Here is a 524,002-nt window from a genome sequence, read left to right as displayed (position 1 = left end):
CATAACCGGCTGCCCACACCGCCCCACAATGTGTACGGGTGTTTTGTCTTTTTTTTTTTTTCAGTCCCACCTAAAGCTGGAGAGAGGCAATTTAAAAACAAAAGCTAAAGTTGAAGGGTAAAGAAGATGTCACATGGACCGTCCGTGCTTTTTTTGTCTGCATCTCTGACTGATTTGAGGTAGCGTTCCCAGTTATGTGTTAGGAGGTCTGTTTGTTTCGTCGGCTTTTCCCTCCTCCGTTGTCTCCGTTTGGGACAGGGGGGGGGGGGACGGGGACAATACAAGGAGAATTTGTACGGCTTGAGCACCAGACCAGCGGTCCACGCCCACGTTTTTTAACTTTAAAAAGGACGCCGCCACTTGATTTCCGACCATCTGCTGCACACCGCTGACACTGCACATCGTTTTCTAAAGCACGAGCAGCGTCCCCATTAGAGAATTCTTCCCCATCAGCTCATCGTTTCTGGTGGTGCGGCCACTTTCTACTGGGGGTAGCAGGCGTTTTACATAGCGGCCTATAGTGAATGGGATAAAACATGCGTGGGTACCATCCTTTTGGGCGTCTTGGAATACGCTTGGTACAACTAAACCAGTACGTTTCACACTTCAATTGGAGTTTGTCGCGTGTTGATAAGTTGCATCAGCTGGCCCGGCTCAACTTGCATAAAAATGAAAGAGGACACAGGGTTGACTTTTGGCCCCAGAAATGAGGCTCATCTCCCGTTGGGGTCAGGACGCCGGCTTTGGATCTGTGGGTCGCGTCACACAGGTCAGAGATCGCCTTGTGGATGCAGCTGAAATATCTAAAATACTACGCGAGGTGACAGTATCTGCTAGGAGCGGATCCCCTTCCTGTGCATTGGGCACAGTTACTGTCAAGCACTGAGCCAAGTGATTTAGTACATTTTCCTATTTAGAGGCTGGTTTGTTTCGATTTGGGACGTTCCAAAAAGAAAACGAGAAATGATCAAATATTTCTATTTTTTGCCAAAAAGTGTTAGGATTTCGATAGTTAAACAATTTTTAAAAACGGTGGTTAAAGTAAAGAAAAAATTAAAATTGAAAAGTCTTGAACAGAAGTGAGGCTAAAAGGAACACGATGTAGACCAGCGCGAGAGAGGGCGAGGGACCCAGGAGATCCCACCCACTCGAAAATGAAACAAATATTGTTGTTTCTAAATAAAAATGAATTTAAAAAACATGTCACTTTCCTCCCAGAGTTTAAAGGGCAACTCAATTTTAAGGGGACATAAATCATTTTGTTTTGCAGAAGGACAAGAGGAAGGCTGTCAAAGATAAAGACCCCAACCCCCCTTCCTTCTACACCTTCAAAAAGAATTGCCCAAGTCGTTTTTTCGACATATTTCATTCATTCGTGCAACAGTACGTCTCCAGATGTCACGTCTACTATAAAAGGCTTGCTGTATTGACAAAAAAAGGAAATAAAAAGAATGCCAACTGATCCAAAATGGCGTCGGGCTGAATAGCGACGCCTAAATTGCGTGTCTTGGTGGAGGTGAACAGAGCTCTATGGGCGACCCGCGTCACACTGCAAAGTTTACCAAAGACACAATGGAATAGACCTTGCCCTGTTTTGGGGTGAGCCGGTGACGGCTGAAGGTGGAGGTCGCCGGGCGGAGGTGATGGGAGAAGATGGAGTTATCTGGCAGTGTCCTTCGGCAGCTCGGTGCCGTCTGTCCTCACTGTGCGGCTCCTCCCGTTCAGATTCCTTTTAGCGTTTTTTTTACTCAAAAAATACAAAAGTATCGCGACCACCTTTTTAAAATCTTATATACGGGTTTGAATCTATTTCACAAGTGTGTCCATGTTGTTTAAAACTTGCCTTTCTTTTTTTTTATTGATCTCAAAAAGTTCCACAATCAGTTGGAACACAGACGGAGGGCCCCATAGGTTCTCGTCCAACTTTTTTCTGCTTTTTTTTTTTCTGCTAAAGTCTCACCCAACCAACGTCCCCTGACAGAAATGAACATTTAAAACCGGAAACATGCACGCACACTGACACGCACACTGACACGCACACTGACACGCACCAGAGGTGATCTACGGTGTTGCGGTCAGTGCACAGGTAATAAATATTCACATTCAGAGAAGTCAGAGCTAGTTCAGCAGTGTGTTGGCGCTTGTGTGTGTGTGTGTGTGTGTGTGAGAGAGCGTGTGTGGCTGGAACGGCCTCTGCATAATCACGCTGCAGATGGACCTCTCTGATCTGACGAGCTCCAAAACAGGGGGTAAAAGAAATGGCCTTTTAAAGCTAGCTCTCACATCTTCTTTGAGGGCGAGAAACCTCCACCTCCTGAACTCTTGGAGCCCTTGTAATGTTTGGCGCTTGGTGATGATGTCATCACAGTGAGGTGGGTGAACGGGAAAAACCCAGAGGAGGAGTGTCACATCCTCGCTGGAGACGTGAGCCACGTATGCAATTCGGGTGTCCCTCCCCCCCCCCTCTGTCTAGTGAACACCAATATCAGCTACTCCACTCACACCTCAGGAAGACAGAGAGCATGTTTTCCTCAATTTACAAGAACAAAAGTTTTAAAAAAGGCTAAATGGTCCTTGATCCATTTCCTCTGTAGACCAGCAGTTTATCAACATCTGCTTCGGAGAAAAACACGCGGCCTCGTCATCCTGAGCACATTCACCCATCATCTCGCACGCCAAAAAAGAAAAAAAAAACAGAAAAAATACAACCAAAGAAACAACACAAGAAAAAAAAATACTTTTCTTTTAAAAAAATAAACAATATTCAGCTCTGTTTTATCTCGTATAAAACACCAGCAAGCAAAAAAAAGTAAGGAATACTGAGGTAACTTTACCCTGAGGTAGTTTTTTTCTTTTTCATTTATGTCTCTAATCTGTTCTAATCTTGGGTAAGAGCATCTAGGCGAAGACCCCGCCCCTCATTATCATATACGGGCAGGGTCTGGAGGCTCCCCCCACAGGCCTTTGGCAGATTGGGAGAGAGAATGAGGAAGCCGCCCCCCCCCCCCCCCCCCCACCCTCATTTCGGTCTGATTTTACCTTGAGCTTAAGGCAAGGAGCTGGGAGACCCCGCGATGAACCAAGGCCGGTCTCAAACCTTCTTTTATCAGTAATAATACTAGAACAAGACTATACGCATTAGAGGCCTTGTTGGTCCGAATGAACAAAGACACCTTCTAATGCAGGGATGGTCTCAAAGCTCCTCTGAGAACGCCACCCTGTGTCCGAGACCGGCCTCGAGCGTCCGGCGCCAGGAGGAGGCAATGGGCGGAGTCTCGAGACGCGCCTTGTCCACCTGTCCTTCACCGCACGGCGCTTTGGTACGGGGCGGGACAAACCTCACACCCGACTCGCTGCCTTTGATACATTCACCCGAGGGGCCGGGCTAACTCACATATCATATATATATAATATATATAAAATATGCCGTTTAAGGTGCGGGGCCGATACCCAGCTGGCGTAGCGCCGGCTGGGTCTTGTGTGTGTGAGCTGGACCGCTGCATTAGAACTGCAGGACCAGCTGCGACCGCCACTCCCCTTACTGTCTCCTGCTGCGCCTCCCACCACACGGCGAATAGTGAGGAGGGGGCCTCAGTGCCTCCTCAGCCCAGAGCCCTGTTGTAGGCTACATTATGCTACATGTGATAGACGAGGGGCTGGGCAATGTACAGAAGACCCCCTTCTTTTTCTCTTTGAATTGGTTTTTAAAAAGGCAAGGCGGCCAGACGCAGCATTTCTTTACATTTACATGAAGATTATATATTTACAACCTCATATTTTCTTCTTTCAAACTCTCCGCTATTCGGAAGAGCTCCTTTTTTTTTTTTTTTTAAAGAGCAGTGTTAACATCTGCGGCCCCTCTGTCTAGACTTTCATTGGCTGGGCAGGTTAAGGGGCGTGTGGGGGCGCCACCCCCCCTTGTGCCGTCTGTTTCCCCACTCTCTCTCCCGGCTCTGCTTCACTGCATTCTATCAATAATAGCTCTGAATAAAACATTTCTATACATATATCTCTATGTTTAAAAAAAAAAAACACCTTTAAAATATAGGCCTGACTGCAGATGGCAGGAGAGGCCTGTAGGGGGCGACAGAGGGACCAACGGCCCCACTAGTGTGTCTCGGACGGGTGGTGAACCTGCAGCAGGCGAGCAGCCCGCTGAGACACTCACTAGGAGGACGCCTCTCTCCACCTCCCCTTACCTCCTCCCCCCATCCTCACTCAGCCTCTTTCTGGCCTGGCATCTGGCGTCTGTTCTCACGTTTTCTTACTCTATTCATTTCATCTTTTGATTTTAATCACCGTCTTCCTCTCGGGCGCCCTCCCTCCCTCTCTGTCTGTCGCTGTATCGTGTGTCGCTCTCCTGCATCATCTGTCTGTCTCTCTGTTTGTTTTGTCTGTGTCTGTCAATACGTCTTTCTGTCTGTGTGTGTCTCTCCGTCAGGCTGTGGGGGGGGGGGGGGGGACCCCACAGCACGTGTTGAGGGTGGCGGGGGACCCTCACTTCCTGCGTGGCTGGTGGTCCTGAGTCAATCCCTGCGTGGGGCTGCCCATCTCTGTGAAGCCCTGGGGGTTAGGGGCGGGGCCCGAGCCTGGACCCATGCCCCCTTTCTGTGGCTGCTTCACTTGGGTCAGGATGTCACGGATTTTCCTCTGAGCCAACTGCAGGACAAGGGACACATGACAAGGGTTTGTGTCACATTGAAAACGCTAGACTAAATGTCTTGTCAAGATCTAGGAGTGTGAAGATACAAAGACGGGGACGAGCTGGTGGACATATCGGAGCATTTAGCAGCTGGAGAGACAAGGTGTAGGGTGCATCTTACGCTGATAAACCTACAGATTCTACAGAAGTCGCTGCATCTGACGTTAGAATTTTGATACATTGAATCTGAATCAAACTCTTCCGATGATGGTTGAGTAAAGCAGCTCAACCTTAATGCGTGGAAGCAGTACCTGGCTGGCGTAGAAATGTCCATTGATCTTCACAATGACCTGGTCGTTTTCATCAGGTGTCTGCTCCCTGGGGACCACCACCTCAGCCGCTGTCAGGTTCTGCAGCTCGTTCACCTGAAGACAGGTTTATTTTTCTTTAGGAGGGAGTAACAGCGTACATCGGATCGTTGGCCTGGCATTTTTAATTGTTTAACACAGTGCAAGAGGGGACAGAAGCGAGAGATTTACCGTCTTGCCCCCCTTGCCAATAACCCTCCCCGCAGCTGCGGCGGCCATCTTGATGTGAGTCTCCAGTTTGACCTCCTCCTTCGGTCCAAAGAAGTTCTCCTCCTTCAGCTTGCCGTAGATTCTGCCCTGAGCCTGCAGAAGGCAGAAGCACAGGTTAGCGATGCTTTTGGAAATTGATGCACACCAAAAAACATTTTAAATAAGTGGGATAAATGTTGATCAGCTGGGAAAGTCTGGTTTGTGTTTACCTTAAACTGAGCCTCTGGGGGTCCCGTCACGACCACCATCCTCATTTTACAGTCTGGAGCTTCAGCTGGGGCGATCTGGAGGAGAAACCCATGGGTGATTAGCACCTCCTGACTCCCTACAAGCTATGAAGCTGCAGATTCCCCTCCAGCCTCTGGTCCCCACAGTCTCATTCACAATTTCAACTAGTCTTTAAGTGTTAAAAAACAAAAGACGAGGGTCTTTGTTAAAAATGTACAGCCATGACCGCCATTCAAGGTTCAAGGTCATGTCACCGACCTTGATGGAAGCCCCGGCAAAGCGGCTGAGCTGTTTGATGTGCTGCCCTTTCTTGCCGATGATGGCTCCCACTGCCTGTGCTGGAATGTAAACGTGGACCGTCTCCTGCTCCGGAGCCTGAAATCACAAATTACAGAAGACATTACAGATTGTTTCTGTAAGCACACGCCTTATAACGTGGTCGGTGAGTGTGTGCATATACACACATGAATACATACATACATATAAACATACTGTATATCGGGATTCTCTTGTACCCATATCTAAAACAATATTGTGCTGCACTAAGAACACTCAACAGATATAACAAAATTAACTTTGATGACTTGGATCACTTCATCTGAATACATTGAGTGGGGATTACTTCCAGGATCAGATTGTCATCTTTTGCCTCCTGTTCTTAACACCATCAAAAGAAGAAGTACTACAGAAGGCGGTTCGCATCGCCATCTCTCGGGGAAACTTAGACAGCCGTTCATACCCCAAAGCAGCCGTAGGGGGCGCTACCGGGCGCGTTTCCAGGCGGGGGAGGAGGCATATTGGAGGAGGACGGGAAGAGGCCCAGAGCACCAAGGTTTAAGCCGGGGATCAGGTGGGTCTGTTGCTGAAGAGAAGGAGACTGCAGGTCAGAGTCCATCTCCTGCTTCACTAGTCTGTGAGATGAAGCTAGCAGGAGCCCTTCGGTGCTCAATGTCAAACAAAAACAAAAACACTATAATGAAGCGTGCACTCACATTCATCGCAGCGATGTCGTTCTCGTAGGCCTCTCTGACCTTCTTCATGACCTCCACCTCGGCGTTGGAGCAGTTTTCCAACGAGCCTTTGACTGTGATGGTCCTCTCTGGGTTGTACAGCGTCAGGTCCTGGAGACTGAAACCGTTACACATTATTTCAATGTGACCAGTGGCTCTTTCCATCCTTAAAATGTTTTGTTTTGCTCCTTAAAAAACACCCAATAGCTGTCCCCAACTATATTCTCTTGTTAAATATCACATTTTGGTAATGAACTAAAACAGGATTTTTGAGAAAAGGGGTCCACAAACAGACTTTATGTGCAAACCTAGCATTTCTCACACTACCATTGGCCAGTCTGCATTTGAGAGGGCGGGACTCACGGGGAGATGGTGATCTTGGTGTCCGTGTCCTGCTCCACTTTTTTCAGGTTGCGTCCCTCCTTCCCAATCAGGCGTCCCACAAAGTTGTTGTGAGCCAGAATCTTTAGAGGAACCTCATCAGCACTGCGAAGGGAAAGCCGGCAGCCATTAGAAGGGATTGTGTTGGTCCCACGCCGTTTAGTTCTGCTGTATGGGAGAGCCCAGCGGGAGACTAGGACATATCTACCTCTCAGTTAGGCCAAGTTAAAAGATGTACTACATGTTGCTGTGTGTTATAATGAAATACATTTAAAACATTTATCGAGCGTCACTTCCATCACTAAACATCATCCATAACAGCCTCTCACCACTCAAAGGTCATTCAGTCTATAAATCTTTCACTACTACAAGTAACAGCCGCATATATTTAACACTTTAATGGATATGTGTTCTCATAATCTGTAGAAAAAACAGACAAGTTGCTCGTGACTGTTTCATGAAAGAACAAAAAAGTCAAATGAGGGTTCATGCATTTGCTTTTACCATGAAGCTACATCCCACCCTACTTTAGAAAAGGTTTAGAACTTTGTGCTGTCCACAAACAATGTGTGGCTTTTTCCCCTCGATGAGCACATACGTCTTTGTGTCCTTGGCCTCCTGCTGCATGATGTCCAGGATCATGCGGCAGGCCGACGAGCAGCCCTCGGGGGTCGAGTGGATGCTGATGGGCTTCTCAGCGGCGCCTGCATTCTCCTTGCGGTGCACGTCGATTCTGTGAGCGAGACCGGGAGCGGTTTGTTAAGTCACCAGGTTCAGAGCCGGCCGGGGTTCACCCCAAGGCTCTACTATCATACACAGACTCATCTGAGGGAGCCATTTGGTCCTGTTAGCATGGGGCGTGTGGGAAAGTGACTCATGGCGATTACAAACCGTGTGACATAGGACATTGGTTCCCAAACTACAGGGGCCGACAGCAACACCAACCTCAACACATTAAAAAATGAGGACTTGACCGCATGGTGTTCCAACCACGAGCCCCAGAGTACTCAGGTTAAAAGCGGGTGAGCGCAGCAAAGCGGCAGAGAGAGGGAGACAGCAGCATCAGTAGGACAGCGAAAAAGACGCAGTGCCATACCGAATAAATGGTTAGAAAAACATTGTGTTAAATGTGGAAAAAGATATTTGTAAGTAAATCTACTTCAAAATATGTATACAAAATGTAAAAAACTTAATTGGAAAAGTAAAGTTGTATTTAATTATTGTGTAAACAGAAACACTTCATAGAGTTTATATATGTTTTAATGCAATTCATTTTAAAACAGAAGGAACATGTCCATAGATCCTCAAAGGGAGTCCAAAAGAACCAGGACTCACAGCTCCTCACAGAGACTGGTTGAGCTCTTATTTTGAAAGGACGGCGGGCTTCACTCACTTGCTCTGCGTCTGCTTGGTGATGTTGCGGATGGTGGCGCCCTCCTTGCCGATGATGGCGCCGACGTACTGCGTGGGCACCAGCAGCCGCAGGGGGATGTCGGCGTGCGGCGGCTTGGGGGGCATGCCCGAGTTAGGTGAGCCGCCGCGGGGCCCACCGCGGGGGCCGTAGCCACGCCGGCCGTTGTCGGGCCCCCGCTGGACCCCATCTGCCTCGGAGTTCTCGTCGGGGATGTAGGAGACGCGCAGGGCGTTGTTCTCAAACTGGTAGCCGTTGAGCTTCTGGATGGCTCTGAGGGGGACGCACAGCATTATGGGTCCGTAAGCAGAGCGACGCTAACAGCTGGGCTGATTATTAGCACCGAGCTAACAGAGACGTTACAGCCTCACATCAACTGTACTTGACTTCAAATGTTGTGAACTGATGTTGAACTTCAATTCAAACCAGATTTAGATTGAGTCCAGAGGGAACGTTTTCCATTTGCCTTCACATGTATTCTCTTTAGTATCTATGCAAGTTCTTCCTCACTGACAGTGCACAATTTGTAATAAGAAAGTGTCACTCACTACCTTTATCATTTTATGTGTAAAAGGAACCGGACGCGAGTCACTGCTGCACTTTTGTTATCTGAACTACACAATATTTAAAAACGCAAAAAGACTTGTTCCTCATGACAAAAACAAAGTGGTGCCATGTAACGAGGACTTTTATAATACAGAGGCTTAAATATTTGCTCAACGTAGAAACTTCATCTCATCTGACTGCCAAGTGTGGCTTGTAAAAGTGTTTCATAGTGTGGTGGTTACACACAGTGGAGTTCCTTTAAAAGACCACTAGGTGTCACAAGTAGAGCACAGATCACACAGCTCGATGATCTCAGTTGGATGCAATTTTTTAAAGAATGATTGCCTTTTTTTGTTTTTAGGCATTACCAACACAGAGCAGAATGAAATAAATAGGGTAACAGATTAACAATGCTCTGAGAGAAGAGCGTCCAGAAGAAGAGAAACGTACTGCCTGGCGTGCTCCCTGGATGCATACGTGACGTTGACCACGGCCGTCTCACTCTCGGTGTTCACTGAGCGACAGACAGGAGAGACAGACAGAAACTTCAGATAAAACACAAGCATGACTCAGCACATTTTAATTCTCAGTTTCTAAGTTGACAATCAATAGTTACTTTTTCATTTGGTAGACATTTTGGTGACATTTACCATAACGGTCTAGACAAACAATTCAAAGCTGAGCGATGAATTCTTTGCCTACTGACCAACAAATGTGAACCAGTAAAATAAAAATGCTAAATAGAAGGATAAAAAAAACCCAATTAAGTATCTTTATATATATATATATATTTTTTTTTTCCTTCTTTTTAACTTTTTCTGGATTTTAGCAACGCTTGTTTTTAATGGTAATTATCATGTCATTTTTCTTCTGTTTATTCTTATATTCACCAATAATTAATTAATTTTGATCACACAGAATAATGAATCCATCACTTGAGGAATCATTTAGCAAATTAAAGTGGAGACAGACAAAAAACAGATTTTTCTTCCTTCAGTTCATCGAGAGTTCATCAAGGCTCCTTTAGGACAAGGACATATTTTCCCTTTTTAATAAAGTTGTTTACTGCGACAGTGCAGAAGAAGGTAGGCAGAGCACCGCATAACCACTTTTTCAGGCCCTTCCGCTGGTGTGCGGTTGCTAGTTTAGAGAGAGAAGGTGGCCCCACGTCTCACCTTGTTCACAGTTCTCTACGGTTCCACACTGAGCCAACAGACCATCCAGCACCTGGAGCCGGGGGAGAGAAGAAGAGAGGGAGACACGTTAGGATACATTGGAGACCATGGTCCCATGAGGAAAGTCAAACGAATACAACACCAGCTCCAGAAACACACGTCACCTTCATAATGTGAAGATGCCTGGGGCCAATGGTCCTGTTTGACATCATTTAACCACAGAATAACATGCAAATAATACACAATTGTCATCAACACAATTATCTGTATTTTTAAAATGGCAATGTAGCCAGATATAAGCCACTCACTCACTAACTCTAAAGCACAGTGTGCCTTTCATTCATATATGGAACACATTCAAGTTTAGTCATAAGTAAGGTTGTCTGTTGAAAGGAGGAATTGCATTTTAACAGTGCTAGGGGCTCAGAAATCAAACATAAGCAGAGGGCCAGAGGAAATCTGACCGCGGGCCCGGATTGGCCCCTGGGCCGGACTCTTGACCCCCCTATGGTTGAGTACAGTAGGTTAAAAAGGGGTCTAGACATATTGGAATAAAGTCAGAAATATGTGTACACGTTTCCATCTAAATATACACACAGCTGTGACCTCTAGAAGCGTGGGAGGGAGCGGTCTGTCAACTTAGCGGAGAGACGTCGCCCTCGTGTGGACACGATAGGAGGGATCAGAGCAGCTCACACACACACACACACACACACACACACACACAAGCGTGTAGTCAGATCATATCAAAGCAAACTGGAAAGAAAGTAAAGTGAGCACAAGAAAGCTGGACTGGATGGAACAGCTGGATTTGTGTGATTCTATGTGCTGCCATGTGAACCCTCGGAAGCAGTACAACGTCATAAAGATACTCTGGTTGGTAGGAGACATCTAGCTAGTTGGAGAACATAACGCCAGTTACTCAACAATCAATAGGCCGCAGCTTAAAACAATTAGCCGCGGGTGGATCAATACCCGACTATTAGATTCTATTAGAATCGACCTGGAACTTCCGCTGGAAGTCATTCGTTCCCATGCTGACCTGGTGAGCCTTTGATTTTTGTGTGTGAGACATCACGTATGATGATATATCAGATGTGTGGCTCTTCCATGATTTACTCATTTCCTTAAATGTTGGTTAGGAGCCCCCAACTCGTCATAGATGTGCAACGAGGACCAGCAACGAGGACCAGTTGCACTTTAAGGGGAGTAGATATACTTTGATGGGTTTAGTAAAAAGGGATGATGTTGCTGGTCATCTGGGCTAAAAGAGAATATGAAAAGAAATAAAGTAAAGTAATAAAGTGGCAGAGAAAATGAACCAAACGAAGGAATTTCATTCTGATTCCAACCCTTAGATTAGCCCATGGAGCTCTGCAGCATATTAGTCACATGACTTTTGGTCTCCGCTCAGTTAATTGTGGCTTCTCTGGAGCTCAGAACATAATGTTATTTAACAGGATCAGTTTAGTGAGTTCATTTTTTAGGTTTGAAACGATACATGTACAATGAAATGCGTTTGATAACAGACCCCTGGGCAAAGGGGGCCTGGGTGGAACAGGATGCTGGAGGCATGAAGTCACAGAAACAGACCAGTAATGTTCCAAAGAAACAAAAAAGAGGAAATAGTAACGAACCTCCCACTGCAGGTGAGGTGGAATGTTTCTGATCTGCAGTTTCCTGGTCCTGTGGAGAGAAGAAGGAGGAGACTGTTACAATCCGCAGCTTTAAACACCTTTAAGAGTCACTTTGGGATGTGTTGGGCGGGGGTGTTGTTATCACGAGGGCCGCCACGAGTGGGACGCCACAGTGACCTTTGAAACAAACGACGGGTGGCTGCCGTGACTGCAGCGCTTGGGGGCAATCAGGACTTCCAGCTGATGGATCTACACATTCCACCAGGACACAAACACAGAAGGCCGGCACCGGGTTTTTGCAAAGGGCCCCCCCGATATCCCCGCTAGGCAGTTTACACAGCTAATGGAAAGTAAGCTCCACGTACACATGCAGCCGTGCACGCCGCGGTCACATCGTCGACGCTACGGAGGACTTCTTCCTTCTACAAAGAAGCGTTCATCACAGATATCCCTTCGCCATCTGCACCGCCAGCTCTCTGAATTCAGATCGACTGCTCAGTTTCAAATCTGACGTGACCTTTTAAACATCTACTCCCACCACGCCCCCAACTGCTACCTGCCTCCATTACAGGGTTTGAGCTCCAGTGGTGGAACCAGCAGTGAGGAAGGGACGGCATCCTGTGGAACCGCCTACACACTTTGTCGTGGAGGAGGGCCCTTGTGTGCGTCTCAATCCTTTACTTCTGCCAGTGATCATGCTCACATCTTGTTAAATCATACGATTCATTAGTCACACGAAAGGAAACCACGACTATATTCACGTCATATGCATCTCTGTAATGCTGAGAAACCAGCTGATCCCAACATGTGCCCGTGTGAGGGTTCCGGGACAGAGGGTGGTGCATGTGTACAGACTGTCAAGCCGCCTGAGGCAAACTCCTGATTTGCAAATTTCAGCTATACAAAATCAAATGAATTCAACAATGAGACGGTGTCCCCACACAGGGCCGTTTCTTCCATCGGTGCCTTCAGTGCTGCACCTTTGACCCTTGCCCGCCCTCCCCAGCATTACTGAGGCCCTCCATCTTTACCCACCCTTCATATGACCCCGCACCCCACCCAGCTGAGCATTAATGGGCCAACTGCTTGCAACCCCCCCCCCCCACCTGCCATGCTAGAACCAAACCCCCGAAGGAGGCTCCGGTACAGATGAATAGTCTTTTTGTGCACCCACAATACCTGACCCCCCCCATCCCCTCCAAGACCTTGTGATTCCTGATCAATGCTTTTCTATCCTCACTAGCTCCAATACACAACCTGCCAATCACAAACATATTTTCCACTTTGGATGACTTCTGCAGAACATCACCCATACAAACAAGTCCCACCTGATCCCCCCCCCCCATTATCCTCGCCAACCCCCATCCCATCCCCAAGCACTCACCAAGCAACCAATAGTGAACTTGCTTGACCCCTACTGCCCCCGCCTGCAAACCTGAGGCCTTTCTTATTGGCTGTAACCATGGCAACGGATCAGGAATGGGCAGACGAAGATGATGAATGGGCGGGCGGATGGACAACAGAACATGCTTCACATTTGCTTACTCGCTCCTTCACTCATCTGTCGCCTTTCTTTTTGTTTTCATGGTTTTGAACATCTCTGCCTTTAACCGTTGGTTGGGTCTGCCACCATCTGTCCATCTGGGATCATGCTAAGCTACCACTGGAACGGATTCCATGCTTTAATTGTACATAGCGCGGAGAGAATAACAAAGCTAAATAGAATCAGAAAGAAATGTGGAAATCTAGACACAACGACTAATGCTGTGTGAAGGTGGAAATGCAACGTCAGCAAAGCTTGAAAATGTCTAAAGTGCAACTTTTTTTAAAAAGAAGCCGTGTCCTCCTGCGAGCTTCTGGGCTCCAGTCAGACAAAGGAAGCGGGGAGACAGAAAGGGAAGAAGAAGAAGCCAAGAGAATGAAAAGACTTCATGGAGGAGGAGGTGGTGGAGAAGAGAAAGCCTTTGCCTCTAGGAGGGGTCAAAGGCCGAGGGTTAGAGCGCCTCAGACCAGACTGAGGGGCCCTGGGACCACAGCGAGGCGTGTCTCTGTGTGTGTGTGTGTTTCACTTTAAGCTTTGATAACCAAAACCGTCAGCTCCATCCTACTTGTTTTGATTAGCAGGGATACGACCACACACTCATTACTACGTTGCACGAGCTGATGGCTAATTACAGCTCAGGGCTAGAAGCTACGGAGAGACGCAGGTTATCGCACGGCTGGCTTAGAATGCCTTCAACAGAGGGGGTTTGGGTGAATTCTACCGTCCAACTGGATGGGAGGACCGTTTCTAGGGCTTTTATTGTGAAAGGTTAGAACATTTGGTTGGGTGTGCCTGTGTGAGGTTTGAGAGGAGGACTGAAGTTTGGGACTGCAGAGCCTCACGCGCGTCACAGCTAAGAGACAGAAACTGAACTGGGCAAAACGACAGTAGTTTTGGGGCTAAACATTTCCTAATCCTTTATCCAATGTTAAACTAATACAATTATGCATACTTAAAACAGCATTTCAGAACACCTTGTAATACAAAACAAAGATTGTCTTCCATAGTGTTGGATAAAAAAAAATCAGGAATTAGAGGGATAATGTATGTGTATCTTACCACTCCCAGTGGGAACTTGCAATGCCATTAAAAGACAGAAGGAAGCATGTTTGTCTAAGCCCTTTCCCATCAGAGCGCCTGCGACCCGGATGGGAGGCGTCGCTGGCTTCTGTCACATGCTACGTCGGGTGCATACGTATTGTTGGATTTACAGAGAGTCCTTCAAAGAATAAGAGGAAAGGTGGATGAGCAGCAGAGGCGGAGAATTCGTACAATGTGTCACAGTTTTCCCTTCATCAGTTTCCTCCTTGGGGACTTAAATGAGCGAATCATCGTGACCCTCAAGACACTGCAAAACGGTTCCTGCCGGGTGCAACGCCAACAGGCTTCTTATTCTTTTTTCTGCTCTGTCCATATACTTGACTACTGTATAGCAAGGCACATGATACACATGTGTACAATGTAGACATTACCAGCTGCTGTTACAGACGCTGGGACAAAGGCTGAAACAGCTCAGAAGTGTAGCGGGCGGAGTTAATATTTCATAAGAGCTACCTGGCCAGCATAAAATCGCAGATTCATTTTTCATTGCTACGGGTGAGAAACGCAAGGGAACCAAATACACCCCCCCCCCTCCCCCGAGGCCGGCTGGATCGACAGAAGATCTTGCGCTGGTGCTTCATGGCTCTCATCTCTTTGACTTTGCCCCCTGGATAAGCGACTTTGGGAGGAAAGAGACGGCGACAGGCTCCGTGTAGAGGAGAGGGGCCCGGGTGTGAGAAACGAGAAACGGGGCATGGAAGGGGTGACGTGTGACAGGCCATGCGAGAAGCAAAAAGACGTGGTTACAGCGCATCACGCCAAACAACTTGTACGTCTCTTATCCAATTGTTGTTTTTCAACTTGATACAAAAAAGTAATGGGGGGTGCTCATTCCCATACAGAAAAACAGAAGCAGGACCATTTCCTGTCATGTTGTTAATTGTTTCAAAGCAACACATTACACCGGAAAGGTAAGCAAATACATACAAACGCCTGAGTAACACATTCAACTGACAAATCCCACACGCTTCACAACTTGTAACTAGCATGCACTGGGGCCCAATGCGCCAGCATCAGCCTCGGGGCATCGCGGCTCTGCAACAATGCTTCCGGTTCATTCAGGTCCTACACAGGTCTCCTGAAAAACACACGAGTGTAGAAGAAGTAAGGCGTCACACCAGAAGTATTACAGCCATTTGAGAGGCGCAACCCAGCCTGTCACCACTTCCTGATTGGCCCAGATTTATAGGGGAAAGGTCGTCTACCTCACTTGCTGCAGTCGCATTGGTTCACCAAACCCTACTTAAGGGAGGACCGTGGCCAATCAAAATTTAATAAAGATGCCACCATGAGCACTGCTAAGGGCCCTGACAGCTCCAATGCTATCTGCAAAGGCACTCACATATGCAATATTTATGTCTGTGTGTGTGTGTGTGTGTGTGTGTGTGTGTGTGTGTTGCATCAATAGTCTTCCCTTATGTTTTCAGTCATTTCACGAACGTATTATTACGGAGGTAATTATTTCCATATTCTACAGTTTAAAACAAAACGAAAACAAACAAACACCTGATGTTATGGACGAATGCTGCATGTGGATTCACAGATTGTTTTTGCAACATACACCTTGTGTATATGTAGAATATGATAGAATTGTATAAAAAGACATCTCTCCATATCTATTTAAATATGTGTGTTTAACCTAAAAAGCTGTGGAAAACCTAAATTTAGATTTTTCTCTCCCAGATTTGATATGACAGAGAGAGGGGCCTCAGGTCTGGAATTCATTCACGGTAAAAGAGAGGGAGGGGTACAACAGCAGGGGTCAAAGTTCAGGCTCTGCCTGCAGCTCGTGCGGCACGGCCTCCATTTTGCAGCGGCGAGATCTCCATTTTGAGAAGATGGAAGTGAGTCTCTCGACCGTTACGCAATTATGCCGACTTGTTCTTATTTATAATAACTTAAAAATGCTCTGCTTCTACACCCAAACGTATGGAACGAGTTATATTTCCTGCATATTTCCCGGACCGCGTAACCTCCCGACCAACTGGAGCCCGTTCTCCGGCTGTGTCGCGCCCCCTCCCCCTTTCTACTCGCCATTTTGGGATGTGCAGAACCACTTCACACGCGGGACCCCCGCTGCTGGGCGGGGTGAAGCGTTCACTATACATACATACATACATACATACATGGCAGTCGTTCGTGAAACGGACTTGCACTAAAACGCCACGTCCGTGTTTTCTTTACCTTTCTGAATAGAAGGCTTGTTGACCCGCGTGTGTCGAACAGTCGCCTTTCGAAGTGACTGTAACTTCTGGTCGCGATGCGGGCGGCCTCCATCTTTCAGGCTGAAGACGTGTTGGATTTTGCTGCCGTGAAGGGCGAGGCACACGAGGGAAACGGGACGTCTCTCGCGACATTGTGGCGAAGCGAGTGATAAAATACAGGTGGATCCGCACTGAGGGCTTCAAGTCGGGCGTCCGTTACGTCTGAAAACGGCTGTACGCCCCCACGTGATTCGTAACGGTTATAAAGCTGCAGACGTAAAGTGTGACTTAAGGGGCAACAAATCTCCGTTAGGCTTTTTCTTAGTTTCCATATGTGACCACTGTTCTCCGCATAGACACACGTGAAGCCTCACTGGCTGATCCCCACGAGCACACTTACATGTGAGCGCCAGAGTGCGGCCATCTTAACCAACGCCCATTTACTACAATGAGTGCAGCCACGTGACAGCAGATATCCACCAGCACAGAGGGGGGGGGGGGGGGTCTTACTACGGCACAATAATGCATTCATCCAATACTACGGTTTTACCTCCCAGCTGTCATAGCCCAATATATAGCTTTCCAGTATAAATATAAAGTGGCCGCTGTGGGCTTTAAAATCTCAACTGAAGCCTCTCCGACGGACCTCCTCCTTGAGCGCGCACACAGTCCACAGGTAGAAACCATGTGAGCAAACGCACGTCTCGTGTCACGGATACGACACGTCTTTCACTTCGATCACCTGGAGACGGACACATTCGCGCGTGCATGCGCTACGTGGAGGAGAGCGCGCGCTTTCATTCACTTGGAGCATACAAAGTGCTTGGCAGTTCCTAAGAGGGATGGGCGGGGTTCTACTATAGAATGTATGCCATGACGTACAGCATGGCGGGGGGGGGGGGGCACGTAGCGTTTCTTCCCCGGCTTTCACTGCTGTAAACACGGCTGCTCCTCCTTTAGAGACGCTCAAAGCCCCTCGCTGACACGGTGGTGACTTTGTGGAATAAATGCGCATTAAATATCTCCCTTTTATCGGCATTTAAACCGTTCGATACCGTTAGACTACGAGACATTTGGTTCCAATTTATAAGCCTGTAAAGGAAAAAAAAATGAAATGGGTGTCCGTGGAAAATAATATTGTGCAACGTTCTCAGTCCAAAAAGGGAGGGCTTTCTATCTGGATTTCTTTGTGTTAGAAATGATTCTGTGACAAAGAACACGGATCCTCATCCGGAAAAGAACTGAAACATGGCGGCGAGGACAAACACAACCGTCCCTGTTACACCTTTATAATGTAATTAAACAACCATAGATAAGCTTATCATTCGCTGTCCATTGTGGTATGTTTAAAGGACACACAGAAACGTCAAATTAGGATAAACGCCAACTACTGTATTAATTAAAGAAACATAAGACAGCTGGAACAATTACTGTCATGAAAGAAAATAACAATTAAATATTAATTCATGACTGACAATTTTTTTTAAATAAAAAGAAAATGATTACAGTTTCTTGCAAATTATTTGCAAAATATTTCAAGTATTATTCACATTTGTCCTTCCACTGTGTGAAATGGAGGTAATCAATACTAGTGATGCTGTCGTTATAACAAAGTCAACAGAAATCATATGGAAATATGTTGCATACAACTGATAGAAGGCAAGGACACTGTCCTGTACGGTCTCATTAACCTTATTCAAGGAGTAAAACCATATTCAAAATATTACAACTCTTAATCTTTTTGTTTGAAAACAAAGTAACCCCACTTGGAATTTAATTAAGAACCATTTTATTTCCAATAACTATGAAAAGGGATGAGATGTTTTAATGAGGAATGAATGAATTTCTGGGATAATTCATCCTAAATTTTTCACAAACATACGAGTCATATTAAAATATTTGGGTAGCCAATGAAGCTGAAAATACCACAATTCTTAAAATTTCACTCTGTCTTTATAAAGAACAAAATGATAACAAAAATCAAGATACCATGAAAATTGAGTACTTCTATGTATTCAATATAACTGCAACTGACTAATGTTAAAGGATAAAATCCGCTTTTATCAAAAGATATTTCAAGACCTCATAATTGATTGAGGCTAAAGCGTCTCAAAAAAAGATGGTTTTGAATTAGCAGAATGAACTGGTTTGTTGTCTGATTTGATGTTTTATTATAATCGTATACGCTTTATTAAGCCTTTACTTGCAGACCGTTACAATTAGTCAGTAAATCAATGTGAGGATTTTTCTGATCATTTTGCAATTTTAACAAAGCCTCTTACTAACAAAGTACTAGAAACCCACAAAAAGGTGTCATTCCCTCCTGAACAGCAACACGACGGACGTACTGAGGTTCAGTTCCCACTGAGCGGATGGAAAGCCCTCCCCCCTTTAAACAAAATGGGGGAGAAGGATGAAGATGGGGAGGGACGGAGTGGGGGAAGTTCCTGCTTTGTCTACTTGAGGGTGTGTGTGAGATACGTCAGCCTTGAATTTATTTTGAATCAGCGAGGAACAGGGTGGGAAGTCCAGCAGCCTATGAGGAGGCAGCAAGGAAAGGGGCCCGTCTATGACACACACACACAAGCACCGTTTTATTACCTCATTTACTGCTTTGGACAGCAGAGGGCCGACTGAGTCACTGTACTGTTACACTTTAATAATAAAGCACTATTACAGGGGACACCCACCGATATGCATCATAATAGTTTAATAGTTTAAGTCAATTCAAACACTTAAAAAAGATTCCTAAACCCCAAAACTCTTTTTCTGTTTTACTTTTATTAACAATAAAAGTGTTAAGAGGATCCATTCACACTTACCAATGAATACGGTCATATTAAACATACATTAGCACACAGGAAAACATCTTGACTTTTTCTTAAATCATTTATGGCGTCAAACAGGACACCTTTTCAAATTGAAAAGAAAGAGAAGGTTGCATATAGTAGTGAGGACATTAACATCCGTTTTTATCCGCACAAGAAAATGATGGGGTTGTGTTTACATTGGAATATATGTACATATTTACTTTAGAGGTTCAGTGCTCAGGGTTCACTCTGTGCTTTGCCTCTCCGGTAACGGCTGGACGGATTTTTAAAGAATAAGAAAACTGTTCTGGGGGGTTAAAAGGAATTTTGCAATGAATAGATCCAAACTTTTTTTCTAGGACTGTTTTCAAATTCAATACTGGAATAAAGTCAATCTGTTGTGTTATCACAGAGAAGGGTTTGTTCAAACCGTGGCTCTTATAGTATTCGCTTAGTTTTTAGAAAAGAAAGATGAAGGTTTTTCATTTAAGGTTTTTAGACCAGTGTTTTGTTTACAACCTGTTATCTATTATTCCAAACTAGTTTGTTCATATCATTGAATAGATAATAGTTTCTATAAAATGCAAGGTATGGGATCTTGCATTTTATAGAAACTGTTATCAGCAATGTTTTGGAAATTCTAGAAAATAGTCTGGAAAATATTAGATATTTGGCTACTTGTAAACAAATAAATAAAATCACAATATGCATAGAATTACTAAGGAATAAGTGCAATCATTTGTAGATAATATAGTCGTTATCACCGTCAGAAAATGTTTCTTTGTATTTTGAATTTTTCAAAATAATTAGATACGGTACAAACCATAACTTATTCCTTTTTATTCATTTACAAAACTTGTTGGTAGAAAATCTTGAAAAGAGGGAACAAGCGAGTTGTTTTAAATTAAGTCGATGTTGAAACAAGCATGTGGGAGAATTAAAATATAGAAGAACAATAGACGCCACAACTAATAAAGAAATCAATTAAAATCCTTTAGAAGTGATGAAAACAGAAATGTAAAGTCACACTCTTTCAATTCAAAGAAAAAGAGCTAATGTTTGTAACTTGTAAATTCTGGACTCGCATGTGCCATTTCCAGCAGCAGGAGGGTGTGTGTGTGTGTGTGTGTGTGTGTGTGTGTGTCGACTAATTGGACATTTCCTAAGCTTTGTTATCTGCTGCTGCAGACACCACGGGGACAGAAGGAGGAGTCTGAGAACATTTTTAACTGTCATTCGTCTTCTTGGGGGGGGGGGGTTCTATTTCTCACCCTCCCCAAATACTGATTCACGCTGTCAGAAGATTCTTCTGATTTTGTCGTGTAAAACAAACGCGAGGCGGAGAGGGATCACGTGTGCTGGACAGTGGCTGTGATATGGCACACCCCCGGCTTTCAACACGCCCACCTTGGAGAGGGGGGGGGGGGGGGGGCACACCACTGTACGGGGGAGGGGACAACTCTCTCTACTTGGTCTCTTTCCCTTCGCCTCCTCCCTCTGCAGCTCACATATGTCTGAGAGAGAGTGCCTGTGCATCGGACATGTGACCGGCAGGCATCGCCTCCATTTTAACTCTTTGAGAATCGCATTGCAGGGAAGAGAGTTGGGCAGAGGAGGGGGGAGGGGGGGGGGGGGGAGTAGAGGGGAGAAAAGCCCTAGCGTGAAGGCACAATATAAAGAAAAAATGAAAGTAATGATAGAGATTGGAAGGCAGAAAGAGACACACTTATGACAACAAGCAGTGCTTCAGTGTGTGGCCCTTGCTTTGGGCAGCCATTGGTCAGATGTTCGGAGGTGTGAGAGTGGGCGGGGTTCAACCGCATCTTTCTTAAAGTGACAGCGTCTCTCCCCTTTTCACCCAAAGCAGAGAATCCGTCTGTTTGGGCGTAAAGTATTTGATCATTGCCAGTAGGGCAGCATGGGTTCATGGTTTCGTCGTTTATTTATTTAACTTTTACATCTGTTTGAGTTTCACGTCGCGGTCAAACGGATTGCGAGTCAAATGCCTAGCGAGCAAGTAGCATGCCATTTGAATGTTCTGTATATTAACCAACAATTAGAATAATCGTCCACATTCAAATAATGTTCCAAAAATCTTACGCTATGATGAATGCAGATAGAAATCTCTCCCACTGAAGAAAACGCAGGTATCGGTGGGGTTTGCAGCTAAAGAACAAGAGCCAGCTAACATCAGCCCCCATAAAGGCTGGAACATGCTTCTGCGTCTGCCGTTACGTTGCATCTGGCCAAAGGCTGCGCAAAGCAAAGGCCACACACACGTCCTTATAGTCCGCCAATGACAGGTTGTATCGGTGGTATTTACAGATTGTATCGGTGGTCATATTTACAGATTTCTTCCGACAAAAACTCTTCAAACTGATTCATTATCTCGTAAAAATTCTTTGTTTTAATAATGTCGGAATTATGCTCTGAAACCGGAAATGTGAGACTTCTGAAAGAATGTAGTTGGCAGACCAATCACAGCCTTGCGGGCTGTGTGAGCTCACGTAGAACAATGGGTCGACACACGCACGAGGGGGTGAAAAGGCAGCAAGAGGCTCTTGTGTCTGCGTGTCTTTGTGTTTCTCTGAAAATGCAGAAGCATAAACTAGGCTTAAGTTTGTCACAGAGCAGACCCGTATGGACACAAACTAAAATATGTATATGAGAAAAACACAAATATGATTTTACAGTGATTGCCGACATACAAGGCATGAATTCAAAGAGTAGGAGAGACTACACTTATCATAGAGCTCTCCTTGTCCACTAACCCTGCCCCTAGGAAGTCCAAACATGCACAGCACCAGGCACGTGGCACTGCGTTCAGCTTCCTGCAGCTGCATCAGCGGAGCTCTTTCCTCTCCCTCCGCTCTATGTCATTTTCCAATGTGGCTCTTCGATTGAGACGCTTGAACTCCTGAGCAGAGCCCCACGTCCTACAGTTAGAAGGGCTCTCAGTGGATGACACATTGTAAATCTGAACCATGTGCTGGTGCAGACTCCCGGTGAGTCCTGGGGGAACACCAGCCACCAATTCATTCCAGAATTGAATACATCTCTGGGTCCGAACATAGAGCGCCAGCCTGTAGACTCGTTTCATTCTCCTACACAAACACGTACAGGGCTATCTGGGGCTTAGTGCCTTGCTCAAGATGGCTGACCCGACGAGTGTACGAGAAAAAACATTTCAGTTGGACTATTTATCAAAAATAAAATGATACATGTAAAATCCTTAAGATCAACGTCCTGACTAAAAAGGGATGACACTAAAAGTTCTCAAGAAGAACGTGATTTTTAGAAATGTCCCCCAGTTATTACCACACAACACCTTTATTATTTTACAAAAAGGCTTCTAAAAGTGAAGAAAAGAATTCTGAGCCCTTTGTATGGCTTTTCTAAAGATCCTAAAGACCCAAACTAAAGGAACTAAGGATGCTAAATTTACCGTTTCAGAATAATAATATAAAGCATAAAAATAAAATAAATGCAAACAACTTAGTTCGAATGTATAAGTCCATAATACTTGTTGCATATTTAAATAAAAGAACTCATCTGTGAGTGCAAACAGTGAACAATGCAGCCCTTTGGGCTGCGATCACACAACGTGGATCCAGAGAAAAGCGACCAGAGGGACAAAGTCCTGCGGCGGCTCTTTGATCCATCCCTGTACGCCGCTGCTCCACCGTTACTCATCAGAGCCACGTCATTGGTTTGCTCACCAACATCCGCCCCACGGGTTTCAATCGAGGCCCCTTGGTGGAGCGATTGGTTTTGGGCATCAACGGAGACACAAACCACCCCTTCACTCTCCTCCCCACGTCCTGTTGGTGAGGAGCATTGGATTGTTGGATACTCGGGAGCACTCGGGCTGCGGTTTTACGTTTCCCCTCGTGCTCTGGTATCATCGTTTGATCAGAAACGGCCGCTGGCGGCGCGGACAGATGAGGTCGTACACTTGGCAAAGGCTGTGACGAAAACCACTATTGAGTTGCATTGTGGGAAAAGAGGAAGTCTCCAAGTCGTAATGTTTCCGTCTGGGCTACTTTGATTTGACAGTTTCTTTTTTAAATCTGTGTCTGAGACCCCAACATAATAAAAGTACTAAGCTAAATATAATGTTGTATTTTACAAATGAAGATCATTTCATCTATCGGCTTCAGAGCAGGGCGGCTGAGTCCGTCTGAAGGTTTCATGCGGTTTGGTTCGACATGTGGATGCAACATTAATATGCTTAGAGGGCCATTTCTAATTGTTTTAAAGGCTTCACTGAGCCCCAATTTTCTAACATCTTATTAGTTATGTTGATCAATGAATGTAGTCATTACAATGTAGCTCATTAATGTTCTCAATAAGGAAAATAGTGGAAATACATTTAGTTTCATTATAAGAACTCAATATTAATTGTTTCCAATTTGAAAACAACCCTTAAAACTAATAAAATGAGAATCCACCAAATATTCTCACACTCACACACAAAGAAAACAGAAAAAGCTGTAACGTTAATTAATTGTAAATCAAAAAATTGTTTTGGTGAGAATAAATCCAGCCACTAGAAGGGAATATTCTCACAGGAATCTTGTGTCTTCACCCAAGTAATCACTCAAGTTACAGTAGGTCATTGGGACGTCTTGATGACAGAGCAGGAAACTATTCAGAATAAAACAAAAAAGTTGTTCTGGGGCCTTTTGAAAAGTAGCTCATGAAAAGATCTGCATTGTACACATCTCTAGTATGAATACACTTGTCTAGTCTACGGAGAGAATGATTAAAGCTTTCAGAACGTCTGTCTATTCTACTTCCATAGCATTTACTTTACATTCATTTTATCTAATAAACAAAATATTTGTATTGTAGAATGCCTTATTTGCATTTTACAATATGACATTTTCAAAAGGGTTTGTCATTTATAAAATATTGTACTACTGCAAGTGCTAAACTTGATGATGATCATGGTAACATCTATTAGTTCAAATGTTAAAATCAACAATTAATACAAAAAATACAAAAGTAGAAAACAAGTTCCTTCATGAAGTGTTTTTTCTTTGAGTTGATTGTTTGGAAAAAATATTTACATTATTTTACCCGAAAGAAAACTTTCTACGGGAAAAAGAAATATGGAAACTAAGTATATGAAATATGAAAAAATTAATGTTAATGGGGAGCAACCAAATACTTACACTGAAATTAAAAAATTCCACAGCGGTCACTGTTGTGAAGCTGCACTTTGTGAGATAATAAACTGCTGCAGATGGAACTGGTTTTTTAATAGTATTAAAGAAAGCTTCAGTCTTGGAATAGAATATTACATTCTTTCTTCTAAAATCTTTTTCTCTACGCCTGCTTTGAAGCTTCTTGTTTGAACTGAAATCAGTCAGGAGCACAGCTTCCTCCTTTAAATCTCTTTAAAAGCATTTGGTTCCTGGCCAATGAAGCGCTTGGATTTAACTACGATCCCGCCCCTTCCACCCACATTGTCACACTCATTTCCCCAAAACACTTTGTACTCAGACTGCTACGCTGCAGATTTTAAAATGTATTTTTGCTTGTTTCGAGTTTTCAGCGTGAGTGTAAATATTTAAATTCAGTCTGAAACGAATTAATACGGTAATAAAAATAGAAAAACATTTAAAGCGAGCCAATATTGGTCAAAATAAATTCAATTCAATTCAATTCAATTTACAACAACGTGTAACTCGTCATTGTAGCGTTTGTTTACAAAAATGTGCCTCATGCACAGTAAGACTCACTGTGCATGAGGCACATTTTTGTATACGTCTGTACCGAGTTGTTCTCTGGCAGGAAAGGGCTCGCCGACCTCTGGCCTTTCTGAAAAGCTGGAAGTGTGTGGAGCGGTTGCAGAAGAAAGTCTGAGTTCAGCCGTACACTTTATGGAAACTTTACTCAACTGACTTTAACAGTCCTTAAAAAACGCACACATTCAGTCAGTGGGGGACCAGGGTCTCACCCACTAACCCGGTGCCCTGTAATGCACAACAACCACTCTCATTCACAGAATGCCCTTTGAGCAATAGTACCCCACAACGCAATGTGTCGCCCCCCCCCACCCCACAGAAACACGTGCACGTGTTTGAATGCTCGTTTAACAAAAGGATCGTTTAGCGAATTCCTTAGCTTAGCATTAACAAGTCATGTGTGTCATCACAGCGCCAAACAATTCAATTCCTCTGGGATTAAATCAACACAAACTACTGCTGTACAGTTGGTCCTTCTGACACAAAGCAAGATATCCACATATAAAATAACAATGGAAGTACAGAAGGACAAAGCAACTACAATTATTCTTTCTGAATGATACAGATAAAAAGGAGGGAATTTTTTTTTTTAAATCCCTATTTTTAAAGAAATTGTAAAAGCTTTCAGTAGCAACAGAAACATGAGACTATTGGAGTTTAGGAGCACTGACTTTCGTATCCAGCTCTTACCAATAGGTCTGTACATGAGGAATAACTGGCTCCCGATTTCTGCAACTCTTGAGATGTATTTTTGGGACGTTCTGAGCACCACATCCCAGTTACAAGACAATATACGTACGGCGTGCATCTCTAAATCCATCCACAGCACAAGCGCTCAGGGAAAAACAAATAGTCATCATGGATTTTGCGGTGAAATGTCGCTTTAAATGATACCAACCAGTTTGAAAGACCGGACCCGCAGTTCACGCGCTGTATGTCACTGTGGAGGAGGACCGGAGAGAGCCCCCCCCCGCCCGTGTACTCACACACATGCAGGAGGGGACCCCTCCACCACACAGACCGCGACCTCTGGGCCCTAACCACCCCCCCCTCTTCTGTCTTTTACTAATTTCTAGCTCTTCCTCTATACCGCTCCTCCTTGTGTGTGTGTGTGTATCCAGATGTGTGTGTGTGTGTGTGTGTGTGTGTGTGTGTGTGTGTGTGTGTGTGTGTGTGTGTGTGTGTGTACAGTAAAAGACAGAGCCAGAGTGGAGGAGGAGAAACAATAAAGTAGGAGACACAGAGAGGGGAGAGAGAGAGAGAAAGAGAGAGACAGATGGTTTGGCAGAGGAGTGGGAGGGGGGGAGGGCTTCTTAAAGAGACAGGACTCCCTTACCCCTTCACCTACATAGAGGCCTCTCTTCATCTCCTCTCTCCCTCACTTTCTCCTCGGCGTCGACACTTTCTTTCCTCCCCTCTCGGTCTTCCTGTGGCTCCGGCATAAAGAGCCTTTGTTGTTACGTTATTCCTTCAACTATGTCTTATGATTAAGTGGGATCATATGCTTTGTATTCTTTTTGTGTGGTCATCACTGCCTATAAGCCGATGTGAATTTAATATGTCATTAGATTGTACTCAATGGGTTGGAGACTCACACTAGAGGCAGAAAGTGAACACAGCACTCAACATGACATCCACCACTGTTGGTGTGAGCCCATCTCCATGACAACTGGAACCTACATTTCCCAGAATGCCACTTTTTCAACCTGCCTCCAAAGTGTTATCATGAGATCAATAAGGGGAGGTATTGTAAGAAATGGATGCACATCCTCAGTGTTCTGTGAAAATGCAGTTCAATGTTCAGAGGAATAAAAACCTAGATGCTGAATATACTCTACACCGATTATTATTATTATTAATACTGCATTAACACAGTACATTGTATTGTGTTAATTCTTTTTAATGCATTATTGGCAATGGAGGTTTTTACATGGACTGTTCTATTGATAAAGTAACTACATCTGCAGCAGCACCTTTCTAGAATCGAAAGAATAATGTTTCATTTCTAAATGATATCTGACACATCCAGCACGCTCAGCCAATCACAAAGTCAGCCGTCAGACTAACGTTAGAGGTGAAGTTAAGAGCATGTGCTAATGTTTGTGGGGACTGGAACTCTCTGGAAGTGTGCACGGAGAGGGGTTGGAGCAGTGTGTTTTTGCGGGAGTGAGAGTGAGTGAGGGGAGGAGCCATCACTCTGCAGCCCGAGCGACCGCCTCCTTTACAAGCCCTGCCGCCCGACGATTGGTCGCACCCCCCTCGCTACCTCCGCCCACAGACCCTCCTCCTCGCTGGCCAGAGAGGGAAGGCGAGCCATGGCGTGCTGCTGCTTCCCCGTGTGTGTGTGTGTGTGTGTGTGTGTGTGTGTGTGTGTCTGCCACAGCTACTCGCGCACAGACATGCATGATACATTTGGAGTGCAACAGAAAAGAAGCTGCAAAGGAAAATAAGAGGAAATATATATTTCTAACGACGGCACAGTAAAAGATTTATTGGTCCTTGAGAGTTAGAGGAAAAAACTGGGACAAATTTTAAAAGGCCGTAAAAAGATTCTTACAAAACGACTTAAGAATGGTTCCCTCAAAGGGAAAAAATGGACACCGAATCAGAGTTATTATCTGAACTGCTGACCTATTTCGATGAGACGGTGCACAGATGTACAGTAGAAGTGTCTGCTTGGACCACCGTGAAAACAACCACACAAAACAGTGTTCAGGAAAAGCTGGTTGCCCACAACCACGGACTCAAAAGTGTCAAACAAGACGTACGCGTCCTCACCATGAAATGCATCCTGTTCCTACGTTCCTACACAGAGGTGCTGATGCAGCGCTGACACCAAGCCTGCTAGAGTCCATCAAAATAAAGCAAAAAGATCGGTAAGATTTGAAGATTCGACCACAACGGCATCATGGCGGTAACCAAATAAAAACACCTTTACAAGCTCTCAATCCAAAAATCCCACAGACTTAAATTGAGTGGGATCCGAATAACGGGCTGGACATGGTGGATTAGAGTGGGAGGGGACGAAAGGGTCTCTACACTGAACGGGTTTATGGAACTGAAATGAACGTTAAAACGGCGACGTGAGGAAAAGATTCTGAATCCTAAGACGCAGCTTAGGTTCGTCTTTGAGTTACTAAATAAAAAAGTGTTTTGGTACAAGCCAAAGAGTAAAAGTTTTTCATTGCTAAAAATGAGAAAACATTAAAGGGGAAAAGTCTTGGCAAAGGCCCCATAAATGTGTGTCATATAAGTATGCGAAAAAGTAAATGAAATGGACAACCTGCCAACTTATGCCGAGTGTAACTGCAAATGTATTCACGGCTGGTAATGAATATAAGAACTACCACTAAAAATCAAATCTGACGAAATAATAAACACAAAAATAAATATTGTTTGTAAATATTGGAATTTTTATCCCACTACAACTACGCCTTAAATATATCTAAATACATGGGTCTTTGATGTGCTTTCCCTCAGAAACTGTGTGCATTTTTGCAGTCTGCATTGGGATTTTTATGTATTTATTAAATCATAAATTAAAGAATGGCTTCAAATGGACTAGCATGGCTCTGTTTGGTATCGGCATCCTTCAGGAGGTTCAAAGATTTTAGTGAGTGTTGCTGCCGTTCTAGCTTTGACTTCCACAGCCTAACAATAGGTCACACACACACACACACACACACACACACCTGATCTCTGCCTGACGTAAATTTTAATCAATTTCGTGGTGAATATTACGACGTCCCTCTGATTTACGGCAGTCATTTTTGATTCAGGCAGACATGCAAGTATAGTGCTTGTCTATGACACTGAAAGGGTGGGGGGAGGCCATGGGCGTCTCCCCTTGCAGCCCATAGGAGTATGGTGGGGGAGGGGGGTTCAGCACAAACACTTATAGAATGTAAAGACAGAATTGAGCTGCAACTTCCCTTTCCAGGACTCCCCACTGAATATGCACCCTTCCGCCATTCATTCACTTTCTCTCTCACACACACACACACACACACACGTTTCAGATATCCTCAGATTTGCCTGGTTTCTACCGACTTTTGATGACGTAGGTGGAATATTAGTGCAGGAATTAGTGCACGTCGTACCTATCTATTCAACATTGTACACACAAACACACAATAAAAAAGAACCCTCTGTTTGGCCAAAAGATAATTCCCTAATTGATGTTCCTATTTACGGTTGCTTAACCTTAACTGTAACATGAACTCAATTATTGTTATAATCCTTGTTAACTCAATGACACACAACTCCGAAACCACTGGTTGTGTCGCCGTGTCGGAGCAGACCAGCAGCCGCTTGGAAGCTCCGCTTCACCCACGGCTTCGCCATTTTGCCCTCGCTGCCCGACGTGGAGCGACTCCCCTCTGCGTGGATGCACCACGTGTTGTGGAGGCCACGGAAGGCCCCCAGCTCGCCGCACGAGTCACCTCCAACGCGGTGGCTCCTCAATAGCACCGACACCAACGAATGATTTACCCACCCGCTGGAGATTAGAGGAGTACACACAGCCCCCCCCCCCCCCCCCCCGCTGCCATGTTGGGTCTCCCAAACATGGAGAGCTTACTGTTGGACCTGAAGCGACATGGTTGCCTGACGTCACCTGTCCACGGAAGAAGTCCCCACGGGGGTTCGGGCCCATTTCTGACCGACACACAGGACGCCAAGTGACTCGCTGATGCATTTTAACTCTCGCGGGGCGAGCCCGCCGCCCCCCCACCCAAAAAAAAGCCCCCTGCTCACATTCAAACATTCTGCAATATTCACGCAAATATATCGAGATATTACTCAAGGTGTTGCGCCAAATATGTCTGGAGACAACAACGAACCAAAGCGATTTTAACCCACGTCCACGGGCACAATATTTTTTCCATGTACACAAAAGCGCGCGCGCTCACGTGAGGCCAAATGGCGGAACATGGCTCACTGAGCTCCCCGCGTATCTGTGCCAAAGGTTACAGGCATGACCGACGGTCTGAAGGCGGGTTCCACGATCACGTCTCTTCCCAGAGCAGCTGACCCACGGTGGAGTCCACTTCGTCCACGGGAGCGAGCCCCGGTCTGAGCTACAGGTCCATTCAAACGCTGCGGGACTCCAGTGGCTTTTTAACCACAGACATCTGCATAACTGGCTCGTTTAACAAAGGCAAAAAGGCTCGGTAATAGTAGTATTGTAACATTGTAGAATACTAGTTATAAATTAACTAAAACTACAGAGCTGCGTTTTGGCAAGAAACAATTGAGCTTGAGCTGAGGATTAATGCACTATTTATTCAACACAATTGGAAATATTTATATAACTCCGTTATATCACACAAAGCCTCAAAATGTATATTTTGGCTGGATATATTCGACCCAAGCCCCCCCCTCCCCGACGAAACGTAATTATCAGATTGTGCCCATGTGAATCCGTCAAAATAAACTAGCAGACGAGTTATTTAAATTATTCAACAATTTTGCACAAAACTCCACACACATATATACACACGCACACACAAACAGAATCATGTCTGTGCCCAACTGAAGTTTAAAAGAACAGAAACTATACGACACACATTTCCCAAATGTGAGCAAAATGTCCTTATTTTGAAACCATGTTTTTCCTGCCAAGGCCCCCTGTAGCTTCCATCATTATTCAACCAACACAAGCATTAAAGTCAAGAGGAACCCCCCCCCCCCCCTCCCAGTTAAAGGTGTCACAGGTTAGTCCCACAGAGTGGGTGCTCCCCACGATCATCGGCAACAACAGAAGCTCAGCAACCCCTAAAAGGCCATTTGTAGCGTACCACGCGTGTAGTGCGTTGTGACACAAAGTAGACACACTTAGCAGTGGTCTTTTTTGGGGGGGGGGGGGGGGGGAGAAGGGTGTCATGCTCAATGCTGTTTACCTTTGCTTCTTGGGGACGGAGTGCTCGACCTCAATACGCTTCCCTTGGAGTTCCACTTTACCTGAAAAACAAAAACGGGCGGTTCAAAAAGCACACGGAGGCTAAATGCTAACAGGTTACGGCTACTCGGAGGGCTATGTGGACATGTTCTGCACACGTTACGACTTAGTGTGTGTGTGTGTGTGTGGGGGGGGGGGGCAGCTAACAACTTCATTCGAAAAAGGGCCAACTAAAAAGCGTGAAGTGAATGGTGTAGGGGGGGGGGTCACTCGTGTCCGATATAGAGCTCCACACTAATAATAAAAGTGGCCCGTTATGCAGCTGTGTCTCATTTAGAGCCAGCACGCTGTAGCGACGTGCCATCTCGGTGAGTTTGGCGTTTCCGTCTAGCATAAGAAGTGGAGGAGCTGACATGGCGACCTTGCCCCCCCCCCACCCACCCCCGTTACGTTAAATATTGTCATTTATTCTTCGACCATAACGGTGACCCCCCAGGCCGACCGCCGCATTCGTGGTGGCGTCCGGTCCGCTTGGACGAGCCTTCGCGGGGGCGGACACTGGTCCATCTTTGTCACGGTGGGGGGGGGGGGGGGGGGCTCAAAGGGGGAGGGGAGGCTCCACACCACACCACAGGAGGAGCCCCACGAAGGCTGCGCGTGCAAGACATTACAACACCGCTCATTCATTCACAAGTCGTTTTCTTACAATGCATTAATAATACTATTACGGAGTAGTGCTCGGCGTTGGCCCGTGGGCTTACGCTTCGGGCCCCCCCACCCAACCAAAAGTTGAATGGCTCCCCTGTGCCTATGGCTCACCCAGACGCCATTAAACTAGCGGCAATGTAATCCTTGTGTGCATTTATTTGTAGGCGGTGTGTTCCGGGGGGGGGGGGGGGGGGGAGAAGCGGGCAGTAGGAAAGGTGTGAACGCCGCGGCACGCCGCTGCCTTTACGAATGAATGGAATTTAAAAAATAATGTGGTGCACGTTTACTCACCGGAAAACGTCTCGATAGCCTTCATGGCCCACTGGTCGTCCGGACAATCCACAAACGCATAGCCCGTCTTCATGAGGAACTGACCCGAGTACGGGATCTTGTGCTCGTCGAAGGTTTTCCCCAAGTCTTCAGCGGTCACGCTGTCGCTTAGATTCCCAATGTACAGCTTGTGCATGGTGGTACTTGTGTGTCCAAGTCCAAGGAAACAAACAAAGCAAAGCCCGGAGAAGAAAAGAAGAAGAAAAAACTGATATCGAAGCCAGCAAAATAAAAGTTTCTCTCCTGAATTTGCCAAAAGCGCAACAAGAAATTGCCACAGTCGCAGCGAGGAAATCCCACTGTGGGAAATAATGTCTTTAAAAAAAAGTGTTGATTCTTCGCAGCAAACTTTTTTTTTTTAAAAGGTGTAAAAACAGATGGTAGCGTTGAATTTAGCCGTAAATCCAGTAAAAGGAGCGGAGCAGGAGGAGATTTCCAGGCGGCCCCTGCGAGATGGTTGTACTGGTGGATCTGGTGATGGGTCTACGGTGGGTGCGCGAGGAACACACTATGGCGGGATCAGGGCTGTAATGTCTCTCTCTCTTCTCTCTCTTCTCTCTCTCTTCTCTCTCTTCTCTCTCTCTCTCTGACGCCGCCCCTCCGCGAACTGGATTCGCGTTTTTTTTTTTTTTCCTTTTTTGTTTGCAAAGAGGAAACCACGTGGTCTGTTTGGAGTAGGTTAGGGAGAGGAGGGAGGGTACAACACACACCCCCATTCGCATCCGAGGGGGGGGGGGAGTTTCACCATATATGCGCGTGCGCTCGAACGTGCACCCACCCCGAGATCACACACACACACACACACCTTTTAATTTTGCACTGTACTCGTGCTCGCGGCGGGGCGAAGTGACCGCATGCACATCGGAACGCGCGGCGCACATTGGGCTCCACGGAGGGGCGTGGCATACTGGTGACGCTGCAAGCTGGTTACGATGCCTTCACTCACTCCGACCCCTGACATGAGTGCCAGGGTGGGAGTCGATCGCCCCCCCCCCCCCCCACCCCACCCTCTGGATGTGAAGCGTTGTGAACAAGTTAGTCCTCACGGTGTTACATACGTGACATGGTGACAAAGGGTCGCGGGGGACAGATTCCACGCTGTCGGCGCGGGGGGGGGGGGGGGTTATCGCTGAAACTGCGTGGCCTCTCGTGCTTGTGGGGTGTTTTTTCCCGTCCGTGGGGCCGTAGTCCGTAGGACCCCCCCGTAGTCAAACAGACGCTTTCTTCCATATGTATCCAGAAAGCTGCGCAGATGAGACGGTGGTATTGCGCAGTTGCTGGGCTACAGCGCCGCACACCCCCACGCGCCCCTCTGCGTGGATGGATACTTTTGTTTCCAAAATGGAGGCAGTTACGGATTCAGAGGCCCGACCCCTGTCCACGCGCAATGCCTGCCAGTGGTTCCCTTTTTTTGCGCTTTGGGCGTGCAGCGTGCGCCTATCCCACGCACGTCGCGACAAGGCGGCTGGAGTTAGGCTTGTCTCCTCCTGAGCGCGAGACTTGGTAGCCCAACTCCACAGCGTGAAGGCAACGTGGCACTCTTCGTGGGCTCGCCTGGTTAGAAAATGGCTCCTATGCACAAAATGGATCCAAAGCCGTGAAACCGCTCGTACAGTCACGTCTGCCTCCATACAATCAACATGGAAAAGGAGGTAATTTTAAGAGAAAATCATTGTAAGATAATCATTTAAAATACTTGGCCGTGTGAGAGGGTGTCTGTACAAACAAAAAACATCCAATTGATTTTTGTTTCAACAAGTGACTCTTGGTTTTAGTCTTTTTTTCCCCCCATAGTCAACAAATCGATTAAACATTGCACCGTACAATTAACCACAAATAAAACTCATATCCCGTGTTAAAACCACAAGCGTGATACACATCTTATAATCACAGCAACATCTTCCTTCTTTCTCGTGGTGAAGGATTGATCCAATATTGTTATTACACTTTGAATAATAAGACCACTAATTGAGTGGAGCCTTGCTTCACAGCTAGCAAGTGTCAATTCAAGTGTGTAAGTGTCATTAAACTGGAATTAAGATCAGGGACTAAAACCTGTGAGGACATTGTTGTGGGCTATAAATAGCAAACAGGGTGGATGGGCCTTTCTGAATTGAGACCAGTGACTGTTGTTTTACTGGTTCATCTTTGATGAAGCTGAAGTTCTGCACGCTGTTCTGTGGCTTCATCCTCTTCTGACTGGGGGGGGGGGGGGGGCATACGATCGAGTCACCTGGCCTGAAGCTGACTCCTAATCCCTCTTCCCACCAAACTGAGCTTGTTTATGAAAGCTCTTGAAACGAAAGTCCAAGGTGATGGACATTGTGAGATTTGAATTTCCGAATTTTCTTTTGGTGAAAAGTGAGGTAAATCTTGACAATGGAGACTGTGAGATTCAGATATCTAACTTTACTGAATGAAGGCTGTAATTTCAACCACACCTGATTTCCAGTGTTTGAACAATCAAAAAAAATTCAACAATTCCCTCTAAAATGTAGTGGTATGGCATGGAAGCATCCTCCATGGCAGTGGAAACGTACCAAAAGGTGTGTGGAGGAAGAATGTCAGACCCTGTCCCCTGTGTGTGTGTGTGTGTGTGTTTTTGGGGTGGGGGGGGGGGGGGGGCTGGATAGGTCAAAGGCCTGGGGGGAATCGGGTGGTGGGTGATAGAAAGGATGAAAGTCTATCTCTTCTTCTACTTTGTCTTATTTTCATAAGTACTAAACATTGAAATACCCTGGGATTGTTTAAGATTAACATGACTTTGTTGTCTCTTTGAAATGTACATGATGGAATATTGATTCCTCTGACTGTGCCTGAGAGATATGATCACCTTCCAGGACACGACAGGAAAGGCTTTTAGAAGTCGCTATTTTAAGATTATTTTTTTTTAAAGCTACAGAATGCAAGAAAATATACAATCGTTCAATGTAAACGTCTTAGAAGCCATTCTTTTTACATAAAGCTTTAAGTTTACCTGCACCGTGTGGATGTATACAACACTATCAAATCACATGTCCATTGGAAACGTAGTGGATGAATTCATCTAAAGTCTTTCCTTGCCTGAGGTCTCCTCCTCCTCCTCTGAGCCACAGAGCTGCATTAAAAACACATCAGAGAGCCTCAGATGCCGCACACGTTCCTTTATTACCACACACTGGCGTCTACTTTGACTCAATCGTAAGGGAACAAATCATCATTGGAGCGCCAAACCCCCCCCCCCCCCCCATCCCCCACCCGCCTCCTTTGAGAAAACGTTTTGGGCAAACAAGAGATTTCATGAGATCCGTGAAAAAGAAAAAGGGAAATCCAGAGTGACACCAACCGTATCCTTTTAATTTGTAAGTCCAAATGAGCAACATGTGACATCATCTCCAGCCAGCTGCGTGATTGTCCCTCTGTTGCAGCCAGGAAACGAGAACATTTGACTGCAAATTTGACTTTATATGACAAAACATAACGTGTACTTTGTAGTCCAAGGCCCTCATTTCCACATTGATTTTGTAAGCATTCCGAAAATAATACGCTGTGATATAAAACGTGTGTCAACCTCTATTTTCATGGACTGTTTGTCCATTTGTCAGTATCTCCATATGATGCGAGATGTCGCTCAAAACCCGGGACCAGGCAGCCACAGTATTTCTGGGACTAATTCGAAGGCTTTCCACAAGTCTTTTTCTGGGAGAAGAAGCAAAGAGGCTTCTGATGGATCCATCACCAGATCCTTAGTCCCAAGGACCTCAGTGAGTGGAAATCAAGATCCTCTACTTTGGAGTGTGCAAACAGGACTTCAAAGTTTACCGTTTCTTTCCATTTCTCTTTTATTTCTTCTAAGTAGAGCCGGGTACGGACTTGTTTTGGTGAAAACGGCACCGTTCTCTCTGTCCACAGATGCCGTCGTCAAGTTCCACTCTTGTGAGGTTGTGTTGACTAGGACCTGCACGTGGGGAAAGTTGTTCGAATACTTAACGACAAACAAAGTGTAACAACACCTGGAAACATCTGCTGGTGTTGTGAAGGGTAATTTTCCTGCTGCTGCACATCAGGTACAAACATCGGGGGCCTCGCAGCGCCTCTTTTCCCCGGAGCAGCGCTGATGGGTCCATCATAAACGGCCCATTTTACGTATTTAAAAGGTGTCGTTTTTTGGGTTCCATAGCTACACACACCCGGCGCTACTCGGAGCCAATTTTGAAATAAACAGCTTTCTGTCTCATTGAGAAAGTACTTTTTGTCTAATTTCACTTGTAGCAGCTTGAAGCCAAACGGAGACGACTTCCGTGGACTGTTTCGATGACGTACAAGTCATGTAAAAATCATAAAGTATACCCTTAAAACAAACTGTAAACGATGCTAGTCGGTTTTGGCCCCGTTAAAAGGCCCAGAACAATCAAGGCTGGCCTTTCAAAATATATTGAAAAATGTTTATTCTTAAATGTGGAACGACTCTGGTTTGGTAGGAATTCTGCACTTCATTTTTTACCAAAAGGGAGTTTGATCATCAGCAGACATTTGTTTTTATCATGCACATATTTGTAAATCCTGGATTCAAGGCCTAAATCTCGTGTTAAAAAAAATACAACAAATGTCTGGTTGAATTGACAGGGGAGAACCATGGGCACACAACCACCACAGAAGAGAGAATATATCACAAGAGTATTCTGATCTATTAAATAAATAAGGAAATAGATGAAAATACAAATATAACAAACAGTGGTATTATCAGAATAAATGTACTTCAGAGTATTCAGGGCAGAGAATTGGCCACATTACTGGATAAGTTGTGTAAACAGTCTTTTATTGCATTATGTGGTTCAAGTTGAGCGGCGTGTCAAACAATAAATCAAATATTTAATTTTATGTTAAGAATCTGTTAGACACAAATAACTACCACATTCCTGAATAGAAGAAGTAGCACTATGGAAAAGTCCAACAACATTTGGAACAAAAGGCACCAGGTACTTTCCACGCTACCTGAAATACATTTCAGCCATTTTTGTAGCAATAATACGTGGAGCACCGGTGTTTCCTTTGGATCAGTCACTGGGACTTTAGAACTCGGTTGGCTTCTCACGCTACTGGACACTCAGCTCGGCCTTCTTCAGTTGGTTTTTAGTGGAAGTCAACCACAAACTGACAACAGAGCTGACAATGCTCAGAAAAAAAGGCCCATTTTTACAGTACAGGAGAAAAAGGATCAAAAAACTTCCATCTTTGTATACTTCAGCAGCACCAGTGAGCAGAGATACTTTAGAAGTACAAGTCATGCATTCAAAATAAGAGTATCATCAAAAATATATATTTATGTATTTGATGTTTGTAAAGGTGAATCTGTTTTTTTGTAATTTAGATGTATTAACTCTTATATTCACACTAATTGATCACATTTTGTTTTATTCGTCTGGATCCATGACAAAGTATCCTAAAAACAGAGTGATAGTTGCCTCTGACTTGTGTGTTGGGGGGGGGGGTTAAGCTTGAAGCGGATTTTTAAAAAAAAAGTACCCCCCCTCGTGCACTTAGGTTTACGTTCTACTTGGTCCCTTTTCATCGATGTTCATTCATGATCGATAAGAAAACCAAAGACTTATTAAACAGCGACGCGATGACAACGAAGAAAGTCGAAATGTGTCTTCAGTAACGAGGACCGTGTGTGTTTAACGATTTCTCGTATTCGTGTTAGTTTTCCCACCATGAATCAGAACCCCCCCCCCTTCCCCCCTCCCTCCGTGCATGGACCGGATCCCAATCGCACCGAATATTTATATTACGGACACACACACACACTCGCGCGCGCGCGCGCGTAACCATTTAAGGACTCACCGAGCGCGAGTTGGAATCAAACAAATAGTCCCTCACGTGGCGGACGGAGATGAGAATAGAGTTGTTCTCAAGAGTACACAAAATGGAGAGGGCAGGCATGGGGGGGGGTCCCTCCGCTGTGGAGAAAGAATGAAAGAACCCATGACAGACAAACATTTCCACTCTCAATGTCCACGGCCGTGTTGCGCTGAGAGTGCACTAAAAAAACCATGTTTCTCTTCTTCTCCGTTTTGAGGCGTTAGATTTAAAAGAAACAACACTAGCAGAAGGAATTAGTGTCCCATTAAGCCCTCAAACCCTGGCCCCTCGCGACTCCATGACGTCACCAACTGGTACGTTGTCCAGTGTGAGAGTTTGTTGTAATGGGGCAGCGCTTTGCTGCAACTTATCACGTTACCGTGACAACGTAGGAATATAACGTGCAGTTGTGGGTATTCATTTAAAGCCCCTTTCTGCCCTCACAAGAAAACGCCAGACACACATGTGCCGCCCTCTTTGTTTACCTTTTTATTTGTACGTCTCCATGCTTCCACTGCGCGCGCTTCTACTACCACCAGGCGGCCGGGTCGAGTCCCCGCACCCCGGGGCCTGCATGCCGGGGCGGGAGGGAAGGCCGTGGCCCTCAGCTGGGAGGAGGAGGCCTGCTGTAGCGCAACAGTAATTGTGAAAAAATACTAAAACTAATTAAAAAGGAAAGCTTTTAGTTTGAAAGAAAACATCTTGAAAAGTTCTCGGACAAACGCAGGGTATTATCTTTTAGTTAGTTTTAGACAACTTAATGTAAATATAATATAAATCTACCGTAATCACCGTCGGCTTTAATTGTTCCCCTTTGAATTATCTGCATGTTAAAAAAAATATTTAGGAAAATTAAATTAAATTTCGGCCAAAAAATATCTTGGGTCTATGAACTTCCTTAGAGCTCGTTCGAGGTAAAGGCGTTTTCCCGTTTTGATCCCCAAAAACCACCAAAAAAAACTGCTTCCGGTTGGTCGCCGGCATACAGCCACATTGGTTATTACGCGCGAGGTTGCCTTATCGATTATGACCGTTAATGAAAGCAGCCGCCGGGTCTGGAGCACCGGGCCCGGATCCGAGGAGGCCCGAACACGATCCCCGGCTATCGAAAGGGAGAATCATTTTAAATCCGTAACCCGCAAACGAGCAGGACAAACCCCGCGTGCGTTTGTACACTTAATTTAATTCATCACGATTGGCGCCCGGGTCTCGCGCGGCGGGACACCGCGGAGCCTCAATCGACCCCACGAAGGACGCGCGATTTCTTCCCGTTCATTTCATTGAGGGTCCAATTCCGATGCGCGTTCCCGCCACGTGCACGTACGGCGGTGGGCTGCAGTGGAATCGTGGGACTAAATAAACACCTGTGGACTTAATGGCGACCCATGTTTGTCAATTCAATGGTTATTTAATGTAAATGTACACTAGTAATGGTAATACAGATACTCATTAGGTAATTTTAAAATATATATGTATATAACATAATAAATTTCATTTAAAGTAAAAAAAGAAAAGAAAAGTAATGGCTCATGAAATTTACCAACTTCATGCAGGTTCCATTTTAGAAGTGAAATTAAAACAAATAAAGCGGGTCCATTGCGGCCAACCGGATGTAGATCACATTCATATCATTCAATCTAAAGCTGTTCGATTCTGGTAGAAATAGAGATAGAGTTTAATGAAACAAGTTGGTCTCGTTCACGCACTCAATTATTCATCACGCAATATTTTGTGAATGAGGAAGGCCAGTGCCTACTATCACTTTAAAGAGTCACGTGTCATCCAGACTTTAGTCAACTGATGGAAGCAATATCAAGCTGTTCGGCCACGTTTGAACCTCCACCCAGAAGAGCAATGTGACATAAAACATCATAAAACACGTGGCTGTTTTATCTCCTCCTTATCAGAGGCACCATGAAGTAAAGGGGAATGGTTTTATTGTACGCATTATAAAAAGGTATTCATTTTAGAAGTCATTTAAATAACACCTGTTTAACAATGGGCTTATCCGTTGAATAAAAGGTCCTATAAAACAGAATGACTAAAACTGAAAATGTAGTGAAAAAGCAGGGTGTCGCCCTCTGGTGGAGAAGTGCAGTGTCCCAGCTGGTTCCTCTTGGTGTTCACTTGAAGGCCCACTTACTCCTTTTCTGGTTCCAGAGCTTTCCTCCCTTCCAGGACATGAGCTTGAAATAGAACAGAACATTTCCACATAAAACCAACGTCTCTTCATCCGCGTAAGAAAAGCAGCACTGGTGGTGATAATAATAAAACATTTTATTTGTATAGCACTTTTCTAAATACTCAGACACTTTACAAGGAGAGAAAGAGAAAGCAACAATGGAAACATGTCATGAATAAAAATAGAAACAACTTTAAAAAGAGAAAATACAATGTCAGTAGAATTGTGGGTCTTTTGACAAACGCCGTGTTAGCGGGAGAAACGTAACAGAACTACACATCGGAGCCATGATTAAAAACTGTTATGTCAAAACTGACCGTTTACAAAAAGACAAAATCATAATTCACTTCCTTCACTCTGACGCGGGTGTGTGATTGGCTGTTTATCGAAACACCCCGAAGGGTTTGGGCGGTTTACTATGTCCATCCTGGGAGCAGTAAGGGGGGGGGGGGCTGCAGGTTTACTGCATTTTGGCCACTATAGCTTCCAGATGCAGCAGTGGTGTCAGGCTCAAGCTGGACCCTCAGCTGCTGCAGTCATGAGAGCGGGTGGGTGGGGGGCACAGGATGTAAGACACGTTACATCTTCACAGGGGGGGGGTAATAATTATACAGCACTTGTCTTAAAGTGCTTTAAAGTGAGAGGAACAGACATGTGGACAGTTGCGGCGTAGCAACTGCAAGGGGTGGAGACTCGTACTGCATTCCTTTCCTAAATTTGCCCACCCCCCACCGACAGGTGTGCAGGCTTGGAACAAAATTGAGTTGTGGGTTACAGCGAAGGACCCCCCCCCCCCCCCGGAGGCTGGACGTCCTTCACGCTGCCGGACTACTCCCCCTTAGGACGTCGTTGCTCGGAGGGGAGAGGCGTGCTGGAGACTTCTGGAGCATGTTAAACGTTTGGAAACAACACAACAGCGAGAGAGACAGGGGGGTCACCCCCCCCCCCAAATTTCTTTCACTTGATGGTCAGCTTTTATGTTTCCAAGAAACATATCCAACTCAGAGGAATTTCCATATACAAAATAGCATTTAGTTTTATTTAACACATGGGGAGGGGCTGTAATCCTAATGGGGGGGGGGGGGGGGTGTAGATATTTTCCTTATGAGAGGGGGATCAATTCTTAAGTGAGGAGACAGACATTTTAACTTATATCCAGTACATGGCATAGATCATACATGAGGGTCAAGGCAACACATTTTTTTTTTCTTTTTTTAAACCTAACTACTCAGTTATTCAATCTCAACTAGTTCTCAACGATGCCCCCCCCCCCAATCCCAAACACAACGTTCCAAAAAGGAGGGGCAAAGTGGGGAAGTGGCGTCCAAAGTCCTCCCTCCTTGATGCTGGGTCCGAAAAGGGTGTAGGAAGGATGGGGAGGGTACGTGGTACTGGACGCAACGTGATGGGAAGGGGGGCAGCTGGTTCCTGGAGAGGGGGGGGTGGGGTGGGGGTTCATTGATTGTAGAGGGAGCGCTGCTCCCAGGGCATGGCCTGGATGGTGCGTGGCACGGGGGAAGGCTTGAGCGTGGGCGCTCCGTTCGGATGGAGGGAGTGGCCAATGGGGTTGATGGTGAGGGGCCGCTGGGGGGCCAGAGAGAAAGTGTCCTGGTGCTTCGGCTGCAGGGGGAGGTGGGGGGGGAACGGGTAGAGAGCCAGAAGGAGAGAACCGGTGTGAGACAGTCGAGAAAAGAGTTGGAGAAAGAAAGGGGGTGGGGAACAAAGAGTAAAATATCAATGTCAGCAGAGCAAAGTGACTTTCCTCACATTCATAACCAGTAGCAATACACGGTGCAGTTGAGATGGACGAGGAAGGGGGGGGGGGGAGGGCATGGAGAGTGCTACACTCAGACAACATGGAGAAGGTGTAGTGGAGAGATGGAGAAGATGGAGGGCTGAGCTGCACATGTCTGAGCACCATCTTGTTAATGTCTGCAGGTCTGCCAGAGTCATTCAAATGACGTCTTTATTTTTATTTATATACATGTTAAGTGAGGATAAATGTTTCTTCATGCAGACCCAAGTCAACATACATTGTCGTTGGAACTGTATATTCGAACATTAACTATGTCCACATCAGGACTTTGGACCACAAGGAACACTAAAGTCAGAACTGGTTCTGAACCTGCAGAATGAATGAAGTCAATGGGTCCATTAACCCTGATGCCTGTTGACCCGTTCTGTTCCAGCACTGCCACTGTGTTACAGAATAGGACTCGTGCAGCCTCAGCTTCAACATCCCAGTGTGCAGCACACAGCGGATTGGACGGTTAGTGTCAGAAGGCGGGACTACGTTAGCAGCACAGCCCCAGGTTAGTAGCACCCTGCCGCCGTGTTGGGAGCGCGAGCGGAAGGAGGAGCTCATGGAAGCGGGTTTTAGTCCGGAGCGTTTCACACCCTGGCGACTACAGCTAGCGACTCACTTACCCGATAACCAGAGGTGAATTATACAGTTCATTCGAATTAACATCCACGTCTATGGCCCCATAAACAGGAAGTCAGTGGTGACGGAGTAACGCCCGCCTCCATTGGCTGCCCATTTAAATCGGGACCTCGACTAGCGGTGCAACTCTGGCGCTGAAAAATCGGAAACGTTTGAACTTTTATCGGCTGGTTTAACGTGGCGCAACAGGAGCAGATCTGTACGTTTGAGGAGATGCGAGCGGAGGTTCCCAAGTGTTAGTCCCCCTCTCCTGGTGTTAGTAGCCGGACAGGGAGGAGACAGCTAGGCAGCGGGCGGCGGCAGGGATTGGGGGGAAGGCGGGGGAGAGGGAGTGGGGGTTGCGGCGGCGGCAGCTCTCTCCTACCATGGGGTTGGCGCTCAGCCTAGTGTATCCCGAGCTCAGCTCCTTTACCTCAGGCACCAGGGGCTGGAGCAGGGAGTAGGAGGAGGACGGGGCGGCACCGGAGGAAGAGATGTGTTTGTTGGAGGACGAGCTCCTCATGCTCTGCTGGCTGCTCTGGGAGGACACTGAGCTGGGACGGCCCTGCCGAGGAGGAAGGGGGGGGTGGGGGGGGGGGGCAGAGGAGACGGAGAGAGCTTAGCACACGGGCGCCTAAAGGCTCTTGGGTTAGGGCCAGAAAAAAAGCAGGGATTTATCTCGGCTCTACCTGGTGGGGGTCAGGCACAGACTGGCTGGACACGCCGCCCTGCCCTCCCTGGGACATGGGGGAGACGCAGTGGGGGGGCAGGGCTTCCTGCTGGCTGTGTCCTCCATGCGGCGGTTGCATCATGGAGTTGGTGCTGTTCTGCTGCTGCTGCTGCTGCTGCTGCTGACGTCGGGCGTTGGCGCCGTAACTGGAACGACGGCTGCCAGACTGCATGGGGAGGAAGGAAGGGACATTCTGTCAATCATTTACAGCTGCGTGCACAGAATGGGTGACGCATGCATGGCCAGCGGCGCATGGACACGATGAAGAGCGGAGGGGACGGACGGATGTGGTGAGCTCCTTTGCACCTCTGCTTCTGCATCACAAGCAGCTCAGAGCGAGACGCCTCACAGGCTCGTTAGCCCCCACCTGTCTGTCAAACGGGTTGCATGAGGGATGGGGCGGGCCGGTGGTACGCACATGCAAACAGAAACACACAAACGCACACGCACCACTCGCATCGATTCTACCCAGCCTGGACAACTTGAACATTAAGAAGGGACAGTTCCATTGTTTTAAAGTGGGGGTGTAAGGGTGGCTTAGCTAAAGTGGATAAGTGACACTAAACTACTGCGAGACACAGAGAAAGCAAGACGGACTCAGCTGCCTGCCGGAGGCTAAATATTATTAACACCGTAACACTTTTTTTTTTTAAGGTTTTGTTTTGAAATTTGTTTTGCTGGTGCATGCACCCCCCCCACTCCTCCCCCGCTGGTACTTCTGTTGGTTTCTCCCAATGGGGGCATGGCTATTGCTATCTGCTGCTGCTAATGCAATAACTATGAAGAAAATCAAAATAATTCCACTTGAAAAGTGTCTAAAGAATCTGCTTTCCCCGTCAACTTGTCCTCATACACAGGATTAATGCTGATGTCGAGGTTTTCCTCCAACCTTCTGCCCTAAGATCTTCATCCACATTAAGTCTGTTGATCCAATTGCGTGTTTTTGTTTTAGGTCTCGTCTTGTTAGTTGGGACCGTCCTCCGTAGCCGCCATATTTTACACTTTACAAAGCGGAGTCCCACTCATTAAACATGGACTAAAAACGTGAAAAAACACACTCAGGATCACATTTAAAAGTGATATTGTCCAAAAAAGGCAGCGTCGTACTGGCTCTAGCTCAACTACGTGATGGACGTCACTCACATCGCAGGCTTTGACATTAACAGTTGCCACTGGCAACCATTTTCTCTGCCGTTGGCCGCTTTGTGCTAAATTGGAAAACACAGCTCGTGGGTCGTCTATGAAAGCAGAGAAGATGGACCAGTAGTGGCAATCAGCACAAAGGTCAACCATTTTTAACATTGAGCCCTGAGTTCGATCCACTCACGGAGAAACAATTACAACAACTCATTACCTCTGACCCACCAGGGGGGCGCTGGGGGTAGAAATGATTCTTCCCATCGTCTGTGCATTTAGTTGCATTTGTCAAAAGGAGGTTCACCTCAGCAGCACTGAGACAGAAACACCGGTTTGAGTTGTTCTGATCAGCCTCAACCACTAGAACGTCCTCCTGCGCATCATATCTACCACTCCGCTGTACCAGTTGGCCCTTACTCACAGCTACGATTCCATCCGCCTCACATGCGCACACACACACGCGCACACCAACCTGGTTTTTGGCCGCGGCGCTGCACCGGTGCTGAGCCAGGTCCAGCATGGTTCGGTAGCTCTTAAAGCAGGACGGGCAGTTGAACCGGTTCTTATTGACCAACCCACACACACACACACACACACACACACACACAAAGTTTGGATTACTATATTTGTTAGGAATCGGGTTGCTTTCCTGACCTCTAAAGCCTGCCTCTTTCCCTGAACTCGGCCTGACCCTGGCCTCAGCCTACATCCTCACTACTCCGTTTTCCTCGTCCACACAGACGTTTCAGCATCGATTGAGATGATCTGCGCACGGCAACCTTCTCAGACATACGTCACATGATTTATTAATGCTCACCCGGAGTGCGTGTGACGGTGTAAACAGGAAGTAGATGATATACACACGGTTGGTTTAGTAGCACAACATTTATCGAAGAACTACGATGGCTCAGAGAGGGCTGACAGCGCTGATTATTCATGTTGAGTGAATCACAGTTAAACCCCGTATAATAATAATGTGAGACTAATCGGGGAGGGACACCTCACGACTGCTAAAAAACAATCAAATTGCGAACGCGGATGTGGGCGTCACGGTTTCCAAACACACCCCTTTCAGACAGTCCACACCAAGACGCAACCCCTGCGTTTTCGGGGGTGGAAAACGCCGGCAAAGTGTGGACTATATATGTGGCATTAATATAGCAAAACATATGTGTTTTAAAATTAAAACATGGTAGTGTGGATATAGCCTAAGCCCCACACACACACACACTCACACACTTTTCCCGATACTGCCACAGCTTGATTAATGATGTCAAAGCAATACATTAAAGCGATGGTGTTTTTGGAGTTATTGGACATAAAAGATGCAGAAACATTGCGTCTTTGGGCCAAACCTACTGGCCCTATTAAGTAATACAATTGGTCAATGCGTCCTAGCGGTGAAGCTAGCTGCATTATTAGCACACCTGTATCAGCCCTCATTTGGAGCAGCATGATGGCAATGAATGTTTTGAAGTTTGCTGTGAGTAAATTACATCCTCTCTGAACACAGTCTCTTTAAGTATGCACTGAAAAGTTGAAAAGGTTTTTCATATGTCCCCTTTAAAGCTTGAAAGGCTGCCTCTGTAGCGACTGTGTGGATCTCTCATACCAGAAAGATACCGTGGAAGCTCTAAGATATCTGAAGGCCCCCCCACCAGTTATCTCCCAAAATGAACACAACAGAAAACACCAACAACAACGTGCTAAAATACCGCCCTCAGAATACTCCATCACAACTTTAACACGTGCAGATAAAATGTCAATCAAAGGTTCCAACGGACCTGATCCTCCTGAAGTGAAACCGCAGTTTTGGTTAAACTAAATCTCTTTTGTTTAAAAGGGTTAAAAGGGTCGCGGTTCCGATGGATGGGCCGATGTATCGCTGCTCTCTAATCCTCGTAAGTAACTCAACTCAGCTACACTGCAGCACATATTTCAAAGATGTCCATTGTCGGAAGCTTAGAAATCTCCACCATGATGGGGGAGAAAAATGATTTGCCCTGTAATAGTCACGTGTGACAAAAACAATATTTTTCAAAGAGACACATCAATGTGCAAATTTGTCAAGATCGAGGACAGAAATGCGGGCCCTGTTACGAGCAAAGACATTTGCCTCTCCTCTGCAACATTACATGTGATTTAGCGGACGCTTTTATCCAAAGCGACTTCCATTGCATTATAACCCACGCTTTACATCCTTGCGGCTCGCAGCGCACCACGCTACTCCATGCGCCACCATCGCCCCAAGGAACCGCCACGCTAATGCAACAACCTGAATATGTCATGCAAGTTTAAAACATGTAAGCTCCTGAGGCACAGCAGCCCCGTGCATCATCAGCACCCCCCCCTCGCAGCACCCAGAACCCACCTGGTTGGTGGCGGCGGCGGTGCAGCGGTGCTGGGCCAGCTCCAGCATGGTCCTGTAGCTCTTACAGCACGAGGGGCAGTCAAAGCGGTTGGGCCCGTCGTCGTGGATCCTCTGGTGGTTGCGGAGGTACCGGGCCAGGCGGAACGCCTTCCCGCACAGGTCGCACATGTAGCGCTTCTGCCCGTGGATCCGCATGTGGTTGCGCAGGGACATGTAGTTGGTGTAGGGCTTACTGCAAAAGTCACACCTACGGTTTTTTCAGAGGGACGGGAGGGACAAAAGGGAGGAGCAGGGAGGGGGGGGGGTGGTCGAGACCAGATGGTTAGGAGTTCTTACCGAACAACAATTGGCCTCCTTTATTGGCATCAACAGACAACCGCTGAAGCCTTGAATGCAGGGGAAACTGGAAAAAGTACAAGGGTCTGGGGTCCCCACCTGAAGTCTCCGGTCTTGTGGGTGAGCTTGTGGTTGAGCAGGGAGCTGGCGTGCTTGTAGGCGCAGGTGCACAGGTCGCAGACGTACGGCCTCTCGTCCGAGTCCATGTCGTCCGGCGTCGTCACAGCCGGCGGCGGCGGAGGCGCTCGGGACTCCAGGGAGAGGCTGGAGCTAGAGAGGGACGCCGAGGAGAGACTGGAGTTGGAGAGGACCGCCGAGGACGTGGGGAGTTGGTCGCACCAGCTGATGGTCGAACTCGGCTGTCGGAGAGGGAGGAACGCATTTAAAAACTGTGGGTGAACCACAACTACATTGAATGGGTATGAAATTATATTTTCTAGCAATGCGGCTAAACGTAAAAAAATCTGCAGCGCGATGGCAGTCGAATTGAAATCTCAACAACATCATAAAATATGGCTTCAAATCAGCCAGCCCCAGAATGATAAAGGTGGAAGGCATCTCAGCACCACGGACAGCAACGCTGACTACATTAGAGCTCTGCATGGGACTGGAACCAAACACAGAAATGGTGCCGAGTGTGAGCTCAAATGCCAGGTTATAGATATGATCTCATCCCAACACTATCATTTTAGGGCTTATGCCTTTACAGAAAACCCAGAAGTCTGGTTTGTCCAAACTTGAAAAGTGTAAACAGGTGTTGTTCCGGATTTGAGGAAATTTCTGGCACTTTTGGTTCGGATACATGAGTGAGTGTCAGGGTTTGTTGCAAAAGAAAGTTGCGGGTGTTGAACGTGAAGTCATGGGACGCTGATATAATTCCTTTACTGCTATAACTTTCACTTTCTCCAATTGCCATTTAAAAAAAATCCCTAAAGCGCTGCTCTTTCAGGCAGATTATTTTGCCGGACAAAACATGCGTTTACCCGGGAGCTTATTTTTCTGCAATAATCCAAAACAGAAATCCCATTGGCCCGTTGCCGTGGGGAACCAACGATGCTCACCTCCATCATCCCTGATTCCCTCTGTGAATACACTCAGACATCAGAAACCGCCTTAACACAATGCAGTCCAGTCCAACACTGCACACTATTCTCTTCTCTTTTTTTGAAGATGCTGCCTTTAAACGCACGTAGTTTCAGAGAGACCAGAGGGGAATATGTAAGGTGAGTGACACTTTGAAAAGTGCCGCTAATCCCCCTGAATGATAACGAGCGTTCAGCAGAACACGTCCTAACATATGCATTAAAGTGTGGATGCCTGTGTACGCGGTGCAGATCATTTTTCGGCCGTGGGCTACCATGAATGAACCGCACAGTCTGGCACCACAAAGGGGTCTTTCAAAGAGCTCAGCGGGGCGTCTTCCGCTCCCGTTTCCTGTGGGACAGCCCGGTCGTGTTTACTTTGCGGTGCGCGCTGACAGTATTGCGGGGCATTACGCACACACGCTGCTGCTAAAAAAAAAGCCTTCTGCGGTTCACAAATGGCAGAGGGGACCGCGTCGAAGCGCAGGGTTTATTCAATGTGCCACCGAAAAAAACGTCTTGGAGCGCGGACCCCGAGGGTAGCTAGCCGCGCTGTTTGTTTGTCTGCTGTTAGCATTAGCTCGGTGATGCTGGGCTACAATAACATTCTTTATCCCTCCCCCTAACCTTCCGCCGCCCGTTCACAACACGGTGGCGGCACAGCGGGGGGGGGGGGTGTAACACGTCCAATTCCACCCGACCATTTACGGAAGGTGTGAGATACACAGTATGCAGGAGCTAATCACTACTAGCCACTTAGCAGCTAGGAGTCGAACTAGGCCGTGCGCCGCTCAGCATGACCACTGGTGCGTTAGCAAATAGCTAACGGAGCGGTTCTGTATCACAGCCAGCGGCTTCACAACACCCGAGTGCAGCTGAACCGGACTCCAGACTCTTGGTAAACAATCCCATGCGCCATAGAGACAATGCACGGTGCTTCGGTGGTCACGTATAGCTCCATTCGCCGTTCGCTGAGGCTATTTACTGGCCGGGGTCGCTAGCTAACGGTCGGTGGAAGCTGGCTTTCTTACTCCGGAGTCGTTGGGATCCTTTTTCCAGAACAATTGAGAGCAGTGGCCGAAAGACTCTGTCGATGTCACATAATTCACTCCGTTTCTGTCCTGAAAGTCTCCGTGTGTGCTGCCGGTATTAGTCCTGGCGTACATCGTCGGTTTTCGATTTATTCGACTTTTACTGGCTGAAAAGAAATAGGGCCGCTTTGTCGGGATCTTCTTCCGAAAAGAAAAATATTACTTCTGTGAAATGAGCGTTTTGGCGGTGGACATATGGAAGCACGCGCAGCATTACTGCCGCCGCCGGACGGGAGTAGAACTACAGCATTACATTACATGTCATTACATTACATGTCATTTAGCTCAGTGGTTCTCAACTGGTCTGGCTCCGGGACCCACCATCAGCCCTTAATGACAAGCCGCGACCCACATCGAGGAACATTCTCAACATCTCAAATTTATTCAAAATCAAGTTCATAAGCTGAATTTCATATTCAGGATGTTAAATTATCCTAAAAACCCAATGTCTCCCCCATTTCAGAATGGTTTGACCCAACCTGGCACACGCTGCTGAAAACATGGACGGACGAGCCTGCAAAAAACCGACACTCCGCTGCATTAAAAAAGTCCCTTCAAAATAAAATCACAGGATGATTTTTTTTCCTTCTAATTTTTATTTTCCTATGCAAAGCCCCGTGGTACAGCAGTTGAGAATCACTGATTTAGCTGATGCTTTTATTCAAAGCGACTTACAATATGTGCATTTGAACAAACTCGGAAGAAACAACAAAGTACAATTTCCGTAAAATAAGTAGTTTCAAAACGTGTTACAGATAAGTGCTATTATAAGTATGATTAAAGTGCTACGATTTGTTAGTGCTACAGTTTGTTAGTGTTTTAGTCAAGGTAGATTCTAAATAGGTGTGTCTTGAGTTTTCGGCGGAAGATGTAGAGGCTCTCTGTGGTCCTGATGTCATCAGAGAGCTTATTCCACCATCTGGGAGCCAGGACAGCAAAGAGTCGCAATCTCGCCGATCTATATGCTATTTTATTCATCTGCTTCACTACCAGTTACTAATTACACACAATTAAATAGTATGCATTCAAACCACCCATTATAAATATAAAACTATATGACTATTTATATAACAAGTGTATTTTGAAGTACAGCCTTTTGCTTATTTACAGGTATTTGAGAAATTATTTTTACGTTCTGATCCGCCCATTAATGTTAACCCATAACACACTGACCTAAAAAACACTAGCAACAGGGATAATTACATCAATTATGAACTTTAATGGAAAGTTTGAATGAATATTCACATAAACATTATTTCGTTACAGAATGACCGATTTTTAATCTATTGAATGTAGGAATCAGGAAACATTTATTACCATAATATGTCAGACATGCAAGGAATTTGACTTGGCGTTTGGTGCATGACAGCAGACAGTAAGACAATGGACAACAAGACAACATGGTGCAAGAGGAATATAATAAAATATAACGCTATGGGTTAGTAATCTGAGGCTATGGGTTAGTTTAAAAATAAAGGAATGAGAGTTAAAAAGTTAAAGTTAAAAATAATAGTGCACCAGCAAACAGAAAGTGACAAATGTTTGTTCATGTGGAGTGTGAAGAAAGTGAACGGTGCGATGTTAGAGTCAGTCAGTGGAGGACCCGGGCTGTTGATGAGAAAAAACAGGAAGAAACTGTTAGTGTGGCGTGACATCTTAGTTGTGATGGACCTCAGCCTCCTGCCGGATGGAAGGGGCACAAACAGTTTTTGTCCGGGGTGAGAGGGGTCGGCCACAAACTTTTTGACTCGCTTCAGGGACCTGGAAGCGGACAAGTCCTGGAGAGACAGCAGATCACCATCTCTGCAGAGTGGATGACACGCTGCAGCCTGCCCTTGTCCTTGGCTGTGGCTGCAGCGTACCACACGGTGATGGAGGAGCAGAGGATGGACTCGATGATTGCCGTGTAGAAGTGCACCATCATCGTCTTTGGCAGGTTGAATTTCTTCAGCTGCCTCAGGAAGAACATCCTCTGCTGAGCCTTTTTGGTGATGGAGCTGATGTTCAGCTCCCACTTGAGGTCCTGGGTGATGATGGAGCCCAGGAAACGGAAGGAGTCCACAGTGATGACGGGGGAGTCACCCAAGGTGAGGGGGGAAGGTGGGGCTGCGTTCTTCCTGAAGTCCACGACCATCTCCACTGTCTTCAGGGCGTTAAGCTCCAGGTTGTTCTCACTGCACCACGTCACCAGGTGGTCAGACTCCCACCTGTAGGCGGACTCGTCCCCACCAGACATTGAAGGCAGAGCTGAAGTCCACAAACAGGATCCTGGCGTAGGTTCCTGGGGAGTCCAGATGCTGAAGGACGAAGTGGAGGGCCATGTTGACATCGTTTATAGACCTTTTGGCTCCGTAGGCGAACTGCAGGGGGTCCAGGAGGGAGTCGGTGAGGGTCTTCAGGTGGGACAGGACTAGCCGTTCAAAAGACGTCATGACTAGGACAGGTTGGTGGAGCTGTGGGGGATGGGTCAGGACATTGACTGTGCAGTAGAACTTGTTCAGCTTGTCTGCCAGGCGGAGGTCATTCATGGAGTGGGGGGCTTTTGGCTTGTAGTTTGTGAGGTGTTTAAAGCCTCTCCAAACCGAAGCAGAGTCACTTGCTGTGAACTGTTGTTGGAGTTTCTCAGAGTACAGTCTTTAAGCTTCTCTCACTGCTTTGCTAAACCTGTATTTTGACTCTGTGTACAAGTCTTTGTCCCCACTCCTAAATGCCTGATCCTTCTGCAGTAGCTGAGTTCTGAGTTCCACTGTAAAGCGGGTTTGTCGTTGTTATAACTCACCCTGGTGCATAATGGTACACAGCTGTCCTCACAGAAGTCAATGTAAGAAGTTACAGCCTCTGTCAACTCATCCAGATTGTTAGTAGCAGTCCTGAAAACATCCCAGTCTGTGCAGTCCAAGCATGCCTGAAGATCCTCCAGCTACTCACTGGTCTACTTACTGTAATGTATAATCTCACCTATTGTTTTGTCGGAAACATTTGTACTATTGACGTAGCTGTTGAGCGGTGCAAATTTAGCTGGACCCTCAGACCGGCCTCTCTCTCAAAGTGAGACCCTGTTTCACAACATTTATTTCATCAGATAGTCTTCCTTTCCATTGTCCTCCACACTCTCCCTCATACCACCCCTCCTTCCCCACCAACCCGTCTGTGATCCTTATTTCCAAACCAAATCAGTTCCAAGCCATCACCTTTATCTGAAACATGGCAATGAGACTAAAGCAGGACACCCGGGGTGACTGAGATTTTTTATATTTCTAAATAATTACTACAGATATGTTTGAAATTTGAATTTCATCTGTTTTGAAAGCAGTATGTTAACACATGGAAAAAATCTATTAAAAAAATTAAGATTTTGTACTGAGTTATTGACTTTTTTTTCTTATTTGCCATTATCTATAGTAGCCCACCCTGTAAAAAAAATCTGTGACATGCCAAGTAACATTATGCCTATATACTTTTCCTCTAAACTAGACAGGTGAAGAAGACACTGCCGTTGTGTGCAGCAGTAAAAGAACCACGGAGCTCAGAGGCAACAAACTACAAGGGCCGACTTCATCATGCCAAAGCCAATGGATTTATTTACACATCTACTTTCTACAACATGGTTACCCCATAGTGCCATACACAAGTCAAAGAGGACAAAGTGAACACAAGTGAGATGTGAACTCCTGATTTTTTTTTCTTTCCAGTTTAATATTTTGGCTGTGACACTTGCTATATCTGATTGACTTGACATAATATAATCTACAACACTTTATGTGTGTCTCAATAAGCGAAATGACGTAAATAGTAACTACATTCTGTACAACATTTACAATGTATGAAACACAAATACTGGGTCTTAGTCAAAATGGCAATATACAAAAAAAAAAACAATCACAAAGAAAAACAATGAACATAATTGTACCCCTTAAATAAGAACTGGTTTCATACCTCGTATGAAAACGCACGCAAACCTGTGAAAGAACAAGCAAATTAATAACAACAAAAATGCATATTTGAACAATTTGTGCAATGGAGCAAATCTAAATCAAGAGCTTACCAAACAGCTCCAGGTCACACTGGGTGTAACACGAATGTGTGAAATGAGATTTAAGTTCTACATTTAGGTGACATTATTTAGTGAGGCTAATTTTACAGCATAGGTAGAACAAAGTGGTTTTACTAATTCCCACAGAAGGCAGATTCCCGTTTTAAATCAGTAGGTAGACAATGCTTTTCTCTTCTCTGGAGAACACTGCAAAGTACACAGTATTCATACAGTATTTCTATTAGTGGTGTGAAATAACCCTAATGAATACAGAAATGATGGAGGCTGCAGTAAGCAGTATATGAAAGGTGGCCTGTGGGTTAATTTTAATAAACAAATTCTAGCTTCATATATGCACATCATAGTAATCATTTTGTTGCAATTAGTAAGAGGTCTTTTTTTCTGCACGACACCCTTCAACCATTTCGGTCCATGAAAACTGGCAGATGATGTTGTCTCTTAGCACCTTTGATTACCTTCATGCATATTGGTCTACAGAAACAGCACTGAACAGTCCCTCATAAGGCTCAATGACTTACTGGCAACTTTGAATCAATCTGATAAAGGTTACAGCATATTTGCGTTGCGTGACATCAGTTGTGTTTAGACTAGAAGAACCCACCTCAGTTCATGCATGTTGTGGCCAGTTAACACAAATGCTTCTTCATTTTGACAAATTCACACAGCTTTTATTTGTTTGTTTTTTCAACATAAGCAAAACATAACTCCCTCTAGAAATACAACTTAGTTTTACATTTATTTTTGTGTACAGACTAAACAAACTACACACATCCTCTTAATGACGGAGACTTGGAGGTGTATTTCAGAATTTTTAAGAAAGCAAAACCAGGCCAATTCCCTAAATGTTTACCAAGCCGTCCAATTCAAATTTTCTAATCATTTCAAGTCTCCACTAGTTGATATTCACACCATCTGCAATGAGGGTTGAAATATGGTAAAAAAACACCTTCTGAATTTAAAACTTTACAGACTGCTTTGGCACACATGCATAACCCCTTTACAACTCGCATGGTTTTATGGCCTCACTCTTAAACCTGGCCCAGTTCATACTGCCTCTACAACAGAGTGGACACCAAAGTAGGGGTTTGCATGTTACTAAATATTTTAACGTCTCTGCATTTAAGTAGTTTCAAATATCTAACTATAAAACGTTGCAGACAGACTATGCATGGCACAGCAGTTCTACAGTGATCAACAGACTGCATCATAAATAAGCGTAGTCTAGTGGACATGAAGACCACCTGCTGCTGCTGCTCCTGTGGTGGTGTAGATATATATATATATAAATACATACATACATATACGTGTGTGTGTGTGTGTGTGGTCAGTTATAAGCAGTGAGAACATTTAGGACATTCATAATCTGGGCTCTAGTTCATAGTTGTAATCCCTCAGACCTCCATGAAATCCAGTTTGATAATTCCCACCAATTACCATTTCATCTATTTACATTCAGCATTTTTTTTTTTATTTCTCTCTATCGTGGGTCCATTCTCTCGCTGGATTCAAATTGCACTCACGCGAGCGGGTGATTGACGGGAAAACACACAGCATGTAATATGGCGTTACTGCAAATGGGCATGTTCCACTGCTGCCTGATGGCTACCATCGTGCGGCGTGTACTCGCACATGCTGCCGCTTTATCGGATCGGTGTCTTTGGCTAAAATCATAAAAGGATTATAACTTTAAGGTACAAGCTAATATATCAGAAACACAAGCAAACGTGTGTGTGTGCGTGTGTGTGTGTGTGTGTGTGAGGGGGGGGGGGGGGTCCGTTTAACTCTTGATCTCCAGGATGGAGGGGTTGTGGTCGAGGATGGCCAGTATTATTTTGTCCATGTACTGCCTTAGACGCAGGTTGATCTCCTCCTGCTCTTTCAGAGCGTCGACCAGCTGAGAGAAAGAGAGCGAGAGAGAGAGAGGGGGGGGGGGGGGCATTAGTGGAGTGGGGGTAACAGACATCAGCATCACATGACACGCATCTAGCAGTAGCGTGCTGACCTCGTCCCGAGAGGCGTTGTCGATCTCCGCTGCCAGGCACTGGGCCTTGGTGTGACACGCAAACAGGTTCTTGGCCTCGTACAAGCTCAGACTGAGAATTTGAGCGTTCAGGTCGTCGTTCTGATCCCGCAGCTTGTGGTTCTCCTAAAGGGGGAGGGGGGGGGGGGGGGGGGGGGCAGATTGTGGATGAGAGCTCGGACTGTGCAAGACAGAAACAAAGCTAAAGAACACATCTACTTGTGTTTGGGATTTTTCTTCGGTTGTCTGTATACTCTCTGGGTGGGGAGGGGGGTGGGGTGGCAAAGTAAAATAATCAATATGCAATGTTTCTATCTCAGTACCCAGATTACTACTGACTTTCTGTGAGAAATTTGATATCGAATACCCAAATAAATAAAAGTGAAGAGTGCGTTCCTCTGTGTGTGACCAGTTTTTCTACTTTCATGCCAATATATTTATCATATTTCTCACGTCATGCTGGACAGGAACTCTATTGGTTGTCATGGTCTATTGGGAATAAACAGTGAGGAGAACAGGGTTGTGTGTGTGTGTGTGTAAACCTGTTTCAGTCTCTTGACTTCGTGTTCCATTTCAATCTCTCTGGTCCTGGCGTTCAAGTCAGAGAGCCCCTTGCCCTGTCCTGGATGCTCCATCTCCAGCTTAAACAGCTGCAGATACTCCAGCTCCCGCCGGAGATCCTCGATCAACTGCATGGAAAGAGGCAATTAAAAATAACCTCCTTCAATCCTGCAGAGAGAAACCGTTGCCTCCTCCATCTCTGGCAATGACAGTAACAGCATTTTCTGTGACAGAAGCAACGGGGCAGCAGCTGAGAGAGTGGGGGGAGCTATCGGAGGATGGGCTAAGGAGGAGAGATGACCTCGGAGGAAAGGTTTTGCAAATGCTTCAAATAAAAAAAATAAAAAAAACTGCGACTGATGAAGGGCAGAAAAATGTGCTGGGTAGGACTTGGGGAACACGGAGCCGCCAGACGCTGGATTTTGAATGTAACAGACGTTTAATTGGTATGTCCAAGACCACCCTCGCCCTTTGACAAGTTCCACGAGACCTCTGTGGGATCTAGAGGGCCTCACCTCCTGCATGGCCTCTTTTTCCTTCTGAAACTCGTGGCGGTTTTGCCAGAGCTTGTCCATTATCTTTCGGTAGAGGTCCATCTCGTCTTTGAGCCTCAGACCGGTGTCCTCCAGCTTGTCCGTCATCCTCTGCTTCTCCTGCGGAGAAAAGAAAGAGGGGGGGGGGGGGGGGGGTCGTCGTCGATACACGGAAGGCAAATTTAACCCTCTGCTACTCTTTATTCAAAGCGGTAATCATAATGACGGCCACAACAAACCAAAAAACACAATACCAGAGTCGTAACAAAGTCAATTGAAGTCACTAAGTTGTGAATCCCTCACCTGGTCTAGTTTCTCCGTCTGCGACTTGAGTCTGCACACACTCAACTTCATCTCTCCATTCTCTTCTTCCAACAGCTGTACCCTGCACACACACACACACACACATTAAACCACTTTAGCATTTCTTAGGGGTTGTATATAGGGAATGGAATTTGCCTCCTGGCTTGGTCAATGTAAAAGCAATAAGTGAGTAATGGTCCTTTCACAAAGAAAACAGAACAAAGAAGAGCACAGTCTCTAAGGGCTGCAAACACTACCGCGTGCTTTGTCACTTCGCTCTGCAGCAGCGTGCTGCAGTTTGGGAAACCCCCCCCCCCCACGTGCAGCGTTCCTTACATAAGCCGTCAGGAGCAAAAGGTCAGCCGCTTTCTGAGAGTTCCACGTGGTGCATTGTGGGAGACTACCTGTTACAGAGCAGGTCTATCTCCATGTTCCGCTCCCTGTCCATCTTGTTGAAAGCCTCCCGGTGCCTCTTGGTCTCCTCCTCTAGACTCTGGTCCGCCCTCGCCTCGGCGTCCTTCACCTGCTCCTCCAGCTCGTGCACCCTGGGGCACAGAGGAAAACAACTTTACACACACTTCAACATAGAAGAGCGCAATGGCTCATTATGAAGGAACAAACAGATTTGTATTTACAGTGAAGGAAACATCCTGATTAATATTACATCATATAAAGCCCCTGAGTCAAACTCTCTGGTGTTTTCCTACCTGTGCACAAGCTGTGTGTTCTCATGTTTGAGTTTGGACTTCAGGTCCCCGTTGGCCAGACTCTCGCTCTCCAGCTCCGTCACCTTCTTCTCCAGATAACTGACCTGAGGAGCACGACCACATTTTGAAGTTGGGCGTCTGGGCCGACTGAATTCTAAAATCAGAAAGCTCAAAGGGATAAATAATAAGTGACATAGAATACAAAATTACTTTCTCTGTGATGTCGAGGTCACACGAGTCGATGCTGTCGGTGAACAGATCCTCGGTGCTGCTCCCCTGGCTGGACCCGAACACGCTGTGGTTGGCCTGGAACAGCTGCCTGCAGCGAGGACACATTTCTACCCATCACACAGTGATAAGCACATGCACACGGTGCCATCAGAGGATTCCAGTCATCCATCTGCTAAAATACGGAACCCTTTATTGGTGGAAGGTTGGGTCACTCACCGTCCAAATGCTGTGCTGGTAATCTTCCTGTTGGGGCTGAAACACAACACACACACTCCTTAGGGGTCGGATCAGTAGAAAAGGGGAGGAGGTAAATATAACTGCTTTCCATTTATTAATTAAAGCACTGTTAGCTAGTTTTACATTAAAAGTATCGAATTTGAAAAAAATTAAATAAATAAATCAAAAAGAATATTTTCAAAAGGAATTATGTTGACATGGTACCGTCATTCTTTACCCACTACTAAATAATTGATGAACATCTGTATGGTTCCCCTTTTAACACCTGGTTCCTGTTCAGCTTTTGAACACTTAACAAATGCCATTAAAATTAGTATCAGCCTACAGCAAGATACAATCAACTAAATGGGTCCATAACAGCATTTATTATAGACAGCTATTGAACGTAGCAAAAGTACTTACACATTTCACTTCTGGTAACTTTTTTTCCAACAAGCCGTGGACGGTCGGCAAAAGCTCGAGCACTCGAGGCCAGAGCCGAATTCCAATAGTCCATTTTGCGGAGCAAGGTTCCTAACTGAGTGAAATGACCCAGAAGTGGTGTAAATGGCCTCCATGATCAGCTGATCGAATCCTCTTAATGCTAAGGAAAGGAGATTCAAGGCTTCCCTACTTCACTCCTTCAGCATGGACCATCCTTTACGAAAGGAGATCATTCTGTCTTTTATGTTGTCTGCATGACTCACTGACTGTAGACACATGAAGGGATCCAAGATGCTCCTTTGTAGTCCCTCTTAGGAGAAATTGGAAATTGTAGTTTGGCCACTGCACTAACACGCGTCTCCCTTTACATCAGAACTACGTAGCTTAATGAAAGTGGAGCCGTGTTCCATAAACAACTTGTCTTCTCCTAACTCTACATTCATTCTCCTTGACCCTGTGACCTGATCCACATAGGTTAAGAACAGACGTTAGTAGGTCATTCAAATCCATGTCTCCCCTGCAATCCTGCACCGTGCGCGCAGGCAGCATGATGCAGAGCGAAGCCGTGGCGGCGCTCTGACTGCTCGCTATTTCAGGAAGAAACGAGTCCCTTAAGTGTGTGTGTGTGTGTGTGATGTGCACTTTACCTGTTGGCCTTGAGGTTTCGGAGTCGAGCCTCCAGGTCGTTGAGCAGGTTCACCTTCTTGCAGCACTGGGAGCAGTAGATGTCCAGCAGATCGCTGTTGTACAGCTGCCGCATCTTCTGAGGAGTCTGTCCAGCGCTGCAAATACAAAGAACAGCCCGATGAAGTCAGCTAGTCAGAGGACGCGTGTCTACGACGATCCGTACAGATATTTGGTTCAAATTCCAAGAAACAAATTAATGTTGCTTTCTAGAATAAAGTCAACATTAACATATTTAGCATAAAATGTCAACTTTAGAATAAGCACATATACTGAAATATTGACTTCATCGCAACTCAACATTAACTAGACATGAGGAATTAATGACATTATGACTAGCTCTTATTTCCTCTTCATTTGAATTGTGTCTTGTAAATAACCCTTACACAGCAAAATTCTTAGAGTTAATTTTCCAGTGGCAGAAGTGTTGAAGTGCACAGTTGAAATCACACTGCAAAAATATTCAACTCTTACAGAGTCAATTGTACGAAAGAGCTGGAGTCATCATCCAGTGTGAAGATCAGATTCATGTGCAACACTTAGTAGTTAAATGAACTCTTTGATAGGATTTAAATGTAACTGTACAGTGTCACACTTCTTGGTATCAGGCTTAACTCCATGTAATGTGTCACATGGATTGGTGACGGTGCTCCAGGAACCACAGGGTTGTTGGTTTGAACCCTGGTTTACCCATGTTCCATGTCATAGTGTCCCTGAGCAATACTCCTAACCCTGAACTGCTCCCTGGGCTAAAATGTAAACTCCATGTGTTAAAAAGAAGTTGCTTTTGATAAAAGCATCAGCTAAATGACGTTGAGACATTCAGCACTGAGCAGATTTATTTCGACACTTATTCAGTTAAATTGTTAACACTTCGTTGAGTGTTGATTTAACACTGACAAGTATACAATATAAACACCAGCTTAGAGTTCAAATTGAATCTCACAGAGTCAATATAACTCACTACCCACTGGTGTTAAAAAACTTGAGTATTGATACATTTTAACTGTATAAGAGTTTCATATTAACCCTCTAACAGTGTTAAAATGGCAACACTTTAAAAAGTGTTAGATTGACACTGTGGAGTGTGGTCGCTAATGGGACACTTTAAAAGTGTTAAAATCAACTCCAATAGTGTTCATTTGAGTCTGTCCATTTTGCTGTGTATAGATGATATTTAAAGTATAGAGGAAATTTGGTGTAAAGGATAAAGTTATGTTTTGGTCGCTGGCGGTGGCGAAGAAAGTTATTAAAACACATTTCCTGTGAAAATGCTACATAACTGCACAATCAGAATAGAGAATATAGAACATATCCATCCGTCACGTCCTGTGACTCAGGGCGAGTGCTTCTGACCCGAGCACCCACCTGGAGGGCAGGGAGGACCCGAGGTCCGAGAAGCCGCTGGTTCGAGTGTCGTCTTCGGGGCAAGGACTGCTGGGAGTGAAGTCCACGTCCTCCCCTTCGCCGTAGTCCTCAAATTGCTCCTCCCCGGAGATGGCAGACGCAGACGACGAGCCAATCGGGCGGCTAGGGATGCGTGGCAGGAAGTACACAACAAGAAGAATAAACCACCAGAAAACAAAACAAACATTCTTGACACTTTTATCGTCAACTACTGACTCATTCCATAAACTGAATATTCAGATGGACATAAAAGCTCCCCAAAACTTCTTCACTGCTCCCTGGTGACTCGTCAACAGAATGTGAAGGAGGAGGGGTGTGTGGGGGGGGCAGTGACGTACCCGTCTCGCCGCCTTGGACCCAACGAGTTGGAGCCGTTGCCGTTTTCGGTGCTGCTGTCCATGTCACACTCCCCGTCGGTGGCGCCCTCGCCGCACGCGCCGCTCTCTGGGTAGGAGCGCGTGCACATGATGATGGGAGGGCCCAGTTTGGCCCCGCCGTTCTGCACAAAACAAGTGACACGTGGGGGAGGACCCGAGTCACAGCACGCAGAGGAGGCAGGCGGAGACACTTCGTCATTCAGCGATTCACACTTTGAGTTTGAAGGCAACCTCCATCATTTTGACCAATCACAGTAAAAACTAAGATGCTGGTTTTTGGAACTGGATGTTCAAGACATGCATTTTAAATTATTTTTATTTCCCTTTGTACAGCCGTGGTTCCTTTCTTCACCTCCTGTCCTCGCGTCTTCGGGCCCTCCCACCTGAGATGCGAGTGGAGGAGGGGACCATAAGACATGAGGAGAGACAACAGGCAAAGAGCCTCATTGCCATCTCAGCCGCCTTCTATTATTTCCATCAATGTACCCAAATTGTTGAAAACACAGATTAATGTACAATATTTAAAAATATGGAAAACTTACTTAAATGTCCCTGAGGCAAAATGTGTTATTTGTGAATAAACAGATTAATAACTGCTGGAGACAGAATTTAGAAATAGCATTAGGGGAGTTATGTTTACTGTACTGAGCAAACAGATTATCGATGTTTACGGCTTAATTAAAGCGTAAACCTTGACTAGAGCAGCGGCTCACACCTCAGTAAGATGGCGACAATTCAAACCAAATACTCAGACACGGTGGGACGCTACGGCGTTAAGACCCGAAACAGAGAGGGGACGTCGCGTGCCTCTGATCTGTGGGTCATCCATTATGCAAGCGCCTGTCTGGCCTCACCCAACAGAGGGGCAAGGGCGGATACACACCCCGTCTGACACAAATACACAACCCAAAAACCTGTTTTTAACTTAGACTGTGGTGTATGCGTCTGTGTACACTCACACACAGCACTACCTGGTAGATTTAATTAAGCAAATATACAGCAAGGTTTTTGTGTGGCGATTTGGAAACATAAGTGTTCGGTGTAATGTTGATCTTTCACATAACAGTCTAATGCTTTACAATAAAATGAATTGGACAAACTAACTGTTGCCCCGGAGTGGCCTTGTTTCCCCCGATCATCACAATGTGTTGAAAAGCCACGCATGGAGCAATGGAACCACGAGACCAACATTGTGCCGGTTAGTGACGCGTGTGTTGACACTTCCTTGGTGATAAATCTTAAATCCACCGGCATCAATAGCGTGACTCCAACCATCATAATAAATAAGGACCAAGGTGGCAGATGTCCCGCCCGGCTGCACCTGAACTGAGAGCAGTCACACACCTGCGAAGAGACCTAATCAGCCAAACCAAGTGAAGACAGCTGTGTGGGTCCACCTCCAGCGAACAGGAACTTCAGTAGAAGTACAATTATTCGCACACATTCAATCACCAACGTTTCACCTACACGACTAGAACATAAGAAAAGCAAGAAGACCACTCCCCTTCACATGCGTTCTGTTAAACTAGTCGAAAGAAATTGCAGTGGATCAACACACATCGGCAGCACGTGACATTAAGCATCACACTAATGCTCTTCTCATGCATAAAGTAAGGTGCAGGTTTGTGTGTGCGGTCCAATAAACATACGGTAGCTGACATCGTGGAGGTGGAATCAGAATCCACAGTATTCCTGAGGCTGGAAGGCTCCCACACACATGTCTCACTGCAGCTCAGTCTGTTTGAAAAGGCACCCCTGCTTTAGCTGGGACAAAGCCACACCTCCATACGTCTATCGCCCGCCCTCCCCCTCCCTCTCTCACTCCCTCTCTCGCTCACCTCTCTCGCTCCCTCTTTTGTTGCTAAGCAACTGTTCAGTTGGGATAATCTCTGGGAGCGAGAACAACACATAGCAACTATTGATGTACTGCATGTTAAAATATCTTACTAAATAGATATAAATAATAATGTTTTTTTTTTTTTTCCTGGAGCCGACATAAAAATAAATACTTGAGTCCATTCACAAAGTTTCTATTGAGAGACTACTAAGGCCTTTAAACGGAGCCGTGTTGCTTTACATTTTATACCAAATACCAAGGCTTCATCAGTGGCCCAACCCTTCACCCTACACCTCCAACCGGGGAGGAGAAGCATGCCCGGCCCTGAGGCTGGAAGCTTTGCTGTACCTGGTAAATGTATCCATTGTCCGTCACAGACTGGTTGGAGGTAACGCTGCGAGGACCCACAGCCATCTTCAGGATCTCCTCACAACCTGCAAGTGAGCAGGAAGGTTAAGAGGAGAAGAAACAGAAAGGAGGGGGGGGGGGGGGGGAGGTCGTCTACAGTTTAAGGAGGAGTTACACATACGGGGGGACACTAAGCGCTCCATGAGAAGTCAGGGCCTCGCCCTCATGTGCGTTTCTCACCTTTGATGGCGAACACTCCGTGGCAAAAGTCCTTGAAGTTGATCTTCCCGTGAGCGTTAGGATCCAGGTACCTGGTCAACTTCTTCACCTGTGAAGACAGAGGTGCGTCAGTGGAGGGCTGCAACTCCAGTTTTTACCGCACATCAAATAGACTCTAGTGAATCTATCTCGCTTTCATTGTTGTATTTACTCATGTATTTTCTGCAGGCTCACTGACATTTAAAAGACTGGATATTTCATTAGGGTGCTGCGGGAAATTAATCAGAATATCAGTTCCCTCAAATTCAGTGTTTTTCTCTTACTGGGGGTTTTTTAGGTCTGCGATTAACATTTTCCTCGACGCTACAAATCAGTAAATACAGCGCTTTTTGAAGTGACCCCTCGTCCATTAGTGCACCTTCAGCTTAGCGGTGGTGACGGTAAGTCACGTGGCTGTGGCGTAGTCACCTCTTCTATCGACGCGTACTTCATTCAAAAATCCCCTGTGATGCAAAACCTGTGAGTTTTTATTCTGCAATAAGACAAACCGATTGCAATAAACACATGATCTTTTTGTATAAGATGCATCTAATCAGAATTCATGAGGAATCCGGTTTTTGTAGTAGAGCACAAATCATCCGAGCCGGACGCGCAGCTCATCACAGAACCACGCAAAGAAAATAAAGAGTTCTACTTCTGCACTAAATCACAATATCCACTCAGTACTTCACAACACAAACATAAATCACAACACATAAAGCCACTCTGTACTCCTGCAGTGATAGGTATAGGTATAGATTCTCTCACATGAGTGGAACAATCTTATTTGGGTCAAGGAAGGAGCGGATTGCACTGTAAACACATGATCTTCTCCCTAATGCTCTTCTGGACTTGTCTGCTTCATAAACAGTTGATGGATCATCACTATACACACGCATCAACCACTTCTTTGGTGGGCCTTGTGGCTGTGGAACTGAAGCCGTTCTTCAAAGCTAAACTCCAGCTTACAGCCACTCAGCTAACCTTTGCTTTCACATTATCCATCACCTCACCAGCTTATCGGCGTCTCCCCATAAAGGCAGAGAAGAAAGCGCACACACACACAGAGAGCGTCGACCTTCACCCCTCTGCGTGCCCTGTCAAGTGCTACTCTGTGTCATAGAGTAAGATGTGTTTGCCTATATGTCCCCTGGGGCACTGCGCCCTCCTGAGAGCGCCACCCAGCCTCCCTCTCCCTGCATCAACTGTTCTAGATAAGTCGACGTGGATTTCCTTTGGTTGGAATGAGGCGACAGTGTGACTGTAGCTGCAGCTGAAGAATGACGTTGGACACAGGTTTTGGAATGAGCTACGGTGGGAAAGTGTACTGTGGATCTAAACAAGCTACCACATGTTATCTCCTACACACACACTCACACACACGACCTGTGTCACACCATCACACAGACTTAACGCCGCTACATCCAACAGCCCTGGAGTCTTTCATCTCTGGCAAGCGGAAGCCTTTGTCAACAAATTCCTTGTAGATTATACATCTAAAACGTCACTTTTCACTATCACTTAATAAACATTTGTATAAAATACATTGTACTTCAACCACTTTTGCATTTGGAGGCTAATGTAATGTAATGGGTGCATTCATGCAGTTTAGGAGCAGTAGGGGGGGCAAGATAGACATGGTAACAAGGTGGCCTTTCAGAATGTTGATAGCAATCACACACTCATCACAATGGAGACATGAGCTTGTGCATGTGTTACTGCTTTCCAAAAGAAAGCATTGTAAATGCAGGGCTGGCGCAGTGAGCGCCGTCTCGCAGGCGGATCGTTTCATCACTTATTAACCGACCAATCCACTCATAAGACTCCTTGGGAAGCTCTCGTCACCATGGCGACAAAGAACACAGGGATGAGAGGAGCTGTGGGGGGGGGGGGGGGGGGGGGGGGGGGAGAAAGATGGAGCGGTAGCTACCTCAGAGTTATTTTTAGGAGAAGTGTGTTCGGGGTGCTCAGCTCAGCCGCCATGACAGCTTTAAGGAAAATCTACTCTCACAGTTTAGATATCGTTTATCTGTGATACTCAGTGCGTCCAGGGTTGAACTCTCTTCCTTTTCTCCTATTAGTCAGGTTACCGATTCATCGCCGGGTTTCATTTGGTTCTGTTCCAAGTATAAATGACTTGGAGTGACTAAATACAGAGACTCCCACACAAGTATGACCCTGTTATTGAAGTACTGAGTGGTCGTGTCCTTCAAACTGCCATGAACTACATTAACGATGCTCTGACACAAACTTTACACCTCCACTTCCCACAGCATTTCTCACACATTTGCCATTCTTACATGCAATGGTAGGATGTTTTTTTGGAAGTGTATGAAACTCAACTTGAGGCCTGCTTGTGTAGGTACATTCAGGTTGTTTTATTGAGCCATTGTGTGTTATTGCAGTTGCACTTCTTTAAAAATAACCTTATTTCAACCACATCTCGGCAGGTTGAATTTTTATAGCATGCTGAAATGATTGAAAACAAGCGTGTTGGCATACCGACACATTGAAACAATCTTTAGCCATCCGTCCAAACACACCAGCCAGCCACAACTTTTCAACAAATTAAAATATATATTATTAAAATCCACTTGACAATATTGTAAGATGGTAGATTAGAAGCTGCAGAATCATGGAATAAGCGAATGCGAATCCTGCCCCCTGTTTAACTGCTGGCCGGCGGTGCGCTCTCCGTGGTCCTGAACCCATCACACTGTCATTGCCTCCTGCCCCCCTGCCAGCCCCGAAAAGGGCACATCAGATCCAACATTTAGATATCTGGAGTACTTGTGGCACTGATATATGCGAACGTAATATCATTTTAGGTTCGAGTGAACCTTCAACATTGTGTCATTTCACCTCAATCTCCCTGGCTGGACCTGCAAATGAATGAAGGAGAACTTTTTTAAGATTAGCAATGCTAGTTACACCAAATGACCACCCTACCTATTAAAGTCACGGACATGTAGTCAATAGTTATAATTCTCATCCTTTCTTATGTTTTGTTTTCAGAAAGATGAAGACGGTTGGAGAATAATTAGATACAAAATAAGATGTCGACTTTATTTGTTGTCCTGGCAACTATCATGTTTTTCCTAAATGATCTGCAGAGTCTAAGATGTTCTATTATCAAATGTGTTAAAGAGTATAGAATAGAGAATACATAGTTGCTATGAAAGGAGAAATAAATTGTTCTCTGTTTATAACGTCTGGCTCCGCACATGAACCTTCCTGCACCTGCTCACAACATTAACCATAGAAGTTGATCAACTATGTGTTGATCTAAGTTGACGTGGGAGGACAGAGCATAAACTACACAAAGCCACGTAGGGTGGTCAGAGGAATCTAATGGTATCACAAGATGATGATCCTAGTAGGAGACTAAGAAATATCTAAATACTGTTAAATCTTGCAACATGCCATTTCTTTTTGGTCGCAAAGCTTTTGCCCTCCAGGCCTGTGATTAACCAATCCAAGAGGAATGAAATGTAACTGTAACTCCAGTGCTCATAACTTCGAAACTTGCATCAATGGGGTAGATATTGCCCACAAAAAAATGATTTTTGGAAATACTGCACATTATTAAGAGGATGAGAGTGGCCGTGCTAGAATATATTTTCTTTCCCAAGGATCACCCCTTAATTATACTGAGAACATTTTGATCTTGATCTCTTTATCTCTTTAAACCACAGGTTGTTCACATTTATTTGGGACAGATTTAGCTGAACACAGACAATATAAAAAGCCCATTTACACAGTCTATGCAGCTGGCTGCTTCACTGTACACAGATTTCCTCCAACTGAATCTTAATATCAACAATAATCATGTCAGAGTACATCTTGTTGAAAATTAATCAATAAACTGTTATTGGTGGTGTAACCAAACTGCAATTATCATGTCAAGTTTATTGAGGGTTGATCCAATAATACAGATTATATAAATATAAAATATTGCCATTTAGCATGATTTTTTTGTATTGATTTGCAAAATTGCACACAATGGCCGAGGGTAGAAGTGATGAACAGCACCACATAAACGGGACTATTGTTGAATGATTTTTGCACAGAAATTGATAACACCCGAGAGAATCTCGTTATTGATTACGAAGCGTGAACACCAATAATCGAGTTAATGATCCTATATTAGCCACTGAGGTGTTTTCTGTAGTGGAGATGTGCTGGATCACAGTTTGATGACACAAGGTACATCAGGGGAGAGTAGGCATCACCAATATATGCCCTAAAAAGACCAAAAGCAATGTAAAATGAACATTGCAATGTACACAACATTTCTAACAGAAATACCGCAGCTTGAATGTTTTTTCGCTGAGATATTTGTCCTGACTCTTTAGAAAATAGTAATCTATTAGTAGGCTTGGTGAGCATCTGTGAAACGCGCTTTCACTTTGCCTTTCTGGTTTTAAAATATGTTTTATTTTATGACTATATCCTATTATATAACCATGGCTGGACCCATTTAAATATGCATACGACACGTGAGACGGACAAACAGAATGAAGAGGTAGCATGATGTTATTTAGGTCATTTCGGTCAGATATGCGAATTGCTAGCTAGTGTCTAGCAATGAGTCCCTAAGAGCGAACACCTTGAACCTTGAACACACCTGGGACATTTCAACACGTCGCAGAGGCGGCCTGACGCTGCCAGGGGCTCACGCGGCACCATGATTCGTCACACGGTCATCATTCACGTTGCAAACATGTCGGTTGATGCCCGTGGTCACACGGTCTCAGCCCCTCTCACCTCGTCTCCTTGACCGAACTGAAGACCGAGGTCCATCAAGTGCTCCACCCGGATGAAGCCGTCTGCATCCTCGTCGCACACGTCGAAAACCTCCTTGAGCCTCCTCAGAAACTGCAAGAGTTGCTCCTGGTCAGGAACATTATGTCCTTCCATGGTCGGCAGAAGGTGGATTCTTTGGTTTCTTTTTGTTCTTCCTGTTATAGAAGAGCTTTGGCGGGCGCCATCATCATTCGCGCCGTCCTCGACTGCTGCTGCTGCTGCTGCTGTGACACGAGCAGCGTCGCTGATTCGATGTGCGCGAGAAGTTACGGAAAAGGACGAGGATTGACGACTGAGGCACGAGGCGTTTCGTCACAAGCCAGCTGCTGATTCATAATTCGTATTGCGAAGCAACGTTGTTGTTCACAGCGCACAACAACGTGGCGATTCAAAGTGCTTTATATGAAACCGTCAAAACATAAGGTAAAATAAAAACTAAGAGCATTGATTGGAACATTAAAACAAACAAGCCTAAAATACAATAAAAGGTGCATTGCAGTTATTGAAATAAACAGTAAAAAGCAGTCTTAATTTGAAGCCACTGAGAGTCTCGACAGACATGCATTTCTGGCCGTTTCTTCCAGATATGTGGAGCAGCAAAACGGAAGCTGCTTCTCCATGTTTGGTTCTGACTCTGGGAACAGAAAGAAGACCCGTCCCATATGACCCGAGGGGTATTTTGACCCTAAACCATTCAGTACTTTATAAACCAACAGAAGGATTTTAAAGTCAGTTCTTTGTTTGTTGGACGGTATAAATACCTCAGAACTGGAGCAATCTGACCCACTTGCTGGGTCTTAGTGAAGACTTGAGCTGCAGCGTTCTGAATCAGCTCCAGTTGTCCGATTGCCTTTTTGAGGACATTGTAGAACTCACTGCTACAATACTTAAGTCTGAACATGAATGTATGGACACATTTTTACCCAATTGAGATATAAATTCTTGAATTAACAATATATTATTCTGGTGATAATAGCCTTATTTTATTATTGTCATTATATAGGTGTCTTATAGGTTCAGACCTAAACACAAAAAGTCGGGCGAAGCCCTATTGTGTTCTAGGACTTTTTATAATATCACCACTTCAGTTGCACTTTATCATATTCAAAAACTCTTGAATTTTTGCACGCACTTTAGAAGTGTGAAAAATTTAGATATTCTTGGGGTCCCGCTATTAGGGCATATAAAAAAGTGCTCTCTAGCACCCCCATAAGTTCTCCCTCTGGGGAATTCTTTTCCCACTTTTACAGATTGACTTGATCCTTTGCACACAGGTGCTCTTGGATGTGGATAATGAACAGATTAAATGCACTGGTCTGGCAACTCGGTGGCGGAGTCCAAATGGAGACATCAGACTGCTTGGATGCAGGCAGCACAGCAGGGGAGGACCAGGTGGGTAGTTGGATCTGTAGTGGAAGAGCAGAGATCAGATCGATAGAGCAACTGTGGTGGTCTCGGCCGTGCGAGCCGTCGTATGGCGCCACCGTCGCCACGTAGTGGAACGCAACGATGTGGCGCTGGAGAGGTGAGCAGCCCGGGTCTAAATGCGGTCAGGGGTGATTGCAAGGTGTGCAGCCTGGAAGGCCACGCCTCTTGCAGGTGGAGCATAGATAGACACACAGGGGAAAGGGGAGATGGAAACACGCAGGATGGGGGAAAAAGGCAGCTGACCCACAACAAGTAAAGAATACACCATGCCGTTTGACAAGGCTTCTGGCTCTCCTTGTTTCGATCGGCGTGTACGTAATATTACACATTTTAAAGTTTTAACTTGCTTTTTCCCATTTAAGATGGTCGATTGAGTCCGTAGAGATGCTGTATGTTAACAAGTTATTAAGCACAATAAGCTAAACACAATTGATCGACTGATTGGAGAAAACTAAAAAGCCCTATAAGCCCTATAACCACAGCTGTGATTTTAGCCAAAGAGTTTTATAAGAATTTACAGTGATACCAGCATGGCAGTACACAATGCCATTCCTCCTAACCATATGTCCCCTTTGTCTATTTAATTAGGTTAATGCTTGAGCCAGAAGCAGGTGCTGGTCCTGTTCGATCCTCGGTACAGTAGATGCTGTTTGGTTGTGGATGTACTACGTGAGCAGTCTAACATCTCGACTGACCAAAACCTTTGTTTTGTCGTTGGGAGGCATAACGGCGCTGTCTTAAAACGCCCAGTTCCTGTACTGTCCAAATCATCCCACACTACTGCACCACTGGATTATAAGTAACAAAATAGCTGAGAAGGCCACAAGACACATACCGAAAAATAAAAACTTTCAATAATTTACCGTGGGTTAGGTGTTACGTGATTTGTCACAGTACAATGGCCTCAGTGGGAAGTTACAAAGTCTGGATCAATCAAAAGTTATGGACGAAAAGGAAGAAGGACAAATGGCTAAATCAAAGGAGGAAACAAAAGAGGGAATGTAGACGGTCAAATGCTGCTATTAAACTTTATTTTTACATAGATTGTGCTGACGGCATTACAGGTATTGTAGACATGAGGGACAAAGTACGGTCACAGGAAGTCAAATCTACAGTTGCTAATAGTTGCTTCTTGTTAGAGATTACTGGAAAACGTTTGTATTGTTTTGCTGGTTGATGACTTTGGATCAAAACGGATTGGAAGCTTTGTTATTAGCACCCATAAAGGATGTTGATTCTCTTAATATCCCAGGAGGACATGTCGAATCTCTGGCCGATCTGGACGCTTGCGTTGGGGATGGGAGTGATGGAGTCTCCCCCATTCATAGAAAAGGCGGTTCTTCCATAGTGCATGATGGAGGAGTAGTCGTAGGGAGTGTTCAGGTTGTTGGTGTCCAGTTTCTGAAAGTTGTAGGCATTCTGAGGGTTGATGTTCTCCCAGTTGATCCGGACGTAGCTATCACGGTCGCTCCTGCACTGCTCGTGATTGAAGCCCAGGGCGTGGTTGACCTCATGCTGGACGATGCCGTGGTAGACGCAGCCCTGTCTGTTGATAGAGACTACCTGTTTACCACCTATTCTGCCCAGAGAAGAGAAGCATCCATCTCTGTTCTCAATGCTTATGTGGTCGTTCTCGTAACCACGGGGGACAAAGCGGATGCAGGTCCTGCTGTGGAAGGACTTCAAGGCGGTGTCGATCACCTGCCTCTCCGCGCCGGTGAACTCACTGCTGATGATGAAGGGAATCGTCACCAGGCCGTCGGAGCCTTTCTTCCAGAGGCACTGCTGGGAAAAGCACTTCATTGCATTTCTGGTAGTGGGAACCAACAAGTCTCCTTCCAGCAGCATCTCATTGGTGCCGTTGTTGGAGTTCAGAATCCTGGTGCTGATATCGACTCTGTCATCCTCGTCCATTTGGTCATTTGTTTTGCTTTCTTCATCAATGAGAGGATATGCTTCTGAGAGGCCGAGTAGGAGCAGCAGCAGGCTGGCAGTGGGAGTCATCTTCACGTTGGGGCTGGTGGCTGTGGAGCTGATGTGGGGAGACTCCTTGAAGGTCGATGTTGGACTGAGCTCAGTCCAGGCTCTTTATACTTTCCGATACAGGTGTGTCTGCAGGTGTATTATGGGTAGTGGTCCAGACTGCTCAGCCTAAATAAACCTCTCAGAGGAGCACCCTGCAGACAAACATACTGTTTCAACATGTTGGGTTATCTTTGGTAATTAGACAAATCAACACAGAAGGCTTTTTGGGTGGGTGTTGTTTAACTAGACATCTAGAATTCTTCTCAACCAAAAAGACATCACATTGACTTTGTGAGACCAGTATTTTGTCTAGGGCAATTAATAGATATATGTTTTCAGTTTCCTAATGGATGCGTCTAGTTTTTTGAGGTGGAGAATTTATTACAAAATTCCCTTAAAGGAGCTCTCCCAGTGGAGAGAAAAAATGGCTCCATATGGTGAGCAGAAGCAGGGGAATGCTTCTGCTTATATGGGTGAATTATTCAGAAAGTTTCTCATTTTTTATCAGTGAGCGAAATAATTTGATTTGATTGATTTTGGTTCTGTTCCTACAAGGCTGCATGCAGGTTATCATACCTGTCCCATTAATATTCACAAGCCTGAACAATTTGCATTTTCCTATCTGTTTTTTTAACAAAAGAATCGTCAAGGTTGTTCAAAGTATATATTCACCTGCAGTCCGATTAAAAAAGGCAGTTGCCTGTTGAGTCAAAAATCTACTTTTGACATTGGAACTCTATAAATAATTTGACCAAGCTAGCCATCCTTTATCAAGATATTAATTTTGCAGTCTTTACATCAGTCAATCGTATTTAAATATTTTCTTGACAATCGAAGGCTATTTACTCAACAGCAACATAGTTAACCAGCTTTAGCAATGTTGATAAACTGCAACTGTTGTCTGTGCAAGCGGTTTCCTGTGGGAATGACACAGCATCAAAAAGTAATTGCTTTGCAATTTTTTTAATCTGACATTATTTAGCTGCTGCTGAGGACATTTGCACAACGTTTTGACATATATCTATTAATTGCCCTAGACAAAATACTGGTCTCACAAAGTCAATGTGATGTATTTTTGGTTGAGAAGAATTCTAGATGTCTAGTTAAACACCACCCACCCAAAAAGCCTTCTGTGTTGATTTGTCTAATTACCAAAGATAACCCAACATGTTGAAACAGTATGTTTGTCTGCAGGGTGCTCCTCTGAGAGGTTTATTTAGGCTGAGCAGTCTGGACCACTACCCATAATACACCTGCAGACACACCTGTATCGGAAAGTATAAAGAGCCTGGACTGAGCTGAGTCCAACATCGACCTTCAAGGAGTCTCCCCACATCAGCTCCACAGCCACCAGCCCCAACGTGAAGATGACTCCCACTGCCAGCCTGCTGCTGCTCCTGCTCGGCCTCTCAGAAGCATATCCTCTCATTGATGAAGAAAGCAAAACAAATGACAAAATGGACGAGGATGACAGAGTCGATATCAGCACCAGGATTCTGAACTCCAACAACGGCACCAATGAGATGCTGCTGGAAGGAGACTTGTTGGTTCCCACTACCAGAAATGCAATGAAGTGCTTTTCCCAGCAGTGCCTCTGGAAGAAAGGCTCCGACGGCCTGGTGACGATTCCCTTCATCATCAGCAGTGAGTTCACCGGCGCGGAGAGGCAGGTGATCGACACCGCCTTGAAGTCCTTCCACAGCAGGACCTGCATCCGCTTTGTCCCCCGTGGTTACGAAAACGACCACATAAGCATTGAGAACAGAGATGGATGCTTCTCTTCTCTGGGCAGAATAGGTGGTAAACAGGTAGTCTCTATCAACAGACAGGGCTGCGTCTACCACGGCATCGTCCAGCATGAGGTCAACCACGCCCTGGGCTTCAATCACGAGCAGTGCAGGAGCGACCGTGATAGCTACGTCCGGATCAACTGGGAGAACATCAACCCTCAGAATGCCTACAACTTTCAGAAACTGGACACCAACAACCTGAACACTCCCTACGACTACTCCTCCATCATGCACTATGGAAGAACCGCCTTTTCTATGAATGGGGGAGACTCCATCACTCCCATCCCCAACGCAAGCGCCCAGATCGGCCAGAGATTCGACATGTCCTCCTGGGATATTAAGAGAATCAACATCCTTTATGGGTGCTAATAACAAAGCTTCCAATCCGTTTTGATCCAAAGTCATCAACCAGCAAAACAATACAAACGTTTTCCAGTAATCTCTACTTCATTGAAAACAACAAGAAGCAACCATCAGCAACTGTAGATTTGACTTCCTGTGACCGTACTTTGTCCCTCATGTCTACAATACCTGTAATGCCATCAGCACAATCTATGTAAAAATAAAGTTTAATAGCAGCATTTGACTGTCTACATTTGACTGTCTACATTATTTTTTGCACACTCTTCACAAGTGCGAAAAATTTAGATATTCTTGGGGTCCCGCAATTAGGGCATTTAAAAAAGTGCTCTCCAGCGGCAAAGTGAAAAATTGCCTCCATAGCGCCCCCTGGAGGTATTTTGACGAAGCAGTGCCGGCACCCTGTTTGACCTACAAGTGTGGTGATTTTTGAACAAATGTACTACAGGGAGCCTTTAAAAAGCCTCTGAGGACCATGCTCTAAAACAAACAGGAAGTCAGTTATACATTTTAGTGTGTATATTCCCTATATTTTTGCACTTCCTAGCTCCCTGGAAGTTTTCGACAAAGCAGTGCCGGCACCCTGTTTGACCTACAAGTCCCGTGATTTTTGAACAAATGTATTACAGGGAGACTTAAATACATCTCTGGGGACCATGCTCTAAAACAAACAGGAAGTCAGTTATATTTTTTTTAGAGTGAATTTTCCCTGTATTTTTGCAATTCACATTTATTGGATCAAAAACTATATTGATGAAAAATGTTATTTAATTGACTACAACTCTTAGTCTTAATATTATATCAACCTAAAGAATTAAACAATAACATTTAAGAACGAATCGCCAAATAACTGCAAATGAATCGTCTCCACAGATCACATTCTCTGCCCTGACGGAATGGAGTTGATCGAACCTATTTAATTTAAGTTAGAATTGAAATGGTTTGGGTCTCATAATTTTGACTTTCTATAACTTTTCCATTTCTAGCAATACTACCATTTCCCTATTCATGGAGAAATGGCCTTCCATATAAGGCATATTAAAATAGTATAGACATGCACCTAAGCAATTTATTAGAAAACATTTTTACACTACTGATCTCAGTCACATGACACGACAAAACATAAAACCTTTACGTCCCAGTTCAGGAAGCAAAAATACACAGTCAACCTCAATATTTAACTAAAAAGGAAAAGAAAAAAAGTATTCCACTTCCAAACTTAATTAAAATGCAACAATGTTTGGTCAATACATTCGGCCGTAGTAGCTCAAATGTGTAAAGGGATGATTTACTTTCACGTTCAAAGAGAGACAAACAACTTATTTTGCTGTCATGTGCGATGTAAAGAATTCTCCCTAATTTAAACCCAGGCACTAGAGAACGAGTTGAGGAGGGCCGTGCGCTTTAGATGATCAGCCTTGGTTCCAGCAGAGAGTCCCAGCGTTCTGTCACCTGTGGGAGGAAGTGGAGGCGTTATTCCAACAGTGATCACCCAACGGAGGTTCATGTTGATCACTGTTTTCTCTATAATATTGAGGGTCCGGGCCATGTCTTTTATAAGTAAGTACGGTTACTTTTCCTATAGAACAGATCTATACCTTCTTTTATTGAACTCATGTTTTTTCGTAAAAACTGCATTTATGCACTGTAAATTATTTGCTGCCATATGGTCGAACTATTCCCTTAAGGGCCAGATTTACTGGCATCTAGTGGTTAAGTTGCACACCACAGCCAGTGCCAACGGAAAGCTCAGGAATGTTCCTATTTGAGTGGAATGACCCATCGTAGTGGCCGACAATTACCATTTTCAGGTCATGCAACAATGAAAACATACTAAATATTATATTGTTATTCCTGCCATTAGATGCACCTAACGCACACACACTGTAACCATGCTGATGCTCACCCGAGAGCCTCGGACCACTGCGTACTCGACGCTTTCCGAGCCGTCTGCGTTCTGATAGACCAGGTCAAACTTTCCAGGTTCCACGGGAGCTGAGGGAGAAGCTGCGCGTTACCAGTAATCCCGAATTTAAACAACTTAGGGAAGGACATTTTGAAACTTTTATTTTTTATGAATAGCATGAACAATGGAAATGATCCCTACCTTGAAAGCCGTTCAGTAGTTGCAACTCAATCTGCTTGGTGGTGAGGTCGAAGCTCACAATCTTCCCCTCCTAAAAAAACTGCGGTGTCAGTGGTGTGGTGACTCTTCAGAACGAATGAACACCCCGTTACGGCTGGGGAAAAGATGTCACTCACCTTATATTGTGATACCTCTGGAGTGTAGCTCTCAGTTAGCTCGAGTAACTGCACAAACAAAGACAAAAGGAAATTCCTTTGACGTCTTGTAGTTTACTTTCTTACTTTCACTGATTGACTGCTTGTCTTTTAGTAGATGACAGATAATAAATATGGTCGTTTACTTGCAGTAAATACATTAAACAGGAAAAGAACACACCTCATTAAATAGCAGGAGACCTACTGGTAATTCCGACAGTGCCACAGTTTCAATACGGAGCTGAGCCTGACTAGTCTGGACTTACCTTGAAAGCAATTTTCTGCCCCACCTGCGGAGGGGCGGCTAGCAGCGGCAGGCAGCTGTAGTCCTTTATGGGGGCACTTTCGGCTCCGTTCTGCATAAAGAATCCAAAAGATTATTGCTGCCTTTTCACTCACTCTAAATATTATGGCTGTGTTTCCATAGACACAACACCGTTCTCAGATTTCAACTGGAATATCTGGACCATGCAGGTGTTGAAATGACAAGCGATAGCAGACCTGGAGGACTGTGGACAGGTTGGTCAGCTGATCGGTGCGGCAGATCGGCTCCTCGGCTCCTCGGTATCTGAACCCAAAGCTGGCACCGCGGCCCCTGCCGGCCCCTCTGCCGCCCCCCCGCCCCACTTCATCTCCACGGCCAGCGCGCCCGCCCTGTCCTTCGCCGCGACCGCCGCGCCCGCCCTGTCCTTCGCCGCGCCCGCCCTGTCCTCGGCCCCTCCAAGGCGACTGACGGGCGCCCAGGCCGAGGACCGGCTGCTGCGCCGGCTGCCGGATGACCAGCTTGATCTCCTCCTCGCTGTCCGAGTCGTCGGCAGGAGGCGCCGCCGCACTCGCACCTTGTCTCGGCGCGGCGCTTGCGGACCGCTGGGCTGGACTAGCCTGCTGTGGTTTTGAGTTTGCGCCCCCTTTGGCGGCTGTGGAGGGGGGTTTCGGCGTGCTTTTTTCAACGGCGGACTCGTCGGAGGAGGTTTCTGAGGAGGACGACGGTGGGGGGCGGGACTTTGTCTGGGTGGGTTTGGTGGTCGGAGGCGCCCTGGAGGCTGCGGGGGCGGAGGTGGGTGCCTTCAGTGCCGCTTTCTGGGGAGCCGGCTTTTTGGGAGCTTTGTCCTCCTCACTACTGCTGCTACTGGTATCTGAAGAGGAGGCCTTCTGGGGTTTTGACTTTGCCACTGGGGGAGTCTTGGGGACTTTAACTGGGGTCTTTTTAGGAGAAGCAGCTGGTTTGGGAACAACAGGTGGGCCTTTTTCCTCAGCCTTCTTCTGTTTCTTCTTCTTTTTCTTCTTTTTTATCCCTAGTGGTTCCTTATTCCTCTCATCACCTGAAGCTTGCACACTATCCCTCACCGCAGTTTCCACACTCTTCTTTTTCCTCTTTTTTTTGATCACTGCGTTTTCTCCGGGCCCATCCTCCTCTGCGTCCCTCGGTCTCTTTTTGACGTTTTCACTGGAAGCATCGGGGCAGCTGCTGTGCCCGTTTACCTGGGCCAGGCTGTCCACCTTCACCCTGGTAAACAAAGGATCACGATCAGAAACCGTCACAAACAAATATGATAAACAGTGTGAAAGACTGCTCTCCCAGCCGAGTGGTTGATACACTGATGTCTGAACGCGGCTGCAGCGCACCATCAGAACGTGATGGAGGGGGGGGGGGGGGGCGGAACTCACTGATGGCAGAGGACACCTGGCTTGGGTAGGTTTTAAGAATTACTTTTTAAATTTTAATTAAATAAGAGCTTCATCATATTTCTGATAGATTCCACAACATAGTTTAGGTTGTTTTAAGTAAAAGTGCGTTCTCTGAGTCCCATTGGACTTTGCAGTCTTTTGAATTGTTGTACTGCAACTGTTTAAAAATGATCCATTCACTCCCTACACACGACTGTAAATGTCCCACAAGTTTAAAAGTTTGGCCGCCCCCCCCCCCTCCCTGATCTAATGCTAGATATTGGTGCAGACCTAGACTTTCAAAATAAAACACGACGCAGACATAATTCCCATCCAACAACTACACAGGGTCCCTCGGAGGGAAGTCCCCCCCCCACTGAGGGAGGGTGCTCCATGCTCGTCTTCGCCCCGGGGGCCCTGCAGCTGAAGGTGCCTGCTGGAGCCCCCACACAGACCCCTGGGCTCAGGCCGCGGCTGAAACCGACAGGAGAGTGTGACGGCAGAAGCACGCGCACCTGACGCTGTCGTTGTCGCGCACCACGTACACGCTCTCCGTGTGCGGCAGGTAGCATCCTTCCACGAAGAGGCTGAGGATACTTCCACGGCCGAAGTCGAACTTCTCCCTGATGACGCTCTCCAGGTCCGCCACCACGCGACACGTGTTCAAGTCCACGAGCAGCCAGCACATGCGGCAGTCCACAACGGCCGGCGGCGGGTAGTCGAAAAGCAAGCGCAGGCGGATGGAGCTGTTACCGTGTGCTGCCATGCCTGATGCCTCACGCCAAAACACGGCCGCGCGTGTCCCGCCGGCGTTCGGGAGAGTATTTCCTTTCTGGATTTTCAGGATAAGAGTGTCGTCACCATATCGGCATCAACATATTTTAAGTTTTCCTCCTCCTTGAGGGAAAAGGATGTTTATTTGCGTCTGCCTCGCACTTACTAACGTTATGAAGTGAGTGATTGAGTGCCTAATTGCTATTTTAACATTTAATTTGCTAGATGAATAAAATATATATTAGAATTTATTTCATCAAAATGATGCATCAACAAAAATAAAGCTGGTTGGTTACAACAAAATATAAATGCCACATTTTGAATGCCACTGATCCATAGTAATAATGATGGGCTGTTAAAATAGCATATTCTGACTGTCAAATTATTAAAATCCCTTTGTTAATACTTTATCTTTTTATGCTTTTATTTTGAATGGCAAAGGTTCACTCGGAAGTCTGGGGTTACTTGTAATCAGTTCTGGTGCCCTGCATAAAGCCAACCTTTTTACAACACTGCCCCCTGGCGTGCAGGCAGATTATCAGCTTAGTCCAAAACGAACATTAGCTGATAAGTCAAGGGACTTGTAGTTAGAAACCAAAAGTATTATCCTGTCAACAATAATGGATAATGTTACTAGAAAACCCTTTAAAAAGTTAAACCATTCTCTTATTACTTTAAAATCCAATTAAAATAATGATTTCATTTTTGCCTAAATTCGAGCTATAATGTTCCCCTTTTCTCTTCATATTATTTACTTTAGTATTTTACCTGAAATGTCTGAATTTTTCTAATCGACAAGCTGGGAAATTTTGCGGTGTGGACGAAGAAGAAAAAAAAAAAAGAAAAAAATGACGACCGCCTGTCAGCTGACCCCACGCGTGATCATATGATTTCTTGTTGCGATCAAGAAGTACAGCGGAGATCCGCTCCACAGCATCCCGCCTTCAACCATGGCTCGGCTACCAGGGCTCCTCGCCGTGTTGCTGTGTCTGGCTCTCCTCGCGCACACAGGTACGATCATGTTGTGCACGCGGCGCCCCCAAACAGACTCTAAACACTAAAGCGTGACGTAACGAGCGAACCCCTCGTCTCGGCTGCAAAGCGAAAGCAACTGTCGCTAAACTTTGACATGGGGCCTTGGGTTTGTTTCAATGTGTGATTACGGTAACTTGAGCGCCGGTGTTAACACGCTGGCGGTGTCCTCTGTCCCCGCTGCAGGGCTCTCCGCTCGCCCCCCCACCACCGGGGGAGAAGCGTGGAGCTACGTGGAGGTGAGGGACGGGGCCCACATGTTCTGGTGGCTCTACAACGCTGACCGCAAAGATCTGCCTCTGGTCATGTGGCTGCAGGTAGGACGCGACCGGGCCGCCTTGTTTAGTGCCGACCACTTTTATAAAGTCCTCAGTCCGACCACAAATGCATTGCATTTTGGGAAATGCGTTTCTGCGGTGCGCATAATGAGTAAAAGTCAGCTGGTTGAAATGAGAAGCGTGACTGAATCACGTGACTGAATCACGCTTCTATCCCACGTGCTGACTTGATCTGTCAGTAAGTATCCACATTGGGGGTAGAAGGTTATCTATGGTTTGTGCTGTGGATGATATGGTTTCTTCTTGCCAATACTATACTATCAAAACGTTTGTAATAATATATTCTCTGGCACATGTGGAATAATAAGTATACATGAAACCTGTGTTGTTGTGGTGTTGGAGCATGATGAAGATGTTGTGTGTGTGTGTCTCAGGGTGGACCAGGAGGATCAGGAAGTGGCTTCGGGAACTTTGCGGAGATCGGACCTTTGGACGGGGACTTAAAGCCCAGAAAGACGAGCTGGGTAAGAGAGTGGTGTGCTCAGTGGTCAGGAAAGCTCTGCAACCCAGATAAAGATGCGTCCAGGTCTGGACTGTGTTGGCTCGAGTCATCGTGTCACAGAGGTTAGATACGGGGAAGGTAACTAGTAGCCCACCGACTGGGTGACGATTACAAGTTCACTCAATATTCTACCAGTAACCCTCCAAGTGGCCCCTCGGGGGTCACGGTGGTACTGGCCAAAAGTCCAGTTGGATTTAAGTTTTTATATAATTTACAAAACTACTTTCATCAATCAGATATTTGTATTTATTGTCCATTAATAATTTTATTCATACAGAAAGGAGTGTCTTGGCAGTTTTTGACACTCTGAAGTGGGCTTAAAGTTTGGGGTTGATAAAGTAAGCTCCATTTTAAAAAATGAAATAGAAACTCTGCTTGCTCTGAAACTTTGGTAAATCTAGCCAGATGATTGACACCTCTCCAAAACTAACATCAATCCGACTGGTTCTACTGCTTCGACTCGCAGCACATCACCCTCCTGCTGCAGACACTGGATTTTGTATTATCCTGTTTGTCAGAGCGCTTGATCTATTGATTTTGGGGATAAATTGCTTCTCTGTTTGTGCGGAGGACAGTTTAAGAATGCTGAGGTGTGTTCGCTGTTTCAGGTGCAGGCAGCTAGCGTGCTGTTTGTGGATAACCCCGTGGGCACCGGCTTCAGCTACACGGACCGGCCGGGGGCCTACGCCACCGATGTGGCCACGGTGGCCTCCGACATGCTGGGGCTGCTCCGGCACTTCTTTGAAGCGAGGCCAGCGTTCCAGGTACGTCCTTCCCTTTGCCTCACCCGTGTAGGACATCGTAATACCACTCTACAGAGAAGGACATGATGGTCTGGACATGGCGTCTAGGCGCACGGACGAGTATAAAGGCTCCAAACAAGCGGATTGAATTGGCCAAGAGATGAAAAGTGGTTATTTTCATTTGGAATAAACCTGGCCATTGTTTGCTAACAGAGTAAAATTGTTAAAGAAATGCTCCGACCCTGAAAACCTGTTTATCCGAACACATGTTGGGAATTTTTATTAAATATTCTGCTGCTTCTCAATTGCGTTTGCCTCTTTCACTCCTCTCCATTAACAACACGATTTCATCCTGCGCAGAGCGTCCCCTTCTACATCTTCTCCGAGTCGTACGGGGGGAAGATGGCGGCCGCAATCTCCTTAGAGCTCACCAAGGTGAGTTCACTACAGAATGTTACTTCTTTCCAACATTTCTCCTTTTCAGGTGCGTGACACATGAGCTCACTGCCATGGGAAAGTCCTCAAGGCAAACAGATGTCACGTGACGGGTTCGAGGAAGAGGACCTGGCGGCGTAGTGGCTTGCTTCCTTTCTGGAGAAGAAGTGTTATTGGATTCTAGACGTGTTTAAACGGAAACTCCCAAAGACCATAACTGTTGGCCCCAGTTTGGTTTGAGGGTCCGTTGCTTTAAAAGAGACGTTGTGTGTGTTAATTTGTGTCCCTTGTCTGTACAGGCTGTTGCACAAGGGGATGTGAAATGCAACTTTGCCGGCGTGGCCCTCGGGGACTCTTGGATCTCCCCGCTGGGTCAGTATCAGTCCGACGCACACCTCTGTGCGGGCTTGTCAAAAACGGCACGCAACTGGAATGCTGCGTAATAACGCATTCCTTTCATGTGTCACAGTGTCAAGAGGAACACGCATGTTCCATAGCCCTCAGATAACATCGTTCCTAACAAACAAGATGATTATCACCGACAATAACGAACATTTATTCAACAAGGCGTGAAACATTTAGGAGAGAATGACTAATGCCTGAATTTTTAAATCAAGTATTAATTCCATTTCTTTTCAATACTCAATCCCATAGAGACGGTTAAATGCATCATCAAAGTTTAAGGGGAGATCTGGTGGGAAGAAATGACTGTACTGTTTTATCCCCCCCCACAGACTCTGTGATGACCTGGGGCCCGTACCTCTACACTACTGTGAGTGACAAACGACCTGCTTCTATTAAACAAGATGTCTTAATCCGACCTGTTGAGGTTTAATCTAACGTGGCCTCTCTGCTGTCCAGTCACTGCTGGACGATCGCGGCCTGGAGGAGGTCCAGAGTGCGGCGGACGCGGTGAAGCAAGCGGTGGAGCAGCAGCAGTTCCAGAAGGCCACGGAGCTGTGGTCTGTGGCTGAGACCGTGGTGGAGCAGGTTGGTGCCACTCAGGAGGGTGCGCGGCACTGTTTGATGCTGTCAAGTGACCTTTCAGAGATGAAGCTCTGTGTTTTACTGTTTATCCATAAATTCAGACCACGTTTTGTTTGGGAGGACAGATATCACGGTAACAACTGCGATGGAAACGGATCGTAAGAAGAAACTGCGGAAATGTGGATGGGACATTCTGGGAGCTTCAAATACTTCAGTGAAGGGAAGTAGAGGGGGAAGAAGGTCCGAGCCTCCATGTGAGCACCGGGCCGAAAATCCCAGCAGTCCCCTCAGAACTGAGCCAAGCCAAAAAGCCGAGCAAAGGAACTAGCCAGGAGGAGTAAAAATGGCCAAAGGCAAACATGGTGGGAGAATGGCACAAACTGGATGTGGCCCTGGTCAGCATGTTGGAGGGGCAACATGCTGACCAGGGCCAAGGGCCAAGCGCAACCAGTTTGGAGATATCTCATAGCAGGAGGGCTCAGCGAGGTCCCAAACAAACAGAACCGCCGTGAGGAGAAAAGGAGACAAAACAACAACAACAACAACTGTGTAAGAACTGAAGGAAAGCCACTCCGGCAGAGAAGGAAGCCCTGAGGCCACTGTGGGAGGAGGTCAGGCAGAGATTGGCCATTCTTCGCTGAGCGCATCCAAAAATGCCAGAACCGGAGTTAACTTTTGTAAAGACCCATTTAAGCATGCCGGACAAAGAGTGGGAAGCTTGAAATCACCAATGAGCAGCTTGAGCCGCATGTCTGGAAACGATGCAGCGATCCTGTACACAGGTGTTCCTACTGTCCCACTAGGAACGTCCTGCCCCCAAGGAAACGCCATGCATTCCTTCTGTGGCGGAAGTGCATTGCAATGCAAAAGACAAGTTGGCTTTTAAACTGGCCACTTCTTTTACTCCAACCTCTTGTCCCTGAGGCCGTCAGAGACAACCCAGTCTCTCCTATTGCGTATTGAAAGTAAGCTTTACTTGCTGCACACATGGTTCATGTGGTGTTGTGTTGCTTTTCACCCCAGAACACCAATGGCGTGAACTTCTACAACATCCTCACCAGTCAGCCGGATGACAGGCGCACCTCTGTGGCGGGAGAAGACTTTGTCTGTAAGCCATCGCGTTGACTCGGCAATTTATAGAAATGACCAAACTAAGAAGAGTTGATTTTGGTTGTTGAGATAAAACGATATGTTTTAGTAAAATGACAAAGTGAACACCTCTTCCAATCGGACTCAAATGTTGCGTCTCCACCAGCTCTGCAAGCGCGTCGCCATATTCGACCGCTCTACAGCCAATCGCTGAGCGATCTGATGAACGGCCCAATCAGGAAGAAGCTGGGCATCATCCCAGAGAATGTCACCTGGGGAGGTACCGTATCTCTGCTGTGGACCTTTTTCCCTAGAAATCCTTTTCTGTTTCTCCTTTTTGATCTTTTCTATGTTTGTCCAGGCCAGGCAGAGGACGTGTTCAGCAACATGGCAGGAGACTTCATGAGACCTGTGGTGGACGTGGTCGACCAGCTGCTGACTGCCGGGGTCAACGTCACCGTCTACAATGGACAGCTGGATCTCATAGTGGACACCATGGGTAACGTGCTCCATATGTTCCCTCCTGTTAAGCCCAAGCAGCAGTGGTGTGAACCCGGGCTGGATTCAAATTGTCCAATTGGTTCATGAAGGTTCCAAACCGAGTAGAATGACCTGGAAGTAGTGGGAGCGGTCTCCATGATGAGAGCTGATCGAATTCTCTAATGCTAAGCAAAGGAGCTTCAATGCTTCCCTACTTAGCTCTTTATTATAGGAACCACTGGACCATCCTTGACGAAAGGAGATAATTCCGTCCCACTGACTGACGTCACTAACATGCAATCTGGGGAGCGCGGTTGTCTTCCCCGAAACACTCATGAATTCCCCTAACAATCTTTCTTTGACCCATAACGTTTTCCACAAAGGTCATCGAATAGACGTTAGGGGGTATTTTCTTGACAATTCAAATCCAGCCCTACATTTGATATATTTGGAAAAGCGAGCTTCCCGTCACACGGGTTTACTTCCTGTCACAGGTCAGGAGCTGTGGGTGAAGAGGTTAAAGTGGGAGGGGCTACCTGGTTTTAACGAGCTGAGGTGGACCCCCCTGGATGACCCCACTTCCCCGGGCATTACTGGAGCGTTCTGCAAGACTTATAAGAACTTTGCCTTCTACTGGATCCTCAAAGCCGGTCACATGGTAAGACACAAAGGGGGTGGAATCACAAATGGACCTACACACGCGCAGTCCATTGTTTTAATGTCTCTCGTGACAATAACTGCTATATTAAAAACCTTTTGATACACTATGTTGTTTTACGGATTGAGCACTTCTTAGTGTTAAATAATGGCAACAACATCCAGGTCTGCTCTTGGCGGAAGTGCATTAAATCTGCATTCTTGCTACTGCATGAAGGGGCAACTCCTCTGGTTGTATAGAATCAGTAAACATACGTTTGTGGTCTCAATCTCTTTCAAGTCTTCAATACAGCACGATGTTCATTTAGTAAACTATGGTCCATTTAGATGTAAGGTAGGCTTTGGGGCGGGACTGCTGTGATTGACGGGTATCTACCACAGCTTCATCTGGTCTGGGGGGGGGGGGTTTGGTTTTTGTCTTAGAATTTCAATCCTGTTTATTTTCTGTCAAATGTTTTGCATCTAGTTGCAAAAAAAATAGCTGGCAATGACCTAAATATTGTGCTCTAACCACTCAGCTACCAGGATTCAATGAATCTGAACTGTAAAACATTGGAAAAACCTCTCTTCCTGTCCTCAGATTCCCTCAGACCAGGGACCTATGGCCTTGCAGATGCTGAAGATGATCACCCAGCAGGTTTGATCCAAAGCCCCTCTTGATGCCAGCTGAAATGGCTCTGACAATCCTAAAGATGACATCAACTTTTTTAAATTCCACTCTGCTGAACCAAAATTAATCTCACAGCTCTGATAAATTAATGACCTGTGTCATCATCAGCCATAATAACAATAAAGACACTTTTTGTAAATGCTGCCGTGTGTTTTGTTCTGTTTACAAACTGTTAATTAATGCAATTTACTATCTTGCATGAGGTTTTGGCAATTTGGACCCAGAAGTATGTGGAGGAGATAACTCCAATTACTTGTACATTACATGATTGTACTACAATGTGACCGGGTCAAAGTCATCCCATCTCAAAAACTCTGACAAACTGAAGAATATCACATTACAAGATGTATAATCTGCTTGCATATTGATAACATTCGGTTCATGAGGAAACAAACTAAATCCACATATATACAAGAAGAAAAGTATATTTGGGGCAGAGCATTTTTATTCTGGCATTATTGTGCAATAAGTGTGTTGGGAAAACCTAGCTGTTTTGTCTTATTTATTTCTCATCCTCTTAAAAGGAGCCCAAATGAAAACCACATGGTATTGTTGGAAAAACAAGAACCCAGCCATTGTTTGGGATTGGTTCAAATATATGAAGCAAGCATGGAGCCACAATAATTCAAGGTCTGCAGCTCTTCTTTTTCTCCTCCATCTAAAGATGTCGTGACATTTGCACCGCGACGTGTCGACTAGAAGCGTCCGGTTCAGCGCTTTCGCTAAGTCATTGTGCTGATTCCTCTGCGTAGCTGAGGCTTCTTCTTCCCCAGTGGTCCTCTGGGACCAGGATGCCCTCCCTGCTCACCGGCTCCACCACCAGCTCCAGCAGGCACGGCGCTTCCGGCACAGCCAGCTCCGTCACTCTGTAAAGATTAGAATGCGCCCGGCCCACCAGAACCAGTTGGCCTGGGGGGATCCTGGGATCGGGTCCTCTCAGCCGACGCCAGTACACCCGGAAGTGGCGTGCGAGCTCGGCCGGGTACATCCAGCGCAGGGTGGCGTTGAAGTGCAGGCAGGGAGCGCTGGACCCGGGAAAGGTACCACGCAGCCACACCACGTCGTACAGGCACAGGCCCTGAACCCCCTCAAGGGGAGCCTGTGGACTGGAGCCATCCAACACCTTAAAGAGGGAGGAGGTGGCCACAAGAACCATATAAAACGGGACGAAATCTCATGTACTTAGGGCTGTGATTTGGGGGCCGAGAGGGGCGGTCCAAGTGGAAGTCCTGCATTGGACTCAATACCAGCTGCTCACCCGGATTTCTCCCACCCTGCAGGTGAAGGGCGTGTCCTCCGCCCTGTCCCGCCGGATGCTGAGACAAACCTCTCTGAGGGTGCAGCGCTGAACCTCCAACTGTGAACACCTGCCCGCAGTGACACGCCAGAGATGGACATTAGAGCGGAAACCCTGTTAGCTTTGCTAAATGCAGAGAGCACCTTACCCGACAGTCCAGCCAGCCGGACTCACGTTGAGGCACAGCTGAGTGAACTGGCTCACCAGCCCCTCGTCCTCCAACCCAGGGGACACGCCGCCAGCTGCAGAAACACACAACCAGCGGTTGGCAACGTGGAACCTTTGAGATGCTAAGCATGGGGGCGGGGGTTTGACATTCCAAAACCACTCTTGGGCCTCATGGTCTGGACTAACGTTTGACATCCTGGACGTCCACATGGGTGCAAAGACTGGCGTTGCTGGTCTTCAGCTCCAGGGACACTATGATCCCGGGGGAAGGCTTGTAGATGAGGGACACCAGAATCTTGGATGCCAGGGGCACGTGGAGAGACAGGATCCTGAAACAGATACAGCGGATGCACTGAGAGACTTCTCTTTTCCTCATCTGGAAAAAAAGAAGCAAGGGTGGACGGGATAAAACCGCACTTGGCACAGACTGGAGACGTGTGCGCGGCGGGGATGAGTCCTTCCAGCAGCAGCGAGCAGCCCCCATTCCAGGCGTCCTCTGGACACCCCCGGCTGCTCAGCCAGCCCTGGCCCCCCAGCTGCGTGCGGTAGTACAAGGGCTGGCTCTCCTGGGCACTCAGGTTGAACCAGCTCCCATCAGCCTCGCGCTTCAAAACACAAGACAAACCAAACACATTCGAGTGGAGCAAATAACTAAATATCCAGCAACTTGCTTTTAGACACGATGTGAGGACTGTTGGGACGGGATCAACGCTGCTCTTCCTTCCTGGAGTCGAGACTAAATGCATTTTAGCCTGGGCACAGATGAGCAGTATCACAGGATCTTCCTCAGTCAGGTTGAAGATGAAGAGAAGTGCTCTCCGTAAAGACGGCATTCTTTTTGTCAAGTGTTGGTTAAAATAAAGTTTACCCTAGGGTCTGAATGAAGCTAGAAGTAACACATTATATATACACATGACCTCAATCATTTACGTTATCCAGTTATATATACGATATATATGAAAAGGACCTGATCACAATTATGAATGAAGTGGTTTTTCTGTGTCCACACGTCTCAATGCATCACCCACTGGCTTCAAATCCTCTTTAAAAAAAATAGGATTTATATCTTGCATAAAATCAGTTTCAAGGCTAAACATCTGCCTTTGGTTGCAGATGCGCCTGCTCCAGTACCTGTCCCCTCCAGTAGACAGCCTTCCCAAAGCCCTGGCAGAAGGAGGAGAAAAAGGGAAGCGGCAAGGCCGTCTGATGGATGTACAGGAAGTCTGACAGAAGGGCCCAGAACCTGCAAGCGGACCACGGTTAGCTAAAACCAATGCATGCGTTTGCGTCAATGTGAACATTGTGTCGATCTCACTCGTCCTGATTCTTGCGGAAGTCGGTCTTGTCTTCGTGGCTCTCGTACACCCAGCCTGGGGCAAAGATGGCCGTGGAGAAGTCGTGCTTCCGAATGAGTTCCAGCGCCTGTGGACGACCGCAACAAGAGGGAGCCCCTATCGCCATTAGTGGGAGCCATTTCTTCACCAGCCCACCTGTTCCCGCGCTGCGTACCTTGTTCGTTTCCAGCTTCCCGCCCACCACATTGCCGCGGGCGAACACGTCCACCCCGACGTAGACGTTGGCGCTGCGGCCATGGACCCCGCCGTAGTCCCCCATCCGCGCCAGGATCTCCTCTGTCCAGTTGTAGTTGGTGAACAGGCCATCGCAGGCGTCGAAAAACACCCTGTCGCGAAGAGGTAAGCAGGAGTTGGTCCCGCTATCACTGAACCGTCACTGAGTTGTTGTCATCATCTCTCTGGTTTCCAGTCGCTCTACCCGTTGGACTGGTTGAGCTCATTTTGCCACAGCAGCTGTCCGTCCTCGATCACGCTGTCGTACCACAGCACCAGGCTGCCAGGCACCCGCTCGTGCATCTGCTCCGTCAGGTAGCGCAGGAACAACGGGGTGTGCTTTACCGCGACCTTCTGCAGGCGCACACATTGGGACGTTACACGCTCTCATATTCTCATATTTTGAGTAGGCATCCGAATCAGGGCTGAGTATCTCATTGTCTGACTCACCTTATGGCCACACTGCAACTTCAATCGTTTCAGGTATCGTGGTTATGGGCCGGATAAATGTCTTACTCACACTGAGAACGTTCTCTATGTTGATCAGCCAGCCCTCGAAGCCGTAACAGTGGCTGATCTGGACTAGTTTATCAGCCACCGCCCGGTACGACTCCTCGTCCTTCAGGAAGGCCTCGCACACTTTGGCACCGTCGGTCCACTCGGTGATGAAAGTCCCTGGAAAAGCATGCCACTTACAACAGGGGATTGTACAGATGGGGAAGACCTAAACTGACATTATTGTGCCATTGGATTCTCATTTCAAAATATAATATCCAAAATTAAAGACATAAAAACATGGTTTGGTATTTAATTGACCTGTCCACTCACCGAGAACCACGACTCCATGTTTATGAGCTGCATTGGTCCACACAGCAGGAGGGACGGTCACCATGTTGTGTGTGAAGTAGTTGAAAACATCAATGTACTGCCAGTGGTAGAAGGCGTAGGGGGCCTCCGCATTGGTCCCCTGGGTAAACCTTGATAACAGAAGACAGCATGACAAAGAGATTGTATTGCAGAATGAGCTAATGAAGCGTTTCATCCGCTTCACTTTTCAGACCTGGGGGATGCCACCCAAAAGGTGTCGCTTCAGGCTGAAGGTGATCTATTGTAGAACTACTAATGTTGTGCTACTGTTTTAAGTCCTTTTTACCGGTCATCCAGGTAGCCTCCCATCATGTCGTGAGACACCAAGGTGCGACGGAGACATCTAGCAAGAGGAGGCTCCCGAGGTGCCAGGGGGACAGCCGCCACGTTGAAGGGGTTCGCCTCGCTTCGTTTCCACGACAACAGCTCCTCCAAAGATTGAAGGCCACAGCTGATTGGTTCGGTGGTGTCGGTGTCATAATGTTTGGCTGAGAGGGAGAGGACATTCAATTCTGCTCATAAAGTGTGTTTCTCAAGTCATTGACTGCAGCCAAGATTATATTTCTGCTGATGGTTACAAAAAGGCCTCACTTGGTAGGGGGGAGGGCAAAAACCTGATGACTTCATGGACACCGCTTGAATCCATTGGTTGATCCAAACAAGACTCCAAACTGGTGAAAGTGCAAGATGAGATGTTCTATGACGAAGAAACACCAAGTAACATTTACCTTTAACACTAGTTTGCTTTGACAAATGTACCATTTACATAGACACTATACTTTAATTTCAATCACTTGTATTGACCATAATGTATAAGAAGACGACATCACCCATTGGTATTTGCTTGAATATTTACCGATAGAAATGTTATTACAGTTTATAATACAGGTTGATAAAATCCAGCATTCGGATTGGTTGAGAGAGCTTTTTTGAGCCATAATGTATTGTACCTACTTTGACCTGAGCTCCATTTCAGTATGCACTCAAAATAACAATCAGATTTTGCGCCACCCATAGATGTCATCTCTGTTTTTAGCTTGATGCCGATCGCCGAAAAAACACAGGAAACGCCACAAATAACCCTTTTCGGTCAACGCGAGCTTTCGCAACTGATTCAGGACACCTTTACCAAAGAGGACAAATCAAGTGGACGTGACCAATGTGAATGAATGAATGAATGAATGAATGAGATGGTGCGAGATGTAGCCAGAAGACCTGGGAAGTTTTCAGGTGAAACACAAATTAATGTCGATCTCCGAGCTAATCGCAAACAAACTTTTGGTGCTAGTGTAACAAACAGGGTGTTGCTGTTTGTCTGTTGCATAGCAACAGCCACACGTACGGGGACTATTTTCTCCAGCCCACTGAAAGGCGTTACACCACGTTTGGTGGCTACAACTATTTTGTGCTGAAAGGCAGCTATTTATTTACTATCTATGATGTCGCTGGTCACTAATTATAAAAGCAATAAGGTACTCAAGGCGGTACTTACAGTTCAAGGGTTTACCAACAACACCCTTGAAAATCAGTTACTTGACCTTGGTAACCGGTGTCGTGTTTTAAATACACATAAGACGTGAGAACTAACAGCTCTTAGTTAGAACACCGTCATACGGCACTTTGCATCTTACATGAGGCTTTTACAGTTTATAGATACCGTTGTCATCATTACGAACAGAAATGGATCAAAGTGGGCTCAAATAGTAGTAGACTAGTGTACAAGTTATGAATCTAACATTCAACTACTGTAGCAAGTTTACAGTTAAATTAGCCATAACAAACAAAAAGGTCTGTGCATACGTGTTGATAAATGTGTGTTTTTATTGACTTGATTAATACTCTGCATGCAATATTCCTTTTAGTTAAAAGTTCAGGGCTTAAACAATTTTAATTTAAAATGACCGGAAATGCGTCAGTATAGGTCGATTTAGGTTTTTGAAATGAGAATTTTCACTGAGGGAACTTGGCTAACTTAAATGAGTTATTCAAAATAAACAGGAATTTCGAGTGAGAAATGTCATGGCAAAAAAATGTTGGCAACTTGCTGCTTTAAAAGGTGAACATGCCAACGTCATCTGTTTCTGAGGGCACGAAGTTACCGGCTCGTGTCTGTCGTCCCGCCGTCTTTACGGTCCTCTGCCTCCGCTCCCTGCAGCGGAAGCTCTTTTCCACCCCCGGTCAAAGCCATTACCTTTCTTTAGATCAGTTCCCCGAGCCCAGAGAGCACGAGCTGTACGATGGAGGAGGAAATAGGGAGAGGCTTTCCTGCGAGCAACAACGGCGAAAGATTTCCGCCCCCTAGTCCTTCAGAATAAAAGCGTAATTTCAATAAATTAAAATGACCAGAAAAAGAAAAGCAAATAAAGCGGCACGGGGGATACATTTTTACTTGACTTGTTGTGCTTTGGTAAACTTCATATATAACTAACAAAAACAGTATGTGTTGTGTTCCCCTATACATATGCTTCTAGAGCAAGTTGAGTTGTTAGGCCATTCTATACTGTAGAAGAGAAATAACATAGAGGTGCACAGAGTTTTGTTTAGACGACTCTGTGTAGTTTGTTGTCCAATAGAGGCCTTGGACTCAGGCCAGTTGGACAAAGGAACAACTATTCAGTTGTTGTTCAGGACCAGACTCCTTAGCCTGGAGAAGATGAGCCCCTACCACGAAACCAAACACAAACAACACCGGCGAATGAGCGAGGAAGGCAAAGATGGCGGTCCTAGTAGTGCTGAATGCGTAATATGTTCAGCGAGGATGCTTTCTATAAAATATGTTTTTAAACATTCTCCCTGTGTCAATACATTTCCATCCCCCTCGTCTTCACCCGCTTTACTTTCCTCTTCACCCCCCATGTCTCGCGCCCGAATATTCATAGTGTTTCCCCACAACAGGGCGCCCCCTCCTGAAATTGCTCCCCACCTGAAAAAATGCGCAATAAAAAAAGTTTTTATAATTTCTTTTTTTGTTCCATGCACGGCTGTTTCACACTGACGTGAATATTTTGCTAAAATGTCCGTGTGCCGTCACTCGCAGCAGATAGCAGAGAGCACCAGAGTGACTTATACCCCCCACCTCACTTTAATTTTCTATCTGCACAATGAAATCAATAAGGATCTACAATAGAACCATATGGAGGCTATTGGGTCACAAACTGAAAACTTAATTAGCGTCAAATGCAGTCCAGTTTTAATATTTAATATTCAAATTTTGGAGATTTGGGAGCGAGTTGTTCATGTTTACTAAATTGTTGCCGTGTCTTAAACCGTAGACATATTTTTTTATTATACAAATCAATCAAAATAAGGCTTCAGATGAAAACCGTATTGTTATTTTGATCACAAGCCATTTCCGGGTTGAGTCACTTCCTTAAAACAACGATGAATCCAAAGGACAGTAGTTGTCAGTGAAGCAGCTATTGGCAGCTCTCTCCTTTAGACGCTCTCTGCTCGGGTCCTCTCTGGCCTCGCAGAAGGGAAGTGACGTCAGTCTCCTCCCGCAAGTCTACTGACAGAAACTGCAAAGACGGATAACTAGGCGATATAACCTCGGCAAAAATCCGTCTTCATCCTTGGACAATTAACGCGTATCCGTGTTAAAATCAGCGGGAGCATAACGTATAGATTCAGACCTTTCGAACGAGCCCCATATTGACCCAATGTGAGGTTAGCGTATTTTTAAAACAAACGGGGAAAGATTGTGAGAGCCTTCATCCGGGAGACAACCTACAAGAAGACGACACCATCGATACCAAGAGGTTTTAATGTGGTGTTTTCGTCTGTTCTACGGTTGAACAGGCTCGAGCTTTAACCTGAACATTTTCGGTGGATATTTTGGAGCTAGCGAGGGCGCTTGCTAGCCGAACACAGATTGCCAATCATGGAGTTAAGAGTGGGGAACCGATATAGACTGGGCAGAAAAATTGGAAGTGGATCATTTGGGGACATCTACCTGGGTGAGTTCAAGTCATAAAGCCCCGCTGCTCTGTCTTTGTCTGCGGCTAATGTCGCCTCAATCGCGAACACAACGCTTTGACACTTTGTCAGCTGGTTTCCTAATCGAGCTCCATCAGCTGTTCGCTGTGTAGTGTTGGCTAACGCTAAGTTAGCTTCGGAGCTAGCACTATAGTAAGTTGGCTAGCAGTAACAAAACGTTACCGTAATATTTCACGGCAGATAGTGTACATTGTATATCAGTTGGACTTCGGGGGACACGTTGTCTGTCTTCCGTGAGACAAATGCCCAAGTGAACCGTGTTAATGACAGAAAGGGAAACTGACGTCTACCCGCTGAGCAACATGAGCTAACGTTAAACCTTTTATTGGCTAACGTTATCTCATAATTGAGTTCAATTCAGGGGACCGGGATGTACAGGCTTTACTGTCAAGTCCCCGAAGCGGTGAATCACGTGACACAACACACGACGCTTCACTTTCTTCCTTTGACCCGTGGAAGATAAAATCCACCAGAATGCTAACGTCAGCTTCACTGCTGCTTATAAGGTTCTTTACCTCTCTGTTTCTCTCCAGCAGCCAGCGTTTAACTCTGCTCCTTCTGATCAGCTGTGCTTTATCTCTGCATAAAACTTGTTAACCGGATCCTGCTCCCCGGTTCCGTGCCCGAGGGGACGTGTCTGTACGTTACATAGTGGTAGGGTGCTGCGGGCCCTATCGATTCTGTTTGTTTGTGAGCAACACATCGGCCTGGGCGTGTTGCCTCTCGCTGAAGGTGAACGTAAGAGGAAACCATTCGCGGTGCTGGCTGAACTCGTCTCTCTGCATAAGCACAGGAGCCTCGGACGGTGTGCAGTGACGCTGTAGGGCGCACATCTATTCACCCGTGCGCGAGAGACACGAACGATCGGGAAGCCCTAAACAGTGGACACATTTGGAATAAATGTGAACGATTGGTGAACAAAAGGGACAGCTTGTCATTGTGCGCCGCCACCATGAATGCAACCTCTGGTGGACACATCGGGGTCAACATCTCCTGGCAACAGTGTTTGACAACAGCTGATCACATTTCTGTGTTTTAAACTTGGTCACCTGGACAACAATGGGAAACATTGTTAATTCATGAAGAGGGCTTTTTTTCTTTCTTTTTACCGGCTATCATCTGAAGACTTCATCCCTGTTATCTCATCAACCTGGATGCAGGGCTGGACTGGGACAAAAAAAGGGCCCTGGCACTTTTTGCTCTGACCGGCCCACCACAATCGGTTGGACACAACCACCAACCAGTACACTATCCTTGCGGTCCCTGTAGATCTGCATATCTACTGTTCCGTTCCCAAAAACCCATACAAAGCTGAGAACTACTGTAAGTGCCATGGACGGTAATCAGACAGTTGATGGACCCCATTGACTTCCATAGTAGGAAAAAAAAATACTAGTTGTTATTATATATAATGTATTCTGTTCACAATGACGCAAAGCCAAAAGATGCCTGTATCTTCTGTATTTTAAAATGAACCCTTAGCGAGGGGTTTGTTCAGAGGGCTGGTTGATTCTTGTTAGTTATTTTTCCCTTTTGCTATTTGATAAAGGAGTTAACTGTTCATTTGGGTTTTACTATAAATTCTATACACAAATCATTATGTAGCATTGACAAGCGGTATGTTGATTAAATAAATATCTGCCCTTTGCCTTTTTTTATTGCGGCAGTCTAGTCTGTTTGCTGATAGTGTAACGAAAGCAATCGTTGGATCCAGTCGGTTTTCCACTTGTAAATTGATTGGATTTGATGAATGACGGCGAGGCCCAGCGGCTAATTCTGTGTTATTCACGCTGATTGACTGCTGATTTAAGGTGGCGTAACGTTGGTAACGGGCAAGAACAGTGTGTGGCTTCACAGCATCAAAGCGCCTGACTCTGTGTTAGAAGTACTATGGAAATATTTAGCGCTAGTGGTTAATATTTTATACATGTACGCTAACTGTAATGCTCCATACAGAGCTTTGATGGAGTGTGAGCAGCTGGATGACTGCGTGGTGGATTCTGCTCGTTTGTGACTAATGTTTGTCATGACAAATCTAGATTATGTTAACAAAATCCACCGAAAGCTTACTACCTCATTGGGTCTAGTTTCATCTGTTGCATCATTGTGGAAAAGTGTTTTCATCGCAACCCAACCTTTTGGTTCTGAAGTGTGAAGCGGATGGGTCTTAAACCTGCATTCTCTCTACTGACCAGCAGGGAGCAACTCCTCTGGTTGTGTAAAGAAGGCTGTTGTATAGAAGTCTATGAGAAAATGACTACTTCTTGATTTATTTTCCTCCTGTATGGTCTCCACTCTAGTTTTAAGTCTGCTCCAATAGAATATGATGCTCATTTACTAAATTAATCTGTATACTGCATCTCTACATGTCTCCTTCATGCCCCTTCTCTTCACTGGTTGCATAAAGCAACGGCCATAATTCAATACTCAAGGCTTCATAACATCAGTCCACAAACCACTAGTGATGTCGCAAAGACTACGTGCACTTCTTCTTGTGTCTTGACTTCTGTGCTATCCACTGGCAGGATGCGGCCACTTCCTGGACCCTCTGCACTGGGTCCATCGGCACAAAGTTGAACCTAGCTCAGGGTTTAGCTCATGGTATTGCGGCATCATTGTTCTGCTCACTGTGTGGTCTTGCTGTCTCATGAGGCCCGTCAGTGCAACCGGACTTTGGAAATCGACTTGGTGGAAGCGCTCAACGAAAGATCCAATCCAAATGTAGTGAAACTCAACTTGTTAGTTTCACACGTTACTTTCTTTGCAATATTACACAAACCAACCAACTACGGGCCCTTTTACCTCATTCCTCTTGAATTTGAACCTATAAAATAAAAAGTAGCTCCTTCGCTTCGTTGGTGGTTTAGCGTAGTGGATTAGTGCAGCTTGTAGCATCCACGTAGATACTCTTGTGGTTCTTTTTGTAACCCACTGCCCCTCTGATGGGTTTGACACGGCCGCATTGTGCCAGAGAGCGATGGTGGTACTAAATGTGCCGTTTCTAAATAAATGCAAACTTCTGCATGAGGTGAACATTTATCACGTTAACAGCAGCCCTGTTGTTGCTCACTGCTTTGCATTGTGGGAGTGACATCATCCTCCGGTCCGTTTGACATTACTGATCTGTATCTCTATAGATGGTGGTAGTTTTCTGCTCTATTAATGCATCTACTAACTAAATATTATCCAAAGAACCTTGAAGTTGTGATTATATTTCACATTTACAACTGGACCATGCTTCAATATATATAATGGTGCATCACAATACACAGTCAGGCTGTTCAAATTGACAACAAGGAAAGGCTTCCATCTTAAATGTTGCCCCTCATATCTAAATATCATAAGATATAAGAGGATATAAAACCATGTTGTTGGTTCATCTATTTGATTCACTACTAAACACGCTATCCATAGTGGGGCATTCATTTCATTAGTTGCATTGGGCCTGTTTGCCTTGTTATAGAAAGCCTCTTTTCTGTTGCATCGTGTGTGTGTGTGTTCCTTTCATCCCCTATTAAATTGCATGTTTAATTGGTTAGAAAAGCGTTTAGAGGCAATGAAGTTTTAAAACTCTTCTCTTAAAGTAAAACGTGAGCGACAAGCCGTGCAGCTCTTGTGCTGTAAACTGAGAGCACTCGGTGTACCCTAAAAGGGAGGGGTCCTCTTGCATAAGCCAAGTTAACAATAAATCGCAGAGCAGTCGAGACATGCTGGGGGCCGGGCGCTGCTGCCGCTTTGAAGCGCTGTGGTCTGATGGTGCGCAAAGTGACTGCGTTTGACGTCATCTCAGTCTCAAAAAATGCTACGAGTTGCGAAATCTCTTTTGTTGTTGCGGAGCATCGGCCGCAGTTGATCAATCTCCCCCTCCCCCATTCCAAGAGTTTCACATCTCTTACTCAGGGTTTGACGCTGTCTTGAACCAAAGACTCCTCAGGTGATGCATTATATCCTTAACGGGATAAAAAATGTCGTGGGAATGTGTCTGGGCATGTATCATCATCATCATCATCATCATCATCATCAGCAGCTTTGCTGTAGATAAAAAAACAAAACACGTGTACACACTTTAGTAGCAATAATGCACAACTTCAAAAGGTCAGTGGTGGGTTGGGGGGCATTCCAGGGAAATCTGTCCAGACAAATCCCATTCTTGTGATGCAAAAACAGGAGAAAACAAACTGAGATGTGTTGCTCAGACCAAAGGATCTTTGTGGACATATTTTACCTCTTGGTCAATAACAACAAGTCACTGTAACATGGTCTCTCACAAAACATCTATTCAACATACTTGTTACAGTTGCCAGAAAGTTATTATGATCCATATTATGAACAAAGCTTTACGAAAGCAAAAACATGTTTGAAAATTAAAAAAAAAACGTTGACTGGGATGACTTAAAAGAACAGTTTCATAGGCCCCTATGTGAGGCTCATTTATGTTTTTCCATCACTTCTGTGGGGAAAACCAGACACGAGGGAAATGGAATTTGTGGTGGTCTGACCCGTTTTTAAAGCTGCTATACCCGTATGGATTTTGTTAGCTTGCCAGAAGCACGTCAAGGTCATCCAATTTGGTTCATCCAAATGATCCGTCATCTATTTGATCGTCATCTGTATTGGTGGATGCAACATATCGGCTTTAGAGTGAGTCATGGGCCCCTTTGACTGTGCTCCCCCGGGGCTCAGCCCCGCCCAGATGACCTCATACGGACAAATCAATGACGCTCCGTTGCTGCCGTCGTGCGCTCCTGCCTGTGCGAGGCTGCGTGTGGAAATTGAATTATGTTTCCGGGTGTTTGGTTACCGTGTTCTCAGTGGGAGGGAACGCATGTCTGATGAAACGTAATTATATGCGTATCCATGTTTACTGGCTCTGCTGGCTTCAAGTTTTTATCAGCCATTATGAACATTGAACTGGTCATCAAACAGTGACTCTAATTGACTGTAGTCATTTTTCTAAAGTTATTTCTAATTCTTATCGCCGAATGCAGGTCAAAGTCACTGTTCAGGTTACAAATCAGACGCGTGTTAAGAAGAAACTTGCTCAGATTAGCTACACACTAGTGGGGGCCATTGCGGGTGCGCTGGAGGCACAGGGAGAACCAGGACGATGTGCTGCATTCAAACTTTAACACACAAAGTGTCCCTCGTAGTAACTCGATATTCTATTTTCACGTCAATCACCAACCACTCCAGTGATGTACTGTGTTTACCCTAGCGTTATATTAGAGGGGCGCCCTGCCAAATGCCATGACGGTCCGGTTAATTATTTAATTCATTTAGTGCCAGATCGCAGCAGAAGTAATCTATTCATGTTTTCTTTCAGAACATGTTCATATCTTTTTTTAAACAAACCAAAAGTCTTGTATTTACACAACGGCCTGTTTTCTGTCTCTACATGGTTGCATTTACAATTGTCCACTGCCCTCTGTATTGCACTGATTGATGGCCCAGCCTGGACTCCGCTGCAGATGACCTCCCTTTCCGTTCGACATACTGCACAGCTTTGGGAAATGTCTGTGGTCCTGTTAACACCGTGCCTTCCTTCTGTCCCCGTCTAGGTACCGACATCTCTGTTGGAGAGGAGGTGGCCATCAAGCTGGAATGCGTGAAGACCAAGCACCCACAGCTCCACATAGAGAGCAAGATCTACAAGATGATGCAGGGTGGAGGTACGGTACCTCCTAAACACACCTGTGACGTATATCATAGCCAGGACCTGGGCCCATTTTCCTCCCTGATCAGTTCCAGGCATTGTGTTGCTGCCACCGTTGGGGAATGTTGTTTTGTTAAAGCAACTTCAGTGAAGAGGATGGTACCGATCATGGCACCTCCAGCCCTAACCCGTGGCTTTCCCGCTGGGGACCCTCAGCGGGTTGTTACTCGTGACGTGATGTGTCAAGGCCGGCTGACCCAGACAATGCGCTGTATTTGTGCTGCACATACATAAGTAGCTGTGTGCGTGCGCGCGCACATTGAGCAACAGAATCTCTGTTGCCGTCTGCCTCAGGCAATGCCAGGTGGCCTCTTTGCCTTGGCAACGTCAGTCAATTACCAGCTTCTACCAAACCAGCTGCTCTCCTGCCTGTGTGGAGTCGGGGGGGGGGAGGGACAGCGTGTCTTCAACGTTTCATTTATTTAGTTTATAAACGTAACGTTAGCCTGCAACAGACTACTTTACCATTTATCCTTAAACACAATTTTGAAGGACAATATGAGATCAAGTATATCCACTCTGAATTGTGCAGATATTCTAGGTACCTGTGGGACTACAAATGTTTTGGTTATCTCCAGTAGTGGGTCAATAATCCATAGACATCTTCCCTTGTCATTTCTAGTGGGCATCCCGACAATAAAGTGGTGCGGCGCCGAGGGCGACTACAACGTGATGGTGATGGAGCTGCTGGGGCCCAGCCTGGAGGATCTTTTCAACTTCTGCTCTCGCAAGTTCAGCCTCAAGACGGTCCTGCTGCTGGCCGACCAGATGGTGAGTTCACCACGTCCTTCGAGTGCGTCCAATCCAGTCTTTTCTTTTAACGCCATCGGCTGACATCTCGCCCCCCCCCCCCCCCTCTCCCGCTTCTCTCCCATAGATCAGCCGCATCGAGTACATCCACTCAAAGAACTTCATCCACCGGGACGTGAAGCCGGACAACTTCCTGATGGGGCTTGGAAAGAAGGGCAACCTGGTCTACATCATCGACTTCGGCCTGGCCAAGAAGTACCGCGACGCGCGCACACACCAGCACATCCCCTACCGCGAGAACAAGAACCTGACGGGCACGGCGCGCTACGCCTCCATCAACACGCACTTGGGCATCGGTAAGAATACCGGCCTTTGAAGCGCCATGAATGAATGAATGGACGGACTTCGATACTATACGTGCCAAAATATTACCATACCAGATACTTTAAATACGATACCACAAATAAGATACTGGAACATTTATCTATGATAGTAATAAATTACACTTCTGTAAGGTTCCCTTTTTATCAGCTTGTTCCTGCCCAGCTTTTTGGACACTTAACAAATGGCATTCATATTAGTATAACCCACAGCACGATATTCATGAAAACGACATGGTAAAATCATAGCATTGATTATATACGGCTATATGTGGGCCTATTGTCCGTATCTGACTATGTGACTACATGGTTATTTCCACAAGTATGAATAACATCATTTTACAGATGTGTTTGAGGTGGAAAAAACCTAAAGCTATGTGGGTTGGGTACATTAAAGATGGACACCTAATTAAAGGCCAATTTCTCCCCTTTAAAAATTACATCAAGTGTGTATTATTTGGTACATTTCTGTGTGCATTCTGCCCTCATGATCAAATAAGCCTACAGATGTTTATATTTCTTCTGGACTATTCAGTAACTTATTTGCTGTCTTGCTTTGTCTTGAGTTGCACTTGCTGATGTTTGACTGGAATGAGCTCTCTGATGACATCAGGACTGCAGAGAGCCTCTACATCTTCCGTCAAAAACTCAAGACACACCTCTTTAGACTCTACATTGACTAAAACACTAACAAACAGCATTAAGAAATTGTAGCACTGAAATTGTACTTATAATGGCACTTATAGTAACATGTTTTGACACTGCTTATTTGATAAATTGTACTTTCTTGTTACTTGTTCTTCTGAGTTTGTATCTCTACGGTTGAAATGCACTAATTGTAAGTTGCTTTGGATAAAATCTAAATGACATGTAATGACTGTTAGGAAAGTTGCTGTCAAGCCAACACAGCTACAGGCTGCCATCTCTCACGGTTTCCCCAGAGTAACGCACACACTTTTCCATGTTTTCACACACACTCACGCCACACATCCAATGTCTCAAGCTAAAAAAACAATCTGGCTCATCTCCAACCTCGCCAATGTAATGCATCTGTGACGCTATTCACATCACGTTGATGTGCTAGTTTGTCATAAACAAAGTAAGCAGATTTCAACAGGTTTCACTAAGTTTAACCGCTAGCAACACGTCTCGTTAGTGACAGGAGGAGGAGGAGTTAAAGTGTGCTCTGGTTGCTGCTTTTTTAATGAAGTACCCTTACTAAAAATATTCAGAACCGTTTTCAACGTAAGGGTACTGCGGATCCCTTTCTAGTACCAGTACATCGTGCAATCTGACTTTGTCCTCTCGTGTACACAGAGCAGTCCAGACGGGACGACCTGGAGTCACTGGGCTACGTCCTCATGTACTTCAACCTGGGCTCCCTGCCCTGGCAGGGCCTGAAGGCCGCCACCAAGAGGCAGAAGTACGAGCGCATCAGCGAGAAGAAGATGTCCACGCCCATCGAGATCCTCTGCAAAGGCTACCCATGTACGTCCATCCGCTGTTCGTTAGGGCCGGGCGTCAACATCGAACCAAAGCAAAACTCACCGATCTCGTGTCCCCCCCCCCCCATTCCCCCTACAGCCGAGTTTGCCACCTACCTCAACTTTTGCCGCTCCCTGCGCTTTGACGACAAGCCTGACTACTCGTACCTCCGCCAGCTCTTCAGGAACCTCTTCCACCGACAGGGCTTCTCCTACGACTACGTCTTTGACTGGAACATGCTCAAGTTTGTAAGTGCTATAAAAATCATTCAATCAAGTGAAAATAGCAGCAATCGGGTTGTAGAAACATCTTAAGGATGTTCAGTGGAAACGGGCAGCTCAGCTTAATTTTGAGTGTCATGGCAAATGCTGAGAATACTTATGTACACGGTATATTTTCGTTCTGTATTTAATAGATTTGCAACAATTTCTCAAACCTTCATCACTTTGTCATTATGGGTTATTGTGTGTAATTTAGAGCAAAGAATTAAATCCATTTTGGAATAAGTATGTAAGAAAACAAAGTGGAAAAGTGGAAGCTCAGCGACCACTCCCCAGATGCAGTGGACGTGTTCGTATTTAACAGTTCGCTTTCGGGTTTTGTTTCAACTTGCTGAATTCAAACTAACAGAAACCCTGTTACAGCCTCTACTTCTGGGGGCGGAGTGCTTTCACCTTTGAAAACTACCTAATTATAAAAGTTAAACGGACCGTCGATGTTTTATTGGCAACCCTCCCTTCATTTTAGAACAGAGTACAGTGACCGTAGTTATTATTTCAGAGTTAGTTCACTTTTTAAATGTTTTCAAACTTTGCAGGGGGCAAACCGGGCCGTGGAGGACGCAGAGAGGGAGCGTCGAGAGCGTGAGGATAGGCTGAGGCACAGCAGGACCCCTGCGGCCAGGGGCCTGCCCTCGGCCTCGGGAAGGGCCAGGGCCACTCAGGAAGTGGCGGCCCCCTCCCCACTCAACCCGGCCTCACACACAGGTCAGCGCACAAACGCACGTATGCTTGGAACGCCAGGAGGTGACGAGGATATCGGCTAACTGGCATAATCTAGGGTGCATCAAGCTCATCTGTTCTAATCAAATGTGGGGCCTCTTCCATCATTGGACCCCTCCTCTTTTCCAGGTTTGGATAAGGAGCGGAAGGTGAGCATGCGTCTTCATCGCGGGGCGCCCGTCAACATCTCCTCTTCGGATCTCACGGGACGCCAGGACGCATCACGCATGTCCTCACAGGTAACACAAAGACGCACTGCTTGGATTCGGGAAAACCAAACTTGTGGCCTCAATCGCTTACGCATAATGAGCGAACCGGTCCAGCAGCTTTGTTTTCCTTGGTATTCCCTCCCATGACTACTCACTCTGCCAACTGAAACGCTCCTCATTCACATGCACGTCTGCCTTAAATGGCCTTCATGTGGAGGCTGCTGACTATGCCCAATGGTTGTGGGCCACTCCAGTGATTCAAAGCTCGTTTGGGGGGTGGCTAACTCCATTTTACGCCGTAATCAAAACAGTTACATCACAGTATATAATTGTTTGGGTAAAATTCTGTTGATAAGGTTCACAACAGGTTGTCAGTGTTTAGGGTCCATCCTCCTATTTTTATTTCAATTTTGTCTGTCAGGATCTTTTTTCCACAAGTTACATTTCAAAATCCCCATTCCCACTCTAGCTGTGAGAGGTCTGACAGACCAAGCGTTGTATTTCACAGTCTAGCAGGCCAATGAGACTTAAAAAGAACAAAGGGGAGACCTGGCGTACCACAAGGTACATATTGTGAAATCTATAATCTGTGCTCTATTACCTAAAGAAAAAAAAGGGAAGTATACGTTACCAGACAACTGTGTCTCAGACTTCCCCTTTTGAATGAAACCAATTAGTCATTTGTTCCCATTTCTTTTTGCATTTTACATTCACTGGTGGCAACAAACCGAAGGCTGCAGATGTTTAACAGCAGAATGTAGGGAGACCGTTTTAAGAACAACTCAGAAGAGCGAAATATTTTCCTTTTTTGTTTTGTCATACTTTTTAAAAAAGATCTCCAACCACCCAGCTGCTGGTGTGAATCTGAACAGCTGTTCTTTGTAGGCCTCGAGCTCCGCCAACAGGGGGAAATAAAGATTGTCCCAGGGCTGCTTTGTTTTATGATACCATAACCAGTGCATTGTTATCCCAAAAATAACATATATATTCACAGGATTAACCTTTCATAGATAATGCTTTTTTTAAGGAGCTTCAAAAATATGCAGTGCTGCTAGTATTTTGTTATATTTGTCATACTACAAATGTTGTGTTTTAATTTTTTTAAAGGTGTGTGTGTGTACTGTTTCACAAAAAAGTTTCCTTTTTCACCTCTGCAGGCCTTGTCCCGGGTCACGCCCAGCGGCCTCCAGTCTGCAGCGCCACGGTGAAACCCTCCCTATCCACTTGTGCACCACGGAGGCCTCAACATGCACCGCCTGCAACACACACACACACACACACACACACACACACACACACACACAGAACTCTTCAATGACGCAGAGGACTACCAACCAATGCACCCCAGTCTGGCTGCCCTCCTGAACACCTGACGGAGAACGAGGCACACAACCAGGGTTGTGTATGTATGGGTGTGTCTGTGTGTGTGACAAGGATGGGTGGAGTACAGTTTGGTAGCAGCCGCGGCCTCCCTCCTCCTTACTGTTGATGAAGCCATGGACCCACTTTCCTCTGGCGTCTTTTTAACACTTTGGTTTTACCTCTTTTTCTTCTATCGCATTTAAAGCGTCTTTTACACACGATCCAACTCCACGAGGTTTGGAAAGGACGAGTGCTTTAGCTGTTTGAAATGTGGTGTGGGGGAAATTTTGCATCTAAAAGACATTTGATCCGGCAGCGTTAAAAAGATGGATCTCAGGCTCTGTTTTGAGACCTGAAGGCATTTTTTTTTCTTTTACCCTTTTCTTTTGGTGTGTGATGTTTAACTGTAAAGTAGGCTAACCTCCTTGTTTTTAAAAGGGGACAAAGTCTTTTAATCTGCTTGTTTCCAATGGTGGTCCCACACTGTTTGTTTGTTGTCCTCCTCCTCAGGACGTTGTAGTAAATCAAACACGCGGCGCATCTTTCCCTCCGACTTCAGGTCCTGACTGCGGTTACGCTTCTTTCAGAAAGCTGTGAATGCAAAACGCTCCGTCAGCAACGCGCAGACGACACGTTGTTTTTAACTCGGTGCATTGTGACGTGTGTGTGTGTGTGTGTGTTCGTCTGTCTGTCTCGGGCGGGGGGTGGGTTAAACAAGCTGAAATGGTTGGTGGGGGTTTGAACATGTTCAGGGTTATTTTCTTTTTAGGGTTTTCACTCCTTTGCTCCTCTTAAGCTCACTTTAGACCCCCCCCCCCCCCCCCCCCCTCCCTATTTAAAATAGCTTTTAAAGGACCGGTTCACCTCCCTGAATCGATCTTTTCACGAGTCTCATTTGAATCGGCGAGAAGACGGACGTCTCTGCGGCCGGGGGGGCTCACACCACACCGATCCAGACAAACGGCACGGAGGGAAAACCTTTAGTGTCATTTGAGAGGTGAATCGTGCCTTCAGCGCCAGGCGAGGTGGACGTGAGGGCGCTTCTGGAGAGCTACGGTGCTGAGTGTCTTAAGGAGGGGGAAGGGGGGCACTTTTTTGCATCCCTTTTGCCGATGAATCCTGCAGCTTTTGGAGTAGAAAGTCCTTGATGTGGTAACTGCTTGCAGAGTATTGTCATTCTTTCTGTAGTTTGGGATGGGGGAGGGGGGGTTGTAGTGGTGGTCTGTACATGTTGGTTCTGTTTTTGTGTATAGGATGTGCTTATACTCTGAATGGCAAATATGTGGAGGGGAAGGTCTTCATTTTTTTTCCTTTAAAAAAAAATAAAAATATACCTCACCTGTGGGCTTGAAAAATCAACAAAAAAAGCGAGGGTTTAACTTGTTTGTCTCACTGATGATGGCTATGATAGATGCAAGTACACTTAACAAGGGATAATAGAAGCGTTTTTTTTTTTTTAGTCTGTCATGTCTACTTCTCTGTTCTTTCTACTTCTCACTTCCTGTCCAATATTTGCTTTTTACTGTGCGAGGGGGAAGTGGATGCGCATGTCCAACAGTGCATCGCTTACCGCGGACTCATGGGAAATCTTTTCTTTCCACTCGACAACTTAGACTTTCGCTCTTCATTTGTAATGCCACTGTATTTGTGTATTTTAAAAGTGTAAATAAATAAGTACTTGTATGTTTTCTTCTTATTGTTCAGTTTGGTTGATCTTAAAAGTGGGGCAAAGTAGATTTCTATTTTTTCTTAGGTTAGGGTTTGCAGATCTGTTTTTCCACAATGCTTTATTCAAATATTAGCATAGACACGTATTCTACCCGCCGACCTAGCGAAAGATTTGCTTGAAGATTTGAACTAAGCCTCCTCAGGGGACCATGAATATGAACATCCATGCATCCCAATGTGTTGTAATGCACCAGTATTGACCATATTAAATATAAAAATTAGTAATGCTCATGATAATGTGTGATACAGCACTTCATACATTATTTTCTATACAGTATACCTCAATAGTCCAGTATTTTAAGTGTAAATTGCTTCAAGAGCCAACATTGCACCCTAGCCCTTAACGTGAATCTTATTCGGAAATGGCTACAATTGGCCTTTTGTAAAGAATTGGCATAAACTGTGGAAAGACTACTATAAACACGAAACATTTTTGAGATTTTTCCTTCACATTGAGGAGTCTCTTAAATATCAAAGACCATGCTGTCCAAATGGCTCCTGGCTGCAGTGACACGGTGCGACCGCTGGGTGGGGCGCAGAGAGGACAGTTACACAACAGACGAGAACGTCCAAAGCGAAAACACACTAGCCCAAGGGAGCGAGATTATAGTGCTTTACATGTAGATCATTCATGGATGTGTTTTCTTTTACTATATTTAATATGTATTTTACATAATAACCCGCAAACATGGGGTCCGTGTCCGAGTGTGCATGAGGGAATAAACACGGATGCACACTGTCCAGGGGTAAAGTAGGGCGGGTGGGGGACGTCAGCAAACCGCAGTCTCATCCAGCAGAGTAGTTGTATTTGCTCCCAGGTTACTAACACTCAGTCAGCCGGAGCGTGATGCACGTGATCAGCGCAACTACGCCACAGATGCACGTTATGTAACAAGGGCAGTGATTAAACAAAACGGACCCGACACGAAATAATGAATCAGTATCTCAAAGTATCTAAAATAACTACTTAGCATCTCAAAATAATTTTCATTGATAATCATTGATAATAATGACGTAATATTTTTTTTAAAACAATACCTCAACTGAATGACTAAGAATTTCAAAATAATACATTTTAAAATAATGACTGAGCTTTTCAAAGTAATGACATATTTTAAAATAAGAAATGCGTATCAGAAGATGAGTAACTTTTTCAATATTTAGACTTATTAGTGGAAAGTAAATCCTTGCTTTGGATAAGCCAATTAAAGCATAAGTCAGATTTCGGAAATACAAAGGCATTATTTTGAGATGCTAATTTCTGTTATGAAATAAGTATGAGTGTCCTCTTAAAGCTGCAATAATTCATATTTTTGCATACAAGCCATGGATCAAATGACAGTATAATGTGACATCAGTGTTAAACTTACTCCCTCGTCTGTATGTTTTAGCATCTTGTAGCTTGTTCTGGTTTCACGGTGCTGGTTGACTCTCACATCTCTCATAGCCCATGCATACAGAACCGGCTGGTTTGAGATAGAACCACCACGTATCATCTGTAAGAGCACTGAAGGAGCACTTATTCCAAAACTCTGATCCCGTAATTACACACCTTGAAAACAATTGAGATTTCCTGCATTTCTTTGCATTCTCCAGATGTTTGATCATCCGGTGGCACCGTAGATACAAATGTCATTACCAAAGAAGGCATCTGACAAATCCAACAGTTTACGACAAAAATAATTGTTGAATAGGCGTAGAACTTGAAGAGAGATTGTGGCCGGTCATTACAGAACAGTTTTTTGTCATTAAAGCAAGGATGTATAGAAGATTAGGCAACAATAATGGTAAGCTAATGAATAAAGCATCTGAAAAATATGAACTGTACAAAAATGCCTAGCAGGATTCTTCAAGTTTATGAAAGGACACAATTCAATTGCTGGAATAACATAGATTATTTTTTAAAGGAAATTTGTTATATTATAATATTTCAGTTCTTGAATCACCTGATCATGGATAGTTACACAATTATTTCTTCTGGTTTTTACTTTCATTTGAGTTTTGTTTGATTTTCACTCCTTTTCACTCCCCACACACCTCTGTGAAAGACACTAAGGCCCACCATTCAAACAAACCTATCTTTTGATCTTGTTCTCTCCTAAAGACATGACAGGAGGGGGCCGACCAGATCCAGTCTCCCCTGCACTCCAAATAAAAGACCAGAAATAGCAGCTAAGCATCACTCGTGGCTCATTGGTCGCTGCTTCATCAGGACGCGGAAAGGGGAGGCGTTAGGACCCAGCTACGCGGAGCTGACCACTGCTCCTCGCTGCCTGCTGACCGACTGGAGGCACGTGCGGGTAGAGGAGCGCATCAACATCACCCGGTAAGAGACCGAGGGGCTGCAAGCCGGAGGAGGTAAGCACACCATTGCGTGTATTGTAACATCACAGCCGCATGATGCATTCGTACGTTCGGTTAGGTCCGTTGCATAACATGATTAGTTTTTATTCACATTTCATTAGTAGATACAAAGATTGCCAGAGCGCTCTGCGCTGTGCACACGGCAAATTTCAGAGAGTTAAATTGACTGTGAAATTTAATTTGAACTCTAAGCCGGTGTTTATACTGTCCCAATCTTGTCAGTGTTAAATCAACACTCAACGAAGTGTTAACAATTTAACTCGGAATAAGTGTCAAAATAAATCTGCTCAGTGCTGAATGTCTCAACGTCATTTAGCTGATGCTTTTATCAAAAGCAACTTATTTTTAACACATGGAGTTTACATTTTAGGCCAGGGAGCAATTCAGGGTTAGGAGTATTGCTCAGGGACACTATGACCTGGAACATGGGTAAACCAGGGTTCAAACCAACAACCCTGTGGTTCCAGGACCACCGTCACCAATCCATGTGCCGCCCACATTACATGGAGTTAAGCCTGATACCAAGTGTGACACTGTACAATTCAAAGAGTTCACTTAACTCTTCTAAGTCTTGCAAATTAATCTGATCTTGACACTGGATAATGACTCCAACACTGAATCTTTTTGCAGTGTGATTTCAACTCAACACTTTTTCCGAGCACAGGAAAATTAACTCTTAAGGATTTTGCTGTGCAGGGACAATGTGTGAAGGGATGTTAGGTTATGTTAATGTATTGCGTGTGTGTTAGTTTTAAAACTTTAAAAATATGTCGATTTGAAAAAAATGACATCTAATTTAACCCGTTGGCTATGGGGCGGTTCTGCCGAGTTAAGGCGATTTGAAAGTGTCTGCAAACATGCATTCTCTCTACTGACTCTTTGGGGGCGACTGGTTGCAGAAAGAAGTCTGATTGTATAGAAGTCTATGAAAAAAATGACTACTTTGCTCTCGATTTATTCCCCGAGTAAACATTGTAAACATAAGTTTATGGTCTGAACCGCTACCTTTAAGTCTTCAGCATAATGTTCGTATAGTAAATCATGGTCCATTTGGAGTCAAATTCCAAATATGGTAACTAATTGGCATAGCCAGTTATTATTAACGAGATATTGGCCACAGAGATAAAAAGAATTTAACAGTTTTTTAAATATTTATTTGTATATATATATATATATATATTATACAAATAATGCTTTGTGACCCACAGATATGAAATCCTATACATATCATTGGGCCACACCGCCCACATCGTCAATAGGTGCATTGAACACTGTGCCCATATTTCCAGCTTTTACAAAATCAAACTGAGTACCTGAGTTGTTTACTAAACAAAAATGCAGCATCCATACAATCCGAACAATATCCCCAACAATAACGTCGTATGTCTAATAATACAGCGGAGCGCTGCTCCCTGGGGGGTGGGGGTAGGGGAGGACTGGCCTGTGTCACATCGCATTCCAGTGAGCGAGGCCTGAGATGTAGATGTTACCCGGAGACACTGGATGGCCGGTTGTTGTGTCCTACGCCCAGCCTGCGTATCGGGCACCACAACCCGCTTCTTGGGCTCTTTGGAGGTTATAAATAAGCTTTACGGTTGCTGTCCAAACAGCAGTTAAGTGTATGTGCTGCTTTATTTGGAGAAATCCAGAACAGAGAGAAGGACCTCCAGGGACTTTAAGGTGTTAACAACTGTGCTAAAAAAACATCTTACACGTCAGCATTCATGATATGGACTCATATGCACTTACACAGTGACAAGCATGTATTAAACATGAACCTGCTTATTCATGTTGTCTCGGCCAAGATGCTAAGTTGTAATCGTGGTGGTAAAAGCCACGTCTAGCTCCAAAGACCCATTACATAGAGTGATAGGCTGTCTCACTTAGTTGTTCTGTTTACTGCTGCCTTGTAAATACTGGAGGCGATGAGGTAAAATGTTTGAGTCGGTCCAACTGGTCCAACTGCTAGGTTCAAATTAGTTTACATGTGTACATTTAACAAATTTATTGCTGAAAATAATTAATGTTTGTTAACAAAACTGCATATTTGTGATTGATGAAAATGGATTTGGGTTTACAGTTGGGAATATATATTAAAGAGGACATGAAAATTATGAAAATTCCACTTTTTTAGTCCTTCAACACATTAATTTCGGTATCTGGCATGTCTACCCACTCAAAAAATAACGCGATTTGTTATGGTTCTTCTACGTCAGAAACGTCATACTTGAGTGACTGAGAATTCCTTATCATTTTCTCGTCACTATGAAATGGGACTCTCTCTTAACGGCCATGACCGGCCACCGCTACACTTACTATAGATACTGTTGGGTCTTGTGGCTCACTCCCAACACGGAGGCGAAAGGACGTACGCGCAGGAATCCTTTTATTCTTGTTCAGGAACACGTTGAGAAGACCCCCCCCCCCCACACTATCTCTATAGCTGTAACGTTACTTATTCTGTTATTAACCGGAACTCTTCTACCTAACTTGACTAGCCCACAACACAGGAACACCCACCTCCCCTCCGAAAATGAGAAGCGTCCTGAACCGCTTTCTGGATCTTTATTTTAGTTCTTGTTAGGTGTCTCACACCACTGCTGCTACACATGACGTGTGTTTGTTTAGATTTATGATTGGAGCGTGTTGGATCTTGCTTCTCTGACCCCATGTAAGCGATCACTCCCCTGCATCCCTCCCCTGATTTGGGTTTTCATGAGTGCCGTGCAAAACGGATCGAAATTAAAACAAATCAGAAGCGACGGATATGGCCCGCCGGTCGCAAGTTTGTCATATGTGTCATACACAGAGAGAACTGCCTGTCTTCATTTCTCATTTTTGTCTTCTAGCTTCTTTGTCCACTTCCATTGAAACACAGCCAACAAGCACCATGGGAGGAGTGGCGGCGGACATGGGGGCCAAGGGGGTAAACGCTCCAGACGGCGGGTGGGGCTGGGCGGTGCTGTTCGGGTGTTTTGTAATCACAGGCTTCTCCTACGCTTTCCCTAAAGCGGTAAGTGTGTTTTTCAAAGAGCTGATCAAGGAGTTCGGGGTGGGATACAGCGACACAGCCTGGATCTCCTCCATACTGCTGGCCATGCTCTACGGCACAGGTGGGTCGATTGCAAATCAAAATATACCAGCAGACGAAGCTGATCACTTCTGTTCATATGAAAGGAAAAGCAAGATGTGTTTTGAACAACTACATTTTAACAATGCAGAGTGTTCCAGATCTGTTTACTTTTTTTATTCTTATAAATTAAGTAAATTGGATTATGTTCTTTTTTTTATCGACATAAACATTTCTTGTTTACCCTTCATTCACTTTTTTTTAAGCTCAAAATTTTTACTTAAACAGTTCTCAAACAAATTTGAAAACTAAATCTAAAAACGAAAGGTTGCTTCTTGTATTTGGGATTTATACTAGAACATGTTTTGATGCTTTAATATTAAAAAAAAGAGGCACTGGATTTATCTCATACCGTCTACCTAAATAAACCTATAATCATGGTCTGTCTGATTTCATTGCACTGTATGCAGGTCCTCTCTGCAGTGTGCTGGTTAACCGCTTCGGCTGTCGTCCAGTGATGATGGTGGGCGGCCTCTTTGCCTCTCTTGGAATGATCATGGCCTCCTTCTCCACCAGCATCATCCACATCTACCTCTCCACTGGTGTCATCACAGGTCTGACTGTCTGCTTAAAGTTTATATGATAATAAGGAAAAGACTAATGGGACATTATAATGCCGAAGGAAAACCTCAAAATCCAATCTCTATGTAATTTCACAGAAATAATGCTTATTTGCAAAAGCTGTGGCGGTTCATTTGCAGGACCACTTTTGGTATTGTAATATTTGAGCATTGTTTTGAGAACTTTTTCTAACCTTAGGTGCTAACACAGTTAAACAAATACCTTCACAGCACATGTAAATAAGGGTCACGGCCAGAATAGGTTGCGCCCGTCTACTATGGCAGCACCCTTCAGTGCCCGGCTAGCTCAGTCGGTAGAGCATGAGACTCTTAATCTCAGGGTCGTGGGTTCGAGCCCCACGTTGGGCTTCCAAACTTTATATGATAATAAGTAAAAGACTAATGGAACATTATAATGCCGAAGGAAAACCTCAAAATCCAATCTCTATGTAATTTCACAGAAATAATGCATTTTTGCAAAAGCTGTGGCGGTTCATTTGCAGGACCTCTTTTGGTATTGTAATATTTGAGCATTGTTTTGAGAACTTTTTCTAACCTTAGGTGCTAACACAGTTAAACAAATACCTTTACAGCACATGTAAATAAGGGTCACGGCCAGAATAGGTTGCGCCCGTCTACTATGGCAGCACCCTTCAGTGCCCGGCTAGCTCAGTCGGTAGAGCATGAGACTCTTAATCTCAGGGTCGTGGGTTCGAGCCCCACGTTGGGCGTCCAAACTTTATATGATAATAAGTAAAAGACTAATGGAACATTATAATGCCGAAGGAAAACCTCAAAATCCAATCTCTATGTAATTTCACAGAAATAATGCATTTTTGCAAAAGCTCTGGCGGTGGAGGACCACTTTTGGTATTGTAATATTTGAGCATTGTTTTGAGAACTTTTTCTAACCTTAGGTGCTAACACAGGTAAACCAATAACCTAACGGCACATGGAAATGGGGGTCACGGCCAGAATAGGTTGCGCCCGTCTACTATGGCAACACCCTTCAGTGCCCGGCTAGCTCAGTCGGTAGAGCATGAGACTCTTAATCTCAGGGTCGTGGGTTCGAGCCCCACGTTGGGCGTCCAAACTTTATATGATAATAAGGAAAAGACTGATGGAACATTATAATGCCGAAGGAAAACCTCAAAATCCAATCTCTATGTAATTTCACAGAAATAATGCTTATTTGCAAAAGCTGTGGCGGTTCATTTGCAGGACCACTTTTGGTATTGTAATATTTGAGCATTGTTTTGAGAACTTTTTCTAACCTTAGGTGCTAACACAGTTAAAGAAATACCTTCACAGCACATGTAAATAAGGGTCACGGCCAGAATAGGTTGCGCCCGTCTACTATGGCAGCACCCTTCAGTGCCCGGCTAGCTCAGTCGGTAGAGCATGAGACTCTTAATCTCAGGGTCGTGGGTTCGAGCCCCACGTTGGGCGTCCAAACTTTATATGATAATAAGTAAAAGACTAATGGAACATTATAATGCCGAAGGAAAACCTCAAAATCCAATCTCTATGTAATTTCACAGAAATAATGCATTTTTGCAAAAGCTGTTGCGGTGGAGGACCACTTTTGGTATTGTAATATTTGAGCATTGTTTTGAGAACTTTTTCTAACCTTAGGTGCTAACACAGGTAAACCAATAACCTAACGGCACATGGAAATGGGGGTCACGGCCAGAATAGGTTGCGCCCGTCTACTATGGCAACACCCTTCAGTGCCCGGCTAGCTCAGTCGGTAGAGCATGAGACTCTTAATCTCAGGGTCGTGGGTTCGAGCCCCACGTTGGGCGTCCAAACTTTATATGATAATAAGGAAAAGACTGCTGGAACATTATAATGCCGAAGGAAAACCTCAAAATCCAATCTCTATGTAATTTCACAGAAATAATGCTTATTTGCAAAAGCTGTGGCGGTTCATTTGCAGCACCACTTTTGGTATTGTAATATTTGAGCATTGTTTTGAGAACTTTTTGTAACCCTAGCTGCTAACACAGGTAAACCAATACCTTCACAGCACATGTAAATAAGGGTCCCCGCAAGAATAGGTTGCGCCCGTCTACTATGGCAACACCCTTCAGTGCCCGGCTAGCTCAGTCGGTAGAGCATGAGACTCTTAATCTCAGGGTCGTGGGTTCGAGCCCCACGTTGGGCGTCCAAACTTTATATGATAATAAGTAAAAGACTAATGGAACATTATAATGCCGAAGGAAAACCTCAAAATCCAATCTCTATGTAATTTCACAGAAATAATGCATTTTTGCAAAAGCTCTGGCGGTGGAGGACCACTTTTGGTATTGTAATATTTGAGCATTGTTTTGAGAACTTTTTCTAACCTTAGGTGCTAACACAGGTAAACCAATAACCTAACGGCACATGGAAATGGGGGTCACGGCCAGAATAGGTTGCGCCCGTCTACTATGGCAACACCCTTCAGTGCCCGGCTAGCTCAGTCGGTAGAGCATGAGACTCTTAATCTCAGGGTCGTGGGTTCGAGCCCCACGTTGGGCGTCCAAACTTTATATGATAATAAGGAAAAGACTGATGGAACATTATAATGCCGAAGGAAAACCTCAAAATCCAATCTCTATGTAATTTCACAGAAATAATGCTTATTTGCAAAAGCTGTGGCGGTTCATTTGCAGGACCACTTTTGGTATTGTAATATTTGAGCATTGTTTTGAGAACTTTTTGTAACCCTAGCTGCTAACACAGGTAAACCAATACCTTCACAGCACATGTAAATAAGGGTCCCCGCAAGAATAGGTTGCGCCCGTCTACTATGGCAACACCCTTCAGTGCCCGGCTAGCTCAGTCGGTAGAGCATGAGACTCTTAATCTCAGGGTCGTGGGTTCGAGCCCCACGTTGGGCGTCCAAACTTTATATGATAATAAGTAAAAGACTAATGGAACATTATAATGCCGAAGGAAAACCTCAAAATCCAATCTCTATGTAATTTCACAGAAATAATGCTTATTTGCAAAAGCTGTGGCGGTGGAGGACCACTTTTGGTATTGTAATATTTGAGCATTGTTTTGAGAACTTTTTCTAACCTTAGGTGCTAACACAGGTAAACCAATAACCTAACGGCACATGGAAATGGGGGTCACGGCCAGAATAGGTTGCGCCCGTCTACTATGGCAACACCCTTCAGTGCCCGGCTAGCTCAGTCGGTAGAGCATGAGACTCTTAATCTCAGGGTCGTGGGTTCGAACCCCACGTTGGGCGTCCAAACTTTATATGATAATAAGGAAAAGACTGATGGAACATTATAATGCCGAAGGAAAACCTCAAAATCCAATCTCTATGTAATTTCACAGAAATAATGCTTATTTGCAAAAGCTGTGGCGGTTCATTTGCAGGACCACTTTTGGTATTGTAATATTTGAGCATTGTTTTGAGAACTTTTTCTAACCTTAGGTGCTAACACAGTTAAAGAAATACCTTCACAGCACATGTAAATAAGGGTCACGGCCAGAATAGGTTGCGCCCGTCTACTATGGCAGCACCCTTCAGTGCCCGGCTAGCTCAGTCGGTAGAGCATGAGACTCTTAATCTCAGGGTCGTGGGTTCGAGCCCCACGTTGGGCGTCCAAACTTTATATGATAATAAGTAAAAGACTAATGGAACATTATAATGCCGAAGGAAAACCTCAAAATCCAATCTCTATGTAATTTCACAGAAATAATGCATTTTTGCAAAAGCTGTTGCGGTGGAGGACCACTTTTGGTATTGTAATATTTGAGCATTGTTTTGAGAACTTTTTCTAACCTTAGGTGCTAACACAGGTAAACCAATAACCTAACGGCACATGGAAATGGGGGTCACGGCCAGAATAGGTTGCGCCCGTCTACTATGGCAACACCCTTCAGTGCCCGGCTAGCTCAGTCGGTAGAGCATGAGACTCTTAATCTCAGGGTCGTGGGTTCGAGCCCCACGTTGGGCGTCCAAACTTTATATGATAATAAGGAAAAGACTGCTGGAACATTATAATGCCGAAGGAAAACCTCAAAATCCAATCTCTATGTAATTTCACAGAAATAATGCTTATTTGCAAAAGCTGTGGCGGTTCATTTGCAGGACCACTTTTGGTATTGTAATATTTGAGCATTGTTTTGAGAACTTTTTGTAACCCTAGCTGCTAACACAGGTAAACCAATACCTTCACAGCACATGTAAATAAGGGTCCCCGCAAGAATAGGTTGCGCCCGTCTACTATGGCAACACCCTTCAGTGCCCGGCTAGCTCAGTCGGTAGAGCATGAGACTCTTAATCTCAGGGTCGTGGGTTCGAGCCCCACGTTGGGCGTCCAAACTTTATATGATAATAAGTAAAAGACTAATGGAACATTATAATGCCGAAGGAAAACCTCAAAATCCAATCTCTATGTAATTTCACAGAAATAATGCTTATTTGCAAAAGCTGTGGCGGTGGAGGACCACTTTTGGTATTGTAATATTTGAGCATTGTTTTGAGAACTTTTTCTAACCTTAGGTGCTAACACAGGTAAACCAATAACCTAACGGCACATGGAAATGGGGGTCACGGCCAGAATAGGTTGCGCCCGTCTACTATGGCAACACCCTTCAGTGCCCGGCTAGCTCAGTCGGTAGAGCATGAGACTCTTAATCTCAGGGTCGTGGGTTCGAACCCCACGTTGGGCGTCCAAACTTTATATGATAATAAGGAAAAGACTGATGGAACATTATAATGCCGAAGGAAAACCTCAAAATCCAATCTCTATGTAATTTCACAGAAATAATGCTTATTTGCAAAAGCTGTGGCGGTTCATTTGCAGGACCACTTTTGGTATTGTAATATTTGAGCATTGTTTTGAGAACTTTTTCTAACCTTAGGTGCTAACACAGTTAAAGAAATACCTTCACAGCACATGTAAATAAGGGTCACGGCCAGAATAGGTTGCGCCCGTCTACTATGGCAGCACCCTTCAGTGCCCGGCTAGCTCAGTCGGTAGAGCATGAGACTCTTAATCTCAGGGTCGTGGGTTCGAGCCCCACGTTGGGCGTCCAAACTTTATATGATAATAAGTAAAAGACTAATGGAACATTATAATGCCGAAGGAAAACCTCAAAATCCAATCTCTATGTAATTTCACAGAAATAATGCATTTTTGCAAAAGCTGTTGCGGTGGAGGACCACTTTTGGTATTGTAATATTTGAGCATTGTTTTGAGAACTTTTTCTAACCTTAGGTGCTAACACAGGTAAACCAATAACCTAACGGCACATGGAAATGGGGGTCACGGCCAGAATAGGTTGCGCCCGTCTACTATGGCAACACCCTTCAGTGCCCGGCTAGCTCAGTCGGTAGAGCATGAGACTCTTAATCTCAGGGTCGTGGGTTCGAACCCCACGTTGGGCGTCCAAACTTTATATGATAATAAGGAAAAGACTGATGGAACATTATAATGCCGAAGGAAAACCTCAAAATCCAATCTCTATGTAATTTCACAGAAATAATGCTTATTTGCAAAAGCTGTGGCGGTTCATTTGCAGGACCACTTTTGGTATTGTAATATTTGAGCATTGTTTTGAGAACTTTTTCTAACCTTAGGTGCTAACACAGTTAAAGAAATACCTTCACAGCACATGTAAATAAGGGTCACGGCCAGAATAGGTTGCGCCCGTCTACTATGGCAGCACCCTTCAGTGCCCGGCTAGCTCAGTCGGTAGAGCATGAGACTCTTAATCTCAGGGTCGTGGGTTCGAGCCCCACGTTGGGCGTCCAAACTTTATATGATAATAAGTAAAAGACTAATGGAACATTATAATGCCGAAGGAAAACCTCAAAATCCAATCTCTATGTAATTTCACAGAAATAATGCATTTTTGCAAAAGCTGTTGCGGTGGAGGACCACTTTTGGTATTGTAATATTTGAGCATTGTTTTGAGAACTTTTTCTAACCTTAGGTGCTAACACAGGTAAACCAATAACCTAACGGCACATGGAAATGGGGGTCACGGCCAGAATAGGTTGCGCCCGTCTACTATGGCAACACCCTTCAGTGCCCGGCTAGCTCAGTCGGTAGAGCATGAGACTCTTAATCTCAGGGTCGTGGGTTCGAGCCCCACGTTGGGCGTCCAAACTTTATATGATAATAAGGAAAAGACTGATGGAACATTATAATGCCGAAGGAAAACCTCAAAATCCAATCTCTATGTAATTTCACAGAAATAATGCTTATTTGCAAAAGCTGTGGCGGTTCATTTGCAGCACCACTTTTGGTATTGTAATATTTGAGCATTGTTTTGAGAACTTTTTGTAACCCTAGCTGCTAACACAGGTAAACCAATACCTTCACAGCACATGTAAATAAGGGTCCCCGCAAGAATAGGTTGCGCCCGTCTACTATGGCAACACCCTTCAGTGCCCGGCTAGCTCAGTCGGTAGAGCATGAGACTCTTAATCTCAGGGTCGTGGGTTCGAGCCCCACGTTGGGCGTCCAAACTTTATATGATAATAAGTAAAAGACTAATGGAACATTATAATGCCGAAGGAAAACCTCAAAATCCAATCTCTATGTAATTTCACAGAAATAATGCATTTTTGCAAAAGCTCTGGCGGTGGAGGACCACTTTTGGTATTGTAATATTTGAGCATTGTTTTGAGAACTTTTTGTAACCCTAGCTGCTAACACAGGTAAACCAATACCTTCACAGCACATGTAAATAAGGGTCCCCGCAAGAATAGGTTGCGCCCGTCTACTATGGCAACACCCTTCAGTGCCCGGCTAGCTCAGTCGGTAGAGCATGAGACTCTTAATCTCAGGGTCGTGGGTTCGAGCCCCACGTTGGGCGTCCAAACTTTATATGATAATAAGTAAAAGACTAATGGAACATTATAATGCCGAAGGAAAACCTCAAAATCCAATCTCTATGTAATTTCACAGAAATAATGCATTTTTGCAAAAGCTCTGGCGGTGGAGGACCACTTTTGGTATTGTAATATTTGAGCATTGTTTTGAGAACTTTTTCTAACCTTAGGTGCTAACACAGGTAAACCAATAACCTAACGGCACATGGAAATGGGGGTCACGGCCAGAATAGGTTGCGCCCGTCTACTATGGCAACACCCTTCAGTGCCCGGCTAGCTCAGTCGGTAGAGCATGAGACTCTTAATCTCAGGGTCGTGGGTTCGAGCCCCACGTTGGGCGTCCAAACTTTATATGATAATAAGGAAAAGACTGATGGAACATTATAATGCCGAAGGAAAACCTCAAAATCCAATCTCTATGTAATTTCACAGAAATAATGCTTATTTGCAAAAGTTGTGGCGGTTCATTTGCAGGACCACTTTTGGTATTGTAATATTTGAGCATTGTTTTGAGAACTTTTTCTAACCTTAGTTGCTAACACAGTTAAAGAAATACCTTCACAGCACATGTAAATAAGGGTCACGGCCAGAATAGGTTGCGCCCGTCTACTATGGCAGCACCCTTCAGTGCCCGGCTAGCTCAGTCGGTAGAGCATGAGACTCTTAATCTCAGGGTCGTGGGTTCGAGCCCCACGTTGGGCGTCCAAACTTTATATGATAATAAGTAAAAGACTAATGGAACATTATAATGCCGAAGGAAAACCTCAAAATCCAATCTCTATGTAATTTCACAGAAATAATGCATTTTTGCAAAAGCTCTGGCGGTGGAGGACCACTTTTGGTATTGTAATATTTGAGCATTGTTTTGAGAACTTTTTCTAACCTTAGGTGCTAACACAGGTAAACCAATAACCTAACGGCACATGGAAATGGGGGTCACGGCCAGAATAGGTTGCGCCCGTCTACTATGGCAACACCCTTCAGTGCCCGGCTAGCTCAGTCGGTAGAGCATGAGACTCTTAATCTCAGGGTCGTGGGTTCGAGCCCCACGTTGGGCGTCCAAACTTTATATGATAATAAGGAAAAGACTGATGGAACATTATAATGCCGAAGGAAAACCTCAAAATCCAATCTCTATGTAATTTCACAGAAATAATGCTTATTTGCAAAAGCTGTGGCGGTTCATTTGCAGGACCACTTTTGGTATTGTAATATTTGAGCATTGTTTTGAGAACTTTTTCTAACCTTAGGTGCTAACACAGGTAAACCAATAACCTAACGGCACATGGAAATGGGGGTCACGGCCAGAATAGGTTGCGCCCGTCTACTATGGCAACACCCTTCAGTGCCCGGCTAGCTCAGTCGGTAGAGCATGAGACTCTTAATCTCAGGGTCGTGGGTTCGAGCCCCACGTTGGGCGTCCAAACTTTATATGATAATAAGGAAAAGACTGCTGGAACATTATAATGCCGAAGGAAAACCTCAAAATCCAATCTCTATGTAATTTCACAGAAATAATGCTTATTTGCAAAAGCTGTGGCGGTTCATTTGCAGCACCACTTTTGGTATTGTAATATTTGAGCATTGTTTTGAGAACTTTTTGTAACCCTAGCTGCTAACACAGGTATACCAATACCTTCACAGCACATGTAAATAAGGGTCCCCGCAAGAATAGGTTGCGCCCGTCTACTATGGCAACACCCTTCAGTGCCCGGCTAGCTCAGTCGGTAGAGCATGAGACTCTTAATCTCAGGGTCGTGGGTTCGAGCCCCAAGTTGGGCGTCCAAACTTTATATGATAATAAGTAAAAGACTAATGGAACATTATAATGCCGAAGGAAAACCTCAAAATCCAATCTCTATGTAATTTCACAGAAATAATGCATTTTTGCAAAAGCTCTGGCGGTGGAGGACCACTTTTGGTATTGTAATATTTGAGCATTGTTTTGAGAACTTTTTCTAACCTTAGGTGCTAACACAGGTAAACCAATAACCTAACGGCACATGGAAATGGGGGTCACGGCCAGAATAGGTTGCGCCCGTCTACTATGGCAACACCCTTCAGTGCCCGGCTAGCTCAGTCGGTAGAGCATGAGACTCTTAATCTCAGGGTCGTGGGTTCGAGCCCCACGTTGGGCGTCCAAACTTTATATGATAATAAGGAAAAGACTGATGGAACATTATAATGCCGAAGGAAAACCTCAAAATCCAATCTCTATGTAATTTCACAGAAATAATGCTTATTTGCAAAAGTTGTGGCGGTTCATTTGCAGGACCACTTTTGGTATTGTAATATTTGAGCATTGTTTTGAGAACTTTTTCTAACCTTAGTTGCTAACACAGTTAAAGAAATACCTTCACAGCACATGTAAATAAGGGTCACGGCCAGAATAGGTTGCGCCCGTCTACTATGGCAGCACCCTTCAGTGCCCGGCTAGCTCAGTCGGTAGAGCATGAGACTCTTAATCTCAGGGTCGTGGGTTCGAGCCCCACGTTGGGCGTCCAAACTTTATATGATAATAAGTAAAAGACTAATGGAACATTATAATGCCGAAGGAAAACCTCAAAATCCAATCTCTATGTAATTTCACAGAAATAATGCATTTTTGCAAAAGCTGTTGCGGTGGAGGACCACTTTTGGTATTGTAATATTTGAGCATTGTTTTGAGAACTTTTTCTAACCTTAGGTGCTAACACAGGTAAACCAATAACCTAACGGCACATGGAAATGGGGGTCACGGCCAGAATAGGTTGCGCCCGTCTACTATGGCAACACCCTTCAGTGCCCGGCTAGCTCAGTCGGTAGAGCATGAGACTCTTAATCTCAGGGTCGTGGGTTCGAACCCCACGTTGGGCGTCCAAACTTTATATGATAATAAGGAAAAGACTGATGGAACATTATAATGCCGAAGGAAAACCTCAAAATCCAATCTCTATGTAATTTCACAGAAATAATGCTTATTTGCAAAAGCTGTGGCGGTTCATTTGCAGGACCACTTTTGGTATTGTAATATTTGAGCATTGTTTTGAGAACTTTTTCTAACCTTAGGTGCTAACACAGTTAAAGAAATACCTTCACAGCACATGTAAATAAGGGTCACGGCCAGAATAGGTTGCGCCCGTCTACTATGGCAGCACCCTTCAGTGCCCGGCTAGCTCAGTCGGTAGAGCATGAGACTCTTAATCTCAGGGTCGTGGGTTCGAGCCCCACGTTGGGCGTCCAAACTTTATATGATAATAAGTAAAAGACTAATGGAACATTATAATGCCGAAGGAAAACCTCAAAATCCAATCTCTATGTAATTTCACAGAAATAATGCATTTTTGCAAAAGCTGTTGCGGTGGAGGACCACTTTTGGTATTGTAATATTTGAGCATTGTTTTGAGAACTTTTTCTAACCTTAGGTGCTAACACAGGTAAACCAATAACCTAACGGCACATGGAAATGGGGGTCACGGCCAGAATAGGTTGCGCCCGTCTACTATGGCAACACCCTTCAGTGCCCGGCTAGCTCAGTCGGTAGAGCATGAGACTCTTAATCTCAGGGTCGTGGGTTCGAGCCCCACGTTGGGCGTCCAAACTTTATATGATAATAAGGAAAAGACTGATGGAACATTATAATGCCGAAGGAAAACCTCAAAATCCAATCTCTATGTAATTTCACAGAAATAATGCTTATTTGCAAAAGCTGTGGCAGTTCATTTGCAGCACCACTTTTGGTATTGTAATATTTGAGCATTGTTTTGAGAACTTTTTGTAACCCTAGCTGCTAACACAGGTAAACCAATACCTTCACAGCACATGTAAATAAGGGTCCCCGCAAGAATAGGTTGCGCCCGTCTACTATGGCAACACCCTTCAGTGCCCGGCTAGCTCAGTCGGTAGAGCATGAGACTCTTAATCTCAGGGTCGTGGGTTCGAGCCCCACGTTGGGCGTCCAAACTTTATATGATAATAAGTAAAAGACTAATGGAACATTATAATGCCGAAGGAAAACCTCAAAATCCAATCTCTATGTAATTTCACAGAAATAATGCATTTTTGCAAAAGCTCTGGCGGTGGAGGACCACTTTTGGTATTGTAATATTTGAGCATTGTTTTGAGAACTTTTTGTAACCCTAGCTGCTAACACAGGTAAACCAATACCTTCACAGCACATGTAAATAAGGGTCCCCGCAAGAATAGGTTGCGCCCGTCTACTATGGCAACACCCTTCAGTGCCCGGCTAGCTCAGTCGGTAGAGCATGAGACTCTTAATCTCAGGGTCGTGGGTTCGAGCCCCACGTTGGGCGTCCAAACTTTATATGATAATAAGTAAAAGACTAATGGAACATTATAATGCCGAAGGAAAACCTCAAAATCCAATCTCTATGTAATTTCACAGAAATAATGCATTTTTGCAAAAGCTCTGGCGGTGGAGGACCACTTTTGGTATTGTAATATTTGAGCATTGTTTTGAGAACTTTTTCTAACCTTAGGTGCTAACACAGGTAAACCAATAACCTAACGGCACATGGAAATGGGGGTCACGGCCAGAATAGGTTGCGCCCGTCTACTATGGCAACACCCTTCAGTGCCCGGCTAGCTCAGTCGGTAGAGCATGAGACTCTTAATCTCAGGGTCGTGGGTTCGAGCCCCACGTTGGGCGTCCAAACTTTATATGATAATAAGGAAAAGACTGATGGAACATTATAATGCCGAAGGAAAACCTCAAAATCCAATCTCTATGTAATTTCACAGAAATAATGCTTATTTGCAAAAGTTGTGGCGGTTCATTTGCAGGACCACTTTTGGTATTGTAATATTTGAGCATTGTTTTGAGAACTTTTTCTAACCTTAGTTGCTAACACAGTTAAAGAAATACCTTCACAGCACATGTAAATAAGGGTCACGGCCAGAATAGGTTGCGCCCGTCTACTATGGCAGCACCCTTCAGTGCCCGGCTAGCTCAGTCGGTAGAGCATGAGACTCTTAATCTCAGGGTCGTGGGTTCGAGCCCCACGTTGGGCGTCCAAACTTTATATGATAATAAGTAAAAGACTAATGGAACATTATAATGCCGAAGGAAAACCTCAAAATCCAATCTCTATGTAATTTCACAGAAATAATGCATTTTTGCAAAAGCTCTGGCGGTGGAGGACCACTTTTGGTATTGTAATATTTGAGCATTGTTTTGAGAACTTTTTCTAACCTTAGGTGCTAACACAGGTAAACCAATAACCTAACGGCACATGGAAATGGGGGTCACGGCCAGAATAGGTTGCGCCCGTCTACTATGGCAACACCCTTCAGTGCCCGGCTAGCTCAGTCGGTAGAGCATGAGACTCTTAATCTCAGGGTCGTGGGTTCGAGCCCCACGTTGGGCGTCCAAACTTTATATGATAATAAGGAAAAGACTGATGGAACATTATAATGCCGAAGGAAAACCTCAAAATCCAATCTCTATGTAATTTCACAGAAATAATGCTTATTTGCAAAAGCTGTGGCGGTTCATTTGCAGGACCACTTTTGGTATTGTAATATTTGAGCATTGTTTTGAGAACTTTTTCTAACCTTAGGTGCTAACACAGGTAAACCAATAACCTAACGGCACATGGAAATGGGGGTCACGGCCAGAATAGGTTGCGCCCGTCTACTATGGCAACACCCTTCAGTGCCCGGCTAGCTCAGTCGGTAGAGCATGAGACTCTTAATCTCAGGGTCGTGGGTTCGAGCCCCACGTTGGGCGTCCAAACTTTATATGATAATAAGGAAAAGACTGCTGGAACATTATAATGCCGAAGGAAAACCTCAAAATCCAATCTCTATGTAATTTCACAGAAATAATGCTTATTTGCAAAAGCTGTGGCGGTTCATTTGCAGCACCACTTTTGGTATTGTAATATTTGAGCATTGTTTTGAGAACTTTTTGTAACCCTAGCTGCTAACACAGGTATACCAATACCTTCACAGCACATGTAAATAAGGGTCCCCGCAAGAATAGGTTGCGCCCGTCTACTATGGCAACACCCTTCAGTGCCCGGCTAGCTCAGTCGGTAGAGCATGAGACTCTTAATCTCAGGGTCGTGGGTTCGAGCCCCAAGTTGGGCGTCCAAACTTTATATGATAATAAGTAAAAGACTAATGGAACATTATAATGCCGAAGGAAAACCTCAAAATCCAATCTCTATGTAATTTCACAGAAATAATGCATTTTTGCAAAAGCTCTGGCGGTGGAGGACCACTTTTGGTATTGTAATATTTGAGCATTGTTTTGAGAACTTTTTCTAACCTTAGGTGCTAACACAGGTAAACCAATAACCTAACGGCACATGGAAATGGGGGTCACGGCCAGAATAGGTTGCGCCCGTCTACTATGGCAACACCCTTCAGTGCCCGGCTAGCTCAGTCGGTAGAGCATGAGACTCTTAATCTCAGGGTCGTGGGTTCGAGCCCCACGTTGGGCGTCCAAACTTTATATGATAATAAGGAAAAGACTGATGGAACATTATAATGCCGAAGGAAAACCTCAAAATCCAATCTCTATGTAATTTCACAGAAATAATGCTTATTTGCAAAAGTTGTGGCGGTTCATTTGCAGGACCACTTTTGGTATTGTAATATTTGAGCATTGTTTTGAGAACTTTTTCTAACCTTAGTTGCTAACACAGTTAAAGAAATACCTTCACAGCACATGTAAATAAGGGTCACGGCCAGAATAGGTTGCGCCCGTCTACTATGGCAGCACCCTTCAGTGCCCGGCTAGCTCAGTCGGTAGAGCATGAGACTCTTAATCTCAGGGTCGTGGGTTCGAGCCCCACGTTGGGCGTCCAAACTTTATATGATAATAAGTAAAAGACTAATGGAACATTATAATGCCGAAGGAAAACCTCAAAATCCAATCTCTATGTAATTTCACAGAAATAATGCATTTTTGCAAAAGCTGTTGCGGTGGAGGACCACTTTTGGTATTGTAATATTTGAGCATTGTTTTGAGAACTTTTTCTAACCTTAGGTGCTAACACAGGTAAACCAATAACCTAACGGCACATGGAAATGGGGGTCACGGCCAGAATAGGTTGCGCCCGTCTACTATGGCAACACCCTTCAGTGCCCGGCTAGCTCAGTCGGTAGAGCATGAGACTCTTAATCTCAGGGTCGTGGGTTCGAACCCCACGTTGGGCGTCCAAACTTTATATGATAATAAGGAAAAGACTGATGGAACATTATAATGCCGAAGGAAAACCTCAAAATCCAATCTCTATGTAATTTCACAGAAATAATGCTTATTTGCAAAAGCTGTGGCGGTTCATTTGCAGGACCACTTTTGGTATTGTAATATTTGAGCATTGTTTTGAGAACTTTTTCTAACCTTAGGTGCTAACACAGTTAAAGAAATACCTTCACAGCACATGTAAATAAGGGTCACGGCCAGAATAGGTTGCGCCCGTCTACTATGGCAGCACCCTTCAGTGCCCGGCTAGCTCAGTCGGTAGAGCATGAGACTCTTAATCTCAGGGTCGTGGGTTCGAGCCCCACGTTGGGCGTCCAAACTTTATATGATAATAAGTAAAAGACTAATGGAACATTATAATGCCGAAGGAAAACCTCAAAATCCAATCTCTATGTAATTTCACAGAAATAATGCATTTTTGCAAAAGCTGTTGCGGTGGAGGACCACTTTTGGTATTGTAATATTTGAGCATTGTTTTGAGAACTTTTTCTAACCTTAGGTGCTAACACAGGTAAACCAATAACCTAACGGCACATGGAAATGGGGGTCACGGCCAGAATAGGTTGCGCCCGTCTACTATGGCAACACCCTTCAGTGCCCGGCTAGCTCAGTCGGTAGAGCATGAGACTCTTAATCTCAGGGTCGTGGGTTCGAGCCCCACGTTGGGCGTCCAAACTTTATATGATAATAAGGAAAAGACTGATGGAACATTATAATGCCGAAGGAAAACCTCAAAATCCAATCTCTATGTAATTTCACAGAAATAATGCTTATTTGCAAAAGCTGTGGCGGTTCATTTGCAGCACCACTTTTGGTATTGTAATATTTGAGCATTGTTTTGAGAACTTTTTGTAACCCTAGCTGCTAACACAGGTAAACCAATACCTTCACAGCACATGTAAATAAGGGTCCCCGCAAGAATAGGTTGCGCCCGTCTACTATGGCAACACCCTTCAGTGCCCGGCTAGCTCAGTCGGTAGAGCATGAGACTCTTAATCTCAGGGTCGTGGGTTCGAGCCCCACGTTGGGCGTCCAAACTTTATATGATAATAAGTAAAAGACTAATGGAACATTATAATGCCGAAGGAAAACCTCAAAATCCAATCTCTATGTAATTTCACAGAAATAATGCATTTTTGCAAAAGCTCTGGCGGTGGAGGACCACTTTTGGTATTGTAATATTTGAGCATTGTTTTGAGAACTTTTTCTAACCTTAGGTGCTAACACAGGTAAACCAATAACCTAACGGCACATGGAAATGGGGGTCACGGCCAGAATAGGTTGCGCCCGTCTACTATGGCAACACACTTCAGTGCCCGGCTAGCTCAGTCGGTAGAGCATGAGACTCTTAATCTCAGGGTCGTGGGTTCGAGCCCCACGTTGGGCGTCCAAACTTTATATGATAATAAGGAAAAGACTGATGGAACATTATAATGCCGAAGGAAAACCTCAAAATCCAATCTCTATGTAATTTCACAGAAATAATGCTTATTTGCAAAAGTTGTGGCGGTTCATTTGCAGGACCACTTTTGGTATTGTAATATTTGAGCATTGTTTTGAGAACTTTTTCTAACCTTAGTTGCTAACACAGTTAAAGAAATACCTTCACAGCACATGTAAATAAGGGTCACGGCCAGAATAGGTTGCGCCCGTCTACTATGGCAGCACCCTTCAGTGCCCGGCTAGCTCAGTCGGTAGAGCATGAGACTCTTAATCTCAGGGTCGTGGGTTCGAGCCCCACGTTGGGCGTCCAAACTTTATATGATAATAAGTAAAAGACTAATGGAACATTATAATGCCGAAGGAAAACCTCAAAATCCAATCTCTATGTAATTTCACAGAAATAATGCATTTTTGCAAAAGCTGTTGCGGTGGAGGACCACTTTTGGTATTTTAATATTTGAGCATTGTTTTGAGAACTTTTTCTAACCTTAGGTGCTAACACAGGTAAACCAATAACCTAACGGCACATGGAAATGGGGGTCACGGCCAGAATAGGTTGCGCCCGTCTACTATGGCAACACCCTTCAGTGCCCGGCTAGCTCAGTCGGTAGAGCATGAGACTCTTAATCTCAGGGTCGTGGGTTCGAGCCCCACGTTGGGCGTCCAAACTTTATATGATAATAAGGAAAAGACTGCTGGAACATTATAATGCCGAAGGAAAACCTCAAAATCCAATCTCTATGTAATTTCACAGAAATAATGCTTATTTGCAAAAGCTGTGGCGGTTCATTTGCAGGACCACTTTTGGTATTGTAATATTTGAGCATTGTTTTGAGAACTTTTTCTAACCTTAGGTGCTAACACAGTTAAACAAATACCTTCACAGCACATGTAAATAAGGGTCACGGCCAGAATAGGTTGCGCCCGTCTACTATGGCAATACCCTTCAGTGCCCGGCTAGCTCAGTCGGTAGAGCATGAGACTCTTAATCTCAGGGTCGTGGGTTCGAGCCCCACGTTGGGCGTCCAAACTTTATATGATAATAAGGAAAAGACTGCTGGAACATTATAATGCCGAAGGAAAACCTCAAAATCCAATCTCTATGTAATTTCACAGAAATAATGCTTATTTGCAAAAGCTGTGGCGGTGGAGGACCACTTTTGGTATTGTAATATTTGAGCATTGTTTTGAGAACTTTTTGTAACCCTAGCTGCTAACACAGGTAAACCAATACCTTCACAGCACATGTAAATAAGGGTCCCCGCAAGAATAGGTTGCGCCCGTCTACTATGGCAGCACCCTTCAGTGCCCGGCTAGCTCAGTCGGTAGAGCATGAGACTCTTAATCTCAGGGTCGTGGGTTCGAGCCCCACGTTGGGCGTCCAAACTTTATATGATAATAAGTAAAAGACTAATGGAACATTATAATGCCGAAGGAAAACCTCAAAATCCAATCTCTATGTAATTTCACAGAAATAATGCATTTTTGCAAAAGCTGTTGCGGTGGAGGACCACTTTTGGTATTTTAATATTTGAGCATTGTTTTGAGAACTTTTTCTAACCTTAGGTGCTAACACAGGTAAACCAATAACCTAACGGCACATGGAAATGGGGGTCACGGCCAGAATAGGTTGCGCCCGTCTACTATGGCAACACCCTTCAGTGCCCGGCTAGCTCAGTCGGTAGAGCATGAGACTCTTAATCTCAGGGTCGTGGGTTCGAGCCCCACGTTGGGCGTCCAAACTTTATATGATAATAAGGAAAAGACTGCTGGAACATTATAATGCCGAAGGAAAACCTCAAAATCCAATCTCTATGTAATTTCACAGAAATAATGCTTATTTGCAAAAGCTGTGGCGGTTCATTTGCAGGACCACTTTTGGTATTGTAATATTTGAGCATTGTTTTGAGAACTTTTTCTAACCTTAGGTGCTAACACAGTTAAACAAATACCTTCACAGCACATGTAAATAAGGGTCACGGCCAGAATAGGTTGCGCCCGTCTACTATGGCAATACCCTTCAGTGCCCGGCTAGCTCAGTCGGTAGAGCATGAGACTCTTAATCTCAGGGTCGTGGGTTCGAGCCCCACGTTGGGCGTCCAAACTTTATATGATAATAAGGAAAAGACTGCTGGAACATTATAATGCCGAAGGAAAACCTCAAAATCCAATCTCTATGTAATTTCACAGAAATAATGCTTATTTGCAAAAGCTGTGGCGGTGGAGGACCACTTTTGGTATTGTAATATTTGAGCATTGTTTTGAGAACTTTTTGTAACCCTAGCTGCTAACACAGTTAAAGAAATACCTTCACAGCACATGTAAATAAGGGTCACGGCCAGAATAGGTTGCGCCCGTCTACTATGGCAGCACCCTTCAGTGCCCGGCTAGCTCAGTCGGTAGAGCATGAGACTCTTAATCTCAGGGTCGTGGGTTCGAGCCCCACGTTGGGCGTCCAAACTTTATATGATAATAAGTAAAAGACTAATGGAACATTATAATGCCGAAGGAAAACCTCAAAATCCAATCTCTATGTAATTTCACAGAAATAATGCATTTTTGCAAAAGCTCTGGCGGTGGAGGACCACTTTTGGTATTGTAATATTTGAGCATTGTTTTGAGAACTTTTTCTAACCTTAGGTGCTAACACAGGTAAACCAATAACCTAACGGCACATGGAAATGGGGGTCACGGCCAGAATAGGTTGCGCCCGTCTACTATGGCAACACCCTTCAGTGCCCGGCTAGCTCAGTCGGTAGAGCATGAGACTCTTAATCTCAGGGTCGTGGGTTCGAGCCCCACGTTGGGCGTCCAAACTTTATATGATAATAAGGAAAAGACTGATGGAACATTATAATGCCGAAGGAAAACCTCAAAATCCAATCTCTATGTAATTTCACAGAAATAATGCTTATTTGCAAAAGTTGTGGCGGTTCATTTGCAGGACCACTTTTGGTATTGTAATATTTGAGCATTGTTTTGAGAACTTTTTCTAACCTTAGTTGCTAACACAGTTAAAGAAATACCTTCACAGCACATGTAAATAAGGGTCACGGCCAGAATAGGTTGCGCCCGTCTACTATGGCAGCACCCTTCAGTGCCCGGCTAGCTCAGTCGGTAGAGCATGAGACTCTTAATCTCAGGGTCGTGGGTTCGAGCCCCACGTTGGGCGTCCAAACTTTATATGATAATAAGTAAAAGACTAATGGAACATTATAATGCCGAAGGAAAACCTCAAAATCCAATCTCTATGTAATTTCACAGAAATAATGCATTTTTGCAAAAGCTCTGGCGGTGGAGGACCACTTTTGGTATTGTAATATTTGAGCATTGTTTTGAGAACTTTTTCTAACCTTAGGTGCTAACACAGGTAAACCAATAACCTAACGGCACATGGAAATGGGGGTCACGGCCAGAATAGGTTGCGCCCGTCTACTATGGCAACACCCTTCAGTGCCCGGCTAGCTCAGTCGGTAGAGCATGAGACTCTTAATCTCAGGGTCGTGGGTTCGAGCCCCACGTTGGGCGTCCAAACTTTATATGATAATAAGGAAAAGACTGATGGAACATTATAATGCCGAAGGAAAACCTCAAAATCCAATCTCTATGTAATTTCACAGAAATAATGCTTATTTGCAAAAGCTGTGGCGGTTCATTTGCAGGACCACTTTTGGTATTGTAATATTTGAGCATTGTTTTGAGAACTTTTTCTAACCTTAGGTGCTAACACAGGTAAACCAATAACCTAACGGCACATGGAAATGGGGGTCACGGCCAGAATAGGTTGCGCCCGTCTACTATGGCAACACCCTTCAGTGCCCGGCTAGCTCAGTCGGTAGAGCATGAGACTCTTAATCTCAGGGTCGTGGGTTCGAGCCCCACGTTGGGCGTCCAAACTTTATATGATAATAAGGAAAAGACTGCTGGAACATTATAATGCCGAAGGAAAACCTCAAAATCCAATCTCTATGTAATTTCACAGAAATAATGCTTATTTGCAAAAGCTGTGGCGGTTCATTTGCAGCACCACTTTTGGTATTGTAATATTTGAGCATTGTTTTGAGAACTTTTTGTAACCCTAGCTGCTAACACAGGTATACCAATACCTTCACAGCACATGTAAATAAGGGTCCCCGCAAGAATAGGTTGCGCCCGTCTACTATGGCAACACCCTTCAGTGCCCGGCTAGCTCAGTCGGTAGAGCATGAGACTCTTAATCTCAGGGTCGTGGGTTCGAGCCCCAAGTTGGGCGTCCAAACTTTATATGATAATAAGTAAAAGACTAATGGAACATTATAATGCCGAAGGAAAACCTCAAAATCCAATCTCTATGTAATTTCACAGAAATAATGCATTTTTGCAAAAGCTCTGGCGGTGGAGGACCACTTTTGGTATTGTAATATTTGAGCATTGTTTTGAGAACTTTTTCTAACCTTAGGTGCTAACACAGGTAAACCAATAACCTAACGGCACATGGAAATGGGGGTCACGGCCAGAATAGGTTGCGCCCGTCTACTATGGCAACACCCTTCAGTGCCCGGCTAGCTCAGTCGGTAGAGCATGAGACTCTTAATCTCAGGGTCGTGGGTTCGAGCCCCACGTTGGGCGTCCAAACTTTATATGATAATAAGGAAAAGACTGATGGAACATTATAATGCCGAAGGAAAACCTCAAAATCCAATCTCTATGTAATTTCACAGAAATAATGCTTATTTGCAAAAGTTGTGGCGGTTCATTTGCAGGACCACTTTTGGTATTGTAATATTTGAGCATTGTTTTGAGAACTTTTTCTAACCTTAGTTGCTAACACAGTTAAAGAAATACCTTCACAGCACATGTAAATAAGGGTCACGGCCAGAATAGGTTGCGCCCGTCTACTATGGCAGCACCCTTCAGTGCCCGGCTAGCTCAGTCGGTAGAGCATGAGACTCTTAATCTCAGGGTCGTGGGTTCGAGCCCCACGTTGGGCGTCCAAACTTTATATGATAATAAGTAAAAGACTAATGGAACATTATAATGCCGAAGGAAAACCTCAAAATCCAATCTCTATGTAATTTCACAGAAATAATGCATTTTTGCAAAAGCTGTTGCGGTGGAGGACCACTTTTGGTATTGTAATATTTGAGCATTGTTTTGAGAACTTTTTCTAACCTTAGGTGCTAACACAGGTAAACCAATAACCTAACGGCACATGGAAATGGGGGTCACGGCCAGAATAGGTTGCGCCCGTCTACTATGGCAACACCCTTCAGTGCCCGGCTAGCTCAGTCGGTAGAGCATGAGACTCTTAATCTCAGGGTCGTGGGTTCGAACCCCACGTTGGGCGTCCAAACTTTATATGATAATAAGGAAAAGACTGATGGAACATTATAATGCCGAAGGAAAACCTCAAAATCCAATCTCTATGTAATTTCACAGAAATAATGCTTATTTGCAAAAGCTGTGGCGGTTCATTTGCAGGACCACTTTTGGTATTGTAATATTTGAGCATTGTTTTGAGAACTTTTTCTAACCTTAGGTGCTAACACAGTTAAAGAAATACCTTCACAGCACATGTAAATAAGGGTCACGGCCAGAATAGGTTGCGCCCGTCTACTATGGCAGCACCCTTCAGTGCCCGGCTAGCTCAGTCGGTAGAGCATGAGACTCTTAATCTCAGGGTCGTGGGTTCGAGCCCCACGTTGGGCGTCCAAACTTTATATGATAATAAGTAAAAGACTAATGGAACATTATAATGCCGAAGGAAAACCTCAAAATCCAATCTCTATGTAATTTCACAGAAATAATGCATTTTTGCAAAAGCTGTTGCGGTGGAGGACCACTTTTGGTATTGTAATATTTGAGCATTGTTTTGAGAACTTTTTCTAACCTTAGGTGCTAACACAGGTAAACCAATAACCTAACGGCACATGGAAATGGGGGTCACGGCCAGAATAGGTTGCGCCCGTCTACTATGGCAACACCCTTCAGTGCCCGGCTAGCTCAGTCGGTAGAGCATGAGACTCTTAATCTCAGGGTCGTGGGTTCGAGCCCCACGTTGGGCGTCCAAACTTTATATGATAATAAGGAAAAGACTGATGGAACATTATAATGCCGAAGGAAAACCTCAAAATCCAATCTCTATGTAATTTCACAGAAATAATGCTTATTTGCAAAAGCTGTGGCGGTTCATTTGCAGCACCACTTTTGGTATTGTAATATTTGAGCATTGTTTTGAGAACTTTTTGTAACCCTAGCTGCTAACACAGGTAAACCAATACCTTCACAGCACATGTAAATAAGGGTCCCCGCAAGAATAGGTTGCGCCCGTCTACTATGGCAACACCCTTCAGTGCCCGGCTAGCTCAGTCGGTAGAGCATGAGACTCTTAATCTCAGGGTCGTGGGTTCGAGCCCCACGTTGGGCGTCCAAACTTTATATGATAATAAGTAAAAGACTAATGGAACATTATAATGCCGAAGGAAAACCTCAAAATCCAATCTCTATGTAATTTCACAGAAATAATGCATTTTTGCAAAAGCTCTGGCGGTGGAGGACCACTTTTGGTATTGTAATATTTGAGCATTGTTTTGAGAACTTTTTGTAACCCTAGCTGCTAACACAGGTAAACCAATACCTTCACAGCACATGTAAATAAGGGTCCCCGCAAGAATAGGTTGCGCCCGTCTACTATGGCAACACCCTTCAGTGCCCGGCTAGCTCAGTCGGTAGAGCATGAGACTCTTAATCTCAGGGTCGTGGGTTCGAGCCCCACGTTGGGCGTCCAAACTTTATATGATAATAAGTAAAAGACTAATGGAACATTATAATGCCGAAGGAAAACCTCAAAATCCAATCTCTATGTAATTTCACAGAAATAATGCATTTTTGCAAAAGCTCTGGCGGTGGAGGACCACTTTTGGTATTGTAATATTTGAGCATTGTTTTGAGAACTTTTTCTAACCTTAGGTGCTAACACAGGTAAACCAATAACCTAACGGCACATGGAAATGGGGGTCACGGCCAGAATAGGTTGCGCCCGTCTACTATGGCAACACCCTTCAGTGCCCGGCTAGCTCAGTCGGTAGAGCATGAGACTCTTAATCTCAGGGTCGTGGGTTCGAGCCCCACGTTGGGCGTCCAAACTTTATATGATAATAAGGAAAAGACTGATGGAACATTATAATGCCGAAGGAAAACCTCAAAATCCAATCTCTATGTAATTTCACAGAAATAATGCTTATTTGCAAAAGTTGTGGCGGTTCATTTGCAGGACCACTTTTGGTATTGTAATATTTGAGCATTGTTTTGAGAACTTTTTCTAACCTTAGTTGCTAACACAGTTAAAGAAATACCTTCACAGCACATGTAAATAAGGGTCACGGCCAGAATAGGTTGCGCCCGTCTACTATGGCAGCACCCTTCAGTGCCCGGCTAGCTCAGTCGGTAGAGCATGAGACTCTTAATCTCAGGGTCGTGGGTTCGAGCCCCACGTTGGGCGTCCAAACTTTATATGATAATAAGTAAAAGACTAATGGAACATTATAATGCCGAAGGAAAACCTCAAAATCCAATCTCTATGTAATTTCACAGAAATAATGCATTTTTGCAAAAGCTCTGGCGGTGGAGGACCACTTTTGGTATTGTAATATTTGAGCATTGTTTTGAGAACTTTTTCTAACCTTAGGTGCTAACACAGGTAAACCAATAACCTAACGGCACATGGAAATGGGGGTCACGGCCAGAATAGGTTGCGCCCGTCTACTATGGCAACACCCTTCAGTGCCCGGCTAGCTCAGTCGGTAGAGCATGAGACTCTTAATCTCAGGGTCGTGGGTTCGAGCCCCACGTTGGGCGTCCAAACTTTATATGATAATAAGGAAAAGACTGATGGAACATTATAATGCCGAAGGAAAACCTCAAAATCCAATCTCTATGTAATTTCACAGAAATAATGCTTATTTGCAAAAGCTGTGGCGGTTCATTTGCAGGACCACTTTTGGTATTGTAATATTTGAGCATTGTTTTGAGAACTTTTTCTAACCTTAGGTGCTAACACAGGTAAACCAATAACCTAACGGCACATGGAAATGGGGGTCACGGCCAGAATAGGTTGCGCCCGTCTACTATGGCAACACCCTTCAGTGCCCGGCTAGCTCAGTCGGTAGAGCATGAGACTCTTAATCTCAGGGTCGTGGGTTCGAGCCCCACGTTGGGCGTCCAAACTTTATATGATAATAAGGAAAAGACTGCTGGAACATTATAATGCCGAAGGAAAACCTCAAAATCCAATCTCTATGTAATTTCACAGAAATAATGCTTATTTGCAAAAGCTGTGGCGGTTCATTTGCAGCACCACTTTTGGTATTGTAATATTTGAGCATTGTTTTGAGAACTTTTTGTAACCCTAGCTGCTAACACAGGTATACCAATACCTTCACAGCACATGTAAATAAGGGTCCCCGCAAGAATAGGTTGCGCCCGTCTACTATGGCAACACCCTTCAGTGCCCGGCTAGCTCAGTCGGTAGAGCATGAGACTCTTAATCTCAGGGTCGTGGGTTCGAGCCCCAAGTTGGGCGTCCAAACTTTATATGATAATAAGTAAAAGACTAATGGAACATTATAATGCCGAAGGAAAACCTCAAAATCCAATCTCTATGTAATTTCACAGAAATAATGCATTTTTGCAAAAGCTCTGGCGGTGGAGGACCACTTTTGGTATTGTAATATTTGAGCATTGTTTTGAGAACTTTTTCTAACCTTAGGTGCTAACACAGGTAAACCAATAACCTAACGGCACATGGAAATGGGGGTCACGGCCAGAATAGGTTGCGCCCGTCTACTATGGCAACACCCTTCAGTGCCCGGCTAGCTCAGTCGGTAGAGCATGAGACTCTTAATCTCAGGGTCGTGGGTTCGAGCCCCACGTTGGGCGTCCAAACTTTATATGATAATAAGGAAAAGACTGATGGAACATTATAATGCCGAAGGAAAACCTCAAAATCCAATCTCTATGTAATTTCACAGAAATAATGCTTATTTGCAAAAGTTGTGGCGGTTCATTTGCAGGACCACTTTTGGTATTGTAATATTTGAGCATTGTTTTGAGAACTTTTTCTAACCTTAGTTGCTAACACAGTTAAAGAAATACCTTCACAGCACATGTAAATAAGGGTCACGGCCAGAATAGGTTGCGCCCGTCTACTATGGCAGCACCCTTCAGTGCCCGGCTAGCTCAGTCGGTAGAGCATGAGACTCTTAATCTCAGGGTCGTGGGTTCGAGCCCCACGTTGGGCGTCCAAACTTTATATGATAATAAGTAAAAGACTAATGGAACATTATAATGCCGAAGGAAAACCTCAAAATCCAATCTCTATGTAATTTCACAGAAATAATGCATTTTTGCAAAAGCTGTTGCGGTGGAGGACCACTTTTGGTATTGTAATATTTGAGCATTGTTTTGAGAACTTTTTCTAACCTTAGGTGCTAACACAGGTAAACCAATAACCTAACGGCACATGGAAATGGGGGTCACGGCCAGAATAGGTTGCGCCCGTCTACTATGGCAACACCCTTCAGTGCCCGGCTAGCTCAGTCGGTAGAGCATGAGACTCTTAATCTCAGGGTCGTGGGTTCGAACCCCACGTTGGGCGTCCAAACTTTATATGATAATAAGGAAAAGACTGATGGAACATTATAATGCCGAAGGAAAACCTCAAAATCCAATCTCTATGTAATTTCACAGAAATAATGCTTATTTGCAAAAGCTGTGGCGGTTCATTTGCAGGACCACTTTTGGTATTGTAATATTTGAGCATTGTTTTGAGAACTTTTTCTAACCTTAGGTGCTAACACAGTTAAAGAAATACCTTCACAGCACATGTAAATAAGGGTCACGGCCAGAATAGGTTGCGCCCGTCTACTATGGCAGCACCCTTCAGTGCCCGGCTAGCTCAGTCGGTAGAGCATGAGACTCTTAATCTCAGGGTCGTGGGTTCGAGCCCCACGTTGGGCGTCCAAACTTTATATGATAATAAGTAAAAGACTAATGGAACATTATAATGCCGAAGGAAAACCTCAAAATCCAATCTCTATGTAATTTCACAGAAATAATGCATTTTTGCAAAAGCTGTTGCGGTGGAGGACCACTTTTGGTATTGTAATATTTGAGCATTGTTTTGAGAACTTTTTCTAACCTTAGGTGCTAACACAGGTAAACCAATAACCTAACGGCACATGGAAATGGGGGTCACGGCCAGAATAGGTTGCGCCCGTCTACTATGGCAACACCCTTCAGTGCCCGGCTAGCTCAGTCGGTAGAGCATGAGACTCTTAATCTCAGGGTCGTGGGTTCGAGCCCCACGTTGGGCGTCCAAACTTTATATGATAATAAGGAAAAGACTGATGGAACATTATAATGCCGAAGGAAAACCTCAAAATCCAATCTCTATGTAATTTCACAGAAATAATGCTTATTTGCAAAAGCTGTGGCGGTTCATTTGCAGCACCACTTTTGGTATTGTAATATTTGAGCATTGTTTTGAGAACTTTTTGTAACCCTAGCTGCTAACACAGGTAAACCAATACCTTCACAGCACATGTAAATAAGGGTCCCCGCAAGAATAGGTTGCGCCCGTCTACTATGGCAACACCCTTCAGTGCCCGGCTAGCTCAGTCGGTAGAGCATGAGACTCTTAATCTCAGGGTCGTGGGTTCGAGCCCCACGTTGGGCGTCCAAACTTTATATGATAATAAGTAAAAGACTAATGGAACATTATAATGCCGAAGGAAAACCTCAAAATCCAATCTCTATGTAATTTCACAGAAATAATGCATTTTTGCAAAAGCTCTGGCGGTGGAGGACCACTTTTGGTATTGTAATATTTGAGCATTGTTTTGAGAACTTTTTCTAACCTTAGGTGCTAACACAGGTAAACCAATAACCTAACGGCACATGGAAATGGGGGTCACGGCCAGAATAGGTTGCGCCCGTCTACTATGGCAACACACTTCAGTGCCCGGCTAGCTCAGTCGGTAGAGCATGAGACTCTTAATCTCAGGGTCGTGGGTTCGAGCCCCACGTTGGGCGTCCAAACTTTATATGATAATAAGGAAAAGACTGATGGAACATTATAATGCCGAAGGAAAACCTCAAAATCCAATCTCTATGTAATTTCACAGAAATAATGCTTATTTGCAAAAGTTGTGGCGGTTCATTTGCAGGACCACTTTTGGTATTGTAATATTTGAGCATTGTTTTGAGAACTTTTTCTAACCTTAGTTGCTAACACAGTTAAAGAAATACCTTCACAGCACATGTAAATAAGGGTCACGGCCAGAATAGGTTGCGCCCGTCTACTATGGCAGCACCCTTCAGTGCCCGGCTAGCTCAGTCGGTAGAGCATGAGACTCTTAATCTCAGGGTCGTGGGTTCGAGCCCCACGTTGGGCGTCCAAACTTTATATGATAATAAGTAAAAGACTAATGGAACATTATAATGCCGAAGGAAAACCTCAAAATCCAATCTCTATGTAATTTCACAGAAATAATGCATTTTTGCAAAAGCTGTTGCGGTGGAGGACCACTTTTGGTATTTTAATATTTGAGCATTGTTTTGAGAACTTTTTCTAACCTTAGGTGCTAACACAGGTAAACCAATAACCTAACGGCACATGGAAATGGGGGTCACGGCCAGAATAGGTTGCGCCCGTCTACTATGGCAACACCCTTCAGTGCCCGGCTAGCTCAGTCGGTAGAGCATGAGACTCTTAATCTCAGGGTCGTGGGTTCGAGCCCCACGTTGGGCGTCCAAACTTTATATGATAATAAGGAAAAGACTGCTGGAACATTATAATGCCGAAGGAAAACCTCAAAATCCAATCTCTATGTAATTTCACAGAAATAATGCTTATTTGCAAAAGCTGTGGCGGTTCATTTGCAGGACCACTTTTGGTATTGTAATATTTGAGCATTGTTTTGAGAACTTTTTCTAACCTTAGGTGCTAACACAGTTAAACAAATACCTTCACAGCACATGTAAATAAGGGTCACGGCCAGAATAGGTTGCGCCCGTCTACTATGGCAATACCCTTCAGTGCCCGGCTAGCTCAGTCGGTAGAGCATGAGACTCTTAATCTCAGGGTCGTGGGTTCGAGCCCCACGTTGGGCGTCCAAACTTTATATGATAATAAGGAAAAGACTGCTGGAACATTATAATGCCGAAGGAAAACCTCAAAATCCAATCTCTATGTAATTTCACAGAAATAATGCTTATTTGCAAAAGCTGTGGCGGTGGAGGACCACTTTTGGTATTGTAATATTTGAGCATTGTTTTGAGAACTTTTTGTAACCCTAGCTGCTAACACAGGTAAACCAATACCTTCACAGCACATGTAAATAAGGGTCCCCGCAAGAATAGGTTGCGCCCGTCTACTATGGCAGCACCCTTCAGTGCCCGGCTAGCTCAGTCGGTAGAGCATGAGACTCTTAATCTCAGGGTCGTGGGTTCGAGCCCCACGTTGGGCGTCCAAACTTTATATGATAATAAGTAAAAGACTAATGGAACATTATAATGCCGAAGGAAAACCTCAAAATCCAATCTCTATGTAATTTCACAGAAATAATGCATTTTTGCAAAAGCTGTTGCGGTGGAGGACCACTTTTGGTATTTTAATATTTGAGCATTGTTTTGAGAACTTTTTCTAACCTTAGGTGCTAACACAGGTAAACCAATAACCTAACGGCACATGGAAATGGGGGTCACGGCCAGAATAGGTTGCGCCCGTCTACTATGGCAACACCCTTCAGTGCCCGGCTAGCTCAGTCGGTAGAGCATGAGACTCTTAATCTCAGGGTCGTGGGTTCGAGCCCCACGTTGGGCGTCCAAACTTTATATGATAATAAGGAAAAGACTGCTGGAACATTATAATGCCGAAGGAAAACCTCAAAATCCAATCTCTATGTAATTTCACAGAAATAATGCTTATTTGCAAAAGCTGTGGCGGTTCATTTGCAGGACCACTTTTGGTATTGTAATATTTGAGCATTGTTTTGAGAACTTTTTCTAACCTTAGGTGCTAACACAGTTAAACAAATACCTTCACAGCACATGTAAATAAGGGTCACGGCCAGAATAGGTTGCGCCCGTCTACTATGGCAATACCCTTCAGTGCCCGGCTAGCTCAGTCGGTAGAGCATGAGACTCTTAATCTCAGGGTCGTGGGTTCGAGCCCCACGTTGGGCGTCCAAACTTTATATGATAATAAGGAAAAGACTGCTGGAACATTATAATGCCGAAGGAAAACCTCAAAATCCAATCTCTATGTAATTTCACAGAAATAATGCTTATTTGCAAAAGCTGTGGCGGTGGAGGACCACTTTTGGTATTGTAATATTTGAGCATTGTTTTGAGAACTTTTTGTAACCCTAGCTGCTAACACAGGTAAACCAATACCTTCACAGCACATGTAAATAAGGGTCCCCGCAAGAATAGGTTGCGCCCGTCTACTATGGCAACACCCTTCAGTGCCCGGCTAGCTCAGTCGGTAGAGCATGAGACTCTTAATCTCAGGGTCGTGGGTTCGAGCCCCACGTTGGGCGTCCAAACTTTATATGATAATAAGGAAAAGACTGATGGAACATTATAATGCCGAAGGAAAACCTCAAAATCCAATCTCTATGTAATTTCACAGAAATAATGCTTATTTGCAAAAGCTGTGGCGGTTCATTTGCAGGACCACTTTTGGTATTGTAATATTTGAGCATTGTTTTGAGAACTTTTTCTAACCTTAGGTGCTAACACAGTTAAAGAAATACCTTCACAGCACATGTAAATAAGGGTCACGGCCAGAATAGGTTGCGCCCGTCTACTATGGCAGCACCCTTCAGTGCCCGGCTAGCTCAGTCGGTAGAGCATGAGACTCTTAATCTCAGGGTCGTGGGTTCGAGCCCCACGTTGGGCGTCCAAACTTTATATGATAATAAGTAAAAGACTAATGGAACATTATAATGCCGAAGGAAAACCTCAAAATCCAATCTCTATGTAATTTCACAGAAAGAATGCATTTTTGCAAAAGCTGTTGCGGTGGAGGACCACTTTTGGTATTGTAATATTTGAGTATTGTTTTGAGAACTTTTTCTAACCTTAGGTGCTAACACAGGTAAACCAATAACCTAACGGCACATGGAAATGGGGGTCACGGCCAGAATAGGTTGCGCCCGTCTACTATGGCAACACCCTTCAGTGCCCGGCTAGCTCAGTCGGTAGAGCATGAGACTCTTAATCTCAGGGTCGTGGGTTCGAGCCCCACGTTGGGCGTCCAAACTTTATATGATAATAAGGAAAAGACTGCTGGAACATTATAATGCCGAAGGAAAACCTCAAAATCCAATCTCTATGTAATTTCACAGAAATAATGCTTATTTGCAAAAGCTGTGGCGGTTCATTTGCAGCACCACTTTTGGTATTGTAATATTTGAGCATTGTTTTGAGAACTTTTTGTAACCCTAGCTGCTAACACAGGTAAACCAATACCTTCACAGCACATGTAAATAAGGGTCCCCGCAAGAATAGGTTGCGCCCGTCTACTATGGCAACACCCTTCAGTGCCCGGCTAGCTCAGTCGGTAGAGCATGAGACTCTTAATCTCAGGGTCGTGGGTTCGAGCCCCACGTTGGGCGTCCAAACTTTATATGATAATAAGTAAAAGACTAATGGAACATTATAATGCCGAAGGAAAACCTCAAAATCCAATCTCTATGTAATTTCACAGAAATAATGCATTTTTGCAAAAGCTCTGGCGGTGGAGGACCACTTTTGGTATTGTAATATTTGAGCATTGTTTTGAGAACTTTTTCTAACCTTAGGTGCTAACACAGGTAAACCAATAACCTAACGGCACATGGAAATGGGGGTCACGGCCAGAATAGGTTGCGCCCGTCTACTATGGCAACACCCTTCAGTGCCCGGCTAGCTCAGTCGGTAGAGCATGAGACTCTTAATCTCAGGGTCGTGGGTTCGAGCCCCACGTTGGGCGTCCAAACTTTATATGATAATAAGGAAAAGACTGATGGAACATTATAATGCCGAAGGAAAACCTCAAAATCCAATCTCTATGTAATTTCACAGAAATAATGCTTATTTGCAAAAGTTGTGGCGGTTCATTTGCAGGACCACTTTTGGTATTGTAATATTTGAGCATTGTTTTGAGAACTTTTTCTAACCTTAGTTGCTAACACAGTTAAAGAAATACCTTCACAGCACATGTAAATAAGGGTCACGGCCAGAATAGGTTGCGCCCGTCTACTATGGCAGCACCCTTCAGTGCCCGGCTAGCTCAGTCGGTAGAGCATGAGACTCTTAATCTCAGGGTCGTGGGTTCGAGCCCCACGTTGGGCGTCCAAACTTTATATGATAATAAGTAAAAGACTAATGGAACATTATAATGCCGAAGGAAAACCTCAAAATCCAATCTCTATGTAATTTCACAGAAATAATGCATTTTTGCAAAAGCTGTTGCGGTGGAGGACCACTTTTGGTATTGTAATATTTGAGCATTGTTTTGAGAACTTTTTCTAACCTTAGGTGCTAACACAGGTAAACCAATAACCTAACGGCACATGGAAATGGGGGTCACGGCCAGAATAGGTTGCGCCCGTCTACTATGGCAACACCCTTCAGTGCCCGGCTAGCTCAGTCGGTAGAGCATGAGACTCTTAATCTCAGGGTCGTGGGTTCGAGCCCCACGTTGGGCGTCCAAACTTTATATGATAATAAGGAAAAGACTGCTGGAACATTATAATGCCGAAGGAAAACCTCAAAATCCAATCTCTATGTAATTTCACAGAAATAATGCTTATTTGCAAAAGCTGTGGCGGTTCATTTGCAGGACCACTTTTGGTATTGTAATATTTGAGCATTGTTTTGAGAACTTTTTGTAACCCTAGCTGCTAACACAGGTAAACCAATACCTTCACAGCACATGTAAATAAGGGTCCCCGCAAGAATAGGTTGCGCCCGTCTACTATGGCAACACCCTTCAGTGCCCGGCTAGCTCAGTCGGTAGAGCATGAGACTCTTAATCTCAGGGTCGTGGGTTCGAGCCCCACGTTGGGCGTCCAAACTTTATATGATAATAAGTAAAAGACTAATGGAACATTATAATGCCGAAGGAAAACCTCAAAATCCAATCTCTATGTAATTTCACAGAAATAATGCTTATTTGCAAAAGCTGTGGCGGTGGAGGACCACTTTTGGTATTGTAATATTTGAGCATTGTTTTGAGAACTTTTTCTAACCTTAGGTGCTAACACAGGTAAACCAATAACCTAACGGCACATGGAAATGGGGGTCACGGCCAGAATAGGTTGCGCCCGTCTACTATGGCAACACCCTTCAGTGCCCGGCTAGCTCAGTCGGTAGAGCATGAGACTCTTAATCTCAGGGTCGTGGGTTCGAACCCCACGTTGGGCGTCCAAACTTTATATGATAATAAGGAAAAGACTGCTGGAACATTATAATGCCGAAGGAAAACCTCAAAATCCAATCTCTATGTAATTTCACAGAAATAATGCTTATTTGCAAAAGCTGTGGCGGTTCATTTGCAGGACCACTTTTGGTATTGTAATATTTGAGCATTGTTTTGAGAACTTTTTGTAACCCTAGCTGCTAACACAGGTAAACCAATACCTTCACAGCACATGTAAATAAGGGTCCCCGCAAGAATAGGTTGCGCCCGTCTACTATGGCAACACCCTTCAGTGCCCGGCTAGCTCAGTCGGTAGAGCATGAGACTCTTAATCTCAGGGTCGTGGGTTCGAGCCCCACGTTGGGCGTCCAAACTTTATATGATAATAAGTAAAAGACTAATGGAACATTATAATGCCGAAGGAAAACCTCAAAATCCAATCTCTATGTAATTTCACAGAAATAATGCTTATTTGCAAAAGCTGTGGCGGTGGAGGACCACTTTTGGTATTGTAATATTTGAGCATTGTTTTGAGAACTTTTTCTAACCTTAGGTGCTAACACAGGTAAACCAATAACCTAACGGCACATGGAAATGGGGGTCACGGCCAGAATAGGTTGCGCCCGTCTACTATGGCAACACCCTTCAGTGCCCGGCTAGCTCAGTCGGTAGAGCATGAGACTCTTAATCTCAGGGTCGTGGGTTCGAGCCCCACGTTGGGCGTCCAAACTTTATATGATAATAAGTAAAAGACTAATGGAACATTATAATGCCGAAGGAAAACCTCAAAATCCAATCTCTATGTAATTTCACAGAAATAATGCATTTTTGCAAAAGCTGTGGCGGTTCATTTGCAGGACCTCTTTTGGTATTGTAATATTTGAGCATTGTTTTGAGAACTTTTTCTAACCTTAGGTGCTAACACAGTTAAAGAAATACCTTCACAGCACATGTAAATAAGGGTCACGGCCAGAATAGGTTGCGCCCGTCTACTATGGCAGCACCCTTCAGTGCCCGGCTAGCTCAGTCGGTAGAGCATGAGACTCTTAATCTCAGGGTCGTGGGTTCGAACCCCACGTTGGGCGTCCAAACTTTATATGATAATAAGGAAAAGACTGCTGGAACATTATAATGCCGAAGGAAAACCTCAAAATCCAATCTCTATGTAATTTCACAGAAATAATGCTTATTTGCAAAAGCTGTGGCGGTTCATTTGCAGGACCACTTTTGGTATTGTAATATTTGAGCATTGTTTTGAGAACTTTTTGTAACCCTAGCTGCTAACACAGGTAAACCAATACCTTCACAGCACATGTAAATAAGGGTCCCCGCAAGAATAGGTTGCGCCCGTCTACTATGGCAACACCCTTCAGTGCCCGGCTAGCTCAGTCGGTAGAGCATGAGACTCTTAATCTCAGGGTCGTGGGTTCGAGCCCCACGTTGGGCGTCCAAACTTTATATGATAATAAGTAAAAGACTAATGGAACATTATAATGCCGAAGGAAAACCTCAAAATCCAATCTCTATGTAATTTCACAGAAATAATGCTTATTTGCAAAAGCTGTGGCGGTGGAGGACCACTTTTGGTATTGTAATATTTGAGCATTGTTTTGAGAACTTTTTCTAACCTTAGGTGCTAACACAGGTAAACCAATAACCTAACGGCACATGGAAATGGGGGTCACGGCCAGAATAGGTTGCGCCCGTCTACTATGGCAACACCCTTCAGTGCCCGGCTAGCTCAGTCGGTAGAGCATGAGACTCTTAATCTCAGGGTCGTGGGTTCGAGCCCCACGTTGGGCGTCCAAACTTTATATGATAATAAGTAAAAGACTAATGGAACATTATAATGCCGAAGGAAAACCTCAAAATCCAATCTCTATGTAATTTCACAGAAATAATGCATTTTTGCAAAAGCTGTGGCGGTTCATTTGCAGGACCTCTTTTGGTATTGTAATATTTGAGCATTGTTTTGAGAACTTTTTCTAACCTTAGGTGCTAACACAGTTAAAGAAATACCTTCACAGCACATGTAAATAAGGGTCACGGCCAGAATAGGTTGCGCCCGTCTACTATGGCAGCACCCTTCAGTGCCCGGCTAGCTCAGTCGGTAGAGCATGAGACTCTTAATCTCAGGGTCGTGGGTTCGAGCCCCACGTTGGGCGTCCAAACTTTATATGATAATAAGTAAAAGACTAATGGAACATTATAATGCCGAAGGAAAACCTCAAAATCCAATCTCTATGTAATTTCACAGAAATAATGCATTTTTGCAAAAGCTGTGGCGGTTCATTTGCAGGACCTCTTTTGGTATTGTAATATTTGAGCATTGTTTTGAGAACTTTTTCTAACCTTAGGTGCTAACACAGTTAAAGAAATACCTTCACAGCACATGTAAATAAGGGTCACGGCCAGAATAGGTTGCGCCCGTCTACTATGGCAGCACCCTTCAGTGCCCGGCTAGCTCAGTCGGTAGAGCATGAGACTCTTAATCTCAGGGTCGTGGGTTCGAGCCCCACGTTGGGCGTCCAAACTTTATATGATAATAAGGAAAAGACTGCTGGAACATTATAATGCCGAAGGAAAACCTCAAAATCCAATCTCTATGTAATTTCACAGAAATAATGCTTATTTGCAAAAGCTGTGGCGGTGGAGGACCACTTTTGGTATTGTAATATTTGAGCATTGTTTTGAGAACTTTTTGTAACCCTAGCTGCTAACACAGGTAAACCAATACCTTCACAGCACATGTAAATAAGGGTCCCCGCAAGAATAGGTTGCGCCCGTCTACTATGGCAGCACCCTTCAGTGCCCGGCTAGCTCAGTCGGTAGAGCATGAGACTCTTAATCTCAGGGTCGTGGGTTCGAGCCCCACGTTGGGCGTCCAAACTTCATATGATAATAAGTAAAAGACTAATGGAACATTATAATGCCGAAGGAAAACCTCAAAATCCAATCTCTATGTAATTTCACAGAAATAATGCATTTTTGCAAAAGCTGTTGCGGTGGAGGACCACTTTTGGTATTTTAATATTTGAGCATTGTTTTGAGAACTTTTTCTAACCTTAGGTGCTAACACAGGTAAACCAATAACCTAACGGCACATGGAAATGGGGGTCACGGCCAGAATAGGTTGCGCCCGTCTACTATGGCAACACCCTTCAGTGCCCGGCTAGCTCAGTCGGTAGAGCATGAGACTCTTAATCTCAGGGTCGTGGGTTCGAGCCCCACGTTGGGCGTCCAAACTTTATATGATAATAAGGAAAAGACTGCTGGAACATTATAATGCCGAAGGAAAACCTCAAAATCCAATCTCTATGTAATTTCACAGAAATAATGCTTATTTGCAAAAGCTGTGGCGGTTCATTTGCAGGACCACTTTTGGTATTGTAATATTTGAGCATTGTTTTGAGAACTTTTTCTAACCTTAGGTGCTAACACAGTTAAACAAATACCTTCACAGCACATGTAAATAAGGGTCACGGCCAGAATAGGTTGCGCCCGTCTACTATGGCAATACCCTTCAGTGCCCGGCTAGCTCAGTCGGTAGAGCATGAGACTCTTAATCTCAGGGTCGTGGGTTCGAGCCCCACGTTGGGCGTCCAAACTTTATATGATAATAAGGAAAAGACTGCTGGAACATTATAATGCCGAAGGAAAACCTCAAAATCCAATCTCTATGTAATTTCACAGAAATAATGCTTATTTGCAAAAGCTGTGGCGGTGGAGGACCACTTTTGGTATTGTAATATTTGAGCATTGTTTTGAGAACTTTTTGTAACCCTAGCTGCTAACACAGGTAAACCAATACCTTCACAGCACATGTAAATAAGGGTCCCCGCAAGAATAGGTTGCGCCCGTCTACTATGGCAACACCCTTCAGTGCCCGGCTAGCTCAGTCGGTAGAGCATGAGACTCTTAATCTCAGGGTCGTGGGTTCGAGCCCCACGTTGGGCGTCCAAACTTTATATGATAATAAGGAAAAGACTGATGGAACATTATAATGCCGAAGGAAAACCTCAAAATCCAATCTCTATGTAATTTCACAGAAATAATGCTTATTTGCAAAAGCTGTGGCGGTTCATTTGCAGGACCACTTTTGGTATTGTAATATTTGAGCATTGTTTTGAGAACTTTTTCTAACCTTAGGTGCTAACACAGTTAAAGAAATACCTTCACAGCACATGTAAATAAGGGTCACGGCCAGAATAGGTTGCGCCCGTCTACTATGGCAGCACCCTTCAGTGCCCGGCTAGCTCAGTCGGTAGAGCATGAGACTCTTAATCTCAGGGTCGTGGGTTCGAGCCCCACGTTGGGCGTCCAAACTTTATATGATAATAAGTAAAAGACTAATGGAACATTATAATGCCGAAGGAAAACCTCAAAATCCAATCTCTATGTAATTTCACAGAAAGAATGCATTTTTGCAAAAGCTGTTGCGGTGGAGGACCACTTTTGGTATTGTAATATTTGAGTATTGTTTTGAGAACTTTTTCTAACCTTAGGTGCTAACACAGGTAAACCAATAACCTAACGGCACATGGAAATGGGGGTCACGGCCAGAATAGGTTGCGCCCGTCTACTATGGCAACACCCTTCAGTGCCCGGCTAGCTCAGTCGGTAGAGCATGAGACTCTTAATCTCAGGGTCGTGGGTTCGAGCCCCACGTTGGGCGTCCAAACTTTATATGATAATAAGGAAAAGACTGCTGGAACATTATAATGCCGAAGGAAAACCTCAAAATCCAATCTCTATGTAATTTCACAGAAATAATGCTTATTTGCAAAAGCTGTGGCGGTTCATTTGCAGCACCACTTTTGGTATTGTAATATTTGAGCATTGTTTTGAGAACTTTTTGTAACCCTAGCTGCTAACACAGGTAAACCAATACCTTCACAGCACATGTAAATAAGGGTCCCCGCAAGAATAGGTTGCGCCCGTCTACTATGGCAACACCCTTCAGTGCCCGGCTAGCTCAGTCGGTAGAGCATGAGACTCTTAATCTCAGGGTCGTGGGTTCGAGCCCCACGTTGGGCGTCCAAACTTTATATGATAATAAGTAAAAGACTAATGGAACATTATAATGCCGAAGGAAAACCTCAAAATCCAATCTCTATGTAATTTCACAGAAATAATGCATTTTTGCAAAAGCTCTGGCGGTGGAGGACCACTTTTGGTATTGTAATATTTGAGCATTGTTTTGAGAACTTTTTCTAACCTTAGGTGCTAACACAGGTAAACCAATAACCTAACGGCACATGGAAATGGGGGTCACGGCCAGAATAGGTTGCGCCCGTCTACTATGGCAACACCCTTCAGTGCCCGGCTAGCTCAGTCGGTAGAGCATGAGACTCTTAATCTCAGGGTCGTGGGTTCGAGCCCCACGTTGGGCGTCCAAACTTTATATGATAATAAGGAAAAGACTGATGGAACATTATAATGCCGAAGGAAAACCTCAAAATCCAATCTCTATGTAATTTCACAGAAATAATGCTTATTTGCAAAAGTTGTGGCGGTTCATTTGCAGGACCACTTTTGGTATTGTAATATTTGAGCATTGTTTTGAGAACTTTTTCTAACCTTAGTTGCTAACACAGTTAAAGAAATACCTTCACAGCACATGTAAATAAGGGTCACGGCCAGAATAGGTTGCGCCCGTCTACTATGGCAGCACCCTTCAGTGCCCGGCTAGCTCAGTCGGTAGAGCATGAGACTCTTAATCTCAGGGTCGTGGGTTCGAGCCCCACGTTGGGCGTCCAAACTTTATATGATAATAAGTAAAAGACTAATGGAACATTATAATGCCGAAGGAAAACCTCAAAATCCAATCTCTATGTAATTTCACAGAAATAATGCATTTTTGCAAAAGCTGTTGCGGTGGAGGACCACTTTTGGTATTGTAATATTTGAGCATTGTTTTGAGAACTTTTTCTAACCTTAGGTGCTAACACAGGTAAACCAATAACCTAACGGCACATGGAAATGGGGGTCACGGCCAGAATAGGTTGCGCCCGTCTACTATGGCAACACCCTTCAGTGCCCGGCTAGCTCAGTCGGTAGAGCATGAGACTCTTAATCTCAGGGTCGTGGGTTCGAGCCCCACGTTGGGCGTCCAAACTTTATATGATAATAAGGAAAAGACTGCTGGAACATTATAATGCCGAAGGAAAACCTCAAAATCCAATCTCTATGTAATTTCACAGAAATAATGCTTATTTGCAAAAGCTGTGGCGGTTCATTTGCAGGACCACTTTTGGTATTGTAATATTTGAGCATTGTTTTGAGAACTTTTTGTAACCCTAGCTGCTAACACAGGTAAACCAATACCTTCACAGCACATGTAAATAAGGGTCCCCGCAAGAATAGGTTGCGCCCGTCTACTATGGCAACACCCTTCAGTGCCCGGCTAGCTCAGTCGGTAGAGCATGAGACTCTTAATCTCAGGGTCGTGGGTTCGAGCCCCACGTTGGGCGTCCAAACTTTATATGATAATAAGTAAAAGACTAATGGAACATTATAATGCCGAAGGAAAACCTCAAAATCCAATCTCTATGTAATTTCACAGAAATAATGCTTATTTGCAAAAGCTGTGGCGGTGGAGGACCACTTTTGGTATTGTAATATTTGAGCATTGTTTTGAGAACTTTTTCTAACCTTAGGTGCTAACACAGGTAAACCAATAACCTAACGGCACATGGAAATGGGGGTCACGGCCAGAATAGGTTGCGCCCGTCTACTATGGCAACACCCTTCAGTGCCCGGCTAGCTCAGTCGGTAGAGCATGAGACTCTTAATCTCAGGGTCGTGGGTTCGAACCCCACGTTGGGCGTCCAAACTTTATATGATAATAAGGAAAAGACTGCTGGAACATTATAATGCCGAAGGAAAACCTCAAAATCCAATCTCTATGTAATTTCACAGAAATAATGCTTATTTGCAAAAGCTGTGGCGGTTCATTTGCAGGACCACTTTTGGTATTGTAATATTTGAGCATTGTTTTGAGAACTTTTTGTAACCCTAGCTGCTAACACAGGTAAACCAATACCTTCACAGCACATGTAAATAAGGGTCCCCGCAAGAATAGGTTGCGCCCGTCTACTATGGCAACACCCTTCAGTGCCCGGCTAGCTCAGTCGGTAGAGCATGAGACTCTTAATCTCAGGGTCGTGGGTTCGAGCCCCACGTTGGGCGTCCAAACTTTATATGATAATAAGTAAAAGACTAATGGAACATTATAATGCCGAAGGAAAACCTCAAAATCCAATCTCTATGTAATTTCACAGAAATAATGCTTATTTGCAAAAGCTGTGGCGGTGGAGGACCACTTTTGGTATTGTAATATTTGAGCATTGTTTTGAGAACTTTTTCTAACCTTAGGTGCTAACACAGGTAAACCAATAACCTAACGGCACATGGAAATGGGGGTCACGGCCAGAATAGGTTGCGCCCGTCTACTATGGCAACACCCTTCAGTGCCCGGCTAGCTCAGTCGGTAGAGCATGAGACTCTTAATCTCAGGGTCGTGGGTTCGAGCCCCACGTTGGGCGTCCAAACTTTATATGATAATAAGTAAAAGACTAATGGAACATTATAATGCCGAAGGAAAACCTCAAAATCCAATCTCTATGTAATTTCACAGAAATAATGCATTTTTGCAAAAGCTGTGGCGGTTCATTTGCAGGACCTCTTTTGGTATTGTAATATTTGAGCATTGTTTTGAGAACTTTTTCTAACCTTAGGTGCTAACACAGTTAAAGAAATACCTTCACAGCACATGTAAATAAGGGTCACGGCCAGAATAGGTTGCGCCCGTCTACTATGGCAGCACCCTTCAGTGCCCGGCTAGCTCAGTCGGTAGAGCATGAGACTCTTAATCTCAGGGTCGTGGGTTCGAGCCCCACGTTGGGCGTCCAAACTTTATATGATAATAAGTAAAAGACTAATGGAACATTATAATGCCGAAGGAAAACCTCAAAATCCAATCTCTATGTAATTTCACAGAAATAATGCATTTTTGCAAAAGCTGTGGCGGTTCATTTGCAGGACCTCTTTTGGTATTGTAATATTTGAGCATTGTTTTGAGAACTTTTTCTAACCTTAGGTGCTAACACAGTTAAAGAAATACCTTCACAGCACATGTAAATAAGGGTCACGGCCAGAATAGGTTGCGCCCGTCTACTATGGCAGCACCCTTCAGTGCCCGGCTAGCTCAGTCGGTAGAGCATGAGACTCTTAATCTCAGGGTCGTGGGTTCGAGCCCCACGTTGGGCGTCCAAACTTTATATGATAATAAGTAAAAGACTAATGGAACATTATAATGCCGAAGGAAAACCTCAAAATCCAATCTCTATGTAATTTCACAGAAATAATGCATTTTTGCAAAAGCTGTGGCGGTGGAGGACCACTTTTGGTATTGTAATATTTGAGCATTGTTTTGAGAACTTTTTCTAACCTTAGGTGCTAACACAGGTAAACCAATAACCTCACGGCACATGGAAATGGGGGTCACGGCCAGAATAGGTTGCGCCCGTCTACTATGGCAACACCCTTCAGTGCCCGGCTAGCTCAGTCGGTAGAGCATGAGACTCTTAATCTCAGGGTCGTGGGTTCGAGCCCCACGTTGGGCGTCCAAACTTTATATGACAATAAGGAAAAGACTGATGGAACATTATAATGCTGAAGGAAAACCTCAAAAATCCATTCTCTATGTAATTTCACAGAAATAATGCTTATTTGCAAAAGCTGTGGCGGTTCATTTGCAGGACCACTTTTGGTATTGTAATATTTGAGCATTGTTTTGAGAACTTTTTCTAACCTTAGGTGCTAACACAGGTAAACAAATACCTTCACAGCACATGTAAATAAGGGTCACGGCCAGAATAGGTTGCGCCCGTCTACTATGGCAACACCCTTCAGTGCCCGGCTAGCTCAGTCGGTAGAGCATGAGACTCTTAATCTCAGGGTCGTGGGTTCGAGCCCCACGTTGGGCGTCCAAACTTTATATGATAATAAGTAAAAGACTAATGGAACATTATAATGCCGAAGGAAAACCTCAAAATCCAATCTCTATGTAATTTCACAGAAATAATGCATTTTTGCAAAAGCTGTTGCGGTGGAGGACCACTTTTGGTATTGTAATATTTGAGCATTGTTTTGAGAACTTTTTCTAACCTTAGGTGCTAACACAGGTAAACCAATAACCTAACGGCACATGGAAATGGGGGTCACGGCCAGAATAGGTTGCGCCCGTCTACTATGGCAACACCCTTCAGTGCCCGGCTAGCTCAGTCGGTAGAGCATGAGACTCTTAATCTCAGGGTCGTGGGTTCGAGCCCCACGTTGGGCGTCCAAACTTTATATGATAATAAGGAAAAGACTGCTGGAACATTATAATGCCGAAGGAAAACCTCAAAATCCAATCTCTATGTAATTTCACAGAAATAATGCTTATTTGCAAAAGCTGTGGCGGTTCATTTGCAGGACCACTTTTGGTATTGTAATATTTGAGCATTGTTTTGAGAACTTTTTCTAACCTTAGGTGCTAACACAGTTAAACAAATACCTTCACAGCACATGTAAATAAGGGTCACGGCCAGAATAGGTTGCGCCCGTCTACTATGGCAATACCCTTCAGTGCCCGGCTAGCTCAGTCGGTAGAGCATGAGACTCTTAATCTCAGGGTTGTGGGTTCGAGCCCCACGTTGGGCGTCCAAACTTTATATGATAATAAGGAAAAGACTGCTGGAACATTATAATGCCGAAGGAAAACCTCAAAATCCAATCTCTATGTAATTTCACAGAAATAATGCTTATTTGCAAAAGCTGTGGCGGTTCATTTGCAGGACCACTTTTGGTATTGTAATATTTGAGCATTGTTTTGAGAACTTTTTGTAACCCTAGCTGCTAACACAGGTAAACCAATACCTTCACAGCACATGTAAATAAGGGTCCCCGCAAGAATAGGTTGCGCCCGTCTACTATGGCAACACCCTTCAGTGCCCGGCTAGCTCAGTCGGTAGAGCATGAGACTCTTAATCTCAGGGTCGTGGGTTCGAGCCCCACGTTGGGCGTCCAAACTTTATATGATAATAAGTAAAAGACTAATGGCCATTATAATGCCGAAGGAAAACCTCAAAATCCAATCTCTATGTAATTTCACAGAAATAATTCTTATTTGCAAAAGCTGTGGCGGTGGAGGACCACTTTTGGTATTGTAATATTTGAGCATTGTTTTGAGAACTTTTTCTAACCTTAGGTGCTAACACAGTTAAACCAATAACCTCACGGCACATGGAAATGTGGGTCCCCGCAAGAATAGGTTGCGCCCGTCTACTATGGCAACACCCTTCAGTGCCCGGCTAGCTCAGTCGGTAGAGCATGAGACTCTTAATCTCAGGGTCGTGGGTTCGAGCCCCACGTTGGGCGTCCAAACTTTATATGATAATAAGGAAAAGACTGCTGGAACATTATAATGCCGAAGGAAAACCTCAAAATCCAATCTCTATGTAATTTCACAGAAATAATGCTTATTTGCAAAAGCTGTGGCGGTTCATTTGCAGGACCACTTTTGGTATTGTAATATTTGAGCATTGTTTTGAGAACTTTTTCTAACCCTAGCTGCTAACACAGGTAAACCAATAACCTCACGGCACATGGAAATGTGGGTCCCCGCAAGAATAGGTTGCGCCCGTCTACTATGGCAACACCCTTCAGTGCCCGGCTAGCTCAGTCGGTAGAGCATGAGACTCTTAATCTCAGGGTCGTGGGTTCGAGCCCCACGTTGGGCGTCCAAACTTTATATGATAATAAGGAAAAGACTAATGGAACATTATAATGCCGAAGGAAAACCTCAAAATCCAATCTCTATGTAATTTCACAGAAATAATGCTTATTTGCAAAAGCTGTGGCGGTGGAGGACCACTTTTGGTATTGTAATATTTGAGCATTGTTTTGAGAACTTTTTCTAACCTTAGGTGCTAACACAGGTAAACCAATAATCTAAGGGCACATGGAAATGGGGGTCACGGCCAGAATAGGTTGCGCCCGTCTACTATGGCAACACCCTTCAGTGCCCGGCTAGCTCAGTCGGTAGAGCATGAGACTCTTAATCTCAGGGTCGTGGGTTCGAGCCCCACGTTGGGCGTCCAAACTTTATATGATAATAAGGAAAAGACTGCTGGAACATTATAATGCCGAAGGAAAACCTCAAAATCCAATCTCTATGTAATTTCACAGAAATAATGCTTATTTGCAAAAGCTGTGGCGGTGGAGGACCACTTTTGGTATTGTAATATTTGAGCATTGTTTTGAGAACTTTTTCTAACCTTAGGTGCTAACACAGGTAAACCAATAATCTAACGGCACATGGAAATGGGGGTCACGGCCAGAATAGGTTGCGCCCGTCTACTATGGCAACACCCTTCAGTGCCCGGCTAGCTCAGTCGGTAGAGCATGAGACTCTTAATCTCAGGGTCGTGGGTTCGAGCCCCACGTTGGGCGTCCAAACTTTATATGATAATAAGGAAAAGACTGCTGGAACATTATAATGCCGAAGGAAAACCTCAAAATCCAATCTCTATGTAATTTCACAGAAATAATGCTTATTTGCAAAAGCTGTGGCGGTTCATTTGCAGGACCACTTTTGGTATTGTAATATTTGAGCATTGTTTTGAGAACTTTTTCTAACCCTAGCTGCTAACACAGGTAAACCAATAACCTCACGGCACATGGAAATGTGGGTCCCCGCAAGAATAGGTTGCGCCCGTCTACTATGGCAACACCCTTCAGTGCCCGGCTAGCTCAGTCGGTAGAGCATGAGACTCTTAATCTCAGGGTCGTGGGTTCGAGCCCCACGTTGGGCGTCCAAACTTTATATGATAATAAGGAAAAGACTAATGGAACATTATAATGCCGAAGGAAAACCTCAAAATCCAATCTCTATGTAATTTCACAGAAATAATGCTTATTTGCAAAAGCTGTGGCGGTGGAGGACCACTTTTGGTATTGTAATATTTGAGCATTGTTTTGAGAACTTTTTCTAACCTTAGGTGCTAACACAGGTAAACCAATAATCTAACGGCACATGGAAATGGGGGTCACGGCCAGAATAGGTTGCGCCCGTCTACTATGGCAACACCCTTCAGTGCCCGGCTAGCTCAGTCGGTAGAGCATGAGACTCTTAATCTCAGGATCGTGGGTTCGAGCCCCACGTTGGGCGTCCAAACTTTATATGATAATAAGGAAAAGACTGCTGGAACATTATAATGCCGAAGGAAAACCTCAAAATCCAATCTCTATGTAATTTCACAGAAATAATGCTTATTTGCAAAAGCTGTGGCGGTGGAGGACCACTTTTGGTATTGTAATATTTGAGCATTGTTTTGAGAACTTTTTCTAACCTTAGGTGCTAACACAGGTAAACCAATAATCTAACGGCACATGGAAATGGGGGTCACGGCCAGAATAGGTTGCGCCCGTCTACTATGGCAACACCCTTCAGTGCCCGGCTAGCTCAGTCGGTAGAGCATGAGACTCTTAATCTCAGGGTCGTGGGTTCGAGCCCCACGTTGGGCGTCCAAACTTTATATGATAATAAGGAAAAGACTGCTGGAACATTATAATGCCGAAGGAAAACCTCAAAATCCAATCTCTATGTAATTTCACAGAAATAATGCTTATTTGCAAAAGCTGTGGCGGTTCATTTGCAGGACCACTTTTGGTATTGTAATATTTGAGCATTGTTTTGAGAACTTTTTGTAACCCTAGCTGCTAACACAGGTAAACCAATACCTTCACAGCACATGTAAATAAGGGTCCCCGCAAGAATAGGTTGCGCCCGTCTACTATGGCAACACCCTTCAGTGCCCGGCTAGCTCAGTCGGTAGAGCATGAGACTCTTAATCTCAGGGTCGTGGGTTCGAGCCCCACGTTGGGCGTCCAAACTTTATATGATAATAAGTAAAAGACTAATGGCCATTATAATGCCGAAGGAAAACCTCAAAATCCAATCTCTATGTAATTTCACAGAAATAATGCTTATTTGCAAAAGCTGTGGCGGTGGAGGACCACTTTTGGTATTGTAATATTTGAGCATTGTTTTGAGAACTTTTTCTAACCTTAGGTGCTAACACAGTTAAACCAATAACCTCACGGCACATGGAAATGTGGGTCCCCGCAAGAATAGGTTGCGCCCGTCTACTATGGCAACACCCTTCAGTGCCCGGCTAGCTCAGTCGGGAGAGCATGAGACTCTTAATCTCAGGGTCGTGGGTTCGAGCCCCACGTTGGGCGTCCAAACTTTATATGATAATAAGGAAAAGACTGCTGGAACATTATAATGCCGAAGGAAAACCTCAAAATCCAATCTCTATGTAATTTCACAGAAATAATGCTTATTTGCAAAAGCTGTGGCGGTTCATTTGCAGGACCACTTTTGGTATTGTAATATTTGAGCATTGTTTTGAGAACTTTTTCTAACCCTAGCTGCTAACACAGGTAAACCAATAACCTCACGGCACATGGAAATGTGGGTCCCCGCAAGAATAGGTTGCGCCCGTCTACTATGGCAACACCCTTCAGTGCCCGGCTAGCTCAGTCGGTAGAGCATGAGACTCTTAATCTCAGGGTCGTGGGTTCGAGCCCCACGTTGGGCGTCCAAACTTTATATGATAATAAGGAAAAGACTAATGGAACATTATAATGCCGAAGGAAAACCTCAAAATCCAATCTCTATGTAATTTCACAGAAATAATGCTTATTTGCAAAAGCTGTGGCGGTGGAGGACCACTTTTGGTATTGTAATATTTGAGCATTGTTTTGAGAACTTTTTCTAACCTTAGGTGCTAACACAGGTAAACCAATAATCTAACGGCACATGGAAATGGGGGTCACGGCCAGAATAGGTTGCCCCCGTCTACTATGGCAACACCCTTCAGTGCCCGGCTAGCTCAGTCGGTAGAGCATGAGACTCTTAATCTCAGGGTCGTGGTTTCGAGCCCCACGTTGGGCGTCCAAACTTTATATGATAATAAGGAAAAGACTGCTGGAACATTATAATGCCGAAGGAAAACCTCAAAATCCAATCTCTATGTAATTTCACAGAAATAATGCTTATTTGCAAAAGCTGTGGCGGTTCATTTGCAGGACCACTTTTGGTATTGTAATATTTGAGCATTGTTTTGAGAACTTTTTGTAACCCTAGCTGCTAACACAGGTAAACCAATACCTTCACAGCACATGTAAATAAGGGTCCCCGCAAGAATAGGTTGCGCCCGTCTACTATGGCAACACCCTTCAGTGCCCGGCTAGCTCAGTCGGTAGAGCATGAGACTCTTAATCTCAGGGTCGTGGGTTCGAGCCCCACGTTGGGCGTCCAAACTTTATATGATAATAAGTAAAAGACTAATGGCCATTATAATGCCGAAGGAAAACCTCAAAATCCAATCTCTATGTAATTTCACAGAAATAATGCTTATTTGCAAAAGCTGTGGCGGTGGAGGACCACTTTTGGTATTGTAATATTTGAGCATTGTTTTGAGAACTTTTTCTAACCTTAGGTGCTAACACAGTTAAACCAATAACCTCACGGCACATGGAAATGTGGGTCCCCGCAAGAATAGGTTGCGCCCGTCTACTATGGCAACACCCTTCAGTGCCCGGCTAGCTCAGTCGGTAGAGCATGAGACTCTTAATCTCAGGGTCGTGGGTTCGAGCCCCACGTTGGGCGTCCAAACTTTATATGATAATAAGGAAAAGACTGCTGGAACATTATAATGCCGAAGGAAAACCTCAAAATCCAATCTCTATGTAATTTCACAGAAATAATGCATTTTTGCAAAAGCTGTGGCGGTTCATTTGCAGGACCACTTTTGGTATTGTAATATTTGAGCATTGTTTTGAGAACTTTTTCTAACCCTAGCTGCTAACACAGGTAAACCAATAACCTCACGGCACATGGAAATGTGGGTCCCCGCAAGAATAGGTTGCGCCCGTCTACTATGGCAACACCCTTCAGTGCCCGGCTAGCTCAGTCGGTAGAGCATGAGACTCTTAATCTCAGGGTCGTGGGTTCGAGCCCCACGTTGGGCGTCCAAACTTTATATGATAATAAGTAAAAGACTAATGGAACATTATAATGCCGAAGGAAAACCTCAAAATCCAATCTCTATGTAATTTCACAGAAATAATGCTTATTTGCAAAAGCTGTGGCGGTGGAGGACCACTTTTGGTATTGTAATATTTGAGCATTGTTTTGAGAACTTTTTCTAACCTTAGGTGCTAACACAGTTAAACCAATAACCTCACGGCACATGGAAATGTGGGTCCCCGCAAGAATAGGTTGCGCCCGTCTACTATGGCAACACCCTTCAGTGCCCGGCTAGCTCAGTCGGTAGAGCATGAGACTCTTAATCTCAGGGTCGTGGGTTCGAGCCCCACGTTGGGCGTCCAAACTTTATATGATAATAAGGAAAAGACTGCTGGAACATTATAATGCCGAAGGAAAACCTCAAAATCCAATCTCTATGTAATTTCACAGAAATAATGCTTATTTGCAAAAGCTGTGGCGGTTCATTTGCAGGACCACTTTTGGTATTGTAATATTTGAGCATTGTTTTGAGAACTTTTTCTAACCCTAGCTGCTAACACAGGTAAACCAATAACCTCACGGCACATGGAAATGTGGGTCCCCGCAAGAATAGGTTGCGCCCGTCTACTATGGCAACACCCTTCAGTGCCCGGCTAGCTCAGTCGGTAGAGCATGAGACTCTTAATCTCAGGGTCGTGGGTTCGAGCCCCACGTTGGGCGTCCAAACTTTATATGATAATAAGTAAAAGACTAATGGAACATTATAATGCCGAAGGAAAACCTCAAAATCCAATCTCTATGTAATTTCACAGAAATAATGCTTATTTGCAAAAGCTGTGGCGGTGGAGGACCACTTTTGGTATTGTAATATTTGAGCATTGTTTTGAGAACTTTTTCTAACCTTAGGTGCTAACACAGGTAAACCAATAATCTAACGGCACATGGAAATGGGGGTCACGGCCAGAATAGGTTGCGCCCGTCTACTATGGCAACACCCTTCAGTGCCCGGCTAGCTCAGTCGGTAGAGCATGAGACTCTTAATCTCAGGGTCGTGGGTTCGAGCCCCACGTTGGGCGTCCAAACTTTATATGATAATAAGGAAAAGACTGCTGGAACATTATAATGCCGAAGGAAAACCTCAAAATCCAATCTCTATGTAATTTCACAGAAATAATGCTTATTTGCAAAAGCTGTGGCGGTTCATTTGCAGGACCACTTTTGGTATTGTAATATTTGAGCATTGTTTTGAGAACTTTTTCTAACCTTAGGTGCTAACACAGGTAAACAAATACGTTCACAGCACATGTAAATAAGGGTCACGGCCAGAATAGGTTGCGCCCGTCTACTATGGCAACACCCTTCAGTGCCCGGCTAGCTCAGTCGGTAGAGCATGAGACTCTTAATCTCAGGGTCGTGGGTTCGAGCCCCACGTTGGGCGTCCAAACTTTATATGATAATAAGGAAAAGACTAATGGAACATTATAATGCCGAAGGAAAACCTCAAAATCCAATCTCTATGTAATTTCACAGAAATAATGCATTTTTGCAAAAGCTGTTGCGGTGGAGGACCACTTTTGGTATTGTAATATTTGAGCATTGTTTTGAGAACTTTTTCTAACCTTAGGTGCTAACACAGGTAAACCAATAACCTAACGGCACATGGAAATGGGGGTCACGGCCAGAATAGGTTGCGCCCGTCTACTATGGCAACACCCTTCAGTGCCCGGCTAGCTCAGTCGGTAGAGCATGAGACTCTTAATCTCAGGGTCGTGGGTTCGAGCCCCACGTTGGGCGTCCAAACTTTATATGATAATAAGGAAAAGACTGCTGGAACATTATAATTTCGAAGGAAAACCTCAAAATCCAATCTCTATGTAATTTCACAGAAATAATGCTTATTTGCAAAAGCTGTGGCGGTTCATTTGCAGGACCACTTTTGGTATTGTAATATTTGAGCATTGTTTTGAGAACTTTTTCTAACCTTAGGTGCTAACACAGTTAAACAAATACCTTCACAGCACATGTAAATAAGGGTCACGGCCAGAATAGGTTGCGCCCGTCTACTATGGCAATACCCTTCAGTGCCCGGCTAGCTCAGTCGGTAGAGCATGAGACTCTTAATCTCAGGGTCGTGGGTTCGAGCCCCACGTTGGGCGTCCAAACTTTATATGATAATAAGGAAAAGACTGCTGGAACATTATAATGCCGAAGGAAAACCTCAAAATCCAATCTCTATGTAATTTCACAGAAATAATGCTTATTTGCAAAAGCTGTGGCGGTTCATTTGCAGGACCACTTTTGGTATTGTAATATTTGAGCATTGTTTTGAGAACTTTTTCTAACCCTAGCTGCTAACACAGGTAAACCAATAACCTCACGGCACATGGAAATGTGGGTCCCCGCAAGAATAGGTTGCGCCCGTCTACTATGGCAACACCCTTCAGTGCCCGGCTAGCTCAGTCGGTAGAGCATGAGACTCTTAATCTCAGGGTCGTGGGTTCGAGCCCCACGTTGGGCGTCCAAACTTTATATGATAATAAGTAAAAGACTAATGGAACATTATAATGCCGAAGGAAAACCTCAAAATCCAATCTCTATGTAATTTCACAGAAATAATGCTTATTTGCAAAAGCTGTGGCGGTGGAGGACCACTTTTGGTATTGTAATATTTGAGCATTGTTTTGAGAACTTTTTCTAACCTTAGGTGCTAACACAGGTAAACCAATAATCTAACGGCACATGGAAATGGGGGTCACGGCCAGAATAGGTTGCGCCCGTCTACTATGGCAACACCCTTCAGTGCCCGGCTAGCTCAGTCGGTAGAGCATGAGACTCTTAATCTCAGGGTCGTGGGTTCGAGCCCCACGTTGGGCGTCCAAACTTTATATGATAATAAGGAAAAGACTGCTGGAACATTATAATGCCGAAGGAAAACCTCAAAATCCAATCTCTATGTAATTTCACAGAAATAATGCTTATTTGCAAAAGCTGTGGCGGTTCATTTGCAGGACCACTTTTGGTATTGTAATATTTGAGCATTGTTTTGAGAACTTTTTCTAACCTTAGGTGCTAACACAGGTAAACAAATACGTTCACAGCACATGTAAATAAGGGTCACGGCCAGAATAGGTTGCGCCCGTCTACTATGGCAACACCCTTCAGTGCCCGGCTAGCTCAGTCGGTAGAGCATGAGACTCTTAATCTCAGGGTCGTGGGTTCGAGCCCCACGTTGGGCGTCCAAACTTTATATGATAATAAGGAAAAGACTAATGGAACATTATAATGCCGAAGGAAAACCTCAAAATCCAATCTCTATGTAATTTCACAGAAATAATGCATTTTTGCAAAAGCTGTTGCGGTGGAGGACCACTTTTGGTATTGTAATATTTGAGCATTGTTTTGAGAACTTTTTCTAACCTTAGGTGCTAACACAGGTAAACCAATAACCTAACGGCACATGGAAATGGGGGTCACGGCCAGAATAGGTTGCGCCCGTCTACTATGGCAACACCCTTCAGTGCCCGGCTAGCTCAGTCGGTAGAGCATGAGACTCTTAATCTCAGGGTCGTGGGTTCGAGCCCCACGTTGGGCGTCCAAACTTTATATGATAATAAGGAAAAGACTGCTGGAACATTATAATTTCGAAGGAAAACCTCAAAATCCAATCTCTATGTAATTTCACAGAAATAATGCTTATTTGCAAAAGCTGTGGCGGTTCATTTGCAGGACCACTTTTGGTATTGTAATATTTGAGCATTGTTTTGAGAACTTTTTCTAACCTTAGGTGCTAACACAGTTAAACAAATACCTTCACAGCACATGTAAATAAGGGTCACGGCCAGAATAGGTTGCGCCCGTCTACTATGGCAATACCCTTCAGTGCCCGGCTAGCTCAGTCGGTAGAGCATGAGACTCTTAATCTCAGGGTCGTGGGTTCGAGCCCCACGTTGGGCGTCCAAACTTTATATGATAATAAGGAAAAGACTGCTGGAACATTATAATGCCGAAGGAAAACCTCAAAATCCAATCTCTATGTAATTTCACAGAAATAATGCTTATTTGCAAAAGCTGTGGCGGTGGAGGACCACTTTTGGTATTGTAATATTTGAGTATTGTTTTGAGAACTTTTTCTAACCTTAGGTGCTAACACAGGTAAACCAATAACCTAACGGCACATGGAAATGTGGGTCACGGCCAGAATAGGTTGCGCCCGTCTACTATGGCAACACCCTTCAGTGCCCGGCTAGCTCAGTCGGTAGAGCATGAGACTCTTAATCTCAGGGTCGTGGGTTCGAGCCCCACGTTGGGCGTCCAAACTTTATATGACAATAAGGAAAAGACTGATGGAACATTATAATGCCGAAGGAAAACCTCAAAAATCCATTCTCTATGTAATTTCAGAGAAATAATGCTTATTTGCAAAAGCTGTGGCGGTTCATTTGCAGGACCACTTTTGGTATTGTAATATTTGAGCATTGTTTTGAGAACTTTTTCTAACCTTAGGTGCTAACACAGGTAAACAAATACGTTCACAGCACATGTAAATAAGGGTCACGGCCAGAATAGGTTGCGCCCGTCTACTATGGCAACACCCTTCAGTGCCCGGCTAGCTCAGTCGGTAGAGCATGAGACTCTTAATCTCAGGGTCGTGGGTTCGAGCCCCACGTTGGGCGTCCAAACTTTATATGATAATAAGTAAAAGACTAATGGAACATTATAATGCCGAATGAAAACCTCAAAATCCAATCTCTATGTAATTTCACAGAAATAATGCTTATTTGCAAAAGCTGTGGCGGTTCATTTGCAGGACCACTTTTGGTATTGTAATATTTGAGCATTGTTTTGAGAACTTTTTCTAACCTTAGGTGCTAACACAGGTAAACAAATACGTTCACAGCACATGTAAATAAGGGTCACGGCCAGAATAGGTTGCGCCCGTCTACTATGGCAACACCCTTCAGTGCCCGGCTAGCTCAGTCGGTAGAGCATGAGACTCTTAATCTCAGGGTCGTGGGTTCGAGCCCCACGTTGGGCGTCCAAACTTTATATGATAATAAGTAAAAGACTAATGGCCATTATAATGCCGAAGGAAAACCTCAAAATCCAATCTCTATGTAATTTCACAGAAATAATGCTTATTTGCAAAAGCTGTGGCGGTGGAGGACCACTTTTGGTATTGTAATATTTGAGCATTGTTTTGAGAACTTTTTCTAACCTTAGGTGCTAACACAGTTAAACCAATAACCTCACGGCACATGGAAATGTGGGTCCCCGCAAGAATAGGTTGCGCCCGTCTACTATGGCAACACCCTTCAGTGCCCGGCTAGCTCAGTCGGTAGAGCATGAGACTCTTAATCTCAGGGTCGTGGGTTCGAGCCCCACGTTGGGCGTCCAAACTTTATATGATAATAAGGAAAAGACTGCTGGAACATTATAATGCCGAAGGAAAACCTCAAAATCCAATCTCTATGTAATTTCACAGAAATAATGCTTATTTGCAAAAGCTGTGGCGGTTCATTTGCAGGACCACTTTTGGTATTGTAATATTTGAGCATTGTTTTGAGAACTTTTTCTAACCCTAGCTGCTAACACAGGTAAACCAATAACCTCACGGCACATGGAAATGTGGGTCCCCGCAAGAATAGGTTGCGCCCGTCTACTATGGCAACACCCTTCAGTGCCCGGCTAGCTCAGTCGGTAGAGCATGAGACTCTTAATCTCAGGGTCGTGGGTTCGAGCCCCACGTTGGGCGTCCAAACTTTATATGATAATAAGTAAAAGACTAATGGAACATTATAATGCCGAAGGAAAACCTCAAAATCCAATCTCTATGTAATTTCACAGAAATAATGCTTATTTGCAAAAGCTGTGGCGGTGGAGGACCACTTTTGGTATTGTAATATTTGAGCATTGTTTTGAGAACTTTTTCTAACCTTAGGTGCTAACACAGGTAAACCAATAACCTCACGGCACATGGAAATGTGGGTCCCCGCAAGAATAGGTTGCGCCCGTCTACTATGGCAACACCCTTCAGTGCCCGGCTAGCTCAGTCGGTAGAGCATGAGACTCTTAATCTCAGGGTCGTGGGTTCGAGCCCCACGTTGGGCGTCCAAACTTTATATGATAATAAGGAAAAGACTGCTGGAACATTATAATGCCGAAGGAAAACCTCAAAATCCAATCTCTATGTAATTTCACAGAAATAATGCTTATTTGCAAAAGCTGTGGCGGTTCATTTGCAGGACCACTTTTGGTATTGTAATATTTGAGCATTGTTTTGAGAACTTTTTCTAACCCTAGCTGCTAACACAGGTAAACCAATAACCTCACGGCACATGGAAATGTGGGTCCCCGCAAGAATAGGTTGCGCCCGTCTACTATGGCAACACCCTTCAGTGCCCGGCTAGCTCAGTCGGTAGAGCATGAGACTCTTAATCTCAGGGTCGTGGGTTCGAGCCCCACGTTGGGCGTCCAAACTTTATATGATAATAAGTAAAAGACTAATGGAACATTATAATGCCGAAGGAAAACCTCAAAATCCAATCTCTATGTAATTTCACAGAAATAATGCTTATTTGCAAAAGCTGTGGCGGTGGAGGACCACTTTTGGTATTGTAATATTTGAGCATTGTTTTGAGAACTTTTTCTAACCTTAGGTGCTAACACAGGTAAACCAATAATCTAACGGCACATGGAAATGGGGGTCACGGCCAGAATAGGTTGCGCCCGTCTACTATGGCAACACCCTTCAGTGCCCGGCTAGCTCAGTCGGTAGAGCATGAGACTCTTAATCTCAGGGTCGTGGGTTCGAGCCCCACGTTGGGCGTCCAAACTTTATATGATAATAAGGAAAAGACTGCTGGAACATTATAATGCCGAAGGAAAACCTCAAAATCCAATCTCTATGTAATTTCACAGAAATAATGCTTATTTGCAAAAGCTGTGGCGGTTCATTTGCAGGACCACTTTTGGTATTGTAATATTTGAGCATTGTTTTGAGAACTTTTTCTAACCTTAGGTGCTAACACAGGTAAACAAATACGTTCACAGCACATGTAAATAAGGGTCACGGCCAGAATAGGTTGCGCCCGTCTACTATGGCAACACCCTTCAGTGCCCGGCTAGCTCAGTCGGTAGAGCATGAGACTCTTAATCTCAGGGTCGTGGGTTCGAGCCCCACGTTGGGCGTCCAAACTTTATATGATAATAAGGAAAAGACTAATGGAACATTATAATGCCGAAGGAAAACCTCAAAATCCAATCTCTATGTAATTTCACAGAAATAATGCATTTTTGCAAAAGCTGTTGCGGTGGAGGACCACTTTTGGTATTGTAATATTTGAGCATTGTTTTGAGAACTTTTTCTAACCTTAGGTGCTAACACAGGTAAACCAATAACCTAACGGCACATGGAAATGGGGGTCACGGCCAGAATAGGTTGCGCCCGTCTACTATGGCAACACCCTTCAGTGCCCGGCTAGCTCAGTCGGTAGAGCATGAGACTCTTAATCTCAGGGTCGTGGGTTCGAGCCCCACGTTGGGCGTCCAAACTTTATATGATAATAAGGAAAAGACTGCTGGAACATTATAATTTCGAAGGAAAACCTCAAAATCCAATCTCTATGTAATTTCACAGAAATAATGCTTATTTGCAAAAGCTGTGGCGGTTCATTTGCAGGACCACTTTTGGTATTGTAATATTTGAGCATTGTTTTGAGAACTTTTTCTAACCTTAGGTGCTAACACAGTTAAACAAATACCTTCACAGCACATGTAAATAAGGGTCACGGCCAGAATAGGTTGCGCCCGTCTACTATGGCAATACCCTTCAGTGCCCGGCTAGCTCAGTCGGTAGAGCATGAGACTCTTAATCTCAGGGTCGTGGGTTCGAGCCCCACGTTGGGCGTCCAAACTTTATATGATAATAAGGAAAAGACTGCTGGAACATTATAATGCCGAAGGAAAACCTCAAAATCCAATCTCTATGTAATTTCACAGAAATAATGCTTATTTGCAAAAGCTGTGGCGGTGGAGGACCACTTTTGGTATTGTAATATTTGAGTATTGTTTTGAGAACTTTTTCTAACCTTAGGTGCTAACACAGGTAAACCAATAACCTAACGGCACATGGAAATGTGGGTCACGGCCAGAATAGGTTGCGCCCGTCTACTATGGCAACACCCTTCAGTGCCCGGCTAGCTCAGTCGGTAGAGCATGAGACTCTTAATCTCAGGGTCGTGGGTTCGAGCCCCACGTTGGGCGTCCAAACTTTATATGACAATAAGGAAAAGACTGATGGAACATTATAATGCCGAAGGAAAACCTCAAAAATCCATTCTCTATGTAATTTCAGAGAAATAATGCTTATTTGCAAAAGCTGTGGCGGTTCATTTGCAGGACCACTTTTGGTATTGTAATATTTGAGCATTGTTTTGAGAACTTTTTCTAACCTTAGGTGCTAACACAGGTAAACAAATACGTTCACAGCACATGTAAATAAGGGTCACGGCCAGAATAGGTTGCGCCCGTCTACTATGGCAACACCCTTCAGTGCCCGGCTAGCTCAGTCGGTAGAGCATGAGACTCTTAATCTCAGGGTCGTGGGTTCGAGCCCCACGTTGGGCGTCCAAACTTTATATGATAATAAGTAAAAGACTAATGGAACATTATAATGCCGAATGAAAACCTCAAAATCCAATCTCTATGTAATTTCACAGAAATAATGCTTATTTGCAAAAGCTGTGGCGGTTCATTTGCAGGACCACTTTTGGTATTGTAATATTTGAGCATTGTTTTGAGAACTTTTTCTAACCTTAGGTGCTAACACAGGTAAACAAATACGTTCACAGCACATGTAAATAAGGGTCACGGCCAGAATAGGTTGCGCCCGTCTACTATGGCAACACCCTTCAGTGCCCGGCTAGCTCAGTCGGTAGAGCATGAGACTCTTAATCTCAGGGTCGTGGGTTCGAGCCCCACGTTGGGCGTCCAAACTTTATATGATAATAAGGAAAAGACTGCTGGAACATTATAATGCCGAAGGAAAACCTCAAAATCCAATCTCTATGTAATTTCACAGAAATAATGCTTATTTGCAAAAGCTGTGGCGGTTCATTTGCAGGACCACTTTTGGTATTGTAATATTTGAGCATTGTTTTGAGAACTTTTTGTAACCCTAGCTGCTAACACAGGTAAACCAATACCTTCACAGCACATGTAAATAAGGGTCCCCGCAAGAATAGGTTGCGCCCGTCTACTATGGCAACACCCTTCAGTGCCCGGCTAGCTCAGTCGGTAGAGCATGAGACTCTTAATCTCAGGGTCGTGGGTTCGAGCCCCACGTTGGGCGTCCAAACTTTATATGATAATAAGTAAAAGACTAATGGAACATTATAATGCCGAAGGAAAACCTCAAAATCCAATCTCTATGTAATTTCACAGAAATAATGCTTATTTGCAAAAGCTGTGGCGGTGGAGGACCACTTTTGGTATTGTAATATTTGAGCATTGTTTTGAGAACTTTTTCTAACCTTAGGTGCTAACACAGGTAAACCAATAATCTAACGGCACATGGAAATGGGGGTCACGGCCAGAATAGGTTGCGCCCGTCTACTATGGCAACACCCTTCAGTGCCCGGCTAGCTCAGTCGGTAGAGCATGAGACTCTTAATCTCAGGGTCGTGGGTTCGAGCCCCACGTTGGGCGTCCAAACTTTATATGATAATAAGTAAAAGACTAATCGAACATTATAATGCCGAAGGAAAACCTCAAAATCCAATCTCTATGTAATTTCACAGAAATAATGCTTATTTGCAAAAGCTGTGGCGGTGGAGGACCACTTTTGGTATTGTAATATTTGAGCATTGTTTTGAGAACTTTTTCTAACCTTAGGTGCTAACACAGGTAAACCAATAACCTAACGGCACATGGAAATGGGGGTCACGGCCAGAATAGGTTGCGCCCGTCTACTATGGCAACACCCTTCAGTGCCCGGCTAGCTCAGTCGGTAGAGCATGAGACTCTTAATCTCAGGGTCGTGGGTTCGAGCCCCACGTTGGGCGTCCAAACTTTATATGATAATAAGGAAAAGACTGCTGGAACATTATAATGCCGAAGGAAAACCTCAAAATCCAATCTCTATGTAATTTCACAGAAATAATGCTTATTTGCAAAAGCTGTGGCGGTTCATTTGCAGGACCACTTTTGGTATTGTAATATTTGAGCATTGTTTTGAGAACTTTTTGTAACCCTAGCTGCTAACACAGGTAAACCAATACCTTCACAGCACATGTAAATAAGGGTCCCCGCAAGAATAGGTTGCGCCCGTCTACTATGGCAACACCCTTCAGTGCCCGGCTAGCTCAGTCGGTAGAGCATGAGACTCTTAATCTCAGGGTCGTGGGTTCGAGCCCCACGTTGGGCGTCCAAACTTTATATGATAATAAGTAAAAGACTAATGGAACATTATAATGCCGAAGGAAAACCTCAAAATCCAATCTCTATGTAATTTCACAGAAATAATGCTTATTTGCAAAAGCTGTGGCGGTGGAGGACCACTTTTGGTATTGTAATATTTGAGCATTGTTTTGAGAACTTTTTCTAACCTTAGGTGCTAACACAGGTAAACCAATAATCTAACGGCACATGGAAATGGGGGTCACGGCCAGAATAGGTTGCGCCCGTCTACTATGGCAACACCCTTCAGTGCCCGGCTAGCTCAGTCGGTAGAGCATGAGACTCTTAATCTCAGGGTCGTGGGTTCGAGCCCCACGTTGGGCGTCCAAACTTTATATGATAATAAGGAAAAGACTGCTGGAACATTATAATGCCGAAGGAAAACCTCAAAATCCAATCTCTATGTAATTTCACAGAAATAATGCTTATTTGCAAAAGCTGTGGCGGTTCATTTGCAGGACCACTTTTGGTATTGTAATATTTGAGCATTGTTTTGAGAACTTTTTGTAACCCTAGCTGCTAACACAGGTAAACCAATACCTTCACAGCACATGTAAATAAGGGTCCCCGCAAGAATAGGTTGCGCCCGTCTACTATGGCAACACCCTTCAGTGCCCGGCTAGCTCAGTCGGTAGAGCATGAGACTCTTAATCTCAGGGTCGTGGGTTCGAGCCCCACGTTGGGCGTCCAAACTTTATATGATAATAAGTAAAAGACTAATGGAACATTATAATGCCGAAGGAAAACCTCAAAATCCAATCTCTATGTAATTTCACAGAAATAATGCTTATTTGCAAAAGCTGTGGCGGTGGAGGACCACTTTTGGTATTGTAATATTTGAGCATTGTTTTGAGAACTTTTTCTAACCTTAGGTGCTAACACAGGTAAACCAATAATCTAACGGCACATGGAAATGGGGGTCACGGCCAGAATAGGTTGCGCCCGTCTACTATGGCAACACCCTTCAGTGCCCGGCTAGCTCAGTCGGTAGAGCATGAGACTCTTAATCTCAGGGTCGTGGGTTCGAGCCCCACGTTGGGCGTCCAAACTTTATATGATAATAAGGAAAAGACTGCTGGAACATTATAATGCCGAAGGAAAACCTCAAAATCCAATCTCTATGTAATTTCACAGAAATAATGCTTATTTGCAAAAGCTGTGGCGGTTCATTTGCAGGACCACTTTTGGTATTGTAATATTTGAGCATTGTTTTGAGAACTTTTTGTAACCCTAGCTGCTAACACAGGTAAACCAATACCTTCACAGCACATGTAAATAAGGGTCCCCGCAAGAATAGGTTGCGCCCGTCTACTATGGCAACACCCTTCAGTGCCCGGCTAGCTCAGTCGGTAGAGCATGAGACTCTTAATCTCAGGGTCGTGGGTTCGAGCCCCACGTTGGGCGTCCAAACTTTATATGATAATAAGTAAAAGACTAATGGAACATTATAATGCCGAAGGAAAACCTCAAAATCCAATCTCTATGTAATTTCACAGAAATAATGCTTATTTGCAAAAGCTGTGGCGGTGGAGGACCACTTTTGGTATTGTAATATTTGAGCATTGTTTTGAGAACTTTTTCTAACCTTAGGTGCTAACACAGGTAAACCAATAATCTAACGGCACATGGAAATGGGGGTCACGGCCAGAATAGGTTGCGCCCGTCTACTATGGCAACACCCTTCAGTGCCCGGCTAGCTCAGTCGGTAGAGCATGAGACTCTTAATCTCAGGGTCGTGGGTTCGAGCCCCACGTTGGGCGTCCAAACTTTATATGATAATAAGGAAAAGACTGCTGGAACATTATAATGCCGAAGGAAAACCTCAAAATCTAATCTCTATGTAATTTCACAGAAATAATGCTTATTTGCAAAAGCTGTGGCGGTTCATTTGCAGGACCACTTTTGGTATTGTAATATTTGAGCATTGTTTTGAGAACTTTTTGTAACCCTAGCTGCTAACACAGGTAAACCAATACCTTCACAGCACATGTAAATAAGGGTCCCCGCAAGAATAGGTTGCGCCCGTCTACTATGGCAACACCCTTCAGTGCCCGGCTAGCTCAGTCGGTAGAGCATGAGACTCTTAATCTCAGGGTCGTGGGTTCGAGCCCCACGTTGGGCGTCCAAACTTTATATGATAATAAGTAAAAGACTAATGGAACATTATAATGCCGAAGGAAAACCTCAAAATCCAATCTCTATGTAATTTCACAGAAATAATGCTTATTTGCAAAAGCTGTGGCGGTGGAGGACCACTTTTGGTATTGTAATATTTGAGCATTGTTTTGAGAACTTTTTCTAACCTTAGGTGCTAACACAGTTAAACCAATAACCTCACGGCACATGGAAATGTGGGTCCCCGCAAGAATAGGTTGCGCCCGTCTACTATGGCAACACCCTTCAGTGCCCGGCTAGCTCAGTCGGTAGAGCATGAGACTCTTAATCTCAGGGTCGTGGGTTCGAGCCCCACGTTGGGCGTCCAAACTTTATATGACAATAAGGAAAAGACTGATGGAACATTATAATGCCGAAGGAAAACCTCAAAAATCCATTCTCTATGTAATTTCACAGAAATAATGCTTATTTGCAAAAGCTGTGGCGGTTCATTTGCAGGACCACTTTTGGTATTGTAATATTTGAGCATTGTTTTGAGAACTTTTTCTAACCTTAGGTGCTAACACAGGTAAACAAATACGTTCACAGCACATGTAAATAAGGGTCACGGCCAGAATAGGTTGCGCCCGTCTACTATGGCAACACCCTTCAGTGCCCGGCTAGCTCAGTCGGTAGAGCATGAGACTCTTAATCTCAGGGTCGTGGGTTCGAGCCCCACGTTGGGCGTCCAAACTTTATATGATAATAAGTAAAAGACTAATGGAACATTATAATGCCGAAGGAAAACCTCAAAATCCAATCTCTATGTAATTTCACAGAAATAATGCTTATTTGCAAAAGCTGTGGCGGTGGAGGACCACTTTTGGTATTGTAATATTTGAGCATTGTTTTGAGAACTTTTTCTAACCTTAGGTGCTAACACAGGTAAACCAATAACCTAACGGCACATGGAAATGGGGGTCACGGCCAGAATAGGTTGCGCCCGTCTACTATGGCAACACCCTTCAGTGCCCGGCTAGCTCAGTCGGTAGAGCATGAGACTCTTAATCTCAGGGTCGTGGGTTCGAGCCCCACGTTGGGCGTCCAAACTTTATATGATAATAAGGAAAAGACTGCTGGAACATTATAATGCCGAAGGAAAACCTCAAAATCCAATCTCTATGTAATTTCACAGAAATAATGCTTATTTGCAAAAGCTGTGGCGGTTCATTTGCAGGACCACTTTTGGTATTGTAATATTTGAGCATTGTTTTGAGAACTTTTTGTAACCCTAGCTGCTAACACAGGTAAACCAATACCTTCACAGCACATGTAAATAAGGGTCCCCGCAAGAATAGGTTGCGCCCGTCTACTATGGCAACACCCTTCAGTGCCCGGCTAGCTCAGTCGGTAGAGCATGAGACTCTTAATCTCAGGGTCGTGGGTTCGAGCCCCACGTTGGGCGTCCAAACTTTATATGATAATAAGTAAAAGACTAATGGAACATTATAATGCCGAAGGAAAACCTCAAAATCCAATCTCTATGTAATTTCACAGAAATAATGCATTTTTGCAAAAGCTCTGGCGGTGGAGGACCACTTTTGGTATTGTAATATTTGAGCATTGTTTTGAGAACTTTTTCTAACCTTAGGTGCTAACACAGGTAAACCAATAACCTAACGGCACATGGAAATGGGGGTCACGGCCAGAATAGGTTGCGCCCGTCTACTATGGCAACACCCTTCAGTGCCCGGCTAGCTCAGTCGGTAGAGCATGAGACTCTTAATCTCAGGGTCGTGGGTTCGAGCCCCACGTTGGGCGTCCAAACTTTATATGATAATAAGGAAAAGACTGCTGGAACATTATAATGCCGAAGGAAAACCTCAAAATCCAATCTCTATGTAATTTCACAGAAATAATGCTTATTTGCAAAAGCTGTGGCGGTTCATTTGCAGGACCACTTTTGGTATTGTAATATTTGAGCATTGTTTTGAGAACTTTTTGTAACCCTAGCTGCTAACACAGGTAAACCAATACCTTCACAGCACATGTAAATAAGGGTCCCCGCAAGAATAGGTTGCGCCCGTCTACTATGGCAACACCCTTCAGTGCCCGGCTAGCTCAGTCGGTAGAGCATGAGACTCTTAATCTCAGGGTCGTGGGTTCGAGCCCCACGTTGGGCGTCCAAACTTTATATGATAATAAGTAAAAGACTAATGGAACATTATAATGCCGAAGGAAAACCTCAAAATCCAATCTCTATGTAATTTCACAGAAATAATGCTTATTTGCAAAAGCTGTGGCGGTGGAGGACCACTTTTGGTATTGTAATATTTGAGCATTGTTTTGAGAACTTTTTCTAACCTTAGGTGCTAACACAGGTAAACCAAAAATCTAACGGCACATGGAAATGGGGGTCACGGCCAGAATAGGTTGCGCCCGTCTACTATGGCAACACCCTTCAGTGCCCGGCTAGCTCAGTCGGTAGAGCATGAGACTCTTAATCTCAGGGTCGTGGGTTCGAGCCCCACGTTGGGCGTCCAAACTTTATATGATAATAAGGAAAAGACTGCTGGAACATTATAATGCCGAAGGAAAACCTCAAAATCCAATCTCTATGTAATTTCACAGAAATAATGCTTATTTGCAAAAGCTGTGGCGGTTCATTTGCAGGACCACTTTTGGTATTGTAATATTTGAGCATTGTTTTGAGAACTTTTTGTAACCCTAGCTGCTAACACAGGTAAACCAATACCTTCACAGCACATGTAAATAAGGGTCCCCGCAAGAATAGGTTGCGCCCGTCTACTATGGCAACACCCTTCAGTGCCCGGCTAGCTCAGTCGGTAGAGCATGAGACTCTTAATCTCAGGGTCGTGGGTTCGAGCCCCACGTTGGGCGTCCAAACTTTATATGATAATAAGTAAAAGACTAATGGAACATTATAATGCCGAAGGAAAACCTCAAAATCCAATCTCTATGTAATTTCACAGAAATAATGCTTATTTGCAAAAGCTGTGGCGGTGGAGGACCACTTTTGGTATTGTAATATTTGAGCATTGTTTTGAGAACTTTTTCTAACCTTAGGTGCTAACACAGTTAAACCAATAACATCACGGCACATGGAAATGTGGGTCCCCGCAAGAATAGGTTGCGCCCGTCTACTATGGCAACACCCTTCAGTGCCCGGCTAGCTCAGTCGGTAGAGCATGAGACTCTTAATCTCAGGGTCGTGGGTTCGAGCCCCACGTTGGGCGTCCAAACTTTATATGATAATAAGGAAAAGACTGCTGGAACATTATAATGCCGAAGGAAAACCTCAAAATCCAATCTCTATGTAATTTCACAGAAATAATGCTTATTTGCAAAAGCTGTGGCGGTTCATTTGCAGGACCACTTTTGGTATTGTAATATTTGAGCATTGTTTTGAGAACTTTTTCTAACCCTAGCTGCTAACACAGGTAAACCAATAACCTCACGGCACATGGAAATGTGGGTCCCCGCAAGAATAGGTTGCGCCCGTCTACTATGGCAACACCCTTCAGTGCCCGGCTAGCTCAGTCGGTAGAGCATGAGACTCTTAATCTCAGGGTCGTGTGTTCGAGCCCCACGTTGGGCGTCCAAACTTTATATGATAATAAGGAAAAGACTGCTGGAACATTATAATGCCGAAGGAAAACCTCAAAATCCAATCTCTATGTAATTTCACAGAAATAATGCTTATTTGCAAAAGCTGTGGCGGTTCATTTGCAGGACCACTTTTGGTATTGTAATATTTGAGCATTGTTTTGAGAACTTTTTGTAACCCTAGCTGCTAACACAGGTAAACCAATACCTTCACAGCACATGTAAATAAGGGTCCCCGCAAGAATAGGTTGCGCCCGTCTACTATGGCAACACCCTTCAGTGCCCGGCTAGCTCAGTCGGTAGAGCATGAGACTCTTAATCTCAGGGTCGTGGGTTCGAGCCCCACGTTGGGCGTCCAAACTTTATATGATAATAAGTAAAAGACTAATGGAACATTATAATGCCGAAGGAAAACCTCAAAATCCAATCTCTATGTAATTTCACAGAAATAATGCTTATTTGCAAAAGCTGTGGCGGTGGAGGACCACTTTTGGTATTGTAATATTTGAGCATTGTTTTGAGAACTTTTTCTAACCTTAGGTGCTAACACAGGTAAACCAATAATCTAACGGCACATGGAAATGGGGGTCACGGCCAGAATAGGTTGCGCCCGTCTACTATGGCAACACCCTTCAGTGCCCGGCTAGCTCAGTCGGTAGAGCATGAGACTCTTAATCTCAGGGTCGTGGGTTCGAGCCCCACGTTGGGCGTCCAAACTTTATATGATAATAAGTAAAAGACTAATGGAACATTATAATGCCGAAGGAAAACCTCAAAATCCAATCTCTATGTAATTTCACAGAAATAATGCTTATTTGCAAAAGCTGTGGCGGTGGAGGACCACTTTTGGTATTGTAATATTTGAGCATTGTTTAGAGAACTTTTTTTAACCTTAGGTGCTAACACAGGTAAACCAATAACCTAACGGCACATGGAAATGGGGGTCACGGCCAGAATAGGTTGCGCCCGTCTACTATGGCAACACCCTTCAGTGCCCGGCTAGCTCAGTCGGTAGAGCATGAGACTCTTAATCTCAGGGTCGTGGGTTCGAGCCCCACGTTGGGCGTCCAAACTTTATATGATAATAAGGAAAAGACTGCTGGAACATTATAATGCCGAAGGAAAACCTCAAAATCCAATCTCTATGTAATTTCACAGAAATAATGCTTATTTGCAAAAGCTGTGGCGGTTCATTTGCAGGACCACTTTTGGTATTGTAATATTTGAGCATTGTTTTGAGAACTTTTTGTAACCCTAGCTGCTAACACAGGTAAACCAATACCTTCACAGCACATGTAAATAAGGGTCCCCGCAAGAATAGGTTGCGCCCGTCTACTATGGCAACACCCTTCAGTGCCCGGCTAGCTCAGTCGGTAGAGCATGAGACTCTTAATCTCAGGGTCGTGGGTTCGAGCCCCACGTTGGGCGTCCAAACTTTATATGATAATAAGTAAAAGACTAATGGAACATTATAATGCCGAAGGAAAACCTCAAAATCCAATCTCTATGTAATTTCACAGAAATAATGCTTATTTGCAAAAGCTGTGGCGGTGGAGGACCACTTTTGGTATTGTAATATTTGAGCATTGTTTTGAGAACTTTTTCTAACCTTAGGTGCTAACACAGGTAAACCAATAATCTAACGGCACATGGAAATGGGGGTCACGGCCAGAATAGGTTGCGCCCGTCTACTATGGCAACACCCTTCAGTGCCCGGCTAGCTCAGTCGGTAGAGCATGAGACTCTTAATCTCAGGGTCGTGGGTTCGAGCCCCACGTTGGGCGTCCAAACTTTATATGATAATAAGGAAAAGACTGCTGGAACATTATAATGCCGAAGGAAAACCTCAAAATCCAATCTCTATGTAATTTCACAGAAATAATGCTTATTTGCAAAAGCTGTGGCGGTTCATTTGCAGGACCACTTTTGGTATTGTAATATTTGAGCATTGTTTTGAGAACTTTTTGTAACCCTAGCTGCTAACACAGGTAAACCAATACCTTCACAGCACATGTAAATAAGGGTCCCCGCAAGAATAGGTTGCGCCCGTCTACTATGGCAACACCCTTCAGTGCCCGGCTAGCTCAGTCGGTAGAGCATGAGACTCTTAATCTCAGGGTCGTGGGTTCGAGCCCCACGTTGGGCGTCCAAACTTTATATGATAATAAGTAAAAGACTAATGGAACATTATAATGCCGAAGGAAAACCTCAAAATCCAATCTCTATGTAATTTCACAGAAATAATGCTTATTTGCAAAAGCTGTGGCGGTGGAGGACCACTTTTGGTATTGTAATATTTGAGCATTGTTTTGAGAACTTTTTCTAACCTTAGGTGCTAACACAGTTAAACCAATAACCTCACGGCACATGGAAATGTGGGTCCCCGCAAGAATAGGTTGCGCCCGTCTACTATGGCAACACCCTTCAGTGCCCGGCTAGCTCAGTCGGTAGAGCATGAGACTCTTAATCTCAGGGTCGTGGGTTCGAGCCCCACGTTGGGCGTCCAAACTTTATATGACAATAAGGAAAAGACTGATGGAACATTATAATGCCGAAGGAAAACCTCAAAAATCCATTCTCTATGTAATTTCACAGAAATAATGCTTATTTGCAAAAGCTGTGGCGGTTCATTTGCAGGACCACTTTTGGTATTGTAATATTTGAGCATTGTTTTGAGAACTTTTTCTAACCTTAGGTGCTAACACAGGTAAACAAATACGTTCACAGCACATGTAAATAAGGGTCACGGCCAGAATAGGTTGCGCCCGTCTACTATGGCAACACCCTTCAGTGCCCGGCTAGCTCAGTCGGTAGAGCATGAGACTCTTAATCTCAGGGTCGTGGGTTCGAGCCCCACGTTGGGCGTCCAAACTTTATATGATAATAAGGAAAAGACTGCTGGAACATTATAATGCCGAAGGAAAACCTCAAAATCCAATCTCTATGTAATTTCACAGAAATAATGCTTATTTGCAAAAGCTGTGGCGGTTCATTTGCAGGACCACTTTTGGTATTGTAATATTTGAGCATTGTTTTGAGAACTTTTTGTAACCCTAGCTGCTAACACAGGTAAACCAATACCTTCACAGCACATGTAAATAAGGGTCCCCGCAAGAATAGGTTGCGCCCGTCTACTATGGCAACACCCTTCAGTGCCCGGCTAGCTCAGTCGGTAGAGCATGAGACTCTTAATCTCAGGGTCGTGGGTTCGAGCCCCACGTTGGGCGTCCAAACTTTATATGATAATAAGTAAAAGACTAATGGAACATTATAATGCCGAAGGAAAACCTCAAAATCCAATCTCTATGTAATTTCACAGAAATAATGCTTATTTGCAAAAGCTGTGGCGGTGGAGGACCACTTTTGGTATTGTAATATTTGAGCATTGTTTTGAGAACTTTTTCTAACCTTAGGTGCTAACACAGGTAAACCAATAATCTAACGGCACATGGAAATGGGGGTCACGGCCAGAATAGGTTGCGCCCGTCTACTATGGCAACACCCTTCAGTGCCCGGCTAGCTCAGTCGGTAGAGCATGAGACTCTTAATCTCAGGGTCGTGGGTTCGAGCCCCACGTTGGGCGTCCAAACTTTATATGATAATAAGTAAAAGACTAATGGAACATTATAATGCCGAAGGAAAACCTCAAAATCCAATCTCTATGTAATTTCACAGAAATAATGCTTATTTGCAAAAGCTGTGGCGGTGGAGGACCACTTTTGGTATTGTAATATTTGAGCATTGTTTAGAGAACTTTTTTTAACCTTAGGTGCTAACACAGGTAAACCAATAACCTAACGGCACATGGAAATGGGGGTCACGGCCAGAATAGGTTGCGCCCGTCTACTATGGCAACACCCTTCAGTGCCCGGCTAGCTCAGTCGGTAGAGCATGAGACTCTTAATCTCAGGGTCGTGGGTTCGAGCCCCACGTTGGGCGTCCAAACTTTATATGATAATAAGGAAAAGACTGCTGGAACATTATAATGCCGAAGGAAAACCTCAAAATCCAATCTCTATGTAATTTCACAGAAATAATGCTTATTTGCAAAAGCTGTGGCGGTTCATTTGCAGGACCACTTTTGGTATTGTAATATTTGAGCATTGTTTTGAGAACTTTTTGTAACCCTAGCTGCTAACACAGGTAAACCAATACCTTCACAGCACATGTAAATAAGGGTCCCCGCAAGAATAGGTTGCGCCCGTCTACTATGGCAACACCCTTCAGTGCCCGGCTAGCTCAGTCGGTAGAGCATGAGACTCTTAATCTCAGGGTCGTGGGTTCGAGCCCCACGTTGGGCGTCCAAACTTTATATGATAATAAGTAAAAGACTAATGGAACATTATAATGCCGAAGGAAAACCTCAAAATCCAATCTCTATGTAATTTCACAGAAATAATGCTTATTTGCAAAAGCTGTGGCGGTGGAGGACCACTTTTGGTATTGTAATATTTGAGCATTGTTTTGAGAACTTTTTCTAACCTTAGGTGCTAACACAGGTAAACCAATAATCTAACGGCACATGGAAATGGGGGTCACGGCCAGAATAGGTTGCGCCCGTCTACTATGGCAACACCCTTCAGTGCCCGGCTAGCTCAGTCGGTAGAGCATGAGACTCTTAATCTCAGGGTCGTGGGTTCGAGCCCCACGTTGGGCGTCCAAACTTTATATGATAATAAGGAAAAGACTGCTGGAACATTATAATGCCGAAGGAAAACCTCAAAATCCAATCTCTATGTAATTTCACAGAAATAATGCTTATTTGCAAAAGCTGTGGCGGTTCATTTGCAGGACCACTTTTGGTATTGTAATATTTGAGCATTGTTTTGAGAACTTTTTGTAACCCTAGCTGCTAACACAGGTAAACCAATACCTTCACAGCACATGTAAATAAGGGTCCCCGCAAGAATAGGTTGCGCCCGTCTACTATGGCAACACCCTTCAGTGCCCGGCTAGCTCAGTCGGTAGAGCATGAGACTCTTAATCTCAGGGTCGTGGGTTCGAGCCCCACGTTGGGCGTCCAAACTTTATATGATAATAAGTAAAAGACTAATGGAACATTATAATGCCGAAGGAAAACCTCAAAATCCAATCTCTATGTAATTTCACAGAAATAATGCTTATTTGCAAAAGCTGTGGCGGTGGAGGACCACTTTTGGTATTGTAATATTTGAGCATTGTTTTGAGAACTTTTTCTAACCTTAGGTGCTAACACAGTTAAACCAATAACCTCACGGCACATGGAAATGTGGGTCCCCGCAAGAATAGGTTGCGCCCGTCTACTATGGCAACACCCTTCAGTGCCCGGCTAGCTCAGTCGGTAGAGCATGAGACTCTTAATCTCAGGGTTGTGGGTTCGAGCCCCACGTTGGGCGTCCAAACTTTATATGACAATAAGGAAAAGACTGATGGAACATTATAATGCCGAAGGAAAACCTCAAAAATCCATTCTTTATGTAATTTCACAGAAATAATGCTTATTTGCAAAAGCTGTGGCGGTGGAGGACCACTTTTGGTATTGTAATATTTGAGCATTGTTTTGAGAACTTTTTCTAACCTTAGGTGCTAACACAGGTAAACCAATAATCTAACGGCACATGGAAATGGGGGTCACGGCCAGAATAGGTTGCGCCCGTCTACTATGGCAACACCCTTCAGTGCCCGGCTAGCTCAGTCGGTAGAGCATGAGACTCTTAATCTCAGGGTCGTGGGTTCGAGCCCCACGTTGGGCGTCCAAACTTTATATGATAATAAGTAAAAGACTAATGGAACATTATAATGCCGAAGGAAAACCTCAAAATCCAATCTCTATGTAATTTCACAGAAATAATGCTTATTTGCAAAAGCTGTGGCGGTGGAGGACCACTTTTGGTATTGTAATATTTGAGCATTGTTTTGAGAACTTTTTCTAACCTTAGGTGCTAACACAGGTAAACCAATAACCTAACGGCACATGGAAATGGGGGTCACGGCCAGAATAGGTTGCGCCCGTCTACTATGGCAACACCCTTCAGTGCCCGGCTAGCTCAGTCGGTAGAGCATGAGACTCTTAATCTCAGGGTCGTGGGTTCGAGCCCCACGTTGGGCGTCCAAACTTTATATGATAATAAGGAAAAGACTGCTGGAACATTATAATGCCGAAGGAAAACCTCAAAATCCAATCTCTATGTAATTTCACAGAAATAATGCTTATTTGCAAAAGCTGTGGCGGTTCATTTGCAGGACCACTTTTGGTATTGTAATATTTGAGCATTGTTTTGAGAACTTTTTGTAACCCTAGCTGCTAACACAGGTAAACCAATACCTTCACAGCACATGTAAATAAGGGTCCCCGCAAGAATAGGTTGCGCCCGTCTACTATGGCAACACCCTTCAGTGCCCGGCTAGCTCAGTCGGTAGAGCATGAGACTCTTAATCTCAGGGTCGTGGGTTCGAGCCCCACGTTGGGCGTCCAAACTTTATATGATAATAAGTAAAAGACTAATGGAACATTATAATGCCGAAGGAAAACCTCAAAATCCAATCTCTATGTAATTTCACAGAAATAATGCTTATTTGCAAAAGCTGTGGCGGTGGAGGACCACTTTTGGTATTGTAATATTTGAGCATTGTTTTGAGACCTTTTTCTAACCTTAGGTGCTAACACAGGTAAACCAATAATCTAACGGCACATGGAAATGGGGGTCACGGCCAGAATAGGTTGCGCCCGTCTACTATGGCAACACCCTTCAGTGCCCGGCTAGCTCAGTCGGTAGAGCATGAGACTCTTAATCTCAGGGTCGTGTGTTCGAGCCCCACGTTGGGCGTCCAAACTTTATATGATAATAAGTAAAAGACTAATGGAACATTATAATGCCGAAGGAAAACCTCAAAATCCAATCTCTATGTAATTTCACAGAAATAATGCTTATTTGCAAAAGCTGTGGCGGTTCATTTGCAGGACCACTTTTGGTATTGTAATATTTGAGCATTGTTTTGAGAACTTTTTCTAACCTTAGGTGCTAACACAGGTAAACCAATAACCTAACGGCACATGGAAATGGGGGTCACGGCCAGAATAGGTTGCGCCCGTCTACTATGGCAACACCCTTCAGTGCCCGGCTAGCTCAGTCGGTAGAGCATGAGACTCTTAATCTCAGGGTCGTGGGTTCGAGCCCCACGTTGGGCGTCCAAACTTTATATGATAATAAGGAAAAGACTGCTGGAACATTATAATGCCGAAGGAAAACCTCAAAATCCAATCTCTATGTAATTTCACAGAAATAATGCTTATTTGCAAAAGCTGTGGCGGTTCATTTGCAGGACCACTTTTGGTATTGTAATATTTGAGCATTGTTTTGAGAACTTTTTGTAACCCTAGCTGCTAACACAGGTAAACCAATACCTTCACAGCACATGTAAATAAGGGTCCCCGCAAGAATAGGTTGCGCCCGTCTACTATGGCAACACCCTTCAGTGCCCGGCTAGCTCAGTCGGTAGAGCATGAGACTCTTAATCTCAGGGTCGTGGGTTCGAGCCCCACGTTGGGTGTCCAAACTTTATATGATAATAAGTAAAAGACTAATGGAACATTATAATGCCGAAGGAAAACCTCAAAATCCAATCTCTATGTAATTTCACAGAAATAATGCATTTTTGCAAAAGCTCTGGCGGTGGAGGACCACTTTTGGTATTGTAATATTTGAGCATTGTTTTGAGAACTTTTTCTAACCTTAGGTGCTAACACAGGTAAACCAATAACCTAACGGCACATGGAAATGGGGGTCACGGCCAGAATAGGTTGCGCCCGTCTACTATGGCAACACCCTTCAGTGCCCGGCTAGCTCAGTCGGTAGAGCATGAGACTCTTAATCTCAGGGTCGTGGGTTCGAGCCCCACGTTGGGCGTCCAAACTTTATATGATAATAAGGAAAAGACTGCTGGAACATTATAATGCCGAAGGAAAACCTCAAAATCCAATCTCTATGTAATTTCACAGAAATAATGCTTATTTGCAAAAGCTGTGGCGGTTCATTTGCAGGACCACTTTTGGTATTGTAATATTTGAGCATTGTTTTGAGAACTTTTTGTAACCCTAGCTGCTAACACAGGTAAACCAATACCTTCACAGCACATGTAAATAAGGGTCCCCGCAAGAATAGGTTGCGCCCGTCTACTATGGCAACACCCTTCAGTGCCCGGCTAGCTCAGTCGGTAGAGCATGAGACTCTTAATCTCAGGGTCGTGGGTTCGAGCCCCACGTTGGGCGTCCAAACTTTATATGATAATAAGTAAAAGACTAATGGAACATTATAATGCCGAAGGAAAACCTCAAAATCCAATCTCTATGTAATTTCACAGAAATAATGCTTATTTGCAAAAGCTGTGGCGGTGGAGGACCACTTTTGGTATTGTAATATTTGAGCATTGTTTTGAGAACTTTTTCTAACCTTAGGTGCTAACACAGGTAAACCAATAATCTAACGGCACATGGAAATGGGGGTCACGGCCAGAATAGGTTGCGCCCGTCTACTATGGCAACACCCTTCAGTGCCCGGCTAGCTCAGTCGGTAGAGCATGAGACTCTTAATCTCAGGGTCGTGGGTTCGAGCCCCACGTTGGGCGTCCAAACTTTATATGATAATAAGGAAAAGACTGCTGGAACATTATAATGCCGAAGGAAAACCTCAAAATCCAATCTCTATGTAATTTCACAGAAATAATGCTTATTTGCAAAAGCTGTGGCGGTTCATTTGCAGGACCACTTTTGGTATTGTAATATTTGAGCATTGTTTTGAGAACTTTTTGTAACCCTAGCTGCTAACACAGGTAAACCAATACCTTCACAGCACATGTAAATAAGGGTCCCCGCAAGAATAGGTTGCGCCCGTCTACTATGGCAACACCCTTCAGTGCCCGGCTAGCTCAGTCGGTAGAGCATGAGACTCTTAATCTCAGGGTCGTGGGTTCGAGCCCCACGTTGGGCGTCCAAACTTTATATGATAATAAGTAAAAGACTAATGGAACATTATAATGCCGAAGGAAAACCTCAAAATCCAATCTCTATGTAATTTCACAGAAATAATGCTTATTTGCAAAAGCTGTGGCGGTGGAGGACCACTTTTGGTATTGTAATATTTGAGCATTGTTTTGAGAACTTTTTCTAACCTTAGGTGCTAACACAGTTAAACCAATAACATCACGGCACATGGAAATGTGGGTCCCCGCAAGAATAGGTTGCGCCCGTCTACTATGGCAACACCCTTCAGTGCCCGGCTAGCTCAGTCGGTAGAGCATGAGACTCTTAATCTCAGGGTCGTGGGTTCGAGCCCCACGTTGGGCGTCCAAACTTTATATGATAATAAGGAAAAGACTGCTGGAACATTATAATGCCGAAGGAAAACCTCAAAATCCAATCTCTATGTAATTTCACAGAAATAATGCTTATTTGCAAAAGCTGTGGCGGTTCATTTGCAGGACCACTTTTGGTATTGTAATATTTGAGCATTGTTTTGAGAACTTTTTCTAACCCTAGCTGCTAACACAGGTAAACCAATAACCTCACGGCACATGGAAATGTGGGTCCCCGCAAGAATAGGTTGCGCCCGTCTACTATGGCAACACCCTTCAGTGCCCGGCTAGCTCAGTCGGTAGAGCATGAGACTCTTAATCTCAGGGTCGTGTGTTCGAGCCCCACGTTGGGCGTCCAAACTTTATATGATAATAAGTAAAAGACTAATGGAACATTATAATGCCGAAGGAAAACCTCAAAATCCAATCTCTATGTAATTTCACAGAAATAATGCTTATTTGCAAAAGCTGTGGCGGTTCATTTGCAGGACCACTTTTGGTATTGTAATATTTGAGCATTGTTTTGAGAACTTTTTGTAACCCTAGCTGCTAACACAGGTAAACCAATACCTTCACAGCACATGTAAATAAGGGTCCCCGCAAGAATAGGTTGCGCCCGTCTACTATGGCAACACCCTTCAGTGCCCGGCTAGCTCAGTCGGTAGAGCATGAGACTCTTAATTTCAGGGTCGTGGGTTCGAGCCCCACGTTGGGCGTCCAAACTTTATATGATAATAAGTAAAAGACTAATGGAACATTATAATGCCGAAGGAAAACCTCAAAATCCAATCTCTATGTAATTTCACAGAAATAATGCTTATTTGCAAAAGCTGTGGCGGTGGAGGACCACTTTTGGTATTGTAATATTTGAGCATTGTTTTGAGAACTTTTTCTAACCTTAGGTGCTAACACAGTTAAACCAATAACCTCACGGCACATGGAAATGTGGGTCCCCGCAAGAATAGGTTGCGCCCGTCTACTATGGCAACACCCTTCAGTGCCCGGCTAGCTCAGTCGGTAGAGCATGAGACTCTTAATCTCAGGGTCGTGGGTTCGAGCCCCACGTTGGGCGTCCAAACTTTATATGACAATAAGGAAAAGACTGATGGAACATTATAATGCCGAAGGAAAACCTCAAAAATCCATTCTCTATGTAATTTCACAGAAATAATGCTTATTTGCAAAAGCTGTGGCGGTTCATTTGCAGGACCACTTTTGGTATTGTAATATTTGAGCATTGTTTTGAGAACTTTTTCTAACCTTAGGTGCTAACACAGGTAAACAAATACGTTCACAGCACATGTAAATAAGGGTCACGGCCAGAATAGGTTGCGCCCGTCTACTATGGCAACACCCTTCAGTGCCCGGCTAGCTCAGTCGGTAGAGCATGAGACTCTTAATCTCAGGGTCGTGGGTTCGAGCCCCACGTTGGGCGTCCAAACTTTATATGATAATAAGGAAAAGACTGCTGGAACATTATAATGCCGAAGGAAAACCTCAAAATCCAATCTCTATGTAATTTCACAGAAATAATGCTTATTTGCAAAAGCTGTGGCGGTTCATTTGCAGGACCACTTTTGGTATTGTAATATTTGAGCATTGTTTTGAGAACTTTTTGTAACCCTAGCTGCTAACACAGGTAAACCAATACCTTCACAGCACATGTAAATAAGGGTCCCCGCAAGAATAGGTTGCGCCCGTCTACTATGGCAACACCCTTCAGTGCCCGGCTAGCTCAGTCGGTAGAGCATGAGACTCTTAATCTCAGGGTCGTGGGTTCGAGCCCCACGTTGGGCGTCCAAACTTTATATGATAATAAGTAAAAGACTAATGGAACATTATAATGCCGAAGGAAAACCTCAAAATCCAATCTCTATGTAATTTCACAGAAATAATGCTTATTTGCAAAAGCTGTGGCGGTGGAGGACCACTTTTGGTATTGTAATATTTGAGCATTGTTTTGAGAACTTTTTCTAACCTTAGGTGCTAACACAGGTAAACCAATAATCTAACGGCACATGGAAATGGGGGTCACGGCCAGAATAGGTTGCGCCCGTCTACTATGGCAACACCCTTCAGTGCCCGGCTAGCTCAGTCGGTAGAGCATGAGACTCTTAATCTCAGGGTCGTGGGTTCGAGCCCCACGTTGGGCGTCCAAACTTTATATGATAATAAGTAAAAGACTAATGGAACATTATAATGCCGAAGGAAAACCTCAAAATCCAATCTCTATGTAATTTCACAGAAATAATGCTTATTTGCAAAAGCTGTGGCGGTTCATTTGCAGGACCACTTTTGGTATTGTAATATTTGAGCATTGTTTTGAGAACTTTTTGTAACCCTAGCTGCTAACACAGGTAAACCAATACCTTCACAGCACATGTAAATAAGGGTCCCCGCAAGAATAGGTTGCGCCCGTCTACTATGGCAACACCCTTCAGTGCCCGGCTAGCTCAGTCGGTAGAGCATGAGACTCTTAATCTCAGGGTCGTGGGTTCGAGCCCCACGTTGGGCGTCCAAACTTTATATGATAATAAGTAAAAGACTAATGGAACATTATAATGCCGAAGGAAAACCTCAAAATCCAATCTCTATGTAATTTCACAGAAATAATGCTTATTTGCAAAAGCTGTGGCGGTGGAGGACCACTTTTGGTATTGTAATATTTGAGCATTGTTTTGAGAACTTTTTCTAACCTTAGGTGCTAACACAGTTAAACCAATAACCTCACGGCACATGGAAATGTGGGTCCCCGCAAGAATAGGTTGCGCCCGTCTACTATGGCAACACCCTTCAGTGCCCGGCTAGCTCAGTCGGTAGAGCATGAGACTCTTAATCTCAGGGTCGTGGGTTCGAGCCCCACGTTGGGCGTCCAAACTTTATATGACAATAAGGAAAAGACTGATGGAACATTATAATGCCGAAGGAAAACCTCAAAAATCCATTCTCTATGTAATTTCACAGAAATAATGCTTATTTGCAAAAGCTGTGGCGGTTCATTTGCAGGACCACTTTTGGTATTGTAATATTTGAGCATTGTTTTGAGAACTTTTTCTAACCTTAGGTGCTAACACAGGTAAACAAATACGTTCACAGCACATGTAAATAAGGGTCACGGCCAGAATAGGTTGCGCCCGTCTACTATGGCAACACCCTTCAGTGCCCGGCTAGCTCAGTCGGTAGAGCATGAGACTCTTAATCTCAGGGTCGTGGGTTCGAGCCCCACGTTGGGCGTCCAAACTTTATATGATAATAAGGAAAAGACTGCTGGAACATTATAATGCCGAAGGAAAACCTCAAAATCCAATCTCTATGTAATTTCACAGAAATAATGCTTATTTGCAAAAGCTGTGGCGGTTCATTTGCAGGACCACTTTTGGTATTGTAATATTTGAGCATTGTTTTGAGAACTTTTTGTAACCCTAGCTGCTAACACAGGTAAACCAATACCTTCACAGCACATGTAAATAAGGGTCCCCGCAAGAATAGGTTGCGCCCGTCTACTATGGCAACACCCTTCAGTGCCCGGCTAGCTCAGTCGGTAGAGCATGAGACTCTTAATCTCAGGGTCGTGGGTTCGAGCCCCACGTTGGGCGTCCAAACTTTATATGATAATAAGTAAAAGACTAATGGAACATTATAATGCCGAAGGAAAACCTCAAAATCCAATCTCTATGTAATTTCACAGAAATAATGCTTATTTGCAAAAGCTGTGGCGGTGGAGGACCACTTTTGGTATTGTAATATTTGAGCATTGTTTTGAGAACTTTTTCTAACCTTAGGTGCTAACACAGGTAAACCAATAATCTAACGGCACATGGAAATGGGGGTCACGGCCAGAATAGGTTGCGCCCGTCTACTATGGCAACACCCTTCAGTGCCCGGCTAGCTCAGTCGGTAGAGCATGAGACTCTTAATCTCAGGGTCGTGGGTTCGAGCCCCACGTTGGGCGTCCAAACTTTATATGATAATAAGTAAAAGACTAATGGAACATTATAATGCCGAAGGAAAACCTCAAAATCCAATCTCTATGTAATTTCACAGAAATAATGCTTATTTGCAAAAGCTGTGGCGGTGGAGGACCACTTTTGGTATTGTAATATTTGAGCATTGTTTAGAGAACTTTTTTTAACCTTAGGTGCTAACACAGGTAAACCAATAACCTAACGGCACATGGAAATGGGGGTCACGGCCAGAATAGGTTGCGCCCGTCTACTATGGCAACACCCTTCAGTGCCCGGCTAGCTCAGTCGGTAGAGCATGAGACTCTTAATCTCAGGGTCGTGGGTTCGAGCCCCACGTTGGGCGTCCAAACTTTATATGATAATAAGGAAAAGACTGCTGGAACATTATAATGCCGAAGGAAAACCTCAAAATCCAATCTCTATGTAATTTCACAGAAATAATGCTTATTTGCAAAAGCTGTGGCGGTTCATTTGCAGGACCACTTTTGGTATTGTAATATTTGAGCATTGTTTTGAGAACTTTTTGTAACCCTAGCTGCTAACACAGGTAAACCAATACCTTCACAGCACATGTAAATAAGGGTCCCCGCAAGAATAGGTTGCGCCCGTCTACTATGGCAACACCCTTCAGTGCCCGGCTAGCTCAGTCGGTAGAGCATGAGACTCTTAATCTCAGGGTCGTGGGTTCGAGCCCCACGTTGGGCGTCCAAACTTTATATGATAATAAGTAAAAGACTAATGGAACATTATAATGCCGAAGGAAAACCTCAAAATCCAATCTCTATGTAATTTCACAGAAATAATGCTTATTTGCAAAAGCTGTGGCGGTGGAGGACCACTTTTGGTATTGTAATATTTGAGCATTGTTTTGAGAACTTTTTCTAACCTTAGGTGCTAACACAGGTAAACCAATAATCTAACGGCACATGGAAATGGGGGTCACGGCCAGAATAGGTTGCGCCCGTCTACTATGGCAACACCCTTCAGTGCCCGGCTAGCTCAGTCGGTAGAGCATGAGACTCTTAATCTCAGGGTCGTGGGTTCGAGCCCCACGTTGGGCGTCCAAACTTTATATGATAATAAGGAAAAGACTGCTGGAACATTATAATGCCGAAGGAAAACCTCAAAATCCAATCTCTATGTAATTTCACAGAAATAATGCTTATTTGCAAAAGCTGTGGCGGTTCATTTGCAGGACCACTTTTGGTATTGTAATATTTGAGCATTGTTTTGAGAACTTTTTGTAACCCTAGCTGCTAACACAGGTAAACCAATACCTTCACAGCACATGTAAATAAGGGTCCCCGCAAGAATAGGTTGCGCCCGTCTACTATGGCAACACCCTTCAGTGCCCGGCTAGCTCAGTCGGTAGAGCATGAGACTCTTAATCTCAGGGTCGTGGGTTCGAGCCCCACGTTGGGCGTCCAAACTTTATATGATAATAAGTAAAAGACTAATGGAACATTATAATGCCGAAGGAAAACCTCAAAATCCAATCTCTATGTAATTTCACAGAAATAATGCTTATTTGCAAAAGCTGTGGCGGTGGAGGACCACTTTTGGTATTGTAATATTTGAGCATTGTTTTGAGAACTTTTTCTAACCTTAGGTGCTAACACAGTTAAACCAATAACCTCACGGCACATGGAAATGTGGGTCCCCGCAAGAATAGGTTGCGCCCGTCTACTATGGCAACACCCTTCAGTGCCCGGCTAGCTCAGTCGGTAGAGCATGAGACTCTTAATCTCAGGGTCGTGGGTTCGAGCCCCACGTTGGGCGTCCAAACTTTATATGACAATAAGGAAAAGACTGATGGAACATTATAATGCCGAAGGAAAACCTCAAAAATCCATTCTCTATGTAATTTCACAGAAATAATGCTTATTTGCAAAAGCTGTGGCGGTTCATTTGCAGGACCACTTTTGGTATTGTAATATTTGAGCATTGTTTTGAGAACTTTTTCTAACCTTAGGTGCTAACACAGGTAAACAAATACGTTCACAGCACATGTAAATAAGGGTCACGGCCAGAATAGGTTGCGCCCGTCTACTATGGCAACACCCTTCAGTGCCCGGCTAGCTCAGTCGGTAGAGCATGAGACTCTTAATCTCAGGGTCGTGGGTTCGAGCCCCACGTTGGGCGTCCAAACTTTATATGATAATAAGGAAAAGACTGCTGGAACATTATAATGCCGAAGGAAAACCTCAAAATCCAATCTCTATGTAATTTCACAGAAATAATGCTTATTTGCAAAAGCTGTGGCGGTTCATTTGCAGGACCACTTTTGGTATTGTAATATTTGAGCATTGTTTTGAGAACTTTTTGTAACCCTAGCTGCTAACACAGGTAAACCAATACCTTCACAGCACATGTAAATAAGGGTCCCCGCAAGAATAGGTTGCGCCCGTCTACTATGGCAACACCCTTCAGTGCCCGGCTAGCTCAGTCGGTAGAGCATGAGACTCTTAATCTCAGGGTCGTGGGTTCGAGCCCCACGTTGGGCGTCCAAACTTTATATGATAATAAGTAAAAGACTAATGGAACATTATAATGCCGAAGGAAAACCTCAAAATCCAATCTCTATGTAATTTCACAGAAATAATGCTTATTTGCAAAAGCTGTGGCGGTGGAGGACCACTTTTGGTATTGTAATATTTGAGCATTGTTTTGAGAACTTTTTCTAACCTTAGGTGCTAACACAGGTAAACCAATAATCTAACGGCACATGGAAATGGGGGTCACGGCCAGAATAGGTTGCGCCCGTCTACTATGGCAACACCCTTCAGTGCCCGGCTAGCTCAGTCGGTAGAGCATGAGACTCTTAATCTCAGGGTCGTGGGTTCGAGCCCCACGTTGGGCGTCCAAACTTTATATGATAATAAGTAAAAGACTAATGGAACATTATAATGCCGAAGGAAAACCTCAAAATCCAATCTCTATGTAATTTCACAGAAATAATGCTTATTTGCAAAAGCTGTGGCGGTGGAGGACCACTTTTGGTATTGTAATATTTGAGCATTGTTTAGAGAACTTTTTTTAACCTTAGGTGCTAACACAGGTAAACCAATAACCTAACGGCACATGGAAATGGGGGTCACGGCCAGAATAGGTTGCGCCCGTCTACTATGGCAACACCCTTCAGTGCCCGGCTAGCTCAGTCGGTAGAGCATGAGACTCTTAATCTCAGGGTCGTGGGTTCGAGCCCCACGTTGGGCGTCCAAACTTTATATGATAATAAGGAAAAGACTGCTGGAACATTATAATGCCGAAGGAAAACCTCAAAATCCAATCTCTATGTAATTTCACAGAAATAATGCTTATTTGCAAAAGCTGTGGCGGTTCATTTGCAGGACCACTTTTGGTATTGTAATATTTGAGCATTGTTTTGAGAACTTTTTGTAACCCTAGCTGCTAACACAGGTAAACCAATACCTTCACAGCACATGTAAATAAGGGTCCCCGCAAGAATAGGTTGCGCCCGTCTACTATGGCAACACCCTTCAGTGCCCGGCTAGCTCAGTCGGTAGAGCATGAGACTCTTAATCTCAGGGTCGTGGGTTCGAGCCCCACGTTGGGCGTCCAAACTTTATATGATAATAAGTAAAAGACTAATGGAACATTATAATGCCGAAGGAAAACCTCAAAATCCAATCTCTATGTAATTTCACAGAAATAATGCTTATTTGCAAAAGCTGTGGCGGTGGAGGACCACTTTTGGTATTGTAATATTTGAGCATTGTTTTGAGAACTTTTTCTAACCTTAGGTGCTAACACAGGTAAACCAATAATCTAACGGCACATGGAAATGGGGGTCACGGCCAGAATAGGTTGCGCCCGTCTACTATGGCAACACCCTTCAGTGCCCGGCTAGCTCAGTCGGTAGAGCATGAGACTCTTAATCTCAGGGTCGTGGGTTCGAGCCCCACGTTGGGCGTCCAAACTTTATATGATAATAAGGAAAAGACTGCTGGAACATTATAATGCCGAAGGAAAACCTCAAAATCCAATCTCTATGTAATTTCACAGAAATAATGCTTATTTGCAAAAGCTGTGGCGGTTCATTTGCAGGACCACTTTTGGTATTGTAATATTTGAGCATTGTTTTGAGAACTTTTTGTAACCCTAGCTGCTAACACAGGTAAACCAATACCTTCACAGCACATGTAAATAAGGGTCCCCGCAAGAATAGGTTGCGCCCGTCTACTATGGCAACACCCTTCAGTGCCCGGCTAGCTCAGTCGGTAGAGCATGAGACTCTTAATCTCAGGGTCGTGGGTTCGAGCCCCACGTTGGGCGTCCAAACTTTATATGATAATAAGTAAAAGACTAATGGAACATTATAATGCCGAAGGAAAACCTCAAAATCCAATCTCTATGTAATTTCACAGAAATAATGCTTATTTGCAAAAGCTGTGGCGGTGGAGGACCACTTTTGGTATTGTAATATTTGAGCATTGTTTTGAGAACTTTTTCTAACCTTAGGTGCTAACACAGTTAAACCAATAACCTCACGGCACATGGAAATGTGGGTCCCCGCAAGAATAGGTTGCGCCCGTCTACTATGGCAACACCCTTCAGTGCCCGGCTAGCTCAGTCGGTAGAGCATGAGACTCTTAATCTCAGGGTTGTGGGTTCGAGCCCCACGTTGGGCGTCCAAACTTTATATGACAATAAGGAAAAGACTGATGGAACATTATAATGCCGAAGGAAAACCTCAAAAATCCATTCTTTATGTAATTTCACAGAAATAATGCTTATTTGCAAAAGCTGTGGCGGTGGAGGACCACTTTTGGTATTGTAATATTTGAGCATTGTTTTGAGAACTTTTTCTAACCTTAGGTGCTAACACAGGTAAACCAATAATCTAACGGCACATGGAAATGGGGGTCACGGCCAGAATAGGTTGCGCCCGTCTACTATGGCAACACCCTTCAGTGCCCGGCTAGCTCAGTCGGTAGAGCATGAGACTCTTAATCTCAGGGTCGTGGGTTCGAGCCCCACGTTGGGCGTCCAAACTTTATATGATAATAAGTAAAAGACTAATGGAACATTATAATGCCGAAGGAAAACCTCAAAATCCAATCTCTATGTAATTTCACAGAAATAATGCTTATTTGCAAAAGCTGTGGCGGTGGAGGACCACTTTTGGTATTGTAATATTTGAGCATTGTTTTGAGAACTTTTTCTAACCTTAGGTGCTAACACAGGTAAACCAATAACCTAACGGCACATGGAAATGGGGGTCACGGCCAGAATAGGTTGCGCCCGTCTACTATGGCAACACCCTTCAGTGCCCGGCTAGCTCAGTCGGTAGAGCATGAGACTCTTAATCTCAGGGTCGTGGGTTCGAGCCCCACGTTGGGCGTCCAAACTTTATATGATAATAAGGAAAAGACTGCTGGAACATTATAATGCCGAAGGAAAACCTCAAAATCCAATCTCTATGTAATTTCACAGAAATAATGCTTATTTGCAAAAGCTGTGGCGGTTCATTTGCAGGACCACTTTTGGTATTGTAATATTTGAGCATTGTTTTGAGAACTTTTTGTAACCCTAGCTGCTAACACAGGTAAACCAATACCTTCACAGCACATGTAAATAAGGGTCCCCGCAAGAATAGGTTGCGCCCGTCTACTATGGCAACACCCTTCAGTGCCCGGCTAGCTCAGTCGGTAGAGCATGAGACTCTTAATCTCAGGGTCGTGGGTTCGAGCCCCACGTTGGGCGTCCAAACTTTATATGATAATAAGTAAAAGACTAATGGAACATTATAATGCCGAAGGAAAACCTCAAAATCCAATCTCTATGTAATTTCACAGAAATAATGCTTATTTGCAAAAGCTGTGGCGGTGGAGGACCACTTTTGGTATTGTAATATTTGAGCATTGTTTTGAGACCTTTTTCTAACCTTAGGTGCTAACACAGGTAAACCAATAATCTAACGGCACATGGAAATGGGGGTCACGGCCAGAATAGGTTGCGCCCGTCTACTATGGCAACACCCTTCAGTGCCCGGCTAGCTCAGTCGGTAGAGCATGAGACTCTTAATCTCAGGGTCGTGTGTTCGAGCCCCACGTTGGGCGTCCAAACTTTATATGATAATAAGTAAAAGACTAATGGAACATTATAATGCCGAAGGAAAACCTCAAAATCCAATCTCTATGTAATTTCACAGAAATAATGCTTATTTGCAAAAGCTGTGGCGGTTCATTTGCAGGACCACTTTTGGTATTGTAATATTTGAGCATTGTTTTGAGAACTTTTTCTAACCTTAGGTGCTAACACAGGTAAACCAATAACCTAACGGCACATGGAAATGGGGGTCACGGCCAGAATAGGTTGCGCCCGTCTACTATGGCAACACCCTTCAGTGCCCGGCTAGCTCAGTCGGTAGAGCATGAGACTCTTAATCTCAGGGTCGTGGGTTCGAGCCCCACGTTGGGCGTCCAAACTTTATATGATAATAAGGAAAAGACTGCTGGAACATTATAATGCCGAAGGAAAACCTCAAAATCCAATCTCTATGTAATTTCACAGAAATAATGCTTATTTGCAAAAGCTGTGGCGGTTCATTTGCAGGACCACTTTTGGTATTGTAATATTTGAGCATTGTTTTGAGAACTTTTTGTAACCCTAGCTGCTAACACAGGTAAACCAATACCTTCACAGCACATGTAAATAAGGGTCCCCGCAAGAATAGGTTGCGCCCGTCTACTATGGCAACACCCTTCAGTGCCCGGCTAGCTCAGTCGGTAGAGCATGAGACTCTTAATCTCAGGGTCGTGGGTTCGAGCCCCACGTTGGGTGTCCAAACTTTATATGATAATAAGTAAAAGACTAATGGAACATTATAATGCCGAAGGAAAACCTCAAAATCCAATCTCTATGTAATTTCACAGAAATAATGCATTTTTGCAAAAGCTCTGGCGGTGGAGGACCACTTTTGGTATTGTAATATTTGAGCATTGTTTTGAGAACTTTTTCTAACCTTAGGTGCTAACACAGGTAAACCAATAACCTAACGGCACATGGAAATGGGGGTCACGGCCAGAATAGGTTGCGCCCGTCTACTATGGCAACACCCTTCAGTGCCCGGCTAGCTCAGTCGGTAGAGCATGAGACTCTTAATCTCAGGGTCGTGGGTTCGAGCCCCACGTTGGGCGTCCAAACTTTATATGATAATAAGGAAAAGACTGCTGGAACATTATAATGCCGAAGGAAAACCTCAAAATCCAATCTCTATGTAATTTCACAGAAATAATGCTTATTTGCAAAAGCTGTGGCGGTTCATTTGCAGGACCACTTTTGGTATTGTAATATTTGAGCATTGTTTTGAGAACTTTTTGTAACCCTAGCTGCTAACACAGGTAAACCAATACCTTCACAGCACATGTAAATAAGGGTCCCCGCAAGAATAGGTTGCGCCCGTCTACTATGGCAACACCCTTCAGTGCCCGGCTAGCTCAGTCGGTAGAGCATGAGACTCTTAATCTCAGGGTCGTGGGTTCGAGCCCCACGTTGGGCGTCCAAACTTTATATGATAATAAGTAAAAGACTAATGGAACATTATAATGCCGAAGGAAAACCTCAAAATCCAATCTCTATGTAATTTCACAGAAATAATGCTTATTTGCAAAAGCTGTGGCGGTGGAGGACCACTTTTGGTATTGTAATATTTGAGCATTGTTTTGAGAACTTTTTCTAACCTTAGGTGCTAACACAGGTAAACCAATAATCTAACGGCACATGGAAATGGGGGTCACGGCCAGAATAGGTTGCGCCCGTCTACTATGGCAACACCCTTCAGTGCCCGGCTAGCTCAGTCGGTAGAGCATGAGACTCTTAATCTCAGGGTCGTGGGTTCGAGCCCCACGTTGGGCGTCCAAACTTTATATGATAATAAGGAAAAGACTGCTGGAACATTATAATGCCGAAGGAAAACCTCAAAATCCAATCTCTATGTAATTTCACAGAAATAATGCTTATTTGCAAAAGCTGTGGCGGTTCATTTGCAGGACCACTTTTGGTATTGTAATATTTGAGCATTGTTTTGAGAACTTTTTGTAACCCTAGCTGCTAACACAGGTAAACCAATACCTTCACAGCACATGTAAATAAGGGTCCCCGCAAGAATAGGTTGCGCCCGTCTACTATGGCAACACCCTTCAGTGCCCGGCTAGCTCAGTCGGTAGAGCATGAGACTCTTAATCTCAGGGTCGTGGGTTCGAGCCCCACGTTGGGCGTCCAAACTTTATATGATAATAAGTAAAAGACTAATGGAACATTATAATGCCGAAGGAAAACCTCAAAATCCAATCTCTATGTAATTTCACAGAAATAATGCTTATTTGCAAAAGCTGTGGCGGTGGAGGACCACTTTTGGTATTGTAATATTTGAGCATTGTTTTGAGAACTTTTTCTAACCTTAGGTGCTAACACAGTTAAACCAATAACATCACGGCACATGGAAATGTGGGTCCCCGCAAGAATAGGTTGCGCCCGTCTACTATGGCAACACCCTTCAGTGCCCGGCTAGCTCAGTCGGTAGAGCATGAGACTCTTAATCTCAGGGTCGTGGGTTCGAGCCCCACGTTGGGCGTCCAAACTTTATATGATAATAAGGAAAAGACTGCTGGAACATTATAATGCCGAAGGAAAACCTCAAAATCCAATCTCTATGTAATTTCACAGAAATAATGCTTATTTGCAAAAGCTGTGGCGGTTCATTTGCAGGACCACTTTTGGTATTGTAATATTTGAGCATTGTTTTGAGAACTTTTTCTAACCCTAGCTGCTAACACAGGTAAACCAATAACCTCACGGCACATGGAAATGTGGGTCCCCGCAAGAATAGGTTGCGCCCGTCTACTATGGCAACACCCTTCAGTGCCCGGCTAGCTCAGTCGGTAGAGCATGAGACTCTTAATCTCAGGGTCGTGTGTTCGAGCCCCACGTTGGGCGTCCAAACTTTATATGATAATAAGTAAAAGACTAATGGAACATTATAATGCCGAAGGAAAACCTCAAAATCCAATCTCTATGTAATTTCACAGAAATAATGCTTATTTGCAAAAGCTGTGGCGGTTCATTTGCAGGACCACTTTTGGTATTGTAATATTTGAGCATTGTTTTGAGAACTTTTTGTAACCCTAGCTGCTAACACAGGTAAACCAATACCTTCACAGCACATGTAAATAAGGGTCCCCGCAAGAATAGGTTGCGCCCGTCTACTATGGCAACACCCTTCAGTGCCCGGCTAGCTCAGTCGGTAGAGCATGAGACTCTTAATTTCAGGGTCGTGGGTTCGAGCCCCACGTTGGGCGTCCAAACTTTATATGATAATAAGTAAAAGACTAATGGAACATTATAATGCCGAAGGAAAACCTCAAAATCCAATCTCTATGTAATTTCACAGAAATAATGCTTATTTGCAAAAGCTGTGGCGGTGGAGGACCACTTTTGGTATTGTAATATTTGAGCATTGTTTTGAGAACTTTTTCTAACCTTAGGTGCTAACACAGTTAAACCAATAACCTCACGGCACATGGAAATGTGGGTCCCCGCAAGAATAGGTTGCGCCCGTCTACTATGGCAACACCCTTCAGTGCCCGGCTAGCTCAGTCGGTAGAGCATGAGACTCTTAATCTCAGGGTCGTGGGTTCGAGCCCCACGTTGGGCGTCCAAACTTTATATGACAATAAGGAAAAGACTGATGGAACATTATAATGCCGAAGGAAAACCTCAAAAATCCATTCTCTATGTAATTTCACAGAAATAATGCTTATTTGCAAAAGCTGTGGCGGTTCATTTGCAGGACCACTTTTGGTATTGTAATATTTGAGCATTGTTTTGAGAACTTTTTCTAACCTTAGGTGCTAACACAGGTAAACAAATACGTTCACAGCACATGTAAATAAGGGTCACGGCCAGAATAGGTTGCGCCCGTCTACTATGGCAACACCCTTCAGTGCCCGGCTAGCTCAGTCGGTAGAGCATGAGACTCTTAATCTCAGGGTCGTGGGTTCGAGCCCCACGTTGGGCGTCCAAACTTTATATGATAATAAGGAAAAGACTGCTGGAACATTATAATGCCGAAGGAAAACCTCAAAATCCAATCTCTATGTAATTTCACAGAAATAATGCTTATTTGCAAAAGCTGTGGCGGTTCATTTGCAGGACCACTTTTGGTATTGTAATATTTGAGCATTGTTTTGAGAACTTTTTGTAACCCTAGCTGCTAACACAGGTAAACCAATACCTTCACAGCACATGTAAATAAGGGTCCCCGCAAGAATAGGTTGCGCCCGTCTACTATGGCAACACCCTTCAGTGCCCGGCTAGCTCAGTCGGTAGAGCATGAGACTCTTAATCTCAGGGTCGTGGGTTCGAGCCCCACGTTGGGCGTCCAAACTTTATATGATAATAAGTAAAAGACTAATGGAACATTATAATGCCGAAGGAAAACCTCAAAATCCAATCTCTATGTAATTTCACAGAAATAATGCTTATTTGCAAAAGCTGTGGCGGTGGAGGACCACTTTTGGTATTGTAATATTTGAGCATTGTTTTGAGAACTTTTTCTAACCTTAGGTGCTAACACAGGTAAACCAATAATCTAACGGCACATGGAAATGGGGGTCACGGCCAGAATAGGTTGCGCCCGTCTACTATGGCAACACCCTTCAGTGCCCGGCTAGCTCAGTCGGTAGAGCATGAGACTCTTAATCTCAGGGTCGTGGGTTCGAGCCCCACGTTGGGCGTCCAAACTTTATATGATAATAAGTAAAAGACTAATGGAACATTATAATGCCGAAGGAAAACCTCAAAATCCAATCTCTATGTAATTTCACAGAAATAATGCTTATTTGCAAAAGCTGTGGCGGTTCATTTGCAGGACCACTTTTGGTATTGTAATATTTGAGCATTGTTTTGAGAACTTTTTGTAACCCTAGCTGCTAACACAGGTAAACCAATACCTTCACAGCACATGTAAATAAGGGTCCCCGCAAGAATAGGTTGCGCCCGTCTACTATGGCAACACCCTTCAGTGCCCGGCTAGCTCAGTCGGTAGAGCATGAGACTCTTAATCTCAGGGTCGTGGGTTCGAGCCCCACGTTGGGCGTCCAAACTTTATATGATAATAAGTAAAAGACTAATGGAACATTATAATGCCGAAGGAAAACCTCAAAATCCAATCTCTATGTAATTTCACAGAAATAATGCTTATTTGCAAAAGCTGTGGCGGTGGAGGACCACTTTTGGTATTGTAATATTTGAGCATTGTTTTGAGAACTTTTTCTAACCTTAGGTGCTAACACAGTTAAACCAATAACCTCACGGCACATGGAAATGTGGGTCCCCGCAAGAATAGGTTGCGCCCGTCTACTATGGCAACACCCTTCAGTGCCCGGCTAGCTCAGTCGGTAGAGCATGAGACTCTTAATCTCAGGGTCGTGGGTTCGAGCCCCACGTTGGGCGTCCAAACTTTATATGACAATAAGGAAAAGACTGATGGAACATTATAATGCCGAAGGAAAACCTCAAAAATCCATTCTCTATGTAATTTCACAGAAATAATGCTTATTTGCAAAAGCTGTGGCGGTTCATTTGCAGGACCACTTTTGGTATTGTAATATTTGAGCATTGTTTTGAGAACTTTTTCTAACCTTAGGTGCTAACACAGGTAAACAAATACGTTCACAGCACATGTAAATAAGGGTCACGGCCAGAATAGGTTGCGCCCGTCTACTATGGCAACACCCTTCAGTGCCCGGCTAGCTCAGTCGGTAGAGCATGAGACTCTTAATCTCAGGGTCGTGGGTTCGAGCCCCACGTTGGGCGTCCAAACTTTATATGATAATAAGGAAAAGACTGCTGGAACATTATAATGCCGAAGGAAAACCTCAAAATCCAATCTCTATGTAATTTCACAGAAATAATGCTTATTTGCAAAAGCTGTGGCGGTTCATTTGCAGGACCACTTTTGGTATTGTAATATTTGAGCATTGTTTTGAGAACTTTTTGTAACCCTAGCTGCTAACACAGGTAAACCAATACCTTCACAGCACATGTAAATAAGGGTCCCCGCAAGAATAGGTTGCGCCCGTCTACTATGGCAACACCCTTCAGTGCCCGGCTAGCTCAGTCGGTAGAGCATGAGACTCTTAATCTCAGGGTCGTGGGTTCGAGCCCCACGTTGGGCGTCCAAACTTTATATGATAATAAGTAAAAGACTAATGGAACATTATAATGCCGAAGGAAAACCTCAAAATCCAATCTCTATGTAATTTCACAGAAATAATGCTTATTTGCAAAAGCTGTGGCGGTGGAGGACCACTTTTGGTATTGTAATATTTGAGCATTGTTTTGAGAACTTTTTCTAACCTTAGGTGCTAACACAGGTAAACCAATAATCTAACGGCACATGGAAATGGGGGTCACGGCCAGAATAGGTTGCGCCCGTCTACTATGGCAACACCCTTCAGTGCCCGGCTAGCTCAGTCGGTAGAGCATGAGACTCTTAATCTCAGGGTCGTGGGTTCGAGCCCCACGTTGGGCGTCCAAACTTTATATGATAATAAGTAAAAGACTAATGGAACATTATAATGCCGAAGGAAAACCTCAAAATCCAATCTCTATGTAATTTCACAGAAATAATGCTTATTTGCAAAAGCTGTGGCGGTGGAGGACCACTTTTGGTATTGTAATATTTGAGCATTGTTTAGAGAACTTTTTTTAACCTTAGGTGCTAACACAGGTAAACCAATAACCTAACGGCACATGGAAATGGGGGTCACGGCCAGAATAGGTTGCGCCCGTCTACTATGGCAACACCCTTCAGTGCCCGGCTAGCTCAGTCGGTAGAGCATGAGACTCTTAATCTCAGGGTCGTGGGTTCGAGCCCCACGTTGGGCGTCCAAACTTTATATGATAATAAGGAAAAGACTGCTGGAACATTATAATGCCGAAGGAAAACCTCAAAATCCAATCTCTATGTAATTTCACAGAAATAATGCTTATTTGCAAAAGCTGTGGCGGTTCATTTGCAGGACCACTTTTGGTATTGTAATATTTGAGCATTGTTTTGAGAACTTTTTGTAACCCTAGCTGCTAACACAGGTAAACCAATACCTTCACAGCACATGTAAATAAGGGTCCCCGCAAGAATAGGTTGCGCCCGTCTACTATGGCAACACCCTTCAGTGCCCGGCTAGCTCAGTCGGTAGAGCATGAGACTCTTAATCTCAGGGTCGTGGGTTCGAGCCCCACGTTGGGCGTCCAAACTTTATATGATAATAAGTAAAAGACTAATGGAACATTATAATGCCGAAGGAAAACCTCAAAATCCAATCTCTATGTAATTTCACAGAAATAATGCTTATTTGCAAAAGCTGTGGCGGTGGAGGACCACTTTTGGTATTGTAATATTTGAGCATTGTTTTGAGAACTTTTTCTAACCTTAGGTGCTAACACAGGTAAACCAATAATCTAACGGCACATGGAAATGGGGGTCACGGCCAGAATAGGTTGCGCCCGTCTACTATGGCAACACCCTTCAGTGCCCGGCTAGCTCAGTCGGTAGAGCATGAGACTCTTAATCTCAGGGTCGTGGGTTCGAGCCCCACGTTGGGCGTCCAAACTTTATATGATAATAAGTAAAAGACTAATGGAACATTATAATGCCGAAGGAAAACCTCAAAATCCAATCTCTATGTAATTTCACAGAACTAATGCTTATTTGCAAAAGCTGTGGCGGTTCATTTGCAGGACCACTTTTGGTATTGTAATATTTGAGCATTGTTTTGAGAACTTTTTGTAACCCTAGCTGCTAACACAGGTAAACCAATACCTTCACAGCACATGTAAATAAGGGTCCCCGCAAGAATAGGTTGCGCCCGTCTACTATGGCAACACCCTTCAGTGCCCGGCTAGCTCAGTCGGTAGAGCATGAGACTCTTAATCTCAGGGTCGTGGGTTCGAGCCCCACGTTGGGCGTCCAAACTTTATATGATAATAAGTAAAAGACTAATGGAACATTATAATGCCGAAGGAAAACCTCAAAATCCAATCTCTATGTAATTTCACAGAAATAATGCTTATTTGCAAAAGCTGTGGCGGTGGAGGACCACTTTTGGTATTGTAATATTTGAGCATTGTTTTGAGAACTTTTTCTAACCTTAGGTGCTAACACAGTTAAACCAATAACCTCACGGCACATGGAAATGTGGGTCCCCGCAAGAATAGGTTGCGCCCGTCTACTATGGCAACACCCTTCAGTGCCCGGCTAGCTCAGTCGGTAGAGCATGAGACTCTTAATCTCAGGGTCGTGGGTTCGAGCCCCACGTTGGGCGTCCAAACTTTATATGACAATAAGGAAAAGACTGATGGAACATTATAATGCCGAAGGAAAACCTCAAAAATCCATTCTCTATGTAATTTCACAGAAATAATGCTTATTTGCAAAAGCTGTGGCGGTTCATTTGCAGGACCACTTTTGGTATTGTAATATTTGAGCATTGTTTTGAGAACTTTTTCTAACCTTAGGTGCTAACACAGGTAAACAAATACGTTCACAGCACATGTAAATAAGGGTCACGGCCAGAATAGGTTGCGCCCGTCTACTATGGCAACACCCTTCAGTGCCCGGCTAGCTCAGTCGGTAGAGCATGAGACTCTTAATCTCAGGGTCGTGGGTTCGAGCCCCACGTTGGGCGTCCAAACTTTATATGATAATAAGGAAAAGACTGCTGGAACATTATAATGCCGAAGGAAAACCTCAAAATCCAATCTCTATGTAATTTCACAGAAATAATGCTTATTTGCAAAAGCTGTGGCGGTTCATTTGCAGGACCACTTTTGGTATTGTAATATTTGAGCATTGTTTTGAGAACTTTTTGTAACCCTAGCTGCTAACACAGGTAAACCAATACCTTCACAGCACATGTAAATAAGGGTCCCCGCAAGAATAGGTTGCGCCCGTCTACTATGGCAACACCCTTCAGTGCCCGGCTAGCTCAGTCGGTAGAGCATGAGACTCTTAATCTCAGGGTCGTGGGTTCGAGCCCCACGTTGGGCGTCCAAACTTTATATGATAATAAGTAAAAGACTAATGGAACATTATAATGCCGAAGGAAAACCTCAAAATCCAATCTCTATGTAATTTCACAGAAATAATGCTTATTTGCAAAAGCTGTGGCGGTGGAGGACCACTTTTGGTATTGTAATATTTGAGCATTGTTTTGAGAACTTTTTCTAACCTTAGGTGCTAACACAGGTAAACCAATAATCTAACGGCACATGGAAATGGGGGTCACGGCCAGAATAGGTTGCGCCCGTCTACTATGGCAACACCCTTCAGTGCCCGGCTAGCTCAGTCGGTAGAGCATGAGACTCTTAATCTCAGGGTCGTGGGTTCGAGCCCCACGTTGGGCGTCCAAACTTTATATGATAATAAGTAAAAGACTAATGGAACATTATAATGCCGAAGGAAAACCTCAAAATCCAATCTCTATGTAATTTCACAGAAATAATGCTTATTTGCAAAAGCTGTGGCGGTGGAGGACCACTTTTGGTATTGTAATATTTGAGCATTGTTTAGAGAACTTTTTTTAACCTTAGGTGCTAACACAGGTAAACCAATAACCTAACGGCACATGGAAATGGGGGTCACGGCCAGAATAGGTTGCGCCCGTCTACTATGGCAACACCCTTCAGTGCCCGGCTAGCTCAGTCGGTAGAGCATGAGACTCTTAATCTCAGGGTCGTGGGTTCGAGCCCCACGTTGGGCGTCCAAACTTTATATGATAATAAGGAAAAGACTGCTGGAACATTATAATGCCGAAGGAAAACCTCAAAATCCAATCTCTATGTAATTTCACAGAAATAATGCTTATTTGCAAAAGCTGTGGCGGTTCATTTGCAGGACCACTTTTGGTATTGTAATATTTGAGCATTGTTTTGAGAACTTTTTGTAACCCTAGCTGCTAACACAGGTAAACCAATACCTTCACAGCACATGTAAATAAGGGTCCCCGCAAGAATAGGTTGCGCCCGTCTACTATGGCAACACCCTTCAGTGCCCGGCTAGCTCAGTCGGTAGAGCATGAGACTCTTAATCTCAGGGTCGTGGGTTCGAGCCCCACGTTGGGCGTCCAAACTTTATATGATAATAAGTAAAAGACTAATGGAACATTATAATGCCGAAGGAAAACCTCAAAATCCAATCTCTATGTAATTTCACAGAAATAATGCTTATTTGCAAAAGCTGTGGCGGTGGAGGACCACTTTTGGTATTGTAATATTTGAGCATTGTTTTGAGAACTTTTTCTAACCTTAGGTGCTAACACAGGTAAACCAATAATCTAACGGCACATGGAAATGGGGGTCACGGCCAGAATAGGTTGCGCCCGTCTACTATGGCAACACCCTTCAGTGCCCGGCTAGCTCAGTCGGTAGAGCATGAGACTCTTAATCTCAGGGTCGTGGGTTCGAGCCCCACGTTGGGCGTCCAAACTTTATATGATAATAAGGAAAAGACTGCTGGAACATTATAATGCCGAAGGAAAACCTCAAAATCCAATCTCTATGTAATTTCACAGAAATAATGCTTATTTGCAAAAGCTGTGGCGGTTCATTTGCAGGACCACTTTTGGTATTGTAATATTTGAGCATTGTTTTGAGAACTTTTTGTAACCCTAGCTGCTAACACAGGTAAACCAATACCTTCACAGCACATGTAAATAAGGGTCCCCGCAAGAATAGGTTGCGCCCGTCTACTATGGCAACACCCTTCAGTGCCCGGCTAGCTCAGTCGGTAGAGCATGAGACTCTTAATCTCAGGGTCGTGGGTTCGAGCCCCACGTTGGGCGTCCAAACTTTATATGATAATAAGTAAAAGACTAATGGAACATTATAATGCCGAAGGAAAACCTCAAAATCCAATCTCTATGTAATTTCACAGAAATAATGCTTATTTGCAAAAGCTGTGGCGGTGGAGGACCACTTTTGGTATTGTAATATTTGAGCATTGTTTTGAGAACTTTTTCTAACCTTAGGTGCTAACACAGTTAAACCAATAACCTCACGGCACATGGAAATGTGGGTCCCCGCAAGAATAGGTTGCGCCCGTCTACTATGGCAACACCCTTCAGTGCCCGGCTAGCTCAGTCGGTAGAGCATGAGACTCTTAATCTCAGGGTCGTGGGTTCGAGCCCCACGTTGGGCGTCCAAACTTTATATGACAATAAGGAAAAGACTGATGGAACATTATAATGCCGAAGGAAAACCTCAAAAATCCATTCTTTATGTAATTTCACAGAAATAATGCTTATTTGCAAAAGCTGTGGCGGTGGAGGACCACTTTTGGTATTGTAATATTTGAGCATTGTTTTGAGAACTTTTTCTAACCTTAGGTGCTAACACAGGTAAACCAATAATCTAACGGCACATGGAAATGGGGGTCACGGCCAGAATAGGTTGCGCCCGTCTACTATGGCAACACCCTTCAGTGCCCGGCTAGCTCAGTCGGTAGAGCATGAGACTCTTAATCTCAGGGTCGTGGGTTCGAGCCCCACGTTGGGCGTCCAAACTTTATATGATAATAAGTAAAAGACTAATGGAACATTATAATGCCGAAGGAAAACCTCAAAATCCAATCTCTATGTAATTTCACAGAAATAATGCTTATTTGCAAAAGCTGTGGCGGTGGAGGACCACTTTTGGTATTGTAATATTTGAGCATTGTTTTGAGAACTTTTTCTAACCTTAGGTGCTAACACAGGTAAACCAATAACCTAACGGCACATGGAAATGGGGGTCACGGCCAGAATAGGTTGCGCCCGTCTACTATGGCAACACCCTTCAGTGCCCGGCTAGCTCAGTCGGTAGAGCATGAGACTCTTAATCTCAGGGTCGTGGGTTCGAGCCCCACGTTGGGCGTCCAAACTTTATATGATAATAAGGAAAAGACTGCTGGAACATTATAATGCCGAAGGAAAACCTCAAAATCCAATCTCTATGTAATTTCACAGAAATAATGCTTATTTGCAAAAGCTGTGGCGGTTCATTTGCAGGACCACTTTTGGTATTGTAATATTTGAGCATTGTTTTGAGAACTTTTTGTAACCCTAGCTGCTAACACAGGTAAACCAATACCTTCACAGCACATGTAAATAAGGGTCCCCGCAAGAATAGGTTGCGCCCGTCTACTATGGCAACACCCTTCAGTGCCCGGCTAGCTCAGTCGGTAGAGCATGAGACTCTTAATCTCAGGGTCGTGGGTTCGAGCCCCACGTTGGGCGTCCAAACTTTATATGATAATAAGTAAAAGACTAATGGAACATTATAATGCCGAAGGAAAACCTCAAAATCCAATCTCTATGTAATTTCACAGAAATAATGCTTATTTGCAAAAGCTGTGGCGGTGGAGGACCACTTTTGGTATTGTAATATTTGAGCATTGTTTTGAGAACTTTTTCTAACCTTAGGTGCTAACACAGGTAAACCAATAATCTAACGGCACATGGAAATGGGGGTCACGGCCAGAATAGGTTGCGCCCGTCTACTATGGCAACACCCTTCAGTGCCCGGCTAGCTCAGTCGGTAGAGCATGAGACTCTTAATCTCAGGGTCGTGTGTTCGAGCCCCACGTTGGGCGTCCAAACTTTATATGATAATAAGTAAAAGACTAATGGAACATTATAATGCCGAAGGAAAACCTCAAAATCCAATCTCTATGTAATTTCACAGAAATAATGCTTATTTGCAAAAGCTGTGGCGGTTCATTTGCAGGACCACTTTTGGTATTGTAATATTTGAGCATTGTTTTGAGAACTTTTTCTAACCTTAGGTGCTAACACAGGTAAACCAATAACCTAACGGCACATGGAAATGGGGGTCACGGCCAGAATAGGTTGCGCCCGTCTACTATGGCAACACCCTTCAGTGCCCGGCTAGCTCAGTCGGTAGAGCATGAGACTCTTAATCTCAGGGTCGTGGGTTCGAGCCCCACGTTGGGCGTCCAAACTTTATATGATAATAAGGAAAAGACTGCTGGAACATTATAATGCCGAAGGAAAACCTCAAAATCCAATCTCTATGTAATTTCACAGAAATAATGCTTATTTGCAAAAGCTGTGGCGGTTCATTTGCAGGACCACTTTTGGTATTGTAATATTTGAGCATTGTTTTGAGAACTTTTTGTAACCCTAGCTGCTAACACAGGTAAACCAATACCTTCACAGCACATGTAAATAAGGGTCCCCGCAAGAATAGGTTGCGCCCGTCTACTATGGCAACACCCTTCAGTGCCCGGCTAGCTCAGTCGGTAGAGCATGAGACTCTTAATCTCAGGGTCGTGGGTTCGAGCCCCACGTTGGGTGTCCAAACTTTATATGATAATAAGTAAAAGACTAATGGAACATTATAATGCCGAAGGAAAACCTCAAAATCCAATCTCTATGTAATTTCACAGAAATAATGCATTTTTGCAAAAGCTCTGGCGGTGGAGGACCACTTTTGGTATTGTAATATTTGAGCATTGTTTTGAGAACTTTTTCTAACCTTAGGTGCTAACACAGGTAAACCAATAACCTAACGGCACATGGAAATGGGGGTCACGGCCAGAATAGGTTGCGCCCGTCTACTATGGCAACACCCTTCAGTGCCCGGCTAGCTCAGTCGGTAGAGCATGAGACTCTTAATCTCAGGGTCGTGGGTTCGAGCCCCACGTTGGGCGTCCAAACTTTATATGATAATAAGGAAAAGACTGCTGGAACATTATAATGCCGAAGGAAAACCTCAAAATCCAATCTCTATGTAATTTCACAGAAATAATGCTTATTTGCAAAAGCTGTGGCGGTTCATTTGCAGGACCACTTTTGGTATTGTAATATTTGAGCATTGTTTTGAGAACTTTTTGTAACCCTAGCTGCTAACACAGGTAAACCAATACCTTCACAGCACATGTAAATAAGGGTCCCCGCAAGAATAGGTTGCGCCCGTCTACTATGGCAACACCCTTCAGTGCCCGGCTAGCTCAGTCGGTAGAGCATGAGACTCTTAATCTCAGGGTCGTGGGTTCGAGCCCCACGTTGGGCGTCCAAACTTTATATGATAATAAGTAAAAGACTAATGGAACATTATAATGCCGAAGGAAAACCTCAAAATCCAATCTCTATGTAATTTCACAGAAATAATGCTTATTTGCAAAAGCTGTGGCGGTGGAGGACCACTTTTGGTATTGTAATATTTGAGCATTGTTTTGAGAACTTTTTCTAACCTTAGGTGCTAACACAGGTAAACCAATAATCTAACGGCACATGGAAATGGGGGTCACGGCCAGAATAGGTTGCGCCCGTCTACTATGGCAACACCCTTCAGTGCCCGGCTAGCTCAGTCGGTAGAGCATGAGACTCTTAATCTCAGGGTCGTGGGTTCGAGCCCCACGTTGGGCGTCCAAACTTTATATGATAATAAGGAAAAGACTGCTGGAACATTATAATGCCGAAGGAAAACCTCAAAATCCAATCTCTATGTAATTTCACAGAAATAATGCTTATTTGCAAAAGCTGTGGCGGTTCATTTGCAGGACCACTTTTGGTATTGTAATATTTGAGCATTGTTTTGAGAACTTTTTGTAACCCTAGCTGCTAACACAGGTAAACCAATACCTTCACAGCACATGTAAATAAGGGTCCCCGCAAGAATAGGTTGCGCCCGTCTACTATGGCAACACCCTTCAGTGCCCGGCTAGCTCAGTCGGTAGAGCATGAGACTCTTAATCTCAGGGTCGTGGGTTCGAGCCCCACGTTGGGCGTCCAAACTTTATATGATAATAAGTAAAAGACTAATGGAACATTATAATGCCGAAGGAAAACCTCAAAATCCAATCTCTATGTAATTTCACAGAAATAATGCTTATTTGCAAAAGCTGTGGCGGTGGAGGACCACTTTTGGTATTGTAATATTTGAGCATTGTTTTGAGAACTTTTTCTAACCTTAGGTGCTAACACAGTTAAACCAATAACATCACGGCACATGGAAATGTGGGTCCCCGCAAGAATAGGTTGCGCCCGTCTACTATGGCAACACCCTTCAGTGCCCGGCTAGCTCAGTCGGTAGAGCATGAGACTCTTAATCTCAGGGTCGTGGGTTCGAGCCCCACGTTGGGCGTCCAAACTTTATATGATAATAAGGAAAAGACTGCTGGAACATTATAATGCCGAAGGAAAACCTCAAAATCCAATCTCTATGTAATTTCACAGAAATAATGCTTATTTGCAAAAGCTGTGGCGGTTCATTTGCAGGACCACTTTTGGTATTGTAATATTTGAGCATTGTTTTGAGAACTTTTTCTAACCCTAGCTGCTAACACAGGTAAACCAATAACCTCACGGCACATGGAAATGTGGGTCCCCGCAAGAATAGGTTGCGCCCGTCTACTATGGCAACACCCTTCAGTGCCCGGCTAGCTCAGTCGGTAGAGCATGAGACTCTTAATCTCAGGGTCGTGTGTTCGAGCCCCACGTTGGGCGTCCAAACTTTATATGATAATAAGTAAAAGACTAATGGAACATTATAATGCCGAAGGAAAACCTCAAAATCCAATCTCTATGTAATTTCACAGAAATAATGCTTATTTGCAAAAGCTGTGGCGGTTCATTTGCAGGACCACTTTTGGTATTGTAATATTTGAGCATTGTTTTGAGAACTTTTTGTAACCCTAGCTGCTAACACAGGTAAACCAATACCTTCACAGCACATGTAAATAAGGGTCCCCGCAAGAATAGGTTGCGCCCGTCTACTATGGCAACACCCTTCAGTGCCCGGCTAGCTCAGTCGGTAGAGCATGAGACTCTTAATTTCAGGGTCGTGGGTTCGAGCCCCACGTTGGGCGTCCAAACTTTATATGATAATAAGTAAAAGACTAATGGAACATTATAATGCCGAAGGAAAACCTCAAAATCCAATCTCTATGTAATTTCACAGAAATAATGCTTATTTGCAAAAGCTGTGGCGGTGGAGGACCACTTTTGGTATTGTAATATTTGAGCATTGTTTTGAGAACTTTTTCTAACCTTAGGTGCTAACACAGTTAAACCAATAACCTCACGGCACATGGAAATGTGGGTCCCCGCAAGAATAGGTTGCGCCCGTCTACTATGGCAACACCCTTCAGTGCCCGGCTAGCTCAGTCGGTAGAGCATGAGACTCTTAATCTCAGGGTCGTGGGTTCGAGCCCCACGTTGGGCGTCCAAACTTTATATGACAATAAGGAAAAGACTGATGGAACATTATAATGCCGAAGGAAAACCTCAAAAATCCATTCTCTATGTAATTTCACAGAAATAATGCTTATTTGCAAAAGCTGTGGCGGTTCATTTGCAGGACCACTTTTGGTATTGTAATATTTGAGCATTGTTTTGAGAACTTTTTCTAACCTTAGGTGCTAACACAGGTAAACAAATACGTTCACAGCACATGTAAATAAGGGTCACGGCCAGAATAGGTTGCGCCCGTCTACTATGGCAACACCCTTCAGTGCCCGGCTAGCTCAGTCGGTAGAGCATGAGACTCTTAATCTCAGGGTCGTGGGTTCGAGCCCCACGTTGGGCGTCCAAACTTTATATGATAATAAGGAAAAGACTGCTGGAACATTATAATGCCGAAGGAAAACCTCAAAATCCAATCTCTATGTAATTTCACAGAAATAATGCTTATTTGCAAAAGCTGTGGCGGTTCATTTGCAGGACCACTTTTGGTATTGTAATATTTGAGCATTGTTTTGAGAACTTTTTGTAACCCTAGCTGCTAACACAGGTAAACCAATACCTTCACAGCACATGTAAATAAGGGTCCCCGCAAGAATAGGTTGCGCCCGTCTACTATGGCAACACCCTTCAGTGCCCGGCTAGCTCAGTCGGTAGAGCATGAGACTCTTAATCTCAGGGTCGTGGGTTCGAGCCCCACGTTGGGCGTCCAAACTTTATATGATAATAAGTAAAAGACTAATGGAACATTATAATGCCGAAGGAAAACCTCAAAATCCAATCTCTATGTAATTTCACAGAAATAATGCTTATTTGCAAAAGCTGTGGCGGTGGAGGACCACTTTTGGTATTGTAATATTTGAGCATTGTTTTGAGAACTTTTTCTAACCTTAGGTGCTAACACAGGTAAACCAATAATCTAACGGCACATGGAAATGGGGGTCACGGCCAGAATAGGTTGCGCCCGTCTACTATGGCAACACCCTTCAGTGCCCGGCTAGCTCAGTCGGTAGAGCATGAGACTCTTAATCTCAGGGTCGTGGGTTCGAGCCCCACGTTGGGCGTCCAAACTTTATATGATAATAAGTAAAAGACTAATGGAACATTATAATGCCGAAGGAAAACCTCAAAATCCAATCTCTATGTAATTTCACAGAAATAATGCTTATTTGCAAAAGCTGTGGCGGTGGAGGACCACTTTTGGTATTGTAATATTTGAGCATTGTTTAGAGAACTTTTTTTAACCTTAGGTGCTAACACAGGTAAACCAATAACCTAACGGCACATGGAAATGGGGGTCACGGCCAGAATAGGTTGCGCCCGTCTACTATGGCAACACCCTTCAGTGCCCGGCTAGCTCAGTCGGTAGAGCATGAGACTCTTAATCTCAGGGTCGTGGGTTCGAGCCCCACGTTGGGCGTCCAAACTTTATATGATAATAAGGAAAAGACTGCTGGAACATTATAATGCCGAAGGAAAACCTCAAAATCCAATCTCTATGTAATTTCACAGAAATAATGCTTATTTGCAAAAGCTGTGGCGGTTCATTTGCAGGACCACTTTTGGTATTGTAATATTTGAGCATTGTTTTGAGAACTTTTTGTAACCCTAGCTGCTAACACAGGTAAACCAATACCTTCACAGCACATGTAAATAAGGGTCCCCGCAAGAATAGGTTGCGCCCGTCTACTATGGCAACACCCTTCAGTGCCCGGCTAGCTCAGTCGGTAGAGCATGAGACTCTTAATCTCAGGGTCGTGGGTTCGAGCCCCACGTTGGGCGTCCAAACTTTATATGATAATAAGTAAAAGACTAATGGAACATTATAATGCCGAAGGAAAACCTCAAAATCCAATCTCTATGTAATTTCACAGAAATAATGCTTATTTGCAAAAGCTGTGGCGGTGGAGGACCACTTTTGGTATTGTAATATTTGAGCATTGTTTTGAGAACTTTTTCTAACCTTAGGTGCTAACACAGGTAAACCAATAATCTAACGGCACATGGAAATGGGGGTCACGGCCAGAATAGGTTGCGCCCGTCTACTATGGCAACACCCTTCAGTGCCCGGCTAGCTCAGTCGGTAGAGCATGAGACTCTTAATCTCAGGGTCGTGGGTTCGAGCCCCACGTTGGGCGTCCAAACTTTATATGATAATAAGTAAAAGACTAATGGAACATTATAATGCCGAAGGAAAACCTCAAAATCCAATCTCTATGTAATTTCACAGAAATAATGCTTATTTGCAAAAGCTGTGGCGGTGGAGGACCACTTTTGGTATTGTAATATTTGAGCATTGTTTTGAGAACTTTTTCTAACCTTAGGTGCTAACACAGGTAAACCAATAATCTAACGGCACATGGAAATGGGGGTCACGGCCAGAATAGGTTGCGCCCGTCTACTATGGCAACACCCTTCAGTGCCCGGCTAGCTCAGTCGGTAGAGCATGAGACTCTTAATCTCAGGGTCGTGGGTTCGAGCCCCACGTTGGGCGTCCAAACTTTATATGATAATAAGGAAAAGACTGCTGGAACATTATAATGCCGAAGGAAAACCTCAAAATCCAATCTCTATGTAATTTCACAGAAATAATGCTTATTTGCAAAAGCTGTGGCGGTGGAGGACCACTTTTGGTATTGTAATATTTGAGCATTGTTTTGAGAACTTTTTCTAACCTTAGGTGCTAACACAGTTAAACCAATAACCTCACGGCACATGGAAATGTGGGTCCCCGCAAGAATAGGTTGCGCCCGTCTACTATGGCAACACCCTTCAGTGCCCGGCTAGCTCAGTCGGTAGAGCATGAGACTCTTAATCTCAGGGTCGTGGGTTCGAGCCCCACGTTGGGCGTCCAAACTTTATATGACAATAAGGAAAAGACTGATGGAACATTATAATGCCGAAGGAAAACCTCAAAAATCCATTCTTTATGTAATTTCACAGAAATAATGCTTATTTGCAAAAGCTGTGGCGGTGGAGGACCACTTTTGGTATTGTAATATTTGAGCATTGTTTTGAGAACTTTTTCTAACCTTAGGTGCTAACACAGGTAAACCAATAATCTAACGGCACATGGAAATGGGGGTCACGGCCAGAATAGGTTGCGCCCGTCTACTATGGCAACACCCTTCAGTGCCCGGCTAGCTCAGTCGGTAGAGCATGAGACTCTTAATCTCAGGGTCGTGGGTTCGAGCCCCACGTTGGGCGTCCAAACTTTATATGATAATAAGTAAAAGACTAATGGAACATTATAATGCCGAAGGAAAACCTCAAAATCCAATCTCTATGTAATTTCACAGAAATAATGCTTATTTGCAAAAGCTGTGGCGGTGGAGGACCACTTTTTGGTATTGTAATATTTGAGCATTGTTTTGAGAACTTTTTGTAACCCTAGCTGCTAACACAGGTAAACCAATACCTTCACAGCACATGTAAATAAGGGTCCCCGCAAGAATAGGTTGCGCCCGTCTACTATGGCAACACCCTTCAGTGCCCGGCTAGCTCAGTCGGTAGAGCATGAGACTCTTAATCTCAGGGTCGTGGGTTCGAGCCCCACGTTGGGCGTCCAAACTTTATATGATAATAAGTAAAAGACTAATGGAACATTATAATGCCGAAGGAAAACCTCAAAATCCAATCTCTATGTAATTTCACAGAAATAATGCTTATTTGCAAAAGCTGTGGCGGTGGAGGACCACTTTTGGTATTGTAATATTTGAGCATTGTTTTGAGAACTTTTTCTAACCTTAGGTGCTAACACAGGTAAACCAATAATCTAACGGCACATGGAAATGGGGGTCACGGCCAGAATAGGTTGCGCCCGTCTACTATGGCAACACCCTTCAGTGCCCGGCTAGCTCAGTCGGTAGAGCATGAGACTCTTAATCTCAGGGTCGTGTGTTCGAGCCCCACGTTGGGCGTCCAAACTTTATATGATAATAAGTAAAAGACTAATGGAACATTATAATGCCGAAGGAAAACCTCAAAATCCAATCTCTATGTAATTTCACAGAAATAATGCTTATTTGCAAAAGCTGTGGCGGTTCATTTGCAGGACCACTTTTGGTATTGTAATATTTGAGCATTGTTTTGAGAACTTTTTCTAACCTTAGGTGCTAACACAGGTAAACCAATAACCTAACGGCACATGGAAATGGGGGTCACGGCCAGAATAGGTTGCGCCCGTCTACTATGGCAACACCCTTCAGTGCCCGGCTAGCTCAGTCGGTAGAGCATGAGACTCTTAATCTCAGGGTCGTGGGTTCGAGCCCCACGTTGGGCGTCCAAACTTTATATGATAATAAGGAAAAGACTGCTGGAACATTATAATGCCGAAGGAAAACCTCAAAATCCAATCTCTATGTAATTTCACAGAAATAATGCTTATTTGCAAAAGCTGTGGCGGTTCATTTGCAGGACCACTTTTGGTATTGTAATATTTGAGCATTGTTTTGAGAACTTTTTGTAACCCTAGCTGCTAACACAGGTAAACCAATACCTTCACAGCACATGTAAATAAGGGTCCCCGCAAGAATAGGTTGCGCCCGTCTACTATGGCAACACCCTTCAGTGCCCGGCTAGCTCAGTCGGTAGAGCATGAGACTCTTAATCTCAGGGTCGTGGGTTCGAGCCCCACGTTGGGCGTCCAAACTTTATATGATAATAAGTAAAAGACTAATGGAACATTATAATGCCGAAGGAAAACCTCAAAATCCAATCTCTATGTAATTTCACAGAAATAATGCATTTTTGCAAAAGCTCTGGCGGTGGAGGACCACTTTTGGTATTGTAATATTTGAGCATTGTTTTGAGAACTTTTTCTAACCTTAGGTGCTAACACAGGTAAACCAATAACCTAACGGCACATGGAAATGGGGGTCACGGCCAGAATAGGTTGCGCCCGTCTACTATGGCAACACCCTTCAGTGCCCGGCTAGCTCAGTCGGTAGAGCATGAGACTCTTAATCTCAGGGTCGTGGGTTCGAGCCCCACGTTGGGCGTCCAAACTTTATATGATAATAAGGAAAAGACTGCTGGAACATTATAATGCCGAAGGAAAACCTCAAAATCCAATCTCTATGTAATTTCACAGAAATAATGCTTATTTGCAAAAGCTGTGGCGGTTCATTTGCAGGACCACTTTTGGTATTGTAATATTTGAGCATTGTTTTGAGAACTTTTTGTAACCCTAGCTGCTAACACAGGTAAACCAATACCTTCACAGCACATGTAAATAAGGGTCCCCGCAAGAATAGGTTGCGCCCGTCTACTATGGCAACACCCTTCAGTGCCCGGCTAGCTCAGTCGGTAGAGCATGAGACTCTTAATCTCAGGGTCGTGGGTTCGAGCCCCACGTTGGGCGTCCAAACTTTATATGATAATAAGTAAAAGACTAATGGAACATTATAATGCCGAAGGAAAACCTCAAAATCCAATCTCTATGTAATTTCACAGAAATAATGCTTATTTGCAAAAGCTGTGGCGGTGGAGGACCACTTTTGGTATTGTAATATTTGAGCATTGTTTTGAGAACTTTTTCTAACCTTAGGTGCTAACACAGGTAAACCAATAATCTAACGGCACATGGAAATGGGGGTCACGGCCAGAATAGGTTGCGCCCGTCTACTATGGCAACACCCTTCAGTGCCCGGCTAGCTCAGTCGGTAGAGCATGAGACTCTTAATCTCAGGGTCGTGGGTTCGAGCCCCACGTTGGGCGTCCAAACTTTATATGATAATAAGGAAAAGACTGCTGGAACATTATAATGCCGAAGGAAAACCTCAAAATCCAATCTCTATGTAATTTCACAGAAATAATGCTTATTTGCAAAAGCTGTGGCGGTTCATTTGCAGGACCACTTTTGGTATTGTAATATTTGAGCATTGTTTTGAGAACTTTTTGTAACCCTAGCTGCTAACACAGGTAAACCAATACCTTCACAGCACATGTAAATAAGGGTCCCCGCAAGAATAGGTTGCGCCCGTCTACTATGGCAACACCCTTCAGTGCCCGGCTAGCTCAGTCGGTAGAGCATGAGACTCTTAATCTCAGGGTCGTGGGTTCGAGCCCCACGTTGGGCGTCCAAACTTTATATGATAATAAGTAAAAGACTAATGGAACATTATAATGCCGAAGGAAAACCTCAAAATCCAATCTCTATGTAATTTCACAGAAATAATGCTTATTTGCAAAAGCTGTGGCGGTGGAGGACCACTTTTGGTATTGTAATATTTGAGCATTGTTTTGAGAACTTTTTCTAACCTTAGGTGCTAACACAGTTAAACCAATAACATCACGGCACATGGAAATGTGGGTCCCCGCAAGAATAGGTTGCGCCCGTCTACTATGGCAACACCCTTCAGTGCCCGGCTAGCTCAGTCGGTAGAGCATGAGACTCTTAATCTCAGGGTCGTGTGTTCGAGCCCCACGTTGGGCGTCCAAACTTTATATGATAATAAGTAAAAGACTAATGGAACATTATAATGCCGAAGGAAAACCTCAAAATCCAATCTCTATGTAATTTCACAGAAATAATGCTTATTTGCAAAAGCTGTGGCGGTTCATTTGCAGGACCACTTTTGGTATTGTAATATTTGAGCATTGTTTTGAGAACTTTTTGTAACCCTAGCTGCTAACACAGGTAAACCAATACCTTCACAGCACATGTAAATAAGGGTCCCCGCAAGAATAGGTTGCGCCCGTCTACTATGGCAACACCCTTCAGTGCCCGGCTAGCTCAGTCGGTAGAGCATGAGACTCTTAATCTCAGGGTCGTGGGTTCGAGCCCCACGTTGGGCGTCCAAACTTTATATGATAATAAGTAAAAGACTAATGGAACATTATAATGCCGAAGGAAAACCTCAAAATCCAATCTCTATGTAATTTCACAGAAATAATGCTTATTTGCAAAAGCTGTGGCGGTGGAGGACCACTTTTGGTATTGTAATATTTGAGCATTGTTTTGAGAACTTTTTCTAACCTTAGGTGCTAACACAGTTAAACCAATAACCTCACGGCACATGGAAATGTGGGTCCCCGCAAGAATAGGTTGCGCCCGTCTACTATGGCAACACCCTTCAGTGCCCGGCTAGCTCAGTCGGTAGAGCATGAGACTCTTAATCTCAGGGTCGTGGGTTCGAGCCCCACGTTGGGCGTCCAAACTTTATATGACAATAAGGAAAAGACTGATGGAACATTATAATGCCGAAGGAAAACCTCAAAAATCCATTCTCTATGTAATTTCACAGAAATAATGCTTATTTGCAAAAGCTGTGGCGGTTCATTTGCAGGACCACTTTTGGTATTGTAATATTTGAGCATTGTTTTGAGAACTTTTTCTAACCTTAGGTGCTAACACAGGTAAACAAATACGTTCACAGCACATGTAAATAAGGGTCACGGCCAGAATAGGTTGCGCCCGTCTACTATGGCAACACCCTTCAGTGCCCGGCTAGCTCAGTCGGTAGAGCATGAGACTCTTAATCTCAGGGTCGTGGGTTCGAGCCCCACGTTGGGCGTCCAAACTTTATATGATAATAAGGAAAAGACTGCTGGAACATTATAATGCCGAAGGAAAACCTCAAAATCCAATCTCTATGTAATTTCACAGAAATAATGCTTATTTGCAAAAGCTGTGGCGGTTCATTTGCAGGACCACTTTTGGTATTGTAATATTTGAGCATTGTTTTGAGAACTTTTTGTAACCCTAGCTGCTAACACAGGTAAACCAATACCTTCACAGCACATGTAAATAAGGGTCCCCGCAAGAATAGGTTGCGCCCGTCTACTATGGCAACACCCTTCAGTGCCCGGCTAGCTCAGTCGGTAGAGCATGAGACTCTTAATCTCAGGGTCGTGGGTTCGAGCCCCACGTTGGGCGTCCAAACTTTATATGATAATAAGTAAAAGACTAATGGAACATTATAATGCCGAAGGAAAACCTCAAAATCCAATCTCTATGTAATTTCACAGAAATAATGCTTATTTGCAAAAGCTGTGGCGGTGGAGGACCACTTTTGGTATTGTAATATTTGAGCATTGTTTTGAGAACTTTTTCTAACCTTAGGTGCTAACACAGGTAAACCAATAATCTAACGGCACATGGAAATGGGGGTCACGGCCAGAATAGGTTGCGCCCGTCTACTATGGCAACACCCTTCAGTGCCCGGCTAGCTCAGTCGGTAGAGCATGAGACTCTTAATCTCAGGGTCGTGGGTTCGAGCCCCACGTTGGGCGTCCAAACTTTATATGATAATAAGTAAAAGACTAATGGAACATTATAATGCCGAAGGAAAACCTCAAAATCCAATCTCTATGTAATTTCACAGAAATAATGCTTATTTGCAAAAGCTGTGGCGGTGGAGGACCACTTTTGGTATTGTAATATTTGAGCATTGTTTAGAGAACTTTTTTTAACCTTAGGTGCTAACACAGGTAAACCAATAACCTAACGGCACATGGAAATGGGGGTCACGGCCAGAATAGGTTGCGCCCGTCTACTATGGCAACACCCTTCAGTGCCCGGCTAGCTCAGTCGGTAGAGCATGAGACTCTTAATCTCAGGGTCGTGGGTTCGAGCCCCACGTTGGGCGTCCAAACTTTATATGATAATAAGGAAAAGACTGCTGGAACATTATAATGCCGAAGGAAAACCTCAAAATCCAATCTCTATGTAATTTCACAGAAATAATGCTTATTTGCAAAAGCTGTGGCGGTTCATTTGCAGGACCACTTTTGGTATTGTAATATTTGAGCATTGTTTTGAGAACTTTTTGTAACCCTAGCTGCTAACACAGGTAAACCAATACCTTCACAGCACATGTAAATAAGGGTCCCTGCAAGAATAGGTTGCGCCCGTCTACTATGGCAACACCCTTCAGTGCCCGGCTAGCTCAGTCGGTAGAGCATGAGACTCTTAATCTCAGGGTCGTGGGTTCGAGCCCCACGTTGGGCGTCCAAACTTTATATGATAATAAGTAAAAGACTAATGGAACATTATAATGCCGAAGGAAAACCTCAAAATCCAATCTCTATGTAATTTCACAGAAATAATGCTTATTTGCAAAAGCTGTGGCGGTGGAGGACCACTTTTGGTATTGTAATATTTGAGCATTGTTTTGAGAACTTTTTCTAACCTTAGGTGCTAACACAGGTAAACCAATAATCTAACGGCACATGGAAATGGGGGTCACGGCCAGAATAGGTTGCGCCCGTCTACTATGGCAACACCCTTCAGTGCCCGGCTAGCTCAGTCGGTAGAGCATGAGACTCTTAATCTCAGGGTCGTGGGTTCGAGCCCCACGTTGGGCGTCCAAACTTTATATGATAATAAGTAAAAGACTAATGGAACATTATAATGCCGAAGGAAAACCTCAAAATCCAATCTCTATGTAATTTCACAGAAATAATGCTTATTTGCAAAAGCTGTGGCGGTGGAGGACCACTTTTGGTATTGTAATATTTGAGCATTGTTTTGAGAACTTTTTCTAACCTTAGGTGCTAACACAGGTAAACCAATAATCTAACGGCACATGGAAATGGGGGTCACGGCCAGAATAGGTTGCGCCCGTCTACTATGGCAACACCCTTCAGTGCCCGGCTAGCTCAGTCGGTAGAGCATGAGACTCTTAATCTCAGGGTCGTGGGTTCGAGCCCCACGTTGGGCGTCCAAACTTTATATGATAATAAGGAAAAGACTGCTGGAACATTATAATGCCGAAGGAAAACCTCAAAATCCAATCTCTATGTAATTTCACAGAAATAATGCTTATTTGCAAAAGCTGTGGCGGTTCATTTGCAGGACCACTTTTGGTATTGTAATATTTGAGCATTGTTTTGAGAACTTTTTGTAACCCTAGCTGCTAACACAGGTAAACCAATACCTTCACAGCACATGTAAATAAGGGTCCCCGCAAGAATAGGTTGCGCCCGTCTACTATGGCAACACCCTTCAGTGCCCGGCTAGCTCAGTCGGTAGAGCATGAGACTCTTAATCTCAGGGTCGTGGGTTCGAGCCCCACGTTGGGCGTCCAAACTTTATATGATAATAAGTAAAAGACTAATGGAACATTATAATGCCGAAGGAAAACCTCAAAATCCAATCTCTATGTAATTTCACAGAAATAATGCTTATTTGCAAAAGCTGTGGCGGTGGAGGACCACTTTTGGTATTGTAATATTTGAGCATTGTTTTGAGAACTTTTTCTAACCTTAGGTGCTAACACAGTTAAACCAATAACCTCACGGCACATGGAAATGTGGGTCCCCGCAAGAATAGGTTGCGCCCGTCTACTATGGCAACACCCTTCAGTGCCCGGCTAGCTCAGTCGGTAGAGCATGAGACTCTTAATCTCAGGGTCGTGGGTTCGAGCCCCACGTTGGGCGTCCAAACTTTATATGACAATAAGGAAAAGACTGATGGAACATTATAATGCCGAAGGAAAACCTCAAAAATCCATTCTTTATGTAATTTCACAGAAATAATGCTTATTTGCAAAAGCTGTGGCGGTGGAGGACCACTTTTGGTATTGTAATATTTGAGCATTGTTTTGAGAACTTTTTCTAACCTTAGGTGCTAACACAGGTAAACCAATAATCTAACGGCACATGGAAATGGGGGTCACGGCCAGAATAGGTTGCGCCCGTCTACTATGGCAACACCCTTCAGTGCCCGGCTAGCTCAGTCGGTAGAGCATGAGACTCTTAATCTCAGGGTCGTGGGTTCGAGCCCCACGTTGGGCGTCCAAACTTTATATGATAATAAGTAAAAGACTAATGGAACATTATAATGCCGAAGGAAAACCTCAAAATCCAATCTCTATGTAATTTCACAGAAATAATGCTTATTTGCAAAAGCTGTGGCGGTGGAGGACCACTTTTGGTATTGTAATATTTGAGCATTGTTTTGAGAACTTTTTCTAACCTTAGGTGCTAACACAGGTAAACCAATAACCTAACGGCACATGGAAATGGGGGTCACGGCCAGAATAGGTTGCGCCCGTCTACTATGGCAACACCCTTCAGTGCCCGGCTAGCTCAGTCGGTAGAGCATGAGACTCTTAATCTCAGGGTCGTGGGTTCGAGCCCCACGTTGGGCGTCCAAACTTTATATGATAATAAGGAAAAGACTGCTGGAACATTATAATGCCGAAGGAAAACCTCAAAATCCAATCTCTATGTAATTTCACAGAAATAATGCTTATTTGCAAAAGCTGTGGCGGTTCATTTGCAGGACCACTTTTGGTATTGTAATATTTGAGCATTGTTTTGAGAACTTTTTGTAACCCTAGCTGCTAACACAGGTAAACCAATACCTTCACAGCACATGTAAATAAGGGTCCCCGCAAGAATAGGTTGCGCCCGTCTACTATGGCAACACCCTTCAGTGCCCGGCTAGCTCAGTCGGTAGAGCATGAGACTCTTAATCTCAGGGTCGTGGGTTCGAGCCCCACGTTGGGCGTCCAAACTTTATATGATAATAAGTAAAAGACTAATGGAACATTATAATGCCGAAGGAAAACCTCAAAATCCAATCTCTATGTAATTTCACAGAAATAATGCTTATTTGCAAAAGCTGTGGCGGTGGAGGACCACTTTTGGTATTGTAATATTTGAGCATTGTTTTGAGAACTTTTTCTAACCTTAGGTGCTAACACAGGTAAACCAATAATCTAACGGCACATGGAAATGGGGGTCACGGCCAGAATAGGTTGCGCCCGTCTACTATGGCAACACCCTTCAGTGCCCGGCTAGCTCAGTCGGTAGAGCATGAGACTCTTAATCTCAGGGTCGTGGGTTCGAGCCCCACGTTGGGCGTCCAAACTTTATATGATAATAAGGAAAAGACTGCTGGAACATTATAATGCCGAAGGAAAACCTCAAAATCCAATCTCTATGTAATTTCACAGAAATAATGCTTATTTGCAAAAGCTGTGGCGGTTCATTTGCAGGACCACTTTTGGTATTGTAATATTTGAGCATTGTTTTGAGAACTTTTTGTAACCCTAGCTGCTAACACAGGTAAACCAATACCTTCACAGCACATGTAAATAAGGGTCCCCGCAAGAATAGGTTGCGCCCGTCTACTATGGCAACACCCTTCAGTGCCCGGCTAGCTCAGTCGGTAGAGCATGAGACTCTTAATCTCAGGGTCGTGGGTTCGAGCCCCACGTTGGGCGTCCAAACTTTATATGATAATAAGTAAAAGACTAATGGAACATTATAATGCCGAAGGAAAACCTCAAAATCCAATCTCTATGTAATTTCACAGAAATAATGCTTATTTGCAAAAGCTGTGGCGGTGGAGGACCACTTTTGGTATTGTAATATTTGAGCATTGTTTTGAGAACTTTTTCTAACCTTAGGTGCTAACACAGGTAAACCAATAATCTAACGGCACATGGAAATGGGGGTCACGGCCAGAATAGGTTGCGCCCGTCTACTATGGCAACACCCTTCAGTGCCCGGCTAGCTCAGTCGGTAGAGCATGAGACTCTTAATCTCAGGGTCGTGGGTTCGAGCCCCACGTTGGGCGTCCAAACTTTATATGATAATAAGGAAAAGACTGCTGGAACATTATAATGCCGAAGGAAAACCTCAAAATCCAATCTCTATGTAATTTCACAGAAATAATGCTTATTTGCAAAAGCTGTGGCGGTTCATTTGCAGGACCACTTTTGGTATTGTAATATTTGAGCATTGTTTTGAGAACTTTTTGTAACCCTAGCTGCTAACACAGGTAAACCAATACCTTCACAGCACATGTAAATAAGGGTCCCCGCAAGAATAGGTTGCGCCCGTCTACTATGGCAACACCCTTCAGTGCCCGGCTAGCTCAGTCGGTAGAGCATGAGACTCTTAATCTCAGGGTCGTGGGTTCGAGCCCCACGTTGGGCGTCCAAACTTTATATGATAATAAGTAAAAGACTAATGGAACATTATAATGCCGAAGGAAAACCTCAAAATCCAATCTCTATGTAATTTCACAGAAATAATGCTTATTTGCAAAAGCTGTGGCGGTGGAGGACCACTTTTGGTATTGTAATATTTGAGCATTGTTTTGAGAACTTTTTCTAACCTTAGGTGCTAACACAGGTAAACCAATAATCTAACGGCACATGGAAATGGGGGTCACGGCCAGAATAGGTTGCGCCCGTCTACTATGGCAACACCCTTCAGTGCCCGGCTAGCTCAGTCGGTAGAGCATGAGACTCTTAATCTCAGGGTCGTGGGTTCGAGCCCCACGTTGGGCGTCCAAACTTTATATGATAATAAGGAAAAGACTGCTGGAACATTATAATGCCGAAGGAAAACCTCAAAATCTAATCTCTATGTAATTTCACAGAAATAATGCTTATTTGCAAAAGCTGTGGCGGTTCATTTGCAGGACCACTTTTGGTATTGTAATATTTGAGCATTGTTTTGAGAACTTTTTGTAACCCTAGCTGCTAACACAGGTAAACCAATACCTTCACAGCACATGTAAATAAGGGTCCCCGCAAGAATAGGTTGCGCCCGTCTACTATGGCAACACCCTTCAGTGCCCGGCTAGCTCAGTCGGTAGAGCATGAGACTCTTAATCTCAGGGTCGTGGGTTCGAGCCCCACGTTGGGCGTCCAAACTTTATATGATAATAAGTAAAAGACTAATGGAACATTATAATGCCGAAGGAAAACCTCAAAATCCAATCTCTATGTAATTTCACAGAAATAATGCTTATTTGCAAAAGCTGTGGCGGTGGAGGACCACTTTTGGTATTGTAATATTTGAGCATTGTTTTGAGAACTTTTTCTAACCTTAGGTGCTAACACAGTTAAACCAATAACCTCACGGCACATGGAAATGTGGGTCCCCGCAAGAATAGGTTGCGCCCGTCTACTATGGCAACACCCTTCAGTGCCCGGCTAGCTCAGTCGGTAGAGCATGAGACTCTTAATCTCAGGGTCGTGGGTTCGAGCCCCACGTTGGGCGTCCAAACTTTATATGACAATAAGGAAAAGACTGATGGAACATTATAATGCCGAAGGAAAACCTCAAAAATCCATTCTCTATGTAATTTCACAGAAATAATGCTTATTTGCAAAAGCTGTGGCGGTTCATTTGCAGGACCACTTTTGGTATTGTAATATTTGAGCATTGTTTTGAGAACTTTTTCTAACCTTAGGTGCTAACACAGGTAAACAAATACGTTCACAGCACATGTAAATAAGGGTCACGGCCAGAATAGGTTGCGCCCGTCTACTATGGCAACACCCTTCAGTGCCCGGCTAGCTCAGTCGGTAGAGCATGAGACTCTTAATCTCAAGGTCGTGGGTTCGAGCCCCACGTTGGGCGTCCAAACTTTATATGATAATAAGTAAAAGACTAATGGAACATTATAATGCCGAAGGAAAACCTCAAAATCCAATCTCTATGTAATTTCACAGAAATAATGCTTATTTGCACATGAAAATAAGGGTCCCCGCAAGAATAGGTTGCGCCCGTCTACTATGGCAACACCCTTCAGTGCCCGGCTAGCTCAGTCGGTAGAGCATGAGACTCTTAATCTCAGGGTCGTGGGTTCGAGCCCCACGTTGGGCGTCCAAACTTTATATGATAATAAGTAAAAGACTAATGGAACATTATAATGCCGAAGGAAAACCTCAAAATCCAATCTCTATGTAATTTCACAGAAATAATGCTTATTTGCAAAAGCTGTGGCGGTGGAGGACCACTTTTGGTATTGTAATATTTGAGCATTGTTTTGAGAACTTTTTCTAACCTTAGGTGCTAACACAGTTAAACCAATAACCTCACGGCACATGGAAATGTGGGTCCCCGCAAGAATAGGTTGCGCCCGTCTACTATGGCAACACCCTTCAGTGCCCGGCTAGCTCAGTCGGTAGAGCATGAGACTCTTAATCTCAGGGTCGTGGGTTCGAGCCCCACGTTGGGCGTCCAAACTTTATATGACAATAAGGAAAAGACTGATGGAACATTATAATGCCGAAGGAAAACCTCAAAAATCCATTCTCTATGTAATTTCACAGAAATAATGCTTATTTGCAAAAGCTGTGGCGGTTCATTTGCAGGACCACTTTTGGTATTGTAATATTTGAGCATTGTTTTGAGAACTTTTTCTAACCTTAGGTGCTAACACAGGTAAACAAATACGTTCACAGCACATGTAAATAAGGGTCACGGCCAGAATAGGTTGCGCCCGTCTACTATGGCAACACCCTTCAGTGCCCGGCTAGCTCAGTCGGTAGAGCATGAGACTCTTAATCTCAGGGTCGTGGGTTCGAGCCCCACGTTGGGCGTCCAAACTTTATATGATAATAAGTAAAAGACTAATGGAACATTATAATGCCGAAGGAAAACCTCAAAATCCAATCTCTATGTAATTTCACAGAAATAATGCTTATTTGCAAAAGCTGTGGCGGTGGAGGACCACTTTTGGTATTGTAATATTTGAGCATTGTTTTGAGAACTTTTTCTAACCTTAGGTGCTAACACAGGTAAACCAATAACCTAACGGCACATGGAAATGGGGGTCACGGCCAGAATAGGTTGCGCCCGTCTACTATGGCAACACCCTTCAGTGCCCGGCTAGCTCAGTCGGTAGAGCATGAGACTCTTAATCTCAGGGTCGTGGGTTCGAGCCCCACGTTGGGCGTCCAAACTTTATATGATAATAAGGAAAAGACTGCTGGAACATTATAATGCCGAAGGAAAACCTCAAAATCCAATCTCTATGTAATTTCACAGAAATAATGCTTATTTGCAAAAGCTGTGGCGGTTCATTTGCAGGACCACTTTTGGTATTGTAATATTTGAGCATTGTTTTGAGAACTTTTTGTAACCCTAGCTGCTAACACAGGTAAACCAATACCTTCACAGCACATGTAAATAAGGGTCCCCGCAAGAATAGGTTGCGCCCGTCTACTATGGCAACACCCTTCAGTGCCCGGCTAGCTCAGTCGGTAGAGCATGAGACTCTTAATCTCAGGGTCGTGGGTTCGAGCCCCACGTTGGGCGTCCAAACTTTATATGATAATAAGTAAAAGACTAATGGAACATTATAATGCCGAAGGAAAACCTCAAAATCCAATCTCTATGTAATTTCACAGAAATAATGCATTTTTGCAAAAGCTCTGGCGGTGGAGGACCACTTTTGGTATTGTAATATTTGAGCATTGTTTTGAGAACTTTTTCTAACCTTAGGTGCTAACACAGGTAAACCAATAACCTAACGGCACATGGAAATGGGGGTCACGGCCAGAATAGGTTGCGCCCGTCTACTATGGCAACACCCTTCAGTGCCCGGCTAGCTCAGTCGGTAGAGCATGAGACTCTTAATCTCAGGGTCGTGGGTTCGAGCCCCACGTTGGGCGTCCAAACTTTATATGATAATAAGGAAAAGACTGCTGGAACATTATAATGCCGAAGGAAAACCTCAAAATCCAATCTCTATGTAATTTCACAGAAATAATGCTTATTTGCAAAAGCTGTGGCGGTTCATTTGCAGGACCACTTTTGGTATTGTAATATTTGAGCATTGTTTTGAGAACTTTTTGTAACCCTAGCTGCTAACACAGGTAAACCAATACCTTCACAGCACATGTAAATAAGGGTCCCCGCAAGAATAGGTTGCGCCCGTCTACTATGGCAACACCCTTCAGTGCCCGGCTAGCTCAGTCGGTAGAGCATGAGACTCTTAATCTCAGGGTCGTGGGTTCGAGCCCCACGTTGGGCGTCCAAACTTTATATGATAATAAGTAAAAGACTAATGGAACATTATAATGCCGAAGGAAAACCTCAAAATCCAATCTCTATGTAATTTCACAGAAATAATGCTTATTTGCAAAAGCTGTGGCGGTGGAGGACCACTTTTGGTATTGTAATATTTGAGCATTGTTTTGAGAACTTTTTCTAACCTTAGGTGCTAACACAGGTAAACCAATAATCTAACGGCACATGGAAATGGGGGTCACGGCCAGAATAGGTTGCGCCCGTCTACTATGGCAACACCCTTCAGTGCCCGGCTAGCTCAGTCGGTAGAGCATGAGACTCTTAATCTCAGGGTCGTGGGTTCGAGCCCCACGTTGGGCGTCCAAACTTTATATGATAATAAGGAAAAGACTGCTGGAACATTATAATGCCGAAGGAAAACCTCAAAATCCAATCTCTATGTAATTTCACAGAAATAATGCTTATTTGCAAAAGCTGTGGCGGTTCATTTGCAGGACCACTTTTGGTATTGTAATATTTGAGCATTGTTTTGAGAACTTTTTGTAACCCTAGCTGCTAACACAGGTAAACCAATACCTTCACAGCACATGTAAATAAGGGTCCCCGCAAGAATAGGTTGCGCCCGTCTACTATGGCAACACCCTTCAGTGCCCGGCTAGCTCAGTCGGTAGAGCATGAGACTCTTAATCTCAGGGTCGTGGGTTCGAGCCCCACGTTGGGCGTCCAAACTTTATATGATAATAAGGAAAAGACTGCTGGAACATTATAATGCCGAAGGAAAACCTCAAAATCCAATCTCTATGTAATTTCACAGAAATAATGCTTATTTGCAAAAGCTGTGGCGGTGGAGGACCACTTTTGGTATTGTAATATTTGAGCATTGTTTTGAGAACTTTTTCTAACCTTAGGTGCTAACACAGTTAAACCAATAACCTCACGGCACATGGAAATGTGGGTCCCCGCAAGAATAGGTTGCGCCCGTCTACTATGGCAACACCCTTCAGTGCCCGGCTAGCTCAGTCGGTAGAGCATGAGACTCTTAATCTCAGGGTCGTGGGTTCGAGCCCCACGTTGGGCGTCCAAACTTTATATGACAATAAGGAAAAGACTGATGGAACATTATAATGCCGAAGGAAAACCTCAAAAATCCATTCTCTATGTAATTTCACAGAAATAATGCTTATTTGCAAAAGCTGTGGCGGTTCATTTGCAGGACCACTTTTGGTATTGTAATATTTGAGCATTGTTTTGAGAACTTTTTCTAACCTTAGGTGCTAACACAGGTAAACAAATACGTTCACAGCACATGTAAATAAGGGTCACGGCCAGAATAGGTTGCGCCCGTCTACTATGGCAACACCCTTCAGTGCCCGGCTAGCTCAGTCGGTAGAGCATGAGACTCTTAATCTCAGGGTCGTGGGTTCGAGCCCCACGTTGGGCGTCCAAACTTTATATGATAATAAGTAAAAGACTAATGGAACATTATAATGCCGAAGGAAAACCTCAAAATCCAATCTCTATGTAATTTCACAGAAATAATGCATTTTTGCAAAAGCTGTTGCGGTGGAGGACCACTTTTGGTATTGTAATATTTGAGCATTGTTTTGAGAACTTTTTCTAACCTTAGGTGCTAACACAGGTAAACCAATAACCTAACGGCACATGGAAATGGGGGTCACGGCCAGAATAGGTTGCGCCCGTCTACTATGGCAACACCCTTCAGTGCCCGGCTAGCTCAGTCGGTAGAGCATGAGACTCTTAATCTCAGGGTCGTGGGTTCGAGCCCCACGTTGGGCGTCCAAACTTTATATGATAATAAGGAAAAGACTGCTGGAACATTATATTGCCGAAGGAAAACCTCAAAATCCAATCTCTATGTAATTTCACAGAAATAATGCTTATTTGCAGGACCACTTTTGGTATTGTAATATTTGAGCATTGTTTTGAGAACTTTTTCTAACCTTAGGTGCTAACACAGTTAAACAAATACCTTCACAGCACATGTAAATAAGGGTCACGGCCAGAATAGGTTGCGCCCGTCTACTATGGCAATACCCTTCAGTGCCCGGCTAGCTCAGTCGGTAGAGCATGAGACTCTTAATCTCAGGGTCGTGGGTTCGAGCCCCACGTTGGGCGTCCAAACTTTATATGATAATAAGGAAAAGACTGCTGGAACATTATAATGCCGAAGGAAAACCTCAAAATCCAATCTCTATGTAATTTCACAGAAATAATGCTTATTTGCAAAAGCTGTGGCGGTTCATTTGCAGGACCACTTTTGGTATTGTAATATTTGAGCATTGTTTTGAGAACTTTTTGTAACCCTAGCTGCTAACACAGGTAAACCAATACCTTCACAGCACATGTAAATAAGGGTCCCCGCAAGAATAGGTTGCGCCCGTCTACTATGGCAACACCCTTCAGTGCCCGGCTAGCTCAGTCGGTAGAGCATGAGACTCTTAATCTCAGGGTCGTGGGTTCGAGCCCCACGTTGGGCGTCCAAACTTTATATGATAATAAGTAAAAGACTAATGGAACATTATAATGCCGAAGGAAAACCTCAAAATCCAATCTCTATGTAATTTCACAGAAATAATGCTTATTTGCAAAAGCTGTGGCGGTGGAGGACCACTTTTGGTATTGTAATATTTGAGCATTGTTTTGAGAACTTTTTCTAACCTTAGGTGCTAACACAGGTAAACCAATAATCTAACGGCACATGGAAATGGGGGTCACGGCCAGAATAGGTTGCGCCCGTCTACTATGGCAACACCCTTCAGTGCCCGGCTAGCTCAGTCGGTAGAGCATGAGACTCTTAATCTCAGGGTCGTGGGTTCGAGCCCCACGTTGGGCGTCCAAACTTTATATGATAATAAGGAAAAGACTGCTGGAACATTATAATGCCGAAGGAAAACCTCAAAATCCAATCTCTATGTAATTTCACAGAAATAATGCTTATTTGCAAAAGCTGTGGCGGTTCATTTGCAGGACCACTTTTGGTATTGTAATATTTGAGCATTGTTTTGAGAACTTTTTGTAACCCTAGCTGCTAACACAGGTAAACCAATACCTTCACAGCACATGTAAATAAGGGTCCCCGCAAGAATAGGTTGCGCCCGTCTACTATGGCAACACCCTTCAGTGCCCGGCTAGCTCAGTCGGTAGAGCATGAGACTCTTAATCTCAGGGTCGTGGGTTCGAGCCCCACGTTGGGCGTCCAAACTTTATATGATAATAAGTAAAAGACTAATGGAACATTATAATGCCGAAGGAAAACCTCAAAATCCAATCTCTATGTAATTTCACAGAAATAATGCCTATTTGCAAAAGCTGTGGCGGTGGAGGACCACTTTTGGTATTGTAATATTTGAGCATTGTTTTGAGAACTTTTTCTAACCTTAGGTGCTAACACAGGTAAACCAATAATCTAACGGCACATGGAAATGGGGGTCACGGCCAGAATAGGTTGCGCCCGTCTACTATGGCAACACCCTTCAGTGCCCGGCTAGCTCAGTCGGTAGAGCATGAGACTCTTAATCTCAGTGTCGTGGGTTCGAGCCCCACGTTGGGCGTCCAAACTTTATATGATAATAAGTAAAAGACTAATGGAACATTATAATGCCGAAGGAAAACCTCAAAATCCAATCTCTATGTAATTTCACAGAAATAATGCTTATTTGCAAAAGCTGTGGCGGTGGAGGACCACTTTTGGTATTGTAATATTTGAGCATTGTTTTGAGAACTTTTTCTAACCTTAGGTGCTAACACAGGTAAACCAATAATCTAACGGCACATGGAAATGGGGGTCACGGCCAGAATAGGTTGCGCCCGTCTACTATGGCAACACCCTTCAGTGCCCGGCTAGCTCAGTCGGTAGAGCATGAGACTCTTAATCTCAGGGTCGTGGGTTCGAGCCCCACGTTGGGCGTCCAAACTTTATATGATAATAAGGAAAAGACTGCTGGAACATTATAATGCCGAAGGAAAACCTCAAAATCCAATCTCTATGTAATTTCACAGAAATAATGCTTATTTGCAAAAGCTGTGGCGGTTCATTTGCAGGACCACTTTTGGTATTGTAATATTTGAGCATTGTTTTGAGAACTTTTTGTAACCCTAGCTGCTAACACAGGTAAACCAATACCTTCACAGCACATGTAAATAAGGGTCCCCGCAAGAATAGGTTGCGCCCGTCTACTATGGCAACACCCTTCAGTGCCCGGCTAGCTCAGTCGGTAGAGCATGAGACTCTTAATCTCAGGGTCGTGGGTTCGAGCCCCACGTTGGGCGTCCAAACTTTATATGATAATAAGTAAAAGACTAATGGAACATTATAATGCCGAAGGAAAACCTCAAAATCCAATCTCTATGTAATTTCACAGAAATAATGCTTATTTGCAAAAGCTGTGGCGGTGGAGGACCACTTTTGGTATTGTAATATTTGAGCATTGTTTTGAGAACTTTTTCTAACCTTAGGTGCTAACACAGGTAAACCAATAATCTAACGGCACATGGAAATGGGGGTCACGGCCAGAATAGGTTGCGCCCGTCTACTATGGCAACACCCTTCAGTGCCCGGCTAGCTCAGTCGGTAGAGCATGAGACTCTTAATCTCAGGGTCGTGGGTTCGAGCCCCACGTTGGGCGTCCAAACTTTATATGATAATAAGGAAAAGACTGCTGGAACATTATAATGCCGAAGGAAAACCTCAAAATCCAATCTCTATGTAATTTCACAGAAATAATGCTTATTTGCAAAAGCTGTGGCGGTTCATTTGCAGGACCACTTTTGGTATTGTAATATTTGAGCATTGTTTTGAGAACTTTTTGTAACCCTAGCTGCTAACACAGGTAAACCAATACCTTCACAGCACATGTAAATAAGGGTCCCCGCAAGAATAGGTTGCGCCCGTCTACTATGGCAACACCCTTCAGTGCCCGGCTAGCTCAGTCGGTAGAGCATGAGACTCTTAATCTCAGGGTCGTGTGTTCGAGCCCCACGTTGGGCGTCCAAACTTTATATGATAATAAGTAAAAGACTAATGGAACATTATAATGCCGAAGGAAAACCTCAAAATCCAATCTCTATGTAATTTCACAGAAATAATGCTTATTTGCAAAAGCTGTGGCGGTGGAGGACCACTTTTGGTATTGTAATATTTGAGCATTGTTTTGAGAACTTTTTCTAACCTTAGGTGCTAACACAGGTAAACCAATAATCTAACGGCACATGGAAATGGGGGTCACGGCCAGAATAGGTTGCGCCCGTCTACTATGGCAACACCCTTCAGTGCCCGGCTAGCTCAGTCGGTAGAGCATGAGACTCTTAATCTCAGGGTCGTGGGTTCGAGCCCCACGTTGGGCGTCCAAACTTTATATGATAATAAGGAAAAGACTGCTGGAACATTATAATGCCGAAGGAAAACCTCAAAATCCAATCTCTATGTAATTTCACAGAAATAATGCTTATTTGCAAAAGCTGTGGCGGTTCATTTGCAGGACCACTTTTGGTATTGTAATATTTGAGCATTGTTTTGAGAACTTTTTCTAACCTTAGGTGCTAACACAGGTAAACCAATAATCTAACGGCACATGGAAATGGGGGTCACGGCCAGAATAGGTTGCGCCCGTCTACTATGGCAACACCCTTCAGTGCCCGGCTAGCTCAGTCGGTAGAGCATGAGACTCTTAATCTCAGGGTCGTGGGTTCGAGCCCCACGTTGGGCGTCCAAACTTTATATGATAATAAGGAAAAGACTGCTGGAACATTATAATGCCGAAGGAAAACCTCAAAATCCAATCTCTATGTAATTTCACAGAAATAATGCTTATTTGCAAAAGCTGTGGCGGTTCATTTGCAGGACCACTTTTGGTATTGTAATATTTGAGCATTGTTTTGAGAACTTTTTGTAACCCTAGCTGCTAACACAGGTAAACCAATACCTTCACAGCACATGTAAATAAGGGTCCCCGCAAGAATAGGTTGCGCCCGTCTACTATGGCAACACCCTTCAGTGCCCGGCTAGCTCAGTCGGTAGAGCATGAGACTCTTAATCTCAGGGTCGTGTGTTCGAGCCCCACGTTGGGCGTCCAAACTTTATATGATAATAAGTAAAAGACTAATGGAACATTATAATGCCGAAGGAAAACCTCAAAATCCAATCTCTATGTAATTTCACAGAAATAATGCTTATTTGCAAAAGCTGTGGCGGTGGAGGACCACTTTTGGTATTGTAATATTTGAGCATTGTTTTGAGAACTTTTTCTAACCTTAGGTGCTAACACAGGTAAACCAATAATCTAACGGCACATGGAAATGGGGGTCACGGCCAGAATAGGTTGCGCCCGTCTACTATGGCAACACCCTTCAGTGCCCGGCTAGCTCAGTCGGTAGAGCATGAGACTCTTAATCTCAGGGTCGTGGGTTCGAGCCCCACGTTGGGCGTCCAAACTTTATATGATAATAAGGAAAAGACTGCTGGAACATTATAATGCCGAAGGAAAACCTCAAAATCCAATCTCTATGTAATTTCACAGAAATAATGCTTATTTGCAAAAGCTGTGGCGGTTCATTTGCAGGACCACTTTTGGTATTGTAATATTTGAGCATTGTTTTGAGAACTTTTTGTAACCCTAGCTGCTAACACAGGTAAACCAATACCTTCACAGCACATGTAAATAAGGGTCCCCGCAAGAATAGGTTGCGCCCGGCTACTATGGCAACACCCTTCAGTGCCCGGCTAGCTCAGTCGGTAGAGCATGAGACTCTTAATCTCAGGGTCGTGGGTTCGAGCCCCACGTTGGGCGTCCAAACTTTATATGATAATAAGTAAAAGACTAATGGAACATTATAATGCCGAAGGAAAACCTCAAAATCCAATCTCTATGTAATTTCACAGAAATAATGCTTATTTGCAAAAGCTGTGGCGGTGGAGGACCACTTTTGGTATTGTAATATTTGAGCATTGTTTTGAGAACTTTTTCTAACCTTAGGTGCTAACACAGGTAAACCAATAATCTAACGGCACATGGAAATGGGGGTCACGGCCAGAATAGGTTGCGCCCGTCTACTATGGCAACACCCTTCAGTGCCCGGCTAGCTCAGTCGGTAGAGCATGAGACTCTTAATCTCAGTGTCGTGGGTTCGAGCCCCACGTTGGGCGTCCAAACTTTATATGATAATAAGTAAAAGACTAATGGAACATTATAATGCCGAAGGAAAACCTCAAAATCCAATCTCTATGTAATTTCACAGAAATAATGCTTATTTGCAAAAGCTGTGGCGGTGGAGGACCACTTTTGGTATTGTAATATTTGAGCATTGTTTTGAGAACTTTTTCTAACCTTAGGTGCTAACACAGGTAAACCAATAACCTAACGGCACATGGAAATGGGGGTCACGGCCAGAATAGGTTGCGCCCGTCTACTATGGCAACACCCTTCAGTGCCCGGCTAGCTCAGTCGGTAGAGCATGAGACTCTTAATCTCAGGGTCGTGGGTTCGAGCCCCACGTTGGGCGTCCAAACTTTATATGATAATAAGGAAAAGACTGCTGGAACATTATAATGCCGAAGGAAAACCTCAAAATCCAATCTCTATGTAATTTCACAGAAATAATGCTTATTTGCAAAAGCTGTGGCGGTTCATTTGCAGGACCACTTTTGGTATTGTAATATTTGAGCATTGTTTTGAGAACTTTTTGTAACCCTAGCTGCTAACACAGGTAAACCAATACCTTCACAGCACATGTAAATAAGGGTCCCCGCAAGAATAGGTTGCGCCCGTCTACTATGGCAACACCCTTCAGTGCCCGGCTAGCTCAGTCGGTAGAGCATGAGACTCTTAATCTCAGGGTCGTGGGTTCGAGCCCCACGTTGGGCGTCCAAACTTTATATGATAATAAGTAAAAGACTAATGGAACATTATAATGCCGAAGGAAAACCTCAAAATCCAATCTCTATGTAATTTCACAGAAATAATGCTTATTTGCAAAAGCTGTGGCGGTGGAGGACCACTTTTGGTATTGTAATATTTGAGCATTGTTTTGAGAACTTTTTCTAACCTTAGGTGCTAACACAGGTAAACCAATAATCTAACGGCACATGGAAATGGGGGTCACGGCCAGAATAGGTTGCGCCCGTCTACTATGGCAACACCCTTCAGTGCCCGGCTAGCTCAGTCGGTAGAGCATGAGACTCTTAATCTCAGGGTCGTGGGTTCGAGCCCCACGTTGGGCGTCCAAACTTTATATGATAATAAGGAAAAGACTGCTGGAACATTATAATGCCGAAGGAAAACCTCAAAATCCAATCTCTATGTAATTTCACAGAAATAATGCTTATTTGCAAAAGCTGTGGCGGTTCATTTGCAGGACCACTTTTGGTATTGTAATATTTGAGCATTGTTTTGAGAACTTTTTGTAACCCTAGCTGCTAACACAGGTAAACCAATACCTTCACAGCACATGTAAATAAGGGTCCCCGCAAGAATAGGTTGCGCCCGTCTACTATGGCAACACCCTTCAGTGCCCGGCTAGCTCAGTCGGTAGAGCATGAGACTCTTAATCTCAGGGTCGTGGGTTCGAGCCCCACGTTGGGCGTCCAAACTTTATATGATAATAAGTAAAAGACTAATGGAACATTATAATGCCGAAGGAAAACCTCAAAATCCAATCTCTATGTAATTTCACAGAAATAATGCTTATTTGCAAAAGCTGTGGCGGTGGAGGACCACTTTTGGTATTGTAATATTTGAGCATTGTTTTGAGAACTTTTTCTAACCTTAGGTGCTAACACAGTTAAACCAATAACCTCACGGCACATGGAAATGTGGGTCCCCGCAAGAATAGGTTGCGCCCGTCTACTATGGCAACACCCTTCAGTGCCCGGCTAGCTCAGTCGGTAGAGCATGAGACTCTTAATCTCAGGGTCGTGGGTTCGAGCCCCACGTTGGGCGTCCAAACTTTATATGATAATAAGGAAAAGACTGCTGGAACATTATAATGCCGAAGGAAAACCTCAAAATCCAATCTCTATGTAATTTCACAGAAATAATGCTTATTTGCAAAAGCTGTGGCGGTTCATTTGCAGGACCACTTTTGGTATTGTAATATTTGAGCATTGTTTTGAGAACTTTTTGTAACCCTAGCTGCTAACACAGGTAAACCAATACCTTCACCGCACATGTAAATAAGGGTCCCCGCAAGAATAGGTTGCGCCCGTCTACTATGGCAACACCCTTCAGTGCCCGGCTAGCTCAGTCGGTAGAGCATGAGACTCTTAATCTCAGGGTCGTGGGTTCGAGCCCCACGTTGGGCGTCCAAACTTTATATGATAATAAGTAAAAGACTAATGGAACATTATAATGCCGAAGGAAAACCTCAAAATCCAATCTCTATGTAATTTCACAGAAATAATGCTTATTTGCAAAAGCTGTGGCGGTGGAGGACCACTTTTGGTATTGTAATATTTGAGCATTGTTTTGAGAACTTTTTCTAACCTTAGGTGCTAACACAGGTAAACCAATAACCTAACGGCACATGGAAATGGGGGTCACGGCCAGAATAGGTTGCGCCCGTCTACTATGGCAACACCCTTCAGTGCCCGGCTAGCTCAGTCGGTAGAGCATGAGACTCTTAATCTCAGGGTCGTGGGTTCGAGCCCCACGTTGGGCGTCCAAACTTTATATGATAATAAGGAAAAGACTGCTGGAACATTATAATGCCGAAGGAAAACCTCAAAATCCAATCTCTATGTAATTTCACAGAAATAATGCTTATTTGCAAAAGCTGTGGCGGTTCATTTGCAGGACCACTTTTGGTATTGTAATATTTGAGCATTGTTTTGAGAACTTTTTGTAACCCTAGCTGCTAACACAGGTAAACCAATACCTTCACAGCACATGTAAATAAGGGTCCCCGCAAGAATAGGTTGCGCCCGTCTACTATGGCAACACCCTTCAGTGCCCGGCTAGCTCAGTCGGTAGAGCATGAGACTCTTAATCTCAGGGTCGTGGGTTCGAGCCCCACGTTGGGCGTCCAAACTTTATATGATAATAAGTAAAAGACTAATGGAACATTATAATGCCGAAGGAAAACCTCAAAATCCAATCTCTATGTAATTTCACAGAAATAATGCTTATTTGCAAAAGCTGTGGCGGTGGAGGACCACTTTTGGTATTGTAATATTTGAGCATTGTTTTGAGAACTTTTTCTAACCTTAGGTGCTAACACAGTTAAACCAATAACCTCACGGCACATGGAAATGTGGGTCCCCGCAAGAATAGGTTGCGCCCGTCTACTATGGCAACACCCTTCAGTGCCCGGCTAGCTCAGTCGGTAGAGCATGAGACTCTTAATCTCAGGGTCGTGGGTTCGAGCCCCACGTTGGGCGTCCAAACTTTATATGATAATAAGGAAAAGACTGCTGGAACATTATATTGCCGAAGGAAAACCTCAAAATCCAATCTCTATGTAATTTCACAGAAATAATGCTTATTTGCAAAAGCTGTGGCGGTTCATTTGCAGGACCACTTTTGGTATTGTAATATTTGAGCATTGTTTTGAGAACTTTTTCTAACCCTAGCTGCTAACACAGGTAAACCAATAACCTCACGGCACATGGAAATGTGGGTCCCCGCAAGAATAGGTTGCGCCCGTCTACTTTGGCAACACCCTTCAGTGCCCGGCTAGCTCAGTCGGTAGAGCATGAGACTCTTAATCTCAGGGTCGTGGGTTCGAGCCCCACGTTGGGCGTCCAAACTTTATATGATAATAAGTAAAAGACTAATGGAACATTATAATGCCGAAGGAAAACCTCAAAATCCAAACTCTATGTAATTTCACAGAAATAATGCTTATTTGCAAAAGCTGTGGCGGTGGAGGACCACTTTTGGTATTGTAATATTTGAGCATTGTTTTGAGAACTTTTTCTAACCTTAGGTGCTAACACAGGTAAACCAATAATCTAACGGCACATGGAAATGGGGGTCACGGCCAGAATAGGTTGCGCCCGTCTACTATGGCAACACCCTTCAGTGCCCGGCTAGCTCAGTCGGTAGAGCATGAGACTCTTAATCTCAGGGTCGTGGGTTCGAGCCCCACGTTGGGCGTCCAAACTTTATATGATAATAAGGAAAAGACTGCTGGAACATTATAATGCCGAAGGAAAACCTCAAAATCCAATCTCTATGTAATTTCACAGAAATAATGCTTATTTGCAAAAGCTGTGGCGGTTCATTTGCAGGACCACTTTTGGTATTGTAATATTTGAGCATTGTTTTGAGAACTTTTTGTAACCCTAGCTGCTAACACAGGTAAACCAATACCTTCACAGCACATGTAAATAAGGGTCCCCGCAAGAATAGGTTGCGCCCGTCTACTATGGCAACACCCTTCAGTGCCCGGCTAGCTCAGTCGGTAGAGCATGAGACTCTTAATCTCAGGGTCGTGGGTTCGAGCCCCACGTTGGGCGTCCAAACTTTATATGATAATAAGTAAAAGACTAATGGAACATTATAATGCCGAAGGAAAACCTCAAAATCCAATCTCTATGTAATTTCACAGAAATAATGCTTATTTGCAAAAGCTGTGGCGGTGGAGGACCACTTTTGGTATTGTAATATTTGAGCATTGTTTTGAGAACTTTTTCTAACCTTAGGTGCTAACACAGTTAAACCAATAACCTCACGGCACATGGAAATGTGGGTCCCCGCAAGAATAGGTTGCGCCCGTCTACTATGGCAACACCCTTCAGTGCCCGGCTAGCTCAGTCGGTAGAGCATGAGACTCTTAATCTCAGGGTCGTGGGTTCGAGCCCCACGTTGGGCGTCCAAACTTTATATGATAATAAGGAAAAGACTGCTGGATCATTATAATGCCGAAGGAAAACCTCAAAATCCAATCTCTATGTAATTTCACAGAAATAATGCTTATTTGCAAAAGCTGTGGCGGTTCATTTGCAGGACCACTTTTGGTATTGTAATATTTGAGCATTGTTTTGAGAACTTTTTGTAACCCTAGCTGCTAACACAGGTAAACCAATACCTTCACAGCACATGTAAATAAGGGTCCCCGCAAGAATAGGTTGCGCCCGGCTACTATGGCAACACCCTTCAGTGCCCGGCTAGCTCAGTCGGTAGAGCATGAGACTCTTAATCTCAGGGTCGTGGGTTCGAGCCCCACGTTGGGCGTCCAAACTTTATATGATAATAAGTAAAAGACTAATGGAACATTATAATGCCGAAGGAAAACCTCAAAATCCAATCTCTATGTAATTTCACAGAAATAATGCTTATTTGCAAAAGCTGTGGCGGTGGAGGACCACTTTTGGTATTGTAATATTTGAGCATTGTTTTGAGAACTTTTTCTAACCTTAGGTGCTAACACAGGTAAACCAATAATCTAACGGCACATGGAAATGGGGGTCACGGCCAGAATAGGTTGCGCCCGTCTACTATGGCAACACCCTTCAGTGCCCGGCTAGCTCAGTCGGTAGAGCATGAGACTCTTAATCTCAGTGTCGTGGGTTCGAGCCCCACGTTGGGCGTCCAAACTTTATATGATAATAAGTAAAAGACTAATGGAACATTATAATGCCGAAGGAAAACCTCAAAATCCAATCTCTATGTAATTTCACAGAAATAATGCTTATTTGCAAAAGCTGTGGCGGTGGAGGACCACTTTTGGTATTGTAATATTTGAGCATTGTTTTGAGAACTTTTTCTAACCTTAGGTGCTAACACAGGTAAACCAATAACCTAACGGCACATGGAAATGGGGGTCACGGCCAGAATAGGTTGCGCCCGTCTACTATGGCAACACCCTTCAGTGCCCGGCTAGCTCAGTCGGTAGAGCATGAGACTCTTAATCTCAGGGTCGTGGGTTCGAGCCCCACGTTGGGCGTCCAAACTTTATATGATAATAAGGAAAAGACTGCTGGAACATTATAATGCCGAAGGAAAACCTCAAAATCCAATCTCTATGTAATTTCACAGAAATAATGCTTATTTGCAAAAGCTGTGGCGGTTCATTTGCAGGACCACTTTTGGTATTGTAATATTTGAGCATTGTTTTGAGAACTTTTTGTAACCCTAGCTGCTAACACAGGTAAACCAATACCTTCACAGCACATGTAAATAAGGGTCCCCGCAAGAATAGGTTGCGCCCGTCTACTATGGCAACACCCTTCAGTGCCCGGCTAGCTCAGTCGGTAGAGCATGAGACTCTTAATCTCAGGGTCGTGGGTTCGAGCCCCACGTTGGGAGTCCAAACTTTATATGATAATAAGTAAAAGACTAATGGAACATTATAATGCCGAAGGAAAACCTCAAAATCCAATCTCTATGTAATTTCACAGAAATAATGCTTATTTGCAAAAGCTGTGGCGGTGGAGGACCACTTTTGGTATTGTAATATTTGAGCATTGTTTTGAGAACTTTTTCTAACCTTAGGTGCTAACACAGGTAAACCAATAATCTAACGGCACATGGAAATGGGGGTCACGGCCAGAATAGGTTGCGCCCGTCTACTATGGCAACACCCTTCAGTGCCCGGCTAGCTCAGTCGGTAGAGCATGAGACTCTTAATCTCAGGGTCGTGGGTTCGAGCCCCACGTTGGGCGTCCAAACTTTATATGATAATAAGGAAAAGACTGCTGGAACATTATAATGCCGAAGGAAAACCTCAAAATCCAATCTCTATGTAATTTCACAGAAATAATGCTTATTTGCAAAAGCTGTGGCGGTTCATTTGCAGGACCACTTTTGGTATTGTAATATTTGAGCATTGTTTTGAGAACTTTTTGTAACCCTAGCTGCTAACACAGGTAAACCAATACCTTCACAGCACATGTAAATAAGGGTCCCCGCAAGAATAGGTTGCGCCCGTCTACTATGGCAACACCCTTCAGTGCCCGGCTAGCTCAGTTGGTAGAGCATGAGACTCTTAATCTCAGGGTCGTGGGTTCGAGCCCCACGTTGGGCGTCCAAACTTTATATGATAATAAGTAAAAGACTAATGGAACATTATAATGCCGAAGGAAAACCTCAAAATCCAATCTCTATGTAATTTCACAGAAATAATGCTTATTTGCAAAAGCTGTGGCGGTGGAGGACCACTTTTGGTATTGTAATATTTGAGCATTGTTTTGAGAACTTTTTCTAACCTTAGGTGCTAACACAGTTAAACCAATAACCTCTAGGCACATGGAAATGTGGGTCCCCGCAAGAATAGGTTGCGCCCGTCTACTATGGCAACACCCTTCAGTGCCCGGCTAGCTCAGTCGGTAGAGCATGAGACTCTTAATCTCAGGGTCGTGGGTTCGAGCCCCACGTTGGGCGTCCAAACTTTATATGATAATAAGGAAAAGACTGCTGGAACATTATAATGCCGAAGGAAAACCTCAAAATCCAATCTCTATGTAATTTCACAGAAATAATGCTTATTTGCAAAAGCTGTGGCGGTTCATTTGCAGGACCACTTTTGGTATTGTAATATTTGAGCATTGTTTTGAGAACTTTTTCTAACCCTAGCTGCTAACACAGGTAAACCAATAACCTCACGGCACATGGAAATGTGGGTCCCCGCAAGAATAGGTTGCGCCCGTCTACTATGGCAACACCCTTCAGTGCCCGGCTAGCTCAGTCGGTAGAGCATGAGACTCTTAATCTCAGGGTCGTGGGTTCGAGCCCCACGTTGGGCGTCCAAACTTTATATGATAATAAGTAAAAGACTAATGGAACATTATAATGCCGAAGGAAAACCTCAAAATCCAAACTCTATGTAATTTCACAGAAATAATGCTTATTTGCAAAAGCTGTGGCGGTGGAGGACCACTTTTGGTATTGTAATATTTGAGCATTGTTTTGAGAACTTTTTCTAACCTTAGGTGCTAACACAGGTAAACCAATAATCTAACGGCACATGGAAATGGGGGTCACGGCCAGAATAGGTTGCGCCCGTCTACTATGGCAACACCCTTCAGTGCCCGGCTAGCTCAGTCGGTAGAGCATGAGACTCTTAATCTCAGGGTCGTGGGTTCGAGCCCCACGTTGGGCGTCCAAACTTTATATGATAATAAGGAAAAGACTGCTGGAACATTATAATGCCGAAGGAAAACCTCAAAATCCAATCTCTATGTAATTTCACAGAAATAATGCTTATTTGCAAAAGCTGTGGCGGTTCATTTGCAGGACCACTTTTGGTATTGTAATATTTGAGCATTGTTTTGAGAACTTTTTGTAACCCTAGCTGCTAACACAGGTAAACCAATACCTTCACAGCACATGTAAATAAGGGTCCCCGCAAGAATAGGTTGCGCCCGTCTACTATGGCAACACCCTTCAGTGCCCGGCTAGCTCAGTCGGTAGAGCATGAGACTCTTAATCTCAGGGTCGTGGGTTCGAGCCCCACGTTGGGCGTCCAAACTTTATATGATAATAAGTAAAAGACTAATGGAACATTATAATGCCGAAGGAAAACCTCAAAATCCAATCTCTATGTAATTTCACAGAAATAATGCTTATTTGCAAAAGCTGTGGCGGTGGAGGACCACTTTTGGTATTGTAATATTTGAGCATTGTTTTGAGAACTTTTTCTAACCTTAGGTGCTAACACAGGTAAACCAATAATCTAACGGCACATGGAAATGGGGGTCACGGCCAGAATAGGTTGCGCCCGTCTACTATGGCAACACCCTTCAGTGCCCGGCTAGCTCAGTCGGTAGAGCATGAGACTCTTAATCTCAGTGTCGTGGGTTCGAGCCCCACGTTGGGCGTCCAAACTTTATATGATAATAAGTAAAAGACTAATGGAACATTATAATGCCGAAGGAAAACCTCAAAATCCAATCTCTATGTAATTTCACAGAAATAATGCTTATTTGCAAAAGCTGTGGCGGTGGAGGACCACTTTTGGTATTGTAATATTTGAGCATTGTTTTGAGAACTTTTTCTAACCTTAGGTGCTAACACAGGTAAACCAATAACCTAACGGCACATGGAAATGGGGGTCACGGCCAGAATAGGTTGCGCCCGTCTACTATGGCAACACCCTTCAGTGCCCGGCTAGCTCAGTCGGTAGAGCATGAGACTCTTAATCTCAGGGTCGTGGGTTCGAGCCCCACGTTGGGCGTCCAAACTTTATATGATAATAAGGAAAAGACTGCTGGAACATTATAATGCCGAAGGAAAACCTCAAAATCCAATCTCTATGTAATTTCACAGAAATAATGCTTATTTGCAAAAGCTGTGGCGGTTCATTTGCAGGACCACTTTTGGTATTGTAATATTTGAGCATTGTTTTGAGAACTTTTTGTAACCCTAGCTGCTAACACAGGTAAACCAATACCTTCACAGCACATGTAAATAAGGGTCCCCGCAAGAATAGGTTGCGCCCGTCTACTATGGCAACACCCTTCAGTGCCCGGCTAGCTCAGTCGGTAGAGCATGAGACTCTTAATCTCAGGGTCGTGGGTTCGAGCCCCACGTTGGGCGTCCAAACTTTATATGATAATAAGTAAAAGACTAATGGAACATTATAATGCCGAAGGAAAACCTCAAAATCCAATCTCTATGTAATTTCACAGAAATAATGCTTATTTGCAAAAGCTGTGGCGGTGGAGGACCACTTTTGGTATTGTAATATTTGAGCATTGTTTTGAGAACTTTTTCTAACCTTAGGTGCTAACACAGGTAAACCAATAATCTAACGGCACATGGAAATGGGGGTCACGGCCAGAATAGGTTGCGCCCGTCTACTATGGCAACACCCTTCAGTGCCCGGCTAGCTCAGTCGGTAGAGCATGAGACTCTTAATCTCAGGGTCGTGGGTTCGAGCCCCACGTTGGGCGTCCAAACTTTATATGATAATAAGGAAAAGACTGCTGGAACATTATAATGCCGAAGGAAAACCTCAAAATCCAATCTCTATGTAATTTCACAGAAATAATGCTTATTTGCAAAAGCTGTGGCGGTTCATTTGCAGGACCACTTTTGGTATTGTAATATTTGAGCATTGTTTTGAGAACTTTTTGTAACCCTAGCTGCTAACACAGGTAAACCAATACCTTCACAGCACATGTAAATAAGGGTCCCCGCAAGAATAGGTTGCGCCCGTCTACTATGGCAACACCCTTCAGTGCCCGGCTAGCTCAGTCGGTAGAGCATGAGACTCTTAATCTCAGGGTCGTGGGTTCGAGCCCCACGTTGGGCGTCCAAACTTTATATGATAATAAGTAAAAGACTAATGGAACATTATAATGCCGAAGGAAAACCTCAAAATCCAATCTCTATGTAATTTCACAGAAATAATGCTTATTTGCAAAAGCTGTGGCGGTGGAGGACCACTTTTGGTATTGTAATATTTGAGCATTGTTTTGAGAACTTTTTCTAACCTTAGGTGCTAACACAGTTAAACCAATAATCTCACGGCACATGGAAATGTGGGTCCCCGCAAGAATAGGTTGCGCCCGTCTACTATGGCAACACCCTTCAGTGCCCGGCTAGCTCAGTCGGTAGAGCATGAGACTCTTAATCTCAGGGTCGTGGGTTCGAGCCCCACGTTGGGCGTCCAAACTTTATATGATAATAAGGAAAAGACTGCTGGAACATTATAATGCCGAAGGAAAACCTCAAAATCCAATCTCTATGTAATTTCACAGAAATAATGCTTATTTGCAAAAGCTGTGGCGGTTCATTTGCAGGACCACTTTTGGTATTGTAATATTTGAGCATTGTTTTGAGAACTTTTTCTAACCCTAGCTGCTAACACAGGTAAACCAATAACCTCACGGCACATGGAAATGTGGGTCCCCGCAAGAATAGGTTGCGCCCGTCTACTTTGGCAACACCCTTCAGTGCCCGGCTAGCTCAGTCGGTAGAGCATGAGACTCTTAATCTCAGGGTCGTGGGTTCGAGCCCCACGTTGGGCGTCCAAACTTTATATGATAATAAGTAAAAGACTAATGGAACATTATAATGCCGAAGGAAAACCTCAAAATCCAAACTCTATGTAATTTCACAGAAATAATGCTTATTTGCAAAAGCTGTGGCGGTGGAGGACCACTTTTGGTATTGTAATATTTGAGCATTGTTTTGAGAACTTTTTCTAACCTTAGGTGCTAACACAGGTAAACCAATAATCTAACGGCACATGGAAATGGGGGTCACGGCCAGAATAGGTTGCGCCCGTCTACTATGGCAACACCCTTCAGTGCCCGGCTAGCTCAGTCGGTAGAGCATGAGACTCTTAATCTCAGGGTCGTGGGTTCGAGCCCCACGTTGGGCGTCCAAACTTTATATGATAATAAGGAAAAGACTGCTGGAACATTATAATGCCGAAGGAAAACCTCAAAATCCAATCTCTATGTAATTTCACAGAAATAATGCTTATTTGCAAAAGCTGTGGCGGTTCATTTGCAGGACCACTTTTGGTATTGTAATATTTGAGCATTGTTTTGAGAACTTTTTGTAACCCTAGCTGCTAACACAGGTAAACCAATACCTTCACCGCACATGTAAATAAGGGTCCCCGCAAGAATAGGTTGCGCCCGTCTACTATGGCAACACCCTTCAGTGCCCGGCTAGCTCAGTCGGTAGAGCATGAGACTCTTAATCTCAGGGTCGTGGGTTCGAGCCCCACGTTGGGCGTCCAAACTTTATATGATAATAAGTAAAAGACTAATGGAACATTATAATGCCGAAGGAAAACCTCAAAATCCAATCTCTATGTAATTTCACAGAAATAATGCTTATTTGCAAAAGCTGTGGCGGTGGAGGACCACTTTTGGTATTGTAATATTTGAGCATTGTTTTGAGAACTTTTTCTAACCTTAGGTGCTAACACAGGTAAACCAATAACCTAACGGCACATGGAAATGGGGGTCACGGCCAGAATAGGTTGCGCCCGTCTACTATGGCAACACCCTTCAGTGCCCGGCTAGCTCAGTCGGTAGAGCATGAGACTCTTAATCTCAGGGTCGTGGGTTCGAGCCCCACGTTGGGCGTCCAAACTTTATATGATAATAAGTAAAAGACTAATGGAACATTATAATGCCGAAGGAAAACCTCAAAATCCAATCTCTATGTAATTTCACAGAAATAATGCTTATTTGCAAAAGCTGTGGCGGTGGAGGACCACTTTTGGTATTGTAATATTTGAGCATTGTTTTGAGAACTTTTTCTAACCTTAGGTGCTAACACAGTTAAACCAATAACCTCACGGCACATGGAAATGTGGGTCCCCGCAAGAATAGGTTGCGCCCGTCTACTATGGCAACACCCTTCAGTGCCCGGCTAGCTCAGTCGGTAGAGCATGAGACTCTTAATCTCAGGGTCGTGGGTTCGAGCCCCACGTTGGGCGTCCAAACTTTATATGATAATAAGGAAAAGACTGCTGGAACATTATATTGCCGAAGGAAAACCTCAAAATCCAATCTCTATGTAATTTCACAGAAATAATGCTTATTTGCAAAAGCTGTGGCGGTGGAGGACCACTTTTGGTATTGTAATATTTGAGCATTGTTTTGAGAACTTTTTCTAACCTTAGGTGCTAACACAGGTAAACCAATAACCTAACGGCACATGGAAATGGGGGTCACGGCCAGAATAGGTTGCGCCCGTCTACTATGGCAACACCCTTCAGTGCCCGGCTAGCTCAGTCGGTAGAGCATGAGACTCTTAATCTCAGGGTCGTGGGTTCGAGCCCCACGTTGGGCGTCCAAACTTTATATGATAATAAGGAAAAGACTGCTGGAACATTATAATGCCGAAGGAAAACCTCAAAATCCAATCTCTATGTAATTTCACAGAAATAATGCTTATTTGCAAAAGCTGTGGCGGTTCATTTGCAGGACCACTTTTGGTATTGTAATATTTGAGCATTGTTTTGAGAACTTTTTGTAACCCTAGCTGCTAACACAGGTAAACCAATACCTTCACAGCACATGTAAATAAGGGTCCCCGCAAGAATAGGTTGCGCCCGTCTACTATGGCAACACCCTTCAGTGCCCGGCTAGCTCAGTCGGTAGAGCATGAGACTCTTAATCTCAGGGTCGTGGGTTCGAGCCCCACGTTGGGAGTCCAAACTTTATATGATAATAAGTAAAAGACTAATGGAACATTATAATGCCGAAGGAAAACCTCAAAATCCAATCTCTATGTAATTTCACAGAAATAATGCTTATTTGCAAAAGCTGTGGCGGTGGAGGACCACTTTTGGTATTGTAATATTTGAGCATTGTTTTGAGAACTTTTTCTAACCTTAGGTGCTAACACAGGTAAACCAATAATCTAACGGCACATGGAAATGGGGGTCACGGCCAGAATAGGTTGCGCCCGTCTACTATGGCAACACCCTTCAGTGCCCGGCTAGCTCAGTCGGTAGAGCATGAGACTCTTAATCTCAGGGTCGTGGGTTCGAGCCCCACGTTGGGCGTCCAAACTTTATATGATAATAAGGAAAAGACTGCTGGAACATTATAATGCCGAAGGAAAACCTCAAAATCCAATCTCTATGTAATTTCACAGAAATAATGCTTATTTGCAAAAGCTGTGGCGGTTCATTTGCAGGACCACTTTTGGTATTGTAATATTTGAGCATTGTTTTGAGAACTTTTTGTAACCCTAGCTGCTAACACAGGTAAACCAATACCTTCACAGCACATGTAAATAAGGGTCCCCGCAAGAATAGGTTGCGCCCGTCTACTATGGCAACACCCTTCAGTGCCCGGCTAGCTCAGTTGGTAGAGCATGAGACTCTTAATCTCAGGGTCGTGGGTTCGAGCCCCACGTTGGGCGTCCAAACTTTATATGATAATAAGTAAAAGACTAATGGAACATTATAATGCCGAAGGAAAACCTCAAAATCCAATCTCTATGTAATTTCACAGAAATAATGCTTATTTGCAAAAGCTGTGGCGGTGGAGGACCACTTTTGGTATTGTAATATTTGAGCATTGTTTTGAGAACTTTTTCTAACCTTAGGTGCTAACACAGTTAAACCAATAACCTCACGGCACATGGAAATGTGGGTCCCCGCAAGAATAGGTTGCGCCCGTCTACTATGGCAACACCCTTCAGTGCCCGGCTAGCTCAGTCGGTAGAGCATGAGACTCTTAATCTCAGGGTCGTGGGTTCGAGCCCCACGTTGGGCGTCCAAACTTTATATGATAATAAGGAAAAGACTGCTGGAACATTATAATGCCGAAGGAAAACCTCAAAATCCAATCTCTATGTAATTTCACAGAAATAATGCTTATTTGCAAAAGCTGTGGCGGTTCATTTGCAGGACCACTTTTGGTATTGTAATATTTGAGCATTGTTTTGAGAACTTTTTCTAACCCTAGCTGCTAACACAGGTAAACCAATAACCTCACGGCACATGGAAATGTGGGTCCCCGCAAGAATAGGTTGCGCCCGTCTACTATGGCAACACCCTTCAGTGCCCGGCTAGCTCAGTCGGTAGAGCATGAGACTCTTAATCTCAGGGTCGTGGGTTCGAGCCCCACGTTGGGCGTCCAAACTTTATATGATAATAAGTAAAAGACTAATGGAACATTATAATGCCGAAGGAAAACCTCAAAATCCAAACTCTATGTAATTTCACAGAAATAATGCTTATTTGCAAAAGCTGTGGCGGTGGAGGACCACTTTTGGTATTGTAATATTTGAGCATTGTTTTGAGAACTTTTTCTAACCTTAGGTGCTAACACAGGTAAACCAATAATCTAACGGCACATGGAAATGGGGGTCACGGCCAGAATAGGTTGCGCCCGTCTACTATGGCAACACCCTTCAGTGCCCGGCTAGCTCAGTCGGTAGAGCATGAGACTCTTAATCTCAGGGTCGTGGGTTCGAGCCCCACGTTGGGCGTCCAAACTTTATATGATAATAAGGAAAAGACTGCTGGAACATTATAATGCCGAAGGAAAACCTCAAAATCCAATCTCTATGTAATTTCACAGAAATAATGCTTATTTGCAAAAGCTGTGGCGGTTCATTTGCAGGACCACTTTTGGTATTGTAATATTTGAGCATTGTTTTGAGAACTTTTTGTAACCCTAGCTGCTAACACAGGTAAACCAATACCTTCACAGCACATGTAAATAAGGGTCCCCGCAAGAATAGGTTGCGCCCGTCTACTATGGCAACACCCTTCAGTGCCCGGCTAGCTCAGTCGGTAGAGCATGAGACTCTTAATCTCAGGGTCGTGGGTTCGAGCCCCACGTTGGGCGTCCAAACTTTATATGATAATAAGTAAAAGACTAATGGAACATTATAATGCCGAAGGAAAACCTCAAAATCCAATCTCTATGTAATTTCACAGAAATAATGCTTATTTGCAAAAGCTGTGGCGGTGGAGGACCACTTTTGGTATTGTAATATTTGAGCATTGTTTTGAGAACTTTTTCTAACCTTAGGTGCTAACACAGGTAAACCAATAACCTAACGGCACATGGAAATGGGGGTCACGGCCAGAATAGGTTGCGCCCGCCTACTAATGCAACACCCTTCAGTGCCCGGCTAGCTCAGTCGGTAGAGCATGAGACTCTTAATCTCAGGGTCGTGGGTTCGAGCCCCACGTTGGGCGTCCAAACTTTATATGATAATAAGTAAAAGACTAATGGAACATTATAATGCCGAAGGAAAACCTCAAAATCCAATCTCTATGTAATTTCACAGAAATAATGCATTTTTGCAAAAGCTGTGGCGGTTCATTTGCAGGACCTCTTTTGGTATTGTAATATTTGAGCATTGTTTTGAGAACTTTTTCTAACCTTAGGTGCTAACACAGTTAAAGAAATACCTTCACAGCACATGTAAATAAGGGTCACGGCCAGAATAGGTTGCGCCCGTCTACTATGGCAGCACCCTTCAGTGCCCGGCTAGCTCAGTCGGTAGAGCATGAGACTCTTAATCTCAGGGTCGTGGGTTCGAGCCCCACGTTGGGCGTCCAAACTTTATATGATAATAAGTAAAAGACTAATGGAACATTATAATGCCGAAGGAAAACCTCAAAATCCAATCTCTATGTAATTTCACAGAAATAATGCATTTTTGCAAAAGCTGTTGCGGTGGAGGACCACTTTTGGTATTGTAATATTTGAGTATTGTTTTGAGAACTTTTTCTAACCTTAGGTGCTAACACAGGTAAACCAATAACCTAACGGCACATGGAAATGGGGGTCACGGCCAGAATAGGTTGCGCCCGTCTACTATGGCAACACCCTTCAGTGCCCGGCTAGCTCAGTCGGTAGAGCATGAGACTCTTAATCTCAGGGTCGTGGGTTCGAGCCCCACGTTGGGCGTCCAAACTTTATATGATAATAAGGAAAAGACTGCTGGAACATTATAATGCCGAAGGAAAACCTCAAAATCCAATCTCTATGTAATTTCACAGAAATAATGCTTATTTGCAAAAGCTGTGGCGGTTCATTTGCAGGACCACTTTTGGTATTGTAATATTTGAGCATTGTTTTGAGAACTTTTTCTAACCCTAGCTGCTAACACAGGTAAACCAATAACCTCACGGCACATGGAAATGTGGGTCCCCGCAAGAATAGGTTGCGCCCGTCTACTATGGCAACACCCTTCAGTGCCCGTCTAGCTCAGTCGGTAGAGCATGAGACTCTTAATCTCAGGGTCGTGGGTTCGAGCCCCACGTTGGGCGTCCAAACTTTATATGATAATAAGTAAAAGACTAATGGAACATTATAATGCCGAAGGAAAACCTCAAAATCCAATCTCTATGTAATTTCACAGAAATAATGCATTTTTGCAAAAGCTGTTGCGGTGGAGGACCACTTTTGGTATTGTAATATTTGAGTATTGTTTTGAGAACTTTTTCTAACCTTAGGTGCTAACACAGGTAAACCAATAACCTAACGGCACATGGAAATGGGGGTCACGGCCAGAATAGGTTGCGCCCGTCTACTATGGCAACACCCTTCAGTGCCCGGCTAGCTCAGTCGGTAGAGCATGAGACTCTTAATCTCAGGGTCGTGGGTTCGAGCCCCACGTTGGGCGTCCAAACTTTATATGATAATAAGGAAAAGACTGCTGGAACATTATAATGCCGAAGGAAAACCTCAAAATCCAATCTCTATGTAATTTCACAGAAATAATGCTTATTTGCAAAAGCTGTGGCGGTTCATTTGCAGGACCACTTTTGGTATTGTAATATTTGAGCATTGTTTTGAGAACTTTTTCTAACCCTAGCTGCTAACACAGGTAAACCAATAACCTCACGGCACATGGAAATGTGGGTCCCCGCAAGAATAGGTTGCGCCCGTCTACTTTGGCAACACCCTTCAGTGCCCGGCTAGCTCAGTCGGTAGAGCATGAGACTCTTAATCTCAGGGTCGTGGGTTCGAGCCCCACGTTGGGCGTCCAAACTTTATATGATAATAAGTAAAAGACTAATGGAACATTATAATGCCGAAGGAAAACCTCAAAATCCAAACTCTATGTAATTTCACAGAAATAATGCTTATTTGCAAAAGCTGTGGCGGTGGAGGACCACTTTTGGTATTGTAATATTTGAGCATTGTTTTGAGAACTTTTTCTAACCTTAGGTGCTAACACAGGTAAACCAATAATCTAACGGCACATGGAAATGGGGGTCACGGCCAGAATAGGTTGCGCCCGTCTACTATGGCAACACCCTTCAGTGCCCGGCTAGCTCAGTCGGTAGAGCATGAGACTCTTAATCTCAGGGTCGTGGGTTCGAGCCCCACGTTGGGCGTCCAAACTTTATATGATAATAAGGAAAAGACTGCTGGAACATTATAATGCCGAAGGAAAACCTCAAAATCCAATCTCTATGTAATTTCACAGAAATAATGCTTATTTGCAAAAGCTGTGGCGGTTCATTTGCAGGACCACTTTTGGTATTGTAATATTTGAGCATTGTTTTGAGAACTTTTTGTAACCCTAGCTGCTAACACAGGTAAACCAATACCTTCACCGCACATGTAAATAAGGGTCCCCGCAAGAATAGGTTGCGCCCGTCTACTATGGCAACACCCTTCAGTGCCCGGCTAGCTCAGTCGGTAGAGCATGAGACTCTTAATCTCAGGGTCGTGGGTTCGAGCCCCACGTTGGGCGTCCAAACTTTATATGATAATAAGTAAAAGACTAATGGAACATTATAATGCCGAAGGAAAACCTCAAAATCCAATCTCTATGTAATTTCACAGAAATAATGCTTATTTGCAAAAGCTGTGGCGGTGGAGGACCACTTTTGGTATTGTAATATTTGAGCATTGTTTTGAGAACTTTTTCTAACCTTAGGTGCTAACACAGGTAAACCAATAACCTAACGGCACATGGAAATGGGGGTCACGGCCAGAATAGGTTGCGCCCGTCTACTATGGCAACACCCTTCAGTGCCCGGCTAGCTCAGTCGGTAGAGCATGAGACTCTTAATCTCAGGGTCGTGGGTTCGAGCCCCACGTTGGGCGTCCAAACTTTATATGATAATAAGTAAAAGACTAATGGAACATTATAATGCCGAAGGAAAACCTCAAAATCCAATCTCTATGTAATTTCACAGAAATAATGCTTATTTGCAAAAGCTGTGGCGGTGGAGGACCACTTTTGGTATTGTAATATTTGAGCATTGTTTTGAGAACTTTTTCTAACCTTAGGTGCTAACACAGTTAAACCAATAACCTCACGGCACATGGAAATGTGGGTCCCCGCAAGAATAGGTTGCGCCCGTCTACTATGGCAACACCCTTCAGTGCCCGGCTAGCTCAGTCGGTAGAGCATGAGACTCTTAATCTCAGGGTCGTGGGTTCGAGCCCCACGTTGGGCGTCCAAACTTTATATGATAATAAGGAAAAGACTGCTGGAACATTATATTGCCGAAGGAAAACCTCAAAATCCAATCTCTATGTAATTTCACAGAAATAATGCTTATTTGCAAAAGCTGTGGCGGTGGAGGACCACTTTTGGTATTGTAATATTTGAGCATTGTTTTGAGAACTTTTTCTAACCTTAGGTGCTAACACAGGTAAACCAATAACCTAACGGCACATGGAAATGGGGGTCACGGCCAGAATAGGTTGCGCCCGTCTACTATGGCAACACCCTTCAGTGCCCGGCTAGCTCAGTCGGTAGAGCATGAGACTCTTAATCTCAGGGTCGTGGGTTCGAGCCCCACGTTGGGCGTCCAAACTTTATATGATAATAAGGAAAAGACTGCTGGAACATTATAATGCCGAAGGAAAACCTCAAAATCCAATCTCTATGTAATTTCACAGAAATAATGCTTATTTGCAAAAGCTGTGGCGGTTCATTTGCAGGACCACTTTTGGTATTGTAATATTTGAGCATTGTTTTGAGAACTTTTTGTAACCCTAGCTGCTAACACAGGTAAACCAATACCTTCACAGCACATGTAAATAAGGGTCCCCGCAAGAATAGGTTGCGCCCGTCTACTATGGCAACACCCTTCAGTGCCCGGCTAGCTCAGTCGGTAGAGCATGAGACTCTTAATCTCAGGGTCGTGGGTTCGAGCCCCACGTTGGGAGTCCAAACTTTATATGATAATAAGTAAAAGACTAATGGAACATTATAATGCCGAAGGAAAACCTCAAAATCCAATCTCTATGTAATTTCACAGAAATAATGCTTATTTGCAAAAGCTGTGGCGGTGGAGGACCACTTTTGGTATTGTAATATTTGAGCATTGTTTTGAGAACTTTTTCTAACCTTAGGTGCTAACACAGGTAAACCAATAATCTAACGGCACATGGAAATGGGGGTCACGGCCAGAATAGGTTGCGCCCGTCTACTATGGCAACACCCTTCAGTGCCCGGCTAGCTCAGTCGGTAGAGCATGAGACTCTTAATCTCAGGGTCGTGGGTTCGAGCCCCACGTTGGGCGTCCAAACTTTATATGATAATAAGGAAAAGACTGCTGGAACATTATAATGCCGAAGGAAAACCTCAAAATCCAATCTCTATGTAATTTCACAGAAATAATGCTTATTTGCAAAAGCTGTGGCGGTTCATTTGCAGGACCACTTTTGGTATTGTAATATTTGAGCATTGTTTTGAGAACTTTTTGTAACCCTAGCTGCTAACACAGGTAAACCAATACCTTCACAGCACATGTAAATAAGGGTCCCCGCAAGAATAGGTTGCGCCCGTCTACTATGGCAACACCCTTCAGTGCCCGGCTAGCTCAGTTGGTAGAGCATGAGACTCTTAATCTCAGGGTCGTGGGTTCGAGCCCCACGTTGGGCGTCCAAACTTTATATGATAATAAGTAAAAGACTAATGGAACATTATAATGCCGAAGGAAAACCTCAAAATCCAATCTCTATGTAATTTCACAGAAATAATGCTTATTTGCAAAAGCTGTGGCGGTGGAGGACCACTTTTGGTATTGTAATATTTGAGCATTGTTTTGAGAACTTTTTCTAACCTTAGGTGCTAACACAGTTAAACCAATAACCTCACGGCACATGGAAATGTGGGTCCCCGCAAGAATAGGTTGCGCCCGTCTACTATGGCAACACCCTTCAGTGCCCGGCTAGCTCAGTCGGTAGAGCATGAGACTCTTAATCTCAGGGTCGTGGGTTCGAGCCCCACGTTGGGCGTCCAAACTTTATATGATAATAAGGAAAAGACTGCTGGAACATTATAATGCCGAAGGAAAACCTCAAAATCCAATCTCTATGTAATTTCACAGAAATAATGCTTATTTGCAAAAGCTGTGGCGGTTCATTTGCAGGACCACTTTTGGTATTGTAATATTTGAGCATTGTTTTGAGAACTTTTTCTAACCCTAGCTGCTAACACAGGTAAACCAATAACCTCACGGCACATGAAAATGTGGGTCCCCGCAAGAATAGGTTGCGCCCGTCTACTATGGCAACACCCTTCAGTGCCCGGCTAGCTCAGTCGGTAGAGCATGAGACTCTTAATCTCAGGGTCGTGGGTTCGAGCCCCACGTTGGGCGTCCAAACTTTATATGATAATAAGTAAAAGACTAATGGAACATTATAATGCCGAAGGAAAACCTCAAAATCCAAACTCTATGTAATTTCACAGAAATAATGCTTATTTGCAAAAGCTGTGGCGGTGGAGGACCACTTTTGGTATTGTAATATTTGAGCATTGTTTTGAGAACTTTTTCTAACCTTAGGTGCTAACACAGGTAAACCAATAATCTAACGGCACATGGAAATGGGGGTCACGGCCAGAATAGGTTGCGCCCGTCTACTATGGCAACACCCTTCAGTGCCCGGCTAGCTCAGTCGGTAGAGCATGAGACTCTTAATCTCAGGGTCGTGGGTTCGAGCCCCACGTTGGGCGTCCAAACTTTATATGATAATAAGGAAAAGACTGCTGGAACATTATAATGCCGAAGGAAAACCTCAAAATCCAATCTCTATGTAATTTCACAGAAATAATGCTTATTTGCAAAAGCTGTGGCGGTTCATTTGCAGGACCACTTTTGGTATTGTAATATTTGAGCATTGTTTTGAGAACTTTTTGTAACCCTAGCTGCTAACACAGGTAAACCAATACCTTCACAGCACATGTAAATAAGGGTCCCCGCAAGAATAGGTTGCGCCCGTCTACTATGGCAACACCCTTCAGTGCCCGGCTAGCTCAGTCGGTAGAGCATGAGACTCTTAATCTCAGGGTCGTGGGTTCGAGCCCCACGTTGGGCGTCCAAACTTTATATGATAATAAGTAAAAGACTAATGGAACATTATAATGCCGAAGGAAAACCTCAAAATCCAATCTCTATGTAATTTCACAGAAATAATGCTTATTTGCAAAAGCTGTGGCGGTGGAGGACCACTTTTGGTATTGTAATATTTGAGCATTGTTTTGAGAACTTTTTCTAACCTTAGGTGCTAACACAGGTAAACCAATAACCTAACGGCACATGGAAATGGGGGTCACGGCCAGAATAGGTTGCGCCCGCCTACTAATGCAACACCCTTCAGTGCCCGGCTAGCTCAGTCGGTAGAGCATGAGACTCTTAATCTCAGGGTCGTGGGTTCGAGCCCCACGTTGGGCGTCCAAACTTTATATGATAATAAGTAAAAGACTAATGGAACATTATAATGCCGAAGGAAAACCTCAAAATCCAATCTCTATGTAATTTCACAGAAATAATGCATTTTTGCAAAAGCTGTGGCGGTTCATTTGCAGGACCTCTTTTGGTATTGTAATATTTGAGCATTGTTTTGAGAACTTTTTCTAACCTTAGGTGCTAACACAGTTAAAGAAATACCTTCACAGCACATGTAAATAAGGGTCACGGCCAGAATAGGTTGCGCCCGTCTACTATGGCAGCACCCTTCAGTGCCCGGCTAGCTCAGTCGGTAGAGCATGAGACTCTTAATCTCAGGGTCGTGGGTTCGAGCCCCACGTTGGGCGTCCAAACTTTATATGATAATAAGTAAAAGACTAATGGAACATTATAATGCCGAAGGAAAACCTCAAAATCCAATCTCTATGTAATTTCACAGAAATAATGCATTTTTGCAAAAGCTGTTGCGGTGGAGGACCACTTTTGGTATTGTAATATTTGAGTATTGTTTTGAGAACTTTTTCTAACCTTAGGTGCTAACACAGGTAAACCAATAACCTAACGGCACATGGAAATGGGGGTCACGGCCAGAATAGGTTGCGCCCGTCTACTATGGCAACACCCTTCAGTGCCCGGCTAGCTCAGTCGGTAGAGCATGAGACTCTTAATCTCAGGGTCGTGGGTTCGAGCCCCACGTTGGGCGTCCAAACTTTATATGATAATAAGGAAAAGACTGCTGGAACATTATAATGCCGAAGGAAAACCTCAAAATCCAATCTCTATGTAATTTCACAGAAATAATGCTTATTTGCAAAAGCTGTGGCGGTTCATTTGCAGGACCACTTTTGGTATTGTAATATTTGAGCATTGTTTTGAGAACTTTTTCTAACCCTAGCTGCTAACACAGGTAAACCAATAACCTCACGGCACATGGAAATGTGGGTCCCCGCAAGAATAGGTTGCGCCCGTCTACTATGGCAACACCCTTCAGTGCCCGTCTAGCTCAGTCGGTAGAGCATGAGACTCTTAATCTCAGGGTCGTGGGTTCGAGCCCCACGTTGGGCGTCCAAACTTTATATGATAATAAGTAAAAGACTAATGGAACATTATAATGCCGAAGGAAAACCTCAAAATCCAATCTCTATGTAATTTCACAGAAATAATGCATTTTTGCAAAAGCTGTTGCGGTGGAGGACCACTTTTGGTATTGTAATATTTGAGTATTGTTTTGAGAACTTTTTCTAACCTTAGGTGCTAACACAGGTAAACCAATAACCTAACGGCACATGGAAATGGGGGTCACGGCCAGAATAGGTTGCGCCCGTCTACTATGGCAACACCCTTCAGTGCCCGGCTAGCTCAGTCGGTAGAGCATGAGACTCTTAATCTCAGGGTCGTGGGTTCGAGCCCCACGTTGGGCGTCCAAACTTTATATGATAATAAGGAAAAGACTGCTGGAACATTATAATGCCGAAGGAAAACCTCAAAATCCAATCTCTATGTAATTTCACAGAAATAATGCTTATTTGCAAAAGCTGTGGCGGTTCATTTGCAGGACCACTTTTGGTATTGTAATATTTGAGCATTGTTTTGAGAACTTTTTCTAACCCTAGCTGCTAACACAGGTAAACCAATAACCTCACGGCACATGGAAATGTGGGTCCCCGCAAGAATAGGTTGCGCCCGTCTACTTTGGCAACACCCTTCAGTGCCCGGCTAGCTCAGTCGGTAGAGCATGAGACTCTTAATCTCAGGGTCGTGGGTTCGAGCCCCACGTTGGGCGTCCAAACTTTATATGATAATAAGTAAAAGACTAATGGAACATTATAATGCCGAAGGAAAACCTCAAAATCCAAACTCTATGTAATTTCACAGAAATAATGCTTATTTGCAAAAGCTGTGGCGGTGGAGGACCACTTTTGGTATTGTAATATTTGAGCATTGTTTTGAGAACTTTTTCTAACCTTAGGTGCTAACACAGGTAAACCAATAATCTAACGGCACATGGAAATGGGGGTCACGGCCAGAATAGGTTGCGCCCGTCTACTATGGCAACACCCTTCAGTGCCCGGCTAGCTCAGTCGGTAGAGCATGAGACTCTTAATCTCAGGGTCGTGGGTTCGAGCCCCACGTTGGGCGTCCAAACTTTATATGATAATAAGGAAAAGACTGCTGGAACATTATAATGCCGAAGGAAAACCTCAAAATCCAATCTCTATGTAATTTCACAGAAATAATGCTTATTTGCAAAAGCTGTGGCGGTTCATTTGCAGGACCACTTTTGGTATTGTAATATTTGAGCATTGTTTTGAGAACTTTTTGTAACCCTAGCTGCTAACACAGGTAAACCAATACCTTCACCGCACATGTAAATAAGGGTCCCCGCAAGAATAGGTTGCGCCCGTCTACTATGGCAACACCCTTCAGTGCCCGGCTAGCTCAGTCGGTAGAGCATGAGACTCTTAATCTCAGGGTCGTGGGTTCGAGCCCCACGTTGGGCGTCCAAACTTTATATGATAATAAGTAAAAGACTAATGGAACATTATAATGCCGAAGGAAAACCTCAAAATCCAATCTCTATGTAATTTCACAGAAATAATGCTTATTTGCAAAAGCTGTGGCGGTGGAGGACCACTTTTGGTATTGTAATATTTGAGCATTGTTTTGAGAACTTTTTCTAACCTTAGGTGCTAACACAGGTAAACCAATAACCTAACGGCACATGGAAATGGGGGTCACGGCCAGAATAGGTTGCGCCCGTCTACTATGGCAACACCCTTCAGTGCCCGGCTAGCTCAGTCGGTAGAGCATGAGACTCTTAATCTCAGGGTCGTGGGTTCGAGCCCCACGTTGGGCGTCCAAACTTTATATGATAATAAGTAAAAGACTAATGGAACATTATAATGCCGAAGGAAAACCTCAAAATCCAATCTCTATGTAATTTCACAGAAATAATGCTTATTTGCAAAAGCTGTGGCGGTGGAGGACCACTTTTGGTATTGTAATATTTGAGCATTGTTTTGAGAACTTTTTCTAACCTTAGGTGCTAACACAGTTAAACCAATAACCTCACGGCACATGGAAATGTGGGTCCCCGCAAGAATAGGTTGCGCCCGTCTACTATGGCAACACCCTTCAGTGCCCGGCTAGCTCAGTCGGTAGAGCATGAGACTCTTAATCTCAGGGTCGTGGGTTCGAGCCCCACGTTGGGCGTCCAAACTTTATATGATAATAAGGAAAAGACTGCTGGAACATTATATTGCCGAAGGAAAACCTCAAAATCCAATCTCTATGTAATTTCACAGAAATAATGCTTATTTGCAAAAGCTGTGGCGGTGGAGGACCACTTTTGGTATTGTAATATTTGAGCATTGTTTTGAGAACTTTTTCTAACCTTAGGTGCTAACACAGGTAAACCAATAACCTAACGGCACATGGAAATGGGGGTCACGGCCAGAATAGGTTGCGCCCGTCTACTATGGCAACACCCTTCAGTGCCCGGCTAGCTCAGTCGGTAGAGCATGAGACTCTTAATCTCAGGGTCGTGGGTTCGAGCCCCACGTTGGGCGTCCAAACTTTATATGATAATAAGGAAAAGACTGCTGGAACATTATAATGCCGAAGGAAAACCTCAAAATCCAATCTCTATGTAATTTCACAGAAATAATGCTTATTTGCAAAAGCTGTGGCGGTTCATTTGCAGGACCACTTTTGGTATTGTAATATTTGAGCATTGTTTTGAGAACTTTTTGTAACCCTAGCTGCTAACACAGGTAAACCAATACCTTCACAGCACATGTAAATAAGGGTCCCCGCAAGAATAGGTTGCGCCCGTCTACTATGGCAACACCCTTCAGTGCCCGGCTAGCTCAGTCGGTAGAGCATGAGACTCTTAATCTCAGGGTCGTGGGTTCGAGCCCCACGTTGGGCGTCCAAACTTTATATGATAATAAGTAAAAGACTAATGGAACATTATAATGCCGAAGGAAAACCTCAAAATCCAATCTCTATGTAATTTCACAGAAATAATGCTTATTTGCAAAAGCTGTGGCGGTGGAGGACCACTTTTGGTATTGTAATATTTGAGCATTGTTTTGAGAACTTTTTCTAACCTTAGGTGCTAACACAGGTAAACCAATAACCTAACGGCACATGGAAATGGGGGTCACGGCCAGAATAGGTTGCGCCCGCCTACTAATGCAACACCCTTCAGTGCCCGGCTAGCTCAGTCGGTAGAGCATGAGACTCTTAATCTCAGGGTCGTGGGTTCGAGCCCCACGTTGGGCGTCCAAACTTTATATGATAATAAGTAAAAGACTAATGGAACATTATAATGCCGAAGGAAAACCTCAAAATCCAATCTCTATGTAATTTCACAGAAATAATGCATTTTTGCAAAAGCTGTGGCGGTTCATTTGCAGGACCTCTTTTGGTATTGTAATATTTGAGCATTGTTTTGAGAACTTTTTCTAACCTTAGGTGCTAACACAGTTAAAGAAATACCTTCACAGCACATGTAAATAAGGGTCACGGCCAGAATAGGTTGCGCCCGTCTACTATGGCAGCACCCTTCAGTGCCCGGCTAGCTCAGTCGGTAGAGCATGAGACTCTTAATCTCAGGGTCGTGGGTTCGAGCCCCACGTTGGGCGTCCAAACTTTATATGATAATAAGTAAAAGACTAATGGAACATTATAATGCCGAAGGAAAACCTCAAAATCCAATCTCTATGTAATTTCACAGAAATAATGCATTTTTGCAAAAGCTGTTGCGGTGGAGGACCACTTTTGGTATTGTAATATTTGAGTATTGTTTTGAGAACTTTTTCTAACCTTAGGTGCTAACACAGGTAAACCAATAACCTAACGGCACATGGAAATGGGGGTCACGGCCAGAATAGGTTGCGCCCGTCTACTATGGCAACACCCTTCAGTGCCCGGCTAGCTCAGTCGGTAGAGCATGAGACTCTTAATCTCAGGGTCGTGGGTTCGAGCCCCACGTTGGGCGTCCAAACTTTATATGATAATAAGGAAAAGACTGCTGGAACATTATAATGCCGAAGGAAAACCTCAAAATCCAATCTCTATGTAATTTCACAGAAATAATGCTTATTTGCAAAAGCTGTGGCGGTTCATTTGCAGGACCACTTTTGGTATTGTAATATTTGAGCATTGTTTTGAGAACTTTTTCTAACCCTAGCTGCTAACACAGGTAAACCAATAACCTCACGGCACATGGAAATGTGGGTCCCCGCAAGAATAGGTTGCGCCCGTCTACTATGGCAACACCCTTCAGTGCCCGTCTAGCTCAGTCGGTAGAGCATGAGACTCTTAGTCTCAGGGTCGTGGGTTCGAGCCCCACGTTGGGCGTCCAAACTTTATATGATAATAAGTAAAAGACTAATGGAACATTATAATGCCGAAGGAAAACCTCAAAATCCAATCTCTATGTAATTTCACAGAAATAATGCATTTTTGCAAAAGCTGTTGCGGTGGAGGACCACTTTTGGTATTGTAATATTTGAGTATTGTTTTGAGAACTTTTTCTAACCTTAGGTGCTAACACAGGTAAACCAATAACCTAACGGCACATGGAAATGGGGGTCACGGCCAGAATAGGTTGCGCCCGTCTACTATGGCAACACCCTTCAGTGCCCGGCTAGCTCAGTCGGTAGAGCATGAGACTCTTAATCTCAGGGTCGTGGGTTCGAGCCCCACGTTGGGCGTCCAAACTTTATATGATAATAAGGAAAAGACTGCTGGAACATTATAATGCCGAAGGAAAACCTCAAAATCCAATCTCTATGTAATTTCACAGAAATAATGCTTATTTGCAAAAGCTGTGGCGGTTCATTTGCAGGACCACTTTTGGTATTGTAATATTTGAGCATTGTTTTGAGAACTTTTTCTAACCCTAGCTGCTAACACAGGTAAACCAATAACCTCACGGCACATGGAAATGTGGGTCCCCGCAAGAATAGGTTGCGCCCGTCTACTTTGGCAACACCCTTCAGTGCCCGGCTAGCTCAGTCGGTAGAGCATGAGACTCTTAATCTCAGGGTCGTGGGTTCGAGCCCCACGTTGGGCGTCCAAACTTTATATGATAATAAGTAAAAGACTAATGGAACATTATAATGCCGAAGGAAAACCTCAAAATCCAAACTCTATGTAATTTCACAGAAATAATGCTTATTTGCAAAAGCTGTGGCGGTGGAGGACCACTTTTGGTATTGTAATATTTGAGCATTGTTTTGAGAACTTTTTCTAACCTTAGGTGCTAACACAGGTAAACCAATAATCTAACGGCACATGGAAATGGGGGTCACGGCCAGAATAGGTTGCGCCCGTCTACTATGGCAACACCCTTCAGTGCCCGGCTAGCTCAGTCGGTAGAGCATGAGACTCTTAATCTCAGGGTCGTGGGTTCGAGCCCCACGTTGGGCGTCCAAACTTTATATGATAATAAGGAAAAGACTGCTGGAACATTATAATGCCGAAGGAAAACCTCAAAATCCAATCTCTATGTAATTTCACAGAAATAATGCTTATTTGCAAAAGCTGTGGCGGTTCATTTGCAGGACCACTTTTGGTATTGTAATATTTGAGCATTGTTTTGAGAACTTTTTGTAACCCTAGCTGCTAACACAGGTAAACCAATACCTTCACCGCACATGTAAATAAGGGTCCCCGCAAGAATAGGTTGCGCCCGTCTACTATGGCAACACCCTTCAGTGCCCGGCTAGCTCAGTCGGTAGAGCATGAGACTCTTAATCTCAGGGTCGTGGGTTCGAGCCCCACGTTGGGCGTCCAAACTTTATATGATAATAAGTAAAAGACTAATGGAACATTATAATGCCGAAGGAAAACCTCAAAATCCAATCTCTATGTAATTTCACAGAAATAATGCTTATTTGCAAAAGCTGTGGCGGTGGAGGACCACTTTTGGTATTGTAATATTTGAGCATTGTTTTGAGAACTTTTTCTAACCTTAGGTGCTAACACAGGTAAACCAATAACCTAACGGCACATGGAAATGGGGGTCACGGCCAGAATAGGTTGCGCCCGTCTACTATGGCAACACCCTTCAGTGCCCGGCTAGCTCAGTCGGTAGAGCATGAGACTCTTAATCTCAGGGTCGTGGGTTCGAGCCCCACGTTGGGCGTCCAAACTTTATATGATAATAAGTAAAAGACTAATGGAACATTATAATGCCGAAGGAAAACCTCAAAATCCAATCTCTATGTAATTTCACAGAAATAATGCTTATTTGCAAAAGCTGTGGCGGTGGAGGACCACTTTTGGTATTGTAATATTTGAGCATTGTTTTGAGAACTTTTTCTAACCTTAGGTGCTAACACAGTTAAACCAATAACCTCACGGCACATGGAAATGTGGGTCCCCGCAAGAATAGGTTGCGCCCGTCTACTATGGCAACACCCTTCAGTGCCCGGCTAGCTCAGTCGGTAGAGCATGAGACTCTTAATCTCAGGGTCGTGGGTTCGAGCCCCACGTTGGGCGTCCAAACTTTATATGATAATAAGGAAAAGACTGCTGGAACATTATATTGCCGAAGGAAAACCTCAAAATCCAATCTCTATGTAATTTCACAGAAATAATGCTTATTTGCAAAAGCTGTGGCGGTGGAGGACCACTTTTGGTATTGTAATATTTGAGCATTGTTTTGAGAACTTTTTCTAACCTTAGGTGCTAACACAGGTAAACCAATAACCTAACGGCACATGGAAATGGGGGTCACGGCCAGAATAGGTTGCGCCCGTCTACTATGGCAACACCCTTCAGTGCCCGGCTAGCTCAGTCGGTAGAGCATGAGACTCTTAATCTCAGGGTCGTGGGTTCGAGCCCCACGTTGGGCGTCCAAACTTTATATGATAATAAGGAAAAGACTGCTGGAACATTATAATGCCGAAGGAAAACCTCAAAATCCAATCTCTATGTAATTTCACAGAAATAATGCTTATTTGCAAAAGCTGTGGCGGTTCATTTGCAGGACCACTTTTGGTATTGTAATATTTGAGCATTGTTTTGAGAACTTTTTGTAACCCTAGCTGCTAACACAGGTAAACCAATACCTTCACAGCACATGTAAATAAGGGTCCCCGCAAGAATAGGTTGCGCCCGTCTACTATGGCAACACCCTTCAGTGCCCGGCTAGCTCAGTCGGTAGAGCATGAGACTCTTAATCTCAGGGTCGTGGGTTCGAGCCCCACGTTGGGAGTCCAAACTTTATATGATAATAAGTAAAAGACTAATGGAACATTATAATGCCGAAGGAAAACCTCAAAATCCAATCTCTATGTAATTTCACAGAAATAATGCTTATTTGCAAAAGCTGTGGCGGTGGAGGACCACTTTTGGTATTGTAATATTTGAGCATTGTTTTGAGAACTTTTTCTAACCTTAGGTGCTAACACAGGTAAACCAATAATCTAACGGCACATGGAAATGGGGGTCACGGCCAGAATAGGTTGCGCCCGTCTACTATGGCAACACCCTTCAGTGCCCGGCTAGCTCAGTCGGTAGAGCATGAGACTCTTAATCTCAGGGTCGTGGGTTCGAGCCCCACGTTGGGCGTCCAAACTTTATATGATAATAAGGAAAAGACTGCTGGAACATTATAATGCCGAAGGAAAACCTCAAAATCCAATCTCTATGTAATTTCACAGAAATAATGCTTATTTGCAAAAGCTGTGGCGGTTCATTTGCAGGACCACTTTTGGTATTGTAATATTTGAGCATTGTTTTGAGAACTTTTTGTAACCCTAGCTGCTAACACAGGTAAACCAATACCTTCACAGCACATGTAAATAAGGGTCCCCGCAAGAATAGGTTGCGCCCGTCTACTATGGCAACACCCTTCAGTGCCCGGCTAGCTCAGTTGGTAGAGCATGAGACTCTTAATCTCAGGGTCGTGGGTTCGAGCCCCACGTTGGGCGTCCAAACTTTATATGATAATAAGTAAAAGACTAATGGAACATTATAATGCCGAAGGAAAACCTCAAAATCCAATCTCTATGTAATTTCACAGAAATAATGCTTATTTGCAAAAGCTGTGGCGGTGGAGGACCACTTTTGGTATTGTAATATTTGAGCATTGTTTTGAGAACTTTTTCTAACCTTAGGTGCTAACACAGTTAAACCAATAACCTCACGGCACATGGAAATGTGGGTCCCCGCAAGAATAGGTTGCGCCCGTCTACTATGGCAACACCCTTCAGTGCCCGGCTAGCTCAGTCGGTAGAGCATGAGACTCTTAATCTCAGGGTCGTGGGTTCGAGCCCCACGTTGGGCGTCCAAACTTTATATGATAATAAGGAAAAGACTGCTGGAACATTATAATGCCGAAGGAAAACCTCAAAATCCAATCTCTATGTAATTTCACAGAAATAATGCTTATTTGCAAAAGCTTTGGCGGTTCATTTGCAGGACCACTTTTGGTATTGTAATATTTGAGCATTGTTTTGAGAACTTTTTCTAACCCTAGCTGCTAACACAGGTAAACCAATAACCTCACGGCACATGGAAATGGGGGTCCCCGCAAGAATAGGTTGCGCCCGTCTACTATGGCAACACCCTTCAGTGCCCGTCTAGCTCAGTCGGTAGAGCATGAGACTCTTAATCTCAGGGTCGTGGGTTCGAGCCCCACGTTGGGTGTCCAAACTTTATATGATAATAAGTAAAAGACTAATGGAACATTATAATGCCGAAGGAAAACCTCAAAATCCAATCTCTATGTAATTTCACAGAAATAATGCATTTTTGCAAAAGCTGTGGCGGTTCATTTGCAGGACCTCTTTTGGTATTGTAATATTTGAGCATTGTTTTGAGAACTTTTTCTAACCTTAGGTGCTAACACAGTTAAAGAAATACCTTCACAGCACATGTAAATAAGGGTCACGGCCAGAATAGGTTGCGCCCGTCTACTATGGCAGCACCCTTCAGTGCCCGGCTAGCTCAGTCGGTAGAGCATGAGACTCTTAATCTCAGGGTCGTGGGTTCGAGCCCCACGTTGGGCGTCCAAACTTTATATGATAATAAGTAAAAGACTAATGGAACATTATAATGCCGAAGGAAAACCTCAAAATCCAATCTCTATGTAATTTCACAGAAATAATGCATTTTTGCAAAAGCTGTTGCGGTGGAGGACCACTTTTGGTATTGTAATATTTGAGTATTGTTTTGAGAACTTTTTCTAACCTTAGGTGCTAACACAGGTAAACCAATAACCTAACGGCACATGGAAATGGGGGTCACGGCCAGAATAGGTTGCGCCCGTCTACTATGGCAACACCCTTCAGTGCCCGGCTAGCTCAGTCGGTAGAGCATGAGACTCTTAATCTCAGGGTCGTGGGTTCGAGCCCCACGTTGGGCGTCCAAACTTTATATGATAATAAGGAAAAGACTAATGGAACATTATAATGCCGAAGGAAAACCTCAAAATCCAATCTCTATGTAATTTCACAGAAATAATGCTTATTTGCAAAAGCTGTGGCGGTTCATTTGCAGGACCACTTTTGGTATTGTAATATTTGAGCATTGTTTTGAGAACTTTTTGTAACCCTAGCTGCTAACACAGGTAAACCAATACCTTCACAGCACATGTAAATAAGGGTCCCCGCAAGAATAGGTTGCGCCCGTCTACTATGGCAACACCCTTCAGTGCCCGGCTAGCTCAGTTGGTAGAGCATGAGACTCTTAATCTCAGGGTCGTGGGTTCGAGCCCCACGTTGGGCGTCCAAACTTTATATGATAATAAGTAAAAGACTAATGGAACATTATAATGCCGAAGGAAAACCTCAAAATCCAATCTCTATGTAATTTCACAGAAATAATGCTTATTTGCAAAAGCTGTGGCGGTGGAGGACCACTTTTGGTATTGTAATATTTGAGCATTGTTTTGAGAACTTTTTCTAACCTTAGGTGCTAACACAGTTAAACCAATAACCTCACGGCACATGGAAATGTGGGTCCCCGCAAGAATAGGTTGCGCCCGTCTACTATGGCAACACCCTTCAGTGCCCGGCTAGCTCAGTCGGTAGAGCATGAGACTCTTAATCTCAGGGTCGTGGGTTCGAGCCCCACGTTGGGCGTCCAAACTTTATATGATAATAAGGAAAAGACTGCTGGAACATTATAATGCCGAAGGAAAACCTCAAAATCCAATCTCTATGTAATTTCACAGAAATAATGCTTATTTGCAAAAGCTTTGGCGGTTCATTTGCAGGACCACTTTTGGTATTGTAATATTTGAGCATTGTTTTGAGAACTTTTTCTAACCCTAGCTGCTAACACAGGTAAACCAATAACCTCACGGCACATGGAAATGGGGGTCCCCGCAAGAATAGGTTGCGCCCGTCTACTATGGCAACACCCTTCAGTGCCCGTCTAGCTCAGTCGGTAGAGCATGAGACTCTTAATCTCAGGGTCGTGGGTTCGAGCCCCACGTTGGGTGTCCAAACTTTATATGATAATAAGTAAAAGACTAATGGAACATTATAATGCCGAAGGAAAACCTCAAAATCCAATCTCTATGTAATTTCACAGAAATAATGCATTTTTGCAAAAGCTGTGGCGGTTCATTTGCAGGACCTCTTTTGGTATTGTAATATTTGAGCATTGTTTTGAGAACTTTTTCTAACCTTAGGTGCTAACACAGTTAAAGAAATACCTTCACAGCACATGTAAATAAGGGTCACGGCCAGAATAGGTTGCGCCCGTCTACTATGGCAGCACCCTTCAGTGCCCGGCTAGCTCAGTCGGTAGAGCATGAGACTCTTAATCTCAGGGTCGTGGGTTCGAGCCCCACGTTGGGCGTCCAAACTTTATATGATAATAAGTAAAAGACTAATGGAACATTATAATGCCGAAGGAAAACCTCAAAATCCAATCTCTATGTAATTTCACAGAAATAATGCATTTTTGCAAAAGCTGTTGCGGTGGAGGACCACTTTTGGTATTGTAATATTTGAGTATTGTTTTGAGAACTTTTTCTAACCTTAGGTGCTAACACAGGTAAACCAATAACCTAACGGCACATGGAAATGGGGGTCACGGCCAGAATAGGTTGCGCCCGTCTACTATGGCAACACCCTTCAGTGCCCGGCTAGCTCAGTCGGTAGAGCATGAGACTCTTAATCTCAGGGTCGTGGGTTCGAGCCCCACGTTGGGCGTCCAAACTTTATATGATAATAAGGAAAAGACTGCTGGAACATTATAATGCCGAAGGAAAACCTCAAAATCCAATCTCTATGTAATTTCACAGAAATAATGCTTATTTGCAAAAGCTGTGGCGGTTCATTTGCAGGACCACTTTTGGTATTGTAATATTTGAGCATTGTTTTGAGAACTTTTTCTAACCCTAGCTGCTAACACAGGTAAACCAATAACCTCACGGCACATGGAAATGTGGGTCCCCGCAAGAATAGGTTGCGCCCGTCTACTATGGCAACACCCTTCAGTGCCCGTCTAGCTCAGTCGGTAGAGCATGAGACTCTTAATCTCAGGGTCGTGGGTTCGAGCCCCACGTTGGGCGTCCAAACTTTATATGATAATAAGTAAAAGACTAATGGAACATTATAATGCCGAAGGAAAACCTCAAAATCCAATCTCTATGTAATTTCACAGAAATAATGCATTTTTGCAAAAGCTGTTGCGGTGGAGGACCACTTTTGGTATTGTAATATTTGAGTATTGTTTTGAGAACTTTTTCTAACCTTAGGTGCTAACACAGGTAAACCAATAACCTAACGGCACATGGAAATGGGGGTCACGGCCAGAATAGGTTGCGCCCGTCTACTATGGCAACACCCTTCAGTGCCCGGCTAGCTCAGTCGGTAGAGCATGAGACTCTTAATCTCAGGGTCGTGGGTTCGAGCCCCACGTTGGGCGTCCAAACTTTATATGATAATAAGGAAAAGACTGCTGGAACATTATAATGCCGAAGGAAAACCTCAAAATCCAATCTCTATGTAATTTCACAGAAATAATGCTTATTTGCAAAAGCTGTGGCGGTTCATTTGCAGGACCACTTTTGGTATTGTAATATTTGAGCATTGTTTTGAGAACTTTTTCTAACCCTAGCTGCTAACACAGGTAAACCAATAACCTCACGGCACATGGAAATGTGGGTCCCCGCAAGAATAGGTTGCGCCCGTCTACTATGGCAACACCCTTCAGTGCCCGGCTAGCTCAGTCGGTAGAGCATGAGACTCTTAATCTCAGGGTCGTGGGTTCGAGCCCCACGTTGGGCGTCCAAACTTTATATGATAATAAGGAAAAGACTGCTGGAACATTATAATGCCGAAGGAAAACCTCAAAATCCAATCTCTATGTAATTTCACAGAAATAATGCTTATTTGCAAAAGCTGTGGCGGTTCATTTGCAGGACCACTTTTGGTATTGTAATATTTGAGCATTGTTTTGAGAACTTTTTCTAACCCTAGCTGCTAACACAGGTAAACCAATAACCTCACGGCACATGGAAATGTGGGTCCCGGCAAGAATAGGTTGCGCCCGTCTACTATGGCAACACCCTTCAGTGCCCGGCTAGCTCAGTCGGTAGAGCATGAGACTCTTAATCTCAGGGTCGTGGGTTCGAGCCCCACGTTGGGCGTCCAAACTTTATATGATAATAAGTAAAAGACTAATGGAACATTATAATGCCGAAGGAAAACCTCAAAATCCAAACTCTATGTAATTTCACAGAAATAATGCTTATTTGCAAAAGCTGTGGCGGTGGAGGACCACTTTTGGTATTGTAATATTTGAGCATTGTTTTGAGAACTTTTTCTAACCTTAGGTGCTAACACAGGTAAACCAATAATCTAACGGCACATGGAAATGGGGGTCACGGCCAGAATAGGTTGCGCCCGTCTACTATGGCAACACCCTTCAGTGCCCGGCTAGCTCAGTCGGTAGAGCATGAGACTCTTAATCTCAGGGTCGTGGGTTCGAGCCCCACGTTGGGCGTCCAAACTTTATATGATAATAAGGAAAAGACTGCTGGAACATTATAATGCCGAAGGAAAACCTCAAAATCCAATCTCTATGTAATTTCACAGAAATAATGCTTATTTGCAAAAGCTGTGGCGGTTCATTTGCAGGACCACTTTTGGTATTGTAATATTTGAGCATTGTTTTGAGAACTTTTTGTAACCCTAGCTGCTAACACAGGTAAACCAATACCTTCACAGCACATGTAAATAAGGGTCCCCGCAAGAATAGGTTGCGCCCGTCTACTATGGCAACACCCTTCAGTGCCCGGCTAGCTCAGTCGGTAGAGCATGAGACTCTTAATCTCAGGGTCGTGGGTTCGAGCCCCACGTTGGGCGTCCAAACTTTATATGATAATAAGTAAAAGACTAATGGAACATTATAATGCCGAAGGAAAACCTCAAAATCCAATCTCTATGTAATTTCACAGAAATAATGCTTATTTGCAAAAGCTGTGGCGGTGGAGGACCACTTTTGGTATTGTAATATTTGAGCATTGTTTTGAGAACTTTTTCTAACCTTAGGTGCTAACACAGGTAAACCAATAACCTAACGGCACATGGAAATGGGGGTCACGGCCAGAATAGGTTGCGCCCGCCTACTAATGCAACACCCTTCAGTGCCCGGCTAGCTCAGTCGGTAGAGCATGAGACTCTTAATCTCAGGGTCGTGGGTTCGAGCCCCACGTTGGGCGTCCAAACTTTATATGATAATAAGTAAAAGACTAATGGAACATTATAATGCCGAAGGAAAACCTCAAAATCCAATCTCTATGTAATTTCACAGAAATAATGCATTTTTGCAAAAGCTGTGGCGGTTCATTTGCAGGACCTCTTTTGGTATTGTAATATTTGAGCATTGTTTTGAGAACTTTTTCTAACCTTAGGTGCTAACACAGTTAAAGAAATACCTTCACAGCACATGTAAATAAGGGTCACGGCCAGAATAGGTTGCGCCCGTCTACTATGGCAGCACCCTTCAGTGCCCGGCTAGCTCAGTCGGTAGAGCATGAGACTCTTAATCTCAGGGTCGTGGGTTCGAGCCCCACGTTGGGCGTCCAAACTTTATATGATAATAAGTAAAAGACTAATGGAACATTATAATGCCGAAGGAAAACCTCAAAATCCAATCTCTATGTAATTTCACAGAAATAATGCATTTTTGCAAAAGCTGTTGCGGTGGAGGACCACTTTTGGTATTGTAATATTTGAGTATTGTTTTGAGAACTTTTTCTAACCTTAGGTGCTAACACAGGTAAACCAATAACCTAACGGCACATGGAAATGGGGGTCACGGCCAGAATAGGTTGCGCCCGTCTACTATGGCAACACCCTTCAGTGCCCGGCTAGCTCAGTCGGTAGAGCATGAGACTCTTAATCTCAGGGTCGTGGGTTCGAGCCCCACGTTGGGCGTCCAAACTTTATATGATAATAAGGAAAAGACTGCTGGAACATTATAATGCCGAAGGAAAACCTCAAAATCCAATCTCTATGTAATTTCACAGAAATAATGCTTATTTGCAAAAGCTGTGGCGGTTCATTTGCAGGACCACTTTTGGTATTGTAATATTTGAGCATTGTTTTGAGAACTTTTTCTAACCCTAGCTGCTAACACAGGTAAACCAATAACCTCACGGCACATGGAAATGTGGGTCCCCGCAAGAATAGGTTGCGCCCGTCTACTATGGCAACACCCTTCAGTGCCCGTCTAGCTCAGTCGGTAGAGCATGAGACTCTTAATCTCACGGTCGTGGGTTCGAGCCCCACGTTGGGCGTCCAAACTTTATATGATAATAAGTAAAAGACTAATGGAACATTATAATGCCGAAGGAAAACCTCAAAATCCAAACTCTATGTAATTTCACAGAAATAATGCTTATTTGCAAAAGCTGTGGCGGTGGAGGACCACTTTTGGTATTGTAATATTTGAGCATTGTTTTGAGAACTTTTTCTAACCTTAGGTGCTAACACAGGTAAACCAATAATCTAACGGCACATGGAAATGGGGGTCACGGCCAGAATAGGTTGCGCCCGTCTACTATGGCAACACCCTTCAGTGCCCGGCTAGCTCAGTCGGTAGAGCATGAGACTCTTAATCTCAGGGTCGTGGGTTCGAGCCCCACGTTGGGCGTCCAAACTTTATATGATAATAAGGAAAAGACTGCTGGAACATTATAATGCCGAAGGAAAACCTCAAAATCCAATCTCTATGTAATTTCACAGAAATAATGCTTATTTGCAAAAGCTGTGGCGGTTCATTTGCAGGACCACTTTTGGTATTGTAATATTTGAGCATTGTTTTGAGAACTTTTTGTAACCCTAGCTGCTAACACAGGTAAACCAATACCTTCACAGCACATGTAAATAAGGGTCCCCGCAAGAATAGGTTGCGCCCGTCTACTATGGCAACACCCTTCAGTGCCCGGCTAGCTCAGTCGGTAGAGCATGAGACTCTTAATCTCAGGGTCGTGGGTTCGAGCCCCACGTTGGGCGTCCAAACTTTATATGATAATAAGTAAAAGACTAATGGAACATTATAATGCCGAAGGAAAACCTCAAAATCCAATCTCTATGTAATTTCACAGAAATAATGCTTATTTGCAAAAGCTGTGGCGGTGGAGGACCACTTTTGGTATTGTAATATTTGAGCATTGTTTTGAGAACTTTTTCTAACCTTAGGTGCTAACACAGGTAAACCAATAACCTAACGGCACATGGAAATGGGGGTCACGGCCAGAATAGGTTGCGCCCGCCTACTAATGCAACACCCTTCAGTGCCCGGCTAGCTCAGTCGGTAGAGCATGAGACTCTTAATCTCAGGGTCGTGGGTTCGAGCCCCACGTTGGGCGTCCAAACTTTATATGATAATAAGTAAAAGACTAATGGAACATTATAATGCCGAAGGAAAACCTCAAAATCCAATCTCTATGTAATTTCACAGAAATAATGCATTTTTGCAAAAGCTGTGGCGGTTCATTTGCAGGACCTCTTTTGGTATTGTAATATTTGAGCATTGTTTTGAGAACTTTTTCTAACCTTAGGTGCTAACACAGTTAAAGAAATACCTTCACAGCACATGTAAATAAGGGTCACGGCCAGAATAGGTTGCGCCCGTCTACTATGGCAGCACCCTTCAGTGCCCGGCTAGCTCAGTCGGTAGAGCATGAGACTCTTAATCTCAGGGTCGTGGGTTCGAGCCCCACGTTGGGCGTCCAAACTTTATATGATAATAAGTAAAAGACTAATGGAACATTATAATGCCGAAGGAAAACCTCAAAATCCAATCTCTATGTAATTTCACAGAAATAATGCATTTTTGCAAAAGCTGTTGCGGTGGAGGACCACTTTTGGTATTGTAATATTTGAGTATTGTTTTGAGAACTTTTTCTAACCTTAGGTGCTAACACAGGTAAACCAATAACCTAACGGCACATGGAAATGGGGGTCACGGCCAGAATAGGTTGCGCCCGTCTACTATGGCAACACCCTTCAGTGCCCGGCTAGCTCAGTCGGTAGAGCATGAGACTCTTAATCTCAGGGTCGTGGGTTCGAGCCCCACGTTGGGCGTCCAAACTTTATATGATAATAAGGAAAAGACTGCTGGAACATTATAATGCCGAAGGAAAACCTCAAAATCCAATCTCTATGTAATTTCACAGAAATAATGCTTATTTGCAAAAGCTGTGGCGGTTCATTTGCAGGACCACTTTTGGTATTGTAATATTTGAGCATTGTTTTGAGAACTTTTTCTAACCCTAGCTGCTAACACAGGTAAACCAATAACCTCACGGCACATGGAAATGTGGGTCCCCGCAAGAATAGGTTGCGCCCGTCTACTATGGCAACACCCTTCAGTGCCCGTCTAGCTCAGTCGGTAGAGCATGAGACTCTTAATCTCACGGTCGTGGGTTCGAGCCCCACGTTGGGCGTCCAAACTTTATATGATAATAAGTAAAAGACTAATGGAACATTATAATGCCGAAGGAAAACCTCAAAATCCAATCTCTATGTAATTTCACAGAAATAATGCATTTTTGCAAAAGCTGTTGCGGTGGAGGACCACTTTTGGTATTGTAATATTTGAGTATTGTTTTGAGAACTTTTTCTAACCTTAGGTGCTAACACAGGTAAACCAATAACCTAACGGCACATGGAAATGGGGGTCACGGCCAGAATAGGTTGCGCCCGTCTACTATGGCAACACCCTTCAGTGCCCGGCTAGCTCAGTCGGTAGAGCATGAGACTCTTAATCTCAGGGTCGTGGGTTCGAGCCCCACGTTGGGCGTCCAAACTTTATATGATAATAAGGAAAAGACTGCTGGAACATTATAATGCCGAAGGAAAACCTCAAAATCCAATCTCTATGTAATTTCACAGAAATAATGCTTATTTGCAAAAGCTTTGGCGGTTCATTTGCAGGACCACTTTTGGTATTGTAATATTTGAGCATTGTTTTGAGAACTTTTTCTAACCCTAGCTGCTAACACAGGTAAACCAATAACCTCACGGCACATGGAAATGGGGGTCCCCGCAAGAATAGGTTGCGCCCGTCTACTATGGCAACACCCTTCAGTGCCCGTCTAGCTCAGTCGGTAGAGCATGAGACTCTTAATCTCAGGGTCGTGGGTTCGAGCCCCACGTTGGGCGTCCAAACTTTATATGATAATAAGTAAAAGACTAATGGAACATTATAATGCCGAAGGAAAACCTCAAAATCCAATCTCTATGTAATTTCACAGAAATAATGCATTTTTGCAAAAGCTGTGGCGGTTCATTTGCAGGACCTCTTTTGGTATTGTAATATTTGAGCATTGTTTTGAGAACTTTTTCTAACCTTAGGTGCTAACACAGTTAAAGAAATACCTTCACAGCACATGTAAATAAGGGTCACGGCCAGAATAGGTTGCGCCCGTCTACTATGGCAGCACCCTTCAGTGCCCGGCTAGCTCAGTCGGTAGAGCATGAGACTCTTAATCTCAGGGTCGTGGGTTCGAGCCCCACGTTGGGCGTCCAAACTTTATATGATAATAAGTAAAAGACTAATGGAACATTATAATGCCGAAGGAAAACCTCAAAATCCAATCTCTATGTAATTTCACAGAAATAATGCATTTTTGCAAAAGCTGTTGCGGTGGAGGACCACTTTTGGTATTGTAATATTTGAGTATTGTTTTGAGAACTTTTTCTAACCTTAGGTGCTAACACAGGTAAACCAATAACCTAACGGCACATGGAAATGGGGGTCACGGCCAGAATAGGTTGCGCCCGTCTACTATGGCAACACCCTTCAGTGCCCGGCTAGCTCAGTCGGTAGAGCATGAGACTCTTAATCTCAGGGTCGTGGGTTCGAGCCCCACGTTGGGCGTCCAAACGTTATATGATAATAAGGAAAAGACTGCTGGAACATTATAATGCCGAAGGAAAACCTCAAAATCCAATCTCTATGTAATTTCACAGAAATAATGCTTATTTGCAAAAGCTGTGGCGGTTCATTTGCAGGACCACTTTTGGTATTGTAATATTTGAGCATTGTTTTGAGAACTTTTTCTAACCCTAGCTGCTAACACAGGTAAACCAATAACCTCACGGCACATGGAAATGTGGGTCCCCGCAAGAATAGGTTGCGCCCGTCTACTATGGCAACACCCTTCAGTGCCCGTCTAGCTCAGTCGGTAGAGCATGAGACTCTTAATCTCAGGGTCGTGGGTTCGAGCCCCACGTTGGGCGTCCAAACTTTATATGATAATAAGTAAAAGACTAATGGAACATTATAATGCCGAAGGAAAACCTCAAAATCCAATCTCTATGTAATTTCACAGAAATAATGCATTTTTGCAAAAGCTGTTGCGGTGGAGGACCACTTTTGGTATTGTAATATTTGAGTATTGTTTTGAGAACTTTTTCTAACCTTAGGTGCTAACACAGGTAAACCAATAACCTAACGGCACATGGAAATGGGGGTCACGGCCAGAATAGGTTGCGCCCGTCTACTATGGCAACACCCTTCAGTGCCCGGCTAGCTCAGTCGGTAGAGCATGAGACTCTTAATCTCAGGGTCGTGGGTTCGAGCCCCACGTTGGGCGTCCAAACTTTATATGATAATAAGGAAAAGACTGCTGGAACATTATAATGCCGAAGGAAAACCTCAAAATCCAATCTCTATGTAATTTCACAGAAATAATGCTTATTTGCAAAAGCTTTGGCGGTTCATTTGCAGGACCACTTTTGGTATTGTAATATTTGAGCATTGTTTTGAGAACTTTTTCTAACCCTAGCTGCTAACACAGGTAAACCAATAACCTCACGGCACATGGAAATGGGGGTCCCCGCAAGAATAGGTTGCGCCCGTCTACTATGGCAACACCCTTCAGTGCCCGTCTAGCTCAGTCGGTAGAGCATGAGACTCTTAATCTCAGGGTCGTGGGTTCGAGCCCCACGTTGGGCGTCCAAACTTTATATGATAATAAGTAAAAGACTAATGGAACATTATAATGCCGAAGGAAAACCTCAAAATCCAATCTCTATGTAATTTCACAGAAATAATGCATTTTTGCAAAAGCTGTGGCGGTTCATTTGCAGGACCTCTTTTGGTATTGTAATATTTGAGCATTGTTTTGAGAACTTTTTCTAACCTTAGGTGCTAACACAGTTAAAGAAATACCTTTACAGCACATGTAAATAAGGGTCACGGCCAGAATAGGTTGCGCCCGTCTACTATGGCAGCACCCTTCAGTGCCCGGCTAGCTCAGTCGGTAGAGCATGAGACTCTTAATCTCAGGGTCGTGGGTTCGAGCCCCACGTTGGGCGTCCAAACTTTATATGATAATAAGTAAAAGACTAATGGAACATTATAATGCCGAAGGAAAACCTCAAAATCCAATCTCTATGTAATTTCACAGAAATAATGCATTTTTGCAAAAGCTGTTGCGGTGGAGGACCACTTTTGGTATTGTAATATTTGAGTATTGTTTTGAGAACTTTTTCTAACCTTAGGTGCTAACACAGGTAAACCAATAACCTAACGGCACATGGAAATGGGGGTCACGGCCAGAATAGGTTGCGCCCGTCTACTATGGCAACACCCTTCAGTGCCCGGCTAGCTCAGTCGGTAGAGCATGAGACTCTTAATCTCAGGGTCGTGGGTTCGAGCCCCACGTTGGGCGTCCAAACTTTATATGATAATAAGGAAAAGACTGCTGGAACATTATAATGCCGAAGGAAAACCTCAAAATCCAATCTCTATGTAATTTCACAGAAATAATGCTTATTTGCAAAAGCTGTGGCGGTTCATTTGCAGGACCACTTTTGGTATTGTAATATTTGAGCATTGTTTTGAGAACTTTTTCTAACCCTAGCTGCTAACACAGGTAAACCAATAACCTCACGGCACATGGAAATGTGGGTCCCCGCAAGAATAGGTTGCGCCCGTCTACTATGGCAACACCCTTCAGTGCCCGTCTAGCTCAGTCGGTAGAGCATGAGACTCTTAATCTCAGGGTCGTGGGTTCGAGCCCCACGTTGGGCGTCCAAACTTTATATGATAATAAGTAAAAGACTAATGGAACATTATAATGCCGAAGGAAAACCTCAAAATCCAATCTCTATGTAATTTCACAGAAATAATGCATTTTTGCAAAAGCTGTTGCGGTGGAGGACCACTTTTGGTATTGTAATATTTGAGTATTGTTTTGAGAACTTTTTCTAACCTTAGGTGCTAACACAGGTAAACCAATAACCTAACGGCACATGGAAATGGGGGTCACGGCCAGAATAGGTTGCGCCCGTCTACTATGGCAACACCCTTCAGTGCCCGGCTAGCTCAGTCGGTAGAGCATGAGACTCTTAATCTCAGGGTCGTGGGTTCGAGCCCCACGTTGGGCGTCCAAACTTTATATGATAATAAGGAAAAGACTGCTGGAACATTATAATGCCGAAGGAAAACCTCAAAATCCAATCTCTATGTAATTTCACAGAAATAATGCTTATTTGCAAAAGCTGTGGCGGTTCATTTGCAGGACCACTTTTGGTATTGTAATATTTGAGCATTGTTTTGAGAACTTTTTCTAACCCTAGCTGCTAACACAGGTAAACCAATAACCTCACGGCACATGGAAATGTGGGTCCCCGCAAGAATAGGTTGCGCCCGTCTACTATGGCAACACCCTTCAGTGCCCGGCTAGCTCAGTCGGTAGAGCATGAGACTCTTAATCTCAGGGTCGTGGGTTCGAGCCCCACGTTGGGCGTCCAAACTTTATATGATAATAAGGAAAAGACTGCTGGAACATTATAATGCCGAAGGAAAACCTCAAAATCCAATCTCTATGTAATTTCACAGAAATAATGCTTATTTGCAAAAGCTGTGGCGGTTCATTTGCAGGACCACTTTTGGTATTGTAATATTTGAGCATTGTTTTGAGAACTTTTTCTAACCCTAGCTGCTAACACAGGTAAACCAATAACCTCACGGCACATGGAAATGTGGGTCCCGGCAAGAATAGGTTGCGCCCGTCTACTATGGCAACACCCTTCAGTGCCCGGCTAGCTCAGTCGGTAGAGCATGAGACTCTTAATCTCAGGGTCGTGGGTTCGAGCCCCACGTTGGGCGTCCAAACTTTATATGATAATAAGTAAAAGACTAATGGAACATTATAATGCCGAAGGAAAACCTCAAAATCCAAACTCTATGTAATTTCACAGAAATAATGCTTATTTGCAAAAGCTGTGGCGGTGGAGGACCACTTTTGGTATTGTAATATTTGAGCATTGTTTTGAGAACTTTTTCTAACCTTAGGTGCTAACACAGGTAAACCAATAATCTAACGGCACATGGAAATGGGGGTCACGGCCAGAATAGGTTGCGCCCGTCTACTATGGCAACACCCTTCAGTGCCCGGCTAGCTCAGTCGGTAGAGCATGAGACTCTTAATCTCAGGGTCGTGGGTTCGAGCCCCACGTTGGGCGTCCAAACTTTATATGATAATAAGGAAAAGACTGCTGGAACATTATAATGCCGAAGGAAAACCTCAAAATCCAATCTCTATGTAATTTCACAGAAATAATGCTTATTTGCAAAAGCTGTGGCGGTTCATTTGCAGGACCACTTTTGGTATTGTAATATTTGAGCATTGTTTTGAGAACTTTTTGTAACCCTAGCTGCTAACACAGGTAAACCAATACCTTCACAGCACATGTAAATAAGGGTCCCCGCAAGAATAGGTTGCGCCCGTCTACTATGGCAACACCCTTCAGTGCCCGGCTAGCTCAGTCGGTAGAGCATGAGACTCTTAATCTCAGGGTCGTGGGTTCGAGCCCCACGTTGGGCGTCCAAACTTTATATGATAATAAGTAAAAGACTAATGGAACATTATAATGCCGAAGGAAAACCTCAAAATCCAATCTCTATGTAATTTCACAGAAATAATGCTTATTTGCAAAAGCTGTGGCGGTGGAGGACCACTTTTGGTATTGTAATATTTGAGCATTGTTTTGAGAACTTTTTCTAACCTTAGGTGCTAACACAGGTAAACCAATAACCTAACGGCACATGGAAATGGGGGTCACGGCCAGAATAGGTTGCGCCCGCCTACTAATGCAACACCCTTCAGTGCCCGGCTAGCTCAGTCGGTAGAGCATGAGACTCTTAATCTCAGGGTCGTGGGTTCGAGCCCCACGTTGGGCGTCCAAACTTTATATGATAATAAGTAAAAGACTAATGGAACATTATAATGCCGAAGGAAAACCTCAAAATCCAATCTCTATGTAATTTCACAGAAATAATGCATTTTTGCAAAAGCTGTGGCGGTTCATTTGCAGGACCTCTTTTGGTATTGTAATATTTGAGCATTGTTTTGAGAACTTTTTCTAACCTTAGGTGCTAACACAGTTAAAGAAATACCTTCACAGCACATGTAAATAAGGGTCACGGCCAGAATAGGTTGCGCCCGTCTACTATGGCAGCACCCTTCAGTGCCCGGCTAGCTCAGTCGGTAGAGCATGAGACTCTTAATCTCAGGGTCGTGGGTTCGAGCCCCACGTTGGGCGTCCAAACTTTATATGATAATAAGTAAAAGACTAATGGAACATTATAATGCCGAAGGAAAACCTCAAAATCCAATCTCTATGTAATTTCACAGAAATAATGCATTTTTGCAAAAGCTGTTGCGGTGGAGGACCACTTTTGGTATTGTAATATTTGAGTATTGTTTTGAGAACTTTTTCTAACCTTAGGTGCTAACACAGGTAAACCAATAACCTAACGGCACATGGAAATGGGGGTCACGGCCAGAATAGGTTGCGCCCGTCTACTATGGCAACACCCTTCAGTGCCCGGCTAGCTCAGTCGGTAGAGCATGAGACTCTTAATCTCAGGGTCGTGGGTTCGAGCCCCACGTTGGGCGTCCAAACTTTATATGATAATAAGGAAAAGACTGCTGGAACATTATAATGCCGAAGGAAAACCTCAAAATCCAATCTCTATGTAATTTCACAGAAATAATGCTTATTTGCAAAAGCTGTGGCGGTTCATTTGCAGGACCACTTTTGGTATTGTAATATTTGAGCATTGTTTTGAGAACTTTTTCTAACCCTAGCTGCTAACACAGGTAAACCAATAACCTCACGGCACATGGAAATGTGGGTCCCGGCAAGAATAGGTTGCGCCCGTCTACTATGGCAACACCCTTCAGTGCCCGGCTAGCTCAGTCGGTAGAGCATGAGACTCTTAATCTCAGGGTCGTGGGTTCGAGCCCCACGTTGGGCGTCCAAACTTTATATGATAATAAGTAAAAGACTAATGGAACATTATAATGCCGAAGGAAAACCTCAAAATCCAAACTCTATGTAATTTCACAGAAATAATGCTTATTTGCAAAAGCTGTGGCGGTGGAGGACCACTTTTGGTATTGTAATATTTGAGCATTGTTTTGAGAACTTTTTCTAACCTTAGGTGCTAACACAGGTAAACCAATAATCTAACGGCACATGGAAATGGGGGTCACGGCCAGAATAGGTTGCGCCCGTCTACTATGGCAACACCCTTCAGTGCCCGGCTAGCTCAGTCGGTAGAGCATGAGACTCTTAATCTCAGGGTCGTGGGTTCGAGCCCCACGTTGGGCGTCCAAACTTTATATGATAATAAGGAAAAGACTGCTGGAACATTATAATGCCGAAGGAAAACCTCAAAATCCAATCTCTATGTAATTTCACAGAAATAATGCTTATTTGCAAAAGCTGTGGCGGTTCATTTGCAGGACCACTTTTGGTATTGTAATATTTGAGCATTGTTTTGAGAACTTTTTGTAACCCTAGCTGCTAACACAGGTAAACCAATACCTTCACAGCACATGTAAATAAGGGTCCCCGCAAGAATAGGTTGCGCCCGTCTACTATGGCAACACCCTTCAGTGCCCGGCTAGCTCAGTCGGTAGAGCATGAGACTCTTAATCTCAGGGTCGTGGGTTCGAGCCCCACGTTGGGCGTCCAAACTTTATATGATAATAAGTAAAAGACTAATGGAACATTATAATGCCGAAGGAAAACCTCAAAATCCAATCTCTATGTAATTTCACAGAAATAATGCTTATTTGCAAAAGCTGTGGCGGTGGAGGACCACTTTTGGTATTGTAATATTTGAGCATTGTTTTGAGAACTTTTTCTAACCTTAGGTGCTAACACAGGTAAACCAATAACCTAACGGCACATGGAAATGGGGGTCACGGCCAGAATAGGTTGCGCCCGCCTACTAATGCAACACCCTTCAGTGCCCGGCTAGCTCAGTCGGTAGAGCATGAGACTCTTAATCTCAGGGTCGTGGGTTCGAGCCCCACGTTGGGCGTCCAAACTTTATATGATAATAAGTAAAAGACTAATGGAACATTATAATGCCGAAGGAAAACCTCAAAATCCAATCTCTATGTAATTTCACAGAAATAATGCATTTTTGCAAAAGCTGTGGCGGTTCATTTGCAGGACCTCTTTTGGTATTGTAATATTTGAGCATTGTTTTGAGAACTTTTTCTAACCTTAGGTGCTAACACAGTTAAAGAAATACCTTCACAGCACATGTAAATAAGGGTCACGGCCAGAATAGGTTGCGCCCGTCTACTATGGCAGCACCCTTCAGTGCCCGGCTAGCTCAGTCGGTAGAGCATGAGACTCTTAATCTCAGGGTCGTGGGTTCGAGCCCCACGTTGGGCGTCCAAACTTTATATGATAATAAGTAAAAGACTAATGGAACATTATAATGCCGAAGGAAAACCTCAAAATCCAATCTCTATGTAATTTCACAGAAATAATGCATTTTTGCAAAAGCTGTTGCGGTGGAGGACCACTTTTGGTATTGTAATATTTGAGTATTGTTTTGAGAACTTTTTCTAACCTTAGGTGCTAACACAGGTAAACCAATAACCTAACGGCACATGGAAATGGGGGTCACGGCCAGAATAGGTTGCGCCCGTCTACTATGGCAACACCCTTCAGTGCCCGGCTAGCTCAGTCGGTAGAGCATGAGACTCTTAATCTCAGGGTCGTGGGTTCGAGCCCCACGTTGGGCGTCCAAACTTTATATGATAATAAGGAAAAGACTGCTGGAACATTATAATGCCGAAGGAAAACCTCAAAATCCAATCTCTATGTAATTTCACAGAAATAATGCTTATTTGCAAAAGCTGTGGCGGTTCATTTGCAGGACCACTTTTGGTATTGTAATATTTGAGCATTGTTTTGAGAACTTTTTCTAACCCTAGCTGCTAACACAGGTAAACCAATAACCTCACGGCACATGGAAATGTGGGTCCCCGCAAGAATAGGTTGCGCCCGTCTACTATGGCAACACCCTTCAGTGCCCGTCTAGCTCAGTCGGTAGAGCATGAGACTCTTAATCTCACGGTCGTGGGTTCGAGCCCCACGTTGGGCGTCCAAACTTTATATGATAATAAGTAAAAGACTAATGGAACATTATAATGCCGAAGGAAAACCTCAAAATCCAATCTCTATGTAATTTCACAGAAATAATGCATTTTTGCAAAAGCTGTTGCGGTGGAGGACCACTTTTGGTATTGTAATATTTGAGTATTGTTTTGAGAACTTTTTCTAACCTTAGGTGCTAACACAGGTAAACCAATAACCTAACGGCACATGGAAATGGGGGTCACGGCCAGAATAGGTTGCGCCCGTCTACTATGGCAACACCCTTCAGTGCCCGGCTAGCTCAGTCGGTAGAGCATGAGACTCTTAATCTCAGGGTCGTGGGTTCGAGCCCCACGTTGGGCGTCCAAACTTTATATGATAATAAGGAAAAGACTGCTGGAACATTATAATGCCGAAGGAAAACCTCAAAATCCAATCTCTATGTAATTTCACAGAAATAATGCTTATTTGCAAAAGCTTTGGCGGTTCATTTGCAGGACCACTTTTGGTATTGTAATATTTGAGCATTGTTTTGAGAACTTTTTCTAACCCTAGCTGCTAACACAGGTAAACCAATAACCTCACGGCACATGGAAATGGGGGTCCCCGCAAGAATAGGTTGCGCCCGTCTACTATGGCAACACCCTTCAGTGCCCGTCTAGCTCAGTCGGTAGAGCATGAGACTCTTAATCTCAGGGTCGTGGGTTCGAGCCCCACGTTGGGCGTCCAAACTTTATATGATAATAAGTAAAAGACTAATGGAACATTATAATGCCGAAGGAAAACCTCAAAATCCAATCTCTATGTAATTTCACAGAAATAATGCATTTTTGCAAAAGCTGTGGCGGTTCATTTGCAGGACCTCTTTTGGTATTGTAATATTTGAGCATTGTTTTGAGAACTTTTTCTAACCTTAGGTGCTAACACAGTTAAAGAAATACCTTCACAGCACATGTAAATAAGGGTCACGGCCAGAATAGGTTGCGCCCGTCTACTATGGCAGCACCCTTCAGTGCCCGGCTAGCTCAGTCGGTAGAGCATGAGACTCTTAATCTCAGGGTCGTGGGTTCGAGCCCCACGTTGGGCGTCCAAACTTTATATGATAATAAGTAAAAGACTAATGGAACATTATAATGCCGAAGGAAAACCTCAAAATCCAATCTCTATGTAATTTCACAGAAATAATGCATTTTTGCAAAAGCTGTTGCGGTGGAGGACCACTTTTGGTATTGTAATATTTGAGTATTGTTTTGAGAACTTTTTCTAACCTTAGGTGCTAACACAGGTAAACCAATAACCTAACGGCACATGGAAATGGGGGTCACGGCCAGAATAGGTTGCGCCCGTCTACTATGGCAACACCCTTCAGTGCCCGGCTAGCTCAGTCGGTAGAGCATGAGACTCTTAATCTCAGGGTCGTGGGTTCGAGCCCCACGTTGGGCGTCCAAACTTTATATGATAATAAGGAAAAGACTGCTGGAACATTATAATGCCGAAGGAAAACCTCAAAATCCAATCTCTATGTAATTTCACAGAAATAATGCTTATTTGCAAAAGCTGTGGCGGTTCATTTGCAGGACCACTTTTGGTATTGTAATATTTGAGCATTGTTTTGAGAACTTTTTCTAACCCTAGCTGCTAACACAGGTAAACCAATAACCTCACGGCACATGGAAATGTGGGTCCCCGCAAGAATAGGTTGCGCCCGTCTACTATGGCAACACCCTTCAGTGCCCGTCTAGCTCAGTCGGTAGAGCATGAGACTCTTAATCTCACGGTCGTGGGTTCGAGCCCCACGTTGGGCGTCCAAACTTTATATGATAATAAGTAAAAGACTAATGGAACATTATAATGCCGAAGGAAAACCTCAAAATCCAATCTCTATGTAATTTCACAGAAATAATGCATTTTTGCAAAAGCTGTTGCGGTGGAGGACCACTTTTGGTATTGTAATATTTGAGTATTGTTTTGAGAACTTTTTCTAACCTTAGGTGCTAACACAGGTAAACCAATAACCTAACGGCACATGGAAATGGGGGTCACGGCCAGAATAGGTTGCGCCCGTCTACTATGGCAACACCCTTCAGTGCCCGGCTAGCTCAGTCGGTAGAGCATGAGACTCTTAATCTCAGGGTCGTGGGTTCGAGCCCCACGTTGGGCGTCCAAACTTTATATGATAATAAGGAAAAGACTGCTGGAACATTATAATGCCGAAGGAAAACCTCAAAATCCAATCTCTATGTAATTTCACAGAAATAATGCTTATTTGCAAAAGCTTTGGCGGTTCATTTGCAGGACCACTTTTGGTATTGTAATATTTGAGCATTGTTTTGAGAACTTTTTCTAACCCTAGCTGCTAACACAGGTAAACCAATAACCTCACGGCACATGGAAATGGGGGTCCCCGCAAGAATAGGTTGCGCCCGTCTACTATGGCAACACCCTTCAGTGCCCGTCTAGCTCAGTCGGTAGAGCATGAGACTCTTAATCTCAGGGTCGTGGGTTCGAGCCCCACGTTGGGCGTCCAAACTTTATATGATAATAAGTAAAAGACTAATGGAACATTATAATGCCGAAGGAAAACCTCAAAATCCAATCTCTATGTAATTTCACAGAAATAATGCATTTTTGCAAAAGCTGTGGCGGTTCATTTGCAGGACCTCTTTTGGTATTGTAATATTTGAGCATTGTTTTGAGAACTTTTTCTAACCTTAGGTGCTAACACAGTTAAAGAAATACCTTCACAGCACATGTAAATAAGGGTCACGGCCAGAATAGGTTGCGCCCGTCTACTATGGCAGCACCCTTCAGTGCCCGGCTAGCTCAGTCGGTAGAGCATGAGACTCTTAATCTCAGGGTCGTGGGTTCGAGCCCCACGTTGGGCGTCCAAACTTTATATGATAATAAGTAAAAGACTAATGGAACATTATAATGCCGAAGGAAAACCTCAAAATCCAATCTCTATGTAATTTCACAGAAATAATGCATTTTTGCAAAAGCTGTTGCGGTGGAGGACCACTTTTGGTATTGTAATATTTGAGTATTGTTTTGAGAACTTTTTCTAACCTTAGGTGCTAACACAGGTAAACCAATAACCTAACGGCACATGGAAATGGGGGTCACGGCCAGAATAGGTTGCGCCCGTCTACTATGGCAACACCCTTCAGTGCCCGGCTAGCTCAGTCGGTAGAGCATGAGACTCTTAATCTCAGGGTCGTGGGTTCGAGCCCCACGTTGGGCGTCCAAACTTTATATGATAATAAGGAAAAGACTGCTGGAACATTATAATGCCGAAGGAAAACCTCAAAATCCAATCTCTATGTAATTTCACAGAAATAATGCTTATTTGCAAAAGCTGTGGCGGTTCATTTGCAGGACCACTTTTGGTATTGTAATATTTGAGCATTGTTTTGAGAACTTTTTCTAACCCTAGCTGCTAACACAGGTAAACCAATAACCTCACGGCACATGGAAATGTGGGTCCCCGCAAGAATAGGTTGCGCCCGTCTACTATGGCAACACCCTTCAGTGCCCGTCTAGCTCAGTCGGTAGAGCATGAGACTCTTAATCTCAGGGTCGTGGGTTCGAGCCCCACGTTGGGCGTCCAAACTTTATATGATAATAAGTAAAAGACTAATGGAACATTATAATGCCGAAGGAAAACCTCAAAATCCAATCTCTATGTAATTTCACAGAAATAATGCATTTTTGCAAAAGCTGTTGCGGTGGAGGACCACTTTTGGTATTGTAATATTTGAGTATTGTTTTGAGAACTTTTTCTAACCTTAGGTGCTAACACAGGTAAACCAATAACCTAACGGCACATGGAAATGGGGGTCACGGCCAGAATAGGTTGCGCCCGTCTACTATGGCAACACCCTTCAGTGCCCGGCTAGCTCAGTCGGTAGAGCATGAGACTCTTAATCTCAGGGTCGTGGGTTCGAGCCCCACGTTGGGCGTCCAAACTTTATATGATAATAAGGAAAAGACTGCTGGAACATTATAATGCCGAAGGAAAACCTCAAAATCCAATCTCTATGTAATTTCACAGAAATAATGCTTATTTGCAAAAGCTGTGGCGGTTCATTTGCAGGACCACTTTTGGTATTGTAATATTTGAGCATTGTTTTGAGAACTTTTTCTAACCCTAGCTGCTAACACAGGTAAACCAATAACCTCACGGCACATGGAAATGTGGGTCCCCGCAAGAATAGGTTGCGCCCGTCTACTATGGCAACACCCTTCAGTGCCCGTCTAGCTCAGTCGGTAGAGCATGAGACTCTTAATCTCAGGGTCGTGGGTTCGAGCCCCACGTTGGGCGTCCAAACTTTATATGATAATAAATAAAAGACTAATGGAACATTATAATGCCGAAGGAAAACCTCAAAATCCAATCTCTATGTAATTTCACAGAAATAATGCATTTTTGCAAAAGCTGTTGCGGTGGAGGACCACTTTTGGTATTGTAATATTTGAGTATTGTTTTGAGAACTTTTTCTAACCTTAGGTGCTAACACAGGTAAACCAATAACCTAACGGCACATGGAAATGGGGGTCACGGCCAGAATATGTTGCGCCCGTCTACTATGGCAACACCCTTCAGTGCCCGGCTAGCTCAGTCGGTAGAGCATGAGACTCTTAATCTCAGGGTCGTGGGTTCGAGCCCTACGTTGGGCGTCCAAACTTTATATGATAATAAGGAAAAGACTGCTGGAACATTATAATGCCGAAGGAAAACCTCAAAATCCAATCTCTATGTAATTTCACAGAAATAATGCTTATTTGCAAAAGCTGTCGCGGTTCATTTGCAGGACCACTTTTGGTATTGTAATATTTGAGCATTGTTTTGAGAACTTTTTCTAACCCTAGCTGCTAACACAGGTAAACCAATAACCTCACGGCACATGGAAATGTGGGTCCCCGCAAGAATAGGTTGCGCCCGTCTACTATGGCAACACCCTTCAGTGCCCGTCTAGCTCAGTCGGTAGAGCATGAGACTCTTAATCTCAGGGTCGTGGGTTCGAGCCCCACGTTGGGCGTCCAAACTTTATATGATAATAAGTAAAAGACTAATGGAACATTATAATGCCGAAGGAAAACCTCAAAATCCAATCTCTATGTAATTTCACAGAAATAATGCATTTTTGCAAAAGCTGTTGCGGTGGAGGACCACTTTTGGTATTGTAATATTTGAGTATTGTTTTGAGAACTTTTTCTAACCTTAGGTGCTAACACAGGTAAACCAATAACCTAACGGCACATGGAAATGGGGGTCACGGCCAGAATAGGTTGCGCCCGTCTACTATGGCAACACCCTTCAGTGCCCGGCTAGCTCAGTCGGTAGAGCATGAGACTCTTAATCTCAGGGTCGTGGGTTCGAGCCCCACGTTGGGCGTCCAAACTTTATATGATAATAAGGAAAAGACTGCTGGAACATTATAATGCCGAAGGAAAACCTCAAAATCCAATCTCTATGTAATTTCACAGAAATAATGCTTATTTGCAAAAGCTGTGGCGGTTCATTTGCAGGACCACTTTTGGTATTGTAATATTTGAGCATTCTTTTGAGAACTTTTTCTAACCCTAGCTGCTAACACAGGTAAACCAATAACCTCACGGCACATGGAAATGTGGGTCCCCGCAAGAATAGGTTGCGCCCGTCTACTATGGCAACACCCTTCAGTGCCCGTCTAGCTCAGTCGGTAGAGCATGAGACTCTTAATCTCAGGGTCGTGGGTTCGAGCCCCACGTTGGGCGTCCAAACTTTATATGATAATAAGTAAAAGACTAATGGAACATTATAATGCCGAAGGAAAACCTCAAAATCCAATCTCTATGTAATTTCACAGAAATAATGCTTATTTGCAAAAGCTGTGGCGGTGGAGGACCACTTTTGGTATTGTAATATTTGAGCATTGTTTTGAGAACTTTTTCTAACCTTAGGTGCTAACACAGGTAAACCAATAATCTAACGGCACATGGAAATGGGGGTCACGGCCAGAATAGGTTGCGCCCGTCTACTATGGCAACACCCTTCAGTGCCCGGCTAGCTCAGTCGGTAGAGCATGAGACTCTTAATCTCAGGGTCGTGGGTTCGAGCCCCACGTTGGGCGTCCAAACTTTATATGATAATAAGGAAAAGACTGCTGGAACATTATAATGCCGAAGGAAAACCTCAAAATCCAATCTCTATGTAATTTCACAGAAATAATGCTTATTTGCAAAAGCTGTGGCGGTTCATTTGCAGGACCACTTTTGGTATTGTAATATTTGAGCATTGTTTTGAGAGCTTTTTCTAACCTTAGGTGCTAACACAGTTAAACAAATACCTTCACAGCACATGTAAATAAGGGTCACGGCCAGAATAGGTTGCGCCCGTCTACTATGGCAATAACCTTCAGTGCCCGGCTAGCTCAGTCGGTAGAGCATGAGACTCTTAATCTCAGGGTCGTGGGTTCGAGCCCCACGTTGGGCGTCCAAACTTTATATGATAATAAGGAAAAGACTGCTGAAACATTATAATGCCGAAGGAAAACCTCAAAATCCAATCTCTATGTAATTTCACAGAAATAATGCTTATTTGCAAAAGCTGTGGCGGTGGAGGACCACTTTTGGTATTGTAATATTTGAGCATTGTTTTGAGAACTTTTTCTAACCTTAGGTGCTAACACAGGTAAACCAATAATCTAACGGCACATGGAAATGGGGGTCACGGCCAGAATAGGTTGCGCCCGTCTACTATGGCAACACCCTTCAGTGCCCGGCTAGCTCAGTCGGTAGAGCATGAGACTCTTAATCTCAGGGTCGTGGGTTCGAGCCCCACGTTGGGCGTCCAAACTTTATATGATAATAAGGAAAAGACTGCTGAAACATTATAATGCCGAAGGAAAACCTCAAAATCCAATCTCTATGTAATTTCACAGAAATAATGCTTATTTGCAAAAGCTGTGGCGGTGGAGGACCACTTTTGGTATTGTAATATTTGAGCATTGTTTTGAGAACTTTTTCTAACCTTAGGTGCTAACACAGTTAAAGAAATACCTTCACAGCACATGTAAATAAGGGTCACGGCCAGAATAGGTTGCGCCCGTCTACTATGGCAGCACCCTTCAGTGCCCGGCTAGCTCAGTCGGTAGAGCATGAGACTCTTAATCTCAGGGTCGTGGGTTCGAGCCCCACGTTGGGCGTCCAAACTTTATATGATAATAAGTAAAAGACTAATGGAACATTATAATGCCGAAGGAAAACCTCAAAATCCAATCTCTATGTAATTTCACAGAAATAATGCATTTTTGCAAAAGCTGTTGCGGTGGAGGACCACTTTTGGTATTGTAATATTTGAGTATTGTTTTGAGAACTTTTTCTAACCTTAGGTGCTAACACAGGTAAACCAATAACCTAACGGCACATGGAAATGGGGGTCACGGCCAGAATAGGTTGCGCCCGTCTACTATGGCAACACCCTTCAGTGCCCGGCTAGCTCAGTCGGTAGAGCATGAGACTCTTAATCTCAGGGTCGTGGGTTCGAGCCCCACGTTGGGAGTCCAAACTTTATATGATAATAAGTAAAAGACTAATGGAACATTATAATGCCGAAGGAAAACCTCAAAATCCAATCTCTATGTAATTTCACAGAAATAATGCTTATTTGCAAAAGCTGTGGCGGTGGAGGACCACTTTTGGTATTGTAATATTTGAGCATTGTTTTGAGAACTTTTTCTAACCTTAGGTGCTAACACAGGTAAACCAATAATCTAACGGCACATGGAAATGGGGGTCACGGCCAGAATAGGTTGCGCCCGTCTACTATGGCAACACCCTTCAGTGCCCGGCTAGCTCAGTCGGTAGAGCATGAGACTCTTAATCTCAGGGTCGTGGGTTCGAGCCCCACGTTGGGCGTCCAAACTTTATATGATAATAAGGAAAAGACTGCTGGAACATTATAATGCCGAAGGAAAACCTCAAAATCCAATCTCTATGTAATTTCACAGAAATAATGCTTATTTGCAAAAGCTGTGGCGGTTCATTTGCAGGACCACTTTTGGTATTGTAATATTTGAGCATTGTTTTGAGAACTTTTTCTAACCCTAGCTGCTAACACAGGTAAACCAATAACCTCACGGCACATGGAAATGTGGGTCCCCGCAAGAATAGGTTGCGCCCGTCTACTATGGCAACACCCTTCAGTGCCCGTCTAGCTCAGTCGGTAGAGCATGAGACTCTTAATCTCAGGGTCGTGGGTTCGAGCCCCACGTTGGGCGTCCAAACTTTATATGATAATAAGTAAAAGACTAATGGAACATTATAATGCCGAAGGAAAACCTCAAAATCCAATCTCTATGTAATTTCACAGAAATAATGCATTTTTGCAAAAGCTGTTGCGGTGGAGGACCACTTTTGGTATTGTAATATTTGAGTATTGTTTTGAGAACTTTTTCTAACCTTAGGTGCTAACACAGGTAAACCAATAACCTAACGGCACATGGAAATGGGGGTCACGGCCAGAATAGGTTGCGCCCGTCTACTATGGCAACACCCTTCAGTGCCCGGCTAGCTCAGTCGGTAGAGCATGAGACTCTTAATCTCAGGGTCGTGGGTTCGAGCCCCACGTTGGGCGTCCAAACTTTATATGATAATAAGGAAAAGACTGCTGGAACATTATAATGCCGAAGGAAAACCTCAAAATCCAATCTCTATGTAATTTCACAGAAATAATGCTTATTTGCAAAAGCTGTGGCGGTTCATTTGCAGGACCACTTTTGGTATTGTAATATTTGAGCATTGTTTTGAGAACTTTTTCTAACCCTAGCTGCTAACACAGGTAAACCAATAACCTCACGGCACATGGAAATGTGGGTCCCCGCAAGAATAGGTTGCGCCCGTCTACTATGGCAACACCCTTCAGTGCCCGTCTAGCTCAGTCGGTAGAGCATGAGACTCTTAATCTCAGGGTCGTGGGTTCGAGCCCCACGTTGGGCGTCCAAACTTTATATGATAATAAATAAAAGACTAATGGAACATTATAATGCCGAAGGAAAACCTCAAAATCCAATCTCTATGTAATTTCACAGAAATAATGCATTTTTGCAAAAGCTGTTGCGGTGGAGGACCACTTTTGGTATTGTAATATTTGAGTATTGTTTTGAGAACTTTTTCTAACCTTAGGTGCTAACACAGGTAAACCAATAACCTAACGGCACATGGAAATGGGGGTCACGGCCAGAATAGGTTGCGCCCGTCTACTATGGCAACACCCTTCAGTGCCCGGCTAGCTCAGTCGGTAGAGCATGAGACTCTTAATCTCAGGGTCGTGGGTTCGAGCCCCACGTTGGGCGTCCAAACTTTATATGATAATAAGGAAAAGACTGCTGGAACATTATAATGCCGAAGGAAAACCTCAAAATCCAATCTCTATGTAATTTCACAGAAATAATGCTTATTTGCAAAAGCTGTCGCGGTTCATTTGCAGGACCACTTTTGGTATTGTAATATTTGAGCATTGTTTTGAGAACTTTTTCTAACCCTAGCTGCTAACACAGGTAAACCAATAACCTCACGGCACATGGAAATGTGGGTCCCCGCAAGAATAGGTTGCGCCCGTCTACTATGGCAACACCCTTCAGTGCCCGTCTAGCTCAGTCGGTAGAGCATGAGACTCTTAATCTCAGGGTCGTGGGTTCGAGCCCCACGTTGGGCGTCCAAACTTTATATGATAATAAGTAAAAGACTAATGGAACATTATAATGCCGAAGGAAAACCTCAAAATCCAATCTCTATGTAATTTCACAGAAATAATGCATTTTTGCAAAAGCTGTTGCGGTGGAGGACCACTTTTGGTATTGTAATATTTGAGTATTGTTTTGAGAACTTTTTCTAACCTTAGGTGCTAACACAGGTAAACCAATAACCTAACGGCACATGGAAATGGGGGTCACGGCCAGAATAGGTTGCGCCCGTCTACTATGGCAACACCCTTCAGTGCCCGGCTAGCTCAGTCGGTAGAGCATGAGACTCTTAATCTCAGGGTCGTGGGTTCGAGCCCCACGTTGGGCGTCCAAACTTTATATGATAATAAGGAAAAGACTGCTGGAACATTATAATGCCGAAGGAAAACCTCAAAATCCAATCTCTATGTAATTTCACAGAAATAATGCTTATTTGCAAAAGCTGTGGCGGTTCATTTGCAGGACCACTTTTGGTATTGTAATATTTGAGCATTGTTTTGAGAACTTTTTCTAACCCTAGCTGCTAACACAGGTAAACCAATAACCTCACGGCACATGGAAATGTGGGTCCCCGCAAGAATAGGTTGCGCCCGTCTACTATGGCAACACCCTTCAGTGCCCGTCTAGCTCAGTCGGTAGAGCATGAGACTCTTAATCTCAGGGTCGTGGGTTCGAGCCCCACGTTGGGCGTCCAAACTTTATATGATAATAAGTAAAAGACTAATGGAACATTATAATGCCGAAGGAAAACCTCAAAATCCAATCTCTATGTAATTTCACAGAAATAATGCTTATTTGCAAAAGCTGTGGCGGTGGAGGACCACTTTTGGTATTGTAATATTTGAGCATTGTTTTGAGAACTTTTTCTAACCTTAGGTGCTAACACAGGTAAACCAATAATCTAACGGCACATGGAAATGGGGGTCACGGCCAGAATAGGTTGCGCCCGTCTACTATGGCAACACCCTTCAGTGCCCGGCTAGCTCAGTCGGTAGAGCATGAGACTCTTAATCTCAGGGTCGTGGGTTCGAGCCCCACGTTGGGCGTCCAAACTTTATATGATAATAAGGAAAAGACTGCTGGAACATTATAATGCCGAAGGAAAACCTCAAAATCCAATCTCTATGTAATTTCACAGAAATAATGCTTATTTGCAAAAGCTGTGGCGGTTCATTTGCAGGACCACTTTTGGTATTGTAATATTTGAGCATTGTTTTGAGAACTTTTTCTAACCTTAGGTGCTAACACAGTTAAACAAATACCTTCACAGCACATGTAAATAAGGGTCACGGCCAGAATAGGTTGCGCCCGTCTACTATGGCAATAACCTTCAGTGCCCGGCTAGCTCAGTCGGTAGAGCATGAGACTCTTAATCTCAGGGTCGTGGGTTCGAGCCCCACGTTGGGCGTCCAAACTTTATATGATAATAAGGAAAAGACTGCTGAAACATTATAATGCCGAAGGAAAACCTCAAAATCCAATCTCTATGTAATTTCACAGAAATAATGCTTATTTGCAAAAGCTGTGGCGGTGGAGGACCACTTTTGGTATTGTAATATTTGAGCATTGTTTTGAGAACTTTTTCTAACCTTAGGTGCTAACACAGGTAAACCAATAATCTAACGGCACATGGAAATGGGGGTCACGGCCAGAATAGGTTGCGCCCGTCTACTATGGCAACACCCTTCAGTGCCCGGCTAGCTCAGTCGGTAGAGCATGAGACTCTTAATCTCAGGGTCGTGGGTTCGAGCCCCACGTTGGGCGTCCAAACTTTATATGATAATAAGGAAAAGACTGCTGAAACATTATAATGCCGAAGGAAAACCTCAAAATCCAATCTCTATGTAATTTCACAGAAATAATGCTTATTTGCAAAAGCTGTGGCGGTGGAGGACCACTTTTGGTATTGTAATATTTGAGCATTGTTTTGAGAACTTTTTCTAACCTTAGGTGCTAACACAGTTAAAGAAATACCTTCACAGCACATGTAAATAAGGGTCACGGCCAGAATAGGTTGCGCCCGTCTACTATGGCAGCACCCTTCAGTGCCCGGCTAGCTCAGTCGGTAGAGCATGAGACTCTTAATCTCAGGGTCGTGGGTTCGAGCCCCACGTTGGGCGTCCAAACTTTATATGATAATAAGTAAAAGACTAATGGAACATTATAATGCCGAAGGAAAACCTCAAAATCCAATCTCTATGTAATTTCACAGAAATAATGCATTTTTGCAAAAGCTGTTGCGGTGGAGGACCACTTTTGGTATTGTAATATTTGAGTATTGTTTTGAGAACTTTTTCTAACCTTAGGTGCTAACACAGGTAAACCAATAACCTAACGGCACATGGAAATGGGGGTCACGGCCAGAATAGGTTGCGCCCGTCTACTATGGCAACACCCTTCAGTGCCCGGCTAGCTCAGTCGGTAGAGCATGAGACTCTTAATCTCAGGGTCGTGGGTTCGAGCCCCACGTTGGGCGTCCAAACTTTATATGATAATAAGGAAAAGACTGCTGGAACATTATAATGCCGAAGGAAAACCTCAAAATCCAATCTCTATGTAATTTCACAGAAATAATGCTTATTTGCAAAAGCTGTGGCGGTTCATTTGCAGGACCACTTTTGGTATTGTAATATTTGAGCATTGTTTTGAGAACTTTTTCTAACCCTAGCTGCTAACACAGGTAAACCAATAACCTCACGGCACATGGAAATGTGGGTCCCCGCAAGAATAGGTTGCGCCCGTCTACTATGGCAACACCCTTCAGTGCCCGTCTAGCTCAGTCGGTAGAGCATGAGACTCTTAATCTCAGGGTCGTGGGTTCGAGCCCCACGTTGGGCGTCCAAACTTTATATGATAATAAGTAAAAGACTAATGGAACATTATAATGCCGAAGGAAAACCTCAAAATCCAATCTCTATGTAATTTCACAGAAATAATGCATTTTTGCAAAAGCTGTTGCGGTGGAGGACCACTTTTGGTATTGTAATATTTGAGCATTGTTTTGAGAACTTTTTCTAACCTTAGGTGCTAACACGGGTAAACCAATACCTTCACAGCACATGTAAATAAGGGTCACGGCAAGAATAGGTTGCGCCCGTCTACTATGGCAACACCCTTCAGTGCCCGGCTAGCTCAGTCGGTAGAGCATGAGACTCTTAATCTCAGGGTCGTGGGTTCGAGCCCCACGTTGGGCGTCCAAACTTTATATGATAATAAGGAAAAGACTGCTGAAACATTATAATGCCGAAGGAAAACCTCAAAATCCAATCTCTATGTAATTTCACAGAAATAATGCTTATTTGCAAAAGCTGTGGCGGTGGAGGACCACTTTTGGTATTGTAATATTTGAGCATTGTTTTGAGAACTTTTTCTAACCTTAGGTGCTAACACAGTTAAAGAAATACCTTCACAGCACATGTAAATAAGGGTCACGGCCAGAATAGGTTGCGCCCGTCTACTATGGCAGCACCCTTCAGTGCCCGGCTAGCTCAGTCGGTAGAGCATGAGACTCTTAATCTCAGGGTCGTGGGTTCGAGCCCCACGTTGGGCGTCCAAACTTTATATGATAATAAGTAAAAGACTAATGGAACATTATAATGCCGAAGGAAAACCTCAAAATCCAATCTCTATGTAATTTCACAGAAATAATGCATTTTTGCAAAAGCTGTTGCGGTGGAGGACCACTTTTGGTATTGTAATATTTGAGTATTGTTTTGAGAACTTTTTCTAACCTTAGGTGCTAACACAGGTAAACCAATAACCTAACGGCACATGGAAATGGGGGTCACGGCCAGAATAGGTTGCGCCCGTCTACTATGGCAACACCCTTCAGTGCCCGGCTAGCTCAGTCGGTAGAGCATGAGACTCTTAATCTCAGGGTCGTGGGTTCGAGCCCCACGTTGGGCGTCCAAACTTTATATGATAATAAGGAAAAGACTGCTGGAACATTATAATGCCGAAGGAAAACCTCAAAATCCAATCTCTATGTAATTTCACAGAAATAATGCTTATTTGCAAAAGCTGTGGCGGTTCATTTGCAGGACCACTTTTGGTATTGTAATATTTGAGCATTGTTTTGAGAACTTTTTCTAACCCTAGCTGCTAACACAGGTAAACCAATAACCTCACGGCACATGGAAATGTGGGTCCCCGCAAGAATAGGTTGCGCCCGTCTACTATGGCAACACCCTTCAGTGCCCGTCTAGCTCAGTCGGTAGAGCATGAGACTCTTAATCTCAGGGTCGTGGGTTCGAGCCCCACGTTGGGCGTCCAAACTTTATATGATAATAAGTAAAAGACTAATGGAACATTATAATGCCGAAGGAAAACCTCAAAATCCAATCTCTATGTAATTTCACAGAAATAATGCATTTTTGCAAAAGCTGTTGCGGTGGAGGACCACTTTTGGTATTGTAATATTTGAGCATTGTTTTGAGAACTTTTTCTAACCTTAGGTGCTAACACGGGTAAACCAATACCTTCACAGCACATGTAAATAAGGGTCACGGCAAGAATAGGTTGCGCCCGTCTACTATGGCAACACCCTTCAGTGCCCGGCTAGCTCAGTCGGTAGAGCATGAGATTCTTAATCTCAGGGTCGTGGGTTCGAGCCCCACGTTGGGCGTCCAAACTTTATATGATAATAAGTAAAAGACTAATGGAACATTATAATGCCAAAGGAAAACCTCAAAATCCAATCTCTATGTAATTTCACAGAAATAATGCATTTTTGCAAAAGCTGTGGCGGTGGAGGACCACTTTTGGTATTGTAATATTTGAGCATTGTTTTGAGAACTTTTTCTAACCTTAGGTGCTAACACAGGTAAACCAATAACCTAACGGCACATGGAAATGGGGGTCACGGCCAGAATAGGTTGCGCCCGTCTACTATGGCAACACCCTTCAGTGCCCGGCTAGCTCAGTCGGTAGAGCATGAGACTCTTAATCTCAGGGTCGTGGGTTCGAGCCCCACGTTGGGCGTCCAAACTTTATATGACAATAAGGAAAAGACTGATGGAACATTATAATGCCGAAGGAAAACCTCAAAAATCCATTCTCTATGTAATTTCACAGAAATAATGCTTATTTGCAAAAGCTGTGGCGGTTCATTTGCAGGACCACTTTTGGTATTGTAATATTTGAGCATTGTTTTGAGAACTTTTTCTAACCTTAGGTGCTAACACAGGTAAACAAATACCTTCACAGCACATGTAAATAAGGGTCACGGCCAGAATAGGTTGCGCCCGTCTACTATGGCAACACCCTTCAGTGCCCGGCTAGCTCAGTCGGTAGAGCATGAGACTCTTAATCTCAGGGTCGTGGTTTCGAGCCCCACGTTGGGCGTCCAAACTTTATATGATAATAAGTAAAAGACTAATGGAACATTATAATGCCGAAGGAAAACCTCAAAAATCCATTCTCTATGTAATTTCACAGAAATAATGCTTATTTGCAAAAGCTGTGGCGGTTCATTTGCAGGACCACTTTTGGTATTGTAATATTTGAGAATTGTTTTGAGAACTTTTTCTAACCTTAGGTACTAACACGGGTAAACCAATGACCTAACGGCACATGGAAATGGGGGTCACGCCCAGAATAGGTTGCGCCCGTCTACTATGGCAACACCCTTCAGTGCCCGGCTAGCTCAGTCGGTAGAGCATGAGACTCTTAATCTCAGGGTCGTGGGTTCGAGCCCCACGTTGGGCGTCCAAACTTTATATGATAATAAGTAAAAGACTAATGGAACATTATAATGCCGAAGGAAAACCTCAAAATCCAATCTCTATGTAATTTCACAGAAATAATGCATTTTTGCAAAAGCTGTGGCGGTGGAGGACCACTTTTGGTATTGTAATATTTGAGCATTGTTTTGAGAACTTTTTCTAACCTTAGGTGCTAACACAGGTAAACCAATAATCTAACGGCACATGGAAATGGGGGTCACGGCCAGAATAGGTTGCGCCCGTCTACTATGGCAACACCCTTCAGTGCCCGGCTAGCTCAGTCGGTAGAGCATGAGACTCTTAATCTCAGGGTCGTGGGTTCGAGCCCCACGTTGGGCGTCCAAACTTTATATGATAATAAGGAAAAGACTGCTGAAACATTATAATGCCGAAGGAAAACCTCAAAATCCAATCTCTATGTAATTTCACAGAAATAATGCTTATTTGCAAAAGCTGTGGCGGTGGAGGACCACTTTTGGTATTGTAATATTTGAGCATTGTTTTGAGAACTTTTTCTAACCTTAGGTGCTAACACAGTTAAAGAAATACCTTCACAGCACATGTAAATAAGGGTCACGGCCAGAATAGGTTGCGCCCGTCTACTATGGCAGCACCCTTCAGTGCCCGGCTAGCTCAGTCGGTAGAGCATGAGACTCTTAATCTCAGGGTCGTGGGTTCGAGCCCCACGTTGGGCGTCCAAACTTTATATGATAATAAGTAAAAGACTAATGGAACATTATAATGCCGAAGGAAAACCTCAAAATCCAATCTCTATGTAATTTCACAGAAATAATGCATTTTTGCAAAAGCTGTTGCGGTGGAGGACCACTTTTGGTATTGTAATATTTGAGTATTGTTTTGAGAACTTTTTCTAACCTTAGGTGCTAACACAGGTAAACCAATAACCTAACGGCACATGGAAATGGGGGTCACGGCCAGAATAGGTTGCGCCCGTCTACTATGGCAACACCCTTCAGTGCCCGGCTAGCTCAGTCGGTAGAGCATGAGACTCTTAATCTCAGGGTCGTGGGTTCGAGCCCCACGTTGGGCGTCCAAACTTTATATGATAATAAGGAAAAGACTGCTGGAACATTATAATGCCGAAGGAAAACCTCAAAATCCAATCTCTATGTAATTTCACAGAAATAATGCTTATTTGCAAAAGCTGTGGCGGTTCATTTGCAGGACCACTTTTGGTATTGTAATATTTGAGCATTGTTTTGAGAACTTTTTCTAACCCTAGCTGCTAACACAGGTAAACCAATAACCTCACGGCACATGGAAATGTGGGTCCCCGCAAGAATAGGTTGCGCCCGTCTACTATGGCAACACCCTTCAGTGCCCGTCTAGCTCAGTCGGTAGAGCATGAGACTCTTAATCTCAGGGTCGTGGGTTCGAGCCCCACGTTGGGCGTCCAAACTTTATATGATAATAAGTAAAAGACTAATGGAACATTATAATGCCGAAGGAAAACCTCAAAATCCAATCTCTATGTAATTTCACAGAAATAATGCATTTTTGCAAAAGCTGTTGCGGTGGAGGACCACTTTTGGTATTGTAATATTTGAGCATTGTTTTGAGAACTTTTTCTAACCTTAGGTGCTAACACGGGTAAACCAATACCTTCACAGCACATGTAAATAAGGGTCACGGCAAGAATAGGTTGCGCCCGTCTACTATGGCAACACCCTTCAGTGCCCGGCTAGCTCAGTCGGTAGAGCATGAGACTCTTAATCTCAGGGTCGTGGGTTCGAGCCCCACGTTGGGCGTCCAAACTTTATATGATAATAAGGAAAAGACTGCTGAAACATTATAATGCCGAAGGAAAACCTCAAAATCCAATCTCTATGTAATTTCACAGAAATAATGCTTATTTGCAAAAGCTGTGGCGGTGGAGGACCACTTTTGGTATTGTAATATTTGAGCATTGTTTTGAGAACTTTTTCTAACCTTAGGTGCTAACACAGTTAAAGAAATACCTTCACAGCACATGTAAATAAGGGTCACGGCCAGAATAGGTTGCGCCCGTCTACTATGGCAGCACCCTTCAGTGCCCGGCTAGCTCAGTCGGTAGAGCATGAGACTCTTAATCTCAGGGTCGTGGGTTCGAGCCCCACGTTGGGCGTCCAAACTTTATATGATAATAAGTAAAAGACTAATGGAACATTATAATGCCGAAGGAAAACCTCAAAATCCAATCTCTATGTAATTTCACAGAAATAATGCATTTTTGCAAAAGCTGTTGCGGTGGAGGACCACTTTTGGTATTGTAATATTTGAGTATTGTTTTGAGAACTTTTTCTAACCTTAGGTGCTAACACAGGTAAACCAATAACCTAACGGCACATGGAAATGGGGGTCACGGCCAGAATAGGTTGCGCCCGTCTACTATGGCAACACCCTTCAGTGCCCGGCTAGCTCAGTCGGTAGAGCATGAGACTCTTAATCTCAGGGTCGTGGGTTCGAGCCCCACGTTGGGCGTCCAAACTTTATATGATAATAAGGAAAAGACTGCTGGAACATTATAATGCCGAAGGAAAACCTCAAAATCCAATCTCTATGTAATTTCACAGAAATAATGCTTATTTGCAAAAGCTGTGGCGGTTCATTTGCAGGACCACTTTTGGTATTGTAATATTTGAGCATTGTTTTGAGAACTTTTTCTAACCCTAGCTGCTAACACAGGTAAACCAATAACCTCACGGCACATGGAAATGTGGGTCCCCGCAAGAATAGGTTGCGCCCGTCTACTATGGCAACACCCTTCAGTGCCCGTCTAGCTCAGTCGGTAGAGCATGAGACTCTTAATCTCAGGGTCGTGGGTTCGAGCCCCACGTTGGGCGTCCAAACTTTATATGATAATAAGTAAAAGACTAATGGAACATTATAATGCCGAAGGAAAACCTCAAAATCCAATCTCTATGTAATTTCACAGAAATAATGCATTTTTGCAAAAGCTGTTGCGGTGGAGGACCACTTTTGGTATTGTAATATTTGAGCATTGTTTTGAGAACTTTTTCTAACCTTAGGTGCTAACACGGGTAAACCAATACCTTCACAGCACATGTAAATAAGGGTCACGGCAAGAATAGGTTGCGCCCGTCTACTATGGCAACACCCTTCAGTGCCCGGCTAGCTCAGTCGGTAGAGCATGAGATTCTTAATCTCAGGGTCGTGGGTTCGAGCCCCACGTTGGGCGTCCAAACTTTATATGATAATAAGTAAAAGACTAATGGAACATTATAATGCCAAAGGAAAACCTCAAAATCCAATCTCTATGTAATTTCACAGAAATAATGCATTTTTGCAAAAGCTGTGGCGGTGGAGGACCACTTTTGGTATTGTAATATTTGAGCATTGTTTTGAGAACTTTTTCTAACCTTAGGTGCTAACACAGGTAAACCAATAACCTAACGGCACATGGAAATGGGGGTCACGGCCAGAATAGGTTGCGCCCGTCTACTATGGCAACACCCTTCAGTGCCCGGCTAGCTCAGTCGGTAGAGCATGAGACTCTTAATCTCAGGGTCGTGGGTTCGAGCCCCACGTTGGGCGTCCAAACTTTATATGACAATAAGGAAAAGACTGATGGAACATTATAATGCCGAAGGAAAACCTCAAAAATCCATTCTCTATGTAATTTCACAGAAATAATGCTTATTTGCAAAAGCTGTGGCGGTTCATTTGCAGGACCACTTTTGGTATTGTAATATTTGAGCATTGTTTTGAGAACTTTTTCTAACCTTAGGTGCTAACACAGGTAAACAAATACCTTCACAGCACATGTAAATAAGGGTCACGGCCAGAATAGGTTGCGCCCGTCTACTATGGCAACACCCTTCAGTGCCCGGCTAGCTCAGTCGGTAGAGCATGAGACTCTTAATCTCAGGGTCGTGGTTTCGAGCCCCACGTTGGGCGTCCAAACTTTATATGATAATAAGTAAAAGACTAATGGAACATTATAATGCCGAAGGAAAACCTCAAAAATCCATTCTCTATGTAATTTCACAGAAATAATGCTTATTTGCAAAAGCTGTGGCGGTTCATTTGCAGGACCACTTTTGGTATTGTAATATTTGAGAATTGTTTTGAGAACTTTTTCTAACCTTAGGTACTAACACGGGTAAACCAATGACCTAACGGCACATGGAAATGGGGGTCACGCCCAGAATAGGTTGCGCCCGTCTACTATGGCAACACCCTTCAGTGCCCGGCTAGCTCAGTCGGTAGAGCATGAGACTCTTAATCTCAGGGTCGTGGGTTCGAGCCCCACGTTGGGCGTCCAAACTTTATATGATAATAAGTAAAAGACTAATGGAACATTATAATGCCGAAGGAAAACCTCAAAATCCAATCTCTATGTAATTTCACAGAAATAATGCATTTTTGCAAAAGCTGTGGCGGTGGAGGACCACTTTTGGTATTGTAATATTTGAGCATTGTTTTGAGAACTTTTTCTAACCTTAGGTGCTAACACAGGTAAACCAATAACCTAACGGCACATGGAAATGGGGGTCACGGCCAGAATAGGTTGCGCCCGTCTACTATGGCAACACCCTTCAGTGCCCGGCTAGCTCAGTCGGTAGAGCATGAGACTCTTAATCTCAGGGTCGTGGGTTCGAGCCCCACGTTGGGCGTCCAAACTTTATATGATAATAAGTAAAAGACTAATGGAACATTTTAATGCCGAAGGAAAACCTCAAAATCCAATCTCTATGTAATTTCACAGAAATAATGCATTTTTGCAAAAGCTGTGGCAGCTGTGGCAAAATCCAATCTCTATGTAATTTCACAGAAATAGTGCTTATTTGCAAAAGCTGTGGCGGTTCATTTGCAGGACCACTTTTGGTATTGTAATATTTGAGCATTGTTTTGAGAACTTTTTCTAACCTTAGGTGCTAACACAGGTAAACCAATAACCTAACGGCACATGGAAATGGGGGTCACGGCCAGAATAGGTTGCGCCCGTCTACTATGGCAACACCCTTCAGTGCCCGGCTAGCTCAGTCGGTAGAGCATGAGACTCTTAATCTCAGGGTCGTGGGTTCGAGCCCCACGTTGGGCGTCCAAACTTTATATGACAATAAGGAAAAGACTGATGGAACATTATAATGCCGAAGGAAAACCTCAAAAATCCATTCTCTATGTAATTTCACAGAAATAATGCTTATTTGCAAAAGCTGTGGCGGTTCATTTGCAGGACCACTTTTGGTATTGTAATATTTGAGCATTGTTTTGAGAACTTTTTCTAACCTTAGGTGCTAACACGGGTAAACAAATACCTTCACAGCACATGTAAATAAGGGTCACGGCCAGAATAGGTTGCGCTCGTCTACTATGGCAACACCCTTCAGTGCCCGGCTAGCTCAGTCGGTAGAGCATGAGACTCTTAATCTCAGGGTCGTGGGTTCGAGCCCCACGTTGGGCGTCCAAACTTTATATGATAATAAGGAAAAGACTGATGGAACATTATAATGCCGAAGGAAAACCTCAAAATCCAATCTCTATGTAATTTCACAGAAATAGTGCTTATTTGCAAAAGCTGTGGCGGTTCATTTGCAGGACCACTTTTGGTATTGTAATATATGAGCATTGTTTTGAGAACTTTTTCTAACCTTAGGTGCTAACACGGGTAAACCAATAACCTAACGGCACATGGAAATGGGGGTCACGGCCAGAATAGGTTGCGCCCGTCTACTATGGCAACACCCTTCAGTGCCCGGCTAGCTCAGTCGGTAGAGCATGAGACTCTTAATCTCAGGGTCGTGGGTTCGAGCCCCACGTTGGGCGTCCAAACTTTATATGACAATAAGGAAAAGACTGATGGAACATTATAATGCCGAAGGAAAACCTCAAAAATCCATTCTCTATGTAATTTCACAGAAATAATGCTTATTTGCAAAAGCTGTGGCGGTTCATTTGCAGGACCACTTTTGGTATTGTAATATTTGAGCATTGTTTTGAGAACTTTTTCTAACCTTAGGTGCTAACACGGGTAAACCAATAACCTAACGGCACATGGAAATGGGGGTCACGCCCAGAATAGGTTGCGCCCGTCTACTATGGCAACACCCTTCAGTGCCCGGCTAGCTCAGTCGGTAGAGCATGAGACTCTTAATCTCAGGGTCGTGGGTTCGAGCCCCACGTTGGGCGTCCAAACTTTATATGATAATAAGTAAAAGACTAATGGAACATTATAATGCCGAAGGAAAACCTCAAAATCCAATCTCTATGTAATTTCACAGAAATAATGCATTTTTTGCAAAAGCTGTGGCGGTTCATTTGCAGGACCACTTTTGGTATTGTAATATTTGAGCATTGTTTTGAGAACTTTTTCTAACCTTAGGTGCTAACACAGGTAAACAAATACCTTCACAGCACATGTAAATAAGGGTCACGGCCAGAATAGGTTGCGCCCGTCTACTATGGCAACACCCTTCAGTGCCCGGCTAGCTCAGTCGGTAGAGCATGAGACTCTTAATCTCAGGGTCGTGGTTTCGAGCCCCACGTTGGGCGTCCAAACTTTATATGATAATAAGTAAAAGACTAATGGAACATTATAATGCCGAAGGAAAACCTCAAAATCCAATCTCTATGTAATTTCACAGAAATAATGCTTATTTGCAAAAGCTGTGGCGGTGGAGGACCACTTTTGGTATTGTAATATTTGAGCATTGTTTTGAGAACTTTTTCTAACCTTAGGTGCTAACACAGGTAAACCAATAACCTAACGGCACATGGAAATGGGGGTCACGGCCAGAATAGGTTGCGCCCGTCTACTATGGCAACACCCTTCAGTGCCCGGCTAGCTCAGTCGGTAGAGCATGAGACTCTTAATCTCAGGGTCGTGGGTTCGAGCCCCACGTTGGGCGTCCAAACTTTATATGATAATAAGGAAAAGACTGCTGGAACATTATAATGCCGAAGGAAAACCTCAAAATCCAATCTCTATGTAATTTCACAGAAATAATGCTTATTTGCAAAAGCTGTGGCGGTTCATTTGCAGGACCACTTTTGGTATTGTAATATTTGAGAATTGTTTTGAGAACTTTTTCTAACCTTAGGTGCTAACACGGGTAAACCAATGACCTAACGGCACATGGAAATGGGGGTCACGCCCAGAATAGGTTGCGCCCGTCTACTATGGCAACACCCTTCAGTGCCCGGCTAGCTCAGTCGGTAGAGCATGAGACTCTTAATCTCAGGGTCGTGGGTTCGAGCCCCACGTTGGGCGTCCAAACTTTATATGATAATAAGGAAAAGACTGATGGAACATTATAATGCCGAAGGAAAACCTCAAAATCCAATCTCTATGTAATTTCACAGAAATAGTGCTTATTTGCAAAAGCTGTGGCGGTTTATTTGCAGGACCACTTTTGGTATTGTAATATTTGAGCATTGTTTTGAGAACTTTTTCTAACCTTAGGTGCTAACACGGGTAAACCAATAACCTAACGGCATATGGAAATGGGGGTCACGGCCAGAATAGGTTGCGCCCGTCTACTATGGCAACACCCTTCAGTGCCCGGCTAGCTCAGTCGGTAGAGCATCAGACTCTTAATCTCAGGGTCGTGGGTTCGAGCCCCACGTTGGGCGTCCAAACTTTATATGATAATAAGTAAAAGACTAATGGAACATTATAATGCCGAAGGAAAACCTCAAAATCCAATCTCTATGTAATTTCACAGAAATAATGCATTTTTTGCAAAAGCTGTGGCGGTTCATTTGCAGGACCACTTTTGGTATTGTAATATTTGAGCATTGTTTTGAGAACTTTTTCTAACCTTAGGTGCTAACACGGGTAAACCAATAACCTAACGGCACATAGAAATGGGGGTCACGGCCAGAATAGGTTGCGCCCGTCTACTATGGCAACACCCTTCAGTGCCCGGCTAGCTCAGTCGGTAGAGCATGAGACTCTTAATCTCAGGGTCGTGGGTTCGAGCCCCACGTTGGGCGTCCAAACTTTATATGACAATAAGGAAAAGACTGATGGAACATTATAATGCCGAAGGAAAACCTCAAAAATCCATTCTCTATGTAATTTCACAGAAATAATGCTTATTTGCAAAAGCTGTGGCGGTTCATTTGCAGGACCACTTTTGGTATTGTAATATTTGAGCATTGTTTTGAGAACTTTTTCTAACCTTAGGTGCTAACACGGGTAAACCAATAACCTAACGGCACATGGAAATGGGGGTCACGCCCAGAATAGGTTGCGCCCGTCTACTATGGCAACACCCTTCAGTGCCCGGCTAGCTCAGTCGGTAGAGCATGAGACTCTTAATCTCAGGGTCGTGGGTTCGAGCCCCACGTTGGGCGTCCAAACTTTATATGATAATAAGTAAAAGACTAATGGAAGATTATAATGCCGAAGGAAAACCTCAAAATCCAATCTCTATGTAATTTCACAGAAATAATGCATTTTTTGCAAAAGCTGTGGCGGTTCATTTGCAGGACCACTTTTGGTATTGTAATATTTGAGCATTGTTTTGAGAACTTTTTCTAACCTTAGGTGCTAACACGGGTAAACCAATACCTTCACAGCACATGTAAATAAGGGTCACGGCCAGAATAGGTTGCGCCCGTCTACTATGGCAACACCCTTCAGTGCCCGGCTAGCTCAGTCGGTAGAGCATGAGACTCTTAATCTCAGGGTCGTGGGTTCGAGCCCCACGTTGGGCGTCCAAACTTTATATGACAATAAGGAAAAGACTGATGGAACATTATAATGCCGAAGGAAAACCTCAAAAATCCATTCTCTATGTAATTTCACAGAAATAATGCTTATTTGCAAAAGCTGTGGCGGTTCATTTGCAGGACCACTTTTGGTATTGTAATATTTGAGAATTGTTTTGAGAACTTTTTCTAACCTTAGGTACTAACACGGGTAAACCAATGACCTAACGGCACATGGAAATGGGGGTCACGCCCAGAATAGGTTGCGCCCGTCTACTATGGCAACACCCTTCAGTGCCCGGCTAGCTCAGTCGGTAGAGCATGAGACTCTTAATCTCAGGGTCGTGGGTTCGAGCCCCACGTTGGGCGTCCAAACTTTATATGATAATAAGTAAAAGACTAATGGAACATTATAATGCCGAAGGAAAACCTCAAAATCCAATCTCTATGTAATTTCACAGAAATAATGCATTTTTGCAAAAGCTGTGGCAGCTGTGGCAAAATCCAATCTCTATGTAATTTCACAGAAATAGTGCTTATTTGCAAAAGCTGTGGCGGTTCATTTGCAGGACCACTTTTGGTATTGTAATATTTGAGCATTGTTTTGAGAACTTTTTCTAACCTTAGGTGCTAACACAGGTAAACCAATAACCTAACGGCACATGGAAATGGGGGTCACGGCCAGAATAGGTTGCGCCCGTCTACTATGGCAACACCCTTCAGTGCCCGGCTAGCTCAGTCGGTAGAGCATGAGACTCTTAATCTCAGGGTCGTGGGTTCGAGCCCCACGTTGGGCGTCCAAACTTTATATGATAATAAGTAAAAGACTAATGGAAAATTATAATGCCGAAGGAAAACCTCAAAATCCAATCTCTATGTAATTTCACAGAAATAATGCTTATTTGCAAAAGCTGTGGCGGTTCATTTGCAGGACCACTTTTGGTATTGTAATATTTGAGCATTGTTTTGAGAACTTTTTCTAACCTTAGGTGCTAACACGGGTAAACCAATAACCTAACGGCACATGGAAATGGGGGTCACGGCCAGAATAGGTTGCGCCCGTCTACTATGGCAACACCCTTCAGTGCCCGGCTAGCTCAGTCGGTAGAGCATGAGACTCTTAATCTCAGGGTTGTGGGTTCGAGCCCCACGTTGGGCGTCCAAACTTTATATGACAATAAGGAAAAGACTGATGGAACATTATAATGCCGAAGGAAAACCTCAAAAATCCATTCTCTATGTAATTTCACAGAAATAATGCTTATTTGCAAAAGCTGTGGCGGTTCATTTGCAGGACCACTTTTGGTATTGTAATATTTGAGCATTGTTTTGAGAACTTTTTCTAACCTTAGGTGCTAACACAGGTAAACAAATACCTTCACAGCACATGTAAATAAGGGTCACGGCCAGAATAGGTTGCGCCCGTCTACTATGGCAACACCCTTCAGTGCCCGGCTAGCTCAGTCGGTAGAGCATGAGACTCTTAATCTCAGGGTCGTGGGTTCGAGCCCCACGTTGGGCGTCCAAACTTTATATGATAATAAGGAAAAGACTGATGGAACATTATAATGCCGAAGGAAAACCTCAAAATCCAATCTCTATGTAATTTCACAGAAATAGTGCTTATTTGCAAAAGCTGTGGCGGTTTATTTGCAGGACCACTTTTGGTATTGTAATATTTGAGCATTGTTTTGAGAACTTTTTCTAACCTTAGGTGCTAACACGGGTAAACCAATAACCTAACGGCACATGGAAATGGGGGTCACGGCCAGAATAGGTTGCGCCCGTCTACTATGGCAACACCCTTCAGTGCCCGGCTAGCTCAGTCGGTAGAGCATGAGACTCTTAATCTCAGGGTCGTGGGTTCGAGCCCCACGTTGGGCGTCCAAACTTTATATGATAATAAGTAAAAGACTAATGGAACATTATAATGCCGAAAGGAAAACCTCAAAATCCAATCTCTATGTAATTTCACAGAAATAATGCATTTTTTGCAAAAGCTGTGGCGGTTCATTTGCAGGACCACTTTTGGTATTGTAATATTTGAGCATTGTTTTGAGAACTTTTTCTAACCTTAGGTGCTAACACGGGTAAACCAATAACCTAACGGCACATGGAAATGGGGGTCACGGCCAGAATAGGTTGCGCCCGTCTACTATGGCAACACCCTTCAGTGCCCGGCTAGCTCAGTCGGTAGAGCATGAGACTCTTAATCTCAGGGTCGTGGGTTCGAGCCCCACGTTGGGCGTCCAAACTTTATATGATAATAAGTAAAAGACTAATGGAACATTATAATGCCGAAGGAAAACCTCAAAATCCAATCTCTATGTAATTTCACAGAAATAATGCATTTTTTGCAAAAGCTGTGGCGGTTCATTTGCAGGACCACTTTTGGTATTGTAATATTTGAGCATTGTTTTGAGAACTTTTTCTAACCTTAGGTGCTAACACGGGTAAACCAATACCTTCACAGCACATGTAAATAAGGGTCACGGCCAGAATAGGTTGCGCCCGTCTACTATGGCAACACTCTTCTGTGCCCGGCTAGCTCAGTCGGTAGAGCATGAGACTCTTAATCTCAGGGTCGTGGGTTCGAGCCCCACGTTGGGCGTCCAAACTTTATATGATAATAAGTAAAAGACTAATGGAACATTATAATGCCAAAGGAAAACCTCAAAATCTAATCTCTATGTAATTTCACAGAAATAATGCATTTTTGCAAAAGCTGTGGCAGCTGTGGCAAAATCCAATCTCTATGTAATTTCACAGAAATAGTGCTTATTTGCAAAAGCTGTGGCGGTTCATTTGCAGGACCACTTTTGGTATTGTAATATTTGAGCATTGTTTTGAGAACTTTTTCTAACCTTAGGTGCTAACACGGGTAAACCAATAACCTAACGGCACATGGAAATGGGGGTCACGGCCAGAATAGGTTGCGCCCGTCTACTATGGCAACACCCTTCAGTGCCCGGCTAGCTCAGTCGGTAGAGCATGAGACTCTTAATCTCAGGGTCGTGGGTTCGAGCCCCACGTTGGGCGTCCAAACTTTATATGATAATAAGTAAAAGACTAATGGAACATTATAATGCCGAAGGAAAACCTCAAAATCCAATCTCTATGTAATTTCACAGAAATAATGCATTTTTTGCAAAAGCTGTGGCGGTTTATTTGCAGGACCACTTTTGGTATTGTAATATTTGAGCATTGTTTTGAGAACTTTTTCTAACCTTAGGTGCTAACACGGGTAAACCAATACCTTCACAGCACATGTAAATAAGGGTCACGGCCAGAATAGGTTGCGCCCGTCTACTATGGCAACACTCTTCAGTGCCCGGCTAGCTCAGTCGGTAGAGCATGAGACTCTTAATCTCAGGGTCGTGGGTTCGAGCCCCACGTTGGGCGTCCAAACTTTATATGATAATAAGTAAAAGACTAATGGAACATTATAATGCCAAAGGAAAACCTCAAAATCCAATCTCTATGTAATTTCACAGAAATAATGCATTTTTGCAAAAGCTGTGGCGGTGGAGGACCACTTTTGGTATTGTAATATTTGAGCATTGTTTTGAGAACTTTTTCTAACCTTAGGTGCTAACACAGGTAAACCAATAACCTAACGGCACATGGAAATGGGGGTCACGGCCAGAATAGGTTGCGCCCGTCTACTATGGCAACACCCTTCAGTGCCCGGCTAGCTCAGTCGGTAGAGCATGAGACTCTTAATCTCAGGGTCGTGGGTTCGAGCCCCACGTTGGGCGTCCAAACTTTATATGATAATAAGTAAAAGACTAATGGAACATTTTAATGCCGAAGGAAAACCTCAAAATCCAATCTCTATGTAATTTCACAGAAATAATGCATTTTTGCAAAAGCTGTGGCAGCTGTGGCAAAATCCAATCTCTATGTAATTTCACAGAAATAGTGCTTATTTGCAAAAGCTGTGGCGGTTCATTTGCAGGACCACTTTTGGTATTGTAATATTTGAGCATTGTTTTGAGAACTTTTTCTAACCTTAGGTGCTAACACAGGTAAACCAATAACCTAACGGCACATGGAAATGGGGGTCACGGCCAGAATAGGTTGCGCCCGTCTACTATGGCAACACCCTTCAGTGCCCGGCTAGCTCAGTCGGTAGAGCATGAGACTCTTAGTCTCAGGGTCGTGGGTTCGAGCCCCACGTTGGGCGTCCAAACTTTATATGACAATAAGGAAAAGACTGATGGAACATTATAATGCCGAAGGAAAACCTCAAAAATCCATTCTCTATGTAATTTCACAGAAATAATGCTTATTTGCAAAAGCTGTGGCGGTTCATTTGCAGGACCACTTTTGGTATTGTAATATTTGAGCATTGTTTTGAGAACTTTTTCTAACCTTAGGTGCTAACACGGGTAAACAAATACCTTCACAGCACATGTAAATAAGGGTCACGGCCAGAATAGGTTGCGCTCGTCTACTATGGCAACACCCTTCAGTGCCCGGCTAGCTCAGTCGGTAGAGCATGAGACTCTTAATCTCAGGGTCGTGGGTTCGAGCCCCACGTTGGGCGTCCAAACTTTATATGATAATAAGGAAAAGACTGATGGAACATTATAATGCCGAAGGAAAACCTCAAAATCCAATCTCTATGTAATTTCACAGAAATAGTGCTTATTTGCAAAAGCTGTGGCGGTTCATTTGCAGGACCACTTTTGGTATTGTAATATATGAGCATTGTTTTGAGAACTTTTTCTAACCTTAGGTGCTAACACGGGTAAACCAATAACCTAACGGCACATGGAAATGGGGGTCACGGCCAGAATAGGTTGCGCCCGTCTACTATGGCAACACCCTTCAGTGCCCGGCTAGCTCAGTCGGTAGAGCATGAGACTCTTAATCTCAGGGTCGTGGGTTCGAGCCCCACGTTGGGCGTCCAAACTTTATATGACAATAAGGAAAAGACTGATGGAACATTATAATGCCGAAGGAAAACCTCAAAAATCCATTCTCTATGTAATTTCACAGAAATAATGCTTATTTGCAAAAGCTGTGGCGGTTCATTTGCAGGACCACTTTTGGTATTGTAATATTTGAGCATTGTTTTGAGAACTTTTTCTAACCTTAGGTGCTAACACGGGTAAACCAATAACCTAACGGCACATGGAAATGGGGGTCACGCCCAGAATAGGTTGCGCCCGTCTACTATGGCAACACCCTTCAGTGCCCGGCTAGCTCAGTCGGTAGAGCATGAGACTCTTAATCTCAGGGTCGTGGGTTCGAGCCCCACGTTGGGCGTCCAAACTTTATATGATAATAAGTAAAAGACTAATGGAACATTATAATGCCGAAGGAAAACCTCAAAATCCAATCTCTATGTAATTTCACAGAAATAATGCATTTTTTGCAAAAGCTGTGGCGGTTCATTTGCAGGACCACTTTTGGTATTGTAATATTTGAGCATTGTTTTGAGAACTTTTTCTAACCTTAGGTGCTAACACGGGTAAACCAATACCTTCACAGCACATGTAAATAAGGGTCACGGCAAGAATAGGTTGCGCCCGTCTACTATGGCAACACCCTTCAGTGCCCGGCTAGCTCAGTCGGTAGAGCATGAGACTCTTAATCTCAGGGTCGTGGGTTCGAGCCCCACGTTGGGCGTCCAAACTTTATATGATAATAAGTAAAAGACTAATGGAACATTATAATGCCAAAGGAAAACCTCAAAATCCAATCTCTATGTAATTTCACAGAAATAATGCATTTTTGCAAAAGCTGTGGCGGTGGAGAACCACTTTTGGTATTGTAATATTTGAGCATTGTTTTGAGAACTTTTTCTAACCTTAGGTGCTAACACAGGTAAACCAATAACCTAACGGCACATGGAAATGGGGGTCACGGCCAGAATAGGTTGCGCCCGTCTACTATGGCAACACCCTTCAGTGCCCGGCTAGCTCAGTCGGTAGAGCATGAGACTCTTAATCTCAGGGTCGTGGGTTCGAGCCCCACGTTGGGCGTCCAAACTTTATATGACAATAAGGAAAAGACTGATGGAACATTATAATGCCGAAGGAAAACCTCAAAAATCCATTCTCTATGTAATTTCACAGAAATAATGCTTATTTGCAAAAGCTGTGGCGGTTCATTTGCAGGACCACTTTTGGTATTGTAATATTTGAGCATTGTTTTGAGAACTTTTTCTAACCTTAGGTGCTAACACAGGTAAACAAATACCTTCACAGCACATGTAAATAAGGGTCACGGCCAGAATAGGTTGCGCCCGTCTACTATGGCAACACCCTTCAGTGCCCGGCTAGCTCAGTCGGTAGAGCATGAGACTCTTAATCTCAGGGTCGTGGGTTCGAGCCCCACGTTGGGCGTCCAAACTTTATATGATAATAAGTAAAAGACTGATGGAACATTATAATGCCGAAGGAAAACCTCAAAATCCAATCTCTATGTAATTTCACAGAAATAATGCATTTTTTGCAAAAGCTGTGGCGGTTCATTTGCAGGACCACTTTTGGTATTGTAATATTTGAGCATTGTTTTGAGAACTTTTTCTAACCTTAGGTGCTAACACGGGTAAACCAATAACCTAACGGCACATGGAAATGGGGGTCACGGCCAGAATAGGTTGCGCCCGTCTACTATGGCAACACCCTTCAGTGCCCGGCTAGCTCAGTCGGTAGAGCATGAGACTCTTAATCTCAGGGTCGTGGGTTCGAGCCCCACGTTGGGCGTCCAAACTTTATATGACAATAAGGAAAAGACTGATGGAACATTATAATGCCGAAGGAAAACCTCAAAAATCCATTCTCTATGTAATTTCACAGAAATAATGCTTATTTGCAAAAGCTGTGGCGGTTCATTTGCAGGACCACTTTTGGTATTGTAATATTTGAGCATTGTTTTGAGAACTTTTTCTAACCTTAGGTGCTAACACGGGTAAACCAATAACCTAACGGCACATGGAAATGGGGGTCACGCCCAGAATAGGTTGCGCCCGTCTACTATGGCAACACCCTTCAGTGCCCGGCTAGCTCAGTCGGTAGAGCATGAGACTCTTAATCTCAGGGTCGTGGGTTCGAGCCCCACGTTGGGCGTCCAAACTTTATATGATAATAAGTAAAAGACTAATGGAAGATTATAATGCCGAAGGAAAACCTCAAAATCCAATCTCTATGTAATTTCACAGAAATAATGCATTTTTTGCAAAAGCTGTGGCGGTTCATTTGCAGGACCACTTTTGGTATTGTAATATTTGAGCATTGTTTTGAGAACTTTTTCTAACCTTAGGTGCTAACACGGGTAAACCAATACCTTCACAGCACATGTAAATAAGGGTCACGGCCAGAATAGGTTGCGCCCGTCTACTATGGCAACACCCTTCAGTGCCCGGCTAGCTCAGTCGGTAGAGCATGAGACTCTTAGTCTCAGGGTCGTGGGTTCGAGCCCCACGTTGGGCGTCCAAACTTTATATGACAATAAGGAAAAGACTGATGGAACATTATAATGCCGAAGGAAAACCTCAAAAATCCATTCTCTATGTAATTTCACAGAAATAATGCTTATTTGCAAAAGCTGTGGCGGTTCATTTGCAGGACCACTTTTGGTATTGTAATATTTGAGCATTGTTTTGAGAACTTTTTCTAACCTTAGGTGCTAACACGGGTAAACCAATAACCTAACGGCACATGGAAATGGGGGTCACGCCCAGAATAGGTTGCGCCCGTCTACTATGGCAACACCCTTCAGTGCCCGGCTAGCTCAGTCGGTAGAGCATGAGACTCTTAATCTCAGGGTCGTGGGTTCGAGCCCCACGTTGGGCGTACAAACTTTATATGATAATAAGTAAAAGACTAATGGAAGATTATAATGCCGAAGGAAAACCTCAAAATCCAATCTCTATGTAATTTCACAGAAATAATGCATTTTTTGCAAAAGCTGTGGCGGTTCATTTGCAGGACCACTTTTGGTATTGTAATATTTGAGCATTGTTTTGAGAACTTTTTCTAACCTTAGGTGCTAACACGGGTAAACCAATACCTTCACAGCACATGTAAATAAGGGTCACGGCCAGAATAGGTTGCGCCCGTCTACTATGGCAACACCCTTCAGTGCCCGGCTAGCTCAGTCGGTAGAGCATGAGACTCTTAATCTCAGGGTCGTGGGTTCGAGCCCCACGTTGGGCGTCCAAACTTTATATGATAATAAGTAAAAGACTAATGGAACATTATAATGCCAAAGGAAAACCTCAAAATCCAATCTCTATGTAATTTCACAGAAATAATGCATTTTTGCAAAAGCTGTGGCGGTGGAGGACCACTTTTGGTATTGTAATATTTGAGCATTGTTTTGAGAACTTTTTCTAACCTTAGGTGCTAACACAGGTAAACCAATAACCTAACGGCACATGGAAATGGGGGTCACGGCCAGAATAGGTTGCGCCCGTCTACTATGGCAACACCCTTCAGTGCCCGGCTAGCTCAGTCGGTAGAGCATGAGACTCTTAATCTCAGGGTCGTGGGTTCGAGCCCCACGTTGGGCGTCCAAACTTTATATGATAATAAGTAAAAGACTAATGGAACATTTTAATGCCGAAGGAAAACCTCAAAATCCAATCTCTATGTAATTTCACAGAAATAATGCATTTTTGCAAAAGCTGTGGCAGCTGTGGCAAAATCCAATCTCTATGTAATTTCACAGAAATAGTGCTTATTTGCAAAAGCTGTGGCGGTTCATTTGCAGGACCACTTTTGGTATTGTAATATTTGAGCATTGTTTTGAGAACTTTTTCTAACCTTAGGTGCTAACACAGGTAAACAAATACCTTCACAGCACATGTAAATAAGGGTCACGGCCAGAATAGGTTGCGCTCGTCTACTATGGCAACACCCTTTAGGGCCCGGCTAGCTCAGTCGGTAGAGCATGAGACTCTTAATCTCAGGGTCGTAGGTTCGAGCCCCACGTTGGGCGTCCAAACTTTATATGATAATAAGGAAAAGACTGATGGAACATTATAATGCCGAAGGAAAACCTCAAAATCCAATCTCTATGTAATTTCACAGAAATAGTGCTTATTTGCAAAAGCTGTGGCGGTTCATTTGCAGGACCACTTTTGGTATTGTAATATTTGAGCATTGTTTTGAGAACTTTTTCTAACCTTAGGTGCTAACACGGGTAAACCAATACCTTCACAGCACATGTAAATAAGGGTCACGGCCAGAATAGGTTGCGCCCGTCTACTATGGCAACACCCTTCAGTGCCCGGCTAGCTCAGTTGGTAGAGCATGAGACTCTTAATCTCAGGGTCGTGGGTTCGAGCCCCACGTTGGGCGTCCAAACTTTATATGATAATAAGTAAAAGACTAATGGAACATTATAATGCCGAAGGAAAACCTCAAAATCCAATCTCTATCTAATTTCACAGAAATAATGCTTATTTGCAAAAGCTGTGGCGGTTCATTTGCAGGACCACTTTTGGTATTGTAATATTTGAGCATTGTGTTGAGAACTTTTTGTAACCCTAGGTGCTAACACAGGTAAACCAATACCTTCACAGCACATGTAAATAAGGGTCACGGCCAGAATAGGTTGCGCCCGTCTACTATGGCAACACCCTTCAGTGCCCGGCTAGCTCAGTCGGTAGAGCATGAGACTCTTAATCTCAGGGTCGTGGGTTCGAGCCCCACGTTGGGCGTCCAAACTTTATATGATAATAAGTAAAAGACTAATGGAACATTATAATGCCGAAGGAAAACCTCAAAATCCAAACTCTATGTAATTTCACAGAAATAATGCTTATTTGCAAAAGCTGTGGCGGTGGAGGACCACTTTTGGTATTGTAATATTTGAGCATTGTGTTGAGAACTTTTTGTAACCCTAGGTGCTAACACAGGTAAACCAATACCTTCACAGCACATGTAAATAAGGGTCACGGCCAGAATAGGTTGCGCCCGTCTACTATGGCAACACCCTTCAGTGCCCGGCTAGCTCAGTCGGTAGAGCATGAGACTCTTAATCTCAGGGTCGTGGGTTCGAGCCCCACGTTGGGCGTCCAAACTTTATATGATAATAAGGAAAAGACTGATGGAACATTATAATGCCGAAGGAAAACCTCAAAATCCAATCTCTATGTAATTTCACAGAAATAGTGCTTATTTGCAAAAGCTGTGGCGGTTCATTTGCAGGACCACTTTTGGTATTGTAATATTTGAGCATTGTTTTGAGAACTTTTTCTAACCTTAGGTGCTAACACGGGTAAACCAATAACCTAACGGCACATGGAAATGGGGGTCACGGCCAGAATAGGTTGCGCCCGTCTACTATGGCAACACCCTTCAGTGCCCGGCTAGCTCAGTCGGTAGAGCATGAGACTCTTAATCTCAGGGTCGTGGGTTCGAGCCCTACGTTGGGCGTCCAAACTTTATATGATAATAAGTAAAAGACTGATGGAACATTATAATGCCGAAGGAAAACCTCAAAATCCAATCTCTATGTAATTTCACAGAAATAATGCATTTTTTGCAAAAGCTGTGGCGGTTCATTTGCAGGACCACTTTTGGTATTGTAATATTTGAGCATTGTTTTGAGAACTTTTTCTAACCTTAGGTGCTAACACGGGTAAACCAATAACCTAACGGCACATGGAAATGGGGGTCACGGCCAGAATAGGTTGCGCCCGTCTACTATGGCAACACCCTTCAGTGCCCGGCTAGCTCAGTCGGTAGAGCATGAGACTCTTAATCTCAGGGTCGTGGGTTCGAGCCCCACGTTGGGCGTCCAAACTTTATATGACAATAAGGAAAAGACTGATGGAACATTATAATGCCGAAGGAAAACCTCAAAAATCCATTCTCTTTGTAATTTCACAGAAATAATGCTTATTTGCAAAAGCTGTGGCGGTTCATTTGCAGGACCACTTTTGGTATTGTAATATTTGAGCATTGTTTTGAGAACTTTTTCTAACCTTAGGTGCTAACACGGGTAAACCAATAACCTAACGGCACATGGAAATGGGGGTCACGCCCAGAATAGGTTGCGCCCGTCTACTATGGCAACACCCTTCAGTGCCCGGCTAGCTCAGTCGGTAGAGCATGAGACTCTTAATCTCAGGGTCGTGGGTTCGAGCCCCACGTTGGGCGTCCAAACTTTATATGATAATAAGTAAAAGACTAATGGAAGATTATAATGCCGAAGGAAAACCTCAAAATCCAATCTCTATGTAATTTCACAGAAATAATGCATTTTTTGCAAAAGCTGTGGCGGTTCATTTGCAGGACCACTTTTGGTATTGTAATATTTGAGCATTGTTTTGAGAACTTTTTCTAACCTTAGGTGCTAACACGGGTAAACCAATACCTTCACAGCACATGTAAATAAGGGTCACGGCCAGAATAGGTTGCGCCCGTCTACTATGGCAACACCCTTCAGTGCCCGGCTAGCTCAGTCGGTAGAGCATGAGACTCTTAATCTCAGGGTCGTGGGTTCGAGCCCCACGTTGGGCGTCCAAACTTTATATGACAATAAGGAAAAGACTGATGGAACATTATAATGCCGAAGGAAAACCTCAAAAATCCATTCTCTATGTAATTTCACAGAAATAATGCTTATTTGCAAAAGCTGTGGCGGTTCATTTGCAGGACCACTTTTGGTATTGTAATATTTGAGCATTGTTTTGAGAACTTTTTCTAACCTTAGGTGCTAACACGGGTAAACCAATAACCTAACGGCACATGGAAATGGGGGTCACGCCCAGAATAGGTTGCGCCCGTCTACTATGGCAACACCCTTCAGTGCCCGGCTAGCTCAGTCGGTAGAGCATGAGACTCTTAATCTCAGGGTCGTGGGTTCGAGCCCCACGTTGGGCGTACAAACTTTATATGATAATAAGTAAAAGACTAATGGAAGATTATAATGCCGAAGGAAAACCTCAAAATCCAATCTCTATGTAATTTCACAGAAATAATGCATTTTTTGCAAAAGCTGTGGCGGTTCATTTGCAGGACCACTTTTGGTATTGTAATATTTGAGCATTGTTTTGAGAACTTTTTCTAACCTTAGGTGCTAACACGGGTAAACCAATACCTTCACAGCACATGTAAATAAGGGTCACGGCCAGAATAGGTTGCGCCCGTCTACTATGGCAACACCCTTCAGTGCCCGGCTAGCTCAGTCGGTAGAGCATGAGACTCTTAATCTCAGGGTCGTGGGTTCGAGCCCCACGTTGGGCGTCCAAACTTTATATGATAATAAGTAAAAGACTAATGGAACATTATAATGCCAAAGGAAAACCTCAAAATCCAATCTCTATGTAATTTCACAGAAATAATGCATTTTTGCAAAAGCTGTGGCGGTGGAGGACCACTTTTGGTATTGTAATATTTGAGCATTGTTTTGAGAACTTTTTCTAACCTTAGGTGCTAACACAGGTAAACCAATAACCTAACGGCACATGGAAATGGGGGTCACGGCCAGAATAGGTTGCGCCCGTCTACTATGGCAACACCCTTCAGTGCCCGGCTAGCTCAGTCGGTAGAGCATGAGACTCTTAATCTCAGGGTCGTGGGTTCGAGCCCCACGTTGGGCGTCCAAACTTTATATGATAATAAGTAAAAGACTAATGGAACATTTTAATGCCGAAGGAAAACCTCAAAATCCAATCTCTATGTAATTTCACAGAAATAATGCATTTTTGCAAAAGCTGTGGCAGCTGTGGCAAAATCCAATCTCTATGTAATTTCACAGAAATAGTGCTTATTTGCAAAAGCTGTGGCGGTTCATTTGCAGGACCACTTTTGGTATTGTAATATTTGAGCATTGTTTTGAGAACTTTTTCTAACCTTAGGTGCTAACACAGGTAAACAAATACCTTCACAGCACATGTAAATAAGGGTCACGGCCAGAATAGGTTGCGCTCGTCTACTATGGCAACACCCTTTAGGGCCCGGCTAGCTCAGTCGGTAGAGCATGAGACTCTTAATCTCAGGGTCGTAGGTTCGAGCCCCACGTTGGGCGTCCAAACTTTATATGATAATAAGGAAAAGACTGATGGAACATTATAATGCCGAAGGAAAACCTCAAAATCCAATCTCTATGTAATTTCACAGAAATAGTGCTTATTTGCAAAAGCTGTGGCGGTTCATTTGCAGGACCACTTTTGGTATTGTAATATTTGAGCATTGTTTTGAGAACTTTTTCTAACCTTAGGTGCTAACACGGGTAAACCAATACCTTCACAGCACATGTAAATAAGGGTCACGGCCAGAATAGGTTGCGCCCGTCTACTATGGCAACACCCTTCAGTGCCCGGCTAGCTCAGTTGGTAGAGCATGAGACTCTTAATCTCAGGGTCGTGGGTTCGAGCCCCACGTTGGGCGTCCAAACTTTATATGATAATAAGTAAAAGACTAATGGAACATTATAATGCCGAAGGAAAACCTCAAAATCCAATCTCTATCTAATTTCACAGAAATAATGCTTATTTGCAAAAGCTGTGGCGGTTCATTTGCAGGACCACTTTTGGTATTGTAATATTTGAGCATTGTGTTGAGAACTTTTTGTAACCCTAGGTGCTAACACAGGTAAACCAATACCTTCACAGCACATGTAAATAAGGGTCACGGCCAGAATAGGTTGCGCCCGTCTACTATGGCAACACCCTTCAGTGCCCGGCTAGCTCAGTCGGTAGAGCATGAGACTCTTAATCTCAGGGTCGTGGGTTCGAGCCCCACGTTGGGCGTCCAAACTTTATATGATAATAAGGAAAAGACTGATGGAACATTATAATGCCGAAGGAAAACCTCAAAATCCAATCTCTATGTAATTTCACAGAAATAGTGCTTATTTGCAAAAGCTGTGGCGGTTCATTTCCAGGACCACTTTTGGTATTGTAATATTTGAGCATTGTTTTGAGAACTTTTTCTAACCTTAGGTGCTAACACAGGTAAACAAATACCTTCACAGCACATGTAAATAAGGGTCACGGCCAGAATAGGTTGCGCCCGTCTACTATGGCAACACCCTTCAGTGCCCGGCTAGCTCAGTCGGTAGAGCATGAGACTCTTAATCTCAGGGTCGTGGGTTCGAGCCCCACGTTGGGCGTCCAAACTTTATATGATAATAAGGAAAAGACTGATGGAACATTATAATGCCGAAGGAAAACCTCAAAATCCAATCTCTATGTAATTTCACAGAAATAGTGCTTATTTGCAAAAGCTGTGGCGGTTCATTTGCAGGACCACTTTTGGTATTGTAATATTTGAGCATTGTTTTGAGAACTTTTTCTAACCTTAGGTGCTAACACGGGTAAACCAATACCTTCACAGCACATGTAAATAAGGGTCACGGCCAGAATAGGTTGCGCCCGTCTACTATGGCAACACCCTTCAGTGCCCGGCTAGCTCAGTTGGTAGAGCATGAGACTCTTAATCTCAGGGTCGTGGGTTCGAGCCCCACGTTGGGCGTCCAAACTTTATATGATAATAAGTAAAAGACTAATGGAACATTATAATGCCGAAGGAAAACCTCAAAATCCAATCTCTATCTAATTTCACAGAAATAATGCTTATTTGCAAAAGCTGTGGCGGTTCATTTGCAGGACCACTTTTGGTATTGTAATATTTGAGCATTGTGTTGAGAACTTTTTGTAACCCTAGGTGCTAACACAGGTAAACCAATACCTTCACAGCACATGTAAATAAGGGTCACGGCCAGAATAGGTTGCGCCCGTCTACTATGGCAACACCCTTCAGTGCCCGGCTAGCTCAGTCGGTAGAGCATGAGACTCTTAATCTCAGGGTCGTGGGTTCGAGCCCCACGTTGGGCGTCCAAACTTTATATGATAATAAGGAAAAGACTGATGGAACATTATAATGCCGAAGGAAAACCTCAAAATCCAATCTCTATGTAATTTCACAGAAATAGTGCTTATTTGCAAAAGCTGTGGCGGTTCATTTCCAGGACCACTTTTGGTATTGTAATATTTGAGCATTGTTTTGAGAACTTTTTCTAACCTTAGGTGCTAACACAGGTAAACAAATACCTTCACAGCACATGTAAATAAGGGTCACGGCCAGAATAGGTTGCGCCCGTCTACTATGGCAACACCCTTCAGTGCCCGGCTAGCTCAGTCGGTAGAGCATGAGACTCTTAATCTCAGGGTCGTGGGTTCGAGCCCCACGTTGGGCGTCCAAACTTTATATGATAATAAGGAAAAGACTGATGGAACATTATAATGCCGAAGGAAAACCTCAAAATCCAATCTCTATGTAATTTCACAGAAATAGTGCTTATTTGCAAAAGCTGTGGCGGTTCATTTGCAGGACCACTTTTGGTATTGTAATATTTGAGCATTGTTTTGAGAACTTTTTCTAACCTTAGGTGCTAACACGGGTAAACCAATAACCTAACGGCACATGGAAATGGGGGTCACGGCCAGAATAGGTTGCGCCCGTCTACTATGGCAACACCCTTCAGTGCCCGGCTAGCTCAGTCGGTAGAGCATGAGACTCTTAATCTCAGGGTCGTGGGTTCGAGCCCCACGTTGGGCGTCCAAACTTTATATGACAATAAGGAAAAGACTGATGGAACATTATAATGCCGAAGGAAAACCTCAAAAATCCATTCTCTATGTAATTTCACAGAAATAATGCTTATTTGCAAAAGCTGTGGCGGTTCATTTGCAGGACCACTTTTGGTATTGTAATATTTGAGCATTGTTTTGAGAACTTTTTCTAACCTTAGGTGCTAACACAGGTAAACAAATACCTTCACAGCACATGTAAATAAGGGTCACGGCCAGAATAGGTTGCGCCCGTCTACTATGGCAACACCCTTCAGTGCCCGGCTAGCTCAGTCGGTAGAGCATGAGACTCTTAATCTCAGGGTCGTGGGTTCGAGCCCCACGTTGGGCGTACAAACTTTATATGATAATAAGTAAAAGACTAATGGAAGATTATAATGCCGAAGGAAAACCTCAAAATCCAATCTCTATGTAATTTCACAGAAATAATGCATTTTTTGCAAAAGCTGTGGCGGTTCATTTGCAGGACCACTTTTGGTATTGTAATATTTGAGCATTGTTTTGAGAACTTTTTCTAACCTTAGGTGCTAACACGGGTAAACCAATACCTTCACAGCACATGTAAATAAGGGTCACGGCCAGAATAGGTTGCGCCCGTCTACTATGGCAACACCCTTCAGTGCCCGGCTAGCTCAGTCGGTAGAGCATGAGACTCTTAATCTCAGGGTCGTGGGTTCGAGCCCCACGTTGGGCGTCCAAACTTTATATGATAATAAGTAAAAGACTAATGGAACATTATAATGCCAAAGGAAAACCTCAAAATCCAATCTCTATGTAATTTCACAGAAATAATGCATTTTTGCAAAAGCTGTGGCGGTGGAGGACCACTTTTGGTATTGTAATATTTGAGCATTGTTTTGAGAACTTTTTCTAACCTTAGGTGCTAACACAGGTAAACCAATAACCTAACGGCACATGGAAATGGGGGTCACGGCCAGAATAGGTTGCGCCCGTCTACTATGGCAACACCCTTCAGTGCCCGGCTAGCTCAGTCGGTAGAGCATGAGACTCTTAATCTCAGGGTCGTGGGTTCGAGCCCCACGTTGGGCGTCCAAACTTTATATGATAATAAGTAAAAGACTAATGGAACATTTTAATGCCGAAGGAAAACCTCAAAATCCAATCTCTATGTAATTTCACAGAAATAATGCATTTTTGCAAAAGCTGTGGCAGCTGTGGCAAAATCCAATCTCTATGTAATTTCACAGAAATAGTGCTTATTTGCAAAAGCTGTGGCGGTTCATTTGCAGGACCACTTTTGGTATTGTAATATTTGAGCATTGTTTTGAGAACTTTTTCTAACCTTAGGTGCTAACACAGGTAAACAAATACCTTCACAGCACATGTAAATAAGGGTCACGGCCAGAATAGGTTGCGCTCGTCTACTATGGCAACACCCTTTAGGGCCCGGCTAGCTCAGTCGGTAGAGCATGAGACTCTTAATCTCAGGGTCGTAGGTTCGAGCCCCACGTTGGGCGTCCAAACTTTATATGATAATAAGGAAAAGACTGATGGAACATTATAATGCCGAAGGAAAACCTCAAAATCCAATCTCTATGTAATTTCACAGAAATAGTGCTTATTTGCAAAAGCTGTGGCGGTTCATTTGCAGGACCACTTTTGGTATTGTAATATTTGAGCATTGTTTTGAGAACTTTTTCTAACCTTAGGTGCTAACACGGGTAAACCAATACCTTCACAGCACATGTAAATAAGGGTCACGGCCAGAATAGGTTGCGCCCGTCTACTATGGCAACACCCTTCAGTGCCCGGCTAGCTCAGTTGGTAGAGCATGAGACTCTTAATCTCAGGGTCGTGGGTTCGAGCCCCACGTTGGGCGTCCAAACTTTATATGATAATAAGTAAAAGACTAATGGAACATTATAATGCCGAAGGAAAACCTCAAAATCCAATCTCTATCTAATTTCACAGAAATAATGCTTATTTGCAAAAGCTGTGGCGGTTCATTTGCAGGACCACTTTTGGTATTGTAATATTTGAGCATTGTGTTGAGAACTTTTTGTAACCCTAGGTGCTAACACAGGTAAACCAATACCTTCACAGCACATGTAAATAAGGGTCACGGCCAGAATAGGTTGCGCCCGTCTACTATGGCAACACCCTTCAGTGCCCGGCTAGCTCAGTCGGTAGAGCATGAGACTCTTAATCTCAGGGTCGTGGGTTCGAGCCCCACGTTGGGCGTCCAAACTTTATATGATAATAAGGAAAAGACTGATGGAACATTATAATGCCGAAGGAAAACCTCAAAATCCAATCTCTATGTAATTTCACAGAAATAGTGCTTATTTGCAAAAGCTGTGGCGGTTCATTTCCAGGACCACTTTTGGTATTGTAATATTTGAGCATTGTTTTGAGAACTTTTTCTAACCTTAGGTGCTAACACAGGTAAACAAATACCTTCACAGCACATGTAAATAAGGGTCACGGCCAGAATAGGTTGCGCCCGTCTACTATGGCAACACCCTTCAGTGCCCGGCTAGCTCAGTCGGTAGAGCATGAGACTCTTAATCTCAGGGTCGTGGGTTCGAGCCCCACGTTGGGCGTCCAAACTTTATATGATAATAAGGAAAAGACTGATGGAACATTATAATGCCGAAGGAAAACCTCAAAATCCAATCTCTATGTAATTTCACAGAAATAGTGCTTATTTGCAAAAGCTGTGGCGGTTCATTTGCAGGACCACTTTTGGTATTGTAATATTTGAGCATTGTTTTGAGAACTTTTTCTAACCTTAGGTGCTAACACGGGTAAACCAATAACCTAACGGCACATGGAAATGGGGGTCACGGCCAGAATAGGTTGCGCCCGTCTACTATGGCAACACCCTTCAGTGCCCGGCTAGCTCAGTCGGTAGAGCATTAGACTCTTAATCTCAGGGTCGTGGGTTCGAGCCCCACGTTGGGCGTCCAAACTTTATATGATAATAAGGAAAAGACTGATGGAACATTATAATGCCGAAGGAAAACCTCAAAATCCAATCTCTATCTAATTTCACAGAAATAATGCTTATTTGCAAAAGCTGTGGCGGTTCATTTGCAGGACCACTTTTGGTATTGTAATATTTGAGCATTGTGTTGAGAACTTTTTGTAACCCTAGGTGCTAACACAGGTAAACCAATACCTTCACAGCACATGTAAATAAGGGTCACGGCCAGAATAGGTTGCGCCCGTCTACTATGGCAACACCCTTCAGTGCCCGGCTAGCTCAGTCGGTAGAGCATGAGACTCTTAATCTCAGGGTCGTGGGTTCGAGCCCCACGTTGGGCGTCCAAACTTTATATGATAATAAGGAAAAGACTGATGGAACATTATAATGCCGAAGGAAAACCTCAAAATCCAATCTCTATGTAATTTCACAGAAATAATGCTTATTTGCAAAAGCTGTGGCGGTTCATTTGCAGGACCACTTTTGGTATTGTAATATTTGAGCATTGTTTTGAGAACTTTTTCTAACCTTAGGTGCTAACACAGGTAAACAAATACCTTCACAGCACATGTAAATAAGGGTCACGGCCAGAATAGGTTGCGCCCGTCTACTATGGCAACACCCTTCAGTGCCCGGCTAGCTCAGTCGGTAGAGCATTAGACTCTTAATCTCAGGGTCGTGGGTTCGAGCCCCACGTTGGGCGTCCAAACTTTATATGATAATAAGGAAAAGACTGATGGAACATTATAATGCCGAAGGAAAACCTCAAAATCCAATCTCTATCTAATTTCACAGAAATAATGCTTATTTGCAAAAGCTGTGGCGGTTCATTTGCAGGACCACTTTTGGTATTGTAATATTTGAGCATTGTGTTGAGAACTTTTTGTAACCCTAGGTGCTAACACAGGTAAACCAATACCTTCACAGCACATGTAAATAAGGGTCACGGCCAGAATAGGTTGCGCCCGTCTACTATGGCAACACCCTTCAGTGCCCGGCTAGCTCAGTCGGTAGAGCATGAGACTCTTAATCTCAGGGTCGTGGGTTCGAGCCCCACGTTGGGCGTCCAAACTTTATATGATAATAAGTAAAAGACTAATGGAACATTATAATGCCAAAGGAAAACCTCAAAATCCAATCTCTATGTAATTTCACAGAAATAATGCATTTTTGCAAAAGCTGTGGCGGTGGAGGACCACTTTTGGTATTGTAATATTTGAGCATTGTTTTGAGAACTTTTTCTAACCTTAGGTGCTAACACAGGTAAACCAATAACCTAACGGCACATGGAAATGGGGGTCACGGCCAGAATAGGTTGCGCCCGTCTACTATGGCAACACCCTTCAGTGCCCGGCTAGCTCAGTCGGTAGAGCATGAGACTCTTAATCTCAGGGTCGTGGGTTCGAGCCCCACGTTGGGCGTCCAAACTTTATATGATAATAAGTAAAAGACTAATGGAACATTTTAATGCCGAAGGAAAACCTCAAAATCCAATCTCTATGTAATTTCACAGAAATAATGCATTTTTGCAAAAGCTGTGGCAGCTGTGGCAAAATCCAATCTCTATGTAATTTCACAGAAATAGTGCTTATTTGCAAAAGCTGTGGCGGTTCATTTGCAGGACCACTTTTGGTATTGTAATATTTGAGCATTGTTTTGAGAACTTTTTCTAACCTTAGGTGCTAACACAGGTAAACAAATACCTTCACAGCACATGTAAATAAGGGTCACGGCCAGAATAGGTTGCGCTCGTCTACTATGGCAACACCCTTTAGGGCCCGGCTAGCTCAGTCGGTAGAGCATGAGACTCTTAATCTCAGGGTCGTAGGTTCGAGCCCCACGTTGGGCGTCCAAACTTTATATGATAATAAGGAAAAGACTGATGGAACATTATAATGCCGAAGGAAAACCTCAAAATCCAATCTCTATGTAATTTCACAGAAATAGTGCTTATTTGCAAAAGCTGTGGCGGTTCATTTGCAGGACCACTTTTGGTATTGTAATATTTGAGCATTGTTTTGAGAACTTTTTCTAACCTTAGGTGCTAACACGGGTAAACCAATACCTTCACAGCACATGTAAATAAGGGTCACGGCCAGAATAGGTTGCGCCCGTCTACTATGGCAACACCCTTCAGTGCCCGGCTAGCTCAGTTGGTAGAGCATGAGACTCTTAATCTCAGGGTCGTGGGTTCGAGCCCCACGTTGGGCGTCCAAACTTTATATGATAATAAGTAAAAGACTAATGGAACATTATAATGCCGAAGGAAAACCTCAAAATCCAATCTCTATCTAATTTCACAGAAATAATGCTTATTTGCAAAAGCTGTGGCGGTTCATTTGCAGGACCACTTTTGGTATTGTAATATTTGAGCATTGTGTTGAGAACTTTTTGTAACCCTAGGTGCTAACACAGGTAAACCAATACCTTCACAGCACATGTAAATAAGGGTCACGGCCAGAATAGGTTGCGCCCGTCTACTATGGCAACACCCTTCAGTGCCCGGCTAGCTCAGTCGGTAGAGCATGAGACTCTTAATCTCAGGGTCGTGGGTTCGAGCCCCACGTTGGGCGTCCAAACTTTATATGATAATAAGGAAAAGACTGATGGAACATTATAATGCCGAAGGAAAACCTCAAAATCCAATCTCTATGTAATTTCACAGAAATAGTGCTTATTTGCAAAAGCTGTGGCGGTTCATTTCCAGGACCACTTTTGGTATTGTAATATTTGAGCATTGTTTTGAGAACTTTTTCTAACCTTAGGTGCTAACACAGGTAAACAAATACCTTCACAGCACATGTAAATAAGGGTCACGGCCAGAATAGGTTGCGCCCGTCTACTATGGCAACACCCTTCAGTGCCCGGCTAGCTCAGTCGGTAGAGCATGAGACTCTTAATCTCAGGGTCGTGGGTTCGAGCCCCACGTTGGGCGTCCAAACTTTATATGATAATAAGGAAAAGACTGATGGAACATTATAATGCCGAAGGAAAACCTCAAAATCCAATCTCTATGTAATTTCACAGAAATAGTGCTTATTTGCAAAAGCTGTGGCGGTTCATTTGCAGGACCACTTTTGGTATTGTAATATTTGAGCATTGTTTTGAGAACTTTTTCTAACCTTAGGTGCTAACACGGGTAAACCAATACCTTCACAGCACATGTAAATAAGGGTCACGGCCAGAATAGGTTGCGCCCGTCTACTATGGCAACACCCTTCAGTGCCCGGCTAGCTCAGTTGGTAGAGCATGAGACTCTTAATCTCAGGGTCGTGGGTTCGAGCCCCACGTTGGGCGTCCAAACTTTATATGATAATAAGTAAAAGACTAATGGAACATTATAATGCCGAAGGAAAACCTCAAAATCCAATCTCTATCTAATTTCACAGAAATAATGCTTATTTGCAAAAGCTGTGGCGGTTCATTTGCAGGACCACTTTTGGTATTGTAATATTTGAGCATTGTGTTGAGAACTTTTTGTAACCCTAGGTGCTAACACAGGTAAACCAATACCTTCACAGCACATGTAAATAAGGGTCACGGCCAGAATAGGTTGCGCCCGTCTACTATGGCAACACCCTTCAGTGCCCGGCTAGCTCAGTCGGTAGAGCATGAGACTCTTAATCTCAGGGTCGTGGGTTCGAGCCCCACGTTGGGCGTCCAAACTTTATATGATAATAAGGAAAAGACTGATGGAACATTATAATGCCGAAGGAAAACCTCAAAATCCAATCTCTATGTAATTTCACAGAAATAGTGCTTATTTGCAAAAGCTGTGGCGGTTCATTTCCAGGACCACTTTTGGTATTGTAATATTTGAGCATTGTTTTGAGAACTTTTTCTAACCTTAGGTGCTAACACAGGTAAACAAATACCTTCACAGCACATGTAAATAAGGGTCACGGCCAGAATAGGTTGCGCCCGTCTACTATGGCAACACCCTTCAGTGCCCGGCTAGCTCAGTCGGTAGAGCATGAGACTCTTAATCTCAGGGTCGTGGGTTCGAGCCCCACGTTGGGCGTCCAAACTTTATATGATAATAAGGAAAAGACTGATGGAACATTATAATGCCGAAGGAAAACCTCAAAATCCAATCTCTATGTAATTTCACAGAAATAGTGCTTATTTGCAAAAGCTGTGGCGGTTCATTTGCAGGACCACTTTTGGTATTGTAATATTTGAGCATTGTTTTGAGAACTTTTTCTAACCTTAGGTGCTAACACGGGTAAACCAATAACCTAACGGCACATGGAAATGGGGGTCACGGCCAGAATAGGTTGCGCCCGTCTACTATGGCAACACCCTTCAGTGCCCGGCTAGCTCAGTCGGTAGAGCATGAGACTCTTAATCTCAGGGTCGTGGGTTCGAGCCCCACGTTGGGCGTCCAAACTTTATATGACAATAAGGAAAAGACTGATGGAACATTATAATGCCGAAGGAAAACCTCAAAAATCCATTCTCTATGTAATTTCACAGAAATAATGCTTATTTGCAAAAGCTGTGGCGGTTCATTTGCAGGACCACTTTTGGTATTGTAATATTTGAGCATTGTTTTGAGAACTTTTTCTAACCTTAGGTGCTAACACAGGTAAACAAATACCTTCACAGCACATGTAAATAAGGGTCACGGCCAGAATAGGTTGCGCCCGTCTACTATGGCAACACCCTTCAGTGCCCGGCTAGCTCAGTCGGTAGAGCATGAGACTCTTAATCTCAGGGTCGTGGGTTCGAGCCCCACGTTGGGCGTACAAACTTTATATGATAATAAGTAAAAGACTAATGGAAGATTATAATGCCGAAGGAAAACCTCAAAATCCAATCTCTATGTAATTTCACAGAAATAATGCATTTTTTGCAAAAGCTGTGGCGGTTCATTTGCAGGACCACTTTTGGTATTGTAATATTTGAGCATTGTTTTGAGAACTTTTTCTAACCTTAGGTGCTAACACGGGTAAACCAATACCTTCACAGCACATGTAAATAAGGGTCACGGCCAGAATAGGTTGCGCCCGTCTACTATGGCAACACCCTTCAGTGCCCGGCTAGCTCAGTCGGTAGAGCATGAGACTCTTAATCTCAGGGTCGTGGGTTCGAGCCCCACGTTGGGCGTCCAAACTTTATATGATAATAAGTAAAAGACTAATGGAACATTATAATGCCAAAGGAAAACCTCAAAATCCAATCTCTATGTAATTTCACAGAAATAATGCATTTTTGCAAAAGCTGTGGCGGTGGAGGACCACTTTTGGTATTGTAATATTTGAGCATTGTTTTGAGAACTTTTTCTAACCTTAGGTGCTAACACAGGTAAACCAATAACCTAACGGCACATGGAAATGGGGGTCACGGCCAGAATAGGTTGCGCCCGTCTACTATGGCAACACCCTTCAGTGCCCGGCTAGCTCAGTCGGTAGAGCATGAGACTCTTAATCTCAGGGTCGTGGGTTCGAGCCCCACGTTGGGCGTCCAAACTTTATATGATAATAAGTAAAAGACTAATGGAACATTTTAATGCCGAAGGAAAACCTCAAAATCCAATCTCTATGTAATTTCACAGAAATAATGCATTTTTGCAAAAGCTGTGGCAGCTGTGGCAAAATCCAATCTCTATGTAATTTCACAGAAATAGTGCTTATTTGCAAAAGCTGTGGCGGTTCATTTGCAGGACCACTTTTGGTATTGTAATATTTGAGCATTGTTTTGAGAACTTTTTCTAACCTTAGGTGCTAACACAGGTAAACAAATACCTTCACAGCACATGTAAATAAGGGTCACGGCCAGAATAGGTTGCGCTCGTCTACTATGGCAACACCCTTTAGGGCCCGGCTAGCTCAGTCGGTAGAGCATGAGACTCTTAATCTCAGGGTCGTAGGTTCGAGCCCCACGTTGGGCGTCCAAACTTTATATGATAATAAGGAAAAGACTGATGGAACATTATAATGCCGAAGGAAAACCTCAAAATCCAATCTCTATGTAATTTCACAGAAATAGTGCTTATTTGCAAAAGCTGTGGCGGTTCATTTGCAGGACCACTTTTGGTATTGTAATATTTGAGCATTGTTTTGAGAACTTTTTCTAACCTTAGGTGCTAACACGGGTAAACCAATACCTTCACAGCACATGTAAATAAGGGTCACGGCCAGAATAGGTTGCGCCCGTCTACTATGGCAACACCCTTCAGTGCCCGGCTAGCTCAGTTGGTAGAGCATGAGACTCTTAATCTCAGGGTCGTGGGTTCGAGCCCCACGTTGGGCGTCCAAACTTTATATGATAATAAGTAAAAGACTAATGGAACATTATAATGCCGAAGGAAAACCTCAAAATCCAATCTCTATCTAATTTCACAGAAATAATGCTTATTTGCAAAAGCTGTGGCGGTTCATTTGCAGGACCACTTTTGGTATTGTAATATTTGAGCATTGTGTTGAGAACTTTTTGTAACCCTAGGTGCTAACACAGGTAAACCAATACCTTCACAGCACATGTAAATAAGGGTCACGGCCAGAATAGGTTGCGCCCGTCTACTATGGCAACACCCTTCAGTGCCCGGCTAGCTCAGTCGGTAGAGCATGAGACTCTTAATCTCAGGGTCGTGGGTTCGAGCCCCACGTTGGGCGTCCAAACTTTATATGATAATAAGGAAAAGACTGATGGAACATTATAATGCCGAAGGAAAACCTCAAAATCCAATCTCTATGTAATTTCACAGAAATAGTGCTTATTTGCAAAAGCTGTGGCGGTTCATTTCCAGGACCACTTTTGGTATTGTAATATTTGAGCATTGTTTTGAGAACTTTTTCTAACCTTAGGTGCTAACACAGGTAAACAAATACCTTCACAGCACATGTAAATAAGGGTCACGGCCAGAATAGGTTGCGCCCGTCTACTATGGCAACACCCTTCAGTGCCCGGCTAGCTCAGTCGGTAGAGCATGAGACTCTTAATCTCAGGGTCGTGGGTTCGAGCCCCACGTTGGGCGTCCAAACTTTATATGATAATAAGGAAAAGACTGATGGAACATTATAATGCCGAAGGAAAACCTCAAAATCCAATCTCTATGTAATTTCACAGAAATAGTGCTTATTTGCAAAAGCTGTGGCGGTTCATTTGCAGGACCACTTTTGGTATTGTAATATTTGAGCATTGTTTTGAGAACTTTTTCTAACCTTAGGTGCTAACACGGGTAAACCAATAACCTAACGGCACATGGAAATGGGGGTCACGGCCAGAATAGGTTGCGCCCGTCTACTATGGCAACACCCTTCAGTGCCCGGCTAGCTCAGTCGGTAGAGCATTAGACTCTTAATCTCAGGGTCGTGGGTTCGAGCCCCACGTTGGGCGTCCAAACTTTATATGATAATAAGGAAAAGACTGATGGAACATTATAATGCCGAAGGAAAACCTCAAAATCCAATCTCTATCTAATTTCACAGAAATAATGCTTATTTGCAAAAGCTGTGGCGGTTCATTTGCAGGACCACTTTTGGTATTGTAATATTTGAGCATTGTGTTGAGAACTTTTTGTAACCCTAGGTGCTAACACAGGTAAACCAATACCTTCACAGCACATGTAAATAAGGGTCACGGCCAGAATAGGTTGCGCCCGTCTACTATGGCAACACCCTTCAGTGCCCGGCTAGCTCAGTCGGTAGAGCATGAGACTCTTAATCTCAGGGTCGTGGGTTCGAGCCCCACGTTGGGCGTCCAAACTTTATATGATAATAAGGAAAAGACTGATGGAACATTATAATGCCGAAGGAAAACCTCAAAATCCAATCTCTATGTAATTTCACAGAAATAATGCTTATTTGCAAAAGCTGTGGCGGTTCATTTGCAGGACCACTTTTGGTATTGTAATATTTGAGCATTGTTTTGAGAACTTTTTCTAACCTTAGGTGCTAACACAGGTAAACAAATACCTTCACAGCACATGTAAATAAGGGTCACGGCCAGAATAGGTTGCGCCCGTCTACTATGGCAACACCCTTCAGTGCCCGGCTAGCTCAGTCGGTAGAGCATTAGACTCTTAATCTCAGGGTCGTGGGTTCGAGCCCCACGTTGGGCGTCCAAACTTTATATGATAATAAGGAAAAGACTGATGGAACATTATAATGCCGAAGGAAAACCTCAAAATCCAATCTCTATCTAATTTCACAGAAATAATGCTTATTTGCAAAAGCTGTGGCGGTTCATTTGCAGGACCACTTTTGGTATTGTAATATTTGAGCATTGTGTTGAGAACTTTTTGTAACCCTAGGTGCTAACACAGGTAAACCAATACCTTCACAGCACATGTAAATAAGGGTCACGGCCAGAATAGGTTGCGCCCGTCTACTATGGCAACACCCTTCAGTGCCCGGCTAGCTCAGTCGGTAGAGCATGAGACTCTTAATCTCAGGGTCGTGGGTTCGAGCCCCACGTTGGGCGTCCAAACTTTATATGATAATAAGTAAAAGACTAATGGAACATTATAATGCCGAAGGAAAACCTCAAAATCCAAACTCTATGTAATTTCACAGAAATAATGCTTATTTGCAAAAGCTGTGGCGGTGGAGGACCACTTTTGGTATTGTAATATTTGAGCATTGTGTTGAGAACTTTTTGTAACCCTAGGTGCTAACACAGGTAAACCAATACCTTCACAGCACATGTAAATAAGGGTCACGGCCAGAATAGGTTGCGCCCGTCTACTATGGCAACACCCTTCAGTGCCCGGCTAGCTCAGTCGGTAGAGCATGAGACTCTTAATCTCAGGGTCGTGGGTTCGAGCCCCACGTTGGGCGTCCAAACTTTATATGATAATAAGGAAAAGACTGATGGAACATTATAATGCCGAAGGAAAACCTCAAAATCCAATCTCTATGTAATTTCACAGAAATAGTGCTTATTTGCAAAAGCTGTGGCGGTTCATTTGCAGGACCACTTTTGGTATTGTAATATTTGAGCATTGTTTTGAGAACTTTTTCTAACCTTAGGTGCTAACACGGGTAAACCAATAACCTAACGGCACATGGAAATGGGGGTCACGGCCAGAATAGGTTGCGCCCGTCTACTATGGCAACACCCTTCAGTGCCCGGCTAGCTCAGTCGGTAGAGCATGAGACTCTTAATCTCAGGGTCGTGGGTTCGAGCCCCACGTTGGGCGTCCAAACTTTATATGATAATAAGGAAAAGACTGTTGGAACATTATAATGCCGAAGGAAAACCTCAAAATCCAATCTCTATGTAATTTCACAGAAATAGTGCTTATTTGCAAAAGCTGTGGCGGTTCATTTGCAGGACCACTTTTGGTATTGTAATATTTGAGCATTGTTTTGAGAACTTTTTCTAACCTTAGGTGCTAACACAGTTAAACCAATAACCTCACGGCACATGGAAATGTGGGTCCCCGCAAGAATAGGTTGCGCCCGTCTACTATGGCAACACCCTTCAGTGCCCGGCTAGCTCAGTCGGTAGAGCATGAGACTCTTAATCTCAGGGTCGTGGGTTCGAGCCCCACGTTGGGCGTCCAAACTTTATATGACAATAAGGAAAAGACTGATGGAACATTATAATGCCGAAGGAAAACCTCAAAATCCAATCTCTATGTAATTTCACAGAAATAGTGCTTATTTGCAAAAGCTGTGGCGGTTCATTTGCAGGACCACTTTTGGTATTGTAATATTTGAGCATTGTTTTGAGAACTTTTTCTAACCTTAGGTGCTAACACGGGTAAACCAATAACCTAACGGCACATGGAAATGGGGGTCACGGCCAGAATAGGTTGCGCCCGTCTACTATGGCAACACCCTTCAGTGCCCGGCTAGCTCAGTCGGTAGAGCATGAGACTCTTAATCTCAGGGTCGTGGGTTCGAGCCCCACGTTGGGCGTCCAAACTTTATATGATAATAAGGAAAAGACTGTTGGAACATTATAATGCCGAAGGAAAACCTCAAAATCCAATCTCTATGTAATTTCACAGAAATAATGCTTATTTGCAAAAGCTGTGGCGGTTCATTTGCAGGACCACTTTTGGTATTGTAATATTTGAGCATTGTTTTGAGAACTTTTTCTAACCTTAGGTGCTAACACAGTTAAACCAATAACCTCACGGCACATGGAAATGTGGGTCCCCGCAAGAATAGGTTGCGCCCGTCTACTATGGCAGCACCCTTCAGTGCCCGGCTAGCTCAGTCGGTAGAGCATGAGACTCTTAATCTCAGGGTCGTGGGTTCGAGCCCCACGTTGGGCGTCCAAACTTTATATGATAATAAGGAAAAGACTGATGGAACATTATAATGCCGAAGGAAAACCTCAAAATCCAATCTCTATGTAATTTCACAGAAATAATGCTTATTTGCAAAAGCTGTGGCGGTTCATTTGCAGGACCACTTTTGGTATTGTAATATTTGAGCATTGTTTTGAGAACTTTTTCTAACCTTAGGTGCTAACACAGTTAAACCAATAACCTCACGGCACATGGAAATGTGGGTCCCCGCAAGAATAGGTTGCGCCCGTCTACTATGGCAACACCCTTCAGTGCCCGGCTAGCTCAGTCGGTAGAGCATGAGACTCTTAATCTCAGGGTCGTGGGTTCGAGCCCCACGTTGGGCGTCCAAACTTTATATGACAATAAGGAAAAGACTGATGGAACATTATAATGCCGAAGGAAAACCTCAAAATCCAATCTCTATGTAATTTCACAGAAATAGTGCTTATTTGCAAAAGCTGTGGCGGTTCATTTGCAGGACCACTTTTGGTATTGTAATATTTGAGCATTGTTTTGAGAACTTTTTCTAACCTTAGGTGCTAACACGGGTAAACCAATAACCTAACGGCACATGGAAATGGGGGTCACGGCCAGAATAGGTTGCGCCCGTCTACTATGGCAACACCCTTCAGTGCCCGGCTAGCTCAGTCGGTAGAGCATGAGACTCTTAATCTCAGGGTCGTGGGTTCGAGCCCCACGTTGGGCGTCCAAACTTTATATGATAATAAGGAAAAGACTGTTGGAACATTATAATGCCGAAGGAAAACCTCAAAATCCAATCTCTATGTAATTTCACAGAAATAGTGCTTATTTGCAAAAGCTGTGGCGGTTCATTTGCAGGACCACTTTTGGTATTGTAATATTTGAGCATTGTTTTGAGAACTTTTTCTAACCTTAGGTGCTAACACAGTTAAACCAATAACCTCACGGCACATGGAAATGTGGGTCCCCGCAAGAATAGGTTGCGCCCGTCTACTATGGCAGCACCCTTCAGTGCCCGGCTAGCTCAGTCGGTAGAGCATGAGACTCTTAATCTCAGGGTCGTGGGTTCGAGCCCCACGTTGGGCGTCCAAACTTTATATGATAATAAGGAAAAGACTGATGGAACATTATAATGCCGAAGGAAAACCTCAAAATCCAATCTCTATGTAATTTCACAGAAATAATGCTTATTTGCAAAAGCTGTGGCGGTTCATTTGCAGGACCACTTTTGGTATTGTAATATTTGAGCATTGTTTTGAGAACTTTTTCTAACCTTAGGTGCTAACACAGTTAAACCAATAACCTCACGGCACATGGAAATGTGGGTCCCCGCAAGAATAGGTTGCGCCCGTCTACTATGGCAACACCCTTCAGTGCCCGGCTAGCTCAGTCGGTAGAGCATGAGACTCTTAATCTCAGGGTCGTGGGTTCGAGCCCCACGTTGGGCGTCCAAACTTTATATGACAATAAGGAAAAGACTGATGGAACATTATAATGCCGAAGGAAAACCTCAAAATCCAATCTCTATGTAATTTCACAGAAATAGTGCTTATTTGCAAAAGCTGTGGCGGTTCATTTGCAGGACCACTTTTGGTATTGTAATATTTGAGCATTGTTTTGAGAACTTTTTCTAACCTTAGGTGCTAACACGGGTAAACCAATAACCTAACGGCACATGGAAATGGGGGTCACGGCCAGAATAGGTTGCGCCCGTCTACTATGGCAACACCCTTCAGTGCCCGGCTAGCTCAGTCGGTAGAGCATGAGACTCTTAATCTCAGGGTCGTGGGTTCGAGCCCCACGTTGGGCGTCCAAACTTTATATGATAATAAGGAAAAGACTGTTGGAACATTATAATGCCGAAGGAAAACCTCAAAATCCAATCTCTATGTAATTTCACAGAAATAGTGCTTATTTGCAAAAGCTGTGGCGGTTCATTTGCAGGACCACTTTTGGTATTGTAATATTTGAGCATTGTTTTGAGAACTTTTTCTAACCTTAGGTGCTAACACGGGTAAACCAATAACCTAACGGCACATGGAAATGGGGGTCACGGCCAGAATAGGTTGCGCCCGTCTACTATGGCAACACCCTTCAGTGCCCGGCTAGCTCAGTCGGTAGAGCATGAGACTCTTAATCTCAGGGTCGTGGGTTCGAGCCCCACGTTGGGCGTCCAAACTTTATATGACAATAAGGAAAAGACTGATGGAACATTATAATGCCGAAGGAAAACCTCAAAAATCCATTCTCTATGTAATTTCACAGAAATAATGCTTATTTGCAAAAGCTGTGGCGGTACATTTGCAGGACCACTTTTGGTATTGTAATATTTGAGCATTGTTTTGAGAACTTTTTCTAACCTTAGGTGCTAACACAGGTAAACAAATACCTTCACAGCACATGTAAATAAGGGTCACGGCCAGAATAGGTTGCGCTCGTCTACTATGGCAACACCCTTCAGTGCCCGGCTAGCTCAGTCGGTAGAGCATGAGACTCTTAATCTCAGGGTCGTGGGTTCGAGCCCCACGTTGGGCGTCCAAACTTTATATGATAATAAGGAAAAGACTGCTGGAACATTATAATGCCGAACGAAAACCTCAAAATCCAATCTCTATGTAATTTCACAGAAATAATGCTTATTTGCAAAAGCTGTGGCGGTTCATTTGCAGGACCACTTTTGGTATTGTAATATTTGAGCGTTGTTTTGAGAACTTTTTCTAACCTTAGGTGCTAACACAGTTAAACCAATAACCTCACGGCACATGGAAATGTGGGTCCCCGCAAGAATAGGTTGCGCCCGTCTACTATGGAAACACCCTTCAGTGCCCGGCTAGCTCAGTCGGTAGATCATGAGACTCTTAATCTCAGGGTCGTGGGTTCGAGCCCCACGTTGGGCGTCCAAACTTTATATGATAATAAGGAAAAGACTAATGGAACATTATAATGCCGAAGGAAAACCTCAAAATCCAATCTCTATGCAATTTCACAGAAATATTGCTTATTTACAAAAGCTGTGGCGGTTCATTTGCAGGATCACTTTTGGTATTGTAATATTTGAGCATTGTTTTGATGTTGTTTCACCATGTCCTGGATGTAAACAGGACCCGATCCATTCACAGCACTGAGAAGTGGTGTGGTGTGGGAGAATTTCGGAAGGTTAAAGACCAGTTAAGCTGCTGCATTCTGCATGAGCTGCAGTGGTCGAATGACGGTAGCAGGGAGACCTGCCAGGAGAGATTTACAGTAGTCAAGGCGGGAGATGACAAGAGCCTGAATCAGTACCTGCGCCGCCTTCTGAGTGAGAAGGCCCCGTATTCTTCTGATGTTGTAGAGCGTGTATCTACAAGATTGTGTTGTCACTGTGATGTTGGCAGTCAGGGAGAGTTGGGAGTCAAGTGTCACGCAGTCAGAGTGGGCGTTAACATGGAGTTGCCAAAGTTAACAGTCAGGTCCTGCATGGGAGATTATTTTCCGGGGAAGATAAGTAGTTTGGTCTTGTCGGGGTTGATTTTCAGGTGGTGAGCGGACATCCACTGAGAGATGTCAGTCAGACAGGCAGAGATCCGTGCTGCCACCTGATTGTCTGAGTGGGGGTGGGAAAGAATTAATTGGGTGTCATCGGCATAGCTGTGGTAGGGAAAACCATGTGAGCGGATGACTGAGTCGAGAGAGTTGGTGTAGTTGGAGAAGAGAAGGGGGCCCAGGACGGCGCTCTGAGGAACTCCAGTAGTAAGAGGACAAGTTTCCGACACAGATCCTCTCCAAGTAACCCGGTTCGTGCGGCCATCAAGGTAGGAGAAGAAGAGAGAGATCGGAATCTGTGACCCCAAGTTCCTAAAGGGAAGAGGTAAGGATCTGGTGGTTTACTGTGTCAAATACTGCAGAAAGGTCGAGAAGGATGAGGATGGAGGAGAGAGAGGCGGCTCTAGTAACGTGGAGTTGCTCTGAGACAGCAAGAAGAGCGGTCTCTGTGGAATGGCCATCCTTGAAGCCTGATTTGTGGGGGTCAAGGAGGTTGTTACAGTAGAGGTAGGAGGAGAGTTGGTTAAAGACAGCACGTTGAATAGTTTTGGACAGAAAGGGAAGAAGAGAGACACGTCTGTAGTTGTTTTCTTCAGAAGGGTTGAGGGTGGGTTTCTTCAAGAGTGGGTTAACTCTTCCCTTCTTCAGAGAGTTGGGAAAACAGAGCATTGTTGAGACCTGAGACAGGTGAGGAAAAGGAAGTTCGGGGGCGATAGACTGTAGAATGTGGGATGGAATGGGGTCGAGCGGGCAGGTGGTGGGACGGGCAGAGGTTACCAAGGTAGGAACTTTGTTAGGAGACGGGTGTGAAACAGGGAAGCGAGGGCGATAGAGGTGAAGTCGGTGGGATACAGGTGGATGGAGGTGGGTTAGAGAAAGAGGAGCGTATGTCAGCAATTTTTTTGGTAAAGTAGGTGACAAAGTCTCCCGGAAGAAGGGTGGAGGGGGGAGGAGGACAGGGGGGTTTGGCACAAAACAATGTATCTGTTTTTTTCGATGGTTAAATATGAAAAATCCAAAGACATAATAACTTTTCCTTTTTTTCCGTTTTTTGCTGCAGGCTTGGGGTTAGCTCTGAACTTCCAACCATCTCTCATTATGCTCAACCGCTACTTTAGTGAGAGGCGTCCTCTGGCCAATGGGCTATCAGCAGCAGGAAGCCCCGTAGCTCTGTGCTGCCTCTCACCACTCGGCCAGGTCCTCCAGTACCAGTATGGCTGGAGGGGGGGCTTCCTTATCTTGGGTGGCCTTCTACTAAACTGTTGCGTGTGCGGGGCCTTAATGAAGCCTCTGGTCGGTCCCAAGGCACTCAAGTCCAAGGTACTGGATTTAGACAACCAAGAAGGACCAGAAAAGATGAAGAAGGTCAAAGCGAAACTGCTGGACTTCTCTGTGTTCAAAGACCGCGGCTTTTTCATCTACACTGTGGCGGCGTCCATCATGGTTTTGGGGCTGTTTGTGCCTCCAGTGTTCATTGTGAGCTATGCCAAGGAGCTGGGGAATGAAGATACCAAATCAGCCCTGCTACTCTCCATCCTGGGCTTCATTGACATTTTTGCACGGCCCACGTGCGGCGTGATTGCCGGACTGAAATGGGTGCGGCCTCGTTGTGTCTACCTCTTCAGCTTCGCTATGCTCTTCAATGGAATCACTGATCTGGTCGGATCACAGGTGGGTAAATGCTTGCTCGTTATGGATCTGGAAAGTCCAGCAGCGGGATGGTGTTTTTTCACATTCTACTACACATGTGTTACCAGGCCAAAGACTACGCCTCGTTGGTGGTCTTTTGCATCTTCTTCGGCCTCTCCTACGGCATGGTGGGTGCCCTGCAGTTTGAGGTTCTCATGGCAATAGTTGGCACTGAGAAGTTCCCTAGTGCCATTGGCCTGGTCCTGCTCATGGAGGCCATTGCTGTGCTGGTGGGCCCCCCTGGTGCAGGTCAGTCAGTGCAAAGATAATTCATTTTAAAGGTTTTTGCTGATAGAAAGCGAAACTCTTGCTAAAATACAAAAACATCCACATTGGAAAATCAGGCTTCATGAGCAAATACTGAAAACGTTGTATTCATTTCTAAAGTCTTGCATTAAGGCATAACTTTATATTGCTTAATTTAAGAGGCTGCGCTACTTGCAGGTGGTGTGCTGTGCCAGATTCTCAATAAAATTAGAAAAAACATTTACGACAAACCCATGGTCATGTAGATACTCATTTAACGGTACATGGAGTTTAGAGGAGGAGGAGAGTCCATGTCGCTAAATACTAACTGAGATCGGCTTGTGCCGTTTTGAAAAAGAAACCTTCCACCGATCAGTTTTCGCACCAGGGGTCCGTTTCAAGAAGGAGGTTCAACAAACTCAAACCCTAAACTCTGAGTTGATTTACCCTGAGATGGGAAACTCTCAGTTTTGGGTTTCAGAACAGCTGTTTGGTTCAATCAACTCCGAGCAGGTTGACTCAAGAGTTGAGCGCGTGCACCACCACAGTATAAAGGCAGCATGAATGAAGCCGTGATGAAATGGGGCGATGGTGGCGCATGGAGTAGTGCAGTGCGCTGGGGGCCGCAAGCTTTGTGGTTTGAATCGCGGCTGCCCCATGTGCCATGTCGAAGTGTCCCTGAGCAAGACGCCTAACCCCTAATTGCTCCCCAGGCAAAAATGTAATGCATGGGTTATAATGCAATGTAAGTCGCTTTGGATAAAAGCGTCAGCTAAAATAAGATGTAAAACAACAATGGCAAAAAACAATCGGTCGGCATACGTCACCCCTGTTGGGCTTGAAATATTAATGCAAGCGTACAGCGAGTATGAATCGTAATTAGAAACAAAAGCAACATGCTTCTGCAGCAAACGACACAGCAATACACACCATGCTCATATTTCAATCAGGAGAGACTCACTAAATAGTAAAACAATCATTCATTACACAAGCATCAAATATGAATTGTACGAGGTCTTTGGCGATTGGACTCAGTCATGACGTACTATCCCTGAAGGCAGGGATACTGAGATCCAATAGGCCTAATCCCCCTGATGGTGGTGGTGTAAGGTAACAGCAGCAGTAGCAGCAACCTGATGACGAACCATGAACAACGCTAATGCCAACTGGAAGTGATTGGGGTAGAGGAGGGTCTTATTTTGTTCTTATGTGGAAACTGCCCTAAAATCCGCCTGATTCAGAATACGAATGAATGAGGAAATGAAAGCGCGCTGTGTCATTGGCTGGCTGCTGTCAGAGGGAGGAGCCTGTGAAAGAAATTCAAGGTTTCTTGAAGGAAACCGGCTCCCGACCAGGTTAGGTTGACAGGCTCAGTTACCATAGCGACTGACCGTAGGGTTCAGGGTTTAGCTGAGGCTAAGCGACATGGCTTAGTCCTTCCTCCTTGATGCCCCTCTTTCCCCGTAAACCCTCTTCGGGGTCGCGGACAAGCTCCACACGGAGAGGTGGCAGGCTGAGGCGCTCAATGCTTTCCTTCCCCGTCGACACCACGTCCGCGCCCACATCAACCGTCTGGGGCTGAGACTCAACGCCAGGAAGAGTGTACTGTCCCCATTGCAAGGGACCACCTTCCTGGCGTGATCTGTGATTCGACCATGACGCGGGGACATCTGTCTCCCGCTCGAGTAGCTTCGATCCTCTCTGCAGCCAAGCTAGGCCAGTTACTCATCGGCCTAGCTCTTTTGACTCAACGCCAAGCTAGGCCAGCTACTAGGTCGGCTGGCAGCAGCATCAAACGTGATCCCTTGCGGCCTGTTGCACTTTAGACCGTTACAGTGGTGGCTCAGAGCCAAGGGGTTCTCCCCGAGGGGAAACCAGCGCCGTCTGATCAAGGTCACTCGGCGTTGCCTGTGGGCTCTGGCCATATGGTGGTCCCTCGGGAAACTCGTTTTTATTCCAGAGTACCTAGACCAGGGGGCAGACGCCCTGACAGGGGCCGAGGCCCGGGGACTGGAGACTCCATCCCGAGGTGGTGGAGCTCCTGTGGAGAAGCGGTCTTACCGAGGTAGACCTGTTTGCCTTCAGAGAGACGACTCACTGTCCTCTGTGGTTCTCCCTCACGCATCCTGCCCCGCTGGGTGCAGTGCCGGTGCAGTGCAGGTGCAGGCGTGGCCGAGGTCATGTCTCTACGCTTTTTCCCCGGTTGCTCTGCTCCCAGGGGTTCTGGAGAAGGTCCATCAGGGCGGCGTCAGTCTACTGTTAGTAGCCCCGTTCTGGCCGGCACGAATATGGTTGGCGGACCTTATATCCCTCCGTAGGCATCGGGGTCCATCGTTCACCCCCGCCCGGAGCTATGGAAACTATGGGCGTGGCACCTGAGGGGGCCCGCCTCTTAGAATCTGGTCTCTCGACCGAGGTCATGGAGACCATCCTCCACTCCAGAGCCCCCGCCGCAAGGAAGGCGTATTCCGGTGGGTGGAGGCCCATTGCCACTTGGTGTGGGGAACGACAGCTAGACCCAGTTAACTGCCCGGTCGGTTACATTACATTACATGTCATTTAGCTGACGCTTTTATCCAAAGCGACGTACAATAAGTGCATTTCCACATAGAGATACAAACTCAGAAGAACAAGTAACAAGAAAGTAAATGTTTCATCAAATAAGCAGTTTCAAAACATGTTATAGAAAAGTGCCATTATAAGTACAATTTAAGTGCTACCATTTGTTAGTGCTACGGTTTGCTAGTGTTTGAGTCAAGGTAGAGTCTAAAAAGTGTACTGTACTGACGCACAGCATTCCTTCTTAATTATTGTGGTGTGTGTGTGTGTGTGAAGAGAGCCAGCAGACGGTTAAAAAAAACTCCGGCAGAGAGAGGAAAAGAGAAAGAGATCAGTGCGTGAAGTAAAAAAACTAAAAACTGGTTCGAGCCAAATGAAGAAAAAAAAAATCTCCGACAGGCAGAGACGCAACGCGAGTCGCATTCTTACGAACCACGTCTTAATAAACCCCACGTTTACCTAAACTCTACTAGTTAACAACAACCGAAGTAAAAAAAATAAATCTGAAGCCGAAGAAATCCTTTAAATTTATGGCGAACCTGACGACAGAGAGGGAGAGAGAGCTGTTCACTTCTCAGTGTTCTGTGTGTGAGTGAGCCGAGCGGGACACAGCAACACAGACAGTATGTGTGTAGGGGAGGGGCGCTGTGACTACCAGCCAATGAGGACTTTTATTCAATCCGAGCACAGATATTGACTCGTATTACTCTTATAATGCTCATACTCGCCAAAAGTGCTTTATCTGTACCGGATACTCGTTTCAGCCGAGTATCCGGCTCATCTCTACTAAAAAGGTGTGTCTTGAGGTTTCGACGGAAGATGTAGAGGCTCTCTGCAGTCCTGATGTCGTCGGAGAGCTCATTCCACCATCTGGGAGCCAGGACAGCGAAGAGTCATTATCTCGCCGAGTGCTTTTCTCTCAGTGAGGGAGGAACAAGCAGCTTGGCCGATGCAGATCGGAGTGTGCGGGTTGGGATGTAGGGTTTCACCATGTCCTGGATGTAGACTGGTCCCGATCCATTCACAGCATGGTACGTCAGTACCAATGTTTTGAACTGGATGCGGGCAGCCACTGGTAACCAATGAAGAGAATGGAGAAGTGGTGTGGTTTTTGAAGTATTTGAAGACCATTCGAGCTGCTGCATTCTGGATGAGCTGCAGTGGTCATATGGCTGTACCTGGGACACCTGCCAGGAGAGAGTTACAGTAGTCAAGGCGGGAGATGAGGCGGGAGAGAAGAGCCTGAATCAGTACCTGTGCCGCCTTCTGAGTGAGAAGGGGTCGTATTCTCCTGATGTTGTAGAGCGTGTATCTACAGGATCGTGTCGTCGCTGCGATGTTGGCAGTCAGGGAGAGTTGGGAGTCGAGTGTCACGCCGAGGTTCCTGGCACTCTGAGTGGGCGTTAACACGGAGTCGCCGAAGTTAACAGTCAGGTCCTGAGTGGGCGAGTTTTTTCCAGGGAAGAAAAGTAGTTTGGTCTTTTCGGGGTTGATCTTCAGGTGATGGATGGACATCCACTGGGAGATGTCAGTCAGACATGCAGAGATCCGTGCCGCCACCTGAGGCGGTTCAGCGCTGGAGTTCCTGCAGGAACGTTTCTCCACAGGTTTGTCCCCATCTACTATCAAAGTATATGTGGCGGCCCTGTCGGCAACTCATGCCCCACTAGATGGGCGTTCTCTGGGGAGACACCCACTGGTATCCCGCTTCCTTCGTGGCACCCTGAGGCTGAGGCCAGCAGCCAGCACTAGAGTACCGTCTTGGGACCTGGCCATCGTACTAGAAGGTCTCTCCGGTGCTCCTTTCGAGCCCATCGCAGAGGTTGCAGTGAAGTATGTGGCTCTTAAGACCCTCTTCCTGCTTGCTATTTCTTCCCTCAAAAGAATTGGAGATATGCAAGCCCTCTCGGTGGCCCCCTCGTGCTTGGAATTTGCACCCGGCATGGTGAAGGCGTTCTTACTACCTTCCCCCGGCTATATTCCTAAGGCTCCGTCCACTACAGTTGTTCATGTGTTTCGAACCACCCAATACTGGGGGCCTAAGCAGAGGATAAGCAAGTGGGTGGTTGAGGCCATCTCACTTGCTTATGAATCCGACGGTCAGCCTCCACCTTTGGCTTTCCGGGCCCATTCTACCAGGGGTATGGCGGCTTCTAAAGCCCTTTTATCGGGTAAAGTATCGCTGCACGACGATTGTGGCGGCAGGCTGGTCCTCTCCCCACACGTTCGTGAGGTTGTATCGTCTAGACCTTAACTCCACGCCAGGAGCGCAGGTGTTCTCGTCTGAGTGTGCGCACTGACTTCACACTACGGTCACTTGCTCATATGGCAGAGTGGTTATTGGCGTTGCCACAGCGTTTCCACGCAGCTCGAGTTCCCTGAGAGGGAACGTCTCCGGTTACGAATGTAATATAGTTAAGACGCTGGGTGTCAATGCCATACTCCCAGCTTGCCCGTGGCACTTGATTCGGCCGTTCAGAGATGAATGGTCCTGCCCTTCGGGTCCCTTAATAGCTTCCTGGTCCGGGCGTTGCCCGCCTATGACGTACCAGCTCGCCATTGGTTAGATTTCACACGTGCTTCATGACGCGGTCACGCAGAGGCGGTCACGCAGAGGCGGTCACGCAGCGTTTCCACGCAGCGTCTCGTTCCTTTCAGGGAACTAAGGTTACATTCGTAACCGGAGACGTTTATCTCCCTTTCTGAAACAGGCAACCCAAGGTTTCCCTTATCTCACAGTTAACAAACTCAAAGTTTCCACTATACCCGCTTCTTGAAACAGACCCCAGGCGTTACTCTGATTTGTCTCCTCTGCAGGGGCATCACAGAGAAAACCAATAATGTGTCGGAATGGTAAAGGTTTATACTTCTCATCCAATCACAATACAAATCACTATCCAGATGGGGCGATTTATCTGGATAGGTTATTTTTGTAGGTGTGTTTTTGAACAATAAGTGGAAAACAAGCCAAAATGAAATAGGAGTAAAGGCTATTTTTTAAATGTAAGTGGTAGAAAGTAGAGATATTTGCGTGAAAATGTAAGGAGTAGAAGTAAAAAGTAGTCTGAAAAATAAATACTCCAGTAAAGTATAGATACCTTACTTAAGTAGAAGTTTTGGGTAACAAAGTATTTGTAGTTACTGGACACCTCTGCTTAATGGCTTCCTTTTTCAGAAACTGCAGGTTGCTGCTTTGTACATATACAAAAGATATTTCATCATGTGCAGAATTGGATCTTATATCATATTTGCATCAAATCAAAAATACGGTCAACTAGCCGTATGTTCCCGGTTCCGCTTCCCCTTATTATTATATTATATAGATATTGTGGCAAACCGGGGGAAGGGAGGCCAGATACAGGTATAAAACATGAGGCTCGAAGGCAGTAATTGTAAAACAAAAAGGGTCCTTTTAATAACAAGGTCAAAATAATGCCTCCTTAGGCCAACTTCCAACAGAAAGAGTTAGTTAGTGCCCCCAGTCTTCTCCACCGTGTCACCGGCTCCTTTGTCCTGTTAGGGGCAGAGGAGAGGAGAGTCCTGGTTGTTACCTCTTCTCAGCGCTCCTCTCTCTCATGTTGCGTCGGTCTCCGTCCCTCTCTCAGTGTCGTCGTCTTCTTCTTCTTTTTGTTGTTGTTGTTATTCAGGGGTTGGCATCCATTCTATAGGTGCATTACCGCCACCTTCTGCCTCTCTCAGTGTCTGCTCTGCGCCCAAGATATATCCTCCATCTCCAATTAGCTGATGGCCCGCAGGTGTGACCAATGCCACGTCCCTCGTGGCTGCAGTACCTGCACAGGATAATATATCCTTCTTATCACCTCCTCAATCGGAGCGTGGAGCTCCGCCTCCTGTGCTTGGTTCCTCCCCTGTTTTGCCACAATATAGTTAAGGCCTTGCTAACATACGTGCAGACTTGGTGTGACAAATCGATTGTAAGTCCAGAGGGAGCACATTAACTAGGTTTATATCTTTATGACTTTTTCTTTTTCATCCTCTCATCTGTCTTTCTGTCTCTCCACAGGCCGACTTCTTGATGCCACCAAGAACTACATGTGGGTTTTCTTGCTGGCAGGAAGTGAGGTGGTCCTCTCTGCCGTGGTTCTGGCCACTTGTAACTTTCTGTTCATCAGAAAAAAGTCCTCAGCTTTGGCAGACAAGCTTGAGAGTATCACAGTGACGCATGATGCCAAGCCTTCAAAGATGAGTGAGGAAGAGGAGAAGAGAGCAAGAGAGGGGCAAGAGAAGGAGACAGAGGAGGAGGAGATACACAACGAGAGAGTAGAGGAAAGCAAAACAGTGTGCTCAAAGGAAGTGGAAAGGTTCTTGAAAGAGCAATGTCAAAATGGCGACACGGCTACAAACCCTGAAACCTGCCTGTGATTAGGAGCTTAGGGATGGAGGTGTCGAGAACTGTGAGGTGTTCTAATGACACTAATAGATTGTTGTGCATTCTTCAAAATCAGTGACCGGCGGGGGCTCATTGGTGTTAATGACGTATGAAATAGAAAAGGTTTTTTTAGAAAGGTTTCATCACTAAATGTCTCATAGAATAACTCTGTTTTTGCTTTGCTGTGATCATATCATTCATTTTATTTGGATGTGGCCACCAGCAAATTAAATCAAGAAGTCATTTTGAGACGATATTCTATATTAGAAATAGAAATAAATATGCTGACTACGAATATATATATCTTCTTTGTTTTAGTAGCACCATTCATAAATGTTCCCTCTTGATCTCTTTGAGAGGGGTTCTTTAGACAAAAAGGGTTCTAATAATAAAACCCTTTGTCTCATGAAGAACTTTTGAAAAACCACTTTTACAAATATTCAACTATTCTCTTTTATTCTTATTCAAGTATTTCTGCTTAAAAAGTAGCACTAAACCGCTAGAGGCATAGCTAAGATTAGCTGGCTAACCGCTAACCCAAGTCAGCTGGGAACGTGCTAGCCCCTTTGCTTACTGCGTGAGAGCTAGTTTGCCTCTTACTAACTATTAGCAAACAATGCCTCAGTGAAATGATTTAGCAGGAACAAGGATTATCATTAGATAACAGTGGATGGTGCATTGAGCTATGATAACTTCCTGCGGCTCTCGGCACAGTCAAACTGTTTGCTGTATTACAAAACGATACCTGCTGTTTTTGGAAAGGACAGTATATTTATGAGATGCTTTGAATTTGGTGGATGGGCCAACATTAGTTGTTTGTTTGTTTTTTTGATTGGACAGTATACATATAAAAGAAAAACAATATAATCACGCCATGCTGATCCTTTAAAAATGAAAGACTACTTTTATGCTTAGAAGGTGTAATACTGAGTTATAACAGCTTAGCCGTTTTGGTAGAAGCTGTTTTTTTATTAATGCTTCAAATGGTCAATGTTTGCTGTGATTTTTTAAAAGAATCCCCTCAGCTGCTGCTATCATCCTCTTGTAGTTATCTTGAAGATGGATTTGATGTTTCAGTGAGAAGTTTCTGTTCTATCGGTAATAACTGGTTAATAATGGTTGCTACATGCAAGTTGTGGGTCTCATATAGTTATTTTGTGATTTGTCCTTGGGTTATAAACAGGACCTAAATATTCTCCACACCTTTCCCATGGTCTCTATCACCATGTCCCGTGTCCTTGAGGTAAAATCTGGCACCCAAACAATTTTTTCCAAGCAAGCTTACATTGTGGCCTAAGATTTGTACAGGAAAAAATGGGGTTGAGCCCAACCAAACTGACCTGCTGCTGGGAAAACTAATACGACTTTTAGGGAGTATCGCTAAATTGAAGACATTTTCCTTGAAAATACGATATTAAAAGGGAAAGTTTATTTAAAACTGGGTTTCTTTTTAGTGTGTGGAAAGTGTCACTCAGTTTAGACAAGGGCCGTAAAGTCTATTTTATCATTCAAGTTCGTAAAACAGTGGTGTGGGTTTTCTTTTTGACAAAGCATCTGCAACAGGGGGAAAAAATATTTTATTTTTATTTCATTATTCTTCTATATGACTATAACTATTTTATTCTATGTACGACAGCGGAATACCATGCTTTCCCTAGATTTATTTGGTTCTCTCTTAGAAAATTGTGACTCATTGTGATTTAAATGTGAATTTAATTGTGATAAATCTGTTTCTGACAGAAAACCGTGCACTTGAACCTGGTACACCCACACACACCCACACACAGTATGTGTGTGGGTGTGTGTATATATATATATATATATATATATATATATATATATATATATATATATATATATATATATATTATATACTATATTCCTGCTGAATGTCACTGATATCTGGCAAAACTTACTGAGTTGTTCTTTGTCCAATCAAATATAACTTCTGAGAAACATCCTGTCTAAACCAATTGTATGTATGTAATTGTTATTGCTAACATAAATCAAGTAATCTTCGTGTGTGTCTCTTTTGAGCAATATGTCACTGATATCTGTTGTGTTGTGATATCTGACCGGGCATTTATTTGAGTTCTTGCGAGAATGGGTTTTAATACTATTTATCATAATTACTATAATAATAATAATGCTCATTCATACGTATCCAGCATCATAACTACATCTCTGATGTTGATAACAAACTAAACCGTTTGAAATTGAGCATTTATTATTTAAATTATATGTATCACTACCGAAACAATGTTATGGGTGAGACAGCTGACCGGACCAAGATGGCCGCCATATGCGGACGTTTCGCTACTGTCATCTTGCTTCTGTACACCATGCCGGAAGGGGGCGACCACAGCAAATAGGTGGATACGAACAATTATTTCTAAGAAGAAGAAGAAGAACGCCCAGGTAATGTTTCCCGACGGTTCTATTTCGCCGTTGCACACATTTGGAATGTGATGCGTGAGGAAATACTCCACTAACCCCACAATATTGCAGGTGAAACAATAATATATTAAAATATATAGCGAAATGGTGACGTAACGTTACAGTTAGAACGTGACAAGGGCGGCGCGTGACGCTGCCAGACGAACAGACCCGCGCTAGCGTTGTGCCTTTGTACCGCGGTGCTGCATCATGTGCTTCATGGCAACCCGGTGCGCGTAGCTCTGCTAGCTAAACGTTACGGTGCGGTTCATGCTCGTAAACAAACAAGACTGTTGGTTCTCATCCGTGGTCCCTGGTCAGCTGGGAAGTTGGCCGTCTTAAAATCAAGAAATAAGTTACATCATTCATATTTGGTACGAATAACTAACGTTATATACGAAAAACCGCCGATACAGCAACTTTAAACAAAATGCCAATGAAGCTAATAATACAACTTACAGTAACTGAGCTAACGATGCATTCAGCAACTTCGCAAGTTAAACCTTCAGTGTCAGTAAATTCAGACACCTTGTGGGAAGTCCATGAATTGGTTAATCAACTAACTTAAAATACAAGACATACATTTGTATTTTTTTTAAATCCGTAGTAAGTCAATGTAGGGGGAATGAGTAGGCCAGACACAATGTTGGTGTTGAAAAGACACCTTAGAGTGCCAGAGAAAAGTTCCAGGGTTGTGAAATGATTTCACATTTATCCCATTATTTTCATCATAAGCTCTTATGTTTTGAAATTCAACACAGTTGAAGACGTTCACAGCAGCCCGGGATGAAATTTGGTGGAACGACTGGGTGCCACAACAAAATCCCAAATCTTTTCCCCCCTGTGTGCCTCTCCTTAGTTTGTCCATTACGTCTACCACTTTGCAGAGTCTTTCGTTTGTTTCCACCTCCTCCGCCTGTAAAGTCGACTGTGATGGCCAAGCTCCAAGGCTTCGAGTTCTGGAGGAAGACCCTGAAGGAGGCCCGCTTTGTGGTGGCCCCCATGGTGGACCAGAGCGAGCTTGCTTGGCGCCTGCTGAGCCGCCGTCACGGCGCCCAGCTCTGCTACACCCCCATGCTGCACGCCCAGGTCTTTGTTCGCGACGCCAACTACAGGCGGGAAAACCTGTACAACGAGGTGTGTGAGGAGGACCGACCTCTCATCACACAGGTGAGGATCCACGTGGGCGCAGTCAACATCTCGTCACAAGCCTTATGAACCCTCGTGAAGAGTGTATCTTTTAACCTGGAACCAATTTTAACATGTTAATTAATAATATGCATCTGCCGCCGCCGCCAAAGCAGGGGGCAAAAATAAGTCTGATTGCCTATAATTCTATGAAAAAAATATCTGTTTATTACCTCAGTAAACATGGTCTCCGTCCAGACTGTAAATGAAACGCGCATGCCGAGACGACCCACTCCTCTGCATGTTTTGCCTCAATACTGGACCAATTCTAAAAAACAGTTCCCATAACTCGCACATAAAGACCCGGGAAAAAAAAGACTTCACAATACCAGCATTCGCCTTTACCAAGGTTCCTCACGGAATGCAGTGTCGCTTTCCCTGTGTGTCAGTTTTGTGCCAACGACCCGGAGGTGTTCCTCCAGGCTTCTCTCCTGGCCCAGGACTACTGCGACGCCATCGACCTCAACCTGGGCTGTCCGCAGATGATCGCTAAAAGAGGTACGCATCAGGGTTTACAACTTCAGGGGGGGGGTGTAACAGTCGGCCAAAGCCTACCAGTCTGACCCCTTTCCATGCTTTCTTTCTAAGGACACTACGGAGCTTTCCTCCAAGACGAGTGGGAGCTGTTAGAGAAAATGGGTAAGTCAGCCTTACGACTCTGGGATGAGCTATCGCTGTCGAAAGGCACCAGTGTCCCCCCTTGACAGCTGACATTCGCTCATTTAACAGTCCGGTTGGCGCACGAGAAGCTCTCGGTGCCCATCACATGCAAGATCCGTGTGTTCAAGGAGCTGGAGAGGACGGTCGGCTATGCCCAGATGCTGGAGAAAGCTGGGTGTCAGGTGTGATATTAAAGCGCAACCAAACGGAGATCCGCTGTCCTTTTTTAGAAATATAAATTCTAATTATATAAATATAAAGCTTTTTCCTTGCTTATACATATTCGTCTGTGAAATCTCACCAGCTTCAGGAAGCCATCGGAAGGGTGTCATAACCGTCCTGAATCTCGCCTTTGTCTTCCCAGCTGCTCACAGTGCACGGCCGAACCAAAGAGCAGAAAGGGGCTTCGACGGGCATCGCTAACTGGGAGCACATCGCGGCAGTACGGTGAGCGGCCGCCACCCACTTTCAAGGATGTGTCACATCAACATTTGAGCAGCAATGGACCAGCTCTTCTGATTGGCATCTATCAGTCAGCTCTCAGGGCTCAATGGGACATTTCGTCCTGAGTGAACAAATCCTCCTGCCTGTAGCAGCGCGTATCCATCTCGAAACTAGGCTGAGTGCCATATAGTCCGGCTGTATTTATGAAAAGACAACCGTTGTCCAAAGATAGGCACCTCGCTCTCAAATAATCTAGATTTAGAATTGACAGAGCGAATGTGAATGGTGAATTTGTGTGTTGTTCCTCTGCTGCAGGAAGGCAGTGAACATTCCAGTGTTTGCTAACGGTAACATTCATCACCTGAGCGATGTGGAGCGCTGCATTCAGGAGACGGGGGTGCAAGGAGTCATGAGTGCAGGTCTACGATGTCCCATTATGTACTTAGTTCAGGGTGTTAATGGATGATATCTGATGTGCATTTGTGCTCAGGATTTGCCTCTTTATGAAATTATTTTCGTGTATTCTCAATAATTTATTTTAGAGGGGAACCTCCACAACCCGGCGCTGTTTGAGGGATGCAGTCCCCCCATATGGGAGATGGCAGAGGAATACCTGGATGTGGTGAAGGAGCACCCCCCCTGCACTCTGTCCTATGTACGAGCACACCTCTTCAAGCTCTGGCACCACACGTATGTGTCTCTTTCTGTGTGTGTGCGCCTGCGTATGCCTTTACCATCTTCCTCCATGCAATTAGGCCAAGATAGACCATATAGTATTCATCCTCATATTAATATTGTAAAAGCAATCACAGTACACGATTAAAACTAAAGAACCTTGTCATCATTGGGCTTGAAATCAGATGACGTCCCTGTAGCTTTCTCAGCAGTCGAAGGCTTAGGAGTAGGAAATGTTAGGTTCTGCCGAATGGACCCCAATGCAGAATGATTTTAAAACTAGCATTATTTCTACTGACTAGCAGTGCAGTAAATTAAGTCTATGAGAAAATAACCTCTCTCTTGATTACATCCATCAGTAAACATGAGTTCATGGTCTCTAGTTTCAAGTCTTCTTCAATACAGAAGGATGTTCATTGAGAGGCGTGGAAATCTCCTAAAATGCATCTGAATGCAGATGCGAATTATCCTGCATCCATCAGGGGTCTGGTTTCATTTCATTTCTGTGTACTAATTACATTTTGCTGATATTCCCTTTGTTCTCCGATATTAGCCGCTCTGTTTCACAATGACAATGAAATTCAATGTGGTGCTGTTCTGTGGGAAGATGCGACTTAGTAGCTGAGTGAGAAATGTCTGCCAGCTGCTGGGCTAGTTCATGTATATAATATGAATCTTAATACTGCTTGTGTTAAACTTATTTAAGACCTCTAAAGGAATGATCAGGAAGCCAAAATCGATGAGCCAGTTTCCATCCTGCAGCACTATAGTTAGTTTGGGTGTCCACTGACCTTTTACTTTATGCTGGGAACACATCTCGCAAATTCATTTAGAGCTCTGTGTGTGTGTGCGTGTAGACTACAGATCCACCAGGACCTGAGAGAGGAGCTGGCCAAGGTGAAGACCATCGAGGGGTTGGCCGGGGTCAGCAAACAGCTGCGGCTGCGCTGCCAGGTAAGCGCACACAGCGGCGTTACAAACCATGTACTGAGGAGGTCGTGAATGTTTCAGCAGCAGCGCATGCACGACGACGAAGAGGAGGAAAAGGGAGACTTTGAGTTCATCTCAATAATCTTTAATGCATATGGCTTTATACAAAACCCAGATACTGGTCCGTTACTGCCACAAACCAGCATGGCCGAATTGCTGATCGGACTCATTATACATCGCTGTCCTGTGCAGGAGGAGATTGCCAAAGGAAAGGACGCAGAGGAGAAGGAGGGCAGCCTGCCGTTCCCTCACTGGATCTGCCAGCCCTACGTCAGGCCAGCGTGAGTCCCCATCTCTCGTTGTTTTTCCTCATTGTGATCCTTTCACTTTGACACGGTCTTCATACGACCGCAAGCTCTGCATCGAGTGATGTGAAGAAGAGTGCTGAGCGCCAAGCCAGCGTTCTATGATCTGACCGGCTGTTCATACAGGCCGAAGGAACCGGAGGTCAACGGCGACGGCAAAATCTCAGAGGTGAAGAAGGCGGTGTGTCAGAAGAGGGCGCTGGAGGACTTTGACGCAGCGGCCGACACTCTCTCCAAAAACAAGCAGAAGAAGAGATCCCGAAACCCGCACAAGAACTTTTGTCCCGAGCACAAGCGTGAGTCCGACCCGCCACTTTCCCGTCAGGCCGACCAGTTCCTCTTTGAATGAAATAGCGTGATAAAAACACTGCCGCCCCCTCTCTCCCTAGCAGCCAAGTACATCAAGTGTGAGCAGTGCGGGAACCCAAAGGTCAGTGTGTTTGTACTGAAGATGTGTGCACCCTACGTGGCATTCTGTGAATGTCCAAAGAAATGTATACACTATTATTTATTAATAAGGGTTATTTTGCTCCGCAGGGCAATAAATGTGACTTCAACCTTTGTCGAAGCTGCTGTAAGAAGAAGGCCTTCAAGGAGGTGGCTGACTGCCCAAGTCAGTACATGTACAGAAACTGTCAGAAAATGTTCTATAAGCACTGATCATTATTACTTCTTTGGAAAAATGATCATTTACCTCATATATGGCAAATAATAACTCGTCGAAAAACCAGGCTCATCAAACCCGTCTCGTTTTGCAGATTTCAACAGCCACCAAGCCTGATTTTAATAGTGAGGGGTAAAAGTACTCTGGCGAGCTCCTTCCTTTTGAATTTGCTCTGTAACAGATTTTCTTGACTTTGGGAAACACCCAGTGGGTCGCTGGAACCTTTGCTTAATGGGATGCATGCAGACGCAGAGTAAAAATGGATGTTGAGATTTGCGCGGTAACTAGAGAAAACAAGCTAAGCTAATAAGCTACATACACACAACAGCATATGAAGATATTTATGTACACTCGCTTTTAGAACTAAACCTCAAGTGGACTTATTGTCCCTCCTCCGTTCATGGGAACGACATCATTATTTCATCTAAATGTAACACTGGTCATCTTTCATATGAAGGAACGACACTGTATCTGGTTTTCTTTGGTTCGTCTCTGGGTCACGTTGTCCATCTTTATTCACCAATAATGGTCCGAAGAAACATGACTCTTTCACTTTATTCAATAGAAACTAATCCAACCTTTGATTGACAGGCCACGGGTTGAGGTTCAAAACCAGGGCTGAGAAAAAGAAAGCTGAGGAGGAGGAGAAGAAGGGCTCGGCGGCAGAGACGGATACGAGTGCAGCGCTGCAGGAGCAGTCCGAGGCACGGCTGCTACTATGAGCAGGACCGAGTCTGCCTCCACATGCACAAACTGTACTCTAGTTTCCGCACTCGGCCCTCATGGCTCAAGAGTCCTGCTTCCGGAACATTTCTCTGACCATTAGACAAGTCGATGCCCTGTAAACATTTTAACCTACAAAATTCTATCACAGTGTGAACCCTGCTGCAAGGCTACTGTTGGACCTACCTTGATGCATGCTTCTGGATGATGATTAAAAAGGAGGTAATTCGATTGGTTTGTGCATGCTGAGGGAGCCAATCATGACTATTCAGATGTACGAAATAGAAGAGACTCTTTTTGGATGGACATCAATCAGCAGATAACCATAAAGTAACAAATCACATCTTATTTTCAACATAATGGATCAGCGTGGGATTTATTTCCTCCTTTTTTCTGATGGGACAGTTTGGAAGATTTTCTCTACTCATTTTATTTTTAAGACAAGTATTTAGCCTTTAAAAACCATTAAGCTAAAGTTTGCATTTTCCGCCTCTTTTTGTCTGGGTGAAGTCAGGGTTGCTTGCATTTTGGGCCTTTTTGGCCAGAACTTCCGCTGCTTATTAAGATATGCAAAGAGGTAGCACCATCAAGGTGGTGCTCAGCGGCTAAGACAGCTGTGTAATTGTGCATGCGCTGTTTTTTATTTTAATTATTCCCTGTATATTAAAGTGTTCAGTCTGACTTGACTGAGGAGCACAAATCCTCGGGGCTAGCTTAGCTCTATGAAAAGACATTGTTCACTAGCTTACTTGCTAACGAGACATTTACTGCAGGATAGCGGTTTAGAAGTGATTCTAGTCTTTGTGCTAACATGGCCTCATCTCACTTAAAGCCCCCTGAAATGTTTTGAGAACTGCTCCTCTGACTTTTTTTTTGTTGAACATAATGTCATTTTAAGAAAATGATCTTTTTAAGTTTTACTATGGAACCATCTCCAGCTTTTAAAATTGCAATTGCTAACTTTTATTAAAATCCCATTTTGTCATATTTTGCTTTATCTTTGGAGCAGCTGTCAATCATGGGCATGCAGCACTGATCTAACATATAAGGCTGGGAAATGAGTACGTTAGCAGTCAACGTAAGCTCTTAAGTGGTTGAAAAGGCAACCGATATTTCTCCAAAATACCAAAGATACTCTGAACAAAGTGAGCATGTTTGCTCCTTCGTTCTGTTGGTTTGATGAAATGCAGTTTGAATACATTGTCTTATCAAAAAGAATTCTCCATCGTCACACTAAAATTGATGATTCAAAGCTTTAATGCAAAGAAGAAATCAGAGAGCGTGTAACTGTAATAAAGGGACAACAGGGGCTGAGAGTGCAACTCTTCAAGGGGAGAGGCGTTAAAGATTGAAGCGGCTTCTTGGAGGTTTACAGGGGAGGCTTTGTCTCGATGTACGATTTGATCCAGTCAAAGTACTCGTACACTGGGGTGTAGACGCCGGGTTTGCCTTCGGTATCACATTTGCCGGAAATCATGATGCCCACCTGCACGAAGCTATTGTCTTGCTTACACACCAGCGGGCCGCCATAATCCCCCTTTGGAAACACACACACACACACACACACTGTAAATCTTGGTCTGGATTATTATTATTAACCGCTTGCCATTCAATTGGCTTTACGCCACTCCATAGCAGCCGTGGTTAATGCTATTTGCTAGAATGCATATTTTAAATGTGATCATTATCCATGTCACTGAAGTGTCTGTGGAGTAAAAGCTGCATAGCCAGCACATTGGCTCTGCATATTGTGTAAAATGTAGAATTCAAGTGCTTAGGTGTGTTAAGCGTTTGGAAATTGAACCCATCAACACAGCGATAAAAACACATTGTTTTTAGCTTTAGCACCTCTTTAGGTGAGAGCAACACTACAACCACATACAAATATTTCCGAATGTAAATCTGATCTACAGAAGAATAAGCAGCCAAATGCACTTACAGTATCAAAGTAAAAGCACCGCAGTAACTGATGTGCTGTCACGTATGCATTGTTAGATGGTGAATACTGACTCATCAATGCACATGTGTCATTGTACCATTTACACAATGAATGATGTCAAAGGACTTGATGAGTAAAACTCACATCGCAGGCATAGTCCTTTGCACACAGCTCTTTGGGACCCAGGTCAGGGATCTTCTTCTTGCAATCGGCGTTAGAAATGATGGAAATCTTACGCTGTTGAAGGTTTTGGGGTTTTTCCAGTGGAACTGCGTAGACAAACACATGTAGTGAGAAAAGAGATGGGGATAGTATATGCTCTCAAAGCGACTGAAGACCCGCTTTTACGTTTTCCTGTTTTAAGGAACTGAAGGAACCAAGTTCATCCTGTTGCTTAATGATTGAATACTGTGTTATTTTGCTGTGTAATTGTTCTACATAAAGGCCCGGCAGGCCCTCAGTGTTCTCATCCATTCATCATGTGCAGAACTTACTTCCTTTTTTGGCGTCTCCCCAGCCGATGATCCAACACAGAGAAGTGTCACCCAGTTTGCCTTTGGAGGGCAGAGTCATGAACTCGACCTTGTCATTCATCTTGATCGGATCGCTCGTAATGAACAGAGCCAGGTCGGCCGTGGGGTGGTTTATGGGCTCCCTCCCTATTTCAACCATTTGGTTAAATCCGTTGTCCAGGTCAGTTGAGCCCACAGTAATTGTGATCCTATCCCACTCTGGTTTATGTTTTCTGGCAACACAGACACACACACACACGTGAGGCTCTCCTTCTCTGTTACACACACTGGTATTCTAACTTCATTGCCTGGTTTTACCTCATGTTATTTACGGACTATAACAACGAGCTGAAATTCATTTCAGATTTTTATCAACATTGCTTCAAGCCGTTTTGATTTATTATAATGTATAGATAATATTCTAATACTCTAACAAATCTTTATTTATCAGACAACAGTTTTCTTTTGTTTAATGATAAAAGTTCCTCCTTCACTAAACCATAGTTATACCTCTACTTTTCCATGACAAGTGGAGTCCTTGATTTAAAGCAAGTGAACTTGTCTGTTTGGTATAGACCTCATTTTCATCAACAGTTGCATATGACATGATTCCATACGCTGTATGATATTGTAACTGCTGGAGTGAACAATTTTATGTCGATATAATCCACAAATTCTGTTCACTCCGCTCTGCATCTGCCAAGCTGCCAATTCGTCCCTCAGAGCAAAGCGCTCGGCGAGATCACAACTCTTCGCTGTCCTGGCTCCCAGATGGTGGAACGAGCTCTCTGATGACACCAGGACCGCAGTGAGCCTTCACACCTTCCGCCACAAACTAAAGACACACCTCTTCAGGCTATACTTCAACTAAAATCACTAACAACCTGTAGCACTTAAATCGTACTTAAAATGGCTCTTTTCAATTGCACTTTCTTCTATCATGTTCTGGGTTTGTATCCTGTATGGTTGAAATGCATTTATTGAAAGTGGCCTTGAATAAAAGCGTCAGCTAAATGTAATGTAATAATACGATCATAAAGAAAACACTATTATGTTTATAATGCATTAAGGACCTTGGCATCTTAGAAAGTTGTACTAACTTGTTTGTTATATATGAATATTCAATAAGTTGTTTTAGGTGTCAGTCATGTATGACACTATAAAGTCATGATGTAAATTAGAAGCTTTAATTCCATTTTAATAACAAAATATGCCTAGTCATTGCATTTTGTGCAAAATCGACACACATTCACACACTCTTAGAACACTTACTTTTCCCAGCAGCTCCTAGCACTCATCACCCACCGCTCGGTGAGGATGGTGGCGCCGCAGCCCCACTCGTCGTTTGCTTCATTTAAAACCCTCATGTAGGCCATCCACTTCCAGGCGTGCGGCTCAGCTGTCTTCCCACCCACAATGGAGCTCCTCACCTCGGCTCCAAGGGACCCTAAAAAAACAACAAGGTGATAAATAACGCGATGACCGCATGAGACACTGTTCCACTCATCTAATGTTATCATCAAATTTCACACAACAAAAACAAAATTAAAAGATCTCATTATTATTCATATTCATGTTAATGTTTATCTCCAAAACAGACAAAGCAGCAGTTACATAACCCTTCATACTAGTTGTACGGGGGTTATGTGACAGTGAGAAGTAACTACTTGAGATTGGTGGGAAACCTTGATCGTTACACTTTCAATACGGATGACACAAACAAGATCCAACGCACAATTAGTGAGCTGTATTAATTAGCGGGTTGAAACCAGGTTTGCAGATGATCATGTCATACTGTCTCATATTAGGGAGTATCTGCCCAAGAGTTTGTCTCTTTGTCTCTCTTTTCCAAGTTAAGGAAAGTTAAGGAGATGCATTTACAATTACACATTTGCAATAAAGCCACGTAAAAATGAATTTTCACACAAAGATGTTGAGATGTCACCAAATCAACTTCCAATATACGAAACAGTGAAAAAAATCACACTTTTGAAGCCTCGCCTCCACCTATTGAGTGAAAATAAACCCCGACAGAGCAATAGGGTGGTGTTTTTCTCTCTCACCTCCAGTGTTGTGGAGCAGCACCAGCACAGGAAGAAGTACCCAGAAGGCCATGGCTGCGACGGAGTGAAGCGTTGTCCCTGCAGGCTGCACCTTTTATGAAGCTCTTATCAGGCTAATCAGCCTCTTATCGTTTCCTCTCAGCCCACATGTGGAAAAGTACTTTTACTTGAGTACTGTGAAGTAAGTTACCGAAAGTTTGCCCGGGTATTTTCTACTTCATATTTTTTCCCCCTACACCATTTCAGGAGTAGAGAAACTTTGAACATGAAAAGTTTTATAAATGGATATGGTTGCAAATCAAGATCATCATTTTTTCTCTTAAAATATTATCCACTTTAAACAGAAAAGAAGTCCAGTCTTTTTTGTTTTGTTATTACATATTTTAAAGCCCCTAAAGTATTTTTCAGTGAATAATTGGGACGCTTTGATGCATTAATGATAAAGTAACACAAAAGTATTTCAAGTAAAATTACTATATGTATTGATCATCTGTCCTCACCCTAAAGATAATACAGAAATGTCATGTATATGTATATCATGTATTCATACATCAGACAATTCTCTCAGAATCCTGAATGTTGTTGGGTAACACATCATTTCCACCTTCCCAATTTAACATTCATAAACAGTGTACAAACACTCAATGGCCAAAAATAACGATGGATTATTATAAATATGAGGGCATTTAAAGTTCTCATTATTTTTGTTACATTGATTTTAACTTAGTTATTTTTGAAATTTGAAAACAACGACTACTCCTCACATAAAGCATTGATGATAATGAAAACCTCATAACCTGTATGTGATGAGTTTAGGAGGTAAAGGAATCATTTAACTCTTAATGAATGCTTTATTACCCACTTTAAGAATTTATTTTATACAGATAATTTATTTTATACAGATAATTTATTTTATACAGAAATATATATATATATATATATATATATATATATATATATATATATATATATATGTGTGTGATGTGTAAGAGTTAAATGATTTCTTTAGAAGGGTTTACCTCCTAAATTCCTCACTATACCTACAGATTTTTTTTTACTACATGTGAACGCTAACTAGCATCCTCGTGTGGGAACTGTTTAGGGTTGGTTTTGTTTCACCGGGAATTTATTTTCATGGAACACCGCGTCTCGGTGCGACGTATTAACATTTTGTTTACTCTGAAATGTCCGCTACTTCCAGGCAGTCTCCGCCTGGAGCGTAGCAACCACGGCGGTGAATCGTGCGACGCGCCCGGCGTACCTAAAGTGACCTCAGCCGTTCGCACGGTGCGGACGTTAGCCTGCTAGCGGTGACGCAGCTCGGCCGGTTCCCGCGTGCACATGGAGCGCGCGGACAGCGTCCCCGGAGAGCCCGCTCCCCGGGCCGACGGCATCGGTGGGTCAGCATGTTGTTTCACTCGCGTAACGTGATGTCACGTGACCCACGGTGAGCGCCGCTAACGGCGCTGTTTGTGTGCGGGTTGTAGGTGCCGCTGCCGCACAATGGCGAAACTGGAGTGGATTTTGGTGAGTGTCCCTTTGCTGACGTTCACTCGGTCTGTTGCCCCAGCCGTGGCTGCTGTGAACGTGTGACAGGTGAAGCTGGTGTACCAGCGACACTCGTTGCGTCCACTATCAAGCCAAGTTTAACTTCACTATTATAGAAAGAATATTAAAAGGAGTGTTTTATGTGAAGACATTGTGAATCACTGATGCATTAAGACAGTTTACATCTTTGTCGCATAGAAATCCAGTGGCTTAGTTAGTTAGTAGTGACTGTGTGCTATCTGATCCCCCCCCAGGCTCCTTGGATTGTGCAACAACTTTGCCTATGTGGTAATGCTGAGCGCCGCTCACGACATCCTCAACAAACAAGAATCCAAAACCCCCCCGAATCTTGTGAGAATCACATGTGTCTGTTGCAGCAACCCTTGGGACTGCTATGATATGAGTGAAAACTTCATGATTATAACTTACAATTATTTTCTCTTTACCTTCCTTTCGTACATATATAGACTTCAGCAACGTTGGCTGCGGACTTCCAAGGAGGAAACGGTAGCAACAGCAGCCGCTACGACTGCAACCCCGTCTCCACGGCGGTAAATGAATATGCAGCACACAGCAGGGGGAACAAAGAACTCTGAGCTTCTCACTAGAGACGTGGGCTACAGCCGTCATTCAGCTGACCCTACAGATCCTTTACCTTCCAGTGCAACGTATTTGCTAATGAGAGGTGACGAGACTTAATATTGGATCCACACCTCTCCGGATGACCCAGTACAAAACTCCCCAAAACATCAAATGGATACACAGTAAACGGGTAGTGAAACTAAAGGGACAAACTTGAAATGAAAGTACCATAATGGAAGATATTTGTAGCAGCCAATGCAGCCGAGGGTGTTAGGGTTAGGGTGTTTGACATGATAACGGTCATGCTCTCAGAGAGGCCATTTAGTCTGATGCTTCTCTCCTCAGGCCGTGCTGTTAGCCGACATCCTCCCAACGCTCGCCATCAAGTTGTCAGCTCCCTTTGTGATCCACAAACTGCCTTATGGGTAAGACAATGTCCCTTGTTATCCCCTGGTTGGGGAGATCGTAATGAAGAGTAGAGTGAATAAATACAATCCAATATACCATACAGTGTTGTAATGTACTTTTAAATTCCTGTTTCTCCAGTTTCCGAGTGTTGTTCTGCGCCTTCATGGCTGCAACCAGCTTCCTCCTTGTGTCCTTCTCCTCGGCCGTGTGGATGAGCATTCTGGGTAAAGCTTTTTGAAATTATTATTATTATTAGTATTTTTTTTCATTTGTATTATTTTTGATCTGTTATTGCTGGTAGAACTTACTGATGACGGATTAGATGCAGATTAAAACGTGCTCGCTGTCACTTCCTGCCGTCCTATCTGAACGGCTTCCGCTGCATTTACTGCACAGAGTTCTGATATCGTAGTCTTATCGTGACCTGCGGTTGGACTTGGATTTTTTTTTTAACATACTAAGACTGATCAGTGAGCTGATCCCTACTATGTATGTATGTATGTGGTGGAGCTCAATAGCAACACACACCAACTGGTGCAAAACGTCTGCACGGAACCCCTGTTTTTTAAGCAGTTCTCGCTGAGCTTCAAGACCAGCAAAGAGTCGGTGGCGCCCGGGAGCCCTTTTGTTTCACTTCTCCAACCCGAGAGCAGCAAAAGGCCCTTAAACTGTCATGGTGTAAAATTAGTACAGGAGCCCCTATTCAGCACCCCTTTTGCTCCGACTCTCCTGCAATGTGTGTGCACCAATATCAGTGACTGATATGAAGTGATTGATGTGATTGATCGAGTGTTCAGAGTCTGCAATCAAGTGTGCTGTTCTACTTATATTAACTATGCGTTGTACCAATCAAATGAAAGTGTCAAGTCAGCAACTGTGAGCCACAGGTTCAGCACTCTGGCCTAAAGCTGGTTATTCTTCTCTGGTCTGATGACGGACGAGGCGTTGATCTCAGCCTCTGTGTCTTCCAGGTGTGATCTTTGCGAGCGTCGGCGCCGGCCTGGGCGAGCTGTCCTTCCTCTCTCTCACTGTGTACTTCAGCAGGTAAACGCTTCATCACACAACGCTCCCTCATTGAAGGAGTAGTCATGTTTTAGGCTGTAAACGGTCATTATACGTGACTTTCATTTCATTTCATTCATTTTGCAGGGACAAAGCACAACAATCAACAGTTGTACTGTAGGTGCGCCAGAGTTGCCCTTAGAGGCTAATTTTCATCTGCTGTCCCCGGGCAGATGTTTTTATGGCAGTCTAAAATAAGGCTGCCTTCATTCCATTGTGTCAGTAACAACCAAAGTTGTTTCCGAAACTTTCCGGCAGTGTGTTTTTGAATAAGTGAATTCATTGATATATACCCTCACCGGCCACTTTATTAGGTACACATAGCCAGTAAAAGGTTGGACCACCATTTGCCATACATACTTTCAACAAGGTGTGGGAAACATTCCTCAGAGATTTTGGTCCATATTGACATGATGGCATCACGCAGTTGCCCCAGGTTTGTCGGCTCTCCGGTTCCACCACATCCCAAAGGTGCTCCATTGAGATGTGGTGACTGTGGTGAACATTGCGAACTCTTGTGTAGCAAACCAGTTTGAGAAATGAGCTTTGTGAGACGATGCATTATCCTGCTGGAGGTGGCTATCAGAAGATGTACACTGTGATTACAAAAGGATGGACATGGTCTGCAACAATACTCCCATTTAAACAATGCTCAATTGGTACTAAGGGGCCCAAGCTGGGCCGGGAAAGTATCCCCCACTCACCTGAACCATGACTTGTCATGGGTGTAGATTTGTACATCCCAGGTGGTGATGGGCTGAAGAAGAGTTGTCCTTTAAGGAAAATCTGTTGTCCTCGACTTCGATTTCCACAGGGATGTCCTGGGGGGTTGGGGCTCAGGCACGGGCGGCGCCGGTGTTGGTGGAGCCCTCCTCTACTCGGGCCTCACCCAGGCGGGCCTGTCGCCCCAGGTCACGCTTCTCACCATGCTGGCGGTGCCGGCCGTCATGTTGCTGAGGTGAGTGAGTGAGACAGGAGGACAGTCCCCGTCGTGTATGTTCTGACCCGTGTGTGACGTTGTTTTATTATTGTGTTAAATACAGTGAATTGTGTGGCCGCCTTTAGTTCCTGTGCACCATCATTTTGGCATCGACAATCAATTCAACTCTTTTTACTACACAACCAGCTATTTCTTCCTGCTGGATCTCCCCACTTCACTACCTCAGTGGAGAGGCGCGGAGACTGAGTACAGGGCGGTGGTCTCCGAGGACAGACAGGCGCTGATGGACGGCTCGGAGGAAGAGGAGCAGGAGAAGTCAACCCCAGGTACATGGGCTAAAAACCCCCAAAAGTGCTCTTAATTCACTAGAAAGAATAAGTGGACTTTTAAAAGAAATCCTCAGTGAAATGTGGTGAGAGGTTTTATCTCGGTTTGCTTTGAAAGGACACACTCGAGGGTTTGAGGATCAGATACACGTTGTGTGTTTTTCGCTTTGCGTAGCCGAGAAAACCTCAAACAGATATCATCACTTTCTGATAAGACAGATGGCCATGATTGGGCTCGGTCAGCAGCCTCCTCCCCCCCCCAAACACGCATACACACTGCTTCCATTCTATGACTACCACACTCTAAAAGAGTGTGAAAACATTCTTATGAGCCATAAGTTGGCTGCTGGGGCCACAATATCCCAGCAGCGCCTTCTGCTCAAGCATATCTTTAACGTAGCACAATCCAGATTCAAGCTTTATTCATAACGTTGACATTAGAAGAATTATTATTTATGTCTCGCACACACAGTCAGTGACGCAGCACCCAGTGCTCGGTCCAAAAGGTCAACATTTATTGCTACAAGATAGATATTCACTTCCAAAATCCACTAGATATTTAGATAAAAATACCCCTCAGTCATGTGCCCAACGTTACCGTGTTTCACTGGTCCACTAGGCCACAAACTTCTCTAATCCAGACCGCTCGGTTCCGAGTCTCGTTTGTACCCAGGCGTCCAAACTCTCCGCGCCAACAAAATCAACTGCTTATGCAAACGAGACACGACAGCAGGATTATCTGTAAACTCGGGTCTCATATTCGTGGACTACTTGATTGCCTTCAGAAGAGATCGCTAAAGAAACCAGTGAAAAATTCCATGCGTTGGGTCAACTAAGGTTTAATATTTGTGGTGTTGCAGCAGAGGTGATGACGGCCGGACCGCTGACCTTCACAGAGAAGCTTTGTGTCATCAAAGTAAGTTGAGGTCAAACACCACATTGTATTTGTTGGAGGTCTTTGCTGCTTTCACGCGTCTTGCTTCTTGTGAGCAGGGCCTGCTGTGGTTCGTGTTGCCCCTGGGACTGGTCTACTTCGCAGAGTACTTCATCAACCAGGGCCTGGTAGAGTGCCCTATCCACCTCACTGCACGTTGACACAGATACAGGAAGTGATGTGGTATTGAGCCCGTTTCCTTTTCCCCAGATGGAGCTCCTCTACTTCCCCAAACAGTCCCTGTCCCACGCGGAGCAGTATCGCTGGTCAGTTACCCTCAATAGGAACATACCTGTGGAGGGAGGACTTCAATGTGACTGGGTTAGGGGCTTCGGAGTGGCTGATTGATGGTGTGCATGTGTGTGTGTGTGTGTGTGCGCGTGCACACAGGTACCAGACGCTGTACCAGGTCGGTGTGTTGGTGTCTCGATCGTCCCTCTGCTGTGTGAAGATCAGGAATCTGTGGACTCTCTCTCTGCTTCAGGTCAGAAACAAAGTCCCAAGAGATGTTTCCATGAAACACAAGAGCTCAACAGCCCAAAAATATTTGCAAAATGTTGACTGCATTATTTAGGTTGATGTTTCTTTATTTTCCACATGTGGCAATAACCCTGGTCCAGTTTAAACATTGTTAAAGGCATTCATTTCAAGCTCGTGGACTATTAAGCTTCCATGACGCGTCTTGTTTCAGACTACTGGAGAGAAGAAAATCCCAAATACACATTATGGGGTTTATTTTATTACCTTTTCCAAATTCACCAACAGTTACAATTAGCTAGGCCTCATTTGTTGTTTGCTTTTTAATAAAACGGGCCTGAACAGAATAGTCAAACGGGTTGTGAAATTTAATAAAAGCGTAAAACTTGAACAAATCTTTACAAAAAGGGGTGCATGTTCGCCTCCTCGTTATGAAGCCCCTAAATATCTGGTGCCATACCATCGCAAGTCACATAATAGGTGTGCTTGTAGTTGTCGAATCGTAGTGTCACGTGATCCATCGCATGATCTACCAGAGCTTTGATCGCTCTCTAAATGCAAATATACGGTTTATTTGTTTTAATACTGACTCGAAGGCGGCTTGAAGGAAAGTTCAACAAAAGGTGCCCTCGTCTCGGCCTTAATGGCGCTCTTCTTCTCCCCCACCCCCTTCCCCTACAACCCGATTTGGCAGGAAATGGCCAAATCGCCATTTAACTGACCTACGTGTTGTATCAGAGTTGATCACCATGCTCTCCGTCCCCCCCCCCCGCAGGTGCTGAACGCTGTGCTGCTCCTGTTGGCTGTGCGTTTCCTGTTCCTGCCCAGTGCCTGGGTGGTGTTCGCCATCATCCTCTACGAGGGCCTGCTGGGCGGAGCGGCGTATGTCAACACCTTCTACTTCATCAGCAAGGAGGTCAGGTCCCATGCCGCTGCACCCCACTTACTTCTTTTCATTCAAATTAAAGTCAGCTTTGCTGTTGTCTTCTTGACGAGAGAAAAAATAGAGCAGAGGTTCTTTGAGTGAAAGAGGAAAAAGACCCTGTCAGCGTCCTTCTCCTGTGTGTGTGTGTGTGTGTGTGTGTGTGTGTGCGTTGATGTGTCGTCTTTTCCTCCATGCAGACCGGGGACCGCCACAGGGAGTTTGCCATGGCCGCTGCCAGCGTAGGGGACAGCCTGGGCATTGCCGCGGCCGGACTCGCCGCCTTCCCCGTGCACAGATACTTCTGCTCCCTCTGACCCAGCAGGGCACGCGCGTGCGTTCTATTTAAATGAGGAGGCTCTTGTTCCTGCATACAAATATGACGAGTGGTTTTCAGCGGTAAAAGTGTCCTTAACTGACTCCCGTGTTTGGATTGTGCAGGTTGTTTATGACGTGCATCTCAGAGCAACGAAGTCACCAAAATATGTTTTACAATCTTCCTGAATGATGGATATTTATTTTTTAAATAACAACACATGTATCTTGATCATATAGTTTGAAGAAATACTTCAATATGCTCCTTTTGATTTGATTGTCATATTACTAACCTGGCTTGTTTATTATTTACCTTTTTAATGTGCTTACCACTCGCTACCTTTACACAATAGGACCCAGCGCACTGTGCTACACAGCAACACTTGAGTGACGGAAGGACGCCTTTCACATTTGATCGGTTATTACATTTTGGTGCGGGCTCACAAACAAAGAGTACTCACTGTCGCCACCCTGTGACATTCATGTTTGGCTAAACACAGTTGACGTCAAGGTAACGGTTTTCTCTCCCGACAGAGGAGACTCCGAGGTTAATAGATGAAAATGTTCAGTGCCTTGAATTGGGTTATTGCTGACCTTCGTGTTTTTTATTTAGTTTGGCATCTACTGGAGATAACAAACACTGTTAATGTGGATTAGCATTTTGGATTTTATTAAGTGTAACACTGTGGAAGGCAGGACGACATCTGGAGCAGCATTAATGCTGCGTATTTGAAATGTCAGTCAGCGAGACGGACGATAATATCCGCTCCTCCCTTCCTCCAGCCACACACACAAAGAAATGTGCCTGAATAAAAAGGAGAATAAAATATTAATATATTTACAGGTAGAGATAATACCGTAATCGGTCAGGAATTTTAAAAAAAATGTACACTATATATTTTTTAGTTACGGATGCTGTAACACAATCTGAGTTCTACAAATTGATGTGTCAGCTGTACGTCTTGGATGTGGAATAAGGAGAGAAAACCAGGGGCCAACGTGACGTTGATGGGAGGCTTCCATATTGATGAAGCTAAGTGTTTGGCCACTGTGAGTCCTGAATGTAGAAGTCCTCTCTGATGTTCGTCAGCTGCACTTCCTGCATCATGACTACAACGTAAAACATACATAGGAATGCAGGTTATTTTTTACATCACATAGCAACTGTAGACAAAGTGTTTTACGTCTTTGCCATCCCGTATCATATCAAACATTAAGATGGTTATCTTTTCGGGAGTAGAGGGTCATATTTTACTAATCGACTGATGCATAAACATTCCAGACCTGCTGAGCACTAAGCCTTCATGTTTGGTTCATGAAGTTAATTTATGGGAAGAGAATTTAATTTCCACTGAACACCATTAGCTTGTTACTAACCCCCAGGAGGAGTTATGCTCCCAAAAATTTAGTGTGAAACAATGTTAGTAACTTTGTACTTTGTCCACTTACACAGCCTGTTTTCTCCTGCTGACATTTGACATTGTTTAGCTTTGGTGAAAGTTTAGAAAATGGTTAATAAATAAATTTACAATTGAAATTGAAAAATGTGGTTTTGTCAGTATAAAGTTAACCAAAAGGCAGATTTCAGTGTTTTCATTTTATTTCTCTTCATATGAATTATTTTTATTTGAGGAATTATGTGGCAGATATTTGAAATGCTTATTTTTACTTTGATTTTAGTACTCTGCCATGAATAAGTTCTGTCTCAAGTTTTTATCCACAATAAAAGCTAGAGTCCTCTGAAATAAAATCGCAGGCATTTTCTTCCGTATATGTTATTGATAAATCCATAAATCCAATCTAAGAACATCTTTAACTTACTTCACGGAGAGGCTTCCTGACGTCTTTCATTCATGCTTCATGTAATGGCGCGTTTCCACCGAGCGGCACGGCACGGTACGGTACTGTGAACTGACTCCACGCACTCAACCCTGTCTCCGTGCGGTGCGCGTGCGCCACACCGGAAGTTACATTCATTCGTGCGTTTTCATGAGCACGGCAGGAGTGGACCGGCAAAGACGACAGTGACCGGGAGGGAGAGAAGAGGAGCCGGTGGATCGATTCCCTGGAATGAGCTGCATAGATGTTCGAGTGCCGTTGAGCTACCACCCACGCTAAAGTACGTACGCCTACACTGCTTTCTTCCGATTAGCGGGGGTTGTGTGATCCGTTGTGATATGTGTCGCTAGCGTTAGCTCGCCTGCCATATTAGCCGAGAAGCGCTAGCCAGTGTTGATGCTATCTTGTGCCCCGACAGCCCCAACGTACAACATTTCGGCAACTATGCTAATTTTTTACTGTTTCACTCAATGTGTGCAGTTTCCCTGGCACGAGTTGGTAGATATTAGCTTTAACCATTGGGACACATAGTTGGGTTAGTTATTAAAAGAGCAGTTGTTCGCTGACGTCTTTAGCAGCTATGCAAGCTAGTGTGCTAACGGTTAGCTCGTAACTTAGCTACGCCCATAGGCCTCACATTCCTGGACGAATAACGTCAGTTTCCACCTTCCCATTGTTCTGTCGGATTCATTGTAACGTCCGATGAACTCATAGCGTGATTAACTATTTCCCCGTGGTTACAATAAATTAACCGTGTCGTTTAGTCAGCAACTAAAGTTCAAGTTAACTACTGGTGAGGTTAGCTAACGTTAGCTATACCCGCTCCTCTGCTAAAGTAAACTGAGTTGCGTTGTTCTCTTTATTCGAATTTGCCGTTCAATTGTTTTCACAATTTTGTTACCCCCCTTCAGTTTCTTCGTGTGAACATCCCAACAAGAGGCGTATTAAGGAACCTGCCTATTTCCGACGACGGAGTGTGTTGTGGCTGGGGGACGACAGACAGACACAGAGAGAGCCGGGTTCCTGCGCTGCCCCCCGGCCCCCGACCAGAGGAGTGTGTGACCGTAGTGTGTGAGCAGCTCTCCATATGTGTGTCACAATGGGGGACATCAGTGATCTGGACCGACAGATAGAGCAGCTCAGACGCTGTGAGCTCATCAAAGAAAACGAAGTCAAAGCACTGTGTGCCAAAGCCAGGTACGTGGTTAGCAGTGCCTCCTTGGGGCCCTTTGTCACCTCTTGGATCCTGCGTCCATGCATGACACAACATGCAATACATTAAGCTGTGTCCTTTGCCATACTACATTTAACGTGTATTCAGTATTAACCACATAGTAATCTTGATGGGGGTGGTAAAATGAATGGAAAATGTGATGCCCTTGAGTCGTTCCCCAATATTTACTTTTTTGTTTTCCCCAAAACTTGTATGCTAGTAACTTAAAATCTGCTTGGAATTGTTCGGTAGTATGACATCCAAGTGCTGCTCTGCTCTTGTTTAGCTGAGAAATTACAAAGAGGAAGTTGACATATCTTGTTTACTTTCAGAGAGATTTTGGTGGAAGAAAGCAATGTTCAGAGAGTAGACTCTCCTGTCACAGTAAGTAATACTTTCCATTGGCTTTTTTTTGTGCATAAAAGTTGATCAAATGTCATAACATTTCCTCCTGTTGGATTTTCTTTCAGGTGTGTGGTGATATACATGGTCAGTTCTATGACTTGAAAGAGCTGTTTAGAGTAAGTCTGTTTTTGTTTCGTTTACACACACACCCACACTATTAGGGTATAAATATGACACAAAAACCATTCATACTGGCTTTGAGCTAATGACAATTGCCACCCTCTCCTAGGGCTGGGCGGTGTACCGGTTCAACCGGTGCATAGCCGTAACAATGTTTCAGCAAATTATTCATCGTAGTGACAAGTAGTGGTTGGAGCTGTGTTTGTTCAAATGGAGTCAACAATGTACAACAAAACTCTTAACAGGGTAAAACAACAAACAGTCTGACACAATTTATAACACTAATTGTACATTTCTGAAATTACACCGCCAAACTGCATGCTGGGTACAGCTCTTCGCAAAAAAGACCAGAGATGCACCAACAGAACTTGTGCCCAAGAGAGGAGCTGTGTGCTGTTTGGAGGGTTTTTGGTTTTGGAAAATCCCACTAGATCAGAAAACGAGTTATTGAGAAAGCTTGTCGAGGGCTGTGATAAGAAGCTAAACATGGAGGGACTTAGGACCCAGGGGGATGTGGGTGAAACAACAAGAGACAGAATGGAAGAAAAGCCAAACAAACAGCCAGGATCCTTTTGACCTTCAGCGATATGAGACAAAAATGTGACGGTTTCTTTCATGTTGACTCAGAGTTAATTTGAGTTCCATCTGGCTAACAGTTATGCATGTCTAAGGCTTTTATTGTGAAAGTTAAGGAAAGCGTGTCATTGGTCTGCTCGGCTTGTAGTCAAGGTTGTAATGGTTTGCCATCTTGTTTTGTACTGAGGAGCCTCCGTTATTTTACAATATGGGGTTTATTGTGTAGTGCCAAATGTTAATCTTTGTACGATTCTGGCGGTATCAAGGTATATCACGGTAATTAAACACCCTGTTGGCTATTGCGTCTGCTAGTGGTGCCACCAGAGGCAATACCAGCAGTTGCACCAACTTTGCACTCAATTATTTTCTGATCTGACCCTCCAAACAGCCTCTCTCTGGAACAAGTTGTGTTGGTGCATCTCTGGTCTCTTGTTTCTTCTGCATTGCTCTTTTGACTGTTTTTTTTATATTACAGCAATTGTGTTTCTGATAGTTGTAATAGTAGGCTAGTTGTGGATTATCCCACACAACTGCTCATTGCCCTCGGCAAACAATTCATCTGCCTGTTGAAGAGCGACATGTCATTACGGCTTTGCATCAGTATGACTGTGTGTGAAAAATTCATACCATAAGGAAATTTGAAACCACTATACTGCCCAGCCCTAGTTTCCACATAATGTGATTGTTGGATACTTTTATTTTCAGTGGGAAAGTGTAGAAAAATCCTCAATAATTTATTAAGGCCTTTAGTCGTGACATTTGTAATAAAAAAAAACATGCAAACTGTCAAGTTAGTTTTTTGGTCAAATTGAATGTTTTTCACGGGGTCTGTTTAAAGTAAACTGCTGCACTTGGGGCATAGATAGAAATGTTTTTTCAAAATATGTGTTCATGGACTGTAGGAAAGATTCAAATTGGCATTGATACATTTGCATAAACCCTGTTGATCCTGGTTCCCTTCACATGACAGGTGGGTGGTGACGTCCCAGAGACCAATTACCTCTTCATGGGAGACTTTGTGGACAGAGGCTTCTACAGTGTGGAGACATTCCTGCTTCTGCTGGCTCTCAAGGTACAATCGATGGGATGTTTTTTTCAGAACACTGTTGGATGAACCAAATTAGGGCTGCAACAACGAATCGCTGAAATCGATTAAAATCGATTATTAAAAGCGTTGGCAACAAATTTCATTATCGATTCGTTGTGTCGCGCGACTATTATGTTTGAGTATTAAAAAAAAGTTGAGCGCTCGCGCAGCAGAACAGAGAAGAAAAACCGCCCAGCAGAGCGTTGAAGAAAAATAAATAAAGAACAGCGCTGAGGTAGAGGAAAGACCATCGGAGAGACACGTAATACTGTTCTGAAACATGCGGAGGAAGAGAAACCAATGCGACCTAAATCCTCCCAGGTATGGGGATATTTCACTGGCGCTTTTCTTTGCAGCGCCAGTCTCAGCTTTTTCCGTTCTAATCGCCGCGCTTGACTTCAAGGTGTAACCTTTATTATTGTTCGGTCTAAAACGGCGCGCCCAGTGACGGGTGGTGCAGCAGTATTGTTGTCCGGGTGGAAGTAGAGAGAAAGGTCGGTCCGGGAGATTTTCGGGAGGGGCTTTGAAATTGGGGAGTCTGATTGTAAGATATGCAAAAGCGACATGGCCTGGCACGGGAGCACCACGGCGATGATTCAGCACCGTAAACCGCAACATGTTGGAAAAATCTAATCTAAATATTTTTTGTGCCTAATCTATTTAATTTGGCAGCTGTAAAGTATACATCATGCGATGTGTGTTTTTTGTGTTAGTCCATTTTATTTGCTTACTTAGGGATGTTCAAGGAGCAATCTGTTTGTGCACTTTCTAAATGTTTTGCACTGTCAGTTCTATTTTTCAATAAAGGGTTGGAAATTAATGTTTTTAAATTTTTTATTTTTTTATTGATTAATCGAACAAATAATCGACAGATGACTCGATTATTAAAATCATCGTTAGTTGCAGCTCTAAACCAAATACCCCATGTGCTCATCTTTTGGGTACACAGGTGCGCTACCCGGACAGGATAACCTTGATACGGGGAAACCACGAGTCCCGCCAAATCACCCAGGTCTACGGCTTCTATGACGAGTGCCTCCGCAAGTACGGCTCCGTCACCGTCTGGAGGTACTGCACGGAGATCTTCGATTACCTGTCCCTCTCCGCCATCATCGACGGCAAGGTGAGCAATCCTCTCCTTTTGGTTGGTGTCGTGACTTGGGACTGATCACCATTTTCTGCCATCACACAAGCTCCCTCACACTCCGTTGACGCGCTCGCCTTTTCGTCCCTCAGATCTTCTGCGTGCACGGCGGCTTGTCTCCCTCCATTCAAACACTGGACCAAATCCGGACCATTGACAGGAAACAGGAAGTTCCTCATGACGGCCCCATGTGTGACCTGCTGTGGTCGGATCCTGAAGGTATGCAAGCATCCAGTTGAGCCTTCTCGGTTGCTGAATTAATATCTCTTGTAGAAACAATTTGGCGTGATGAAGGGAAAATATTTCTGGAGGTGACGCCTGATGCCACGCTAGGCCGCGGCTGCGCTTGTCTTTGCAATTGTATGTGATCAGATGCGGCAGATTGACCCATGTGTGTCTGCAGTGCGACATGCGTGGTAAGAGGGTTATACATGGCATTTGATATCAAAGAAGCAGAGCGACGTGAATGTTGTTTGCGTCAAGCTACAATGAATCTACACACCCTCAAAGTGCTAAACTCAGCAGTTCCTCAAATGGCCACAGCATAGGTCTCAGCTGGGTGTCATCCCCAGATTTCCTCCTCTTGGGAGCTTTTTTGGGAGGACGACGTAACACCCACTTTTTAATAAGTGTCCAGATTGTGCCAATCAATGACGGCTGATTGGATCCCAGTGCTCCCATCTCTTAGCATACAGACTTGACAGTTCACGTTTAAATTGTTAACCCGATCATACGACAGAAGTACCGTTTTTAGAAGCCGCCTTTTACCTGTGTTCAATTCTCCCCCCTCAGACACCACTGGCTGGGGGGTCAGCCCCAGAGGCGCCGGCTATTTGTTCGGGAGTGACGTGGTGGCGCAGTTCAACGCCGCCAATGATATCCACATGATCTGTCGAGCGCACCAGCTGGTCATGGAGGGCTATAAGTGGCACTTCAACGAGACGGTACTCACCGTGTGGTCAGCACCCAACTACTGCTACAGGTATGTCGCCGTGGCAACACCCATCATCCTCAGTGTTTGAGCCAGCTAAGGGTCAACACTAACTGGTACGGTGGAGTGCTTAAGTGCCAGTCACAAACACTGCTTCGAAGATGCCTCCTCAGCTGCTCTTTAACTTTCCTCGCATTGATTGCATCTATGTGCCTCTTGGCCCTCCAGCACGGGGTGGGTGCACAGTGGTCTTTTAATTACACATAATGCCTTTTTTTCATGTGTCACATTGAGTGTGGGGTCTAAGAAGTCTAGGTCTACAAGACAACCACGATTTGTGTAATTTGCTAGTTATGCCAGTGTCCTGACCAGTCCTCCGTGTCTCTTTCTCCGGACGAATCAGGTGCGGGAATGTGGCGGCCATCTTGGAGCTGGACGAGCATCTACAGCGGGAGTTCATCATATTCGAGGCGGCCCCACAAGAGACCAGAGGCATCCCCTCCAAGAAACCAGTAGCCGACTACTTCCTGTGAGGTCTCCAAGAGCGGACAGCCTCCATCAGTCCTTTCCAGTACAGTTTCCCACCAGTAGCCCTTCTCCATCATCCTGTCAGACTGAACTCAGAGCAGTTGGACGAAAATAAATACGCCAAACGACCCCCTGTCCCCCTGCGAAGGTTGGGAGAGATGGATTTTTGCAGGGCTGATGGAGCGGTCACCGTGAAGGGGCGAGATGGACACTGGGCCTTATGACTGTTGTTCTCCATCTTGTCCTTTCTCCCCTCAGCTTCCACCTCCTCCCCCCCGCTGTAGATGCTCTTCTCCGACCTGAGCTGCACCACTCAAATTTTTTTGTTTTTTTTCTTCAACATTGATGTTTAGTTTTTAGAAATATCTTGAAAGAGTTTTTTCTCTCTTTTGTTTTTAAATACTGCAGATGTAGGACATTAAAACAATTGTATAATTTGCAGCGGAACCGTTGCTGATTTTTACCGGCGTCTGTACGGCAGTGTGCGCATATGAGAGCGAGATAACAGCTGGTTGGAAACCGGAGAAGGCGTCCCTGAAGGAATTCCTTCCATGCATACATTTTCTTTTGTTTTGTATAATTGTTGCTGCCGCCAGGATTAAATGCTCTTATGTTTCTGTTTAACAGTTACGTTGATCACTATTTAACACATCCAGTGATGCTGCCGCTCAGCGCTGCCTCTACTACCGGAAGTAGGGTGACCGGCCGGCAGGAGTCACTGTATTCTTCACTGTTTTCTCTCTTAATTCCTTTTTAATCTACAAATCGCTGTAGGTCTGTCAATTTTGATATTGTGAAAATAAAGTTTTGTATCAATGCTTGCATTTCTTTTTTTGTGTTTAAATGTTATTTTCATACCAACAATATACTAGTGGTGGAACTCTCGTGCCCCCTTAATCCTACAGGTCAGTAAGATGCGTTCAGCCCTGTTCGGTGAAAACAAGGAAAGGGTAAATTGCGTTATCGTGATGTGCTCACATGTAAACTCCAATAAACACTTTTGTGGTTGAGTGTTAACCAGCCGCCACTCTTTTAGTGCTGATCCGATTACCTTCCGAAAAAGAATTGTATGTTTAAATGTCAACGCGGTCATAGGGAGAGAAACTATTGGCGCATCTTTCATGAAGAGCACAACAACATAGCTGAACATTGCTGGGTCAATCCAAACGGGAATTCTCAGAAACGCTTTTATCTGATCAATTGTCTTTGTGCAATAATTAACGTGGTTATCACGTTTTTAACGTCACATGTCTTGTGGGTAATTATTTTTTCACGGAAAGGGATCGGTCCCTCTGCTCTGGTTGGATGAGCATGTTGGTGTAGGTCGGCTTACCAGTAACCCACTGGAAACAGCCTGCAAACCTGTTTGTTAGTGGAAGGAGGGCCTAATATTGCCATGCTGTACTTGTTCAAACTAGTTTGCAATAAGCACAACAGGTTTTGAATGTGCCAAATGTTTCGAAACACATGAAGAAATTCTGTGAAAGAAACGCACGAGGTATAAAATAAAAGGTATAAATTAAATCAATTTACGCGCTGCAGAGATTTAAGACCGGTAATAAACACACACACACACACACCTGTGTTTCCGCCGCCGGTGAAACCAGGCGGGACGTCACACATGAACGGGCCGCGGCCCTGCCGCTCAACATGTCTGGAGGCCGGTTTTTCTGGATGAGACAAAAGCATTTCCCACCTTCCATTTCCCGGAGACAGCCGGCGGTTAATAAAGAGATACCACCCGGAAACACGCGCTCATTGTCTGCGGTGCGACGTCGGCGCGGGACACGAACTCAACAGGTAACGTTACATTCACGCGTTGGTTGTAACATTGATTTGTTAATAACAAGCTGGTTTGGAATTGTGCAGGACTTTATTATCCGTGACTTTATTAACCGCCCGCACCCACTAGTCTACGAAGAGGTTCGTTATTGAAGTCTCAGTCTGCCGGAGCGGTGTAGCTCAAGTGCAGCCAGCGTCCAATCATCTCCTTCCTGAGACCATCTAATCAATGCAGGTGTGTCCATCAACTTGAGAAGACCACGCCTGACCTTTTGACACGGGGTGTCCTGAAGCTTCTGTCTTATCTCCTGTGTATTGGAAGGGTCCCGACACAGCGACGCCTGGTATTTACAACAGGACCATTGGTCGTAACGTTACTAACGCAGTGGAATCCACCACCACATGGTCCTCTGTGCTGATCCCAGGCCAGTTAGTTCTTTGGGCTAGTTTAACTAAATATGATACTTTTTACAATGTATGTTACTCGTGGCAGTGTTGGGTATCAAATATAACATAGCATTACAGTGATCATAACAGTGTGTATAAGAAGTTGACGTAGTTTTGTGACGTCACCCATTGGTTTGGGGAGTGATGTTTTGGCGTTTGTGGCGTCGCCATCTTGGATTACAGCCGCTGGCCTGCTGTTGTTTTTTGGAAACCAATATTAGCAAGTTATCATATTTGTAGGAGTAAGGAAGCGACGCGGTACACGGCTCACTTAGCGGCCCCAGCAACCTGCCAATAAACCATAATCAACTAAGTGAACACCACGCTGCATTGAAGAATACTTTGAACTAGAGATTGAGACCATAAACTAGTAGACTTTTCTATACACACCGTACCAGAGGAGTCGCCCAGTGATGCTCAAGAGGGAGAGAAAGCAGCTTTTAAGATGCACTTCCGCATCAGCTTCACTCTTTAGACCCGGCGGTTGCCAACAGGCCGCCCTCCACTGATGGATGAACCAAAGCACGACAGAAGAAACACAAACAAACCATTGAGACCCTTCAACGTGAGTTCTCTGAGGGGTAAAAAGGGATTCCTCCCCATGTCCAGGTGACAGGATGGAGAACCAGAACCAGGCGCTGCAGCGGTTGCGGTCGGCGTTCCGATCGGGCATCACCATCCCGGCGCAGTTTCGCTTGTCTCAGCTGAACCAGCTCATGTCCATGATCCAAGAGAACGAGGAGCTGATTTTAAAAGCTCTGCACCAGGACCTTGCCAAGGTGACTGCTTGTTGAGAAATGTGACATTTAAGGCGCACACACACACTTGCAGGGTGTGGGAAGAGCTTATTTGATACCTTTTTTTTTTTACCTGACCTCCCTCTTCTGATTGTTAGCCAAAATTTGAGGCCATCATGTCTGAGGTTGACATCGTGGTCAACGAGCTGCACTTTGCCATCGCTAACTTCACAAGCTGGATGCAGCCCGAGTATGTCAGCAAAAACCTGGTAGGTTGAACAATGCTTTATTAAAGCGTACCTTTTTGTAATGGACAATGTCGACCTGTGTGTGAAAATGTCTCCATTCTAAAAGATCTAAAGACTATTCATTGAGAAAATGTAGTTTTCGGTGACGTCAGCGTGCACCGCCGCACCCTGCGGTTTACGTGGAATCACCGGTGCCCACGTTTTGTATTTATTTTTCAGCTAATGCTGAACGTTTATGGCACTTGCCTTAAAAATGTGGGAGGGTACCGAATCTCTTTCTTCTGTTGGCGACATCACATCTGTGCTTAATGCATTTCTTGTGGTTGTTCACTTCAGGCCACAAAGCTGGATGACTGCTTTGTTCGGAGGGAGCCGCTGGGAGTGGTGCTGATCATTGGGCCCTGGAACTACCCCCTACATCTGCTTCTTCTACCTTTGGTGTCAGCCATTGCTGCAGGTATCGGCATAATTGGTTGTTGGCCACCTTCTGCTAAATTAGGGATAAATTACACCCATATTTAGTTTAACAAGTGTACAGAAACACAATGTTAATGGATGATAATGTTGCTCTAAAAAAATCTTTTACAGTTATGGCTTTCCTGCCAAACTTCATAGTAGTCTTATCAACCCCAAATCTATGGTCATGGTATGTGAACCTGGTACATAGCTCACGTGGAACGTGTCGTTGGAAGCTAACTCCCATGTATCTGATGTCGCCATCACAAAAAAGTCTGAGTGAATGTGGCCCTTTATCAGAAAGGGACAATGCGGGCCCTTCGAGAGCAGTAAACCACCTTTTGCGAGATGTGCAGATGTACCTCGTTTTGGTCGATCTCTGCTATGTTTGCTGACCGGGTGATTACAGCGTCTCCACCTTAGGAAACTGTGCGGTCATCAAGCCGTCAGAGGTCAGCGCCCACACCGACCGTCTGATGGCCGAGCTCATCCCCAAATATTTGTCTCAGGTACAGCGACACTGGCTTGTTTTCTTTGTTGAATCGATGTATTCAGTCAGTGGATTTGGGCTACACCCAGAAACCATTAGGGTCTGTGAGTTTAAAAAATGTACAAATGTATTTATCTAATTCAGCTGTCCTGCTATAATCCATGTTTGTTAGAGTTTAGCCTTTCAAAAACAATGTTTTCACTGTGGTCAGAAGCCTTTTGCTCTCAAGCTTCCTGCCACCGGGGGGGGGGGGTGCCACGCCTTAGATTGAGGTCAGCGGCAGGGATTACATTCGGAAACAATGACTAAATCCTCGGAACGGATAAAAAAACCAGTTGATATTGAACCATTCGGCTCTTTAAGGGAACTACAGGAGTCTTCACATAATGTGCCTGAAGAGTCAGTAGGGTTGCAACCCAGTGCGGCTTTTCACAAAAACAGGCTGAACTGCTTAGTGGAGCAGGAACAAAGTATTTTACTGTCACGCCAAAGGTTTCCCCTTCTGTCAAATGTTCCTGATATTTGGCGAGTGATGTAAGGCTGCTGCCCAAACCTCTTCGGCTCGCACGCCACCCTTCAATCAAACCCCGTCACGGCGATCTACGTGTCCGTTAGCGAGGGTCGCTAATTAGCCTCTTGATTGACTAGAACTGCATTGATCTGGATTCAGAACAGAAATGTCCCACTCTCTGTGCTTCCTGGAGAACACTGGGTGACGCCGTGTCCACGTGTGACCAAAGGCTACACTAATACGAACTGGGTGTATGAATGCGATCCTCTCATTGTGGCAGGAGTGTTACACGGTGGTCCGTGGTGGAGCCGAGGAGACCACCAGCCTTCTGCAGCTTCGCTTTGACCACATCTTCTACACAGGTCAGAGCCTCGGCCGCCGATCACATCGCTGTAGCAAAAAGAACCCTGAAGCGTGTTCATCTATTCTGATCCTTTTGCTAAGTGCACGCTTCATTGCAATGCTGTGCAAATCAATCCAGTCCATCGCTATACGCTTTGAAAATCTAAAGTGGTTCTACCTGGTTTGCTGTAATTTAAAATGAGCAAATAAATCAAAAAAGAAGCCTTTCCACTGTGACCGCTGTCTTCCCAAAGGTTCTCAGGCCGTGGCGCGCATCGTCATGCGGGCCGCCTCGGAGCACTTGACCCCCGTGACCTTGGAGCTGGGCGGCAAGTGTCCGTGCTTCATATACGGGAGGGTGGACATCGCGGCCGCTGCCCGCCGCCTGGTGTGGTCAAAGTATTTCAACGCCGGCCAGAGCTGCGTGGCGCCCGACTACGTGCTGTGCTCGGGCGCCACGCGGGACGCCCTGCTGCCGGCGCTGCGCGAGACCCTGGAGCAGTTCTACGGCAAGGAGCCCCAGAAAAGCCCCGACATGTCCCGCATCGTGTCCCCTCGCCACTGGACTCGGCTGATGGAGCTGCTCAAGAAGTCCTCTGGCAAGGTCGTGGTGGGAGGAGAGAGCGACCAGCAGGACAAGTACTTCGGTGGGTTTACGTTTGTGAATCCCTTTCGGATGTCTCGGTTTCTTTCTCCCGCGGGTCACACGGTGCGATGATGATGATGATGTCGCAAACATCCTCCCCCAGCTCCCACCGTGTTGGTGGACGTGGGCGAGGACGACGCCCTGATGGCGGAGGAGATCTTCGGCCCCATCTTGCCCATCCTCACCGTGGAGTCTCTGGAGGAAGGCATCGACTTGATGAACCGCCAAGAGAAGCCGCTGGCCCTCTACGTCTTCTCCGACGAGGCCTCCGTAAGAGTCCGAGCTCGTAGCCGACCACGCGTCTGCGAGCCTCTGTGTGTCGATAACGACTGATTCTCCGCCCCCCCCCCCCCCCCCCCCCCCGAAGGTGGTGAACACGGTTCTGGAGAGGACCAGCAGTGGAGGATTCTGCTCCAACGACGGGATCATCCACATGTGCCTGCCAACGCTGCCCTTCGGGGGTGTAGGTGGGTAGTGATGCTGGAGAGGTGTGGGGTTTCAGGGAGCTGTTACCAATCTGGTTTTGAAGCTTCATTTACTCATTAACTGAAGATCACCTGATTAATCCCTAAGAAACAAAAGCACCCAGCCGGTAGGGCCAACCTGGCAATCGGCTTCATGTTCCCAAAACTGGAAAAATGGTCATTTTTTGCCACCTTAAATTAGTAAGGGAGGAACTGTGTAGGCGTACATTAGAATAAAAAAAAAGGAAATTTAACAACAAAAGAATGGATTCTTTGAATAGTAAAAAAGTAGCTAACTACTAATTTTGTTCTTTTTTGAACTATGCCAGAAAGTACAAATAATATGTTTGGCATTTTAAAAGATAATCGTGTATGTGAGGAAAGTCACATTTTCCGTGGTGTCCTTAAGTTTTCTGAAACTGATCCGTGGATTAATGTAAAGACCCGATGGCATTGAACCAGCAACTCCTACTTTCTATCACACATTCTCCCCACTGACCAGCAGTAGTGACTGCTCTAGCTCCAAGTCTCCTTCATCACAACACAATGTTCATGCAGAACAACTACAGTCCACAAGCGCCATGATGCACTTCTTTTATAGTCTATGTATATAACTCGTATGCTAATTTGACTTGTTAATAAAGTGACATAATGGCCCGACGCAAAGTGGTAATTCCAGCTATACCACAGGGCCACGGTGTCTGCCTCTGCAGACTGGGATGGATTAACTGGTATGCGAGGCAGACCTCTCACACACACACACACACACACTGACGCAGAGGTTTTGGATTGAACGGTCCTTCGTAGCCCGATTGGTAGTCTAAAAGCGGGCTCTGCCCCTCTGTCGTCCAGTTGAAATGTGACACGCCTCGTTGTCCGGCCCCCTCCTCTCAGGGACCAGCGGCTTCGGCAGCTACCACGGCCGCTGGGGCTTCGAGACGTTCAGCCACCGGCGGGCCGTCATGCTGCGCGGCTGGGCGTTGGAGAGGCTCAACGGCCTGCGCTACCCCCCCTACCAGGAGAACAAGCTGAGCTGGCTGCGCTGGACCACCTCGGCCAAGAGCAGCTGCTCGCTCATGTGATGCCGTGCGTATGGATGGATGTTCAAACACGATTAAGCACACCTTTTTTCAGTTATTGTAAAAGACATATTTTGTATCTAGAGTGCTTTTAAGAATGTGTCCTATTCTGTCCCACCTCCAGCACTTCTTTGTCCGCAGTGTTTTATGAATTGTGGTTAATATAAATGACTTTACCGATAAGGCCATTGCCTCTTTGTTCACAATAACCTCACTTCATTCATGTCATTATTTTTGTGTTGCTGTTTTGATTCATTCATTTAATTTTCTCTTGTTGGCTTCAGCGACGCAGCAGGGTTCTTGTCTGTGGTACAAGTGTCTTTTCCATCAACTACTGTAAATACTCTAATCTATTGTCACATCTGTGTCAGCCGCTGTTCTTCACACAATAAATGTTGACATTTTTTTCACACGCCGCTACAGGAAAAGCATCTTTAATGCGGGGCTTCAAGTCACAACCACTATGTACAAAAGTCATGCCCAAGTTAAACATTTTACAGGGAAAGCACTGATGGTTTAAAAAAAAGGGGTTTTGCTATTGATCATATGTCAACATTGAAGCACTCCTGGGTCCTTTGCCTGGAAGCTGATCGCTTTGAGGATTGAAAATAAAGTCAAATAACACAACCTGAGGATATTTTTATTTCATTTTGGGCTGGTGAATAAGAGGTGCAGCATAATAGATGTTTGTTTGACTCCATAATACCAAAATCTAACAGGAGCCTGCTGGCTGCTGTGCTTGGGGAGGCCGTGCGATGATAGAGCTCCAGTTAAGTGGCTCTTAATACGTAGGTAGTTCAGGAGGTGGTCGGAGTGCTGAGGAGTTAAAGAGGAAATTATACCAGAGTGAAATGTGTAGTTGTTTGTAAAACCACACAGAAAACGACGCCTATGACCAGCAGCCTGAAACACACGGTTCTTTATTGTCATTTGTTGAATAATTACACACTTCCACGCAGCAAAATCTGCGTTTCGGATGATCTTGAGAAATTAAATTAAAACGTTTTAGGACCAAGAATTGTCAAAATGATCCCATTTATTTATTGCGAGTTTCTAAACATGTCCCCCCCCCCTCCTGGGCTGCAGCAAGCAGCTTACAGAACAACACTGCTTTCTTAGTAGTCAAATGACCTCCTTGTAATAAAAAAAGTCAAAAAGATGTCCGAATTCATCTGGAATCACCATCACAGAAGTAATAAACAAAAACAAAAAGGTACATTACGTTTGAATTGCGTCATGTGAGGACCCTTTGATTGCTGGAAACGATGCCTTCACGTGTCGTGAGGAGAAGAGAGAAACAAACGCGTCCTCAAACTCCCCCGGCTGAGATCCTGGCGGCTCTGCGGTGTGGCGATCACGGCTCTGGCTTGTGCGAGGAGGGGGCGTTGGTCCCTGGGAGGGCCCGCCCCGATGCCGTGGACTCCGGCTGTGGAGGGGGGCTGGCTGGCGCCCCCGCCTCTTTCTGCACCAGCTCGGGCTCATCCTGGCCCGCCTGGGGCGGATGGACCAGGACCCGGTCGATGATCCCGAAGTCCTGCGCCTCCATGGGGCTCATGTAGCGGTCCCTTTCCATCACGCCCTCTGGAGGACGGGAGAGAAACAAACATCTCTCAAACCGTTCCTCCTCTCACTGGACACATGCACATCGGTCTCCTTCAGCTGCTGCTGTGATTGGCTAATGCCAACCTCTCCATTGAAGCCACTTCGTTGGCTTAGGTACACATGAGTTCAGACCTCAGGTTGACAGCACTCTGTAATTTGTGACCTCAAAATCTTACTACACTCTGGTTATAACTATTTCTATTATTTCTATTATTCCTATTATTCGACACATTTTCAGAGAAAAACAACAGAGACTTGTTTGTAGGGCAGGTCAGGTTTTATGATTTTAGTTGAGACACCTGAGCCACCCGTTCTCTTTGAGCAGGGGTGTCAAACTAATTTTAGGTTTGGGCCAGATACTGCCCACTGGTCCGGTCGATGGGGGGAGGTGTTGCAAAATAAAATAAATGAGAAACAAAAAGTACATTGTGGATACGTTCTTTGGCAGGATAATAATTACTATTAGAGTTGCCCCCTGATACATTGCATATTATAAATAGCTGCTCTGTGGAACACAGCCCCCATAGAAAGTTTACCTGATTACGTCGTCTTAACAAACACAGGTGTCCATTTGTAAAGCCTCTTATAAGACCATGTGTGTGACTGTGTGATGGAATCACAGTTACAGGAGCTCTTATCAGTGGCAGAGAGTGAGGGATTCTGGGTGGGTGAGAGGGAGATCAGAGATGCTGGATCCTACCGATGGTGGTCAGCAGCTGCCCCGTGTGTTTGGCATAGAGGCCGTTGATCTGTCTCTTGAGCTTCATGATCTCCTCGGCCTGGATGGCGATGTCCGTGGCCTGACCCTGGTAACACAAGGCGCTGCGGTTATTATCACCGCCCTGAAATGATCCCCTTTACGGACTAGGTGACTGACGCCATGCTCCATCGAGAGCGAGCTCCGCCTTACCCTGGCACCCCCTGAGGGCTGGTGGACCATGATGCGGGCGTTGGGCAGTGAATGCCTCATGCCCGTCGTTCCCGCCGCCAGGAGCAAGCTGCCCATGCTGGCCGCCTGGCCAACGCACCACGTGGAGATGGGATTGAGGATGTACTGCATGGTGTCGTAAATGGCGAGGCCCGCCGTCACCACACCGCCTGGGGGAGGGGCAAGGAAAAGACATGGAGTCATCTCAAAGGCACGTACTTTTTACAGATGTTTCAATTAAAAACCGGAAACTTGTATTATTACCAGTTATTTATTATACTAAAATGTAAGAAACAAATATTAAATGTAAAAGAAAATATACATTTTTTTTTTACTACCTCAGAAATTCAGAAATAGTTTTAATAAAGAAGGTTTTCCAGATGTTTGGATGGATCCCACACTCACCGGGACTGTTGATGTACATGTGGATGGGTTTGTTGTTGCTCTCTGACTGTAGGAAGAGCAGCTGGGCGATAACCAGACTGGCTATGGAGTCATCAATCTAAGTAAAGAGGAAGTAACGTTCAAAGTTCATAAAATCCCTTTAAAAACATGTACAAAATATATTTCTTTCATCTTGACACTTACAGGACCCATTAAACAAATGATTCTCTCCCTCAGGAGGCGGGAATAAATGTCATATGCTCTTTCTCCTCTACCCTGGAAAAGAACACAAAGTAGAACAACTTTTAGAAACAATTCTATGAAAATCGTCCGTGTTCATGCAAAACTTTTTAAACACTGTATTTGTTTCATTTCTGTACTCAGATGAAATGACGTAAATCTGTTTCCAACATTGTTGCATTCCCGTTTTAGTTTTAGTATTATGTTCCAATGATGACGCTGATGTGATGCTGTTGCTTTCAAAGTTGCTTCCGACAACTCAAGCCATCGCGATGCAAAAAGTGACCACATTTATAATTGTCCCCCTTTGATTATATGTTTGCATCCTCATCAAGGCTATGATTGTTATAGGTTATTACTATGTTCTATTAGACCTGCTGTCTCACATCAAACCACATTAAAACTCACCGTCTGCTCCACGACTATCGGTATGAGAGGACTCCTCCAGGCGGGGCTGTGGTGGACGGACCGGTTCTGCTTCAGCGTCGAGCCTCCAACCTGCAGCACTCTCTGCGGGACAAGACGGACGGGAAACACACAAGAGTTTCTATTGAGCAGCGACGCAAGGGACGAAACCACAAAACAGGTTAAAACATCAGGAAGCGATAGACACACTAATCGATGTTCATCTTACACTGAAAAATAAGACCAATAACGTAAAAACAACCCGGGTATAGAATGTATTTCATAGATAACATGAATGCATTGGAAGCTTAACTTATCCCAAATGTGCATTGCAAGCACTTTTTATGTGGATGTACAAAGTCATTTATTGATGTTAATCAAACATATTTTAGAAGGGCTTTACATATGTCTATTTTGAATAATCTGGGGTAGTATTTTGTGACTTAAACTACTTATAGTTTTTTAACAACCCTCATTTCTGTGGACATTGACCTATGATGTCAAACGTTGTACGGTTAGGTAAACCGCAACTTGTAATATAGATCATCTGCGTACCTTTAATGATTTGATCAGCTGATAAAGTCTAAATCTAAGCGTCCCCCGTTAAAACCAATTTACACAACTGGACCGCTGTGTCATCGCCCCAGAAAGCCGGGAGCCAGTGACACACGCGCGGATCTATTGAGTCAGTGAGTGGTTCCGTGCGGACCGTGTTCCTAATACACGCCTTTAACGTCACTCCAATGGACCCCGTAGCTTTAGAGGTGATGCGTTCACGCACCGTGACATAAGCTTCTCGTTAGCTAACACGCGACGAGTTGTAATAACAACAGTAACAACGGGTTTATTCAAACCGACGTACGGAGAGACGCGCGTTAACGGGACGGTTCTTCAAACTGCAGGTTGTACTCACTCGTAACAGCATTTTGAAGTTTTTTCGGTATCCCCTCCGTGTGACCCCGAGATAACTGACACCGGAATCAAATCAAACCCGGAAGTGTGTTCTTCTTCGTTGGATTTACAACCAGGAGGTCTGTAATGTTTCTCTTTAGCGTCCTCTACAGGTGTGTTCTACCAATGCCTTCCTCAACCGAATACTACACGATAACATTATGGTACCAGAACATTACCCCCGATTATTCTAAATACACATAGATGTAAAGCCTTTCTAATCGCCCTCAGATACTACATTTCATGAATCAAACAGCTTTATTCATTCTTTCACTGCTTAATCAAAACCTGATTACTTGTCGGAATCACAATTGCATAAAATGTAAATGGGTCATTAACATTGTCATATAGAAAACATACACCACACATATCACACAAATTCAGTTGCGTTGTGTCTCGAAACTTTTTTTGGATTCTCTCCAGCTGCATGTGTAAGGTTTAAGCAGCACCCGGTCCAAAATACACAACACGCAGACAGAATCCAGGCAAAGTGGGTTTACTCGGGAGACAAGCCAGTTCACAACCAAGATATGCGTCAGACCGTCAAACAAATTCAATGGGGGCCAGCTCAAATTAACGAGATGATTGACATCAGGCTATCTCGGTTCCGCGCTCAAACTGTCTCGTTAGTTTAGTCGATCACAGTACAACAGGACAACGGCAAATAAACTTAAAGGAATGTCGTCTTTTTTCTCCGGTGACGAGCAGATGTTGATGAACGCATATGAGGAGATAATATGTGTATTTGAATCATTTCTGTTGGGTGAATTGAACGTATTGTACATCTTTTACGTTGTTCATTCTATACGCCATCGCAGTCCGTCCGTCCCGGGGGAGGAGCCTCCTCTGTCTCTCTATACACTCCAAAAAACGATTCAAGCCCTTCTTAGATGTGATAAGTTTAAATGGTGTTTGCTTTATTTGAATATATCCATTAAAGAATGAACATATATGTAATCAATAGCAGCAACATTAAATAGTTTAATAGTTTCACTTATGATATTCATTTAGGTTGTGTCAACTCAAATAAATTCATTTGAGCACTAGCATTTGCACATGCGCCACATTTAATCCTATTGCACGGATGTTCTTAGATTGAGTTAGGTCTAAACATATGTATCGGATGGGAGTCCATCCATCCATCCATCTTCAAGCCGCTTATCCTGTACTCAGGGTCGTGGGGAGGCTGGAGTCTATCCCAGAGAGAGACAGGGTACACCCTGGATCGGTCACCAGCCAATCGCAGGGCAACACAGAGACAAACAACCATTCACACTCACCTCCATACACCTATGGGGAATTTAGATTTTGGATGGGAGTCCTACACACAAATTGAGTTCTTCCAATGAATTATTTTTTTCTTCCCTTTATTCTGCTTTTTCATTGTTTGTGGAGTTTTTCCTGTGCCAATGTGAGGGTTTCTGGACAGAGGATGTCACATGTGTACCGGCTGTAAAGACCTTGGAGACCAATTTGAGATTTTGTGCTATACAAAAAAAAAAAAAAAAAATCATATAATCATGACAAAAACTGACAACGCCCCCTTGCGACGTCTACAGGCCCAACAAAGTATCGCACACAAGTTAACGTTAAAGGCGTAAGTGTTGGGAAAATGTATAGCCTCATTTTAAATGTCCCATCACCATAATCAGATTATATTTCTTTAAATGTGCCTGCTGGCAGGAGGCTTCATGGAATGCATCATCATCCAATGAGATGCTGCTGTCAAAAATGATAAGATCCAGCCCAAAGAGTCCGATTGATAGTTATGAATAGTTTTGAGGATATATGTACTATATCAGCTTATGTATCATATGTATGTGTATGTAGATGAACATATAGAACTAGGAGTTTATGTGTGTGTATGGGCGGATCAGTATCAGACATTTGATTCACTGTGTCAGGTCTTGTGGGTGCAGGCAGAGGCAGGACTCAGATGCAGAGTTTTAATGAAAATTACCATTTAATGGATCCAAAATCCAAAGTCTCAAAATCCATTAAGGGACACTATGACTCTGATAACGTGCAGACGAGCGCAACATGCAATGACGCGACCAGGGACAAGAGACTGACATGGCTTGAATACACAGGGGAGGTGCAGGTGATTGGACACAGGAAGAAACTCATTGACTGTGATAATCACAGGGAAAGACAGGACAAGGCAGGAAGTGAAGTTACCCCAGGGACACGAGAGACATGAAACTACAAAATAAAACAAGGACCCAAACCTTGACACATTGAAGCAGTGAAACGTGGAACATCAACAACAAGTTTATTAAGCAACAAATAAACAAACAGAACTTTACGAAGAGCGCAACATGCAGCGGATTTTCAGATGTTTGCAACATTATGAGAGTCAGTATGAGACCGTGTACGAGACATGAGACAGTGTGTGAGCCCGTTTAGGGCGAGTGATGAACTAATCCAGCTAGCTCAAATTAACCTGCGCCGGAGCAGGTTCAAGTTTTTCCAAGTGTTGCTATGGTGATTTAGCCAAACCTGCTTCGGGGAACCGAAAAACCTGATCTACATCATCTCATCCTGAAAACTATCCGGCTAACTCAGTTAGCCACGTATGAGGAACAGGGCCCAGAACCGGTAGGTCAGATACACACTACGGTATTCGGTGGAGCGATTGGTAGTCTATATATATTCCTGACACTGTAGATGTTTTTGATCAATTCATAATGCAATCAACTAAATGGATGACAGACAATGTGTATTCATAGGGATTTGACCATCCTATTTCTTGCAGTTACAAACTATATTTCTGAAGACTTAAATGTGCATCAAAAATTCAACATAATGTTAAAACACTAATTGTCATTGTCACAACGTTATCCAACATGTACCCTTCCTGACTATAGTCTTTCACAGAAAACACTGAAGTATGAAGTAGTTAAATCTTTAAACGTTTTTTAGCTCCCCCTCATCCAGTTTTAACTGTACAATGCAATTTACACATCCTAACACATCAATAATTATAATCCAGTTTGGCCCAATATGTGATAGACTTCACTTCTGTGTTAGGGATACTTTTCTGAGTGTTAAGAACGTTTTCAACAATTACCCTCTTAGTCTACTTATTTATAAATTTACAGAGTATTTTTGTTGTTGTTGTTAATAAAATAAACAACAACACAGCGAAGCAATTGCGCCTGTGTGGGCGTGTCAGTGGGGAAAGTAAAAACGAACTGAATAGGCTCTTTATTTTGAAAATTCTGACCGGAAGAGGAGCGTTACTCCAGCTTGTCACCGAAACATGAACCTAACTGAATATTTAGACGCTTTCGCGGTTGTTTGGACTCAGTCATGTCGAACAACAGCGCTGCCAACAGCAGTCTCGTCATCGCCCAGAAGGCGGTGAAGCAGCTGCGTCTGGAGGCCGGTGTCCGTAGGATCAAGGTACGTGTGCACCCCGCGCGACACGTGCATCAAACGGCCCCGAACGCCTCCCGTGCGCGTGACTCCCGCTCTTTTACCTGCCGCGCGCGCAGAAACTAATTCCCATCCATCACTGCCCTGATGACAGACCTCGGGGTGGACTCCGGACGTCGCTCCCACTGTGCAGCATTCATGCAAGTTTTCTCTTTGGAGTTTAAAACAAAACTCTTGAACTGTTCATTCGTCCTCGGACTGTGGGATAAAAGACTGTTAACGCCTCGAAATATGTTAGCTTTAGCCCCTAATGGCTGTTTAACATTGTCTTTTGGTCCCCCAAAAATCGAAATTAACGTAAGCTAAAAAAGTAAAGGTCTACTTATAGTAATTGCTCATACTCTGACACAATGAAAGCCACAGTGTGACTTGCTGGTGTGCAGTGAGACGGCAGCACACTGACAGCTTTGTCCATTGTGCTGCTGTGTGACTGCTGGGATTGTTTGGCTGGCTACCTATTTTAGAACAGAAGTCAGATTTGTTTCAAGTGCAGGGTTTTAGCTCTCAGCATTAGGCCTACATAACAATAATAAATACAATCACAGAAACACCTCACTCTAAAGAGTTGTCTGCTTTTTGAAAATAAATGTTGATGTCGTCAATATGAGAGAAGGATTTACACTGGAAGGTCCAACAGATTGGACTTTCATATTACGTCCATGTTATATATGGTTCGCTCCCTCTCCCTGATATTTCCAGATTGCTGTGGTAATTTAGACATAACTTCAAACTGTACATATAACCGTCACCGCGAAATGGGTCTTGGGTCCAAAAGTCCCCAGCGGCCTTTCTGTTTGAAGCTTTGATGTTCCCCTGTAAGTCCAAAGACATGCAGGATCCCATTAAGGACATGGTGAACTAGTGACTGTCTCTATGTCAGCCCTGGGATCGACTGGACTACTCCGTCTCCTGCCCGATGGTAGCTGGGGTCGACCCTCTTAAAGAACACGACTGAGGGATCAGACTCGCTGAAAAAGATACCAATTCAATTCAATTCATTTTATTTTGTATAGCCCAAATCGCAAATTACCCGTGTTACGCAATACCAACCTCGGTAGGCGTCAGAATATACTTTTACACATTACATTGCCTGTTGCAATATGCGATAAAATGACTTATCGCACACTATCTGAAATCGCGTGCAGTAATTGTTAGTTGTTAGCGATATTCATTTAACATTTAAATGAACGTCACCAACATTTAAATTGATCACGCTACCTGTGCCCTTTTTCCTTGTGGAAGGTTGAGACGGGGCTTAGGCAGCGCACACAGATACAAAGCCGACAGGGAAAATCTCACCAACCTGATCGGTTAGCCGCGGTCCTCAATAAATTCATGTGTTTATTTAAACAAGCAAAACCCTCTCATACCGGGATACCGTCAGAGTCTTTCTAAATACCGTTATATGTATTTTTAGGCCATACCGCCCAGCCCTACATTCAATTCCTATAACAGAGATGATTCAAATAATTACGAGTGGTAAGCCAGTAAGTATGGAAGTAAATCGGTGTCATCGGGGGTTGAAATAAAAAGGTGATTGAATTTCTAGCACTGAATATTTATGCATTGAAATGATGTATCTGAATCAGAGATGCTCACGAGTCCCAAAGCTCGAGTCCGAGTCGAGTCTGAAGTCTTTCGAGGACGAGTCTGAAGTCGAGTCTGAAGTCACCGTGTGTGCGACTCGAGTCGCACTCGAGTCCGAGTCTCCAACTCGAGTCCCCATCTCTTATCAACGTCCCTTTTACCGTAAAAAAAACATACCAACAACTTTTTACTGCTCCTTTACTCTTTACTTAATGTTTTTTTTGTGGTTTTTCCCATAAAATGAAAATACGAAGCGTAGCCGCTAAACCGGAAGTACGTAGATTTTCACAGTAAGAATCGACGCAACCGTCTGTAATGACAGCGGTTACCAGGGTAACGAGGAGAAAAGTTCATGAACGGATATAAATAAATAATCCTGGTCTGACGGGATGTGTTAGCAGCAGTAGTTGACTACACTTGCTGCTCTTGGCTCTGATATTTTTTGTCCACGTATTGTTGCTTCAGTGAGCAGAACAGAGACAGTTAAAGGAGATCGCAGAGTAAACGGTCCGCCGCTGGAACGCATACGTCCCGACGTCAGCGAACCGTCGGTCGGACCGCCAGCGCCACCCAGCAGCGGCATTCGACATCTTTCTCGTGTGTGGCCGCGCGTGCGCAGCCAGTAACATATGTCAATGTACGTGTTAAGTAGGCAGGTAACGGAGGGAGCGATATAGCGAGCTCATCCGATTTTTCCTAAAATTAAACATTGTTCACGAGTCCCAAAGCTTGAGTCCGAGTCGAGTCTGAAGTCTTTCGAGGACGAGTCTGAAGTCACCGTGTGTGCGACTCGAGTCGCACTCGAGTCCGAGTCTCCAACTCGAGTCCCCATCTCTGATCTGAATGTTTTTCAACATTAAAATACTGCAAAAAATTCAACCTAAAAAAAATCACTGTTAAAATATTCAGCCGCAAAAATGTCAACCTTGAGACACCAACATCCGGGACACTAAGGAAGAGCAATCGATTCTAGATTCAAGATCAAAAGCGTGCGTCAAGCTAAAGGAGCGAGCACCCAAAACACCTTTGGCTTCGGATTGTAGCCATGTCCAATAATAACGGGGCTTTAACTCTTCTTTATGCCATCAGTGTGGCCACGTATGAAGAAATACATAAAAGAACATATAATGTTCACCCTGAAACAAAAAGTTTGCTTGCCACTGACGATATACAACTTTATTACAACTATACAAATCAGCAAAAAATCCTACAAGCTCTGTTGGCTGATGGTGTAGCGCAGCTGCTCTGTGACACAATGTTATTTTGCAAACTTTTAATAAATGTTCTTTTATGTATTTCTTCATACGTGGCAGTGACGTAGTGCTCACTTATACAATCGTAATCGCTGCAATGGATATGGGATGCATTTGTGAACATTTTCAACAATATGTTTGCAAACACGCACCCGTAGCCAAACCAGTAGTTCAAAAACCAGTAGGCAAGTAACACCGTCACTGAAAAATGGGTTCTCGTTTCAGACTTTATGAGCAAATACAGGATCCCTTTGAGATAAATTCTAAAGCCTTGCATTAAGACGTACATCCCTGTATGTAAGACTCTGCGCTACTTGCAGGTCGCTGTGTTGTGCCAGATCTTCAATAAAGTTTACCCATGGTCATGAAGACTCATTTAACGTTACGTGGACTTTGAATGCCGCTTAATACCCAACTGAGATCGGCTTGTGCCGCTCAGAAAAAGGATCCTTCCACCGACCACTTTCCTCACTCGGTGCTACAGCGGCTCATGTGCCTCTTCAAGCGCGTTCCTGGATTCAAAACTCCGCCAATCACTCCTAACAGCTTGTCGAAGGATCTCAGCATCATTAAATGAATTCAAAACTAGAAGAAGAGGCGTATTGTGAGCGGCTGTACGCTCCCGTTTAACTTCGGCTTAGTTCATGTCCAATACAGTCTGTTAATGTACAAATGTCAGCCGTCTGTTACGGAATCTTACAGACACAAACCACACTGATGGCATGAAGAAGAGTTAAAGCCCCGTTATTATTGGACATGGCTACAATCCGAAGCCAAAGGTGTTTTGGGTGCTCGCTCCTTTAGCTTGACGCACGCTTCTGATCTTGAATCTAGAATCGATTGCTCTTCCTTAGTGTCCCGGATGTTGGTGTTTTTGCGGCTGAATATTTTAACAGTGATTATTTTTAGGTTGAATTTTTTGCAGTATTTTAATGTTGAAAAACATTCAGGTACATCATTTCAATGCATAAATATTCAGTGCTAGAAATTCAATCACCTTTTCATTTCAACACCCGATGGCACAGATTTACTTCCACAGTAAGTCCCTGTTAAAGGGACAGTTCAACCCCTAATCAATCTAGATATTGCTCAAAGCGCCACAAATAATACATTTGGGGAAACTCAACAGCACTGTTTCTCTCTGGAAATCATGATTTACAGACCTTTAAACTATGGAGTGAGAATATCTTTTAGCATTGTCCCCATGTTTGTAATATTTTTCCTGATTAGGTTCTTAATGCGTTTATACTTAAAAGGCATTGGTGAATATATTCTATATATGCTGTACATACACACAAACCAAAATTGAATGGCTTGTGTATTCAATTCTAAATACACATACGTCTGAACACTTGGAAGAAGAACCGTGACGTCCCCTTTTGACCAAACAATGTGATTTATGGAATATAGGTTTCTCAGGCCGCTGCAGAACTGAAGACCTTCTGCTTGCAAAATGCCCACAAGGACCCTCTCCTAACCGGGGTTCCCTCCAGCGATAACCCATTCAGGCCCCCCAAGTCATGTGTCCTCTTCTGACGCGTGAGTACAGCTCCCCTCGCGCCGCTTGAATCCATCAGTTTATTTTGAGACCTTTCATTTTTATTTTTTTTGAATACTATTTTGTCTCATGCTGCTACTGAACAATGAGCCCGCTGTCTCTGCAGAGCACAAGACTCGCCCCTTCCAGCTTCAAGTATTTCTTGTCTTCTCAAGGACTGGGAGGAGTGCCAAGCATTCAGACAGATGCCCGATTCCAACGTGGATTCCTTTAATGTGCCCTTCTGTCTCTGAAGAGGAGGAAGCCAAGGCCGCGCACACGGACACACACACACACACACACACACAAACACTGGATTAGCTACAGAATGATCCTGAACATTTGAGTAAATGCAGCGTGCCTATTGTGATTGTTTTATATTGCTTTTTTCAGGATTCGGTGATTTATGGTTTTGGTTTACATATTAGGAGTAAATGCCAATTATGTTTTGGGGGGGCCACGCCCAACTTTGCACCACTTGTAAAACATGTGATTATTCTATTAGCTCTTGTTGGATGAAAATAATTAGAAAATTCTACAAAAACCACATTCCTATTGGATTTATTTATTACTATTTATGAAAAACACACCAAAACAATTATAAAAAAATGCAAAAAAAGGATAACATGTTTTTTTTTCCTTTCGTACCCAATAACAACATAACAGTCACCATTTGTTTGTTTAGGTCATCCGTCTGTAACGTTGTATCTTGCACACATCTTGCAAGTAAGAGCAATTGCAATGTTTTTCTGTTAAAATAAAATCCCAGGAATCATGTTTTCAGTTGGAATTTCAAGGCCTTTTAGTGCTCTGTTTTCCAAGATGTAATTAACTGTTGTCATATAAAAGATATCAGTATACTTTAGGCTCTGCATGACCTCTGTTGGAAATATAAAGTTGACCGTGCTTAGTAGCATTCACCGAATCAATGAGATATGAAATACACCAAGAGCAAAGAGAGTTTAGCAAATACTATGTTATCCTTATTGGCCCTTATGCAGTGTGTTATGATTTGCTGTTAAGAAGCTACTTTTCTACTAATACTCTCTGTCTCTGTGCATTTTGCGGCTATGCTGTACACCTTTAGAATTTATGGCCATACTATATCTCTTAGAATTTGGAGTTAAAGGTTGGTAGAGTGTACAAAAAAGATATAGGTATATTGAATTAGTTATTTATGCATCCAAATGTATTATTATTTCTGGACATATACACATATTTTGTATGGACGTACATGTATAAATATTTGATTATATACAATGTATTCTTTTATGATATTAATCATTCAATATCAGTCGAATGAAGACATGGGGCCTCGTGGGTTGCATGAAGTCATGACGTATGCTACCCGTGTTGACACAACACCCACGACGGGCCGCCAGGTGGCGCTGTTGGAGCTACTTCTCGCGTTGATGCCTTCAGCAGAGAGCGGTGCGTGGTTGGATGTGAGCGCCACAGACCTGGCTGTACTTCCAGATCGAAGATGGCGGTCTCGGTGTTTCCCGGCGTGCGGCTCCTCTCCATCGGAGACGCGAATGGAGACATACAGCGACACTCAGAGCAGCAGCCGCTGCGGCTGGAAGTCAAGAGCACACCCGATGCTGCTCTCATCAATCTCTCCAATGGTGAGTAGACCTTTTCCCGCAGCTGCTCCTCGGATGTTCGGCCTGCCCCAACTGCCAGTGCTAATGCTCGCGGCTAACGCGGCCACACGTAGCTTTAGCGACCAAGGAGCTAACGTCGCCTCCTCTTACCTATCACGAGGGAGCCCGTAAAACTCCCGAAATATCCCTCGTCTGACGGGGTCTAGTTATTTTTAAGCCTAAGCTTTGGGTCCCACTCCAGTTCAACCGCGCCGAAGACCTCGACCAAATGTGGCTCGCACGGCGTAACGTTAGCTTAGTTGATGCCACCAGGAAACGGGGCAGCTAACAAGTTGTGTAGTTTAATGCTAACTAAACAATGCAAACACTAGCCCGGCTCCGGTAATGATGCGCCAACGTGCATCCGACCTGCTAGCCTCTAACGTATTTTGCCCTTGATGTCTCAAGAACGTTTAATAGGTCACAAAACGTAATATAGATCCACCGTATTCTGGTTTTCGCTTAAGGCACCTTTGTGCGTGCTATTTGGCAGTGTTTATGTGTGAATTCACGTTAGCTCGTGTGAAGCATAAAGCGGTCTCTCAGCACCCGCCGCCGTGCATCGTGGTCCGATTGGCTGCGTTTCGCCCGTAGTCCGTTCCGTTACCGAGCCGTTAACGCGCTAACGTTTAAAAAGCTCTCGTGTTTTTATTGTCGGTGCTTAAAGCGGTGTTTGGGTTGTGCGTGGCGTAGAGAGCCCGGGGCCTCATTACTTATGCGGGCATCTTTGTTCTCATTGGAACAATAGCCGCCTACTTTCCCTCCTGCGTGGAGGCAGCATCAGGGACGCTCGGCCGCCCGCAGCCTTTCTCATTCACCGGGACGTCCCGCTGAAAGGGACCAGCTGCGCGCGCGCCCCCCCCCCCCCTCTGCGGGGAAGTTAAAGAAAAGCTCACCGGTCTGCATTTGGAGACCTCCATAAACTCCCCGTAGACTTTGTATGGAGCGGTACGCGCCCACCTCACAAATCTCCGGAATTAACATACAAATGCAATGAAAGAAAAGATGACGTTTATTTGGGGAATTGAGTTTGGAAAATATAGATCTTATATGGATCATATGGAAGTAATAGGATTCAAAATGGAAAATAATAAGCAAGACTGTTGTTGTTATTATTCACCAAAAAGTCACAAATTGTGTGAGGGTCATCGGTGTAAAGAAGCCACTATGTTAGCCAAGGAAAGGCATTACAAGGAAACACTTCTACTCAAATACGGGGATTTCAAATTACATAAATGTAAGTTATGCCAGTGAACATTTTGTTTCTTTTTGTATAGGAAAAAAAAGGATTTCTAAAACATTCATCATTAATGTGATTAAAATAAGTTAATAAATATACAACATTTAATTTATGTATTTGTCATCTCAGCTGAAAAATTACAACTGAAAGCTCTGTCTTGGATAATATTTAGTATATAAAGTGTTATACTCTTATTGAAGTGATTGCACACTGTGTGTTTACGAGTGTTTGAGTTCCACTGCATATTTGGAAACCATATATAATATAGTATGCTCAAGAGGGAGCTCTTTGAATTCTGATTTAATATTCTTAGTGATGTTGTGAAAATGAACTCTGAAGACCACAAGTTTAAAGTACACATCTTTTCTGTTCCTTATCAGAGTGGAAAAAATAAATGAAATAGTATCAACACTCTTTACATTTTGGAATCTGTTTGCACTAAAAACTATGCACTGAACATTTCACTAGTTTAATAACGTTAGGCAGCTATTGTTTTCTATGATGCACTATTTAACCCTCACTCAATCTTTATTACCTAACTTGCCCATTTGCTTTTTGTAAATTATGTTTATAGTTCCTGCTTATAGTCTACCTGCATTTAAATGCACTAATCAACCTGCATAATGTGTAGATATTACCTCAATCAATCTGCATACCCCATATTATATAACTTTTATCTGTATATTTGTATCTACTACTATAGCACTTCTGGTTGGATGCTAAACTGCATTTTGTTGCTCTGTACTTGTACATGTGTATGACAATAAAGTTGAATCTAATCCAATCTTTACCCAGCATCAAATCAACAGTCTGCCTGATACAAATACTTTTTTTTACCCAAAATGAAGGTATGAAGGAACTAAATATTATTATTATTTATATAGTCATTATTGGACACAACTCTACTGCACTCTGTGCAGATGATTTGTTCTTAGTTTGCATCACACACTAATGGAACATATTTTGATTAATTGTGCAGCCCTAAGATTGGATCTAGCTTTTTGGGGCTAGTTTTGTGCCATTCTGTCCCAGACAGATGTCCCAAAAATCCTTCTGGTCATGCTCCAGGTGACCCGTTTGCGTTTTGTGAGGGACCACATCATGGTGTGTGAGAGGCGTCACAGACAATGGCCCCTCCCAGAGCTTACTGTTGATGCTGCAACACCACTTCTATTCGAGCTGGAGAGTTTCTCTTCATTGAACCCCAGAGAAAATATAATATTTATTTGCACTTCTTCCCACAATCATCTGCAACTGTTTGATAGTCACGCGTGCCACATATTTTATGATTGAAGTTCCTTCCCGACTAAGTTGATAATTCTAAGAAACCATCTGGTGTGTCCGGTTGGTGCAAAGTAGGAAGGAGTGCATGCATAAATACTGCAAACAAACGGATCAAGATTATGAGTAAGATGCAAAAGGAGAATGTACACAAAGTTTTAAATATGGTTAACACGTGCCAAAAGGGAATGTAATAACCGATGATAAACAAATACATCATGTCATTGCTTAACGCAGACGAGAACGGTTTCATGTGACGGAAATCACTGGAGCTTTATTCAGTCAATGGGATTATTAGGTGGCGGTAACATTTAACGTTAGCACTGTGTTTACATGTAATCTTGTGAACCAACATTTTTGGAAGGACATTATAATAGCTGGACATGTGATCCTTGATGATCAATTTGTTGGTTCATTCCCTTTTTATTTGAAATATTCTGATAAAATTGTGACATTTGATATTTAGAAAAGGATTGAAAGTCCTCCTCTGCCAACACGCACCCACTCATTAGGTGAGGGTTCAGTGCAGAAGTGGAGGGAGATGTTTTCATGGACCCGATCGACTATCTATTTGTATCCTGCACAGTCATCACAGAGGAAGTCCACAGATTTTACACACATGGGCCAGTTAGTTCTCCTCGGCATATGAAGGCATTTATGTGGAAAAAAACGACCCAGTTGATGGCATCTATTATGTGAATGATAATAATACAAAATAAATATTTGTTTAATTTGCCGCTCTGAGGTTTGTTTAAAACTGTAAACCCTTCACTGTGCTTAGTTTCTGGCTTTTTAGTGATCTTTCTCTCTGATTACGAAGAGAAGCCGAGGTGTTTGTAGTGAGACAAGCGTTTTCTCACGCCGTTCCCTTGTGTTTTGTCATGTGGCTGATTAGGCAGGCTTTTTTTCCAGAGGATGCTTCTCTCTCAATCTGAAGTGCTGCACTTAATCCCTCCGAAGGCCCTGGATTAGCTCAGGCTGCTCTACGAGTGTGTCAGGCCTGCCGCACCACCACGAGGGTTCTACTCGCTGGAGACGTAGTGGCCTTCAGCCAGGCTTTCATTCGTCATGAAAAAAGATTCTTTGAGTGTGGGATCCCATCAAATGTCTCGTTTATGGGTGTTGCAGCCAGGGAGCTGTGTGCCGCCGTTCTTCAGTTTAGAGCAATAATTTAGGTCATCTTAATTTAGCTGGTTGTGGATAACCCCTCAGTGTCCCGGTAGCTGTGAGAGATATATATATATATATATCCTTGAAGAGTAAATGGATGCAAACACTCTTGCTTATTCATCATAAGCAGTTTGATTTGTGAGGACATAGACACACACACAAACCGGCGCAGCCTTTGTGAAAGAAGAGAGAAGCGTATCGACTGAAGCAAATGAAAAGACCTCCATCGCCGGCGCGTTGGCTTTGTCTAATATTGTCAACAGCTATTAAGAACACATCAGAGAGCCACATTGCCTCGGCGGGTTACATGTTCCCTTCCTTCATCACCAAACCTCCCCCCACCCCACCTTGTGTATGTAAACCTAGGGGGGACCACTGCACACTACAGCGACCAGCCAAACTACATTAATAAATATAAATATATATTAATTCATTGTGAAGTAGAGGTGCATTTTAGTCAGCTCTCACACAGGAGCCGGTTGGGTTGAATCTGAAATGGAATTGCCAGGCCTAACTTGCCTCGCAGTAAAAAAAAAAAAACCACCCCGCCTCCCAAAGATGTCGCACAAAATGAAATTAATCAAAATCAAGGCATATCTTTTAGAGCAGATCGAATGCAGCTTGTTTGTGGGCCGAACGCCACTCAGCCTGTTAGAGCTGACCTTCAGCGCTCTGCACAACCCACGCAGTCAATGTCACCTCCACAGAGACACTGTTGAGTCTGTAGTTGTCCTCACTTCTTTGGTTCTTTTTCCGTCCAGGAGAGGAGGCGAGTGTTTTCAAGTGTTCGGTTTCCAGGGAGACGGAGTGCAGCCGCGTGGGGAAGCAGTCATTCATCATCACACTGGGATGTAACAGCGTCCTGCTGCAGTTCTCCTCACCTGCAGGTACACACACACACACACACACACTCTGCCCCAATACAAGGCAGCTGTTACCCGGTACACACACACCATCACAATTTTAGGTAAAAAATACTGCCACAGAGGAAGCAATTTGTTTTTGCGTCATCAAACATTGTAAATATGTCATCTCAAAGACTGCTAAATAGCCATGAAGTGGTCCTAATAGTTTGACTTCAACACTCCATTAAAGCGGAGTGACGATCCTTCATAGTTACCACGCCGTGTGAATTCGGCTAGTAGCCAAAGTTGTCCTAAGGAATCAACATCTCAGCAGTACTGGTTTTAGAGATGCTATTAATACTTCAACTACTACTAATACTACAAATGATACCATTACTATCACTAGTACTTCTGCTATTAAAATGACTCCTGCTAGTAGTTGTACTAAATACTAGTACTAGTGACCCAGCTGAGCCAAGTCCGTTAACTTCTAACTTCCATCGGTTATTTTCATTGGTGAGACATTAGGGATGTTGTCGTATTAGTAACAAATAAAACCTATAAATACGGCTGACCTTTCCTAGATTGGAGAGTTTGAATACAACTATTAAACTGGGGGATTGTCTGCTCTAAGCGAATGTTAGTAGTTTACTGTTTAAAGTAGCAAGTGTCAATGAGTGGCTTTAGTTTGAGGGTGTGCAGATTACACGTCTCTCTTGGCTACCTCGCCAAATGTTGTGGATGTGGATTCTTTCAGTTTGAACTATTTTCTTATAATAAAACCCGCTTTTAATTGTTAAGTTTTTCCATTTAAGACGCTGCCTTTAAGTTGTTCTTTTCTTAAAATAATTTTCTCTTTGAAAGTAAAAACATAAATAGTACAAAGGTCAGCTAAACCTCTATGAAGCTCAAGTGATGAAACAACCTGTTATCAAGGGTAACGCTGAACCATGATCTCACAAAGAGGCACAAAAACATGCCCAACATCACCAGAGTAAACAAAAGAACATGAGACCACACGAACAACATCTGAAACGTACTGTTGGCCAGTGAAGGAACCACACAACACAACGTTTGTGTGTATGCTGTTGTGCAATGTCGGGTCCAGTGTACATGTGTGTGTTTGTGTGTGTGTTTCTGTCCCGCCGCAGACTTTCAGTCCTTTTATAACCTGCTGAAGAACAGTCGGGGGCACGTCAATGAGCCCTCGGTCTTCAGCGACAGAACAGAGGACTCCTCTGCTGTTCAGTACTTCCAGGTGAGAGGCTGCTGCAACGGTGAAGAACACACCTTTAATGATTATTACCCCCTGCTCGCTTTGTTCTTGGCCGACTATTCTTCATGAGGCTAAATTCATTTAATCTAAAATGATGTCCTTATTAAATAACAAAGATCCCTAATCCAGTTCAAATGCAATATTGACTATTCTAAGAATGGAGTACAATGCAGACACCACATGTATTTACATTTGAGAAGGTTTTGACCCCTAGAGAAGAAGTCTGTATTCTGTCCTGCAGTGCTATCTGGGCCCCTGTCAATGTCTCTGCTGGTCCCAGACTGCATTATTATTAAACACTTTCACTTCCTTTAACCGATGAGCAGGGATTTGTTCTTGTTTCACGGAATGATCGCTCAGAAGGCTCTTTATCTCTGTCCAACTTCCGGCTCGGCCGTCGTGTACCAAACATGACTTATTGTATAAAACAAGAAGTGCAAGACATGGTAAAATAAGACGCTCTCCCACTTACGCCACTTTTGAGTGGACTACATAAAGCCAGCGTCTCCGACTTTGAAAACACAAGAAACCAACAAATGTAAAATCCAGTATTCTTTCTCTCTGCAGTTTTACGGCTACCTCTCCCAGCAACAGAACATGATGCAGGACTATGTTCGGACAGGCACTTACCAACGGGCTATTCTCCAGAACCACACCGACTTCAAGGATAAGGTAGCCTCATGTCTCTGTTCATTCTACCTGTGATCAGAATCAGGCTAACTGCTGATAATCAGTTTGATAACATTTGACCATCATTACCTTGTGCTGAAGAGTAGTTTAAACGAGACAAATTCTAATTAATCCTGATCAATTTACACTTTGCTAAACTCCTCATCCAACCAACAATTATGGTGCAGTCATAGTTTATCAACTGTAATGACGCAGGTGGCTTCATATTCATGTTTACCTGACAGAGAAATGTGGCTGATAACTGACAAAATGTAACCATGAAAAGATGCATTTTTAAAACCATTTAAAACTATTTAAGTACGTTGTGCTTAAAATGCTTCAATTCCGTGGACTTTTACTGGTATTTAAAATGAATTATTGTACTTCAAAATCACCAATTCGACCCCCGAAAAGCTGATCGACGCTGTGGAAACATCTCATCAGAGGTTACATTCACTCCTGTGCTCTCACAGGTGGTGCTGGATGTCGGCTGTGGCTCGGGGATCCTCTCTTTCTTTGCCGCCCAAGCTGGAGCCAGGAAGGTGTACGCTGTGGAGGCCAGCACCATGGCTCAGCACGCTGAGGTACAGACACACACTCCCCGAATGCCATGTGGACGGGTCGTTCTGTTCTGAGGTGTGATTCCTAGCATGAAACTGTGCTGTGCCTCCCAGGTGCTGGTGAACAGTAACCGTCTGGGGGAGCGTGTGGTCGTCATCCCGGGGAAGGTGGAGGAGGTGACGCTCCCGGAGCAGGTCGACATCATCATCTCGGAGCCCATGGGCTACATGCTGTTCAATGAGCGCATGCTGGAGAGCTACTTGCATGCCAAGAAGTTCCTCAAACCCAACGGTGAGCGAAAGGTGGAGCAGTGGCACATGGGGAAGAAAGGTGTGGCTGGTAGGATGCTGGGGAGAGAGCTGCAAGTGAAGTTACATCAGAAATAACTAGGAAAGCACTGCTGTTAATCAGATCATCGGGTTGGTTAACATAAAGCCACAATGAGGCCACACGTGTATATACAAGCTCACAGGAAGAATACACAAATATAAACATTCACACTGACTATATACAAATGTATACAAGTTCAGTGATGATATCCAAATCCAGACTATTCTCAAATGTGTGCAATAAAAGCTGTAAAGTCGTATTGGTTTTGTCTTTTTATGAGTTGACAGGATTTACAACTTTATGGGGCATCGGTAGATGTTTCAAAATGGTTCCATGTCCGCTCAGAACCTCCCGTGCTCGTGTGGTGTGAACTGCTCTCCGGACGTTGGTCTTATTGTGACGGCCTCCTCTGTGGTTGTGTTTCAGGTAAAATGTTCCCCACCATCGGTGACGTCCACTTGGCCCCCTTCACTGATGAGCAGCTCTACATGGAGCAGTTCACCAAGGCCAACTTCTGGTGAGGAGGGACACGGTTAAATAAACTGTTTAAAGCCACGTTTCCATTGGTAACTGTTGAAGATGCTTCGTGCAAGTTAAGCAATAAGGTACGAGAGGCTATACTTTATCGTCCATTAATGTAACAGTTTGGGGGGGGGGGGGGTTGGCCCAACGCGCACCAGAAAGCTGGCATTATTGAAGATAAAGTACTGCCTCTCCTACCTTATTGATTTTCTAGAAAAATAGTCCCCGTACGTACATTGGGTCGTGCACCATCTCATTCATTCACATCGCTCATGACGTCCACCCTAATTATCCGGGTGTGAAAGCTCCCATTGCCTGAAACCGATCATTTGTGTTGTTTGCGGCCTTATTTCGGCGAAATAACGGTTACGCCAAATCAAACCTAGTCCGTGGTGATATGGAGCGCTTAGGTCAATGTGAACAGCAACTGTACATTATCGCTCAATAATGTACACCCTGTGACTCCCTCTCAACCAATCGGAATGCATTGCGTTAAAACACGGCAGACTACTCGTTGTGGATGTAATTGGGATCAGTGGGACAAATTAAATGTGACCTCCTTCTTTGGCCCTCAGGTACCAGCCCTCCTTCCATGGCGTGGACCTCTCTGCCCTGCGGGGAGCAGCAGTGGACGAGTATTTCCGCCAGCCTATCGTGGTACGCAATCCGCCACACGCACACATACAAACATTGGTGTATATATGTCTAGATCAGGGCTCTCAATAGATCTTTGAACATGAACCAATCCCACAGTTTGAAATTCACTAATCTAAATTAATGAATTTGTTTTTCTTATAACAAATTTTTATAAAAAATAACGAGTAATCACTTTGGAAGGCGTGTATTCTAGACACTGTTTAATTGTATTTTGAACACAACACTACACACGTGATCATCTCCAAGGCAGAATCCCACCAGGTGGAACATGTTGAACTAGCGGCTCTTCCTGCTGTCCTCGTGCACTTCGTGCTCTCAACTCTCCATAAGTTGTCTTTGAAGTGCCAACAAACTTCCGACCTTTATTCAGGACAATTCCCCCCCACCATCATCTGCAGACTGTGTGTCGCACAGGGTAGCAGCTACCAACACGTTCTGGAACTATCAGTCCTAAAGTGGTCCGTTGCTGCTGCTCATTCTCCTTCTGTTTGACACGTGGAGGAATTCCTCTGTTTTACTTCCAATGCAAAAAGGTCGATCCATCATCGCCTCGGTCTCTCTGATCTAACTGCAGAGCACGTCGGTTCCAGGTGTCAATGCACACCGGAAGTAAACAAAGCTGCGCTAACTGCGCTAAAATAATTTATCGCATTAATCTCTGCTACAATAACCTCAGATGAACGTGTTTAACGTGTTTTAAAAAAACTTTGACAGCCCTTGTATATACACGCACATACACACACATCAGAATTTGAGTGGTTCAGATCTGGATTTGTCATGCTTTTCTCCACAGGACACATTTGATATCCGTATTCTGATGGCCAAGTCAGTCAAATACACAGTCAACTTCCTGGAGGCCAAAGAAGAGGATCTCTACAGGTGTGTGTTTGTGTGTGATGCGATGCTCCTTTGTGTAAAATATATGTTCATACCTGTTGTAATTGATGTCTCTTTCTGACACTTCTTTTATAGGATAGAGATTCCCTTTAAATTCCACATGATGCACTCCGGCCTGGTGCACGGCCTGGCTTTCTGGTTCGATGTGGCGTTCATGGGATCCTCGTAAGTCTGCCCTGCGCTGCTTGAACGTGAAGCGACGCCTTGAACTATCACCACACAGTCGTCCTGACCTTGCGCCTGTCTCTCTGCAGGATGACAGTGTGGCTGTCCACAGCCCCCACAGAGCCCCTCACCCACTGGTACCAGGTGCGCTGTCTGCTGCAGTCCCCCCTCTTCACCAAGGCCGGGGACACGCTGTCCGGCACGGCTATGCTGATGGCCAACAAGAGGTAGGACCCTTCTGCACTACTCTCTGGAAGTGGGGTCCTGTGGGGGACGGGTGGGCTACAGATGCATTTGGCATCAAGGCTGCAAATCACGACGGCCACTTTAGCCGAAGATATCTGGTGGTAATAATCTAAATGAGTGTTAGAGAGAGGCAGCGGGAGGAGCGCTTGTACTCATGCACCCCAGACAGATTTGAAAGAAAGTAAAAGATATAAATTATTCAGATGTTTATGTTTAAAGTGTAATCCTCTCCATGTGGGTTTTAACTTTGTGGACTTTACAGTGAGCAGTGGTTTTCGTATCTGACCCGTTTCCACCTCTCGATTATATAACGTAACACTATCCGCTCAGGACTCACAGGGAGGAAGTAAATCAACGGTTCCTTTAACATGTTCTCCCTTCCAAATAATCCAGCCACCTAATCCATTCTTGAACATGTTTAAGTTTGTCCCGGGAACATGCAAATGACATTAATGATTCGTGAGAATAGTGTGTTGTAAATAAATAGAACATATTCCAATGAGGAAATCCTCAGGGTTCTCTCTTTGCTCATGGTGACATCGAGTGGGACTGTGGCTTTGGAGCAGGTTGACAGACATGAGTGGTAGCTCTCATCTAAAGCTCTCTACCATCTCCCTCTCAACAGACAAAGCTACGACATCAGTATTGTCGCCCAGGTGGACCAGACAGGATCAAAGTCCAGCAACCTCCTGGACTTGAAGAATCCCTTTTTCAGGTGAGTTGGTCTCTTGGCCCCAGCAACACACCTGCATCCGGATGGCACCGTTTGACATGTAAGATGGGGAACACTGTCCGCCTCTCCCATGTTAAACGTGTGTGTGTCTGTATTCGCAGGTACACAGGCACCACCCCCAACCCCCCTCCTGGCTCACACTACACCTCCCCATCCGAGAACATGTGGAACACGGGCGGGGCCTACAACATGAATCAGGGGATGGCTGTATCAGGTGAACACACATAAACACTGGCAGATGACGGCGATCCTCCATGTGTTTATAAGGGCGTCCTACCTTTAATTAGTCTGAAAGCCTGCACACATAAAACCCATGGTGATACACGCAGCAGTGCGTGTGTGTGTCTCAGCCGTAAAGTAGTATTCTGTTCAAAGCCTCGTTGCTTTCATTGCTTGAATATTTTTGTGCACGGGTTTTGACACTAATTAAAAACGGTAATTATTCAAATCTAAGAGGAATTTCGAATCAAATCTGGGATATTCAAAGCTCCCCTCAGTGGGGTATGGCATAATACATCTTCCACAACAACATGAACTAAGAGGCCCCCACGTCCAGTCGGCCGTGTCCCCAGACCAGGGGGACGAATCCCCTCACAGGGGGGACCGGTGTAGCGTCAGAGTGGGACTCGGTGCCTGTAGTCTGAGGGCGTTTCCTTCAGAGGGACCAACTCTGTCCTGCATGCCTATAATCTCCTTAAACCAAGTCTGATCACTGGACACACTAGTGGGGGGGGGTGGTCGAGCAAACCGGCGGGCAGCAGTCACTCTGGAGCTCTCTGCCCCCGCTGCTGCGAGCTCACACGGACCTATTCGCGCGTGGAAAAATAACAAAGAACCCTGCCGCTTGTAGTCCTGTGGTTTCTGCTCCGAATCGCTGCAGACAAGCAAAGTGTGACATGTTACCCAAACATTACTTGGAAATATCAGATCGTTGATTCTCCTGCAGCAGGGTGGGGCGCTCTGCTCCTCTCGGTCCTCGTCCCCCTGAGCCCAGCGATGAGCTGCAGGAGACGCTGCTGCTGGGTGCAGAGCTCTCCTCCCTCCTTGATGTGGGTCTGCTGGACCCTGAGCATTCAGAATCAGGACGGCGGTATGGGGAAGCTTCTCCCAGATGGTCTCTGATGACCTGCAGACTGTTTCATGAGCAGTTTTGGAGTTCCTCTCAGTGGTTTATTGATTCTGAACGTTAAGTCCTTCTTTATTACCGTGTTGCTGCATCCCCGCGGTAGCACGCTGACGCTCTGGGAAAGATGTGCATCAATAAATGCCACAGAAAGGTTTGAGTGTAAAGAAACAGATGTGATGGAGGAGGACTGTGGCAACTATGAGCCCCCCCCTCACCCCCACCAAAACACAGATTTTGCCCTCCTAGATCACATGGTGTCACCAGGCCCTGTGCTAGGGAGAGCTGTATTTAACGTAAAGAATGTAAAGACTTCTTTGTAGTATGTGTTGATTCTTTTTTTCCCTTTTCTTTGTACCCCTTCTCCCCCCGCCCCCCTCTCCAGGGATGCCTGCAGCTTATGACCTCAGCACAGTCATTGGCGGCGGTCCGGCGGTGTCTCACAACAACCTCATCCCCCTTGGTACGAATCACACTCCCCCCGACTTCTCAACATCTCATGGTACTTAACGTGGGGGACAAAGAGCAGAGCAGCCGGGGGGGTGGGGGGGGTCGGCTGTTGCGCAGCATGAGGTCTTAGATCGGCGCTTTGAAATGATGTTGTGCTCTCCGGTCCCCCCCCCCCCCCCCGTGTTCTGTATGAAATGTGTGAGCTCAGTGTGTCTGATAATAAATGTTAAAGGTTCTTTGACTAATCAACAGATTAACAATCAAAGTGTGTGTAGCTCTATTTAATGGTTTAAATATTAATTACAAATTACTTCCTACCTTTTCCCTTGTGACAGTAAAGGTACATTTCAACTGCTGTCGTCTCTTTGGCACATTTTAACATTTAACAATTCTTTGTCTCACCTCAAACACCCAATGATTGTCCTCTAATTTTCCATGTTCACAAACATGTGACCATGTGCCAAACGGTGTTCTTACGATACACTGCTGCTAAGCGGCCTTTTGCTGAATCATTTATTTTTCATATTACACTCAAGAATGATGGTTTGTGCGGGAGTGGTCGAGACCCCCTGTTGGGATTTGAATGACATCTCGACCCTCCTCTGATCACCTCTGGCCAACGCAAAGATGCAGAAGGCCCTCTGCGTTTGTCCTTTGTGGGCTACTGTAGAAACATGGCAGATTCCTGCTGCCTATGTGGATATGAAGTGCTTGTTCTAGGTTATCACAATGATTATTGTATTGCTTTCCTGACAAACCCCCCCAAAATACTACAACCCTTTTATTTTGAAACCGCCATCATTCTAAAAGCAGCTGTCCTAATGAAGTGGATTTAGCCCCTTCTTAATGGGAGTGTTGAGGCCCATTTCTCGAATCGCTATAGCGACCAGCGTCTGTTTGTTCCCTCAAGCAGACACCTCCCAATACATCCCCTACGCTTTAACTCCTTTTAGCGTCGTGCTAAGTCACGTGCTGGACTGCTCTTGGGTCGTTTGAGAGTTTCTTCAGGACTCCCACCATTTTGTTTTGCAGCTTTAAAAAAAAGAGACGTTCTGCGGGTTTCATTAACTGTGCTTTCCTCTCTTTGATTGGTCACAGTGAACACCGGGATTGTAAACCACACCCACTCCAGGATGGGCTCCATCATGAGCACAGGAATTGTCCAGGGTACGTCCACCTCCCTCTTCATTTAACAAACACGGCAGCAGAGAGTCGCTTCACCTTGCCTCACAGAAATGGACCTCCTCCAGTTGGAAACGCCATGCTTTGTTTGTCCCCCCCCAGGAGCCACCACGGGCCAGTCGGGTCCCAGCAGCAGTGGCACTTACTATCCCGTCACCAACCAGTTCACCATGGGGGGCGCCGCAATCTCCATGGCCTCGCCTATGGTCATCCCCAGCAACACCATGCATTACGGCAGTTAGGGCGAGGACCTCAAGGAGACCTTTTCGACCACCCTGCCCCTGCATGACAAGAGACCCCCCCCCCCCAAACCCCGAACGACACACCGGCCGCAGCCAAGATACCAAAACCAGTGCTGTGCTGGCACTGCCTCCCCATGTTTGTCCTCCTGCTACTCTGGTCAGTCCATCACTCTACGAACGGTCGAACGCACTCATTTCCGTCCAGACTCTTTCGTCTTGCTGACAGACCACCCCCCCCCCCACTCCCGACCACCACCAAGGGATCCATTGGGACTCGTGCACACTGAGATGTACAGCCGTTTATTAGCCATCTCCTCCTCCCTTCAACGTGTATCTCAGTCCACCCCCCCCCACCCCCCCGCTGTAGGAGTCATGATGATGACCCGCTGCCAGAGACCAGCACCAGTTCGCTCCGACGCGTCTCCACACTAAAGGTCCAGCATCATCGACTTCATCAATCTCATATCTGACCCCGTCCTCGGGGGCCCACCGCACCTTTTCCTCAAGAGACGGACTGAAACGAGGCAAAACCCCCTCGCCCCCCCCCAAGTTTTGGTTTTGGCAAAGATATCAGGAAACGGGCCAGAGCGCCTGGAAGAGTTCTGAAAATAAGCTCTTTTTTTTAGTTTTGCGAGGTGGAGGAAGTGACTTTTTGCCCCCTCTGAGGTTCCACCCGGTGTCACTGCAGGTCACCTTCCAGGCTGAGCAAAGGGACGAAGCTTTAAACGTGGTTAGCTTCGCTCAAAGGTGAGAAGCTACCACTGAGTCTTTGTCTATAGTTGGAATGCACCTAGTATTAAGTTAAACCATCTCAACTAAGAAAATAGGCAGTTTTAAAATCTGCTCTTAGGTGTATTTTTGACAAAGCTGGTCTTTGCGCTGATATAAATTCTCTGCTAGACTGAATAATAGAATAAAAATAAGCTGCTCCAGATTGCCATCCTCCCCCTTCTGCTGGAGGGTTAAGGCTCGGCGTTTCCTTCCTGGAAAGGCACAGCTTGTTGTTGTTGTTGTTGTGCACACATGAAGGTGCCAGTTGTGAGAGAATTTCATCACGTGAGGTAAAGCTGCTGCTCCCATCACCCTGCTGTCCTCCTCTGAGTGGACCTATCAGGGAGAAGATGGTGAGGACGGAGGATCCCCATGTGGCAGCCAGCCGGACGCTCAATGCGGGAAGCTCCCCGTTTGCACCCGACTTTACCCCCCCCTTCACCTCCAACATATCACCCCCCACCCCCCGGCCCCCAACACCCTCGCCCCTTTTATCAGTCGCGGAGAGAAGGACTGACACACATTGCTTCCAGTGTCACAATTATCGGACTTGAAATATTACGAGTTTAGAAATGTTTTAAGAGAGTTGAGAGAAAAGTCTCTTTGTAGGATTAACCTTTTTTTGTTATCTTTGTTTTTGTTTCCTTTTTCTTTCGCATAAAACGACAAACATTGAAAAAAAGAGCAAATTAAATGTGGTGGAAATGTTCCAAAACCATCCTGGAATCAGGTGTTGTAGTACTTTGATTATAGCCTTTAGCATCGTGTCCCTGCTTTTTGTTGTTGTCATTGAATTATTTGCTCTGTGTAGTTGAAAAGCAACATTCTTCTTTTTCTTTTTTTTAATCATGGAAACGTTTGAGGAAGACTGTCCTGTCATTTCTGTGTTCCAGTAATAACATCTGCCTTGACATGTACTCTTCTGCTCCGAGACACCAGAGGAGTCCTCTGTCCTCGTTACCCGTGTAGAGACGCTCACGCCAACTGTTAAATAACAAAGGTCTCGTGTGGAGCCCATCGGTGCGACTTCATGGTCACGCAATGCGTCCCTCTGCCAAAGACTCCTAAATTTAGATTGTGGCAGTGAAAATCTCTGATTCTAAATGGAACTATACTTACTAAAGGAAATCATGCTGAATTGCAGATGGAGACCATACTCCCATGTTTACTGAATCCAGAGAGCAGCACAGTGTTCTAATCATCTCTTCACATGGGACACAACCTCTAAACAGTCTTCCACAGCTTCGTTTGACAATGATTCATCGAAAGTCAAAAGCAGATTTGCTCTACGACAAAATAGTTTTACAAGCACCTTTGGGAACGCACAAATATTACATACAGTATTTAACTTCTTAAACTAATCCCCTTTGTTAAAATAAAATAGATCCAGACTCGTAGCTTTGTAAAGATAACTATTAGAGTACTGTTCACATTTATGATCATGAATTACCAACATACAATAGTTTTCATTAAGGAGAAGTTGCCAAAAAGAATGGATAGAAAATCTGCATCTCTAGGTTTTGTGTATAAATATGAGGTTTGAATTTAAATAAATATGGCGTAGGTTTCTTGGTTCTGCTATTTGGACAGGACAGAAAATAGTATTTCTTTAAAGTCATGGGATGAGTAGGTTCTGTTGAGGGATTATGATGAAACGATGCATTATTCACTTTTGGTCCAATTGATTTGTATATATTTAGTAGCTCTGGCAGTAGAGTATGAAGCTGGTGCCATGGCTTGATGTAATTAGAAGTGTAATATTGCACTCATACACACCAACTTCCTGTATCAGGGCCTCTAAAAGCACCTTCAGCTTCCTAAAGGAAGCTGCAGATTGCACTACTCACTAGTGAGAGGCATCTTTAGGACTTCATTAATAGCTGCTCTTAAAATACTGAACAGTTGTAAACGTTGTTTCTACTCCGTCACCGTACAAAGTTCTCACTGGAAACCAAATCTTACACATTAAGAGAGTAAGTGGTTGTTTGGAGTTAAACTGCTCGGTGCTCAACCCAAATGCTGTGATCAGCACTGTGCTTGGGTAAATCACAAAAAATAGTCGTTAAAAGCCAACAGAAGGATTTCTGTCCTCTTTTCCGTCAGAAATGTATTTTAAAAACTATCCCAGCCAGTGACTATGATTCTAGTGTTGAATTGTGGATTGGACCAACGCTGTCGCTCCATCCTGGTGTTTCTCATGATACCAGATGCCTTATTTTTAAGCCTCATTGGTGCTGCTCGGTATAAAATGAACACTCAAAGTTCTAATCAAAGTGTGCAGAAAGAGTGGATCCAGCAACACAACTAATGCTAAATGGTTTGTGTTTATATATCTATTTTCCAGACTTCTGACCACTCAAAGCTCCTTAACGTGTCATCTTTCACACATTCATAACTTAGTGTTTGATTGAAGGAGGACCCGGCTCTCCACATGGATGACATCAATGAGGGCTTAATGCTGAAGTGCATTGGTCAGACTTGTTCAGCGCTCACCTCCACTTCCTCCTTGGACCCGGGTCAGAGGGGAAGCTGGGCCGGGAAGTCCTCCATTTAGTTCCATGGCGCCGTGGAGCGGAGTGACTTCATCTCCATCAAGGACGGCGACTAAAAGCACAACGACAGCCAGCATCGTGACTGCCATTACGAGGTGAGTGACAGGCTGTGCTTAGACACAGCAGCACTTTGGGCTAAAAGCGAATAACCATCGCATGGAAACGTGCACAGAATATCGATCCTTATGCATCTCAATGAGTGTTTTCATGCCAGCTTTACTAGTTGGCAGTGAACACAGCACTGCCCAAGCCAATTAAAGTGTCCTGTGTCTCGTCCCCGTGTAGCTGGAGTTATCTTTAAAATAATGAGAACTATGCCAAATGGTTTTTGATGATTATTATTTACTAATATCATACCGCCATGGGAATATGAGTTTCTGAGTAAGAAAAGAAAAGCACGGCAACCATTGAACATATCACCTGTCGACTGAATTAAAAGAAAATCTTTTGTGAAGGATCCACTCCTTCATCTCTGCACGGATTATTTAAAGGTCCTAAGAAACACCTACGACAGGGTGAAGGATCAGAGACAGGCGGTGGATGGGTACAGGAACTGTGGCCCCTACCCTCTGGACCCAATAGCCAGACAATGGTCACAGGGCGCGACGTGGGCCTCCCCCTCCTCGCCAAACCCATCGGCATGTTCCTGGGCTGTGCCTGATGCCCCTGAACCTATCCCCAATCCCCAGAACCAACCTCCAGCTGCCCTTGCTTCTGATCCTTACACCACCCATCCCCAGGTAACATTAGGATTTTGGTAGACCTGCCCCCCCTTGTGGCCAAAATGAATTTTCACCAGAACACTGGTCAGGTCAAGAGAAATATCTGCAAGGCTCCTGACATCTCAGGAGCTGTCTGACGCCATTGGGGTGGATCGTGGAGCCCAACGTCTAGCCAGAAGAGACGAGCAGTAAGACCAACACAGCAACTGGAGACTTTCCATTGCCTCATCCCACTCTGTCCCCTCTTTTGCCTCCCACCATCACCAGCTAGCAGCAGCACTTAATGCGAGGCTTTAGACATTCATAAAAAAGGGTTCTGTATTTGCTCATAATGCCTAAAAACTAGTCATTTGGCCCTGTTTTGTTAACCTACTGGAGCCGGTCTGACTAATCATTGGGAACAACGTGTGTGTACGTACTCTGACTCATTTCATTTAGTCGCCACTGGAAAATGGGTTCTCAGTTTGTTTATTTTTGCATGCATAGTCAACACATATGTTCCTCTCTATTTCTTCAGCGTTGCCACTCTGAGTCACGGCATGCTCGGAAAGACATGTCAGTCTCAGTGATCGTCATGTTTCAATCATATAATCAATATGTCAGTCTCGTCATGTTTCAATCATATAATCAATATGTCAGTCTCAGTGATGGTCATGTTTCAATCATATAACCAATATGTTAGTCTCAGTGATCGTCATGTTTCAATCATATAATCAATATGTCAGTCTCAGTGACTCGAGGACGTTATTTGCAGTCTGATTCAATGCTTTACCATTTTACACAAACATAAATATTATTCATAGCGGTATTTTCCCTCTTGATTTCATGAAAATGTGTTTTGTACACAACTAAAACTACTACATTTTTCAACATGGTCGTGGTAAAAGATACTCATTTACATGGGATTCGCATATGGATGAGGAGCCAGGTCCATGCCATTGACCCTTTTTATCCTTGGCGCTTCTGCATTTTTCCATATGTCATGAAAATAGTTCTTCCTCGGGAGTGGCCACTTTTGGGCTTTTTTATGATTCAGTGCCGTTTTTATATATACACGGCGTTAGCATGCAGCTAACTAGCTAGCTAAACATTCCAGGTGTCGAAGTCTGTACAGAAGCATCGTTATGTTCCCTTTCACGCCGGTCCGTTGTCTGATTGTGAGGTCAGGCTCATTGGTGTCCAGCTGTTTTACCTCTAGTTTCTCCGGCAAAGTTCTTCTCTCGTACCGAGCTGGGGTTGGGTCTTTTTGGAAGGACACTGCTCGTGGTCACTCTTGTTATGTCCAAATCTCAATGTATTTAGGGCGCTAAAATTCTAATGTCACCCATTAACTTCATCAGTAATTGGCTGACTGCTTCTTAGACCCCCGGCCCGAGCCCAGCTGAGACATGCAGACCAGCGGAGAGGAGGACGTGCAGGAAAAGCATACATTTTCGCAGATATCTTGATTTACAAATATTACAGGTTATATAATCCCTGTTTCAAACACACATATTTGTAAAATGTATTTTTAATATAATAAACAACAAAACATGTACACTCATGGTGAGGCCATGCAGCCACTGTTAAATTAGCAAAATTAGCAAACATTTACTAAATTTTGTTCATTAGCTAGCTAATGCTAGCCTGACCTTGCGTTAGCTTCAAACTGGACTTTTGAATGAGAGCTAATGCTGACAGTAAGTGAAACTAATAATTACAATCAAATTTAAGAAAAAACATCTGGTTATTCATTTTAAATATTAAAATTATATATATATATATATATATATATATATATATATTGAGAATTGTTATAATTCTGTAAATGCAGAGGAAAATACTAAACTCCCAGTACATGCCATTCTAATCCGGGTCACAATCGGACCTCTTTATGTAATCTGTTTGTAAAAACAAATTACTTTTGTTCCAGAACAACATGTTCTAAAATACAAAGAAAACCCACGTTTTAAGGTAGAGTTAAACAAAGCAATGAAAAAGGTCCTGCTGCTTTTTCCTCTGAAGTCCCACCCTCCTTTTTGTCGATGGTCGCGCAGAGTGGGGAGGGTGGAGGAATACACACACACACACACACACACACACACACACACTGCTGATGTCAGACTCCAGTCATGTCGACCCTGCTCAGCACCATCAGCACCATCATGGCTTTTCTACGGAGACGTAAGTTTAAAAAAAAACGGTTCCAACGTCGCATGCAACTTCCATTTGTTGTCTGGTATATTTGATACAATAGCCAACGATCAAATTGTCGCTTACCTGTGAAAGAAATAAAAAAAAAACGCTTTCAGTGTGATCGAGCGGGTCCTTCTGGATGTTTTGGCTGCGCAGCAGCAGGATGCTGTCGGGGGGAACCGCTCAGCTGCGACGCTTTATTGAATATAAATGGTTAGGGAGAGAACATGGCAGCACAGCTCCATAGGGTCTGTGGCAGCCCTGTTGGGTCCCACAGATGTCACCACTAATTCTATTAGTTCAATGAGTACCGTGGCTTCAGGTATTCACAAAGATAATGGAGCTCCATGGATGCCCGTGTTGCGTTCACGGGTCGTCGTTTTTTCTAAAACACATCTACGCATCGATTTTGTGGAAATGCTTTTTTTTAAAGGACCGTCCTGTAGTTTGTAATGAGAGGAAACGCAGGCTTCCAATGTGATTAGCTTTCGTTTCAGTAGTCGTTTTGTGCCTCTAGTTGTCGGCTGTTAGCAGAAGGTCTGCCTACGTAGTTTCTCTCGAAAAGATATTTAGCACACAATGTTTGAATATTATTTACTCATCTAGACCCTCTGGATGACAAAATAGCCAGTCAGCTGTATGAAAATATAATCCAGGTAGCCAGCGCATGGCCATCTTTGTTTTGCTTTGGAAAGAGGCACAACTTGGGAAACAATTGTTATTCAGATGGTAAGAGCATTGGAAAGCAGTAAATAACAGTTTTGTGTTTTTAAACAGCATAGCCGGCCACAACGGGTGTTATTGCCAAATTATCACCATTTGTTTGATTGAGGGATGGCCTTAGCACAGCTTTCAACATGGAGACGGCAGAGCCAGATGCTAACGGTGCTCCCAGTGCTAACAGCGCTACCAGTGCTAACGGTGCTCCCTGTGCTAACAGCGCTACCAGTGCTCCCAGTGCTAACAGCGCTACCAGTGCTAACGGTGCTCCCATTGCTAACAACGCTACCAGTGCTAACGGTGCTCCCAGTGTTAACAGCGCTACCAGCGCTACCAGTGCTAACAGCGCTCCCAGTGCTAATTCTCCTCACCGATTCATCAAATCTATCAATTTGAGTCACCACGCTTGTGCAGTCAACTCCAAAGGTCGCCACAACTTGGTCAATTTGAAAAGTTGCTTGCGAGCCGAAAAAAAGGGTGGGCACCTTCCTCCGTACGCAAGTTTCTTCCTCTGTTTGATCTCTCAAGGCAGTGGACAAAGTGCTTTCTTCTTCATTTGATTTGCAGAGAAATTGCTTCCAGTGTCTTCTCAAGTGGCCGCTTCCAGCCGATCAAATGGTCAAAGGCATTGTAGGAATGTATGCGTAAAGATTGTAAAGAGGAACATTTGTAATATTGAGCGATACAAAATAAATTGAATTGGGGATTTTTGAGAGAAGCCGCTGAGCGTTAAAAACAAAAAGAACGCCAAAGACTGCATGTGGAGAATTGACTAAAGAATGCAATCGAACAACTCGTCCAGTACCAGACAGGATCAGAAAGGTTTTTCATTAAACAGGTCGTGGACAGTGGACCTTAATGCGCTTTCTTCATCCCTGTCTGCTCCATCGATGACCTGGTCAGCCTGCTGTCTGTCCTCCTCAGTGACCTCAGTGAGGTGTCACTACACGAGCAGCTCTTAGCCTTAGGAGTTTTTTGGGATGAACTGATTCTGTACTGAGGTTCGTTCAGGAAGAGCCACAGGCTCCATAGCAACGGCCTTGATGACAACACATTGACACACATACGGACAAATCGGTGTTAAATGCAGATCTGTAGTGCGTTGTTTACGTATATTTAGTAATTTGTAGGAGATTAAATTAGAAAAAGTGTGTTGAAAGCAGGAGGATGTCTTCAGATGTTGTATAATGTCATCCAGGCTTGTATGGTTGATTGAATTAAATGGTATGTGGTTTGAACCGAGGTTATTCTGAGATGGGGATACAACGTATCCTGTGTTTTTTGTGGAGGCAGTGACTGCTTGTCTTATTGTCTGAATGTTATCAGTAAAAAAGCAGACAAGTGGATTGGAGCTCAGCAGCCACTGACACTGGAGGGTGTGTTAGCAAGGTGCGTGCATTGTTATTGTTTTTAGTTAGTCAGAGAAATAGGCCAGTCTTGCATTTCTATGTTCCAGATTATAATTATGAAGTCTGTCTTAATACATCGGGTCACAGTGGACCTGGAGATTTGTTTTGGGCCCTGTTTATCATACCTGGCTAACTGAGTTAGCCGGATCATTTTCAGGATGGTTCTCTCGAAAAAAAAGGGGGGCAGCTCTCTTCCTCATTGACGAAGGAGCGATATCAGTTAGATTAACGTTGTATAGGGAGACAGTTCTCCCCCGTTGTGACATCACGATGACGTCCTGTACGATGCCATCGATGCTGACGACAACAAGATTTTTTCCCGAGCCGAAACGTCACGTGATGAACACCACACGCTGCAGCCGAGCATCCATCGTCCCGCAGACTCCCACACTGTCCCACGGACCGTCTCCCACTGTCTCTCGTATTGTCTCACACACTGTCTCCCACTGTCTCTCGTATTGTCTCACACACTGTCTCCCACTGTCTCTCGTATTGTCTCACACACTGTCTCCCACTGTCTCTCATACTGTCTCACACACTGTCTCCCACTGTCTCTCGTATTGTCTCACACACTGATGATTACTGATCCGCCCAGACACAGATTCACACCTAATAAAACCCCTAGTTCTATATGGTCATCTACACACACATACATATGATACATAAGCTGATACAGTACATATGTCCTCATAACTGGTCATTTGTATCAATTAAACTCTTTGGGCTTCTTTTTATCTACTTATTCTGAAAGAGATATTATTTTTGCCAGCAACATCTCATTGGATGATGATGCATTCCATGAAGCATCCTGCCAGCAGGCCCATTTAAAGAAATGAGGCTATACATTTTTCCAAGCCCAAACGTTAACTTGTGTGTGATACTTTGTTGGGTCTGTAGACCTTGCAGACCTTTCTTTTTGTAACGCACAGTATTTGCCTCAGAGGGCTTTACAGTCTCTGACATCCTCTGTACAGAAACCCTCACATTGGCACAGGAAAAACTCCCCCAAAATTGAAAAAGCATTTGATGGGGAGAATAAAGGAACCTTTAGAGAGACAGAGGAAGCTCTAAAGATGGACGGACTGGGTTGGTCGTAAACAATGTACAGAAATGATTCAGACACACATATTATCTCCTCATATGCGTTCATCAGCATCTGCTCGTTGTTTATTTGCCGTTGTACTGTTAAAAATCCTGGTTTCGGTGATCGACTGCCTTCTTACGCCCCTTGCATGCTTTTTTGCAGTTCTTCTGGACTAGAGTCAAAAGATACGCAAGCTTCACGCAGGCTGTGATTGGATTCACTACAGGTTATGGGCGACATCAGAGAAGGTTGCCTAGTATTTGGTTGGTCTTTAAATGTTCAGGAATGAAGTTCCAGTGTCAGTTCCACACATTCAAATTAAATGAAGGCCCTCTGCTTGCATTTAAGAGACTCGTCATATAAAGTAGCAACTATAAATAGTAGTAGCATAGTAGAGGGAAGCATGCCGGATAATACAGAGTGCCACACTCAACCAGACTTACAATTCAACTCCTATTTCACATGCCTAACTCTTTACGTGGTCAAAGTGGATGCAATCTCTGAACTCCATACAATGATGAGACAGAGTCCACCGCCTTTTGAGTTCGACCGCGGGGGGTTGTGGGTAAAGCGGACTGCTAGACCATTAATAAATGAAACGACCATGTGATGAAGACATATGGCACAGTCTGATCTGCCCTCGGCTGGAACTGTGTGTGCGTGTGTGTGTGTGTATGTGATCCTTGCAATGAAATGTCGACAGTAATGACAGGGATATACAGAGTTTGAGGTGGATGAATAGATGATAGACGGAAGCAGTGTGTGGGCTGCATGTGTGTGTGAGTCAGTGGGCTGTTGTATACAGAGAGACCTCTCTCCCTCCCTGCTGCTGCAGCTGCCTTTTGATCACACGCACACACACACACACACACACACACACACACACCAAGGGCTGGAGTAACCATGTATTAGTAATGTAATAGTCAGAGCGAGTTTAGTTTTGTGTGTTTCTTAAGGTGCAATTAGATTTTTAAAATTATACCACTGTTGCTGTTGCCTTTAACTAAGCTGCTGCCTTCAGAACAGATTTACTGCACTGTGAGACAACTGCTGCATCTAAACAGGATGTGGCACATGCACCCAGGTAGTTGTTCCCATTGCGTTGTATAATGTAATTTTTATGCACTCCAACAAAATATGTGAAATAGAAAAGTAATAAACGGAATCCATGTACAGCAGGATTGAGAAACAATGTTTTTTGTAACTTAATTATGCGCATTTTCAATGTTTAGAAGTGAGGAATTTGCTTTCTAGCAACATGAACCGTAGGTGCCGTTTGGTTACAGCTCAGCTTGTGACGCATCTCGTAGCCTGCGAGGAACTCTGTTCTCCCTGCAATGTTTCTCCATAGCCTCTTCTTCTCCTCCTCTGGTCTCTGTAGAGGCATGAAGCCTCAGGATCAAACCCTAATGTTTCACTCAAGCAGAATTGTTTTTAACTCATGCAGACATGTCTGCACCTCAGTATGCAGCCACCAGCGCCCGAATGTAAAATAACACATCCTCACATTATGTGCACAACGTCTCACTTCAACATCATTTATTTGGTTTTATTCTAAAGGAAAACCCTAATTACATGTTTAAGAAACACTGCACACCGTACCCTGCTGTTATGAAAGTGGTGGCCATTGTAGAGCCGTGCTCATTTTTGAATTATTAATATACTGCAGACGTTCCATCCGACTCGGATTTGTCTCATCCAAATGGATCATGAGCTAACATGGACACATTGGTGACTTCACCAGTATTCAGGCTTCTAAAGAGGCTTTAGGATTCCTGGTTGTTCTTCTCACCGCTGACTTTTCTATTTTTTGATCCAGAAAATGTGGATTTAGGTTGCAAAACCACCTCCATCAATATTGAAGATTAAAGAGTACAGCTGTTTGGGTTCTGCTTAACACTCTTTAAAGGAGGTACGGCACAAGCTGGTTATGGAAAGAACGCCCACATCCGAGAATAGTTCACCTTTGACCCTCTCAAAGCGGTTTCACAAATGGTTGGAGGTATTATCCTTTAGGTTAGGTTCTAAGCAAACCCCTCTGAGAGGTTTCTAGGTGTAACCTTTATAAAAAGTGCCACTAGCAACCAAAATTTGCTCCCCTTAAGGACAAGTCAAAGTCTAGATAGTGCCTTAATTTCTGGAATATCAAAGGGTACTCTGTAGTTCCCTGTTTAGGTTCTCATTACCACCCTTAGAAGGTGGTAAGGTTCTGTAAAGAGAGGGTTTCTTTAGGGTTGGACACAGACATTTTGCAATGCAGACTCTGTGTCCGCTGCTGTCAGTGTCCTCACCTGCCAATTTGTGCCCGTCGGAGCGGAATCCCGCACAGAGCAGTGGGGAATTGACCTACATTGACCTCATTAACCTATATGAGGACAGGCCTAAGAATTCTATATAGTTCTAGTTGGCACTTGTTTATTCAAGCCTGAATGAAGCCAATTAAGGTCTAGTATACAAATAGCTTACAATTAGGGCCGGGACTTTAGCGCGTTAATTACGATTAATTAATTACAATGTGAATTAAGATTATTTAATTACACAAAAAATAACACATTAAACATTTTTTACGCATTTTTACACTTATTTTTTGCACCGCGGAACGTTTCTCACTGGATGAGTTTCGGGGGGACCGATTATACTGGAGCACCAACTAGCGTTCGTGACTTCAGACAACAACAAACCACAGTGAACATGAACGAAGAAGCTGACGAGACCGTGTCGGGTGGCCCCGTGAATGGGACATTTTATTATAATAAACACACGGATGGAAGCGTCGATAAGAGCATGGTTGTGTGCAAGCTGTGCAACAAGGAATTCACATCGAGCCTCAAGTATCACCTCAACGCAAAACAATTAGCAGCTAGCGTGGACGTACAAGGACCCACACCCAACCCACACTGCACCAGATGACTGGTTTAAGGACCAGGGTAACTAAGTCCACGTCTGAAAAAATAAACTATGTTCTGAATGTACTTGAAAGTATTGGTCTACTTAAAAAAAACCTATAGGCTACCTGAATTTCTGAAAGTACTATATTTCTAAATATGCTATTGCTACACTTGTCTGCTGGAATTGGTTGAACAAAAATACAAATCCATGTGAAAAAAATTACTTCTCACTGTTCTCAGGTCAAATATTTATGCAATTAAAATGCGATTAATTTCGATTAATTAATTACAAAGCCTCTAATTAATTAGATTAATATTTTTAATCGAGTCCCGGCCCTACTTACAATCATTGACAGACATCTAGTCCGTAATGAAGGGGGGGGATGTACTTTACGGCAGCAGATGGGAAACAGCAAAGCATTGGCTTGCAGACTTAGCGGGCCCCTGGCAGTATTTAAAAAACACACAGACACACGCACACACACAAACTCCCTTTGCGACTATCTCTTCTGCCAGGACATGGGGCGTGACATATTTGCCATTATTGCCCCTGTTGTGGGAGGTGGAGGGTGCAAAGTGACTTACTGAGCCTACATGGCCACAGGCCTGTCTTGCCAGTCGGCCCAAAGAGTTTTCCCAGAGACAAATAACCACCATCTCTCCCCATCTCCCGCAGTTATCTGATGATGGATCTGTTCCGCAGAGGAGAGCTGGGGCTGTTGGGAGGAGGAGAGGGCCTGAGGGACGACGTGGGCATTCCTGGGATCAGCTGGCCGGCCAATCGGCTGCCAGAGGACATGTATCCGGCGTCAGGGTTGGCCCTGGCCGCCGCCTATCATGACATCAAGACCCGGCTGGCAAGTCTGGAGAGAGAGAACAGCAGCATCAAGAGGAAGCTCAAACACTACGAGGTCCAGATGCAGCACCTACACACATATGCATGTATATCATTAGATATCATAAGGCTTTCATGATGTGAGATTCTTTCTGGAAAGTTGCTCTCCTCTCCTGCAGTTTCCTATGGTCAGTGAATTTGGAGAGGAGAGGATCCTATGCTGTTCCTGTGAGCCCATCGTCAAAGACACCAGTGTCATTCAATCAGAAACCACCAACCTGCAACAGAGGATCAACTCTCTCACTCAGGAGGTACTGCAGAAAGGTTACATAAAAGTGTTGCAGAGTCGGAGTATAAAAGGGAAGGAAGGACGGGAAGAAAAACGAGTTACAGTGATTTTAAGACAAATGATTGTACAGAGCAGAGTGTCGTAGTGTTTATCTGATCCCTGGTCAGTCCAAACTGATTGATTTGCATTAGTGACGGAACACTGAGTTACTGAGTTAAACTTAATACAACTTAATTTATATATATAATAAAGGTGCCATTTGAGTGATACCGTGGGAGAACCACTTTCGGTTCCTCGAGAAACCGTTTTAGAACAACATTCTTTGAAGTCCTATTTCCATAAAGGGTTTTCTAATGAAATAAAGAGCAACGATTTCCCTTCTGAAAACCAACGAATCACTTCGCATTCTAGAAATGGCATTTAAATGCCTGCTACTGCTTACAGTGCGTTAACCACTCCACCAGATGGCTGGATTACCTTCTCGACAATCTCAAAGAAATAAAAGAAAATACAGACTCTCAGTGAGGCAGGTTATTAATAACTCTGGTTGTATCTACTTCACCTTCAAATGAAAATGTTCACGTAAGGGTGGACTGCCTTTCTCCATCCTTTTACCAGTTTTTTCCTGTTTTGGTTCACGTGAGTCTGAAGAGGAGTCTTCAAGCTCAATAGACACTCACCCACCACTGTGTGTATATAGATGTGTATGTTTTTAGCTATAACCCCTCCTGTCGCAGCTCCAGAAGAGCAAGGAAAGAGAGGAGAGGTTGGAGGAGGTCATCCAGGCTTATGAGAAGATTCACTTGGAGAAAAGCAATGTCCAGAGAGACCTGGACAAGATGGTAAATGCACACACACACACTTTACACACCTCCTAATAGTGTTCTACAAGTGTTAGGCAGCATGGCTGATATCCTTTCTTGTGTTGTCCTTTTGTCAGACGACTCTAGCGGAGCAGCATGTGGAGCACATCTGCGGTCTGGAGTCGGCACTCAGACAAAGAGAAAGCTCCGTGCAGAAGCTCAATGCCCAACTCCGGAGCAAAGGCACACTTCAGTCTCAACTCCACACCAGCCTGGACGTACCCAGGGGTGGGTTCTGTTCGAATTCACAGTAGTAACTAGTAGATTATGATGGGGATAATAAAATAAACACGACAGGCTCTGTGGCCACTATGCCGCTCTGCCACTATGCGAACATCGGAAAGGAAATGGCGTGAATACAAACAACCTGCACTTCAATCTCTTCTCTCCTCTTTTTCTGCTTCTCTCTCTGCTGCCAAAATCTCTTTCTATAATTAAGTCTTCATTTTCTAACCCCAAAAAACTATTTTCCATCTTCTCCAACCTCCGGTCCTCCTCCGTCCTCCCCCCAATTTGTCAAGTATTTTACCAAAAGATAGCTGACATACGCTCCTTACCTTATTAATTCTTACCTTAAAAACCTCTGCCTGTCACAACCCGCCCTCTCGACCCCATTCCATCCCACATTCTACAGTCTACAGTCTCCTGACCTTCTTCCTTTCCTCACCTGTCTCATTAACAATGCCCTGTTATCTGGCAGTTTTCCCAACTCTCTGAAGAAGGCGAAGAGTTAACCCACTCCTGAAGAAACCCACCCTCAACCCTTCTGAAGAAAACAACTACAGACCGGTCTTTCTTCATCCCTTTTTGTCCAAAACTCTTGAACGTGCTTATCTGTAACCACCTCTCCTCCTATCTCCACCGTAACAACCTCCTTAACCCCCACCAGTCAGGCTTCAAGGCGGGCCATTCCTCAAAGACTGCTCTCCTTGCTGTTAGAGACGCCTCTCTCTCCTCCGTCCTCATCCTTCTGGACCTTTCTGCTGCATTTGACACAGTCAACCACCAGATCCTTATCTCCTCCCTTCAGGAACTTGGTGTCTCAGACTCTGCTCTCTCCCTTCTCTCATCTTACCTTGATAGTCACACCTTATGGGTAAACTTTGTCCTCTTACTACTGGAGTTCCTCATGGTTCCATCCTGGGTCCCCTCCTCTTCTCTCTCTACACCAACTCTTTCGGCTCCGTCATTCACTCGCATGGTTTCTCCTACCACAGCTGTGCCGATGACACCAAAATAATTCTCTCCTTCTCCCACACGGACAATCAGGTGGCGGCACAGATCTCTGCATGTCTGACTGACATCTCTCAGTGGATGTCCGCTCACCACCTGAAGATCAACCCCGACAAGACTAAACTACTTCTCTTTCCGGGAAAAGATTCTCCTACACAGAACTTGACTGTTAACTTTGGCGACTCCGTGTTAACGCCCACTCTGACTGCTAGGACCCTCGGCGTGACACTTGACTCCCAACTCTCCCTGACTGCCAACATCACAGCGACAACACGATCCTGTAGATACACGCTCTACAACATCAGGAGAATACGACGCCTTCTCACTCAGAAGGCGGCGCAGGTACTGATTCAGGCTCTTGTCATCACCCGCCTTTACTACTGTAACTCTTGACTGGTCTTCCAAAATACTCCCACACCACTTCTCCACTCTCTTCACTGGTTACCAGTGGCTGCCCGCATCCAGTTCAAAACATTGGTACTGACGTACCATGCTGTGAATGGATCGGGTCCAGTCTACATCCAGGACATGGTGAAACCCTACATCCCAACCCGCTCACTCCGATCTGCATCTGCCAAGCTGCTTGTTCCTCACTGAGAGAAAAGTACTCGGCGAGATCGCGACTCTGTCCTGGCTCCCAGATGATGGAACGAGCTCTCTGATGACATCAGGATGGTAGAGAGCATTTATCTTCCACCGCAAACTAAAGACACACCTCTTCAGACTATACCTTGACTAAAAAGACTAACAAATTGTAGCGCTTAAATTGTACTTGTAATGGCTCTTTTCTATAGCAAGTTGTAAATCGGCTTATTTAATGAAATTGCACTTGTTGTTTTTTGTTCTTCTGAGTTTGTATCCTAATGGTTGAAATGCACATTAATTGTAAGTCACTTTGGATTAAAGCGTCAGCTAAATGACATGTAATGTAATGTAAATATAAGTAGTGTGGTGCACTGGAAACTGCATGGTTTGCGGTTCGAATCCCGGCTGCCCCATGTGCCATGTTGGAGTGTCCCTGAGCAAGACACCTAACCCCTAATTGCTCCCCAGGCAAAATGTAAAACAGAAAAAGGGTTCAAATGCAATGTTAAAGCATCAGCTAAATGACGTGTAAAGTAGTGGTGGCACAAATCAGGACTACTCAGAATTAGAGAAATGGTGATACTAGGATGATGTCATCCCATTTAGCAGCAGTCCAGTGAGGAGCAGCTAGGGACATTTCAGAGTGTTCTTTCAAATCAAAATGGCAGCTACTACAGAGGGGAGCATAAATGCTTCAGTGGCATCAGTTAAATCAAAATGTGAGAGTATTTCTTTATTGAAATAGAATATACCATTTTTCCATGGTAAAGTTTTTTTTTTGTTCTTCTCCTGACTGGCTTGGGTAAGGGTTTCATTGACAGACATTTAAGTGAATTAATAGCCAGTTTTTTTTGTGCTGGCCCTTTTCAAAATATTTTGCGTGGCGTGTTTCTCAGTACTCCTCAGATTCAGAGTTTTTCATGGGTCATCATTTTAAGTTAGTGGCGGACATATGCATGACATCATGGTAAAAGACCATAGACTCTATATCAAAAGTTGAAGTAATCACCGCAAACTGTGGTTATCACCATATCAGCCATTTCTGCCATTATCATCTTGGATTTTGGCTGTCGCCCTCTGTCTTTTTTTGGAAGCAGTGAGACAAGAGGGCGGACTACAACCAAATGCTAAATAGGGCATCATTTGCTAAATGAGCATCGTGCTGTTTTTGAAGGCCACAAATAGAGATTGTTACCATAAACTCATGTCTAAAATGTTTACTGAGGGAATAAATCAAGAGAAAAAAAGTTATTTTCTAGAGGAGTCGCCCCCCCCGGGTAAGTAGAAAAAATGTTGATAATTGTAAAAGAAAGAGGTTCATGCCAGCAAGCAACAAATCCCTCACCTGCTGAGCCATGTAGAAAACACAGATCTTGCACTGCAGATTTAGTTTGTCCTAAGTATCATAAGGAAGAATAAAAGAGCTAATCAAACTCTTATTTTAACGTAACCCGATCCAGCTGCTTTGCTACAATGCATTCAGGGTCAGAGTTACCAGTGATTTGCAAATGTAACTATGTGTCGGGGTAATAAGTAGGAACACTAGACGGGGGTTGTACCAGTTATGAAGAGGGCTTCTGCCTGTAACCTTTAAAAATACGATATTTTGCTCCTGGGGAAGAAACATCAGAGAAGAAACACATTTGCTCTTGGATTTCTGCTACAAGAGAAAGAACTGGACTAAATGTGTGCTTCCCCTCAGAGGGCCGCGGGCCGACCCTGCAGAGCTCCCGCAGCCTGGACGCCCTGTCCGACCTGAAGCTGCAGCAGCTGGAGGCCGAGCTGGAGGGGGCCCAGTGCCAGGCGGAGGCCGCCCGCCAGAGGGAGGCCGAGTTGAGGGCCGACGTCCAAAGGCTGCAGCAGGAGGTGGTCCAGCTACGAGGAGCGCAGAGACAGGTGAGCCTGCTGCGACGTTTACATCATGCTGTCAACCCGCCTTCAGAACTGCTCCGCCCACTTTGTCAAGTCTCTAGGTTCTTGGATTCATAACACAAAAGGCAACGTAATTTAAATAAATGCAAATGTATTCATGGTTTGGTTAGAAATATGGCAATGAAAGAGGAACTATCGAATAAGTCCTTTATTATAAAAAAAAGTAGATCTAGGAAAAATAAAAAAAATGTATTTGCTGATGATTGCTTTCAGATTTTTGCACAGTTGTATTTTTGACTGCAGAACAGTTCTTATTGTCAGATGAATCCGTTATGAGCACAAGTTAAGAAGCCTTCCAGCTGGTCCCACATCTGGCCACATGGTCCATGCTGATAGGGGGCGGCCTTTCACCCTCCGTATGATCGACATCTGCAGTCATCAGCGTTTAAAAAAAGTGCTTCTGACAGCATTTGCATGATGGATTTGTTTTTCATAGCTCAGTGGTTTGAACATTTCTGGTCAGGAGTAAAGCCAGAAGCAAAGCAGTGCCCGTGTCTGCCATGTGATCTGTGATGTCTTTATTCAGAGAATAACACAGCAAACAGTCATGTTGTGCTTCTGTTGGTTAAAACTGCTGCAACAAAAAAAAGCCAGAGAAGAGCTACTAAATAGCAGCATTTTTTTTTAACATAAATTGTAGGAAAAAAGAGGCGTTTAACGGCACTCGTGGCTTTCCCTGCTCCTTAAGCGTGAGTGGCGGTTAAAGGATGCTTCGGGCACTGTGCCGCGTGTAGATGAAAATCAGTGAGTCAAAACAGTTCTGGCGCTGGAGTAGATGGGTCACGTGTCAACAGAAATGTCTTCAAGTGCTGCTGCTCTGACCTCAGCGTTGTGTCCCTCTCGGTCACAGGACTCGTCCCAGCACTGTGAGCACTGTGACGTGGAGTGGATCAAGAAAGCCGGGGACGAGCAGTGAGTGGTCCTCGGGGAGCCGTCTTCGGTGGTTGTGGTTGCCGTGCGTTTATCTCTTCAGGATCTCTCTCTTTGTGCCGCAGGGTGAACCTGGCATTGGCCTACACCGAGCTGACCGAGGAGCTGGGCCGTGTTCGCAACCTGGCGGTTAAACAGAGTGACCTCCTGAGACGTGTCTCTCAGGACCCTGGTAGGACTTCATGCCATCGTTACGTTTTTGCAAAGGACGTTTGTTGAGAGATGAAGGGACCGGCTTGGAGGTTTTTGAAAAAATGGACTTGGGTTCGCTGACAATGTGTTTGTCATTTCTATTCCACAAAGCATTGAGCGGCTTTCATTGGCCGCTAGACCTGCACTAACGAGACAAAAAGGAACCGTGTCATTCTCAAAGCACCTTCAAAGGAGGCAATAAACCTTTAACTTCTCGCCTGGGTGCTATTTGCACTTATGAAGTAAGAAATCGGAGCTTTTCCAGATAAATGAGCCTCATTGTAAAACAGGTCTGATAGAGCCACGCAGGCACAGTAAACGTTATTCAGAGAGCTGCTGGAAAAGTGTGAAGAGAGTATTTATAAAGGAACGCCCCCCCAACACCCTTCGGGTCTTTGGGTGAAGTGACAGAATGCAACAACAGCTGAGTCATGAAACACCATGACATGTCATTTATCAAAATACATAACTTTTTAAATCATGGTTAAATAACCAATCATTAATGAGGAGAATGTTTAATGTTTACTGAGGGAATAAACTGAGGGGTTCTATAGGAACAGAGGGTTCGCCCCCTGCTGGTCATTTTCATTTTCACTTTCTCGTCAGCTTCACTGTGCCGATTGCCGCCGGGTCACAACCGGAGAGCGGCTACACACACACCTGCTTACCTGCTCAGATGGGTCCTGATGGCCGTGTTTTGTTTCCCTCCTTCCCTGCAGCTTGTGTTCTTGTTATGGTCCCGTCCGTTTAGGATGCTCTCTCGTTCTCTTTCTCCCTCAGTTCCTCGTCCGACCCCGGCTCCTCAGCATCTCTCTCCGACGTCCCCCCAGCGCCCCTTGCTCTCCCCCGACAGGCTCTTCCCCGCCGCCTCCCCTCCTCTCTCCCCAAGTGGCGGCCCCGCCTCCTACTCCCACCAGCCGACCTGCAGCCGCCTGCGGGCCACGTTCCAGGGTCGCCGTAGTTACTCAGAGGTGAGTTTTTGGAGCGTCCACATGTCCATGTCATCTCGCAGTGGAACGACAGAAAGGTCTTTTGACCTTTCATCCTCTTTTTTTTTTCCTCAGGTGTCTGACCCGTCCGGCACCCATAGGCCCCCAGGGTGGCGGATGAGAGATCCAGTGTCCACCCTCCCAAAACCCAGGCCCCTCCTGGGGGAGAAGCAGGGTTACGGGCAAATCAAAGCTCAGCTGCGCACCTCCTTGGTGGGCCTGATCCGACCAGCCTCGGCTCAGGGGGCCGGGGGGGAGAGAGGAGGAGGAGGAGGGGGAGGTGGGGGAGGGGACAGAGGTGGGGGGAGCAGTCTGACCAGCAGTCCTCATCACTGTGCCGTGGACCTGGGCTTCCCCCGGGCTTCTGAGGTAAGAATGAGCTTTTCTACTTACTTTCCCCTGACTTTTGTGCGTGAAGTCAACCAACTCTTTAACCAGGTTGTAAAAATGTACTTTAACTATGAATGAAAAGCTACCAAATGAGTTCATTGGAATAAGCCGCAACAAGTTGTTGATTCAGTTGTTGACCCTGACCGACCACTGTTTAAACCTGTTTAGCTGTGTAGGAGCACCTGTTGCTTACACAGCTAAGGCCCCAAAGGGTTGCCCACATAGACTGTGTATATTGTCGCCATGTCACCCATTCCATATTTGGAATGTGGAGGAGTGACATAGTGACGGCGTATACAGCTATGGAAGCGGCGGCTACCTGTCAATCATGGTAAGCCCTAATGCATACTCTGCTTTAATGAGTAAAAATGAGCAAAGGTAAGTAAATAATGAGGTAATATATTTGAGTTATTTTCTTTAGTGACTTGTGTGCACCCAGAGGAGTCGCCCCCTGCTGACCGCTCAGCTAGTTTCACCCCATCACTGTGGCCTGACCCTCCATTTCTACACATACAGTTCTACACGCCCCTTCCTCTCTTTCAGGTCCATCGCTTTCGTCGACTTGAGAACCCACCTGAGCCCGCCTCCTTGGTGACCCCGCCGCAGTCCTCTGATGAGGAAGAGGTGACGATGACTCTAACGACGTGCTGTTCTCGTGGCTTTTGAAGCTGGGTGTACTTACTTTTGACGTCACTTGACAGGATGTGTGCACATACCTGTCGCCGGCTGCCAGCCCGCCTCGGACGCTCGGTGCGATGGGCTCGACGTTGCGCAGGGACCCCCCCCTGCACCACTCCTTCTCGTCTCCTAGGAAACAGCCCCACCACCCGTCCTTCTCGTCCCCCGAGGGCCCTGCCACCCTGTCCTGTCATCTGCCTCCCTACATGACCTCTGAGCACGCTCAGTCGTGGCCCTCCATCAACGTGAGTACAAAGAAAAGGTCAAAGGTCAAGCAGACCTTGTTGGGAAACCATGGCTTTGTTTTCAGTCTCAGCGACTGAAGCTGTTGAGCCCTTATTTATAAAACTGCACACCTGCTAATATGACCTTATATTGAGTTACATTACTTACTGTTAATACGCTACTCTGTAGCTTTGTACTGTGTGTCTTGTGTGTTCTTTTCAGCCCCTTTATGTTTGTATAATGTCTTCGGCCCTGTACTGGTTGTTATTGTGTTCTTCTTGTTATGACCTGCCAATAGATGCTAATTACCTAAAAGTATAATCCGGTGCATTGCATCCAATGGTTTGAAATGTACATGCTTCCTTTCAACAAAAAAAAATATGTGATGTATTTTTAACAACTAAACGCAAGCCACATATTTTTAATACATTTTGTTTGTGTACTTTTTACTGTCTCTAAAAAGCATGAGCTTTTAAACAGCTTCATTGGAGCATTGGCCTAACAATTGGCTAAAAACAAAACAAACCTTTTTTGAAAGTTTAGAACAGATTTGATGGACATGAGCTTTCTGTGTCTCCCTCTGTCTGCAGTTATGGATGGAGTCAGAAGAGAGTGCTGTCCGGAGCTGTCCTCTGTGTCAGCTGACCTTTCCAACCGGTTACCCTGACGACGCCCTCATCAAACACATTGACTCCCACTTAGAGAACAGCAAGATCTAACTAGTTATTTCATTTTCATTTGAGCTTCTTCTTCCTACGGACCTCTGCAGCCATGGCGTTCTCTTCTGGGGGACACGTGGCTTGTTTAAGGGGCACTTCACGTCGCCTCTCCTTCCAGATGTGGCATCTAACCAGCAACCCTTTGCTTACAGAACAAATTAGTTTTTAAGTTACTTTTTTTTCTTCTTTCAGAACCAAACTCACTCAGACACCAACTTCACCTGTAAATAGAGCATCTGGCATATGCAACATCTGGCATATGCAAATTTGGGAACACCCGGCACCCACACAGCCTCTCGTGTTGGTTTGTGGGGGGGTCAATAAGATTTCTGGACCTGCAATAAACAGCTGTGTAATAAAAAGATTACAACAAATAGTCTGCAGAAGTAATTCAGTCAACAAAACAAACACAACACGGCGTGTGGAACAAGGCGTGTTGGAGGATCAGTAATGAAAGAGGCCGACCTACAAGTCGTCTAATGATACTTTGGGGAACTTTTTCTGATATTGAAACCGTCTCCATGTAACAGACTGTATGTGAGAAGTTGGTTTGAGGGCCGATGTTTTGAAGACTTGAGTTTGTCCATTTCTCCGTCGCCATGTTGAATCACGGCCCGGTGCCATATGGATTTATTTTTTCTGCATCCAAAGAACAGAAGTGACCATATTTGGTGTTGAGGAGGGACGTAGAGACGGCGTCCTGCTGCCAGGAGCAGGGTTCCACATCACTAACCCCCCGCTGCTGGAGGATCCGTCCCGATTGCTGTGAAGGCAAAGGAGGCTCAGGAGAGCCAGAACCAGGCTGTCAGACTCGGTCAAATGAGACGCACACTGGTGCTCAGAAACGGTACTTATTCAGTCCACGGGCCGCCCAAGACAGTACAAAATGAAAATTCCTCACGGTAGCTTTAATGAAAAAATAAGGACAGCAAAAAAAAGGCACCTACTGCCATATTTTGGTGTGGTAATGAAAGTGCCTTGGGAAAACCACAACCTTTATTTTGAAAAGGCAGAGACGAACAAACAAGGAGTTGAAAAAAACTATTTCGGTTTTATTATGAAATGTTCTTTTCCACATAATTGTAACTTTTACTTTTTAAATTGAGAAATGTCATCCATTCATTATCAATATTACTTTGTCATTTGCTATAGTTCTTTCCCTTAAAAAAATCCCTTAACTTTGAGAATTATAATTACAAATTGTGGAAAAAGTGACTTTTCTGGTTAATAGTATACATAAATATATTTGAGATAGAGGCTATGATTCTAGGAAAAGTAGACTTAGAAATGATGAGGCATCTTGAATGATTTAGTTTCTAATTTTATACATTTTGGAATGAAAAACTAATAACTAAATATCATTTACAAAATATCCAATAATTATGACTCATCATTGTGATTTTAGTATTCATAAGCATACCATTAAAATAAAAAATGAGAACTGATTTAGCGACAAGCGATAATTGTGATGAATTCGTTTACGAGAACATTTGATGGTCGAGTCTCAATTTAAAATGAATACAGCACTATAACGCATATAGATCATAACATGCTACTAAGCCATAAACATGAAAAGAATATATGTCATCGCATGGCTTGAGTTGACAATTCTTAATTTTTTGTATTTTTGAAAAATTATGAATGGCATAAACATTTCAAAAAGCCTTTCAATGAACTTGTTACATGTTACAACATAAGATATAACTGACATTACGTTTTACGTGTGCTGAAACATTACTTTTGTTTTTCGTGTTTTGGATATTGCTCATTTTTCTTTCTCATTAAAATCGATTTGCATTTGAGCTTCTCACAACATCCAGAGGCAGCATGGAAATAGATCTGCTGCCATGTCTTCAAGGCTGTACTTGGCATCTGCGTCCTGTTACAAGCGCCTCATGAATCCTTCTGACTTCAGGAGCAGTGTTTAGCATTTTGGTGCAAATGGAAAACTATAATTAGTGTAAAATCCAAAATCTAAAAATTGTTGAGTTTTGTTACCTTTGAAAGGGCCCCTGATGTTAATGTATTTATAGATAACTTTCTACAGTGGCAAGGGAACAACCAACCTAAAAACCTGCTGTAGGAGCAGCTTCACACACTTTGAAGGGGACATAAGTAGGAAGAACACACCTTTTCATTGTTGGTCCACATATATTTGGGTGAATGGAGATCCTATCCACCCACAAACTCTGAAATAAGACAGTTCTCTTATGTGTCTCCCCATCCTGTGTCACATGCAGGCATATTAAAAAACACCTTCGGCTCCGCCCCCAGGCCGGAAAAATACCATATTGCTGCAGTGTTTCAGACAGAGGGTGAATACAGATTTAACAAACATTTCCAAACGCTAAGGTTAAAAATACAATCACAACCTAAAAATAATCACAATTTGTCCTTTAAAATCAGATGCTCTGTATGGAGATCTGTCTGAATCTGGTGAAGTGACAGAATAATGTCTGCAAACAGTCATGTGCAGGTAGACAGTGTACATTGTAACATGTATGTACAACCTACACTACAAATATCTACGTTAGGGTCTGGAAATAAGGAGCCTTTGAACGAGGTCACCTCTGCGTTTCCCCAGTAGGAGAAGTAAATGGTTACTGCTGAAAAATTCTACCCAAATTAAACATTTGAGGTTGTGAAAAGTTGAAAGCACTACAAATTGGGTTATGAAACTTGACCAAATTTGTTGTTCAACCCAAAATTAATTTCACAATCTGATCACTTTGGATCAATAAAGAAAACACCAGAATTATTACCCTACTACTGCATTACCTTTTTCACCAGTGTACTGTGGTACACCATTATGTTTTTTTTTTTTAATTGTACCGACTTAATTGTGACACGATGATGTGAAGGCCTCCAGCAGAGGGGTTCTTTGTTTCACCCACTGTTGTCATGGATACCTCACTGTTGACCCTGAGTTTAACACTGGCAAGAGACCGGCGCGAATGCTGTTCAAATAATGAAAACATGTCAGAGTTGAACGAGGCTTTGTGCTGTAAATGATCAGGAACAATGAAGAAATAAAAAGGTATCCAGTTCTATACTAATGTGTGTTGGTGTTGTGTCACAGACAACAAATGACCTTAATAGATGTACACTGTATATTGTTGGTCTAATTATTTTCAGACAAGCTAAATACCACAAAAGCTTCAACATATTTGAATGATTGATCTTCTGAATCAATTAATTCAAAATCTAATTTGGTGAACTAAAGTTGAAAAAGTAGAACACCTTGCTGAATATGAAAGCTTTTTATTGAAAACAAAACCATGAATAAAATTGATTTAATGTGGTGGGGAGGGGTGGGGGGCGGGGCTTAACAGTAGTCTTTTACTTATTAAAATCCATTGTTAAAATGATGAGTCACGTGACTTCACTGCATCAACAGGGCACAAAGGTCGGAGGGGAGCCGGCTCTCTAAGGACAAGAAATGGCTGGAGAGGAAGAAGGCTAATCTAACGGGAACAACACATCACCAATGTGTCCGTATTAAGAGATAATACAGAGCTTATACACAAAGACCCACTGAGAAAAAAAGCAGGACAGCACCAGTTCACCTGTAATACACAAGGCCCAGATTAACCCTCCATGTGCTTCGGATCCCTCCGCAGGAAGCAAGCTTCTGAGGCCGCTTTCTTTTGATTTCAATAAATTCCACGTAACTGAAAAGAAACAGCAAGATCATCGACAACTGACAAAGTATAACATCTGAAACCCACAACAATACAAAACATTACACACAGAAAAGCCTCAAGTCCTGACACCGATTTTGTCTAGGAGTTTAAGCCGTGATTGGTCCTAGTTAATGTCTCCATCACGGCACCGCCAAAGGCTTCACCCAAATCGGTCTTCATCTGTTCCATAGTAGCATCTCACCGTGACATGCTACACAACACCTGATGGGAGGTTCATTGGTCCAAGATGCCTTCTTCTCCACATTGTGGCAGTAGCAGCAGACCTCTGTCTTTGATGAGTCACTACAGCATAGAAGTTATCAGACTAACGAGGAAACTACAGTGGTTACTTTTTACAGGGGCCTATTTTTCCTCTTCATTACAATGTTTTTAGTTTGGTTCCCCAGCATCAGGCAGTGTTCTACCACAGATCCAGGTCAGCGGTCTTCTTGAAGCCCGGTTCTTTGCGGAGCTTATAGTAGGTCCCGTTGGTCAGCCAAACCTCTCTGCCAGCCTGGTCCTCAGCTTTCCTGAGGAAGACAAGACACAACCGTTGGCTAGTTACTACCTACATTTAAAAAATGAAAAGTTTGACTTAAGATGGAAATCACTCTGGTGTAACTAATGCTAGCTATTAAGCATCAGCGGCATTAAGACAGAACTTTGCAAACCAGGCTCTGTTCAAAGGTCAACTAAATCCAACCTCTGAAAACACATGACATCTTATTTGATCAGGGTATTCTCAGCCGATAAAAACCTGTCATAGGTCAAATACTAATTTATGATGACTGGACATGTAATTGTAAACTGAAGAGTAGCTCTGTCGACAGAGCGGTTTATGAAGGGTCAGCTGATGCACCAGTAGCTGCTAGCCGCCAACGCTTTATGTTCAAGCACAATTTCTTGAGATCTTTTTGCCACCATGAGTTTTCAACCAGAAGAGCGTCCTGGAGGTTTGTGCCCCAGAGCATGACATTCTACAGGGTATACACAACACGTTGATTGGCAGCTAGTATTTACTACAGTTACACTGATCTATCATTGCATATCAATGCTTTGTCAAGTCTTCCTCACCTGAAGAACCTGGGCTTGTGCTCCTCTCCTCTCTTGGTCATCTCCTTCCTCATCTCCCTCTGCTTCTCCTCCACCTCATCCTTCTTTTTATCTGCTTCTGCCACCTTCCCCCACTCCAAGAGCCTGAAAGAGAGGAGGGTCCGAGATCAGACAACTGGTCAACATGGAAGATTCCAAAAGGAAAAGGTTTGACTCAAGTAGGAACCTCTGATCTGGTCTGAAGCGGGTGTCTGAAGTCGGGAGAACTGCCTCCAGCTCTGGTGTCAGCTCGTTTAGTTCCCTGGCGTATTGGGAGAAGCCGTAGAACTGGTGGTAGTCATCGGGTTGCACGTCTGAACAGGAAATGACATCATGCACATCAAGACCGAGCACCACATTAGACTTTATAAAAAAGGTAAGACGAAGGGGATTTTTTTTTCATTCCATTTTCTTGTCCTGTATTTTGCAATTAAGGCTCACCCTCATTTGTAAATGTCCAACACTACATGATGAGTCAGCTATTTATCACAATGAGACCGACACTAGAGATACTGCAGGATGCTACTCACTGGGCTTCCAGATGCACTTTGGTGTAGACAGAGTATCACAGAAAATGCCCTCATGCCAGAGGCCTCCAAACCGATGAACCACCTCTCCAGCCCGGTCCAGGACCACCCCCTGCACCTCGTTCTTATTGCTGTCTGAGGTCCAGTAACGAGACTGAATACGCAGAGCCAAAGGAGAAGGTTTATGGTCCAATGGGAGTAGGGGACTAGACAGGTCATGTGCATTATTCTGACATTGGGCTGGCAGTGACAGATGGAAACAGAAATGTGTGTGCTGACCTTGACAAAGGTGATCTTGCAGGTACAGTCATCACTGTTGTTGTTTTTGATGACCACCTCACCATAGTGCTCCAACCAGCGCTCCTGACTCAGCACATTGTGGATACATGTCACCGCCTTGTTCCACTCGTAGTGGTCACCGTACCTAACCACAAAAACACATCATATTTAACAATATCCGTGTCTCATGTGGACAGAGCGTAAAGCCCTGAGAAACAGCTCATCTCCTCTTTGACATGCTACAATAAATGCACCGATGATCACATTATCTCCAGCAGGCGACCTTATTGCATGACTAAATAATAAGTCGGTGGTAGTTACATTGAACAACCCTCAATGATCTCAAGTGACAAAATGTTTTATAAAAAAATATGACAATTGTTTCTCAACATCATTGACTAGTTTGATTGGTAGAGCACTTTGAGTTCTGTTCAAAGACAAACATGGACGTAGTCACCATGACGTCACCCATTGGTTTTTGGACTTCAGGCCGCTGTCAGTTTTATGGGGAGATCAAGGTACAGCCAAGGTAGCTCTAGCTCTGGATGGCTCATTTACATTTAATATCATTTTTATTTGGATGCATGGGTTCAAATGTGTTGAACTGGTGCTTTGTGTCTAAATCCATCCACTGTACTGCTGTAACGAAGGGGACACTATGAACTATAACTATGAGTTATAGGGAAGGAGCAGGCATGAAGAAGCCATTTGAAGAATGGTAGATATAGCATGAGCAGTTATCTGAATGACGTCGTGGCTCACCTGGGTAGGGCGACATTAACCAGTCCAGAAGAGAGCATCTCCATGGACTTTCCCCAGAACTTATTCTTCCATCTCTGATCTGCGTCAGACAGACAAATGGAGCATTAGGTTAGAGTCCTCAGATCCACTACAGGGCGACCCAGCACTCATCTCCAAGCCTGCAGCTCCTACCTTGCCAGAAAGAGAAGTTTTCAGACTCTGCGTGGCAGGCAGAGACAGGCGGGTGATGGCTGACCTGAAAGAAAAGCCCAGAAAGCAGTCTTACGGTATGCTTCAAAACTCTGATGTGGCGGTTTGGGAGCATTTAAATCCTTGTGTGCTGGGTACCTGCTCGCTGATGTAGCGGAAGCCGCGGTCCTCTCTGACACTCTCGTAGGTTTCTCCCAGAACAGGGTTGAAGGGTTTGTAGCGGTTCCTCCAGGACGCCCAGGCATACCCAGAGATGGAGAACACTGCCACGTACACCTGCAGACATGAAGTTGTTGTTTATTTATTTGCTGAAGTTTGATTGCAAGTTCTTTTCATTTTAAACCAAACTCACCATTCTCTCATACGGGTCATCAATGCGGTTGGCGATGTCCAGCAGCTCCGAGTACTCCAGCTCTTCGCTGAGTCTCTGCAGCAGGGACAGCGGCTCGTTCAGTGCCACCGGCATAGATATTCTGGACAGGTCCTTGCCGATGTTGTTGTACAGGATGCTCATGATGCCAATGTGGCTGTTGTCCGTCCCTGATGCGGGGAGGATAGTACGACGACCTGGAATGAAGAGATACAAAGTACAGACGACATCAGCAAGCATCCCAAAGGGCTGTTTGCTGATGTTGTCCCAACGTGCCTTCATGCCACTGCTCAAACATGTTTCTGAATGTTGATGGAAACATTCAAACGGTTGGACTAGGCAGCATAGAGCAAACATGGCTGCCCTCCTTCACATGAGACATTACCGGTATTGGCGGGCGCCGGGCTGGGCGTTTCAGGAACCTTGTTCAAACTGGCACGATAGTTGAGGGTGGCGGTGGCTGAGGAGGAGAGGACAAGGTCAGTTCATGGTGGGAGTGGGAGGGGGTGTCTGTGACGTTTGGAAGAACACTCACCATGTCCCTCATCCGGCTCAGAGTTGCTGGTGGTGGTGACGTCGCTCAGGCCCGACTCGTCTGACGCCTCGGCCTCTGACGAGCTCTCGCATGTGATCACCTCGCTGGCATCAAAGTACTCGGCCATGGAATCCGCCACAGAGGGCGCGCGATGGCTGTGGCGGCTCAGGGATGGTGTCCTCTGGGAGAAGAAATGACTTGGTATGAAGGATTGGAGCTAGACCATTGGCCAGCGTATCGCAAGAAAACACACAGCCACCAGCCTAAAACCCCTGCAGCCATTAGTGCCCTCTGACGGGCGAGTGACCGTCCTCACAACATGGTCCAGTCGTGCACTCCACCTCGTTGTGGAGCAATGTGTCAACATTCTGATTGTTAACGAAATACAATACGCTAGACGAAAATTAATCCAAATGAGTGATTCCGTCGCACAATCATTGCAATTTGTTCTTCTATAAATTTCTTCTAAAAACAAAATCTGATTGCGTTTTCAAACCGAGCGACCAAAGAACGACACCAATTGCAAAGCGCACAACACACCTGGTCAGGACGGACGGTGCAGAAGGATTCCTCGGTAGAGTCAGAAGAGAGTGAAACCGAGTGGACTTTGGTCAAACGGGACTGCAGGTCAAGCTGAAGACACCAGCACCAAAGCACACACACCCGCCGCCATGCAAGACACAGGAAAAACAATAGAACTGTCAAAAGAGGTCCTGTGGACAGCAGAGCACATGTGGGGTCATCAGTGTGTCGACCTATTGTTTAAAGGCCTTCAAAGCCAGAGGACAAATCTTTGTCTATTTCATTATCAACAGATATTAATCACAATTACGTCATTGACTTACAATATATGACGTCAATAATTTTTATATTGACTTCCAAGATAGATGTGAACTATTCTTTTTCATATTGCAATTTAAAATGTTGGAAGAGGCTTAGGAATTTAAGGTGAATGGAGGCTTCCAGTTATAAATGTTGTGTTTTAGGCTTAGATATCCATTAATGCACCATCCCATAGTCAACATGTTTCACAGTTATTACTACTCCAATTATTTATTCCTACCCTATTCTTCAATGCTCTAGTAATTATCATGAATGGATTAACTTCTGGTCGATCAGGTTTTGCTCGCAGAGAGAAAACCGTGCCGCCAGACAACCAGCAACCAGATGAATGCAGCCCGGACAGAACAAGCAAGCGACGCCGATCACACGGCATGCAACGCCAAAGGATCGCAGGAATCAACGCGTTACGCGACTGACGAGGCAGTTTGGTTTCAGTGGGAGACAACGCCATGTTTCTGTCTTTGTTTGTGCCGAGGAAAATTAAAAAAAAAAAAAAAAAGACTTGAGGTGTGTTTCCATTATAACTTGTACCACTCCGGCCTACAAACAGCCCAAACCTGCTTCATAGTTTCACATCGCAAATCCTCAGACTATGGGCGGGGCCACCATTGTCTCTTTACAGGCCGATACCAATATTTTGGGCCAATCAATAAGCTGAGTCTTAAAATGTGGTACTCCAGGTGAAAAGGGTTAGGGCAGAAAAGACAGACAATATTAACCCATTCAGTCTTTATATCATCATCTTTATGTCATCTGAATTTTAGATCCAGGAAAAATGAGCATTGTTTTCTACCCAGCCGTGTGTGTGCGTGCGTGCGTTACCTCAGACATGGTGCTGCAGAGTGTCGCGAGCTGCTGTGACGTGTTGTGCCGCAGGTCCGGGCCGGTCCAGGCCTGCCTCAGTCTCTCCCGCTCCATGGTCAAAACCTCATGGATTGACTTGAGAGACGCATGAACTAGAAAACACAAACCGAGGAAACTTTAGGAAACGCAAAGTTTATGAATAAACAGCAATCTGTAATAAAGACACATGTGGCAGAAAGTTCTGTCATTTCTCACAGCCAAATTATTTACAAAATACATTTTTAAAGTCTATTTTTCTTAGCCAACCAGGTTTGGTTTATTGCCAATCCACGCTGCAGTTACTTTAGAATTATTGATTTACTTATATGGTCATCCAATTTACTTTTTCATAACCTGTTAAAAGTTACTGATTCAACTTTGAGCTTCTTATAAATTATTTAAGAAACCATTTCAGAAACGTGTGCAGTTTTTTAAAGCCAGCTCAATTATCCTTAGACAGAAGTACAGCCGTTAGGAGGGAGGTCCGTACCCTTCTGAGAAGACGTGTAGATGTCCTGGTGGAGCTTCTTGGCCTCTGGCGAGGTCCCCTGAGGGTTGGACAGTTGAGTGTAGACGTAGTCAGGGATGGACTTAACAGAGGCCCCCACACCAGAGTTGCTGGTGCTCAGGTGGCTAGAAGTGAACTGGTGTGGAAGAGACAAAGCACCGAGCTGAGGCATTTGAATGGTTGAACAGAGGGTGGGACTATTAAACAAGAACGTCAGACGCCAGTCTCACCGTTCCCCCCATGGCTTCAACACGGGACAAAGTCCTGGAGTGACCAAACACTTTCCCCACCCTCTTCTTTGGTTTCTCCAGGGTCAGATTCTAGAACAGAGACCAACACGGTTATAGGGTTTCTCTCTAAAAATACATTAATATTGTAAAAACGGTACTCCATGATCTCTTAATAACGGTTAACTGCGATTTGAATCACACATTCAGACACGAGCACTCACCTGCATGCTGATTCGCATCTCCAGGTCGGTGTTTGTGATGGGCAGGCCCCCCTCCAGCCAATGGAGCCGCTGGATGAGCAGGGCCAGTTCTGTCAGCTCCCCCTGACAACGAGCCAGTTCTGATACAGAGGGTCAAAAGGTCAATCCAGTTGATTTGACTGCACATCGCGCACATTAAAGGTTTTGCGACTGCTTCTATTGAGACTGTAAAAACATCATGCGCTACATGTTACAAAGACGGCTCACCGTTGGAGGTGCCGTCGATGTCGTGGGTCTGCTGCAGCCACGCCGACACCTTGCTGGTCACCCCTTGGTGGGAGGAGATGTTGGGGGCCGGGCATCCCATCTCTGGAGTGTACACAGACGCTGAGCTAGCATAGTGAGCGGGCTGGATGATCTGATACAGTCGGTCAGGGTTGAAACCAATGAAGGATGAAAGTCATTGTCATTGTTTTTGTTTGAGGCGACAGACTTACTTTGTCAATAATAGAATTATTAATTATTCTAATAATGCTAATCATTCTTGAACATTTTTTTTTAGGCTAAGACAACCAAGTCAGTAAAAACAGCGCTGAACCGTGTATGAGTTTTCTACAAAGAGTTTGTATGTTGAAGATCAGTGTGATGACTGGTGGATGCCACAGTGGTCTTGTGGTTGTTAAAATAATGTAATTATTCTGTTGGGGCGCATTCTCTTGAGAAAGGGACGTAGTGGGATAGGATTACACCCATCTTTCATTGCAGCTTTTGTTTTAGAGTTTAGATTTAGTGGTCAATGAAGAGGATATGAAAATTGATGGCTTTCATATAAAATGTTCACAATAAAGGTCTTGTTATGGTGACTGCTTAATCTCCCTACACCATTACTTTTCTTTAAAGAGTAGACGCTAACATAGCCCTGCTAAGTCAGTGATAAAAATGCTCTTAACGGCTTTAACAATAAAAGTAGTTTGTAAATTACAAGCTTTTAACTTGTGGCCTAAATCAAGTAATGTTAGTTCTCATCTAAAAACAAACGTTGTCTGGATCCTGTACTGACCGTAGCACTCGTAGCCTGAGAGAGAGTGGTCGCAGTCTGCATGGTGCTCGGGGCCAAGGACAGAGCGTGAAGGACACCACGATGGACACTCATCGCCTCGTTTTTTCGGAATACGCGATGGGCACACAGCTTAGTCAACCAGATGTAGAAAAGGTCATGGCTCTTTGCCTGACAAGGAGGGAAAAGAAAACAAACCCGTTTAGTTCACTGCAGGCTACAAATAACATCTCTGTAAACCCAATTTTCTCCCCTAAGATTTCACTTCTGAGCAGGCGTTTTCTTCTAGAGGGTAATGGTGCCAGTGAGAGTCCGTCAATGGGTGGGTTACCTTGAGGTGGTAGATGTTGTCCCCAGCGTCCAGGTCTAGGCCTTTGGTCTTCTTGTTGATGGACATGACAGCCAGGCTGACATCCAGTGAGCCATGGAGCTTCCCTCTCTGAATCTAAGACACAAAGTTTTAAATTATACAATTCCAGCAGAGCTCCTCAACAGAGTGGACGGGACCTCACAGCTGTCACTCTGTCAAGGCTCTGTGGGCCTGACAGGGAGTTGTGAAACAGCATCAACACTTACATCTTGCTGTGTCTTCGAGTACTTGAGAACCCCTTTCTCCAACACAAAGTACCTCTGAAAGAGAGCACAGTGAAGTGTTTGAGAGAAAGTAAAGACGATCCAGTGACCACAGGAACCTGACCAACGTTATGACGACTGGTTAAACAGTAGAAAAATAGGTGTTCACCTTGTGCCAGCCTTTGAGCGGATATTTCCTCTTCTTCATCAGGTAGCCCTCACAGATCCCAGGGATGCTGAGGTCCGGAGAGGAGCCGGGGTAGGAGCACACATCGCGGCGCTGCAAGTCGTCCATCACCTCCCAGTGACGAGACTGACAGACGAGACCCGGAATTCAACAAATCTCAAAAAATCTCAACCAAACTACCAAATGCAACACGAAAACACCCGTTTACGTGATGTTTAACAGAATAATAAACAAAACATAGGTCTGATCGGCCAGTACGCTGAAATATGGCCCGGTTTGATCGGCAGCTGATCAATCGGTGCATCTGTACTGTAGTACTTTGTACTACCTGTGGTTCTCATTACCTGCTTGGATTGTTTGGAGGAGCCGGTGCTGCTGCTACGCGAGTGGCTGGGTTTGAACACGCTGGCCGGGGACTTCTCCAGGCAGCCGGGCACCGACTGGCTGCTACTCGGAGGAGGTGGACGCACCTGAGGGTCCATCGGTACGATGTGGTGAGGAAAGCGATGCATGGGTGTTCACAACAACACCCGTCTCATGACAAAGTGGGCAGCACTGAGGAGACCAACGAAAGGTTGTGCAACAAGTTAAAAGGACAGAAATCAAAGATTGAGAAATACAAATTGAAAGGATTCAAAGTAGAATGTTAATTCCAAACTTGGCTCAGCTACAGACGCTTTTCTTTTATTGTGAATGTATCTTGAAAAAAGCAGCCTTTATGTCAAGGTGTTTAATCAGGGACTATGTTTAGCCTTTGCCAGCTGTGTAATACAACTTCAGGATGGACATTCACATTTAATCAGTCACACAAAGGCATACAACGGTGGTCAGTGATACAAGTTTACTTAATCAGGTCGATCAGACAATGGAATACATAATTAGGTTGAAACGACACTCAGACAGATTGCTCTGGAGGAACAAAGCACCCGGCACACACCCTCAACCTTTTTTCACATCCAGCAAGTGAACATAGCCAGGAAGAGGAAGTGCAGACAATGTTTTAGGCCAGATTTAGAATGCAGCTCAGGGCTGAAGCCATTTTAACTACTGGAATGGACACAACTGAATCCAGGGCCCTACAGTCATTGTCAGAAAATTATAACAATATCACAATTTGCTGTTCACATACTTTGATTTGAAATGTTATTTGAAATTTCAAATTCACTTTTACCAACCAAAAAATGGCGGCCAATTCAAGTCAGAAAAGCCTTTGACAACTAAATAAAAACACACCTGTGTTGGACTGCAGTCTAACAGTATCCTCCCAAAAAGTCCACAGTAAATTCCTTCAACTTTCCACTCGAGATGAAAAGCAGAACGGTCGAGCCGCAGGACTTCGACCAAAAGGTTTAAAAACCCCCCACAAAAAGACAGCGGTGTTCCTGGGAACGATCCTTCAGCATCACAATCCTCTGAACAACTGGGAGCAGCGGCACACCTGGCCTGATGGTCCGATGCCTGTCAGGGCCAGCCGGTTTCTGGGCGGGGCTGAAAGCCAGCGCAACACTCTCGACCTGCCCCAACAGGCCCGCCGGCTCCGTCACCACGAGATCTGCAGCAGATCCGCAGGCCGCGGATGTAGGGGACACTTGACGCTTTGACAACGCAATAATTGCATTCAATTATCTACTACTGGTGGGAGATGGGGAAAAAAGACAAATGTAGAACATCTGGACATTTTGGGACAGCATTTCAACTTGAATACTGGGTGCATATAAAAGTAAAGGAAGCTATTAAAAAGGAAATGAATACATGGAGGAAAAAACTGATGAACACATTTAGGGATGACTACTGATAGCTGGAATTGAAGTGAACCCAATTCAGTGAACATTACAGCGAACCTCGTTTTGGTGCTACAATATCTTTGTAAGAATAATTAATATTAAGCGTTCAACAAGCAGGACATCAAAGCCCAATACAACAATCTAATCTTAAGAAAAGTCCCTCATCCTTTCATTTTTGGGATGTTTTAAACTGCAATACTGCAGACTCTTCACGTTAAAAAAGTAAAAACAAAAGAATTACAGCAGAACATCGCATCAAAAGAATAAAGGTTTGGGACAAAGTCTGGTGGGGAAAGCCATGAGTGATCATTTATTGGCTTGATATAATTTAAGCATGACATAACATCTAGTAATCAATACTTAGAAGGTAAACATTAGGGACCCATTTGGTGCTTGGATGTTCTCCATCCTCTTGGACGCAAAGAACAACAAGCAGCAGAAAGTGCAAAAGGGCCAAACATTCCATGAGTACTTGGTCCTACTGTGCGATTACATCTTGGTTGGTTGGTTACAGACTCACAGAACAGAGTGAGAATTGTTCTTGACTCGTCGCTGTACGCCCATATAAGGGACACAGTCGGTGTGCCCTCTTTAGACCGATGACACATTTGTTCTTTTTGCAATGATGCCAAGCTGCCATAACTATACAATCATTTAGAGGACAGCCCAAACATTCTTTGGTTTATTATAAATAAAACTAACCAGTCAAACGTCACCCTGTTGACCCCTGAAACTCAAAGCATGTTTTATTTTTTTGAACTGAATAGTGTATCCTAATCAAAAGTTGTGGATTATATTATCAGATTTCCCTTCTATGGATATCCCTAACTGATTAATATGTTAAAAGCTGTTCTATTATTCATTGGCCCATGATAGTAACAAGGCAAATAGAAAGTGCCAATAACGTTACTGTAGAAAGTGGACGAGACAATAGTCCATTTGTGGAAGCATATTGGTCAACTATGGGTACACTGAGTGTTTCTGGTGAGTGTTGCCAAGTCATTAACCAGGACTGGGGAAGAAGCTCAGAACAACCATGAGGTATGTGGTTGGACCAGTAGACCAGAGAGAAAGCAGGAGCGGAGCGACAGCCACAAACAGGAGGTACTTTGCTTCAAGCAGGAAACAAATTCATTCTGAGAATGTATGCAACAACACCCCTGCAGCCCACTCTGGTGCTCTCACAAACATCCTTTACTTTAAATCCATTGGTCAAAAACATTTCTATTTAGCCTTTTAAAGCCGCTATGCAATGTGTCTAGAACATTGCTGGCAAGTTTTGCTCAGGCACCAGCTACAGAGGCTGAAGCCTAATCGAGTCGTTAGTTGGATCAAAACACCTCGCAGTTTCCTGTATGTGTGGCTATGCGTGGACAATAGAGCTTTTCGGTTAGAGACCCCGCCCGGCGTTCACCGTTTTCTGGGATGTGGTTGGTGCCCACAGCGCCCTCTCTGGCCGCGTTGAGGAGTGCGGCTACATGCTAACTGCTCATCTGGATTGGTTTTCTGTGTCATCACCATGAGTCATAAATACTGTCCTTTTATTATATTTAAAAGAAACAAAATGTAAGATATTATTCCTGTAACCTGATGTCACAATTGCAGGAGAAAAATATAGATTCAAGATCGTGTAGCCCAACAAACCAATTCAACACGCATACTACAGTGTAAAACTTAGTACAAATTACAATGGTATCTCAAACTTGACTGACGCGGCCGTCAAGTATACAAGCGAATCAGATTAATAATGAGGTGGGGGGGGGGGTTTAAAGGAAGTGAGTGCCGAACAAAGTGTTCTTTCACATTGGTTCAATGTCAACTCAGACGGAGCAGAGACCTGAACAGACTGGTTCCGTGGCTCTCGTCCATAATCATCCTCTTCTTCTCCTCCCTCTCCGGCTCTCGGAATGTGCTAGAGCAAGCTGCAGACTGACAGCAGCACTTTAGGTTCACTGGGTTTTACAACCAAATGAGACAGTGGGTGCAACTTTGTCCCAATATGTTGAACGGAATGGGAAGTTGGGTTCTTCGGGCACTCTGAAGATCTTTTCACAGCAGAGCATTGAAGGACGTAACGACAGAAATAGCTTAATAGTAGCTTCAAAATATCTATTGCACATAGATGAAAGCATAGTTTAAATTGAGATTTCATCAAGAAAGTTACACTGTTTATACGGGTAGGGCTTTTGATGTGAAAGGTAATACAACTCCAAACAATGGCATCGCTTCATGCCTTCATTCAGGGCACTGAAGTTAAGAAAAAAAAAAAAACGTTATGCCATCTAGTGGCTTTCTTCAAACTCAAATCAAAGACAAACTGCAGCAACTAAATATGTAACATGAACCCCTACAGGAGCTGATGATATGGGTGTCAGATCGATATAAAAAGTGTCAAAGTCCTCAATGTCATTCCTCGTTTTTGTGGCTTCTTAAACTTTTCAAAAACCACAGCATGGCTTTAACTTAACATTTAATGTAACAAATGTCCACGGTTAGCAGTAATGTGTTTGATAAAGGCTTAAGATAAGATATGTCACGGCCATCACCTTATCCAATTGTATTGGCATAAAGGTCACTTGTTAGGTAAAATAAATTAACAATATTACATAAATATTATAGCAGCAGATTACACATATTCCTCGATAAATTAAGAGAACTTCATTAGACAAAACAGCAGTTTCTCGTTGAGAACAGCGAAGACATCAAGAGTACTAGAAACGAAACGTTACCAAACAAGACAACACACCTAAGTTCGGCCTCAGAGGCGCGCGTCCAGTCACACGGGAGTGTGTGTGTGTGTGTGTGTGTGTGTGTGTGTGTGTGTGTGTGAGAGAGAGAGAGAGCAGGTCGGAGGCTTAATAATAAACAGGTTCGCATTAAGTTAACACCCAAAACCCGCCATGGGAACAGCGTGAGAAACAACGCGACACATTTCGTTGTGCCGAGAAGTAGATTTTAAGAGGTCTCTTCTAACGTAAATGTAAACGTAACGTTGAACGCGGACCTGGGGCACTATTGGTTTAAAGCGTACAATTGAACGACATTAAACGCCAAAAAGGCCGTCAAACGTGCCGCAGGCAGCCAAAATCAATTAGGATCAATAATGCAAAGCAAAACGACGCACGGGGGCATAGAAGGTCCGATTACAAACCAAAGCCTGGATCTCAAAGCTTGTATCAGTTTGAAATACAAAGTATATCAACCGTCAAAGCAGTGCATTTGTTTCAGACTCACCTGTGATTGGGGGGAGGCAGCAGGTGGAGAGGCCCTTCTTCACACGGCGCTGCAGTCGACTCCTACTCGATGTTTCTACGGGCACGTGGCACACAGCCTTCCATCAGCGCACCGGCGGGACAGGTGCATCATGGGTACCCTTTAAATCTCACCTCGTTGGTCCGCTTCTCTCTTCTTTTTTTTAAATTCAAATAAGTACGCGATCACATTGTCTAAAATGAAACAGTGTCTAGTGGTTAAAATGAGCTGAAACTTATACTTTTGACATTTTATGTGTATAAATCTGCATTCCATCAGAAATTAGATCAACTATTTTATCAGTATTCAGTTCCAGTCCATCAGAAAACTACACCCTCGAGTTATTCTTTTTCTCTAAGGAATTTTGCCTTTTTGGGGCCTTTATCATATTAAAAAAATATTACATTTGGCATCCATACCAGGACTGGTGAAAAATGTGATCATTTTGGGGTCTCGCCCCTATAGTACCAGACTAGGCCACTCTCTGTGTTTCTGTGTGCCAGTCCCCTGACATGCATCGCTGCTTGCAGCTTTTTTACTCTCTGGTTTAAATGTCTTTTAGTGGTCATGTTTTGGATCACAATAGCTTAAATGACTAAATCAAATATCTGATGAATAAGATGGATTTTGTGTCAGGGTTTTTTCAGTATGCTTTTATTTTGCAAAAGAAATCTACAATTGCATCATATTATTCATTCATTTTTATTTTGTACCTTTGAAAAAGAAAAGAAACGTTGTTGAAATGTTAAATTTTAACAATTTGTCTGGGAGTTGGGCCATTTTTTTCCTGCGCATCAACCATAGGAGACATAGCGTAATGTACAGTACCTGCATGTTGTGGAAGACACGTCGGTGTTTTACTAGAAAACAGCATACGTGGATGCAGACAAGACAATGATCCTACACTATAATGTACTATATTCAGTGCACTCATGGGATGTTGTAAAAAGGCCCATATTGTGGTTACATGTTGTTTGTTAAAAGTGGGTCTTGCTAGACGAAGATGTATCGTACAGCTCGAGGTACCTGCACACAGCAACGTGACTATTCATCTACCCGCCCTTTGAATGCAGAAAAGCGCCGCACTATCGCAGATTTGTAGTCTCATCCCATCTGTGCTTAGATTTACATGTGACCCCGTGGCGCTAAACATTTGCGTCGTTATTGTGTGAACGCAGCTTGGGATTGGGCCTTAGAATGTCCACAAACCAGAACCACTCTTCTTTGCCCCATTCCTCATAAACTAAATCAATGTCCAAATAGCCAGCTTAAATTAATCTGATGATTGACCTCGGTCTTCAGTCATTTCGGATCATTGCACATGCGCATCCCACTTCAAGAGGAGGGGCGGGGGGAGCTGATCACCGTAACCATCGTTGCAGAGTGGAGGTAGATTCGGTTTTCTTTTCCTCATAACCCGCTTTACTCAAACTCATGACGTTTTCCACAGAGGTCGAGGAAAAGTGGTTAGAAGCAGACCATAGGATGTCATTTTTTTTACTTTTGGAATGCAGCCTTTCTAATGAACCGCGCCCTGAAAAGGATCCGGCTAACTCACTTAGCTCGGTACAAGGAACGGGGCGCAGGTCTCAGAGACAAAGACACATGGGACTGACTTCAAGAACAGACATAACAGTTTAGTTACTTAAGATTATTTGAACGGCTAGTAATTTTGTATGCCAAATTGAACATTTTGTGACAGGCTAGTTGACTTCACGTGGCATGAGCCATTTAGTGTGGAGACAAGGCCTTTATGGATGTTTAAACATGATTATAGTGCAGATAGAAATGGAGAAAGGTAGGTGCAATCTGCCTTGCCCATAAACCCCAGGGATTGAACTGATGTCACCTGGTAAATGGTTGAGTGTGAGGGCTTTAAATGGCGTAAATATGAACATGTGGGACAGCACTTTACTGCCACCATGGCATGAAGAGATGTGATTTACAATTTAAGGTATTTCATTCTTTTTATTATCTAATTTGATGCCAATTCAGGCTCCTTTCTTTTGTGATGTTTTGCATTTTTGTCAAAATTGCTTCAATGTGAGGCTTCATAGGGGCTCAAAATGTCTGCCTGGTGGCCCAGCTGGTTGGATTTGGAACAAAAGACGCCAAGAATCCCACTAACAGCGTCAGCTTTTAATGACGAGACATTACATCACACAGCGCCGACTTCTTTTCTTTGTTGACAGTGGGTGTAAAGCTACAAGAAATACAAATAAAACACTACTTACATGTATCACAACTGAACAACATTTTATTCTGTGCTTAATCAGAACTTCTGTACAATACAAACATTTTTGCAGACCTGGAAAATGATGACTTCCATCAGGAGTCCAGGCTTTCTATAGAGCAGACGAGCCCTGCTTTAAGCACAAACACAACACAAACCAAAACAGGGACACAAGCTCACTTCCGTGCCAGCAAAGTTCAACGCAATCAAAGGTTTTTGTCATCACATCCATTGTGCTGGGAGCCGCCTCTTGTACAACCATTCTACAACGTAAAACAAATTTAAAAAACAGGAATGCCCTACACATTAGTAATCCCGCGCCAACGTCGGACCTCTGCCAGGAGAGGAGCTGGGGGTTCGGTCCGCTTTTCATCCACCCAAACCGCGGCGAGCTAAACGCAGACCGTGTCCGACCCCTCGCTGGAAAGCGTACATGACCGGTCGCCATTCGGACCCGGGCCTTGTGTTTTTAGTCCCTTTCTGACGCTGTGTGGATATCGGCGAGCTTAGCCATGGACAACTTCCTTCCACCAGTACCTCGTACTCACTTCTAGACACGTCATATCTTGTTTGTTTACAGCGGCACATAAACCCATGTAAAATATAGTTTTACACCTTGTTCATGTTAAACATTAAACAGAGGAGATATGTGTTAATTGAAGAGGCTACTTTGTGGATCCGGTCACCTTCAGGCGGAGAGAGGCTAGCTGTACCTATATTGTGGCGTTCTACGGCTTGAGATGGATGTGAACAGGTGGAATCACTTCAGCAACCAATAACACATTGAACGTGTGTGCAGCATGAGCACATCGTATCAAGAAGGACTTGGATGGGAAGTGATCTTAACCCCCGTCCTTTCGGAGTGTTTTCTGCCTCACTGCAAACACGTCCTGTGGTCTTTAGGCCCCCCTGTAGGCCGGGAGAATCGGGCCGTTAGCCATGAAAAAAAGCAGGCAAATTAATATATAGAGTGCAAAAAAAAGCGAGGATTGTATTTTTGTGGACTAAGAGGTGACAGTGCGACTCGCGTGGAGCATTGTGGAGGGGACGTCGCTAATGATGATGATGATGATGATGATGATGATGATCTGAAATCACGAGAGCCCAACAAGCCAAAGAACAGGAGGGGTTTCCAAAGTAAAAAAACGCAAAAGAAGCCCTAGTTTCAGCCCAACGATGAGAAGACGACATAACTGAAAAGGGGGGATAGGAGTGGATATAAATGAGAGGTGACATTTCTCTGGCTTCTTATGTTAACGGACTCACTGTGAGCTCACCAGCACACACTAGGAGAGCTGCTGGTGTCTCCTCGTGGTCCCAGGACGGGATTGCAGATCTTTGAAGGAGAGCCTGCGCTCCAAATATGTGCTCCCTCCGTCTGGCTCAGATTTTTTAAATCCCTCACACGGCTTCAGAGGGTCTCTCTCTGTCTGTCTCCCTCCCTCCCTCCCTCCCTCCCTCTCTTGGTTCCCTTCCCTCCCCCCTTGTCCTTGAGTTCTCCGAGTCCAGCACTGCCCGGGGTGTGGGAGAGTGGGGCTTGAGGGGCTTGAGGGGCTCGAGGGGCTCGAGGGCAGTCAGGGCTGGGAGCTGCCCTGGCTGTCGGGGTCTGTCCCCGTGGAGCTTGTGTCCGAGTCCGAATGCTCCTCGTTATGGTCGTCCTCCGCCTGGCTCTTTTCGCGGACCCGCCTGTGGGTGGCGCTGAGGCGGGCCAGCAGGCCCTGGTAGTCAAAGCGGCCTCGCTTCTCGCCGAATGGGTCCTGAGCGGGAAGAAATACAAAAATAGAGAGGAGAACCCAGTTTGGGCAAGCGTGTCCTTCGGGGATAGGGCCGCCAGGGAAAGATCCTGATCTGCTGTCTGTAGTAGGCCATGTTACCCATATTAAAGATATTCCTCATGTGTGCACAGGAATCCTAGGGGACCCACTGCTGTCCACACTAGAACGACTCTCATCATTGAGAAATACGATTCTGCTCAGTCAGCTGTTTAAACAAATAGTAAAGCAAATTATCTCTCCAGGTACAAGAGCTCAAGGGTGTTGTTGGTAAACCCTTGAACTGTAAGTACCGCCTTGAGTACCTTATTGCTTTTATAATTAGTGACCAGCGACATCATAGATAGTAAATAAATAGCTGACTTTCAGCACAAAATAGTTGTAGCCACCAAACGTTGTGTAACGCCTTTCAGTAGGCTGGAGAAAATAGTCCCCGTACGTGTGGCTGTTGCTATGCAACAGACAAACAGCAACACCCTGTTTGTTACACTAGCACCAAAAGTTTGTTTGCGATTAGCTCGGAGATCGACATTAATTTGTGTTTCACCTGAAAACTTCCCAGGTCTTCTGGCTACATCTCGCACCATCTCATTCATTCATTCATTCATTCACATTGGTCATGACGTCCAACTGGTCCTCTATCGGCTGGGAAAGCTCGTGTTGCCTGAAAACGCTTTCAGGGTTTCCGATCATTTTTTCGGAAACTGAAACGACAACTACGGGTCTCGCAAAATGTAATTGTCATTTTGAGTGCATACTGAAATGGAAAGCGCAGGTCAATGGAAACAGGTACCGTGCATCATGGCTCAATACAGTCCACCCCGTGAAGTTTCTTATGGATTCTGGAATAGAGGGTCTGAATAAGGCAGAGCTTTCAAATAGCAATGCGGGAACAGTTTAGTGCGGTGTTTACCCTTCCATTCCCTACCAGCTGTAAACCATGGGGAATATTTCTATTTTGTGAGTAGAATGTCCATCTAACCATTAACATTGCTCAAACAACTGCTTTAGTACAATGTAATATTATACAGCAACGGTTTTTAGTTTGCCTTTTTTTCCCTGAAGCATATTTTATTTAGAAAAATAACCAGCGTCATGCAATGTTCCCGGTGACACATTTCCTAACCTTCAGCCAAGCGGTTTATTTGCTGTGCACCACGACTGTTTGTCGTGTTTATCCACCACGCCTTCAGGAACACGTCGTCTAACATGAAACCGGTCGGTGGGGTTGGGGGACAGCTGCTATACGGCATGTCATTGTTGTGGTCTAAAGGCCTTCTGGAATCCATCTCACAGTAGAATCATGAGTTAGAATGAGTTTTTCCAGATATCATCAACATCATCATAAAAATGATAGCAGTTTGGGACCCTTTTAGTTAGACCTTCAAACGTATCGCTGACAACTAAAAAGTAAACAATACATATACACACCTGCATGTTCTGTCCCTGTAAATGCAGTCTCTCCTTGCAGACACCCTCGTAGAAATCGTAGTACTCCAGGAAGGACTTTTCCATCACACTCCTACACACACACACACACACACACGCACACGCACGCATCAGCTGAAAATAACCCAGAAGGAGGGAGAAGTGAGGGATCATCAACGGCGTCGGGTCTCACCACAGAGCTTCAGGACAGGGCACTTTCCCCTCCAGCATGTCACACACAGCCACCCTCATGGTTTCATGGCGGATGCACTCGTTGTAATTCTTACCGTCCCCTGGGTGGCGCTCCTGAAAGAAAAAGAAACGCACACACATACATATACTTCTTTTACAGGACTTGATTAATGACATCATTCCATTAAAAAAAACACAACACAAAAAATACACAACGAGTGGCTCATATATTTCTCCTCAACTATCCTGTCCCCAGAATTCCTGGTTCTTTATTTTTATGGATCTCCTTTTAGCTATTGGCCAAGCTTCCCTGTGCAAATTAAAAGCACAGTGTTAACCATCACATCCAAATGTCTTGACCCAGCCTGAGATTACAGTTGCAACAACGAATCAATCAAATTTGACACTTAAAAGAAGTGGCCACGAAAGTCAATATTGATTTTATTGAGCCGCACAGACAGCTCTATGAGGTTAAGTAACATAAATATCGACTGTATATGCGTTTTTAACTTGAGCTCACGTTTTACGCAGGCGGATTCCTCTCACTCGCTACATGTTGAAAATACAAACACTTTAGGCATTTAAAAGGTACTTTGCACACACAAACGCACCCACACACACACACACACACACACACACACTACCTGTTCAAAGCCAGGTTCATTGTGATAGGGGTTCTCCGTCATCAGAGACTGGATGGAGATGAGGACAGATGAAATACTCTGGGCTGGGCTCCATGCTGGGCCAGTCCATGTCCTATACACAGACACACACACACACAGACACACACACATTTTTATACCTCTACCTTCTAAGACAGCATCAAAGGAGAGAGGCGACGGCTGACTCACCCCAGGATGCTGAGGCAGACCTTGCCGTTGCGGTAGAAGTTGGGGTTGAAGCGGACGGTGTTGTGCCCGGTGGTGATGAGCTTGACCCGGGGCGGGTGGATCGGGTAGTCGGGGGGGCAGCGGAACAGGAACAGGAAGAAGCCTCCCTCGTACGGCGTGTCGAATGGCCCCGTGATCAGTGCGTGGATCTGTACAGGAAGTGGGGTTACAAAAGGGTTTCTTTTTTTCCCCCTACATTGTAGATTAATATTGAAGACATCGTAACTAGGAAGGAACACATGGAATTATGTGGTAAACAAAAGAATTTTGCTCAAGACACCTCAGTATGTTTCATATTACAGATTCTTTTGCTTTGATGAAAGCTTTGCACACTCTTGGCATTCGGGCCTTTGGTGGATCACTGTATATGCCATGTAGGTAGGAGACATTTGAAAGGGGGGGGTGCAGGGAGTCACACCTTGGTCATGTCTTGCGGATCAGGGACGACAAACATCCCCGGTGGAGGTTCCTTGTAGATGGACATGATATCTCTGCAGGGACGGACAGACACGGGAGGCTTTAGACAGGACGCCGGAGATGGAGGGAAGCTTATAGAACATCGATAATGCAATGTGCACTACTGCCAAAGTGTCACTTGATGAGTAGACTCCAAAAAAGGGTGAATGAATAATATATTTACAAAATTAAAATATAGAACAAATAACCCCTTCCTGTGTGCCAAAACCTTACTTTGTTTATAGGCACTATTTCTTTCTAACCCTGGAGGTTTTAAACAGTATAAGTCTTTAATATTTAAATGGAGATGCGTGTTCCATACCAAAGGGACGGTCCTGGAATCATTTTGGATCATGTGCCATTTGTTGTTCCAGAAACTATGCAAAACTACTTCCACTCTGGCTTGATACTCACCTCATCGGGGTGTGAAGATACCTGAAATGACACAACTGTGACAGTAAATGTTTCCACGAAGCCCACCTCTTTATCCTCAGGATGCACTGCTGGGAAGCCTTCTCGTTGTCCCAGTCCGTACTGAGGGTCGGGTCCCAGGATGTGGCGTGGATATGGGACAGGAGGTCTGCTCCCGCCACCCCGCTGAGCCCGAGCCCGACACCGGGTAGAACCGAGGTCCCGTGTACAACCGGAGACACGGCCACCACCGGCGGAGTGGAGCCGGGGGTGAACGCGTTGCCAAACCCGGTAGCGGTGACAGCGGCCATCGGGGGGGCGAGAGCGGATAGGCCACTCTCTGCGGCCGAGGCAAGCGGAGGGGAGGCCGGGTTGGCGCTGGCGTGAGCACCGCTGGTTGCCGGGTGTCCCGCGGGTAAAGAATTGGCCAAAGACGGCATCGGCGACGCTCCGCCAGCCTGTCCGTTAACGCCCGAGCCGTGCGCGCCCGGCTGCTCCCCGGAGCTGTCCGCCATGACTCGCGAGCTAACGAGCGCGAAGTGGAAACCGTTGGCGTGGACTACCGTTGACGTGCCGCGTCACTGCTAGCCGCTAGCTGCATGGAAGTTACCGCTGCTTGCTTTCGTTGACCAGCGGCATCAGAGAGCAGAGGAACGGGGTCGAGGCGAGGCCGGGAGACGAGACATTTCCTCCCGCGACATAGTGGCTACTTATCACTAGCTGAACGTCCTGCGTTTTTCCCCGAGGCCTCCAGAAAAGTATCAAGTACTCGAAAGAAACTGACCCCGTCCACCTCCCCGCGGCGTATGAGGCGGACCGTCCGGTAGTTATCGGCTTAAATCAATATGTCGTGCGAATATTTGTGTTTTCAAACAACCACATCCCCAACGATGCATTACCTCAACGCAACTTCAGGATGTGATTTCTTTCCGGTTAAGCTGCGCCGAAACGATCAAAGATGGTACATCCGGTGGGACCTTCAAAGTAAAGTCCTCCACGCACCTCAAAGTGGAAATGTTTCCAAATGAAAAGGAATCATTTTATTATATGATCAAAGTATGTATAAGTGTAAAATAACTTTGAACCAATTGAAATGTTTTATGTAAAACTGTGTACACTTATTTATTTGTCCTTGGATAATGACATGTAAATTGCAGTCACAATTTGCTATATAGTGAAGAAGAACAAAATGATATTATGTATGGAGCGTACAGGATGTTGCATTAATAAATCAAATAAATGAATTAATCACAGTAAGAGGAAGGAAAGTTTGAAGTCCGGGTTGGATTGCTGACATTTCCGTAGCTGTGTCTCAATTCCCAAGGCTGCATCCTTGTAGGACCCGGCCTTCGTAGTACTGGGTTGCGTCCTCCACGATCGCATTGGCTGAACTGAGGGGGCCTCTGAAGGTCTGGCCTATGGGGGGGGGGGGGGGGGACTTCCTGCTTAACTCTGCTGCTCCTATTGCCTAACAACCTGCTGCGCATAGAGAAGGTCATCTTATTTTATTTAGGAAGGCAGAGGAAACCATCCAATACTGTCAATAAAAACCAAAGCAGCAATGTATGCTGGGACATTTTTTTTTACTTGTATTGGATAAGAGCTACTTTAACTGTAACCTTTAGGTGTTACAGAATAGGTCCAAGCTACAGTAGCTGAATGTCACCACAATGTCACCACATTTCAGCTTGATGGCTCTATAAAACAAAAACAAATGTGTGACGTTTGCAGTCGACCAATGCGTCCTTAGGGGTGCAGCCTAGGGGGGGGGGGGGGGGGGGGGGGGGGGGATTGAGACCCCAGAATTTCTCACAACGGCAGGAAGTGGCCAGGCTGTGCCTGTAGTAGCGCACAGGCCTAGGCGCCCTCTGGTGGTCAACACCAGAGTAGCGGGTTGGCTGCCAATCACAACAGGACCGTTTGTGAGGACGTGTGGAGTTCTTTAGCCCAGAGTATTACATTGAAACGTATCGGTTTCATGGTAGATTGAGCTGAAATCATTAAACTAAGACATTAGTGCAGGTATAAAACCTGTGGTAAATATATATAGAAATAAAGTGATCTTTGGTACCTATGGGAAAATTAAAACAAAGCAACTAGATGTATCGCTGCTGCGTGACCTTCCTTCCAATGAAGCCGCTTCTAACATAGGTGACACTTTTTGAACCAATACAATTTGTCAATATTGAGTCTTTGTAGCACGAGTCGCATTTGTTGGGTGATCTGAGAAAATAGTACAAATCATTTAAAGGATAGCGGTTTAGTATTATCATTTCAATAAATTCAAGATTTTCAAGTTTGTTGATAATATGTTAAATAGACACTTATGCATATCCATACAGCTCAAAACATTTAACAGGTGCACTAGAGGGGCAACAATGAGAAAAACCCCAAAACAAGACCTGGTTTTGTATGCTACATTTCTCCCTCTTGATCCAACTGGTTTTCCACTAGTTTTGGCTTTAGTCATCACTGCTGGGAGCATGAGGCCATTTCTGAACCATCAGCTTGTTCAACTCCTCCAGGATGGGGAAGGAATCCCTGAACCCATGGTGTGACCCTACACTGGTGCAGTAGGTCCTGGCTACCTCGGGTCTCACGATGAAAGAGGATGCAGGATGAAGGAACCGATACAAATGAATGGCCTTCAGTCACCTGACCAAAACCTGGTAGAACACTTCTGGGACATAGTTTGAATCCCTCAGGTTGCCTCAGATTTGACATCTGGGAGAACATCCCAAAAGATATGTTTGGCATTTTGAGTTTTTATTAAGAGGCATCACCCTTTGGTTCTCAGGACATTAAAACAGTCTCAGGACAGACAGCTTTATTTCCCTAAAATTGAGTACCATTTTTATTCCTTTATTGCTTTTGAGCAGTGTATGATCCACACCTCCCCATGTAGTAGACATAAACTTTCTACAATAACCTAAATTTACTAACTTTGTTAGTGCTTAATGTATATTTATTAATTTACTTTAAGTTTTATATAGATTCCAAGTCCAAATTCTGATATCGTTTTTAAACTTACTTTGTCTCATTCAGGGCACTGAGCGGATTTAATTCAATTTAAATTGGGAATTCTGTAGGCCAAATTATAAAGGTCAAGGAGAAATTTAAAAAAAAATCTTTTTTTGGCAAGAAAAACAATACTGCATACATTTTTTAGTTATCCCAACCATTTATTTTGGACAGATTTCAACCAAAGTGAGACCTTACATGAAACTTTTTGAAAAACAAAAATAAGCGAAGGAACAATAAAAACGCACGATTGGAGATTTGTTAACCTCAGATGTGATTTCCCATTTATTTATATATATATTTCCTTGTGGAATGGCCCATCAGCTCATTCAGAGTTAGCATTCTGAAACATCTCCTCCCCCAAGATTGAGGGAAGAGAGGCAGAGAGAAGGGAAGGAAAAGTAGACTGGGACGAGGGGGTTCTTTGATGGAGGCGCTTTACATGGCGAAGAGGATGAGGAACGCCACCATCAGACAGAAGAGACCCATGGCCTCGGACAGAGCGAAGCCCAGGATAGCGTAGGAGAACAGCTGCTGCTTCAGGGAGGGGTTCCTAAGGAGGAGGCAACGGGGGGGGGGGGGGGGGGGGCGTTTAAGACTTTGTTTTATTCATTGACCGATACACATCCAACTGGCTGCACTGAGTTTCACAGAATGACCAACTATTCATTTCATTTTCCAAGAGAGGTTTCTGAGACATCCTGTAGTTTTACACATTGTTGGAAATTCATTTTCAAATCGCTCTGACGAGTTGCACAGCAAAAAAAGATCTTTGCACCTAAACCATGAAGTCATTCTAAAAGCAACAAGTTAAACTTCTTACTCAATAGCAGTGCAGCAACATTCTCCAGTTCCACAGCGTTTCATTCTATGAAACCAGTTACTAATCGTCTCTAATTGAGACTTGTTTACAGAGTGACACATTAAGCTATGATATTAGTGTTGTACCATTATATTGGGGCACCCGTTTTCTCTTCCCCTCAGAACAAGTAACAGCCATTTAACCACAAACAGGGCGAACCTTACCTGGCGTAGCCGATGATGAGGCTGCCAAACACTGTTCCGATTCCAGCCCCTGAGCCGGCCACGCCCACTGTGGCAGCACCGGCACCAATGAACTTGGCAGCGGTGTCGATGTCCCGGGAGACTGCGCTGGTCTGGAAGGAGCGGCTTAGGAGGGCAGACTGGCTGACTGGCAGCAGGGCCTGGGATACAAGGCAGAGGAGAACTGGCTGCAGTAAATACCACTGCTGCAACACAACTTTAATGCACTTTACTCATTCGATTTAGAAACTACATTTTTTTTACTGCAGATACAGATTTCCTTTGAACTATTTTGGGAATAGAAAATATCACTAGGCATTTGTCCCTTGAAAGTTTGTGCATCATGTTCTTGGAAAGAAGTTTAGCAACAACGGTATGAAACTATCCCAAAGCCTGGAAACCTAACAAAAATTCACTTTGTTATTTCAATATTTGCACAAAACTGAAAAACTAGAAAAGGTTTATTTAAATATTGGGTTTGCTATGAACAGTTGAGCACCACTTGTGGAACGATGAATAGGTCATAATTCCCATCAAAGATCTTTATTGCTGTGGAAAGTCATTTTGCACAATAATTGTCCCAAAGCTTGACCGCAGCATAATCCAACCTCTGTCAATGCTAGTTTTAGACTATGCTGCCAGTTTCCTTTTGGTAGAAATGACACCATAGCCAGTGAGATGTATTCCTCTAAATGTATTGTCCCTATGAAAGGCCAAAAAAGGGGAGTATCCAGATGTTTCTGTGGATAGAATCAAACTACTCACCTGCTGCTCCACTGTGGTTTCAGGTCTGTTGAAGAGGGAGACTGAGGCTGGCCGGGCGAGGACTCTGGACCCCCCACGCAGCTACAAACAAATTATTTAAAGGTTAGCAGTGCTTCAATTATGTGGCGCTCAAAATATAAAAACTACTGCTAACAATCTGAACATTTCACTTCCAGCTGAAATTAGTGGATTTGTATAAAAATTAAGGGAAGTGTGAAAAACGTGGGTAGTGATGGATATACAAATTGTTGTAAAGATTGTGCTGCCTTTAGTCCAAACTAGGAGGAAAGAGCATTAAGACAATGTAACAGTGCAACAGTGCACCATGAGTGGAAACATGGCGGCTTTGACACTCTGGTTCTGTTTTCATTTGAACTGAACAAAAAAACTACACAAATTGATAAAATCACCACAGTATCGATAGTATTAAAAAATATTGGATTCTAGATTATCCAATGTCTCAGCGTAAAACATTAAAGAATTTTAGAAGTAACTTTCGATACAATGTAGCTACACACAAAGCCAATAGTTGACTATCGGTCGAGATCCAGGCATTTTGGATCTCTGGTTTCCGGTCGCTCATAGTGGGGAGTTTTACAAATCAGTGAGCAGGACGGATCCTGCGTCCTCTTTACTCATTTAGATCTACACTGAACACAGAGTGGCACTCTGGGGATGCTTGGACTGTTCCGCTGATCGTACATGTGGAACTTTGTCCTCCACAGCACCTCCGACTGAGACGACCTATACGCTGAAGGGTCAGCTGTCACGTTCCTGCCACCAACTCTGAGACTGTTATAAAGAGCGTGACTGATTCTCAACTAGTGTCCTTGAAATAAAAACTGATGCCCAAAGCTTGTGCCTCCATTGAACTAAATGATGTAGGGATCTATTCTCAGAACCGAAATGTTACATTTCCGTTTCTGCAGGATCTTTTATAATGTACTTATACTCAGATTTAAAAAATAGCTTCACAATAAATATCAGTACAGTATTGCCAGAAAAGTATTAGAGGTGACATACCACAGCAGGCGAAGTGACGAATTTGGCGCAGGCGTACATGGCTGGGAGCTGGAGGGATGAAAAAGTTTATATTCAAAAATCTGTTTCATACACTCATGAATCAACTAGCAGATTCAAATTGACTGGTTTGAGGCCAAGTTAGGACCCAACACCAGTCAATCCGACTCACTGCAGCCCAGTACTGAAGAACTGGGATTCAACAGGAGGCTGGAGCTGTGGGCCATAGTTTGTTCTCCACTGCCCTGCAGGTCGGGCAGCTTGGGACGTTACTGCAGGTCCACAGCTCATGGGTCAAAGTACTCATCATGGTTGGTCTTTAATGGGATTTTAATCCATGGCAAGGTTAAAACTAAAAAGGGAATATCTTTGCAAAAGGTCAAGTCTAGCAACCAAGTGGATTGAGAAAATCCTGGTCTGTTGGACCCTGTCAGCTTTACCAGAAAAGGCTAATCCAGACACACTGACTCCTGAAAAGGGTCAACTGTAGATAAACCGATAGATATCACCGTGCTGCAGAATAAACCCAACCCCCGCAAACCGTGCTGTAACATATTGGGGTTCAGCACATTCACGTAAAACATTTAAACATATATTCTCGCCGGGCCAAGGTTAGCTCTGACGAATGTGACCCTTTTTTACAGAGTCAGGTTGACGGCCCTTCGGGTTAGCGCAGGAGCTAGGCTAAGCTAGGCTGCTAAGCTAACCTGTCTGCAGACGTGAAGGTCAAAAAAGGGCCACAGATTGTCATGTTGGGCCTACTAAAGCCAACACGGTTCACTCACCGGGTACAGTTAACCTTTAGCGTGCTCGAGTGCAATGACAGGGGGGGCGACACGACACCGTGGCTGTCCCGTGAGGATGCCCTTGTAGTGGTAGATTGATTCAGAGCACGGTAGGCCCACAGTGTCAGACATTTTACATTCAAGAGTCTAGTGAACGCAGCTTCGCCGCGCTGACGATGTGTAACTCGTAGTCTGCTCCGGCAGTAAAGTCACGAAGGAATGGCCGAAAAAAAGATACTCGTGTTACTACTGGTATTAAATCTGGCGCATAGGCGACCCAAAGGCACGCGCGCTAACTGACTCAGGAGTCACTTCTGAATTCATTGAATGGCCGACCTAGCTTGCTAGCTACAGAATGTTAGCAATGACAGCAGGTTTACAATCATTTCTTGAGACACATCCACTGAAGTTCTGAAATGCAACAGCCGAATGCATTAAAAACATAGACCTACAAGACTATATACGAAGTGCAGGACATACGAAAGGCAACCATTACCGGTTTGATACGGCTTTCGGAGGGTCCGGGATTAGACGCTTGCGCACACAGCAGCAGTCAGTAAATGTAGGATGGGACAATCTGTCACCTTGCACTTTATAAGATCAGCTTCTACGTCCTCAACGTCTATTGGTTAACACCAACCCTCCTTGATTCACTATTGGTTCATCACCACGTGACATTCGTCAATCTGCCCAAACGGAGGAAACGTTATTCAGGCACACTGTTTTTGATTGGCCAGGAGGTTGATAAGGGCGGGAATGAGAGAACGTTCATTAATTCTATTGGACAATGTTGCAGGAAATGACGAGTTTAGCGGCAGGCGCAAACTATAAAGCAACCTCGGAAAGCAGCATATCTAAACCGTGTCTCAAACTATAGCTGTGTCGCTAGGCTGCATCCTAAAGGACGCATTCGTCGACCGCATACGTCACTTCCTTTGCGACTCGGCGGCGACTCGCCTGTCCCAATCCGTCCGCTCCATATATATATATATACTGTATATATATATGGTTTTCTATATATAACGTATATACGTATATATATATACGTTCTATACTTCGCCGTGAATCTAGCCTATATATATTTAAATATAGGCTAGATTTATATATATATATATATGTGTGTGTATATATATCTATATATCTATATATATATCTATATATATATATATGTATATATATATATGTGTGTGTATATATATCTATATATCTATATATATATATATCTATATATATGTATATATATATATATATATATGTGTATATATATCATGGCGGCCATCTTGGTACGGTCAGCTTGCTCCTCACATTGTGTTGGTAGTGGTACATGTACTCTGTAATAATTTTAACTTGCTCAGTTTTCAACCGACTTTTAAACGGTTTGTTATAAACGTCAGATATGTAGTTATGGCACTTTACGTTATGACACGTTATAATTATTTATGTGTATGCAGTGTCATAAATACATCTCTGTACAGGGTGGGGATTTCAACATGCAGCATTTCTTGATGTATATTTGAAAAGGGAAATCTTGTACCTATTTTAGAACATTGTTCTATTTTTTAGAACATAACATAAATATTCATATTATGTATGCATTTATGTGTGTTATAACTACATCTATGACGTTTATAACAAACCAAACCGTTTAAAAATTAGTTGAAAATTGAGAAAGTTGGGGCTATTTAACCATAACTTCGAAATGTTGTTACATTTCTGGACTTATTGGACATTCAATATGGCATTGTAGCTTGTTTATACGTTCATTATTTATTGGTGCTACAAAGGTGCTATGACAATACAGTAAATTATTAATATTTCTATAATAATTATTGTCAATGACTTTCGGATACCACATTGCATTTTAAACCAATAAACCTTTGACTGCTTAAATGCAGCCATAGACCTTCATACACTTCCTCCCTGTGACCCCTGACCCTTACGCCCTGGACTCTAACTTTGTCCGACTAGACACAGAAGCTCACTCTAACCAGAGCGGCCATTCTAACTTCCCCAAGAGAAAACGTCAGCTGAATGTTGAACATTTAAAAGGAAATAATTCAGTTCCATTTAATGCGGCCACGGAACGAAGGAGCCAGTTGATTTATGCTTACCACGCTGCCAGCTGATTGGTTGATCCCAGGCGAAAGTCGAGCTCATAAATATTCATTATATCTTGTAAAAGAATTACAGATTCCTCTATAGAGACTCGCAGACAAAGGTAAGCGATAGAGCTCATTTATTTACACTCAGTAGCAGCAGAGAGTGCCAGAAGATAAGAAGGGACAGAGGCTGCTAATCATTTGAGTTCTGTTTTAAAATAAAGGGAGAAACTTAGTGAATTTGTCTGGATCGAGGTTTGGAGGAGAAAATAAAATGGCGTTTGAAGAGTGGTTTAAAGTACGTCTATCCATGCTGGTTTTCACATGAATTAAAGTTGGTCTGTTGGTCTATTAGCCCTTACAATGTCACTTACTTTGTAGATTGGCTCTCTTGAAGAAATTGTACTTTCTTGATTCTTGTTGTTATTGGTCTGTACCCTGAAAGCACTTATTGTAGGTTGTTTTGGATAAAATATAAATGTAAAGAAAAGCCAGTGGAATTTTTCTCGCTGGGTGTTGTTCTGAAGCAGGCCGCCTGGCTCCGCTCTTTGGATTTGAAATACATTTAGAGTAAAAAAGACTAAGCGGGGTATGCTTTAGGGCGGGTCCTTCTGATTCTTGACAGCTCGCTACCACAGCATGTATATATATATATACATCATAAATATACACATCATGTATATGCATGATAAAAATATACTATAAAAGATATATAACTATATATATATATATATACAAAGATGCCCCCATGAACAGGATTGGTTGGCATAACACCCAATCAGTGTGTTCAGGAAAGAACAACTCAAAAAGCCGTATAAAACTTCGCTTAATCAAATATTTTGTTCTTGGAGGAGAGATTTTACAGAGCTCAGGTTAGGTCTTCCTGGAAGAATACTGCTTGTGCTCGCCATCGCTATGGCGTTAAATGGGTGCCAAATCTATTTTAGGACGCTGATTGGCTAAATTGTGTCCCTTCTTTACATACCTTTAATTAGTAATTTGCTAAACTGCTTCTTAGAGGACGTGCAGGAAAAGCATATATTTTGCGCAGATATCTTATTTTACCAATATTACTGGCTACTTTCCATATTTCATGAATCATGATTTAATTGTCAAACAGGAGGACTACTAAGCCGACCCCCTTCAAGCTCTGCTGGACAAAAGGTAAATTCTGTCACACATCAACAGCACCAAGAAGAGAATATTTGTCATAAATACGCGTATGAAGAAACCAATTTGGACCATATGTGGGGATTTAATTAAATGACGAAAACCTGGATTACCAAGATTTCCAAAAAGCCCAGCATGTGTTTTGCGATAAATAAATTCTGTCTTTTTTGTTAAACAGTTTAACAACAGAGAATTTTAAAGTGATTACTTCCCACAGAAAAAAATGACAATGATAAATAATTATCAATGAAAATATTGTCTAATTTAAATGTCATCAGCAGATAGGATAAGGTATAGGTAAATCTAGGAGCTCCACACATGCCATGTTTGTATAATAGAAGGTTTTGTCCATGACTTTTGCTCCCGTGATGTTCTAACTGTCCCCCGGTCGTCCACCAGATGTCCTCCTAACATGGAGCCGGAGCTCCAACGTTCACAGGACCTACGCTGAATGGCCTTTTCATATTAAGAGGAGGGACCTAGAGCATATCATTTGGAGAAAAGACTAAGTGAGGGATGAAGATATTGTAATTGTTTTTTAGGCGATGCAATGGACAGATTACTATTTATTTATTATTGTTTTCTTTTTTGTTTTTATTGTGATTCTACATCCATAGGAAATGGAGTACATTAAAAGAATACATACTGCAAAAACAAAGAAAATCTGTATTTAATTATACTCGTTCACACTCTCTTGTTAAATTGCCAAGTATGATCGTTTTTGTTGAAAGTTTAGTAAATAAATAACTTAACGAATAATAAATTGACTAAACCACTTATTTGCATATCTGACTGCTCTTTTATGTCTCACGCCTTGTTCCCAGATTGCAACAATTGCATCTAAGGGCAATATATAATTAGACAGAAGAAGAATTAAAAAAACACATCTTTCTTTTCTAGAATACCTTGCCATCCTCTCAATTCAGCCTGCTAAGAACAAACCCTGATCCACCAGCACCGACCCAAAACAGAGCTTTGATCCACTCATTCTCTTCCGTATTTAAAATAGACTCTGACTAGAACTACTACTGCTGTTTGTCTAACTGCTTCTGGGTCTGTACCTCACCCGCTAAAGTGAAACTGGACACTGGAATCACTCACACAAACCTTTTCGGCCAGAAATAGGCGATGCGATAACACAAGAATAATTCTACGCAGTCTTGCAGTTTGATTGGAGTGAACAGGCTCCACCAGCAGGGATCGACAGAAATTCCTCGGGTCTGATTGGTTTGGGTCTGAAGAAGAATCTTTCAAATGTCCTTTAGGGCCACTAAAAAGATTCCGAGCAAGCAGATTTTTAACAGATTATTCATCTAACTTCACCACTGCCAGGATATACGGACTGTTTGAGCAATTCTGACTAAAAGTTGATTTTTTATGCTGGTGTGGGTACCGAAATGAATACTCTTAGCAACCGCCTAAACAGGTATTGCACCAATCAAATTCCAGTACTGACATCTTACATAGACTAATGTATGTATACGCTGTCACTGCACAAAAATAAATCAAACACACAAACACACCCAGACTGCCATCTTCATTAGTGCTGAGTGCCAATGTGGCCTCTGGATTTATTGGCAGGCAAAGGGGAAGGAGACACACACACACACACACACACACACACACACACACACACACACACACACACACACACACACACACACACACACACACACACACACACAGACCTCCCTCAGCATTCCACTCCACAGTAGCCTAGTAATAATGACCAAACTCAGTGGGATCAATAGACTGGAGACAGATGAGCCTGGTTAGTGATCACAGACACACATAAACTAACACACACACAGACTCGCACCTTCAGATCTTCACCGTGTGGTCTGGATTCAAGGAGATGGATAGTCCTGTCCACACTGCAACTTATACTGCTTTTACAAGAGTGATGCGTTGTGAGAGTGTGTCTGAAAGAGATGGTGTTCTGTAGCCTGGCTGAGAGGAGTCTTTACACAGTCGTTTCTCTGGTTTGTTGGAGCTGCCTGTCCTTGTGGAAGTCTCATTTCAATACAGATAACAGATCTCTAGTTCCGTGTCTTTAGAAAAGCAACACGATGTTTATTATTACATGTGCCAATGTTTCATACTCAATTTTTTCATTGGGAATTGAGAGCCTTCACCTGAACAACAGGACTCTCCTTCCAGCTGTGCAGTCCTTCTCACAGCTGGCCTTTTCCACCAGACACCAGCTCTTATTCTCCAGTACAGTTCTAAGGCACTCCGGCTATATGTTAGTACCTATGTAACAAATGCACTTGGTTGAAAGCTAGAGCAAGGTTGTGGTTTTAGTTGAATTTAAAATTTTGGCATGTTTTAAAAAAAAATCTTTATCTTTCCTTTTTTAATTTCAGATAATCTTTCAGGTAATGTGTAACTATTTACTGCGGAGCCATTTGCATTGTATGTATGTATCTTTTGCCTACTCAGACATGTTTGGTCAAATTCCATTATTAGTATATGCTCATGCAGCCTTTTCTGTGTGTCTTTTCTATTTATGGTGTGTGTGTGTGTGACTGTGGGAAGGGGACAGTGGGATGTGTTCTAATAAAGTATTTGTTAGGTTGCTTTCTGACTCTGATGCCACCAGAGGCCTCAACACACAACTTCAGTGCCTGATACAAGGAGCTAATAAGACACCCACATAGTCTCATTGGAAGGCCAGATTTGCCAGACTCTGAATATTCATAAAATATATGGAATAAATTCATAGTGAAAAGCTGCCACGTGAATAGAAATCACACACACAAAGTCTCTGTTGCACTTGTGAGCATTTGCTCATGTTCGTTTGTAGTTTCTTTGTGAACTGAATACATCATAATAACAACAAAGTCTGCTGTTTTTTGCCCATCAGCCATTTTTGGGCAGGTAAAACTCTGGGGTAGTATGGACATGGATTCTAGTTCTGAAATGTCAATGTAGTAGTCTGGATGTGGCTGCAGCAAGCCCACTGCTCTGTAAAGACAAAGACAGAAATAGCATGGCCACTGATGTAATGCGTGTTGGTGCGGTTAAAGAATTTCAAATTACTCTGATTGGATACATTTTGTTTGTAGAAGAAGGATACAGTCCCAGTGGGACACTCACTGTTGTGCTGCATGCTGGCTCCCTGCATGGAAGCGCATATGGAACAGAGCCAACTTTAATGTTATTGGTTTACAATGTGCAATGCGCCTGAGGCTGGGTATCATTTTTAATACTGGTGCCAATATTAACCTTAAGGATTGGCTTGTTGCCAATCGAGTTTGCAAGCATTGATGTGCCGTCTGTCCTGCCTGATTGATTCACCTATATGTGCATATGTCACGCTCAGTGTTGCTATTTTTGTTTTCTTGTTCTTTTTTTTCTCTCTGTGTGTGTTATGTGCTTCAGTGGTATACTTTAAATGTGCTTCAACGCCCGCTGCAGCCTGTTATGGTGGCTCTAGTCCAGGGGTGCCCACACCTTTCCAGTTCGCAAGCTACTTTTCAACTGACCAAGTCATTGCCATCTATCCCTCCCCAAGGGGACAAGGGAAAGAGGTACTAGTCGGCCCAACCATAGATATATATAAAGGATAGATGTCTCGTCCGCGTTGCCGGCCAACAGAGTCGAACATCCGCACATGGCGGCCATCTTGGAACAGTGCGCTCGCTCACCCACCATTGTGTTGGTAGTGTGACGACCCCTGCTGTGGAGGCAGCAGCCTCCCAGTGAGATTTAAGATTGTGGGCTGGGTTCTGTGATTGAAGGCACCTGGGCCTGGTGCCGTGAGATTAAAAGACACATGGTTCATTAATTGTCTCTCTTCTCTCTCCAGCAGAAGTCCCATGGTATGGTGCGGCCGCTGTCTGGTCTTCGTTTTCTTTTTAGTTGGATACACTTGACAACACACACATCTAACACTCTACCCTCATGCACATCCTACACTACTGATATCCCGCAGTCGATCGCAACGTCATTTTTTTTATTGAAGTTTCTCAACCTCTGAGTTATAGAGTTGAGATGACACACAAGTTATTCCAGGTCAAATGTCTAGTTTAAATAACACACACCAGTTACACATCAAGACTTCTCTGGTGGGAGGTCACAAACTATGGCGTTATAAAATAATATTGCTTAAACCAGACAAAACATCATCAAAGTTTTCCCAACACACCTCTAACTTTGTTGGAGAAAGGATATGAGACGCCAGGGCATTCTTCAGATCAGAATGAGTCAAACAGATAAAACACATAACTGCATACTAGAGTGGGTGTAATTTGGAATAGCTTGAGAATTTTGTCCCTTTCACTTCTGTTGGAAGCACATTATGGTTTTAACACCTAGTATATATATATATATATATATATATATGTGGAAGATTACAGCAAGTACAATTTGTTTCAATGCTCACAGAGAAAACTGACAGGAGAAAAAATTGAGAACATTAACTTTCAAGAGACAGTTGTTGAGGAGATTGGATTGATAATTGAATCATAATATAATCAAGGATGAAGAAAGGGTCTGATGTCTTGTCAGCCTTGTGTCTCTTTGTGCCTGTGTGTGTGTTAATGTGGTGCTTATTACACTGCCTCTGTATGTGAGAGCGTGTGTGTGTGGTGGCTGTGAGGGAGTTTTACAAGCAATCTCTTTACTGCTTTGTGTGGTGCACACCTACTTTTACTACCCTACCACAGTGAAGAAGGAGCGGAACACACACACACACACACACACACACATACACACACACACATGTTCCAATAAGCGGCATGTGAACGATACGGGCCGGGTGGTTTGGTATTGAGTTCTCTCATTCTCTCGGTTTATGTGGAGGCTGCATGGTGGGTGGGGGTGGAGGGTGGCCGTAGACATTAGTTTAATTGTATTTGGGGTCTGAGACTAATGTGAGACCTCCAGCAGCATCCATGGACAGTGCAGAGTGTCTAATCAGGAACAAAAAAAAAGGGCAGCGGCACAGGCAGTGCAATAGTGAAATAAAGGCAATGGTCACAGGTCACGCTAGTGTAAAATTAAAAGGTCCAAACTCTTTGGTGCAAAGGGATGAAAACAGAGAAAAAGAGAAGAAAGCCCAGTATAGAGTTATGTATTGTCATCTCAGACAAGTGATTTCATGTCACACATAAGATGCTTTAACACTCTGTTTGTCGTTCACATAGCACATAGTGGTGGTTGGCCAAACTGCTTTAAGCCATCAGCTTCCAGCTAGCATGGTGATGGTGCTCTTACACATTCGAATCACTAATCAAAATACACCTCTTCAGGGCTCGACATTAAGACACTCATTACGTCTATTGTACCAAATTTACTTTACCCATTTAAAACAAATACATTTTTCACAAGTGACGTTGGCTAGTTAGCATTTTTTAGAAGTGACCTGGCAGGCAAGCCATTATTAGCATCATTTATATCGGTTTGATTTAGGTAGTTAAATATCAGAAATTGTTTAAATGTTTTAAACATGTTTGCAAATACCTCAATTGTTACCAATCTTATTTGTATAATAATACAGCTCATCTTTGTTGTCAAAGGGAAACGTGACGGGGAAATTAAAAATGTGCCAGGACAAGTGAAACGTTCTCTTCAGATTAGCTTTCTACATATCATTTTATATTTTTCACCTGATAGTAACTGGTTTTATTGTTTTGGGCCCGATCTCCCAGTGCGGCTAAAGCAACAGGACAAACAAATAGGGGCCATAGCAAAGGAAAGGAAATGGTTAAACCACCACATTTCGTCAAAAGACTCTGCTCTGAATCAATGTTGGTTTTATTGATTATCTGTTTGTGCTATATCTGTGCTGGTTTTAGTGTCTTTGAGTACCCTGTAAAGCGCTATATAAATTAATTGTATTATTACTTATTGATTCAGCTGACAAATGGTATTCTATCTTAATGTATGTCTGCTATATATTTGCATTCCACACAATATGTTGTCTGGATTGTATTTACGGTAATGAAAATAGTAGATACATGTGAATTAATGTGTAATGGTGATGAGTTGGGTTATGGAATGCTAATATTATTTTATATTTTAAAATGTCAAGATGCACTCCAGACATTTTTGCAGAGACCCTCACCTCCTAAAGAAATCTCAGCTAGTCCCCCAGGTTCACCTCTCTCTGAACCTTGTAAGTTCGTTAATTCATTATAGTTATTGGTGGTAGTAATCGTTTTAGTTGTAGTAGAAGTAGCAGTCTATAAATACATATTAATAAAGCTATAATCAAAATTTACAATTACCGGAAAACACATCATGTTCCAGAGGAGAAGCATATCTTCATGAAGATAACTATTCTCTATCTGTACTTTATAATTGTTGGGGGTATTAAGGCTTTAACCTCAAGCGCAGCAGGTTGCTAGGCAACAAGAGCATTGGAGGTAAAGCTGATGACGCAAGCAGGTCCCCCCCATAGGTCGGACCGCCCCCTTTTCAGAGACCGCTGGGTTCAGCCTATGCGGTTGTTAGAAGGCTCAGCCCAGATCTACTGCGAAGACTGGGTCCTGCAAGGATGCAGCCTGGTCAAGACCCAGCACTTGTCACCGACCCTGCCGGTCCCCGTTCTTCCCGCTTCGCCTGATTCCCGGTAATCCTATTAACCCTCTGATACTGTCTCCAATAAACATTGCTAATAAAAGCCAGAGATTTCAGCATCATCTGTGTGTGAGATTAAGCCCATAAATCGTTGTGGAGAGTTGCTTGTTGCTGGTAGATTACAGTAACCAAAGTACTCTATTGGTATCGGTATAATGTACGTAGGTATGCATATTTACATCTGAATAGAAAAATAAAACAAAACAATATACATTTACCTATGAGATGTATACGTCTAAACCAAGGCATATAGCAGGAATGAGGGAAGCGGTCATGTACATTACACATCATTATGCTGACGCTGTGATCTAAATCGACTTTGAGTGCATTTCAACCAGCCAACCAGCATCCCACAAAGTTGATGTATTATTGGTGGATTTGAGGAGCATTACAGCCAGAGTAGTCTGGTGGTACAACAGTGGATACGTGTCGGGCGGCAGCAGGGTGAACATGCTTTTGCTGTGGGGTTTTGTATTTTCAATTTCCTGCAGAAGCACCTCACCTCACTTTTATGACGCTTTGTTAATGGGTACCAATGGTGTTCTGAGCGTTTTGGACCATGCAGACGAATAGAAGGTATCCATTATCAAATCAAGCAAGTGATGTATTTCCAAAAGGAGACATTGATGTTTTACAGTAACATTATTTTCTTCTCATAGACAGTCAGGTCAAAACTGTTGAGAAGGAGCACAAGCTGCAACCAGCTGTTTGGAGAGCTGAGGACCTGCAATATGGCCATCAGACAATATTATATATAACCCTTAACTCACTGCAAACCTCCCCCCAAGACAGCTCAGACAGGCCAGTCTGTGTCCCCCCTCTACTTATGCCCTTACATGATTATACCACATTATTATCCCCTGCAGTACCCTACGTGTGTCCCGCCATGCTAATCTCTGTTGAAATGTGCTCACCTGTAATTAACCCTTCTGTTTATTGTCCTACATCATTACACACAGCCTGCTTAGAGCTGGTTCTGGTTTAAAGTATGGTTGTCCCGGTGAACACCTGTCCAGGTGAGTTGGAAATCAGCGCAGTGTCTGAGGTCTGCTGGTCTGGAATCAGCCATCTTATCATCGGTTTTACACATATTGTCTGGACAGAATTTCCCAACAGCGTTAGGAACGCCAACGTGATCTGGAATTCATTCTGCTAACGGATATAGATGACCTCACAAAGCCTTTGGCGGAGATCATATGCTTCAATGACTGCTTTGAATCTGATTCTGAGCCTGGATATGATTCGGTAAACGTCACATTCAATAAACACATTAATAGGCACTACTAATCAATGACTAACATGTTAACAAAGACATCGCGAGTAAGCCGATGTTCAACAAATATAATGTTTGTTGCATTTACCAACTAAGTTTAGCATGTTAGCGTGATACCATTTAGCATGCTATCACAAAAAAAAAGCTGATCGGCATTCCATTGGGCATCGAAAATAAAAAGTTGACCTAACTTAAAGTCACCAAAGTTATCACGATGTTGCCGTTTAAATTCTCCCCTGTCGTCACTGACGTCCTGCAAACAGTTGACTGATCAGAAAAAATGGAGAATAAATCACATTAGCCGTGTATAGTCCAGGAAAGATCTCGCACTTTTGAACAAAAAGGACACAACCGTATGTGCCTTTTTTACAATATCTCATAGCTGCACTGAATAAAGTACATTACGGTGTATAGGATCATTGGATTGTTTAAGGACAGACTGCTAAATATTAATTCATATGGCTGGAGATTTGCTCACTAATAACGTGGTGGTGCCTCCTAAAAGAGCCGTTTGGATGTGTGTGAGCATGACACACGGTCATGCCATGGGACAGTTCCCTCAGCAGAGAAGTATGATGTGAAGGCGATGAAATTGAAACCAGCTGTCTGCGCCTACGGATGCTGTTTTGTACCCAGACACAACGGAGTTCGGTGGTCCCACCTGAGGAGGACTTCCAGAACAGGAACAAAGCCTTCCGTGGTCCATGTGGAGGGAAAAATATGGCGGAAAGTGGAACGTTTTTCAGGGTGCTAAGCTACCCCCCCCCCCCCCCCCCCCTCTCCGTGCCATCTAGCACAAATGACGTGATTCATGCTAATTGACCCTGAGAGTATGCAGGTGTTTAGGGCCTTTTGGTGTGAACGCACCTTAAGGGCGGCAAGCGTATTCGATCGAACCCGATTTTTGCTGGAGGCATAAAACCATGATTGTACTGCAATAAGGTGGATGCAATTTTTCCACCGGAGTGAATCTCAATTAAATGTGTCACATGGTAACATCCCCCTGGACTTGAGGTTGAACTGATTCCATTTTGGTGGTCGTAAACGTAAGTTAAAGGTCACTGTAAACTGAAGTCTGTCCAATTCTAGAAAATACGACATCTCAGGAACATCTTTGTTACGATAATTCAAGAAAAATTAAAAAGATGACAAGATGTAGTGATGAGTTTTTGGACTTAGGGCTTCTGTTCATTTATTGAAAATTGTATTACGTAATGGGCGTCTATTTTGGCCATTACTGTAACACATTTGACCACATCATAGTTCATTTTCATCTTACCTGCATGTTATCTAACTCTGCTGTCATTTCAGAACGTGAAGTGCATAAAAAGTGCATTGTTTTATTTTGATCTTCGGAGAGGTATTACATTTCCTATGTGTTAAAGATTAAATCTATCCTTTCTCTCTCACACACATTTTTCAATGTTTTCAGTTTATTGCTTCAGTGGGATGTTGTGTTTGACTGTAAAACTCCATCAGAACGCAGAACTACTAAAATAAATCAATGGTAGCACACTAACATGAATCAGGTCAGAGAACATTTTATTTCACTGTGTGTGCATGGCAGATTTGTTATTAAAGAGACAATTAAAGTTGTTTGCCTCGGCATCTATAACCTGATCAATGTACATTATTACATTATGTTACCATACATACAATTGGATGGAATTAGACACTAAACACAATAAAGAAATGAATGCCAGCTAATATTCTACATGGAAAGATATGTGATCTTTCAGCAAAATGGTCTCATCTGATTTGGCTTGTCTTTGTTGTGAAACCCAACAGACAAATGTAGAAGTTGTGTGTTTATATCTGTGACTCTAGAGAGCAACGGTCAATAACATTCATCTTAATGTATGTCCACAATGTCAAAGTTAGTAAGGGAGGGTTGCAGTTTGAGAAGAAATGAACTCCTTTTGTTGTATAAAAACATTAATGTTGTCCTGACACGTGTTTTATATCCGACTTCTCGTTCCACTCTCAGAGCGATAGTTTACCTCCCAGGATTGCAGTGTATATAAACTAGGGCTGTCAAATGATTAAAAAATGTAATCAAATTAATCAGAATTTTCAGTGGATTAATCATGATTAATCACACCTGAATCCTAACCATTTTTTCTTTCTGAAATGCATACTAAAGATAAATAACAGGACACAGATACATAATTATCATTATTATCATCATTATTATTTTTTACATAAATACATGTTATTGATATTTGATTTTTTAATTCATTTCAGAAAATAATCAATGCAATGTTATTTGATAAGTCACAGACTGATTTCCCTGCATGGCTCTAGAAGGGTCTCGAGCCTCTGCAGTTTATCCCACTCTGCTGTGAGTTTGTGCTCCTGATGGTTCAGGGCTGCGATGACCAGACATGACCAGACATGTCAACCCTCCCGATGTTTCAAAGCCCCTCCCGAAAATCTCCCGGACCGACCTTTCTCCCGATTTCCACACGAACAACATTATTGCTGCACCACCCGTCACTGGGCGCGCCGTTTCAGACCTAACAATAATAAAGGTTACACCTTGAAGTCGAGCGCGGCGATTAGAACGACTGGCGCTGCAAAGAAATCCGCTACCACCCCCCATTTCAGTGTGAAATATTCCCATACCTGGGAGGATTTAGATCGCATTGGCTTCCCTTCCTCCGCATGTTTCAGAACAGTATTACGGGTCTCTCCGATGGTCCTCTACCTCAGCGCTGCTCTTAGCCAAGCTCTGCTGGGCGGAGCTTTTTTTCTCTGTTCTGCTGCGCGAGAACGGGGAGGGGGGGGTGCGGGTCTCTGGCGCAAACGACTTGCTGAACCTGACGGCCTGACATATGCCTGCAGGTGGCAGTAATGTGTTGTATAGGATGAAGTGCATTCCCTAGAGGAAGAGGCACTTTACTGACCTGAATAATTTGTCACACTGCGCATGCGTGAAATGCGTCAAAAAAATTGACGTAATTAACAACAAACAGCTGATTAACGCCGTTAACGCGCTATTTTTGACAGCCCTAATATAAACACACACTTGGTGCATCGTGTCCGCTCAATAAAGGCCTTTTGCCGTGATCACACAGGTGAGATCTGACGCACACATCCATTCCGCCTTCAGTTTCATGGGAATTGAGCACATTCTCTCTACTCTTCTGTCATTGCATCCGTACATGTCAGTGAATGCTACGTATAGATTTTCAGTTGTTTTAAATACATAAAAGCAGTAGTTATTGGTGTTACAGCAGAGAAAACATGGAATATGTATTCATTTACGAATGGTAGAAGGTATAATATGTACAGTACATTTAAGACTTGGTGCAATTGTGCTTTAACAGACACTGACTTCAAAATGTCCCTCTGTGTTAGAATTTCTACCGAATACCGGAATTTGAATCACATCGAACACCCTGCCACAGACTCATTGTGGCCATGACCTCTTTATCTTCAGGAAACAATGGCCGCATTGAAAAGGGACAAATCTGAGGGTTTGGATGGGGTTTGGTTTACATTAAAGTGCAGGAATGCTTTAACAGTCAATCATTCTAAAGAGCTGACCACCAAATGTTGGTATGGAAATACAATTAAAAGCTCTGGCCAGCTCAAACAAGTTGGACTTTAAAAGGCACAGGGCCCCGCTTTGCAGAAGTGGTCAAGTCATTGATTGGAGGGGTGTATTCTAATGGCTGGTTTAATAACATGTTTTCCAATTGAAATAGCCAACAAAAAAACTGACTCGGTAGTTTTTGTGTTTGCATTACATTTTTCATGATATAACCCATTTACAAATTTCAGTTTCTCTTAAAAGAAAAAGTGATTATTCCTAGAAAATAATCATTTATATCTTGGAAGAAACTAAATGCTAGGGCTAGGAGTTACCAGTTAGAACAACAAGAATTTCAGTGTATTACGCTTTAAAAAGGTGGCCAGACAACACATTTCAGAGCTGAAAGTCCATGGACATGGTGGCCTAATTTAGATTAAGTTGTATTAGATCAAGGTGATATTATTGCAACTGGATTAGAACTTGATACTAGCTACTTTTCAGTCAACGGAAAGTCATGGGCTTCTATCCCCTCGTCAACCGGTCCCGGTCTGTACGCCCCACTACTACCCCACACGGGTCCCACGGTAAACCTTAAACTAAACATTGACTTCATGGTTATTGTAGAATGTTGCTACGCTTGTTACGTAACATACTTAACTGTATTCCTAAGGAAATTCGGCAAACTCCAGCATGTACGCAGCATGGATGAAAGCCACAGGGGGCACAGAGCTGATAGCAGGTGGACATCCTCGGAACATTTTGATCGTTTCACACCATCTCTTCTCTTCGCTCCAGAGCCGCAGGCTGTATGTTGGCTTTGGGACTTCGGGCCTGGCTCATGCCCAGGGCCTCCCCTCGGGCTGTCAACAGATGATCCTGTCCCCAGTGCAGGCAGAGGGGGCAGGGACACAAGGCGGGATGGTGCAGTATGCTGGTGGAGGGGTAGAGGGCGGCTGTTGTTGGAGGCCGCCCTCCGGGTCTGTTGTGGTAATGGCGGAGTGCATCCAAGGTCCGCATGGGTGCACTGTAGCGGCTGTGAGCCGAGGACACTGGCGAAGAGAGAGCCAGCGGGTAGTGGGGGTGGAGTGGGAGGTGGGGCGGCATGAACGGGTAGGGCAGCGTGGAGCAAGGAGAGACGTGGCCCATCAGAAGCGCCCCCAAGGGGTCTACAAGAGGGTGGGGCCACGGCAAGGAATGCCTCTGCCGCTTGTCCTTCATCCTCCTGTTCTGGAACCACACCTGCAGAGAAGGGAAGTTTCAAAAGCATTTTCGCATGTTTAAGTTATTAGAACTAAACACAAAGTACACCGGAGGTCAAAGAGAATATCATTCACTTTTAGGTACATGGCCAACAACCAAGGATTTGGATACATTTAGACCAGCCAGTGGTGCTAGACAGAAAATGTGGGGATCATCAATGGTACCATACTTGCGGATCATATATATGTGGAGCAAATGTCACAGCAGTACAAGCAAGGGTTGTAAGAAAAAAATAAAATGAGTTTATCTATGAATTTTAATTACATTTCCTTTTGAGATTTTTAACGTTTTTTATTTTATTTTAGGGTGCCTTAACAACATCTGGCCGGGGGGGACAGCAGATGGAAACTAGCCTCTCTGGCTAACTCTAACTCTGGCTGGCTCACTTACAGTACACCTGCTGGTTAGTGTGGATCACCCCTGCAAAATAAATGAATGAATAAATAAATAAATCAGCCTATATGATGTGTTGAAACGGGCTTTAAAGCTGGGACCGGCAAGCTATCTGTGCGTCTGTTCATCCATTTGTCCTCAACAATTTTTTACCAGCTCATCGAATCTCCTCGGAGAGGCTTCGCTGCTTAAACGTCAGGTGGCAGCATTTACGAGGCCTCGCCCCTCGCATTCCTGCTCTTTCATAAAAGACCCTCATGTGGTTGGCAGAAAGGTGGGTGCACTCAGTGTGTATTAAAGCTGCTGCACCAGACCAGCGGGGGCCTCTGTGTCAAATGTCAGGCGCTGCTAAATCTGTCTGAGCTGAATCTCTAAAGGAAAAGAAACGCTAGAGGGCAGATGATCAAAACCTTACATTCACGGGTAAATGTCCAAGAGGTGTTGTCATTTAAGGAGAGCACACAGCACATTTCAGAGAGCAGAATTGACTCTGTGAGATTCAATTTGAACTCTAAGCTGGTGTTTATATTGTCCCAATCTTGTCAGTGTTAAATCAACACTCAACGAAGTGTTAACAATTTAACTGAATAAGTATCAAAATAAATCTGCTCAGTGCTGAATGTCTCAACGTCATTTAGCTGATGCTTTTATCAAAAGCAACTTCTTTTTAACACATGGAGTTTACATTTTAGCCCAGGGAGCAGTTCAGGGTTAGGAGTATTGCTCAGGGACACTATGACGTGGAACATGGGTAAACCAGGGTTCAAACCAACAACCCTGTGGTTCCAGGACCACCGTCACCAATCCATGTGCCGCCCACATTACATGGAGTTAAGCCTGATACCAAGAAGTGTGACACTGTACAGTTACATTTCAATCCTATCAAAGAGTTCATTTAACTACTAAGTGTTGCACATGAATCTGATCTTGACACTGGATGATGACTCTGTTGAATCTGTTGAAAGAGTTGAATCTTTTTTCAAGTGTTCAATTTTGCCGAACACTGGAAAATTAACTGTAAGGATTTTGCTGCTGTGTAGATGTGGCGGACTTGTCGCTTCCTGTTTATGACCTGGTTGGTTCCATTTCTTGGCCATTGTCTATTAGCAGATACAGAATCACTTTATAAAGCAGAGAACTAAAGGAGATTTCCTGTTCTGACAGCCCTGAGCTTAGCTTAGTTTAGCATGCATAAAGCAAAGCAACTGCTAAACGGAGGCCCACTGATTAACAATTCATCTCTTGTGCAAAAATAACCAAAGTAAAGGTGATCACAACAGGGAATCACAAACTGAGAAATTGCTCCAGCATAAAAAGAGAGTAACATTCTCGTCCATCACTCACACACACACACCATCTGTTCAATAAGAGCTGTAAACGGCCCATGGTTTTCAGTGTGGTAAATGTGTTGTCGAGGCTATCCCACTGATATCAAACATGTCCACGTCGGTCCATCAACACAGTAGTGTATCATAAAGCTATACACCTGCCGGAGAAGGGGGAGTTGACCGCATACCTTTATGGTCGTCTCCGGTAAGTTGAGAGCCGTGGCCAGCTCGCAGCGCCGGGGCCTGGAGACGTAGCTCTCCCTGCCGTACTCCTGCTCCAGGCGGAACAGCTGTTCGCGCGTGAACGCGGTCCGGTGGCGCCGGCTGTGGTCGAGCAGGGCGCCGCGCGGGCACGGCTCCATCCGCGGCTCCCCACCTGGACCGTGCGCCACGTGCGCGGCAGAGGCAGCCGCCATCGGCGTCTGTTTGCCCTCCGCCACTGGAATGAAGCACGAAGAAGCTTTTTTTCAGAGAAGCGGTAATAACGCTGACTAGAGGCTTCCATGGAAGGAGTAACAGTGTCGTTTGCAATATCATGACCACGTTGTTGTTGCCTTATTGTCACGCGATGGATTAAGTGAATGCATGGAGCCTCTTTTACACAGTAACCATACTTTTATCAGCATGTCACATAACTTTTACAAATTGTTTTGACATTTTAATGTTTCAGTAAATGTCATATTACTTCTGTTTGGGGTGTCAGGTACTCCAGCTGCAAAATATGTCATTTCATAGTGATCTATCTGCGGTTGGTGTTAACAGTATAGCACACTTTTTAGTTTCATATATCACTTATAAGCACCTTCAGAGATCAACGCTGGGCATGAGTTTTTGGAACAAAAACCCGGACCCTGGTTTGTTAAAGAAAATAATGTGGACACGTCCAACTTTTGAGAGAGTTATAAACTCTATAACCTACTTTGTTTGCTTTTGAATGAGGTTCACGGAAGAGGACCGATTTTTTAAGACATTTCAGTCGCTCTGGCAATTTTTTAAATTATCATTTGAACTCATTCTGGACACTTTCGGTCATTTTTTATTCACTTTTGTCACCTGGAATGTAAAAAAAAAAGATACATTAAAATGTACGCATATCTTACTGTTTCTGCTTTCGATATTTTTGGAGAACCCATTGTGTGTCCCGCTGATGAACGAACATGCGACATGAAGCGAGAAGCTACTTACGCATCAGCTCGTTTCACGGGTTCAAAGCGTCAAAGATGACAATCCAAATTGTTCCTTTGAACGTGGTTTGCAGGCTGAGTAGATCCTGGCAGCACGCTGATCCGGCTGCGCGACGGAGCGGGCCGGCGAAGGAGCTGGCAGCAGTCGGGCTAAAAGTCACCTTCATCAAAGTTTGTTCAAACAGTCGGCGGAGAAGATTATGTGTTTCTGTCCAAACACCCTTCCTCCCCCTCCTTCACCCTGCCCCCCCCCCCCCCCCCCCTTCTACTGTCTATGTTCCCCCGGGGGCTGCTCTCTCCTCTGCCCCCCCCCCCGTCCCCGTCCCCTATCGCTGGCGCTCCAGACAGGGCCGCCGTCCGCGCGTCGGCCCGGCGCTGGCGCCGCGGCCCGGAGAGGTGTTAAAGGTGTTTAGGGATAAAGCCTTTGGTCTCCGTCTCTCTTTGTACTTTTGTTATGGAGAATTAAAGATACGCAGGTTGAGACGGCGACCAGACTCGCATTGTTGTCCGCCGTTTGATGTTCGCGAAGTTGGAAGTGAATCATTACGACCCTAATGACTATAGCTCACCGAAGTGGAGGGGAGCAATTATGATTTAGTGATTTCAAGTTTCGGGCTGTATGGGGTTGGTTGTCTGGCCAAAACGTATAATCTATTTAAAAAAGTCTGTAAGATGTCTTTAAAAAAATGTCCCCATCAATATTTAGGTTCCTTTTTGGAATTTGACACGTCCATCCATGTGCTGTATACACTTAAAAAAAAAGAATAGTTGGACACACCTTTTCAATTGGTAACACACAAATGAATTCAGTTTTTCCAAATTAAGTGAACAAGTTGTATTAACGCAATTGCTTTTGGTTAGATGTCTGCAATAATTTGATGGGTTTTAAATTCATGGTTTGCATTACTTTAACTCAAAATTAAAACAAGTCAGCCTAAAGTTTAGTTTTTCCAACTCAATTATTTACTTTACCCAAAAGTAAAATACTGCTCCTTTATACCCTAAAAGTATGGTTTCATGAAAGCTATAGTTTTTGTAGTATCCTTTGTGTCAAATTGTACTCTTGGACAATGTTAAGTTGGCTAACAGAAAAATTAGACTTAAATCTGATGGTTTTCAAAATGTATTGCATAAATGTAAATACACATTTGTTTAGTGTTTTTAGAAAATAAATATGCACAAAATGCATAACCATGCCCAGTCACATTTGGCCTTCTTTTAATTATCACAGCTTTCTTCACAGTCTTTTCTGTAACCATGTTTTGGGACAACTCAAAACAGAAATTGAAGTTTTTCCCCACAAATAAAAGGAAGCATTTGTATACAATAAAAAACAACTTCTCCTCTAGAGACAAATTGTGAAAAAATATTTTAACATTTGTCTCAATTGTCTCTAACAAAGGCCCAACATCCAAAGAGGCGGAATTCTGAAATCTATATCTAAACTATTTATTGTGCTTGAAGTCTGCCGTACAGATTATAGACCTTGAGGGACATCTTGTGCTGCTCAAGAGCCACGATAATCGTTTGGAGCAATTCAAAAGGGAAATTAAGAGGTTGAGCGTATTTCAACCCAGGGCACAAGCTGAGGCAACAGAAGTTAGTTGATGAAACACCTCCACGCCCTCAATGAAGATGACAATGTCTTCGGGTGGCTCCTGCAGTCCTTCCCTCTTTCCGAATGACAAACACTGCCACAGTGATGTGCTCCAGGTTCCTCCGAGCATGATGTGCTCTAGAGTTCAGATGGGTGCACAACAAAGACAAAATATAATTTGCATAATTTCCCACTGTTATGCATTAATTATGCACCAGGTATATCACTGACTCTAGTCCTACACTGTGATAACTTACTAATTAGGCTATTTGCTCATTTTAATCAGAACACAAATGAAAATCCACAAACTCTTTTATTAAAAAAAGTTTACTAGGGCGTCACAATTATTTAAGACAATCGCAAAATTATCATAACTATAGATCACTGAAAGACACACTTTGCGGATTTGGTACAGGTTCAGCCTCTCATGATTGGCCAACCCAGTCTCCAAAAAAAGCGTGAAATGGCTACGTTGGTCCACCGTGATAAACGTAGTCATGTTACGTTTTCCCCCAAAATAACGTTACTATGTTACGTTTCTTTTGGCCCATTCATTTACATTGCTTTGCAAATAGGTCACGTGACTATCAAGTTTCCCGTTAGTGAAAAGAAAAACATGGCGGACGGTCAGCATAATCTCGGTGAAAAACACAATATTTTAAGAAAGCATCAGCATTTGTATGCATTTCGATGGCATTTCTAGCGAGAAGTATGCGTTATTCTTTCATAATCTTCTATCAGAGACTGTAGAAGACCTTCCGTTTATTCGTTTCTGCGAAGATTTGAGTGTCCCTTTGGGAAAGCGTGGCTACGCAACGCCTTTAACGGCGCATTATTAAAAAAACACTTCCAGTGGGGGCGTTACCGTAAAGAAGCGTTCAGCCTTAAAGCCACTAATCGCCAAACAAAACAAACTCAAAGCACTCGAATCACATTATGACTTTTTAAACATAAATTCCGTTATTTTTATGAGTTTTCAATGAAAGAATGCATCATTTCCGGGGGTAGGCATGCCCGGGACATCCCGAATTATGGGCAATTTTGATTTGTCCAGCTTTTTGACAGCTCCAGTCCCGACTTCCAATCACAGCCTCCTAAATCAATGACGCGCCTAAAACTCTCGGTTCGAACATTACGTCTTGTTTACATGGGAAAGGGGGGCGGGGCTTCGCCCTCAGAGCGGAGCGTCATTTCTCGCTCCACACGTCTCCTCTTTTTACTGGCCAGGAAAACGGGCGATCTATCCCACGTGGGTCTGGCTCCATTCCATTGTCTCTGACGAATCCATAGAGAGGCGGGACTTATAATTTGCCCGGCAAACGGAGAGATTTGAGCTGCATTGCTTGCACTGTGCGTGAAGTGGCCGTGAGGCCTCCACTAAAGTCTCTCTCTATTTGTTCTGCTTTACTCAATAAAAGTAAAACCTTTACAGATATACTGTCCACACACTAGGCTAACATAATGGAGACTTCCAGGCTTCGTCCTTTATGTTTTATGGGGATAAAGCCCCTGTAAGTAGTTTTTTCCCAAGCAAATCTGAGTTTCTTCTTTTTTTGTGTGTCCCATACAAATATCAAAATATATATACTGATTTTCACATCCAAACACACTCACTTATGTTCCCTTGAATCATGACAACAAGAAATTTCAAGATAAACCTTTTGCTTTCATAAATCATACAGTTTTAGTGTGTAAATGCCCAGCAGTGTACGGTCCGAGGGCCCCTATCGGGCCACTTGTTAGATGGGTTTGATGGGTTACCGACTAAAATGATATCATTAGAAATGTTATGCCAGAGGGAGCACAGAATGTATTGTGGGGTGTTCAACAAGGAGGATTTTCAACCTCTACTATGTCTCCATCCTCATCTTGATCGACAGACTCACTGTCACTATCATCAGACATGCGTTATCCTAGTTTTAGTGTGTAAATGCAATTTCCAGCATGAGACCTAAAAAACGCCTACAGGAATAAAAGAGTTAAACCAGATACAACTTGCTTGTTTGACTTATTTGACTTATTATATTTACAAGTTTCCCTGAGGCAGTTAGGGGGTGGGGGCATAAATTTTAGTCAGTAACCCATCCAACCCATCTTAAAACTCAGTCGAAGGAGTCTAACGCCGGAGTCACAGGGTGCAACAAAACTCTGTAGTGAAAAAAGTGAAGGCCGAGGCATGCTGGGTGAAGTGCGATCCCGGCCCTTTCGGGACAGTGTTGTGCCTGAACGCGTTCATTGAACGATAGTTCATAAACTTGTTGATATTTTGGGCGAACGTGAACTGAACGTACTGTATTAATGCCCGATGAACGTCACTGTTCTCGTTCATTCTGGTGTCTATGAACGGCGCGTTCGTTCAGCTTAACATCGTTCAATGGGGTACCAGATTTCTATAGAAAACACACCGTAAACACGCATTAATAAGTGTAGCAAAGAGGCGGCGTATAACAATTTTAAAGAGTTTATGAAGTTACTGACAAGGTCGGTGAGGATGGGAGGAATCTGACCTTTCTTTGCAAACATTTGCACCTTAATGATTACTGTCCTGTTTTTCTTTTAATAATTCCTTATTTAAAAAAGACCATTTAAGCAGCATGTGTTTGAGAATGTAGTGTAGGGGTAAACTCTGCAACTGCTGCTAGTGTGGAGTGAATAGACAGCAACATAGCATCAAAGAATCATTAGGGAAATGCTGTCCCCTCAATGCTAATGTAAACCCTGGTTGGATAAGGATTCAAATTGGATAAGAAGATTAAATCTGATGCATCGCTTCAGTGTTAAAACTGATAAAATAATTGCTGTCTGTGGTTCTGGGCTGTGGCAATAATTTAAAAAAAAAATAGCTCGCAGCAACGTATGGAAAAAAAGAACTGAACTAGTTCATTTTTTGGAACCGTGAACTTAGTTCAAATATTTTGAATTATGAACTGAACTAGTTCCTTTTTAAAATTTGTAAACTAAACTTTGAACTAGTTAATGTAGAAAGTAAACTTTCCCAACACTGGCTATAGGACCCCGGAAGATGATGAACTATGCCTGGGAAGGGCGAAGCCATGCCGGTATGAGCATGATGTGCAAATTAGTCGTCAGATCAAAGTATAGTAGTGATAGACTAATCGAACTATCTAACAAGTGGCCCGATAGGGGCCCCCGGACCGTACACTGCTGGGCATTTACACACTAAAACTGTATGATTTATGAAAGCAAAAGGTTTATCTTGAAATTTCTTGTTGTCATGATAAAAGGGAACATAAGTGAGTGTGTTTGGATGTGAAAATCAGTATATATATTTTGATATTTGTATGGGACACACAAAAAAAGAAGAAACTCAGATTTGCTTGGGAAAAAACTACTTACAGGGGCTTTATCCCCATAAAACATAAAGGACGAAGCCTGGAAGTCTCCATTATGTTAGCCTAGTGTGTGGACAGTATATCTGTAAAGGTTTTACTTTTATTGAGTAAAGCAGAACAAATAGAGAGAGACTTTAGTGGAGGCCTCACGGCCACTTCACGCACAGTGCAAGCAATGCAGCTCAAATCTCTCCGTTTGCCGGGCAAATTATAAGTCCCGCCTCTCTATGGATTCGTCAGAGACAATGGAATGGAGCCAGACCCACGTGGGATAGATCGCCCGTTTTCCTGGCCAGTAAAAAGAGGAGACGTGTGGAGCGAGAAATGACGCTCCGCTCTGAGGGCGAAGACCCGCCCCCCTTTCCCATGTAAACAAGACGTAATGTTCGAACCGAGAGTTTTAGGCGCGTCATTGATTTAGGAGGCTGTGATTGGAAGTCGGGACAGGAGCTGTCAAAAAGCTGGACAAATCAAAATTGCCCATAATTCGGGATGTCCCGGGCATGCCTACCCCCGGAAATGATGCATTCTTTCATTGAAAACTCATAAAAATAACGGAATTTATGTTTAAAAAGTCATAATGTGATTCGAGTGCTTTGAGTTTGTTTTGTTTGGCGATTAGTGGCTTTAAGGCTGAACGCTTCTTTACGGTAACGCCCCCACTGGAAGTGTTTTTTTAATAATGCGCCGTTAAAGGCGTTGCGTAGCCACGCTTTCCCAAAGGGACACTCAAATCTTCGCAGAAACGAATAAACGGAAGGTCTTCTACAGTCTCTGATAGAAGATTATGAAAGAATAACGCATACTTCTCGCTAGAAATGCCATCGAAATGCATACAAATGCTGATGCTTTCTTAAAATATTGTGTTTTTCACCGAGATTATGCTGACCGTCCGCCATGTTTTTCTTTTCACTAACGGGAAACTTGATAGTCACGTGACCTATTTGCAAAGCAATGTAAATGAATGGGCCAAAAGAAACGTAACATAGTAACGTTATTTTGGGGGAAAACGTAACATGACTACGTTTATCACGGTGGACCAACGTAGCCATTTCACGCTTTTTTTGGAGACTGGGTTGGATTGGCCATGTCTAGTATTAAGACTACCCTGTGTAGTCTCACCATTCGGAAAGGATGAAAAAGTTGGCTTCAGCTCATTTTGGCCTCTTCACTCTTTTAGCAGGGAAAACATCTGTAGAAGCTTTAGATTTCAGGAAGTTAACCGACAGCTCTGGACACCCCTGCAATGTGAGCTGAGACCTGTAGCTTCCTATCTTGTACTTCAGTCGCTGTTTCCAACCTTAGCAGCCATTGAATGAGTCGGGTTCTTTTAAACAAGGGTGCTTTCTCATGAACGCCTCTGCAACTGTGCAGAAATGTGCATCTTCTGGGTAGACCTTGAATTGACTGTCACCACCTGGTGTCTCCAGTGGCATTCAGAATTCCCCTTCGCTAGCGGCAGCCCTGTGCCAACATTGTGGAATTGGAAAAGCCTGTGGCCACTGTTTGGTTCGAGATGACACAGACTCTGGGGATGAGAGCAGTATTGTGTCATTTGGTGAATAAGAATAGGAGGATTCTGCTGTTTTAAGTTAATTTGATTGCTAGTTTGCGTTTGCCATTTTTTAGTGACTGGACTGCCAGTTCTCACTGTAGATTCTGCTATATTAGATTAAATGGACTGCTAGCGTGCCCTCCTATCTTTGCTTAGTTTGACCTGATCTAACTCTGTTTTGCTTTCTCTTTTGAAGCAAAGCCGACATGAATCATTGAAGCTCACAGTTTGTCAAAACTGTGAATGTTAACTGAATAGGGTGACAAATTGGTTGTTTTGCATTTTTAATAATGTGTTTGTTCTCTTTACATGTACCTGTTGTGCTCTCTTCCTGCAGATACTACAGCCCTCGGGCTAGATCTGCTCTTTATCGCAACCTCTCCTCTCTTACTGATCCAACTCGCTCCAACACCTTGTCACAGGAGGCCTCAAACTGCCAGTCAGCTACTCGCAAGGCAGACTTCATCTCTGGCTTTGCTATCCAGCAATCGCTTGACTTCCTTGCTGTCACAGAGACATGGATCACACCGGACAACACATCTACCCCAACTGCTTTCTCCTCTTTTCCTTCAGCTATACACCCAGATCCACTGGCAGGGGTAGATTGGGTCATTTCTTGGAAGAATTAGACAATCTCCTCTCCAACTTCCCTGAAAATTCTCATTCTCCTGGGAGACTTAAACATCCCAACAGAGAAGTCATTTGACCTTTTACTCCTTCTTTCTTCTTTTGTGTCTGTCTGACACTGAAACTGTCTGAATTTAGAACCAAGTCTTCATTTTCTAACCCCCCAAAACTCTTTTCTATCTTCTCTAACCTCCTCAAATCCCGTGGTCATCCTCCCACCTCTATCCTTCTTCCAGGAGACTTTGTCAACTAATTTACAAAAAAAAAGCTGACATACGCTCTTCTTTTGCAAACCCATCTCATATTACTTGCTCCGACTACACCTCTATTGCTCTCGCTTCCCTCCTTCACCCCCCTGTCTCGTAACCAAGTTCTTACCTTAGCGACATTCCATCCCAGATTCGACAATCTATTGCTCCTGACCATCTTCCTTTCCTCACCTGTCTCATTAACTCTTCTGTTATCTGGCATTTTCCCCCAACTCTCTGAAGGAGGCCAGAGTTAATCCACTCCTGAATAAACGCACCCTCAACCCATCTGAAGAAAACAACTACAGACCGGTCTCTCTTCTTCCCCTTTTGTCCAAATCTCTTGAACGTGCTATCTTTAACCACCTCTCCACCTATGTCCACCGTAACAACCCCCTTGACCCCCAGTCCGGCTTCAAGGCAGGCCATTCCACAGAGACTGCTCTCCTTGCTGTCTCCACAACTGCTAGATCCTCCTAGCAACTCCACACTGCTAGATCCTCCTCTCTCTTCTCTGTCCACATCCTTCTGGACCTTTCTGCTGTATTTGTATCAGGCTCTAAGCTCTCCCTTCTTTCATCCTATAGTCACATCTACCAGGTAACCTGAAGAGAATCTGTGTCGGAACCATGTCCTCTTACTACTGGAGTTCCTCAGGGTTCCGTCCTGGTTCCCCTCTCTTTTCTCTCTATACTAACTCTCTCGGCTCTGTCATTCGCTTGCCTGGCTTTTCCTACCACAGCTATGCCGATGACACCCAGCACGGATCTCTGACTGTCTGACATCTCTCAGTGGATGTCCGCTCACCATCTAAAACTCAACCCCCGACCAGACTGAACTACTTCTCTTTTTGAGAAAGAATTCTCCTACACAGAACCTGACTTAACTTTGGCAACTCTGTGTTGCCACTTTGACTGCCAGGAACCTCCAGTGTGACACTTGACAGCCAACTCTCCCTGACTCCCAACATTACAGCAACAAACAATCCTGTAGATACACGCTCTACAACATCAGGAGAATATGAACCCTTCTCTGCAGCTCATCCAGAATGCAGCAGCTTGACTGGTCTTGAACCTTTCGAAATTCTCCCACAATACACCACTTCTCCACTCTCTTCACTGGCTACCAGTGGCTGCCGGCATCCAGTTTAAAAGATTGGTACTCATGCTGTGAATGAATCGGGTCCAGTCTACATCCAGGAAATGGTCAAACTCTACATCCCAACCCGCACACTCCACTCTGCACCTGCCAAGCTGCTTGTTCTTCAATCACCACTCAGTTTGTAGTCCTTGAGCACTTCAGATCTTCTTGTAAACTCCCTTCCACACTCCTTGCATCTCCACATGAAGCGTAATGCTGGGAAAACAAATAGATCGAATATCTTTGGGGATTTAAATAATTTGGGGAAAATGTGGTGCCAATCATTTCAACAGAAAAGTCTATCTCATCAAATGTAGCCAGCACTGTGAATATATCCTTAAGTCTTCATGTCTTACACACACACATGCCTATATAAACATTTAAAGTGTTTTAGTTATTTCCAAGAGGTTAAAATAGTCAAGCACCTTTACATTACTGTCTTAACCCACTTAACTTGGGTAGTCCAATGAGTTTTGTCCAAGCCTGAAGTCACCACCAATGGTTAAAGTTAAAAAAATCATAAGAAAGCAAAAACATTAACATTACAGTAGAGGAAATTTTCGGTTCAGTGTTAAGCTTAAGTTGCGTACGGTTTATCTGTACTAAAACCTTACCCCACCCAGTAATTAACTATTTGCATAAGGGCCGAGAAAACTTAGTAGCAGTTGAACCAACCCTCAAAGCAGTTTATCAGCACACTGACACAGCAATACTTAGCTGCGTACCGCTTACCTTAACGTTTGCCACTGTGACTTATAACTGTGCTGTTTTCACAGAGTTAGCATTTACCACCATCCCTGTTCAAATTTAGTCCAAGACTGGGACCGCGCGCCGCTGACAAATGTATGAACTACCGCGTCAAACACACGCAAACACAGGCTGATTTAACATTAGTCTTAACAGAAACGTGGGTGCAGACTGTGTAATTGGCTTGGTTACAAGCTAATATAGCCTCACCAGACTCAGTATTGTTTCGCTAATGTGCCTTCGTGCTGTACGAGAGGCAAGGTATTTACAGTGAATTGCAAACAGTGCCTCTGGCGCCAGTAGATGGAGGCTTTCTGAGGCAGCTAAGACCCAATTTTACCTAACAGTAACATAACCACATCACCTTGAGGTTGTGGTGTAATGTGTGACCACGCAAATGTTGTAATTAGATTTGTGGCAAGCTTGCTAATAAGCAGCTAACTTTACACAACTTTCAGTTAGAACATTCTACCATGACAGTACCGCCCACTGAAATTGTCGGTATGCCATTGTAATATATGCTAACTGGCATAGCATCAAGGCACCAGCATTACAGAAATGTAAATGCTAAGGTACTTTCCGGCAAAGGTATCTTGAGGCTACTTATGTTAATAGAAGTTTAACACATCCTTTGATTAAAACAAATGTTTCACAAAATGAGGGAAAAATAATCATAAATGTTCCAGTGGCGGCTGATCCATTGAGAGCAACGGGGCGTGGCCCCACCTTGAGCGACACCAAAGGCGGAGGGTCTAAGAAGCAGTTAGTCAATCACTGATAAAGTTAACGAGTGAGATTATAATTTCAGCGCCATAAAATACATTGAGATTTAGGCCAGCCCTTCACCACCCTACGCTGTGCTCTCGTCAGGGTGAGTCTTGCAACGCGCCGGGTAACATAAGAGCAACCACTGACAGTGTTCTGACCTGACCCAAACTCGCTACGAGAGAAGAACTTTGCCAGAGAAACTAGAGGTAAAACGGCTGGACCCAGATCAGCCTGACCTCACAATCAAAAGCCACACATACTATGCTTCTGTAGAGACATCTACACCTGGAATGTTTAGCTAGCTAGTTAGCTGGATGCTAATATTGTAATATATTTATCCTTTAATAATATATATTTTTTATAATATTTTTATATAGGATATTTATAATAGTTATGATATGGTAGTTATAACATATTCTGGATATTGTTTTATATATATTATGATAGCCAGGATTTAAGCCACACAAATCTTTTACATCTTTGCATTAATTAGTTTAAAATCTTTAATTGTCATTGTACTGAGTCAGTGCAAGTGTAAGGTTAAAACATTCTAACTAGTTAAAATTTCACTTTGTCTAAAATGTGATTTATAAAAACAGCACAATTGTGAAAGTCCCTTTTGAAGTTAACTTGAAATGTTTAGTACCTGATGTGGTGACAAAGAGGTTCCAACAGAACAACCTGGAGCTCAACGCCCTGAAGACGTACTCACCCCCACCTTCACCCTGTGTGACTCCCCCATCAACACTGTGGATTCCTTCCATTTCCTGGGCTCCATCATCACCCAGGACCTCAAGTGGGACCGGAACATCAGCTCCATCACCAAAAAGGCTCAGCAGAGGTTGTTCGTCCTGAGTCAGCTGAAGAAATTCAACCTCCCAAAGACGATGATGGTGCACTTCCACACGGCCATCGTGGAGTCAATCCTCTGCTCCTCCATCACCATGTGGTACGCTGCAGCTACAGTCAAGGACAAGGACAGGCTGCAGCATGTTATCCGCTCTGCAGAGAGGGTGATTGGCTGCAATCTTCTGTCTGTCGCTTCCAGTGCTTTGAAGCGGCCCAGAAAGATTGTAGCCGACCCCTTTCACACTAACAGTTTCTTCCCTTCGGCAGTCGGGCTCATCAACAGAGCCCGGGTTCTCCCGCTGACTGACTCTCACTCTCTACATGTACTTTCACTTGTCACTTTCTGTTATTTTATCTTCATTTCTTAACTTATTCTTAACTTATTAATCCATAGCTTTAGCGTACTAACCCATAGCTTAAATTTATCATATTTTTAATCTTTTTTCTGCACTACGTTGTCTGTTGTCCATTATTGTACTGTCTCCTGTGATGCACCAACCACCAAATCAAATTCCATGTATGTCTAACATATGATAGCAATAAACGTTTCCTGATTCCTGATTCCTGATCCTGCTTAATGGGATGTCTGAATTAAATTGGACTGTACCAACTGATATGTGCTAGAGGGAACATGGGAAAATGTGATGTACCTATCGAGGGGATTTTTTCTAATATAATTATCTTTGCATTGACTAAAGTTCATCCATGGCTCTAAATTTAGTTAAATGTTTTGTGTTCATTTCAGGGTTTGTTATTACTGGCGTGAAAATGTCTGTTGGTTTGTTTCCCCCTTTTTGGTTTTCATGGTGCTGGCCACCTCTTATAAAGTCAGTGTGTTTGTCTGGGGACGAAAATGGATTGTACCCTGGTGTTGGAATTTGTCCTCTGTTAGTTGAGAGGGTGAAGCACCATTATGTCTTTTTTTTGTATATCGATTTTTTGCTTGAGGTAACGTGAATGGAAGACAATTGTTGTCTTTTTATCCTCTCTAATGAGGTTTGTTCATGTTCTGTCTTGGGTAAGTTTAATAAACTATATATATAATGATTTGTTTGAATAAGATATCCTTATGTTAAACTGTTTGCATTGAATCATACTGGGATGTTTACTGAAACTGATTGGGTTAGGGTCAGGGTTCCACCAGCTGCCAGAGTATAAGTGCCAGTTTCTTTGATTGTCACCAAGAATTTTAAAAAGATCAGAGGTAGTTTAGTTCATGCTGTCATTAATAGTCTAAAATTTTCCCTGACAGTTCCTTTAATTGTCATTCAGAGTTCCAGAATGATCACTTCCACTTCTTTTGATTTCACTAAGAGTTATAGAAAGGCAACAGGCAGCTCTTTGATGATGTCACAAACCAATGAAATTTAGAGTTCTAGAAATATTTACGGCAGTTTTGTTCACAATAATTCACAAATTCAATTCAATTCATTTTATTTTGTATAGCCCAAAATCGTAAATGACATCTGCCTCAGAGGGCTTTACAGTCTGTACACATGCAACATCCTCTTTCCCAAAACCCTCACATCGGAACAGGAAAAACTCCCCAAAAAATGAAAAACCCTTCCAAGGCGAAAAAAAGTAACCTTAAGGAGAACGTCAGAGGAGGGATCCCTCTCCCGGGATGGACAGACTGCAATGGATGTCATGTGTACAGAATGAACAATGTCAAAGTACAATACAATACATTAAATTTCTCTAACAGAAATGATACAAGTAATTGCAAGTAGCAGAACAGGTGTATGGCAGGACCACTGCAGGGACCACCAACATCACATAGAACCACCATCCACAGAGGCTCCTGTGGGGAAGGAGAGCAGAAAGATGTTGGTTTATGATGACAGTAATATGAATCATATTTAAAATGATGATGATGGCAGCAGCAGGTGTCAGCAGAGCCATGCCAGGAGTCAGGACCGGGGACCGCACAAAACTATGATCCACGGAGACCTGCTAGGCGAGAAAGCACAAAGAACTCCCGGAAAGAAGCTGAATTAGTGATGTACATTAAATATAATGTGATTTATTGTGGAAGGAGAGAGTGAGAGTGTGAGAGTAAGAGAGGGGCTCGGTGTGTCCTAAGAAGTCCCCCGGCAGTCTAGGCCAATAGCAGCTTAACTAAGGGCTGGTCCAGGCTAACCTGAGTCAGCCCTAACTATAAGCGATATCAAAGAGCAAAGTTTTAAGCTTTATCTTAAATGAGCAGACTGAATCACAAAGAGTTCCAGAATGATCACTGCCTTGTCGAAATTGTCGAAGGAGCCGCCATTTATCGCTTTGGACCTGTTTGTAACATGAAAAGAACAGCTTGGCATTTCTCAACATTATCAAAGAAACTGGCGGTGATCCTTTTAGACCTATTTGTGATCTGGCAGTTTTAGTGCTTTTACTGCATCTTCATGAATTAAGCTTTTCTCGCTACCTCCATCTCCCGGTTGGGGCTTCTACCCATGTCTTGGCTGTCTGAGGCAACACTGTGTTCTGAAGGTTCTTGTTTTCACTGTGCTGAACACAGAGGATACCAGAGCATCTCTATCACCAATGTCAGCATCTGTCTCTTTGTCTGTTACCTGGTCTGGTGTGATGAAGATCCCTCTCTCTCTGCTTTGGACTTCATTTTGTAGGAACTGGACGAGATGAAGCACTTTACAATCGCCTCTGTAGTGCAATATCCTGAGGTATGAGCTGTAGCAGTACTGGGTGTAACAGGTAGCTATATGTGTTGCTCTAAACCCCTAAGCATTCTAGACCTGGGATCTGTATTTCATATTTATCGTACAGGTGCCTTGGAGCTATAACATCTGATGATCTCTTCACAAGAGCCAAGTTCAGTAGTCTGGACATATGTGCACTTATGACAATGTCCTTTCTTCCAAAACAGCTCTGAAGCAGTTGTACTGCGGCATCATAATTATTGTCTGTGACAGTTAGTCCTGCCACAGATGTTGCAGCCCCTCTGGTCAGATAAGATCTTTGGTACATGGAACTTTTCCCTAGAGTTTTCCCAGTTTTACCGTCTGCTTATTGAGCGATCTGAATGAGCTTGAATTTGCATTGCTCACCTGCACACTGTCCTCAGTCCTTTGAATGGATCTTTTGCCACAGGGTTTCAATGTGAGGATGCGGTCCGGGTATCCCTGAGCAGTTGCAATCTCCAACTCAAGCCCCTTCGTTTACGTTCCGTCTTCAATGCCTTTGTCTAAGGCAAATAAACTTTCTTCTTTTGTTGACAATATTGGGAACAGCTCACTGAGTGTCTCACAGTCTGGTACATCTTTGCTCACCTCTTCTTCAATGTGAGTTAGCAGCTTTCTTGTAGAGGTGTGTATTGTTTTACGCTTCTTTTTCATCCATTCAATTTGTGTGGCCATCCTTTCAGTTTATTGTAGCGTTAGCTGCCAACCCATGTCTTGACTTCCCAGGTTTGGCACCAAAATGTTGTTCATACAAAGTAAAAGCACTTCCTGTTAAGTAAGCTCATTAAATCAAAAGCGTAACCATATATAAACAGTGTAACCTTATGCCTTATGAACAATATTAAATATGCAATCAAACAATTTACAACAAATAGAAAGTCGCCACTCCTCTGATTGACCCGAAAATCTAAAAACTGGCACAGCATTCCTTAATGGTGGCAGTGGCATGTTTATTGCGGAATACCTAGCACCAACTTTCAGCATACATCTGTAATCTCTTCCATTGATTGTCAGAGTCACCATAGGACCTGGAAACAGGTTACCAAGACTTTAGGAAAGGGTAAGGTTAGTTTATGATGACAGTAATAGTAAATGTGATTAATATTTGAAATAATAATGATAATGATAGAACCACTGCTGGGCAGGAGGCAGGAATAGGGTACAGATGGAACCATATTCAATGGAAACCTGTGAGGCGAGAAAGCACAAATACTTAATAAAGTTAGTGATGCGCATTCATGTTTACAGCAATAGAAATGGGAATATCAACTGTGTTAGAAGCGGTAGGTGTCCGCGGGCCAGGCAGGAGTCAGGACCAGGGTCCAGACAGAACTCCGAACTACGGAGACCTGTGTGCCAAGAATTACAGTTTTGTTGTTTTCGCTGCTTTAGGTCAATGAGATATTTTCTGTTATCGGAACCCATCCCCATTTTTGGGGAGTTTTTCCTGTGCCGAAGTGACGGTTCTGGGACACAGGATGTATGTGTGTATATACTGTATGTATAATTATATGTATATATGTGTGTGTGTGTGTGTGTGTGTGTGTGTGTGAGAGAGGACGATCACCTGAGTTGCAGACTGCAGTGCCATGCTCCCTCCTATTGGTCACCTAGGGAACAGAACGTACACAAAGAGACTTGTCATCATAGGCCTCATAATGATCGTATCCCTCATGCCCTGACAGCGTCCTCACATTGACTACAGACTAAGCTGAAGGACTTACTCTGAAAATCTTATTTGTGACTAAAGTGGTGTTAGTTATAGACATCTAAAAATAATGTAAAAATGATAACCTATGGGCAACAATCAGAATTTAGGGATTTAAAATATAACAATAGTGATCTTTTATATTTGGAACTTTGATTGAAACAGCATAGTTAAGCTTCTAATAAATTGTATTTGTTCAGATAAATCTTTTTTGAATAACGTGACTGTTGAACCGTGGGAATCAAATAAACTGAGGCTGCCTTGGACCGTTACAATGACCGTTACGATGACGTGGTTTTATGGTCTTAATACTTCCCTCATGATTTTGTGGAAAACATATGAGGTATTTTGTGAAATATTGGAGCATTGTTTTTGATATAACTGCTACCACTGAATGAGATCAGCCTGACTATCAGTAACGGTGTCCCTTTTGGAGTTGTAACATTGGTACTGGCTCTATATACGAGTTAGGCCCTTGTACTGGCATTAAAGTGCACATTCTTTCCCTTCTTGCCCGCTGCCACCATTGCCCTTGTCTCTCTCTGCTAAAAAACGGAGACCAATCTCAAGAAATTCTAAGCTTCAATTTCTTCAGTTTCACAACATGATTGAATGCAGGCATTAGGTAGGGGTACAGGGAGTTTAATGAGCCACATTTATTACACAGTAGAGCTGAATGAGAGGCTCGCGGGCTGTGTGCAGCTACTAGGCACTGAGCAAAGCTTTGAATAGTGGAACTTACTCAAGAGACTCAAGATAGATTAAGATGCAAAACTCCTGCAACTAAATACGCTTATTTTGGAGCCCGGGACTGTGGAGAAGGTGGAACAATACACATGTCACCATTATGTGTTCATTATATTTGTATATGTTTTGGCTTACATTTTATACACAATTTACAAAATTGCAGAACATATACAGCAATTCTTACGCCAGCGTTTTTCTGGTCCTTTAACTGCATTTCATTGGCTTCCTCGTGTGAGAGTTTGCTCCGTTGTTCTGAAATGACTCATCATCAACATTACAGGACCAAAGCCTCTAGTCCTGTAATATTATAATATGTAAATCAAAAAAAAAGCTCAAAGTGTCAGACCAATTGGGTCAAATTACTGTCATTGTATAATGTTTTGTGGTGTCCTCTTTATGTTTAGTATCAATGGGACTGTTGTCATATCTGTATTTTCAGAGACCTTTGAGCGCAGAAGGATCACCTCAGATCATCTGCTGCATCTTAAAGATGCTGTGAAGAAGATGAAAAGAGCTGATTAAAGGAGAAAGGGGCATTGAAATGTTGGAGCCATGATTACAAACTAAGAGAGTTGGCTTGTTTGAATCTTTATGAATCTGTTTGGCAAATAACTATAGGTTTAGTCAATGTATTTCATACGAAATAACCCACAATGTTTCACTACTGCCATTGCTTTTTGTGAAAATTAAATATAATGTCTACTTATGCAGGCTTTTGTAAGTTTACTTAATCACTAAAAATACCACCTACATCCCTCTGAGACACGACCTTCTATTCAGATTCCACAGGAAGTTTCCTTTAAAAAGCCAATCTTCTCTGAAATACTCAATACTCTTCTCCTTGCTACTCACACAGAGGACAAAGTCTAGTACTCCACTGTATGCAGGGGAAATGACACGGTATTTAGGCAAGTTAGAAAATACGGCTGATTACTGGAGAAAAAAAGGTCAGGGAATGTGACGATGACAATCCTTGAGAAAGAATTTCATCCAAGCTTTTCAAGAGAAATAGATTTGATCTATTTAGGTAAGTGAAATTATGCTGCATCACTAATTAAACCCTGGAATATTTTCCTCTGTGGCTGTTGTTATGATTGAATAAAAATGGCACTTAAGAGTAAATAAAGCTGGTAAATGTACAAAACGTTTTTTAAAAAGTCCTTTTCTGAGAGGTAAGTTGCATTTTCCCTCTTTCTAATTAATTTTTAATAAGAATACAGAAAACGCTAAATAAAACATTCCAAAAACACTGACAAATAAACAACAAAACAAATAAGTGAATCAAGACACATATCTGGTCAAATTCAAGAAGAAAGATTCTCATGGAATGTTGTCACATAAGAAACGTATGTTTTTTTTAAAAAACATAATAAATATCAAATAAATCCATGACATAATAAGTTAGTGAGGGAAATATAAGGTTGGGATGCATCTTAATAACATGAATAAAGATCAGTAAATTGAAGCAATGTAGAGGCATGTTGGGCCAATGTTTGTAACAGGTAAAGACGCACAGCGTGTATCTCTATTTATTGAAAATTTAACTCCAGGCATTTTTTTCTTCTCTGCATTATTTCCACCAACCCTATGTTGACTCCTTAAATTAAGTCACAACTACCTGACTCGTTATTTCGTCTCTAAACAGCCCGTTCCGGTCCCGGTCCACTACTCGCCACGAAGAAACGCGCATGCCGCTCGCGTGGAAAAAAAGCGGTCCTTTGTTACAACAAATTCAATTTAACGTAATACTGAGATTATTTCAAACAAATACACCAGAATAATATCATCCATAATTCAATTCTTGATACAGGTAGATGTTCAATATCATACAAGCCGCTCTATTGAGCCTTCGCATCTGTATTTTAGTGTCTCCTAATGGACCGGGACCAAGACAAAATCGGCGTTAGGAGGTACTTGGTTGTAGTTTTGTTGCCTCGGTTAATATTCTGTTGATTGCAATTTTCTATGTTGTTGTGTTTAATTGTGTTTGCGAGCCTGTGTATTAAACGAATAAAGAGTTTCGAATCGAGATTATAGCCGAAAAACGCATCTAATATAGGAAACATATTTAAAGTAAATGTAAATAATGTATGCGAATGGCTTTTTCTTTATTTCTTCATAAAAATGAAATTATTGATGATTATAATCTATAAAACACAATATCACCAATTCATATTGCGGAGGCAGATATTACCTGGTTAATGATCTCTGGGCTCATGTTGCCCTTATACGGGTTAGACTGGTCATACTGGCCATCCCCGCACATCGCGGACACACTATGGCATCTTCCTTGTCATCCACCATCCGACACCAGCTCGCACATAGAGGCCTCGGGGGCTGCGGTGGCCTTGAACTTGTGTTCATTACATCTGTCTCTTTCAGTCTGCCCCCCCCCCCCCCCCCCACCTCTGCTTCCAGCTCTTTCTCTCGACGCGTTAAACTTAACCTTGACCCTCAGGGGGCAGTCTGCCCCCCCCCCCCCCTTCTCGCCCTCACCTTCTTAGCCCCAGCAGACCGGCTGTCTGGGTGGTTTGCGTGTTGGTTTGACTCACAAACCTCTCCAGAGAGGGTTCGAAGTTAAGCTTTGATTTAAACTACGCAACGTTATTTTGCGCGGGTTAGTTTTCAGTGAGCTGCGTGTCATCATGTCACATTCACTCACTTTTTGTGAACAGACCTTCTGAATTCATTTCATTTGGAAAATATATATTCTTGATACTGGAACAGATGAGTGAAAATATAAATAACAGAAAGAAGAATAAACAATAATTAAAAAAAACGAACCAAATCACCCGACAGGGACTATTTCGCCACTGCGGCCTTTTTGCAGTTTTTAATCTGTCAGTCGGCAAATTGTGGAGCATGATTACTTCTTATTAAAGATTTATTTTCCTTTCTGTACTTTAATTATGTTACCTTCATTTGTTTTAAAATATCACATGTATTCTTAAACGTCGGGAGGGAGAAAAAAAGTGGTTTTTTTCACCACTTTCTGTTTCTGTCTGTCTTTTGAATTAAAATGATGCAACCATTTAGAGCACTATATCACTGCACCGTAACGCCTGAACGTTTTCTTTCGCTTCAACTCTTAAACTAGATCACAGATGCTAAAATCCAGACTTTCTTTTCTTTCAGGGTGGCCTCGGTTTGCAGTCACTTAAAACAAACGGTTATTGTTCACTAGAAGAAGCTTTTAACATATAATAGAAGGTGGAAAGTGACAGTGAATCCATACAGAGTACATGAAAAGCTACATCACAAGATTGTGTTTAATTGTAACTGCGGCTCAAAAGTCACATTTCTCAGATCTCCAGCCATCCAAAATGAAGTGAGAGCGAGAGAGGGAGAGATTAAAAGAACAGTTAGGCCAAGAAATGTCTATACGGGCATATTTTAAAGAATGCAGAAACTCTTGCTGTGCTACTATTTGTAATGCCTTCATGGAAACAAAGAAACGCTCTTCTTCATATTTGAAGCAACGCTAATATGCGTCTTGAAATGTTGAAGTCTCGCTTTTCGTTCAAAGGGTCGACTGCAGGTGTTTCGATCGACCGCAGTGAATGTTCAGAGAGCATACGTTGTATGAAAAACACACAAACTGGTCCAAACTAACATTTTTCTCTCCTTGGCGGCCACAGGAGAGCTGAGTTCGACACGCCGCAGCTGCACGAGGAGCCCAAAGCGCCTCACGGAGCTCAAGATCTTCTCGTGCCACAACTCGAGCCTCATAAACATATTTTCTTTGACTGACAATCCCCATAAAGTCACTTCTTCCCCCACTTTTTTCCCCTTCTTTTTCGTTTACACCATCACGTGATCGTCCGGTCTCATCCAATGATGAAGCGCCCCCTTCACCCCGCTGCCTCCCTCCTCTTCTGGTCCCAAGGGCTTGTTGCGTCAAGGCTGTGGCTGGGATGTAACCGGAGGTCCAGTCGGTTACCGGGACTCTTTCCCTCCAAGCGAGCACCGGTACTAAACAGCAGCAAGGCAGCGCGCGCGCTACGACAGTGTGTGAGACGGCTGTATATGAACCACGCGAGCAGCGCGCGAGGACGAAACCCAGCGATCAGAGCTAATTGAACGCTCGCCAATCAGTCTGCGTCCAGTCAATGTAGACGTTCAGCGGGGAGGACTGGTGAGAGGAAACGGCAACGAGCGGGGGGACACACCGGGGAAAGGGAACGCCTATGACAGCCTCCTTAGTTCTAAACCCTCGCTGGCCAGCGGACACCGTGATGTTTGTGTATGACAACAACTTGGACGACATGAACAAGAACATGGATGGGCTGGTGGGCAGCGGCAACTTCGCCGCCAGCCAGTGCCGCAACATCATGGCGCACTCGGCGGCCGCTGCTGCTCTGGGCGGCCACGCGTCCGGCCTGGTGCACTCCTCCGCAGGCTACCCCGCCGTGGACGTGTCCGCTTCGGGATCCAGCGAGACCGGGGGGTCTTCCGGTAAGCCGTGTGCGTCCGGCCCGTGTCCGGCGGCCGCCGTGTCGCACCAGAGCTCCTCGGCTGCCACGGCGCTGCCGTACAGCTACTTCGGGAACGGCTACTATCCGTGCAGAATGGGGAGGGGCTCCCTGAAGTCGTGCACCCAGGCGGCGGGGGCCGCGCTCAGCTCGCAGTATATGGACACCGCGGTGAACTCGGACGACTACGCGAACCACCGGGCCAAGGAGTTCGCCTTTTACCACGGCTACCCAAGCCCGTACCAGTCCATGGCGAGCTACCTGGACGTGTCGGTGGTCCAAACGCTGGGAGCCGGGGAGCCGCGCCACGACACCTTGCTCCCCATGGACAGCTACCAGCCCTGGGCTCTAACCAACGGCTGGGGGGGGCAGATGTACTGCTCCAAGGACCAAGGGCAGGCTGGACACCTCTGGAAGTCCGCCTTGGCTGGTAAACCGTGTTTTTATTTGTATTTACAACATGTGTAAAGGAACTTTGCTATTTAGAATGACGCACAGGCCTAAAACGGTAACATTTGTCTGACATGTGTTTAGGAAACACGCAAAGCTATACATACAAATGTATCTATACACACACACACATACAGACACGCGCGCGCACACATTTTGTAGGTGTAACTTAAATTAGTTTTAATATTTAATAATGTATAATAATAATAATGTCATTTAAATGGACTGAAATGTTATTTATATAATACATTTATTTGATATAGAGTTTGGTACAATGATGCACAGTAAGACAAGCATTGTAAGCCGTTATTTGATAACTGAATTGTGCATCTGATGTCAATGTAAATATTATTACTCAGATTATTTAGCCTCATCATGCTCCTTAAAGGGGCGACAATTAATTTATGGAAAGGTCACGTGTTCACTAGTACCTTGGAGATCTGTTGCGGAAAATGAACTATTAGGGTTATTTCTGCAAATACAGTGGTGACTGTTTGCACACATAACTATGGTTAATTACGAATATCAGCGCAGTGGTTTGTGATTCAAAGAGGCACTCTATTGAAATCGTATACAGGCAATTTGTTACAGGGTTGGAATTAAATAACAGTCAATTAAAACAAAGCAATCAAACGAGGATACGAGTTGTGCATGTCCGCGTGCATGCGCGATTACACGGCAGGTCGCCCGCGTGGCCGTGGCGCTTGCAGACAGCAGACATCAACCATGTGGTCTTGTCTGTGTGTCGATGTCAATTTGGCTCCATGGAGAGCCACACCGTATATGCGGCCTGGATCCCACTCCGTGTGCCCGTGGGTTTACAGCCCCGGACCCCGCCGAGCCCCTTTGTCTTCTGTGTCCTCCAAACAGATGCCGTGGCTCACCAGCACGACGGCTCGCCTTTCCGCCGGGGCCGGAAGAAGCGGATACCGTACACCAAGCTCCAGCTAAAGGAGCTCGAGAAGGAGTACGCCGCGAACAAGTTCATCACCAAGGACAAGAGGAGAAAAATCTCGGCCGCGACCAACCTGTCGGAGCGGCAGATCACCATCTGGTTCCAGAACCGGCGGGTGAAGGAGAAGAAGTTTGTTGCCAAAGTGAAGACCAGCACTCCGTAGCGCACATTTTCTCTTGCACTCTGGACTATTTTCGTGAAGCAGTAATAGCATGTGATGCAAAAAGAAGGAAATTAAAGATGAGAAACATGATGGACAGTGCTTGTCCACGTGTGCCAACAAACGGGATGAAAATGCGAATTAAAAAAAAGGACATAAAGGACACCAAAAAAAAAGAGAACTGAAGTCCTCTGGTCAGCTGTCTCCTCAGAGGCATCCTGTAAATACAGCACCTTCCCGCCTGCTTTAATGTAACTGTCCCGTCTACTGTGTGTGTTTACTGTGTGTCGGTGTTGTCTTGTAGCCAATACCCCCCCCCCACCACCACCAAATACACGATGGTATCCAGTCCATATTGTTTAATCCCTGTAAATCATTAATCAAAGTATTGTGCAACAATTAATAAACACTTTTAATCCAGAAATTCCCTCCAGTAGTTATCGTGTCCTTAAATGAGCTGTTTTGCGTTTCCGCGATTTCTATTTGTTTTGCAAAGCAATTTACAATTAGTTGCTAAAATGTGACCCCCCCGTAGGAGGAGGATTCATACTTCTCCGTGCAGATTGAAACACGTTGATGGGACCGTGGGCCAGCTCTCTGGAGCCATCAGATCAATGCTATCCATTCTCCCCGCTAGAATTCCACGGGCCTGTAGACCCCGCGTGAACAAAACCTCCCACCGACTCCGTCTGACTGAGTGTCGGCGGGCTCGTGGTGTTAAGGCGTGTATTTTAACCCTTGAGTGGTGCTCTTTTTTTGGTTTTGTCGGTCTTTTGGACCCGTTGTATTTGGGGTGTTTTGATTCTACAAAATCAAACAATCTGAACAGATTTTGTGGAGCTCAGGCCTGTTTTCTTCTTTGTTCTCACTATGGTCAGCCTTCTCTCGAGGAACCCATAAAGGATGTCGCATTGTGTCCACTGAGTCCCTCAGGCATGTCAGAGCAACTCTCATCCCTTGAATTAAAGATTGAATTAGAATTAGATTTCCACGTGTAGACTTGTAGGACAGAAGGTACTCAGGACCATACATGTATCCACGAACATCGGCTTACAGGTTGCGGTTTGTGGAAATGGGTCCGATGTTCCGCAGAAAAAGACACCTCCACCTGTTCGTGAAGTACTGCGCCCATAGACACGGAGTGCTGCAAAAACTGCATTTATGATAGACAAATGCAAAAATACATTTTGATTCGAAATACCCCTATAATATATGACCTAAATAAAATACAAAATATAGAATTCGTACAGAGGTGAAGAGCCTAAATTCCATCCAAGATTGCAGGCACAGTCTTTGTTGCCTCTGTCCTTATTTCTGTTGTCCACCTGGTCAACTTTAGGAAATAATACAACTAAGAATACTTTCATAATATCATTTTTAAAGAAAATAAATGAGATATTTAAGGGTTTTCTTTTAACAAATGAACATAGCCCGGCTAAACGTGAACTATATTATCCGCTTGTAATTGGTGTGGCATTATGACATTCATATTGACAAAATACAGCACAACGTGTAATACAGTGCAAGGTTAGATGTATCTTAATAAACTTATCATGAAAATACCAATCTCTCTCTTCCTATAGCTGACAACTCAACTGATAAGTTAAACACCGGCCATTCACTAGCAGCCTTCTAGCAGTTGTTAGTATGTCAATGGTCATGAGCTCTATATTATAACCATCAGCATGTACAGTGGGCTAGCCAGATCCTAAATTTAAAAAAAATAATAAAAAATTAGAACATAAAATATACATGGTTGACATGTAGATGATATCTGTTCATATGTACGCACGCACGCACACACACACACACACACACACACACAATATATAATTACATTAATAATAAATAACTTGATCTACAATACTTGGGTCAGTTATTTGTGTGCTAAATACGGTTTTAGTTTGACTTAGAGTAACCGCGTGATTGAAACTTTTTTATAAATGATTAAAAAAAGAGCTAATTTAATCAAATTGGACGTAATCACTAATGCACATGAGAAATGAGAATGTAGGAGCAAAAGACTCATATATGATATGAAGATACAAAAATCGTTGTATCGTGACTGTTTTTTTTAAACATCTGCATTGGCACATGCGCGTCTTAAAAACGTTCCAGGAGGAAATGGAGAGAGATAATCAGTTGCTCCATTGTGTGTTGCTCCTTTTGAGCACGCCCATGTGCATGTGTGTGCCTGTGCGTGTATTCGTGCACGAGAAACAGAAGCCCGTGACCTTGAAAGTCACGTGACCGAGCCCAAGTCTCCTGCCAACATTTTATGGCAGCAGCAGAGCGTTGTTGTGTTTCCTGCTCTGACAGAGACGCCCCCTTCTCGGGGTCACGCACGCGCGCATCCACACACTGCGGCACCACCGTGGAAGACAAATCCATGCTCTCTCAATCAGGGCGTTCCAGCGCAACATCGATCCGCTTTTGCCCGATCCGTGTGTACTACTTTGCGTCTTTTCTTACAAACCTCAGTGTATTTACAGTTGAAACGAAATGTATAGAAAGTGTGACATTCAGCAACTTTTTTCAAGCGGTACAACATGTATAAATGCTGGCGTTTAGTGTGGAAGATGGATCTCGCCTGGTTCTGGTGCCAGAGAAGCGCTCTGGTAGCTCCTGTGTCAGATAAACAGTCTGAGTTGAGCCCAAATTCATAAAGTGTTTATAACTCTGCATTTGCTAAATTCTCTGTTTCTTGTTCTTCATACGGATGAAATGCACTTATTGTAAGTCACTTTGGATAAAAGAGTCAGTTTAATGACATGTAATGTAATACAAATTCTGAACAGCACAATTCGGACTAAAGCGTTCATTATCAGACTCATTTGGCATCCTGTATTCATGTCAATGCAAATATTTGTAATAAGTGTAATGCTCTCCATGCGTTATGATGGAGTGGGCCTACTTGGACCAATGATGCAGGCCTTGCGCTGTCTCTCCCAAAGGGACAATCCAACCTGGGGGGAAGTATCATGTAGACTAAAAAATGTTAGGAGGAAACTGGTTACTTTGAATACTTAAATATATACAAAATGAAGGAGGTGAGATCACTTCATGACATTTCTAAGAATATTTCACGACCCAAATTCGTGACCTCGGTATAAATTCGGGTCCTCGTGAAAAGAGGAAATTGTCACACATTTGGACAAATATTACCTTTAAACAGATATGTGATTGCAAAAAAAATGGATTCCAGTCAGTGTAAAGAGAGTTCTATTTCCTGTCTATCTGTAAGGGTTTGTGTATGCGTGTACTGTTAAGATTAATATTGAACTTGACAAACGGCGGTGCTCTGCTGGCCTGTTGACTGTCTTTACTGCTCTGTCTCTGTCCTCTTAAAAACAACAATACCGATGGAAGCCCTGCAGCTCATAAAGCCCCTTTCTCCCCCTTAGTCCAAATACCAGAGACACGAGGAGGAGAAGGAGGAAGAAGGATGACCACTCCGTTAATCTGGAAGAACTTTTATTTCCTCACTCAAAAGCATGCCAATTCGAGATTATTCATAAATAACATAGTTAATTACTTAATTAATTACTTTTTTACACATGTTTTGTCCTATTTCCACTTGCAGCAGTGCTACTTTTTAAATGGAAGATATCATAATAGCACCTTAAAGAAATGGTCCGTGGAATGCTGTGCAAAAGATTTAAATAAATTGGCATGTAGTTATTAAGTTAGTAATGTAACAGCAGGCCAATCATAATGAAAATATAGTTTTTCAATGCACAAGAAGATAATAGATTGTTTTCTAAATGATAGTGAGTAAATAAAGAAAACTTTTTAAAAGTAGATTTTCATTAACGAGAAATTGTATTCGTAAGAATTATTTAATTTAGCAAAAAGTTGAAACATGTCCACCATCTGTTTTTTTTAAATATCAAAGAGGATTTTAGACTTCATAGCAATACAGCAACAAAAGATGTTTGGCAATTTTGATTTTCCAGCATCCCTTATTTCAGAAAGGAGAAAAACCATTCACATTCAACTTTTCATTTGACTACTTCGTCTCATACACCTGCTATATATTTACCAGAAAATTATTATTAGATAGTGCCGAATTTGCACATTTCAGAAAAAGTGAAAAAAATATATAATAATAATATAATGTACTGTCAAGTTAGATGATGATATCTATTTCTTTTTCTTTTCTTTTTTTACCCTATTGGCCCCAAAATGAATGTGATTTTTCAATCTTTATAGATATAGATATATAGATATAGTGTGCGCTATATGCTTTCTCTCCAAGAATTTACCTCCATCAAACAATACATTTCATTTTTCTTTATATTTACAAGATTGGAGGGCTTTGTTCATGTATTATTCACAGCCCGGTTTAATATCCAACAATGACTTATTGCAAAAAAACGTGTTGAACATTAACATTTATTTCAAATCTTAAACATAAAAAGGACATCTTACTCATACAAATGAGCATATTCATTAATATATATTCAGTATAATATGATATATTAATACCACATCATATATATATACAGTATATATATATATATATAATCCTTGTCCGTTGTCCAGTTGGGTAGCGATGTTAACTTTTCCAAATCCCGCTATCTTGACAGAGATATCTACTTATGTCCTTGTGCGCTCTTATTTTTTCAATATAAGTGCTTCATGTTCTTTACCGTTGTCCTAACTATCACCTCCTGTTTCTCCGCCAAAATGTTTTAACAAATGAGTCTAGGAGGAGACATTCTATCAGGTTTGGATGGGGTTTTCTTTGAAGAACACTTCTCGTGCTCACCATTGTCATGTTGTTAAAAGGACACCTTGCGAGACTAGCCCTGACAAGAGCACAGCCTCAACACTGGAAGTTGATGGCCCAAGTCCTAATCTATTTTAGGATGCTGATTGGATAAATCATGTGACACTCATTTATATCTTTAATCAGTAATTGGCTAAACTGCTTATTAGACCTGCCCCTTTTGGGCCAGATTCATTCGTCCCCAGCCCAGGTGAGACATGCAGAAAGGCAAAAAAGACGTGCAAAGATCTTGTTTTACATATGTCACTGGGTATATTTCATATTTCAAAAACACAAATACTGACAATTTGTAAAATGTATTATTAATATATATATATTTTTGTGTGGGTAAAGGTAGGGCCAGGGCCCATGGGCTCCAAGGTGCACGCCACCACTTTTCATACCCCAAAATGTGGACATTTCTCATAGCTGTTGCCGGTATCTGACTCATGGATTGATAGTTCATGTCCTGCCATGAACAATAAGAGGCGTGTGTATTGGAGCCATAATGCAGTTAGTATGGAAACACTGTCTGTCACAGCGGGCGGCGGAGGCAGGACTCAAACGCAGACTTGCAAACAAAAGGTACTTTAAGAAACAGCGACAGAGGTCCAGAACTCACAAACGGGCTGACAATATTAAAAAAATAAAGCACACTGGGTGAATTTAGAGATATAGTTATGAAATTGAACACAATGGGGAGCATTGATGGGATGTATATAGGTGAGTACTTAGTGATGGGACACAGGTGTGTATGGATGGGAGTAGTTTGTAGACTGCATCCTCATGAGGACTTGCAACCTAAGTCTCTCCATGTACTGCTTCTTTTGAACATCAATGTAGTGTAAAATATTATAGACAAACTGAAACCTGGCTCATTTATTGGACCAGTTAATAAGATGCTTTTAGTGTAATGCCAGTGTACAGCTATGACTACCCGTGAATGAGCTATGAAACATGCAATGTTCGATTGCACCGCCACGTCCCTTGACGGAGAGCTATTAATTACATTACATATCATATCGCTGACGCTTTTATCCAAAGCGACTTATAATAAGTGCATTCCCACCATAGAGATTTAAACTCAGAAGTAACAAGAAAGTACAATATTCATCAAATAAGCAGTTTCAAAACACGTTATAGACAAGTTCCGTTATAAGTACAATTTAAGTGCTACAATTTGTTAGTGCTACGGTTTGCTAGTGTTTAGTCAAGGTAGAGTCTAAAGAGGTGTGTCTTGAGTTTGACGGAAGATGTAGAGGCTCTCTACCATCCTGATGTCATCAGAGAGCTCATTCCACCATCTGGGAGCCAGGACAGCGAAGAGTCGCGATCTTGTCGAGAGCTTTTCTCTCAGTGAGGGAGGAACAACCAGCCAACCACATCAGTGTGTTGAGGAATGGCCAACTTAAAAGCCCCACAAAACCTCACACAATGGCTAAAATGTGCCAGTTTTCCTCCACGTTCTGGTTGTGAGTCCTTACTGCTTTATTTTACGGTTTGGGTTCATGTCTTGTTTTATTTTGTAGTTTCATGTCTCTCGTGTCGCTGGGGCAACGTCACTTCCTGTCTTCCCCTGTGATTGTCTGCAGCATCGATGATTGTTTCCACCTGTGTCCAATCACCTGCACCTCCTCTGTGTATTTAAGCCCCAACAGTCTCTTGTCTCTTGTCCCGTCATTGCATGTTACATGTTCTGCATGTTGCGGGTGTCTCGTGTTTGTCGCCATGCCACGTAGGTAGGAGGTAGGCCTCCCCTTCTCGCCTTGTTGTACGACAACAGAAAAAAGTTACATTTTCAAACAAAGATGCTTTCCCAGATACATTTCTTTGAAATGTTAATTTATGATGGGATTTTAATGTTATTTTCAGAAAAGTTGTTGTAGAAAACCATCCCCTTGCCACCATAAACATAAACAATGCCACCATAAATCATTATATCCTTCTTCTCAGGCAACATGATTCGCTCATCATTCTTAATGGAGATAAAAAGAGAGGTTTAAATGCGCTTAACAGAATATTGTTTTGAACTATAGTCTATCCTTGTCCCTTCTATAGTGCTCTGGGACAGCAGGAGATGAGGAGAGGACAGAGCACTTCCCCAGAGTATTCTTTACACTGAAGACCAGGAATGCAGGACTGAGGCTCGTTTTCTGTATCGAGTTCATGTCCAACAGACCCCCCTACCTCACACACACACACCCTCCCATTTTTACTACCTCCCCTCTCCTCCTCCCCCTCCCCCATCTGCATTGCAGACTGACCTTTTGTTTCCTAGCTTGGACTTTTGCAGTTGAACTTGAGACAGACAGAAAGCTTGTAAACAGTTAGTAGTCTGGCCCCTGTCTGGTCTGGAATGGCCTGGAGTGGGGGTGGAGGGGGGATGGGGGGGGGCAAGCAATCGGTGGAGAAATGGACTGAACAATCCTGTTTTAACACAGGCACGTTCAAATAAAGTTGGAGGTGTATCACTTCTTCTAAACACCTCTAGTTAAATGCAGCGAAGGGGACACGTTACATTTTGTGAAATATAAAAATAAGTTTCTAAGTTTCTTACTGAGACATATGCTCTATGGAGGATTCATTTTGATGATTAAAACTGCTTAAACTCAAGTCTGTAAATAAAAATAAAACACAGAGAGCTTAAGCCTCCTTCAGCAAATGAACAAAGTGAGCAGAAAGTGAAACGAACTGGGTTGCAGTTTTGTCATGCAGCAAAATAAAATAAGGCCCCAAATCAGCGGGCTGTGTGTGTGCGTGCATTTTAACAACCCAACAATAAAAGGATAGGCTGTAAACACACTATACAGCCTGACAGGCCTCCAACAAAGCCTCTGTGTGGTGATTGGCAGCGGGGGAGGGGTGCTATGACATCATACAGTGTAATAACTGCAGTGTTGGACTCAAAAACGGAAAAATAGGTAGGTAGAATGCTGCATTCTGATTTCAGAAACACATGCTGATGGTTATTTCCTATTCTTTTTAGTCTCCAAAAAGCTCATAATGTCCAAATCTGCGTTCAGTTCCGGTGTCCTGAGTTATGATGTGATAAATTACGTATGTGATAATTCCCTTTGCTCACATCCTGCTGGGTGTCCCTTTTTTATGGAGATGGAGGGATGTATAATGCAGGGTGCTGAATAACGGTGAATGTTATCTTTTTAAAGGGTAATGTAAATCTAAAAGTGAAGTCAAAATTAAATAAAACACCTGTTTTCTAGGCCTATTTAAAGTGGAAGGCGGACTCAGGCAGCTCCTTAAACATCGGGCAAATTTGTAGATATGGATTATGTCTGTCCAGAATGAATGCCTTATAATACTTTATATTGCCAGGTAGTTTCTCTTCCTTCCTACAAGCAGCATTGTGAGCCATAATGTGAGCATAAGGCACATCCATGTTGTCCATGAGCACAGTCTGGAATTGTAGTTTTCTAATTAATGTCACAAAGGCAGAATGCATTTTAATTTTCTCGTTGGGGTGAGTAAGGGTATTTTTATGCTCAAGTTAAATGAAGATAAGCAAGAACAACACTTTTACAGTTTTACTGATGAGTTTACATTGCATTCAGTAAAGCCAACAAGTGAGACGCAAAAGCATGTAATACAAGAAACACACAAAGAAGGACACTATTTATTCAGTCAAATTTAAAATAGCAAATATCTGGATGAACCTAATATCCATTCCTCAAAATTGAATGTGAATATTTTAAAACTAGAACTGTTCAGGAGAAATATTTTATTTAGATCCGATACAACAATTATGTGTTTTAAAGTACAGTGCGATATGGATTATTCCTTATCCCAACACAATTTAAGATCAAGATAATGATAAGCATAAATAAAACAGTCAAAAGTCTCATTAATGAATAACAAGTGATATTCATTAAAACTAGAAAAAGCGGCTGAAAAAGCAAGCAAAAAGTTCCAAGCGAAAATAAGCCCTGGAGGGTTAGTTTTCCTTTTGCCCCCAGCCGTGAAGAACCCATGCAGTTGGGAAGGATGAAACTGTCCCAGGCTGAGCGGGAGTACAGAGTCCGGAACAGGCTGTGCATCTACTGTGGGCAGCCCGGACAATTCCTCGCCACCTGCCCTCAGCTGGCCCATCAGCCACCGGAGGGGCGCTGGTGAGCCGAACCACACCCTCCAACCGCATTCTCCTCCCAGGCATTCTCCGGTACGCTGAGAACTCCTTGCCATTACAAGTTTTTGTCGACTGTGGGGCAGATGATAATTTTATTGACTCTGAACTGTGTACTCGAGCTAACCTGCCCACGGAGACTCTCTCTGAGCCCCAAAACGTTTTTGCATTGAATGGTCAGTTACTCGCTCATGTTACTCACTGTACTGCTCCCATTTCCCTCCAGCTCTCTGGTAACCAGGAGATAATATCTCTTATTGTCATTCCCTCGCCTACCTGCCCTCTGGTCCTAGGTCTCCCGTGGTTAAGATTGCACAACACCCATATTGACTGGTCTAACCCGTCCATCACCAATTGGAGCATTTTCTGTCATTCCTACTGCCTACATTCAGCTACATACCCCCTCACTGCCAAACCCGTCTGAGACCATTGATTTGTCCAACGTCCCCTCTGTTTATCATCCAGAAGGTCCAGAAGGTGTTCAGCAAGGACTGTGTACTGTCTCTCCCTCCTCACCGTCCTTATGACTGCTCCATTGAGTTACTCCCCGGCTCCTCCCTTCCCTGCAGGAAATTGTACAATTTGTCAAAGCCCGAAAGGGAATCTATGGAGCAGTACATTACAGACTCTCTGGCGTCAGGCCTCATTCACCCCTCTGCCTCGCCGGTGGGGGAGTGTTTCTTTTTCGTGGAAAAGAAAGATAAGACTTTGCGGCTGTGTATTGACTTCAGGGGTCTCAATGACATTACTGTTAAAAACACGTACCCACTCCCCCTGATCGATTCTGCTTTTGGCCCCCTGCATCATGCTACAGTGTTCTCCAAGCTGGTTCTTCATAACGCCTACCACCTCATCAGAATCAAGGAGGGGGACGAATGGAAGACAGCTTTCGGCCATTTTGAATATCTGGTCATGCCCTTTGGGTTGACCAATGCCCCCGCAGTTTTTCAAGCCCTCATCAACGATGTGCTAAGGAATATGCTCAACCAACTCGTGTTTGTATACCTGGATGACATTTTGATCTTTTCCAGAGACATGGAGGAACACGTGTCGCATGTAATACTGGTGTTGAGAAGACTGCTGGAAAACAGATTATTTGTAAAGGCCGAAAAGTGTGAGTTTCATTTCACCTCTGTCAGCTTCCTGGTTTCGTGGTGGAAAAGGGACAAGACAGACCCCGCCAAGGTCCAATTAGTGGCAGAGTGGCCCCTCACTTCCACCAGGAAGCAACTCCAGAGATTCCTGGGATTTGCAAATTTCTATAGGAGGTTTATTCGTAACTACAGTCAGGTATCTGGACCACTTACCCAGTTGACTTCCTCCAAACTCCCCTTTGTATGGTCACAGGCAGTCAAGACTGCGTTTAGATGTCTTAAGAAGTTATTTACCTCTGCGCCTGTGCTCTCTCACCCAGATCCCTCTCTTCAGGTCATCGTGGAGGTGGACGCGTCGGACAGCGGTGTTGGAGCGGTGCTTTCCCAGCGCTCCCCTGTGGATCAACGAACTCACCCCTGTGCCTTTTTCTCCCGTCGGCTGACCCCAGCTAAGAAGAACTATGACGTGGGTAACCGGGAGCTTCTGGCTGTTGTCCTCGCTCTCCAGGAGTGGAGGCATTGGCTGGAGGGTTCCACACACCCGTTCCCAGTATGGACCGATCACAGGTACCTATGCTCAGCCCATCGCCTGAAGTCGTGCCAGGCTCGGTCGGCCCTGTTCCTGGGCCGCTTCCAGTTCACTCTCTCCTACTGTCCTGGGTCCCGGAATATAAAGCCCGACGCCTGCAGCGTGACACCATCATTAAAACAAATAAACATGGCGCCCCAGCCATATGTTGAATGTTGAAATTCAATTTCAATTTAATGTGTTTGGGGGGGAGCGACGATCCCGCGCAGCGGACCCTATGGTTGCTCGCTTATGGATGCGCGCAAGGCAATGGTCACACTCAAGGTCAAGATCAAGATAATTTCTTTTAAGAAAGTACTACATGGCTTTCAGGATCACAGACCGTACTGCTGCTTTACATTAACAAGCGAAATTACTGAGTGTAAAGAGAAAAGATTTGCTATGGCAATCCCATAGAGCAGGGGTGTCAAACATCCGGCCAGCCGGGGGGTCCAGTGCGGCCAACTGGATGAGTGTAAAAATGAATATATCTCAAAGAACCATTTAATATCCCAAAGAATCATATAAACAACACGTAGAATCATTCAATAGATAAAAAGGTTCTTAAAAGGGTGACAGTTCTTAGAACCTAGAGCCTTCTAAAGAACCATTTAAGAACCTATTTTTCTGTGTGTTAGACGAATTAGCAGAAGAAAGTAGGACAGCACAGCGTCTAAGGAATGCATCTTTTTCATCTCATCCATTTCTTTCTTTGGCAAAATGCAAGGCTGCAGATGAAGATGAGGGGATTTCCGCATTCGTCCGGTGTTCGGACAATCTACCACAGCCGGTTTGACAAATCAATGGTAACAACATGTTAACGTAGTCCAACAGTCTCATTGAACTATCACTAGAAAATTTTCTTTTTTCTAAGTTATACAGCATGCAAGGTAGACACACATGTCCCCCTCTATAGTTTGCCTAAGTATTAAAGGCATGGCTAGTGGAGAAATATAGCATCTATGTTAAATGATATTAGAAATATGGAATATTGTCACGGTTTGGGTCTGCTCTGTCTTCTTTTGTAGTTTTCATGTCTCTTGTGTTCCTGGGTGACTAAACTTCCTGCCTTGTCCTGTGATTGCCTGATTGATTCCACCTGTGTCCAATCACCTGCACCTCCCTTGTGTATTTAAGCCCTGTGTGCCAGTTGTCCTTTGTCGCGTCATTGTCTATATGTCACTCGTCGTTGGAGCACGTCATGTCTGTGTTTAGGAATAAAGAGCACTTCGTTCAAGAAACTCTGCGCTTGGGTCCTCACTGCAACCTGCTCCAGCCCGAGTGTGACAAATATAATGCTATTTTATGATATCATGTTAAACCATATTAGAAATATGATGCTATATTTATATTAGTTACCTATGTAATGGAAGGGAAAACAATGTATGATATGTTGTATAATATTAGAAATAAAAGTATGGATGCCACGTCTGCTATATTAGTTATATGATATTTTATATGAAGTGTGCTATTATGTTTGCTATATTAGTACTCTATTATATTATATATTAGTCATATATTATATGATATTAGCCCTATATTATCTTATATCATATTAGTCCTATAAATTGTGTAATATGATATTAGTCCTATATTATGTAATATGATATTAGCCTCGCAAAACTCGATACTCTACAGCCTATCAACATCCACCCTCTACAGCTTGTAAGAGCTTCCAGAACAATCGATGCCAAGTAACTTTCCCGTCATCAGACCTGCTTCGTCACCTTTGCCCATTCCGAGATGGCATGAACTTTTTCTGCAAACTCTTAACCGGGAGACCATCTGCAGCCTCGAGTCATCCCCAATTCGCCTCACAGCCTTTGTCGCCTCCCCCTCACCTTTCCGAATCTGACGAGGTTAGCCTCCAGATTTGAGTTCCACCAGCACTTCCGTCAAATTCTCTCCTTGTCCAGCATTTCTCCCACTTTGTATTCTGGAGACTACCACAGCCTCCCATAATGGCATCCCAGAACACCTCATTCAAATCATGGGTCACTAGTCCTCACAAGTCTACCATCACTACATCCATTTGGATCTCAAGAATCTTCAAACCACTCAATAACACCTCACGTAGTGGAGTCTTTTGGGGATTCTTTTGGGGTGCTGTGCGCCTGGGCAAGGCTCTTCACAATCTATCCGGCAGGCTAGACGAAATCGATCAACAATACATTCACTCTGTCACACCTGTATGTCAAGTTGCGTTTTTGTCCTGTCTCCACGGTTGTTTTTTGACTTCCTGTTTCATTTTGGAAACTAACTCCCTCTCGTTTCAGGTCCCTTGCCCTTCCTCATGTGTCACCAGTCTGATTGTCTCCCCTGATTCCTGATTTGTGTCCACCTGTTCCCACACCTCCTTCATGTGTACTTGAAGTCTGCGTCGCCCCTTGTCCTATGCCAGTGTGTCTTCTCATGTTACCCTGCACACCAGACCCTCGTCAACAATCTAGTCCGGTGGAGATTGTCCTGTCATTTTTTGATTCCTGCTATATTTCCTCGTTAGAGATTTTGAGTTTTTACCTTTTTGATTTTTATCGATTCCTTTGTGCCCTCGCTAGGAGGGATTTTGAGTTTTTGCCTTGTTGTGAAGAATAAAAGAATTTTCAGCTGAACCCTCACTCTGCGTCCGAGTCCTCCTCCTCAGCCGCCACCTGCCTGACACACTCACTTTAAATGATTTCAGTGGATGGCGTGGTCCTTGCTAGTGAAACAGTATTTTTGCGTCATAACTTCACAAACTGAAAGATAACTCCTTCCTTTCAAATGAAAACTCCCAACCCAGTCTCCAAAAAAAGCGTGAAATGGCTACGTTGGTCCACCGTAATAAACGTAGTCATGTTACGTTTCCCCCCAAAATAACGTTACTATGTTACGTTTCTTTTGGCCCATTCATTTACATTGCTTTGCAAATAGGTCACGTGACTATCAAGTTTCCCGTTAGCGAACAGAAAAACATGGCGGACGGTCAGCATAATGTCCGTGAAAAACACAATATTTTAAGAAAGCATCAGCATTTGTATGCATTTCGATGGCATTTCTAGCGAGAAGTATGCGTTATTCTTTCATAATCTTCTATCAGAGACTGTAGAAGACCTTCCGTTTATTCGTTTCTGCGAAGATTTGAGTGTCTCTTTGGGAAAGCGTGGCTACGCAACGCCTTTAACGGCGCATTATTAAAAAAACACTTCCAGTGGGGGCGTTACCGTAAAGAAGCGTTCAGCCTTAAAGCCACTAATCGCCAAACAAAACAAACTCAAAGCACTCGAATCACATTATGACTTTTTAAACATAAATTCCCTTATTTTTATGAGTTTTCAATGAAAGAATGCATAATTTCCGTGGGTAGGCATGCCCGGGACATCCCGAATTATGGGCAATTTTGATTTGTCCAGCTTTTTGACAGCTCCAGTCCCGACTTCCAATCACAGCCTCCTAAATCAATGACCCGCCTAAAACTCTCGGTTGTTGTGTGAGTGCAACTCCCCCCCCGAACATTACGTCTTGTTTACATGGGAAAGGGGGGCGGGGCTTCGCCCTCAGAGCGGAGCGTCATTTCTCGCTCCACACGTCTCCTCTTTTTACTGGCCAGGAAAATAAAAATTGGATATGAAGATTAAATCTGATGCATCGCTTCAGTGTTAAAACTGATAAAATAATTGCTGTCTGTGGTTCTGGGCTGTGGCAATAATTTAAAAAAAAAATAGCTCGCAGCAACGTATGGAAAAAAAGAACTGAACTAGTTCATTTTTTGGAACCGTGAACTTAGTTCAAATATTTTGAACTATGAACTGAACTAGTTCCTTTTTAAAATTTGTGAACTTAACTTTGAACTAGTTAATGTAGAAAGTAAACTTTCCCAACACTGGCTATAGGACCCCGGAAGATGATGAACTATGCCTGGGAAGGGCGAAGCCATCCCGGTACGAGCATGATGTGCAAATTAGTCGTCAGATCAAAGTATAGTAGTGATAGACTAATCGAACCATCTAACAAGTGGCCCGATAGGGGCCCCCGGACCGTACACTGCTGGGCATTTACACACTAAAACTGTCATATTTATGAAAGCAAAAGGTATATCTTGAAATTTCTTGTTGTCATGATTCAAGGGAACATAAGTGAGTGTGTTTGGATGTGAAAATCAGTATATATATTTTGATATTTGTATGGGACACACAAAAAAAGAAGAAACTCAGATTTGCTTGGGAAAAAACTACTTACAGGGGCTTTATCCCCATAAAACATAAAGGACGAAGCCTGGAAGTCTCCGTTATGTTAGCCTAGTGTGTGGACAGTATATCTGTAAAGGTTTTACTTTTATTGAGTAAAGCAGAACAAATAGAGAGCGACTTTAGTGGAGGCCTCACGGCCACTTCACGCACAGGGCAAGCAATGCAGCTCAAATCTCTCCGTTTGCCGGGAAAATTATAAGTCCCGCCTCTCCGTGGATTCGTCAGAGCCAATGGAATGGAGCCAGACCCACGTGGGATAGATCGCCCGTTTTCCTGGCCAGTAAAAAGAGGAGACGTGTGGAGCGAGAAATGACGCTCCGCTCTGAGGGCGAAGCCCCGCCCCCCTTTCCCATGTAAACAAGACGTAATGTTCGGGGGGGGAGTTGCACTCACACAACAACCGAGAGTTTTAGGCGCGTCATTGATTTAGGAGGCTGTGATTGGAAGTCGGGACTGGAGCTGTCAAAAAGCTGGACAAATCAAAATTGCCCATTATTCGGGATGTCCCGGGCATGCCTACCCACGGAAATTATGCATTCTTTCATTGAAAACTCATAAAAATAAGGGAATTTATGTTTAAAAAGTCATAATGTGATTCGAGTGCTTTGAGTTTGTTTTGTTTGGCGATTAGTGGCTTTAAGGCTGAACGCTTCTTTACGGTAACGCCCCCACTGGAAGTGTTTTTTTAATAATGCGCCGTTAAAGGCGTTGCGTAGCCACGCTTTCCCAAAGAGACACTCAAATCTTCGCAGAAACGAATAAACGGAAGGTCTTCTACAGTCTCTGATAGAAGATTATGAAAGAATAACGCATACTTCTCGCCAGAAATGCCATCGAAATGCATACAAATGCTGATGCTTTCTTAAAATATTGTGTTTTTCACGGACATTATGCTGACCGTCCGCCATGTTTTTCTTTTCGCTAACGGGAAACTTGATAGTCACGTGACCTATTTGCAAAGCAATGTAAATGAATGGGCCAAAAGAAACGTAACATAGTAACGTTATTTTGGGGGGAAACGTAACATGACTACGTTTATCACGGTGGACCAACGTAGCCATTTCACGCTTTTTTTGGAGACTGGGTTGAAACTCCAGCCGGACAAAGGAATCATGAATCCGGTTTATTGCCTTAATATGTCAGACATACATGGAATTTGACTTGGCAGTTGGTGCATGACAGCAGACAATACGACAATGGACCACAGACAACGTAGTGCAAGAATGAGATAAAAATATAATAAAATATATGCTATGGGTGAGAACGCCAAAGCTATGGGTTAGTAAGTTAAGAAATAAAGAGAAGAATTAAAAATAAAGGTAATGTGCACCATTTAAACAGAAAGGGACGAGTGACAAACTGTATGTGCATGTAGAGAGTGAGAGTCAGTCAGGGGGGAACCCGGGCTCTGTTGATGAGCCCGACTGCCGAAGTGAAGAAACTGTTGTGTGTGGCGGGAGGTCTTAGTCCTGATTGACCTCAGCCTCCTGCCAGATGGAAGGGGCACAAACGTGGTGGTCATGCACGTGGTGAGAGGGGTCGGCTACAATCTTTCTAGCCCGCTTCAAGGTCCTGGAAGCGAACAAGTCCTGAAGAGACAGCAGATTGCAGCCAATCACCCTCTCTGCAGAGCGGATGACACGCTGCAGCCTGCCCTTGTCCTTGGCTGTGGCTGCAGCTTACCACACGGTGATGGAGGAGCAGAGGATGGACTCAATGATGGCCGTGTAGAAGTGCAACATCATCGTCTTTGGCTGGTTGAATTTCTTCAGCTGCTGAACATCTTAGATTGAAATGTTATAATTTAAAAGAATTTAATAAAGAATAAAAGCTTGTGCTAAAAACCTCTGAGCTGAGGTTTTGCTAGTTTTCCCCAATCCACAGAAAACTCTGTAGTTCCCTTTCTCTCCACCAACAAATCTTGAACATAGTGCGCATGGAGGTATATATACAGATCAGAAAAGGGTGTGGAAGTCAGTATCTACGCCCCTGGGCATGTGACGTCTCTTGGTGCATTTATTTAGAGTTTTTCAGGAATCAGGAATCAGGAATAAGGAAAATGTATTGCCAAAATATGTTAGACAACTTAACATGGCGGTTGTTGCATAACATTGGAAAGTAAGACAATTGACAAACAGACAAATAACGTGGCATGTTCAATTTAAATATGTAACTGTATAAAAATAGAAAGCTATGGGCTAAGAGGATATAGAATAAAAATAGAAGATAATTTAATTAATTTAAATTAAGTTTCTGCCAACGCGAAGAAACCGTGTGTGGTGGGAGGTCTTGGTCCTGATGGACCTCAGCCTCCTGCCAGATGGAAGGGGCACAAACAGTTTGTGTCCAGGGTGAGAGGGGTCAGGAAGTTAGATCGCAGTGACACTGAAAAAGTGTGAGCACTACTGGTCAAGAAGTCCAGGTTTACATGTAGTATAGCTGGCAGAAAATAACACATCTGATGTGGTTTGGTTTTAAAAACCTGTATTCTAAACTACCATTGACCCAAATAAGTATTTCCCCCTTGGACACAACTTTATGTGGACAAGTCCTCTCAGATTATAGTCCCTCTTCTGATATGTATCCCCAATGCTAGGATCAGTTAGGATTACATACACAAACTGTGTTGGCATGGTGATTAGAAGCAGATGTGCGCGGGATCAACTGACCTTAGAGTTACTTCCGCTCTGACCATTATGTTGTTGTTCACACCTAAACAGACGAATGTGTTTGTAAGTGTGTCCTTTCACAGCTCCTGTCTGACTTTCCTTTCTATGTCCATCTGTAGCTTTAAAACTATGTAGTTTTTTGGTGAACATATTTAGAGAAAGGATAAAATTCAAGAAAAACTACAAAACAAGTTTTATGCTTAGAGACAGCTACAGATCATTTTAATTAATTTGGTAATTAATACATTTCAGTTTGACTTCTGCAGCAGGTAGATATTACATAACTTACAGTCTTGGTAAATGACAACAGACTTCAAACAGCCCCTAAATATCCAATTCACAGCACATTGTTTTCCATTGCCTTAACACATACCACGATACCAGATACTGCGCTTCACTATTTAACACAGAGGCCCTGTTTCTTCAGTACGAAATCATGTGATGTGATGTAATTGTTTACTTCTCATTTCACACAGGGCACAAAAAACGTTGTAATGGGTGAAAAAGGTGTTTTTTGGCAACATATAAGTGATGCATATTAATTAATAAATAATTTGCCATATCCTTTCTTTGTCTGGCCTTCATTCTCTAACATGTACATAATAAATTATATATAAACATTTTCTTTTACCACTAAATAATATGAATTAGTCTAACATGGTGATTTCATGGGATTTTGTTCTAAGACAGAAATTATGAATAAAATGATCAATATAGAAATGAGAGACCAAGCACCCTTTAATTATCTGTGCTTTCATTGATTTAATTATATTTTATTGATAAGACAAGAAGAATAGTCAGTTGGATAGTTGGGTCAACAACACAGACAGCAGAAGCAAAGGCAGAGTTAACAGGATGCTGTCACACGCTGAATAGCAGTGTCTTCCTAGTGTCGTTTTATTTTACCCTTCATCTCTCATTAAACCATAAAAAGTTTAAGTTGTCTTAACTGTACAGAGGAGCAACAGAAAGCATATTAACTGATTGGAAACGTTATGAACTGGCTCAACATCACTGGGACTGATCTACTTGAACTTATCTATTGATTTACCCATCCACTGGAACCCATCTACTTGAACCTACAAACACTTGTCTCCATCCTCACCATCGCACCTCTTCATGCAATTATACTGTCCTTCAAACACTTTTCGTCAACTGCCTTTGCTGCATGTTCACACCAAAATATCATTATAATGAAAACAATATTATTTTAATTATATCACATGTCTTATTATCTCCTTTTGCTGGTTGTCAGTTAGTTTCAGCAATAATTTACAACAGTCTCAATAATG

At 43.9% G+C, this 524,002-nt stretch overlaps 24 protein-coding genes and 536 non-coding genes across 577 annotated transcripts; 548 read left to right on the top strand and 12 right to left on the bottom strand.

Moving 5' to 3' along the window:
* Positions 1-4,461: 4,461 nt before the first annotated feature.
* igf2bp1 (insulin-like growth factor 2 mRNA binding protein 1) lies at positions 4,462-32,476 on the bottom strand. Of its 3 annotated transcripts, none has more exons than XM_037476125.2 (15): positions 31,918-32,476; positions 30,920-30,980; positions 11,609-11,657; positions 9,972-10,023; positions 9,247-9,310; positions 8,233-8,523; positions 7,438-7,572; positions 6,822-6,944; positions 6,441-6,576; positions 6,188-6,310; positions 5,707-5,823; positions 5,430-5,504; positions 5,182-5,313; positions 4,954-5,067; positions 4,462-4,659 (listed from the first exon to the last, which is right to left on the bottom strand). In XM_037476125.2, exons 1-15 carry the CDS (start codon positions 32,090-32,092, stop codon positions 4,498-4,500), a joined length of 1,809 nt encoding a protein of 602 aa, XP_037332022.1. In that variant the 5' UTR covers positions 32,093-32,476; the 3' UTR covers positions 4,462-4,497. The 3 variants fall into 3 exon arrangements, with proteins under 3 accessions (XP_037332022.1, XP_037332023.1, XP_037332024.2); XM_037476126.2 differs by having other exon boundaries at positions 6,188-6,304; XM_037476127.2 differs by lacking the exons at positions 30,920-30,980; positions 31,918-32,476 and adding an exon at positions 16,437-16,872.
* Positions 32,477-40,053: 7,577 nt separating this feature from the next.
* Positions 40,054-49,336, bottom strand: LOC119220276 (zinc finger protein 646-like). 3 transcript variants are annotated; one of them, XM_037476171.2, is made up of 7 exons: positions 49,089-49,336; positions 47,075-47,334; positions 46,640-46,886; positions 44,741-44,830; positions 43,091-43,297; positions 42,835-42,966; positions 40,054-41,599 (listed from the first exon to the last, which is right to left on the bottom strand). In XM_037476171.2, exons 1-7 carry the CDS (start codon positions 49,221-49,223, stop codon positions 41,435-41,437), a joined length of 1,236 nt encoding a protein of 411 aa, XP_037332068.2. In that variant the 5' UTR covers positions 49,224-49,336; the 3' UTR covers positions 40,054-41,434. The 3 variants fall into 3 exon arrangements, with proteins under 3 accessions (XP_037332068.2, XP_037332066.2, XP_062422193.1); XM_037476169.2 differs by having other exon boundaries at positions 42,787-42,966; positions 49,089-49,335; XM_062566209.1 differs by lacking the exon at positions 44,741-44,830 and having other exon boundaries at positions 42,787-42,966; positions 49,089-49,335.
* A 3,370-nt stretch (positions 49,337-52,706) lies between these two features.
* rab11fip4a (RAB11 family interacting protein 4 (class II) a) lies at positions 52,707-68,199 on the bottom strand. Of its 2 annotated transcripts, XM_037476128.2 has the most exons (15): positions 67,896-68,199; positions 63,111-63,198; positions 62,871-62,956; positions 60,647-60,807; positions 60,270-60,431; positions 58,865-58,999; positions 57,774-57,809; positions 57,537-57,645; positions 57,327-57,430; positions 57,024-57,164; positions 56,620-56,701; positions 56,299-56,436; positions 55,765-55,911; positions 55,205-55,348; positions 52,707-55,096 (listed from the first exon to the last, which is right to left on the bottom strand). In XM_037476128.2, exons 1-15 carry the CDS (start codon positions 68,046-68,048, stop codon positions 54,980-54,982), a joined length of 1,803 nt encoding a protein of 600 aa, XP_037332025.2. In that variant the 5' UTR covers positions 68,049-68,199; the 3' UTR covers positions 52,707-54,979. The 2 variants fall into 2 exon arrangements, with proteins under 2 accessions (XP_037332025.2, XP_037332026.1); XM_037476129.2 differs by lacking the exons at positions 62,871-62,956; positions 63,111-63,198; positions 67,896-68,199 and adding an exon at positions 62,335-62,462.
* Positions 68,200-70,574: 2,375 nt separating this feature from the next.
* On the bottom strand, positions 70,575-71,440 carry LOC119220317 (high choriolytic enzyme 1-like). The gene has a single exon (XM_037476234.2). It carries the CDS (start codon positions 71,364-71,366, stop codon positions 70,575-70,577), a length of 792 nt encoding a protein of 263 aa, XP_037332131.2. The 5' UTR covers positions 71,367-71,440.
* Positions 71,441-71,820: 380 nt separating this feature from the next.
* On the top strand, positions 71,821-73,680 carry LOC119220303 (high choriolytic enzyme 1-like). Its single transcript, XM_037476208.2, has one exon. The coding sequence runs from the start codon at positions 72,755-72,757 to the stop codon at positions 73,544-73,546; it is 792 nt and encodes a 263-aa protein (XP_037332105.2). The 5' UTR covers positions 71,821-72,754; the 3' UTR covers positions 73,547-73,680.
* Positions 73,681-74,478: 798 nt separating this feature from the next.
* On the bottom strand, positions 74,479-78,980 carry coil (coilin p80). Its single transcript, XM_037476140.2, has 7 exons — positions 78,001-78,980; positions 76,319-77,324; positions 76,084-76,173; positions 75,800-75,847; positions 75,645-75,714; positions 75,444-75,532; positions 74,479-74,989 (listed from the first exon to the last, which is right to left on the bottom strand). The coding sequence occupies exons 1-7, from the start codon at positions 78,249-78,251 to the stop codon at positions 74,942-74,944; spliced, it is 1,602 nt and encodes a 533-aa protein (XP_037332037.2). The 5' UTR covers positions 78,252-78,980; the 3' UTR covers positions 74,479-74,941.
* Positions 78,981-79,126: 146 nt separating this feature from the next.
* scpep1 (serine carboxypeptidase 1) lies at positions 79,127-85,335 on the top strand. The gene is made up of 13 exons (XM_037476173.2): positions 79,127-79,270; positions 79,478-79,608; positions 80,004-80,093; positions 80,740-80,895; positions 81,235-81,309; positions 81,609-81,681; positions 82,044-82,081; positions 82,171-82,299; positions 83,320-83,404; positions 83,552-83,665; positions 83,747-83,884; positions 84,360-84,523; positions 85,103-85,335. The coding sequence occupies exons 1-13, from the start codon at positions 79,210-79,212 to the stop codon at positions 85,163-85,165; spliced, it is 1,317 nt and encodes a 438-aa protein (XP_037332070.2). The 5' UTR covers positions 79,127-79,209; the 3' UTR covers positions 85,166-85,335.
* Positions 85,336-85,601: 266 nt separating this feature from the next.
* On the bottom strand, positions 85,602-91,370 carry engase (endo-beta-N-acetylglucosaminidase). Of its 3 annotated transcripts, none has more exons than XM_037476112.2 (14): positions 91,192-91,370; positions 89,684-89,763; positions 89,379-89,580; positions 89,054-89,202; positions 88,746-88,900; positions 88,431-88,579; positions 88,167-88,338; positions 87,973-88,079; positions 87,789-87,900; positions 87,075-87,262; positions 86,844-86,986; positions 86,638-86,731; positions 86,451-86,559; positions 85,602-86,315 (listed from the first exon to the last, which is right to left on the bottom strand). In XM_037476112.2, exons 1-14 carry the CDS (start codon positions 91,278-91,280, stop codon positions 85,920-85,922), a joined length of 2,145 nt encoding a protein of 714 aa, XP_037332009.2. In that variant the 5' UTR covers positions 91,281-91,370; the 3' UTR covers positions 85,602-85,919. The 3 variants fall into 3 exon arrangements, with proteins under 3 accessions (XP_037332009.2, XP_037332011.2, XP_037332010.2); XM_037476114.2 differs by having other exon boundaries at positions 91,284-91,365; XM_037476113.2 differs by having other exon boundaries at positions 89,684-89,789; positions 91,192-91,345.
* Positions 91,371-92,527: 1,157 nt separating this feature from the next.
* Positions 92,528-105,671, top strand: csnk1da (casein kinase 1, delta a). Its single transcript, XM_037476179.2, has 9 exons — positions 92,528-93,048; positions 98,647-98,757; positions 99,424-99,572; positions 99,679-99,907; positions 101,249-101,419; positions 101,516-101,664; positions 102,234-102,402; positions 102,547-102,656; positions 103,784-105,671. The coding sequence occupies exons 1-9, from the start codon at positions 92,973-92,975 to the stop codon at positions 103,832-103,834; spliced, it is 1,215 nt and encodes a 404-aa protein (XP_037332076.1). The 5' UTR covers positions 92,528-92,972; the 3' UTR covers positions 103,835-105,671.
* A 2,267-nt stretch (positions 105,672-107,938) lies between these two features.
* slc16a3a (solute carrier family 16 member 3a) lies at positions 107,939-350,315 on the top strand. The gene is made up of 6 exons (XM_037476146.2): positions 107,939-108,074; positions 110,930-111,193; positions 111,621-111,764; positions 340,689-341,299; positions 341,386-341,566; positions 348,147-350,315. The coding sequence occupies exons 2-6, from the start codon at positions 110,971-110,973 to the stop codon at positions 348,503-348,505; spliced, it is 1,518 nt and encodes a 505-aa protein (XP_037332043.2). The 5' UTR covers positions 107,939-108,074; positions 110,930-110,970; the 3' UTR covers positions 348,506-350,315.
* On the top strand, positions 114,939-115,011 carry trnak-cuu (transfer RNA lysine (anticodon CUU)). Its single transcript has one exon. It is a non-coding gene; the product is annotated as a tRNA-Lys (tRNA).
* On the top strand, positions 116,019-116,091 carry trnak-cuu (transfer RNA lysine (anticodon CUU)). The gene has a single exon. It is a non-coding gene; the product is annotated as a tRNA-Lys (tRNA).
* trnak-cuu (transfer RNA lysine (anticodon CUU)) lies at positions 116,375-116,447 on the top strand. The gene has a single exon. It is a non-coding gene; the product is annotated as a tRNA-Lys (tRNA).
* Positions 116,737-116,809, top strand: trnak-cuu (transfer RNA lysine (anticodon CUU)). Its single transcript has one exon. It is a non-coding gene; the product is annotated as a tRNA-Lys (tRNA).
* trnak-cuu (transfer RNA lysine (anticodon CUU)) lies at positions 117,093-117,165 on the top strand. Its single transcript has one exon. It is a non-coding gene; the product is annotated as a tRNA-Lys (tRNA).
* On the top strand, positions 117,455-117,527 carry trnak-cuu (transfer RNA lysine (anticodon CUU)). Its single transcript has one exon. It is a non-coding gene; the product is annotated as a tRNA-Lys (tRNA).
* trnak-cuu (transfer RNA lysine (anticodon CUU)) lies at positions 117,811-117,883 on the top strand. The gene has a single exon. It is a non-coding gene; the product is annotated as a tRNA-Lys (tRNA).
* trnak-cuu (transfer RNA lysine (anticodon CUU)) lies at positions 118,173-118,245 on the top strand. Its single transcript has one exon. It is a non-coding gene; the product is annotated as a tRNA-Lys (tRNA).
* trnak-cuu (transfer RNA lysine (anticodon CUU)) lies at positions 118,529-118,601 on the top strand. The gene has a single exon. It is a non-coding gene; the product is annotated as a tRNA-Lys (tRNA).
* trnak-cuu (transfer RNA lysine (anticodon CUU)) lies at positions 118,885-118,957 on the top strand. Its single transcript has one exon. It is a non-coding gene; the product is annotated as a tRNA-Lys (tRNA).
* Positions 119,247-119,319, top strand: trnak-cuu (transfer RNA lysine (anticodon CUU)). Its single transcript has one exon. It is a non-coding gene; the product is annotated as a tRNA-Lys (tRNA).
* On the top strand, positions 119,603-119,675 carry trnak-cuu (transfer RNA lysine (anticodon CUU)). The gene has a single exon. It is a non-coding gene; the product is annotated as a tRNA-Lys (tRNA).
* Positions 119,965-120,037, top strand: trnak-cuu (transfer RNA lysine (anticodon CUU)). The gene has a single exon. It is a non-coding gene; the product is annotated as a tRNA-Lys (tRNA).
* On the top strand, positions 120,683-120,755 carry trnak-cuu (transfer RNA lysine (anticodon CUU)). Its single transcript has one exon. It is a non-coding gene; the product is annotated as a tRNA-Lys (tRNA).
* On the top strand, positions 121,045-121,117 carry trnak-cuu (transfer RNA lysine (anticodon CUU)). Its single transcript has one exon. It is a non-coding gene; the product is annotated as a tRNA-Lys (tRNA).
* On the top strand, positions 121,401-121,473 carry trnak-cuu (transfer RNA lysine (anticodon CUU)). Its single transcript has one exon. It is a non-coding gene; the product is annotated as a tRNA-Lys (tRNA).
* On the top strand, positions 121,763-121,835 carry trnak-cuu (transfer RNA lysine (anticodon CUU)). The gene has a single exon. It is a non-coding gene; the product is annotated as a tRNA-Lys (tRNA).
* On the top strand, positions 122,119-122,191 carry trnak-cuu (transfer RNA lysine (anticodon CUU)). Its single transcript has one exon. It is a non-coding gene; the product is annotated as a tRNA-Lys (tRNA).
* On the top strand, positions 122,481-122,553 carry trnak-cuu (transfer RNA lysine (anticodon CUU)). The gene has a single exon. It is a non-coding gene; the product is annotated as a tRNA-Lys (tRNA).
* Positions 122,837-122,909, top strand: trnak-cuu (transfer RNA lysine (anticodon CUU)). The gene has a single exon. It is a non-coding gene; the product is annotated as a tRNA-Lys (tRNA).
* trnak-cuu (transfer RNA lysine (anticodon CUU)) lies at positions 123,193-123,265 on the top strand. Its single transcript has one exon. It is a non-coding gene; the product is annotated as a tRNA-Lys (tRNA).
* trnak-cuu (transfer RNA lysine (anticodon CUU)) lies at positions 123,555-123,627 on the top strand. The gene has a single exon. It is a non-coding gene; the product is annotated as a tRNA-Lys (tRNA).
* Positions 123,911-123,983, top strand: trnak-cuu (transfer RNA lysine (anticodon CUU)). Its single transcript has one exon. It is a non-coding gene; the product is annotated as a tRNA-Lys (tRNA).
* Positions 124,273-124,345, top strand: trnak-cuu (transfer RNA lysine (anticodon CUU)). Its single transcript has one exon. It is a non-coding gene; the product is annotated as a tRNA-Lys (tRNA).
* trnak-cuu (transfer RNA lysine (anticodon CUU)) lies at positions 124,991-125,063 on the top strand. The gene has a single exon. It is a non-coding gene; the product is annotated as a tRNA-Lys (tRNA).
* Positions 125,353-125,425, top strand: trnak-cuu (transfer RNA lysine (anticodon CUU)). The gene has a single exon. It is a non-coding gene; the product is annotated as a tRNA-Lys (tRNA).
* trnak-cuu (transfer RNA lysine (anticodon CUU)) lies at positions 125,709-125,781 on the top strand. Its single transcript has one exon. It is a non-coding gene; the product is annotated as a tRNA-Lys (tRNA).
* On the top strand, positions 126,071-126,143 carry trnak-cuu (transfer RNA lysine (anticodon CUU)). Its single transcript has one exon. It is a non-coding gene; the product is annotated as a tRNA-Lys (tRNA).
* trnak-cuu (transfer RNA lysine (anticodon CUU)) lies at positions 126,427-126,499 on the top strand. Its single transcript has one exon. It is a non-coding gene; the product is annotated as a tRNA-Lys (tRNA).
* Positions 126,789-126,861, top strand: trnak-cuu (transfer RNA lysine (anticodon CUU)). The gene has a single exon. It is a non-coding gene; the product is annotated as a tRNA-Lys (tRNA).
* trnak-cuu (transfer RNA lysine (anticodon CUU)) lies at positions 127,145-127,217 on the top strand. The gene has a single exon. It is a non-coding gene; the product is annotated as a tRNA-Lys (tRNA).
* Positions 127,507-127,579, top strand: trnak-cuu (transfer RNA lysine (anticodon CUU)). The gene has a single exon. It is a non-coding gene; the product is annotated as a tRNA-Lys (tRNA).
* trnak-cuu (transfer RNA lysine (anticodon CUU)) lies at positions 127,863-127,935 on the top strand. The gene has a single exon. It is a non-coding gene; the product is annotated as a tRNA-Lys (tRNA).
* On the top strand, positions 128,225-128,297 carry trnak-cuu (transfer RNA lysine (anticodon CUU)). The gene has a single exon. It is a non-coding gene; the product is annotated as a tRNA-Lys (tRNA).
* On the top strand, positions 128,581-128,653 carry trnak-cuu (transfer RNA lysine (anticodon CUU)). Its single transcript has one exon. It is a non-coding gene; the product is annotated as a tRNA-Lys (tRNA).
* On the top strand, positions 128,937-129,009 carry trnak-cuu (transfer RNA lysine (anticodon CUU)). Its single transcript has one exon. It is a non-coding gene; the product is annotated as a tRNA-Lys (tRNA).
* On the top strand, positions 129,299-129,371 carry trnak-cuu (transfer RNA lysine (anticodon CUU)). Its single transcript has one exon. It is a non-coding gene; the product is annotated as a tRNA-Lys (tRNA).
* trnak-cuu (transfer RNA lysine (anticodon CUU)) lies at positions 129,655-129,727 on the top strand. Its single transcript has one exon. It is a non-coding gene; the product is annotated as a tRNA-Lys (tRNA).
* On the top strand, positions 130,011-130,083 carry trnak-cuu (transfer RNA lysine (anticodon CUU)). The gene has a single exon. It is a non-coding gene; the product is annotated as a tRNA-Lys (tRNA).
* trnak-cuu (transfer RNA lysine (anticodon CUU)) lies at positions 130,373-130,445 on the top strand. The gene has a single exon. It is a non-coding gene; the product is annotated as a tRNA-Lys (tRNA).
* Positions 130,729-130,801, top strand: trnak-cuu (transfer RNA lysine (anticodon CUU)). Its single transcript has one exon. It is a non-coding gene; the product is annotated as a tRNA-Lys (tRNA).
* On the top strand, positions 131,091-131,163 carry trnak-cuu (transfer RNA lysine (anticodon CUU)). Its single transcript has one exon. It is a non-coding gene; the product is annotated as a tRNA-Lys (tRNA).
* Positions 131,809-131,881, top strand: trnak-cuu (transfer RNA lysine (anticodon CUU)). The gene has a single exon. It is a non-coding gene; the product is annotated as a tRNA-Lys (tRNA).
* On the top strand, positions 132,171-132,243 carry trnak-cuu (transfer RNA lysine (anticodon CUU)). Its single transcript has one exon. It is a non-coding gene; the product is annotated as a tRNA-Lys (tRNA).
* Positions 132,527-132,599, top strand: trnak-cuu (transfer RNA lysine (anticodon CUU)). Its single transcript has one exon. It is a non-coding gene; the product is annotated as a tRNA-Lys (tRNA).
* Positions 132,889-132,961, top strand: trnak-cuu (transfer RNA lysine (anticodon CUU)). Its single transcript has one exon. It is a non-coding gene; the product is annotated as a tRNA-Lys (tRNA).
* Positions 133,245-133,317, top strand: trnak-cuu (transfer RNA lysine (anticodon CUU)). The gene has a single exon. It is a non-coding gene; the product is annotated as a tRNA-Lys (tRNA).
* trnak-cuu (transfer RNA lysine (anticodon CUU)) lies at positions 133,607-133,679 on the top strand. The gene has a single exon. It is a non-coding gene; the product is annotated as a tRNA-Lys (tRNA).
* trnak-cuu (transfer RNA lysine (anticodon CUU)) lies at positions 133,963-134,035 on the top strand. Its single transcript has one exon. It is a non-coding gene; the product is annotated as a tRNA-Lys (tRNA).
* trnak-cuu (transfer RNA lysine (anticodon CUU)) lies at positions 134,319-134,391 on the top strand. The gene has a single exon. It is a non-coding gene; the product is annotated as a tRNA-Lys (tRNA).
* Positions 134,681-134,753, top strand: trnak-cuu (transfer RNA lysine (anticodon CUU)). Its single transcript has one exon. It is a non-coding gene; the product is annotated as a tRNA-Lys (tRNA).
* Positions 135,037-135,109, top strand: trnak-cuu (transfer RNA lysine (anticodon CUU)). Its single transcript has one exon. It is a non-coding gene; the product is annotated as a tRNA-Lys (tRNA).
* Positions 135,399-135,471, top strand: trnak-cuu (transfer RNA lysine (anticodon CUU)). Its single transcript has one exon. It is a non-coding gene; the product is annotated as a tRNA-Lys (tRNA).
* trnak-cuu (transfer RNA lysine (anticodon CUU)) lies at positions 136,117-136,189 on the top strand. The gene has a single exon. It is a non-coding gene; the product is annotated as a tRNA-Lys (tRNA).
* trnak-cuu (transfer RNA lysine (anticodon CUU)) lies at positions 136,479-136,551 on the top strand. Its single transcript has one exon. It is a non-coding gene; the product is annotated as a tRNA-Lys (tRNA).
* Positions 136,835-136,907, top strand: trnak-cuu (transfer RNA lysine (anticodon CUU)). The gene has a single exon. It is a non-coding gene; the product is annotated as a tRNA-Lys (tRNA).
* trnak-cuu (transfer RNA lysine (anticodon CUU)) lies at positions 137,197-137,269 on the top strand. Its single transcript has one exon. It is a non-coding gene; the product is annotated as a tRNA-Lys (tRNA).
* trnak-cuu (transfer RNA lysine (anticodon CUU)) lies at positions 137,553-137,625 on the top strand. The gene has a single exon. It is a non-coding gene; the product is annotated as a tRNA-Lys (tRNA).
* On the top strand, positions 137,915-137,987 carry trnak-cuu (transfer RNA lysine (anticodon CUU)). Its single transcript has one exon. It is a non-coding gene; the product is annotated as a tRNA-Lys (tRNA).
* On the top strand, positions 138,271-138,343 carry trnak-cuu (transfer RNA lysine (anticodon CUU)). Its single transcript has one exon. It is a non-coding gene; the product is annotated as a tRNA-Lys (tRNA).
* Positions 138,633-138,705, top strand: trnak-cuu (transfer RNA lysine (anticodon CUU)). Its single transcript has one exon. It is a non-coding gene; the product is annotated as a tRNA-Lys (tRNA).
* On the top strand, positions 138,989-139,061 carry trnak-cuu (transfer RNA lysine (anticodon CUU)). Its single transcript has one exon. It is a non-coding gene; the product is annotated as a tRNA-Lys (tRNA).
* On the top strand, positions 139,351-139,423 carry trnak-cuu (transfer RNA lysine (anticodon CUU)). Its single transcript has one exon. It is a non-coding gene; the product is annotated as a tRNA-Lys (tRNA).
* On the top strand, positions 139,707-139,779 carry trnak-cuu (transfer RNA lysine (anticodon CUU)). Its single transcript has one exon. It is a non-coding gene; the product is annotated as a tRNA-Lys (tRNA).
* Positions 140,063-140,135, top strand: trnak-cuu (transfer RNA lysine (anticodon CUU)). Its single transcript has one exon. It is a non-coding gene; the product is annotated as a tRNA-Lys (tRNA).
* Positions 140,425-140,497, top strand: trnak-cuu (transfer RNA lysine (anticodon CUU)). Its single transcript has one exon. It is a non-coding gene; the product is annotated as a tRNA-Lys (tRNA).
* trnak-cuu (transfer RNA lysine (anticodon CUU)) lies at positions 140,781-140,853 on the top strand. The gene has a single exon. It is a non-coding gene; the product is annotated as a tRNA-Lys (tRNA).
* Positions 141,143-141,215, top strand: trnak-cuu (transfer RNA lysine (anticodon CUU)). The gene has a single exon. It is a non-coding gene; the product is annotated as a tRNA-Lys (tRNA).
* trnak-cuu (transfer RNA lysine (anticodon CUU)) lies at positions 141,499-141,571 on the top strand. The gene has a single exon. It is a non-coding gene; the product is annotated as a tRNA-Lys (tRNA).
* On the top strand, positions 141,861-141,933 carry trnak-cuu (transfer RNA lysine (anticodon CUU)). The gene has a single exon. It is a non-coding gene; the product is annotated as a tRNA-Lys (tRNA).
* trnak-cuu (transfer RNA lysine (anticodon CUU)) lies at positions 142,217-142,289 on the top strand. The gene has a single exon. It is a non-coding gene; the product is annotated as a tRNA-Lys (tRNA).
* On the top strand, positions 142,579-142,651 carry trnak-cuu (transfer RNA lysine (anticodon CUU)). Its single transcript has one exon. It is a non-coding gene; the product is annotated as a tRNA-Lys (tRNA).
* Positions 142,935-143,007, top strand: trnak-cuu (transfer RNA lysine (anticodon CUU)). Its single transcript has one exon. It is a non-coding gene; the product is annotated as a tRNA-Lys (tRNA).
* On the top strand, positions 143,297-143,369 carry trnak-cuu (transfer RNA lysine (anticodon CUU)). Its single transcript has one exon. It is a non-coding gene; the product is annotated as a tRNA-Lys (tRNA).
* On the top strand, positions 143,653-143,725 carry trnak-cuu (transfer RNA lysine (anticodon CUU)). The gene has a single exon. It is a non-coding gene; the product is annotated as a tRNA-Lys (tRNA).
* On the top strand, positions 144,015-144,087 carry trnak-cuu (transfer RNA lysine (anticodon CUU)). The gene has a single exon. It is a non-coding gene; the product is annotated as a tRNA-Lys (tRNA).
* On the top strand, positions 144,371-144,443 carry trnak-cuu (transfer RNA lysine (anticodon CUU)). The gene has a single exon. It is a non-coding gene; the product is annotated as a tRNA-Lys (tRNA).
* On the top strand, positions 144,733-144,805 carry trnak-cuu (transfer RNA lysine (anticodon CUU)). The gene has a single exon. It is a non-coding gene; the product is annotated as a tRNA-Lys (tRNA).
* Positions 145,095-145,167, top strand: trnak-cuu (transfer RNA lysine (anticodon CUU)). The gene has a single exon. It is a non-coding gene; the product is annotated as a tRNA-Lys (tRNA).
* On the top strand, positions 145,451-145,523 carry trnak-cuu (transfer RNA lysine (anticodon CUU)). Its single transcript has one exon. It is a non-coding gene; the product is annotated as a tRNA-Lys (tRNA).
* On the top strand, positions 145,813-145,885 carry trnak-cuu (transfer RNA lysine (anticodon CUU)). Its single transcript has one exon. It is a non-coding gene; the product is annotated as a tRNA-Lys (tRNA).
* trnak-cuu (transfer RNA lysine (anticodon CUU)) lies at positions 146,175-146,247 on the top strand. The gene has a single exon. It is a non-coding gene; the product is annotated as a tRNA-Lys (tRNA).
* On the top strand, positions 146,531-146,603 carry trnak-cuu (transfer RNA lysine (anticodon CUU)). Its single transcript has one exon. It is a non-coding gene; the product is annotated as a tRNA-Lys (tRNA).
* On the top strand, positions 146,887-146,959 carry trnak-cuu (transfer RNA lysine (anticodon CUU)). Its single transcript has one exon. It is a non-coding gene; the product is annotated as a tRNA-Lys (tRNA).
* trnak-cuu (transfer RNA lysine (anticodon CUU)) lies at positions 147,249-147,321 on the top strand. The gene has a single exon. It is a non-coding gene; the product is annotated as a tRNA-Lys (tRNA).
* trnak-cuu (transfer RNA lysine (anticodon CUU)) lies at positions 147,605-147,677 on the top strand. Its single transcript has one exon. It is a non-coding gene; the product is annotated as a tRNA-Lys (tRNA).
* trnak-cuu (transfer RNA lysine (anticodon CUU)) lies at positions 147,967-148,039 on the top strand. The gene has a single exon. It is a non-coding gene; the product is annotated as a tRNA-Lys (tRNA).
* Positions 148,323-148,395, top strand: trnak-cuu (transfer RNA lysine (anticodon CUU)). Its single transcript has one exon. It is a non-coding gene; the product is annotated as a tRNA-Lys (tRNA).
* trnak-cuu (transfer RNA lysine (anticodon CUU)) lies at positions 148,685-148,757 on the top strand. Its single transcript has one exon. It is a non-coding gene; the product is annotated as a tRNA-Lys (tRNA).
* trnak-cuu (transfer RNA lysine (anticodon CUU)) lies at positions 149,041-149,113 on the top strand. The gene has a single exon. It is a non-coding gene; the product is annotated as a tRNA-Lys (tRNA).
* On the top strand, positions 149,403-149,475 carry trnak-cuu (transfer RNA lysine (anticodon CUU)). Its single transcript has one exon. It is a non-coding gene; the product is annotated as a tRNA-Lys (tRNA).
* trnak-cuu (transfer RNA lysine (anticodon CUU)) lies at positions 149,759-149,831 on the top strand. The gene has a single exon. It is a non-coding gene; the product is annotated as a tRNA-Lys (tRNA).
* trnak-cuu (transfer RNA lysine (anticodon CUU)) lies at positions 150,121-150,193 on the top strand. Its single transcript has one exon. It is a non-coding gene; the product is annotated as a tRNA-Lys (tRNA).
* trnak-cuu (transfer RNA lysine (anticodon CUU)) lies at positions 150,477-150,549 on the top strand. The gene has a single exon. It is a non-coding gene; the product is annotated as a tRNA-Lys (tRNA).
* On the top strand, positions 150,839-150,911 carry trnak-cuu (transfer RNA lysine (anticodon CUU)). Its single transcript has one exon. It is a non-coding gene; the product is annotated as a tRNA-Lys (tRNA).
* trnak-cuu (transfer RNA lysine (anticodon CUU)) lies at positions 151,195-151,267 on the top strand. Its single transcript has one exon. It is a non-coding gene; the product is annotated as a tRNA-Lys (tRNA).
* On the top strand, positions 151,557-151,629 carry trnak-cuu (transfer RNA lysine (anticodon CUU)). Its single transcript has one exon. It is a non-coding gene; the product is annotated as a tRNA-Lys (tRNA).
* Positions 151,919-151,991, top strand: trnak-cuu (transfer RNA lysine (anticodon CUU)). Its single transcript has one exon. It is a non-coding gene; the product is annotated as a tRNA-Lys (tRNA).
* Positions 152,275-152,347, top strand: trnak-cuu (transfer RNA lysine (anticodon CUU)). Its single transcript has one exon. It is a non-coding gene; the product is annotated as a tRNA-Lys (tRNA).
* On the top strand, positions 152,638-152,710 carry trnak-cuu (transfer RNA lysine (anticodon CUU)). The gene has a single exon. It is a non-coding gene; the product is annotated as a tRNA-Lys (tRNA).
* Positions 152,994-153,066, top strand: trnak-cuu (transfer RNA lysine (anticodon CUU)). Its single transcript has one exon. It is a non-coding gene; the product is annotated as a tRNA-Lys (tRNA).
* trnak-cuu (transfer RNA lysine (anticodon CUU)) lies at positions 153,718-153,790 on the top strand. The gene has a single exon. It is a non-coding gene; the product is annotated as a tRNA-Lys (tRNA).
* trnak-cuu (transfer RNA lysine (anticodon CUU)) lies at positions 154,073-154,145 on the top strand. The gene has a single exon. It is a non-coding gene; the product is annotated as a tRNA-Lys (tRNA).
* trnak-cuu (transfer RNA lysine (anticodon CUU)) lies at positions 154,435-154,507 on the top strand. Its single transcript has one exon. It is a non-coding gene; the product is annotated as a tRNA-Lys (tRNA).
* Positions 154,791-154,863, top strand: trnak-cuu (transfer RNA lysine (anticodon CUU)). The gene has a single exon. It is a non-coding gene; the product is annotated as a tRNA-Lys (tRNA).
* trnak-cuu (transfer RNA lysine (anticodon CUU)) lies at positions 155,147-155,219 on the top strand. Its single transcript has one exon. It is a non-coding gene; the product is annotated as a tRNA-Lys (tRNA).
* Positions 155,509-155,581, top strand: trnak-cuu (transfer RNA lysine (anticodon CUU)). Its single transcript has one exon. It is a non-coding gene; the product is annotated as a tRNA-Lys (tRNA).
* trnak-cuu (transfer RNA lysine (anticodon CUU)) lies at positions 156,221-156,293 on the top strand. The gene has a single exon. It is a non-coding gene; the product is annotated as a tRNA-Lys (tRNA).
* trnak-cuu (transfer RNA lysine (anticodon CUU)) lies at positions 156,583-156,655 on the top strand. Its single transcript has one exon. It is a non-coding gene; the product is annotated as a tRNA-Lys (tRNA).
* Positions 157,300-157,372, top strand: trnak-cuu (transfer RNA lysine (anticodon CUU)). Its single transcript has one exon. It is a non-coding gene; the product is annotated as a tRNA-Lys (tRNA).
* Positions 158,018-158,090, top strand: trnak-cuu (transfer RNA lysine (anticodon CUU)). The gene has a single exon. It is a non-coding gene; the product is annotated as a tRNA-Lys (tRNA).
* trnak-cuu (transfer RNA lysine (anticodon CUU)) lies at positions 158,373-158,445 on the top strand. The gene has a single exon. It is a non-coding gene; the product is annotated as a tRNA-Lys (tRNA).
* On the top strand, positions 158,735-158,807 carry trnak-cuu (transfer RNA lysine (anticodon CUU)). The gene has a single exon. It is a non-coding gene; the product is annotated as a tRNA-Lys (tRNA).
* Positions 159,091-159,163, top strand: trnak-cuu (transfer RNA lysine (anticodon CUU)). Its single transcript has one exon. It is a non-coding gene; the product is annotated as a tRNA-Lys (tRNA).
* Positions 159,453-159,525, top strand: trnak-cuu (transfer RNA lysine (anticodon CUU)). The gene has a single exon. It is a non-coding gene; the product is annotated as a tRNA-Lys (tRNA).
* Positions 159,809-159,881, top strand: trnak-cuu (transfer RNA lysine (anticodon CUU)). The gene has a single exon. It is a non-coding gene; the product is annotated as a tRNA-Lys (tRNA).
* On the top strand, positions 160,171-160,243 carry trnak-cuu (transfer RNA lysine (anticodon CUU)). The gene has a single exon. It is a non-coding gene; the product is annotated as a tRNA-Lys (tRNA).
* On the top strand, positions 160,527-160,599 carry trnak-cuu (transfer RNA lysine (anticodon CUU)). Its single transcript has one exon. It is a non-coding gene; the product is annotated as a tRNA-Lys (tRNA).
* On the top strand, positions 160,889-160,961 carry trnak-cuu (transfer RNA lysine (anticodon CUU)). Its single transcript has one exon. It is a non-coding gene; the product is annotated as a tRNA-Lys (tRNA).
* On the top strand, positions 161,251-161,323 carry trnak-cuu (transfer RNA lysine (anticodon CUU)). Its single transcript has one exon. It is a non-coding gene; the product is annotated as a tRNA-Lys (tRNA).
* Positions 161,607-161,679, top strand: trnak-cuu (transfer RNA lysine (anticodon CUU)). The gene has a single exon. It is a non-coding gene; the product is annotated as a tRNA-Lys (tRNA).
* trnak-cuu (transfer RNA lysine (anticodon CUU)) lies at positions 161,969-162,041 on the top strand. Its single transcript has one exon. It is a non-coding gene; the product is annotated as a tRNA-Lys (tRNA).
* On the top strand, positions 162,325-162,397 carry trnak-cuu (transfer RNA lysine (anticodon CUU)). Its single transcript has one exon. It is a non-coding gene; the product is annotated as a tRNA-Lys (tRNA).
* Positions 162,687-162,759, top strand: trnak-cuu (transfer RNA lysine (anticodon CUU)). Its single transcript has one exon. It is a non-coding gene; the product is annotated as a tRNA-Lys (tRNA).
* trnak-cuu (transfer RNA lysine (anticodon CUU)) lies at positions 163,043-163,115 on the top strand. The gene has a single exon. It is a non-coding gene; the product is annotated as a tRNA-Lys (tRNA).
* On the top strand, positions 163,406-163,478 carry trnak-cuu (transfer RNA lysine (anticodon CUU)). The gene has a single exon. It is a non-coding gene; the product is annotated as a tRNA-Lys (tRNA).
* Positions 163,768-163,840, top strand: trnak-cuu (transfer RNA lysine (anticodon CUU)). Its single transcript has one exon. It is a non-coding gene; the product is annotated as a tRNA-Lys (tRNA).
* On the top strand, positions 164,123-164,195 carry trnak-cuu (transfer RNA lysine (anticodon CUU)). Its single transcript has one exon. It is a non-coding gene; the product is annotated as a tRNA-Lys (tRNA).
* Positions 164,485-164,557, top strand: trnak-cuu (transfer RNA lysine (anticodon CUU)). The gene has a single exon. It is a non-coding gene; the product is annotated as a tRNA-Lys (tRNA).
* trnak-cuu (transfer RNA lysine (anticodon CUU)) lies at positions 164,841-164,913 on the top strand. The gene has a single exon. It is a non-coding gene; the product is annotated as a tRNA-Lys (tRNA).
* Positions 165,203-165,275, top strand: trnak-cuu (transfer RNA lysine (anticodon CUU)). Its single transcript has one exon. It is a non-coding gene; the product is annotated as a tRNA-Lys (tRNA).
* trnak-cuu (transfer RNA lysine (anticodon CUU)) lies at positions 165,559-165,631 on the top strand. Its single transcript has one exon. It is a non-coding gene; the product is annotated as a tRNA-Lys (tRNA).
* Positions 165,921-165,993, top strand: trnak-cuu (transfer RNA lysine (anticodon CUU)). Its single transcript has one exon. It is a non-coding gene; the product is annotated as a tRNA-Lys (tRNA).
* On the top strand, positions 166,277-166,349 carry trnak-cuu (transfer RNA lysine (anticodon CUU)). The gene has a single exon. It is a non-coding gene; the product is annotated as a tRNA-Lys (tRNA).
* Positions 166,639-166,711, top strand: trnak-cuu (transfer RNA lysine (anticodon CUU)). Its single transcript has one exon. It is a non-coding gene; the product is annotated as a tRNA-Lys (tRNA).
* Positions 166,995-167,067, top strand: trnak-cuu (transfer RNA lysine (anticodon CUU)). The gene has a single exon. It is a non-coding gene; the product is annotated as a tRNA-Lys (tRNA).
* Positions 167,358-167,430, top strand: trnak-cuu (transfer RNA lysine (anticodon CUU)). Its single transcript has one exon. It is a non-coding gene; the product is annotated as a tRNA-Lys (tRNA).
* Positions 167,720-167,792, top strand: trnak-cuu (transfer RNA lysine (anticodon CUU)). Its single transcript has one exon. It is a non-coding gene; the product is annotated as a tRNA-Lys (tRNA).
* trnak-cuu (transfer RNA lysine (anticodon CUU)) lies at positions 168,082-168,154 on the top strand. Its single transcript has one exon. It is a non-coding gene; the product is annotated as a tRNA-Lys (tRNA).
* trnak-cuu (transfer RNA lysine (anticodon CUU)) lies at positions 168,438-168,510 on the top strand. The gene has a single exon. It is a non-coding gene; the product is annotated as a tRNA-Lys (tRNA).
* On the top strand, positions 168,794-168,866 carry trnak-cuu (transfer RNA lysine (anticodon CUU)). Its single transcript has one exon. It is a non-coding gene; the product is annotated as a tRNA-Lys (tRNA).
* On the top strand, positions 169,156-169,228 carry trnak-cuu (transfer RNA lysine (anticodon CUU)). Its single transcript has one exon. It is a non-coding gene; the product is annotated as a tRNA-Lys (tRNA).
* trnak-cuu (transfer RNA lysine (anticodon CUU)) lies at positions 169,512-169,584 on the top strand. The gene has a single exon. It is a non-coding gene; the product is annotated as a tRNA-Lys (tRNA).
* trnak-cuu (transfer RNA lysine (anticodon CUU)) lies at positions 169,874-169,946 on the top strand. Its single transcript has one exon. It is a non-coding gene; the product is annotated as a tRNA-Lys (tRNA).
* On the top strand, positions 170,230-170,302 carry trnak-cuu (transfer RNA lysine (anticodon CUU)). Its single transcript has one exon. It is a non-coding gene; the product is annotated as a tRNA-Lys (tRNA).
* Positions 170,592-170,664, top strand: trnak-cuu (transfer RNA lysine (anticodon CUU)). Its single transcript has one exon. It is a non-coding gene; the product is annotated as a tRNA-Lys (tRNA).
* trnak-cuu (transfer RNA lysine (anticodon CUU)) lies at positions 170,948-171,020 on the top strand. Its single transcript has one exon. It is a non-coding gene; the product is annotated as a tRNA-Lys (tRNA).
* On the top strand, positions 171,310-171,382 carry trnak-cuu (transfer RNA lysine (anticodon CUU)). The gene has a single exon. It is a non-coding gene; the product is annotated as a tRNA-Lys (tRNA).
* trnak-cuu (transfer RNA lysine (anticodon CUU)) lies at positions 171,666-171,738 on the top strand. Its single transcript has one exon. It is a non-coding gene; the product is annotated as a tRNA-Lys (tRNA).
* On the top strand, positions 172,029-172,101 carry trnak-cuu (transfer RNA lysine (anticodon CUU)). Its single transcript has one exon. It is a non-coding gene; the product is annotated as a tRNA-Lys (tRNA).
* trnak-cuu (transfer RNA lysine (anticodon CUU)) lies at positions 172,385-172,457 on the top strand. Its single transcript has one exon. It is a non-coding gene; the product is annotated as a tRNA-Lys (tRNA).
* Positions 172,747-172,819, top strand: trnak-cuu (transfer RNA lysine (anticodon CUU)). Its single transcript has one exon. It is a non-coding gene; the product is annotated as a tRNA-Lys (tRNA).
* trnak-cuu (transfer RNA lysine (anticodon CUU)) lies at positions 173,103-173,175 on the top strand. The gene has a single exon. It is a non-coding gene; the product is annotated as a tRNA-Lys (tRNA).
* trnak-cuu (transfer RNA lysine (anticodon CUU)) lies at positions 173,465-173,537 on the top strand. Its single transcript has one exon. It is a non-coding gene; the product is annotated as a tRNA-Lys (tRNA).
* Positions 173,821-173,893, top strand: trnak-cuu (transfer RNA lysine (anticodon CUU)). The gene has a single exon. It is a non-coding gene; the product is annotated as a tRNA-Lys (tRNA).
* trnak-cuu (transfer RNA lysine (anticodon CUU)) lies at positions 174,183-174,255 on the top strand. Its single transcript has one exon. It is a non-coding gene; the product is annotated as a tRNA-Lys (tRNA).
* On the top strand, positions 174,539-174,611 carry trnak-cuu (transfer RNA lysine (anticodon CUU)). The gene has a single exon. It is a non-coding gene; the product is annotated as a tRNA-Lys (tRNA).
* trnak-cuu (transfer RNA lysine (anticodon CUU)) lies at positions 175,263-175,335 on the top strand. Its single transcript has one exon. It is a non-coding gene; the product is annotated as a tRNA-Lys (tRNA).
* trnak-cuu (transfer RNA lysine (anticodon CUU)) lies at positions 175,619-175,691 on the top strand. The gene has a single exon. It is a non-coding gene; the product is annotated as a tRNA-Lys (tRNA).
* On the top strand, positions 175,975-176,047 carry trnak-cuu (transfer RNA lysine (anticodon CUU)). Its single transcript has one exon. It is a non-coding gene; the product is annotated as a tRNA-Lys (tRNA).
* On the top strand, positions 176,337-176,409 carry trnak-cuu (transfer RNA lysine (anticodon CUU)). The gene has a single exon. It is a non-coding gene; the product is annotated as a tRNA-Lys (tRNA).
* On the top strand, positions 176,693-176,765 carry trnak-cuu (transfer RNA lysine (anticodon CUU)). Its single transcript has one exon. It is a non-coding gene; the product is annotated as a tRNA-Lys (tRNA).
* On the top strand, positions 177,055-177,127 carry trnak-cuu (transfer RNA lysine (anticodon CUU)). The gene has a single exon. It is a non-coding gene; the product is annotated as a tRNA-Lys (tRNA).
* On the top strand, positions 177,411-177,483 carry trnak-cuu (transfer RNA lysine (anticodon CUU)). Its single transcript has one exon. It is a non-coding gene; the product is annotated as a tRNA-Lys (tRNA).
* Positions 177,774-177,846, top strand: trnak-cuu (transfer RNA lysine (anticodon CUU)). Its single transcript has one exon. It is a non-coding gene; the product is annotated as a tRNA-Lys (tRNA).
* Positions 178,136-178,208, top strand: trnak-cuu (transfer RNA lysine (anticodon CUU)). The gene has a single exon. It is a non-coding gene; the product is annotated as a tRNA-Lys (tRNA).
* trnak-cuu (transfer RNA lysine (anticodon CUU)) lies at positions 178,492-178,564 on the top strand. The gene has a single exon. It is a non-coding gene; the product is annotated as a tRNA-Lys (tRNA).
* On the top strand, positions 178,848-178,920 carry trnak-cuu (transfer RNA lysine (anticodon CUU)). The gene has a single exon. It is a non-coding gene; the product is annotated as a tRNA-Lys (tRNA).
* Positions 179,210-179,282, top strand: trnak-cuu (transfer RNA lysine (anticodon CUU)). Its single transcript has one exon. It is a non-coding gene; the product is annotated as a tRNA-Lys (tRNA).
* On the top strand, positions 179,566-179,638 carry trnak-cuu (transfer RNA lysine (anticodon CUU)). The gene has a single exon. It is a non-coding gene; the product is annotated as a tRNA-Lys (tRNA).
* On the top strand, positions 179,928-180,000 carry trnak-cuu (transfer RNA lysine (anticodon CUU)). Its single transcript has one exon. It is a non-coding gene; the product is annotated as a tRNA-Lys (tRNA).
* Positions 180,641-180,713, top strand: trnak-cuu (transfer RNA lysine (anticodon CUU)). The gene has a single exon. It is a non-coding gene; the product is annotated as a tRNA-Lys (tRNA).
* On the top strand, positions 180,997-181,069 carry trnak-cuu (transfer RNA lysine (anticodon CUU)). Its single transcript has one exon. It is a non-coding gene; the product is annotated as a tRNA-Lys (tRNA).
* Positions 181,359-181,431, top strand: trnak-cuu (transfer RNA lysine (anticodon CUU)). The gene has a single exon. It is a non-coding gene; the product is annotated as a tRNA-Lys (tRNA).
* On the top strand, positions 182,077-182,149 carry trnak-cuu (transfer RNA lysine (anticodon CUU)). Its single transcript has one exon. It is a non-coding gene; the product is annotated as a tRNA-Lys (tRNA).
* Positions 182,795-182,867, top strand: trnak-cuu (transfer RNA lysine (anticodon CUU)). The gene has a single exon. It is a non-coding gene; the product is annotated as a tRNA-Lys (tRNA).
* On the top strand, positions 183,157-183,229 carry trnak-cuu (transfer RNA lysine (anticodon CUU)). Its single transcript has one exon. It is a non-coding gene; the product is annotated as a tRNA-Lys (tRNA).
* Positions 183,513-183,585, top strand: trnak-cuu (transfer RNA lysine (anticodon CUU)). Its single transcript has one exon. It is a non-coding gene; the product is annotated as a tRNA-Lys (tRNA).
* On the top strand, positions 183,875-183,947 carry trnak-cuu (transfer RNA lysine (anticodon CUU)). Its single transcript has one exon. It is a non-coding gene; the product is annotated as a tRNA-Lys (tRNA).
* Positions 184,231-184,303, top strand: trnak-cuu (transfer RNA lysine (anticodon CUU)). Its single transcript has one exon. It is a non-coding gene; the product is annotated as a tRNA-Lys (tRNA).
* On the top strand, positions 185,311-185,383 carry trnak-cuu (transfer RNA lysine (anticodon CUU)). The gene has a single exon. It is a non-coding gene; the product is annotated as a tRNA-Lys (tRNA).
* Positions 185,674-185,746, top strand: trnak-cuu (transfer RNA lysine (anticodon CUU)). Its single transcript has one exon. It is a non-coding gene; the product is annotated as a tRNA-Lys (tRNA).
* On the top strand, positions 186,036-186,108 carry trnak-cuu (transfer RNA lysine (anticodon CUU)). Its single transcript has one exon. It is a non-coding gene; the product is annotated as a tRNA-Lys (tRNA).
* trnak-cuu (transfer RNA lysine (anticodon CUU)) lies at positions 186,392-186,464 on the top strand. Its single transcript has one exon. It is a non-coding gene; the product is annotated as a tRNA-Lys (tRNA).
* trnak-cuu (transfer RNA lysine (anticodon CUU)) lies at positions 186,754-186,826 on the top strand. Its single transcript has one exon. It is a non-coding gene; the product is annotated as a tRNA-Lys (tRNA).
* trnak-cuu (transfer RNA lysine (anticodon CUU)) lies at positions 187,110-187,182 on the top strand. The gene has a single exon. It is a non-coding gene; the product is annotated as a tRNA-Lys (tRNA).
* On the top strand, positions 187,473-187,545 carry trnak-cuu (transfer RNA lysine (anticodon CUU)). The gene has a single exon. It is a non-coding gene; the product is annotated as a tRNA-Lys (tRNA).
* Positions 187,835-187,907, top strand: trnak-cuu (transfer RNA lysine (anticodon CUU)). Its single transcript has one exon. It is a non-coding gene; the product is annotated as a tRNA-Lys (tRNA).
* On the top strand, positions 188,191-188,263 carry trnak-cuu (transfer RNA lysine (anticodon CUU)). Its single transcript has one exon. It is a non-coding gene; the product is annotated as a tRNA-Lys (tRNA).
* Positions 188,547-188,619, top strand: trnak-cuu (transfer RNA lysine (anticodon CUU)). Its single transcript has one exon. It is a non-coding gene; the product is annotated as a tRNA-Lys (tRNA).
* On the top strand, positions 188,909-188,981 carry trnak-cuu (transfer RNA lysine (anticodon CUU)). The gene has a single exon. It is a non-coding gene; the product is annotated as a tRNA-Lys (tRNA).
* On the top strand, positions 189,265-189,337 carry trnak-cuu (transfer RNA lysine (anticodon CUU)). The gene has a single exon. It is a non-coding gene; the product is annotated as a tRNA-Lys (tRNA).
* On the top strand, positions 189,627-189,699 carry trnak-cuu (transfer RNA lysine (anticodon CUU)). The gene has a single exon. It is a non-coding gene; the product is annotated as a tRNA-Lys (tRNA).
* On the top strand, positions 189,983-190,055 carry trnak-cuu (transfer RNA lysine (anticodon CUU)). Its single transcript has one exon. It is a non-coding gene; the product is annotated as a tRNA-Lys (tRNA).
* Positions 190,346-190,418, top strand: trnak-cuu (transfer RNA lysine (anticodon CUU)). Its single transcript has one exon. It is a non-coding gene; the product is annotated as a tRNA-Lys (tRNA).
* On the top strand, positions 190,708-190,780 carry trnak-cuu (transfer RNA lysine (anticodon CUU)). The gene has a single exon. It is a non-coding gene; the product is annotated as a tRNA-Lys (tRNA).
* On the top strand, positions 191,064-191,136 carry trnak-cuu (transfer RNA lysine (anticodon CUU)). Its single transcript has one exon. It is a non-coding gene; the product is annotated as a tRNA-Lys (tRNA).
* trnak-cuu (transfer RNA lysine (anticodon CUU)) lies at positions 191,420-191,492 on the top strand. Its single transcript has one exon. It is a non-coding gene; the product is annotated as a tRNA-Lys (tRNA).
* Positions 191,782-191,854, top strand: trnak-cuu (transfer RNA lysine (anticodon CUU)). The gene has a single exon. It is a non-coding gene; the product is annotated as a tRNA-Lys (tRNA).
* On the top strand, positions 192,138-192,210 carry trnak-cuu (transfer RNA lysine (anticodon CUU)). Its single transcript has one exon. It is a non-coding gene; the product is annotated as a tRNA-Lys (tRNA).
* On the top strand, positions 192,500-192,572 carry trnak-cuu (transfer RNA lysine (anticodon CUU)). Its single transcript has one exon. It is a non-coding gene; the product is annotated as a tRNA-Lys (tRNA).
* trnak-cuu (transfer RNA lysine (anticodon CUU)) lies at positions 193,213-193,285 on the top strand. Its single transcript has one exon. It is a non-coding gene; the product is annotated as a tRNA-Lys (tRNA).
* On the top strand, positions 193,569-193,641 carry trnak-cuu (transfer RNA lysine (anticodon CUU)). Its single transcript has one exon. It is a non-coding gene; the product is annotated as a tRNA-Lys (tRNA).
* On the top strand, positions 193,931-194,003 carry trnak-cuu (transfer RNA lysine (anticodon CUU)). Its single transcript has one exon. It is a non-coding gene; the product is annotated as a tRNA-Lys (tRNA).
* Positions 194,649-194,721, top strand: trnak-cuu (transfer RNA lysine (anticodon CUU)). The gene has a single exon. It is a non-coding gene; the product is annotated as a tRNA-Lys (tRNA).
* On the top strand, positions 195,367-195,439 carry trnak-cuu (transfer RNA lysine (anticodon CUU)). The gene has a single exon. It is a non-coding gene; the product is annotated as a tRNA-Lys (tRNA).
* Positions 195,729-195,801, top strand: trnak-cuu (transfer RNA lysine (anticodon CUU)). The gene has a single exon. It is a non-coding gene; the product is annotated as a tRNA-Lys (tRNA).
* Positions 196,085-196,157, top strand: trnak-cuu (transfer RNA lysine (anticodon CUU)). Its single transcript has one exon. It is a non-coding gene; the product is annotated as a tRNA-Lys (tRNA).
* On the top strand, positions 196,447-196,519 carry trnak-cuu (transfer RNA lysine (anticodon CUU)). The gene has a single exon. It is a non-coding gene; the product is annotated as a tRNA-Lys (tRNA).
* trnak-cuu (transfer RNA lysine (anticodon CUU)) lies at positions 196,803-196,875 on the top strand. The gene has a single exon. It is a non-coding gene; the product is annotated as a tRNA-Lys (tRNA).
* trnak-cuu (transfer RNA lysine (anticodon CUU)) lies at positions 197,883-197,955 on the top strand. The gene has a single exon. It is a non-coding gene; the product is annotated as a tRNA-Lys (tRNA).
* Positions 198,246-198,318, top strand: trnak-cuu (transfer RNA lysine (anticodon CUU)). Its single transcript has one exon. It is a non-coding gene; the product is annotated as a tRNA-Lys (tRNA).
* trnak-cuu (transfer RNA lysine (anticodon CUU)) lies at positions 198,608-198,680 on the top strand. Its single transcript has one exon. It is a non-coding gene; the product is annotated as a tRNA-Lys (tRNA).
* Positions 198,964-199,036, top strand: trnak-cuu (transfer RNA lysine (anticodon CUU)). The gene has a single exon. It is a non-coding gene; the product is annotated as a tRNA-Lys (tRNA).
* Positions 199,326-199,398, top strand: trnak-cuu (transfer RNA lysine (anticodon CUU)). Its single transcript has one exon. It is a non-coding gene; the product is annotated as a tRNA-Lys (tRNA).
* trnak-cuu (transfer RNA lysine (anticodon CUU)) lies at positions 199,682-199,754 on the top strand. The gene has a single exon. It is a non-coding gene; the product is annotated as a tRNA-Lys (tRNA).
* Positions 200,045-200,117, top strand: trnak-cuu (transfer RNA lysine (anticodon CUU)). The gene has a single exon. It is a non-coding gene; the product is annotated as a tRNA-Lys (tRNA).
* Positions 200,407-200,479, top strand: trnak-cuu (transfer RNA lysine (anticodon CUU)). Its single transcript has one exon. It is a non-coding gene; the product is annotated as a tRNA-Lys (tRNA).
* On the top strand, positions 200,763-200,835 carry trnak-cuu (transfer RNA lysine (anticodon CUU)). Its single transcript has one exon. It is a non-coding gene; the product is annotated as a tRNA-Lys (tRNA).
* trnak-cuu (transfer RNA lysine (anticodon CUU)) lies at positions 201,119-201,191 on the top strand. Its single transcript has one exon. It is a non-coding gene; the product is annotated as a tRNA-Lys (tRNA).
* On the top strand, positions 201,481-201,553 carry trnak-cuu (transfer RNA lysine (anticodon CUU)). The gene has a single exon. It is a non-coding gene; the product is annotated as a tRNA-Lys (tRNA).
* Positions 201,837-201,909, top strand: trnak-cuu (transfer RNA lysine (anticodon CUU)). The gene has a single exon. It is a non-coding gene; the product is annotated as a tRNA-Lys (tRNA).
* Positions 202,199-202,271, top strand: trnak-cuu (transfer RNA lysine (anticodon CUU)). Its single transcript has one exon. It is a non-coding gene; the product is annotated as a tRNA-Lys (tRNA).
* Positions 202,555-202,627, top strand: trnak-cuu (transfer RNA lysine (anticodon CUU)). Its single transcript has one exon. It is a non-coding gene; the product is annotated as a tRNA-Lys (tRNA).
* trnak-cuu (transfer RNA lysine (anticodon CUU)) lies at positions 202,918-202,990 on the top strand. Its single transcript has one exon. It is a non-coding gene; the product is annotated as a tRNA-Lys (tRNA).
* trnak-cuu (transfer RNA lysine (anticodon CUU)) lies at positions 203,280-203,352 on the top strand. Its single transcript has one exon. It is a non-coding gene; the product is annotated as a tRNA-Lys (tRNA).
* On the top strand, positions 203,636-203,708 carry trnak-cuu (transfer RNA lysine (anticodon CUU)). Its single transcript has one exon. It is a non-coding gene; the product is annotated as a tRNA-Lys (tRNA).
* On the top strand, positions 203,992-204,064 carry trnak-cuu (transfer RNA lysine (anticodon CUU)). The gene has a single exon. It is a non-coding gene; the product is annotated as a tRNA-Lys (tRNA).
* trnak-cuu (transfer RNA lysine (anticodon CUU)) lies at positions 204,354-204,426 on the top strand. Its single transcript has one exon. It is a non-coding gene; the product is annotated as a tRNA-Lys (tRNA).
* On the top strand, positions 204,710-204,782 carry trnak-cuu (transfer RNA lysine (anticodon CUU)). Its single transcript has one exon. It is a non-coding gene; the product is annotated as a tRNA-Lys (tRNA).
* Positions 205,072-205,144, top strand: trnak-cuu (transfer RNA lysine (anticodon CUU)). Its single transcript has one exon. It is a non-coding gene; the product is annotated as a tRNA-Lys (tRNA).
* Positions 205,428-205,500, top strand: trnak-cuu (transfer RNA lysine (anticodon CUU)). The gene has a single exon. It is a non-coding gene; the product is annotated as a tRNA-Lys (tRNA).
* On the top strand, positions 205,785-205,857 carry trnak-cuu (transfer RNA lysine (anticodon CUU)). The gene has a single exon. It is a non-coding gene; the product is annotated as a tRNA-Lys (tRNA).
* Positions 206,141-206,213, top strand: trnak-cuu (transfer RNA lysine (anticodon CUU)). The gene has a single exon. It is a non-coding gene; the product is annotated as a tRNA-Lys (tRNA).
* Positions 206,503-206,575, top strand: trnak-cuu (transfer RNA lysine (anticodon CUU)). The gene has a single exon. It is a non-coding gene; the product is annotated as a tRNA-Lys (tRNA).
* Positions 207,221-207,293, top strand: trnak-cuu (transfer RNA lysine (anticodon CUU)). The gene has a single exon. It is a non-coding gene; the product is annotated as a tRNA-Lys (tRNA).
* Positions 207,939-208,011, top strand: trnak-cuu (transfer RNA lysine (anticodon CUU)). Its single transcript has one exon. It is a non-coding gene; the product is annotated as a tRNA-Lys (tRNA).
* trnak-cuu (transfer RNA lysine (anticodon CUU)) lies at positions 208,301-208,373 on the top strand. Its single transcript has one exon. It is a non-coding gene; the product is annotated as a tRNA-Lys (tRNA).
* trnak-cuu (transfer RNA lysine (anticodon CUU)) lies at positions 208,657-208,729 on the top strand. The gene has a single exon. It is a non-coding gene; the product is annotated as a tRNA-Lys (tRNA).
* Positions 209,019-209,091, top strand: trnak-cuu (transfer RNA lysine (anticodon CUU)). Its single transcript has one exon. It is a non-coding gene; the product is annotated as a tRNA-Lys (tRNA).
* trnak-cuu (transfer RNA lysine (anticodon CUU)) lies at positions 209,375-209,447 on the top strand. Its single transcript has one exon. It is a non-coding gene; the product is annotated as a tRNA-Lys (tRNA).
* Positions 210,455-210,527, top strand: trnak-cuu (transfer RNA lysine (anticodon CUU)). Its single transcript has one exon. It is a non-coding gene; the product is annotated as a tRNA-Lys (tRNA).
* trnak-cuu (transfer RNA lysine (anticodon CUU)) lies at positions 210,818-210,890 on the top strand. The gene has a single exon. It is a non-coding gene; the product is annotated as a tRNA-Lys (tRNA).
* Positions 211,180-211,252, top strand: trnak-cuu (transfer RNA lysine (anticodon CUU)). The gene has a single exon. It is a non-coding gene; the product is annotated as a tRNA-Lys (tRNA).
* trnak-cuu (transfer RNA lysine (anticodon CUU)) lies at positions 211,536-211,608 on the top strand. The gene has a single exon. It is a non-coding gene; the product is annotated as a tRNA-Lys (tRNA).
* Positions 211,892-211,964, top strand: trnak-cuu (transfer RNA lysine (anticodon CUU)). The gene has a single exon. It is a non-coding gene; the product is annotated as a tRNA-Lys (tRNA).
* On the top strand, positions 212,254-212,326 carry trnak-cuu (transfer RNA lysine (anticodon CUU)). Its single transcript has one exon. It is a non-coding gene; the product is annotated as a tRNA-Lys (tRNA).
* Positions 212,610-212,682, top strand: trnak-cuu (transfer RNA lysine (anticodon CUU)). The gene has a single exon. It is a non-coding gene; the product is annotated as a tRNA-Lys (tRNA).
* trnak-cuu (transfer RNA lysine (anticodon CUU)) lies at positions 212,966-213,038 on the top strand. The gene has a single exon. It is a non-coding gene; the product is annotated as a tRNA-Lys (tRNA).
* trnak-cuu (transfer RNA lysine (anticodon CUU)) lies at positions 213,322-213,394 on the top strand. Its single transcript has one exon. It is a non-coding gene; the product is annotated as a tRNA-Lys (tRNA).
* trnak-cuu (transfer RNA lysine (anticodon CUU)) lies at positions 213,679-213,751 on the top strand. Its single transcript has one exon. It is a non-coding gene; the product is annotated as a tRNA-Lys (tRNA).
* Positions 214,036-214,108, top strand: trnak-cuu (transfer RNA lysine (anticodon CUU)). The gene has a single exon. It is a non-coding gene; the product is annotated as a tRNA-Lys (tRNA).
* trnak-cuu (transfer RNA lysine (anticodon CUU)) lies at positions 214,754-214,826 on the top strand. The gene has a single exon. It is a non-coding gene; the product is annotated as a tRNA-Lys (tRNA).
* Positions 215,116-215,188, top strand: trnak-cuu (transfer RNA lysine (anticodon CUU)). Its single transcript has one exon. It is a non-coding gene; the product is annotated as a tRNA-Lys (tRNA).
* Positions 215,472-215,544, top strand: trnak-cuu (transfer RNA lysine (anticodon CUU)). The gene has a single exon. It is a non-coding gene; the product is annotated as a tRNA-Lys (tRNA).
* trnak-cuu (transfer RNA lysine (anticodon CUU)) lies at positions 215,834-215,906 on the top strand. Its single transcript has one exon. It is a non-coding gene; the product is annotated as a tRNA-Lys (tRNA).
* Positions 216,190-216,262, top strand: trnak-cuu (transfer RNA lysine (anticodon CUU)). The gene has a single exon. It is a non-coding gene; the product is annotated as a tRNA-Lys (tRNA).
* Positions 216,552-216,624, top strand: trnak-cuu (transfer RNA lysine (anticodon CUU)). Its single transcript has one exon. It is a non-coding gene; the product is annotated as a tRNA-Lys (tRNA).
* On the top strand, positions 217,270-217,342 carry trnak-cuu (transfer RNA lysine (anticodon CUU)). The gene has a single exon. It is a non-coding gene; the product is annotated as a tRNA-Lys (tRNA).
* Positions 217,626-217,698, top strand: trnak-cuu (transfer RNA lysine (anticodon CUU)). Its single transcript has one exon. It is a non-coding gene; the product is annotated as a tRNA-Lys (tRNA).
* Positions 217,989-218,061, top strand: trnak-cuu (transfer RNA lysine (anticodon CUU)). The gene has a single exon. It is a non-coding gene; the product is annotated as a tRNA-Lys (tRNA).
* Positions 218,351-218,423, top strand: trnak-cuu (transfer RNA lysine (anticodon CUU)). The gene has a single exon. It is a non-coding gene; the product is annotated as a tRNA-Lys (tRNA).
* trnak-cuu (transfer RNA lysine (anticodon CUU)) lies at positions 218,707-218,779 on the top strand. The gene has a single exon. It is a non-coding gene; the product is annotated as a tRNA-Lys (tRNA).
* Positions 219,063-219,135, top strand: trnak-cuu (transfer RNA lysine (anticodon CUU)). Its single transcript has one exon. It is a non-coding gene; the product is annotated as a tRNA-Lys (tRNA).
* On the top strand, positions 219,425-219,497 carry trnak-cuu (transfer RNA lysine (anticodon CUU)). The gene has a single exon. It is a non-coding gene; the product is annotated as a tRNA-Lys (tRNA).
* On the top strand, positions 219,781-219,853 carry trnak-cuu (transfer RNA lysine (anticodon CUU)). The gene has a single exon. It is a non-coding gene; the product is annotated as a tRNA-Lys (tRNA).
* trnak-cuu (transfer RNA lysine (anticodon CUU)) lies at positions 220,137-220,209 on the top strand. The gene has a single exon. It is a non-coding gene; the product is annotated as a tRNA-Lys (tRNA).
* trnak-cuu (transfer RNA lysine (anticodon CUU)) lies at positions 220,499-220,571 on the top strand. Its single transcript has one exon. It is a non-coding gene; the product is annotated as a tRNA-Lys (tRNA).
* Positions 220,855-220,927, top strand: trnak-cuu (transfer RNA lysine (anticodon CUU)). Its single transcript has one exon. It is a non-coding gene; the product is annotated as a tRNA-Lys (tRNA).
* trnak-cuu (transfer RNA lysine (anticodon CUU)) lies at positions 221,212-221,284 on the top strand. Its single transcript has one exon. It is a non-coding gene; the product is annotated as a tRNA-Lys (tRNA).
* Positions 221,568-221,640, top strand: trnak-cuu (transfer RNA lysine (anticodon CUU)). The gene has a single exon. It is a non-coding gene; the product is annotated as a tRNA-Lys (tRNA).
* Positions 221,930-222,002, top strand: trnak-cuu (transfer RNA lysine (anticodon CUU)). Its single transcript has one exon. It is a non-coding gene; the product is annotated as a tRNA-Lys (tRNA).
* trnak-cuu (transfer RNA lysine (anticodon CUU)) lies at positions 222,286-222,358 on the top strand. The gene has a single exon. It is a non-coding gene; the product is annotated as a tRNA-Lys (tRNA).
* Positions 222,648-222,720, top strand: trnak-cuu (transfer RNA lysine (anticodon CUU)). The gene has a single exon. It is a non-coding gene; the product is annotated as a tRNA-Lys (tRNA).
* Positions 223,004-223,076, top strand: trnak-cuu (transfer RNA lysine (anticodon CUU)). Its single transcript has one exon. It is a non-coding gene; the product is annotated as a tRNA-Lys (tRNA).
* On the top strand, positions 223,366-223,438 carry trnak-cuu (transfer RNA lysine (anticodon CUU)). Its single transcript has one exon. It is a non-coding gene; the product is annotated as a tRNA-Lys (tRNA).
* trnak-cuu (transfer RNA lysine (anticodon CUU)) lies at positions 223,722-223,794 on the top strand. Its single transcript has one exon. It is a non-coding gene; the product is annotated as a tRNA-Lys (tRNA).
* trnak-cuu (transfer RNA lysine (anticodon CUU)) lies at positions 224,084-224,156 on the top strand. Its single transcript has one exon. It is a non-coding gene; the product is annotated as a tRNA-Lys (tRNA).
* trnak-cuu (transfer RNA lysine (anticodon CUU)) lies at positions 224,440-224,512 on the top strand. The gene has a single exon. It is a non-coding gene; the product is annotated as a tRNA-Lys (tRNA).
* trnak-cuu (transfer RNA lysine (anticodon CUU)) lies at positions 224,803-224,875 on the top strand. The gene has a single exon. It is a non-coding gene; the product is annotated as a tRNA-Lys (tRNA).
* On the top strand, positions 225,049-225,121 carry trnak-cuu (transfer RNA lysine (anticodon CUU)). The gene has a single exon. It is a non-coding gene; the product is annotated as a tRNA-Lys (tRNA).
* trnak-cuu (transfer RNA lysine (anticodon CUU)) lies at positions 225,405-225,477 on the top strand. The gene has a single exon. It is a non-coding gene; the product is annotated as a tRNA-Lys (tRNA).
* Positions 225,768-225,840, top strand: trnak-cuu (transfer RNA lysine (anticodon CUU)). The gene has a single exon. It is a non-coding gene; the product is annotated as a tRNA-Lys (tRNA).
* trnak-cuu (transfer RNA lysine (anticodon CUU)) lies at positions 226,124-226,196 on the top strand. The gene has a single exon. It is a non-coding gene; the product is annotated as a tRNA-Lys (tRNA).
* On the top strand, positions 226,486-226,558 carry trnak-cuu (transfer RNA lysine (anticodon CUU)). Its single transcript has one exon. It is a non-coding gene; the product is annotated as a tRNA-Lys (tRNA).
* Positions 226,842-226,914, top strand: trnak-cuu (transfer RNA lysine (anticodon CUU)). The gene has a single exon. It is a non-coding gene; the product is annotated as a tRNA-Lys (tRNA).
* On the top strand, positions 227,204-227,276 carry trnak-cuu (transfer RNA lysine (anticodon CUU)). Its single transcript has one exon. It is a non-coding gene; the product is annotated as a tRNA-Lys (tRNA).
* Positions 227,560-227,632, top strand: trnak-cuu (transfer RNA lysine (anticodon CUU)). Its single transcript has one exon. It is a non-coding gene; the product is annotated as a tRNA-Lys (tRNA).
* trnak-cuu (transfer RNA lysine (anticodon CUU)) lies at positions 227,922-227,994 on the top strand. Its single transcript has one exon. It is a non-coding gene; the product is annotated as a tRNA-Lys (tRNA).
* On the top strand, positions 228,278-228,350 carry trnak-cuu (transfer RNA lysine (anticodon CUU)). The gene has a single exon. It is a non-coding gene; the product is annotated as a tRNA-Lys (tRNA).
* On the top strand, positions 228,641-228,713 carry trnak-cuu (transfer RNA lysine (anticodon CUU)). The gene has a single exon. It is a non-coding gene; the product is annotated as a tRNA-Lys (tRNA).
* On the top strand, positions 228,997-229,069 carry trnak-cuu (transfer RNA lysine (anticodon CUU)). Its single transcript has one exon. It is a non-coding gene; the product is annotated as a tRNA-Lys (tRNA).
* On the top strand, positions 229,336-229,408 carry trnak-cuu (transfer RNA lysine (anticodon CUU)). Its single transcript has one exon. It is a non-coding gene; the product is annotated as a tRNA-Lys (tRNA).
* On the top strand, positions 229,698-229,770 carry trnak-cuu (transfer RNA lysine (anticodon CUU)). Its single transcript has one exon. It is a non-coding gene; the product is annotated as a tRNA-Lys (tRNA).
* On the top strand, positions 230,054-230,126 carry trnak-cuu (transfer RNA lysine (anticodon CUU)). Its single transcript has one exon. It is a non-coding gene; the product is annotated as a tRNA-Lys (tRNA).
* Positions 230,416-230,488, top strand: trnak-cuu (transfer RNA lysine (anticodon CUU)). Its single transcript has one exon. It is a non-coding gene; the product is annotated as a tRNA-Lys (tRNA).
* Positions 231,128-231,200, top strand: trnak-cuu (transfer RNA lysine (anticodon CUU)). The gene has a single exon. It is a non-coding gene; the product is annotated as a tRNA-Lys (tRNA).
* Positions 231,490-231,562, top strand: trnak-cuu (transfer RNA lysine (anticodon CUU)). The gene has a single exon. It is a non-coding gene; the product is annotated as a tRNA-Lys (tRNA).
* trnak-cuu (transfer RNA lysine (anticodon CUU)) lies at positions 231,846-231,918 on the top strand. Its single transcript has one exon. It is a non-coding gene; the product is annotated as a tRNA-Lys (tRNA).
* Positions 232,564-232,636, top strand: trnak-cuu (transfer RNA lysine (anticodon CUU)). The gene has a single exon. It is a non-coding gene; the product is annotated as a tRNA-Lys (tRNA).
* trnak-cuu (transfer RNA lysine (anticodon CUU)) lies at positions 232,926-232,998 on the top strand. Its single transcript has one exon. It is a non-coding gene; the product is annotated as a tRNA-Lys (tRNA).
* On the top strand, positions 233,644-233,716 carry trnak-cuu (transfer RNA lysine (anticodon CUU)). Its single transcript has one exon. It is a non-coding gene; the product is annotated as a tRNA-Lys (tRNA).
* trnak-cuu (transfer RNA lysine (anticodon CUU)) lies at positions 234,006-234,078 on the top strand. Its single transcript has one exon. It is a non-coding gene; the product is annotated as a tRNA-Lys (tRNA).
* trnak-cuu (transfer RNA lysine (anticodon CUU)) lies at positions 234,718-234,790 on the top strand. The gene has a single exon. It is a non-coding gene; the product is annotated as a tRNA-Lys (tRNA).
* trnak-cuu (transfer RNA lysine (anticodon CUU)) lies at positions 235,080-235,152 on the top strand. Its single transcript has one exon. It is a non-coding gene; the product is annotated as a tRNA-Lys (tRNA).
* Positions 235,436-235,508, top strand: trnak-cuu (transfer RNA lysine (anticodon CUU)). The gene has a single exon. It is a non-coding gene; the product is annotated as a tRNA-Lys (tRNA).
* trnak-cuu (transfer RNA lysine (anticodon CUU)) lies at positions 235,798-235,870 on the top strand. The gene has a single exon. It is a non-coding gene; the product is annotated as a tRNA-Lys (tRNA).
* On the top strand, positions 236,154-236,226 carry trnak-cuu (transfer RNA lysine (anticodon CUU)). The gene has a single exon. It is a non-coding gene; the product is annotated as a tRNA-Lys (tRNA).
* On the top strand, positions 236,516-236,588 carry trnak-cuu (transfer RNA lysine (anticodon CUU)). The gene has a single exon. It is a non-coding gene; the product is annotated as a tRNA-Lys (tRNA).
* On the top strand, positions 236,872-236,944 carry trnak-cuu (transfer RNA lysine (anticodon CUU)). Its single transcript has one exon. It is a non-coding gene; the product is annotated as a tRNA-Lys (tRNA).
* On the top strand, positions 237,234-237,306 carry trnak-cuu (transfer RNA lysine (anticodon CUU)). The gene has a single exon. It is a non-coding gene; the product is annotated as a tRNA-Lys (tRNA).
* trnak-cuu (transfer RNA lysine (anticodon CUU)) lies at positions 237,590-237,662 on the top strand. The gene has a single exon. It is a non-coding gene; the product is annotated as a tRNA-Lys (tRNA).
* trnak-cuu (transfer RNA lysine (anticodon CUU)) lies at positions 237,952-238,024 on the top strand. Its single transcript has one exon. It is a non-coding gene; the product is annotated as a tRNA-Lys (tRNA).
* Positions 238,308-238,380, top strand: trnak-cuu (transfer RNA lysine (anticodon CUU)). Its single transcript has one exon. It is a non-coding gene; the product is annotated as a tRNA-Lys (tRNA).
* trnak-cuu (transfer RNA lysine (anticodon CUU)) lies at positions 238,670-238,742 on the top strand. Its single transcript has one exon. It is a non-coding gene; the product is annotated as a tRNA-Lys (tRNA).
* Positions 239,026-239,098, top strand: trnak-cuu (transfer RNA lysine (anticodon CUU)). The gene has a single exon. It is a non-coding gene; the product is annotated as a tRNA-Lys (tRNA).
* On the top strand, positions 239,388-239,460 carry trnak-cuu (transfer RNA lysine (anticodon CUU)). Its single transcript has one exon. It is a non-coding gene; the product is annotated as a tRNA-Lys (tRNA).
* On the top strand, positions 240,100-240,172 carry trnak-cuu (transfer RNA lysine (anticodon CUU)). Its single transcript has one exon. It is a non-coding gene; the product is annotated as a tRNA-Lys (tRNA).
* Positions 240,818-240,890, top strand: trnak-cuu (transfer RNA lysine (anticodon CUU)). The gene has a single exon. It is a non-coding gene; the product is annotated as a tRNA-Lys (tRNA).
* Positions 241,180-241,252, top strand: trnak-cuu (transfer RNA lysine (anticodon CUU)). Its single transcript has one exon. It is a non-coding gene; the product is annotated as a tRNA-Lys (tRNA).
* trnak-cuu (transfer RNA lysine (anticodon CUU)) lies at positions 241,536-241,608 on the top strand. The gene has a single exon. It is a non-coding gene; the product is annotated as a tRNA-Lys (tRNA).
* Positions 241,898-241,970, top strand: trnak-cuu (transfer RNA lysine (anticodon CUU)). The gene has a single exon. It is a non-coding gene; the product is annotated as a tRNA-Lys (tRNA).
* Positions 242,254-242,326, top strand: trnak-cuu (transfer RNA lysine (anticodon CUU)). Its single transcript has one exon. It is a non-coding gene; the product is annotated as a tRNA-Lys (tRNA).
* trnak-cuu (transfer RNA lysine (anticodon CUU)) lies at positions 242,616-242,688 on the top strand. Its single transcript has one exon. It is a non-coding gene; the product is annotated as a tRNA-Lys (tRNA).
* Positions 243,328-243,400, top strand: trnak-cuu (transfer RNA lysine (anticodon CUU)). Its single transcript has one exon. It is a non-coding gene; the product is annotated as a tRNA-Lys (tRNA).
* Positions 243,690-243,762, top strand: trnak-cuu (transfer RNA lysine (anticodon CUU)). Its single transcript has one exon. It is a non-coding gene; the product is annotated as a tRNA-Lys (tRNA).
* On the top strand, positions 244,046-244,118 carry trnak-cuu (transfer RNA lysine (anticodon CUU)). The gene has a single exon. It is a non-coding gene; the product is annotated as a tRNA-Lys (tRNA).
* trnak-cuu (transfer RNA lysine (anticodon CUU)) lies at positions 244,408-244,480 on the top strand. Its single transcript has one exon. It is a non-coding gene; the product is annotated as a tRNA-Lys (tRNA).
* trnak-cuu (transfer RNA lysine (anticodon CUU)) lies at positions 244,764-244,836 on the top strand. Its single transcript has one exon. It is a non-coding gene; the product is annotated as a tRNA-Lys (tRNA).
* On the top strand, positions 245,126-245,198 carry trnak-cuu (transfer RNA lysine (anticodon CUU)). Its single transcript has one exon. It is a non-coding gene; the product is annotated as a tRNA-Lys (tRNA).
* trnak-cuu (transfer RNA lysine (anticodon CUU)) lies at positions 245,482-245,554 on the top strand. Its single transcript has one exon. It is a non-coding gene; the product is annotated as a tRNA-Lys (tRNA).
* trnak-cuu (transfer RNA lysine (anticodon CUU)) lies at positions 245,844-245,916 on the top strand. Its single transcript has one exon. It is a non-coding gene; the product is annotated as a tRNA-Lys (tRNA).
* trnak-cuu (transfer RNA lysine (anticodon CUU)) lies at positions 246,200-246,272 on the top strand. The gene has a single exon. It is a non-coding gene; the product is annotated as a tRNA-Lys (tRNA).
* On the top strand, positions 246,556-246,628 carry trnak-cuu (transfer RNA lysine (anticodon CUU)). The gene has a single exon. It is a non-coding gene; the product is annotated as a tRNA-Lys (tRNA).
* Positions 246,912-246,984, top strand: trnak-cuu (transfer RNA lysine (anticodon CUU)). Its single transcript has one exon. It is a non-coding gene; the product is annotated as a tRNA-Lys (tRNA).
* trnak-cuu (transfer RNA lysine (anticodon CUU)) lies at positions 247,630-247,702 on the top strand. Its single transcript has one exon. It is a non-coding gene; the product is annotated as a tRNA-Lys (tRNA).
* On the top strand, positions 247,992-248,064 carry trnak-cuu (transfer RNA lysine (anticodon CUU)). The gene has a single exon. It is a non-coding gene; the product is annotated as a tRNA-Lys (tRNA).
* trnak-cuu (transfer RNA lysine (anticodon CUU)) lies at positions 248,348-248,420 on the top strand. The gene has a single exon. It is a non-coding gene; the product is annotated as a tRNA-Lys (tRNA).
* Positions 248,710-248,782, top strand: trnak-cuu (transfer RNA lysine (anticodon CUU)). Its single transcript has one exon. It is a non-coding gene; the product is annotated as a tRNA-Lys (tRNA).
* On the top strand, positions 249,066-249,138 carry trnak-cuu (transfer RNA lysine (anticodon CUU)). Its single transcript has one exon. It is a non-coding gene; the product is annotated as a tRNA-Lys (tRNA).
* Positions 249,428-249,500, top strand: trnak-cuu (transfer RNA lysine (anticodon CUU)). The gene has a single exon. It is a non-coding gene; the product is annotated as a tRNA-Lys (tRNA).
* Positions 249,784-249,856, top strand: trnak-cuu (transfer RNA lysine (anticodon CUU)). Its single transcript has one exon. It is a non-coding gene; the product is annotated as a tRNA-Lys (tRNA).
* Positions 250,146-250,218, top strand: trnak-cuu (transfer RNA lysine (anticodon CUU)). The gene has a single exon. It is a non-coding gene; the product is annotated as a tRNA-Lys (tRNA).
* Positions 250,502-250,574, top strand: trnak-cuu (transfer RNA lysine (anticodon CUU)). Its single transcript has one exon. It is a non-coding gene; the product is annotated as a tRNA-Lys (tRNA).
* trnak-cuu (transfer RNA lysine (anticodon CUU)) lies at positions 251,220-251,292 on the top strand. Its single transcript has one exon. It is a non-coding gene; the product is annotated as a tRNA-Lys (tRNA).
* Positions 251,582-251,654, top strand: trnak-cuu (transfer RNA lysine (anticodon CUU)). The gene has a single exon. It is a non-coding gene; the product is annotated as a tRNA-Lys (tRNA).
* Positions 251,938-252,010, top strand: trnak-cuu (transfer RNA lysine (anticodon CUU)). Its single transcript has one exon. It is a non-coding gene; the product is annotated as a tRNA-Lys (tRNA).
* Positions 252,300-252,372, top strand: trnak-cuu (transfer RNA lysine (anticodon CUU)). The gene has a single exon. It is a non-coding gene; the product is annotated as a tRNA-Lys (tRNA).
* Positions 252,656-252,728, top strand: trnak-cuu (transfer RNA lysine (anticodon CUU)). Its single transcript has one exon. It is a non-coding gene; the product is annotated as a tRNA-Lys (tRNA).
* trnak-cuu (transfer RNA lysine (anticodon CUU)) lies at positions 253,012-253,084 on the top strand. Its single transcript has one exon. It is a non-coding gene; the product is annotated as a tRNA-Lys (tRNA).
* trnak-cuu (transfer RNA lysine (anticodon CUU)) lies at positions 253,368-253,440 on the top strand. The gene has a single exon. It is a non-coding gene; the product is annotated as a tRNA-Lys (tRNA).
* Positions 254,086-254,158, top strand: trnak-cuu (transfer RNA lysine (anticodon CUU)). The gene has a single exon. It is a non-coding gene; the product is annotated as a tRNA-Lys (tRNA).
* On the top strand, positions 254,448-254,520 carry trnak-cuu (transfer RNA lysine (anticodon CUU)). Its single transcript has one exon. It is a non-coding gene; the product is annotated as a tRNA-Lys (tRNA).
* On the top strand, positions 254,804-254,876 carry trnak-cuu (transfer RNA lysine (anticodon CUU)). Its single transcript has one exon. It is a non-coding gene; the product is annotated as a tRNA-Lys (tRNA).
* trnak-cuu (transfer RNA lysine (anticodon CUU)) lies at positions 255,166-255,238 on the top strand. The gene has a single exon. It is a non-coding gene; the product is annotated as a tRNA-Lys (tRNA).
* Positions 255,522-255,594, top strand: trnak-cuu (transfer RNA lysine (anticodon CUU)). The gene has a single exon. It is a non-coding gene; the product is annotated as a tRNA-Lys (tRNA).
* On the top strand, positions 255,884-255,956 carry trnak-cuu (transfer RNA lysine (anticodon CUU)). Its single transcript has one exon. It is a non-coding gene; the product is annotated as a tRNA-Lys (tRNA).
* On the top strand, positions 256,240-256,312 carry trnak-cuu (transfer RNA lysine (anticodon CUU)). Its single transcript has one exon. It is a non-coding gene; the product is annotated as a tRNA-Lys (tRNA).
* trnak-cuu (transfer RNA lysine (anticodon CUU)) lies at positions 256,602-256,674 on the top strand. Its single transcript has one exon. It is a non-coding gene; the product is annotated as a tRNA-Lys (tRNA).
* On the top strand, positions 256,958-257,030 carry trnak-cuu (transfer RNA lysine (anticodon CUU)). The gene has a single exon. It is a non-coding gene; the product is annotated as a tRNA-Lys (tRNA).
* On the top strand, positions 257,676-257,748 carry trnak-cuu (transfer RNA lysine (anticodon CUU)). Its single transcript has one exon. It is a non-coding gene; the product is annotated as a tRNA-Lys (tRNA).
* On the top strand, positions 258,038-258,110 carry trnak-cuu (transfer RNA lysine (anticodon CUU)). Its single transcript has one exon. It is a non-coding gene; the product is annotated as a tRNA-Lys (tRNA).
* Positions 258,394-258,466, top strand: trnak-cuu (transfer RNA lysine (anticodon CUU)). Its single transcript has one exon. It is a non-coding gene; the product is annotated as a tRNA-Lys (tRNA).
* trnak-cuu (transfer RNA lysine (anticodon CUU)) lies at positions 258,756-258,828 on the top strand. The gene has a single exon. It is a non-coding gene; the product is annotated as a tRNA-Lys (tRNA).
* Positions 259,112-259,184, top strand: trnak-cuu (transfer RNA lysine (anticodon CUU)). The gene has a single exon. It is a non-coding gene; the product is annotated as a tRNA-Lys (tRNA).
* trnak-cuu (transfer RNA lysine (anticodon CUU)) lies at positions 259,468-259,540 on the top strand. Its single transcript has one exon. It is a non-coding gene; the product is annotated as a tRNA-Lys (tRNA).
* Positions 259,824-259,896, top strand: trnak-cuu (transfer RNA lysine (anticodon CUU)). Its single transcript has one exon. It is a non-coding gene; the product is annotated as a tRNA-Lys (tRNA).
* On the top strand, positions 260,186-260,258 carry trnak-cuu (transfer RNA lysine (anticodon CUU)). The gene has a single exon. It is a non-coding gene; the product is annotated as a tRNA-Lys (tRNA).
* On the top strand, positions 260,542-260,614 carry trnak-cuu (transfer RNA lysine (anticodon CUU)). The gene has a single exon. It is a non-coding gene; the product is annotated as a tRNA-Lys (tRNA).
* trnak-cuu (transfer RNA lysine (anticodon CUU)) lies at positions 260,904-260,976 on the top strand. Its single transcript has one exon. It is a non-coding gene; the product is annotated as a tRNA-Lys (tRNA).
* Positions 261,260-261,332, top strand: trnak-cuu (transfer RNA lysine (anticodon CUU)). The gene has a single exon. It is a non-coding gene; the product is annotated as a tRNA-Lys (tRNA).
* On the top strand, positions 261,978-262,050 carry trnak-cuu (transfer RNA lysine (anticodon CUU)). Its single transcript has one exon. It is a non-coding gene; the product is annotated as a tRNA-Lys (tRNA).
* Positions 262,340-262,412, top strand: trnak-cuu (transfer RNA lysine (anticodon CUU)). Its single transcript has one exon. It is a non-coding gene; the product is annotated as a tRNA-Lys (tRNA).
* On the top strand, positions 262,696-262,768 carry trnak-cuu (transfer RNA lysine (anticodon CUU)). Its single transcript has one exon. It is a non-coding gene; the product is annotated as a tRNA-Lys (tRNA).
* On the top strand, positions 263,058-263,130 carry trnak-cuu (transfer RNA lysine (anticodon CUU)). Its single transcript has one exon. It is a non-coding gene; the product is annotated as a tRNA-Lys (tRNA).
* On the top strand, positions 263,414-263,486 carry trnak-cuu (transfer RNA lysine (anticodon CUU)). Its single transcript has one exon. It is a non-coding gene; the product is annotated as a tRNA-Lys (tRNA).
* trnak-cuu (transfer RNA lysine (anticodon CUU)) lies at positions 263,770-263,842 on the top strand. Its single transcript has one exon. It is a non-coding gene; the product is annotated as a tRNA-Lys (tRNA).
* trnak-cuu (transfer RNA lysine (anticodon CUU)) lies at positions 264,126-264,198 on the top strand. Its single transcript has one exon. It is a non-coding gene; the product is annotated as a tRNA-Lys (tRNA).
* Positions 264,844-264,916, top strand: trnak-cuu (transfer RNA lysine (anticodon CUU)). Its single transcript has one exon. It is a non-coding gene; the product is annotated as a tRNA-Lys (tRNA).
* Positions 265,206-265,278, top strand: trnak-cuu (transfer RNA lysine (anticodon CUU)). Its single transcript has one exon. It is a non-coding gene; the product is annotated as a tRNA-Lys (tRNA).
* Positions 265,562-265,634, top strand: trnak-cuu (transfer RNA lysine (anticodon CUU)). Its single transcript has one exon. It is a non-coding gene; the product is annotated as a tRNA-Lys (tRNA).
* trnak-cuu (transfer RNA lysine (anticodon CUU)) lies at positions 266,286-266,358 on the top strand. The gene has a single exon. It is a non-coding gene; the product is annotated as a tRNA-Lys (tRNA).
* On the top strand, positions 266,642-266,714 carry trnak-cuu (transfer RNA lysine (anticodon CUU)). Its single transcript has one exon. It is a non-coding gene; the product is annotated as a tRNA-Lys (tRNA).
* On the top strand, positions 267,004-267,076 carry trnak-cuu (transfer RNA lysine (anticodon CUU)). The gene has a single exon. It is a non-coding gene; the product is annotated as a tRNA-Lys (tRNA).
* trnak-cuu (transfer RNA lysine (anticodon CUU)) lies at positions 267,360-267,432 on the top strand. The gene has a single exon. It is a non-coding gene; the product is annotated as a tRNA-Lys (tRNA).
* On the top strand, positions 268,084-268,156 carry trnak-cuu (transfer RNA lysine (anticodon CUU)). The gene has a single exon. It is a non-coding gene; the product is annotated as a tRNA-Lys (tRNA).
* On the top strand, positions 268,440-268,512 carry trnak-cuu (transfer RNA lysine (anticodon CUU)). Its single transcript has one exon. It is a non-coding gene; the product is annotated as a tRNA-Lys (tRNA).
* trnak-cuu (transfer RNA lysine (anticodon CUU)) lies at positions 269,158-269,230 on the top strand. The gene has a single exon. It is a non-coding gene; the product is annotated as a tRNA-Lys (tRNA).
* trnak-cuu (transfer RNA lysine (anticodon CUU)) lies at positions 269,520-269,592 on the top strand. The gene has a single exon. It is a non-coding gene; the product is annotated as a tRNA-Lys (tRNA).
* Positions 269,882-269,954, top strand: trnak-cuu (transfer RNA lysine (anticodon CUU)). Its single transcript has one exon. It is a non-coding gene; the product is annotated as a tRNA-Lys (tRNA).
* Positions 270,238-270,310, top strand: trnak-cuu (transfer RNA lysine (anticodon CUU)). Its single transcript has one exon. It is a non-coding gene; the product is annotated as a tRNA-Lys (tRNA).
* Positions 270,600-270,672, top strand: trnak-cuu (transfer RNA lysine (anticodon CUU)). The gene has a single exon. It is a non-coding gene; the product is annotated as a tRNA-Lys (tRNA).
* Positions 270,956-271,028, top strand: trnak-cuu (transfer RNA lysine (anticodon CUU)). Its single transcript has one exon. It is a non-coding gene; the product is annotated as a tRNA-Lys (tRNA).
* On the top strand, positions 271,318-271,390 carry trnak-cuu (transfer RNA lysine (anticodon CUU)). Its single transcript has one exon. It is a non-coding gene; the product is annotated as a tRNA-Lys (tRNA).
* trnak-cuu (transfer RNA lysine (anticodon CUU)) lies at positions 271,674-271,746 on the top strand. The gene has a single exon. It is a non-coding gene; the product is annotated as a tRNA-Lys (tRNA).
* trnak-cuu (transfer RNA lysine (anticodon CUU)) lies at positions 272,392-272,464 on the top strand. Its single transcript has one exon. It is a non-coding gene; the product is annotated as a tRNA-Lys (tRNA).
* Positions 272,754-272,826, top strand: trnak-cuu (transfer RNA lysine (anticodon CUU)). Its single transcript has one exon. It is a non-coding gene; the product is annotated as a tRNA-Lys (tRNA).
* Positions 273,110-273,182, top strand: trnak-cuu (transfer RNA lysine (anticodon CUU)). Its single transcript has one exon. It is a non-coding gene; the product is annotated as a tRNA-Lys (tRNA).
* trnak-cuu (transfer RNA lysine (anticodon CUU)) lies at positions 273,472-273,544 on the top strand. Its single transcript has one exon. It is a non-coding gene; the product is annotated as a tRNA-Lys (tRNA).
* Positions 273,828-273,900, top strand: trnak-cuu (transfer RNA lysine (anticodon CUU)). The gene has a single exon. It is a non-coding gene; the product is annotated as a tRNA-Lys (tRNA).
* Positions 274,546-274,618, top strand: trnak-cuu (transfer RNA lysine (anticodon CUU)). The gene has a single exon. It is a non-coding gene; the product is annotated as a tRNA-Lys (tRNA).
* trnak-cuu (transfer RNA lysine (anticodon CUU)) lies at positions 275,270-275,342 on the top strand. Its single transcript has one exon. It is a non-coding gene; the product is annotated as a tRNA-Lys (tRNA).
* Positions 275,626-275,698, top strand: trnak-cuu (transfer RNA lysine (anticodon CUU)). Its single transcript has one exon. It is a non-coding gene; the product is annotated as a tRNA-Lys (tRNA).
* Positions 276,344-276,416, top strand: trnak-cuu (transfer RNA lysine (anticodon CUU)). The gene has a single exon. It is a non-coding gene; the product is annotated as a tRNA-Lys (tRNA).
* Positions 277,068-277,140, top strand: trnak-cuu (transfer RNA lysine (anticodon CUU)). The gene has a single exon. It is a non-coding gene; the product is annotated as a tRNA-Lys (tRNA).
* Positions 277,424-277,496, top strand: trnak-cuu (transfer RNA lysine (anticodon CUU)). Its single transcript has one exon. It is a non-coding gene; the product is annotated as a tRNA-Lys (tRNA).
* On the top strand, positions 278,142-278,214 carry trnak-cuu (transfer RNA lysine (anticodon CUU)). Its single transcript has one exon. It is a non-coding gene; the product is annotated as a tRNA-Lys (tRNA).
* Positions 278,504-278,576, top strand: trnak-cuu (transfer RNA lysine (anticodon CUU)). The gene has a single exon. It is a non-coding gene; the product is annotated as a tRNA-Lys (tRNA).
* On the top strand, positions 278,866-278,938 carry trnak-cuu (transfer RNA lysine (anticodon CUU)). Its single transcript has one exon. It is a non-coding gene; the product is annotated as a tRNA-Lys (tRNA).
* On the top strand, positions 279,222-279,294 carry trnak-cuu (transfer RNA lysine (anticodon CUU)). Its single transcript has one exon. It is a non-coding gene; the product is annotated as a tRNA-Lys (tRNA).
* On the top strand, positions 279,584-279,656 carry trnak-cuu (transfer RNA lysine (anticodon CUU)). Its single transcript has one exon. It is a non-coding gene; the product is annotated as a tRNA-Lys (tRNA).
* Positions 279,940-280,012, top strand: trnak-cuu (transfer RNA lysine (anticodon CUU)). The gene has a single exon. It is a non-coding gene; the product is annotated as a tRNA-Lys (tRNA).
* On the top strand, positions 280,302-280,374 carry trnak-cuu (transfer RNA lysine (anticodon CUU)). Its single transcript has one exon. It is a non-coding gene; the product is annotated as a tRNA-Lys (tRNA).
* trnak-cuu (transfer RNA lysine (anticodon CUU)) lies at positions 280,658-280,730 on the top strand. The gene has a single exon. It is a non-coding gene; the product is annotated as a tRNA-Lys (tRNA).
* trnak-cuu (transfer RNA lysine (anticodon CUU)) lies at positions 281,020-281,092 on the top strand. The gene has a single exon. It is a non-coding gene; the product is annotated as a tRNA-Lys (tRNA).
* Positions 281,376-281,448, top strand: trnak-cuu (transfer RNA lysine (anticodon CUU)). The gene has a single exon. It is a non-coding gene; the product is annotated as a tRNA-Lys (tRNA).
* Positions 281,738-281,810, top strand: trnak-cuu (transfer RNA lysine (anticodon CUU)). Its single transcript has one exon. It is a non-coding gene; the product is annotated as a tRNA-Lys (tRNA).
* On the top strand, positions 282,094-282,166 carry trnak-cuu (transfer RNA lysine (anticodon CUU)). Its single transcript has one exon. It is a non-coding gene; the product is annotated as a tRNA-Lys (tRNA).
* trnak-cuu (transfer RNA lysine (anticodon CUU)) lies at positions 282,456-282,528 on the top strand. The gene has a single exon. It is a non-coding gene; the product is annotated as a tRNA-Lys (tRNA).
* On the top strand, positions 282,812-282,884 carry trnak-cuu (transfer RNA lysine (anticodon CUU)). The gene has a single exon. It is a non-coding gene; the product is annotated as a tRNA-Lys (tRNA).
* On the top strand, positions 283,530-283,602 carry trnak-cuu (transfer RNA lysine (anticodon CUU)). Its single transcript has one exon. It is a non-coding gene; the product is annotated as a tRNA-Lys (tRNA).
* trnak-cuu (transfer RNA lysine (anticodon CUU)) lies at positions 284,254-284,326 on the top strand. The gene has a single exon. It is a non-coding gene; the product is annotated as a tRNA-Lys (tRNA).
* Positions 284,610-284,682, top strand: trnak-cuu (transfer RNA lysine (anticodon CUU)). The gene has a single exon. It is a non-coding gene; the product is annotated as a tRNA-Lys (tRNA).
* On the top strand, positions 285,328-285,400 carry trnak-cuu (transfer RNA lysine (anticodon CUU)). Its single transcript has one exon. It is a non-coding gene; the product is annotated as a tRNA-Lys (tRNA).
* trnak-cuu (transfer RNA lysine (anticodon CUU)) lies at positions 286,052-286,124 on the top strand. Its single transcript has one exon. It is a non-coding gene; the product is annotated as a tRNA-Lys (tRNA).
* On the top strand, positions 286,408-286,480 carry trnak-cuu (transfer RNA lysine (anticodon CUU)). The gene has a single exon. It is a non-coding gene; the product is annotated as a tRNA-Lys (tRNA).
* Positions 287,126-287,198, top strand: trnak-cuu (transfer RNA lysine (anticodon CUU)). The gene has a single exon. It is a non-coding gene; the product is annotated as a tRNA-Lys (tRNA).
* On the top strand, positions 288,562-288,634 carry trnak-cuu (transfer RNA lysine (anticodon CUU)). The gene has a single exon. It is a non-coding gene; the product is annotated as a tRNA-Lys (tRNA).
* Positions 289,280-289,352, top strand: trnak-cuu (transfer RNA lysine (anticodon CUU)). The gene has a single exon. It is a non-coding gene; the product is annotated as a tRNA-Lys (tRNA).
* Positions 289,642-289,714, top strand: trnak-cuu (transfer RNA lysine (anticodon CUU)). Its single transcript has one exon. It is a non-coding gene; the product is annotated as a tRNA-Lys (tRNA).
* On the top strand, positions 289,998-290,070 carry trnak-cuu (transfer RNA lysine (anticodon CUU)). The gene has a single exon. It is a non-coding gene; the product is annotated as a tRNA-Lys (tRNA).
* Positions 290,354-290,426, top strand: trnak-cuu (transfer RNA lysine (anticodon CUU)). Its single transcript has one exon. It is a non-coding gene; the product is annotated as a tRNA-Lys (tRNA).
* Positions 291,066-291,138, top strand: trnak-cuu (transfer RNA lysine (anticodon CUU)). The gene has a single exon. It is a non-coding gene; the product is annotated as a tRNA-Lys (tRNA).
* On the top strand, positions 291,784-291,856 carry trnak-cuu (transfer RNA lysine (anticodon CUU)). Its single transcript has one exon. It is a non-coding gene; the product is annotated as a tRNA-Lys (tRNA).
* Positions 292,502-292,574, top strand: trnak-cuu (transfer RNA lysine (anticodon CUU)). The gene has a single exon. It is a non-coding gene; the product is annotated as a tRNA-Lys (tRNA).
* trnak-cuu (transfer RNA lysine (anticodon CUU)) lies at positions 293,220-293,292 on the top strand. Its single transcript has one exon. It is a non-coding gene; the product is annotated as a tRNA-Lys (tRNA).
* On the top strand, positions 293,938-294,010 carry trnak-cuu (transfer RNA lysine (anticodon CUU)). The gene has a single exon. It is a non-coding gene; the product is annotated as a tRNA-Lys (tRNA).
* Positions 294,300-294,372, top strand: trnak-cuu (transfer RNA lysine (anticodon CUU)). Its single transcript has one exon. It is a non-coding gene; the product is annotated as a tRNA-Lys (tRNA).
* Positions 294,656-294,728, top strand: trnak-cuu (transfer RNA lysine (anticodon CUU)). Its single transcript has one exon. It is a non-coding gene; the product is annotated as a tRNA-Lys (tRNA).
* trnak-cuu (transfer RNA lysine (anticodon CUU)) lies at positions 295,012-295,084 on the top strand. Its single transcript has one exon. It is a non-coding gene; the product is annotated as a tRNA-Lys (tRNA).
* trnak-cuu (transfer RNA lysine (anticodon CUU)) lies at positions 295,368-295,440 on the top strand. The gene has a single exon. It is a non-coding gene; the product is annotated as a tRNA-Lys (tRNA).
* On the top strand, positions 296,086-296,158 carry trnak-cuu (transfer RNA lysine (anticodon CUU)). The gene has a single exon. It is a non-coding gene; the product is annotated as a tRNA-Lys (tRNA).
* Positions 296,442-296,514, top strand: trnak-cuu (transfer RNA lysine (anticodon CUU)). Its single transcript has one exon. It is a non-coding gene; the product is annotated as a tRNA-Lys (tRNA).
* trnak-cuu (transfer RNA lysine (anticodon CUU)) lies at positions 296,798-296,870 on the top strand. Its single transcript has one exon. It is a non-coding gene; the product is annotated as a tRNA-Lys (tRNA).
* trnak-cuu (transfer RNA lysine (anticodon CUU)) lies at positions 297,872-297,944 on the top strand. Its single transcript has one exon. It is a non-coding gene; the product is annotated as a tRNA-Lys (tRNA).
* Positions 298,598-298,670, top strand: trnak-cuu (transfer RNA lysine (anticodon CUU)). The gene has a single exon. It is a non-coding gene; the product is annotated as a tRNA-Lys (tRNA).
* On the top strand, positions 298,954-299,026 carry trnak-cuu (transfer RNA lysine (anticodon CUU)). The gene has a single exon. It is a non-coding gene; the product is annotated as a tRNA-Lys (tRNA).
* Positions 299,310-299,382, top strand: trnak-cuu (transfer RNA lysine (anticodon CUU)). Its single transcript has one exon. It is a non-coding gene; the product is annotated as a tRNA-Lys (tRNA).
* trnak-cuu (transfer RNA lysine (anticodon CUU)) lies at positions 299,666-299,738 on the top strand. The gene has a single exon. It is a non-coding gene; the product is annotated as a tRNA-Lys (tRNA).
* Positions 300,384-300,456, top strand: trnak-cuu (transfer RNA lysine (anticodon CUU)). Its single transcript has one exon. It is a non-coding gene; the product is annotated as a tRNA-Lys (tRNA).
* Positions 300,740-300,812, top strand: trnak-cuu (transfer RNA lysine (anticodon CUU)). The gene has a single exon. It is a non-coding gene; the product is annotated as a tRNA-Lys (tRNA).
* trnak-cuu (transfer RNA lysine (anticodon CUU)) lies at positions 301,096-301,168 on the top strand. The gene has a single exon. It is a non-coding gene; the product is annotated as a tRNA-Lys (tRNA).
* Positions 302,170-302,242, top strand: trnak-cuu (transfer RNA lysine (anticodon CUU)). The gene has a single exon. It is a non-coding gene; the product is annotated as a tRNA-Lys (tRNA).
* trnak-cuu (transfer RNA lysine (anticodon CUU)) lies at positions 302,896-302,968 on the top strand. Its single transcript has one exon. It is a non-coding gene; the product is annotated as a tRNA-Lys (tRNA).
* On the top strand, positions 303,252-303,324 carry trnak-cuu (transfer RNA lysine (anticodon CUU)). Its single transcript has one exon. It is a non-coding gene; the product is annotated as a tRNA-Lys (tRNA).
* trnak-cuu (transfer RNA lysine (anticodon CUU)) lies at positions 303,680-303,752 on the top strand. The gene has a single exon. It is a non-coding gene; the product is annotated as a tRNA-Lys (tRNA).
* Positions 304,043-304,115, top strand: trnak-cuu (transfer RNA lysine (anticodon CUU)). Its single transcript has one exon. It is a non-coding gene; the product is annotated as a tRNA-Lys (tRNA).
* On the top strand, positions 304,405-304,477 carry trnak-cuu (transfer RNA lysine (anticodon CUU)). The gene has a single exon. It is a non-coding gene; the product is annotated as a tRNA-Lys (tRNA).
* On the top strand, positions 304,768-304,840 carry trnak-cuu (transfer RNA lysine (anticodon CUU)). The gene has a single exon. It is a non-coding gene; the product is annotated as a tRNA-Lys (tRNA).
* Positions 305,487-305,559, top strand: trnak-cuu (transfer RNA lysine (anticodon CUU)). Its single transcript has one exon. It is a non-coding gene; the product is annotated as a tRNA-Lys (tRNA).
* Positions 305,849-305,921, top strand: trnak-cuu (transfer RNA lysine (anticodon CUU)). The gene has a single exon. It is a non-coding gene; the product is annotated as a tRNA-Lys (tRNA).
* On the top strand, positions 306,574-306,646 carry trnak-cuu (transfer RNA lysine (anticodon CUU)). The gene has a single exon. It is a non-coding gene; the product is annotated as a tRNA-Lys (tRNA).
* Positions 306,937-307,009, top strand: trnak-cuu (transfer RNA lysine (anticodon CUU)). Its single transcript has one exon. It is a non-coding gene; the product is annotated as a tRNA-Lys (tRNA).
* Positions 307,300-307,372, top strand: trnak-cuu (transfer RNA lysine (anticodon CUU)). Its single transcript has one exon. It is a non-coding gene; the product is annotated as a tRNA-Lys (tRNA).
* Positions 307,663-307,735, top strand: trnak-cuu (transfer RNA lysine (anticodon CUU)). Its single transcript has one exon. It is a non-coding gene; the product is annotated as a tRNA-Lys (tRNA).
* Positions 308,091-308,163, top strand: trnak-cuu (transfer RNA lysine (anticodon CUU)). The gene has a single exon. It is a non-coding gene; the product is annotated as a tRNA-Lys (tRNA).
* Positions 308,816-308,888, top strand: trnak-cuu (transfer RNA lysine (anticodon CUU)). The gene has a single exon. It is a non-coding gene; the product is annotated as a tRNA-Lys (tRNA).
* Positions 309,178-309,250, top strand: trnak-cuu (transfer RNA lysine (anticodon CUU)). The gene has a single exon. It is a non-coding gene; the product is annotated as a tRNA-Lys (tRNA).
* On the top strand, positions 309,542-309,614 carry trnak-cuu (transfer RNA lysine (anticodon CUU)). Its single transcript has one exon. It is a non-coding gene; the product is annotated as a tRNA-Lys (tRNA).
* On the top strand, positions 309,905-309,977 carry trnak-cuu (transfer RNA lysine (anticodon CUU)). Its single transcript has one exon. It is a non-coding gene; the product is annotated as a tRNA-Lys (tRNA).
* On the top strand, positions 310,333-310,405 carry trnak-cuu (transfer RNA lysine (anticodon CUU)). Its single transcript has one exon. It is a non-coding gene; the product is annotated as a tRNA-Lys (tRNA).
* Positions 310,696-310,768, top strand: trnak-cuu (transfer RNA lysine (anticodon CUU)). The gene has a single exon. It is a non-coding gene; the product is annotated as a tRNA-Lys (tRNA).
* trnak-cuu (transfer RNA lysine (anticodon CUU)) lies at positions 311,052-311,124 on the top strand. Its single transcript has one exon. It is a non-coding gene; the product is annotated as a tRNA-Lys (tRNA).
* On the top strand, positions 311,843-311,915 carry trnak-cuu (transfer RNA lysine (anticodon CUU)). Its single transcript has one exon. It is a non-coding gene; the product is annotated as a tRNA-Lys (tRNA).
* Positions 312,205-312,277, top strand: trnak-cuu (transfer RNA lysine (anticodon CUU)). The gene has a single exon. It is a non-coding gene; the product is annotated as a tRNA-Lys (tRNA).
* Positions 312,568-312,640, top strand: trnak-cuu (transfer RNA lysine (anticodon CUU)). The gene has a single exon. It is a non-coding gene; the product is annotated as a tRNA-Lys (tRNA).
* On the top strand, positions 312,931-313,003 carry trnak-cuu (transfer RNA lysine (anticodon CUU)). Its single transcript has one exon. It is a non-coding gene; the product is annotated as a tRNA-Lys (tRNA).
* trnak-cuu (transfer RNA lysine (anticodon CUU)) lies at positions 313,287-313,359 on the top strand. The gene has a single exon. It is a non-coding gene; the product is annotated as a tRNA-Lys (tRNA).
* Positions 313,650-313,722, top strand: trnak-cuu (transfer RNA lysine (anticodon CUU)). The gene has a single exon. It is a non-coding gene; the product is annotated as a tRNA-Lys (tRNA).
* Positions 314,013-314,085, top strand: trnak-cuu (transfer RNA lysine (anticodon CUU)). The gene has a single exon. It is a non-coding gene; the product is annotated as a tRNA-Lys (tRNA).
* On the top strand, positions 314,376-314,448 carry trnak-cuu (transfer RNA lysine (anticodon CUU)). The gene has a single exon. It is a non-coding gene; the product is annotated as a tRNA-Lys (tRNA).
* Positions 315,102-315,174, top strand: trnak-cuu (transfer RNA lysine (anticodon CUU)). The gene has a single exon. It is a non-coding gene; the product is annotated as a tRNA-Lys (tRNA).
* trnak-cuu (transfer RNA lysine (anticodon CUU)) lies at positions 315,465-315,537 on the top strand. The gene has a single exon. It is a non-coding gene; the product is annotated as a tRNA-Lys (tRNA).
* trnak-cuu (transfer RNA lysine (anticodon CUU)) lies at positions 315,821-315,893 on the top strand. The gene has a single exon. It is a non-coding gene; the product is annotated as a tRNA-Lys (tRNA).
* trnak-cuu (transfer RNA lysine (anticodon CUU)) lies at positions 316,611-316,683 on the top strand. Its single transcript has one exon. It is a non-coding gene; the product is annotated as a tRNA-Lys (tRNA).
* Positions 316,973-317,045, top strand: trnak-cuu (transfer RNA lysine (anticodon CUU)). Its single transcript has one exon. It is a non-coding gene; the product is annotated as a tRNA-Lys (tRNA).
* trnak-cuu (transfer RNA lysine (anticodon CUU)) lies at positions 317,329-317,401 on the top strand. The gene has a single exon. It is a non-coding gene; the product is annotated as a tRNA-Lys (tRNA).
* Positions 318,054-318,126, top strand: trnak-cuu (transfer RNA lysine (anticodon CUU)). Its single transcript has one exon. It is a non-coding gene; the product is annotated as a tRNA-Lys (tRNA).
* Positions 318,417-318,489, top strand: trnak-cuu (transfer RNA lysine (anticodon CUU)). The gene has a single exon. It is a non-coding gene; the product is annotated as a tRNA-Lys (tRNA).
* trnak-cuu (transfer RNA lysine (anticodon CUU)) lies at positions 318,780-318,852 on the top strand. The gene has a single exon. It is a non-coding gene; the product is annotated as a tRNA-Lys (tRNA).
* trnak-cuu (transfer RNA lysine (anticodon CUU)) lies at positions 319,143-319,215 on the top strand. The gene has a single exon. It is a non-coding gene; the product is annotated as a tRNA-Lys (tRNA).
* On the top strand, positions 319,506-319,578 carry trnak-cuu (transfer RNA lysine (anticodon CUU)). Its single transcript has one exon. It is a non-coding gene; the product is annotated as a tRNA-Lys (tRNA).
* Positions 319,862-319,934, top strand: trnak-cuu (transfer RNA lysine (anticodon CUU)). Its single transcript has one exon. It is a non-coding gene; the product is annotated as a tRNA-Lys (tRNA).
* trnak-cuu (transfer RNA lysine (anticodon CUU)) lies at positions 320,652-320,724 on the top strand. Its single transcript has one exon. It is a non-coding gene; the product is annotated as a tRNA-Lys (tRNA).
* On the top strand, positions 321,014-321,086 carry trnak-cuu (transfer RNA lysine (anticodon CUU)). Its single transcript has one exon. It is a non-coding gene; the product is annotated as a tRNA-Lys (tRNA).
* On the top strand, positions 321,376-321,448 carry trnak-cuu (transfer RNA lysine (anticodon CUU)). The gene has a single exon. It is a non-coding gene; the product is annotated as a tRNA-Lys (tRNA).
* On the top strand, positions 321,738-321,810 carry trnak-cuu (transfer RNA lysine (anticodon CUU)). Its single transcript has one exon. It is a non-coding gene; the product is annotated as a tRNA-Lys (tRNA).
* On the top strand, positions 322,100-322,172 carry trnak-cuu (transfer RNA lysine (anticodon CUU)). Its single transcript has one exon. It is a non-coding gene; the product is annotated as a tRNA-Lys (tRNA).
* trnak-cuu (transfer RNA lysine (anticodon CUU)) lies at positions 322,462-322,534 on the top strand. Its single transcript has one exon. It is a non-coding gene; the product is annotated as a tRNA-Lys (tRNA).
* trnak-cuu (transfer RNA lysine (anticodon CUU)) lies at positions 322,824-322,896 on the top strand. The gene has a single exon. It is a non-coding gene; the product is annotated as a tRNA-Lys (tRNA).
* Positions 323,187-323,259, top strand: trnak-cuu (transfer RNA lysine (anticodon CUU)). The gene has a single exon. It is a non-coding gene; the product is annotated as a tRNA-Lys (tRNA).
* trnak-cuu (transfer RNA lysine (anticodon CUU)) lies at positions 323,550-323,622 on the top strand. Its single transcript has one exon. It is a non-coding gene; the product is annotated as a tRNA-Lys (tRNA).
* Positions 323,906-323,978, top strand: trnak-cuu (transfer RNA lysine (anticodon CUU)). The gene has a single exon. It is a non-coding gene; the product is annotated as a tRNA-Lys (tRNA).
* On the top strand, positions 324,696-324,768 carry trnak-cuu (transfer RNA lysine (anticodon CUU)). Its single transcript has one exon. It is a non-coding gene; the product is annotated as a tRNA-Lys (tRNA).
* trnak-cuu (transfer RNA lysine (anticodon CUU)) lies at positions 325,058-325,130 on the top strand. Its single transcript has one exon. It is a non-coding gene; the product is annotated as a tRNA-Lys (tRNA).
* Positions 325,420-325,492, top strand: trnak-cuu (transfer RNA lysine (anticodon CUU)). Its single transcript has one exon. It is a non-coding gene; the product is annotated as a tRNA-Lys (tRNA).
* trnak-cuu (transfer RNA lysine (anticodon CUU)) lies at positions 326,144-326,216 on the top strand. The gene has a single exon. It is a non-coding gene; the product is annotated as a tRNA-Lys (tRNA).
* Positions 326,868-326,940, top strand: trnak-cuu (transfer RNA lysine (anticodon CUU)). Its single transcript has one exon. It is a non-coding gene; the product is annotated as a tRNA-Lys (tRNA).
* Positions 327,224-327,296, top strand: trnak-cuu (transfer RNA lysine (anticodon CUU)). The gene has a single exon. It is a non-coding gene; the product is annotated as a tRNA-Lys (tRNA).
* trnak-cuu (transfer RNA lysine (anticodon CUU)) lies at positions 328,014-328,086 on the top strand. Its single transcript has one exon. It is a non-coding gene; the product is annotated as a tRNA-Lys (tRNA).
* On the top strand, positions 328,376-328,448 carry trnak-cuu (transfer RNA lysine (anticodon CUU)). The gene has a single exon. It is a non-coding gene; the product is annotated as a tRNA-Lys (tRNA).
* On the top strand, positions 328,738-328,810 carry trnak-cuu (transfer RNA lysine (anticodon CUU)). The gene has a single exon. It is a non-coding gene; the product is annotated as a tRNA-Lys (tRNA).
* On the top strand, positions 329,100-329,172 carry trnak-cuu (transfer RNA lysine (anticodon CUU)). Its single transcript has one exon. It is a non-coding gene; the product is annotated as a tRNA-Lys (tRNA).
* On the top strand, positions 329,462-329,534 carry trnak-cuu (transfer RNA lysine (anticodon CUU)). Its single transcript has one exon. It is a non-coding gene; the product is annotated as a tRNA-Lys (tRNA).
* On the top strand, positions 329,824-329,896 carry trnak-cuu (transfer RNA lysine (anticodon CUU)). Its single transcript has one exon. It is a non-coding gene; the product is annotated as a tRNA-Lys (tRNA).
* Positions 330,186-330,258, top strand: trnak-cuu (transfer RNA lysine (anticodon CUU)). Its single transcript has one exon. It is a non-coding gene; the product is annotated as a tRNA-Lys (tRNA).
* trnak-cuu (transfer RNA lysine (anticodon CUU)) lies at positions 330,549-330,621 on the top strand. The gene has a single exon. It is a non-coding gene; the product is annotated as a tRNA-Lys (tRNA).
* trnak-cuu (transfer RNA lysine (anticodon CUU)) lies at positions 330,912-330,984 on the top strand. Its single transcript has one exon. It is a non-coding gene; the product is annotated as a tRNA-Lys (tRNA).
* Positions 331,268-331,340, top strand: trnak-cuu (transfer RNA lysine (anticodon CUU)). The gene has a single exon. It is a non-coding gene; the product is annotated as a tRNA-Lys (tRNA).
* On the top strand, positions 332,058-332,130 carry trnak-cuu (transfer RNA lysine (anticodon CUU)). Its single transcript has one exon. It is a non-coding gene; the product is annotated as a tRNA-Lys (tRNA).
* trnak-cuu (transfer RNA lysine (anticodon CUU)) lies at positions 332,420-332,492 on the top strand. Its single transcript has one exon. It is a non-coding gene; the product is annotated as a tRNA-Lys (tRNA).
* On the top strand, positions 332,782-332,854 carry trnak-cuu (transfer RNA lysine (anticodon CUU)). The gene has a single exon. It is a non-coding gene; the product is annotated as a tRNA-Lys (tRNA).
* trnak-cuu (transfer RNA lysine (anticodon CUU)) lies at positions 333,506-333,578 on the top strand. Its single transcript has one exon. It is a non-coding gene; the product is annotated as a tRNA-Lys (tRNA).
* Positions 334,230-334,302, top strand: trnak-cuu (transfer RNA lysine (anticodon CUU)). Its single transcript has one exon. It is a non-coding gene; the product is annotated as a tRNA-Lys (tRNA).
* trnak-cuu (transfer RNA lysine (anticodon CUU)) lies at positions 334,586-334,658 on the top strand. The gene has a single exon. It is a non-coding gene; the product is annotated as a tRNA-Lys (tRNA).
* Positions 334,948-335,020, top strand: trnak-cuu (transfer RNA lysine (anticodon CUU)). The gene has a single exon. It is a non-coding gene; the product is annotated as a tRNA-Lys (tRNA).
* On the top strand, positions 335,310-335,382 carry trnak-cuu (transfer RNA lysine (anticodon CUU)). Its single transcript has one exon. It is a non-coding gene; the product is annotated as a tRNA-Lys (tRNA).
* Positions 335,672-335,744, top strand: trnak-cuu (transfer RNA lysine (anticodon CUU)). Its single transcript has one exon. It is a non-coding gene; the product is annotated as a tRNA-Lys (tRNA).
* Positions 336,034-336,106, top strand: trnak-cuu (transfer RNA lysine (anticodon CUU)). Its single transcript has one exon. It is a non-coding gene; the product is annotated as a tRNA-Lys (tRNA).
* trnak-cuu (transfer RNA lysine (anticodon CUU)) lies at positions 336,396-336,468 on the top strand. Its single transcript has one exon. It is a non-coding gene; the product is annotated as a tRNA-Lys (tRNA).
* Positions 336,758-336,830, top strand: trnak-cuu (transfer RNA lysine (anticodon CUU)). Its single transcript has one exon. It is a non-coding gene; the product is annotated as a tRNA-Lys (tRNA).
* On the top strand, positions 337,120-337,192 carry trnak-cuu (transfer RNA lysine (anticodon CUU)). Its single transcript has one exon. It is a non-coding gene; the product is annotated as a tRNA-Lys (tRNA).
* On the top strand, positions 337,482-337,554 carry trnak-cuu (transfer RNA lysine (anticodon CUU)). The gene has a single exon. It is a non-coding gene; the product is annotated as a tRNA-Lys (tRNA).
* On the top strand, positions 337,844-337,916 carry trnak-cuu (transfer RNA lysine (anticodon CUU)). Its single transcript has one exon. It is a non-coding gene; the product is annotated as a tRNA-Lys (tRNA).
* On the top strand, positions 338,206-338,278 carry trnak-cuu (transfer RNA lysine (anticodon CUU)). The gene has a single exon. It is a non-coding gene; the product is annotated as a tRNA-Lys (tRNA).
* Positions 338,569-338,641, top strand: trnak-cuu (transfer RNA lysine (anticodon CUU)). Its single transcript has one exon. It is a non-coding gene; the product is annotated as a tRNA-Lys (tRNA).
* A 541-nt stretch (positions 350,316-350,856) lies between the features above and the next one.
* dus1l (dihydrouridine synthase 1-like (S. cerevisiae)) lies at positions 350,857-357,582 on the top strand. Of its 4 annotated transcripts, none has more exons than XM_037476135.2 (14): positions 350,857-350,930; positions 351,836-352,118; positions 352,526-352,634; positions 352,725-352,775; positions 352,866-352,978; positions 353,161-353,243; positions 353,556-353,659; positions 353,783-353,930; positions 354,773-354,869; positions 355,098-355,186; positions 355,337-355,506; positions 355,603-355,640; positions 355,748-355,823; positions 356,466-357,582. In XM_037476135.2, the coding sequence occupies exons 2-14, from the start codon at positions 351,882-351,884 to the stop codon at positions 356,594-356,596; spliced, it is 1,446 nt and encodes a 481-aa protein (XP_037332032.2). In that variant the 5' UTR covers positions 350,857-350,930; positions 351,836-351,881; the 3' UTR covers positions 356,597-357,582. The 4 variants fall into 4 exon arrangements, with proteins under 4 accessions (XP_037332032.2, XP_037332029.2, XP_037332033.2 ...); XM_037476132.2 differs by having other exon boundaries at positions 355,600-355,640; XM_037476136.2 differs by lacking the exon at positions 350,857-350,930 and adding an exon at positions 350,937-351,020 and having other exon boundaries at positions 355,600-355,640.
* Positions 357,583-357,836: 254 nt separating this feature from the next.
* Positions 357,837-361,215, bottom strand: LOC119220305 (tryptase-like). The gene is made up of 5 exons (XM_037476211.2): positions 361,112-361,215; positions 360,321-360,495; positions 359,031-359,281; positions 358,681-358,805; positions 357,837-358,134 (listed from the first exon to the last, which is right to left on the bottom strand). The coding sequence occupies exons 1-5, from the start codon at positions 361,161-361,163 to the stop codon at positions 357,967-357,969; spliced, it is 771 nt and encodes a 256-aa protein (XP_037332108.2). The 5' UTR covers positions 361,164-361,215; the 3' UTR covers positions 357,837-357,966.
* A 1,008-nt stretch (positions 361,216-362,223) lies between these two features.
* Positions 362,224-370,007, top strand: cln3 (CLN3 lysosomal/endosomal transmembrane protein, battenin). Of its 2 annotated transcripts, none has more exons than XM_037476167.2 (15): positions 362,224-362,507; positions 362,599-362,638; positions 362,914-363,010; positions 363,127-363,210; positions 363,587-363,666; positions 363,788-363,873; positions 364,621-364,693; positions 365,526-365,669; positions 365,838-365,977; positions 366,841-366,893; positions 366,971-367,039; positions 367,122-367,177; positions 367,302-367,395; positions 368,164-368,304; positions 368,511-370,007. In XM_037476167.2, exons 1-15 carry the CDS (start codon positions 362,453-362,455, stop codon positions 368,625-368,627), a joined length of 1,329 nt encoding a protein of 442 aa, XP_037332064.1. In that variant the 5' UTR covers positions 362,224-362,452; the 3' UTR covers positions 368,628-370,007. The 2 variants fall into 2 exon arrangements, with proteins under 2 accessions (XP_037332064.1, XP_037332063.1); XM_037476166.2 differs by having other exon boundaries at positions 366,838-366,893.
* A 494-nt stretch (positions 370,008-370,501) lies between these two features.
* On the top strand, positions 370,502-377,285 carry LOC119220293 (serine/threonine-protein phosphatase 4 catalytic subunit B). Its single transcript, XM_037476195.2, has 9 exons — positions 370,502-370,744; positions 371,376-371,661; positions 372,010-372,061; positions 372,148-372,198; positions 373,749-373,850; positions 374,815-374,988; positions 375,102-375,228; positions 375,802-375,991; positions 376,344-377,285. Exons 2-9 carry the CDS (start codon positions 371,552-371,554, stop codon positions 376,471-376,473), a joined length of 936 nt encoding a protein of 311 aa, XP_037332092.1. The 5' UTR covers positions 370,502-370,744; positions 371,376-371,551; the 3' UTR covers positions 376,474-377,285.
* A 762-nt stretch (positions 377,286-378,047) lies between these two features.
* On the top strand, positions 378,048-384,297 carry aldh3b1 (aldehyde dehydrogenase 3 family, member B1). 3 transcript variants are annotated; one of them, XM_037476163.2, is made up of 11 exons: positions 378,048-378,268; positions 378,338-378,485; positions 379,307-379,476; positions 379,593-379,703; positions 380,019-380,139; positions 380,562-380,647; positions 381,420-381,501; positions 381,736-382,128; positions 382,231-382,397; positions 382,495-382,594; positions 383,486-384,297. In XM_037476163.2, exons 3-11 carry the CDS (start codon positions 379,315-379,317, stop codon positions 383,671-383,673), a joined length of 1,410 nt encoding a protein of 469 aa, XP_037332060.1. In that variant the 5' UTR covers positions 378,048-378,268; positions 378,338-378,485; positions 379,307-379,314; the 3' UTR covers positions 383,674-384,297. The 3 variants fall into 3 exon arrangements, with proteins under 3 accessions (XP_037332060.1, XP_037332059.1, XP_037332061.1); XM_037476162.2 differs by lacking the exon at positions 378,338-378,485; XM_037476164.2 differs by lacking the exon at positions 378,048-378,268 and having other exon boundaries at positions 378,483-378,594.
* A 273-nt stretch (positions 384,298-384,570) lies between these two features.
* Positions 384,571-388,279, bottom strand: clpp (caseinolytic mitochondrial matrix peptidase proteolytic subunit). The gene is made up of 7 exons (XM_037476207.2): positions 388,143-388,279; positions 387,233-387,334; positions 386,789-386,860; positions 386,606-386,702; positions 386,183-386,370; positions 385,973-386,078; positions 384,571-385,251 (listed from the first exon to the last, which is right to left on the bottom strand). Exons 1-7 carry the CDS (start codon positions 388,152-388,154, stop codon positions 385,025-385,027), a joined length of 804 nt encoding a protein of 267 aa, XP_037332104.1. The 5' UTR covers positions 388,155-388,279; the 3' UTR covers positions 384,571-385,024.
* Positions 388,280-391,409: 3,130 nt separating this feature from the next.
* On the top strand, positions 391,410-396,772 carry LOC119220316 (guanine nucleotide-binding protein G(I)/G(S)/G(O) subunit gamma-5-like). The gene is made up of 3 exons (XM_037476233.2): positions 391,410-391,585; positions 395,869-395,997; positions 396,123-396,772. The coding sequence occupies exons 1-2, from the start codon at positions 391,493-391,495 to the stop codon at positions 395,992-395,994; spliced, it is 219 nt and encodes a 72-aa protein (XP_037332130.1). The 5' UTR covers positions 391,410-391,492; the 3' UTR covers positions 395,995-395,997; positions 396,123-396,772.
* Positions 396,773-397,403: 631 nt separating this feature from the next.
* Positions 397,404-412,808, top strand: carm1 (coactivator-associated arginine methyltransferase 1). Of its 2 annotated transcripts, none has more exons than XM_037476130.2 (16): positions 397,404-397,620; positions 402,091-402,216; positions 403,326-403,432; positions 404,018-404,122; positions 404,593-404,703; positions 404,794-404,971; positions 405,437-405,527; positions 406,108-406,189; positions 406,983-407,068; positions 407,162-407,251; positions 407,341-407,478; positions 408,123-408,212; positions 408,332-408,444; positions 409,739-409,855; positions 410,902-410,970; positions 411,088-412,808. In XM_037476130.2, exons 1-16 carry the CDS (start codon positions 397,479-397,481, stop codon positions 411,225-411,227), a joined length of 1,785 nt encoding a protein of 594 aa, XP_037332027.1. In that variant the 5' UTR covers positions 397,404-397,478; the 3' UTR covers positions 411,228-412,808. The 2 variants fall into 2 exon arrangements, with proteins under 2 accessions (XP_037332027.1, XP_037332028.1); XM_037476131.2 differs by having other exon boundaries at positions 397,405-397,620; positions 409,739-409,816.
* A 4,538-nt stretch (positions 412,809-417,346) lies between these two features.
* Positions 417,347-434,477, top strand: LOC119220254 (TANK-binding kinase 1-binding protein 1-like). 2 transcript variants are annotated; one of them, XM_037476117.2, is made up of 13 exons: positions 417,347-417,435; positions 424,252-424,459; positions 424,563-424,694; positions 425,410-425,514; positions 425,613-425,763; positions 429,056-429,249; positions 430,136-430,197; positions 430,281-430,387; positions 431,188-431,378; positions 431,472-431,765; positions 432,330-432,410; positions 432,488-432,709; positions 433,280-434,477. In XM_037476117.2, the coding sequence occupies exons 1-13, from the start codon at positions 417,368-417,370 to the stop codon at positions 433,406-433,408; spliced, it is 1,944 nt and encodes a 647-aa protein (XP_037332014.2). In that variant the 5' UTR covers positions 417,347-417,367; the 3' UTR covers positions 433,409-434,477. The 2 variants fall into 2 exon arrangements, with proteins under 2 accessions (XP_037332014.2, XP_037332013.2); XM_037476116.2 differs by having other exon boundaries at positions 417,367-417,435; positions 424,225-424,459; positions 433,280-434,476.
* A 937-nt stretch (positions 434,478-435,414) lies between these two features.
* Positions 435,415-450,426, bottom strand: LOC119220248 (oxysterol-binding protein-related protein 7-like). 3 transcript variants are annotated; one of them, XM_037476104.2, is made up of 23 exons: positions 450,305-450,426; positions 445,631-445,841; positions 445,269-445,412; positions 445,103-445,156; positions 444,858-444,971; positions 444,530-444,697; positions 443,737-443,887; positions 443,491-443,609; positions 443,270-443,359; positions 443,022-443,175; positions 442,511-442,644; positions 441,386-441,478; positions 440,846-441,026; positions 440,696-440,770; positions 440,293-440,507; positions 440,079-440,216; positions 439,923-439,986; positions 439,752-439,830; positions 438,990-439,134; positions 438,714-438,864; positions 438,371-438,497; positions 438,166-438,288; positions 435,415-437,621 (listed from the first exon to the last, which is right to left on the bottom strand). In XM_037476104.2, the coding sequence occupies exons 2-23, from the start codon at positions 445,796-445,798 to the stop codon at positions 437,513-437,515; spliced, it is 2,796 nt and encodes a 931-aa protein (XP_037332001.2). In that variant the 5' UTR covers positions 445,799-445,841; positions 450,305-450,426; the 3' UTR covers positions 435,415-437,512. The 3 variants fall into 3 exon arrangements, with proteins under 3 accessions (XP_037332001.2, XP_037332002.2, XP_062421840.1); XM_037476105.2 differs by lacking the exon at positions 450,305-450,426 and adding an exon at positions 446,520-446,717; XM_062565856.1 differs by lacking the exons at positions 441,386-441,478; positions 450,305-450,426 and adding an exon at positions 446,520-446,717.
* A 2,020-nt stretch (positions 450,427-452,446) lies between these two features.
* ube2z (ubiquitin-conjugating enzyme E2Z) lies at positions 452,447-458,672 on the bottom strand. The gene is made up of 7 exons (XM_037476180.2): positions 457,774-458,672; positions 457,256-457,328; positions 456,799-456,986; positions 456,592-456,703; positions 455,949-456,061; positions 455,759-455,849; positions 452,447-454,312 (listed from the first exon to the last, which is right to left on the bottom strand). The coding sequence occupies exons 1-7, from the start codon at positions 458,217-458,219 to the stop codon at positions 454,130-454,132; spliced, it is 1,206 nt and encodes a 401-aa protein (XP_037332077.1). The 5' UTR covers positions 458,220-458,672; the 3' UTR covers positions 452,447-454,129.
* Positions 458,673-460,865: 2,193 nt separating this feature from the next.
* On the bottom strand, positions 460,866-464,956 carry atp5mc1 (ATP synthase membrane subunit c locus 1). The gene is made up of 5 exons (XM_037476227.2): positions 464,836-464,956; positions 463,558-463,605; positions 462,535-462,615; positions 461,752-461,930; positions 460,866-461,278 (listed from the first exon to the last, which is right to left on the bottom strand). The coding sequence occupies exons 2-5, from the start codon at positions 463,594-463,596 to the stop codon at positions 461,164-461,166; spliced, it is 414 nt and encodes a 137-aa protein (XP_037332124.1). The 5' UTR covers positions 463,597-463,605; positions 464,836-464,956; the 3' UTR covers positions 460,866-461,163.
* A 14,816-nt stretch (positions 464,957-479,772) lies between these two features.
* eve1 (even-skipped-like1) lies at positions 479,773-482,490 on the bottom strand. The gene is given in 3 exon segments (XM_037476673.2): positions 479,773-480,243; positions 482,174-482,395; positions 482,398-482,490. Coding segments are annotated over 3 exon segments (786 nt in total).
* Positions 482,491-503,391: 20,901 nt separating this feature from the next.
* On the top strand, positions 503,392-505,553 carry hoxb13a (homeobox B13a). Its single transcript, XM_037476193.2, has 2 exons — positions 503,392-504,106; positions 504,997-505,553. The coding sequence occupies exons 1-2, from the start codon at positions 503,392-503,394 to the stop codon at positions 505,242-505,244; spliced, it is 963 nt and encodes a 320-aa protein (XP_037332090.1). The 3' UTR covers positions 505,245-505,553.
* The last annotated feature ends 18,449 nt before the right edge of the window (positions 505,554-524,002 follow it).

Source organism: Pungitius pungitius, chromosome 12 (genome assembly GCF_949316345.1).
Source record: "Pungitius pungitius chromosome 12, fPunPun2.1, whole genome shotgun sequence".
Taxonomy (NCBI): Eukaryota; Metazoa; Chordata; class Actinopteri; order Perciformes; family Gasterosteidae; genus Pungitius; species Pungitius pungitius.
The sequence above is the reverse complement of the archived record's forward strand: the minus strand, read 5'-3'. Positions and strand labels throughout refer to the sequence as shown.

Coding starts and splice junctions, on each gene's coding strand:
- engase (XM_037476112.2), bottom strand. CDS start 91,280: ATGGCTTTGACCGGGGGTGGAAAAGAGCTTCCGCTGCAGGGAGCGGAG. Junction 88,901..89,053: donor ACATGGAGTCGTGGTTCTCG/GTGAGTGGACAG, acceptor ATGCTTTTCCAG/GGACTTTCATCACCGAGTGG. Junction 88,339..88,430: donor GAGCTCAACCAGTCCAACGG/GTAGAGCGACTG, acceptor TCTTCGCGACAG/GGTGTTTTTCGACGCCTGCG.
- LOC119220303 (XM_037476208.2), top strand. CDS start 72,755: ATGACTCCCACTGCCAGCCTGCTGCTGCTCCTGCTCGGCCTCTCAGAA.
- LOC119220316 (XM_037476233.2), top strand. CDS start 391,493: ATGTCGAACAACAGCGCTGCCAACAGCAGTCTCGTCATCGCCCAGAAG. Junction 391,586..395,868: donor CCGGTGTCCGTAGGATCAAG/GTACGTGTGCAC, acceptor TATGGAATATAG/GTTTCTCAGGCCGCTGCAGA.
- cln3 (XM_037476166.2), top strand. CDS start 362,453: ATGGAGCGCGCGGACAGCGTCCCCGGAGAGCCCGCTCCCCGGGCCGAC. Junction 363,667..363,787: donor ATCCACAAACTGCCTTATGG/GTAAGACAATGT, acceptor CTGTTTCTCCAG/TTTCCGAGTGTTGTTCTGCG. Junction 367,396..368,163: donor GGACTCTCTCTCTGCTTCAG/GTCAGAAACAAA, acceptor CCCCCCCCGCAG/GTGCTGAACGCTGTGCTGCT.
- carm1 (XM_037476130.2), top strand. CDS start 397,479: ATGGCGGTCTCGGTGTTTCCCGGCGTGCGGCTCCTCTCCATCGGAGAC. Junction 407,069..407,161: donor AAAGAAGAGGATCTCTACAG/GTGTGTGTTTGT, acceptor CTTCTTTTATAG/GATAGAGATTCCCTTTAAAT. Junction 407,252..407,340: donor GTGGCGTTCATGGGATCCTC/GTAAGTCTGCCC, acceptor GTCTCTCTGCAG/GATGACAGTGTGGCTGTCCA.
- LOC119220305 (XM_037476211.2), bottom strand. CDS start 361,163: ATGGCCTTCTGGGTACTTCTTCCTGTGCTGGTGCTGCTCCACAACACT. Junction 360,496..361,111: donor GCTGCTCCACAACACTGGAG/GTGAGAGAGAAA, acceptor TTGTTTTTTTAG/GGTCCCTTGGAGCCGAGGTG. Junction 358,135..358,680: donor CAAAGGACTATGCCTGCGAT/GTGAGTTTTACT, acceptor GTGTTTCCAAAG/GGGGATTATGGCGGCCCGCT.
- clpp (XM_037476207.2), bottom strand. Junction 386,371..386,605: donor CATGTACATCAACAGTCCCG/GTGAGTGTGGGA, acceptor CCCCTCCCCCAG/GCGGTGTGGTGACGGCGGGC. Junction 385,252..385,972: donor GCAGCTGCTGACCACCATCG/GTAGGATCCAGC, acceptor CCCGTCCTCCAG/AGGGCGTGATGGAAAGGGAC.
- LOC119220276 (XM_037476169.2), bottom strand. CDS start 49,223: ATGTACGCCAGGACTAATACCGGCAGCACACACGGAGACTTTCAGGAC. Junction 46,887..47,074: donor CACAAGACCGGAGACTTCAG/GTGGGGACCCCA, acceptor AAAAAACCGTAG/GTGTGACTTTTGCAGTAAGC. Junction 42,967..43,090: donor CTGTGCCTGACCCCCACCAG/GTAGAGCCGAGA, acceptor CCTCCTCGGCAG/GGCCGTCCCAGCTCAGTGTC.
- LOC119220293 (XM_037476195.2), top strand. CDS start 371,552: ATGTGTGTCACAATGGGGGACATCAGTGATCTGGACCGACAGATAGAG. Junction 371,662..372,009: donor GCACTGTGTGCCAAAGCCAG/GTACGTGGTTAG, acceptor GTTTACTTTCAG/AGAGATTTTGGTGGAAGAAA. Junction 375,229..375,801: donor GCTGTGGTCGGATCCTGAAG/GTATGCAAGCAT, acceptor CTCCCCCCTCAG/ACACCACTGGCTGGGGGGTC.
- coil (XM_037476140.2), bottom strand. CDS start 78,251: ATGGCAGCACACGGTAACAGCTCCATCCGCCTGCGCTTGCTTTTCGAC. Junction 76,174..76,318: donor ACCTGTCCACAGTCCTCCAG/GTCTGCTATCGC, acceptor TTCTTTATGCAG/AACGGAGCCGAAAGTGCCCC. Junction 75,848..76,083: donor GGCAGAAAATTGCTTTCAAG/GTAAGTCCAGAC, acceptor TTGTTTGTGCAG/TTACTCGAGCTAACTGAGAG.
- ube2z (XM_037476180.2), bottom strand. CDS start 458,219: ATGGCGGACAGCTCCGGGGAGCAGCCGGGCGCGCACGGCTCGGGCGTT. Junction 456,987..457,255: donor ATCCGCAAGACATGACCAAG/GTGTGACTCCCT, acceptor CTTCCTGTACAG/ATCCACGCACTGATCACGGG. Junction 456,062..456,591: donor ATGAACCTGGCTTTGAACAG/GTAGTGTGTGTG, acceptor TTTTTCTTTCAG/GAGCGCCACCCAGGGGACGG.
- scpep1 (XM_037476173.2), top strand. CDS start 79,210: ATGGCTCGGCTACCAGGGCTCCTCGCCGTGTTGCTGTGTCTGGCTCTC. Junction 82,300..83,319: donor CTGAGACCGTGGTGGAGCAG/GTTGGTGCCACT, acceptor TTTTCACCCCAG/AACACCAATGGCGTGAACTT. Junction 83,885..84,359: donor TCTCATAGTGGACACCATGG/GTAACGTGCTCC, acceptor TTCCTGTCACAG/GTCAGGAGCTGTGGGTGAAG.
- atp5mc1 (XM_037476227.2), bottom strand. CDS start 463,596: ATGTACGCCTGCGCCAAATTCGTCACTTCGCCTGCTGTG. Junction 461,931..462,534: donor AAACCACAGTGGAGCAGCAG/GTGAGTAGTTTG, acceptor CTTGTATCCCAG/GCCCTGCTGCCAGTCAGCCA. Junction 461,279..461,751: donor CTCATCATCGGCTACGCCAG/GTAAGGTTCGCC, acceptor CCTCCTCCTTAG/GAACCCCTCCCTGAAGCAGC.
- igf2bp1 (XM_037476125.2), bottom strand. CDS start 32,092: ATGCACAAGCTGTACATTGGGAATCTAAGCGACAGCGTGACCGCTGAA. Junction 30,981..31,917: donor GGCTATCGAGACGTTTTCCG/GTGAGTAAACGT, acceptor TTTGTTTTTCAG/GTAAAGTGGAACTCCAAGGG. Junction 8,524..9,246: donor TCCAGGGAGCACGCCAGGCA/GTACGTTTCTCT, acceptor CGTCCCCCTCAG/AGCCATCCAGAAGCTCAACG.
- LOC119220254 (XM_037476116.2), top strand. CDS start 417,368: ATGTCAGACTCCAGTCATGTCGACCCTGCTCAGCACCATCAGCACCAT. Junction 417,436..424,224: donor CATGGCTTTTCTACGGAGAC/GTAAGTTTAAAA, acceptor CATCTCCCGCAG/TTATCTGATGATGGATCTGT. Junction 429,250..430,135: donor TACGAGGAGCGCAGAGACAG/GTGAGCCTGCTG, acceptor TCTCGGTCACAG/GACTCGTCCCAGCACTGTGA.
- LOC119220248 (XM_037476104.2), bottom strand. CDS start 445,798: ATGCATCGCTTTCCTCACCACATCGTACCGATGGACCCTCAGGTGCGT. Junction 439,987..440,078: donor TCCGCTACATCAGCGAGCAG/GTACCCAGCACA, acceptor CTTTTCTTTCAG/GTCAGCCATCACCCGCCTGT. Junction 437,622..438,165: donor CACAAGCCCAGGTTCTTCAG/GTGAGGAAGACT, acceptor TGTCTTCCTCAG/GAAAGCTGAGGACCAGGCTG.
- slc16a3a (XM_037476146.2), top strand. CDS start 110,971: ATGGGAGGAGTGGCGGCGGACATGGGGGCCAAGGGGGTAAACGCTCCA. Junction 111,194..111,620: donor GGCCATGCTCTACGGCACAG/GTGGGTCGATTG, acceptor CACTGTATGCAG/GTCCTCTCTGCAGTGTGCTG. Junction 111,765..340,688: donor CTCCACTGGTGTCATCACAG/GTCTGACTGTCT, acceptor TTTTTGCTGCAG/GCTTGGGGTTAGCTCTGAAC.
- aldh3b1 (XM_037476162.2), top strand. CDS start 379,315: ATGGAGAACCAGAACCAGGCGCTGCAGCGGTTGCGGTCGGCGTTCCGA. Junction 380,648..381,419: donor TCCCCAAATATTTGTCTCAG/GTACAGCGACAC, acceptor TCATTGTGGCAG/GAGTGTTACACGGTGGTCCG. Junction 382,595..383,485: donor GCTGCCCTTCGGGGGTGTAG/GTGGGTAGTGAT, acceptor CCCTCCTCTCAG/GGACCAGCGGCTTCGGCAGC.
- csnk1da (XM_037476179.2), top strand. CDS start 92,973: ATGGAGTTAAGAGTGGGGAACCGATATAGACTGGGCAGAAAAATTGGA. Junction 98,758..99,423: donor CAAGATGATGCAGGGTGGAG/GTACGGTACCTC, acceptor TGTCATTTCTAG/TGGGCATCCCGACAATAAAG. Junction 102,403..102,546: donor CAACCCGGCCTCACACACAG/GTCAGCGCACAA, acceptor CCTCTTTTCCAG/GTTTGGATAAGGAGCGGAAG.
- dus1l (XM_037476132.2), top strand. CDS start 351,882: ATGGCCAAGCTCCAAGGCTTCGAGTTCTGGAGGAAGACCCTGAAGGAG. Junction 352,119..352,525: donor ACCGACCTCTCATCACACAG/GTGAGGATCCAC, acceptor CCTGTGTGTCAG/TTTTGTGCCAACGACCCGGA. Junction 353,244..353,555: donor GAGCACATCGCGGCAGTACG/GTGAGCGGCCGC, acceptor CCTCTGCTGCAG/GAAGGCAGTGAACATTCCAG.
- LOC119220317 (XM_037476234.2), bottom strand. CDS start 71,366: ATGACTCCCACTGCCAGCCTGCTGCTGCTCCTACTCGGCCTCTCAGAA.
- hoxb13a (XM_037476193.2), top strand. CDS start 503,392: ATGACAGCCTCCTTAGTTCTAAACCCTCGCTGGCCAGCGGACACCGTG. Junction 504,107..504,996: donor CTGGAAGTCCGCCTTGGCTG/GTAAACCGTGTT, acceptor TCCTCCAAACAG/ATGCCGTGGCTCACCAGCAC.
- rab11fip4a (XM_037476128.2), bottom strand. CDS start 68,048: ATGGAAGGACATAATGTTCCTGACCAGGAGCAACTCTTGCAGTTTCTG. Junction 63,199..67,895: donor AGTTCGGTCAAGGAGACGAG/GTGAGAGGGGCT, acceptor CTGTCTTCACAG/GTGAAGAAGTTGACCAGGTA. Junction 55,349..55,764: donor AAGTCAAGAGACTGAAACAG/GTTTACACACAC, acceptor CTCCCCCTTTAG/GAGAACCACAAGCTGCGGGA.